Source organism: Myotis daubentonii, chromosome 4, assembly GCF_963259705.1.
Source record: "Myotis daubentonii chromosome 4, mMyoDau2.1, whole genome shotgun sequence".
Lineage (NCBI taxonomy): Eukaryota > Metazoa > Chordata > Mammalia > Chiroptera > Vespertilionidae > Myotis > Myotis daubentonii.
In genome coordinates, this window is record NC_081843.1 from 36799674 (window position 1) to 37358059 (window position 558386).

Genomic DNA, 558386 nt, shown 5'->3' on the forward strand with positions numbered 1-558386 from the left:
TTGCAACATAATCTTTTCCAGGAACCTCCAAGTCCAGAATAGGCAACTACTACCTGCAGGTTTAGGCCCTGTCAGGTAGCCCCAGCCCAGGCACAGGCAGTGGCTAGTGTTGACCTGCACCAGAGCCACTCCCAAGAGACCCTGAAACTTACACTCCTGGTGGACAACTTCAGACCAAACCAGAGCACCACTGCGTGGTCTCCACAAACAACATACCAAAAGGTTGGACTCAGTAGACTACAGCCTTCCTGAAGAGACTCCCCCTGCATGGAGTCAGCTCTGGGCCAATAGCTCAACTGCTCTAGTTATGGCCAGTACTGACAGCCAGTCAGCATGAGGCAATCCTACCAACTGATGGGCCAACAGCAATTAAGTGTCAACTACAACAGGAGGGCACACATAACACAGAAAAGGAACACTCCTGAAGCACCCAGCTCAGGCGATCAGGGATACTGTGCCACAAGGCCTCACAAGACATCTACTCCACAAGGCCAAATTGAGGAGACAAAGAAACATGTCCCAAATGAAAGAACAGGACAAAATTCCAGAAAAAAACTACACAAAATGGAGGCATGAAATCTACAGATAAATAGTTCAAAACATTGTTTATAAGGATGCTCAATGAACTTAGGGGAAGAATAGGTTAACCCATTAAGAACTCACACAAATTGATAGAAACCATATGAAGAACCAGACAGAAATAAAGAATATATTAGATGGAATTAAGAGCAGATTAGATGGGCAGAGGATGGAATCAGCAGTTAGGAAGACAAGGTAATGGAAAACACCCAATTGGAACACAAAAGAAAAAAGAATTTTAAAAAATGAGGATAATTTAAGGAACCTGTGGGCCAACATTGAGTGCAACAACATTTGTATCATAGGGGTTCCAGAAGGAGAAGAGGGAGATCAAGTAATTGAAAACCTATTTGACCTGCTGAAGGATATAGACATTCAAGTCCAGGATGCAGAGACAACCCCAAACAAGATGAACCCAAAGAGGCCCCCACCAAGACACATCATAATTAAAATGGCAAAAGTTAAAGACAAAGAGAGGATCTTAAGAGCAGCAAGAGAAAAGCAGGTAGTTGCCTATTAAGGGAATTCCCATAAGATTGTTAGCCAAATTCTCAAAAAAAAAAAAAAATCATAGGCCAAGGCAGTAAAAATCTCAGACATCTCTCATAGCAATATTTTTGCTGATACATCTCCTAGGGTAAGGGAAACAAAAAAATTAAAAATAGGACTACATCAGCAAGTCAAATAGGTTTTCAATTACTTGATCTCCCTCTTCTTCGTTTTGCTGATGGTTTCTTCTGCATAGCAAAAGAAACCATCAGCAAAATGAAAAAGAAGAACATATTTGGCAATGATACATCTGATAAGGGGTTAATTTCCCAAATATATTTCAAAACTTAAACAACTCAACACCAGAAAGGCATACAATCCAATTAAAGAATGGGCAAAGGACCTGAATAGACACTTCTCCAAAGAAGATATACAGATGGCCAATAGACACATGAAAAAATGCTCAACATCACTATTCATCAGAGAGATGTAAATTACAAACACAGTGAAGCCCTAACCGGTTTGGCTCAGTGGATAGAGCATCGGCCTGTGGACTCAAGGGTCCCAAGTTTGACTCCAGTCAAGGGCATGCACCTTGGTTGCAGGCACATCCCCATTAGGGGGTGTGCACAGGCAGCTGATCAATGTTTCTCTCTCATCAATGTTTCTAACTCTCTATCCCTCTCCCTTCCTCTCTGTAAAAGAAATTAATAAAATATAAAAAAAATTTTAAGAAGCCACAATGAATTATCACCTCTTATCTGTCAGAATGGCTACCATCAATAAATCAACAAACAAAAATTGCTGGCAAAGAGGTGGAGAAAAGTGAACCCTCATACACTGTTGGTAAGATTGTAAATTGGTACAACCGCTATGAAGAGCAGTATAAAACTTTCTCAAAAAATTACAAGTAAAATTACCACATGACCCAGAAATCCCAGCTTGGGGTATTTATACAAGCAAATCCAATTTTAACACTAATTTGAAAAGACATATGCACTCCCATGTTTATTGCAACAATATGGAGTGCGTGTGAGAGGTAGCCCTTTGATATTTGCAACAGTCAAGACATGGAAGCAACCTAAGTGTCCACTGATAGGCAAATGGATAGAGAAGATGTGGTACATACATACAGTGGAATATTACTTGGCCATAAAAAGTAATGAAATTTGCAATTTGTAACAACATGGATGGACCTATAGCACATTATGCTAAGTGACATACGTCAGACAGAGAAACAAATACCATATGATTTTTTAATATGTGGAATATAAAAATAAATGAAAAAATCAGAAACAAACTCATAGATATGGAGAATATTTTTAAACTATGTTTTTATGGATTCTGGAAAGACAGGAAGAAAGAGGAAGAGAGAAGCATTCACACGAAAGAGAAATATCAAAGGGCTACCTCCCGCACGCACCACAACCGGAGATTGAGCCCACAACCTGGGCAAGTGTGCTGATCGGGAACCAAGCCAGCAGGCTTTCGATGCACAGGGTGATGCTCAGCCAGCTGAGCCACTCCAGCCAGGGCCTGAGAATATTTTGATGGCTTCCAAGTGGGTGGGGTTTCGGTGGTGTGGGTTAAAACAAGTAAGTGATTAATAAGTACAAATTGACACTTATGAAAACAGTCATAGGGAAGTAAAGGACAGCACAGGGAATATAGTCAGTAATCTATACTAATAAAAGCATAATATGCTAATTAGACTGGATGACCTTCTGGACGAAGCCAAGGTAGTGGGGGGCTGAGGCAGCCGGGGTGGTGGCGGGACCCCGCCGAGTTCCTTGCATTGGCCACCAATATATATATATTATTGTTTAAAGTATTACATGTCTCCTTTTTCCCCCAATTAACCCCCCCCTGGCCACTCCCACCCCGGAGGCAAGGCCCCACCACCCCAGTGTCCATTGGTCATGCTAATACGTATGCATACAAGTCCTTTGGTTGGTCTCTGAACCCCCCTCCCTGGCCTTCTCCCCAAGGTTGGATGGTCTGCTAATAATATTTAAATAACTATGTATGATGTCAGATGGGTGATACCAATAGTTATTGGGGTGATCATTTGGTAAGTTACATAAATGTCTAACCACTAGGTTGTACAATGAAAACTAATATAATATTGTAGGTTAACTCTAAGAAAACATAAATTAAAATAAAGTCACAAATCATATACTCATCTTAATAGATGCAGAAGAAGTATTTGACAAGATACAACATTAATGTTTGACAAAAAATGCTCAATAAAATGGGTATGGAAAAAAGTACCTCAACATAACAAAGGCCATAGGCAACAGTCCCTCAGCTAACATCATATGCAACAGAGAAAAACTGAAAGCTTTTTCTCTAAGATCAGGAACAATACAAGGATGCCCACTGTCACCACTGTTACTCAACATAATATTGGAAGATCTAGCCAGAGAAATCAGGTAAGAAAATAAAATGCATTCAAATTGGGAAGGAAGAAGTGAAAGATTGTCACTATTTATAGATGACATGATTCCACATACAGAAAACCCAAAAGACTCTACCAAAAAATGTTAGAAATAGTTAAGAAATGCAGTAGAGTTTCGGGATATAAAATCAATATATAAAAATCTGTTGCATTTCTATATACTAACAACAAATTATCAGAAAGAGAAACAAGGAAAACAATCCCACTTATAATACAAGAAAAATAATAAAATACCTAAGAATAAACTTTACAAGGACATAAATGATATGTACACTAAAAACTACAAGACATTGTTGAAAGAAATGGAAGAAGATACAAGAAATGGAAGATATTCCATGTTCATGGACTGAAAAGAATTAAAATTGTTTGAATGTCCATATTAACTAAAGCAAGCTATATACTTATTGCAATTCCTATCACAATCCCAATGGCAAATAGAACAAATGTTCCTAAATTTGTATGGAACCACAAAAGACCATAAAGAGCCAAAGCAATCCTCCGAAAAAAGAACACACCTAGAGGTATCATACTCCTTGACTTCAAAATATACTACAAAGCTACAATAATCAAAACAGTGTGTTATTGGAAGAAAAATAGACACACAGACCAATGGAACAGAATTGATAGCACAGAAATAAACCCACACATATACGGACAACAAATTTTTGACAAGCAAGTCAAGAATATTCAGCAGAGAAAGGAAAGTCTCAGAAATAGATGAAGTTGGGAAAATTAAAAGCCACATGCAAAAGAATAAACCATACAAAAATGAACTCCAAATGGATTAAAGACAAGTGCCGGGGTCCTGCCCCAGTAGGTCCAGGGGTCCCCAAAGGTGTGGACAGAGTCAGCGAAGAAGGAATGACACGGAGACAGCGTTCAGTTGATCAGCAGCCTTGCCAGGATCTCTAGCCAGGATCTCCAGCCAAGTTCTGGTCTGGATCTCCAGAGAGGTTGTGCTTAGGATCTCCAACCAGGTTCTGTGTCCATGTTCTCTTGCTAGGTTCTCCAGGTTCTCCAGCCAGGTTCAGTCACCAGGTTCTAGTCAGGTTCTCTTGCCAATTTCCGTAGTCAGGTTCAGTCCAGGATCTTTTGCCATGTTCTCTCCAGCGAAGTTCTTCTGTCTCTAGAGAACATTCTGTGTAGGTTCTGTGCTTAGGTTCTGTCTCTCTTGGTTCTGTGTTCTAAGTTCTGTCTTCTGAATTCTGTCTGTTGTTGTCTTGTTGCATCTGTATTTATACCAGTTGATTCCAATCCTATCAATCTCTATTACAAAGGTTAGGGCGTTTCTTATCTCCATTCCAGGGAGTAAAGATTATGTAGCTTAAGCATGCTTGTTCATAGTTAAAGTGATTAATTACCCGCCTGGCACTTAGTTGAGGGGTTTTATTCCCTCCCTAACTTCAGGGGAAAATCCCTACCTGGGGATTCAACCTTTCTCGGAGAGGTGACCTTGGTTAAAACACAGCGCCAAGAAGGTGAGCAAACATATTAAGAACCGTATGCCATATATGCCAGGTCCCTTGAAACAGCAAGGATGGACCGGCTCCCAGCAGACAAGACCTGAAACAATAAAATACAAAGAAGAAAACATAGGTACTAAACTTATGGACCTTGGTCTCAGAGGGGTTTTTGCAAACTTCACTCCAAAAGCAAGGGAAATAAAAGCAAAAATAAATGAATAGGGCTACAAAAAAAAAAAAAAAAAAAAAAAAAAAAGCTACTACACAGCAAAAGAAACCATCAACAAAACAGAAAGGCAACCATCTGAATGGGAAAAGATATTTGTGAGACATATCTACAATAAATGGCTAATATCCAAAACATGTATCTTACACATCTCAACAACAAGAAAACAAACAACTCGATTTAAACAATGGGCAGAGGACCTGACGAGATACTTTTCCAAGGAAAGTATACAGGTGATCCAACAGATATATGAAAAGATTTATAAAGGTTTCTCAAAAAATTAAGCATTTTTATCATATGCTCCAACAATTCCTTTTCTGGGTATTTACCCACAAAATGTGAAAACACTTACTTGTAGAGATGAATGTTCCCCCTACTAACTGCAATATTATTTCCCAAGCCAAGACATGGAAACAACCTGACTATCCATTAATGGAAAATCAAAAAAGTAAGTAGTGGTACATATATACAATGGATTACTACTCAGCCATAAGGAAGATAAAGTATTGTCATTTGTGACAATGTGAATGGACCTGGAAGGGCATATGCCAAGTGAAACAAGTTAGATGGAAAAGGACAAAAACCATAAAGTTTTATTTACATGTGAGACATAAAACAAAAAGCAACAAAATGTCAAAACAGTCCAAACCAGACTCATAGCATGGTGGTGAAAAGAGGGGAAAGAGTGAGGATAGAGGATTTCAAATATTTGGCAATGGAATGAAACTAGACTTCAGGTGCAAAGTATGCAACAGAGTGCACAGATGTTCAATTGTAATCTTGTACACATGAATATTATGCAATGTTATCAATCAATTTTACCCCCAATAAATTTAATTTGAAAAATAAATAAAGTAAATGGCTCTTTTTAATAATTGCTGTGTGAGGAGCCACTGAACCCATAAATGTTTAGAGCCTTAACTTCCTGGATTTCTTATTAGGGCTGGTGGAGTCTGCCCAGCTGTGACAGCACAGGACCCGGAGCAGGCCCACCACACCCACCTTTCCCCACCCTGGTGGGATCTTAAAACCCCCATCCCTTTCACCCTCCTCCTCAGGTGGGGCAGAATTTGTCTCTAAGCATTTCCCAAAACCCAAAGGAACCAAAAAGGAGCAGGGAGAGCTCATTCTCTTCTCACCAGCACAAGGAATTTATAAAGTTCAGTGGAACTTCAAGGCAGGCTCAGAATGAGAGGGAGGAGAGGGAGAGGCTACTTCAGTTCAAATTTGTCAAATATCACAGTAATACTTGTACATCCTAATGCAATATGTAAAAAACCAATAGTGATGCCAAAAAATGAGAAACAAAATATCAAATTTTAAAATAAAGGCTGAGTCAGTAGGTTAACTTTATTTACACACCAAGATTCATTTAGTTCATTACATACCTGCTACAGGGACCAAGTGTTCTCATTCTGCAATTTACCGTGAAAAGAATCAAAAAATGAAATGAGTTGATGGGTTAGTAGAGGGATGGATAAATAGGTGTTAAACCAAATTAAGAAATTCTAATCATATGCCTGGCCAGTGTGGCTCACTGGTTGAGCAACGACCTATGTACCAGGAGATTATGGTTTGATTCCTGGTCAGGGCACATACATGGGTTGCAGGCTCGATCCCTAGTAGGGGGCTTGTAGGAGGCAGCCAACCAATGAATCACTCTCATCATTAATGTTTCTATCTCTCTCTGTCTTCCTTCCTCTCTGAAATCAATAAAAATATATTTTAAAAAAGAGTTTAAAACGTCTTTCAAACTTGCCCTCTCTCTGGTCCAACAGCCTTATCCTAATCAGATTCTCATAATCTCTGACCCAGATTAGAACCAGAGGCTCCTGGCTGATGTTCTTTCAGAGGGCAACCTTTGCACATCTAATCAGGCTGTGCCCAGGATTGACTCTCTCAAATCGGGCACTGCCAGTGCCTCATCCGGGTGAGAGGTGACCATCTCAGTTGTGTTCTCAGTGCCCCTCCTCAGACCTCACACTGCCTCAGACTGGAGTCTTTGCAGGTCCATGAGCAACCCCTCTACCCAACCCCTTCCCATGGGTTTTTGCTCATGCTGCTTTTCCTGTCTTATTCTCTCCCTAATGCTTCATCTTTAAGATTCCTCTCAGAAACTTGAACATGGTGGTTGAACACATGCATTTACTTCTGAAGCCTCCAGAAACCTCATAATATGCAAGAAAGGGTTTTTCTTAAAAGTCACAAGTCCATGGGGACAAAGGAAACCAGAAGTAAATGTTGGAACCTAGAAGTAGGGTAGGAAAGAGTCATCACAAGCTCTTCATGCCAGACACCATTCTAAGCACTCCCCTTACTCCTCAAAATAGCTGTATGCAGTGGCTACTCTTATTTAAATCAGCCCACGTTACAAATGAGCAAACAAACGCACAGAAAGTTTAAGTCACGTGTGCAAGGTACCATTGTTACTGGAAAGGGACTGGCCCTGAGCGGGTTTGCCTCAGCCTGTGCAGTGTGTGGGTTCTTGATTTTCTGTTAGAAAGATTTCACAACACAAGTTCCGGTGGGTTTGAGAGTATGTTTAGTAATGCTGGGGACAGCGAAACAAGGAAGAAATGAGGGTAGAAGAAACAGCGGAGGGTGGGGGGATGGCGGGAGGGGGAATGGTTGGGGGGGAGGAGGCTAGGCGGTGATCTACTTGGCTCTCTAGAAAAGTTACAGGAAAAGAAGTGAGCCAAGGCGGCGCTGCTGTCGGCTCACTGGGAAGGGAAGGTCACAGTGATGGAAGTGAGCTAAGGTGGGTCCCCTGTAGCTCACTGGGAAGTCAGAGAAAAAGGAGGCTTTAGAGACAGATCAGGGGGTGAGTCCGGTTGATGCTGCCCATTGCTCCCCTGGTTGTAAGTCTCATGGGGACCCTTAGAAATAAAAAGTTCATGCCCAGAAGGGGCATGGGTGTGCTCCAGAGCAAGCCACATTGAGGCTTTGTCCTGAGAGCTTTTTGTGTGTGTGTGTGTGTGTGTGTGTGTGTGTGTGTGTGTGTGTGTGTTTTGCAGGTGAGAATCTTAGGGGAGGGTTTCAGTTAAATAGTCGTCATCTTTCCAGGTGCATTTTTAATATACTGATGCATTAAAATGAGTGTATAGGGGAGTTTCTTCATAATTCTTTGGTCTGTTTACTGTTCTACTTTTAAATCAGGTCTGGCTGGCTTTAATGAGGGTTTTGTTATTTGTTCCCCAACTTCACCTGTTTAGCTGGCACACATGGCATTAATTGGGTCTCTGTTCTCTTTTCCCACTCCAGGGTGATTTAAGCTATGTATTTTCTGGTTAGGGAGGAGGGTGTGAATCATTTGCTCTCCAGTGCCCTTGGTTAGGGAAGGGAAGGGAAGGTCTTGAGACTGACAAGCTGGCTGTAAATTGCCCAAACTCTTCGGCCTTGCCTAATTTTCTTGTCTCCGTTTCCCCATTCTACTTGCCCAGTAATTTTCCTAGTTTTTTACTATCCTGCCATATTCCCTCCTCAGAGACTTCTATCCCTAAAATCTTTTAGGGTTGATGAGGGAGGATGATCTATTTTCAGTAACTGTTTCCTGCTGCCAATGGCTGTAGCCCCCCTTCGCCCGCCCTGGGTAGGATATGGAAGTCTCCCCCTGCCTGATCTAAGGGAGACAAGGGAAGGGGATCTGAGACTGGAACAGAGACCATTGGCTGATTATTGCAAAGTAGGGATGGGCTGGAATTCCAAGTTAAACACGTTTCAGTCATTATTTCTTCAAATAGTTTCTCAGTCCTTTGCTCTCTCTCTTTTCCTTCAATACCCCAATGAGGTGGATATTGTTATGGTTAATGTTGTCCCAGAGATGCCTTAAACTATTTCTAATTTTTTTTTATTTGCTGTTCTGATTGGGTGTTTTGTGCTACCTTGTCTTCCAACTTACTGATTTGATCCTCTGCTCCACCTAACCTGCTTTTGATTCCTCCTAGTGTACTTACTCATCATTTCAAATATGATAGTCTTCGTTTCTGACTGCTTCTTTTTTATACTTTCTTTATGGCATCTTATGCTTACTCTCTCATTTTTAAGTTCTCAGTGAGTTCATCTACTCTTCCCCTAAGTTCATTCAACATTCTTATAACTGTTGCTTTGGACTCTGTATTTGGTGGACTGCTTGTCTCAGTTTCATTTCATTATTTTTCCTGGAGATTTCTCTTGTTCTTTCATTGGGGCCATGTGTCTTTTGCTTCCCATTTTGGCTGCTTCTCTGTGTTTGTTTCTGTATGTTAGGTAGGGCTGTGCCGGGGTCCAACCCCAGCGGGTCCAGGGGTCCCCAAAGGTGTGGACGGAGTCGGCGAAGAAGGAATGACACAGAGACAGCGTTCAGTTGATCAGCAGCCTAGCCAGGATCTCTAGCCAAGTTCTGGTCTGGATCTCCAGAGAGGTTCTGCTTCGGATCTCCAGCGAGGTTCTGTAGCCATGTTCCCTCGCTAGGTTCTCCAGCCAGGTTCTGTCCAGGCTCTCCAGTCAGGTTCAGTGTCCAGGTTCCAGTCAGGTTCTCCTGCCAATCTCTGTAGTCAGGTTCAGACCAGGATCCCTTGCCATGTTCTCCCGCTAGGCTCTGTCTCTAGGCTCCGAGGCCAGTCCCTCTCCAGGATCCTCCGGCATGCTCTCTCCAGCGAAGTTCTTCTGTCTCTAGGCTCCGTGTAGGTTCTGTCTTCTTGATTCTGTTCTAAGTTCTGAGTGTTTCTGTCTTGTTACAACTGTATTTATACCAGTTGATTCAATCCTATCAATCTCTATTACAAAGGTTAGGGCGTTTCTTATCTCCATTCCAGGGAGAAAAGATTATGTAGTTTAAGCATGATTGTTCGTAGTTAAAGGGATTAATTATGCGCCTGGCACTTAGTTGAGGGGTTTTATTCCCTCCCTAACTTCAGGGGAAAATCCCTACCTGGGGATTCAACCTTTCTCGGAGAGGTGACCTTGGTTAAAACACAGCGCCAAGAAGGTGAGCAAACATATTAAGAACCGTATGCCATATATGCCAGGTCCCTTGAAACAGCAAGGATGGACCGGCTCCCGGCAGGGCTGCTATGCTCCCAGTCTTGGCAGAGTGGCCTTATGCTGTAAATCAGTGGTTCTCAACCTTCCTAATGCCGTGACCCTTTAATACAGTTCCTCATGTTGTGCTGACCCCCAATTTCATTGTTACAAATTGAACATAATTAAAGCATAGTGATTAATCACAAAAAAATTTGTAATTATATATGTGATTTCTGATGGTCTTAGGTGACCCCTGTGAAAGGACCTTCGACCCCCAAATGGGTCCCAACCCACAGCTTGAGAACCACTGCTCTAGTCTATATAGAAAAGTACACACTTACATAATATATTCAGTTCCAATCTCTGAGTTCACAAGGTACGTTCTGTTTTTTTCTCCTTCTGAATCAGTGACTCTCTTCTCTAACAGTGAGAAATGTGGATTTCATTATCTTTAATACTAGTAGCCTGGTGCATGAAATTCATGCACATTAAAAGGGAATTAATTGCCTAACTGGTTTGGCTCAGTGGATAGAGCATTGACCTGCGGACTCAAGGGTCCCAGGTTCGATTCCAGTCAAGGGCATGTACCTTGGTTGCAGGCACATCCCCAATGAGGAGTGTGCAGGAGGCAGCTGATCGATGTTTGTCTCTCATCGATGTTTCTAACTCTCTATCCCTCTCCCTTCCTCTCTGTAAAAATCAATAAAATATATTAAAAAACATTAAATCAAAACTAATAATAAAATAGGAAGTGCCTCAGCTGAGTCTTACAAAAAATATGTGCTCCAAATTAGGCGGAATTAAATTATGAATGTACTTTCTAAATAATGGGGGAAATCACAATGGATTTATTCTCATCTATCTTTTTTTATCTTTAAATACTTTATTAGTTAACCAATTACAAATGTGTCTTCATTCCCCCCCATTAACCCCCATCCTCCCCCCACCCCCACTCATGCTCTCATCCCCCTGTTGTCCATGTCCATTGGTTTGGCTGATATGTATGCATACAAGTCCTTTGGTTGATCTCTTCTCCTTACCCCCACCCTCCCCTACTTTCCCTCTGGGGATTAATAGTCTGAGTGCTGTTTCTCTGTCTTTGAATCTGTCCCTGTTCATCAGTCTATGTTGTTCTCTATAGTCCACAAATGAGTGAGATCATGTGCTAGTTATCTTTCTCTAACTGGCTTATTTCACTTAGCATAATGCTCTCCAGTTCCATCCAAGCTGTTGCAAAAGGCAAGAGTTCCTTCTTTTTTACCGCAGCATAGTATTCCATTGGGTAGATGTACCACAGTTTTTTAAGCCACTCATCTGCTGATGGGCACTTAGGCTGTTTCCAAATCTTAGCTATGGTGAATTGTGCTGCTATGAACATAGGGGTGCATATATCCTTTCTGATTGGTGTTTCTGGCTTCTTGGGATATATTCCTAGAAGTGGGATCACTGGGTCAAATGGGAGTTCCATTTTTAGTTTTTGAGGAAGCTCCATACTGTTCTCCACAGTGGCTGCACCAGTCTGCATTCCCACCAGCACTGCAGAAGTGTTCCTTTTTCTCCACATCCTCTCCAACACTTGTTGTTTGTTGATTTGTTGATGATAGCCATTCTGACAGGTGTGAGGTGATACCGCATAGTCGTTTTGATTTGCATCTCTCGTATAATTAGTGACTTTGAGCATGTTTTCATATGTCTTTCGGCCCTCTGTATGTCCTCTTTCAAAAAGTGTCTATCTAGGTCCATTGCCCATTTGTTGATTGGATTGTTTATGTTCCTATTATTAAGTTGCATGAGTTCCTTGTAAATGTTGGAGATTAAACCCTTATCGGTGATATCATTGGCAAATATGTTCTCCCATGTAGTGGGTCTTCTTGTTGTTTTGTTGATGGTTTCCTTTGCTGTGCAAAAGCTTTTTATTTTAATGTAGTCCCATTTGTTTATTTTCTCTTTAGTTTCCATTGCCCTAGGAGCATTATCAGAGAAGAAATTCCTCCTACATGTTTTCTATTTTGCTGCCTATGGATTCCTCTAGTATTTTTATGGTTTCCTGTCTTACTTTTAAGCCTTTTATCCATTTTCAGTTTATTTTTGTGTATGGTGTGAGTTGATGGTCTAGTTTCATATTTTTGCATGTATCTGTCCAATTTTCCCAACACCATTTATTGAAGAGACTGTCTTGACTCCATTGTATGCTCTTGCCTCCTTTGTCGAATATTAATTGGGCATAGTGCTTTGGGTCAATTTCTGGGTTCTCTATTCTATTCCATTGATCTATATGTCTGTTCTTGTGCCAGTACCAAGCTGTTTTAAGAACAGTGGCTTTGTAATACAGTTTGATATCTGGTATTGAGATCCCACCTACTTTGTTCTTCTTTCTCAGGATTGCTGTAGCTATTTGAGGTCTTTTTTTATTCCAGATGAATTTTTGGAATGTTCTTTCTAGATCTGTGAAATATGCCGTTGGTATTTTAATGGGGATTGCATTGAATCTAAAGATTGCTTTGGGTAGTATGGACATTTTGATGATGTTGATTCTACCAATCCATGAACACGGTATGTTCTTCCATTTGTTTATGTCTTTCTCTATCTCTTTTTTCAGTGTCCTGTAGTTTTTCGCATATAAGTCTTTTACCTCCTTAGTTAAGTTATTCCTAGGTATCTTAATTTTTTTCGTGCGATGGCAAATGGGATTGCTTTTTTAGTCTCCCTTTCTGTAAGTTCACTATTGGTGTAAAGAAATGCCTTAGATTTCTTTGCCTTAATTTTGTATCCTGCTACATTGCCGAATTCATTTATTAATTCTAATAATTTTTTGATGGAGTCTTTAGGGTTTTCTATGTACAGTATCATGTCATCTGCAAATAAGGACAGTTTTACTTCTTCTTTTCCAATTTGGATGCCTTTTATTTCTTCTTCTTGTCTGATCGCAATGGCTAGTACTTCCAGTACTATGTTGAACAGGAGTGGTGAGAGGGGGCATCTCTGTCTTGTTCTTGTTCTCAGGGGAAATGGTTTTTGTTTTTGCCCATTGAGTATGATGTTGGCTGTGGGTTTGTCATATATGGCTTTTATTATGTTGAGATATAATCCTTCTATTCCTACCTTGCTGAGAGTTTTTATCAAGAACGTGTGTTGAATTTTGTTGAAAGCTTTTTCTGCATCAATTGATATGACTATGTGGTTTTTATCTCTCAATTTGTTTATGTGATGAATCACATTTCTTGATTTGCAGATATTGTACCACCCTTGCATCCCTGGGATGAATCCTACTTGGTCATGGTGTATGGTCTTTCTGATGTATTGCTGGATCCGATTTGCTAGAATTTTGTTGAGTGTTTTGGCGTCTATGTTCATGAGGGATATTGGCCTATAATTCTCTTTCATTGTGTTGTCTCTATCTGGGTTTGGTATTGGGGTGTTGCTGGCTTCATAGAATGAGCTTGGAAGTGTTCCTTCCTCTTGAATTTTTTGGAATAATCTGAGGAGGTTATGTTTTAGTTCTTCCTTGAATGTTGGGTAAAACTCCCCTGCAAAGCTATCTGGCCCCAGGCTTTTGTTTGCTGGGAGCTTTTTGATGACTGCTTCCATTTCTTCCATCGTTATTGGCCTGTTGAGATTTTTAGAATCCTCTGGATTGAGTTTTGGAATATTGTATTTTTCTAGGAATATGTCTATTTCCTCCAGGTTGTCTAGTTTGTTAGAGTTGTTCATAGTATTTTTTAACAATTCTTTGAATTTCTGAGGGGTCTGTTGTTATTTCGCCTCTTTCATTTCTGATTTTGTTTATTTGAGTCCTCTCTCTTAGCTTCTTGTTGAGCCTGGCTAGAGGCTCATCAATCTTTTTATCCTTTCAAAGAACCAGCTCTTGCTTTCATTGATCTTTTGTATTGTTTTTTTGGTCTCTATGTCATTTATTTCTGCTCTAATCTTTATTATCTCCTTTCTTCTGCTAACTCTGGGCTTTTGTTTGTTGTTCTCTTTGTAATTCTTTGAGTTGTAGAGTTAAATGATTTACTATCATTTTTTCTTGTTTTTTGAGGTAGGCCTGTAGTGCTATAAACTTCCTTCTCAGGACTGCTTTCATTGTGTCCCATAGATTTTGGGTTGTTGTATTGTTATTGTCATTAGTTTCCAGGGTGTTTTTAATTTCTACTTTGATCTCACTGGTAACCCAATCATTATTTAGTAACATGCTATTCAGCTTCCAAGTGTTTGAGTTTTTTGGATTGTTTTTATTGTGGTTTATTTCTAATATTATGCCCTTGTGATCTGAGAAGATGTTTGGTATGATTTCAGTCTTCTTATATTTGGGGAGACTTTGCTTGTGACCCAATATGTGGTCTATTTTTGAAGATGTCCCATGTGCACTTGAGAAGAATGTATATTCCGTGGCTTTTGGGGTGAAATGTTCTGAAGATGTCAATTAAGTCCATCTGATCTAGTGAGTCATTTAGGATTGCTGTTTCTTTGCTGATTTTTTGTCTAGAGGATTTATCCAGTGATGTCAGTGGTGTGTTTAAGTCCCCTACTATGATTGTGTTGTTGTTGATCTCTCCCTTGTTATTTTCCAGGATTTTTTTATGTATTTGGGTGCTCCTGCATTGGGTGCATATATGTTTATAAGGGTTATAACCTCTTGTTGTATCGATCCCTTTAATATTATGAAGTGGCCTTCCTTATCTCTTGCTATGGCCTTCACTTTGATGTCTATTTTGTCAGATATAAGTATTGCTACCCCAGCTTTTTTTTTTCATTTCCATTTGCCTGAAAGATATGTTTCCATCCCTTCAGTTTCAGTCTGTGTGAGTTCCTTTTTCTGAGGTTGGTCTCTTGTAGACAGCATACATATGGGTCATGTCTTTTTATCCATTCAGCCACTCGATGTCTTTTGATTGGAGCGTTTAGTCCGTTTACATTTAAAGTTATTATTGCAAGGTACGTGCTTGGATTCATTTCTATTTTCGTGCCTGTGTTCTTTCTTACCTTTATATTTCTTCTTTTTAAAGCATTCCTTTTAGCATTTCTTGCAGTCCTGGCTTGGTAGTGATAAACTCCCTTAGCCTTTTTTTTGTCTGCAAAGCTCCTGATTTCCCCTTCAATTTTGATTGATAGTCTTGCTGGATATTAGTATTCTTGGATTCAGTCCTTTGCTTTGCAACACTTTGTATACCTCCTTCCATTCCATTCTAGCTTGATGTGTTTCTGTTGAGAAATCATTTGATAATCTGATGGGGGTTCCTTTGTAGGTAACTCTCTGTTTCTCACTTGCAGCCTTTAAGATTCTCTCTTTGTCTTGTACATTTGCCATCATTATTATGACGTGTCTTGGTGTGGGTCTTTTGGAGTTCATCTTGCTTGGGACTCTCTGTACTTGTGTAACTTTTTTCTTCCCCATATCTGGGAAGTTTTATGTCATTATTTCTTCAAATAGATTTTCTAATCCTTGCTGCTCTTCTTGTACTTCTTGCAGCCCTATTATGCGTATGTTACTTCGTTTCATGTTGTCTCAAAGCTCCCTTAGGCTCTACTCCTGCTTTTTAATTTTTCCTCCAGTTGCTGTTCAGATTAAGCTCATTTCTCTGCCTTTTCTCTAACTCACTAACTCAGTCCTCTGCTTCTTCTAGTCTGCTGTTGAAACTTTCCATGGTGTTTTTGATTGTAGCTATATCACTTTTCATTTCTTCCTGATTCTTGCATAGGTTGTTGGTTTTCTCATCCATCCGGTGAATGAATTGTACAACCATTATTCTGAATTCTTTTTCTGTCATGTTGCATGCTTCAACTTCATTAATTTCCTTTCTTGGTGACTCCTCATTGTCTTTCCTCTGGGTATTGTGTTGTCTCTTCATTCTGATTATCTCCGGATGGTTCAAACGTCAAGTTGCGTGGGCCTGGGCCGTGTGCAGTGGGAGCCTCCCACCACCCTAGTGTCACTGAAGAGCTCTGACACTAAGATATGTTGTTGTTGTGGGTTGGTGGGAACTAGGCTCGCTCAGAATCAGTGTTGCCAGCGCCCTTAGAATCAGGGACCCTGCCTGCACCATGCTGAAACAGATATCCCCCTGGAGCGTGTTGAAAATCAGCGCCACCTAGCATGCGCCAGGAGTCTCTGTTCCCCAAGAATCCAGTATCAGAGTCTCTGTTGCTTTGCTCGACCTCGCATTGAGAATCAGGGTCCCTGTGTGCCCTTGCACCAAGAATTGGAGTCACTGGCTCTTAGTATGAATGCACAGGGAGTCAGGGATCTCAGGAGCAGGTGATAAGAAACACAGTCAAGTCACTGGTGCTTGGTGCTGCCTCCTGCCCAGAGAATCGGGGTCCCTGGGCCCCACGCTACATGGGACAAATTCCCTGTGTTCGCACGATTGCTCCCAACCCAGGACTCCTGAAGCGGGCACTACCTGGGAACAGTTCCAAGGTGCCTGCGCACTTCCAGGCTAAAGTTCCTGTGGCAGCACTGAGGCCCGGGCTAGGAGTGGGTCTATCAGTTATTGTGGCGCTGCCTGCACGCCTGCAGGGAGGGGGATGGGCTCTGTTACTCAGGGATCTGCCCTGGGGATTTCTGAACTTTTGGTGTCCGCAGGTCTGGAGCTGTGGTCACAGGTCTCTGTCTCCAGTGGCTGCAGGGTCCTGGTATGAGTCTGAGATCAGACTGGGTGGTGCTGAGGCCAGGATCCTAGCCTCAAGCAGCTCTGTTTCCCAAGATGGCGTGGTTGCTGTGCCCGTGCTGGCCGCCCAGGAGTGTCTGCGCAGGGAGCGGGGCTCTGCCGCCTAAGACTGCCCGCTTTAGCAGCCCCTTAGAAGACCTGCAGAATCTAACTGTCTCTAGCTCATACACACACACCACACACGTCCACACCCTCCTCTATCACTTCCTTGCGCTCTCACACTCTCTCCCTCCCGACCTTCCTGCCAGTCACCATTTTTTTCCTGTCATCTATCTTAATATATCAAATTGGAATTCTGAAAAGGTCCCATCCAACCAGTGATTGTGATGGTTAAAAACATTTAGTCACTGGCTGTGCATGAAAGCATTAGATAATACTATTATGAAGATGTGTTTATTGAGTTGCTCAATATAATATGCAATATAGAATATTCAAAATAAAACGTGATATAAATTTCACTATTGCCATTTCCACAATGATCCTTGTTTTCATTAAAGTTTGTCGATAAAATTATAGAGAAATTTGTATTCATGATTAGTACTAAGTAAGTAGATGATACTAAGTGGGAATAGATAGAGATAGTATTATAAGAAACCAATAAGCTTGGTCTACTTGTTTAGTCACCTCTCTTATAATAACACAATATGTAATACTCTATATAGACACTGAGAAGATAAGTGAATGTACAGACTCCCTAGTCATCCATCAAGTGCAGTAAGTTAAGCCCATCTTCATTTCTGTTTTTTTTTAATTCACAAAGTACACTGAAATCTCTCGTGTCAGGGGATATGACTTCCTTGAAGAACAAAGTGTAAGTCCTTAGGGAAAGTCAGGCTCCACTTACAGTCCCGTCTCTCAACTCAGCCTTTAAAATAATGGGGTTTTTTGGTTGAATAATTCCTTGAAAATCTAGTTCCACAGGAATCTGCAAATGTTAAACAGCATAGGAGAACCAGTTAATGAAGCACTATCAACACCAACAGCAAAGCAGATGAGATACATTGAGGACAATAATGCTTTACAATATATAGAAATTACTTTTAGCATAATATATCTCTGTTTCTTTATTCAGTAAGCTGTCCGAGACTGGTCAGTGAAAGCATTCATCAATACATTCATTAAGAAAATATCAATTACAGCATCTAAATAGGAAGGTTTTACATTAATAGGAAGATCTGGAATCTGTCCTCTGAAGAACATAAGCAATAGCTGTCATTGAGTGATGGCAAGCAAGGCCCTATAATAAGGCTTATTTCTAGGACTTGTATATTTATTATGCAGCTCCTTTCCTTAAGTAGGCTTTCTCAGAGAAGAGGAGGAGGATGAAGATGGTTTCCATCTTATTTGTGGCTTTAGGCATCTATGTAGCAGTCCTGTAAGCGCATACAAAGGGGGTCTTAGCCCTGAGAGGAAGTGGGCCTCTGGCACACCTGGGGTGGGTGCAGACACTCTCTGAAAGCTCCCAGTCATCTCTGACCAGAGACAAACTCATATTGGTTTGTGTTTCTTTTTCGTTTGAATTTTAAGCAAATGAATGAATTTTTGAAATTTAAACCAGATTCTTAGGCATTATGAAAAACTATTTAGAAAAGCCACACAGAATTCATTTTGTGCATATTGGAACTTGCAAGGTAACCTGAGTACATACTATACATTTTAATTATTTGAATTATCCATCACTTCTAAGGAGTCCAGTCACTTCTCCCAGTGGAAGCCTCTAGTTTCATGATGGGAAAAGGTATTTGTCAAGCATTGTGCCTATTTTCTAACATCTCCTGGTTCCCAGTGTAAATAGTGAACTTCTGAATAGCGTTTTGACCTAAATAGTGTTTTGAATAATTTGTTAGCTCTATTCCCACCCAGTCACTCCCTCAGTGTTGGGGAGCCACCAACACAGTAACCTTCATACCTCAGTTGACTGAAGGGCAAGAAAATTGCCATGGAGCGTGAAAAGCACAAGCCAGAGATGACTGGGAGCTTTCATGGAGTGTCTGCACCACCCCAGGTGTGCAGAGGCCCACTTCCTCTCAGGGCTAAGACCCCCTTTGTATGCACTTAAAGGACTGCTACATAGCTGCCTAAAGCCAGAAATAAGATGATAACCATATTCATCCTCCTCCTCTTCTCTGAGAAAGCCTACTTAAGGAAAGGAGCTGCATAATAAATATACAAGTCCTAGAAATAAGCCTTATTATAGGGCCTTGCTTGCTACCACTCAATGACAGCTATTGCTTATGTTCTTCAGAGGACAGATTCCAGATCTTCCTGTTAATGTAAAACCTTTCTATTTTATCATTTCAAATGGCACTTATATATTTCCCCTGCACACAGACCAACACATGTAAAAAACGTACATTACAAATGTTATTTGTTATTTTTTTCAAATTAAATCATTTAAAATGTGGATTCATGGTCTCCAAATCAACTGCAAAATACTCTTTAAGCATTTCCTGAATGACCACAAGGCACTATTGGGAATTTATGAAAGGAATAAAATGAGGTGCTAGACTTAAGGATATTCTTAGATACAAAGAAAACACAGAGTACCAAACTTGATGGTTTAATGATAAAGTTTTCAGTTAGGAAAGATAGTGATGATACCAGCCTGCAGTAGCAATAACATGGCAGAGGAAAAATGGGCTCTGGACTAGATGAGAAGCCTCCTGGAAGGGGCTTGGGAGTGAACTAGGACTTGAAAGATGAGAACAGACTGGGGAAGAGAGTGAGAAAAACATCATAGAATTCATATTAGGATGTAAAGAATCCAACTTGATTGCAGCCTGGCTCCCAGAAGCAGGTTTCAAGCGGCCAGGATGGCCATGGAGTGTAGTAGTTCTTACGTCAGGCAGAAATGCTTTAATCAACCTTGGCTGCATATGAAAACCAAACAGGGTGCTTTTAAAGCCACACAGGATGGATTATTTTAGAATCTGAGATGACCTCAGCATAGGATTTTTAAAAGATCCCTGCTGATTTCATTGTATAACCAGTGGTTGAGAACCCTCTCACAAGAGCTTCTGTAAGTTCTGGTGGAAAAGAGCAGTGTTCAAAAGTCATGACCCAGTTATCATTGTACTTCACGATTGTACACAGCACTTTCCCTTCCTTCCAGTGGACTTGAAACCAAATTTAAACTTTTCTCAAATGACTCTACCAGATCATGTCACACTAGCTATATTGACTCTAGATGGCCTTTATACTTGGATATTTATATAGGGTGTCCCAAAATTCACACAAGATTTGCAACTCAATTCAATCGCAAATCTTGCGTGAAGTTTGGGACACCCTATAAAAACACAGGCTTAGCACTCTAGACTACCAGGATCTTAAAGGTTACATGTGACTCCAGATAGATTGTCTGTCCAACAGAACAAAGTATTAAACAATGAATGAGCACACTCATGCATATGTATCTCAGTTTATGAAAAACTCTCAATCAAGCATCATTCACACAGAGTGGTAACAGGTTAAGTATCTGACCTGTGTTTCTTTGCAGGGTTTGAAGGAGAAGTTCTGCAGAACTCTGACGAGAGCAATTTTCATGTTCATGAGAGCGAACCTCATTCCGATGCAGTTTCTGGGTCCACTTCCAAAGGGTGTGTATATGTAAGGATTTATGCTGTCCTTGTTCTCCTTGCTAAACCTGGTTATATAACAGTAGATGCAAACAATTAATGAAACATAAACACCGCAAGAGCTACATGTTTGGGCTTCTTAGGCTCCTCTACAAGTAGTGTACAGAATACTCCATTGGGCTAGTCAGTGAGATCCTCCTGTGGTTATGTGTCTGTAAGAATGGTAAGCTACAGAGTCTTTCCATTCCACATACCCTATACCAGCTAACAGTATCATTGAAGAGATGACATGAATGCTGTTTAACGGAAAATTTATCTTTAAACACTAAATTACATTCAGGGTATTAAGATGTTCACACTCTGAAAGGCAAGTAGGAAATGAGACTAATTGAAGAAAAAGTAGGTCCCTGCCTCCATCAAACTCATGTTGGTCACATGCTCATGGAGGAAGGAAGTAGGAATCATATCTCTCTTAGTTGCATTGTTAATTTTTCCTTCCCTTCCCGTTCCTTCCTCCACTCCCCACTTTCTTGTCTTCCCTTCCTCTCACCTCTTCTGTCCCTCTCCCATTGAATAGCTTAAATCAGATGACTCATATGGACATATGATGCTCCTCTACTCTAATAAAATCTGTGGTTCCCTTGTCTATCTGTTCCACTAGGCTATAAATTTCATGAAAGTAAGACTTACGTTTTATTCAAATTTGATCCCTCAATATTTGATTATAATAAGGGAAAATGTGGATTTGGGAAAGTGATCATGTCATTGCGGTTATGTATTTTTAAAAGGTTCTTGAACATTGGAATATTTAGAGATGGTAAGCCTTAAAATAATATGGGAATTAGGAGGATGGTAGTAATGGTGTGTGAATGGGGCAGCACACATAGTTTGATGGCTGTAAACATGTGATGGGCACACATAGATGAATTAAAAGTAGACTCGTATCTGTAGAAAATGATTTTGTATATTTGTGTAAGTGTCAACTTCTCCATAATAGGCATTTTTTAACATCTGGATTTCTCACTGCCTTGCCCACCTCCTGACATGGTAAGCAGTTACTCTCTGTGGAAGACTTAATGATCAAAAGAGCAGTACAGTCAGTGGTCTGGTTTCATGTTCATGAAGCTAAGGGGTGTGGGGGTGGGGGGAGAAAAAACGGTTGAGCTTGGAGGAAACACAGAGGCCCCTTGGTCCAGAAAACAGAGGATTTGGTCACGTCTAACTTCTTTCACCAAATACTATGTGTAGACAATAAGCTAGAACTAAGAACACCAGGGCAAATGAGAAAAGGTCCCTGCCATTACGGATCTTATAGTTGTGCTAATGAAAGCCTAGGTCCCAGCTAGTGCCCTCAATAGTTAATTCCAGTTTTGCTCATCAATACAATAAATGGGAAACATCAGCTCTTTCTAGAGTTCAAGCTGTGCCTCAAGCTAGGCCGTGGCTCTGAATTTCCAGAAGAACATGCTAAAGATCATCCTAGGGGGAGTGTCTCGGGTGTCTGGAGAGCAGGTGACTTTTCTTTGGAAGTCGCCAGTTTCTTTGAGAGAAGGAGGAAGCTGACACAGGACTGTAGCCAAAGACAGACCAGTGACTTGTGTTCTCCTCTGTCCTCCAGGGGCCGCTTAAATCATCAGGGATGAGGACCTCTCAGGTTCCCATAATGCACTCTCCCAATAATGATAAAGATGTGGCCACCAATGTGAAAAAAACAAAAACAAACAGAATATGGGAACGTTGCTGGTAAATTCAGAGAGCTAATGAGAACAACACAGAAAAATTTAAAGAAGTAAAAAAGCCTACATTCCTAAAATCAGATAATGATTAACTAATTTATGGCATAAGCATATAGTCACATCTGCATGAATATTTATATGTATGTATACCTATATATGATGGTTATATATAAAAGGACACTTTTTTTAGTTTACTGGTAAATAAAGTAAGCAGTTTAAAATAAAAAATATATTACTATTTTAATTTTAAAAATCTAGATATGCTTAGAAATAATGACATACATTGTATCACTAATGAGGCCTATCTTAATATATTAGTATTGGATAGATACAATTTTCTTTTAGGTAGTCTAGAGTTTGTAAAATTTTGTCAACAAACAATGATTACTCTTGTAATAAGAAAAAACAAACTTGTAAAAACAGAAAAATGTACATATAAATGATTGTACAACCACATGTTCATCATCTATACTAAAAGACATCAGATTATGTCCAACCAGCCTGGATGAGGGTGGGTTCCCTTTCCCAGGGGTCCAGTACCTTTCAGGACGGAACTCCTCCGGCTCTGGCCAGTACGTTGGGTCTAGGTGAAGAACATAGTTTGGCACCATCACCACTGTCCCTTTGGGAATGAACACCCCATTGATTTCCACATCCTTCTTACAGAGCCTCTCAAGTCTACCAGCAATTGGGAATAATCTGAGGGATTCATTCATCACCATGTCAAGATACTCCATCTGTGCCAGGGCATCATAGGTGGGAGTGGCCTGGGAAGAAAGAAACAGATTTTGATAAACTGAGATTTGAGATCAACTTTTAATTCAGTCTATGTAGTTCTATAGAACTGTTAGGAGCTCCAAAGAATAACTTATTTGGATAAAGGACCTTAGGATTTATAGACATTTTAATATCTGTCATGTCCTTTGGCCTGCTTAATGGCCCATTGAGATGTGTGGAGTAGTTATGACTATGGGGGGACGTTGGGGACAACTCCTTAAACAGGACCCAAAATCCCTCACATTACCATGTAGTGATTTTTTTTTTTTAATCTCATGTGAGTAATAGACTATGACCCATATTCTTAACTGAAATACGCTAAGGTCACTGTTTTCAAAAGAGACGCCACACCTCTGTACAAAGGAAAGAGAATGTGTAAAAGAGCAAAATTCCAACTTGACAGTGTTCAGTTGAAAAATCCTGCTTACTAAGCCTTTAGATTATATATATAATTTGGAGAGAAATACCATATAAATAGAAACTCTATAAATAACAAAACTCTCTAAGTATAGCAAAAGAAGGGCGTGACTGAAAAGAATGAAAGCAGGACACACAATTTCATTCTAGCAGAAGCTATAAAGAGGTGGAACCCCACTCAGCCTCATGCTGCCTTGCTGGAGCAGTCTCCTAGTTGTTCAGGGTTTGACTGTAAGCTGTGAAGATCTCATACAAGCCTCTCCAGCCCCAGAGGCCAGTCTCTTCCTACCACAAAGAGTTCCAGTTTTGTCAGATATCTGAAAACAGTGTGGGCAATATGTGGGTATCACTTGGTGTTATATTGAAGAGGCAATACTGGAGAGGTTCAGGGTTTGGCTAGTGGCTTCTTCACCACTAGCTATATGACTAGTGTATGAAAATTATTTCACCTCTCAGTTTTCTGATATGTTACATGGAGATATTTAGAGTTGACACTTCATAGGGTTGCTTGGTAGAGACATCACTGCTCACCCAATATCCATGTAGTCTCCACATCTCCCAGCCCACTTAAATCTAGGGCAGTGGTCCGCAAACTCATTAGTCAACAGAGCCAAATATCACCAGTACAACGATTGAAATTTCTTTTGAGAGCCAAATTTTTTTAACTTAAATTATATAGGTAGGTACATTGTTATTAACTTAATTAGGGTACTCCTAAGGCTTAGGAAGAGCCACACTCAAAGGGCCAAAGAGCCACATGTGGCTCAAGAGCCTCAGTTTGCCGACCACGGAGTTAGGGGGAACCAGCTTTGAGAATGGGCTCCAAGCTGAGGTGACATATGTCAGTTCAGAGTCAAAACACTTGAATACCCAGTGAGCAACACCCTACTTCTTTATTCTCCAACCAACATGAAGGCCTTGTGCTCCAGAAAGTGTAGCTACAAGAAAATGGATCCTGCCCTAACTGGTTTGGCTCAGTGGATAGAGCGTTGGCCTGTGGACTGAAGGGTCCCAGGTTCGATTCCGGTCAAGGGTATGTACCTTGGTTGCGGGCACATTCCCAGTAGGGGGTGTGCAGAAGGCAGCTGATCGATATTTCTAACTATCTCTCTCCCTTCCTCTCTGTAAAAAATCAATAAAGTATATCTTTTTTAAAAAAAGAAAATAGGTTTTTTTTTTAAAAAAAAAAAATGGGTCCTTTTTAGCTTATATTTCCGAGTAACTATGGAGCACAAAGTCACACTCCCATCCTTCATTAACAATCCATGTTGAACATGTTAATGTGAGTTGGAAATAATCCTTTGCAATGTAAATCCATTGAGAATAGAGGGCTAATCTGTAGTTGTGACAAATTTAGCCTATTCTGACTAATGTATCACTTTTTAAAATTGAATTTATTGGGGTGACATTGGTTAATAAAATTATATAGGTTTCAGTTACAATACTGTAATACTCCATCTGTATATTGTATTGTATGATCACCACCCCAAGTCAAGTCTCCTTTCATCACCATTTATCCTCCCCCACCCCATACTCTCTTCTACTTCTGCCGACGCCTATTCTCCTCTGGCAATCATCATGCTGTTGTCTGTGTCTATGAGTTTCTTGTTTTTTGTTAATTCTCACGCAAGGATATTTTTCCATTTATTTTTAGAGAGAGTGGAAGGGAGGGGGAAAGACATACAGAGAGAAACATCAATGTGAGAGAGACACATGGATTGGTTGCTTCCACATCATGGCCATGGATCCAGCCTGCAACCAAGGTATGTGCCCTTGAAAGCAATCAAACCCAGAACCCTTTAGTCTGAGGGCCGAAGCTCTATACACTGAGCCAAAGTGTCTAGGGCTGTGTGAATTAGGTTTTTTTGCTTAACCTCTTCACCGTTTTCACCCAGCCTCCCAAAGCCCCCTTCCCCTCTGATAGTCTGTTCTCTATCTATGAGTATGTTTCTATTTTTAATACATAATTTTTAAAAAATTCATTTATAAATATAAGGCATTTAGAACAGACAAATATAGTGAGAAGTATATGTTAGCTATTAGTGTTGTTGTTGTCATTGTTACTCTTATTAAGAGGGGAGGACATAATGCTTTAGCTAGTCTGTTTCTTAGTGACCTTTCCATCTTATTGCAATAAAATGATCTCCAATATAGGCTTACCCAGAGAAGAAAAATAATCTTTAATTTAGTTGGACCCTAAAATGTATCTTTATTTTATACTAGAAGCCCAGTGCACGACATTCGTGTACTGGTGGCTACGGGATGCGGGTCCCTCAGCCCAGCCTGCGCCCTTTCACAGTCTGGGAGCCTCGGGGGATGTCTGATTGAAGGCTTAGGCCCACTCCCCTGTCGGAGCACACTGACCACCAGGGGGCAGCTTATGCTTTGAGCATCTGCCCCCTGGTGGTCAGTGTGCATCATAGCAGTCAGTCAGTTTGGTCAATTTGCATATTACCCTTTTATTATATAGGATTTGAAGAACCTATGACACAGAGAGTTCTTAAGACCTGTCCAAAACCACAGTCTGGACTCATGTCTTCTATTTCCTACACTATGTTCTTTTCTGTATACCAGGCTTCTCCTAGATTGCAAAGTTTACCCAAGGTGGTAGATTCCAGTAATAGTGCCAGTTTCCCACACCTTCCTTTGTCCATGCCCTTAGTCATCTAACTTTGTTCCCTCCTATTATGATGCTGGGGTTGGCCTTGGTGCATGCTTTAAATCACACTTAGTTGGCTAAGTGTGATACAAGCAGAGTTCTGAAAGGCACCCATATGTTTGGGCTGATTGGGCTTTCCCTCTATCATTGCCTGAGAAGAACATACCCAGGCTTCTTGTCTGCAATATAGGAGATATGTGGATCATGTGTGGAGATGATTCACCCAGCCACTTAGCCAAGGCCAGCCTAGATCAGCCAAGAGCCAGACTAAAGCAAGTCCAGTCAATATCAACACAGATAATTATCCAAACACTTGAGCAATAAATTCCTATTGTTAATTGCCACTGAGGTTTTAAAAAATTGTTTCCTTTGATATTATTGTGATAACAGATAACTGACACAACAGGACCAACACTTTTTTCAAAGATCTTATATATCTCTAATAACGAAAATTACCTATATTCTTTGTTTGTTTTTGTCTTTTTACATCCTTCCTAAATAGCACAAGTAAAATAATTGATGTTTACATTCTTTGTAAAAATTCTCCTAGGAAGTGGGGAGGAGGCATTCTTGATAAGGCTTTACTTTCTCCCTCGTTCTCCAAGTATCACCCACTCACCTTATTGGGAAACGTTGCATCAATCTCCTTGTGCAATTTCTGCTGCACATCGGGGTGAGTGGCCAGCAAATACATAAGGAAAGAAAGAGAACTGCTAGTGGTCTCATAGCCGGCAAAGAGAAAGATAATAGATTGGGCAACAAGCTCCAGATCAGTCAGAGCTAAAAAAAGAAGAAAGATATTTTATAAAGCACGTCAATGAACAACATCACAATTTAGATTATGAGGAATCCAAATGAAACTCCCAAACCCTTATAGGAAAAATTGAAAACACAATTCAGCTTAAATTGGGAGTGTTTTGCACTCTGATGTGTATGTTACAGAGCCAGAAAAAGGCAAAAATGTCTTCATCTGCTCCCCCGCCCCCCCAACGTCTATTCTATTCTTCACCATCTGCTTCTGGTTGTGTCACTCTCTCCACAACATAGCTGTGCAATTTTAAGACATAGCATTTTGTGTTACATGCACAGTGTTATCAGTCTGTCCCTTGGAGAATCCTGAAAGTACTTTAGCTACAAGTAATATGGGATACATTTCTCCCCCAGGAAAATTTTAAATTATTCTAGATAAAATATACCTGGATAATTTTTTAAGTATATTTCTTTAAAAATATATCTTTTTATTGATTTCTGAGAGGAAGGGAGAGGGAGAGAGAGATAGAAACATTAATGATGAGAGAGTCACTAATCTACTACCTCCTGCATGCCCCGCACTGGGGATCAAGCCTGCAACCCAGGCACACACCCTTAACCAGAATCACACCCGGGACTCTCCCAGTCTACAAGCTGACACTCTATCCACTGAGCCAAACCGGCCAGGGCCCTGGGTAATTTTTAAGAGACTTTCCACTAAGGCTTATGCAGGGAAAATTAAAGGATCTTTCATTCAAAAATGTTTGCAGAAACTTTAGAGAATGATACTGGCTACACATAAAATATGGTTACTCTAAGAATTGTCCATAGACCAGCATCATCAGCAGTATCTGGAAGATTATTAGAAATGCAGAATCTTAAATCCCATACAAAAACTACTGAATCACAGTATGAACTGTCAAGACATGTGATGATTTTCAGAACTAGAACAAAAAAATCAAAAATTTATATGAAACCACAAAAGACCTCAAATAGCCAAGCAATCTTGGGAAAGAACAAAGTTGGAGGTATCACACTACCTAATATCAAACTATACTACAGGACTATAGTAATCAAAACAGCATAGTATTGGCATAAAAACAGTTAAGCTTAATGGAACAGAATAGGGAACCCAGACCGATATGGTCAATTAATATATGACAAAGGAGACAAGAACATACAAGAAAGTAAAAATAGTCTATTCAATAAATGTTTGGAAAATTGGACAGATATGAGCAAAAAAAATGAAACTAGATCATATTTTTTTTAAATCCTCATCCAAGAACATGCTTATTGACAGTGAGCGAGAGAGGGAGAGAAATATCGATATGAAAAACATCAATCAGTCCCCTCCCCTCCCTTCCCCCCGTATGTGCCCTGAGAGGAGGCTGCGACTGGGGGTCAAACCCGCTGCCCAGACATGTGCCCAGACATGTGCCCTACTTGGGGATTGAACCCACAAGCTTTCATTGTACGGGATGATGCTCCAACTAACTGAGCCATACTGGTCAGGGCCTAGACTATCTTTTTACACTGTATATAAGAATAAACTCAAAATGAATTAAAGACTTAAATGTAAGACTTGAACCATAAAAACCCTAGTAGAAAACAGAGGCAGTAAAATCTCTGACATTTTTCTTGGCAATATTTTTTCTTGACATATCTGCTTGGGCAAGGGAAACTATAAATAAATGGGACTACATCAAACTAAAGAGTTTACACAGCAAAGGAAACCATCAACAAAACAAAAAGACAACCTACTGAATGGGAGACAATATTCACCAATGATACATTCCATGAGGTGTTAATACTCCAAATTTATAAAGAACTTATACAACTCAAACCAACCCCAGCCCCCCAATAATCCAATTAAAAGAGTGGGCAGAGGTTCTGCATAGACACTTCTCCAAAGAGGACATACAGATAGCCAATAGACATATGAAAAGATCCTCAACATCACTAATTGTCAGAGAAATGTAAATTAAAATCACAATGAGATATCAGCTCACACTTGTCAGAATGGCTAACATCAATAAATCAACAAACAACAAATGGTGGCAAGGGTGTGGAGAAAAGGAAACCCTCTTGCACTATTGGTGGAAATGCAGATTCGTGCAACCACTGTGGAAAGCAGTATGGAGGGTCCTAAAAAAATTAAAAATGGAACTGCCTTATGACCCCATGTTCCACTTGTGGGTGTATATCCAGAGAATCCCAAAACAGTAATTTGAAAGACTATATGCACCCCTATGTTCATTGTAATGTCATTTATGATAGCCAAGATTTGGAAGCAACCCAAGTGTCTGTCAAATGGATTATTACTTAGCCACTAAAAAAGAATAAAATCTTATAATTTGCAACAGTATGAATGGATAGAGGGTATTATGCTAAGTGAAAGAAGTCAGACAGAGAAAGACAATTATCATATTTTACTTATAGGTGAAATCTAAACACCAAAATAAATGAACAAACAAAATAGAAACAGACTCATAGATACAAATAAAAGACTGATGGTTGCCAGAGGGAGTGGAGTAGGGGGACTGGATGAAAAAGGTAAAGGGATCAAGAGGTACAAATTGGTAGTTACAAAATCATGTGGATGTAAAGGCAACATAAGAAATACAGACAAGCTCTAGCTGGTTTGGCTCAGTGGAAAGTGTCGGCCTGAGGTCTTTCGATTCCGGTTCGATTCCGGTCAAGAGTACATGCCCAAGTTGCGGGCTCAATCCCCAGTGGGTGGTGTGCAGGGGGCAGCCGATCCATGATTCTCTCTCATCATTGATGTTTCTATCTCTTTCTCCCTCTCCCTTCTTCTCTGAAATCGATAAAATAATACATATATAAAAGAAATACAGTCAATGATGTTGTAATAACTCTGTATGGTAGCAGATGGGTACTTGAAATATTAGGAGGATCACTTTGTTAAATATGTGATTTTCTAACCACTATAATGTACATCTGAAACTAATACAAAATAATATTGAATGCAAACTCTAATTTAAAAATAGTATTTATTTATTTTTATTATTATTTTGGGGGGTTTACATAGTCATTGATGAACTTTATTTCAACCCAATGCCTGAATACCCTTTCCAGGATTATCCATTTTATCTAGTGTTGTTTTTTTGTGTGTGTTTTTTTAATAACACCAATGATGGAAAGCTCACTACCTCTTCAGGAAAATCATTCCACTTTTATACAATGTTAATAGTTGTAAATTACTCCCTTATATTGGGCCCAAATAGGCCTTCCTGACAATTATTGCTGCATTAGTTCTGCCCTTGGAAGTCACCTAATATGAAGAAAGCACTCTTTTGTAAGATGGCCCTTGAAAAATGAAAAGGCTGCATCATATTATTGCAAAAGAGAGGTGTAATTTGTGTGCACAACCTAGCTTGGGAAGCACGGATTAAACCTTTAAGAGATATTAGGTAATAAAAGACTTGGGACACATGTCTTCAAAATTAATGATCTGAGATATGGACAAAAACTGCAGAGATTTAAAAAAAAAGATGGAAGATTGGTGATTGATCTTAGTCTAATCAATGGCATTAAAATAGCAGAAAAAAGAATGTGCCAATAGAAGGGTATTGGACAGCATGAAATACAGAAATGTAGGGTCCAGTAAGTGGAATTAGCAATGTTCATTCAATCATGACCTGAATGTCATCTTTCTTAGCACATGCCCCCTCTCTTTGCTCTATTTAATGCTCAGCAAATAGCCCTTGTGATCAAATTGGTCTCTTTTTCTTATTTTCTCCTTAGAGAAACTAAGCATGGTCAGGATATAATCTATTTGTTTGAAGTATAATTCAACTAAAAACGATAGCATCTAATCTAATAAAAGAGAAACATGCAAATTGACCACACCTCTGTTATGCCCAAGCCACGCCCACCAGCCAATCAGAGCGACTATATGCAAATTCACCCAACCAAGATGGCAGCCGGCAGCCATGGAGCTGAAGCAAGCAGGAGGCTTGGTTGCCCCGGCGATGGAGGAAGCCACTCTTCCTGCCTGCCCTGGCTGGCTGTGGCCTCCACTCAAAGCAACAAAGTTTCAATTATCCTATCTAATAAAAGAGAAAAATGGTAATTGGCGTACGACGATACCCTTTTCATTGGCTAATCAGGGCTATATGCAAATTAACTGCCAACTATGATTGGCAGTTAACTGCCAACTATGATTGGCAGTTAACTGCCAACTAAGATTGGCAGTTAACTGCCAACAAGATGGCGGTTAATTTGCATATGTAGGCACAATGCAGGGAGGCGAAAGGGAAAGCAGGAAGAAGCCCCCTGCCACTGACAGTGATTGGAAACCCAGGGGGGAGCTAAGAGCTGGGGGCAGGGCAAAGGCGGCCCTGGGGCCACCTTTGCCCTGCCCCCCAGCCATGATCGGAGAATCAGGCGCTTTTTCCGCCCTGGCCAGTGATAGCAGGAAGTAGGGGTGGAGCCAGCGATGGGAGCTGGGCACGGTCGAAGCTGGCAGTCCCAGGAGCTAGGGGTCCCTTGCCTGGGCCTAAAGCGGAGCCCACGATCGCGGGGCCGCTGCAGCTGCGGGTCCCCGCTGCCCGGGCAGGACGCCTCAGCCAGAGGCATCCTGCAGGGGCAGGGGCAGAGCCTGCAACCACGGGGAGCTGGGGGTCCCCTGCCCAGGCCTGACACCTCTGCCAGAGGCCTCAGGCCTGGTCAAGGGGCCGATCTGGTGATTGGTGATCGGAGGGTGATGAGGGTCAACTCCTCTGGCCGAGGCATCAGGCCTGGGCTGGGGGTGGAGCCGGGGATTGGGGGGATATGATGGTCCCCTTGCCCAGGCCTGAAGCCTGGGTCAGAGGCTTCAGGCTTGGGCGGGGGGTGGAGCAAGCGATCAGAGGGAGATGGGGGTCCCCTGCCCAGGCATGATTCCTTGGCCAGAGGCCTCAGGCCTGGGCGGGGGCCAGAGCCAGTGATCGGGGGGAGATGGGGGTCCCCTGTCCAAGCCTGACACCTCTGGCGGAGGCATCAGGCCTGGGCAAGGGGCCGATCCTGCGATTGGAGGGTGATGGGGGTCAACGCCTGAGAGCTCCCAGTATGTGAGAGGGGGCAGGCTGGGCTGAGGGACACTCCCCTCCCCACACACACCCAGTGCACGAATTTCGTGCACCGGGCCCCTAGTAGAAGATAAAGAAATCCTAGATACCTGCTTCCAGCCAGCCTCCACTGGGAGCTTGAGTGGCTGGGGGCTGTGCCCAGCCTGCAAACAGCCATCAGCCCCTCACCCAGGCTTGCCACACCCTCATGGGTTGAGGGTCCCAACTGGGGGGCTTGGCCAGCCTGAAAAGAGCCATTAGCCCCTCACCCAGACTGGCCAGGCACCCCAGCAGGACCCCCCACCCTGAAGGGGGTGTGGCCAGCCTGAAAATGACCATAAGCCCCTCACCTAGGTTGGCCTAGCACCCCAGTGGGGACCCCCACACTGAAGGGGCTGTGGCCAGCCTGAAAATGGCCATAAGCCCCTCACCCAGGCTGGCCAGGCACCCCAGGGGAGACCCCTACCCTGAAGGGGCTGTGGCCAGCCTGAAAACAGCCATCAGCCCGTGCTCACCCAGGCTGGTCACACCCTCATGGGGTGAGGATCCCCGCTGGGGGGCTTGGCCAGCCTGCAAACAGCCATCAGCCACTCACCCAGGCTGGCCAGGCACTCAAGTGGGGACCCTCACCCTGAAGGAGGCGTGGCCAGTCTGAAAATGGCCCTCAGCCCCTCATCCATTCTGGCCAGGCACCCCAGCGGGACCCCCACCATGATCTGGGACACCCTTCAGGGCAAACCATCCGGCCCCCACCCATGCACCAGGCCTCTATCCTATATAATAAAACGGTAATATGCAAATTGACACTAACAGCAGAACGACTGGGAATGACTGGTCACTATGATACACACTGACCACCAGGGTGCAGACACTCAATGCGGGAGCTGCCCCCTGGTTGTCAGTGTGCTCCCACAGGGGGAGCTCTGCTCAGCCACAAGCCAGGCTGATGGCTGCCAGTACAGCGGTGGTGGTGGGAGCCTCTCCCACCTCAGCAGCGCTAAGGATGTCCGACTGCAGCTTAGGCCTGCTCCCCGCTGGCAAGTGGACATCCTCCAAGGGCTCCTGGGCTGCTAGAGGGATGTCTGATTGCCAGCTTAGGCCCAATCCCCCAAGGAGCGGGCCTAAGCCATCAGGTGGTCATCCCCCGAGTGGTCCCAGGCTGCGAGAGGGCACAGGCCAGGCTGAGGGACCCCCCCGAGTGCACAAATTTTTATGCACTGGGCCTCTAGTCTATACCAATAAAAGGGTAATATGCTAATTAGATTGGGTGAAACGGACATCTTCCAGATGTCCGACTTCCTTCTGGACAAAGCCATGGTGGTAGTGGCCCAGGCAGAGGTGGTTAGGGGTGATCAGGCTGGCAGGGGAGGGGGCGATCAGGTCGGCAGGGGAGCAGTTAGGAGGCGATCAGGCCAGCAGTCAGAGGTGGTGAGGGGCGATCAAGCAGGCGAGCAGTTAGGAGCCAGTGGTCCCAGATTGCCAGAGGGATGTCCGACTGCTGGCCTAAACCAGCAGTCGAATATCTCCCGAGGGGTCCCGGATTGGAGAGGGTGCAGGCTGGGCGGAGGGACCCCCACCCTCCACACGAATTTCATGCACCGGGCCTCTAGTGTATTTATAATGGTGTATTAGAGGCATCTCATCCCTGCTCTCTAGAACCAAATGTTAAATATTCAAACATTTTGTGAGATGTTTGTCAAACTATTGGTAGTTTAAAATTAATTATAATGGGATTATTTATATTATGGAAATAAGTTATTAATCAGATATTTGAGAGGGGAGGGAAGGAATCCTTGGTCTAGTTATGAGTATATATAGAAATATTTATATTTATCAGACCTGTGTAAATATAGTTCATATTATTAGGTTTGTCCACTAAGGAGATCAAGAAGAAAAAACGCCCTAGTAGGAATGAGCATTCCCAGATCATAGATATTGGTTTCTAAATATCACTTCTTACTAAAGTGACCAAAGCTCCTTGAGAAATGACTGATTCAAGCCTTGATCAGGGGAAATAAAGAGAAACCTAGAATTTTCTCACGCCAGGAAGCAAGGAAGTGCACACAAAAACAATGAGAGGTAAAGCCCAGCTGGTGTGGCTTAGTAGTTGAGCATTGACCTATGAACCGGGAGATCATGGTTCAATTTTTGGTCAGGGCACATGCCTGGGTTTCGACCTTGATCCCCAGTAGGGGGTGTGCAGGAAGCAGCCAGTAGATTATTCTCATCATTGATGTTTCCATTTCTCCCTCTCCCTTCTCTCTGAAATCTATTCAATAAGAACATATTTTTTTAAAAATGATAGGTAAAAATGATACTGGACAGTGTATACAAGTATATGCCATTATACATTTGTCAAAACCCTAGAATGTATAATACCAAGAGTGAACCCTTATGTAAACTATGAAGTTTGTGTGATAATCATGTGTTATAATATGTTCACTAGTTATAAAAAATAATCCACACCTGTGAGGGATTTTGATAGTCAAGGAATTTGTGTATAGGTAGAGGGAGCTGGCATATTAAGTCTTCTATAGAATTTTGATGTGAACCTAAAACTACCCTAAAAAACTATATTGGAAAAATAAAATATGAAAATGAAAGAAGGAAGAAACCCAGAGCCCACTTAAAGGAACTCCAGTGAACAAACCTAAAAGAATTTGAGCACACAAAAAAAGATGTAAGAGAGTAAATTTATAATATATAAGATCATATTGACATAAATAAATAAATAATAAATGAGAGAGAACAGAAAACTTTACAATGAAACATCCTATATAATAAAAGGCTAAAATGCAAATTGTCCCCTTAGGAATTTGACCGACCATGAGTTCGCCTGCTTGCTATGACGTGTGCTGACCACCAGGGGGCAGCATGGAATAAAGGAAGGCCCCAATCAGCCATGATTGCCAGCCAGGGCTAGAGACCCTACCCATGCAGAATTTTGTGCACCGGGCCTCTAGTCAATTTATAAATGTAGAAGAAATGATGGAATTAAAATGTCATAATTTTGCAACCATCATATTAATAATGACTAGTCAAAAACCATTCATGATGATAAAACTAGTAGGTGAAAGTTTCAAGAGGAACAGAATATTTACTTAGTCTGAAAGGCTTCCCCCCAAGTTACTTATTAATTATAAATGAAAAATAAAACTTTATAGTAGATTAAGCTAGTGAACATAATTTTAACCAAGTGTTCCAAGTTAATGTCGTCAACTACCTCTGAGCCTCCCCATCACTGGCCCTCCGAAGCATGCCTTGTTTACCTTTATGGGAGTCTGTTTCTTTGGAATTCTGAGAGTTAATCATCAGCTGAAGTAAATCCACTCGGTGCTGGAAGCAGAAGGAAAACTTTCAATGTTAGAAATAAATCAAGAGTGCAATAGTAGCTCTAGCCGGTTTGGCTCAGTACATAGAGTGTCAGCCTGCAGATCAAAGGGTCCCGTTTGATTCTGGCCAAGGGTACAAAACTTGGTTGCAGGCTCCTCGCCGGCCCAGGCCCTGGTCCGGGCTTGTGTAAGAGGCAACCAATCGATGTGTTTTTCTCACATGATGTTTCTCTGTCTTTCCCTCTCCTTTCCTCTCTCCCTAAAAAATCAATGGAAAAATATCCTCAGGTGAGGATTAACAACAACAAAAAAGTGCAATGCTAAATTTCTTTCCTGATAAGATGGCCCTTTTAAATCCAGAAGTGTGCCTAGTGTTGCTTGAGTTATCAGTGAATAAAAACATCCAGCTACAAATCCTGGAGAGCAGGGTGTTTACCTGAGGAAGATCCAGCCATCATGCCCAGCTGCTTTTTGGTCCTCACTCTCTCTGATCTTCAGCTTCTCTTACTTTTGAACATAGCCAAAAAACTACCTGCTCCCTCTCCTGTCATGCCTACATGCTCACAAAAATGTCCCTGACCTCAAACCTTTCTCTCTAGGCTTAATTCTTAATGAATGGCCACATAGATGAATCTCCTGATATTTGAAGAGTTCATTGGCAGTTTTTCTGTGAGCAGCTTCAAGTGCCACCATCCCAGAACTCTCCACAACGTTCAGTGCAATTCCGGGGTACCTAATCCTATCCCCATGGCCTACACATATTCTTGTGCTGGCCTCCAGGCCCATGAAGGCAAAGCTGGGTTAGCCAGCTTGCAACCTCAATGCCCAGAGAAGACTACTGCCCTCTCCAGTCCCTGAGCAGGCTTCAGTTTAACATTGAGCACTCCCCCAGGGGCCTGCTGGGAACTTCCACTGCAGAATGTGTAAAATAAGAGGCTTGGAATTGATGTGATTCTTTGCCAATTTTAACTCTGGGGAATTATACCAGGAAAACAAATTTTAAACAGCAACTTTGATACTGTACTTTGATAATTTATTGAAGGGAAGTGGAAAACTTTTCATCTCAATAATATTCATGCAGTGATATACTGACCTTTGTGCTTATTATTATACTACATTTTAGACAATGTCTCTCTGACTTATTATTTTTATTTCCTTTCCTCACCTCCACCTTCTTCATTCCCCACAAAATGTTAGAACTTTCCTCCTGTAAACCTAGAGTTCTCTATTTACCTAAAAAAAGAGAGGTGCACAAATCATAAGTATCCAGCTCAATAAATTATCAAAGCATGAACACACTCATGTAACCACCACCAGATTTTACCTTTTGTTTATCTTGGAGGCGATTTTCTTTCATTCTTTTCACAGATTTTTTGAAAAAATCAGTCACACTTTTTGGGAACAGGAAAATATTAAATGCTTCAAAAACTGGACCAAGGAATGGAAAGAGTGCTGCAAGAAAAAAGAAAGCACAATGAAAATATGAAATGTACCAGGAGCACTTATAATTTTCTCTACCAATGAGGAGAGTAAAAGACACCAGGCTTCTCAACCAGGAGCCAGTCCCTCTCTGCCCTTTGCTCAGACTTCCAAGCCCGTGTCTGCACAAGGGCAAGTCCACACAGACGGGCCATCACTATAGCAGTGAGATCATGGCCCCTTCCCCATCTTTTGAATGAATAAAGAAACAGGATTACATTCCTGAATGGCTTTGTCTTTTATCTAAATCATAGCAGAGTCTGATTTATTTAATTAATCACCCTGTTCTAGAAATAGTAGTCAGATACACATGCATGGACACAGTGGAACACTAGACACTAAAATGTCAACAATGATTGTATTCTGAAGTAAAATACTAAGGTGCAGAGTGCATGCAGAGTGGGCTGGCGGCTGAAGGTGCGGTTGTCTGTTTCAATCGGGAGGGAGTCTCAGACTCTGAGCTCCAGATCCGGGCGAGTCTCTAGGGACCCAGACTCAAATGGGACTGTCTGGCTTCGATCAGAACTCGAAGGCAGCTTTCTCTCTGAGGTTTGCAGCGGCTGCTGGGACTCTGAGAGGCAGAGCCCCTAGGGACAGGACTGAGAGCAGCCATAACTGCTTGCTCCGCCCACCCTGTAGATCCCCTGGGACCTGCCCCGCCCAAGCCCTGCACAGAGGCATTTGCCGGATAGCCTCAGGCAAACGCTAGATTAGCACCATCCTAGAGATCCAGCACAGAAGTTCTCCCACTGCAGACGCAGCTGATTCTCATAGCCAGTTGGCCTGGAGGTCAAATCCCCCAGTATTACCTACAACAATCAAGGCTTAACTACAAAAAGACTGCACACAAAGACCACAAGGGGGTGCACCAAGAAAGCATAAAAAAATGTGGAGACAAAGAAACATGACAGAAATGGAGGATATAGAGCTCAAAACCACATTTTAAGGTCTTTCAATAATTTTCTGGAAACTGCCGATAAACTTGATGAGATTTACAAGAAATCTAATGAGACCCTCGATGTTGTGATAAAGAACCAACTAGAAATTAAGCATACACTGACTGAAATAAAGAATACTATACAGACACCCAACAGCGGACCAGAGGATCGCAAGAATCAAGTCAAAGATTTGAAATGTGAAGAAGCAAAAAACACCCCACAGGAAAAGCAAAATGAAAAAAGAATCCGAAAATACGAAGATAGTGTAAAGGAGCCTCTGGGACAGCTTCAAGCGTACCAACATCAGAATTATAGGGGTGCCAGAAGATGAGAGAGAGCAAGATATTGAAAACCTATTTGAAGAAATAATGATAGAAAACTTCCCCTACCTGGTCAAAGAAATAGACTTACAAGTCCAGGAAGCACAGAGAACCCCAAACAAAAGGAATCCAAAGAGGACCACACCAAGACACATCATAATTAAAATGCCAATTGCAAAAGACAAAGAGAGAATCTTAAAAGCAGCAAAAGAAAGAAACTCAGTTACCTACAAGGGAATACCCATACGACTGTCAGCGGATTTCTCAACAGAAACTTTGCAGGCCAGAAGGGAGTGGCAAGAAATATTCAAAGTGATGAATACCAAGAACCTACAACCAAGATTACTTTATCCAGCAAAGCTATCATTCAGAATTGAAGGTCAGATAAAGAGCTTCACAGATAAGGAAAAGCTAAAGGAGTTCATCACCACCAAACCAGGATTATATGAAATGCTGAAAGGTATCCTTTAAGAAGAGGAAGAAGAAGACAAAGGTAAAGATACAAATTATGAACAACAAACATGCATCTATCAACAAGTGAATCTAAGAATCAAGTGAATAAATAATCTGCTGTACAGAATGAACTGGCGATTATAATAGAATCAGGGACATAGAAAGGGAATGGACTGACTATTCTTGGGGGGGGAAAGGGGTGTGGGAGATGCGGGAAGAGACTGGACAAAAATCGTGCACCTATGGATGAGGACAGTGGGTGGGGAGTGAGGGCGGAGGGTGTGGTGGGAACTGGGAGGAGGGGAGTTATGGGGGAAAAAAGAGGAACAAATGTAATAATCTGAACAGTAAAGATTTAATTTAAAAAAAGAAACTAATATAATAAAGAATAAAAACAATAGAGAAGATTAATGACATCAAAAGATGATTCTTTGAAGGCATTTAGGTAAATTGACCTAGAAAAAAAAAGATCCAAACTTCTGGCATCAGAAATGAAAAAGGGGAGATTATTAATGACATTAAAAAATTAAAAAACTATAAGGGGATATTATAAACAACTGTATGCCAATAAATAAGATAACTTAGATAAAATGGACAAATTTCTAGAAAGACACAACTATAGAAACTGACTCAAAAAGAAATAGATATGCCCTGGCCAGTTTTTCTCAGTGGTTAGTGCGTGGGCCCTCGGACCAAAGGCTTATGGGTTTGATTCCTGGTCAGGGGCATGTACCTCGACTGCAGGTTCAATCCTTGGTCCAAGTGATAATATTTATGACATACTTGATAATGGATCTTTTTTTTTTTGACAATGGATCTTATACATGACACCCATACCTCAGGCAATAAAATAAAAAATACATAAATTGTAGATCATCAAAATGAAAAATTTTGTGCTCCAAAGGACTCTATCAAGAAAAAGAAAAGAGTCCACAGGCCGACGCTCTATCCACTGAGCCAAACCAGCAAGGACCCCTCCAGTATTTAACCACCACAGGTTTACAGAACTCCACATTTACTTTCTGGAGCCCAAACTTTAGGAAAGATTCAACTTCCTTCAGAGATTTTGGAAACACAGCAGCCAGAGAAAAGAAGAAAACAACCTCTAAAGGAAAACCCAATAGGTTATCAGCAGAGTTCTCTGCATAAACTCTACCAGCTGGAAGATAGTGGAACCAAATATTCAAACTACTGAAAGAGAGAAACTGCCAGCCAAGAATAATATATCCATCGAAGTTATCCTTTAAATATGAAGGAGAAATAAAGACTTTCCCAGACATACAGAAGCTGAGGGAATTTATCACCAGAAGACCCCATTACAGGAAACACTCAAAGGGGTTATTCTACCTGAAACAAAGAACAGAAGATCACAAAACTATGAGTAAGATCACCAACAAACTTACAGCATAAACAGGGACAACAAAAACATAAAAGGGAGGAGGGAAAAGTCTGTTTGCAAAGGAGGATGGAAATCAGATGCATTGAAAAGAAAAAGGACTAGTTTATATGGTAACCACAGACAAAAACAAAAACTGAGACATATAGCTAAAGAAAGAGAAAAGAAGTATGAAATACCATCAAATGAAAACAACAGACAGAACAGAAAGGAAAAAATCCAATAGAGGCACAGAGCTACCAGAAAACAAAATATAAAATAGCTATAGGAAATCCTCATACAGCAATAATTACTTAAATGTAATGGACTGAATTAACCAATAAAGTGGCACAGAATAGCAGATTGGATCAAAAAAACAAACCAAACCATATGTTGTCTTCAGGAGATACATCTAAGCTGCAAAGACAAAGTTAGACTCAAAGTGAAAGTGTGAAAAACAGCATTCACAGAAAAGCAGATGTAGACAAACGTATATCTGACAAAATAGATTTCAAGATAACAAAGGTAACGAGAGATAATGATGGACATTTTATAATGATAAAGAGGACACTACATCGAGATATAGGCTAATTGTGGGTTCTTTTCTTGATAAACCTTATTAAAATTTTGTCAGTCTTACTGTTTCAACATAAAAAACAAGAAAAGACACCTACAGAATAGGAGAAAAATTCTGAACTCATATATCTAATAAGGAATTTTTATCTAAAATATATAAAGAATTCTTACAACTGAACAACAAAAAGACAAACAACTCAAATGTAAATGGGCAAAGCATTTGAATAGAAATTTATCTAAAAAAGATACAAAGATGGCTAACAAATATGTCAAAAGTTGCTCAACATTGTTAGTCATTAGAGAAATGCAAATAAAAGCCACAATGAGATACCACTTCATACCCACTAGAATGGCTATAATAAAATTGATAGAAAAATGTCAACCAAGTGTTGGTGAGGGTGTGGAGAAATTCAAACCTTCATACATTACTGATGGGGATGTAAAATGGTGTCACTACTGTAGAATAAAGTTTAGCAGGTCCTTGATAAGGTAAACACAGATTAATATAGTATTTAGCAATTCCACCCCTGAGTGGAAGAATTAAAACCAAAGGAACCCCCCCAAAATTGAAATAGGTTATCACAGCTTTTTTAAGAGGTTACTCAAAGAACTGTAATGGAGACGCGTCCCAGGTTGTGTCCCGGAGCAAATGGAGTGAGCAGCTGAAACTAGTAACACCCACCCCGAATTGGCGAAATTGCTCAGCTGGTGAGACGGTTTGCAGCCGGCAAGGGCAGAACTCCCCTGGAAAGGTAAAAAAAAAAACAAAAAAAAAAAAAAACAGGGATTTGGGCAGGAAAGTTTGCCAGACCTCTGAGCCCAGAGGGTTGGAGGGAGACTGCATGGCAGACAGCCGCGTCCCCTGGGACAGGCACAGCCCCTGACGGGGGAAAGGAGATCTGCGGGATTCCTGGCGCTGCCAGGGGATTTGAGAACTGGGTTCTGTGACCACGGAGGACTGAGCCTAAAGGGGGCAGCCTGAAGAGCTGACCTGACCATGCAGTGCCAGTAAGAGAGGAGCTTACAGAACCTAAGCCTTCCCCGTTTCCGCGGCCGGCGTTTGTTTGTTTGTTCTCACCGAATCCTGTTCATGGGACATTTCAGATACAGACACTCACCTGTGCTGAAGAGAGGGAGAGGGTGCGGAGGAGTGGAATCTGGGGAGAGACTGAGGAGAGAAGGGGGGCCAGGAGAGGTGGCAGTGAATTGAGTGTTGAGTGCTGAGACACCCCTTAGCCCAGGACTGGGGCAGCCATTCTCTCCCGAGAGTGAGACTCCTCCCCCCAGCCCCCAGGCAAGGAGCACAGCCACACCCAGATTCCACCCTGAACAAGATCAAGGATTAAAATAATCTGATCAGTCCCTGGGAGTTAACAGGGTCTGGCCTATAGAAGGATTTTCAATGCCCTATAGCCTCAGAGGCCAACCCCAGAACACTGCCACCCAGAGGCTGAGCCACAAACTGACTCTTTGCTAAACACAAAATAAGGCAGTCTGAGAAACAAATAAGGCCTGCTTTGAAATAAGGACTGTGGTTTACAACACAGAGGAACAGTGTATCACAGGGAAACTCAACACTCTCCTGAATACCTGGCAGGACTAAAGGCGAGCCAGACTGAAGAATAGAAGAACCGAAGGACCTTCACTACTGCATTTTTTTTTTCTTTTTTCACCTTTTAACTAAGAAACCAATTTTTTTTCTTTTTTCTTTTTTTTTTCTCCTTTTTCTTCTTCTTTTTTTTTCTTCTTTTTCCATCTTCTTTTTCCTGATTTTACCCTTTTAATTACTACCTTCTTATTTTTAACCAGCATTATTACTGCTACCATTTTAGCATCTTTTAAAGTGCCATTTTATTTTCTCTTTATTTTATTTTGGGATTAGTGTTCTCCATTCTATTTTCATCGTTATATTATTGGTTGTTTCTAGTTTGCATCCGTCTACAGGGAGCTGTTGCTGGAATTTTCTGGGATTAGTGGCGGTTCTATAGGAGTATTCTCCTCATATAAAAAGTCTCTTCCCCTCTTCCACTTCATTCTCTTTTTTCGCTCTTTTTTTTCTTTTCTCACTTTTATTTTCCCCCCGTCTTTTTCCCAATTTCATTTTTGCACTCCCTTTTTTGATCCCTACTTTTCTTTTCTTTTTTCTCTTTTATCTTTATCTCTTCCTTCTTCCTTATCCACTAATTCTCTTTATTCAGGTGGTCACCTTTATTTGGGGTTATTAATATTGTGAATATATTTGTGTTTAGTGCCTGGTACGTGGTGCCTTGTTGTGTTGTATTTTGTGCCCTTAAATCAACGCAGCAGATCCGAGCAATAGCAGCCTACTGAGCACCACACCCTCTGCTAAGGAACAGCAGCTGTACGTGAAACCGCCCCCCACCAGCCAGAAGAGCCACCACAGCTGTGAACAGCACCCACCAGAGGAGCTGCTGCCAACTGAAGAGCAGCTGCTACCGCAACCGCCCGAAGAGCAACCACAGACCAAGGAGTCACTGCCACCCAGGGAGCAGCCACTGAATGACTCAACGTCTAGATATGTCAGTGAGATCAAACATGGGTAGACAAAGAAACCCCCAAAGGAAAGAGAAGGAGGACTCTCCAGAAAAGCAGCTAAGTAATACAGAGGCATGCAACATGACAGAAAAAGAATTCAGAATAAGGGTCCTAGAGTGCATAAACCGGATGGAGGGAAAAATCGACAACCTCTGCAAGAAGCAAGAAGAAACAGATGAAAAAATCAACAACTTAAGTAAGACCCAAGAAGAAATGAAGAGTGATATAGCTGCAATAAAAAACACCATTGAAAGTATCAACAGTAGGCTAGGAGAAGCGGAGGACCGAATTAGTGAATTAGAAGACAAGGAAGCAAAACACACCCAAAATGTACTGCAATTGGAGAAAAAAATTAAAAGACAGGAGGAGAGCCTAAGGGAGCTTTGGGACAACATGAAACGAAACAACATACGAATAATAGGGGTACCAGAACAACAGAAAGATGAACAAGGATTAGAAAACCTATTCGAAGAAATAATATCAGAAAACTTCCCTGAGGTGGGGAAGAAAAAAGTCACACAAGCCCAGAGAGTCCCATACAAGGTGAACCCAAAAAGACCCACACCAAGACACATCATAATTACCATGGCAAATGTTCAAGACAAAGAGAAAATCTTACAGGCCGCAAGAGAGAGACGGAAAGTCACATACAAGGGATCTCCCATTAGATTATCAAATGATTTCTCAACAGAAACACATCAGGCCAGAAAAGAATGGACGGAAATTTACAAAGTGATGCAAAGCAAAGGACTGAATCCAAGAATACTCTATCCAGCAAGGCTATCATTCAAACTTGAAGGGGAAATAAGAAGCTTCACAGACAAAAAAAGGCTAAGGGAGTTTATCACCACCAAGCCAGCAATGCAAGGAATGCTAAAGGGACTGGTATAAAAAGAAGAAATAAAAAGCTCAGAAAGAAAACAGCCACACACACAAAAAAAGAAATGGCTACAAACAAGTACCTTTCAATAATAACTTTAAACGTAAATGGACTAAATGCTCCAACCAAAAGACATCAAGTGGCTGAATGGATAAAAAAACATGACCCATATATCTGCTGTCTACAAGAAACCCACCTCATTAGAAGGGACTCACACAGACTGAAAGTGAAAGGATGGAAAAATATCTTTCAGGCAAATGGAAAGGAAAAGAAAGCTGGGGTAGCAATACTTATATCGGACAAAATAGACCTCAAAGTGAAGGCCATAACAAGAGATAAGGAAGGCCACTTCATAATACTAAAGGGATCAATACAACAAGAAGATATAACCCTGGTAAACATATATGCACCCAATGCAGGAGCACCCAAATTCATAAAAAAAACTCCTGGAAGATATCAAAGGAGAGATCGACAACAATACAATCATAGTAGGGGACTTTAATACACCATTGACAGCACTGGATAAGTCCTATAGACAAACAATCAGCAAAGATACAGCAATCCTAAATGACTCACTAGATCAGATGGACTTAATAGACATCTTCAGAACACTTCACCCCAAAGCCAGGGAATATACGTTCTTCTCAGGTGCTCATGGGACATCTTCAAAAATAGACCACATATTGGGTCACAAGCAAAGTATCCCCAAATTCAAGAAGATTGAAATCATAAAAAGCATCTTCACAGACCACGATGGCATAATACTAGAAATAAACTACAATAAAAACAACCCAAAATACTCAAACACCTGGAAGCTGAATAGCATGCTATTAAATATTGACTGGGTTACCAATGAGATCAAAGAAGAAATTAAAAACATCCTGGAAACTAATGACAATGAAAACACAACAATCCAAAACCTATGGGACACAATGAAAGCAGTCCTGAGAGGGAAGTTTATAGCGCTACAGGCCTATCTCAAAAAACAAGAAAAAATGGTAGTAAATCATCTAACTCTACAACTCAAAGATTTTGAAAGAGAGCAACAAGAAAACCCCAGAGTGAGCAGAAGGAAGGAGATAATAAAGATTAGAGCAGAAATAAATGACATAGAGACCAAAAAAACAATACAGAAAATCAATGAAACCAAGAGCTGGTTCTTTGAAAGGATAAACAAGATTGACAAACCTCTAGCCAGACTGACCAAGAAGCAAAGAGAGAGGACCCAAATTAACAAAATCAGAAATGATAGAGGCGAAATAACAACAGACCCCACAGAAATACAAATGATTGTTAAAAAAATACTATGGACAGCTCTACTCCAACAAACTAGACAACCTGGAGGAAATGGACATATTCCTAGAAAAATACAACATTCCAAAACTCAATCAGGAAGAATCTAAAAATCTCAACAGGCCAATAACTATGGAAGAAATTGAAGCAGTCATCAAAAAGCTTCCATCAAACAAAAGCCCAGGACCAGACGGCTTCACAGGGGAGTTTTACCAAACATTCAAGGAAGAACTAAAACCTATCCTCCTCAGACTACTACAAAAAATTCAAGAGGAAGGAACACTTCCCAGCTCATTCTATGAAGCCAGCATCACCCTAATACCAAAACCAGGTAAAGACAACACAATGAAAGAGAATTACAGGCCAATATCCCTCATGAACATAGATGCCAAAATCCTCAACAAAATCTTAGCAAATCGGATCCAGCAGTACATCAGAAAGATCATACACCATGACCAAGTTGGATTTATCCCAGGGATGCAAGGATGGTACAATATCCACAAATCAATCAACGTGATACATCACATAAACAAATTGAAAGAAAAAAACCACATGGTCATATCAATTGATGCAGAGAAAGCATTTGACAAAATTCAACACCCATTTTTGATAAAAACTCTCAGTAAGGTGGGAGTAGAAGGATCATACCTCAACATAATAAAAGCCATATATGACAGGCCCACAGCCAGCACCATACTCAACGGACAAAAACTAACACCATTTCCCCTAAGAACAGGAACAAGACAGGGATGCCCGCTCTCACCACTCCTGTTCAACATAGTACTGGAAGTGTTAGCCATTGCAATTAGGCAAGAAGAAGAAATAAAAGGCATCCAAATTGGAAAAGAGGAAGTAAAACTGTCCTTATTTGCAGACGACATGATATTATACATACAAAACCCTAGAGACTCCATCAAAAAGCTACTAGACTTAATACATGAATTTGGCAATGTAGCAGAATACAAAATTAACCCCAAGAAATCTGAGGCATTTCTATACACCAATAGTGAACTTTCAGAAAGAGAGATTATAAAAACAATCCCATTTACCATCACACCAAAAAATTAAGCTACCTAGGAATAAACTTAACTAAAGAGGTAAAAGACCTTTACTCAGAAAACTACAGGACGTTGAAAAAAGATATAGAGGAAGACATAAACAGATGGAAGAACATACCGTGTTCATGGATTGGTAGAATCAACATCATTAAAATGTCCATACTACCCAAAGCAATCTATAAATTCAACGCACTTCCCATTAAAATACCAACAGCATACTTCAGAGATCTAGAACGAACTCTCCAAAAATTCATCTGGAATAAAAAAAGACCCCGAATAGCTGCAGCAATCCTGAAAAAGAACAAAGTAGGTGGGATCTCAATACCAGATATCAAGATGTATTACAAAGCCACTGTTCTCAAAACTGCCTGGTACTGGCACAAGAATAGGCATATAGATCAATGGAATAGAATAGAGAGCCCAGAAATCGGCCCGAACCAATATGCTCAATTAATATTTGACAAAGGAGGCAAGAACATACAATGGAGCCAAGATAGTCTCTTCAATAAATGGTATTGGGAAAATTGGACAGATATATGCAAGAAAATGAAACTAGACCACCAACTTACACCATACACAAAAATAAACTCAAAATGGATAAAGGACTTAAATGTACGACAGGAAACCATAAAAATTCTAGAAGAATCTAAAGGCAACAAAATCTCAGACATATGCCGAGGCAATTTCTTCACTGATATAGCTCCTAGGGCACTTGAAACGAAAGAGAAAATGAACAAATGGGACTACATCAAAATAAAAAGCTTTTGCACAGCAAAAGAAACCATCAACAAAACAACGAGAAAACCCACTGTGTGGGAAAACATATTTGCCAATGACATATCTGATAAGGGCCTAATCTCCAAAATTTATAGGAAACTCATACAACTTAACAAAAGGAAGATAAACAATCCAATCAAAAAATGGGCAAAGGACCTAAATAGACACCTTTCAAAAGAGGACATTCAGAAAGCCAAGAGACATATGAAAACATGCTCAAAGTCACTAATCATCCGAGAGATGCAAATCAAAACAACAATGAGGTACCATCTCACACCTCTCAGACTGGCTATCATCAACAAATCAACAAACGGCAAGTGCTGGAGAGGATGTGGAGAAAAAGGAACACTTGTGCACTGCTGGTGGGAATGCAGACTGGTGCAGCCACTATGGAAGACAGTATGGAGTTTCCTCAAAAAACTGAAAATGGAACTCCCATTTGACCCTGTGATCCCACTTCTAGGAATATATCCCAAGAAACCAGAAACACCAATCAGAAAGGATATATGCACCCATATGTTCATAGCAGCACAATTCACCATAGCTAAGATCAGGAAACAGCCTAAGTGCCCATCAGTAGATGAATGGATTAGAAAACTGTGGGACATCTACACGATGGAATACTATGCTGCTGTAAAAAAGAAGGAACTCTTACCATTTGCAACAGCATGGATGGAACTGGAGAGCATTATGCTAAGTGAAATAAGCCAGTCAATGAAGGAAAAATACCACATGATCTCACTCATTCATGGATAATAGAGACCATTATAAACTTTTGAACAATAATAGATACAGAGGCAGAGCTGCCTCAAACAGATTGTCAAACTGCAGCGGGAAGGCCGGGGAGGGTGGGTGCAGGAGGTAGGGGGGTAAGAGATCAACCAAAGGACTTGTATGCATGCATATAAGCATAACCAATGGACATAAGACACCGGGGGATAGGGGAGGCTAGGGGACTGTCTAGGGCGGGGGAAAAAAATGGACACATATGTTATACCCTTTGTAATACTTTAAGCAATAATAAAAAAAAAAGAAATAGGTTATCACAAAAAAGTGTACAGAATGTTTACAGAAGCATTATTCACAAGAGCCAAAAGGTAGAAACAACCAAAATGCTCATTAACTGATGAATGAACAAACATAATGTTCATATAATGGAATATTATTGGGTCATAATAAATATAAAATACTGATACATACTACAACATGGATGAGCCTAAATTTTTAAAAACCAGCAACAAAAACCCACATATGTGATTCTATTTATATGAAGTGTCCAGCATAGGCAAATTTACAGAGACAGAAAGTAGATTAGAAGTTGCTTTGAGCTAAGGGGAGTGGAATGGTAATGTTAAAAAGTACCATATATTTAAGTTGACAAAAATCCTACATAATAAAACCCTAATATGCAAGTCAACCGAATGGCAGAACGACTGGAATGTTGCTGGCAGACACTCAACACAGGAGCTGCCCTCTGGTGGTCAGTGCGCTCCCACAGGGGTAGCACTGCTCAGCCAGAAGCCAGGCTCATAGCTGGCAAGCACAGTGGTGGTAGTGGGAACCTCTCCCACCTCTGTGGCAGGCAGACATCCCCCGAGGGGTCCGGACTGTGAGAGGGTGCAGGCCAGGCTGAGGGACTCCCCCCTCCCCCAGTGCACAAATGTTGTACACCGGTCTTCTATTAATCTAGGTAATATAATGATGGCTGCACATATCTCTGAATGTCCTAAAAACAATTTTTTCCATTTCATTGAGTTATGATTGACATAATTTAAGGCATACAGCATAATGACTTCATATACATATATTGTGGAATAATGACCATAATAAGTTTAGTTAACATAAATCACTGTACATAGCTAAAAATATTTTTCTTTCTGTGTGATTAGAACTTTAAGAATCTACACTCTTGTTTATCTTATAACTGAGAGTTTGTATCTTTTGAGCACCTTCAACTAAAACCCCCAACCTCAAACTCTGCCTCTGATAACCACAAATCATTTCTTGTTTTTCTTGAGTTTGGGCATTTTTTTAGATTCCACATATAAGTGAGATCATACAGTATTTTTCTTTCTCTGTCTGACATATTTCACTTAGCATACTGTCCTCAAAGTCCATCCATCTTGTTGAAAATGGCAAGATTTTCTTCCTTTTTATGGCTGAATAATATCCATTCTATCTATTATCTAGCTATCTATCTATCCATGCCACATTTTTTATCCATTTATCTGTTGACAGACACTAGGTTGTAAAAATGATAGAATTGCACATTTTAAATGGATGAATTAAATAGTATGTGAATGATATGTCAAATGAGGGGAGAGAGAGAGAGAGAGAGAGAGAGAGAGAGAGAGAGAGAGAAGAGGTGGGGAAAGGAGGGAGGAAATGAGGGAGAAAGAAAAAAAAATACAGTAGTCCACATACTTAGGCAGAGAATTAATGGATCAAGGAAATTAAATTTTAAGAGCTTCTTGATATTTTCCACAAAGGGATCTTGTGGGTTGTTCAGGGAATCGATGTTCACTCCAAATGATGTGCCAGTAATCACATCCATGCTGTAGGCCCCAAACATGCTGAGTAGAAAAATAAAGACATAGAAAATTAAAATCAGCACCTCTTTACTATCCTTATCCAACACATACAATAGGAAGGACATGTAAATTCATATGACCAGGCAGACAGGTAAAGAGCTACACAACTGTCAAAACCATCGGCTGGATCATCTAAAGAATCTATGCTCCTGTCACAGTCAATCATGAGGTGTTTATCAGATGCCAGTGATACAGCTGGCCCTGTGCTGGTTTATGGGGACACCAAGGCAAGTTAGACCCACCTGTGAGCAATAGGTCAGTCAGAGGAAAGGAGACCCATAATCAGGCAAATTACAGTAGTGTGTTTTGAGTCTGGACAATAGTAGCTATACTGTGCTGGAGCAGGACCAAGGGTAGGTAATGATTCTTCTCCGAGGAGTAAAGAAAGGTGATATTGATCTGGGTCTTGCCTCACCACAATGTCTATACTCAGAGCTGATTCCACTTTAGCACCTGACAGAACAGCAGCACCCTGGTCTGAGTTGCCAGGAATGCCATCACTCCTTCTCTGCACTCCTGCTAAAGCTCCTGAAAGACCCACTGTCCTCAAGTCCAGTGATCTCAGGGGCACATTCATTTCTGTAAAATGTAAGAACTAAGAATGTTTCTGGTTTAAGAAATAATTTTAAAAATCACCCCAAAATCAATTTGAGGGAATCCCATAGGTAAGTGATCATATGTCCCCAGTTTCCCCAGATCAGTCCCCCTTTACCTGTGCTGTTCCTGCATAGTTAAACACATCTTAATTTAGACAATAAATGACATGCTCACCTACCCATAGTCTATACAGGACCTTCTTTAATTTGAGAGTAAAGAAAGGAGAAGTGGTGGGAAGGTTTAATATTTCATATTTTGCTGATATCCTCACCAAAATCATGAAGTTATTCCAAGTTCCACATTGTAACTTCCCTGCTCCACCCACTGCTCACTAATACATACCAGTGCCTTCCCCTGCCAGTATTTCACATCCTCTACACTGAAAACTTTGGTACAATCATGTTTCTACTTTCTAAACTATGTATTTTTGTCTTCAGGAATATCCAAGGTGACAAGTAAGCAGACAAATTAATCCTGGTTCATGTACACAGGAGAAGATCTTTCTCTCTTGGCTGCCCTGCTTTTTGGAGGAGCCACATCCTCTTGGGTAGCCCATTGGAGTTCTAACACCACACACCCACTTCTGTCTGGTCATTACAGTAATTCAGTGGGAATTGGGTTCTGGCAGGCGGCTGGGGGTGGGGAGGTGGGGGGGGGGTCTTGAGGACGAGCTCCAAATCCCAGCAGCTGGCCTCCTACTTACTCTTTCAAGGTGATGGGCTTGCCTTTCTCTGCTTCCTTCCTCATGTTGCTGACCAACCCATCTGCATACTGGCCAATGATGGGGAACATCTAGACACAAAATACAACAACACCCGCAGTTAAGTGGGAAGACTCGAGTACTAGAAGGCCTGGCTTTCTCAAGCATGGAGCAGTAAGTGATATCTTATAATGAATCTTATAATGTCACTTCTAGGACATAAAGATAAAAGACCATTATTAGGAAGCTCAAATTCAGCAGGTTACCCTTGGAAAGAAACGATCTTACTTTCTACCTGTCCCCAGATGTATTATTTAAGTTTCAAATTAAGTATCCTCTTATACGCTTACCTCCTTGAGCTTTCCACTGGTGAAGGTTGGAGATAGCAATGTTCGTATTCTCTTCCAAGTTTCATCCTCAGCTATAGAGATGGCACTTTTCATAAACCCCACTGCAGGAAAAGGCTAGAATTAAAAGCAAAAGACATTTTGCCCTGCATAAGTTTTGGAGTTTTCAACAATTGAAGAAAATTTGTTAAATGGGCATCAATTATTCAATAAATATTTAGTGACTATCTACTTAGTAGCAGGCCCTATGCTAGATACTGAATAAATACTTATCCCCAACGCCTAGCATCTCATGAAGGTGCAGGAGACATCCAGCCTCCTGATGTGGTTTCCAGCCTTTATTCTAATCATATTTTTCAGTGCAAATGACCCATGTGTTAGGGAAATGGCTTTTTCAGGGGAATACATAGGAATGAGTCCTAGTATATCCTCCAGGGCTGTGCAGAATAGAAAGGGATTCTTGACTGATAGCCAGATAGCTTTGGCAAATTGTATATTGCCTCAGACCAGTTGTTTTTTACTTATATATACAACATAAGCAACCTGAAAAAAAGAATGTCTTGATATGGTGTTTTTTTTAAAAAAAGTACAGTGGGGCCTTGACTTAGGAGTGTCCGGACTAACGAGTTTTTTGAGATACTAGCTGTTTCTCCGCCAATTTTTTGCTTTGAGTTGACAGAGTAATTTGAGTTAACGAGGTCCTTAACGAGCTCGGTCTCAGAACGAAATAAGCTGGTAAATCAAGGCCCCACTGTAGTTAATACTTAAAAGATTAGGAATCTCTTTGTTATTATTAAAAATAATAAAATTACATGGAAATCCTTATATTTTTCCACCAGGGATAGAAGAAGGAAAAGGAAGAGATAATTCTATTTCTCGGGCTGGGACTGGCCTATCAAGCCACCCTACTTGAGACTTACTTCCATCTTTTAACACTATGTTTTGTTTTAAAATGTCTATCTCCATTATGCATTCATGATTTTAAAAAAAACTCACCAACTAGGAAGAGAGAGAAAGTTTCTCAACTTGATAAAGAGCATCTACAGCTAACATCACATTTACTAATGAAAGCCTGGAGTAACATCACTAAGATGGCAAGGTCAGAGACTCCAGCTTCTGTTGCCCCACAAAGAACAATTAGACAGCTATCCGCACACAAAAATAGGTCTAGGAGAGTTCAGTAGTTCACTCAAGAATCTTCAGCCACAGAGTGGAGAAAAACACACACAAACAACCCTGAGAATAACTGAACAAAATGGGTAGGGAGAATAGTTTCCTTTTGCCTGCATCATGTCACCCCCCAGGCCAGCACCGCTCGGTGCCTGGAGGGAACTCCGCAGCCTGAGAGACTTGCCCTTGCTGCGGAAGGAACAGCAGGGTAAGTGCCAATTTTCTCTACCCTTTCAGGGCGCTGTACAAATGGCCTGCTTCAGTTTCACTATGCCCACTCTGCTGGCTTAGATGAACAATCTAGTGACAGCAAAGAACAAAGAAGAAGAGTAGGAACTGCTAGTCATGATTTCCCACGTCCTGCTCTGCAGAAGACCCCACCAGCCCTCAACAGCTGCTGAGGAAACCAATAGCCAGCACAGCCTCTGTGAACACCCTGCTGGCTTTGCTGCTGATAGTTCCACAGGATTTCACACTGGCAGATTCTAGCACCCTGAGCCCTGCCTTCCCGCCCTCCACGCTCACTAGAGCTGCCCCGAGTTGTGCTACCACCCTGAGTCATGGGATCTACTCCAGCAGCCAACACTGGCGTTCGTGGCTGGGCTTGTGCATAGTACCAGCCCAGTTCCCTGCAGCTGTTCGGGGAGTGCTGAGTTATCAGGGTGGCTGCCTGAAGGTCCAAACCATGCACCTTTGGAGAGATTAACAAACCCAAACTCCCTTGTAATCTGCTCCAGCCCAGCCCCTCCTAAATAGGACCTGCCCTTGTTTCCAACAAGTCCTACAGTCCACTTCTTCTCAAGATACATATTGCTAGGGGACTTGGCAGGTCAGAACCTGTCCCTCCCACCTGCTAGCACATGACACCAAGCTCAGACAACAGTCTTTTGGGCCAGTTCAAGCCTCCACCAGAAACATTAACTTTGTTTCACAGATAAACAAGCATGTGAGGTATGTGCCCGAGGATCTGGGGTCCAGGTGGGTGTGCAGGTGGGGCTGCTTTAGTCTAACTGTAAGGAGACATGCACAGATATAGTGGTTTAGGAAGACAATACGAGGGCCATTCAGAGAGGAGGCCTGTATTTTTGTGCTGGCCTCCCCGCCCTGCTTTCCTTCCCGCTGCCATTTCCCGCTCTGCAGCCCAAGACAGTCATCTTCTGGGCAAGCCTGCCACACACTCCCCCGAGCTGGGCATGAGCTGGTTCCTGGATCCTTCCCTTAGGAGGAGGTGTGTGTGTGTGTTGGCGGGGGGAGCGGGGTGCAGGTGATGGATGAAGGATAGCCTTTTCACAAATGGTGTTGCAGCAAATAGACATCCATAGGGGGAAAAAGAACCTCGACCTACAGTTCACACCTTATACAAGAATTAGAACAAGATGGATCATATTCTTAAATGTACAATATAAACCTATATAATATTTAGAGAAATAGAAGAAAATCTTTGGGGCCTAGGGCTATGAGAAGAGTTTTTGAACTAGGGCACAAAAAGGCAACCCATAAAAGGAAAAATTGATAAATTGTCTTCATCAATTAAAAAAAATGTTTGCACTGCATAGGACTCTCATAAAGGAAAGGGTAAGCTACACACTGTGATGATAAAAGAATAATAAGAGGAAGACTTATGGTGATGGAACAGTTCTGTCTTCATTGTGGTGGTAGTTACACAAATCTATATGTATGATAAAATTTTATAAGCAACACACACACACGAATGAGTGCAGATAAAACTATCGAAATCTGAATAAGCTCTGGATAGTACCAATGTGAAATATCTGCTCTGATATTGTGCTGTAGTTATATAGGACATCATTATTGGGAGAAACAGAATGAAGGGTACATGACATGGGACCTACATGGATATATTTTCTGACAACTTCCTGTTTATTATTTTTTTAATATTAAATATAAATAACAATTTAGTTTTAAAAGGAATGAATACCTACCCGCCGATTTGTGAAGACAGAATAACATTCTTTCACTAGGATTGCTTTGATCATGTCTGGATCCGTGATCGCCAACACAGGCTGCCGACCATCATAGAACCTAAGTTGGGGAAAAAGAGCTGATTAAAATGAACAGGACAGCCCAGGTGGTTTGGCTCAGTGGTTGAGCATCAACCTCTGAATCACGAGGCCACGGTTCAATTCCTGGTCAGAGCACATGCCCGGGTTGTGGACTCGATACCCAGAAGGGTGTGTGCAGGAGCCTGTGTTCAATGATTCTCATCATTGATATCTCTACCTCTCTCTCCCTCCGACTTTGTTCTTCTTTCTCAGGATTGCTGTGGCTATTCGGGGTCTTTTTTAATTCCAGATGAATTTTTGGATAGTTTGTTTTACGTCTTTGAAATATACCATTGGTATTTTAATGGGGATTGCATTGAATCTGTAGATTGCTTTGGGTAGTATGGACATTTTAATGATGTTGATTCTGCCAATCCATGAACATGGTATGTTCTTCCAGTTGTTTATGTCTTCTTCTATCTCTTTTTTCAATGTCCTGTAGTTTTCCGAGTACAGGTCTTTTACCTACTTAGTTAAGTTTATTCCTAAGTATCTTAATTTTTATGGTGTAATGGTAAATGGGATTGTTTTTTTAGTTTCTCTTTCTGTGAGTTCATTATTGGTGTGTAGAAAGGTCATAGATTTCTGGGTATTAATTTTGTATCCTGTTACATTGCCAAATTCATTTATTCAGGTGGTGTTTTTGTGGGAATTTTCTATACCAGTCTTTATAATTGTTTGTGTGTTTCAAATATTTCATTATCAAGTTATCAAAAAGAAAGTTAAATTAGTGAATAGATGAAGGCCAGTAAATTATCTGAGAACAGAAAAAAAAACATACACACCCAGTTACTTTAAAATATACTTTTGAAGATATATAAAAACATAAAAAATGCATATGACAAAGTATTAGATGAAAAGTGTAGACATACTGATCACAAATACAAGAAAATATGTCTGCAAATACAAAAGACTTGGAATGCTAAAAAAATAGAGTAGAAATATGAGTGATTTCTTTGCCCTATTTTCTAAAGCGTGTTTACTGGTTTACAATTGCTTAAAGGAAGTATTTTAACTATTAGAGAGAAGTCCTTGGTTGGTAGAATCAGGTTTAGAAACATTTAAAACAAAGGACAAAGAGAATAAAACATATAAAGGAGCATGCACTATTCATTTAAAAATATTTTCTTTTCATTATATTTATTCTATCTGTGGGTCCCAAGTGGGCCTCGCGCCCCATGTAGGAGACATCAGCCAGCAGCAGGGCCACTTTTAACACACACACCACACAAGCTGACTCTTTCTGGGATATTTCCCAACCTGGCCATTTCCTAACAGGTTTACTATAAGTTGAATTACATGAGGTTTGCTATAAGTTTAGTAACACTGTCCTCTAGCATTTTATTTTTTACTATAAATCATTTCATTAACTAGAATATAATAGGAAATTTCCCACAAGTCTTATCTATTCTTTCTTTGACTCCTCAGAGGACTTTCTAACCGTTTTGTGATCCCATATAAAAATGGATGAGGACCCCTGCACTTAATGCTGCCCATTTCCAAAAAATCTTCTGAAGCTCAGAAGGTGTAAGGGGGTGTCAAGTACATTTAGTGTTGAAGCAGTGATATAAGTAATTGCGGTGGCACTTAGATTGGTCAGATTGATTGACTATATTTCTTGGATAATCATCCCCATCATGTTTTCCAAAAACAACTGGGTGGAGAGACACAAGGTTTTGGGTAACCCTCTACATTTATGACCTCACACCAGCCTTAGAGTTTGTTACAATATCAGGCAACATTCAGATTCCTGGGCTCCAGCCCTGACACTACGGATTCGGTGCTGCTGGGGACTAAACCCCGAGAATCTGCATGTTGTTGTTTTTTTATTAAATCTTTATTGTTCAGATTATTACATTTGTTCCTCTTTTTTCCCCCCATAACTCCCCTCCTCCCAGTTCCCACCACACCCTCCGCCCTCACTCCCCACCCACTGTCCTCATCCATAGGTGCACGATTTTTGTCCAGTCTCTTCCTGCATCTCCCACACCCCTTTCCCCCCCAAGAATAGTCAGTCCATTCCCTTTCTATGTCCCTGATTCTATTATGATCACCAGATTATTTATTCACTTGATTCTTAGATTCACTTGTTGATAGATGCATGTTTGTTGTTCATAATTTGTATCTTTACCTTTGTCTTCTTCTTCCTCTTCTTAAAGGATACCTTTCAGCATTTCATATAATACTGGTTTGGTGGTGATGAACTCCTTTAGCTTTTCCTCATCTGTGAAGCTCTTTATCTGACCTTCAGTTCTGAATGATAGCTTTGCTGGATAAAGTAATCTTGGTTGTAGGTTCTTGGTATTCATCACTTTGAATATTTCTTGCCATTCCCTTCTGGCCTGCAAAGTTTCTGTGGAGAAATCCGCTGACAGTCGTATGGGTACTCCCTTGTAGGTAACTGACTGTCTTTCTCTTGCTGCTTTTAAGATTCTCTCTTTGTCTTTTGCAATTGGCATTTTAATTATGATGTGTCTTGGTGTGGTCCTCTTTGGATTCCTTTTGTTTGGGGTTCTCTGCGCTTCCTGGACCTGTAAGTCTATTTCTTTCACCAGGTGGGGGAAGTTTTCTATCATTATTTCTTCAAATAGGTTTTCAATATCTTGCTCTCTCTCATCTTCTGGCACCCCTATAATTCTGATGTTGGTACGCTTGAAGCTGTCCCAGAGGCTCCTTACACTATCTTCGTATTTTCGGATTCTTTTTTCATTTTGCTTTTCCAGTTGGGTGTTTTTTGCTTCTTCGCATTTCAAATCTTTGACTTGATTCTTGCGCTCCTCTGGTCTGCTGTCGGGTGTCTGTATAATATTCTTTATTTCAGTCAGTGTATGCTTAATTTCTAGTTGGTTCTTTATCACAACATCGAGGGTCTCATTAGTTTTCTTGAGGATCTCACTACATTTATCGGCGGCTTCTAGACAGTTCTTGAGAGACCTTAAAAGTGTGGTTCTGAACTCTATATCCTCCATGGACAATTTTGTCCTGTTTCTTTGTCTCCACATTTTTAATGCTTTCTTGGTGCACCCCCTAGTGGTCTTTGTGCGCAGTCTTGTAGTTAAGCCTTGATTGTTGTCGGCAATACCAGGGGTGATTTGACCTCCAGGCTAACTGGCTATGAGAGAATCTGCATGTTTAACACACTCTCCAAGCTGGTTCTTATACACACCCAAGTACGAGAACCACTTTCTAAAGAAAGTGACTCCATGCAGACCTCACAAGTAGTCAATATTGGGAGGGCAGTTGGAGCTGGGCCAGTGGTGACCCAGTGCTGTATGTTCCCTCTACTCCATCACGTAGTCTTTCTGGACCCTGCCAGCTCAGTAGAACCTTATGGTTTCTGAGGATTTGAAGAGTATGAGAAAGTACTGAGAAGCAAAGTCTTTCCCCCTTTGCTTCTAGGACACAACACCACGTTACACCTCTCCTGCGGCTCTCACCAAACCTCCAGCAGCTCCGAGTGGGAACAGCCGCTACAACTGGCCAAGACCACTTTGCAAAATCCTACATCTCTTCAAAGTCAGTAGAATAGGGTAGGTAACGCAATACTTGTATAAACTAAACCTCTATTGAGAAGTCTTGGCTTAAACATTTTTTAAAACCCAAATTCCATATGTGTGGAGGAAGTAAAAACAAAGCCAAGCAGACATGGTTTCCCATTCTGTTTACCTAGATGGCAAACTGCGGCTCGCGAGCCACATGCGGCTCTTTGGCCCCTTGAGTGTGGCCACGAAGTTTCAATCACACTTTACATGCAGGCCCACACATAGTATTTTGTGGAAGAGCCACACTCAGGGGGCTGCAGTTTGCCGACCACTGACCTAGACCCACAGCCCTTTTTCAAAAGGATATAACAAATCAAATTTAAAATGAAGAATTTTGGATTTTAATTAATAGTCAATCATGTGGGTAAGAGATTATGATAGACATTTATGAGGATAGTTCAGGGGTGGGCAAACTTTTTGACTCGAGGGCCACAATGGGTTCTTAAACTGGACCGGAGTGCCGTGCCGGAACAAAAGCATGGATGGAGTGTTTGTGTGAACTAATATAAATTCAAAGTAAACATCATTACATAAAAGGGTACGGTCTTTTTTTTCAATAGTTTTATTCATTTCAAATGGGCCGGATCCGGCCCGCGGGCCATAGTTTGCCCACGGCTGGTTTAGAAGGATCTGCCCTGGCCAGGTGGCTCAGTTGGTTGGAGTGTTGTCCTCCACAACAAAAGGTTGTGGGTTTGATTTCTGGTCAGGACATGTGCAGGAGACAACAAATCAATGTTTCTCTCTAACATTTCTGTCTCTCTCTCTCTCTCTCTCTCTCTCTCTCCCTCTCCCTCCCTCTTTCCCTTTCTCCTTTAAAATCAATAAAAACATAGCCTGAGGTTAGGATTTTATTAAAAGTTTGAAAGAAGAAGGGTCTGAAATAATGCATTTCATTCAATTAAAAGAGACCTAAGGGAAGAAAATTGGAGACGAGGGGAATAATGAGACACTGGACAGAAAGTGATGCCAGGAGTCCCTAGGCCATTAAAGTCTTGAGAGTATGATAACCTGAAACTCCCCATCCTGATTCCAAATGCAGCCTGGACACCTGGTGACATCTGGGGTCCTAGAGGACAAGCCTCCAAAAGCTTTCCAATAGGCTTTGAGCTGAGATTGTCCTCCACACCAGGGAGGCCCTCATCATAACAGCAAGTCTATCCAATGGGAGTTTCCCAAATACTCACCCCCACATGTTTCCATACTTTTTAAAACAGTCCATGTCAAAAGACCCAAAACCCTGCAAGGAGAAACAAAATTAGATTATTAACCTAAATGTACTGAACTCTACTTCTAACTGGGACCAATATTACTCAAATCCCTTGAAATTAGGCTTACTGTCTTTCATGGGCAGATAGAAGGAAGCTCTTCTGCAGAGGTGTCTTGAGGAACAGAGAGAAAATGGAGATGTTTGAAACACAGAATTTAAAATCACTCTTGAATTTTCTCCAAGTAGTGTTGACACTCGACTTACCCTTGTCTATGATACTAACTCCTTGTCTTTTTAACGGGTTTTTGTTGTGCATGTGTTGTCTCTAAAGTCTCATAACCCCAGAATTATTACCTTCATAGACTCCAGAAGTGAAGCTGAGGGAGAGTAAGAGGGACCTGCACACTCTCTGACCTCCTGGTCAAGCATCCTTTTCATTTATCTCAGGAGCCCCAGCAGCATTAGGAAGTTTAAGACACCAGGGACCACTTTTAGTCTAGCAGGTTTAAACACGTCTAAGGCATCTTTGTTGAGTGGGAAGTGAGTGAGTGAGTGAATGAATGACCGAGTGACTCGCTTTCCAGTTTTCTACCTCAACACAGAAAATATTGGTAAATGTCACCACTCCAGAAGGACAGAGCAAATTAAAACACTTTTTCTGTGTTTTCACTTCTGTAATTTAAAAATCACATCTTCCTGTTGCTAAGTTTCAGATATTTGATATTTTAATTATGCAAAGGAAGGTCCCAGAAATGTGGGTCTTGGGGTACATCCATAAGGAGTTGGTCTGGGGAAGGTAGACAGGAAATTACTGTCTCTTCAGTAGGGAAAGTTCTTAGACTAATAAAGGCATTGAGACCTCACCTGGGAGAATGAGCATCTGAGAATCAAGGCTCTCTTTCAGGAAAGAAAATCTGAGGCAGAGAGCAGCCTGCACAGAAGACTCTGCCCGCTGGCCTAATAAACGTGAGCTCATAGCTTTCCGTCTAAGGGTTAGGCCCTGGGCGAAGCATTAGGGCTGTATTAATCACAAAGGCACTGCCAAAATTAACACTCCATGTGTCACCTAGGACATTCCATTCAGTTAATTTTAAAAATATATATTTTTTATTTATTTCAGAGAGGAAGAGAGAGGGAGAGAAATATCAATAATAAGAATCATTGATTAGCTGCCTTCTGCACACCCCCTACTGGGGATAGAGCTCACAACCCAGGCATGTGCCTTTGACCAGAATCAAACCCGGGACACTTCAGTCCACAGGCCAATGCCCTATCCACTGAGCCAAACCGGCCAGGGCCATTTAGTTTAATTTAATTTTAAAATAATTTTGTCAAATCATCTTTTTTCTAGTAATTTCATATAACTCTGCTTTTGGTTTAGTTTCTTTTTTTTTAAACCCTAACTTGGGCTGCCTAATACACTGACGTTTCAAAGCTATCCAAGAGGAGTCAAAAAAAGGCTACCTAGAGCCATGGTCAGCAAACCACGGCTTGTGAGTCACATGTGGCTCTTTGGCCCCTTGAGTGTGGCTCTTCCACAAAATACCACGTGTGGGCGTGCACGTACAGTGCGATTGAAACTTTGTGGCCCATGCGCAGAAGTCGGTATTTTGTGAAAGAGCCGGTTATTTGTGGAAGAGCCACACTCAAGGGGCCAAAGAGCCGCATGTGGCTTGCGAGCCGCGGTTTGCCGAGCCATAGTTTGCCGACCACTGCCAACTCCATAGGACCTTATTGATATAAGTAATTGTGGTGGCACTTAGATTGGTCAGATTGATTGACTAGGTCAGGGGTCCTCAAACTTTTTAAACAGGGGGCCAGTTCACTGTCCCTCAGACCGTTGGAAGGCCAGACTATAGTTTTAAAAAAACTATGAACAAATTCCTATGCAAACTGCACATATCTTATTTTGAAGTAAAAAAACAAAATGGGAACAAATACAATATTTGTATTTGCATGTGGCCCGCGGGCCATAGTTTGAGGACCCCTGGACTAGGTCCTAGACCAGTGATGGCGAACCTATGACACGTGTGTCAGAAGTGACACGTAAACTCATTTTTTTGGGTTGATTTTTCTTTGTTAAATGGCATTTAAATATAAAAAATAAATCTCAAAAATATAAATCTTTGTTTTACTATGGATGCAAATATCAAAAAATTTCTATATGTGACACCGCACCAGAGTTAAGTTAGGGTTTTTCAAAATGCTGACATGCCGTGCTCAAAAGGTTCGCCATCACTGGCCTAGAGCGTATCCTGTGGGCAGGAAAGTCTTTCTCTAGCACATCCGACTTCATGGGGCACTCCCAGGCGTCCCTCATGCTTCTCTCCTAATCCTAAGTGTGAGTCTGTCTTCCTGGGAACCTGCACCTCGCAGAAAGAAAATGCTCCTCGCGATGCTCACAAACAGGGACAAGGCTGGAGCTGGATCAGCTGAGAGCTCTGCTGCCCCACTGAGCCAACCCCTGAGGCTCCTGACAGCGGCCACTGAGCCTGGGGTAAACCTGGCCTGCGCAGGGCGGGGCCTATGGTGCCTTTTCTGGAGAGTGTGAAACCTCAGAACTTCCTCCTGAGCAAGGCCCTTTCACTAGGGAACTCAGCTGCAATTTGGAACCATAAGCAGCAAAAGAGGAAGCGCAAACAGCACTCACCTTACGGTAGGCCAGGGCAGTGCCCACAAAAGGTAGGGGTGTCGGCCCCGGAATTCCCAGCTTCTTAAAAAGTCCATGTGTAGAGGTCCCATATCTATAAAGTGAAAGAGAAAGCCCGGTTACAGATTATGGATCAGGTCCTGGGGCTGCCCAGCACTGACTCAGAACTGCAACAGCCATATGGAGTGAACATGTCGGTGATCAGTAGTAACAACAACTCCCACACCAATAATTGCCATGGCAAATCAATTAAACCCACTTCTGCTTCTGAACTTTCAACATGTTACATAAACTCTCAAGGGAGGCCAAGCAATGGAGTGAATGTGCCAGCAACATCGATCCCACCTTGTGATCTGGCCTAGTGTCTAAACCACATAGTTCCATAGCAAGGCAGAAGGGGGCTAAATTAACTTTTCTTTCCAGCTTCCTCTTTTTGGTAAAGAAAGGCTGCTTTTGGTGCAAATAAAGGGGCTAACAGGAAAGCCAATCATTTTTATTGCACTTACATTGTGTTGCCAACAGAGGGCATTGTCTACTCTACAGCTACTCACTCATGGTGCAGCTGCTGTACCAGTGTCTTCTAAGACGACTATGTTGTTTAGTCAGTGGTGCCAGTGTCTAGTGACAGACCCAGACCACACAGTATGACTTTGATGGTATCCCTATCCCCAGGCTTCAAGCAGATGAGATGCCTGCACTGTTGCCCTCTTATTGACCTCCTGTGAGGCCAGGACCAGGAGTATCTGGTAGAAATATTCTCCCAACCCATCCAGGCTGCTACCTGGATGCCTCTCTTGTCACACTGGCTCACAGTCTCGCTTACTCACCTGCACTGTGACATTAAAATAACTGGCTGAGCAGGTATATTTAAAAACATATCTACAATCTATGTCATAGAAGTATATATTTGTACAATGGACTCATATTCCTGATATTATTCTAGAAGTACGAGGTTAATTACACACTTTTGTAGCCAAAAATTCTGAACCAATAGAGCTTTTTTTATCCTTCAGAGAGAACATGCTAGAAAGAGTGTTATCTCACTAAAAAAGTCTAGGATTAAATGGAACAAAATTAAACACTACCAATCAATTTTAAAATGTCATCAGACAGTATATATGTTGCCACAATAAACTCTATTTATAAAATTTCTTTCATAGAATTGAAACAAAGTAATTATTTTCTCTATTCATGTCATCATGATTTCCTACTTTTAATGAAAGTGAAATTGAGATAGAGATCAAATAGGACTTGGAGGGAGCCTTCCCTACCCATATATACAAAATGACTCCTCCCCCAACCTGTTTCATGATGCCAGGAATCTCACGCTTGAAAGGATGCTACATGGTTTGGTTCATCCACCTTTACTGTAACTTAATGGAAAAATATTTAAATCCCAAATGGCTTTTGAGCTCATGCCTGTGTAGGCAGTTAGCAGATTTCATATTGGGGGGAAAATAAATCTCTATAATGATGCCAACCCTCCCCAAAGACTAGAAGAAAAGGTGAAAGAAAAGAATACAATTTCAAGATTTCTGCTTAGTTTCTTCTGCTCTAATGTTTTCTCAGTTAGGGGTAACAGTTCTGCCTTTTACAGAGTGTGGGAACTCATTCTTAGGAGGAGAGTGTCAGGGGAGACAGAATAGAGGAAAGAGCGAGTGTGAAGAGAAGCTGGGACAGTCTCCAGGCCTCCCGCCCTGCCCCCTCCCCCGAAGTCTGGGGTGCACCCTCGTACATGGTGCCAATTATGCCAGGCAGTGGGAGGGAGGAAGCAGGAACAAGCCTAGTGACACAGGGCCATTCCTTGTACACATCTCTAGCAGCAGACACCGAACTGGAAAGTGAAGATAATGAGACAAAACCCCAGGCCACTCCCTCCTGCCTCCAGGACCCCTGGAGCTGGGAAAGGGGCAAGGACCCCACTGCACAAAAGGGAGCTGATTTTGATCTGCCTCTGCTGAATTCTGGTTGATTAGTCTTGGCCTCCCCAAACTATCGGTCAATCAGAAAATCACCCCCAGCAGCAAGTAATGTCAGCAAACCTTCCAGACTACAGAAGCTGGGAGTTGGGTGAACATGAGATGTCTCTCCTTTGAGAGATCAGGGTAAGATCAGTAATACCTCCTTTGGTGTGTGTGCACCCAACACTTAAGCAATTACCCTCTGTTAACTGTTGGGTCTCCAAAATAGTTAAGAGGAAGGGAGGCCCGATGAGCTCCCCAAGTCCAAGATTACAGTGGCCATGAGCCTGGACAGTAACTCACAGATAGAGGAGCACCAGGCTGGTAGCCAGGAGAATCCAGGTTCCTGTGGAAAAGCTTGGGATCAGGTCCATGGCCACTTTCCTTCCAAGATTTTCTCCTCTGAGTTTTCCTTGTGTTGGTGTGTGCTCTTCTTAGCAGGTCTGTGTGTTGAGAGTTTCCCTTCCCAATTCCTGGATAGTCTATGAGACTGGATGTTTATATACTGGGAGAGGGGGTGGGGCTTGAGCTTCAGTCAAAAGGGCCATCTGTGCACGAACTGGTATGACCTCTCCAACTTGACAGTTGGCAAAGCATCATGGACACTCCCACTTTTATCTCCCTTGAGTTCATATTCTGTGGGAAATCAATAAACAACTCCATTTTATCGGTAAGCCCAAAGGTTACAGCAACTCAAGTAGAGCCACTGGCATTGTATCTTTCAACTGCCCTTGACTCCATGGCTGCTTGCACTAAAAAAATACTTGAAATCCTTTAAACCAGCTAGGTCTACAGATCTTTACCCGTGACGTTTCCTTTGCTAAGAAATGTCTCTGTGCACCTAGAAGGCTCCTCCTCATCCTTCAAAATTCAGCTCAGACAGAACCCCTTCTATTGGAGTCTTTCCTAACCAACTTCCCTGAACAGATACAACCTCTTCCTCCTCTGGGCAACTTCTATTCTTTGCAGAAAATTTTTTTATTGTCCTTATAACATACCCCACCATTCTTTTAACATTGTTTCTGGCACAAGCCGGTTTTGCTAAGTGGTTAGAGCCGTGGTCTGCAAACTGCAGCTCTCAGGCAAACTGCGGCTCTCGAGCCACATGCGGCTCTTTGGCCCCTTGAGTGTGGCTCTTCCTTAAGCCTTAGGAGTGCCCTAATTAAGTTAATAATAATGTACCTGCCTATATAGTTTTAAAAATTTGGCTCTCAAAAGACATTGTAATCGTTGTACTGTTGATATTTGGCTTTGTTGACTAATGAGTTTGCCGACCACTGGGTTAGAGCATCAGCCCGCAGAATAAGGGTCTTGGTTAATTCTGGGTTGGATTCTGGTCAAGGGCACGTACCTCAGTTTGCAGGCTTGATCCCCGGCCCCAATTGGAGTGTGTGCGGGAGACAACCAATGGATGTGTCTCTCTCACATTGATGTTTCTCTCTCTGTGTCTCTCCCCCTCCCTTTCATTCTCCCTAAAAACCAATGGGAAAAATATCCTCTGGTGAGGATTAACAACAAGACAAACAAACAAACAAACAAAAAACTAAAACTCATTGTTTCTGTAAATTATGACTTATAAATTGACATGTAGCTACATAAACAGCCTGTTTGCTTAAAGGATTCTTGGAGGAAAGGAAGCCTTGAGGCATTTCAGTTCCAGATTTGCTCACTTTGGACCCTAAAATCAGGATAACAAAAACCAGACCATCACTTGACTGGCTCCAAGATGGTTATTGAGAAGACTGTGTTGACTCCATCAACAGAGAGCCCACAGCTTACTCCTTCTCTCCCTCTGGTTTCCTTTGTTCTGCCTTCCCCTTTCCTGTTCATAAAAACCCCTGCCTGCACTGAGATGTGAAGGTGGTCTTTGTGACATTAGTCCATTGTCTTCTCAGGCTGGCAACTCTTGAATAAATCAACTTTCCTTACACCAGCCCTTCTCTCTTCATTCTTGGCTTTCAAGAGGCAGGCAGGTGAACCTGGATTCAATATCCACCTCTCTACTGTCCAGCATCACTGTTAGTCTCTATACAAAGTTCCCTTACCAGACAAGAGCTTCTCAAGGGCACATCCTGGGTACTATTTTTAAAAATATATATTTAATGATTTTTTTACAGAGAGGAAGGGAGATAGATAGAGTTAGAAACATCGATCAGCTGCCTCCTGCACACCAGCTACTGGGGATGTGCCCGCAACCAAGGTACATGCCCTTGACCGGAATCGAACCTGGGACCCTTCAGTCTGCAGGCCGACACTCTATCCACTGAGACAAACTGGTTAGGGCCTGGGTATTATTTACCATTATGTCCCTAGTGCCTAGCAGAGCACTTTATGTATAGTGTGTATTGAGAAATGTTGGCAGAGTTGAGTTGGTGGAAGTAATATTGCTGGGTTCCCTGCATGTTCTTTCCTTGTGGCTCTTTGGTGACCACTCACCTTACTAGATGGTTAATACAATAAGAGGGCCTGGCTATGCCTCAGCCATCATTGCTGCACATTCAGGCTGATCCGTGCCCCCGAAGGAGAGGCAGGACATGGTCAAGATGGTGATGGCTACACCACGCTTATCAATTCATCCTGCTTCCTGTCCCACCCCTCAGAGGGTCCTGCAGTAGACAGAGGGTTAGACAGATTCATGACCAAAGAATGGCTCCCTCCCTCTGGAAAGACTGCAAGTCCAAGACCAATGGGTGTGAAGAGGAGAACAGCAGCTGGATGGCCAAGGGAATCCTGAACACCATAGCCACCCCTGACACTGCAAATGTCCCTCTGGGCAGCACGCAGTGCACAAGGACTCCAGAAACGGCATGTGTTTTTCTCTGAGGCAAGGGGGGTTAGAGAAGATGGCTTCCTTGTTTTTTGACTAGTGGGGGGTTTTCTAATGGGCTGTGAAGAGCTGGTAGGTGTAGGGCTGCAATAGCATCAGTGTCACCTGTGAACTTTCTGCCACATTCCTGATGCAAGAAATCCAAATACTGAGGGTCTGGAAATTCTACCAGCTCATTGTCATCCCTCAGACCCATGTTCTGTGTCTGCTTGGCTGGAGAAACCATGGATTATGTACAAAGGAAACCTTAAATGTTCTTAAAACTCAAAGAAACAGGAGACATTTAAGCTGTTTGTGTACTTCCTTCTCTTTTTATCCTTTCTCACTTTCAGCCCTTCTGCAGAAAGTGATACTCATCTGTCACCAATTCTTTAGATCCTTCTAGCCAGAAATTCTCCAGGGTTGCATAAAACGGGATGGAATGGGTGGATGTCTCATTGGTACAATGCAGGAAGTCCCAACTATCTCACCTACTTCCCTTTATTTATTTGGAAGCTTGTTATGAAGTTTGAAATTTCTACCATCATAGTTTGTCATCTCTGGTTAAGGTTTTCTCCCAGAAGTACCTGTTAAATTCCATAGCTCCACTGGAAAGTGCAATGCAGGAATACATTTACTCATCTGTGCATTGACTTCAGGCCAAGGGCATGAATGTTATGTGGAGTTGTCATGCCAGGCTATGGGCTACAGACCATACAGTCCCCATCCTCAAGGGCAAGGATCCTGAGTCTTATATTCAGTGTTGGCACATGGACTGAACACAGCAGGCATAGAAACTAATCCTAATTGACTGAGCCCAATCAACTTGCCCACCTCCTCCACATCTTTTTGCCACATCTCCACCAACCACAGGCCCAGCCACCAAAACTTAGATACCAACTTGTCGCTGGGAATTGGCAAGATCAAGTTTTACCTTACTGCGAGTTGAGTTACAGACACATCATCTTGCTTTCATTTGTATCCTGTGAAATTTGAATCTAATGCACAAATAATTTCAGAATAACTCTGCCTTCTCATGCTCTGAGCAATTCTCTCGGCCAGTGGATGTCAGGATGGGCTTCCCAGAAGAGGTGCCACTGGAGCTCACATTATAAAAGGACAGGAGTATCAGCCTAATGGTGCTCCTCACATCCCTGAGTCCCTGACAGCCTGTCCTATTATAGTGATATCTGAGCCTCATGCTTCCTTGAATGTTATTTGAGATTCAACTTTGACCATTTGCTAAGGAGACCAAGAAAGCAGATAAGCCATTCTCTGTTGATGAGGACATTATGTTTCTCAGACCTGTATAATTACTTTAACTTTGTTATACTAAAATTATCTGTTAACTATTCAACTTGAATAATATCTGGGTCTTAGTCATATTTGTACTGTAAGCATTTAGAGCAGAGTTCTGGAAGAAGGTGATGAGTTCATAAGTACACGCACGAGTAGATGAGAGGCGTGGGTTATGTGGGTGTGCTTCCAACACATAATGCATTTTTTTACACTTTAATGCAACTCTTAGTATGTAAGTCTTTTCTTGTTAGATGTTTCCTTCTGTGGGATGTTTCCCCTTGAGGAGCAAGACCATTTGCATTGTTTAGGACACGGTGCTAGCTACATTTTAGTCCTAAGGAATGACTAGCCTATGAGTCTTGGGATATATTCCAACCTGCTGGGCCAGTCCCTAAGGTGAATAGGGCCAGGGAGTGGCTATATTAGGCTTAGTTATGAAATCAAGGCAGTCACGTTTGATTTTAGAGAAAGAATAAAGCATATTAGTTTCCACAGAAGTTTTGTTTCCAAAAAGAATAATAAAGGCTTTGTGTTTGGGGGAGTGAATTAATAGTCAATAATTATCAGATGAACCCGACCTTTTCCTTGTTTGGATGTATCCTGCAGTAGTGGCTGAAACCAAACAAGTAGCCAAAGGCCAGGATTGGTACATTAGTTATTAATGCACTCTAACATGTTATCCCCAAATGCAACAGCTTAAAACAACAAGTAGCCAGACGGGTATGGCTCAGTGGTTGAACATTGGCCCATGAACCAAGAAGTCATGTTTGATTCCCAGTCAGAGTACATGCCTAGGTTGCAGGCCCGATCCCCAGTAGGGAGCATGCATGAGGCAGCTGATCAATGATTCTGTCTCATCATTGATGATTCTAACTCTCTTTCCCTCTCCCTTCCTCTGTCTGAAATCAATAAAAACATATTTTAAAAAATAAAACAACAAACATTAATTCTGTCAGTTGCTTGGTTAGGAATCCAGGTATGGCTTAGCTAGAAACTTCTGGCTCAAGCTCTCTCATGAGGTTACAGTCCTCCTGTCAGGCTCGTCTACACTCCCATCCTAAGACTTGAGTGAGGGATGATTTACTTTCAGATCAATTTAGGTGGTTATTCACAGGTGTTAGTTCCTCACAAGCTCATGGCCTGAGTTCATCATTGGCTCTTGGGCATAGGCCTCCCTCAGTTCTTTCATACCTGGGTTTCTTCATAGGGCAGGTCGAAACATGGCAACTGGCTTCTTTCAGAATGAGTGAGTGAGAGCAGGTGCCCAAAACGGAAGCCATAGATGTTTAAAAAAAATTTTTTTATGAGTTTATTTGAGCCAAACTGACAACTTATGCTGGGGAGCAAGATCTCAAGTGCTTCAATGAATAACAGCTTTGCAGTTTCTTTTGTGCATTTGAAATTAAGGAGGAAATGTAAGGAAGATTACATGAAGGTGAGAGAAAACAAGGCAGGGATTGGATTATAGGATAGGTAAAATCATTTGCTCTCCTGAAGGTGGGTAAATCTTAGAAGGGGGGATCTGAAAGGATAGTTCATCCATTAGAAGGAGGGGTCTAAATTGAGGCATTTTAAACAATGGACATGGCTTGCTTAGGAAAAGGATAAACCTCTTACTAAAAAGCTATATGGCATGAATACTGAACGTGACCTGCCCAGTTAGGAATTTATGGTCAGATCATCCTGTGAGGTTACTTCCCATAGAACCTCTTTTTAAATTCACAATCCCGCCTTTTGGTCATAAATCAAACGAAAGGATGCATTAATGACCAACTTTTTAGTCAAAGCCAAAGATTAGACTTTTTGTGGGGTTTTTTGTTTGTTTGTTTTTAAATATTTCTTTATTGGTTTCAGATAGGAAGGGAGAAGGAGAGAGAGATAGAAACATCAATGATGAGAGAGAATCATTGATTGGCTACCTCCTGCACGCCCCCACTGGGGATTGAGCCCCGCAACCCAGGCATGTGCCCTTGGCCGGAATCGAACCTGGGACCCTTCAGTCCGCAGGCCGACGCTCTGGTATCCACTGAGCCAAGCGGGCTAGGACAAGATTAGACTTTTTGTAACCTTATCTCAGAAGAGGCATACCATATCTATTGCCATATACTGTCTTTTAGAACCAAGTTGTGTGTTCCAGCCCAAACCAAGGAGATGGGATAACACAGGTGTGTAACTAAAAGGAGGCAGGGGCCATTGGTGACCATGTTAGCAGATACTCCCACAGATGTGAAACCAAAGGAATGTAAAGTGTCACATAAAATCAATCCAGAGAATTATAAAAGAATGCCTCATGTCTAGCTCATTCTATGAGGACAGTACCAACTTGACCCAAATCAGATAAGACAGGATAGGAAATGAATATTGCATGCCAGTTACACTCAGGACTTCAATGTAAAAACCCTAAAAAAAAAAATCATCACACTCCAAATCCATCAGTGATAATACACCATGGCCAAGAAGTTTGATTTGGCTCTGGAACTCAAGGGTGGTTAACAGAAAAAATATAAATATCAATGATCACATTAACCGATTCAAAGAGAAAAGTCATATTATCTCAATACTTTTTAAAAATATATATTTTATTGATTTTTTACAGAGAGGAAGAGAGAGGGATAGAGAGTTAGAAACGTCTACGGCCATACCACCCTGAACGTGCCCGATCTCGTCTGATCTCGGAAGCTAAGCAGGGTCGGGCCTGGTTAGTACTTGGATGGGAGGGAGAGTTAGAAACATCGATGAGAGAGAAACATTGATCAGCTGCTTCCTGCACACCCCCTACTGGGGATGTGCCCCGCAACCAAGGTACATGCCCTTGACCGGAATTGAACCTGGGACCCTTCAGTCCGCAGGCCAACACTCTATCCACTGAGCCAAACTGGCCAGGGCTCAATACTTCTATTTGATGATACTAAACTCACATTAATGATATGAAAAATCTTAAATTACTCATACTAGGGATTTCTTTAATCTGATAAAAACATCTACCAAAAACCCTAAATAAAATATTATCATTCATAGTATAAAAACATTATTTTATATCATTTTATTTATTTTAATATACTTTTTATTGCTGATGGTATTACAGATATCTCCCATTTACACCCCCCACACACACACACACACACACACTTTCCCCCTCTCCTCCCAGGCCCTACTCCCCCCGTGTCTTCACTGCCCTATTGCCCATATCCGTGGGCTATGCATAGAAGTATATAAGTTCTTTGCTTTATCTCTACTGGTCCCCCCAACCGCACATCGAGGTATGTCAGTCTGTTCCATGCCTCCATGCTTCATTTGTTCATTAGATTCCACAAATAAGTGAGATCATGTGATATTTGTTTTTCTCAGATTGGCTTATTTCACTTAGCATGATATTTTCCAGGTCCATCCATGCTGTCCCAAAGGGTAAGAGATTCCTCTTTTTTACAGCTGCATAGTATTCCATTGTGTAAATGTCCCACAGCTTTTTAAAATATATTTTTTATTGATTTAGGAGAGGAAGGCAGAGAGAGAGAGAGATAGAAACATCAATGATGAGAGAGAATAATCGATTGGCTGCCTCCTGCAACTCCCCTACTGGGGATCAAGGCCACAACCCAGGCATGTGACCATAATGGAACCCAAGACCCTCAGTCCATAGTCCGATGCTCTATCCACTGAGCCAAACCAGCTAGGGATCCCACAACTTTTTTATGCATTCATCTACTGATAGACACTTCAGCTGTTTCCAAATCTTAGTGTTGTAAATAATGCTGCTATGAACATAGGGGTGCATATATTCTTTCTGATTGGTGTTTTGTTTTTTGTTTTTTAGGATATATTCCCAGAAGTGGGATCACTGAGTCAAATAGAATTTCCATTTTTAATTGTCAGAGGAAACTCTATACTGTTTTCCACAGTAGCTGCACCAATCTGCATTCCCACCAGCAGTGAACTAGGGTTCCCTTTTCTCCACATCCTCACCAGCACTTGTTTGTTGATTTTTTTGATGATAGCCATTCTGACAGGTGTGAGATGATACCTCATTGTGGTTTTAATTTGCATTTCTCTGATGATTATTGACTTTGAGCATTTTTTTCATATGTCTCTTGGCCATTTGTATGTCCCCTTTGAAGAAATGTCTATTCAGGTCTGCCCATTTTTAAAAAATTTTTATAATTTAATTTTTTTCATGTTTATTGTTGAGAGTATTACAGATGTCCCCTTTTGCCCTCCACCCAGTTCCCACCCCATTCCAGATCTTCATCACCTTATGACTCTGTCCTTAGGTAAGATCTTTGGTTAATCTCTTCCCACCCATCCCCTTTCCCTCTGAGACTTATCTCTGTTCCATGCTGGTCCTGGGTCTTGGGCCTTTTATTGAAAGGTGTGGGGCTCCCTGACCCAGCTGCAGTTTGTTTGACAGATTTTTAGCCTGAGAAAGGTCAGGCCATTTATATGCAAAAGTCTCTGTGCACAGCTTGGGTGCGTTTGTAAATTGCGTGGGGCGGGGTCTCAGGGAATCCCAGGGCAGAGCAAACAGTGTGGGCTGCCATGATGGGAACTCAGATCTGACTGCAAGTCAGTCCTGCAACAGGGGAGGTCCCAGTACAAGAACCATGACCCCTGGGAGCACCTCCACCTGGGAGAAAGCCCCAGAGTTCCTGCCCCATGCCGGACAATCCAGTCCCTCCATGTACGTGCCTGGGTCCCCCGGCGCTGGAGCTCAGAAGCAGCAGACTGGGTAAGTTTGTGCACAAGTCCTTTAAGAGAAACACTTGTGATTCCAGCAGCCTCTGTGTCACTGAGCCCCAAACCCTGCTAGTTTTTACAACCCATCGTTATGGGGACTTCTCTTCCCAGCTCTGGAACCCTGGGCTGGGGGTCTGGAGTCTTGCTCCCCATGGGCAGCCTCCACAAAGACCATCTTCCTCCCCATTAAAAAAACGCACACATGGGTGTCGGACCAGCTGGTTCAGTGGCTCCACTCCTCTGCTAGTCTCAGTGTGCTTTTTTCTTTACTTCTCTAATTGTAGGACTTCCATTCAGGTGGTTCTGAATGATGGTTGTTCTGTATTTTAGTTGTAATTTTGATGTGAATATTATGCAATGTTATCGATCAGTTTTACCCCCAATAAATTTAATTTGAAAAATAAATAAAGTGAATGGCTCCTGTGTGAGGAGCCACTGAACTCATAAATGTTTAGAGCCTTAACTTCCTGGATTTCTTATTAGGGCTGGTGGAGTCTGCCCAGTTGTGACAGCACAGGACCCGGAGCAGGCCCACCACACCCACCTTTCCCCACCCTGGTGGGATCTTAAAGCCCCCATCGGTTGAAATCCTTTTCACCCTGCTCCTCAGGTGAGGCAGAATTTGTTTCTAAACAGTTTCCAAAACCCAAAGGAACCAAAAAGGAGCAGGGAGAGCTCATTCTCTTCTCACCAGCACAAGGAATTTATGAAGTTCAGTGGAACTTCAAGGCAGGCTCAGAATGAGAGGGAGGAGAGGGAGAGGCTACTTCAGTTCAAATTTGTCAAATATCACAGTGATACTTGTACATCCTAATGCAATATGTAAAAAATCAATAGTGATGCCAAAAAATGAGAAACAAAATATCAAATTTTAAAATAAAGGCTGAGTCAGTAGGTTAACTTTATTTACACACCAAGATTCATTTAGTTCATTACATACCTGCTACAGGGACCAAGTGTTCTCATTCTGCAACTTACCCTGAAAAGCATCAAAAAATGAAATGAGTTGATGGGTGAGTAGAGAGATGGATAAATAGGTGTTAAACCAAATTAAGAAATTCTAATCATATGCCTGGCCAGTGTGGCTCAGTGGTTGAGCAACGGACTATGTACCAGGAGATTATGGTTTGATTCCTGGTCAGGGCACATACATGGGTTGCAGGCTCGATCCCTAGTAGGGGGCTTGTAGGAGGCAGCCAACCAATGATTCTCTCTCATCATTAATGTTTCTATCTCTCTCCCTCTTCCTTCCTCTCAGAAATCAATAAAAATATATTTTAAAAAAGAGTTTAAACGTCTTTCAAACTTGCCCTCTCACGTCCAACACCCTTACCCTAATCAGATTCTCATAATCTCTGACCCAGATTAGAACCAGAGGCTCCTGGCTGATGTTCTTTCAGAGGGCAACCTTTGCACATCTAATCAGGCTGTGCCCAGGATTGACTCTCTCAAATTGGGCACTGCCAGTGCCTCATCCGGGTGAGAGGTGGCCATCCCAGTTGTGTTCCCAGTGCCTCTCCTCAGACCTCACACTGCCTCAGACTGGAGTCTTTGCAGGTCCATGAGCAACCCCTATTACCCAACCCCTTCCCATGGGTTTTTGCTCATGCTGTTTCTCCTGTCTTATTCTCTCCCAATTGCCTCATCTTTAAGATTCCTCTCAGAAACTTGAACATGGTGGTTGAACATATGCATTTACTTCTGAAGCCTCCAGAAACCCCATAATATGCAAGAAAGGGTTTTTCTTAAAAGCCACAAGTCCATGGGGACAAAGGAAACCAGAAGTAAATGTTGGAACCTAGAAGTAGAGTAGGAAAGAGTCATCACAAGCTCTTCATGCCAGACACCATTCTAAGCACTCCCCTTACTCCTCAAAATAGCTGTGTGCAGTAGCTACTCTTATTTAAATCAGCCCACGTTACAAATGAGCAAACGCACAGAAAGTTTAAGTCACGTGTGCAAGGTACCATTGTTACTGGAAAGGGACTGGCCCTGAGCGGGTTTGCCTCAGCCTGTGCAGTGTGTGGGTTCTTGATTTTGTGTTAGAAAGATTTCACAACACAAGTTCCGGTGGGTTTGAGAGTATTTTTATTAATGCTGGGGACAGCGAAACAAGGAAGAAATGAGGGTAGAAGAAACAGCGGGGGGTGGGGGGATGGCGGGAGGGGGGAATGGTTGAGGGGGAGGAGGCTAGGCGGTGATCTACTTGGCTCTCTAGAAAAGCTACAGGAAAAGAAGTGAGCCAAGGCGGGGCTGCTGTCAGCTCACTGGGAAGGGAAGGTCACAGTGATGGAAGTGAGCTAAGGTGGGTCCCCTGTAGCTCACTGGGAAGTCAGAGAAAAAGGAGGCTTTAGAGACAGATCAGGGGGTGAGTCCGGTTGATGCTGCCCATTGCTCCCCTGGTTGTAAGTCTCATGGGGACCCTTAGAAATAAAAAGTTCATGCCCAGAAGGGGCATGGGTGTGCTCCAGAGCAAGCCACATTGAGGCTTTGTCCTGAGAGCTTTTTATTCGTGTGTGTGTGTGTGTGTGTGTGTGTGTGTGTGTGTGTGTGTCTGTGTGTTTTGCAGGTGAGAATCTTAGGGGAGGGTTTCAGTTAAATAGTCGTCATCTTTCCAGGTGCATTTTTAATATACTGATGCATTAAAATGAGTGTATAGAGGAGTTTCTTCATAATTCTTTGGTCTGTTTACTGTTCTACTTTTAAATCAGGTCTGGCTGGCTTTAATGAGGGTTTTGTTATTTGTTCCCCAACTTCACCTGTTTAGCTGGCACACATGGCATTAATTGGGTCTCTGTTCTCTTTTCCCACTCCAGGGTGATTTAAGCTATGTATTTTCTGGTTAGGGGGGAGGGTGTGAATCATTTGCTCTCCAGTGCCCTTGGTTAGGGAAGGGAAGGGAAGGGAAGGGAAGGTCTTGAGACTGACAAGCTGGCTGTAAATTGCCCAAACTCTTTGGCCTTGCCTAATTTTCTTGTCTCCGTTTCCCCATTCTACTTGCCCAGTAATTTTCCTAGTTTTTTACTATCCTGCCATATTCCCTCCTCAGAGACTTCTATCCCTAAAATCTTTTAGGGTTGATGAGGGAGGATGATCTATTTTCAGTAACTGTTTCCTGCTGCCAATGGCTGTAGCCCCCCTTCGCCCGCCCTGGGTAGGATATGGAAGTCTCCCCCTGCCTGATCTAAGGGAGACAAGGGAAGGGGATCTGAGACTGGAACAGAGAGACCATTGGCTGATTATTGCAAAGTAGGGATGGGCTGGAATTCCAAGTTAAACACGTTTCAGTCATTATTTCTTCAAATAGTTTCTCAGTCCTTTGCTCTCTCTCTTTTCCTTCAATACCCCAATGAGGTGGATATTGTTATGGTTAATGTTGTCCCAGAGATGCCTTAAACTATTTCTAATTTTTTTTTATTTGCTGCTCTGATTGGGTGTTTTGTGCTACCTTGTCTTCCAACTTGCTGATTTGATCCTCTGCTCCATCTAACCTGCTTTTGATTCCTTCTAGTGTACTTACTCATCATTTCAAATATGATAGTCTTCGTTTCTGACTGCTTCTTTTTTATAGTTTCTTTATGGCATTTTATGCTTACTCTCTCATTTTTAAGTTCTCAGTGAGTTCATCTACTCTTCCCCTAAGTTCCTTCAACATTCTTATAACTGTTGCTTTGGACTCTGTATTTGGTGGACTGCTTGCCTCAGTTTTATTTCATTATTTTTCCTGGAGATTTCTCTTGTTCTTTCATTGGGGGCATGTGTCTTTTGCTTCCCATTTTGGTTGCTTCTCTGTGTTTGTTTCTGTGTGTTAGGTAGAGCTATGTTCCCAGTCTTGGCAGAGTGGCCTTATGCTGTAGATGTTCGGGGATGCTCAGTGGCACAGTTTCCATGATCCCCTGAGCTGGGTGCTCCAGGATTATTCCCTGTGTGGGTTATGTAAGCCTTTTACTATCATAGTTAAGTCTTGATTGCTGTTGGCACATCTGTGGGTGGAGTTGACCCTCAGACTGGCTGATTATGAGGATTGGCGCTGATCACAAGCTGCTGTGTGGAGGCTGATCCAGGAAGCAGAATCTGCCCCAGCTGCGTCTAATCCTCGAGACCTCCCTTTGGGTTTATTACTTTTGGAGCTAATCAGGTCAAGCTCTGTTGAGGTCTGAAATCAGCCACCAAGTGTATTGTTTCTGAAATTTTTTTAAATGGACTCTGGTGCTGGTTAATGTCAGACTGCCTGTGATCAGCCCTGGCTTCCTGTTAGGAGCTACAAAACACCCCATGGTTGGTAGTTGCCTATGCTGCACTGAGGTGAATGTGGGAGGGGCCATACTACATTCCAAAGCTGGCTGCCATAAACACAAGGCCAGGGACAAGTCGGTAAGAGGCCCAAGTCTTTCCGAGACCCACCACAACCTGCTGGCTGCCCATTGGGCTCAGCCACTGAAAGCGCCTCGGGTGGTATGCCAGTTGTATGAGGCAGGATCTCAGTGAGTCACCAGATAGGGGGGAGTGGTGTTCAACAGGTTTATATGGATTGAACTCAGCACCAGTCCTGGGTCTGAGGTTACTTAGCGAAAGTCTCAGGGTACACACCAAGGAGAGTCACCACCTTCATGGGGCCTATGGACTTTTGCGGTGGGGCAGGGTCTCAAGGAGTCATCAGGTGGAGCCAGTAGAGTTCATTCGGCTAAAGCAGATTAAGATTTGACTGTGTGTAAAGAAGGCTCTGCACAAGAACGCTGGCTCCTGTTGGGTGCATGGGAAAATGTCCCTCACCCTAAAGCCACACAACTCAGAGTCTTCCTGTATGACCCCAGACACTCTCCGTAGCTGCCATCGCTCTGCCGGGGCCCAAGGTGAGCGCCTTCGAGCGAGATTTTGTGTGTAATCCTTTAAGAAGATGCCTAAGTTTTCTGCGACCTACCGTCTCACCCAGTTGGACCGAATCCCCACTGATTTTCACAGCTAGATGTTTGGTAGGCTCCCTTTTCTAGCACTGGTCCTGGGTGGTGGGGAGTCTGGCATCTAGTGGGGGCCTCTTGCTCCTCATGAGGGACCTCTGCAGCTGAGATACCCCTCCAGATTCTCAACTGCTGCATGTGGGTGTGAGGCCAGCCCGTTTCTGGCATCTCTGCCTTCCAACTGGTCTAGGCATGGATTCTTTGCATCTTTCAGCTAGTCCCCAGATGGTTATCCAGTTTATCGTTCTATAAAAGTTGGTTGTAATTTTGATGTGGTCATGGGAAGAGGTTAGTGTAACTTTTCACCTCAGCTGCCATCTTGAATCTTCTACCCTTATTTCATCTTTGTTCATCAGTTGTTATGATGGTACCAACTATAGAAATAAGAGACATAGCACTTTTGAATGCACACAAATGCTCAAAGAATATGTAGCTTTTTAACTTTTCATAAATGAGATCGTCATCCCCATGAGTCCCTAACTGGGGTAAAACTGGGGTGGAAGAAATTTTGCTTCCATAAAACAACGTCTTGGTTTCATTTGGGTAATAAACTTCTCTAAATTTGGCCTTGCTAACTCCCTCTTTCCCTGCTCCTCTCAGAATGAAATTGGGATATTTGGGGATATGAACTGTGGGAATGGAAAAGTGGGCCTCAGACCATCACCCCATGCACCCAACAGGAACCAACGTTCTTGTGCAGAGCCTTCTTTACACACAGTAAATCTTAATCTGCGTTAGCCAGATGAACTCTACTGGCTCCACCTGATGACTCCCTGAGACCCTGAGCCACTGCAAAAGTCTTGCAGGCAATATATTTTCCTTGTCCTGGCTCTGCAGAGGGTCTTCAAGGGTCTACTGTTGCATTCATTGTTCTATGAAGCCTGAGAGTTTTCCTTGCTAACTTGGAGCCTTCTAACTGGCATCATGGGCCTAGCCCCCCCCCCCCCTCCACCCAACCTTAATGAGAGAGCATATTCACTGCTCTGTGTATGAGGATTCCTCTTAGCCCTCCTGTGACATCCATGTGCAGGCCCAGAGGCTCCCCTCAGATCCTGTTATAGGCTGCATTGTGTCCCCCACCCCCAAAATTCATATGTGGAAATTCTAACCTCCAGCACTTCAAAAATGCTGTGTAGTTGGAGACCAGGCTTCTAAAGTGCTAATTAACTTTAAATGAGAGCATATGGGTGAGTCCCAATGTAATTTTACTGGTATCCTTATGAGAAAAGGAGATTCAGACACAGACAGGTACAGAGGGAAGACCATGTGAAGATACAGGGAGAACATGGCCATCTGGCAGCCAAGGAGAAAGGCCTCAGTAGGAACCAACCCTGCTGACACTTTGATCTTGGACTTCCAGCCTCCATAACTGTGAGAAAATTAATTTCTGCTGTTTAAGCCACCAGTCTATTGTACTTTGCTACAGCAGCCCTAGCAGACTAATACAGATCTAGTCTCCTTTCCCCGTAGGCCAGAAAAAGGGTGTCTAGGGGCTCAATGATTGTACAATAATTATGTTTCTATCTCTACAATTAAATTATGAAATCATCTTGGGTAGAAACCATGATTTATTCACTTCTATATTCCTGGAGCCTGAGAGTTCTATACTTGGCATGGAGGTTTTGAATGAGTATCTGAATGAAGAAATCATTTTTCTTCTTCTTCCTCTTCTTAAAGGATACCTTTCAGCATTTCATATAATCCTGGTTTGGTGGTGATGAACTCCTTTAGCTTTTCCTTATCTATGAAGCTCTTTATCTGACCTTCAATTCTGAATGATAGCTTTGCTGGATAAAGTAATCTTGGTTGTAGGTTCTTGGCATTCATCACTTTGAATATTTCTTGCCACTCCCTTCTGGCTTGCAAAGTTTCTGTTGAGAAATCAGCTGACAGTCGTATGGGTACTCCCTTGTAGGTAACTGAGTTTCTTTCTCTTGCTGCTTTTAAGATTCTCTTTGTCTTTTGCTCTTGGCATTTTAATTATGATGTGTCTTGGTGTGGTCCTCTTTGGATTCCTTTTGTTTGAGGTTCTCTGCGCTTCCTGGACTTGTAAGTCTATTTCTTTCACCAGGTGGGGGAAGTTTTCTGTCATTATTTCTTCAAATAGGTTTTCAATATCTTGCTCTCTCTCATCTTCTGGCACCCCATAATTCTGATGTTGGTACGCTTGAAGCTGTTCCAGAGGCTCCTTTACACTATCTTCATTTTTTCGGATTCCTTTTTCATTTTGCTTTTCCGGTTGGGTGTTTTTTGCTTCTTCGCGTTTTGAATCTTTGACTTGATTCTTGCGCTCCTCTGGTCTGCTGTTGGGTGTCTGTATAATATTCTTTATTTCAGTCAGTGTATGCTTAATTTCTAGTTGGTTCTTTATCACAACATCGAGGGTCTCATTAGATTTCTTGAGGATCTCACTATATTTATCGGTGGTCTCACCAGTCTTTCCGAAGGCCTTACTAAGTTTATCGGCGGCTTCTAGACAGTTCTTGAGAGACCTTAAAAGTGTGGTTTTGAGCTCTATAGCCTCCATTTCTGTCATTTTTGTCCTGTTTCTTTGTCTCCGTATTTTTTATGCTTTCTTGGTGCACCCCCTTCTGATCTTTGTGCGCAGTCTTGTTGTAGTTAAGCCTTGATTGTTGCAGGTAATTCTGGGGGGGATTTAACCTCCAGGCCAACTGGCTGTGAGAATCAGCTGTGTCTGCAGTGGGAGAATTTGTGTCCTCTAGGGAGGTGCTAATCTAGCCTTTGCCTAAGGCTATCCCGCAAATGCCTCTATGCAAGGCTTGGGCAGGGCGGTTCCCAGGGGATCTACAGGGCGGGTGGAGTGAGCAGTTATGGCTGCTCTCAGTCCCGTCCCCAGAGGCCCTGCCTCTCAGAGTCCCAGCAACTGCTGCAAACCTCGGAGAGAAAGCTGTCCTCGAGTTCTGACTGATGCCAGACAGTCCCGCTTCTCCCGTTTGAGTCTGGGTCCTCTGAGACTCGCCCAGAACTGGAGCTCAGAGCCTGAGACTCCCTCCCGATTGAAACAGACAAACATGCCCTCAGCCGCCAGCCCACTCCGCATGCATCTCTGCACGCATCTCCGCACCTTTGTATTTTCCGCACTGCTCCTCCTCTGAGTATCGGTATGCTTTTCTCTTTCCTTCTAGTTGTAGAATTTCCCCTCAGCCAGCTTTCCTGTGGTTCTGGGTGATGTCTGTTCCATCTTTTAGTTGTATTTTTGAAGTGGTTGTGGGAGGCAGCAATCTCCAGTGTTTACCTATGCCGCCATCTTGGTTTCTCCCCTGGGTCACCACACTTGTAAGTGGCAGATCTGGTTAATGAATTCAGAAAGAGCCTTCCATCTCCATCATCACATACTACTGGCAGTGGTCATCTTTACCCTCCCATCAGGACAGCTGCTGGGACCCTACCTCTTTATATGTGTGTATAGACAGTCATGTACATACACAAACATCTATCTACCTAGCTATCATCTATCTATATAGAAAAGCATGAATTTTCCCAATACATTCCCTTCCAATCTCTATGTCCACAGAGCTCATTCTGGTTTTCTCTCTTTCAAAATCAGTGACAATCCTTCTCTGATAGTGAGAAGCCTGATTTTCTTTCTTTTTTTAATTTTATTGATTTCAGAGAGGAAGGGAGAAGGAGAGAGAGATAGAAACATCAGTGATGAGAGAGAATCATTCATCGGCTGCCTCCTGCATGCCTCACACCAGGGATCAAGCCCATAACCTGGGCATGTGCCCTGATTGGCAATGGAACCGTGAACCTCCTGGTTCATAGGTCAATGCTCAACCACTGAGCCATGCTTGCCACGCAGCCTGGCTTTCATTATCCAGAATACATTTACTTATTTGATCAATCTTCCTTTATGTAGCCAAACTTTGTGCCATCCCTCTCCACTCACGTATCTTAATATATCAAATTGGGGTTTCAAAAAAGGTCCCTTCCAAGCAGGGTTCGTGATAGTTAAAACATTTAGTAGCTGGCTCCCACTAATTTGGTTCTATAGATTCCTCCTCCTGTGCATGAAAGTATTAGATAATCTATTGTGAAAATATGTTTATTGAATTGCTCAATATAACATACAATACAGAATATTCAAAATAAAGTGTGATATTAATGTCTCTACTGCCATTACCAAAATAATTCTTGTTTTCATTAATGTTTATTGATAAAATTATAGAGAAATTTGTATTCTTGATTAGTGTTAAGGAACAGCAGACAGTACCAAGTGGGAATGGATGGAGCCAGTATTATAAGAACCCAATAAACTGGGTCTACATATTTGGTGCTTTTAGTCACATCCCTTATATTATGCAATATATAATACTCTGTATAGACACTGAGAAAGCTAAATGAATATACAGAATTGCTAGTCATTCATCAAGTGCAATAGGTTAAGTTCATCTTCATTTTTGGGTTTTATTCACAAAGTACATAGAGATCTCTGGGGTCAAGGAATACAACTTCATTGAAGAACAATGTGTAAGTCCTTAAGGAATGTCAGGCTTCATTTATAGTCCCATCTCTCAACTCCGCCATTAGAACAATGGGTTTTTGTGGCTGAGTAAGTCCTTGAGACTCTATTTTCAGAGGGATCTGCAAATGTTAAAAGCATATGAGAACCATTTCATTAAACACTGTTGACAACAGAAGCAAGTAGATGAGATACATTAAGCACAATAAAGCTTTACAAACATATACAAATTACTTTTAGCATAATATTCTTTACTTCTTTATACTTATTTAGTAAGCTGTCTCATCCTGGTCAGTTAAAGCATTCGTGAATACATTCATTCAAGAAAAAAATATATAAAGGGTGTCCCAAAATTCATGCAAGAAGTAATTTTGATAGAAAACACGGGTTTATAATTAAAAATTGTAAATTTTTTATTGATTCATAAAGTATACAGTATAGCTTTATGTATGGAATAGCACATCGGGTAAATGGCCTCCACAGCTTTGCTGGCACACACACAAAGCCGTGGTCTTCATTGGTCTTCATTGTCCCTGCTCCTGGGCCATAACTGGTACTTGGTAATGCTTATCAAATTGAAGGGATTGAAATCAGAGGGCAACAGATATTATAATCTGATTCAATAAACCAAGTAAAATTAGGCTTTTATTTTTTGTTGTTGTTGTTATTGTTGTTAATGCTCACGCAAAATTCAAATCTTGCATGAATTTTGGGACACCCTTTATATAGCACCTAATCTATACCAGGCCAAAAACAAAAGTATGTTTGCTTGGTTTTGTTTACTGCACACCCCCCACTGGGGATGTGCCCACAACCAAGGTACATGCCCTTGACCAGAATCGAACCTGGGACCCTTGAGTCTGCAGGCCGACACTCTATCCACTGAGCCAAACCAGTTAGGGCTGTTTTAAATTTTAAATAAAAAGGATGTGTTTTAAAATTTTTAACCAGATTCTTAGGCATTATGGGAAAATATTTGGAAAAGCCAGGTAGAATTCATTTCATGTATGTTGAAACTTGCAAATTAATCCTGAGTACATTTTACATGTTTTAATTGTATGGACCAGCCTCAACTTCTAAAGCCCAGCCACCTCTACCAGTGGAAACCTTCCAGTTTCATGATGGAAGAAGGTCTTTGTGAAGCATTGTGCCTGTTTTCTAACACCTCCTAGATCCCAAGTGTAGTGTAAATAGTGAACTTCTGAAAACCTATACATTCCTTTGATTAATTTTTTAGCTCAATTTTCACCCAGTCACTTCTTCAGTATTGGGGGAGCCTCCAACACAGTAACCTTCTGATCTCAGTTCACTGAAGGGCAAGAAAATTGTCATGGAGAGTGAGAAGCACCAGCAATAGAAGACTGGAAGTTTTCAGGGAGTGTCTTCCCCACCCCAGGTGTGTCAGAGACCCATTTCCTCTCAGGGCTGTGTCCCTCATGTGTATATACTTACAGGACTCCTTACACAGCTGCCTAAAGCCACAAATACGTTGAAAACTATCTCTACCCTCCTCTTCCCTGAAAAAGCTGACTTAAGGAAAGGAGCTGCATAATAAACACACGAGTCCTAGAAATAAGCCTTATTATAGAGCCTTGCTTGATATGAATCAAAGGCAACTATTCTGCATGTTCTTCAGAGAAGAGATTCCATATCTACCTATTAATGTAAAACCTTCCTATTTTGTAATTTCACTTCAAGGCATATATATGTAATGCACATTGTTAAATTGTTTCAAATTAAATTGATTAAAATTTGTATACAAGAGCTCCAAATCAACTGCAAATCACTCTGTAAACATTTCCTGCATGACTACAAGGCACCTTTGGGAATTTATGAAAAGAATAAAATGAGGTGCTAGAATTAAAGACATTCTTACATACATAAAGAACCACACTGGATAGTTTAATGAAAAAGTATTAGGTTAAGTGGTACAAGTAAAGATACCAGCCTGCAGTAACAATAACATGGCAGAAGAAAATGGGCTCTGTACTAGATGGGGAAGACTTCTGGAGGGTTTTTTTTTTAAATATATTTTATTGATTTTTTACAGAGAGGAAGGGAGAGAGATAGAGAGCCAGAAACATCGATGAGAGAGAAACATCGATCAGCTGCCTCCTGCACACCCCCAACTGGGGATGTGCCCACAACCAAGGTACATGCCCCTGATTGGAATCGAACCTGGGACCCCTGAGTCCGCAGGCCAACGCTCTATCCACTGAGCCAAACCAGTTAGGGCCATCATAGAGTTCTTATTAGATGTAAAAGGAGCCTAGTTTGATCACAGCAGGGCTCCCAAAAGGAGGGGTCAAGAAGCCATGATAGGCAGAAATGCTTTCATCAGTGATTCTCAACCTTGACTGCACATGAGAGTCAAAAGGGGAGCTTTTAAAGCCACAAAAGAGAAATTATTTTAGTATCTGGGATAACTTAGGCATCAAGATTTTTCATAACTCTCCATTTATTTTGTTGTACAGCCAGTGGTTGAGAAACACAACTAACACAAGAACTTCTGTTAGTTCTAGTGGAAAAGAACAGTGCTTGAAAGTAATGATTCAGTAATCACTATACTTCAGGACTTGTGCACAGCACTTCCCTTCCAGTGGACTTGTAACTAAATTTAAACTTTTCTCAAAGGACTCTACATCATCATGTCACACTAACTACATTGACTCTAGATGGCCTTTATAGTTGGATATTTATAAAAACACAGGCTTAGCACTCCAGACTAACGGGATCTTAAAGGTCACAGATGATTCCAAATAGAACCTCTAGCTTAGAGAATAAATTATTAAACAACTAGAGGCCCGGTGCACAAAATTCGTGCACAGGGGTGTTTTGTGTGTGTGTGTGTGTGTGTGTGCCTCAGCCCAACCTGCACCCTCTCCAATCTGGGACATCCCTCTCACAATCCAGGTCCGCTGGCTCCCAACCACTCGCTTGCCTGCCTGCCTGATTGCCCCTAATTGCTTCTGCCTGCCAGCCTGATCACCCCCTAACCACTCCCCTGCCAGCCTGATCAACGCCTAACTCTTCCCCTGCCAGCTCGATCGCCCCTAACTGCCCTCCCCTGCCAGCCTGGTCATCCCTAACTGTACTCCCCTGCAGGCCTAGTCACCCCCAACTGCCCTCCCCTGCTGGCCCAGTCACCCCTAACTGCCCTCCCTTGCCAGCCTGGTCACCCCTAACTGCTCTCCCCTGCAGGCCTGGTTGCCCCTAACTGTCCTGCCCTGCAGGCCTGGTCGCCTCCAACTGCCCTCCCCTGCAGGCCTGGTCCCTCCCAACTGCTCTCCCCTGCTGGCCTGATCGCCCACAACTGCCCTCCCCTGCCAGCCATCTTGTGGCGCCCATCTTGGTTCCACATGGGGCAGCCATCTTTGACCACATGGGGGTGGCCATCTTGTGTGTTGGAGTGATAGTCAATTTGCATATCCCTCTTTTATTACATAGGATAAGTGAGCACATTCATGCATATAGTGTGTGTGTGTGTATGTATGTATACACATACATACACACACACACACATCAGTTTTTACAAATTTCCCAATAAAGCATTATTTTGGCAGAGTGGTAACATGTTAAGTATCTGACCTGTGTTTCTTTGCAAGGTTTGAAGGAGAAGTTCTGCAGAACTCTGACGATAGCAAGTTTCATGTTCATGATAGCAAACCTCATGCCAATGCAGTTTCGGGGTCCACTTCCAAAGGGCATGTATGTGTAAGGATTTATACTGTCCTGGTTCTTCTTACTGAACCTGGTTCCACAACAGTAGATTAAAACAATTAATAAACCATAAACACCGCAAGAACTACATGTTTGGGGTTCTAGTATATAGGATACTCCAGTGGGCTAGTCAGTGAGATCCTGCTCTGGTTATTTTGCTGTGAGAAATATAAGCTGGAGATCATTTCCACTCCCCTTACTCTTTAGGAGCTTTCAGTTTCATTGAAGAAAAAAGATGAAGGCTGTTTAAAAGAAAATTTATTTTTAAACACTAAATTACATTCAGGATGTTGAAATGTTCACACTCTAAAGGCAAGAAGGAAATGAAGGAAAAGAAGGTTTCTCCCTCCATCAAACTCATGCTTGTCACATGCTCATGGAGGAAGGAAGCAGGAATAATACTTCCTATTAGTTATCTTTTCCTTACCTTCCCTTCTTTCCCCTCCCCTCCTCTGACCACTCCCCTTCTGTCCCTCTCTCTCCCTCATTGAATAGCTTAAATCAGATGACTTACATTGGCATATGATGCTCCTCTACTCTCGTATGATCACTGGTTTCCTTATGTATCTGTTTCACAAGGCCAGTGGTCAGCAAACTCATTAGTCAACAGAGCCAAATATCAACAGTACAACGATTGAAATTTCTTTTGAGAGCCAAATTTTTTAAACTTAAACTATATAAGTAGGTACATTGTTATTAACTTAATTAGGGTACTCCTAAGCTGGCCTTTGCTAAAAACGTCCTCAATCTGATTGAGGTACGCTCGCTGAGGTCGACCCCTTCCAACTCTCCCATCCACACTCATATACTTGTTTCGTCTATCTCCTTTCGTTCATCCTCTCTATATGTCCAAACCATCTCAACATACCTTTCTCAATCCTCAACACTACATCTTCTTTCACTCCACAACATTCCCTAAAATTAACTTAATAAACTTTACTTAAAGTTTTTTTTTAATATATTTTATTGATTTTTTTTACAGAGAGGAAGGGAGAAGGATAGAGGGTTAGAAACATCGATGAGAGAGAAACATAGATCAGCTGCCTCCTGTACACTCCCCACTGGGTATGTGCCCGCAACCAAGGTACATGCCCTTGACCAGAATCGAACCTGGGACCCTTGAGTCCGCAGGCCGACGCTCTATCCACTGAGCCAAACCGGTCAGGGTACTTTACTTAAAGTTTTAAGTCAACTTTGCACTGTACGTGAGCGCCCGCACGTGGTATTTTGTCGAAGAGCCACACTTAAGGGGCCAAAGAGCCGCATGTGGCTCGTGAGCCACGGTTTGCTAACCACTGCACTAGGCTATAAATTCTCTGAAGGGTAGATCTATGCTTTATTCAAATTTGACTCGTCAATGTTTTATTATTTTAAGGAAAAATATGTATTTTGGAAAAGTGATCATGGCATTGTGGTTCTATATTTTTTAAGGGTTTTTATATTTTGGGGAACATTGAAAATATTTACAGATGCTATGCCTTAAGATAATGTGGAAATTAGGAGGGTAGTAAGGATGGCATATGGATGGGGCAGTGGACATGGGTTGATTGCTGTAAGGCAAGTGATGAACACATAGAGATGCATTATAAGTATTTTATAGACTTGTATATAGGAAATGTTTCTCTATATGTTAAATACACATATACTTTTATATATTTTTTAAAACATGGATTTTTCACAGCCTGGCCCACTTTCTGACACATGGTCAGCACTTACTCTTTGATGACTGAATGAAGCAAAGTACAAGATGACTAATAGATATGTGAAAAAATGCTTACCACCACTATCTATAAGGGAAATGCAAATAAAAATTACAATGAGATACCAGCTCTCTTGTTAGGACAAGAAATAAATATTGTAGAGGATGTGGAAAAAGAAAGCTCTCACACACTGCTGGTGCAAATATAAACTGGTGTAGCCACTATGGAAAACAGTATAGAGGTTCCACAAAAAAATTAAGAAAAGAGTTACCATAAGACCCAGCAATCTCTCTTCTGGCTATATACGTGAAATTTTTGTAATTTGAACACACTTATTCATAAAGATACACATACCCCTGTATTCATTAACATATTATTTATAATAGTCAAGACATTAAAACAAAACAAGTGTTCTACAACAGACAATTGGATAAAGAAGATATGGTACATATATACAATGGAATAATACTCAGCCATAAAAAGATGAATTATTGCCATTTGTAACAACATGGATGGATCTTGAATGTATTATGTTAAGTGAAATAAATTAAACAGAAAAGGATATGAACCACATGATTTCAGTCATACGTGGGATATAAAACAAAAAGCAACAAATAAACAAAAAATGAAATCATAGATACACACAACAGAATGGTGGTTACCAGAGGGGAAGAAAGGTATGAGGAAGATGAAGAGGGCACAGGAGATCAAATACAAGGTGACTGGAGAAGTCTAGACTTTGATAGTAATCACATAATAAAGTCTACAGAGGTTGTATTATAAAGTTGTACAACTGAAATTATTATAATATTAATCAGTGTTACCCTAATAAATAGAATTAAAAATGAAGTACAGAAAAGGTCTCCGATTTCATGTTCATGAAGCTACAAGGAGGGAAACTGCTGAGCTTGGAGAAACCACAGAGGCCCCCTGTTCCAGAAAACAGAGGACTTGGTCAATTAACTTTCTTCAAAAGTACTGTGTGTAGACACTATGCTAGAATAAGGACACCATGGCAAATGAGACAAGGTCCATGCCATTAGGGATCGTATAGTTGTGTTAATAAAAGTCTAGATCCAAGGTAGTGCCCTCAATAGTTCTTTCCAATTTTGCTCACCAATACACTAAATGGGAAGCATCAGCTCTTTCCAGAGTCCAAGCTGTGCCCAAAGCCAGACTTGGCTCTGAATTTCCAGAACATGCTCACGACCCCTAAAGAGGAGGGTCTTAGAATGTCTAGAGGGCAGATGACTTCCCTTTGGAAGTCACCAAATACTGAGAGTAGGAAGAAGCTGGCCCAGGACTGCAACCAAAGACAGACCAGGGAACCTGTGTTCACCTCTACCCTTAAGGGACTGCTTAAACCATCAGGAGTGAGGACCTTTCAGGTTGTCAGCCTGCACTCTCCCAATTATGCTAAAGGAACAGCAGCTAATGTTTTTAAAAAATAGAATGTGGGAACATTGGTGGTAAATTCACAGATTAAAGAGAACAACAATGAAAAACGTAAAGAAATAAAGCCTATATTTCTAAAATCATTAGTGATTAAGTAAATTATGGCATATGTATACAATCACAGACAGATTAATATATACCTATATAAGGTGGTGTTTTATACATAGGATGTAGTTTATGGTTTACTGTTAAATAAAGTAGTATAAAATATAATTATTCTAATTTTTAGAAATCTATATATGCAAAAAAATGCCAATAATGACATACATCACATTATTAATGAGACCTATATTAAGTTATTTGGACTATAGACAAATACAACTTTCTTTTATCTAATCTAGAGATTGTAAAATAATAATCACTCTTGTAATAAGAAAAACTTCTAAAAATAAGTAGGTATGCATACAAATGATTGTACAACACACGTTCATCATCTATACTAAAAGACATCAGAACATGTCCAACCAGCTTGGATGAGGGTGGGTTCCCTTTCCCAGGGGTCCAGTACCTTTCAGGACGAAACTCCTCAGGGTCTGGCCAGTACGTAGAGTCTCGGTGAAGAATAAAACTTGGCACCATCACCACTGTCCCTTTGGGAATGAACACCCCATTGATTTCCACATCCTTCTTACAGACCCGCTCAAGTCTACCAGCAATTGGGTATAACCTGAGGTTTTCATTCATCACCATGTCAAGATACTCCATCTGTGCCAGGGCATCATAGGTGGGAGTTGCCTGGGAAGAAAGAAACAGATTTTGATAAACTGAGATTTGAGATCAACTTTCAACTCAGTCTATGTCGTTTTATAGAAATGTTAGGCGCTCCAAAGAATAACTTATTTGAGTAAAGGACCTTAGGATTTACAGACATTTTGATATCTATCATATCCTTTGACCTGCTTAATGGCCCATTGAGATACGTGGAGTAGTTATAACTATGGGAGACGTTGGGGACAATACCCTAAACAGGACCAGAAGTCTCTCACCTTACCATACAGTGATTTTTTTAATCTCATGTGACTAATAGACTATGGCCCCGACTCTTAAATTAAATATGCTATGGTCACTTTGTTTTCAAAAGAGAGGCCGCACTTCTGCAGCAAGGAAAGAGAATGAGTAAAAAAGCAAAATCTCAACTTGACATAAAGTTTTTTAGTTGAAAAATCCTATATTTTTATATACATATATTTTTTATTGATTTCAAAAAGGAAGAGAGAGGGAGAGAGAGATAGAAACATCAATGATGAGAGAGAATCATTGATTGGCTGCCTCCTGCACACCCCTACTGGGGATCGAGCCCACAACCCAGGCATGTGCCCTTGACCGGAATTGAACCTAGGACCCTTCAGTTTACAGGCTGACACTCTATCCACTGAGCAAAACCAGCTAGGGCCAACCCTTTAGATTATATATAGGATTTGGAGAGAAAAACTATCTAATGTAGAAGTTATAAATAACTTGATAAGAAACAGGTTTCTTTCTAAACCAAATTGGGTACATGAAGAGTATGATGGGATGCTAGCTACCAGGCACACAATTTCATTCTAGCAGAAGTTATGAAGAGGTGGAACCCCACTCAGCCTCATGCTGCCTTGCTGGAACAGTCTCCTAGTTGTTCAGGGTTTGACTGTAAGCTGTGAAGATCTCATACAAGCCTCTCCAGCCCCAGAGGCCAGTCTCTTCCTACCACAAAGAGTTCCAGTTTTGTCAGATATCTGAAAACAGTGTGGGCAATATGTGGGTATCACTTGGTGTTATATTGAAGAGGCAATGCTGGAGAGGTTAAGGCTTCTTCACCACTAGCTATATGACTAGTGTATGAAAATTATTTCACCTCTCAGTACCTGTTTTCTGATATGTTACATGGAGATATTTAGAGTTGACACTTCATAGAGTTGTTTGGCAGAGATATCACTGCTCACCCAATATCCATGTGGTCTCCACATCTCCCAGCCCACTTAAAGCTAGGGGGAACCAGCTTTGAGAATGGGCTGTGAGCTGAGGTGATGTATGTTCATTGGAAGTCAAAACACTTGAAAATCCAGTGAGCAACACTCTACTTCTTTATTCCCCAACCAAGATGAAGGCCTTGTGTTCCAGAAAGTGCAGCTACAAGAAAGTGGGGCCTTGCCCTAGCTGGTTTGGCTCAGTGGATAGAGCATCAGCCTGCGGACTGAAAGATCCTGGGTTCAATTCCGGTCAAGGGCACATGCCCAGGTTGTGGGCTTGATTCCCAGTAGGGGACATGCAGGAGGCAGCCAATCAATGATTCTCTCTCATCATTGATGTTTCTATCTCTCTCTCCCTCTCCCTTCCACCTGAGATCAATAAAAATATTTTTTAGAAAAAGATAAAGTGGGGCCTTTTTAGCTTATATTTCTGAGTACCTATGGAGCAGAGACTCCCATTCCTACCCTCCTCTAACAATTCATGTTCTATATATAAATATGAGAAGTAAACTTTTGCTATGTAAAGCCATTTAGATTTCAGGACCAATCTGTTACCAACGCATAACCTAACCTATCCTGGTTAATACAGAATTTGTTAAGATTAAATTCATTTATAAATACAAGGTATTTAGAATAGACACATATAGTAAGGAGCAAATGTTTAGTTATAGTGTTTTAATTATTACTAAAAAAAAAAAAAGCAGAACACAATGATTTAGCTAGTCTCTGTGTCTTAGTGACCTTTCCATCTTATTGCTATCAAAAGAATGCCAATGTGAGTTTTCCATGAGAAGAAAGATAATCTCTAATTACATAGGTTCTAAAATCTTTTCCTTATATCTGAAAGACCTATGACTCAGAAAGGTCATATGACCTGTCCAATACCATAGTCTGGACTCAGATGTCTATCTTCTATTCCCTACCCTACGCTCTTTCCTGTATGTCAGGCTTCTTCTAGTCTGGAATGTTTACCCAGGGTGGTATATTACACTATTTGGGCCTGTTCTCCACCATTGTGTGTGTCCGTGCCCTTAGTCATCTAACTTTGTGCCGTCCTATTTTGATGCTGGGGTTGGCCATAGTGCATGCTTTAAATCAATGGAATGTTGGCTAAGTATGATGCAAGCAGAGTTCTGAAAGGCACCCATATGATTGGGCTTATTGGTCTTTCCCTCTGCCATTGCCTGAGAAGAACATACCCAGGCTTCTTGTCTGGAGAATGGGAGATATGTGGATCATGTGTGGAGCTGATTCACCCAGCCTCTTAGCCAAGGCCAGCCTAGATCAGCCAAGAGCCAGACTAAAGCAAGTCCAGTCAATATCAACACAGATAATTATCCAGACACTTGAGCAATCAATGTTTATTGTTAATTGCCACTGAGGGTCTTTTTTTCCATTTGACATTATTGTGATAACAGATAACTGCTATGCCAGGAAAAGCACTTTGTCTAAGATCTTATAATCTGTGAAAAGTACACATTACCTATATTTCTTTGTTTTCATCACTTTACATCCTTCCTAAATAGCATAGATAAACAACTGATGCTTATGCTCTTTGCAAAAATTATCCTACGAAATGGTGAGGAGGCATTCTTGTTAAGGTTTCACTTCCTCCCTACCTCTGCAGGTATCATCCACTTACCTTATTGGGAAATGTTACCTCGATCTCCTCTTGCAGTTTCTGCTGCACATCAGGGTGAATGGCCATAAGATACATAAAGAAGGAAAGGGAAGTGCTAGTGGTTTCATAGCCAGCAAAAATAAAGATAATAGATTGGGCGACAAGCTCCAGATCGGTCATAGCTAAAAGGAAAAGAAAGGTCAATGTAAATCATCAGTTTGGATTATGAAAAATCCATATGAAATGCCAAACTGCTAGAAGAAAAAAATGGAAATTCAGATCAAACTAGAGGGAGTTGTACTCTGATGTGTGTACTGCAGATCCAGAAAAAGGCAAAAAAAAGTCTTAATCCAGTTTTTCCAAAGGTCTACACCAGTGGTTGGCAAACTCATTAGTCAACAGAGCCAAATATCAACAGTACTTCTCCGAAAACCAACTTCTGCGCATGGGCCACAAAGTTTCAATCGCACTGTACGCGTACCCGCACGTGGTATTTTGTGGAAGAGCCACACTCAAGGGGCCAAAGAGCCGCATGTGGCTCTTGAGCCACAGTTTGCCGACCAGGGGTCTACACTATTCTTGGTCACCTGCCCCTGAATACATCACTCTCATCACTATCTCAGCTGTGTAATTCCACAGTATGTTACTGGAGAATCTTAAAAGTAGTTTAACTATAAGTAATATGGGATAGCATTCTCCCCCAGGAAAATTTTAAATTATTCCTAAAAATTTTGAGATGGTTTACAATACTGAAGTTTATGTAAAGAAAAATTAAAGGATCTTTCTTCTAAACATGTTTCCAGGAACTTAAAAGAACAGTAATTGGCCGAAACCGGTTTGGCTCAGTGGGTAGAGCGTCGGCCTGCGGACTGAGAGGTCCCAGGTTCGATTCCGGTCAAGGGCATGTACCTGGGTTGCGGGCATATCCCCAGTAGGAGATGTGCAGGAGGCAGCTGATCGATGATTCTCTCTCATCGATGTTTCTAACTCTCTATCTCTCTCCCTTCCTCTCTAAAAAATCAATAAAATATAAAAAAAAAAAAGAACAGTAATTGGCTACAGATAAACTCTTCTACTCAAGCTATTGTCTATGGACCAGAAGCATCAGCAGTATCTGGGAGTTTATTAGAAATGCAGAATATCGAAGACGGCAGTAGCAGGAGCTTCCTTCAGCCAGGAGGAATGGAGAGCTGTGGCTCTCCACTGCTGGGCCAGATGGTGGTGTTTCAGAGAAAGAAATGGAAGCACAGAGTCCTGACAATGCTCAGACTCCCAAAACTCGCATCCTGTTGCCTTTGGAGTATAGCCAAGGAGCATATTATCTATAAACCAAGAGTTATTGCTGTAGAACCACCATTTCCCTCTGTGACTGATCCCCAGGTTGGATGCTTGGAGGGAACCCCATGGAGGTCAGGGGTCACCATTACAGTGAGGGAAAACAAACCCCACCTCCAAGCAGCAAGGCTGTACTGTTTTATAAAAGCCCCGGAGGTCAAATCTGGATCACAGAGGTAAAAAATCTTGTGATTCAGTGCTATCTACTGGAAAATAGTAGAAAGCTCTCTTCAGAGGAAGCTGTTATAAGCCATTAATATCAACAGATATAAATGTGTAGGCAAAGGAGAACAACAAATACCATGAATAACTATGGAAACGAGGATTGAAAGAAAATGAAAAAGCCCCAAAAAGCAAGTTGGAACACATGGAAATATGTGATGTAAATGACAGAGATTTCATGATTGCAGTTCTGTAAATACTCAACAAAATGCAAGAAAATGCAGACAGGCAATTCAATGCACTCAGAAAACAAATGAATGAACAAAATGAGTAGGTTACCAAAGAGATTGAAAGTTTTAAAAAGAACCAATCAGAAATCCTGAAAATGAAGCATGCATAGAAAACAGAGCCAAGGAGATGGAGGAAAGAATTATGCCAGCAGAAAAAGCAATGTTAGAATAATGGGCATTCCAGAAGAGGAAGAAAGGGAGAAGGGAAGGAAGAGTCTATTCAAACTAATAGTGGCCTCCTCTTTTATTTTCTCCTGAGAGAATAAGCATGGTTAAGATCTAATCTATTTGTGTGGGAATGAATTAGGACCTTTTGATACTTAGAGCACTGAAATAAACATGCTAATTCCCACAAAGTTGTAATTCACAACTAAAAACAAGAAAGGTCTACCAAGGACTGATTTTTCAAACATTATTTTTATGATGCTGTTGGGGGTAGATTCAACTATCAAATTCCTTCCCCCAGCTAGGATATACCCCATGATATCCAAAATTTAAGCTGTGCTGCCCAATAGGTAGCCACTAGCTACATGTGCTTATTTACATTTTAATTATTTAAAATTAAATATAAGATTCAGTTTTCAGTTGCATTGCTTACATGTCAAACGTGTAATAGCCACATGTGCCTAGTGGTAACTCTATTGATATAGAATATGTTCTCTTTCATCACAGAAGGTTGTATGAGACTAGATAGATAGGGAGAAAGAAAGATTTGTATACATAGATATGGATATATTTATAGTGCTGTGCTGGAGTCATCTCAACCCTGTTCTTTAGAACCAATTATTAAATATTCAGAAATTTTGTGAGATGGTTGTCAAGCCATTAGTAGTTTGAAATTAACTATGATGGAAGTATTTATATCATAGGAATAAACAATAATACTTGCATGTTTCTTTTTTGAGAGAAAATGTGTTTACATCACTAATTATGGGTGAATATAAAAATATTTATGTTTATGAGACCTCTGTAAATATATTTGATGTTCTTAGCTTTATCCACTGAGACAATCTAGAAGTAAAGAAATCGTAGGAGCAATGAGCACTCCTAGATCGGATTTTGGTTTCTAAGTACTTCTCACTAAGATAAACCAGAATTCCTTGGTGAAATGGCTGGCTCCAGGGCTGATCAGGGGAAATAGAGAGAAATTTGGAATGCCTTGCATCAGAAAGCAAGGAAGTACTCAGAAAATGATAGGTGAAAAAGATACAGGACACTCTCTATACTCTAATGGTGGACATATCTATATATATAAAAGCCTAAGTGACTGAATTACCAAACGACCGATCGCTATGATGCTCACTGACCACCAGGGGGCAAATGCTCAACGCAGGAGCTGCCCCCTGGTGGTCAGTGCGCTCCCACAGTGGGAGCGCACAGTCCCGGTGGCCCACCAGCCCAGCAACAGCCACTCACTCCCTCAGTAGTCCTGCAGGTCCAATCTTCAGAGAACAGGCCAGGCACTGACGGACCAGTGCTGCCAGCATGATCCCAGCTGCACTGCTGGCCTCCTGGAAGTCAGCCTTGGGCATGTCAGTGGGACGGATCTGGATCCCAGGCCATGGGCGATCCACCACCCACCCGAGGGCCAATCGCATCCTGCCCTCCCCACCCGCCTTAGGACAGGTGTCAGACGCAGGGCTCACAGCTGGTGAGCACCGCTGCAGTGGCACGAGCCTCTCCTGATTGGGACTGACTGGGCGCAAGCCCGCAGCAGGCACAGCAGGGCTGGGATGAGTGGGAGCGGGATGAGCAGGAGCAGCAGGTGGCATTGGACTGCATGCATCAGCCCAATTCCCTCAGGCCGCCCCGAGGGACCCCACCCATGCATGAATTTCTGCACTGGGCCTCTAGTGTCATTATAAATTTACTAGGGGTCCAGTGCACCTTGAAAGGAACTGTGGGCCGCAAGGATGTGGTGGGCACAGGGGTGGGTCTCGGCCCATCCACCAGGCCCCCGGTCCCTCATCTGCTGGCAGCCCCGCTCCCACCACCACCATTCCCATGCACTGATGGCACCAGCCCCACTCGCACCCGCTGATGGCGTGGAGCAATTGGTGCCAGTGCCAGTAGTAGGTGCAAGCGGGGCCGGCGCTGTCAGCGGGTGCGAACGGCGGCTGCTGCCTTGATTGCCCCTCAGGAGCAGGGGTAGGTGGAGAAGTCCTCAAGGGCAATCAGGGCCCACAGCTGCTGCTCACACCCGCTGACAGTGCCGAGTGATCTGGACCAGCACCGAGCGCCAGCAGTGGGTGCAGGCAGCGACTCTGGTGCCAGCTGCGGGTGCGAGCAGGGCCAGCACCGGTAGTGGGTGTGAGAGGCAGCTGCCGGCCCTGACCGCCCCTCTGGAGCAGGGGAAGGTGGAGAAGCCCTGAGGGGCAATCAGGGCTGTCAGCCACCCCTCACAGCCACTCCTGGCACCCACTGACAGTGCCAGCCCCACTCATACCTGCTGCTGGCACTGGCCCCAATTGCTCCGTGCCATCAGTGGGTGTGAGTGGGGCCGGCTCCAGCAGCAGGTGCGAGCACCCAGCAGGACTGCAGCGCAAGGGAGCAAAGAATTTTCACTAACCACCAGAGGCTTGCACTGATGACAGCGACCGGCACCCCGCCTTGATCTGGTGCCCCCCTCACCCGCTCCACCATCCCACCATAGCCAATGCCGGCCATGTTCCCCACTCTGCCACCTGCTGCTGATGCCCGCCATGTTCTGTGCACACCCCCTGGTGGTCAGCGCACATCATAGCGACCAGTTGTTTGGTTGTTCCACCATTTGGTCTATTTGTATATTAGGGTTTTATATATACAGTATATATCGATTAAAACCCATAGAACATACAACACCAAGTGTGAATCCTAATTTAAACTATGCACTTTGGATGACAATCGTGTCAATGTAGATTCACTGACTGTAACAAATGGTACACTGCTGTTAGGGATTCTGATAGTCAGAGAGGCTGAATATAGGTGAGGGGAGAAGGTTATGGGAAATATCTGTTCCTTTCACACAATTTTGCTGTAAACATAAAACTGCTCTAAAAAGTAAAGTATATTGAAAAAATAAAAAGAAAGAAAGAAAATAGGACCCCAGCGCCTTCTGAAAGGGCTCCAGTGGACAAACCTGAGAGAACTTAACCATCAAACAAGTAAATAAAAGACAAAACTTTATACTAGATTAAGCTAGTGAACACAATTTGACCAAGGGTTCCAAGTGAAGGTCACCAATACTGGGGCAATGTGCTTCCTAAAGTGATGCATCCTTAATGCAAATTTCCATGTAGCTGGATGAGGCCAGAGAATAGACATTGGAAACAAGCTCCCAGAGATTCTGATGTAGGTGATCCACAGAACACTGACTGACCTCAGGGCATAAAATTCTTGTTTATGGTGCCCTTCAAGCTTTGAATAAAGCTGTGCCCACATGTGTGTAGAAAGTGCCTCTGGCTACCTTTATTCTGAGCATGTGTCTTTTTCAATTTGATAGAAATTCACGTCTGCATGAAAATCTTCCTATACATTTTCTGAACCACCACTACCTCTGAGCCTCCCCATCACTGGCCCTCTGAAGTACACCTTGTTTACCTTTATGGGAGTCTGTTTCTTTGGAATTCTGAGAGTTAATCATCAGCTGAAGAAAATCCACTCGGTGCTGGAAGCAGAAGGAGAAATTTCAATGACAAAGAGTCAACTTGTGAAACCAGAAATAAATCAGGAGTGCAGTACTAACTTTCTTTCCTGTTAAAATGGCCACTTCATTTCTTTTTTTAATTTTATTTTTCTATTACAGTTTACATTCAATATTATTTTGTATTAATTTCAAGCATATAGCATAGTGGTTAAATAATCATATACTTTGCAAGGTGTTCCCCCCAATATTTCCAGTACCCATCTGTCACCATAGAGATACTAGAGGCCCAGTGCACGAATTCATGCATGGGTGGGGTCCCTCGAGGTGGCCTGTGGGGATCAGGCTGAAACCCTCAGTCCAACGCCACCTGCCGTTCCTGCTCATCCCAGCCCTGCTGCGCCTGCCACAGGCTTGCACCCAGTCAGTCCCAACTGGGAGAGGATCGCGCTGCCGCAGCGGCACTCGCCAGCCATGAGCCCTGCATCTGGCGCCCATCCTGAGTGGGGTGGAGGGGGGCCAGGACACAATAGGCCCTCCGGGCAGGCGGTGGAACACCCTTGCCAGCCCAGGATCTGGATCCATCCTGCTGACATTCGTGCCAGTTGTTGGGAGCCACCTGGCAGCCACTTTTATATCATTTCTTCCTTGCAGAACATCTAGGGAGGGAAAGCGGCCACAGTGCCCGAGGCCGACTTCCGACCATGCCAGCAGTGCCGTCAGTGCCAGCAGGTCCATCAGTGCCTGGCCCATTCTCTGGAGATTGGACCTGCAGGACTACTGAGGGAGGGAGTGGCTGCCACAGGGCTGGTGGGACGCCGGGACGGTTTGGTCAGCTGAGCGGCACTACGGCTGTGGGAGCACACTGACCACCAGGAGGGCAGCTCCTGCGTTTAGCGTCTGCCTTCTGGTGGTCAGTGTGTGTCACAGCGACCAATCATTCGATCGGTCAGTCACTTAGACTTTTATATAGAGAGATTATTGGCTACATTCACTATACTGTTATCAGTGAAGTCATCCAGCAACAAATCTTGGAGAACAGAATGTTCCCCTGAGAGAAATTCAGCCATCATGTCCAATGGCTTTTTGGTCCTCATTTTCTCTGCTCTTTGGCTTCTCTCACTTTTGAACAGTTTCCTGGCCAAAGAGTTGCCTGCTTCCCTCTCGTCATACCTGGTTGCTCAGAAAAAAGTCCCTGACTTCAATACTTTTTTTCTCCAGCCTTAATCTTTAATGAAAGGCCACATAACTGAATCCCCTGACATTTGCAGAGTTCATCAGATGCTTTTCTGGGAGAAGCTTCAAATACTCCACCATCCCAGAACTCTCCACAACATTCAGTACAATTCCGGGATACCAGCCCCATCTCCATGGCCTGCAGACATTCTTGTGCTGGCCTCCAGGCCCATGAAGGCAAAGCTGGGTTAGCCAGCTTGCAACCTCAATGCCCAGAGAAAACTACTTCCCTCTCCAGTCCCTGAGCAGGCTTCAGATTAACATAGAGCCCTCCCCCAGGGGCCTGCTGGGAACTTCCACTGCAGAATGTGTAAAATAAGAGGCTTGGAATTGATGAGTGTTTGCCAATTTTAACTCTGGGGAAGTATGATACCAGGAAAATAATTTTTAAACAGTAATTTTTTTAGACTTTGACAATTTATTAAAAGGAAGTGGAAAACTTTTCATCTCAATAATATTCATGCAGTGATATACTGACCTTTGTGCCTATTATTATATTACATTTTAGACAATGTCTCTCTGACTCATCTTTTATTTCCTTTTCTAACCTACACCTTCTTCATTCCCCATAAAACGTTAGAACTTTCCTCCTGTAAACCTATAGTCTTTTATCTATCTGAAAAAAGAAGAAGTGCAGAAATCATATGTATCCAGCTCAATAAATTATCAAAGCATGAACACACTCATGTAACCACCACCAGATTTTACCTTTTGTTTATCTTGGAGGCGATTTTCTTTCATTCTTTTTACAGACTTTTTGAAAAAATCAGTCACACTTCTTGGAAACAGAGTAATATTAAATGCTTCAAAAACTGGGCCAAGGAATGGAAAGAGTGCTGTAAGAAAAAAGAAAGCACAATGAAAATACGAAATGTACCGGGAGCACTTATAATTTTCTCTACCAATGAGGAGAGTAAAAGACACCAGGCTTCTCAACCAGGAGCCAGTCCCTCTATGCCCTGTGCTCAGACTTCCAAGCCCGTGGCTGCGCAAGGACAAGTCCACACAGACGGGCCATCACTATAGCAGTGAGATCATGGCCCCCTCCCCATCTTTTGAATGACTAAAGGAACAGGATTACATCCTTGAACAGCTTTGCCTTTATCTATTAACTAGACTTTCTTTGAATAAACCAGAGCAGAGTCTGATACTTTAAGTAATTGCACTGTTCAAGAAATAGTAGTCAGGTGCACATGCATGGACACAGTAGAACACTAGACACTAAAATGTAAACAATGATTGCATGTGAGAGTTTAATTATAGGTGAGTCTTGTTTCTTCTCTGTCTTTTAAAATAATTCTGAAATTTTTATAAGAACTGTGTACTGTATTGTTGGAGAAAAAGGAACCCTCGTGCATTGGAGTGGGAATGCAGACTGGTGCAGCCACTGTGGAAAACAGTATGGAGTTTCCTCAAAAAGTTAAAAATGGAACTCCCATTTGACCCAGTAATCCCACTTCTGGGAATATATCCCAAGAAACCAGAAACACCAATCAGAAAGCATATATGCATCCCGGCACAATTTACAATAGCTAAGATTTGGAAACAGCCTAAGTCCCCATCAGCAGATGAGTGGCTTAAAAAACTGTGGTACGTCTATACAGTAGAATACTACACCGCTATAAAAAAGAAGAAACTTTTACCATTTGCAACAGCATGGATGGAACTGGAGAGCATTATGCTAAGCGAAATAAGCCAGTCAGAGAAAGATAAATATCACATGATCTCACTCATATGTGGGATATAATGATCAACATAAACTGATGAACAAAAATAGTTCCAGAGACAAATGGCAGGTCAGAAGTGGGTTAGAGACCAACTAAAGGACTTGTATGCATGCATATTAGCATAACCAATGGACACAGACACTGAGGCAGTGTGGGCTTGCCCTCGAGGGTGGGAGTGGCAGGGGCAGGGTCAATCAGGGGAAAAAGGAGACATATGTAATACTTTAAACAATTAAAAAAAAGAACTGTGCATTGTATAATAATATTTATCAAAATATATATTGTAAAAGAATTCATAGACAGGATAGAAATAATACAGAGTATGTCTTTCAACCATAATGGAATGAAATTAGAAATCAATAATAAAGAAAAATGGGAAACTCACTACTATGTGGAAATTAAAAAAAATACTCTCCTAAATAACCCATGGGTCCTACAAGAAATCAGAAGGGCAATTAGGAAATACTTTGATATAAATAAAAATGAAGAGAAAGCATTCCAAAATTTATGGATGTAGCAAAAGCAGCACTCAGAGAGAAATGACTATAAATGTCTACATTAAAAAGAACAAAGTGCCCTAGCTGGTTTGGCTCAATGGATAGAGTGTCAGCCTGCGGATTGTGAGGGATCCCGGGTTCGATTCCGGCCAAGGACATATGCCTGGGTTGCGGGCTCGATCCCCAGTGGGGGGGCGTGCAGGAGACAGCCAATCAATGATTCTCTGTCATCATTGATGTTTCCCTCTCCCCCTCTCCTTCCCTCTCTAAAATCAATAAAATATATTTTTTTAAAAAGAACAAAGATCTCAAATCAATAACCAAACTTTCCCCCTTAACACACTGAGAAGAAAGAGCAAACAAAACCAAAAGAAAGAAGGAGGAAACATATAATACATATGAGGGAAGAAATTAATAAAATAATGAATAAAAACAACAGAGAAGATCAATGAAATCAAGACAATAATTTTAAGACATTTAAATAAATTAACCAAGACAAAAGAAGATTCAAACTACTAGCATCAGAAATGAAAAATGGGAGATTACTACTGACATTAAAAAATAAAAAACTTTAAAGTAGTATTATGAACAACTGTATGCCAATAAACTAGATAACTTAGATTAAATGGGCAATTTTCTAGAAAAACACAACTATAGAAACTGACTCAAAAATAAACAATCTGAATAAACCTATAACAAGAAAGAGATCAAATTATTAATCAAGAGACTACCCACATGCCCAGACAGCATGACTCAGTGGTTGAACCAAGAGGTCACGGTTCAATCCCTGGTCAAGGCACATGCCCAGGTTGCAGGCTCAATCCCCTGTGGGGGGTGTACAGGAGGCAGCCGATCAATGATTCTCTCTCATCATTGATGTTTCTATATCGCTCTCCCTCTCCCTTCTTCTCTGAAATCAATAAAAATATTTTTTAAAGAAACTACCAACAAAGAAAAGCTCAGGTCCAGATGACTTCAGTGATGAATACTACCAAATATTTAAAGAACACCAACTTTTCACAAACTAGAAAAGGAGGGAACACTTCCAAACTTATTGCACAAGGCCAATATTACCCGGATACTAAAACCAGACAAAGGTATCACAGGGAAAGAAAGCTACAGACCAATATATCTTATGAACATGGATGCACTAATCCTTAACAAAATACTAGCCAAACTCAATTCAGAAGTACATAAAAGGAATTATATACCATAAATTCTGGGGGTTAGCCCAGAAATGTGAGGTTTTGTAATAAAACTATACCAATAGAATAAAAAACACAAACCATATGATCATCTCAATAGATGCAACAAAAGCATTTGACAAAATGCAACACCTTTTTTGTGATAGAAACACTCAACACCTAAGAATAGAGGATAAAGGGGAATTTCCTCACCATTAAAGCAGCGGTTCTCAACCTGTGAGTCACGACCCCTTTGGCGGTCGAACGACCCTTTCACAGGGGTTGCCTAAGACCATCCTGCATATCAAATATTTACATTACGATTAATACCAGTAGCAACATTAAAGTTATGAAGTAGCAACGAAAATAATTTTATGGTTGGGTCACAACATCAGGAACTGTATTTAAAGGGCCAGAAGGTTGAGAACTACTGTGTTAAATGGAATCTATGAAAAATCCATAGCTAACACCATACTTACTAGTGAAAGCCTAGAGAAATGTCTATTCAGGTTAAGGCAACTGAATTTTGAGAAGTGTTCTAAGTTTATTAATTTGAGAAAAACAGGTTTTTAAAAATAGTTCTGGGACAACTGGGTAGGCATATGCAAAAAAAATGAAGTTGGACTCATACATTATCCTATCTAATAAAGAGGTAATATGCAAATTGACCATCACTCCAACACATAAGATGGCCGCCCCCATGTGGCCACAAGATGGCCAGCAGAGGAAGGCAGTTGTGGGCAATCAGGCCGGCAGGGGAGGGCAGTTGGGAGGGACCAGGCCTGAAAGGGAGGGCAGTTAAGGAGGAACCAGCCCTGCAGGGGAGGGCAGTTGGGGGGGACCAGCCCTGCAGAGGAAGACAGTTGGGGGGGACCAGCACTGCAGGGGAGGGCAGTTGGGGGCGACCAGGCCAGCAGGGGAGAGCAGTTAGGGGTGACCAGGCCAGCAGGGGAGGGCAGTTAGGGGTGACTGGGCCAGCAGGGGAGGGCAGTTGGAGGCAACTAGGCCTGCAGGGGAGGACAGTTATGGGCAATCGGGCCAGCAGGGGAGAGCAGTTAGGCAGGGGAGTAATTAGGGGGTGATCAGGCAGGCAGGCGAGCAGTTGGGAGCCAGCAGTCCTGGATTGTGAGAGGGATGTGTGGTGGGATTGGGCCTAAACAGGCAATCACACATCCCTTGAGGGGACCCAGATTGGAGAGGGTGCAGGCTGGGCTGAGGGACACACACACACCCCATGCATGAATTTCGTGCACCAGGCCTCTAGTACCATATATTAAAACAAAATAAAAAATTGTTCAAAAAACTAAACATAAAAGTTAAAACGTTATACTCTTAGAAGAAAATTAAGGGGTAACTATTTATGACATATTTGGCAATGGATCTTAGACATGACACCAAAAGCAGACAATAAAAGATAAAAGACATAAATTGTAGATGATCAAAATAAAAATTTTATGCAAAGGACTCTATCAAGAAAAAGAGGGGAGAAACCAAGATGGCAGCATAGGTAAACACCGGAGTTTGCTGCCTCGAACAACCACTTCAGAAAAACAACTAAAAGACGGAACGGACATCATCCAGAACCACAGGAAGGCTGGCTGAGTGGAAGTTCTACAACTAGAAGGAAAGAGAATAGCATACCGAGACTCAGAGGAGGCGCAGTGCTGAAGTAAAATACTAAGGTGCGGAGTGCATGCGGAGCGGGCTGGCGGGTGAGGGCGTGGTTGTTGTTTTCAATCAGGAGGGAGTCTCAGGCTCTGAGCTCCAGCTCCAGGCGAGTCTCTAGGGACCCAGACTCATACAGAAGAAGCGGGACTGTCTGGCATCGCTCAGAACCCTAGGGCAGCTTTTTCTCCGAGGGGCTTGCAGCGATTACTGGGACACTGAGAAGCAGAGCCTCTGAGGGCAGGACTGAGAGCAGCCACAATTGCTAACCCCGCCCTGTTGATCCCATGGGACCCGCCCCGCCCAAGCCCTGCAGGGAGACTTTTGCTGGATAGCCTCAGGCAAAGGCTAGATTAGCACCTCCGTAGAGATCCAGGAGCCAGGAAGCCCAGAGGTCAGAGTGGGACCATCCAGTTTGCAGCTCCGTGGAACCATAAAAGACACACTCAGGGGGCAGACTCAGTGAGCACCAAAGCCCCATCGAAGCAGGTCTAGCCCCAGAGGGGTGTCTCCAGCACAGAAGTTCTCCCACTGCAGACACAGCTGATTCTCACAGCCAAGTGGCCTGGAGGTCAATTCCTCACAGTGATAACTACAACAATCAAGGCTTAACTACAATAAGACTGTGCACAAAGCCCACAAGGGGGTGCACCAAGAGTGTCTGCCTCAGGTAATTGGGACACTTAGCGCAGAAAGGCACTCTATCGACACAGCGAAGCATAAAAATGCAGTGAGATCTTCAAGAAGACTGGTGAGACTGCCAATAAATGTAGTGAGATCCTCAAGAAATCTAATGAAACCCTCAATGTTGTGATAAAGAACCAACTAGAAATTAAGCATACACTGACTGAAATAAAGAACATTATACAGACTCCCAACAGCAGAACAGAGGAGCGCAAGAATCAAGTCAAAGATCTGAAATACGAAGAAGCAAAAAACACCCAACCGGAAAAGCAAAATGAAAAAAGAATCCAAAAATACAAAGATAGTGTAAGGAGCCTCTGGGGCAGCTTCAAGCGTACCAACATCTGAAATATAGGGGTGCCAGAAGATGAGAGAGAGCAAGATATTGAAAACCTATTTGAAGAAATAATGACAGAAATCTTCCCCTACATGGTGAAAGAAATAGACTTCCAAGTCCAGGAAGCACAGAGAACACCAAACAAAAGGAATCCAAAGAGGACCACACCAAGACACATCATAATTAAAATGCCAAGAGCAAAAGACAAAGAGAGAATCTTAAAAGCAGCAAGAGAAAGAAACTCAGTTACCTACAAGGGAATACCCATACGACTGTCAGCTGATTTCTCAACAGAAACTTTGCAGGCCAGAAGGGAGTGGCAAGAAATATTCAAAGTGATGAATACCAAGAACCTACAACCAAGATTACTTTATCCAGCAAAGCTATCATTCAGAACGGAAGGTCAGATAAAGAGCTTCACAGATAAGAAAAAGCTAAAGGAGTTCATCACCACCAAACCAGTATTATATGAAATGCTGAAAGGTATCCTTTAAGAAGAGGAAGAAGAAGAAAAGGTAAAGATACAAATTATGAACAACAAATACACATCTATCAACAACTGAATCTAAAAATCAAGGGAATAAATAATCTGATGAACAGTATGAACTGGCGATGGTAATAGAATCAGGGACATCGAAAGGGAATGGACTGACTATTCTTGGGGGGAAAAGGGGTGTGGGGTGAGGGAAGAGATTGGACAATAATCGTGCACCTATGGATGAGGACAGTGGGTGGGGAGTAAGGGCGGAGGGTGGGGTAGGGACTGGGTGGAGGGGAGTTATGGTGGGAAAAAAGAGTAACTAATGTAATAATCTGAACAATAAAGATTTACTTTAAGCCGAGACCGGTTTGGCTCAGTGGATGGAGCGTCGGCCTGTGGACTGAAGGGTCCCAGGTTCGATTCCGGTCAAGGGCATGTACCTTGGTTGCGGGCACATCCCCAGCGGGGAGTGCAGGAGGCGGCTGATCGATGTTTCTCTCTCATCGATGTTTCTGACTCTCTGTCTCTCTCCCTTCCTCTCTGTAAAAAATTAATAAAATATATTAAAAAAATTAAAAAAAAAAAAAGATTTACTTTAAAAAAAAAAAGAAAAGACCCCTACAGAATGGGAGAAAAATTCTCAATTCATATATCTGATAAGGAATTTTTACCTAGAATATATAAAGAATTCTTACAACTCAACAAGAAAAACATCTCTAATGTAAATGGCCAAAGGATTTGAATCAAAATTTATCCAAAGAAGATACCACCCTAGCTGGTTTGGCTCAGTGGATAGAGTGTTGGTCTGCAGACTGAAAGGTCCTGGGTTCTATTCCAGTCAAGGGCACATGTCCAGGTTGCAGGTTCAATCCCCAGTAGGGGGCATGCAGGAGGCAACTGATCAATGATTCTCTCATCATTGATGTTTCTATCTCTCCCTCTCCCTTCCTCTCTGAAATCAATTTTTAAAAAAGATACAAAGATGCAACAAAAATATCAAAAGTTGCTCAACATTGTTAGTCATTAGAGAAATGCAAATAAAAACCACAATGAGATACCACTTCATATCCACTATAATGGCCATAATACAAAAGATAGAAAAATGTCAACCAAATGTTAGTGAGGATGTGGAGAAATTGGAACCTTCATACATTACTGATGGGAATGTAAAATGGTGTCACTACTGTAGAATAAAGTTTAGCAGTTCATTGATAATGTAAACAGGGGTTAATTATAGGGTTTAGCAATTCCACCCCTGCATAGAAGTAAAACCAAAAGAAACACCAAAAAATTGAATCAGGTAATCACACACACACAATTATTCACAATAGCCAAAAGGTAGAAACAACCCAAATGTCCATCAACTGATGAATGAATAAACATAATTACAATGTCCATACAATGGAATATTATTGAGCCATAATAAAATAAAAAGTGCTGATATATGCTACCACATGGATGAACCTTGAAAACATTATACTAAATTTTAAAAAGCCAACCACAAAAGCCCACATATGTGATTCTATTTATATGAAGTGTCCAGCATAGGCAAATCTATAGAGACAGAAATGGATGAGAGTTTGCTTTTGGCTAAGGAGTGGGATGTTAAAGTCAAAAATACCATAGCTCAGCCAGAATTAGTGGAGTGGGGCCCTGTGCACCAAAAAGGTTGCTGGTTCAATTCCCAGTCAGGGCACATGCCTGGGTCGCAAGTTCAATCCTGGGGGTGGGCACATACAGAAGGCAACCGATGGATGTTTCCTCATATCAATGTTCTCTCTCTCTCTCTCTCTCTCTCTCTCTCTCTCTCTCTCTCTCTCCCCCTCCTCCCCTCCCCTCCCTCCCTCTCTCCCTCTTTTTAAGCATGTGCTCCGGTGGAGAATAATAAAAATACCATGGGGGGAGGAGAAAAAAATACCATAGTGGGAGTGGGTAGGGGCTGGGAGAAGGGGGACAAAGGGTGTGTGGAATGGGAGATATCTATAATACTATCAACAATAAAATATATATGTATACACACACACAATAAAGGTTAAAAAAATTTTAAAGTACCATATATCTAAGTTGACAAAAATGTTCTAATGATTAATATAATGATGGCTGTATATATCTCTGAATGACATATACATATTACAAAATAATTACCATATTAAGTTTAATTAACATAAATCACCTCACATAGTTTAAAAAATTTTTTCTATCCATGTAATGAGAACTTTAAGAATCTACACTCTTGTTTATCTTATAACTGAAATTTTGTACCTTTTGAGCACCTTCATCTAATTCCCCCATCCTCAAATCCTGCCTCTGATAACCACAAATCATTTCTTGTTTTTCTGTGAGTTTGGGTATTTTTTCAGATTCCATATATAAGATCGATCATACAGTATTTGTCTTCCTCTGACTTATTTCACTTAGCATGATATCCTCAAGGTCCATTGGTATTGTTGCAAAAGGTAGGATTTCCTTCCTTTTTATGGCTGAATAGTATCCATTCTATCTATCTATGCCACATATTTTATCCATTTACCTGTCGACAGACACTAGGTGGTAAAAATGATGGAATTGATATTTTTGAGTGGATGAATTTTATAGTATGTGAATTATATCTCAAATGAGCTTTTATAAAAAAAAGAGATAAGAGAAGGTAGGAGGGAAGGAGGGAAGGAGGGAGGGAGGGAGGGAGGGAAGGAGGGAGGGAAGGAGAGAGAGAGAGAAGGTGGGGAAAGGAGGTAGGAAAAGAAGGAGAAAGAAAAATAGTAGTCCACGTACTTATGCAGAGAACGTATGGATCGAAGAAACTAAATTTTAAGAGCTTCTTGATATTTTCCACAAAGGGATCTTGTGGGTTGTTCAGGGAATCAATGTTCACTCCAAATGATGTGCCAGTAATCACATCCATGCTGTAGGCCCCAAACATGCTGAGAAGAGAAATAGAAAATTAAAATCAGCACCTCTTAACTATCCTTATCCAACACATACAATAGGAAGGACACATAAATTCATATGACCAGGCAAAGACAGGTAAAGAGCCACACAACTGTCAAAACCATCGGCTGGATCATCTAAAGAATCTATGCTCCTGTCACAGTCCATCATGAGGTGTTTATCAGATGCCAATCATGCAACTGGCCCTGTGCTGGGTTATGGGGACACCAAGGCAAGTTAGACCCACCTGTGAGCAATAGGAGGTCAGTCAGAGGGAAGGAGACCCATAATCAGGCAAATTACAGTAGTGTGTTTTGAGTCTGGACAATAGTAGCCATACTGTGCTTGAGCAGGACCAAGGGTAGGTAATGACTCTTCTCCGAGGAGTCAAGAAAGGTGATATTGATCTGGGTCTTGCCTCACCACATTGTCTATACTCAGAGCTGATTCCACTTCAGCACCTGACAGAACAGCAGCACCCTGGTCTGAGTTGCCAGGAATGCCATCGCTCCTTCTCTGCACTCCTGCTAAAGCTCCTGAAAGACCCACTGTCCTCAAGTCCAGTGATCTCAAGTTGCCTTTAGGGCACATTCATTTCTGTAAAATGTAAGAAATAAGAATGCTCCTAGTTTAAGAAATAACAATAAAAATATCACTCCAGAATCAATTTGGGGGAATCCCATAGGTAAGTGACCATGTCTCCAGTTTTCCCAGATCAGTCCCACTTTACCTCTGTTGTTCCTACATAGTTAAAAGTATCTTACTTTAGATAATAAATGACATTCTTGCCCTACCCATAGTCTATACAGGACATTCTTTAATTTGAGACTAAAGAAAGGAGAAGTGGTGGGAAGGTTTAATATTTCATATTTTGCTGGTATCCTCACCAAGAACATGAAGGCATTTAAGTTGTTCCAAGTTCCACACTGTAACTTCCCAGCCCCACCCACTGCCCACCAATATGTACCAGTGCCTTACCCTGCCAGTATTTCACATCCTCTACACTGAAAACTTTGGTACAATCATGTTTCTACTTTCTAAACTATGTTTTTTTGTCTTCAAGAATATCCAAGGTGACAACTAAGCAGACAAATTAATCCTGGTTCATGTACACAGGAGAAGATCTTTCTCTCCTGGCTGCCCTGCTTTTTGGAGGAGCCACATCCTCTTGGGTAGCCCATTGGAGTTCTAACACCACACACCCACTTCTGTCTGGTCATTACAGTAATTCAGTGGGAATTGGGCTCTGGCAGGCGGCTGGGGGGTCTTGGAGCAGAGCTCCGAATCCCAGCAGCTGGCCTCCTACTTACTCTTTCAAGGTGATGGGCTTGCCTTTCTCCGCTTCCTTCCTCAGGTTGCTGACCAACACATCTGCATACTGGCCAATGATGGGGAACATCTAGACACAAAACACAACAACACCCGCAGTTAAGTGGGAAGACTCGAGTACTAGAAGACCTGCCTTTCTCAAGCATGGAGCAGTAAGTGATATCTTATAATGAATCTTACAATGTCACTTCTAGGACATAAAGATAAAAGACCATTATTAGGAAGCTCAAATTCAGCAGGCTACCCTTGGAAAGAAACGATCTTACTTTCTACCTGTCCCCAGATGTATTATTTAAGTTTCAAATTAAGTATCCTCTTATACGCTTACCTCCTTGAGCTTTCCACTGGTGAAGGTTGGAGATAGCAATGTTCGTATTCTCTTCCAAGTTTCATCCTCAGCTATAGAGATGGCACTTTTCATAAATCCCACCGGACCAATGGACTAGAGTTAAAAGCAAAGGACATTTTGCTCTGTGTAAGTTTTGGAGTTCTCAACAGTTGTTAAATGGGCATCAATTATTCAACAAATATTTAGTGACTGTCTAGTTAATAGCAGGCCCTATGCTAGATACTCAATAAATACTTATCCCCAATGCCTAGCATCTCATGAAGGTGCAGGAGACATCCAGCCACCTGATGTGGTTTCCAGCCTTTATATTCCAATCTCTTTCTCAAGGAAAATGAACCACGTGTTGAGGAAACTGCTCTTCCAGGAGAATAGATAGGAATAAGACCTAGTACATCCTTCAGAGCTGTGCAGGATAGAAAGGAATTCTTGACAGATAGACAGATAGCTTTAACAAACTGTTTGCTGCCTCAGACCAGCTCTATCTTTACTTATATCTACAGCTTGAGAAACTTGAAAAGGGGATGTTTAATATGATAGCTTTTAAATAAAATAGTAGTTAATACTTAAAAGATAAGGAATCTATTTGCTATTCTTAAACATGGAAATCCCTTTCCCTTACATTTTCTCACCAGTGATAGAAGAAAAAAGAAAATTTAATTGTATTTCTCAGGTTGGGATTGGCCTATCAGGCCAACCTGCTTGACTCATTTCTTCCATTTTTCCAACACTACGTTTTCTTTTAAAATGTATATCTCCCAATATACATTCATGATATTTTAAAAAAAAAAACTCACCAACTAGAAAAAAGGGAAACTTCCTCAACCTGATAAAGAGCATCTACAAAACCTAAAGGTAACATCACATGAATGAGATAAGCCTGGAGTAACATCACCTGTTGGAATAGGAGACTCCTGCCTCCATTCCCCCGCCCCCCAAAAAAAAACAATTAGACAGCTACCCACACACAAAAATAGGTCTAAGAGAGCTCAGGAGTTCCCTCAAGGAAATCAGCAACAGAGTGGAGCAAAAAATCCCTGAGAATAACTGTATAAAGTGGATAGGGAAAATAGTCTTATTTTGTCTGCATCATCTCATCCCCCAGGCTGGTGCTGCTCAGTGCCAGGAGGGAAGTTCTTACCCTGAGGGTCTAAGAACTGAGAAAAGAGAAATAGGGTGAGTGATAATTTTCCCCAGCCTTTCAGGGCATTGTACAAATTACCTGATTTGGAATAAAGATAGCTAAGAACAAAGAAGAGCAAGAACTACGAGTATCAGCCATGTGGCATGAGTGACCACAATTTTTTGTGTCCAAGTCTGCAGAAGACCCCAGTAGCCTTTGAGGCTGAGGAAACAACTGGGCACAGATGCTGTGAAACCCCTGAAAATGTTACTGCTGATAGTCCCACAGGTTTTCACACTCACAAATTCCAGGAGCCTGAATCCTGCCCAACCACACTCCACCCCCACCAGTGCTGCCCCAATTCGTGCCACCACTGAGCAGGATCTGTGCTAGCAGACAGCCCTGGCCTCTGTGACTGGGCATGTGTATAACACTAACCCAGTCCCCTGCAGATTCTCAGGTGCCCAGAGCCAGCTCTGACTATTAGTGGACTACATTGACACATATGCCCACAGCTAAACCCTGCAGCCACACACCTGCACACTTTCATCCTCCATTCCATCACAAGCTCCCACTGGCATGCATGTCTTTATAGGTAGCTGCTATAGCTACATGAGTATACACTGACAGCCCAGGCACTCTAAGCTATTTGTGTGCCCACAGCTTGCCCCAACCCCTGCCACTGGAACTGGATCCCACCATTGGACGTGTGTGCCTGCAGTTAGCCCCAAGAATTTGCATACCACTAAATTTGGCTGCCACTGTTGCCTGTCCCAGTCCCTCACCACTGGACCTCTTGATGCTGTTGAAAACCCCAACCACTCTTGCAGCCACAGTGGAACAAACACAGCTCTTGCTGTCAAGGATCATATAGTTGGTTATGTTGTGAACCCCTGCTACCTGGCCAATGTTGCCCATGAGACCTGGAGCCACTACACACCCCCAGGCGGCATCCTGCACCACTAGACCAAGGGTCCCTCCGGTGTGCCCCAACCCATAAGTAAAGGTCTTTCCTTATTAAAGTTACTTTGTAAAGTCTGCAAGAAGTGACTGCTTCTTCAAATGCACAGACACCATTGCAAAATTACAGTAACCACAAAGAATCATGGAAACATGACTCCATCAAAGGAACCCAATAAACTTCTAGTAACAGACCCCAAAGAAATGAGATCACAAATGGCTTTAACAAGGTTTTAAAAATACTTGTTCTACCAAGAGGGATATCTTGGCTGTGGAGATCCCCCTAAGGAGTGAGGGGTCCCAGCACCACATCAGGACCCCAAGCCCAGGGTCCCAGTGCTGGGGAGAGAAGATCATCATAATTTCTGGCTGTAAAACCCAGCAGGGATTGAGGCTGAGAGGGATGGAGTCCCGGGCAGTTTCTCTTAAAGGATCTATGCAGGAACTAACTCAAACTCCCTCTGAGTTCCAGCACAGAGGCAGCAGAAACCAGAAGAGCAAAAAGAAAAAAGAATCCAAAAAATATGAAGATAGTGTAAGGAGTCTCTGGGACAACTTCAAGCGTACCAACATTCAAATTATGGGGGTGCCAGAGGAAGAGAGAGAGCGAGACATTGAAAACCTATTTGAAGAAATAATGACAGAAAACTTCCCCTACCTGGTGAAAGAAATAGACTTATAAGTCCAGGAAGCGCAGAGAACCCCAAACAAGAGGAATCCAAAGAGGACCACACCAAGACACCTCATAATTAAAATGCCAAGGGCAAAAGATAAAGAGAGAATCTTAAAATCAGCAAGAGAAAAACAGTTAGTTACCTACAAGGGAGTCCCCATATGACTGTCAGCTGATTGCTCAACAGAAACTGTGCAGGCCAGAAGGGAGTGGCAAGAAATACTCAAAGTGACGAATAGCAAGTACCTACAACCAAGATTACTCTACATAGCAAAGCTATCATTTAGAATTGAAGGTCAGATAAAGAGCTTCACAGAAAAGAAAAAGCTAAAGGAGTTCATCACCACCAAACCAATATTATATGAAATGCTGAAGGGTATTCTTTTAGAAGAGGAAGAAGAAGAAAAAGGTAAAGATAAAAAATATGAACAACAAAGTGACAACAAATACATATCTATCAAAAATTGAATCTAAAGGTCAAATGAATAAAAAATCTGATGAACAGAATAAACTGGTGGATGGAATAGAATCAGGGGCATGGAAATGGAACAGACTGATAGTTCTCAGAGGGAAAGGGGTGTGGGGGATGCGAGAAGAGATTAGACAAAGATCTTATATGCATGTATGCATTACCTATGGATGCAGACAATAGGGTGGCAAGGGCCTGGGGTGGGGTGGGAACTGGGTGGAGGGGAGCTATGGGGGCGGGGGAAGAGGGACATCTGTAATAATCTCAACAATAAATATTTTTTTAAAAGAATATAAAAAAAAAGATAAGCTACACACTATGACTATAAAAGAATAGTAAGAGGGAGCCTTATGGAGATGGAACAGTTCTGTATATTCATTTATGGCAGTAGTTACACAAATCTACACACATGATAAATTTTATAAGAAACGCACAAATGAGTGCACATAAAAATTATAAAATCAGAATAACCTCTATAGATATAGTACTGATGTCAATTTCCTGCTTTGATATTGTACTATAATTATATGGGATACTAGAAGCCCAGTGCATGAAAATTTGTGCATGCAGGGGGGTCCCTCAGCCAGCCTGTGCCCTCTTGCAGTCTGGGAGCCCTCAGGAGATGTCTGACCGGGCAGGCCAATCAGGGGACAGCACAGCCAGTGAGCGGCTGGCCCCGTCCCCCATCGCCGTGCTGCTGCCACTGCTGGTGGACTCCCTCTGCAGTAGGCACTGGGCAGGCTGATCAGGGGATGGCACTGGCTGGCAAGCCGCCCCCCCACCACTGTCCCCTCCTTCTGCCCGCTGGCACATGCCTTAGCTGGCCTAGTACCGCCTGCTCGCCAGCCCCGCCCCCTGCTGACTGGTCATTCCACTGTTCAGTCAATTTGCATATTATGCTTTTATTATATAGGACTAGAGGCCCAGTGCATGAAATTCATGCATGGGGGGTAGGGGCGGTCCCTCAGCCCAGCCTACACCCTCAGACATCCCTCTCACAATCTGGGACTGCTGTCTCCTAACCATCCACCTGCCTGCCTGCCTGATTGCCCCTAACCCCTCTGCCTGCCTGCCTTATCCCCACTAACTACCCTCCCCTGCCAGCCTGATTTCCCCTAACTTCCCTCCCTTGCCGGCCTGATCGCTTCTAACTGCTCCCCCCTGCCGGCCTGATCGCCCCTAATTGCTCCCCCCGCCGGCCTGATCACCCCTTACTGCTCCCCCCTGCCAACCTGATTGTCCCTAACTGCCTCTGCCTTGACCCCTGCCACCATGGTTTTGTCCAGAAGGAAGGCAGGACAACTGGAAGGTGTCTGGTTGACCTGGTCTAATTAACATATCACCCTTTTATTAGTATAGATTACTATTAGAGGAAACAGAGTGAAAAGGGTATATTCCTGCATTTTTTATAACTTCCTGTTAATTTATTATTATTGCAATATGAAACTTTATAAATAAATAACAATTTAATTTTTAAAAGAATGGATACCTACCCGCCGATTTGTGAAGACAGAATGACATTCTTTTACTAGGACTGTTTTGATCACTTCTAGATCAGTGATTGCCAACACAGGCTGCCGACCATCATAGAACCTATGTCAGGAAAAACAGCTGATTAAATTGAACAAGCCAGTTTCTGCAGCTGGAGCCACAACTGGAAGTCTAGACTTCCATTCTAATGCTACATCATTCACATTCCTAGAGATCATTGTTAGAAATAACATTAGAACATTTAAATCCAAGTGGTGTGTACATGGGAATTTCTTATATCATTCTTTAAAATTTTTGTATATTTAAAATATTTCATTATCAAAAAGGAAATGAGTAAATAGATGAAGGCAGATAAATTACCTGGCAACAGAAAAAAATATGTAGAGCCCACCTACTCAGTTACTTAAAAATATACTTTGGAAGTTATATAAAAACTAGGGGCCCAGTGCACGAATTCATGCACCTTTAAAGGAAGTGTGGGCTGCAAGGCTGTGGTGGGCACAGGGGCAGGTCTCAGCCCATCTGCCATGCCCCTGCCCAGCCCCTCCTACTGTGGCCCCAGTCCCATCTGCTGGCAGCCCTGCTCCCATGCACTGACAGCGCCGACCCTGTTACACCCACTGATGGTGTGGAGCAATTAGGGCCAGCACCAGCAGCATGTGCAAGTGGGGCTGTGCCGTCAGCAGGTTCAAGTGGCGGCTGCTTCCTCGATCACCCCTCAGGAGCAGGGAGAGGTAAAGAAGCCCTCAGGGGTAATCAGGGCCCACAGCTGCTGCTCACACCTGCTGACAGCACCGAGCAATTGGGACTGGGGCCAGTCACTGGCAGCAGGTGCGAGCAGCGGCTCCAGCGCTGGCTGTGGGTGCGAGCAGGGCCATCGCCGGCAGCAGGTGCCCCTCAGGAGCAGGGTGAGGTGGAGAAGCCCTCAGGGGAGATCGGGGCTGGAAGCCACTGCTCACACCTGCTGATGGCACCGAACAATCGAGGCTGGCTCTGGCACCAGCAGCAGGTGCGAGTGCCTGGTAGGACCATGGTGCATGGGAGCAAAGAATTTTCAGTAACCACCAGAGGCTTGCCCCAATGACAGCAACCAGCGCCCCACCTTGGTCTGGCGCCCCTGCTCACCTGCTCCACCATCCACCACAGCCGATGCCCACCATGTTCTGCGTGTGCCCCCTGGAGGTCAGCCCACATCATAGCAACCAGTTGTTCGCTTGTTCACTTGTTCAGCCGTTCGGTCTATTTGCATATTAGGGTTAGAGGCCCGGTGCACAAATTCATGCATGGGTGGGGTTCCCCAGTCTAGCCAGCAATTGGGGCCAAGTGGGGCCGTCTCACCCAATCCCAATCAGGGCCGATCGGGGCCGGCTGGTCACAGGGAGGGACCACGGGAGGTTGGCTGTGGGAGCACACTGACCGCTAGGGGGTAGTTCCTACATTAAGCGTTGCCCCCTGGTGGTCAGTGTGCGTCATAACGACCAGTCAACCAGTCATTCGGTAGACCGGACATAACGGTCTCTTAGGCTTTTATAATGTAGAGATAGATATAAAAATGCATATGACATACTATTAGATGAAAAGTGTAGACATAGCCCTAGATGGTTTGGCTCAGTGAATAGAGCATCAGCCCATGGACTGAGCAGTCCTGAGTTCATTTCTGCTCAGTGGCACATACCTAAGTTGCAGGCTCAATCCCCGGCCCTAGTCAGGGTGCATACAGAAGGCAACCAATTGATGTGTCTCTCTCACATTGATGTTTCCCCCTTTCTGTCTCTCTCCCTTCCTTCCAATCTCTAAAAATCAATGGAAAAATTCCTCAGAAAAAGAAAAGTGTAAACATACTGATAACAAATATGTAAAAATGTGTTCCCAAATAATAATGACTTGGAATGCGCAAAAAGATATAGTAGGAATATGAATGATTTCTTTGCCCTATATTCTAAAATTTGTTTACAATTCCTTAAAGGAAATATTTTAACTATTAAAGAGAAGTCCTTGGTAGAATCAAATTTAGAAATATTTAAAACAAAGGACAAAAAATAAATAAATAAATAAATAAATAAATAAATAAATAAATAAATAAAAGGACAAAGAGAATAAAAAATACAAAAGAGCGTGTACAATTTAGTTAAAAGTATTTTCTTTACATTAATTATATTTATTCTATCTGTGGGTCCTAAGTGGGCCTCGGGCCCCATGTAGGAGAGAGACATCAGCCAGCAGCAGGACAAGCCACTTTTAACACACACACCACACAAGCTGACTCTGTGATATTTCCCAATCTGGCCATCTCCTGGCTGGTTTACTATAAGTCGAATTACATGAGGTTTGCTATAAGTTTAGTAACACTGTCCTCTAGCATTTTATTTTTTACTATAAATCATTTTCATTAACTAGAATATAATGGGAGGTTTTCCACAAGTCTTATCTATTCTTTCTTTGACTCCTCAGAGGACTTTCAAACCGATTTGTGATCCCATATAAAAATGGATGAGGACCCCTGCACTTAACGCTGCCCATTTCCAAAATATCTTCTGAAGCTCAGAAGGTGCAAGTGGGTGTCAAGTACATTTAGTGTTGAAGCAGTGATATAAGTAATTGCGGTGGCACTTAGATTGGTCAGATTGATTGACTATATTTCTTGGATGATTCCCTTCTCCCCATCGTGTTTTTCAAAAACACCTGGGTGGAGAGACACAAGATTTTGGGTAACCCTCTACATTTATGACCTCACACCAGCCTTAGAGTTTGTTACAATACCAGGCAACATTCATATTCTTGGGCCCCAGCCCTGACACTACAGATTTGGTGTTGGTGGGCCCTAAGTGTGTATGTTTAACACACTCTCCAAGGTGGTTCTTATACACACCCAAGCATGAGAACCACTTTCTTTCTTTAGAGGACTACATGCAGACCTCACAAGTGGTCAATGTTGGAAGGGCAGTTGGAGCTGGGCCAGTGGTAACCCAGTGCTGTGTGTTCCCTCTACTCCATCACGTAGCCTTTCTGGACCCTGCCAGCTCAGTAGAACCTTATGGTTTCTGAGGATTTGAAAGGGGATGAAACAGTACTGAGAAGCAAAGCCTTCTCCCCTTTGCTTCTAGGACACAAACATCACGTTACACCTCTCCTGCGGCTCTCACCACACCTCCAGCAGCTCCGAGTGGGAACAGCCGCTACAACTGACTGAAACCACTTTGCAAAATCCTTAAGTCCATCATCCCACCAGGAAGCAGTATGGTTTGGAACTGTTCTATATCTTCAAAGTCAGTAGAATAGGGTAGATAAAGCAATACTTGTATAAACTAAACTTCTATTGAGAAGTCTTGGTTTAAACATTTTTTAAAACCCAAACTCTAAACTTGTGGAGGAAGTAAAAACAAAGCCAAGCAAATATGGTTTCCCATTCTGTTTACCTAAACCCATAGCTTTTTTAAAAGAATATAACAAATCCAAATTTGAAATTAAAGAGTTGCGCTTTTAATTAATAGTCAATTATGGTCCAGCTGGTGTGGCTCAGTGGTTGAGCATCAACCCATACACCAAGAGCTGGTTGGTTCGATTCCCGGTCAGGGCACATGCCCAGTTGTGGCTTGATCCCAGTAAGAGGTGTGCAGAAGGCAGCCAATCAATGAGTCTCTCTCATCAACTGACTGAAACCACTTTGCAAAATCCTTAATTCCATCAGCCCACCAGGAAGCAGTATGGTTTGGAAATATTCTATCTCTTCAAAGTCAGTAGAATAGTGTAGATAAAGCAATACTTGTATATTCTATCTCTCTATTCCTTTCCTTTCTTTTCTCTCTCTAAAATCAATAAGAACAAAAATTTTTAAAATAACAAAACTATGGTTTATAATGTTTTTAAAGTCAATTATGTAGGGTTATGATCGAAATATATTAGAAGGGTCTGAAGTTATGCATTTCATGCAATTAAAGGAGACCGAATGGAGGAAAAATAGAGATGAGGGGAATAATGAGACACTGGACAGAAAGTGATGCCAGGAGTCCCTAGGCCATCAAAGTCAGGAGAGTATGATAACCTGCAACTCCCCATCTTGATTCCGAATGCAGCCTGGATACCTGGTGACATCTGGGGTCCTAGAGGATAAGCCTCCAAAAGCTTTCCAATAGGCTTTGAGCTAAGATTGTCCTCCACACCAGGGAGGCCCTCATCATAACAGCAAGTCTATCCAATGGGAGTTTCCCAAATACTCACCCCCACATGTTTCCATACTTTTTAAAGCAGTCCATGTCAAAATCACATATACCCTGCAAGGAGAAACAAAATTGTATTATTAACCTAAATGAACTGAGCTCTACCTCTAAAATCTCATAACCCCAGAATTATTACCTCCATAGACTCCAGAAGTGAAGCTGAGGGAGAGGAAGAGTGCCCTGCACACTCTCTGACCTCCTGGTCAAGCATCCTTTTCATTTATCTCAGGAGCCCTCTCTAGAATCCTAGCAGAACTAAGAAGTTTAAGACACCAGGGACCTCTTTTAGTCTAGCAGGTTTAAACACATCTAAGGCATATTTGCTGAGTGAGAAGTGAGTGACTGAAAGAATGACAAAGTGACTTACTCCCCAATTTTCCAGCTCAACAGGAAAAGATGGGGAGATGTCACCACTCCAGAAGGACAGAGCAAATTAAAATACCTCCTCTGTGCTTTCACTTCTATAATTAAAAAACACATCTTGTGGCTAAGTTTCAGTTGTGATATTTTATGTTTTAACTATCCAAAGGAAGTTCCAGAAATGTGGGTCTTGGGGTGCATCTTCAAGGAGTTGATCTGGGAAAGGTGGAAAGGAAATTGCCTTTTCAGAGGCAAAAAGTATGGGATTTTTTTTTAACTCAATGAGGCCCTGAAGAACTCAGCTTGGAAAATTAGAATCTGAGAATCTGGTCTACAGGAAACAAAATCTGATGCAGAACACAGTTTGCATGTAAGGCTCTGCCTGCTGGCTTTATGGACATGAGCTCATAACCTTCCATGTAGGGGTCAAGCCCTGGGCAAAGCATCAGGGCTAGATCAACCACAAACACTTTGCCAAAATTCACAATCCTTGTGTCACTGAGGTCATTCTATTCAGATAAAGTAAATACTCAATAATTTTGTCCAAACATCTCCTTTCTAGTAATTTTGAGTGAGCAAATATCTGAAGTCCATAGATAAACACCATCTTACCTCAGTTATATCCACTCCCTCTCAGACTCAGCCATAGGGTGCCTCCTTCGAGGGCACGGAAGTAAAGCAGACAGCTCTTGTTCCATCTCTCAAATCCCCAAAGACGTCATGGGGAGCAAAGGGTGAGTTAGAACCATGGGAATAACTGCCGGGATTTATCAGTTCTCTAGAGAATTCAAGTATTTATGTGCAAATTACTGATGTGCCTAATCGGGTGCCTAATGCTCTGAGGTTTCCAAGCTATCCAAGAGGAGTCAAGAAAAGGCTACCTAGAGCGTATCCTGTGAGCAGGAAAGTCTTTCTCTAGCACATCCGACTTCATGGGGCACTCCCAAGCGTCCCTCATGCTTCTCTCCTAATCCTAAGTGTGAGTCTGTCTTCCTGGGAACCTGCACCTCGCAGAAAGAAAATGCTCCTCGCGATGCTCACAAACAGGGACAAGGCTGGAGCTGGATCAGCTGAGAGCTCTGCTGCCCCACTGACCCAACCCCTGAGGCTCCTGACAGCGGCCACTGAGCCTGGGGTAAACCTGGCCTGCGCAGGGCGGGGCCTATGGTGCCTTTTCTGGAGAGTGTGAAACCTCAGAACTTCCTCCTCAGCAAGGCCCTTTTACTAGGGAACTCAGCTGTGATTTGGAACCATAAGAAGCAAAAGAGGAAGCACAAACAGCACTCACCTTACGATAGCCCAGAACAGTTCCCATAAAAGGTAGGGGTGTCGGCCCAGGGATTCCCAGCTTCTTAAAAAGTCCATGTGTAGAGGTCCCATATCTATAAAGTGAAAGAGAAAGCCCGGTTACAGAATTATGGATCAGGTCCTGGGGCTGGACAGTCAAGGTAGGGAATGAATATGTAGGTGATAAGTAGTTAACAACTCCCACAGCAATAATTACATTCACTCATCACCTCTTTTCCCACTTCCGCTGTGAGATTCAGAGAAAGTGATGGTGATTAGATAAAATCAGTTGAACTTTCCATGGACCCAACCCCAGAATGAATACTTGACAAATGTTTCCAAAGGAGAGTGCTCCTAAGAGGCTGAGGCTGGAATGTTTTCCAGGAGATTCACTCATGGCTATTTAGTAAGTTTGTTTGTTCATAATGTTGGAGATTCTAATTCTAGGTAGAAAAAGGGAAAATAATTTCTGTTCCAATGATGATATTTTGCTTAACTTCATCCACTCAGAAACTGAGAGTTACTGCAAGCCTTACTGAGACATTGTTCTTACAGTCTGCTCAGTCACATTTATGCTTTTTCTTCCCCCTATGCCCTGACCCTGTTTTAAGCTCTGATTCTTCTTAAATATATCATCATAAAGCGGCCTTAGAATAGCCACAGTGCAGGCTATTTCTATAGAATTAAAATTGTGTTCAGGGCTTTCACTGGCATCACAGAAATGTGAGTGCCTTTCAGCTACACCCAAGTCTCTGTTGTCAGACAATTTGATTGGCTGGAGCTCTAGAGAAGGGTGACTGACCCCTATGTTTCCTGAATGAAACTGTATAAAGGAACCTATGAGTAAAGGCTCAATTTCCCAACCATTCTCCCCCTCACTGCATTTGTTTCTTCACCCTGTGATGCTCACCTGCTAAGCACAGTGCCAGGCTCGTTCATTTTATCAAGATGGCCAGTCAGAAAGCAGTTACTTTACTGCTTCTGTGTCAACTACCTCAAAATTGAGGCCGGTGCTAACTATGGTAGGCCTGCCTGCATTTGATCGTTCAGGTGTCATGTGTGGAGTTTCACAACTGAGGGTTCTGAATCCTTGCAAGCCTTCCCACCCCAGTATTACTAAGAGATGGAAGAGTGGAGGATGAAGAGAGGCTGAGGAAAGAGGCCGCTGGCAACCATTTTAAGGATGAAGTTGCTAGGCCTACAAGTCTCACCTCATAGAGGCAAATTAGAAAAGTATGGCTGGAAAGTAGGCTCTGTATAATGGTTCAACATGCCCTATAAGCACTTTCAGCTAAAAGGCGGCCTTCCAAACTTCAGTACCTTCCTGTTGACAGTGAAAGATGTGCTATACAACACAAAATAAGTACCCATGAAATGTTCCAGAAAGTCAAATTAAAACCTTGTTGCCTCTTCTTTGGAGGTTAACCTTTAAGAAAGTATAGGTTTCCAACATTGTGTACAATTTTAATAATCTATAACATTGGATGAAAAAAAAACCAGAAAACATTGCAGAAATGGACCTGTGCTGAAGGACAGCAGAGGTACTTCAGTCAAACCCAAATAGGTATTTGGATACCTTCCTCCAGAAAGTTGGTGCAATTATGTGCACTCACTTCAAAACCTGGGGTACCCTTGGTTAGTCCCACCCGAGTCCCTTCCTTTGCCATGACAGTCATGGCAGATCAATTAAACCCATTTCTGCTTCTGAACTCTCAGCATGTTACGTGAACTCTCAAGTGAGGCCAAGCAATTGAAAGAGCGTGTTAGCAACACTGATCACACTGATGATCTGGTCTAGAGTCTAAACTCACATGGTCCCATAACAAGGCATTGGGTGGGCTGGGTGAATTCCTTGATTTCTTTCCAACTTCCCTCTTTTTGGTAGAGAAATGCTGCTTTGGGTGCAAAGAAAGGGGTAACAATAAAACCAATCATTTTTATTGCATTTACATCGTGTTGCCATAAGAGGGCACCGTCTATTCTATAGCTACTGACTCATGGCTGTACCAGTGTCTTCTAAGGCTAGTGTTGTTTATCCAGTGGTGCCAGTATCTAGTGACTGACCCATTGCCACACAGACCACACAGTGTGACTTCGATGGTGCCCTATCCCCAGATTTCAAGCAGATGAGATGCCTACACTGTTGCCCTCTTTTTTTTTTTTCTTTTTCTTTTTTTTTAATTTATTTCACTGATTTTCTACAGAGAGGAAGGGAGAGGGACAGAGAGCCAGAAACATCGATGAGAGAGAAACACCGATCAGCTGCCTCCTGCACACTCCCCAATGGGGATGTGCCCGCAACCAAGGCACATGCCCTTGACTGGAATCGAACCTGGGACCCTTGAGTCCGCAGGCCGATGCTCTATCTGCTGAGCCAAACCGGTCAGGGCTGTTGCCCTCTTAATGACCTATTGCAGGCCCAGGACCTGGAGTATCTGGGGAAAATATTCTCCCACTCCATCCAGAATGCTTCTCTTATCATCACTGGCTCACAATCTCGCTTATTCACCTGAACTTTGAGATTAAAATAACTGGTTAGGCAAGTATATTTAAATATATATATATAATCTATGTTATAGAAGTATATATTTGTACAATGGACTCATATTCCTGACATTATTCTAGTAGGGTGAAGTTATTTACACACTTTTGTGGACATAAATCCTGAGCCAACAGCCTCTTTTATCCTACAGAAAGAACATGCTGGAAATAGTTTTATCTCAGTAAAAAACAAATCTAATATTAAATAGAATTAAATTAAACATTATAAATTAATTTTAAAATGTTATCAGAGAGAAAATATGTTGCCAAAATAAACTGTATTTATAATATTTCTTTCATAGAATTGAAACAAAGTATATATTCTCTATGTTCATGTCATCATGATTTCCTACTCTTAATGAAAGTGAAATTGAGATAGAGGTCAAATGGGACATAGAGGGGTCAGTTCTTCCCTACCCACATGTCCAAAATGACTTCTCCCTCAACCTGTTTCATGATGCCAGGAATCTCATGCTTAAAAGGAATTCCTCTGCTAGATGGTTTGATTCATCCTCCTGCACTGTAAGTTAATGGGAAAAAATTTTAAACCCAAATTTGCTTTTGGGCTCGTGCCTTTGCAGGCAGTTAGCAGATTTCATATTGGGAGAAATAAATCTCTATAATGATGCCAACCCCCCCCAAAGACTAGAAGAAAAAGGTGAAAGAAAAGAATACGGTTTCAAGATTTCTGCTAAATTCCTTCTGCTGTAAAGTTTTCTCATTTAGGGGTAATAGTTCTGCCAGTTACAAGGTGTGGGAATTGAGTATTAGGAGGGGAATTTTAGGGGAGAGACAGAATAGAGGAAAGAGCTAGTCTGAAGAGAAGCGGGGAAGTCTCCAGCCCCCATGAAGTCTGGGGTGTACCCTTGTACATGGTGTAAATTATACCAGGCAGTGGGAGGGAGGAAGCAGGTACAAACCTAGTGACACAAGGGCCATTCCTTGTACACATCTCTAGCAGCAGACACAGAACTGGAAAGGTGAAGATAATGAGACAAAACCCCAGACCACTCCCTCCTGCCTCCAGGATCCCTGGAGCTGGGAAAGGGACAAGGACAGAAGCCGGTAGTTTTTAATCTGCCTCAGCTGAATTCTGGTTAATACTGTCTAGGTCCGTGGTCGGCAAACTGTGGCTCTCGAGCCACATGCGGCTCTTTGGCCCCTTGAGTGTGGCTCTTCCTAAGCCTTAGGAATACCCTAATTAAGTTAATAACAATGTACCTACCTATATAGTTTAACTTTAAAAAATTTGGCTCTCAAAAGAAATTTCAATCGTTGTACTGTTGGTATTTGGCTCTGTTGACTAATGAGTTTGCCGACCACTGGTCTAGGTCTACCCAAACTGTCAATTAGAAAATCACCCCCAGGAGCAAGTAATGTCCCCAAACACTCTGGTCTACAGAAATTGAGAGTTGGAGGCAAATGGGACATTAATTACCCTTTCAACAGATCAGGGTAAGAGCAGTAATAATCCCTTTGGTGTTGGTAGCCCCCACCATTTAAGCAACTTCCCCCGTTGGATCTTTAAACCAGATAAGGCAGAGAGGGGCCCGATGAGCTCCCCAAGGCCAAGATTACAGAGGCCATGAGCCTGGACAGTAACTCACAGATAGAGGAGCACCAGGCTGGCAGCCAGGAGAACCCAGGTTTCTGTGGAAAAGCTTGGGATCAGGTCCATGGCCACTTTTGTTCGAGGTTCTCTCCTCTTGAATTTTCCTGTCAGCAAGCCTTGTTACACTCTGCCAGCCAGCCCGTGCCTGTGTGCGTGTGAAGCTTCCTGCCCCGCCCCGCCCCGCCCAGCTGTGATTCAGCCCGACTGGAAGGTTTACAGCTGAGAAAGTGGGCGAGGCTAGAGCAGCCAGCACTTAAAGGGCCCTCTGCGGATGCCCGCTCCACCTTGAAAGTTGGCAAAGCATCATGGACACTCCCGCTTTGACCACCCTTGAGTTCATATTCTGTGGGAAATCAATGAACTACTCACTCCGTTTTATCAGTAAGCCTAAATGTTACAGAAAACTCAAGTAAAGTCACTGGTCTTAAATCTTTAAACTGCCCTGGACTCCATGGCTGCCTGAACTAAAAAATACTTGAAATCCTTCAAACAATCTAGGTCAGCGGTTCCCAACCTGTGGGTCGCGACCCCTTTGGCGGTCAAACGACCCTTTCACAGGGGTCGCCTAAGACTATCCTGCATATCAGATATTTACATGACGATTCATAACAGTAGCAACATTACAGTTATGAAGTAGCAACGAAAATAATTTTATGGTTGGGTCATAACATGAGGAACTGTATTTAAAGGGCCAGAAGGTTGAGAACCACTGTGCTAGGTCTACAGATCTTTACCCATGCAGTTTTCTTCCCCGGTGCCCCCTTGACGACTCCTATTCATCCTTCAAAACCTAGCTCAGACAAATTCTGCTCTGTTAAAGTCTTCATAGCCAACGTCCCTGAACAGATACAATCACTTCTTCCTCTTGGTAACTTCTAGTCTCTGCAGACAATTCTATTATTGTCCTCTATCCTCTGGCACCATTGTTGGTCTCCACACCAAGTTCCCTTATCAAATTGAGGTCTTATGAAGGACACAGTCTGGTATTAATCACCATTATATCACTAGTCCTTAGCAAAACACTTTACGCATAGTGTGTATTGAGAAATGTTGGCAGAGTTGAGTTGGTAGAAGTGGTATTGCTAGGTCTTCTGCATGTTCTTTCCCTGTGGCCCTTTGGTGACCACTCCATCTTCCTGGATTGTTAATACAACAAGAGGGCCTGGCTGTGCCTCCACCATTATTATTGCACATACAGGCTGATTCATCAGAATTTTGTTGACGAGGAGCTCCCAAAGGAAAGGCAGGACATGGATGAGATGGTGATGGCTACACCAAGCTTATCAATTCATCCTGCTTCCTGTCCACCCCCTCCCCCGAGAGGGTCCTGCAGTAGACAGGGAGTTAGACAAATTCATGACCAAAGAATGGCTCCCTCTCTCTGAAAGACCACAAGTCCAAGACCAATGGGTGTGAAGAGGAGAACAACAGCCAGATGACCACCACTGACATGACAAATGTCATACCTTAGCCAACACTGACATGACAAAATGTCACACTATGGGCAACACACATAGCAGGCAAGACTTCAAAGAGATGAATGAGCTTTTTTTCTGGGACAAAGAGGGTTAGAGCAGATGGCTTCCTGCTTTGAGCAGTGGGGGATTTTTTTTGTGAGCGCTGAGGAGCTGATAGGAGACAGCTTGTAATACTAATCCGTGTCACCTGATGGGAGAGATGCAAGTACTGTGCATCTGTAAATTCCACTTGCTCCTTATCATCACTCAGACCCATGTTATGTGTCTGCTTGGCCTGAGAAACCAAGAAGTATATCAACAACAAAACCTTAAATGTTCCCAAAAATCAAAGAAGCAGGAGACATTTAAGCTGTGTTTGTGCACTTCCTTCTCTTTTTATCCTTTCTCACTTTCAGGCCTTCTGCAGAAAGTGATACTCGTCTCTCACCAATTCTTTAGGTCCCTCTAGCCCAGTGGTTCTCAACCTTCCTAATGCTGTGACCCTTTAATATAGTTCCTCATGTTGTGGTGACCCCCAACCATAAAATTATTTTCGTTGTTACTTCATAACTGTAATATTGCTACTGTTATGAATCGTAATATAAATATCTGATATGCAGGATGTATTTAGGTGACCACTGTGAAAGGGTCGTTTAACCTCCAAAGGGGTCGTGACCCACAGGTTGGGAACCGCTGCCTAGCCAGAAATTCTCCAAGGTTGCATAAAACTGGACTGAGTAAGTGGATGTCTCATTGGTAAAATGCGGAAAGTCCCAACTATCTCACCCACTTCTTTTTATTTATTTGGAAGCTTGTCATGCAGCCTGAAATTTCTACCATCACAGTTTGTCATCTTAGAGTTAAATTTTGCTCCAGGAGGCACCTGTTAAATTCCATAGCTCCCACTGGAAAGTGTACTGTATGAATACATTTATCCATCTGTGTATTGATTCAAGGCCAAGTGTGTGAATGTTATGTGTAATTATATCATCGGGCTGTGGGCTACAAGCCATATAGTCCCCATCCTTGAGAGCATCCTCCCAGTGGAGGGAGAAAGACAAATAACTGTGTGCAGAATGTGGCATGCCCCTGGAATCTCTGAGATAATAGAGCCCTACAGGCAGGTAGGAAGAAGGGGCTGTAAGCTGGAATATTTATAAAGGACAAACATGAAAGGTTGGAAGATGATCCTGAGGAAAAGTAGAATTAATATATTACCTCAATGTACAGTTTAAGAAGTTCTTTCATGTCTCTCTTAATTGACCCTCATGACAACCCTGTAAGATAAGTGATGTTGTATTATTTTAATTCCCACTTTACAGATGTGGAAACAAAAGCTCAGGATGGAGGAGAGTCTTTCCCAAGAAATTAAACTATGAATCCAGGGCATGGAGCCAGGTCTTGTGATTCCAAATTGTACAGTGGCATGCTGGCTCCAATTCCAGGGGCCTCCTGGAATAACTTAGCAGGTTCCAAGGGATGACCTTTCCTTCCACACCGCCCAGCACACTTCCACTGTAGTTGCAAACATAGTACAGAGCTGGTTGTGACCCAAAAGTGACATGCACATCCTTGTATCCATTACTAAGTCGTGTTTTCACTGAACTGGTCTCAGCAGAAAAAAGATGTTGCAAACAATTCTAACATATCACAATCAGAATTTTTTAGGTTTCCAGGAAAGCAGAAAGTAAAAGGTGATAAAACCAATGAATGAAAGGTAGGCAAATTTCAGAAGACCACGTGGAAGGGAATTAATAAAAAAGGAAGTGTTAAAAGAAGCAAAAGATAAGCATCTCAGAATATGTTGCAAAAGGGGATAAAGTCTTTCTGGTCTAACCTAATTGTTGATATAACCTCCTAAGGTGTTTTGTTTGACACTAGGCTGGCCTCATCCAGGAAATCCTCTACTAGGCCACCAGAAGAGCCTTGTAAAACTTGGATCTTGTAACATTTCTCTCTTGCTCAAATCCACCAACAGCTCCCATCATCCACAAGATAAAATTTAAAGGCCTCAGGAAATAAAAAATATATATAACAAAAAATGTAAAAAAAAAAATGTAGCATCCCACAGAAATACAGGAAAGTAGAGTTAACTAATTCACTCCAAAAGAGCAATAAAGAGATGGAAAATGGAAGACAAAAAATAAAAAAACTAAACATTCTAGGAGTTTCACCATCTGTCCAATAGGAGAATCAGAACAAAATAATAGAAAAAAAAATCCAAGAAAATTTCTCAAAGCCAAAGGGTGTAATCTCCAGATTACAAGGCCAATATATAGCACTACCCAAAATAGTAGCCCCTAGTCACATGGCTGGTCAAATATAAGTATAAATTAATTAAAATTAAATGAAATCAGAAACGCAGTTCCTCAGTGTTCAATAGCCTCACGTGGCTGGTGGCTACCATATTGGACAATAGAGACAGAGAACATCTGCATCAATGCAGAAAGGTCAATTGAACAGCTCTGTCCTTGAATAATGGATGGAATCATGGCACCAAGTCACATAATAAAATGTCAGAACAACAGGGACAAAAAGAAGATTCCCAAAAGCTTGCGGAAAGGGTAAGGGGAGCAGAAAATAGGTCTCATACAAAGGCTTAAAATTTAGAAAGGCACCCTAACCGGTTTGGCTCAGTAGATAGAGCGTCGGCCTGCGGACTGAAGGGTCCCAGGTTCCATTCTGGTCAAGGGCATGTACCTTGGTTGCAGGCACATCCCCAGTAGAGGGTGTGCAGGAGGCAGCTGATCGATGTTTCTCTCTCATCGATGTTTCTAACTCTCTATCCCTCTCCCTTCCTCTCTGTAAAAAATCAATAAAATACATATTTTAAAAAAATTTAGAAAGGCATTAAACTTCTCAACAGCAAAACTAGAAATAAGACTCTGTCTCTAAACTCAGAGAGAAAAATCTGGCCAGCCTAGAATCTATGCCCAAACTATCAACGTAGCATGAGGATACATCTATTAGATGTAGTCAGACATGCAAGTTTTTAAAAAATTTTTTACTCCTACATATCATTTCTCTGAAAGTTACAAGATAATTCCCTCTACTAAATGGATGGAAAAAAGCAAGAAAGATAGGCAGGGGGTCTGGGAACAGCTCATTCATCCCAGCTGAGAGGCCATGAAATGTCTGGGGCAAGGCTGTGTAGAAGCTACCAGGAGCAAGCAGTCTAGACCAAAAGCAAAGAGAGAGCCCCTGAAGGGTCTGACCGTGTGGAGAGGAGAGGAGAGTCATGCTTCTGGTGGATAATAGGGACAGAGAAAAATCACCAAATTACTAAAAGATACTATTCATTTCAGGGAAAATGAAAAGTTGTCAAGAACACAAATGGAAGCAGAGAAATGTTCATGGCTCAACTGTTAATAGTAAGTACTTAAGTCATATTGATGATGCAAACACTGAGTAGAAATCAGATGCCTTTTCCTGTTTTGAAAAGACAGGAAGTGTGAATGAGGCAAGGAGGATATTAGGAGCCTAAATTCTCATCTTCCAGAGTAATCAAGAAGTAGGAGTCTAAGAATGTCACTTAATTACATGGCAGTAAACATCAGAAGAAACAAATAAACAGTGAAGTTCAAAGTGAACTCTGGAGGGAAAAACTGAGGGGGGATCAGGTAGGGCAAAGTGCCACTAGTTTCGTTATACATCTTATAGAACTGTTTTACATTTTAAAGCATGTATGTCTCTAAATCTGATTTTTAAAAAGAAAAATGTAAAAGCCTCAAATAAATGTCAGCTTCCTCTGGAGCAAAATGCTCCTTCTCTTCACTCCCAAAGCACCAGGCTAACCTCCCACCACATTGAATCAGTCTGTTCTGCCCGCTAACCTGGGAATGTCTCATCCCTGACACAGAGTTGGGGGCAGAAAATGGTTGTGGATCTAGTCCTAGCTGGTTTGGCTCAGTGGATAGAGCATCAGCCTGTGGACTGAAGGGTCCCAGGTTCGATTCCGGTCAAGGGCATGTACCTTGGTTGCGGGCACATCCCCAGTAGGGGGTGCACAGGAAGCAGCTGATTGATGTTTCTCTCTATTCCTCTCTGTAAAAAATCAATAAAATATTTTTTTACAAAAAATTAGGTTTCATGAATTTGGAATCTCACCTCTCCTATAAAAAAAAGAAAGAAAGAAAATGTTTGTGGATCTAAACAGAAGCCTGGACAAGAGCCTCCCTGCTGACCTTGACTAGCCATGTGTTTGAGTTCCAAATGAACCTCCTAACAGCAGGTGTTAGAAAATCCCCAAATGTTTGGCAGTATAACCTATGAGAATGGAAAAGTGGGCCTCAAATCCTCACCTCACCCTAGACCTTGCAGGCAACTGCTCCCTTCCCTGGTTCTACAGAGGGTCCTCAAGGGTCCGCTGCTGCATTTGTGGCTCTGTCAGGCCTGGGAGTCTTCCCTACTGACCTGGGCCTTTCTCACTGGCACCCAGGACCCAGCCTCACCCTCCACCCAGCCTTGATGAGAGTGCATGCTCACTGCGGTGGGGAGGTCCCTTTAGTCTTCCTGTGACTGCCACAGGCAGGTCTATAGGCTGTCTCCTCAGGTCCCATTACAGGTGGAATTGTGTCTCCTTCCCTCGCCCCCAAAATCCTTATGTTGAAGTCCCAACTCCTAGTACCTCAGAATATGACTGCAGCTGGAGAAAGAGCCTTTAAAGCAGGAATTAAGGTTAAGTGAGGTCATATGGGTGGGAACTAACACAACAGGACTGGCATCCTTAAAAGAAGAGGCAATTAGTACACAGACAGATACAGAGGGGAGACCATGTGAAGAAACTGGGAGAAGACAGCCATCTGCAAGCCAATCAGAGATCTCAGAAGGAATCAACTTTCCAACAGCTTGATCTTGACTTCAGTCCTCTGAACTAACTTGAATAGGCTGCATGCATGCCCCCCACACCACACAGAGACAAAGATATGTAGTTAGTTTCTTTCAAGGTAGTTAGTTTCTTTTGCGTTGCAAAGAGCAGATATATGCTTAGGTGACCTTTGATGAACTTAGGCAATAAAAGTTTATTTCAAGTACACATGGAAATATGAAGAGGCAGAGATGATCAATGACATTGGAAAAGATGTCTCTGGTTCAAGTAATATATAAATGATGAATTAAGCAGCAACAATGACATTTAATTATTTCCCAAAATAAGGATTCTTGTAGGTAGACAGTGCCAGGATTGGTGCAATGATGTCATCAAAAATAAATCTCTTTTACTCTTTCAACTCTGGTATCCTCAGAGTATCTACCCTGTGGCTGCAAGATGACTACTACAGCTCTGAGTATCACATCGTCATAAGAAAATAGGAAAACACAGGAAGGGGAGGTGGGGGTACAAGGAGTTCTCTCCCCACACACTTCTCATCATGGGTTTCACAGAAGCACTTCAAAGATTTTTCTTTATGTCCATTGGCTGGAACTGGGTCACATGTCTACCCCTGGACAAATCACTGGCAAAGGGGATGATGGTAACACTTGGCTTTGACCCCTATTGATCTTGTCACTCAAATGAAATTTCTGTTGTTTTAAGCTACCCAGCTTGTGCTAAGTTGCTATGGCAGCCCTAGGACACTAACATATGTGACATTCGAACATGCTGTGACAAAAAAAGGGGGTGGCGCTCAAGTAAGAAGCACTTCTAGTGGGCACCTTCTGAAATTCCTCCTAGGACCTAGAGTCTTCCATAAGAGAGCCACAGCACTTAAGTGAGAGGCATGCTTGTCATCTTGGAAAGTACCAGCTCATTACAAAAGAGCTCCAAATAATGGGAGGAACTGCAGGTGAGGTAAGCAACATGATTCACAGGTCATATTAGCAAAACAGGAAGAGAAGAAAGAAGGTAGGGAAAGCCCTGGGGAGTCATGAGGGGAGTGGGACACACAAGAAGTCATGCACTCAATAAGCATTTCTCAGACACCTGCTCTTGCCTAACACAGCCTTGAGCACTTTCAAGTGGAATAATCATAAAAAAAGTCTTTCCCTGTAAGAACTCAAAATCTAGTTAAAAAGATACGAATTGATTAATTTGATTAATTGTCATTTAAAACTAGAAATGATATTATAAATCAGTACGTTTCTATCCAGATTCCTTCATTCATAAAAAAATATATTTATTAAGTGCCTATTATTTACCATTCTCTGCTGTTGGCATTTGAGGTACATGATCAACAAAGTTTCTACTCTTAAAGAAGTGAGGGAGGGTAGCTCAGAATGGTTGGTTGGCAAAAATCTCTTTGTGCTGAGTCTTGAATGACAAGAAAGTGCTCTGAGAGTGTGCAGTAAAGGGTTAACTCAACATGCCTGAATTGTCCAAACCCTGCACATTCCATAGAAAGAATTGATCCTGACCAACTCTAGGAAAATAACCTTTAAGTCTTCGGAATATGTTATTAATAAGAGTTTCTTTGAATACCTGGTGTCAATGGGACAAACCAGATAGTTTATGCCAACAGTGTGAACTATGGTGGGGTCTTGGGCCATGCTGTATCAGTCTGATCTTTGGGGGCTAAAGACTGAATAAATAAGGTCAGTCACATGGGCACTCAATAAAAAACCTGGACAGCAAGGCTCAAGTGAGCCTCCCTGATTGGCAAAATTTCACACATACTGTTACACATCATTGATGAGAGATTAGGGCTGTCTGTACAACTCCCATTGGGAGGGGAACACTGGAAGTTTGGGTCCTAGGTGCCTTTTACCTTTGCTGATTTTAATCTGTTGTCTTTTTGCTGTGATAAATCAAAAGCTTTACTGAATTCAGTGAGTCCTAGCAAATCACTAAACCTGAGTGTGGTCTTCAGTACATCTAACACAGAGAGAAACTGAAGGGAAAACATCCCATGCAAAGAGAATAGCTTTTGCAAAACCCTGAGGTGATAATGCAAATGAGATTTAGACCAAGAATAACCAAGGGGTCTGCCCAGCCACACAATGATGTGGAGGAAGAACTAAATCTAGAACTTAGGTCTCTTGACCAACAACCAGAGGTTTTCCCCTGAAACTGCTTAAAATTGTAGAAATGGGGCAGGCTTAGGAGTCATACAGACATAATTTCTGATCTATCACACAAGGATATTTTTTTATTGATTTTAGAAAGAGGAAGGGAAAGAAAAGGGGGGAGAGAGAGGAGAGAGAGAGAAACATCAATGTGAGAGAGAAACATCCATTGGTTGCCTCCCATAAGGGCCCCAAGCAGGGATCAAACCTGCAACCTGGGTATGTGCCCTGACTATGAATCAAATCCACAACCTTTCGGTGTATGGGACAACACTCCAACCGAGTCACACTGGCCAGGGCTGTTTTTTATTTCTCCACCAAGCACCACGCCTGGCAAGAGCAAGAGAGGTTAGGAAGACATGCTGATCCAACTGGATGACAGTGAGGGTCTCTTATGTTCAGTGCTTGCCTCCTGGCCTGCCAACTGCTGATGCTGCCCTCACCTCCCATTCCAGAGCCTTCTTTGAGCCACTTCCAAGAGCCCACAGCTCTCTCTATGGAATCCAGCACCGCTCTGGAGGTCAAAGTCCTTGCATGTAGATAACACAGAATTGCTAGCTTAAAACGGAGGGTATGGCTAGAAGATGAAAGACGGAGCAGTAATAAATAGGGCAGCAGGTGAGTCAGCACTCTAAGATATGCCAAAGGGTCAAGTGTGACCTTCTGGATCAGCTCTTTTCAAACAGAGGTGGAAAACCAATGTCAGAATATTACAATGCCAAAGGACAAGGCCTCCCATCAGTTTCATCCAGAAGAGCTTTATAAATTGAGGCTAAGCATTCCTTCTAAGAATGTAGTCAAGGGCCGCAGAGAGTCTCTGAGTGACACAGTGACCTATGAACCTCCTATGCATTGAAGGCAGGGATTGGAGAGAAGGAAATGGCAGTTCAGATCAGACGTAAGATTATAGAGGAAATAAAGGCACAATTGGAATTGTATTATATTGGGAGGAAGTCATCTTGGGAGTTCAGACCCATGATCCCACTCCAATCTGCCATTCACTTATTTGACCATGGGCAAGACCCTTCCACTCTTAACTTCCTGTCTGTAATATAGGGATGTTCCCAATGCCCAGGTACTAGGTTTCTCTGAGCTAAGTTCAGAATTTCCAAAGTAGCAGACCTAGAAAATAGAAATAGAAGGCAGGGTGGTGGCTAAGATCAGTAGTCGATGGGACATGTTGGAACTCAAATCAACTCACCAATGACAACACTATTTGATATTTTCCTACAGTACTGCCTCACTGGTATAATCCTTGTTGAATATTTAAAACAACGACCTCAACTTGGCATGTTAATAGAATAAAAAGTGGAGTCACAAACCAAAATTATAATAAATATAGAATTTTATATTTGTTTATATATTTACATTTACTGGAGAACTTTATTTTTGTATGGTTTTGAGTTACAGTGTAGAGGGGTGGGGAAGGAGAATCCATTTCTATTACAGTAGTAAGGGAATGTTACACAGTCCCTGCCTTCTTCCTGAGAGGTATTTGAAAATTTCTGGCTTCTGTTATTGCTAAGGTAACTTCATAAGCATTGGGTTTTATTGATTAAAGTCCTCAGATAATTTAATGGGTATGAACTTATTATGTTTCACTCAACTATCACAGGTCTTTTACTTTGGTGAATATAATTTTGGGGAATGCAAATAACAACCTTTTAAGTCCACCCTCATTGTATATATTCTGAGAGAATTGAAACTGACAAAGAAATCTTGACTTTTAGTGGCAATCTATATATATATAAAAGCCTAAGCAACCATTACAACCAAACGACCAGAATGACTGGAATGACCTGTTGACCAGTTGCTATGACATGCACTGACCATGAGGGGGCAGACGCTCAATGCAGGAGCTGCCCCCCTGGTGGTCAGTGCGCTCCCACAGCCAACCTCCCGCAGCCGGCCAACAGCCCGCGGTCCCTCCCCCCCACGGGCCAGCCCCCATCGGCCCCTGGTGCTAAACCATTCGTAGAGGACCTGCTTCTGGGTTGGGGTTTCTTACGTAGCAGAGCAGCTCCCTTGCTGCGAACTATTGAAAGTTAGCCCTCAACACAAGTGTTTGTCTCGCTCCCGTCCTCTCCCTTCCCTGGGGGCCGCCTGTCCACTGAGGCCGTGGCGCTGCAGCGAGGGAAGGAGAAGGGGGAGAGGCAGGGAACCGCACAGTGGCAGGGCACTGATGGCAGCGGCATCTGGCATCCGTTCCTTCTGCACCCGGCCCAGCAACAGGCACCTTTGGGCCCCAGGCTGGGACAGGGAACTGGTTGTGGGTGTGGCCACTTTCCCAGGGGCCGGCTCTTGGCCCCCTCCTAGGAACCGGGGCCAACCTCCTGTAGCCCCTGTTCCCCTTTCTCCCCCCCCCCTGCACAAATTCATGCCCCAGGCCCCTAGTCACATAATAGTGTGTTCCTTGAGTGAACTAAGTTTATACTCTCAACCTACCTGAACAAACCTGATTATAACAGGAACGTGCGTCCTAAGATTCATGTGCAAAGTTCAGTTCATCGTTTAATGTTTAACAAGGAAAATGCCAGTGAGGTTGTGCTGTAGGAAAATATCAGCTAGTGTTGTCATTGGTGAATTGATTTGAGTTGCAACATGTTCCATCTGGCTACTGATCTTAGCCACCACCCTGCCTTCTAATCTCTTTCTTTAGGTATATTATAGGATTTAAAAGACAAAAGCATAGAACTCAGCTTGAGGAGGTTACTCATTCAACAGTCACTCCTCCCATTATATTTTTCCCTTATTGCAAAGCTGCTATATGTATACAATGACTGAAAGAACTCAATTTAATGCAACACATGGGTTCGCTTACAACATTTACTTCTAAAGGAACTTACCTCCATCTATCTTCTCAAGGACTCAGGTTCACACTGAAATTCAGCTATGTTCAAAGAATCTAAGTTTAAGTGAAGTACAATATAAAAGAAGTAAAAAAACATTGCTCTAGGGACAGAACTATATTAAACATATTAATGAATACATGAACAAAAAGCAGTGACTCAGGGCTGTTATTTTTCTCCACAGCAGAAATATAGTAATCAATTCAGGCAGTTACATCTCCAGATCCTCAGGTTTTAATAAAGCATCTCATCATCATGATAAGCATGATCAAAAATCCCTGAGAGTTGTACACCTGAAACTAATAAAATAATGTATGTCCACTGTAATAGAAAATATCTGAGAGGAGAAGGGTTCAAGATGATTATCATAGAAAGACCCTGAGCTTACCTCCTCCCAAGGACACAACAGATTTACAGCTACACAGAAAAAAAAATTTGCTCTAACCGGTTTGGCTCAGTGGATAGAGCATCGGCCTGTGGACTCAAGGGTCCCGGGTTCGATTCCAGTCAAGGGCATGTACCTTGGTTGCGGGCATATCCCCAGTGGGGAGTGTGCAGGAGGCAGCTGATCAATGTTTCTCTCTCATCAATGTTTCTAACTCTCTATACGTCTCCCTTCCTCTCTGTAAAAAAAATCAATAAAATATATTTTTTTTAAAAAGAAAAAAAAATTTATATGAACAGAAGAATAGTGCCTTCACAATAAAAGAAAAAATGAGATGCATTGAAAATTACAGGAGGGGCAGAGATACAGCCTTGCCTGGGACACCACCCCAGATGCAGTGACCCACAGGTGGGAGAGATTCCTCCCTTCTAAAAAAGGAACTCTCCTTTGAGGAATGAAGGGCTCCACATCAGATACCCCAATTCTTGGGGCTGACACTGAAAAAATGAGTCCCCAAAATGTCTGGTTTTGAAAAAAACACACACAAAAAAAACGGGGATTAAGACCAGGAGAAAAAGAACTGTAGGGAACGGAGAAACTGCTCTTAAAGAGCTTGCACACAAACCCACACACCCTGAGATCCAGCACAAAAACATGAGTGTGACAAGCTCTTAGGCCATAGGAGAGGGAACCCTATTTATTAACTTTAAAGAGGCAGCTGGAGAGGCAGTAACCTACAAGGACTTTATCCAGAAACACAAATGCTAGTAGACACCATTTTTGTGATTTTATTTTAACCTGCTGATGAAAGAAATGATAGGCACCATTTCAATGGGAAAAATATCCTCTGGTGAGTATTAACCTAAATAAATACATACATACATACATACTGATAGGAGGGGTGGAGATGCAAAACTGGCTGTCCCACACCCACATATGGCAGTTGAGAATCAGGAGGGATATCTCAGCTGTGGAGGTCCCTGCTGAGGAACTAGGGGTTCTAGCCCCATATTGAGCTCCTCAGCCCAGAGTACCAGTGCTAGGAAGAGGAGTCCCCACAATATCTGGTTGTAAAAATCAGCAGGGATCCCATCTGAATGAAAGGAGGGCTGCTGAGAACCCCGAGTTCCTCTTATAAGGCCCATACACAGACTCACTCACTCCTGTGAACAGACTTCAACACTTACTCTAAGAAGCTTCAGCAAAAGAACAGAGCTTTGAAATCACCAGGGCCATACAGGGAGAAATTGAATTATGAGGTTTCGGGGAGAGGGCTAGAGGTGCAGAAGCCATTGTTCCTGTGTTGACCGCACGCGCGCGCACGCACGCGCACACACACACACACACACACACACACACACACACACACAGCCTACAGGTTCAGGCTAATGCAAAATCAGAATCTGCATTAATCTGGTGAACACCCACTCGCCCACCCTGGTGACTCCCTGAGACTCTGCCCCACTGGAGCACAGCCCAAGCCTCTTTCAATGGCTGTGCCTCATAGGCAGTCAGCCTTGGCCCACACTGCAGACATTCGTAAAAAATTTGGACTATAAGGATAGTACAAGGTACTTATTGGTGCAAGTGCAGCAGCTGATTTCCATTGCCTGTTTTGCAGAGGCCAATTATCATGCTGTAATTGAGATTAAACAAATCCTCCTCTATACTGTGAGATGGAGTGAGTAGCTTTAAAATATAGGTAGGATGCGGTCCCCTTCCTTTTCCGGGTGCGATTATTACTATAAACTAATCCGTAGGGGCTTCAATCCACAAAAGAAAAAACTGTTCTTAAGTTTGCTGCTGGTGGGTGCCATTCATAAGACTTTTTACATAATGGCTTAGTGGAGGGGGGGGGGGTCTTAGTAATGTTAAATTCTCTGCCTCTCCCAGGAGCAAGCAGTGATAGCAATTGAATTTAGGTTTTCTGCTTCCCCTTCCTTTGGTGTTGATGCTAGACAGAAAAACCTCTCTTTAATTCTACACACAAAGGAGCAGTAGTTTGATTCTGCATCATATAAAAAGGGAAGCTGGGTGGGGACACCCGTGTAATTATACTTTGCCCATACACTTACTATACTAGGCGGGGGGTCAGCCCACGTAAGGGATTTTATCCAGGGAGGACTTCCCCATTAGCCCTTGGTGAGATTACCACACAGCTGGTGACTGCCAGCATGGCAAGACAGACATTTTCAGGCGTTCTTGGGGTTTTGGTCTCTTCGCAAATTCGTTCAGCTTTCTGGACCATCTTCTTTATCACTCCCCAAGTCATCTCTGGGCTGTTCATTGTCCACCGTGTTCTTCTCCCACTCCTTATCTTCAGTGTGTTGCCTGGGGCTGCTGCTGTCTGAGTTTGGGGTAGCCGATTGTCTGCAGCTGCAAGTTGTGGCTACAGGTGCAAGGTCCTCATTAATCTGGCCAGTTCCTCTCTTGGATCCATGTTGCAGTTTAATATTTCTTGTGGGAATCCACACAGGTTTGGAGAAATTTTCTGGAAATATACAAGCATATTCTCGACCAAATGTTAGCAATGGGTTGGGTCCATTCCATAAACCAGACTCGGGATCTTTCCATTTAACTAGACCACTTTCCTTTGTTTTATTCTGACACCAGTGTAACTCCATGGGTGGCTTGCCATCAGCATCACAAGTGAAAAAATTTAAAGTAATTAAGGCTTGGTGCAGCCTACCCACAGGTGATTTCTCCATCATAATCCCCCCTTTTAGTTTTGCAAGTTGCGATTTTAGCCGCTGATGTTGGCATTCAATAATGGCCTGACCCTGGGAGTTATATGGTATTCCTGTAATGTGCTGAATTTTCCACTTTTTACAAAATTGCTGGAAATGACAGCTTGTGTAAGCAGGCCCATTATCAGTTTTAATAATTGTTGGAATTCCCATGACGGCAAAAGCAGCTATGCAATGATTAATAACCTGTTTTGCCGTTTCCCCTGTAGATGCAGTAGTCCATAGGACTTTTGAAAAAGGTGTCTACAGAGACATGCAATGCCCCATGGCGTCCAAAGGGAGTATAATGTGTTACATCCATTTGCCAGATATGGTCCCTTAGCAAACCTCTAGGGTTAATTCTTGTGTTAGGCCCTTGAGGTAGATGTAACATGCAAGTGGGACATTCTCTGATAATCTGTTTTGCCTGCTGTCAAGTGATTGAGAATTGTCCGGATCCGGCCCGTTTGAAATGAATAAAACTAAAAAAAAAAAAAAAAAAAAGACCGTACCCTTTTATGTAATGATGTTTACTTTGAATTTATATTAGTTCACACAAACACTCCATCCATGCTTTTGTTCCGGCCCTCCGGTCCAGTTTAAGAACCCATTGTGGCCCTTGAGTCAAAAAGTTTGCCCACCCCTGGTCTAGACTGTTATGCCCAGATTTCAAGATCCCCAATAGACCACTCCAGGGAGCCAGCCGTGTCTGATGCAAAAGCAAAGAGTCTTTTATTATTATTATTACAGACCCAGGTCTGGCTCCCAGCCTCTACTGACGCAACGAGACTAGAGAGAGAGCCCCGTGGGAAAAAGGGGTTTTAATAGGGGGGTGGAGTGAGGGGAGGAGAGATGACTGTGGGCCCTGCCGATTGGCCAGGCACAAGTCGGGTCTTGTCACACAGGATGTGGTCACATCTATGGCGCGCACATTCATTGACTGTCATTGGTTAGTTTAAAGAAGTCCTGGGTGTGGCTAGCAGAGTAGCAGAGGCTTGGGCTTCCGGGAAGAAGCCTTTGCCGAGCACATGGCCAAGGTAAGATGGAGGGCGTAGCCCTCGCCCCTTCATAGACCAGTGGTTCTCAACCTTGGCTGCACATTAGAATCACCTGGGAATCTTTTAAAAATCCTGATTTCTGGGCCTCATCCTCCGGAAATTCTGTTTCTCTGTTATGGGGTGGGGCCACAACATTAGTAACAAAGAAACAGAATTTCCTGAGGAAGAGGCCCAGAAATAAGGATTTTAAAAAGATTCCCAGGTGATTCTAATGTGCAGCCAAGGTTGAGAACCACTGGTCTAGACAACATTTTGGCAGGCTGATGTAAAAGCTGATGAGACTCTGAGGCCTGTTTTAATAAAGCAACCAATTGATCAGCATGTGCATTTCCTTTAGTTAATGGGCCGGGTAATAAACTGTGAGCCCTGATGTGAGTGATATAAAAAGGATATTGTCTGTGTTGTACAATCTGTTGAACGTGTTTAAATAGGAAAAATGAACTTTGGTCACTGAGCCATTTTAAATGAGCAGTTTCAATTCTATTTACTAAACCTGCAGTGTAAGAAGAGTCAAAGATATATTAAGAGGCTCTTAAAAATCCTGTAATGTAGCCTTAATAGCTTCTAATTCAATTCTTTGTACAGAAGTATGACTAGTTTGGATGACTCGGTCTAAATTCATTGTATGATAAGCAGCTTTGCCGTTAGACAATCCATCAGTAAAAACAATTAATGCTCCAGGAATAGGTTCCTGCCTAGTATTTTTTGGTATAATAATAGGGGTATAATATAGAAATTGTAATAATTTGTCTTTTAATAGGTGACAACTAAGTTCCCCTGAATATCCACTCAGTCCAATTTGCCCATTTAAATCAGTCTGAAATAACATTTCTAATTGCTTCCCAGTGAGGGGAAGATAAATGCATTTGGGTTTTTCTCCTCTGTCAGCAGCGCTAAGTTGAAATATCAACTGAGCTATAAGTTCTATATATGTAACTACAGTTTTAGAGGATTGATGTCCTAGGTCAGTGGTCAGCAAACTCATTAGTCAACAGAGCTAAATATCAACAGTACAATGATTGAAATTTCTTTTGAGAGCCAAATTTTTTAAACTTAAACTATACAGGTAGGTACATTGTTTTTAAGTTAATTAGGGTACGCCTGCGCCACGTCTCCTGTTGCCAGACCGACCGACACCCCCCACTTCTTCTAACGCCACTTCTTCAAAATAGACTCGCCCAGGCCAAAAACCGACTTCTGCACATGGGCCACGAAGTTTCAATCGCACTGTACGTGTGCACCCGCACATGGTTTTTGGTGGAAGAGCCACACTCAAGGGGCCAAAGAGCCTCATGTGGCTCGTGAACCGCGGTTTGCCAACCACTGTCCTAGGTGGACCCATTCAATAATAGCAAGAGAGCCCTGACCAGTTTGGCTCAGCGGATAGAGCGTCGGCCTGCGGACTCAAGGGTCCCAGGTTCGATTCCGGTCAAGGGCATGTACCTTGGTTGCGGGCACATCCCCAGTGGGGAGTGTGCAGGGGGCGGCTGATCTATGTTTCTCTCTCATCGATGTTTCTAACTCTCTATCCCTCTCCCTTCCTCTCTGTAAAAAATCAATAAAATATATTTTAAAAAAATAATAGCAAGAGAGTTTTTATTTTGGAAGATGACTCCAGTGGGACTATTTGCAGTAGGATTAATCTGTCCCAATAAAGGCAATTCAGGCAGTACCCGTGCCACTTGGACTAAGGAGATTGCCTGCTCAATTCTTCGTAACTCCTTTCTAGCTTCATCTGTCAGTACGCTGGGTGAGGAAAGATTAGAGTCACCTCTAAGTATATTAAATAAATTTGTCATCTCTCCTGTAGAGACTTTTAGATAAAGTCTTAACCAATTAATGTTCCCTAATAATTTTTGAAAGTCATTTAAGGTTTTAAGGCAATCTTTTTGTATTTCCACCTTTTGAGGCCTAATACATTGGTTTTCAATTATGGTTCCTAGATATTTGAAAAGCATTTCTTTCTGTACTTTTTCTGGAGCAATTTTTAAGCCCCATTTAGGAAGTTCCTTTTCTAACTGAGAAAACATTGCTAAAGTCTGTTCTTCCCGTGAACTTGCTAGGGGCAAGTCATCCATGTAATGGACAATATCACACTGGAAATATTTGTCCCTTAAAGGCTGAATAGCTTAAGCTACGTATTTTTGACATAAAGTAGGGCTATAGGGCTATTGGCCATTCCTTGAGGCAAAGCTTTCCATTGATATCTTTTCATAGGCTCTATATTATTAATAGATGGCACTGAAAAGGCAAATCTTTGTTTATCTTGTGGTGCCAAGGGAATGGTGAAGAAACAATCCTTAAGATCTACTATTATAAGAGACCACTCTAGAGGGATTTGTGAAGGTGCTGGGAGTCCAGGCTGCAAAACTCCCATGGTATGCATAGTAGCGTTAATGGCTCTAAGATCATGTAACAATCGCTATTTTCCTATTGCCTTCTTAGGAATTGTAAATATAGGAGTATTCCAAGGACTATTGGAAGGTCCTATATAACCAGCTTCTACTTGTTCCTATATTAATTCATGAATATGACTTAATTTCTCCTTGGTTAATGGCCACTGATTCACCCATATAGGTCTATTATCTTTCCATTGCATAGGCTCAGCATGGGGATGAGGAGATTGAGCAGTGACCACTCCTAAAAAGTCTGATATTCTAATCCTTGTTTTCCTATGTGTCCTTTGGCCTGAATGGGTTCTTTAATCCCCTGATTATCTTTTCCTAAACCAGTGATGGCAAACCTATGACATGCGTGTCAGAGGTGACACGCAAACTCATTTTTTTGGTTGATTTTTCTTTGTTAAATGGCATTTAAATATATAAAATAAATATCAAAAATATAAATCTTTGTTTTACTATGGTTGCAAATATCAAAAAATTTCTATATGTGACACGGCACCAGAGTTAAGTTAGCGTTTTTCAAAATGCTGGCACGCCAAGCTCAAAAGGTTCGCCATCACTGTCTAAACCTTGACCAGCTTGATATTCCATCTGAGTTATTAACTGTTGTCCCTTGCCAGTAATAATACAAGCTTATAAACCTTCTAAAATGTCTCAGCTCCATAAATTGACTGCAATTCCGGAGACTAGGGCTGAAACCATCCTGTTTGTTCTTCCTCATCTTGCCACTTTAACACTGCAGCGCTGCGTTGCGTGTTATCAGGGACTCCAACTCCCGTAACAGAGCCGATAGCTTCTACCATGGACCAACCTGGAGGCCAGAATTCTTGACTGATAACACTAACATCTGCTCCAGTGTCCACTAAACCTTTAAACAGTTTTCCCTCTATTCTTATAGGATGGGTCTTGCTAATTTCCTGTATCCAATATATATCTGAGCTTCCAAATCCTTGTGTTCCTCTCTTCCTATTTATAACTTCACCTTGCTGAATATAAGGTAAAAGCAGGAGCTGAGCAATTCTTTGACCTGGAGTAATTAGCATAATATGTTTGCATTCTAATATTACCTTGATTTCTCCCTCATAGTCTGAATCTATGACTCCAGGAAAAACAGTCAATCCTTTCAGAGTATTTTCACTCTTTCCTAAGACTAAACCTGACAACCCTGGTGGCACAGGTCCCCAAATTGCTGTAGGAACGACTTGTCTAGCCATATCGGGGATCAGGGTGATTGTTATTATACTATTGAGATCTAAGCCAGCACTTCCTGGAGTGAGTTGAACGGAATCTACTGTGGTCCTGGCAGGGTGGAACTTCCCCTTATTTAATAATGAGGCTGGGGGAAGCCCCTCCGGCCATTTCCCTGCGGCTGGCCATTTCCGATGTCTTGATTTAATGGCTGGCCATTTCTATGAAATTTAGATCTACATTGGTTGGCCCAGTGATTTCCTTTTTGACATCTGGGACACAGACCTGCATTATCTGAATTGGGAGGCGGAATGCTCACGCCTTCTCCTAGAGCACCACTTTGTGTCCTTTTTGGTTGCTTACATTCCTTTTTAAAATGCCCTTGCTGTCCACAGTTGAAACGTGATTTGTTTCTCGTTGTAATTGCAGCAGCTAATAAGCTTGCCTGAAAAATGCCTGGCCCCACATTCTGACATGCTTGAATCATTTCTGTAATGGTGCTATTTTTTCTTAGAAGTGTTAGACATTTCTTACAATCAGCATTGGCATTTTCATAAGCTAATTGCTGAGTCAAAATGTCTCCTGCTGTCTCATGTTGAATCTGCCGTCTCACTGCTCAAGTGAGGCAAGCTACAAAATCAGAGAATGATTCAGTGGGCCCCTGCATGCACTTACTAAAGCAGTGATGGCGAACCTTTTGAGCTCGGCGTGTCAGCATTTTGAAAAACCCTAACTTAACTCTGGTGCCGTGTCACATATAGAAATTTTTTGATATTTGCAACCATAGTAAAACAAAGATTTATATTTTTGATATTTATTTTATATATTTAAATGCCATTTAACAAAGAAAAATCAACCAAAAAAATGAGTTTGTGTGTCACCCCTAACACGCGTGTCATAGGTTCGCCATCACTGTACTAAAGGCTCCCTCAGGTTCCCCTTTTGCTGGTAAAATCAACCAAGCTTTTCTTCCACAAAGTCTAATTTGCTCATACGCCTGTTGGACGTATTGGAGCTGATTTTGCACATCACTAAATTGCCCCTGTCCTGCAAGCATCTCAAAGGTTATGGGAACATTCTGTCTGAGATTTGAAGAAGCTTATTCTTGACATTTCTCTAAAAATTCTCCCTTCCATAGCAAATAATCTCCTTTACCCAGAGTTGCACAGGCTAGAGAATACCAATCATAAGGAGCTAGGAATGCATCAGAAATGTTAGTTATAATTTCTCCAGTAAATAGAGCATTAAGGCCATTTTGTATTACACTATCACGCAAGGCCTTTATCATTTTAAAGTCAAATCTTTCTTGCTGCCTTATTATTTGACTAGAGGCCCGGTGCACAAAATTCGTGCGGGGGGGAGGGGGTCCCCTTAGCCCAGCCTGTACCATCTCCAATCCGGGACCCCTTGCGGGATGTCCAACTGCTGGTTTAGGCCCGATCCCCAGGGATCGGGCCTAAACCAGCAGTCAGACATCCCCCTCACAATCCTGGACTACTGGCTCCTAATCACTCACCTGCCTGCCTGGTTGCCCCTAACTGCCCCCCCCCCCATTGCTGGTCTGATCGCCCCTCACTGCCTCTGTGTGCCGGCCTGGTTGCCCCTAACTGCCACCCACTGCAATCTAGGTCACCTACAACTGCCCCCTCCCTGCCAGCCTGGTAGCTCCTAACTGCCGCCCACTGCCAGCTAGGTCACCTCCAACTGCCCCCTTCCTGCCAGCCTGGTAGCTCCTAACTGCCCCCCCTCCCCCACCAGCCTGGTCACCAGTTACTGCCCCCCCCTGACAGCCTGGTCACCCCCAACTACACCCCTCTGCCAGCCTGATCGCCCCTAACTGCCCCCACCTGCCAGCCTGGTCACCCCAACTGTACCCGCCCCGCCAGCTCAGTCAACCCTAAATGCCCCCCCACTGGCCTAGTCACCCCTCACTGCCCCCCTGCCAGCCTAATCGCCCCCAAATGCCCCCCCTGCCGGCCTGGTCACCCCCAACTGCATCCCCCCTGCTGACCCAATTGCCCCTAACTGTCCCCCCCCACCAGCCTGGTCGTCTCTTACTGCCCCCCTCTACCGGCCTGGTCACCCCTAACTTCCCCCCTCCCCCGCCAGCCTGGTCACCCCATGCAGCCTGCTTGTTCAGTCGTTTGGTCATCCCTCACTAACTACCCTGCTGGCCTGGTCATAGGTAGCCATCCTGTGAGGGCGTGAGGGTTAACTTGCATATTACCTCTTTATTATATAGGATTTGGGAATTGTGGGTTAGCTACCTGTATAATAGGAAAAGCAAGTCTATCCTCCATTGTCATGTCCTTTAATCCTTCTCGGATAGCTCTTTGCATAGGTGATCCTATTAGTGGCGATTTAAATGTTTCAGAATCAGGACATGAAGGCCACTCCTCCAATTTATCTTTATGCTTCTCTTTAGGAGCGGAGGGTGCAAAGTGAGGAGGTCTTTCTTCTCTTAAAGGCTCTAGCAAATGCAATACCGTTTTCCACAAGGAGAAACAATTTGGAGGCAAGCTTTTCCCTTGCTGCTGAGCTTCTTTCAAGTTTTGACCTGTTCTTTCCCAACATACAACATCCAATGTACCCTCGTCAGAAAACCATGGATTATATTCTATAATAATTTGTAGAAACTGTAAAAGAAGATCTTCTGACACTGCAATTCCCTTATCCTTGAGCATGCAAGCCAAAAGTCTACAAGAAAGTCTCTCCCCTTTCAACAAATTCTGCCCCATTATGATCTGGCTGAAACAAAAGAAATTACTCGAGCACTTACAGATCCGCGGGCTTCTGCAGCTAACATGAGTTTTGCACGCAGTTAATCTTGCACTACCAATCTGGTGATTTCTTTTTCCGCTCTGGTGAATTCTTTTTCTCCAAGTCCCAGTTCAAGGGAACCAAATGTGAAGCCACGGCCCACGTGGCCTCGGGTTCAACGACTTGAAGAAGAGCTAACGCGCAAATTAATACACAGGACAAGAAATATAAATTTGGAAATTATGGGGGAGCCAGTTGTGATCTTGGTACAAGGGACCAAGTTCCACTAAGTCTCCATTCCCATCTGCTTTTATTTACTATAATACACAATTGCCTTTTAGGAATGCAAACAGACATATCAAAGGTGATGTTTGATAAACAGTAAGATTATTAGGTTGGGGGAGTTTGCTTTAGGCCATTGAGTCAGCAGTAGGTAATAAAATGCAGATATTCATCCCTGTGAAAACCGAAAAGCCCCATTCAGCCTTCTGACTGGACTTCTCGCATTTATATCAATTACTATTGATCTTGGTTCCCAGCAACTATGCATGGTGCCAGAGGAGTATTAGACTTATCAGGAGTATTACTTCATAAGTTTATAAAGTCTAATCACTATGCTGTACCCCTGAAACTAATACAATAATGAATGTTAACTGGCAAACGACTTAAATAGACATTTCTCCAAAAATATACAAATGGCCAACAGGCACATGTAAAAATGCTCAACAGAACTAATCATTAGGGAAAGGCAAATCAAAACTACCATCACATCCATTAGTGTGATATACATATTCAGATAGATAGATCGATAGAGAGAGAGATAGAATATCTACTCCACCTCCCTCCCAGTTTATCAAGTATTACAAGATTTTACTTATCATGACTAAAAAGGCCCTAAACAGGCAATTCTACCTTCAGAGTGAACTGCCTGTCCTGATGAGGTATTCATACATTCATTTTCTGAACCACTGTGATAGAAATAAAAAATGAAATTATTTACAGAGGGAAGAAATGAGCAGAAACAAAAAAATCACTTTTAGGGAGGAATCTGGCATCACTTCATTACTGGAGACCTACCACTGAATTTATGGCCTTTGAATTTGTGCTGGTGCACTGAGTTTCCTCTAGTAGGACAAAGGTTTAGCTCCTTGACTATAAATTTATATGTAGAGGGATCCAAGTCATAATGCCCCTACCATCCTCATATATTCTCTCTGACACTGTAGTCTGTGACTCTCCCAAAGTTTTACATGCATTTTATATTTATTGATGTTCCCTCTGCAGATTTACTTCTTTGTGCCTAATAAACTTCAATAAGAAAAAACAGAAAATGGTAAGACTTGGTGAGGACGTGAATAAATTAGAACCCTGTGCACTGTAGATGAGAATGCAAAATGGTACATCTGCTATAGAAAACAGTATAGTGGGTTCTCAAAAATTAAAAATAGAACCACCAAATGACCCAGAAATTTCACTTCTGGGTTTATACTTAAAGGACTTGAAAGCAGGGACTTGAACAGATATTGTACACCCATGTTCATAGCAGAATTATTCACAGTAGACAAAAGGTGGGAGCAACCAAAATGTCCATCAACAGATGAATAAATAAACAAAATTTATGATATCTATACAATGGGATATTATTCATCCTTAAAAAGGAAGGAAATCCTGGCACATGCTGCAACACTGATGGAGAACATTATACTAAATAACATAATCCAGTCACAAAAGACAAATACCATATAATCCTGCTTATCTAAGGTATCTAGAGTAGTCAGATTCATAGAGACAGAGAATAGAATGGTAGTTGTCAGGGGCTGGAGGAGTGAGGAATGAGGAATTATTTAATAGGTATAGGGTTTCAGATTCAGAAGATGAAAAGTGTTCTGGAGATTAGAATGAATGTATTTGAGCCTAGCCAGTGTGGCTCAGTGGTTGAGCATTGACCTATGAACAAGGAGGTCACTGGTTCAATTCCTGGTCAGGGAACATGCCCAGGTTGTGGGCTTGATCCCCAGTAGGGGTGTGCAGGAGGCAGCCGATCAATGATTCCTTCTCATCATTGATGTTTCTATCTCTCTCTTCCTCTCCCTTCTTCTCTGAAATCAATATATATATAAAACGAATGTACTTGACACTACTGAACTGTATATTTCAAAATGGTTAAGATGGTAAATTTGGTGTTATGTGCATTTTATTACAATGTTTTTAAATGGCCATCAACATGAACACTGAAGTTCTGATCTGATTGAAGAAACAAGATAAATTCCCTGGAATGCAAATTAAAAGTAAGAAAATATTAAGATTTTCCCTGTAGACAAAAGTAACAAATTAAACCACTGAAAGCAATAACTTTCCAGTAGAAAAACCCTAAGGAGATAATGTGTCTGGAGCTCAGGAGAATTGGGCCCAACCAGACCCAAGGCAATTACTGCACATTTATTTTTAACAATGCCCTTTAGGTATTGCTCCCTAGAGGCCCAGGATAGCCCTGCAAATAAACTAAGTGTGAGGCCCACACACCTCTTCTTGACCCAACAATTGGGGAATGGAGCCCTGTTCTCTTAGCCTCCTTGCTTACCCTGTCTTCCACCCACAGGCTTGCTCCTCATCTTGCTTTCTATTGGGCCCAGGGTTTTGTCTCTGGCTGTAGGCGGCTTGTGAGCCGTCTGCCCTTCCTTAGCCAGAAGAAGCAACTCAGGAGGTAGTTTCCTTGGGCAGGATTGGCAGAAGTCAAACCAACTGGACAGGTCAGTGCCAATGTAGGTACAGGAGGAGACACTCCTCTCTCAACGCCCCAAAATATTTAAGCTTAAAGACATCTCCTCCTCCCCCACGTCTCAAAGATAAGCAGAAACACAGACCAGTAGGGGACTTGGAAATCATGCAGTGATCCAAACCCTTCACTTTACAGACAAGAAAGCAGAGTACAGACTTACTAAAATCACACAGGATTAGATTCCTGGACAACTCCTCTCAGCCCCTGCCCTCCTTCCTGACCATAGAGGCCTTGCCAGCAATTCCAACCTTATCTAATGCTTATCTTTGGCAGAGAAATCTGAATATGTTTGCTGGCACGAAAACAGGCTCAGAAAAACAGCAGTTGACTCCCTACAGTGGCCTAATTTTTACATCATGTTGAATGTAAGCAATTTAGCAGGAGAGAAAAAAAAAAGAACAAAATTAAACCTCCAACTGTTCCCATTACCTTCCAAATTAACATTTTACTTGGTGAATGTACAAACGTTCTGGCATAGATGTCGTCTGTATGTGCATGTTATCTTATGTTCTGCTTTCAAGTCTGTGTCATGGACAAATATCCATAAATTAACCCATTCTTTTAATTTTAACATCTGTATAGTATTCTACTGCATTGAAACATCATAGTTGCAAAGATATTCTCCTATTATTTTGAACCTTTGGTTGTTTTAAATCCTTTTTAAATTTAGGAACAATGTTTCAACAAATGTCTTTGAATAAATTATCTTCTTTTTCCATCTGATTTGTTTCCTGCTCCAAGGTCCTCAATGTAAAATTCCTACAATTATATACATTTACTTAATCCCTGTAAAGCTCTGTAAATTAGATAATACTTCCTACCTCTTGAGATTGGGGTAGAATTTAAAAGCTAATATTTAAATACTTAGTATACTGACTGGTATAGAGTGTATACTTATTAATTTATTCCTAATAATAACATATCTATACCCTTATTGGAAAGCATGATCATCTGAGTATATTTAAATCTTTCTATTAGAATCTATATCTTACAATTCCTTTATTTATACATTATACTTCTTTGAACAAATATTTATGTTTTCCAAGTTTAATTAAAATCCAAATATTCAATTTTATCATAAGGGCAATGAAACCACCCTTTTCAATTCCTTTTTTGAGGGGTGGTTATTTATTTTTTATATGCCAGTAAGCAATTTACTGATTTTTATGTGATATGATAGCCTGCAACTTTGCCCAGCTAACTTATTCTTAGTGATGACTTCACTTATTTTAATAGCTTAGTTATAAGACACTTTGCATAACAGCTATGTTTTTATTTCTTTTTTCTTTTCAGGTAGCCATTAACAGCATTTCTAATGAAATATTAAATAAGGAATGATAACAGAGAACACCCATATCTTGTTCTTCTTTTTAGGAAAAAAGTTTGTCTTCAATAAACATGCTGTTGATGCTTGTTTTTAAATACATAGTTTATCATATTAAGAAAAACACGCCTAATGTTTTCAGAGTTTTAATCTATAAAGTGATGATAAATTTATCTGGATGCTTTATCTGAATCTAATTACATTATGTTGATATTTTGTTTGTGATAAACTAAGTTAATAGAGTTCTTTGAGTTTAATAGCTAATTCTTTTAATATGTTGGTTTTTTCATTTGCAGATATTTTATTTGGGGCATTTGCACCTGTGTCTAAAATGAAATTGGTCTAAAATGTTCCTTTCATTGTCTTTGTTTAGTTTGGATTTAAAATCATATTTGCCTCTAAAAATGAATTTTAAAAAATGATAGTAATAATAATAATAGGCATTTTAACTGGGTGCTTACTATATGCAATGCACTGTTATATGCACATTATGGGTATTTTCTCATTTAGTCCTCACAATAACCCTGCTAAGCAGATATTATTACTCTATCCATTTTACAGATTATTGTTATAATTTTCTTTGTTTTTAAATTTATTACTAAGTTAATTATTGGTTCTTGAAAAGTCAGAAAATTTTCTTCATTGGTGTCAAATGCGCTTTTAGAAACTATTTTATATTTTTTCGTATTATATTTACATTTTTTAATTCTTTTCGCACCTTTGGCTACTTACAAATATATAAAATATCCCCAAAGGTTTCTCCCAATCTCAAAGACATAGGTCACTAAGGGGACAATTAAGGACAGTTATCCATTCATTCAACAACAATAGTATAAAAACTATACGAGTTTTTAGTCCAGGCATAGTTCTAGAAACTGGGAATAGAGTAATACATAAAAATAAAGTTCCTGTTCTAATGAGCTTATGTTCTAGAGAAACAGAAGATAGATAGATAGGTAGATAGATAAATAGATAGATAGATAGATAGATAGATAGATAGATAGATAGATAGATAGACAGACAGACAGACAGACATTAATAAATGACTAGAATAAAAATAAAGGGAGGGACAGAGATAGGAGTACTATTTTAGATAGGTGGTAGGGGAAAACCCTTAACAGAGACGATATTTGAGCAGAAATCAGAATGAAGTGAAGGAAGAGAATTCCAAGCAGGTGGGTAACAAGTTAAAAGGCTCAGAGGTAGGAACATGCTTGATGTGTCCAGAAACAGTGAGGAGGCCATTGTGGTCAACATACAGAAAGTGAGGGGCAACAGGAGTGAAATCAGGGAGAGGGCAGAGGTGTGAGTCATCCATTGCCCCATAAAATTTGGCAAGGTCTTTGAGTTTTGTTCTGACTGAGATGAGAAGCCATTAGAGGATTTTGAACAGAGAATTGACATGGTCTGACATATTTCTTAATGTTCACTCTGGTTGCTGGGTAGAAACTGTTGGAGGTAGGACAAGGATATAAACAGGGATCCCATTTAAGAGACTACTGCACTAATCTGGAAGTAAATAATGATTTGGGGACCATGAATGTAGCAGACAACACAGAGAAAGTGGTCCCATTTTGGATATATTTCATAGGTAGAGATGACAAGATTTGCCAATATACTGGATGAGGACAGTTTTTTAAAAAGAGGAGTTAAGGATAGTGCCAAGGTTTTGGCTTGAGCAATTAGAATAAGATGGGGATGACTAAGGAAGCAGCAGGTTTGAGGACTGGAAGACCAGGGAGACAGTTTTGGACAAGTTTGAGATGCCTGTTAGACATCCACGTGGATAAGGAGAGTAGGCACTTAGGCATAAATAAGTGTGAGGTTCAAGGGGAAAATCCCAAACTGGAGATAGAAATTTGGATGGTATTTAAAGCTTTGGGAGTAATGAGACTACTTAAGGAATGAGTGTAAATCAAGAAGTCAATGGGGCATCTCAACAGCTAGAGATCAGAAGAATGAGAATGAGCAAAAGACAAAAAGAGCAAGTAACCAGTAAGGTAGGAGAGATGCCAAAACAAAACTGTGCTTCAAAACCAAGTGAAGGAAGTATCTGAAGATGGGTCAAGTGCCAAACTATGCCAACTCTGGCTCGTTGGTTTCGGTAAAATGGAGCCTGAGAACTAACCTCAGAGGTAGCAATGGCAGCCTTGACAAGGGAACTTCAGGAGAGAATGGAAAGAGGGGAACTGGAGTGCCGGGGTCCAACCCCAGCAGGTCCAGGGGTCCCCAAAGGCGTGGACGGAGTCGGCGAAGAAGGAATGACACGGAGACAGCGTACAGTTGATCAGCAGCCTAGCCAGGATCTCTAGCCAGGATCTCCAGCCAGGTTCTGTCTGAGATCTCCAGCCAGGTTCGGTCACCAGGTTCTAGTCAGGTTCTCTTGCCATATTTCTGTAGTCAGGCTCAGTCCAGGATCTTTTGCCATGTTCTCTCCAGCGAAGTTCTTCTGTCTGTAGGTTCTGTGTAGGTTCTGTATTCTGAGTTCTGACTTCTAACTTCTGTGTCTCTCTGTCTTGTTACATCTGTATTTATACCAGTTGATTCAATCCTATCAATCTCTATTACAAAGGTTAGGGCGTTTCTTATCTCCATTCCAGGGAGTAAAGATTATGTAGCTTAAGCATGATTGTTTGTAGTTAAATTGATTAACTACCCGCCTGGCACTTAGTTAAGGGGTTTTATTCCCTCCCTAACTTCAGGGGAAAATCCCTACCTGGGGATTCAACCTTTCTCAGAGAGGTGACCTTGGTTAAAACACAGCGCCAAGAAGGTGAGCAAACATATTAAGAACCGTATGCCATATATGCCAGGTCCCTTGAAACAGCAAGGATGGACCGGCTCCCGGCACTGGAGAGTGAGTCCTGACCACATTTGGAGGACTTATATGGAAGGGGGGAGTAGAGAAATGAGCTAACAGCTAGAGGAAAATGTGGGTGAAGGGTAGTTTTTTTTTTTTTAACTGGGAGCTGCTTGCATGCTGCCAGGAATGATCCAGAAGTTAGGGGGAAATCTTTTTGGTTTTAAGTTAGATTCTCTTAGCTTTATTTTCTTGAAATAGGAGTACTTGGGGAAAGTATTTTCCTAACAAGTGAGAAATAGTAACAAGAAAATTTTATTCTCCCATATCTCTGGGGAAGTGGGAAGATTGCAAGGAAAAGAAAGATGGAGTCACCCTGATTTCAAAGGAATATAATCAATGAAGGGTCAGAGTTTTTGGACTATACATCCTGCGGCTCCCGTTCACAAGCTTTGGTCAGTCTCAGAACCTATGTGCAGCCAAACAAACGAGTCCTCTCTCCTCAGTATAGGTGATCCTCTTCCACCACATCCCTACTCTACATTCCCTTTCTCCTGTCCCAACACTGGCCACTCCAGGAATCCCTGATCCATTTACCCAGATGCTCCAAGTTTAAGTTTACCCAACAGCATTTTTTTATATGTATAAATATTTTTATTGATTTCAGAGGAAGGGACAGAGAGAGATAAAAATATCAATGATGAGAGTGAATCATTGATTGGCTGCCTTGAGCCCCCAACCTGAGCATATGCCCTGACCGGGAATCAAACCGTAACCTCCTGGTTCATAGGTTGACGCTCAACCACTGAGCCATACCAGTCAAGCCAGTCATACTTCTTAAAGTGAAACTGAAGGAGCACTGCTTTGAAATCAGACTGACCTGGAATCAAATCTTGATGTCTTTGGGGAAATTATTTAAACCCTCCCAGTCTTAGTTTCTTCATCTATACAATAATAATAATAATTCCTATCTTACACAGGTTGTTGTTAGGCTTAAATTAAATACATGCACTTACCGAGCCCCATATTATGCCATACAGTAGGTACTCAATAAATGTCACCTCCCTAGTCTAAGGGCTATTTCCTATGTGAAAGTTTTACATTTGACTAGAAGCTTCTTAGGAGTGAGGAAAATGTTCTTTATTGTTTTCTTTTCTCTCACATAACCCAATAAAGAGCTCTTTTAGTCAGAACTGATCAAATAAAGATCTCAACCATATTAAATGTTTCCCTTCATTTTTACTTTTCACCAAATAGATTTCCCTCCTCTTAGGCGCCTGCATTTCTATCTTACATTTGTCCTTTACTCAAAGATTTCTGCCTCTGTGTCACCAAACACTTGAATCCCTAAAAAAAAAAAAAAAAAAATCAAGTTGCCCCATCCGAGTGGCTCAGTTGGTTGGACATTGTCCCATACACCAAGAAGGCTGTGGGTTCAATTCGCGGTTAGCACATATGCCTGGTTGCAGATTTGATCCCCATCTCCCCGTAATTGGTGTGTGTACAGGAAGCAATCACTGTTTCTCTCACATCAATGTTTCTCTCTCTCTCTCTCTCTCTCTCTCTCTCTCTCTCTCTCTCTCTCTCTCTCTCTCTCTCTCTCTCTTCAATGAAAGGGTATCCTTGGGTGAGGATTACAAAAGCAGGGGGGCGGGGGGAAGAAATCAAATCAGTAAAGCATTAATTCAAAATGAGTCATTTATCTCCCATACTAAGGAATAGCTCTCAACACAGGTGAAGACCTCAATTGGGACCTGCTGCATAGCCGAAATCTCCATCTCCCCCCATACCCTCCCCAAGTGTACTGGTAAGTTCCTTTTCTCCAAGCAGGCTCTACCTCAGCAAAAACGCAGTGTGGGTAATGTCAGTCTCCTAAGACAGTTTCCCCCTTATTACTCCCTGCACAGTTTCCAGATGGGCCATCACTGCACTGCCATAGCTTTTCCGCCATCAGTGGTTCCCCATCACTAGTTGGCACGCTAACTCAAATTCTTTCTTTCTCCCCTCCCTCTTTCTGATTTATATTCTTATAGGACCCAAATTCTCACTATATCTTGTGAAGCAGTGAAAAATAATTTATATTATATCTAACAAAACTTTATCTGAGCTTGCACTGAACTATTTTAAACTCCAATTTAGCAGGGTCCCCATGTTGCCCTGCTTCCAGCTGTTACTTTGGGCAATGTTATACCTGTGATTTATCTTTGTTATCTACAGGGGCAACTCTCACCCTCCAGAGGCGAGTCCCTTCCTGGGTAAGCCCAGACAGAAGGGCTGGCTGAACTGTCCCAGTCAGCAGGCTCTTCTGTCTAGGTTTGTCCTGACCTACTCCATCCCCAAGCATCACCAGGATCAAGGTGACCCAGAGTCAGTGACGAGTGGCAGCCAGAGCACCCAGAGCACCCTGTGGGTGGGGAGACAAAATATTCAAGGGGAAGGAGTTTATATACAAATAACACCCTCTGGTTCTACATATGCACCACGGTGGTTCCAAAATTCTGTACAGAAACGGCCTTCAGGTGGTAATCTTATCAGGGTTAGGAAGAAACTATATTTCCATATCTTTTTTCTTAATATTGAGACATTAGTTACTCATATCAAAGAAAGTATGATGGAAATTCAAGGGGCTAAAACACCGTCAGCAACCCCCTCATTGTTACCACCACTGAGTATCTGGCTATATGTCACAAGGATCCTCTTTAGAGGGATGGGAGATGGGGTTCTGTGGGGTCTAGGATCAGCAGCATTTTGGTGATGAAATTATTAAAACCCTGACTTTGGGATCTGTTGTAGCCATAGGACTTCCCTTTGAAAGTGTAAGAGCCTTCTTTGGGGGTTGTACCAAATGAACACACAGATGTGGCCAGCTGTGAGTTGAGGGATTATTTGAAGGAGGGAGGGAGGCATGGGCACTTCCACTGTCGTTAAAGCCTGTGCCTGGTCTGGATCTCCCAGCAGGACTGGTTGACCATGGAGAAAGGGAACCACACGAGCGCCTCTGAGTTCATCCTCCTAGGGCTCTCCAGCCAGCCCGAGAGGCAGGAGCTGATCTTCGGGCTCTTCCTGGTCACGTACCTGATTGGGGCAGCAGGGAACTTGCTCATCATCCTGGCCATTGGCTCAGACTCTCACCTCCACACGCCCATGTACTTCTTCCTCAGTAACCTCTCCCTGGTGGATTTCTGCTTCGTCTCCGCCACAGTCCCCAAGATGCTCGTGAACATCCAGAGGCAGACTCAGTTCATTTCCTATGGTGGCTGCCTAACTCAGATCTACTTCTGCATTTTGCTTGCCAACATGGACAACTTCCTCCTGACAGCCATGGCTTATGACCGCTATGTGGCCATCTGCCACCCTCTGCATTACTCCACTATGATGAGTCTGCAAACCTGTGCCCTGATGCTGGGGAGCTCCTGGCTCATCGCTAACTTCCACTCCCTGCTACACACCCTCCTCATGGCTCGACTGGAGTTCTGTGCCAGCAATGTCATCCCTTACTTCTTTTGTGACCTCGTTCCCCTGCTCCAGCTCTCCTGTTCCAGCACCCAACTCAACCAGCTCATGATTCTGCTGGTAGGAGGCTTGATCGTCCTCATCCCCTTCCTTGGCATTCTCATCTCCTATGTCCACATTGTGTCTGCTGTGCTCAAGGTCCCATCTGCCAGAGGCAAACAAAAGGCCTTTTCTACCTGTGGTTCCCATCTCACTGTAGTCATCCTCTTCTATGGGACTATCACAGGGGTCTACCTGAACCCCTCATCTTCCCATTCAGCTGACAAGGATTCACTAGCTTCAATAATGTATATGGTGGTCACTCCCACGCTGAACCCCTTCATTTACTGCCTCAGAAACAAGGACATGAAGAGAGCTCTAAGGAAACTGTTCAGTGTAAAGGCTTTATCCTGTGGGCTATGGACAGCAGAGTTCCCCCTCAGGATCTTTATGCTGGGAAGAGGAGAATGAATCCCAGGGAGAGGCTGCACATACAGAGGGCAGGAGGAACACAGACTTCATTATCCTGGGTTGTCACCATGGCTATGGCTCCCTAAGTAATTTGCTAGTCCAAAATTTCTTGGGGCCTGGCCAGGTAGTTCAGTTGATTAGAGCGTCATCCCAGTACATCAAGGTTGTAGATTTGATCCTCAGTCAGGGCACATACAAGGATTAACCAATGGTTGCATCAATAACTGAAACAAGTCCTGGCTAGTATGGTTCAGTTGGTTGTGCGCAACCAAGGCACCGAAAGGTTGCTGGTTCAGTCTCCAGTCAGGGCACATGCCCAGGTTGCAGGCTCACATGCAGAATTTCTCTCCTCTGGAATTCTCATTCATGTTTCTATTTCCCTCTCCCTCTCCTTTCCTCTCTTAAAAAAAAAAATCAATAAAAAAAATAACTGGAACAACAAAAAAATTGATCACTCTCTTTCTCTCTCAAATTTTTTAAAAATTATTTTCAATAACAAAATTTCTTGGCCCCTGCACAGACAACCCAGACTACCAAGAGGAAGATAAATTCTCCCCTAAAGACAGAACCACATAAACAGATGCAAATTCGCTTTATCCAGAGACTTTCTAGAGATGGCTGAAAAGGCCACCCATTCCACATGAAAAAATCAACTCAGAAATCTGTGACCTGTGCTGATGCCTTTGCCAAAGGGGTGCTTTCTGAAAACCCCGTCACCCCCACATTCCTCAAATACTTAACCCTTATAAGTCCCAATTTCCAAATTCTTCCACTCAACCCCCACTTCTTCAGCCAACATTCCCACATTCTGGGTTGAAACTAGTTCTGGGCACAGATTGATCATTCTCCCCAAAGGTGTCCCACTCTTGGCCTTGGACCCTACTAGATGGAGTTCCATGGCTGAAGATACTTGAATTATCAATGCCTATAGTGACTGTTTTATTTGAGCACCTAAGCAGACCTCATACTATCTTACTTCTGTGTTCTCTTAGGAAAGAAAGGTCTGCCATCCACATAGTGGTAATGAGGAAAAAGAGGCTAGAGTTAGCCCTGACCGGTTTGGCTCAGTGGATAGAGCATCAGCCTGCGAACTGGAAGGTCCCAGATTCGATTCCAGTCAAGTGCATGTACCTTGGTTGTGGGCACATCCCCAATAGGGGGTATGCAGGAGGCAGCTGATTGATGTTGCTCTCTCATCGATGTTTCTAACTCTCTATCCCTCTCCCTTCCTCTCTGTAAAAAAAAAAAAAAATCAATAAAATATATTTTAAAAAAAAAAAAAGAGGCCAGAGTTAGAGTTGATTCTCTGTGCATGAAGAACATAAAGGGAATAAGCCTTCATAAACTTTCGGAATATGTTTCTCCATAAGTTGACCTGGAGAAGGAGACAAAGAGGAAAAGCCTCATAAAATGAGTTTATGGTTGGAGAAGTTGTATGTGGCTTCCTGTCAAATACTCTGTGTTGTACGAAGTGAGGTAGAGCTGGAAAGAACATTACACAGAAAGTCATAACTACTGGCTTCCAGTCCTGGCCCCTCCCATTACTAGCCATTTGACTTCAAGCCATTTGAAATTTACCAGTCTACCAAATACACCATACTTTTCCAGCTCCTACTCATGCTATTCAGCAGGCCCATCTTGCCCATTTCTATCAAAATTCTAGTTGGACCAGATAAAACAGGATACCTTCATGAAGCCACCTCAAGTCTTCCTAGCCAAAAGAATTTCTCTCCTCTGGAATTCCATATAATTCAAATCCTATTACAACCCTTCTCATACTTTGCTTTGTATGATCCATGTTCACCCCACCTCCACTCCAAACAGGATTATGGGTCCTTTTTAAATTTTATAAAAGGTCCTGTTCATGTTAATGAATTCATCCTCAAAAGACTATCACAGTGCTTGATTTAAAATAGTAACTCAATAAAAGTATGCTGCTATAGATTATGATGAAAATGACAATGACATTAATGACAAACACTGGAGAAAGAACACTTAAGGCCTTTCTCCCCATGATTTTACCTTAGCCAATACTTTTATATCTCCCCATCCTCCTCTAAGGAAGAAGAGTTACCCATCTGGTTGTTCTGACCCCGGGGAGTTCACTGGCTCATATCTTATGAAGGGCAGTGTGCCCTGAAAGGTCAGCATCCAGAAAAGCTCCCTTCCTTCCAACCTGCCCCTGGTTAGTCCTCTTCTATTTGTGTCTGGCTGGAGTCACCACTTGGGATCCAATCAACCACACACACAATGCCTGCACACACAGGTCCTCAATTCAGATCTGGAGCTGAGAGAGAGAAGGTAGGCCTAGACCAGCCGTGGGCAAACTACGGCCTGCGGGCCGGATCCGGCCCGTTTGAAATGAATAAAACTAAAAAAAAAAAAAAGACCGTACCCTTTTATGTAATGATGTTTACTTTGAATTTATATTAGTTCACACAAACACTCCATCCATGCTTTTGTTCCGGCCCTCCGGTCCAGTTTAAGAACCCATTGTGGCCCTCAAGTCAAAAAGTTTGCCCACCCCTGGCCTACACTATTTTCCAGCTCACTTTTTACCAGTGATCCCATGATGGAGGTTAGTGGGTATAACTCAGATACTAACAAAGTGGTACTTTGGTGCAAAGTTTGCTACTGTTCCTTAATTAGATTGTCTACTTGGAAGCCCCAGGAGTTGGGATGATTGCCAGGGCAGAATTTATGCTTCCCTGAGTCTCTAACATAAAACCACAATGAAAGTAACAAAATCTAACCTCAAACATGTAAAAATTATGTGTAGAAAAGTTGATGTAAACATGGAGATCTTCCTTTAATATACATCCTATATAATAAAAGGCTAATATGCAAATTGTCCCCTCGACAGGGAGTTCAACCAGGGGGCGAGGCCAGGCAGCCAACCACCTGCGGCCCCTCCCCCGATCAGTCCCCCCCACCCTGATCAGGGGTGGGGCCGGCTGGCCAACCACCCGCAGCCTCTTCCCCTGGCCAGCCAACCTCCTGCATTCCCACCCCTCACCCCCACCCCCACCAGCCACACCCTGATCGGGGCAGGCCAGCCGGACCCCACCGGTGCACGAATTCATGTACCAGGCCTCTAGTTTGCTATAATGGTGAATAATACAATAGTTTGGTTCCAAGATTAAAAAAAAAAAAATTTGACTAAGAGAAAGAGCAGCAATAAATAAATATGAAAGACCTTCAACTGAGCTTGCTTATTGGTGGATTGTGAGAAGATTTTCTGGCTCTTCTAAGGAAGGGCATAGGGTAAGGAATTCTCTTGTGGCAAACACCTTTCAGACTGACTCTGATCCTGGCCCAGAAGCTGCTTGCTGAGAGGTAAATAGATAGGAATGTTCTCTTCCTCAACCTGCACATGGGTCAACTGCAAAAAGTTCAGCTCAGCTACCCTAACAGACTTGGCAGCATAAATCCTTCCTTTTCCTCCAACAAATCAGGACATTCCTTTTCTTTATCAAGCACAAAAGAATTACGACTTAAGATATTTCCCTAAGAAGCCATGGTAAAATAAAACATTCAAAAGAAAACAAAAGGGACATGTTTTTTTCTGGAATAGAGATTCCGAACTATCTAGAATCCAGTCCAGTCTTCTGTTGAACCTAGTTTCAGGACTGGGACTGATTCTCAGTCACAGAGGTTGTGCTCTTTCCCACACTCTCCTCTATTATTTCAGTGGTCTCTCCATCAATGTCAACACCCTCTGAGTCCACCATCTATATATTCTTGGTAAAATGAGAAATGTGAGTCTGGTTACACCCCTAGATCTGTAAGTTTTTAGTTTGATACAGAGAACAGAGAACAATATTAAATAATGCCATGAGTACGCAAACAACAAAATTCAGAATGTAAGAAACTACAGGATAAAGAACCCAGTTGTCCCAGTGAATGAATTTCAAGAAGAAAAAAATAGGAGCTACTGATTATTAGACTTAGAAGACAAAACAACAAATTATAATGATGGATCTTGGATCTTAACGCAAAGGTTCTAAAAAAAAAAGTATGTGGTTTTTAAAAAACATTACTTGGAAATAAGGAATTATTAACTTTTTAGGTATAACAGTATTGTGATTATTCTTTTAGAGTCCTTACCCTTTAGAGGTACACACCAAAATATTTATCAACAACATTTAGGATTTGCCTCAAAGTACTTCAGTGGGGGAGGAAGATGAGGAGAGATTAGAGATGAAGCAAGATTGGCTATGAGTTTATACTGATTAAAGTAGAATGATGAATACATGAGGACTCACTTATACACATCTGAAATTTTCTATTATAATAAATCTCTAAATAGAAATATACAGAAAATAAAATACTTGACATTTAAAAATCAGGCTACTACATTTCCATGGGGAAAATTCTCTTTTGAGACATTGTCCATAAGCTTTGGTCTCTAAACAGACAGAGGAGCCCAAATGGGAAGACAACAAAGCCTGACTTTATCCAAGCTTCTCTCAAGAGATCCCAACTGGCTAAAAACCCAGAGACTTCTCTGACTAAGTGTATGATCAGAGAGAATCTACAATTTAATTCAAGTAAACTGGAAGACCACTGATGAACAACTCCCAGTCCGTGGAGGCCACATGCTTTCACCCAGCTTTGGAATACGGACCTCCCAGAGAAAGTCAAACGCTAGGCCAGGTCAGCCCACATGTCTATAGACCAGAAGCCAGAGGCTTCCATCAGGTTTGGCTGCCAAGTAGCTGTAAGCTTTGCCTGGTTTGTCTGGGAAACAGGGAAAAAACAAGCCGATTTTGCATCTGGACCCTGATGTTGCTAAGTAGCAGCAGCCCAGAGTCTCAGACTGTAGATGTCTCAGAGACATCCTGGTTAGTGTAGCCTGGAGTGGACAGCTGAGGGCCAGAAGGCCATTTGCTCAATCAAAATTAAACACCATGACTATCTACCAATAAATGGATAAAGTAATGTGTTTCAAAATGAACTGAGTGCCCTAGCCACTTTGGCTCAGTGGATAGAGCATCGGCCTGCAGACTGAAGGGTCCCGGGTTCGATTCCGGTCAAAGGCATGTACCTTGGTTGTGGGCACATCCCCAGTAGGGGGTGTGCAGGAGGCAGCTGATCGACGTTTCTCTCATCAGTGTTTCTAACTCTCTATCCCTCTCCCTTCCTCTCTGTAAAAAAATCAATAAAATCTATATTTTAAAAAATGGACTGAGTATTGCAATTCCTTGTATTGAAGTCATCACCATTTATCTTATTTACAATGGAAAATGGGGGGAAAAATCCCAGTGAAAGAATATTAAGAGGCATCACGAGACAAATTACATCTTGTAATTATAGTACACAGTCAAAAGACTAATTTACTCAGCAGACAGCATTCAGAGGCACAGAATTACAACATTGCAGTGCAGTCCATGTGAATTATGCGGTCTCCAGAATTTCAAACAGAAAGAAAACCCTTTCGTGATGGCAAAATAATATTTAAAAAGCTTAAACACAGTTACAAATACTGCATCTTCTCATTTTTAAAGAAATGCATTTTTTAAATGCCTACATATTTATTTTTCCTAAATTGGCACTCATGCAAAACAGATTGCTACCATCTCATCACTTCCAGTTGGCATTCAAGACCCGAAGCACCTCAGATGACAAGGATCTAGATGCACTGAGGACAGAGATTATTCAGTAACAAGACATAGGTGGCAAATGCATTTCAGGGCAAGAAGCTGACAGGACCAAGGCATAGGCTCAGATCCCAGGTCCAGAGGGTTCATGGGAGCATCCATACATTCCACCTTGGGTGGTTCTGAAGATCAAATACATTCACTAAAATGTAAGCTCCACGAAGTTAGGGATTTTCCGATTTTATTCACTGATATATGTCAAGCACCCACAAGTGCTTCTGGCACACTGTTGGGCCTCAATAAATATGTGTGAAATTAATCAAGTGAGAACACAGAGAAAAACATTTTATGTACTGCAAAATGCCATCAAATATAGAGTATTAATACTAGTTCACCTTTCAGACTTAATTAGATCTTTATACAGAACTGAATGCTTTTAAAAATACTCTCATGTTTATTCAGTGATCAATAACAAAATATTAATTTCCTAATAAATGTGTGGACAGTTGTTATAATACAAGGAATGGAATGGGGAAAGTTTACAGATGAGGGTAGAATGTTTCAAAGGGAGCTACAAATATAGTAAAATAAACGAGGCTGCCTGAATGATCCTGACTAGGGAGGGAAAGATCCAGCACCCAAGCAGGAAGGGCAGAATGAGTGAGTACAAGAATATCTTCTTACACAGCACTCACCACAATGTGACTTAGAACACGATAATGGTTTTGTGTGTGTTTCCAGTGCTAAATCAAAAGCTCTGGGAGAAAAAGGTTTCATCTGTCTTATTCACCGTCTTCCCAGTGCCAGGCATATCGTAGGTGTTTAATAAATATTTGTTAAATGGAAAAGAGAGTGGGGGGAAGAAAGTAGATAAGAGTCCGTACCCTGGCAGGCAGGATACACACCACAGAAAAATTAGTTCAAGCTGCCAACAATGGACAAAATTTTGCCTTCACTACCAGACTTGCTCAGGAGGTGGATATGAACATCCCACTGAAAGAGAACAACCTCAACATGAACTAAAACTCAGAATATTGTTTCCCCAAAAGACAGTAAGAAAAACTGTTAGCACTACTTGGGTAAGAGACAAGAGAGGCTGTGCTCTCTGGGAACTCAAAATGAGCCTGGCCTTGCCCTTTTCCTTTTGAACAAATGGGTCAAGGTGTCTTTCTGCACCCCGTAACCCTCAACACCCCCTCCAAACCCTTCAGTGAGTAAAGGTGAATAACATCCTCCAGAACAGTCTCCCTCCATTTGGTGGTCCCAGAAGGTCCCGCCTTGTCCAGCACTTCGTATTAGCCACAAGACGCATTTCCACAGAGCACCCTTACTGCACAGGAATCTCCTGGCGATGCTGAGTTTTCTGGTGCCGATTGAGAATGGACCTCTGGTTGAAGCTCCTCCCACAGGCAAGACAGTGGTAGGGCTTCTCCCCTGTGTGAATCCTCTGGTGTCTGACCAGCCGCTCCCCTTTACTGAACCGTTTACCACACACCTGGCACCCATATGGCTTCTCCCCGGTGTGGGCTCGCCGGTGCACGGCCAGGTTAGCGTTCCTGCTGAAGCTCTTGCCGCACTCGCAGGTGTAGGGCTTCTCCCCAGTGTGAGTTCTCCGGTGCACCTGAAGATGCTGTCTCCGGCTGAAGCTTTTCCAGCAGTCCCCACACTTGTAGGGCTTCTCCCCCGTGTGACTCCGCTGGTGGACCTCAAGGTGGTGCCTCTGACTGAAGGTTTTCCAGCACTCACTGCACACATAGGGTCTCTTTCCCAGGTGGGTTCTCTGGTGCTTCATGAGGTACTCTCTCAGAGTAAACCCTTTCCCACACTCAACACAGCCATAGGATTTTTCTTCTTCATGGGTTCGCTGGTGTCTTACGAGATTTGAGCTCCGACTGAAGCCTTTTCCACACTCAGGGCACTGAAAAGGCTTCCAGAAGGAGCTGTGAGTCTTGAGGTCATCAGGTACAGGAAGGATGCCATGCTGGGGAGGAGGAGGCCCTGCCATGTTTCCCACAGAATTACCAGGCTCCTGCTCACAGGTTCTTCCGAGCTCGGGGCTCTGGAGAGCAGCTTCCCCAAACCTCTCTGAGGTCCCCTGAGCAAGCGTCCCCTTGAGGTCTGCCTGCTGGATTTTGGCCTCTTTTTCCTTGCTCCCAATGCCTATAGGACAAAGGAGATACATACTGATTCTGTAACAGCAATGAAAGTAAATTTATGTTAATGCAGAATGGTATGGTGCAGCCACTGTGGAAAACAGTATGGAGTTTCCTCAAAAAATTAAAAATGAAACTGCCTTTTGACCCAGCAATCCCACTTCTGGGTATATATTCTAAGAATCCCAAAACACCAATCAGAAAGGATTTATGCACCCCTATGTTCACAGAAATGTTATTTACAATAGTGAAGATCTGGAAACAACACAAATGTCCATCAGTAGAAGAGTGGACAAAAAGGCTGTGATGCATTTACACAACGGACTACTACTCAGCTGTAAAAAAGGAACTCTCACCCTTTGTGACCTCACGATGGACCTGAAGATTATTATGCTAAACAAAATAAGCCAATCAGAGAGAGACAAATACCATATAATTTCACTAGTGTGTGGAATTTAATGAACAAAATAAACTGACGAATAAAACAGAACCGGAGGCATGGATACATGGAACAGACTGACAAATGTCAGAGTGAAGGGGGATGGTGGGGACTCGATAAAAGAAGATGAAGAGATTCGCCAAAGAACTTATGTGCACGGCCCATGGGCAAAGACAACTGTGGTGAAGGCTGGGGGGAGGGGGAATGTGAGGCATCTGTAATTTTTAAAAAAGATTAATTTATGTTAGAACTAATTCCTTCTTTTTTTCAACTGACCACCAACCTCAATATGTTTTATTTTCTTTGACCCTAAAGCCAGACTTTCCTTTACTTCTTTCCACCTGTCATGGACTGAATGTCTGTGTGTCCCCGACCCCCACCCCAAATTCACAGATTAAAGCCCTAAGCCCAATATGTTGCGATTAAGAAGTGGGGAGAAACCAGAGCTTCTCTGAACAAACACAGAGGTCATGTGGCCAAGATCCCTCATAATGAGACTAATCCTTATAAAAAAGAGGAAGATATACAGATCTCTCTTCTCCCCTCCCCACTCCCTCTCTCTGCCAAGAGGACAGTCAAGAAGGGTGCTGTCTGCAAGCCAGGAAGCCAGCAAGGTGTCTACTGACACCTTGATCTTGGGACTTCCCAGCCCCCAGAACTGTGAGGAATAAATGTCCATTGTTTAAATCACCCAGTCTTTTTTTTTTTTTTTTAATATTTATTTAGTTGCTTTTTAAAAATAATTCTTTATTGTTGAAAGTATTTCATATGTCCGCATTTTCCCACATTGACCCCCTCCAGCCCACTCACCCCCACCCGCCCAGGCCCTTACCACCTCATTGTCTGTGTCTAGGGCCATGCATATATGCATACAAGGTCCTTGGTTGATTACCTCCCCCATCCCCCCACCTCCCCTCACCGCTACCCCCGCTTCCATCCAAGATTCTACACTCTGTTCCATGCTTCCATGTCTCTTGATCTACTCCGTTCATCAGTTTGTTACTTAGATTCTACATATGAGTGAGATCATATGATACTTGACTTTCTCTGACTGGCTTATTTCACTTAGCATGATACTCTCCAGGTCCCTCCATGCTGTCTCAAAGGGTAAGAGAGTCTTCTTTTTCACTGCTGCATACTATTCCATGGTATAAATGTACCACAGCTTTTTTATCCACTCATCTCATCCAGTCTTTAGTATTCTGGTGTAGCAGCCTGAACTAAGAAAACTTCCATGCCTTTTCACAGAGTAGTCTACCAAATTTTAATGTCTTCTCACTTAACTTTCTAATTCAGATATTTTTATTTCCTTCAAAATCTAATTCAACGATTTCCTCTAAAAAAACACACCCCTGCCCTAACCGGTTTGGCTCAGTGGTACAGCGTCGGCTGCGGACTGAAGGGTCCCAGGTTCAATTCTGGTCAAGGGCATGTACCTTGGTTGCAGGCACATCCCCAGTAGGGAGTGTGCTGACCAATGTTTCTCTCTCATTGATGTTTCTAACTCTCTATCCCTCTCCCTTCCTCTCTGTAAAAAAAAATCAATAGAAATATATTTTAAAAAAACACACACCCTGGTTATTCTCTCACCGTGGGTCTGTCTCTTCAGCACATATGTATTCAATTAGCACTTTGCTTATTCTGCACTTACTTATATATGACCTCACTGTAAATGCTACTTTATATTCATCCAAACGTTTTGCCTTCCTCAATGATTATAAACCTGCTTAATGAAAGGTGCTTAATGACTGCTGGATGAACAAATGAACCCAGTTTGTCACTGACATTCTTATACCAGACCACCTCTACCATAACATCTTTAGTAAGACTGAAATGCCTATGAATGCTACTGAAATGTCTTGCCCCTTCTAGAAGTCCTTCCTCTGATCCCTCTTACACTCTCTAAATTAACAGAGCAACTGTTTATAGAAGAACAGAGGAAGGGGAAGAGAAAAAAGATGAGAAAAATTAATAGGGAGCAAAGAAGCCGAGAGAAATGGCAAGTGGTGCTTAAAGAGAAAAAAAAAATCCTTTTAGGCAAGTCATTAAAAGATTTAAAAAAAAACACACACACACAAAAAAAAAAAAAAACACAGAAATTGCCCAGCAGATCTGGCTCAGTGGTTGAACGCCGACCTACAAACCAGGAGATCACAGATCGATTCCCAGTCAGGGCACATGTCTAGATTGTGGGCTCGATCCCCAGTTAAGAGACATGCAGGAGGCAGCCAATAGAGGATTCTCTCTCATCACTGATGTTTCTCTCTTATACCTCTCCCTTCCTCTCTGAAATCAATAAAAAGATACTTTTTACAAAAACAACACAGAAATTACATACTTCCTGATTTGATAAATATGAAGAACACAGCTATCACCTCTGATGTATTCTTTTGTTTCATAAACTTATTAAGAAAGTTAGTGTACAAAACATAAATGTAGCACTCAAAGAATTTTCATAATGAACACAATCTTGTAAACAGCATCCAGTTCAACAAACATTACCAGCCCTCAGAAATTTCTTTCCCATCGCCTTCAGTGACTATATACTGCCCTCAGGGTATGTGCTATCCAGATTTTTATCACCATAAAGTATATCTGCCTGTTCTTGAACTCTACATAATTGATTCACACATTGTTTCTGGCTTCTGCTCAACAGTAGCATGCTTGTGAGATTTACCCATATCATGGTTTGTAGCTGTAGTTACACTACATTCTTTTTCACTGGTGTATAGTATTACAGTGTAAGAATATATTCCAACCTATTTCTTCGTTTCACTGATGTTCATTTGGATAGTTTCCAATTTTGAGGTGTTCTAAATAGTAAAATTAAAACTAAATGCAATACATGACCCAGAGAAAAATCAGATTTGTTGTTCCACTTATTTATGCATTGATACCAGGAATCAAATCTGCAAGCTTAATGTATGGGGAAGACACTCTAACCAACTCAGCTACCCCGCCAGGGCCTTATGTTTATTTTCTCAGGCCTAATCATACAAAGCTATCACCGCAAGAGCTGTAACTACTTGGGAATGAATCTCAGGAAGATCTGAAGGTTGAGATGGCTAGCAGATGGTATGCCTGGGAAACAGAATTTCATCTCACCCGGCCTCAACATAAATGCTTAGGGAAGTGTTTGGGTTGTTCTGAAACAGTGAGTGGATAAGAGGGCAAACACAGTCAGAAATGGCCAGTAAAAACCCTCTGGGAACACGAGGGCAGAATCCTTCCCCCACACAGTCACATCACTCACAGAGGTACATTCCTGGCAGAAAGTAAGACACTAGAATGATGGTACAGTGGGGCCCTGACTTACAAGTGTCCCGACTAAGGAGTTTTTTGAGATACCAGCTGTCTCTCAGCCGATTTTTTGCATTGAATTGATAGAGTAATTTGAGTTAACGAGCTCGGTCTCGGAACGAATTAAACTCGTAAGTCAAGGCCCCACTGAACCTCCATTTGAGACATGCTGCACAAGGCCCTGCACTGGGCAGTTATCTCTGAGGGCTTCCACATCCTCCACCATTGAGGAATCTTACATCTCTTTCTCATGGTGTAACAACCTTGTACTGGACCCAGTTCTCTTGAGCCCCTTCCTCTAGTGCCCCTTACACTACTCCATAATGAGTATTATTACAGGTACTTGGGGTCTTCATAGGACTGCTAAGATCATAGAGGCAAGCACCTTTATTTTTAACTCTTCATTGTGACTGAGTGTTGGCCACATAGTAAATGCCAAATAAAGATTTTTGGGTGAATAAATGAATGAATACTTTACTGACTCATAAAGAAATCCTACCTAATAAAGAGGGAATATGCTAATTGACCCTCACCATCACAAAGATGGCGGAACCCACAGCCAATAAGGAGGGAATATGCTAATTGAATGCCTCGCCCTCAAAGACAGCGGCGCCCACAGCCACAATATGGCAGCACTCAGTCCCCTCAGCCCGGCCGGGGCAGCAGGTGCGTGGCAAGGCCTCCAGAGTCCACCAGTCCCCTCAGCCCCCCCAGCCGCCCAGGGCCGGCCCGAGGTGCAGGCAAGCCTCGGATGTCAGCTGCCCAGCCGCCCAGGGCCACCCAAGGCTCAGGTGACCAGGGCCGGCTGAGGCTTGCACTGCCAGCAGTGGCAGCAGCAGAGGTGTGACAGGGGCGTCGCCTCCCACCCAAGGGTTTCCAGACTGTGAGAGGGGGCAGGCTGAGCTGAGGGACACCCCCCTCCAGTGCATGAATTTTCATGCACTGGGCCTCTAGTTACTTAATAATACTTATACAACTAATAAGAATATCTAACACTACCATGCTTGCCAAATTTATTATCTCATAATGCCAAGAAACAGTGTTCTAAAGGGGGGGAAAGAGAATTAGACAAAACAAAGGAAAGGCCAACCACATTTCTTTTCCTGTCCCCACTGTGCTCCCCATTCAGCCCAGGGATTTTCCACACTATTCTTCACTTGCAAGTCCCCAAGCCCCTATAGTACCCTCTGCTGGCTTTCCCAGCAAGGCCTTTACCCTGCTAACTCTTCCCTCCTGCTACTCTGCCTCCTATGAGCTTTTTTCATGTTCATGACGACCAAGTTCTCCCAGCTCTCACCTCGGGTAAAACCCAGCCACGACATGAGAGAGGCCAAATGGAGGCTCTGCTTGCTCAGTGACACAGGTGCACTCCAACACCTCCTATCTCTAAAATCCTACCGTGCTTCCTCATGCCCTCCTCTAGACACTCTACATGCTCCGAAGGTTTCAGGTATATTAGTTCTCTCTAACACAAAGCTACTAATATGGGACCGACACAGGGGGCACTCAATAAATCCATGCTGAATGAACGAGATCAGAGGTCCCATCTTTTGCTGCTTTTCTCTTGATCTCAAGCCCTCAGTACCCTTCAATGATGGACACAGATTAGATGCTCAGAGGATCCTAATGACCAACCTGTCTCATCACAAACAGAGTAAGTGTACCTTGTGTTTTCTTGCCCTTGCCTTCTCCTCTCCTGACACAGGAATGTGCCTAGCCAGTTCTCACAGCCTTGGTCCATGTTCTTTCTCTGGTCCTGTTTACTCATCTCCATGAAACCCCCTTCCTTTGTCAGTAGCACCAGATTCTGAAATCTGGGGCAAGGTTGTAGCTTCCAAAATGCCTCCGTTTCTTACCTGTGGGATGGAAACAGTCTTACCTGAACAGTCCTGTGGTTCCACGTATTCCCCAAAGCAGTCTATCTGGGCTGGGGTCACATGCCTCCACTCTTCCTCTGGGAAGGGCAGAGCCATATCTTTAAATGGTCCCAACCCCTGAAACAACAGGAGACTACTGTGAGTAAAGAAATGATCCCGAAGTAGGAGCAAACCAAAAACAGAGAGACCACAGGGGCCAAAACTCTAGGAAAGAACAGAGCAAAAGATGGAAGGAACCAGTGTCCCCAGCTGGCTTTGGGAGGAGAAGTACCTGCCTCTAGACCAGCCGTGGGCAAACTACGGCCCGCGGGCCAGATCCAGCCCGTTTGAAATGAATAAAACTAAAAAAAAATAAAAGACCGTACCCTTTTATGTAATGATGTTTACTTTGAATTTATATTAGTTCACACAAACACTCCATCCATGCTTTTGTTCCGGCCCTCCGGTCCAGTTTAAGAACCCATTGTGGCCCTCGAGTCAAAAAGTTTGCCCACCCCTGCTCTAGACAGTTTAATGACAGAATAATGGACTTGTTTGAGCCATTTTATTTCTGAGTTTCTGCTGCAGATGCTCAGTTTGTACCTACTAAACACAGTATCCAATTTCTACTTTTCAATCTCCTCCACTCAATCATCAAGCTTGATCAAGCCTGAGAGCTGCTATTTACCCCTTCAGCTAGAACTAATTTTCCCTCAGAAATAAGTAAACATTAGGTAAGCTCTGTCTTAATAATGCCTTGTTAAAATAAATGCATTGCCACTCATGATACCATAAAGAACTATTATGGTAGATAAGGAGGGTCTGACCAAATTAAAACACAGTGCTGTCATTCTGTATTTTCTCCAAACCTTGTTCATAGAAAGCAGAATAGGAAATGACACAGGCATCAAATCTTACCCAATTCTGCTTTAGCTAGATCAGACCTGACTTACTTCTCTTTTTTTCTTTTGCTTTTTTTTTTTTTTTTTTTTTGCCAAATGACATTTTTCCTTCTACAATGAACTCTTCACTTTAAGACTCATTGTCCCTTTCAGAAAGGTGCCACACTGGAAATCCCTCCTCCCTGGTAATCTCATGGAAGATACTTACACTGTGGCAAGAGTGCCCCATCTTTGCTCTAGTTACCCTGACTCACAGCAGGCTAAGAAGTGCAAACAAGATCAAAACTCCTGGTTTTGGTCTTAAGTAGGGGCCAGACAGACCACTCTGCTCAGCACTCCTGCGGCCCCAACCCTCAGTCAGCTACACTCCTGCTGACGTGGGGGGTGGGGAGGTCCAGAGGAAGAACAGCAGCAAAGTATCCACAAAGACTATCCACAAAGGGTTACTGATCTCCTGACCAACCCCCACAGCCTAGATCAGGCCTATGGGTTTCTATCAACAATGCCTTCCTCCTCACTATTAAAAGAGTAATAATGGGTCAATTAAAACAACTCAGAGAGTAATACAAACAAGGGAATTGAGCCTTATGCCTGGACCAAAAGGTACAGGCTCAGTTCAAATTAACAACTGAGGTTGGTGAAGTGGAGAACAAAGCCCGTCAGGACAAGAAAGGTAGAATAATTCCACTTTGTGGTTGGAGGCCTGTTGTGCAGAGAAGTCCTGGGGAAAGTGAACCTCATTCAAAGCTACATCATGATCAACCAGAAGGGCAGAGGCACAGCTCACCTGGGACCCAGCTGTGAGGAACCCAACTGCCATCTCTTGGTCTCTAGTGTTCACTGTGGGGAGGCCAGGACCAGCCTGAAGAATTGGAACAGCTGAGCAGACAGAAAAAAACATGAGCAGGATTAGTGCTATCTTACAGTTAGCTCATTCAAAGGTATCCACTGCTGATTCACAGAACCCCAGAACCCAAAGACTCCAGACAGATAGGGGTCTGGGTGTACCCTACCCTATTCTCAGCTGAGAAAATGGTCCCAACGCAATACACCCTGTCCCTTCAGGACTATGGACGCTCCTTATGCTGGAAATAATTCCCTTTGAGATTCAGTAATACAATAAAGTCACACATGACTTTTAGGGATATGGTTGGTCTGCTAACTTACAAGTATCTCTACATGTCAGCTGCTTATTTCCTGACGGTTTTTAGAAAGGATGTGAGAAAAAGGAGACAAATGACAAGAGAGCATGATCCCAGATACTGCCTGATAAAATCAAAGAGTGAAGGTATTTCACTTCATCTCTCTCCTACTGAAGTCAAGGAAGTAGCCAGAAAAACTCAGAATTACACCTTGCACGTAGTTTATCAATTGCTGGGTTTGTAAAGGAAAGGGGGAGGGGGAGGGCACAAAGCACCCTTTCCTGTGCCCTTACTTCCTTACTGTTTGCGTCTTACCCGGCTCCTGGAAGGCCTGTGTTGCAGCACCAGGGTCCTGATTGAGCTGCTCCTCAGTGCCTTGGTCTAGGCCTTGAACACCTTCCCCATGGGGCATCCCCCACTCAGGCTTGACCTCCACTGGTCCCAGGTGGACACCTGCTTCCCAAGGGCCTCTGCAAAGTGCTGTCTCCTCCTGCTCTCCCCGCACGTGGCATGGAACCTAAGAACAGGCCCCAAAACCTATTTAGAATGAGGCCTTGTTATGGAGTTGAATAAAACGTAAAGAAAGAGCCAATAAAAGAATCATTCCAGCTTCAGGGGAAAGAGACAGGTGGCTCAGCTCTTCGCCAGGACATCAGTGAGAAGGTGAAAAGGAAGCTAAACTCCTTTCTCAAGCTCTAAGCAACTTTTATGTATCCATGCCATTTTATAAGGGTCCTGTCTGCCTCAATATAGGTCAAATCCTACCATGAATAACATCATAGAGAGCCAAAATATTGTCTCGCTACTAGAAAAAAATTCCCCAGTTGCAGATGATGAAAGTAAAAAAATACAAAGCCTAAACTCTGCAACAAATTAGCTAGTGAGCCCGGCCAGCGTGGCTCAGTGGTTGAGAGTCCACCTATGTACCAGATCACAGTTCGATTCCCGGTGGAGGCACATGCCTGGGTTGTGGGCTCGATTCCCGGTGTGGGACGTGCGGGAGGCAGCTGGTCAATGATTCTCTCTCATCATTGATGTTTCTATCTCTCTCTCCTCCCCCTTCCTCTCTGAAATCAATAAAAGTATTTTGTTTTAAATTAGTTAGTAAAAAAAGTCCCTCTCTTCTTTCCCAAAAATCAGGTGGCTGTATTAGAGAGTGACAGAGACATGGCCAGAGTCTAAGGAAGCTTCTGCGGTGCAGTTACTTGGTGTCACCAGACCACCACCACAGAACCGCTATGTGAGCCATTCGAGCCGACGTCCCAGACGTGGAAACAGCCCATTACAGACAACTCTTCTCAGTAAGACTATTCACCAAGCAGACTCCCCTGCATTCCCACATCAGCTCTGCCTAAAGAAGAATGGGTCTAGGAGGGACCTTGGAATCCACAACTGCCTTTTTTGAGTCTGAGGCTCACAGGAACATCTGGTCAGGTTTCTGCCCTGATGACCAAAAAAGAATCCCTGGGAATGGCTTTTCTTGCTGTAAACTCCACTGCTACCCTTCACCCACCCTCCCCCACCCCCCCAAAAAAGTACATGTGGGAGTACAGAGAGAGATTCTGCACCTCATCTACTCCCATGCTTCCACAAACCTTCCAATTCTTTAAATCTCCTCTCTCCACACCAACAAAACCAGACCCAAGACACCCTTCTCACCCACCGCCTTGGCCTCCAGTGCTCTCTCTGTGAAGTCCTCCACCATGGCCACGAGGGCCTTGCCACTCTCTGGGCCATGCTCCCGAATCCAGGCATAGAACTCCCGGGGCAGGATGGTCAGGAACTGCTCCAGCACCAGCAGCTCCAGGATCTGCTCCTTGGTGTGCAGCTCAGGCCTCAGCCACTGGCGACAGAGCTCTTGGAGTTTCCTGAGGGCTTCCTGGGGACCAGCTGCCTCCTGGTAGCGGAACTGCCGAAACCTCAGCCGAAAAGTCTCAGGACTAGGATCCTCCCTTCCCCTGCCCCATGGCAACTCTTTCTCCAATTTTACCACAGGAACCCCCATCTGCTGCTGAGGGACTTCCGCCATCCCCGGACGCTCTTTAAGCATCTTCACACTCTCATCCAGGATGCTGAGGGTCTGTTGGGAAGACATGGACAAATGAGACATGGACCAGTCCATCTCAGTTGTCTCTACATCAGTGAATATTCTACTGGAGAACATGGCAATGACCTTCTAGGACAGCGGTCGCCAACTGGTGGTCCATGGAGCACTGGTGGCTCGTGAGGTCTGAAAGTTGGCGACCACTGTTTTAGAAGACATTTTCAAGAGACTGAACATATGTCTTGAAAATCATGTCAATTCAATTCAGTTATTTGCTAACCACCCAGTATGAGCTGAGAATAAATATAAAATGTATAGGGTTTAGCCCTAGCCGGTTTGGCTCAGTGGGTAGAGCATCAACCTGCGGACCAAAGGGTCCCAGGTTCAATTCCGGTCAAGGGCACATGCCCAGGTTGCGGGCTCAATCCCCAGTGGGGAGCGTGCAGGAGGCAGCCAATCAATGATTCTCTCTCACCATGGATGTTTCTCTCTCTCTCTCCCTCTTCCATCCTCTCTGAAATTAATTAAAAAAATATTTTAAAAAATAAAATAAAATGTATAGGGTTTAGCTTTTACCCACAAGTACCTCAGGATCCCATTAGGGAGATAACACTCTATATATATAAAAGGCAAATATGCAAAGTGTCCCCTCGGGAGTGCAACTGGAAGGTCAATTGCTCACTGTGATGTGCGCTGACCACCAGGGGGCAGCATGGAAGGAAGGCCCCAATCAGCCCCTATCAGCCCTGATCGCAGGCCAGGCCTAGGGATCCTACCTGTGCATGAATTTCATGCACCAGGCCTCTAGTCAGATAATAATATAAGATGGATGATAATTACGTCAGTCACCTGGGCTCACTCTTCCAAAACTAAAGGACATAAACATTCAACACATATATATATGCCAGACCCACAGAAACTAGAAATACAATAGAAAACAAGACAGACAAGATGCTTGTCCAGTGCAGCAAACAGAAAACAAAACAATTGTAAGCAAATAAATTAAAATTACAAATAGGGTCTGTTGGTAAGACAAACAGACAACAACCACAAATGAGACACAGACCAGTCCATCCCAACTGACTGTTGGGATAAGTTCTAGAAAGGATAGAAGTAGGGTTTTCAGTTAATGGGGGACAAACAACTTCAAGAAGGCTTTTCTGAAGAGATGACACTAAGGCTGAGACCTGAAGGATGAGAATGAGCCAGTCATTCAAAGAACATTCCAGACAAAAGCTTTGAGAATAAAAATTACTCTGCATGTCAGAGAACAAGCCAAAGTGCAGTGTAGCTTCAGCAGAGCAGGTCATGGTCAGAGCTACACAAGTAGAACAGAGGCATGCAAAAACCAAATTATCCAGGTTCTGGGCCACAGTAAGAATTAAGGGCTGGCCCTAGCTGGTTTGGCTCAGTGAACAGAGCGTCGGCCTGTGGACTGAAGGGTCCTAGATTCGATTCCGATCAAGGGTGCATGCCTGGGTTGCGGGCTCAATCCCCAGTGGGGGGTGTGCAGGAGGCAGCCGATTGATGATTCTCTCTCATCACTGATGTTTCTATCTCTCTCTCCCTCTCCCTTCTTCTCTGAAATCAATAAAAATATAAATAATAAAAAAGAATTAAGGGCTTTACTCTTATTTCTTGTTTTAGTAGGGAGCTACATGTTCTACAAAGGTCATTTTGCCTGCAATGTAGCAAGAACAGAGAGAGAAAGGAGGGCAGCAGCACTTACTGTGGTCCAAGCAAATGACAGGACTTCGATCAGGATGGCGGCAAAGAAGCAGACAAAGTCAAGACATATTTTGGAGGTAAACCCAATAGATTTACTGGTTGGTGGCTTGGGTGTGTGCTCAACCTAAAGACAACAGAGCAACATATATACCATTATTATAATTGATTGAATGAGTCCTAATTTGTGTAGCTTTTACCATTTAGAAAGCATGTGAACACATACCTTCACTTAATACTTACAACAATTCTGTTAAAATAGTGAGTACTACTTCCCCTACTTTTCAGATGCATAAACTGAAGATGTAAGAGGTGAGATGGCTGGCCAAGGTCAGCATCCCAAAATGAGAAACATGGGAAGCCAAAAAGATAACGGTAAAACGTAGGATCAAGTACTCACGAGAAAAGAGGCTTGCACTACACTGGAGAATGAGTACTGTTTAATTCCACTGGGGGGCAAAGGGGGTGACTTAGGCTGGGGAAACAGACCTAGAACTCCCAAGCAGGTAAGGGGCTCGGCTTTTAGAGGGAGGGAAGGTCACTCTAAATGGAGCAAAGAATGAGCCATTGGTAGGAAGCAAATCCGAAGCTTCTGCTTAATATCCCATCAGGTGTTCATGTATTTATCTGCTCTTCTGAAATCTACTTTACATTTTCAGTCTATTCATTTTCTCTCCTGCATCAATTGAGCTTGCTCTTTCATGACTTCCTAGCTATTGCATTTATCCCACGATAGCGCAAATGTTTACAAACGTGTCCCTACCAGATTCCCTACCAGAAGGCAAGAAAAATCCTCACTCATCTTGTATTCCTGACACCTGACAAACAGAATGCGCCCCATAACTATTCGTCATCCTACGTGTTGCTCTACAATAACTACTTTCCCGTTTCAGAGAGTTCCGCTTTTGTGCCCGGTCTCCGGTTCGTGGACCACGACCGCGCGTTAGGCCCACCCCGGCCGGGCGGGATCAGCATCCCTCCTACCTGAGCCAACCGCGGGCGTCACTCTACCCCGCCGCCAGGCCTAGGTGCGCGGCGGGCGGCTCCGAGGAGACGCGCCTCCCGCAACCTCAGCCCCTCCGCCGTCCCCGACCTGCACCACCGCACGGCCCCGGCGCCCCGACCACCACCGCGCCTCGTGGCCCCAACCCGACTCTCACCAAAGCCCCACAACCGCGCCAAGTTCCCCAGTGCCCTCCGAGGACCGGAAGTAGGCGAACGCTGTCAGACAGGTGCGTAAGGGAAGGGTCTCTTCCGTTTCCTCTCTAGGACTCTCGGAGGTCGGGGCGACTCGATGGTCGCTCCTCCCCAGGCCCCGTTCAGGGGCCCGGGGGACCACGAGGGGCTCTTTCCCTAGCTACCTGGTTTCCTCGGGCCCTCGGTCGCCAGGCCCCTTAGCGCCTCCATGCCTTTCCGCCTGCTTCCCCTCTTTGGGGAGGGCTCTGCAGACATGCACCGGGCACTGCGCCTCCCTCTCCGTCTAGGGCAGTGGTTCTCAACCTTCCTCATGCCGCGACCCTTTAATACAGTTCCTCATGTTGTGGTGACCCCCAACCATAAAATTATTTTCGTTGCTACTTCATAACTGTAATTTTGCTACTGTTATGAGTCGTAATGTAAATATCTGATATGCAGGATGTATTTTCATTGTTACAAATTGAACATAATTAAAGCATAGTGATTAATCACAAAAACAATATGTAATTATATATGTGTTTTCTGATGGTCTTTTAGGCGACCCCTGTGAAAGGGTCGTTCGACCCCCAAAGGGGTCGCGACCCGCAGGTCGAGAACCGCTGGTCGAGGGGCTTTACAGCCCAGTGAGTCAATGGGTGTTTATTTCGCGTGCCCTGGTGCTGGAGTTAATTGTCCTCTACTTTGTGATAACACTTTTCTGGTGCGTTTTCTTCTTAGCCAGACTTTTGCTTCTCTTTCTGCTTTTTCCTATAATGCTCTTGTATTGATACTGCTGTTTCACTCTTTTATTTGAATGAGTTTGATTTTCTGGATCACAGCTATTTGCAGATGGATACTGAGGAAAGAGAGTCAGGTAGCAGAACATTCCCAGTTTCTCAGTATGAGGGCTTTTTCTTCCATTGTTACATTGAGGGATACTTTCTTTAATATATAATTCCCATGTCGTCAGGATTCCTCTGGTTCTTACCCCTTTGAACTATTAGGTATATCCTAACAGTTCAAAGGGGCAGTGTGTACTATCGCTCATTTCCTCCTATTCTTCATCAGTCATTGCTATCAGAGGATACTGTCATTTGCCTTCCAAGGTGGTCTCCTCTCTTTTGCAAGTGGTGCTTCCTAAAACTTTCCCTTTATAGACTCCCATGCACATTCCATGCCTTCTCTGTCTCCTACCACACGTGTCCCATGTTTCTCCTCTGTCCTATTCGTAGCCATTCCCTCTCAAAGTGGGTCCTTCTCAGACACCTGAAGGTTACTATTTGCTAGTGAGTTTTGGAATTTGCCACCACTACAACCCCTATATATTGTCTGACCCACCCCACTGTACCCAGCATGCCACTCTTCCAGTTGTGGCTTCCCATATTGGCTGTTGGTGTAGGGCAGTTTGGGCCACAATTACATATTTCAGTTTGCAGATTTTTCTCTATTCCTAGTTTAACTGATAATTATAGTTCCTATATGGATTTTTTTAGGAAGGTAAGCAAGATGACTGGAACTAGGCTGTCATCATATCACTATAAGAAATTCCCGAGATACTTTTTGGAGAGAAATATAAGAAACTGAAAAAAAATATAATTAAAACACCTAGTGGCTGTTTTTCAAGTGTATATGTCTTAGCTCTTCTGCTTGGGTGTAAGCCTCTAGGGAACTGATTCTGATACCTCTGTGCACCCCCAAGGTGCACTGCACGAGGTCAACCTTTTATGAACGCTAACAGTCACAACAGAGCCCACTTGACTCTAGCTACGTCCATCACATTTCTTCAGAAAGATGTACAGGGCTCCCTGTACTTGTTTTTGAATTTACACTACTTAAGTTCTAAGAGCTTTCCACATGTGTGTTCTTTTGAGAGGAAAGTGGGGAGGCAGTTACTTAGGGCCACTTTTCTGGCCTCCCCATAGCCCCAAAGGATTTGTACTTCCCAGTTACTCCCACCCTAGCTGGTAGGCTGAGCGCTCCCCAGTCTGTAGGCACCATCAGGAATGTGGACAGGGCATGTTAGAGGTGCACTCAGGAGGCTTCTGACTCTGGTGGAAGGATGGAATGCCAATACATTGCTTTATGCTTTCCTCGGGGGCACAGACTCATTCGGCTCAGGCTTCCAGACCTTGGAATTCAGTCCTGGGGATGTTTTCACCTTTAGCCACTCCAACTCTTCCTCCCAGCACATACTTACGAAAAGTTTTCTGGCCCTGGCTGGTGTGGCTCAGTGGTAGAACAGTGGCCCACTCACCAAAGGGCCATGGGTTTGATTCTGGTCAAGGGCACATACCTGGTTTGCAGATTTGTCCCTGGCCTTGGGCCAGCAGGAGGCAACCAATCAATTTGTCTCTCTCACACCTCTCTCTCCTTCTCCATCTCCCTCTCCCTCCCCCTCTCTCTGCCCCTAAAGTCAATGGAAAAAAATAGCCTCTGGTGAAGATTAAATAATAAAAAAAAAAGGAAGGAAAAGTTTTCTGTACCAAGTCACACTTTTGTATGGGGAAATCACTTTTTCTTTTTAATATAACTAACTCAAACACCTGTAGTGGTTACATTCTGTTTGGTTTTTGTCTTATGAAAGATCATTTCACTTAATCATTTTATAATATAACTCCCTCCCATCCTGCCCTCCAGGCTGGGTTTTTGAGGTATGGATTAACAGACAGTAGTCCTTCTTTTATTGAAAACACCTGCAAAAAAAGAAAGAATGGAAAAAAGGAAGGGAGAGAGGGTAGGAGGAGGGAAGGAGAGAGATCACTCAAGAGACTCAGAAGAATTCAAAAATCCCAAATAAAAAAAAAAGTCAAATATGATCAAAATAGAATCACTGTATAGGGAAGTGGAGCATTCATTTGATACACAAGAAGCTTATTAAAAGTAGCAGAGACTGGCAGAGAAGGGAGTGCCACCCACACACGTGCACTCACACAGCTTGATGAAGGTTAGAGGACAGACTCTCCGGGACTAGATAACTGTCTCTTCCTTCAGCAGGGTCTCCTTTTGCATTGAGCTCAGTCCTCCTCCAAAACTCTCCAGAATCTCCAGGTGTGGGCTCTCTTGAGTCTCCTTGGTACTCTGGGAAATGCGTAATAAATGGCACCTATGGCAGGCTTCTTGAAAGAGACAGATGACACCTAGGGAACAGCAAAAGTTTGGCTCAGATTATAGAGGATATCATACCTCATTCCCTAGAGGTCAGAAACTCCCTCCACTAATGCAACTCCTTCTGGTGTGTACCTGCCTTCCCTAAGACTCCCCTCCAATGTGGAGCAATTATAGAGACAGAACGAGAAACAATGCACCAGAAGACAAGGCATACAAACAGATGGATAAACTCACAGAACCATGGCCAGTGCTGGAAATAACAGTTGCCTAACCACTAGTAGATGAGAAAACAAGGTTTCAGAGACCATAAAATCCAGGCCTCTTGATGCCCAACTTAAGAACCTTAGTAAAATACAAGAAAGGAAAAAGAGAATTGATGTTCATAAGAATAAGTGGAGATACCTTAAATGAATGGTAAATACTGTATTAATGTTAACACAAAAATAAAGGACAACTATTTTCAACCTTATGGCAGACTAGATACACTCCCACTAAAAACAACAAAAAGTCTAAATAAAATATCTCTTCAAAAATGTCTTTGTATAGATCACCAACTCACACCATACACAAGAATAAACTCAAAATGGATAAAAGACTTAAATGTAAGACGTGAAACCATAAAAGTCCTAGAAGAAACCATAGGCACCAAAATCTCAGACATCTCTCATAGCAACATGTTTACCGAAACATCTCCTAGGACAGTGGTCGGCAAACTCATTAGTCAACAGAGTCAAATATCAACAGTACAGCAATTGAAATTTCTTTTGAGAGCCAAATTTTTTAAACTTAAACTATATAGGTAGGTACATTGTTATTAACTTAATTAGGGTACTCCTAAGCTGGCCTTTGCTAAAAACATCCTCAATCTGATTGAGGTACGTTCGCTGAGGTCAACCCCTTCCAACTCTCCCATCCACACTCGTCTTGTATACTTGTTTCATCTATCTCCTTTCGTTCATCCTCTCTATATGTCCAAACCATCTCAACATACCTTTCTCAATCCTCGACACTACATCTTCTTTCACTCCACAACGTTCCCTGTACGTGCGTGCCCGCACGTGGTATTTTGTGGAAGAGCCATACTCAAGGGGCCAAAGAGCCGCATGTGGCTCGTGAGCCCCGGTTTGCCGACCACTGTCCTAGGACAATTGAAACTAAGGAAAAAATAAACAAATGGGACTATATGAAAATAAAAAGCTTCTGCACGGCAAAAAAAAAAAAAACATCCAAATAACAAGTGAGCCCACTACATGGGAGAACATATTTGCCAACGATACATCTGATAAGAGGTTAATCTCCAAAATATATAGGGAACTCATACAACTTAACAAAAGGAAGACAATCCAGTTTTAAAAGACCTAAATAGACATTTCTCCAAAGTGGATATACAGAAAGCCAAGAGACAGATGAAAAAATGCTCAAAGTCACTAATCATCTGAGAGATGCAAATCAAACGACAATGAAATATCACTTCACACCTGTCAGAATGGCTATCATCAACCAATCAACCAACAAGTGTTGGCAAGGTTGTGGAGAAAAGAGAACCCTAGTACACTGCTGTTGGGAATGCAGACTGGTGCAGCCACTGTGGAAAACAGTATGGAGTTTCCTCAAGAAATTAAAAATGGAACTGCCATTTGACCCAGTATTCCACTTCTAGGAATATATCCTAAGAAACCTGAAACACTCATCACAAAAAGTATATGCACCCCTATTTTCATAGCAGCGCCATTTACAATAGCTAAGACTTAGAAACAGCCTAAGTGCCCATCAGCGATGAGTGGATAAAAAAAAAAACAACTATGGTACATTTATAGTATTAATAGAATACTATACAGCAATAAAAAAGAACTCTTACCATTTGCAGCAATATGGATGAACCTGGAGAGTATTATGCTGAGTGAAATAAGCCAGTCAGAGAAAGATAAGTATCACATGATCTCACTCATATGTGGAATTTAATGAACCAAATAAACTGATGATCAAAAATAGACCCAGAGTCATAGAAGCATGAACAGACTGTTGAACCTCAGAGGGAAGGCAGGGGTGGGTGGGTGGGCAGAGGTCAACCAATGAACTTGTATGTATACTGGTATATGCATAACGCATGGACACAGTCAACGGGGTGGTGGGGGCCTGGAGGGGCGGGGAGGACAGGAGCGGGCTGGAAAAGGTTAACGGAGGAAAAAGGAGGACATATGTAATACTTTCAACAATAAAGATTAAAAGAGAAAAATGTGAGAATTAAAACTGAATTATAGAACACCCATCACAGAGAACCACCTGAAGACTAGCTGAGCAGAGTTTCTCTAACTAAAGGTGTAAAGAAGGTGCCTCAAAGCGACAGGCTGATATCATCATGCCTTCTTGGGTAGCCTTCCCAAGCCTAATACTACTTTGGGCAGCTCCAACCACTGTTCCAACACCACCTAAGGTCTTCACCTCTGCTCCTACAACTCCAGCACCAACACTGAACCTTAAGACAGCTCCAACTAATGTCACCATGGGCCCAACATCACCTATGGTCTCTTCTACAAAGCCATTAGGAGGGCCGCAGAAATTCACGACAGAAACCACTTCATCTTCTCCAGTGCAGACAACAGAAACCCCGCCTATCACACCACAGGAAACAAGTACGACCAGCTCATTGTTGAACTCTTCTTGTCCAACAGATGGGAATAGCACCGTGACCCAGCCTTCAGATTGCGGTTGGCAATACAATGAAACTCACACAATCTTGAAACAAAATATACAGAGGAACACCAGTAAGTTGTACATTGGACTCTGCATTGCTGCCATGATATTGCTCACCATTTTGGCTGCCTACTTAACCAAAAAATATTTATGTGGGAAAAGAATGGTGTTGCAAATAAGCAAAGAACCTCAGACCGGAACTTCCCAAAATGGAACTGCAGTGCACTACCAAGCACAGGGAAATACTTGCTTTGAGAACAATGTTTACAACATGCCTAAAGACCCAGAGGTTCTCCAAGGCTTGAGGCCCTTGACTGCAGAAGGCAATGACCAGATCTCACCATGTCTGTCCTTTTAAGCTCCACGATGATTTTTCTGTCAATATTTCATGGCGTTCCAACATGTCTGTGATGTTAATGTCTTTAGCTCTCACTGCATAGTCAACCTCATTGGTAATTAGCCTTAATTTTTTATACTAAAATTGGCTCAATCTTTCTGGTCATATTAGAGCCCTCTCCTAAATATGAACTGAACACTTTAGAATTGTATATTCTGTTTCAACCTTATGAATCCTGTATCCATCAAGACTTTTCATTGGGTTGACATGAAATGAACATTCAATACCTTGGTCACTAAAACTGTCACAAAGAGGGGAATAGGACTTAAAATCAGCAAATTCGATTTGGTACTTAAATGAATTCACTTGGAAGCAAGAGAGAGAGAGAGAGAGAGAGAGAGAGAGAGAGAGAGAGAGAGAATGTCTTTATCAATGCATCATTAAGCTGGCATCAGAGCAAAATTTTCTTAGAAGCCAAAACCATAATAAAAATAGGAATTAGAGTGTTAAGGACACAATTAGCTTTCACCTTGAAGAGGCACACTCAACCCAGGTGACTCTGATTTACCATTCTGTTGGCCATTTGGGGCACAAAAAATAGCAGAAAAAGCCTTCTCAAGAGGAGTATCTAATGAAAGTCTGTCATATGAAACTAGAACTTAAAAGTTACCTATGCGGACCAAGAATTCATAAATATAGGCTAGTTGTTAAGTGCATTCATAGCTAAATTCACAATATTTATGTATTTTGTTTGTGATCATAGGCTAGTTATGCACCTGTGTGCCAGGCAGAAGCAATGCAAATCCTTTTTTCAGGAAACACTAAAAATGCAGGACTATTCAGGTATTTTTATTTCTTCTTGAGTCAATTTTAGTAATTTGTGTATTTCTATACATTTATACATTTTTATCTAAGTTTTAAAATTTATTGATATAAAACTATTCAAAATGTTTTCTTAATTTGTGCTGCATCTGAAGTTATGTGCTTTTTTTATTCCTAAAAAAATTGGTTTGTCAAAATTAATGAAATGTGGTAGAACATTAAGTATCTCTGAAGTCTCCTTCCCCCACCCCTGGCTAGTATGGCTCAATTGGTTGAGCTTCATTCCATGCACCAAAATGTCACCAGTTCGATTCTCAGTTAGGGCACATGCCTGGGTTATGGGCTTAAACCCCAGTAGGGGGTGTGCAGGAGGCAGGCTATCGATGTGTCTCTCTCACATTGATGTTTCTCTCTCTTTCATTCTCTCTCTCTGCCTCGCCCTCCATCCCTTCATTTCCCTTCCTCCCCCCCCCCTCAATCAATAAAAACACATTTTTTAAAAATAGATTATAATCATGGGTCAGGTTAACATAGCAGGCAGAGATAATAGAGCAAAATTAGGACTATAAACCTAGATGGTGATGGTATGTAGAGATAAAGGGGGTAGGGTGAGGAATAGGATCTTAGATTTCAGGATAGAGATAGAGATAGGACTGGAAAGCCTTAGGAATCAGGATATTATGCATAAGGGAGAGTATGAAAATTTGGAAGAATCTGATTCTCAAGTCAAGTAGGATAAGAACTGGAAAGGACAAGGCTGGAAGGTAGGGCTGAAGCTCTAGAGCAGTGCTATCCAGCAGAACTTTCTATGACAATGGGAATTTCTGTATCTTTACCATCCAGTAAGGTAGCCACTAGACACCGAATAATGTAGTTATTGAATATTTGGAATGTGTCTAGTATGACTGAGACACGGAATTTTTAATGTTACTTCACTTTAATGAATTAAAGTTAAATAGCACATGTAGTTAGTGATTGCCGTTTTGAACAGCGCAGCTCTAGAGCAAGGCTCCTGAATCCAGTCCGAGGGCAGGGAGAGGGGCACCAGTTCCAGGACACTCACCAGCCACTATGAACAGAAGGATACCAAAGCCCAGGACATAGTAAGGCCACTGCACGGAGAACTGGGGCGGGCGGGGCTGCATCCTCAGACTCTGGATCTCCAGGGCATGCAGCAGCAAGGCCAGGAAAGCACAAGTCCCTGCAGGGTCACAGGGAAGTACGCTTCATCTCCTCCTGTGGTTCTGCCTTCACTCCAGCCTTTCCTCGGACTTAATTAGACAGAGCCATGTGGCTCCTGCATGGAGGCTCCTTTCTCTTGCTGGCACACCTTGCCCTCTCAGAGCCAGTAACTTCCACCCCACATACCTGTCTTGCCCTCTTTTCCCAACTCATCTCAAAGCCCATGTGCCTCACCTCCCTAATCAGAAATCCTTTTCCTGGGTACCCTCCGTGCTCATGACCTCAGCTGACTCAGCCTGGGCCCTCTGGGTGTGATGCATTGGATGAAACTCAACCTGATTCTCCCACCATAAGCCTTCCAGCCCTTTCATCTCATGGCAGGGGAAGGCCTTGGTCAACCTTTTAATGTCAGAGGTTCCAGAGGACAGAGATAGTCCCTTCCATTCATTCATCTAAGAAACATTTATATTTTATTTAGATCATATATTTCAATTATATTAGAATTCTATTCTAGACTCTAGGCCAGTCACGGGGATAGAGATTATGGTAAAAGGCCACCAGACAAATGACCCCAATCAATGTGGCAAGGACTATGCTAGCTGCAAGTATGAAGAACAGAAAAGCCCAAAGAAAGGGATCATAACTACAGAGGGGGCAGGTATGAGGGTGGGCTACTTCACAGAGAAGCCAACAAAAGAGAGGGGCCTTCAAATCCTCTCTCCTAACGTCGCAGAGACCTCTCCCCTCCCCCCTTTCTCCCCCACCTGCCTTTGGAGCCCTCCCCAGACCCTCCCCATGGCTGCCTGCCTGCTCCACACCTGTGAAGAAGCTGATGGAGGCTGATAAAAAAGTTTGCTTCCAGGTCCTTGGAAAGAGCTGAGATGCGAAAGACACCATGGTGAGGGTGGTGAGGAAAGACAAGACGACTGCAAACAGCAGGAAAACTCGGCCGAGGATGATGTAAACTGCAGGGGAGGGAGAGTGGGCAAGTGCTGGGCACCCTGACCCCAAAGGGCAGAGCCCACGAAGCCCCCCAGGTCCTTGGCAGGGATGGCCCCTGGAGCTCCCCAATATGTGGTCTGGGACCAAGGCTCTGACCCTGCCACGTTGGCCCCAAGAATGCTCTGGCCCCATTTTGTGCCCCATGACATGGAAGTAAACAAACAAAAAAATTTAGATGGACAAATGGTGGTTTTTAAAAACAACATAAAATAGCCCGGCCAGGGTGGCTCAGTGGTTGAGCATCAGCCCATGAACCAAGAGGTTACTGGTTCGATTCCCAGTCAAGGCACATGCCCAGGCTGTGAGCTTGATCCCCAGAAGGGGCGTGCAGAAGGCAGCTGATCGATGTTTCTCTCTCATTGATGTTTCTCTCTATCCCACTCCCTTCCTAAAATCATTTTTTTTAAAAAAAGTATTAAAATAAAATCCTGGTGATAAAATTTGTTACACAAGGAAACATGAGGAATCACATCTGTATTGATCACACTGTACAAGTCACTGGTGGAAAGTCAAGATGTTCTGAACGCTGCAGGAAACCCCTATAATTATCCTGGTTAATAGAAGTAATGAAACAGACCCGAAATAGCAGAGCCAGAGTCTTAAAGACAGGGTGTCTTATTCTCCTACTGTTGGCATGATTCAGACCCATGTTAAAATGAGTTTGTATCCATTCCTGAGCATGCAGAAATGGACAGCTGGGGGTACAACAAAGAGACAAAGGTATTGTTGAAGACCCAGAGTTCTAGAATCTACCCTTGGGTTAAAACAGTGCTTCTAAACCAGAGACAACCGCCTCCCCCCACCATGGGAGGTATTGGGCAATGCCAAGAAGTAATTTTGTTTGCCACAACTAATGCAGGGAGGATTCTACTGATATCTAGTGGGTAGAAGAGGGGCAGGGCTGTTATTAACCTGTAAGAAATGGGGGAGCCCCCACATCAAAGATTACCCAACCACAAATGTCAGTAGTGCCAAGGTTGAGAAACCCTGGGTCAAAGAGCTCACACAGTCTGGCCTTTCTTCCCCAAGGTGGCTCTTCTTTCCTATCACCAGGAGATAATTCCTAGGTCTCCCAGAGTCACCTCTTTTCCAAGACAGACACTTTCCAAGTTCCTTATAAAACATGGTCTCAAGTGCCTCCTTGATAATGTGGTACCCAGGCCTGAGCATAGTATCTGCAGAGCTGCCACCCAGAGATGGACAGGTGTGTGGCCAAGGGGACAAGTGGAGGCTCTGCTAACCAGGCTGCTCCCCTGACTAGGAGTGGTGCCTAATGGGTGCTGCCTGGATGGGCCAATGGCAGCCTGAGAGGTGGCAGAGCCTCACAGAGGAGGGCAGAATCCCGCCCCCCTCCCCCATCACATGTTGGGCTACTCTTTTCCCCAGAAATAAACTTTGTTGCTCCTGACACATTGGCTCCTGACTCTGGTGTCAGCCTGGCATTATTAACGTCCTCCCAGCCGCCTACTTCCCTTTAACCCCAAAAGAGTGGAGACTCAGAGAAAAATGCCCTTATGGGCTTATTAAAGCCTGTTGTCAAAAAAAAAAAAAAAAAAAGCCTGTTGTCTGCCACCCCCAATTCCTGCAACAGCCCCATCTCTCCCCCAGTCCCTGCCTCCATCTCTCCTTACTGGATAAGGGTCGAGGCTTCCAGCACTTGACATGAAAGCAGTTCTCAAACAGGCCACTGTAAAACACTTCACGGGACTCCTCATTCACAAGGCGCACCCAGAAGGGGAAGATGGTGACCAGCAGTATGAGCAGGTAGCCCAAAGCAGTCAAGGCGGGGGCTATGGCCCATGTGAAGCCCTTTATGTTTTTGTCCTCTAAAGTCAGTATCACCTGTGTAAGGGAAAAGTGAGGGCAAGAGGTGGGCGCACATACTCCCAATACTCATGTGGTACAAGGAGATAGCATCTAAGGAAATGCGAGCACATATGTGAGGCTCAGTGAATGCTGATCTCTTTGCCTCAATAAACTTAACAGTCTTACAGAGCTCTTCAGTGGACCTAAAATAGCATAGACCTTTTCTGCCGGATGACCTTAGGCATGTAGGGTCCCCTTTTCCACCTCTGTAAAATGAGGAGGTTGGACTACGCTGTCCGCAATCTCTCCTAGCTCTAAAGTTCTAACCATTCAATTGTTATTACCCACAGAAGAACCTCTCCAACGCCCTCTTCAGTCAGCTGTTTGCCTTTTGAGATTTCAGAATGAGGACCAGGGGGAGGTAAGACCAGGTCTGAAGTGCCCTTACTCAGTGACTGGCCCTTTTGCTTCAGGATGCTGGGTTTAGATGGGAAAGGGTCCACCTGGCCAGGAGGAGCCATCTTCAGAAAAATGAGCAGATCATATGCACAGAGCAAGTTTTGCAAATAGTTTAAAAGTCTCAGAGATCTTCCTGAAGCCCCAGGTATCCTCTAGGCCTGGAGGTCAGGCCCTTAGTTAAGGATCCCTCATATCTTCTCCTTGACCACCACCTGTCATTAAAGATGCCTTCTTTTGCCCTGCTGGTGTGGCTCCGTGGTTGAGCGTCATCGACCTATGAACCAGGAAGTCATGGTTAGATTCCCAGTCAGGGTACATGCCAGGGTTTCAGGCTCCATCCCCAGTTTGGGGTGTGCAAGAGGCAGATGATCAGTGATTCTCTCTCATCGTTAATGTTTCTCTCTCTCTCTCTCTGTCCCTTTCTCTCTGAAATCAATAAAAAATACATTTTTTTTTTAAAAAAAAGATGCCTTCTTTTGAATGAGCACCTGAGATGTAGACGATAAGAACTGGCTGGACTTGGCTTTAGAAGCCCTCGACTGTCATCCCTGCTCTATCACTTGCTAGCTGTGTAACTTCGTGAAGCTTGCTTAAAACTCTCAGGAGTTTGGGTCTCCCATTTGGAAGAGGGAGGATATAATGCCCGGTGGGTCACTGGGAGGGCCAATGAAACACTGCGTACTGAAGGGTCAAGCACAGCGCTGGGACTCAAGTGCTTGGTTAAAGGGGGAGGGGGAGTAGGGGAAGGAGATGGGCTTCTCCTAAAATTCAAATATTCCTGTTGAAAAAGGGGCTAGTGGCCATTCACAGTCTAAAGGAAAATGTATTCAACTAGTCTGTGTTCTTCTTTGCCTTTGCCAAGCCTGGCAGCCCTGAGGAATGAGTTTTCCCCAAGGTGGAGAGGAACATGTGGAGGAAGGAGCGGAGTTGAGTAGGAGCTCGTGGTGCTACAGGGAGGGAAGGCCTGGTCAGAATGTATCCAGATAGCACAGTGATGACCCTGCCCACTTGGTGGTGCAGAAGGGAGGCTTCGGGAGGAGAGAGAGACACATGACAAGGGAGATGAGGGGCACCCTACGACAACAGAGCAGCTCTTCCTTCCAAGTCATGCCCATAGCCAGGCCTAGAGACTCCTGTGTAAGCCAGGCAGTGCTTGGCAGCACCAAGGATTCAAGCTGTGCATGATGGCTACTGAAGACAGGGTCCTCGGAGTGGAGGTGCCGCTCTTACCTCTCTGCATCCTGTGCAAGCACCCTTGCTCATCCTCACGCATCTGGGCCTCTCCATGGTCCTCAATACAGACACCCCTCACTGCAGCTGGGACCAGGAGTGTCTTTGAGACTTTGAGAACTGTTGATCACTATAGAAAACAAGTCTAGCCCTGACCAGTTTGGCTCAGTGGATAGAGTGTTGGCCTGTGGACTGAAGGGTCCCAGGTTCCATTCTGGTCAAGGGCATGTACCTTGGTTGAGGGCACATCCCCAGTAGTGGGTGTGCAGGAGGCAGCTGATCTATGTTTCTCTCTCATCAATGTTTCTAACTCTCTATCCCTCTCCCTTCCTCTCTGTAAAAAAAATAAAAAATATATATTTTTTTAAAAAAAGAAAAAGAAAAAAGAAGACAAGTCTAAAGGCAGAGGACAGAGGTGTGGGTGCCCTCCCAGCCTTCCCACCCAACTATGCTGTTTATAAATGTTTAATGCTTTGGAAACATTCTAATGTGCTTTCTCCTCCTTTCTGTCACTTACCAGTTTCTCTTCTCCCCACCTGAAAGAATGGATCCTTCCCTCTCTCCAAAGCTACCCTTTTGATCTCCCCTCCACCCTCCAGGTCTACTGATGAGTCGCCTGAACTTCAGGGCCTCAGTTCCCTTTGCTTTACAATTATGAAATAGGTGGAACCAGAGAGTGCTGAGTCCCAGCTATAAAACTCTCCAGGTAGGAGTCATGGCTACACATTGACCCCCATGTTCTGGATGAGATGGAGTGCCCTGGACATTTTCATCTGATAGTCTGTACCCCTTCCTGTCTATTCCCAAAAACCTCAACTTGTCTAAAACTGACCTGAGCATAGTCCCTATTTCAGTCATCCTCTCCATCGCCCACACTATAGCCAGGAGCTCATGCTGGCTTCTCCCTTTCTCTCATGCTCCCAGCTCATCAGCCTTCCTTGTCTTCTCAGTTTTCACAAAATTTCCCAATCATGCACCCTTCCTGCCCCCACACCCCTCGTGTCTCCCTCTAGTCCTGGAACACCTCCCCCCCCCCCCCCCCGCAAGCATCTGCAGCTTCCATGCCTGGGGTCCTTCCCTGAGGGTGCCCACTCTGCTCCTCCAGACCTTCTCAATCCCACCTCTCCTGCAAAGCTCAGATTGATCCTGTCTGTCCACTCCATGTAGACCTCCCAGCTACCAACCATTATCCATTCCCTCCACAAAAATTAACTGTGCACTTACTGGACGCCCCATGCCCATTTTAGGCCAATGGGAACAATACAGGAGGGGGTGGGGGGAGGCCAGGAATTTGCAGGCTCTTGGTAACTACTGCAGAGAGAAACAAATAAACACATTATATTGACACAGTACTTTCCTCTCCCCAGCCGGGGGTTACCACAGGCCACCCAATGTTCCACCTCCTGTCTGCACTCCCCACCCCACGCAACCCCTCTTCTACCCCCAACCTTGCTCTCCAGTGAGGTGGGCCTTGTTCACCTTTCTCTGAGGATAGGCCAGGGTTCCGTGTGCATGTGAACAGCCCTTAGTGCTGAGATTGGACAATTTTGGAAATGCACTGATATAAGCCAGACTCGACCACCGACATTTTAACATAGAGGGGATTTGTAGAGCCCTTTGTACTGGTGAAGAAACAGAGAGCAGGAGAGCAGGCTCCACTGGTCCAGGGTCCCACAGTTAGTCGGTGAGGACCAGGGACCAGAAAAACACGTAGCTGCCTCTCCCACTTCGCCAGCCCCTACTGGCCAGCAGTTCAGCTCAGTGATTTACAAATGTGAAATTTAATGGAACCCGAGATTTTCTCTAATAGCTTTGTATGTTCAGGTGCATGTGTGAGAAAGGGAGAGAGAATAGCAGAAGGATGGCCATTTTTTATTTTGTAAGGGCATACAAAAAACAAACAAACCTGTCATCTACTATCATTGACTGTTTTAATTATTTTTAAAGGACCTCAGGCCCTAGCCAGATTGGCTCAGTGGATTGAGCATCAGCCTGCAGAAGGGTCCCAGGTTGATTCCAGTCAAGGGCACATGCCCTGGTTGTGGGCTCGATGCCCGGTAGGGGGCGTGCAGGAAGCAGCCAATCAATGATTCTCTCTCATCATTAATGTTTCTATTTCTCTCTCTCCCTTCCTCTCAGAAATCAATAAAAATATTTTTAAAAAATAAATAAAAGGACCTCAGACACTGGAAGCAGAAGCGCTTAGTACTCTCCTCCGTGAGGCCAAGAACAGCATCTGAAAACCAAGGGCTTGGGGAGAGGATCCCCAATCCGGGCTCCCTCTGGGAGTCTCCCTGAAACAGCCTGAGTGCAGCCCGGTCACCTCCCCAGGCCCCAGGCCCTGTGCACCCCCAGAGACACCTGGAAACTGTGCTGAGGGGTAAAGAGGTGGGCGCATAAAGGAAAGAGGGAAGAGACCAGGCGGGAAGAGGGGAGAGACCAGGTGGGAACCGTCTGGACCTTGCAGAGGAAGGCCTTTCCTCCCGCTTTCAACCTTCCTCTGCCCAGACTTTCCGTGACCCTAAAGTCAGTGACATTTTCCAGATCCAAAGATGGGCCCCAACCAGGCCATCCACCCCCAGACACCACCCTGTGGGTCTCAACAGCTCAACGGGTTATGTTTAGCCCTGGGGAGCAGAGGGCGTCTTCTGCGTGTCTGCCCCCTCCCCACCCGTTAAAGCTACCTCCACTCACCCTCCACCGGTTCCCCTTCCTCTTCTGGGCCACCGTCAGGGTCTCCCAGTCTCCGGTCTGGGCTTCCCTCCTTCCCTCCAGGGGGCCCCAGAGCAGTGGAACCAACCCCCGCCCCGCCCCCACGTCCCGCTCGGCTGCCCCTTGGGCTCGAGGTCCAGGCTTCCGTTGGCCCCCAGGCCCGCGCAGGTAAGCTTGGTCTCGGAGTAGACTTACTCCTCTCAGATACCCAGAATAGACCTAATACTGTATTACCTAAGTAGAGGTACTTTGGAACTTCTTTTAATGATTAAAATATTCATGGTAAATAAGGGCTCAAACTTTTTCCCTTTTACTTATCAGTCAATTAGATATCACACTATTCATTGCTTTGCAAACCTTTTCCTCGATAATTACATGATGTTGAAGCTTTACCTTTGGTTATAATGGAATTTTTGTTAAAGGAGTTTGAACAGTAGCTTTTTTCTAATAGGAAATCTTGAAATTATTAGTCTTTAAAAAAAAACCAGCTATAAGTTCACTATTTTTTCCATCCAAATATGAAACAAATATGTATTTCTCATAAGGATAGTATGTGTGTGGCTAGGATTCAGTCAGAGAAGCAGAGCCAGGAAGATGCACACCTGGCTCATCTGCTGATTGGGGCCAGTGAGGTGAGTCAGCAGATCAGCAGTGAGTTTGAGTTACAAAAGAACTGCCGCTTTTCTTCTGCCCTCCAAATCTCCCACGTCTGTAGCCCATACGAACTGAAGCATACAAGAAAAGGAATTCTGGAAAATGCAGTTCACGCTACCCAAGCTGACACATAAAGTCATGACATGTCATGCTGAGAAATTATTTGGCTTAGAAAACCTGCACATTTATTTTATTTATTTATTTATTTTTATTGATTTCAGAGAGAAAGGGAGAAGGAGAGAGAAACATCAATGATGAGAGAGAATCATTGATTGGCTGCCTCCTGTATGCCCCCTACTGGGGATCTAGCCTGCAACCCAACCTGGGCAAGTGCCCTTAACGGGAATTGAATATGGGACCCTTCAGTCCACGGGCTGATACTCTATCCACTGAGCCAAACTAGCTGGGGCAACCTGCACATTTATTAAGTGTATTTGTGTCACATTAAACAAAGAGGTCCAGTAGTCTGCAGGACATTGAGGACTGATATATTGTCTCAAGAAAACCCAAAGCCATTTCTATCTACAGTTACAACAAACAGGACAGATGAGATACAAGAAAAGCTATTGGGTTCAAACATCACATATCACTTTCCTGACCTAGGAGTCTGAATCCCAAACTCCCTGATTCTTTCTTCCCTGGAATAGTCCTAACTCATTCCATTTTCAGCAGGTGACTAGAGATTTGAAAAGCAAACTGTAGAACCTGCCTGTGATGGAGATCCTCACAGCAAATGGAAGTAGCACTGAGGTTCCACTTTAGCCATCAGCTTTAGTGCTGCAGTGTGCCCCTTTTGTGCCCTTCTCTGACACACAGCTAGGTGTTTTCCCGTATCCATCATTCCTCCAAAGTGAACCTACTGCATAATGCAGGAACTGAATTTAAAGGTTTTCATACACTAAACACAACTATGAGATCTGTCCACTATGTGGACTTTCAGGTCTTAATATAATAAAAGCTGAACTAGGACTGAAGGCTGTCCACACCCACTACACCCCAGGGTGAGTTCTCCGATGTTCAATAGGAGCTGAACTCCAACCAAAGGTGATACCACCTTCGTTTCATTCACAGTTTCTCACTTGTATGAATTTCCAGATGATCAATAAGGTATGAATTATGCTTGAAGGTTTTCCCACATTCTTTACATTCAGAGGTTTGACCCACTGTGAGTCTTCTGATGCTGAATGAGGTGGGAGTTTCCACATTCACTACATTCATAGGGTCTCTCTCCAGTGTGAATTCTGTGGTATTTAATAAGGCATCAACTTCTATTAAAGATTTCCCACACTCATTATAATTGTAAGGAGCCTCCCCACCATGGACTCTCTGATGTTCAATAAGGTGTGACTTACGACTGTAAGTTTTCCCACAGTTATTGCATTTATATGGTCTCTCTTTGGTATGAACTTGCTGATGTTCTATTAGATTTGAGCTCTGACTAAAGGCCTTACCACATTCAATACATTAATAGGGTATTTCCCTAGTATAGATTCTCTGATGTCAAATAAGACTTGAAGTCCAACCAAAAACTTTTCCACATTCATTATACACATAAGACATCTCACCTGTTTGAATTATCTGATGCTGGATAAGGTGTGAGCTGCTCTGGAAGGTTTTCCTACACCCACTACATTATAGGGTTTCTCTTCAACATGTATTCTCTTTGATGTTGAATAAGGTTTGAACTATGGCCAAAGGCTTTTCCACATTCATGATACTCATAATATATTTCTCTTGTGTGTGGATTTTTTTCATGCTGAATAAGGTATGAGCCCTAGCTGGTTTGTCTCAGTGGATAGAGCATTGGCCCATGAATTGAAGGATCCCAGGTTCGATTCCAGTCAAGGGCATGTACCTGGGTTGCAGGCTCCAGCCTCTACCCTGGTCAGGGCGTGTATGGGAGGTAACCAATCGATGTGTCTTTCTCACATAGATGTTTCTCTCTCTATGTCTCTCTCTCTGTCTCTCCCCATCCCTTCCACTCTCTCTAAAAATCAATGGAAAAATATACTTTGGTGAGGATTAACCAAAATAAAAATGCTAATAAGGTATGAGCTCTGCCAGAATAATTTTCTGCATATATTACTGAACTGAGATTTCTCTTCAGTAAGAATTTGTGGCTGTTGGATAAAGTCTGCAATATTTCCAAAGTTTTGTCCATATTCAAGGGCCTGTGTTTGTTTTGTTCACATTCATCTCCTTCATGTAGTTGCATCCCTACTGCAACAGTTTTCTACTTTATAATTAATTGATCCTCAGTCCAGGTCTCTCCATCTGATGGAAAATATAAAAAAGGTAAATGTAACAAGAAAAACTCCTGGTGGGAAACAGGGTGATCAAAGTTTTACAAAAGTATTTGATGCAAAAATGTAGGAAAAATGGCCCTGCAATATGAGGAAAAGATTGATACAAATTGAGCAGATTTGGAGAAAGTGGTGGGGAAGCTAAAGTTAGGATTTATATAGGAAGTAGCCAACCAAACAGACATAGTGGGATTAACAGAAAAGAAAAGCATCGCTTGAGGGAAGTATATGTCAGATCACAGGAAGGGTGATGCTGGAGAATATGTGTGAGGAGGGGCAGGGACTGCAGAGATAAATAAAAGAGGAGAGCCTCGCCTCAGGGGGTTCTGTCCACATGGTACCCTGGCCATGGATTATCTCTGCTGTAACAGAGAAGACTCTCTTCATATAATAGATACCAACACCTTCCTCACTCCTGTTGAGTCTCTCTTTCTCTACACACAGATGCTGCTCACATGCTCACACATGAACACAGACATACTCAGACCTTATATGCACTTTTATAAATAATACAAATCGGGAGGATTTGATAAAGGTGAGTGGGAAGATTAGGAAGGGATGTTGTTGAAAATATAATGCATAGTATAGAGAAACATTTCCAAATCTATTTCAACTCTGAGAGAATATACAAAAATTATTTACCCTTGCTGCATCAAAGGGAGACATGATAGAAAAACATCTCCCATTTAGTTTAATACAAATAAGTTTTACTTATTAAATAAGTAGGGCTGACTGAGGATAGAGAGGTTGTTTTGCAGCGATACTAGAGAAAGCAGGTCCTCTGCTGGCAGCCGTGGGCAAACTACGGGCCTCGGGCCAGATCTGGCCCGTTTGAAATGAATAAAACTAAAAAAAAAAAAAAAAAAAAAGACCGTACCCTTTTATGTAATGATGTTTACTTTGAATTTATATTACTTCACAGAAACACTCCATCCATGCTTTTGTTCCGGCCCTCCGGTCCAGTTTAAGAACCCATTGTGGCCCTCGAGTCAAAAAGTTTGCCCACCCCTGGCTTAGAGGGATCTTTCTGGAAGAAGATGATGCTGAGGAATTTCCAATGCAGCATTTCCATCAGCAGTGGAAGCCTAAAACTTATGCAGCCCTGACTTTATTAGGTAATGGTCACTGCCTTTAAGGAATTTAACAATTATTTGTGATATCATCACAGAACCATATTTACATTTATTCTCCACCTCCAGATATCCCCTCTTCCTCTGTGCATGCAATCTGGATACTGGAGGGGGAGGGCTACACATTTTTTTCTTGTGATGAGAACTTTTAAGATCTACTCTCTTAGCAATTTTCAAATATACAATATGGTATTGTTAACTATAATCACCATGTTGCACACTATGTCCCCAGGACTTATTTCCCTTATAACTGGAGTTTGTTCCTTTTGACCACCTTTATCCCAATTCCCACAACCACCACCCTCACCTCTGACAACCACCAATCTGTTCTTATATCTATGAGTTTTGATTTTTTAGATTCCACATATAAGTGAGATCATACATTATTTATCTTTCTCTGTCTGACTTATTTCACTTAGCATAATGCCCTCAAGTAGCAGGATTTCCTTTTTTTTGTGGCTGAGTGATAATTCATTGTATATGTATACCACATTTTAAAAATTTATCTTTATTGGTTTTTTTTAAAAAATATTTTTATTGATTTCCGAGAGGAAAGGAGAGGGAGAGAGAGACAGAAACATCAATGATGAGCGAGAATCATTGATCGGCTGCCTCCTTCAAGTCCCACACTAGGGATTGAGCCTGCAACCTGGGCATGTGCCCTGACCAGGAATTGAACACATGACCTTTTAGTTCATAGGTCAACAACCAACCGCTGAGCTGGGCAAAATTTATCTTTATTGTTGAAAGTATTACAGATGTCCCCTTTTTATGTATACCACATTTTCTTTAGCATAGGTCATTTCCATGTCTTGGCTATTGTAAATAATGCTGCAGTGAACATGGGGGTGCAAATATCTTTTTAAGGTAATGATTTTGTTTCCTTCAGATAAATACCCCAGAGTGGAATTGCTGGATTGTATGGTACTTGCCTTTTTAATTTTCTGAGGAACCTTCATACCATTTTCCATAATGACCATACCAATTTACCACCAACAGTGCCTCACACACCTACCCCAACCAGGGCCAGGGATCAAACCTGTAACCCAGGTATGTGCCTTTGATAGGTGTGCAGGCCAATGCTCTAACCACTGGGAAACGTCAGCCTGGGCTAGATATAACCAGTTTTGATGACACAGAAACAGTGTGCTGTGTTGAGAAGTGAATGGCAATTACAAAGATATTAGCAACTGGTGAAGATTTTTTTGTAAGAGATATAACAGTGAAGGGAGCAAAGACCACTGTAGCCCACATCCCTCTACTGCTCAACTAGCCACCAAGTCTGGCAAGTTTCCATGTAAATGTCTCTTGCATCCGTTTCCTTCTTCGTAGCCCGGGTCTCTTCAAAAGCTTCATGAGCGAGGCTGTCCTGCACTGAGTCTTCACACATGGGATCTTGAGACGGAGGGTTTGATAGGCGGAGAATGTAGGAAACAGCAATGCATGTGAGTAAAAGGACACCAATGTACAACAGAGGGCAGCACAGTGACTCCTGCTTTACCTTGTGCAGACACGCCATTCTTGCTGGGTTTGTCTTGGGGGAACACTGAGGTAAAACTTTTAAGTTGGGTTGAGGCTACTGTGGAGGATTCATTGCCAGCTTATGAAGTATAGACTGAAACTATGAATAATTTAGTATTTTAGGGAGGTGAATATGGGTACCTGAACTCTTATAAAGACTAGCAGCAAGGAACCTATGGTAAGGGTCTATTCTACCTTCTCTCACCTAAAACACGACCCCTTTCTTACTCTAAATCAGTGGTTCTCAACCTTCCTAATGCCACGACCCTTTAATACAGTTCCTCATGTTGTGGTGACCCCCAACCATAAAATTATTTTCGTTGCTACTTCATAACTGTAATGTTGCTATTGTTATGAATCGTAATGTAAATATCTGCTATGCAGGATGTATTTTCATTGTTACAAATTGAACATAATTAAAGCATAGTGATTAATCACAAAAACAATATGTAATTATATATGTGTTTTCCGATGGTCTTAGGTGACCCCTGTGAAAGGGTCGTTCCACACCCAAAGGGGTCGCGACCCACAGGTTGAGAACCGCTACTCTAAATTCTTTCAAGGACAAACTCAAGACTTTCTAAGGCTTCCTGGGCTCACACTAGTTCACAGGGATCTCCTCTTGTAAACTTCTACATTATTTATTGGTCTATGACCTCTCACAGTTAAGTATTCCAACTCAACTCTAAGCTCGGGGGTGGGTAGGGGTTAGGTGGGTTTATTTTCAACTTAGTTTCAACACCTCATAAATAATAATTCAGTAAATACTTGCTGAATGAAATATTAGCCTAAAAACACCATTAGAACACTGTATGTGTGAAAGAAAATCTCCCCAAACATAAGCCATCTCAAAGTCCATGATGTGCAATATCTAAGCCTTTGTCCTCCAATTAAATAATCAAGTCCACCTTTTTTAATAGCCAGACATATATACCAGATAATAGTGAGATGGAAGATTGAAATTAAAATACAGATATTTATAGTTTAACTTCATCTTCCATCAGCAGGTGGCTAGCTTGTCTATTGTATTACATAGGCAGGCACCCGTTTATACCTTGAGTGGAAAATGTATCTTCCCTAAAGGTGAAGGAGAGCTCTTTTCCTGGTACTTGGGGTATGGGACATATTTTGCTGGGTTCATTCACTTATTTACCCACACATTCCCTGAGCTTCTCCAAAGACAAAGCAAGTTAGCAGGCGCTGGAATGATAGCTCTTCAAGACTTAGTGCTGATAGTGCTCCTGCAGGTTTGCTCGACATAGAGAGGAAACATTAGTTATAGGCTTTGTTTACATGTAATAGAGCGTTAGGAAATAAATAAATAAATATCAGTAGTCTTGATAAATAAATACCAGAACCCTAAGTGTAAGGTTAATCATGTCCATCTGATGTGAGGCCATGGTTAGAAGGACAAAGTTTAGCCCTAGCTGGTTTGGCTCAGTGGATAGAGCATTGGCTTGCGGACTGAAGGGTCCCAGGTTCGATTCTGGCCAAGGGCACATGCCTGGGTTGCGGGCTCGATCCCCGGTAGCGGGCATGCAGGAGGCAGCTGATCAATGATTCTCTCTCATCATTGATGTTTCTCTCTCCCCCCCTCTCCCTTCCTCTCTAAAATCAATAAAATATATATTTTTTAAAAGGACAAAGTTTAGACAAAGAAAACCAGTTAGGTTAGCTCCTCACTCTTGCGCTTTTTAGGCTATTGCTCAGGGGATGGAAAGAGAGACTCAGGGGACATCTGCTCAGGAAGCTTCTCCAAGGGCTCTGTCCAATCCCTGGTGCTGCTCCAAGGCCAAGATCATCTCAAAAATTCTTCAGAACAGGACACGGGATGAGCAGTCACTTCAGGAAAGGGTAGGAGAAGGGGTCAGGTATAGGGAAACGGTGGGTGAACTTTTCCCAGGAGACTCTCAGACCAGTAAAAGGTCTGAGAAGCTCCATTCTCTTTCCAGGTCATCTGGGTCTTGCTGTGAGATGGCCACCAGGCTGGCAGCACCGCAGGTGGCCTGCAGCCCCAACCCAATTCCCTGTGAGTCCCCCCCACACCGCGCCCCTCCCGCACAGCCCTAGCCCACCACTGCAGTCTGAGCTTGTCACAGGCTGCCCCACTCTGCTCCCTGGGTTGCTGATCCCCTACACTCACTCAGAAGCCTGGAAACATGGGTCCTTGGCATGCACTTCTGAGTCCCATCTAGGCAGTTCAAAGGTCTAATCTGGTCTAATCTTGATCGGGGGTTCTCTAGAGGCTGCTGGGGAGCTGGGTCCAGAACCACGTGGGGGTGGAGACCTTAAATTGGTGTTTGCCCTTCCCCTGGGAAGGATCGGAGGAGGTTGGAACAGATTTCTCTGTTTGCCCACTGTATCACTAAGTGGACCAAGGATCTAAACTTGTTTCCTTCTTCATCCCCTCTGACCCTGTATGCACCCCATTTGCCTCCTCCGCTTGACTCCTGCAGTTTTACCACCCATCTCACCTCCTCCTTCAAAATTACAGATCAGGTGACCTGCTGAGCCCAAATTCACGTTATGAAGGCCCTCAGTCCTCCTTTCCCTTTGTCCCTTCAACCCAGGCCCTACCAGTTTTGCATGGAGTATATAAACAAACAGGAGGAGCATGCTGGTACCAATACCAATATGTGGAAGAAAAACCTTAGAGAGGTCCAAAGACCCTACTGTGCCTGCACTACAAATTTGTCTGTGGCACATTTGATATGTTGAAGCAGGAAAAGGGATTAAGGAAATGAGTTATATGATAAGGGTAGATTCCTGCTAAACTCAGAAATAACAGCTACCAATTGTGGGGCATTTAAACTGATATCATCTCATTAATCCTCACAACAATCTGATGAAGCTGGTAATTTTTACTATCTTCATGCCAGAAGCTGCAGTTAGTAAGCAAGGAGGCAGCATTTGAACCCTGGTCTGCTCAAATCAGAGCCTAGTGCAGCCGTGGGCCGGATCCAGCCCGTTTGAAATGAATAAAACTAAAAAAAAAAAAAAAAAAAAAAAAAAAAAGACCGTACCCTTTTATGTAATGATGTTTACTTTGAATTTATATTAGTTCACACAAACACTCCATCCATGCTTTTGTTCCGGCCCTCAAGTCAAAAAGTTTGCCCACCCCTGGCTAGTGTCTAACTGCACATGGGAAGGACAATGAAGAAAGACTGGGTGAAGATTTGTAATATGAGCAACCGCCGAAAAGAAAAAAGACAAGACACTTGTAGTTATGTCCAAGTTGTAAATTTATAAACATGAATGAAATACAAATACAAGAGGTTAACCATTTTCTATAAGTGGAGTGAATAGGATGCATCAACAAAATAAAATTCCAGCATTATTTTCTTGTTGACTTATACAGGGCACCATCTGATTTCTTATTGAAATCATTCTTAGTCTTGGATTAAACAATAGTTCCTTTATGCACTTGTATTTTGAAAATGTGAACTCATATGAATTTTAGACAAGACAGATGTCAGCTTGCTGACTCCAACAGGGAGTGCCTGTCAGGAGGCAGTTCCTACCACAGACAAGGATGCCTGATGTTTTCTCTAGTCATATTTAAGTTCTCCAAACCCAGGGCATCCCATCCTGGACAATGCCAGTCCTACACTGTTAAATGCTTGCTCATTAATTCCATCTTCTATCTAAACATCTGTCTTCTATTTTTACTGGTTTTTATAATAGTGTTTATATTAATAACTATTTGGCACTTACTATATGACCAGTACCTTTTACATTATCTCTTTAATTTTCATGCTATTAGCCACATTATATAGACAAGAAAACTAGAGAGACTAAGTAAAATTTCCAAAGTCACACAGCTAGTAAACAGCAAAATTCAAACACAGGTATGTCTAATTCTGAAGCTATTGTTTAGACAACTAATCTGTTTATTTTTACTCAGTAGATGGTTTCATTCATTTGATTAGGTTAACTGTATCCTTTGACTAGCACTGAATATCATAGTGCCTGGTAAATGTATTACTGAATGGACAGGTAGTTACATTTCTAGTTGTGGGAATCCCATTATGCTTTGCTGAGATGACACCCTAGAAGTTTTCGTTCTTCAACTTCATCAGTTACCCTCATACTATTTGCTAGCGTGAGGCATTTCTCCAGAAAGCTCATATATTGCCCTGAAAACGCCATATTCTCATTTGTAGGCCTTCTGACATCATCTCTCTTGCCTGAAATGCTCTCCTTGCTCCTCTTCCAGTGTACCACATATCTTTCAAGTCTACCTCTATCTGGATACTCTTTTGCTCAACCCAGAACCTAGGTATCAAACTTGATTTTCCCAATAACTGCTTTGTTCCACTGCTATAATGTAACCAGAGGTGACAGTAAATCTTGGTAATAAATGTCCATCAGCAAGTTCTAATTAGCAGCAAAAATTAAGAGCACATTTGGGCATTGAAAATGGAAATGTAAATCTAGTGATGGGAATGGAGGGGACTTAGGAGACAGGAATTTGGGACCTTTGATCTGTGACCTGTCACAGTCAAAATTGTCTAAGCCTGTTCATGGGGCGGAGAAGGGTCTCTAACTAGTACCAAAAGATATTGGGATATTTTCTCCTAGTATCCCAGAGAGCTTTGAGAGCATTTAGGATGAGTTGCAAACTAATAGCAGTGAATCATTGGGGTGTAACAAGGAATGAAGAGCAATCAAAGAAATCGTCCCTGGTTGGTGTCTAATACCAACTTGACGTTTTGGAGTCAAACACACCTGACTTTGAACTTGCTATGTGATCCTAACAAGTTCTTTAACCTCCCTATACCTCAGTTCTGTAAAATGAAGCTAATTCCCTTGCAGAGTTGTGAGGAATAAGTTTGAATATACACATACATATATGTACATGTATGTGGGTGGGCAGATAGAAGGTAAAATTAGGTGTCCCTCAACTATTAGATTTCTTCTCTTACCTCTCCAGCATCAAGACTAAAAAAATTAACACAAACTCATATTCTATTGGACCAATTAAATATCAGCAAGCTTAAACTGGCAAGTTACTTTTTTCTAATTTTTAAAAATGTGTTTTACTAAAAAAACACACACATTCTGCCTAATTTAACTGAAACCTCAAATGATTTCCTCTTATTTTATGTACTGACACCATCCCAATTGAATAATCCTTTAATTCCTAAACATTCAGACTTTATTCCTCAAGAGTACTGTGGAAGAGCAAGTACCAGTATACAGAACAATCTACTCTTGTTATGAAATATCTGTAAGGAACTGAGTTGCAGCCAGAAAGGTGATTCCAAAATTTCCAAATGCTTCCAGCTAAGGCCTTCAGATTTTATTTGAAACAGATTTGCAGAATATCAAACACACTTTTATTCAAGCGGAAGTAAAAAGCACATTCCTAAACCAAATGCATACAAGTGATGTTTATACATTCTGGTATTTAAGGATTACTTCATCCTTTGTTTCATAATCCCTGGAAGTGACTATTAGCTTCTATACATGAGTATACACATTCCTTGACAGGGAAAAAAAAACATGCATTTCCATTTGATTTTACATTTAGATTCCTACCTTGCCCTGATTAGATCATATGCTTGCTGATGGCTAAGAGGTAAAATATACTGGTAGAACTATCCTAGAGGTTAGCCATAAAATGCTTATAGGGCAAGCAATACATTTTTATGTATTTGTTGAGGATCCCTCATGAATATTATAACTTCTGAACTATGAAGGCCTCAACTGCTGGAATGACAACTAGAATTTTAAATAACACTTGTCTTATTCACAAAATATTATGAAACTTAAGATGGAAAAATATAATAAAGTGCTTTGACATCATCTAAGAATCATAAACTGTTGCTAGGTGTTATGATGGTGATCCTGAAATCTGGAGCCAACATCTGTGATCACTTTTATCAATCAAGAAAATCATGTTCTTGTATATGGCCTATAGACTCTAGTAAAATACAAAAAAAAATGTGATAATGAATAAGTATACAAAATGCCCCCACACTTCAAATACTGTCCTAGACTGATGAGGGGATATTGAAGGTGGAAATCCAAATAGATAAGAAAACAACCTTAATGGTTAAAATTTTACCAGGAACAGAATTTCCAACTCTCTTGAAATATTCTCTCTGGAGATATTATGTAAGAACAGCAATATCTTTGTTGGTAGGTTGAGCTCTCTGCCTTATGAAGCTCTCTGATCTTTTAGTATATGTTCTTTATGTTTTGCCCTATCAAAAACAAGCCCGAGCATTTTGCTGGCCTTCAATGGAAGTATATAAAATATTTCTAAACTTAGACATGCAGAGTAGATGCTGAATGAATGTAGCTATAACACTAAGAGTCCTTATCATCTCTGTTAGTGGGCTGTGGATGCAAAACAAGGCAGCTAAAAACTTGGGCATCACTTGAAATTGTTTAGCTGTCTGTCATAAATTCAAGGAAGACAGAATCTTTCATACTCATGGGTGAACCAGGTGTGGAAATCCAATTCTTTTAAAGGAAGATGCTTTACTTTGGGAAAGAAGACACCAGAACAGTGACATCAAGTGGGGACCGCATACCTGCTGGTGAAAAGCTTAAAACTAGGAAACCATCATTTGAAGGCGCTTAAGAGAGTGGAGAAATCAACAGGAATCCAGTTGTTGTGGCTAGAAACAAACAGGAATTAGGGTCTTCAGAAAAGAGCAGGCCTAATAGTCTGTTTTGGAGAGAACCTGAGTGGAGAACAGCAGAAAAAACTAAATGAGCTCCCTTCCAGATGCTGATATGTTTTAACATTGGTGTAATTACAGTACCTTAGGGAAGCTGAGAACAATACATACCAATTTCAAGAAAAAGAAAAATGTTTATAGGCCACATTAAAATAAAAATAGCTTAAATGAATTCCATAAATAAAGTATACATAGTTACTTACAACACCTATTATATTAAAGAATGCCATGAGAAAACAGTACTGCATTCACCATGTCACTCCTCAGGCTAGACTCTTCTGCAATGAAAAAGATCGGGACTATATATTAATGATTTCATATACAAATAATCAACAATTGTCCCTTCAATATTTTGATGTTGAGTGAAGCCTGAAATATGGCAATAAATTTATTCCATTTGTGTTATATCAGATTCTGGTCTGGTGTAGATATTCTGATGATGAAAAAGACTTGAACTCCTATACTCAATGGCTTCTCTTGGGTATGGATTCTTTGATGTTGAATGAAGATTGAAATATGACTGAATCTTCACACACACACACATTTATTACATTCATAGGCTTTCTGCATGGAATGAATTTGATGCTGAAAAGGTATTTTCTTTGACTGAAGGCTTTTTCACATTCTTTACAGTAGTGGGCTTTTATTCCTGTATGAATTCTCCAATGATGACTAAGTTATGAACATAACATAAAGCATTTACCACATTCAATATATTTGTAGGTTTTCTCTGATATGGGTGTGCAGGCATCAATTAAAAGTTTAAAACTAATAGCTTTCCTACATTCATCACATTCAGAAAATTTCTCTCTGGTGTGGATTCTCCGATGATGAAAAGGTTGAGCTGACTGAAGATTTTATAACATTCAGTACTCACAATTTTTCCCTGGTGTGAACTCTCAGATATTGAATGAGGCCTGAACTTGGCTAAATGTCTTCCCACGTTCATTACATTCATAAGGTTTCTCTTTGGTATGAATTCTTTGATGTTGAACAAGTTGTGCTCTCTGAATGAGGTTCTTTTCCCATGCATCACAATCAAAGGCTTCTTCTCTGGCAAGGACTTCTCGCTGCAGGACAAGGTCTGAGCTATGATTAAAACTTTCCTCATAATCATTATACTCAGAGGATTTCTCTTTCCTGTGAATTTTGTGATGCTGAATAAGGCATGAGGTTTGACTGAAAGCTTTCCCACATTCATTACATTCATGTGGTTTCTCTCCTGTGTGAATTCTTTGATGCTGAATAAGATGGGAATTCAATCTGAAGTCTTTTCCACATTCAGTACATGTATAGGGCTTTTCTCTGAGACTAACTCCTTGATGTTTAGTAAAGTTCATCCCACATTCATATTCATAGGCTTTCTCTTCACAGTGAACCTTCTGATGTTCGACTAGGAATGAGGTATGGTAGAAGTCGCTGCCACATACAGTACACTTACAGGGCATCTCTCTGTGAATTCTCTGATGTTGAGTAAGGTGTACACTACGACTGAATACTCTTTCACAATTGCTACATTTATAAGATTTTGCTTTAGTGTGAATCCTCTTATGCTTCATTATGCCTGAGCTCTGACTAGAGGATTTATCAGATAATTCACAGGACTTCTCAGACACTTCACATTTATAGGGTTTTTCTCTAGTATGTATTCTTTTATGTCGACTAAGACTTGAGCTCTGACTGAAAGATTTTTCACATTCTTTACATTTGTAGGGTTTCTCTTTAGTATGAATTCTCTGATGTCTAGAAAGAGCTGAGCTCTGATGGAAGATTTTCTCACATGCATCACATTTATAGGATTTCTCAGTGGTGAAAATGCTCTCACATTTACTAAGGTGGGAAAGATCCATTAAGCTTTCTTTATATTCACTATTCTGAAAATCCTGTGTTAGATTTACTTGTTCATGTTTCTCAGCAGCTGAATTTTGGTTGAGGCTAATGTCATACCTATCAATGTCATCAATGTTCTGTATTCTAAGATCTCTCTGGTCTGTATCAAGGGTAGATTCCAGACTGAAGCTTTTTTCAGGTTCATTACATTCATTGTTTTCACTGGTGAAAGTTTTCTTGCTGATTGTTATTTGCCTAAACTCTCTCTCCAGGAATAAAAATTTCCTTAGTATTTCCTGAAGCCTTTCTAATCTGTCCTCAGGTTTATACACTTCTCTAGTCTCAGGAACTTGGCCGGCATCCTTTTTGAGTCTTCCTACTCTCATTTTGCATGAATGTACTTCTGAAATTTTCTGCTTAGGAATCAACAGCTTGTTCTCTTCTCTGGTTCCTCCATCTGATGCAATATATAAATAGAAAATGCAAATGTAATCTGTACCCTATGCTTAGAAAAAGAAAACTCAGAGAGGAAAAAGCTAAGTAATATAGTATCTATCAGGATTAAAGAAGTTTATTTACTCTAAAACATATGCATAAAATTTCAACAGCAGATACAAGGGCATGAAATGAAAGTGTGGTAGGTTCTAAATGGTTCAGGGTGTGGTAGAAACAGAAGATACTTTCAGCAGAGTAAGAAAATTAATTAAGGTATTTCAAAGGAGAAAATAGTTCAAGCGAATTATAGACAAGCAACTTGAATAGAGACCTACTACAACTTGTGGATGATTAGGGACAAAATAAATGCATAGAGTTCATCAAAACTGAAGGGAAGCCCTGGCCAGTGTGGCTCAGTTGGTTTGGCATCTCATGCACCAAAAGGTTGCCAGTTCCATTCATTGGTCAGGGTACATGCCCAGGTTGCCAGCTTGATCCCCAATAGGGGGTGTGCATGAGGCAGCTGATAATGTTTTGCTCTGACATGGATGTTTTGCTGTCTCCTTTCCTTTTTCTCTAAAAATCAATTAAAAAAAAAAAAAAAACTGGAGAGAAAAGGAAAGAGCTCTCCATTCTGGGATACAGACAGAGCTCTCCATTCTGATTGCCAAAGCAGCTACAACTTGGCTCAACAACAGTACTAATTCCATCTGATTGATTCTGCCTTACTCACCTGAGCAGTCATCTCTTAAGACTTCTCTATTCTTAGTTTCCAAATCAAAGACCTGTAGATCTTGTTCCAGCTGAGAGATCCCATCAGGCTTGAAAATTGGAAATCCTGCTCATAGAGAAGGAAATGGGATGTGGCAATTTATCCCCAGATACCATACCAGCCACTTTTTCTCTTAACTTATGGCTAACAGAGAAAGAAAGTAAATTCTTAGAAGACATTAGGAAGACCTGGAGTGTGAGAGTGGCAAAGATCCTCTACAAGGAACTCCTATTTGTGCTCTATGAAGAAGTATGTCAAGGAACAAGTTTATGACTTTTGAGAGCAATAGTGTTCACTTAAACATTACTCAAACAGAATTTATGCATGGGATAATTTCACAGAAATTATCATTAGCACTCCTCACCTGTTGCCTCTAGATCAATCTTGTATTAGACCTGGTCAAAATTGAGGTAATCAAAATATAACCTAGAGAAAAGTGGATAATTAAGCATCTGTTGTATGGTGACATGAACCATAGCAACAGAATCAGTGAAGGCTGAGTAACTATTCTTAGGATAAATCTTAAGAAACAATTCATTTCAATTCAAATAAGGAAACAAAGAATAATATGACACATTCTCACCCATTAGGAGCTTACACTCTTGTTTATTAAACAAACATTTATGGGATGCCCTCTCTATCCAAAGTATGTCAGGGATAAAGGGCTCAAGTCAATAAGGCCCATTCTCTCAAAGACCTTATACTCCTAACTGCAGAGACAGGTATAAACAAATAATTATAATATATAGTGAGGAAAGTGCAATAAAAGTGCATCTTCACATAAAATGGTCTTTCTCCGGCTTGCATAATGGACTGCTAGGATCTAAACTCTTTTAAAGTGAAAGTAAGAGGCAGTCTGCTTCTGAAGGGCCAGAACTATTATAGTATCAATGGGGCATTTTACACATGTTCAGCCCAGAAAGCTTCTAGTAGCACACATACAAGGTCTTAGCTCAAGCCTCTCATCTCCAAAAGCCTTTCTCTTCACTTACTGAATGTCTACAAAATTTATTTGTTCCTCTTATCCTGATATGTCACTATATAATGAAATTTACAGATTTTTTACTTGGTTTCAGGTATCATCATCCCTACCTGATTGCAGGGATCATGTAGCTTTTATCTTGCAGGGACCATGTAGCTTGTATCTTGCATTTCTTTTGATTCATTTACTTAAAAGCTACTCACTGAGTACCAATTTTGTGTCCAAGTATCAACATACAACAAATAACCAATGTTTTTAAAAGGGCATTGGACTTAGAAAATACAAACTAACAGCTGCCCTCTTGGGATTCTGTGTGAGAGTCTAAGAGCAGAGAGATCAGAACAAATATAAAAAAGATATAAATGTCTTTTATTTACTGTGTTTCTAAATTCCTACTGGGCATTAATAGAGTTCTTTTGGACATGTATTTAGTTAAGGTCCTCCATGTCAAATGAAATAGTTTTGCAAGTTAAAAAAAAATGTTAGTGTGGTATGAAGCAGCAACTATTCTGTTCAGAATTCTGATAACATAATTTGCAACTTCTACTTTTCAGATATTTATTAAGATATTTCTAAGTATTTGATAACTGAAATTTTGGTTCTTTATGTCTACACTTAAATCACATATGCACAACAAAAAAGATCATATCGATGTGGAATGAGAGGTTTGATTTTGGACTTGTGTTTAAGGTAATGTAAAAAGATATAAATGCTTAACAGGCAATTAGATATACAAGACTGAAGTTCAGAAGAAAACAGAGTTCATGATATAGACTTAAAGTCACCTGTATCATCAAAATATTATGCTATGATTTTCTAAGTAGGTGGTAGGTACAAAGTACCATACCCATGAGCTATACAAGCTTGCACTCACTTAATAGTCACCATACCTTTATGAGGTAGTCACTATTATTATACCCATTTTACAAATAGGAAAACTAAGCTTCAAAAAGGTTAATTAACTTGCCCAAGGCCACAAGTGGTTCCAGCGGTTCTCAACCTATGGGTCGCGAACAATGAAAATACATCCTGCATATCAGATATTTACATTACGATTCATAACAGTAGCAAAATTACAGTTATGAAGTAGCAACGAAAATAGTTTTATGGTTGGGGGTCACCACAACATGAGGAACTGTATTAAAGGGTCATGGCATTAGGAAGGTTGAGAACCACTGATAGGACATAAACCCAGTCTTATTTCAGAACCTGGCTTTTAAATAATCCACCAGTAAAAAAATGATTGTGAATGAAATCCATTCCTTCCTCCAAAATATGTATAGAAAGAGAACAGAAAACCAATATGTTGGTAATGGAATAAATAGTAAACATAATAAAAGAACAGAAATAATGATTGGAGAACCAGGATCCAAAAGACTTGGAATCATGAATGTTTTCATTAAAAGGGCTCTAAGAGATCTTTAGTGGCAAAGAAATAAAAAATCTCTTTATAATAAAAATCCAAACTCTAGGCACAGTCAGAGCAATATTCAATTTGAGGAAACTGAACTTGTAAAGAAATAATTTGAACTCTCCTAAAATTTTTATTTGTATTAAAAAAATTGGTCTATAGCTCATATCACTCGTCCTTTTCAAACAAACATTTGAGTAACTACCATGAGCCAGGTACTTATAAACATAATCTAACTTAATCCTTGGCACAAACCAAAAGGGAGACACTATTTTTCGTGTGTGTTTTTTTTTAATATATTTTATTGATTTCTTACAGAGAGGAAGGGAGAGGGATAGTCAGAAACATCGATGAGAGAGAGACATCGATCAGCTGCCTCCTGCACACTCCCCACTGGGTATGTGCCCACAACCAAGGTACATGCTCTTGACCGGAATCGAACCTGGGACTCTTGAGTCCACAGGCCGACTCTCTTAACCACTGAGCCAAACCGGTCAGGGCTATTTTTCATGTTTTATAGATGAAGAAAATGAGTGTGAGTTTAAATATTTGCTCAATGTATCACAGCTGATAACTGGAACACAAGTTTAATTCCACAGTTTATATTCTCTCTACTCTACCACACTAAGGGTCTCAGAAAGCATTGAGACAGGTTTTCCTGCCATTGGTCTAAATGTCTTTTCCTGCCCTGGCCAGGTAACTCAGTCAGAGAGTGGTCCGGATATGCCAAGCTTGCAAGTTCAATATCCAGTCAGGGCACATAGAAGATGCAACCAATGAATGCATAGATAAGTGAAACAACAAATCAATGTTTCTCTTTCCTTCTCTCTTTTTCTTTCTCTCTCTCTCTCTCCCCCCCTCTCTTCCTCCCTCCCTTTCGCTCTCTAAAATCAATAATAAATAAATAAATGCTTTTTCCTAAATTTAAGTCAAAACTCTATGCTTTCAAAAATAGCATTTGCTTAGATTTTTTTTGTAGCTCAAGCCTCTAATCTAAAATTACTTAATTTTTGCCTGGCTGGTGTGGCTCAGTGGTTGAGCACTATGAACCAGGAGGTCACGGTTTGATTCTTGGTCAAGGCACATGCCTGGGTTGTGGGCTCGATCCCCAGTGGGGGACATGCAGGAGGCAGCTGATCAATGATTCTCATCATTGTTTCTCTCTCTCTCTCCCCCCCTCTCTTCCTCTCTGAAATCAATAAAAATATATTTTAGAAAAATAACTTAATTTTTTATTAAAATCTTTTAATTTTTAAATTTAAACCAAAGCCATTTCTTAATTTGATTTATTTTTACTTAATCTGGTTTTTTAAAGTAACATTTAAAATATACCTCAGAATTAAAAGGTTAAGGAATAAAGCAAAAAAATAAAATATACCTCATTATTTGGTTTCCTGCCTAAGATTTAGCCATTTGGAAGTTTCATGCCTTTCTTCCTGATCCTTAAAAAATACACAAATAAAATCTCTCCTTAGCAATACTGTTCTTGTGTATCTTCTACAATAATAAAAGTTTAATATGCTCATTAGACCGGACGTTGGACAACCTTCCAGACAAAGCCGGGGCTGCTGCAAGGGAAGCCTGGGTCCCAGGTGCCAGAGGGAAGCCGGTGGCAGCAGCCAGGAGAAAGAAGGGCTACTCTTGCAAGAATTTCGTGCATCGGGCCTCTAGTATACTTATAATGGAATATATTCCTAGACAATTTTATGTCTTGAATGTGTCCTTTCTGTTCCCAAACTATACAAACGTGCCTATCTGTTCAATTTATCATAGCTATTTTTCATTGTCATCAGAGTACAGCCATGAAAATATAAAAAACACCATATGTGGTTTAACTAATTGCTTTAAGACACAAAATAGTGAAAAAGAGCATGGGTTTCATAGTCAGTTTTGATTCCAAATTACGTGAATTACTAATTTCTCTGAATCTCAGCTTCCTCAGGTATAGAGTAATATCTGCTCACAGGGTTATAGTAAGGACTAAAATACACACACACACACACACACACACACACACACACACACACTAGAGGCCTGTTGCACGAAAAGATTCGTGCAATAGGCCTTCCCTTCCCCTGGCTGCTGGCACCGGTTTTCCTCCGGCACCCGGGACCTAGGCCTTCGCTCCGGCCGGAGCCACCTTCAGTCTTCGATCCACCGCTTTGCGTCTATGTATGCAAATTAACCGCCATCTTTGTCGGCGGTTAATTTGCATATCCCGCTGATTAGCCTATGTGAGGCGTAGCGAAGGTACGGCCAATTACCATGTTTGTCTATTATTAGATAGGATTATCTAGGAACCTATTGGTTGCTTAAGAAATAGTATATAGCTGTGGCAATAAAAACATTCTATACAAAATCATTTTTGTCCTGAGGACATTAACTTCAAAAAGTTAGGGGCTATGTGCCAAACATTCCTGATTTATCAACTCACTTATCATGAACTAGAATTCTGATAAACATGTCATCTAACCAGGCACCCGCCACTCTATCCCATTGGCAATGCAATCCAGGCCTCTTTCCCAGTCTTAATTTCCAGTACTTAATCTTAATTTTAAGCACTAAGTCATATATAACATTCCTTTGGGTATGATCCTCAAGCCAGTAATTCATACATTGTTAATAGAGTATGCTTCTTTTTAGATTTGGTAATAAAAATTATGTTTTTATAAACTTTTTCGCTCTTTTACTCAATTGTTCATACTCTATATTTTTTTGTCTTGTTTATTTGTTTTTGTTAATCCTCACCCGAGGATATTTTTCCATTGATCTTTTAGAGAGAGTGGAAAAGAGAGGGAAAGACAGAGAGAAACACTGATGTGAGAGAAACATTGGTTGTCTTCCTCATGCACCCCGACCAGGGCCCAGGCCAGGCAGGAGCCTGCAACCAAGGTACGTGCCCTTGATGGGAATCAAACACGGGACCCTTTAGTCTGTAAGTCAATGCTCTATCCACTGAGCCAAACCAGAGAGGGCCATACTCTGTATATTTACTAGAATATAGTCAAAGCACTTAACCAAAGGACCAAAGTTCTGATGTCTGTGACAAATACACCTCAGAGCTACTGCCATGGGAAAAAAGATGTGAACAGGCTGCTAAGTCAGGGACTGAATTATAAGAGTCCTTATTTTATAACATCAACATTAAGCTAAGTTAATTAAATGTATAACTTTAAAATGCACATGGAATTTGCTGAACCCACAAATATGAAAGGTCTTCCCAAGGACTGTAGAAAATAATTACTAAAGAGAGGCTCCTATCACAAGAGCGAATTGAATACGAGGATTTCTTGTGTGTATTTGTGCCCAGTATGTGTATAAGTATGCATGTGTGTCCTGTGTGTATGAAGAGATGCGAGAAAATGGAACGAAATTCAGTTAACTAGCATGCTGTGCTATTAGGCTGATTAAGCTAAGAAGTTTCTTTACTCCAAAAAGTAGACAGGTTAACTATTGGAAATTATGTAGTTATTAGATAAAATTTATAGTATCTTGCAATTACATATCACTTTACAGTATACAAAATTGTTAAATATACATTCAATCTGATGCCCTGAAATAAAGAAACTGAACTCTTTTGCCTTCCCATCTCCCCTCCACCAAGGACAGCTAAGGAACACTTAATCAGAAAAGATCATATAAATGTATCAATCTTGTTTGGCAACAAATAATAAAGGGGACAAAGTCAGGACCTTGGAGGCGGCCACAGGGACTTAAAAGAAGACTAGAATGTTAAATATAAAGAAAGCCCAGGGGTCACAAGAGAGTTAAGCATCAGAAGGAGCAGGTCCTGTTCACTACAGAAAAGGAGGGGCACGCAAAAAACGTTCCACATTCTAAAATAAAATGAAAACATAATAACTGAAGAGCTGGAGTTGAACTTGTGGTTTCTCAGAACACAAGTAGATGACCACCAACCATGGCTTCTGAATGAACTCAAAATTCAGGATACAAAATGCATCTGGTGGCAACGGAGAGTTTCCTTGGCCCTTTAGAAATTTAACAAAGGTCTTTTGAGGAGCTGCAATTTTACAAAGTGGTGGCATCCTGGGAGCATCTATTCCATCAATCAAATGTAATATCTTATAATCGTGGAAAAGGAGTTTCCGAGCGGGGACGAGCAATATCGATGGGAAGCCGATACTTGGGCCATCTCTTGGAGATTCCTGCTGAAAGGACTGCAAGTGTTTCTCCAGAGAAAGCACTTGCCTGGGTATGACTCAGGGCCGGGCAGGAATTCACACTATGAATCCGGGTGGTGGGAAGACGGAGAAGTATGCCTATAAAGATCAAAGAGCCAGGAATGGAAAACACGCTAAAACCTTCCCAGTTGGCAGGCTGCCTCCCCACAGAGAAGAAGACCTCTTTAATCCTGAGTGTAATCAAGGAGACAAAGCAACAACCCTAGATGCCATCAGCATAGGCAAAGCAAAATGAGAGAGAGAAAAGAAAAACCATCATTAAATTCACACATAAATAAAAAGAACAAAAGCAGAGACGGCAACAACAAAACAAAAAAACAAAAAGAGAGAGAGAGACAGAGAGAGAGAAAGAGAGAGAGAGAGAGGAAAAGGAGCAATGCTCACATGAAGGGGGCTATCAACAACCCCCTACTGACGCTTCTCCACAGCACCACAGGTTACCTAATCTGGGCGGCCTACTGTACAACCCATATGACAAAGGAGAGACTTGGTTTAAATCTGAGACGTCTGCTGCTAGGAATGAGGTTATTAGGATGACCATCTGGGTGACTCACTGAAATGTACGCACAGTGAGTCTTGTCTTTAAATGAAGTCTCTCAAATCCTGCCTGCTTGAAGACGAATTTAGTAATCTCTCTTATAAGAGATTACTCAACAAGAAGGATTTAAGCTTATCTTTTAAAAAGGCATTTCTTCTTCCAAAGAAAATGGGAAACAGATACAAAGGCACTGAATTATCAGGAAGGAAAGTGTCTGGTTGTAGGTTGGGAGGCCCTAGAGCAGCGGTTCTCAACCTGTGGGTCGAGAACAACCTTTGGCGGTCGAACGACCCTTTCACAGGGGTCGCCTAAGACCATCCTGCATATCAGATATTTACATTATGATTCATACAGTAGCAACATTACAGTTATGAAGTAGCAACAAAAATAATTTTATGCTTGGGTCACAACATGAGGAACTGTATTTAAAAGGCCAGAAGGTTAAGAACCACTGCCCTAGAGTCTCTCTCATATAAAATAAAAATTAAATTAAGTTAAATTAAAATAAAAAAGGGAAGGTGAGAACTTAGGCAAAGCACAAGCAAGCTTCCCTTTTCTAACAGGGAACAGATACCCCATAAAAGCAGGAACCATTAACTCAGAATAAGGAGTAGAATGTCTCTCATCTTGAAACCCCCAAAGGAAAACCACTCCCAGAGGAGATGACCTTAAAGATAGAGGATTCAGAGGTTCTTAGACCTGGAATCTGAGCCAAACTCTACTTTCTCAGAGACCTCACACCTACTCAGTAAAGAAATCCCAATAGGTCAACTGAATGAATAAAAAGAAGTCCTTACCCAGTGAGACCACGTTCCCATAATTCTCTAACATCACTTCTCTGTAGAGATCCCTCTGAACAGGGTCCAGGCATCCCCATTCCTCTCGAGTAAGGTGCACAGCCACATCCTCGAATGTCACAAACTCCTGAAATAATACAGCCTGGCTGCTCTCGGGAATCAGGCCACGACAGCATCATGGCCAGAGAATGAAGGAGATGGCACAGAGTCTCCAGTGTGTATTTGTGTTGGGGAGGAGTGAAAACAGGTTAGAATCTAGGGAATACATTCCATAACCCTTTAACAGTAAGCACCCATCAAAACACCAGGGATAAAGAACAAACAGTGTTTTCCAGTGGTGTTGAGAAGATGGGAAGATGGTTTGTGTGACGTCCAGGTCTCTGAAGAGGATCAGTTCTGAAACCAGAGTCTGTTACTGAAAAAGTTCTAGGCAAGGTTTATGGATGGGGTGAGGGAAGGGACACACTCAATCAGCAGCAACAGTCCCTGAGGAAAAGAAGGTTCCTCAGCTCACCTGGTACCTGGCTGTCAGGAGTGCAGTTGCCTGGTCTCCTGGGCTTCCCTCGTGGGGAAGAGCAGGCACCTGGGGAACAGGTGGAGCTAAGGGAGGAGAAAGGAGCCAAGAGTGAGAGCAGCCCTTCCCCAGGGCTCCCTTACAGAAGAGAGCCAGTAGGACCCTTCTTCCCGTCAACATTCTAGTAAAACCAATGAACATTTATCAAGTATTGAGTGTGTCTACTCTGCTCCTTCTCAGCACTTGCATGCCCTACTTCAGAAGTTCAGACCCATGAGACGGGATTTTACGCAGTGTACCTGTTTTGCAAATGGGCAAAGCAAAGCATAAGAACTTACAGTGACTTGTCAAGAGCCATGGTTACCTAACAGACCTCTGACCCTTTCCCAGACACTGTTCTATAATCACTAAGCCTTCACCTTGTGAATGGGCACTGTCTCCGCAACTAGCGTGTAAGGCACCTAAGAACAAGGAATGGCCATTTGTTTCCTCACAATCCTTTCCACACTCCCACATGCCCCACAGCACTCTACATACACAGTGTTGCTGACACACATTATTTCACTGCAGTTGGCTACAAGTATTCCGAGATAAGATTACAGGACAAAGGAAGTACAAGACAGATCAACCTACCTATATAATACATAAAAATGTTATTGTATAATCAGTATAAGACAGGTATACATTCCGACAGGCTCAACCAAGGAATTCAATGGGTGCTTTCTTGACCAAAATTAGTCACAAACACTGCAGTTGCAACAGAATGGCCTGTGGCAAAGCACGAAAGGTCATCCAGACACTAGGTGAAGGGAAGAGGGGGAGGGACAGCCCTGAACCTAAGAGGAAATGAAAGCCAAGCAAGGATTGTGAGAGGCCATAAAAACAGCACATCCGAGAAACGGTTGTGGAGGTGGCAAATGGGATGAAGCAAAGGTGGTATAAACAAAAAGCAGCTGGAGCAGAGTGAGGGACTACCATTCTGCCTGTTAAGGGAAGACGGGCTGTCCTTAATAGAGGGCCCCGTGCCCCTCCCTCCCAGGCCTCCCTCTAGGGGCCATCTTCTGGCAGGAGTTCCTGGCCTCCCTCTCACACCAGGCCCAGAAGCCTCCCCCACGCCCGTGCTCCTGGATGTCAGTGCTCTCTCTGCCTTACCCCCAGGGAGTCCCTGTTCCATGTCCGCGTCCTGCAGGCACTCAGGCTCCGGGGACAGGCCCTCGGGCTGGGTCTCCAAACACGGAAACTGGGCCCTTGGTGATCCTGCTGCTTCCTGGACAGACAGTTCCTCCATCCCTGTTCCGGAGGGCAATGACCATCACTGTGGGGTGAGAGTAGGAGAAATGGTTTTAGTACGTTAAAATAGCCTGGAAGTTCCTATCCTGAGCACTTAACAAAGCACCTTATACACTGCAGATACTCAATAAAAAAAAAATAGTTGATAATGAAATGATTAAGCACCTAAACTAAACAACGAATTGGTGGCATTTCCAAAAAAAAAAAAAAAAAAATCAAAAAAGTTCTACTGAATAAAGATTTCCGAGGAAAGTTTAAAATAGTTGAGATTTACAAATTTCTTTCAAGGCTCAAGTCTGTACCCAGAGACATATGCTACTTAGGATTACTCGTTATTTCTTTAAGGATTGCTTGGTAAACACTCGGTCGGCCCCCTTTCAATTACTAAATAGTCTGGACTAAGAACGAAATTCCACTGTGGGGACCAGGCCCTTCGCTAACCCCGACGAGGCAGGCAGGCCTTTCCCTCAGTCCTGCCAGTCACCCCGGGAAGAGCCGCGGCCCCAGCGGGCGGGACTGGCGTCCTTCAGAGCCAAGGCCGCCGCAGGGCTCCGCGCCCCTTCCGCGACGGGGCTGTCCCCGGCCGCAGCCCTCAGGCCGGCCCTGGCGTCGGGTCGGCAGAAGGCCTCTCCCGGCGCTGCCCTCCTCCCACTGCTCCGCGGGGGGAAGCGAGGCCAGCCACAGTCACCCGGCTGACGCCGAGGCACGGCCACCGGGTCCTGACAGCAGGGTCCTCCGTCCGCGGGGCAGAGCCGGGCTGAGGAGAAACAGGCCCTCGCACCACCGGCCCGCGCGCTCCCGGGGACGGAAACCGCCGTCGGCGGGACCCGCCGCCTCCGCCTCCGCGTCCTCCCCGCGGGGGTGGAGGCTAAAACACGGGGCCGCCCCGACCGCGACCCCAGAGTGGCTTCCGGGGACTCACCCAAGTGCCACAGCGGGCCAGGCTGCCGTCCTGTCGCAGACACCTTTGCTCGCGGCCGTCCCGGCCTTAGGGGAGTCGCTCTACGCCGCTTGGAGGGCGGTGCTTCTCGGTGGCACTTCCGGAGGCGGAGTCCGGCGGCCGGCGCAGAGGGCGGGGCCCCGGATGAGGCCCCGGAGGCGGCCGGCGGGGGAGGTGTGGGGACCCCGGAGCCGGCTGCGGTGCCTCCTGCCCTCCTTCCCTGCCAGCCCGCCGGCTGCCTTTGTAGCCAGGGCACCAGTCACGGCTGTGCTGCCCCGGCTGGGAGAGCGCCCCGCAGGCCCTGCCCTGCCCAGCCAGCCCTCGAGACCACCTGGAGATGAGGAGGAGGACTTGCTTGAGTCAGCCAGTCGGGAACGAGCACACGGGCACAGAAGACTCGCTAAAGAGAGGATGGACGGCTCTGATGGTAGGAGGTACACAGAAAACCGAGGATGGGGATCTACTGAGGTGCTTGGCGGAAGTGGGGGCGTGGAGCCAATGGGAGTGGAAGAGAGAAGCTGAGAATGGGAGAGAGCCACATTCCTGGGGGGAAGACGGACTGTGCGGAGCAAGGATGGGCAGAGCACGGAGAGCTTGGACAGGGAGGCCGGAGGCCGAGCAGAAGCCCCTGAGGCAGCGGTTCTCAACCTGGGGGTCGCGACCCCTTTGGGGATCCAACGACCCTTTCACAGGGGTGGCCTAAGACCATCGGAAAACACATATATAATTACATATTGTTTTGGTGATTAATCACTATGCTTTAATTATGTTCAGTTTGTAACAATGAAAATACATCCTGCATATCAGATATTTACATGACGGTTCATAATGAAGTATGGTGCAATCATTTCAGGTAGAAACTGTAGTTTAACTCTAACCCTGCTGTTTGGTTTCTGTACTTACTTTCTTGCTAAAATAATAGAAAAGTTATTTTAATTTTCTGAATTATATAAATCACCCCATTCGATTAAATACCCTATTGATTGTAATGTGAAATCCCATTGGTTGTGGTCATACTGGTCTTAGAAAGCACATTTTCCTTTACCTGGGAAGGACAGCACAATTATCCCAAGGTCAGAGGGCTCCAGTTAACGTGTCCCTGTTGACTCAGTGTTCCGGGGACCCAAAAACTGTCATTGAGATTAACATGCTTAAGTCTGCTTCTGTAAACTGCTTTTTTGCAAACCAGGTTCCTCATTCCAAACCTTGAGATGTAATCAATACCTTTGTGATCTTTGCCTGTATAAATCTGGTGTTGGGGCTGGGGTGGGCACTATGAGATCTGGAGAGCGAAATGCCCCCTCATAGTCCTGGATTTGCAATAAATGTGACTCTTTAGTTCGACTTCTTGAGGCGTCCTTGTGTGATTCGCGGGGTACATTACAACAATAACAGTAGCAAAATTACAGTTATGAAGTAGCAACGAAAATAATTTTATGGTTGGGGGGTCACCACAACATGAGGAACTGTATGAAAGAGTCGCGGCATTAGGAAGGTTGAGAACCACTGCCCTAAGGTATTATGATTCCATGGATTCGTAGAGAATGTGATGTCTTGTGAAACTAGATCTGCTAGGGACTGGCATGTCTCTTAAAGAATAATTTTAAAAAGTGATTTGGAAGGGATTTAGGTAGTGCTGCTTTGTTTAAGCTCACAAATCAAACGTCATCCTTTAATGCTATTTCACATCAAATTAAATAAGAACAAAAGTATGGCATTGTATATCTTTTTAAACAAAAATATCAGCCTCAGAGATTCTGATACACCCTCCCTTTATTTCCTCCTTGAGTATCAATGGCATCAATCCCTAACAAAGAGTGGTAAGAAACAATAGCTACTACTTGGCTTCTGAGCAAAATTTTCTTTCCATGGTTCCTCAGATGATGCAGATGGAAACAACCAACTCATAAATTTTGTGATTTTAGTGTAAACTATATAGCTTTAAAGAAAATGTATGAGCACTTTAGTAATTTTTCCTTTATACCCACTATTGCACTAGGCATGGATCAATACAAAAGAAGTAGAATATCACACTAGAATTGATACATGCTCTAAAAATCTGACTACTTTGTCAGCACTAGCACCATCATCTGTGAGCTTACAGGATGCCTTATCCATTGGACATACCTTAAACTAAGGAACCTATTTTATAGTCAAGGAGGTGTGACAATGAGCTTGTAACCACAGAATTAATGGTTCTTACTCATTATTCAGAAATAGCCTGATAGAACTGTGGAAAGACATGTATTGAAGACACAGCTAAATTGCTAATATAAGATGCAGTACCTTACCTAGTTGGGTATATAGTATATGCATTGATACGCACTGAACCAATTACCTATATATATGGTATTGTGTCTCTAATAGAAAGACTACATGAGTACAGGAACCAAGGGGTCAAAACAGTAGTGGCACCCAGTAGTCCATTTGTGGAATTTGGGCTTCCTATCTCCAAACCTAGAGTCTCCTGGGTTATGGTCCAGATTCTCTAAAGAACATTTCTTTTAGGAGATACATTGTGTCCCACTGAACTGGAAACAGAATACCACCAGGCCACTTCGGGTTCCTGGTGCCAGTAGATCATTACGCAAAGAATGGAGTTATTATACTTGTCCCCAAAGTCCTTGCTACACACACTACATAAATGGAAAAAACACCCAGTCAGCTGCATTCAATAACCTAGCTTCAATCACTTTAATGTAAAAATAGGGGTGGCGGTAGAGGGGAAAGGGCAGGTTTATACAAAGAAAAACACAGTGCGTAATACTGTAATGGCTCTTAGAGATGACTTGGAACACTAGACGGAAATATGAGGAAGTATCTGGAGGAAAAAAGTTCTGGGAATACAATGTCTTCAAGGAAGATTATAGGTTAGGGAGCCAGCCAGTTATAAGGAGCAAAGACCTACTCAAATGGATTATTGAAGAGTCATGGGGAAGAAGAAAGCAAAAACAATGGCAAACACAGCAAGGTCAAACCTCACAAGGAATGGGACATTTCAGGGTGTGGAAGGTTATTCAGAATATCACCTAGTCATTGGTAGCCTCTGCAGCAGGTGGCTGTTCCTTTTGTGGGCTTTCCATTGCTGTGCTCAAACTTGTCTTGGAATTTAGAGTGGTGTCACAGTCATTCAAGGTGTCAGTTACTGTTTTATAAAAGATGAAGTTTCTTGAACTATTTATGAAGTAATAGTAAAAGTCATTCTGATAACATTTTGACAGCAAAAATGCCTCACATTTGACTTACTATAATAATTCCATTATTGTTATTATGAAAACTCCCTGGAAACATTAGCCAAGCTCAGAATCTTATAACTTCTAGTATTGGAAAGAATGTCTGTTGTTTGAAAATGGCAATGCATAATCAGGGTCCCCAGAAAAGCAATCACTTTGGTTTTGTGAAACCATTCATTCATTTTAATAATTATTTTTATTAGAACCATTTTTGAGCCCTAGCTGGTTTGGCTCAGTGGATACAGTATTGGCCTGCAGACTGAAGGGTCCCTGGTTCCATTCAGTTAAAGGGCACATGCCCAGGTTGCGGGCTCGATCCCCAGTCGCGGCGTGCAGGAGGCAGCCAATCAATGATTCTCTCTCATCATTCTTGTTTCTATCTCTCCCCTCTCCCTTCCTCTCTGAAATAAATAAAAATATATTTTAAAAATAAAGCCATTTTTTGAGGTATAATTCAAATACCCCACCATTCACACAAAGTATGCAAGTCAATGATATTTAGTATGTTTGCTGATGGTGCAGTCATCATCACAATCAGTTGTAGAACATTCTCAAAAATAGCCATACCTAATAGCAGTCTCTTCCTACTCCTCCGCCAACCCTGGGCAACCACTAATTTACTGCCTATTGACTTGCCTGTTCTGGACATTTCATGTGAATGGCATCACACAATAACTGGTTTTTTTGTGACTAGTTTCTTTCACTTAGCATATTTTCAAGATTCATTCATGTTGTTGCATGTATCAGTACTTCATTCCTTTGTGTGACCCAATAATATTTCATTCTGTGGACATATTACATTTTGTTCATTAATTTGATGGATATTTGGGTTGTTTCTACTTTTTACTATTATGGATTATACAGCTATAAACATTCATGTATAAGTTTTCATTTCTCTTGGATATATATCTAAGAATGGAATTATTGGGACATATGGTAGCTCTGTGTTTAACAATTTAAATGCCAGGCTGTTTTCCAGAGTGGCTGCACTCGTCTGCATGTTTACCACTACAGTGTATTGAGGGTTCCAGCTTCACATCCTTGCCAACACCTATTACCTGACTTTTTTATTATAGGCATCCTAGTGGGTATAAAGCGATATGTCATGGAAACCATTACTGACTTGACTTTGATTTTCCTCTGTGCAGTTCCTCTGCTATAGACACACAATCACTAAGTAGTAGTATTGTTTGGTAATAACTAGAATTATTACAATTACTGACATCAATAAGGAAAAGTAGGAGAAACGTATACCTATGTGAACAGGATGGTACCCAGGGAAACTTAACCCCCCTTTTCCTGAGGGTTAAAGCCGAGCTGAGGAGAGAGATTCCCTCCCCAAAGCCAACCCGAGCGATTGGGGAACACAGATGCAAAGTCCTCCCGCACTCCTAGAGAGACCCTCGCAGCGCAGCCCAGTCCCGGAAGGCGGATGTTGGCGCGCTTCCGGCTTCTGTGACCACACAAACAAACGCACAGCCTGGGTTTGGGGGAGCCGAGTGCTTGGGACCAATATTCCCAGTCACCTCCCTTTTGTATCCCAGCGACCCCAGAGTGCTCCGGGGTTCACGGGGAGACGTGGGTCCGACGGGGAGGACAGAAGTGGCTATGTACGGCCATGTCGCGCGATCCGACCCCCCACCCCACGAGCGCCCTGTGGAGGAGGTCCACGGCCCTATCCCGCATCCCAGCCGCAGCTGTGGGAAGCGCCGCCATCTCCCCAGCCCTGGAGCTAAGCAGAAATTGTCGTTTCCGGTCTAGGAGGAGCCGTTTCTGGGGCCGGGAAGAGGCAGCCTCGTCCTGGGTGTTCACCCCAAGGGGTGGAGTGCAGAAAGGACCCTGGTTTAACGTTTGTGCTCCCCACGGAAGCATTCCATGTGCTGTCCTTCTGGTGAGAAGTTTTTTCCTAGATTTCTTGGGACCCCCCAAGGTATAAAACGGGGGAAGACCCTTGAGGCTACCGAGCTCCGTGGGCTTTTTTTTTTTTTTTTTAAATGACGGACAAGTTTAAGCCTCTAGGGTTTGTATATCATCTGCTCACCCCCAAACCCATTACCGTTAATGGTGGTGATTAAAGAGTGTTTGAAGCCTAGTGAAAAAAGTGATTTGGATGCAGTAGGAAAATATATACATTTCACCATTTCCTTTAAGTTTGAGCTTTCTGAATTTTTTAAAAATCAGTTGTAATGATTATTGTTAACACCAGACACGCCATTCTGGGGGTGAGTCTACTACGTGTGCAAACTTCCAGTTCTTACCATTATGGTTGGTGCCACAGGGATGATGCAGAGGTGGGTCTACAGCCCAAGGCCAGATCCCAGAGTTCGGAGACTGGTTTCTAGCCCCGTGTGGCCTTCCTTGGCGGTGTGGGCCCAGGGAACTAGGAAACTTTATGGAATGTTGAATTTCTTCATTTTACAGGTGAGGAAACTGACTCACCAGCCAGGATTAGAACTCCTGGTCTTAAATGCTTCCTGTGTTTTTTCCTCTATGTTACAATAGTATCATTTTAATATTAGGCTCAAGATAATATTATTAAGAAGGAAAATCAATGGTTAAAAATATATTCCAAAAGTAGAGAAAAATGGATTTTGGCTTATCCTCTTTTTTTTTTAGGATAACTGAGCCAATAGTTTTTTTCAGCTGCATCTGTCAGTTGGCACAATCTATATTTTATTCTCACAGCATTCATCCACACATAGCCCTTGGAGTACCTGGCTTCTGTCTAACAGAGGACAGAGAGTAGAGACAACAACTCTTTGTAAGTCAACTACAAGCACTGATTAACTTGAAAGGGCATAATTTCCACATGCTTGGAGGCCACAGCACCTCTGACCTTTCACTGGCATCTCTCACCTGCCACCTGTTGTCATTCTTAAAGTTCCTTCCTGGCTCTTGACTTCTTTATTTTCTTAAACACAGAGTGGGTGGGCTAGAGATGAGGTGGGACAGTTGGTGAAGAGCAGAGAACCTCCAAAGTCCCAAATACTCCCGGCATCAATTTGAGATGCCTGGAAGCTGCTAATGGCAAGCTGTATTAGCTGCTGCAGGGGCAATTAAAGGGAACCAAACCATGGTCTTTGCCCCTTACTAGAGGGAAACCCTTTGAGGAAGACAGACTTGGAGATGACAACCAACTAAAATGTAAGCAGAAAGAATAAAATGCTAAAATACAGGTGAGAAAAAAGTTTCCCGAGGCTCTCAGAAAAGAGGACTTGAATGATGAAAAAGACCGTAGAAGTCACATTTTAAAACTGGGCCTCGCCCTACCTGTTTTGTCTCCGTGAATAGAGTGTTGGCCTGTGGACTGAGGGCCCCAGGTTTGATTCCGGTTGGGGCACATGCCCGGGTTGCGGCTTGATACCCAGTGGGGGCCTGCAAGAGGCAGCCAATCAGTGATTCTTATCATTGATGTTTCTATCTCTGCCTCTCCCTTCCTCTCTGAAATAAAAATATATTTAAAAAATAAAAATGAAAAATAAATAACCCTAACCCTAGCCCTAGTTGGTTTGGCTCAGTGAATAGAGCATTGGCCTGTGGACTAAAGGGTCTCATGTTTTTGTGTGTGTGTGTTTTATATATATATTTTATTGATTTTTTACAGAGAGGAAGGGAGAGGAATAGAGAGTTAGAAACATCAATGAGAGAGAAACATCAATCAGCTGCCTCCTGCACACCTCCTACTGGGGATGTACCCGCAACCAAGGTACATGCCCTTGACAGGAATCGAACCTGGGACCCTTCAGTCCGCAGGCCGACGCTCTATCCACTGAGCCAAACCAGTTAGGGCGGGTCTCGTGTTTGATTCTGGTCTATGGCACATGCCTGGGCTGTGGGCTTGATCCCTAGTAGTGGGCATTCAGGAGGCAGCTGATCAATGATTCTCTCTCATCATTGGTGTTTCTATCTCTCCTCCCTTCCTCTCTGAAATCAATAAAAATATATTTTTAAAAACTGGGCCTGGGGGCGGGGGGGGGGGGGAGGTTCTGGACCTAGAAAGGGAGTGGTGGAAGGGCATTGCAGCCAAAGAGAACAACATAGTCAAAGGCAGAGGCTTGTGGTGTGCTGTGGGAATGACAGAGTTCTCAAATGGAGTAGATTGGGAACTGATGGGAAAAGGCTTTGACTGCTAGGAGTCAAAGGCTATTCAGGTCACTGGTAACTAACTAGCAAGAGCACTTTAAACAGAGGCCTGGAATGGGAAGACTACTACAAAAACTTAGAAGTTTGCCTGGAAATAAGGGAAATGAAATGTGATTTTGAGAGAGGAAAGTATTTTTTTTTTAAATATATTTTATTGAGTTTTCACAGAGAGGAAAGGAGATAGAGAGTTAGAAACATCGATGAGAGAGAAACATCGATCAGCTGCCTCCTGCACACTCCCCACTGGGGATGTGCCCGCAACCAAGGTACATGCCCCCGACCGGAATCGAACCTGGGACCCTTCAGTCCGCAGGCCGACGCTCTATCCACTGAGCCAAACCGGTTTCGGCTTTGTTTTTAAATGTAGGGAAAATATGACTTTATAAAGAGAAGGAATCCATGTCCATCGCTGCCTCTCATTCTTCCTTCTTCAAAGACAGCAGGAGAAGGAAGACTGTGTTCAATTTATATCTCCTCCACCTCAGGAGTTTCGCTTCTTGTTTTCCCTTCCTTCTTTATCTAAGGAACTGGTGTTCCTAGTATCATCCAAATTCACAGCCTACATTCTCCCTCTGTCTCTGGAATCTGACCCCACCAAAGCATCTTCTAGTTTAAATGCTCTCCTTTCCATGGAATCTTTCTCTTTATAAACATGCTCATGTATGTAGAGAAGAAGAGGGGAGTCTTGTTGCCACTGGGTGAGGGTGGAAGTTCAGGTTACCACGTGGTCTCCACTGATATCAGCCTAATGAGCCCACTCAGCCTTTGCTGATGGGAATAGGAGTGGGGCCATAGTTTTTTCTGTGGTGTTGAACTGCAGTGGTGTGATGTTGTCTAAAAGTTTTATGTCTTGCTAGGTGGCCCCTTTCCTGAAGAATAAGCCAAAATCCATTTTCCTCTACTTCTGGAATATATTTTTAACCATAGAAGGTCCTCAACAGATATTTTTTTAATACAATGATAAATGAATGAATGTAGATCAGGGTCTCTTTTTCCCATTTCTATCTGGCTTTGAAAGGTCACAGAAATAGTGTTAGAGGCTATTGAATCCAACCACATCACCTTTCACATGAGAAAAACAAGGCCCAAGAGAAAGTAGGGACCTGCTCAAGTTCTGTTAATGGTAGGAGAGCCAGAGCTAGAAACCAACACTTAGTTCACAGTGCAAAACACATTCCTCCTCATCACAAAGCCTAATGCAGACACTGGGGCAGGCTGAGTTTCTCTTTTTTTTAAATATATTTTATTGATTTTTTTTTTTTTTTTTTTTACAGAGAGGGAGGAAGAGGAATAGAGAGTTAGAAACATCGATCAGCTGCCTCCTGCACACTCCCTACTGGGTATGTGCCCGCAACGAAGGCACATGCCCTTGACTGGAATCGAACCTGGGACCCTTGAGTCCGCAGGCTGACACTCTATCCATTGAGCCAAACGGTTAGGGTGAGTTTCTTTACTCTTCCTACTTAGGGTTGCCTACCTTTTCCTGTGTTGAGATTAGTTTTTTACCAGCTCTGCTAACAGACTTGGTAATCTTGGATAAATTACTGAACTTTTCTGGATCTATTTTATAAGTGAATTCTTATCCTTGCTGCTCAGGTTTTGGGACTGCAAAAACCAGGCAAATAATCCTTCAAAGCCGTAAGGACCCCCAACTAGAAACTTCTCTTTCCAAAGAAGAGAATTAATGTTGAAGATGAGAGACAAGATTAGGAAAGAAAAACTGTTCCATGACCCTAGAGGACAGGAACATGCACCAACGATACATTTTCCACAACTGCTGCTGCCCTGGTTTGCTCAGGGGCCTCAGAAAATCCTGGGAAGCTGTCATAAATTATTAAGGGCATGCTCCAGGCTTCTCATTCCTGGCTAGGACTGGCTGGGGTCTCAGAATGGAAGGCAGTCTCTCAACCTCTTGCTCTCTTAAAGGAGAGAGATGGCTCCCTTTTTTGGTGAACACCTATGCCAACTGAAAGCCAGTCTGAGAGGCTGGGAACATGCAAAGTCACCCCTCCTCCGAAAAGATGGTATGGGGAGGGAAGCTCAAGTAATTTGCTATCAGAATGGGAGAATTAGAAAGCTGTGAAAACATCAGGTATGGACTTGTTTTTCTCTCATTGAAGTGGAAAGCACTCTCTAGATTAGGATTTAGGAGGCCTGAGGTTCCAGGCTCCATTTCAGAGTTACAGTCAAGTCATAATATTGTGCTTCCATTTCTTCGTGTGTAAAATGGACTATCCTGCTCATTTTCTCTGCAGCACTTTTGAAGATCATATGACAACACTTTGGAAATTTAAAGAACTATATAGAGTATAAATACTCATAGAGCTACATAAGAAAAAAGATACTCCACATGCTGCAGATAAAGAGCTTAAGCTTCAGAGTTGGGCACATTAGGGTTTCAATCTTGACTCCAATTCTCAGTACCTGTCTGACTATGGGCAATTTATTAACTTTCTGAAGCTCAGACTGCTCAACTGTAAAATTGGGGTGCACTCCTAATCAGTTATTGTAAATATGTGGTAAGCTATGTGTTATAGAATGAATTGTGTCAACCCCAAATTCATACATTGAAGTCCTAACACCCTGTGTGGCTGTGTTTGGAGGCAGGCCCTTAAGGCGGTAATTAGGGTTAAACGAGGTCATAAGGGTAGGGCCCATGCACATGCACAGAGGAAAGGCCGTGTGAGGACACATGAGGAGGCAGCCGTTTGCAAACTGAGAGAGGCTCGGTAGAAACCAACCCTACAGACACCTTGATTTCTGAATTATAGCCTCCAGAATAGTGAACAAATAGATTTTATTGTTTTAGCCACCCAGTCTGTGGCATTTTGTTATGGCAGTCAGAGCAGACTAACACACTATGTAAGGTACTTAGCACAAAAAATCACATTATCAGGTGTACAATATATATAACTTTTCCTCTTAGAAATAAGATTATACTATTACCCCAATGGTTTGTTAAGGTTATATAGCTAGACCTAGTGAAGAGTTTGTGCTAATCCAGTCATATTCTCTCTCCTGGTTGTCCTCATGACAGGTGATATTTGTAGTATTTCCAGCCAAGGTTAAAACAAAGCAGTTGCCATACTGCATCAAACTCATGATTTATCGTGCTCATCATTTCATATGTCAGAGGTACCAAGGGATAGATGTATTGTGAAGAGGAAAATTGTCATTGACATCAATTCCAAAACACACAAGTTCCTCTAATTCACTCTTTAATTTCCCTAATATTTTAGTCTACTATTTTTTCTATATCTCTGTAGGCATGTCATTAGTTTACTACCCATGGGGCAAGAATCCTTGTTAGTTTTTCTCTTTATCTAATTCTGATTTTAAGGATTGTCTCTTAGTTCTACTACCTGTGACTTGGCACGTGCAACTCTGTGAACACCCTAAATTTTGTAGTTTCCTTTTTCTGAAATTTCTTAAAGTTCTGTTCTCCTTTGGTCCAAACAACCAGAGCTGCATTTTATGGTGAAGTCATCCTGTACAAGGGCAGAAAAATGCTAGTGTGTTATGTTTTGTCTCCAATGCCTTTCCTAATGGGACCATCAATTAGGTAAAGTCAAAGCACCGAGCTGGACTGGGGAGAGGGAGGGAAATGTGGGAGGTTTCTCCCTATCCTGCTGGGGTCAGTGACTGAGCAGCTTGTGTCCCCTCCACCACCTGCAGCTGGGAACTCTAAGCTGCATGGCTGGGCCTGAAGAGGGACTTCCAGCAGAACACAGGACCTTCAGGACAAATAGAACAAGTCTGACGGAGAGCGCGTCCCATTCCCACTCCCTCCCCCGGAGCTCCATCCCAGTGGTGTTCCCTGAGCCTTCCTCTGTAAATCTAGGGGGCTCTAACCTCCTCCTCAGTCTGTGGATAATACCAAGGTTAAGAAGCAGCTCCTCACCACTGAGAGAGAAGTAAGGAGCTGATGGGCAATCTTAGCCTTCTGGGTAAAAGGTGCAAGTCACAAATTTTGAGAACTAGCACATGGTATCTGTTTCTAATGGTTCCTTCTGCAGAGAAAGGACCCTGAGCTAATGACCTGGATCTGGATGTACTTAGATGGCTGTTACTTTTGTAAAATCAACACAAATTTTTGATAGACTCAGTCACGGTACCTCAGCAAACATTTCTATAAAATTCAACCAACGTGCTCAGAGCACCTATTCACTGAGGTGATTGCAATGCACATCATACTGTTCGGTTCCTTTTTGCCTTCACTGCTTTCTGACATTTTCATGTTAAAGAAGATCAGGAAATCGCATCTTGGATCAGGAAATCCTACTCTAACTTGCCCAAACTTGAGCAAACAAAATATGTGACCCTAATGTTTTTCCCTTTCCTTTTGGAAATTTGTAAGGGATGGCTGTGATAAATGTGGTGACTGCTGTGGAAGCAAAATATTTTTCAGTCAAAAGTTCAAATCTTAAAACTCTTACCTCTTTTTTTTTTTCTTTCTGCAACTAGGCGCAAGGAAAGATGCAGTATGGCAAGTTTCTGGAAATCAGCTGTTTAAAATGGAAGAGGCTGCCTTAGAAGGCAACGAACTCCCCATCATTGAAAGGATTTCATGCAAAAACTGGATAGTCCGTTGCCAGGAAATGCTTTCTCCAGTTCAACAGTTATTAAGCCTTGTTACACGCACATGCTTACAAATTGAATGGGGATTCTTCCACTGGGTTTGATGCTCCCATGAGACCCATTATAATTCTAAGATTCTATAATTGTATTATTTTATCATATATTTGACCAAAACTGTTATTCACACAGATGAGAACAAGTTTCACCACTCTGTAATGTTTGATGTTTATAAGACAGTATAGTTTAGTGCTTAAGAGCTTAGCTTTTGGAGGAAACGTGATCTGGGTTCAAATGCTATTGTACACAGAGGGCCGTGTGATTTTGGGCGAATGAATGAACTATTCTGAACCTCAGTTTTTCCCAACTGTAAAATGAGTGCTAATAAGTGAAACCACCTCATAATGTTGTGAAGATTGAGATGATCTGCATAAAGCATTTAGCATGTTTAAAACATGATAAATGCTCAATAAATGTTAACACCAAGCTTTACTGGTTGTCATTCTCAAAACTGTTTAGCTCTGTGACTCTATTTGCAGGAAACAAGAATCTTCTTAATGCTCCTGAGAAGGACTTTTGATACACTGTTTGCATTAAGTTAGTGGTTATTTGTCCCAAGTGTGTCATTTTCTCTCTCCTGGCAATCAGTGACTTTCAGAAAGAATTCCATAATCCTTTTTGTTGTTGTTGTTTTTTAATTTTCTCCATAATCCTTTTATTATTTTCATTTTTTTCGCCAAAGTTTATCCAAGTCAGTACATCCCTTTCCACCTGTATGCCATCCCAGTTCACCACAGTGAACGTCTCACAACTGAACGACCACCACACGCCATTAGTGAGGGAGTCCTCATTGCCTCATGGTCATCCTCCTCAGTGGTCAACCTCCTAGGACAGCTCACAGCACCAAATGTCCTAAATCAGGTTCCCTAAAACAGGGATTCAGAACCTCATGATTGGTTAAGGGTATGCTCTTCAGGAAAAGTGTTTGCGAGAGGGAATGAAACAGATCAAGAGGGCAAGAGTGGAGCACGGACATAGTCTCAAGGTCTAGCCTTAGCCTGATCCACAAAGAGTGGCCTGGGAAACAAACTACATTATAGGTACCCCCCTGCTTTAGGCAAGTGAATCAACCTTTTGTACTTCCGTATCAGTCAGTCACTGGCTGGAGTGGGGGCGGCAGATAAACTCCTGGATGCTGCAGCTCCCACCATCTGAGGACAAGTCTCCAGAATCTTTGGAGAAGGGAAGAGCTGTGAGCAATTAGCAGCCTCAACTCTGGGCAGCTTAGTGGATAGGTGTGCCAGTTTGGCTAGAGGAATCTGGACAGGACACCAGTGTACAACACAACAAGTTCAATTTGCTGTTTATTGTACGCTAGGCAGGCAGCAGAAGCAGGACTTCTGCAGTGCCCAAAAGCTCTTTCCCTTTCTCTAGCAAACAGACGCAAGTTAAACCTTTTTCCATGTCATCTTCTTTTGCCCACAACTCCTACCCAGACCATGACCTTCCTGCTCCTAATTACTGTTTACTTTCAAATCCAGCTGCAATGCAAATTGAAACTCAATCTACATGTCATTATCCTGTGGGGGAATTAGTATACATATTGCTTGGATCACAATTCTTTATTTTTTCTTTTTAAATATATTTTTATTGATTTCAGAGAGGAAGGGAGAGGGAGAGACAGAAACATCAATGATTAGAGAGAATCACCGATCGGCTGCCTTCTACACGCCCCACACTGGGGACCTAGCCAACAACCTGGGCATGTGCCTTTGACCAGAATCAAACCTGGGATCAGAATCAAACCTGCAGACCCACGCTCCATCCACTGAGCCAAACTGGCCAGGGCGGAACCACAATTCTATGTGCATAGATACCCTGTTGTGGGTAATAGAAAAGAAGAAGAAAAAAAGAAGTCCACTATTTGGCCTGTCTTCTTTATTCCTCTAAGGTCCTGCTCCCCTCCCCTCAATATGTGACTAACCAACACAGTTTCTACTGAATTGAAAAACTTCACTCCTCTTTATAATAGCTAATCTGATGATAACAGAATCAAAACAAAACCAAAAAAGTAGAGTGTGTTTCATGGAGAAGTTGTAGATTGAATAAGATAGGAACACATACCATTCGGCCACTGAACCCAATTTTTCCAAAATATAAATACCTTAAGTCAATTTTTTTTTCAAAGGGTCTAATACTTATGATGGGAACAAGGACTGGAGCCTTCTATTGGCCAGGACAACCATTTCTAGGGAAGGTTCGTTGCTGAGGTACCAAAATGAGTATCATGCTGAAGAGTTCTCTTTCTTTACCTGTGCTCGTCCCTGAATAGATAAGCTGTCAAGGCAGAAATTACAAACAACGCTTATTTCTACTGTATCCATGAGGCTTTCCCAGTGTCAATGATCTGACATTCAAATGAATAAGTGCTACTTGAAGGTTTTTCTTCACCCATCATATCCATGGGTGTTTTCTCTCTCTCTCTCTCTCTCTCTCTCTCTCTCTCTCTCTCTCTCTCTCTCTCTCTCTCTCTCTTTCTTTTTTACTGCCCTGGCCAGGAATCGAACCATGACCTCTTGGTTCATAGGTCAACGTTCAACCACTGAGCCACGCCAGCCGGGCACCATGGGTTCTCTTTTGTCTACATTCTCAAGCATGAAGATGCTAACAAAAGCATTTCTCCTTGGGAAAAGCAAACAAATTATCTATTTCTTGTTCTCCAGTGTTCCTAAATTCTAACTGAAGGATTTCAGTTATGTATCTGGAGGTTTTATGGTTAAGCTGAAGTTGTTACTACATTCATCATAGAAGCAGGATTTCTCTTCAGGAAAATTTCTCTAAATTGAGTAAGAGCCGTGCTACAACAGAAACATCTATACACTTACAGTATTTATGGAATCTGTCCTCTCATGACTTCTCAGATGTTTGAAGAGGCTACAACTCCAAGTGAAACTCATTCCACATTCTTTACATTGAAAGGGTTTCTCACCAGTATGCATTCTCTGATGTTGGTTAAGATGTGACTTCAGAGTGAAGCCTCTGCCACATTCATTACATTGATAGGATTTCATGTTAGAATAGGTTTTTTGACGTTGTTTTATGTGAGAACACTGGCCAACATTTTCTCTACATAGATCACATTTACAGGTTTTCTCTGCAGTATGAGTTCTGTAATGCTGAATAAGGTCAGAACTATAATTAAAGGCTTTGCTACATATATCACACTTATAAGGCTGCTCTTGTAACTCAATCTTCTTATCTTCAATCACTGTTAAATTCCAACTATATGCTTCCTCACAAACGCCATTTTTTTCTTTTTTCTTACCCATGTGGAGCACCTGATGTTCAATGAGGCTGACATACTGAAAAAAGATTTCTCCACATTCATGACACTGATGGGTTTTCTCTCTAGAATGAAGTCTTAAATGCCCAGCAAGGTGTGAACGCCTCCCAAAACCTTTCCCACACTCATTACATTTAAAGGGTCTCTCCCCACTGTGCACACTCTGATGCTGAACAAGATGGGACCTTACTCTAAACGCTTTCCCACACAAATGACAGGTATAGGGTTTTTCACCAGTGTGGACTCTCTGATGCTGAGTTAGGTGCACACGTTGATTATAGCTTTTCCCACACTCATCGCACCTAAATGGTTTCTCTCCAGTGTGTATTCGCTGATGTTGAATAAGATGGGCACTCTGAATAAAGCTTTTTCCACATTCATTACATTTATGTGGTCTCTCTCCTGTGGAGGATTTTTTGTGGACATATGTGACTTGATTGAAATTTATCCTCTTTGAAGAGGGTTGTCCTACTATCTCTTTCATGGGAATTCCCTGCTTTCTATCCAACTTGCCTTCTCCAAAACCTTGAACTTGAGAAACATTTTTTTGGATTCTTCCAGATAGTTCCATGTCTGCTTCTGAAAATTCTGAAATTTTCTTCTTAACATTTAATTTTGTATTCTTACTTCTTTTGTCATTGCCTGAAAAAATAAAGAGGAAATGCAAATGTCATCAGTTCTTTTATAGAAGGAACTTTCAAAACAAAAAGAAAATAATCAAATGAAAATATGATGTAATAGGAGTGAAAAAGGGTATACATATATGTACTTGATGCAATTTAGCTCTGGCCAGTGTGGCTCAGTTGGTTAGAGCCTCATCCCATGAATTGAAGGGTCACGGTTTGATTCTGGTCAGAGCACATACCCAGGCTGCAAGTTTGAACCAAATGATCTTTCTTTCTTTCTTTCTTTCTTTCTTTCTTTCTTTCTTTCTTTCTTTCTTTCTTTCTTTCTTTCTTTCTGTCTCTCTCTTTCTCTCAAATCAAAAATAAATAAATAAATTTAGTAATATGTAGCGATAGCCATAAAGATGTTTTTGGCCTTTCATCCACTAATCCCACTTCTGGGCATCTATTATGAGAAAACAATCCTAAATACTGAAAAAGGTATAAGCACAGCTATCAAGACAAAAGTGAAAATTTTAGAAGTCCAACTGGGGAACAATTGAATAAATTATGACATCTCCACACAATAGCAGATTATCAAAAATAACAAATAGGAAGGTCAAGCAACACTAGAAAATGTATATGTCTAATATTTGTGTCCTATGAGTATAACTACATAAAAATAGGCTATAAGCCAAGCCAGTGTGGCTCAGTGGTTGACTGTTGACCTATGAACCAGGAGGTCAGTTTGATTCCCAGCCAGGGCACATGCCTGGTTTGTGGGCTCAATCCCCAGTGCAGGAGGCAGCCAATCAATGATTCTCTCTCATCATTGATGTTTCTATCTCTTCCTCTCCCTTCCTCTCTGAAATCAATAAAAAATATATTTAAAAATAAAAATAGGCTTATGAAAAAGGATAGAAGGAAATCCACTATACAGTAATAATGCTATTAGTTAGGATGGTGAAATTATGTGATTTTTTTTCTCCCAATTTTTTTCCTCCAAACTTCCTATTATTTTAAAATAAAATTAAGTAAAATAACTAAATTGGAAAAAGTTGGAAAAGGGGAAGAAGCAAGCAAGAGAGTCCAATTCCTCATTTACTAGACTAGAAAGTGAATAGATACTGTCTAAAATTGATTAATAAGGCAATAGCAGGATTATTTAAAACTAGAAGCCAGGTGCACGAAATTTGTGTATGGGTACAGTCCTTAGTCCTGGCCGGCAATTGAAGCGCAAGCCTCTGATATGGAAGGGCAGGTCCCAGATGACCTCTGGACCCTGGGCAGCACCGGGATCCTTGGGCCCCTGTGTGCCCCCTCTGCCTGAGTCACAACACCCGAGTCCCCACGCGGAGATGCGGTGAGCATGGCTGGACGCCACGGGCTGGGTCGCCGCATTGGCCTCTGGGCCACCCAGCGGCACTGCACAGAAGCCGGGCGGGCAGCCCGCTCTCTCCCAGCCAGCCTCGCAGACTGGCTCCTGCACGAACCCACGGGGAGCCCAACCGGCCTCTGTGGTCCTGGCAGCTGTGGCCCGGCTCACCAGAAGAAGCTGTGCAGGTGTTGGGCGAGCTCCTCATGGGCACCCAGCACCTGAGCGCAGGGCCTTCCCCAGCATGTGAGCCCTGACATCCCGGGGAAGGGTAGCAGGGGGAGTGAGAGCGAGCTTGGCGGACACCCCGCATTCTCACCACACCTCCATCCCCGCCACTCACACCCCTAGGTATGCAGTGAGAGGTCACAGAGCATCGCCGACGCCCACCATGTTCCGTGCTGCCCATGGTGGTCGCACATGCCATAGCAAGTGGTCAAACTCCTGGTCAAATGACCGCCCAAGGGGACAATTGCATATTAGACTTTTATTATATAGGACTAGTGACCTGGTGCATAGATTTGTGCGCATTGAAAGGAAATTAATTAGAAGGTGGCTGGCAGGGCGGGACAGGAAGGACACGCCGTGGAGCCAACCTCCCGTGGTCCCTCCCCAGCCGGCCGCACCTGGGGTAGTGCCGTGGCTCAAAGGGCATCTGCAGAGTGAGCGGGATCCCTCCGGCGGTCCCTTGGCCTGGCCTGTGAGGATCCGGCCGAAACCAGCTCTCCGACATCCCCTGAGGGGTCCCAGATTGCGAGAGGGAGGTTCTCGGGTGACACACCCCAGAATTGGGCTTCCTCCTCTCTGGTTCTGGGGTGCGTCACCTGAGAACCACCACTGCCAAGTCATTGCAGCTTGACACTCCTGCATTGTGCATCTGCCCCCTGGTGGTCTGTGTGCATTATAGCTACCAGTCATATGGTCGCTTAGCCTTTTACATATACAGATATGGAATTACTGGAAGAAAATAGAGCTACAAGCAAGTACCTCTGGAGAAAGGGAAGTTGGGACAGAGGAGAGGGCATAGGGTCTTGCCTACTGATTTGACAATTAAAGTATCCTATGTAATAAAAGGCTAATATGCAACTAGACCAAATGGCGGAACAACTGAACAACCAGTTCCTATGATGTGCGCTGACCACCAGGGGGCTCGCGTGGAACATGGCGGGTGTCGGCTGCGGTGGGATGGTGGAGCAGGTAAGCAGGGGCACCAGACCAAGGTGGGGTGCAGTTGCTGTAATCGGGGCGAGCCTCTGGTGGTTACTGAAAATTCTTTGTTCCCGCATGCTATGGTCCCACCCAGTGCTTGCACCCGCTGCCAGCGCCTGGCACTGGTCCCAATCGCTTGGCATTGTCAGCGAGTGTGAACGGCAGCTGCTGGCCCCAATAGCCCCTGAGGGCTTCTCCACCTCCCCCTGCTCCTGAGAGATGATCGGGGCAGCAGATGCTGCTCACACCTGCTGCTGGCGCCCGCTCCAATCATTCCATGCCATCAGCGGTGCAAACGGGGCCGGCGCCATTAGCACGTGGGAGCAGTGGTGGTGGCAGCAGGGCTGCTGGCAGACAGGGGAGCAGGGCTGCGACGGGAGGGACCAGGAGGGGGCGTGGAGGATGGGCTGAGATCCACCCCCGTGCCCACCACAGCCTTGCGGCCCACAGTTCCTTTCAAGGTGCACGAATTCGTGCACTGGGCCCCTAGTCTATGTAATAAAAGCTCAGTGACCATTATGGCGGAACAACAAGAACGACCGGTCACTATGACACCACTGACCACCAGGAGGCAGATGCTCGACGCAGGAGCTGCCCCCTGGTGGTCAGTGTATTCCCATAGCTGGAGCACTGCTCAGCCAGAAGCCGGGCTCACGGCTGGCGAGAACAGTGGCAGTGGTGGCGGGAGCCTCACCCGCCTCTGAGACAGTGCTAAGGAGCAGTGAGCCAAGTGGTAAGGAGCAAGCAGGCGGCCGGTTAGGAGCGAGGGGTTCCAGATTGTGAGAGGACGCAGGCCAGGCTGAGAGACCACCACCCCCCCACCCCCCGCAAGAATTTTGTGCATCAGGCCTCTAGTAAATAATAGACTATAATCTTTGCTCCTTCCTACTGCTCCCTTATCCACAACTCATCTGTTCTAAGCTAATAAAAACATTTTTGCCTCCATTTATTCTCCAATATAAACTCTTCACACATACATCTTTGGGATTTCTCTCTGAAGTGACGCTTCAGGTGCTCAATCAGATGAGAGTGCCGACCAAAGTTTTTCCCACATTCGGTACATCCGTAGGGTTTCTCTCCGCTGTGCACACTGTGATGCTGGACAAGGTGGGAACTCACACGAAAGGCTTTTCCGCACACCTGACATTTATAGGGTTTCTCACCAGTGTGGACTCGCTGATGTTGAGTAAGGTGCACACGCTGATTATAGCTTTTCCCACATTCACCACACTTAAACGGCTTTTCTCCAGTGTGGATTCGCCGATGTTGAATGAAGTTTGAGGCTTGAAGGAAAAATTTACCACAATCATTACATTTGTGACCTCTCTCAGCATTTGTGTTTTGCTTACAATTAATGTCTGTGATGGCACCAAGATCTCTTTTCTGGGAAGGGTTCTGCCTTGACTTCCCCACACTGGGGTTTACCTGCCACCCTTCTACCATGCTGCGAAGGTCATTAACTTCTCCAAATTCTTGACTTTGGGCAACACTTCTCTCAGTGATTCCTGATGTCATCCAGTGCGATTTGGCTTCATCAGAAATCTGCTTTACTATGAGTTCCATATTGTCATTCTTTGACTTGCAATCTGAAATAATGGAAGGAAAATGGAAAATTTAGCTACTTCCTACAGTAGAAGAAATAAAATGACTAAGGGATATAGAATAATTATACAAATCCAACATGAGCACGTGACCATGTAAACTGGTATAACATTTTTCAAAAGGAATCTGGCATTATCTATGTATTTCATCTAAAGTCTACTAGTGTGCTTGTTATACAGTGGTTCTTCTAAAAGAATTCATTCAAGCCCAGCTGGTGTGTCAGTGGTTGAGCATCAACCTATGAACCAGAAGGTCATGGTTTGATTCCTGGTCAGAGCACATGCCCGGGTTGTGGGCTTGATCCCCAGTTGGGGCATGCAGGAGGCAACTGATCAATGATTCTCTCTCATCATTGATGTTTCTACCACTCTCTCCCTTTCTCTCTGACATAAATAAAAATATTTTTAATAATAAACAAAAGAATTAATTCAAAAGAAGCTAAAAGCTGTAAGTTCCAAAATGTTTGCCATAGTACTAAACTTTTTATAATTGCTCCAAAATTGCAGCAAAATCAAATATTAGTTTCCAAGATCATAACATAGTTAGAAATACTGGCGAAGTCTTATTTGGGATGCAAAATTCAAGAAGGGATATGACAAAGAAACAACAAAAAGGAAGAAAAACAAATAAAATTTTTAAAAAAGTAAACATAAAGAAAAACAAATATCTTTTTAAAAAAAAAGGGGGGGGGATACAACATGTAAAATGTAGATGCCAACAGGGAAAACATCATAAAATAGGTACCAGTGATTTGAGAATTGTAACAGGGTGAACAACTAGCCACTCATGAGCTAGAAAGAAAAGAATGAATGCCATTGAGATATTGTAATAATAATTACTACCATACTTATTCGGCAAAGTCTGAGATGCTTTCACAAATGAGAATTATTCAGCTAAGAATTAGTCAATCTGTCAAGGAATAGAATACAATAATTACTACAAATCTGTTAAAATCCAAACCTGTTAGTTTTAAGCTCTTTCATTTTAAAGCAGATAGTATTTGCAAATATTATTCTCTAAGCACTTCAGTCATACCCTTATTATGAAGGAAATAATTAAAATAAGCTAAGGGGGGGAAAGGTTGATTTAATCTTTCACAGAAAAAAAAAAGCCACATTATAGTATTTAAAACACACATGCTTTCATAAGATGCACTAGAAATATTCTTTGCAAGATAACAAAATTAATATGTCCTAATCCATGCAGACAAAATAAGTCTTACCCATGGAGGTAATACTCTCATAATTCTCCTTCCTGTCATCCCTATAGAGAGACTTCTGGGACTGGTCCAAATGTTCCCATTCCTCCAGGATAAAGGAAACAGCCACATCAGCCACATCTTCAATTTTCACCAACTTCTGAAACACGAGATCTTCACTAAATTCCCATTCCCTATGTTCCAATTTGGATGAGGGAAAGAACTGCAAGTATTAAGGAAAGAAATAGGAGGCGGGACTATGCTTCAAAGTGGATGGGGAGTATTGGGTAGAATGGAAAAAGGATTGAAGTATAAACCCAAGGTGGGCCTGGTCTCTAAAGAGACAGAACTCCTGATAAAGATTCAGGATTAAGGCAGCTACGTCTCCAAGAACAGACATGGAAATAGACATGCAGGCATAGGGACGCCAGCTCACCTGGGACCCAGCTGAGAGAAGTGAGGCTGTCAGCTCCTGGCTGTCCTCCAAGGGAAGGGAAGAAACTTGGAGAGCAGGAAGGGATGAGGGGGGAGAAAGAGAGGTGTTAGTGAGAATATCTTTGCCCAGCTCTGACTGCCACCACATTCCACTTTTGGTCAAGAATCTACAGTGGTGCCTTGCCACATCAAGACCAAATTCTTCTGCGTGGCTCTTAAGATCTTCGACATTTCCGGCCTCTCCCACGCCTACCCTATATTCACCCTTCCACCCGAAAACACTAGACTCCCTGCTTTGGTCAGGCTACTCTTTGCTGCTGACTTCAGATTGTACCATTCTGCTCTGCCAAGACTGAACCTCATCATTTCAAAGGATAACCAACGTCTCACAGCTTCAGATCTCAAGCACTTCCTAGAGCCCAGGGCTTCTCACGCTTTAATGAGCAAGCAAATCACCTGGGGTCTAAGCGCAGAGCAGATTCTGGCTTAGGTTTGGGCTCCACATTTTGCATTTCTAACACGCTTCCAAGTGATGATGTTGCTGCTGCTCCCTGAACTACACTTTATGATTAGCAAGGCATTAGTCCACATGCTCTCCCTTCGAGGAATTACTATGGTTGGTTTATAATCAATCGTTAGTATATATTATTAAACCTACTCTGTCTGTTATAATAGGCAGATAAAACAGTCCTTGCCTTCCAAAACTTCAGTAACAGGGAGTGTAGACATGTAAGCCTTACTTCCAGAATAGGGTCAATTACCAATTCTATACTTGAAGTTCACCATTAGGAATGCCGAGTCGAGTGGAAGGCGAAAGCTTCAGGAAAGCCTGTCCACAGGATGTAGGGGTGGAGTGGGGTGAGGGTCAGGGTGCTTTGCAGGTGGAGTGAATAACATGTGCAATGCCTGGAGGGTCTGATATCCAGATGCTGGTGACAATTTGACCCTCTGCTGTCACCTCTGCTTATTTTTTTTAAAATATATTTTATTGATTTTTTACAGAGAGGAAGGGAGAGGGATAGAGAGTTAGAAACATCGATGAGAGAGAAACATCAATCAGCTGCCTCCTGCACGCCCCCTACTGGGAATGTGCCCGCAACCAAGGTACATGCCCTTGACTGGAATCGAACCCGGGACCTTTGAGTCCGCAGGCCGACGCTCTATCCACTGAGCCAAACCAGTTAGGGCGCCTCTACTTATTTTTGTCAAGATTCATGGTGCATCCAGATCTCAATCTATGTGAGCCCCACCTTAAACAAATAACCTGACAGTTTAGACCTTGCTATGGTTTCCTCAGTCCTGGAGATGTCTGTGTATATGTAGCTTGCTTGTCTCTGAGGACTATAAAGTAATGAGCAATGACACAAAAAGGAGGTAATGATTATTGATGAAAGACAAAAACAGAGTCTGAAACCAGGAGTGTGGCTAAAGAGTCAAAAGAGGAGACTTGAAATAAAGGGATGAATATAGTCTATACTTGAACAGTAATTGTGAGTACAGACTACATTCCAATTATAACTGGAATTATTATAGTAATTCCATTCTAAATAATTCCACTTATTTTTTGAAGTTCCTGCAAAACCCATTGCTTCTTTAACTTTTAAGTAAATCATTTTGCCTCTCTCAAGCCCAAATTAGTCCCAGCCTTCAGTGCTATCAAAGGCATAAGGAATGCAGCCTCCCCCAGTGTATAAAAAAAATTAAAAACACAGTAATTTTGTTGGAATAAAGAAAGGGCTAGGGTCTGGCTAACAGGGCAGAGAAGAGAAGCAGCACCTAGGAACAGAAGAAAAGAGTAGCATGATGTGATGACACTCTGCAAGTAGTGGGAAGATGACATGATTTAAGGAGGAAAGGATTCTGTCCTTGGGAGGGCCTGGTGGTTAAAGCAAAGGCAGGATAGCTCAGAATGGGGTAAAAGTGTAGAATTAGAGGGTTAAAATATGAGCTCTGTCACTTAATAGCTTTGTGACCTTGAACAAATTACTTAACTTTTTTAGGCCTTAGCTTCTTAATGTCTAACACGAGGATAACAGCAGTACCTACTCATTCCACTGAGTACTAGGCCTATTACACAATTTTGGGTTTCCATGTTGAACAGTTTTAACTATTTTTAAAGACTGTAATTATATGACTTTTATTCCTTTAGAGATCTTCTGAAGAACAGAAAGAAAATTCATTTTATGTTTTAAAAAATATAATAAAACTCATTCTATCTTGTAATTTCTATAATGGATCCACTGGACCCTTTTATAAATTTAGAAAACATTTTGGGATCTGACTAATCTTAGTTTTCCTTTATCATGAAACATTTTTCTATTTCATCATCCAGGAATGATTTCATTCTTACTAATCACTATTCATTAATTACTTCCAATGAGAGCATAGAAGACTAAAATAATAAGAAATGAGAGAATAAAGAAAATATTTAGGATCACGCAACAGTGAAAAACATCATCATTATTCACTATTTCCAAAGTATTAAATACATTACATAGAGTTTTGCAACATCTTCCAGAAGGTATAAGACTGTTGACATCTACTTCTAACTTTCATTGAGCATAGTTGAGAATTTGGAAGTTTTTATTTTCTACCCATACTGGCAAGGAGAAAAAGACATTTCACAATTATTAGATGAATGAGATGATGAATTGTGACAGAGAACAGCGTGCTCTCTAATGATAATGATAAAACTGAAAATATAAGGGAAATCTTAGAATGAGTCTACAAATGATATCCTAGATGAACTTTCTCAAACTCAAGAATCAATAATAAACAATACATTTTTAATTTCATAAAAAGAATATGACCCATCTTATCCAGTGAGTCATTCAACAGAAAGGATTTCATCATGCAATATTTTACAACAAAATTCTGGACTATCCCATTTTGTTAAAAAGACAGTTTTTGATTTTGCTAAACAGACAGTACTGTGTGACAGTACTCTTTTGTTTTTTTATGATGTTTTAATTATCAAAATGCACTTGATACAAAGAAGTGTAGTTCTTATTAAATCTTCTTTAAAAATTATTATCATCGCTCAGTCGATGTGGCTCAGTGTTTGAGTGATGACCTATGAACCAGGAAGCCATGATTTTATTTCTAGTCAGGGCACTTGTCTGGGTTGTTGGCTTGATCTCCAATGGGGGGCATGTAAGAGATTGATGATTCTCTCTCATCATTGATGTTTCTATCTTGCTCTCCCTCTCCCTTCCTCTCTGAAATCAATAAAAAAATATTTTTTAAATTATTTTTATCCTTTGATTCTTCTATTATTATGCATAAAATTACTTAAATATAAAAAAGATAAAGGACCCATTGGCCCCAGATGGTAAGTGAAGATTATTTTTCCTGGTACATTGAAGGTTAAATGAATTCCTACAAGAAAGCTTAGAACAGGTCCTGACACATAGTAAACTATGTGTCATAATAGCTGCTGCTGCTGTGCTTTTATTATTATTATTATTACCACAGTGAAAGGAAAGCTGGAAATGATTAGAGACATAGGACATGTCAAGTGAAAGGCCTGACCACTAAGGGGAACCTAGAAGAAAGCCTGGGGCCAAATAGGAAATACAAGTTCACAATTTCCAATCCATAATTCTGAAATCCCAAAGCTCTACATACCAAAGGTGGTCTTCTTTTTCATGAAGTTAGGCATTGAACTAATTTGACAACAAAACCTAACCAGAACATATGCAAAGCTAATCAAAGCTTTTATTTAATCCACTGTTGTATATATACATACATTTCACTGCTGAAATATGAATGTGTGTGATTATGGGGTACCATGTCAAATCCTGTTGGTAGTGTAATATGTGGTATGTAAATCACATTATCTTACTAAATCTGAAAAATTCTGAATTCTAAAATATATTTGATGGCAAGAGTTTCTGGTTAGAGATTACGACTTGTGGACATATATCATCATAAATAAGATAAGCTGTTCACTTTTCTTCATTGATATATGTAATACAGGTTAATAAGGGAAGGAAAGAGAAAACAAATGCTCTAAAGGTCATGGTGAAGCACTGCTTGAAATAAGAATGAAAGCAAAATTCAAAATAAAGAATTTAAAAAAATGAAAGCAATTAGGAATTAGAAACTTTTTTTTTTTACTTAAGCATTAAGATAACAAAATCTATGAAGACTTGTAAATCTCTTAACAGTACCTATAAAGTTCTCTCTTAAGATAACAAAATCTATGAAGTAGACTTGTAAATCTCTTAACAGTACCTATAAAGTTCTCATCATCTGCATTATAGCTTTTGAATACAACTGTGGTACAGTTCCTAGCCATCCTATAAGCTGACCTGTCTTTTTTTAAAATATATTTTTATTGATTTCTGAGAGGAAGGCAGATGAAGAGATAGAAACAGCAATGATGAGAGAGAATCATCAATCGGCTGTCTCCTGCAGCCCCACATTGGGGATCAAGCCCACGACCTGGCATGTGCCCCAACCGGGAATCAATCCATGACCTCCTGGTTCATTAGTCAATGCTCAACTACTGAGCCATGCCAGCTGGGCAACCTGACCTCTCTTAATACCAGGGACTCAATTCCAGGTCCCCATACCATGCCAACCTCCAAATCCTACTGATTGCAGAAGCTCCCTAGGTCTCTCTCTTATAGACACTGCATACCCACATGGCCAGGGCGCCCACTCTCTGGCCACATCTGTTCCACCAAATCATATAGATCCTCACCATTTTCCTCCAGATGAGGCTTCTGTGGCTCTTGTTCAGGCTGGGGGTCCAGAGAAAGAAGCTGGTGATGGAGGGACTCCTGCATAGCTCCTGATGGCACCATCTTCTGAGAAAGGACTTCTGGACATGCCACAATCTAACAACCACAACCACACCAATCAGTACCTTAATGAGAAGGCTATTAAAGAATCCAGTAAATTCACATTATTCTTTCATTTGTTCATATACTAAATATTTAATGTGCAAGGTCTATAATGAGTCAGGCACTGATTATACATGGTTTATACCTAGTTGAAGAAGACCTCCAATAAACACTTCAACACATAAATAAATATTAGTACATAATTACAGACTGTTATATGTTAGAAAGGAGGAGGAAGTACCATGAGACAGATCAGATGAGATCTACTTTATTTTTTAAGATATGTTTTTATTGATTTGAGAGAGGAAGGGAGAGGGAGAAGAGATAGAAACATTGATGAATTGGCTGCCTCCTGCACGACCCCTAATGGGGATTGAGCCCACAACCAGGGCATGTGCCCTGACAGAGAATCAAACCGGTGACCTCTTGGTTCAGGGGCTGACACTCAACCAGTGAGCCACACCAGCTGGGCATGAGATTGACTTCAGATAGGGTAGCTATCAAAGGCTTTTCTGAGGAAGTGTCACTTAAGTAAACACTTAAAGGATGAAAGAAGCCAGCCAGGAGAAAGGTAAGAAGTGTTGCAAGCAGGGAGAACAATATAAACAAAGACTCTCAGGCAGAAAGAGGGTATCTTAGGAAGGCCAATGTGGGTCAAGTTTAGTAAAGAGGGAAAGAGGCGAGAAAGGAGTTTGGAAAGGTCAATTATAGGACTCAGGAAGTGACACGTGGTTCTCCCGCAGACCAACACCCAGACTTAAGCTAGTTCATGTCCAGTGTGCAACAGACCTCAATCTTTCTGTTCTTGGCTCTTGCTCAACCTCAGGGTACACACAATTACTCTGCCACAACCAGTTTCCAGAATCTGTCTCAGCAGCAACTTAGCAGGTAATAAGATCCTGCATTGAGATAGAATCACCATCCCCTTTCTCCCTCCCTTATGGTTTCAAAACACTTTTGATTTTAACCCTACTAGTACTGGCAAAATGTGGCACAAGAGTTACATTAAGAGGCAGTTGCAAAACAGCTGTGGCAAATATTCTGTGTGAAAGTTTGTGTCCTGGTTGACCCACTCAGAACAGAGTTAAGATGATGCCAAGTATGCCAAAGGGCACCATGGGCGGCAAAGAACCAAAACAGCCCTTGATGTCCGGAAACTCGGGCATAGAAACTGAAAAGGAGAAGGATAAAGCCTGGGGAAAGGTCTGCAGAGACAAGAACTGCCTGGAGATAAAGTTGAGGAAACATGTCAGGGATACAGGAGACAGACAGAGAGAAAGGCAAACAAAGTATGCTGTGGATGCCTGTGGGAAATACCCTATCTGGGCCTCAATTTCTGACTACCACTAAAGAATTATTTTTCTCTGTATCCCTTCAAAGGTGGGCTGCATATCACACCGAAAGAGGCAAATGTGCAATATATGCTGTAAATCCTGTATTTAAAAATGCTTTTTGTTTTAAATTACACTTTTGAATATTTATTACTAAAAAGATAGGACATAGTTTGTCCATTTATGTCCTAAATTAGTTTTTTTTAAATATATTTTTATTGATTTCAGAGAGGAAGAGAGAGATAGAAACATCAATGATGAGAGAGAGTCAGACAGGCTACCTCCTGCAGGCCCCACACTGGGGATCGTGCCCACAACCCTGGCATGTGCCCTGACCAGGGATCAACCACTGAGGCACACCAGCTGGGCCCAAATTAGGCTTTAAAAAGAATGAACTAGATGTCAACAGGAACCTTTATGCCCTGAAAGAAGCAATAGAAAGGTTCAAACATTCCCATCTGTACAACAATCATTCAGGAGAGCTACAGGGTCTGGCTTCAGGTCAACAGTGGCTCTCTCTGCGGCCCACTTGCCTCGTGGGGTGAGCTAAGCCAGCTGAAGGGCCTGAGGATATTCTGGGATGTTGAAGTACCCCTTACCCAGAGGTAAAGAATAATGAGTTGAGCCCGACTGGTTTGGCTCAGTGGAGAGAGCGCCGGCCTGCGGACTCAAGGGTCCCAGGTTCCATCCTGGTCAAGGGCATGTACCTTGGTTGCGGGTGCATCCCCAGCGGGGGTTGTGCAGGAGGCAGCTGATCAGTGTTTTTCTCTCATCTATGTTTCTAACTCCCTATCCCTCTCCCTTCCTCACTGTAAAAAATCAATAAATATATTTTTTTAAAAAAAGAATAATGAGTTGGTACCTTACAATGAAGTGCCATTTCTCTGGAAAATGAGGGAAATTCTCTAACTAGTTTCAACCTCTGGTAGACCTATAATCTTTTGTTTCTTTGCTATAAAAAGAGAATTAAAGTTTAAGAGAGTATGAGTCTAGCAACCAGAGGAAGGTAGAAGGTCAGATTATAAATGAGTTAGAAAGTACAAGATGTTAACAACATAAAGATATTGATTCTCCCTAGATTAATATATTATTTCATGCAATCCCAACAAAAATACCTACAGGAATTGGGGGAGGGGTACTAAAAACTAAATAAATAATTCTAAAGATCATAAGCAAAATGAGAAAATATTAAAGCATAATTTGGAAGAAGGAAGGGTAGCCCTATCATATACCAAAGCATTTCATGGAGCTCAAATAATTAAAATACTAACACATGAACACACAGTGACATCAGTAAAATAAAATAAAGAGACCACAAAAGGACCCAAATACATGCAGAAATTTGGTATGTAATATAGAGGCATTTTAATCAGAAAGAGAGAAGGTGGATTACAAGTTGCTGGGGCAACCTGGTAGATATCTGGGGGAAAATAAAGTTGTAACCATACCAAACACCCTAAACCAAAATGAATTCCAGATGTAAAAGTGTAAAAAATTTAAAAGTCTAAAGAAAAATTTAAGACAAAACTATGAGAAAAATTTCTTATAATATTGTAGTTGAGAAGGCCTTTCTAAGTATAGCACAAAACCCTAAACAACGTAAAAGATCTAAGCTGACTGCATAAAAATTAAAACACCCTGCAAAGCAAAAATCTCCATAAGCAAAGACAAACAACAATGTGGAAAAGTAACACTTGCAATTCAATGACAGTTACAGTCCTTACTTTTCCTAATAGGTAAATAATACAAACAGATAATTTACAATAAAAGGGCATATGCATAGCCCTTAAAATATGCACTGTGGTCAAACTAACCCACTAGAGAAATGCATTAAAATTGCACAGAACTGGAATATGTATCTTTCATATTGGCAAAAATCAAAAAAGTTGGATAACATTGGGTTATCAGACTGCAGGAAAAAAATTTCTCTCATACATTGCTGTTGGGAATATAAATTAGTATAATCTCTATGTAGGGCAATCTATCAATAGCTGTCAAAATTACAAATGCATATGGCTTCTGAGCCAACAAATGGACTTAGCATTCATTCTATAATTAATGATGTATGTAAAGATATTCATGCAGCAAAGTTGTTTGTAGTAAAAATTCAGAAACAATCTAAAGGAACAACTTAAATGGCCCTCAATAGTCCAATTATGGTATATCCATACAATGGAATATAACACAGTTTCAGAGTGAGGTCGCTCTATTGCACTGACATGAAACAAACCAAGCTATAAGAAAAAGGCAAGAGGCAGAAATACACAGTGATTTTAAAACATCTGAGTTTTAAGTATGTCATATATATGTATGTTCATATATTTAGAATATAGCATACCTCCGTAAGGATATGCATGTACCATATAAATGGTTGCCTCTGGTGAGGAGAATTAGGCATCTGAGGAACTAGGGGTGGGATGGACACTTCCTTTTATTGCAACCTTAAGTACCTTTTGAATTTTGTATCATGTCACTCAAAAAATATAGTAATTTTAAAACTAAATTAAATCGCAGATTGTCTTCCCCAGGTTAGCACACTGGATACTGCTTCTCTTTGCTGGAGTGGCAGGAAATCTCCACAGTGTACCTAATCCCAGGAGAACAAAAGAATATAAATGAAGCACCAGAGTGCTAAGGATCTCACCCCTGCTCAGCAGCTCAACTCTCTTCCTGCCCTTCCTCATTGCTCTAATGCAGCCGTGGGCAAACTACGGCCAGCGGGCCGGATTCGGCCCGTTTGAAATGAATAAAACTAAAAAAAAAAAGACCGTGCCCTTTTATGTAATGATGTTTACTTTGAATTTATATTAGTTCACACAAACACTCCATCCATGCTTTTGTTCCGGCCCTCCGGTCCAGTTTAAGAACCCATTGTGGCCCTCGAGTCAAAAAGTTTGCCCACCCCTGTCTAATGTCTCCTCTTCCACTCACCTGTTGTCTGCGTTCCTCTAGTTCCCTCTGTATATTTTCTACTACAGCCACAGCCTCTTCTCCATTTTCCGGGTGATGTTCTCTCACCCAGGTCTGGAACTCTTCAGGAAGGATGGTCAGGAATTGCTCCAGCACCAGCAGCTCCAGGATCTGCTCCTTGGTGTGCAGCTCAGGCCTCAGCCACTCACAGCAGAGCACCCGGAGCTGGCTGAGTGCCTCCCGGGGGCCTGATGCCTCATGGTACTGGAAGTGCTTGAAGCGCTGGTAAAAAGTCTCAAACACTGGCGGACCGTACTCCTGCATCCAGGTGCAGTCTTCTTCTTCCACCTTCACTATTAGAAGGTCTTCTTGCTCTTGTGAAGTCTCAGCTGGAGGGTCCAAGTCTATGACTTCCCCAGATTCTGTCATTATCATTCAAACTCAGAAGGATGTCTCTCCCCTTTAGCTGTTTTACACTGATCAAATGTTTTCCTCTTTAGGATCTTCTGGAGGACACGTTCATTATTATGCAACCTACTGATATATTGGAAATTATTATTAGCAAAGAGGTGACATAGAGGTCATGTATACTAAAGATGACCACTCAACAGAGTAATTCATTTAAAATATGGACAATTCAGCTTAACGTATTTCCAACATTTAAAAAAATGTAAATGAGAGCCATAAAAAATCTGACATCAGGCCCAACCAACATAATTTTACTGGTGAAGAATATTAATAGGACAAGACTTACTAACTAGTCCAGTCGCAGTTGCTCCTTCTCTCTACCTTTAAGTCAAACTTAAGTCAGAACAGGGGTCAAAAACATTACAATGATCAAAACTGGTCCTGCCTTTCAAGCCAGAAGGGCCTGACAGACCAACGGCAGACTTCATTGGTCCCGAAGAGAAACAGGATAATAAGGGCAGATTTGGACCTGGATTTCTCGGAATCGACCCTGACCCCGTACACACGGGAGAACGGCCCGGTCAAGGTTAGGGATAGGGCCCCCGTCTGGATACAATGCCCATGCCCTTTCCTCAAGACTCCAGCCTCGGGGAGCTCTCCTGGACGACCGAGCTCCCGCAATCAAGGCTGGAGAGATGGGTGTCTTTTCACAAACGGAGAGAAAACCGAAGGCGACACTTCGCACCACTTCCTCGCCGGAAGTAAGCAAGTCCAAGCTTTCTCTGTCCAACGGGCTTGAGCCATAAATCCAACCCCCGAGAGCACTTCCGAGTCCGCTCTAGGAAACCCGGAGGTCCTCGCCTCGCAGCGGGTGGAAAGTGCCCGCCGCACGCCCCACCCCAGAGGGGCTGTGGGCCAATCGGTGGGGAAGTGGGGCGGGGGCCCAGGAGCCAGTCACGCCCACGGAACCTCAGGAGCCGTGAAGAAAACAGCCACACTCTTTTCCCATCCAACCCCAAAGCAATTTATTTTTAAAAAATATTTTTATTGATTTCAGAGAAGAAGGGAGAGGGAGAGAGAGAGGGAGACATCAATGATGAGAGAGTATCACTCATCGGCTGCCTCCTGCACACCCCAACTGGGGATCGAGTCCGCAACCCGAGCATGTGCCCCCGACTGGAATCGAACCGGGACCTTCCAATCTGCAGTCCAAAGCTCTATCCACTGAGCCAAACCAGCCAGGGGAACCCCAAAGCAATTTAAACAGCTCGGGCTCCTCCTCTTTCCTTGGAATGCAGGCAGGGGGCGGGGTCGTAGGTGTCGGGAGCTGTTGCTACGGCGACAGTTGCTAGCATCCGATTTGCCGTGGAACCTGCGCTCCCCAACTCTTAACGCCCCGCGCCCCAATTCGGAGTAGGGTCCGTACCTTTCTGCAAGCCCACAACTGTCACTTCTCTTTAATTTTGAGCCCTTCGGTTTCTTCACATGAATCTCACCACTCCCCGCACCCCGTTTCAAGACACACCCACCTCTTTACCATCTCAGCTCTCTCTGGGCTAAAATCTCCAACGTTAAACTCGCGAGTCCCGGGAGCCGGTGGCTACCAGGACTACATCTCCCAGGAAGCGCCGCGTGGAACGTGCCGCGGCTCTCTTTTCAGCCTCGGTTTCGCGGGCCTATCAGAGTGCGGGAGAGCAGGGACGCATTTGCTCCAACGCCCTGGGCTGGAAGGCGGCGCTTGGCGAAGTCCGTTGCCTTCTATCGTGGAGAGAGTGGATGCCGAAACCACGCATCGTTGCAAAGTAGGGAAATCGTCTATGCTGGGCTTCTTCAACCAAGGGGATCCCATCCTTAATAATTTCTCATTTTTGTATACGTTTACAAAGCTGTTTGACAGGCAAGACAAGAGGCTTATCACCACTCTTACATATCGCCAAAATGAGGCGCACCTACACCACTCATCAGAAAGCACACATCCTTGGATCTACTGAAGAGTTATTTTTTAGTGTATGGGATGAATTTTTCATCCCATCAGGGATGAAAACCAATCAGGGATGAGGTTTGGAGACTGACTTGCTAGCGCTGTGGTCTATCTTATGGGAATGAAAGAAATTCAGAAAAATCCGATACTATCTCGAGAGAGTCCTTTAGTAGGAGAGGCTCAAATTGACGAGGGGTTGGGGGGAGGCTGTATTTTTTTATAAATATATTTTTATTGATTTCAGAGAGGAAGGGAGAGGTAGAGAGAGAGAGAGAGAAACATTAATGATGCACGCCCCACACTGGGGATCTAGCCCGAAACGCCGGCATGTGCCCCAAACAGGAATCCAACCGCAACCTCTGGTTCATGGGTCGATGCTCAACCACTGAGCCATGCCAGCCTGACAGAACATGAATTTCATAAAGATTTTTTTATGAATTATTGGTTAAATAGTAGTTGCCCATGTTTTCTTTTGTTCCCCAAAATTTCTATATTAATCTAGTGAACAAATATTTATTAAACATTTATTTTGTTGCCAGTCACTGTGCTAGACACAGGGAACATTGCAGTCATGCTCCTCCTTCATGGGAAGGACAGACAGTAAACAAGAATTAACAACACTGCCCTGGCCGGTATAGCTCAGTTTGTTGTAGCATCATTCCATGCACCCCAAGGTTACAGGTTCATTGCCCAGTCAAGGCAACTGTAGGTTGTGGGTTTGATCCCAGGTTGGGGTGCATATGGAAGTTAACCAATAGATGTTTCTCTCTCTTCCTCTCTAAAAAAACAAAAATCAATAAAAACATATCTTTAGGTGAGGATTTTTTTTAAAAAAAGGATCAGTTACAATGTGGTCAGTGCTATGAAAATTCAAAACGTGATGTGCTGGGTGAGGTGGGTAGGAATGGATGATCAGGGAAGTCCTCTCTAAGCAGGTGATATCTGAACTGAGATGTGAAGCACGAACATAAGTCAGACTTTTCTTTTTTTGCATTTTACAGATTTTCATTTCTAATAAAATAAAGATTAAATAAATATTAATCTTGAATATCACACATAACAAAAAGCTCTTTGGGGGTCCTGAGACTAAAAAGTGAGAAAAGGGTCATGAGACTAAAGAGTGAGAAAACCACTATGGTTTATCCCCAGCCATGATTGATCCATTTCTTGTTCTGACCTCATAAGGCGCTACTGTGATGGAATTGCAAACCATTCCTTTATAAGGTTTTGGCTGGGCTGAGATGTTAGTCTGTTAGATCCCAGGAAGCTGATTGGTAGTGACCTGTTGGACATGGACTAATTGGCTTATTTTCTCATTTTTTTCTCCTCCTCTTCCTCCTCTTTCTCTCCCTCCTCCCACAGATCCACTTCAGTGAGAACAGATATCAAAGAATATTTTTTATTTTTTAAGTCACTAAGTGTGATGACTTTGCAGCCATCTCTGCCAATGAGGAGTGCCATATTGGCAACTACCTCATACTCAACATCATTGGCAAGGGATGCTTTGGAGAGGTGAGGCTGGCTAGACACGTTGTCACCAGCACAGAGATGGCTGTGAAAGTTGTCAATGGCAGAGTTTCTCTGATGTTCTCCAAGAGATTCATTCTCTTAAGGAACTAGATCATCTTTTTTTTTTTAATTAAATCTTTATTGTTCAGATTATTACATTTGTTCCTTCCCCCCCCCCCCCATAACTCCCCTCCTCCCAGTTCCCGCCCCACCCTCCGCCCTCACTCCCCACCCACTGTCCTCATCCATAGGTGCACGATTTTTGTCCAGTCTCTTCCCACATCTCCCACACCCCTTTCCCCCCCAAGAATAGTCAGTCCATTCCCTTTCTATGTCCCTGATTCTATTATAATCAACAGGAACTAGATCATCTTAATATCACCAAGATGTTTGAAGTCATTACCACCGAGGACCAAGTATATCTCTTCATGGAACATGCCAGTGAAGGAACATTATTCGACTACTTAGAGAACTGTGGCCCCATGGCGGAAAAGGAAGCCCAAGCTCTGTTCCGACCATTACTATCAGTCGTCCATTACTGTCAACAGAGACACATCATACATCAGGATCTAAAGCCGGAGAACATACTTCTAGATGGTGAGATGAATGTGAAATTAGCAGACTTTGGCCTCAGTAGGGTATTTATGGAAGAAAACTGACTACCTTCTGTGGCACTACCCCCTGTATGGCCCCAGAGTTGTTCGGGTTCGAACTCTACGAGGGCCTGAAGATGGATGTCTGAAACATGGGGGTAGTGCTCTACAAGATGGTGACAGGAGAGCTTCCATTTGTGGTAAAGAATTTTGACGAATTTACTGAGTACATCTTGAATGGGTGCTTCTTTATACCATACTTCCTGTCTCTACAATGCCAAAAACTGTTATGAAAATTAATAACCCTCAACTCTAGCCAAAGACCAACCCTGGAAAATATCATGAAAAACTGCTGGGTCAACATTGGGCAGTTAGAGGAACTAAGACCAGACATAGAGCCACCCTGGGGTGACGTAGCCACCCTGGGGTGACGTAGCCCCCAGGTAGCCCAAATAATGAAGACCATGGACTATGAGAAGCACGGATATGGGAATTACTCACAAGAAAAACATATAACAATATCATGGGCAGTTACCTCACCTTAGCATGAAAACCAAGATTTGTGGCCTCAAGGTCAGGGTAAGGCCCTGCCCCTCCTCTGACCCCAACATCAGTCTTTCCCCAACCCAGGGGTTTCAGGCATCAGGGCAGAAGGGGAGAGATCCTGGGACTCCATCACTCAGCCTAGAATCAACTATGCCCAGTTCTCCAGGCAACCTGGAAGGGAGCACCACCCCTCCCCTAGGCTGCGTGGGAGAAAGGATGACCTTTCACCCAGCCAGTGTGGATGCAAGCACCACACCTCCCTTACCCAGCCTAGAATAAAGGACTGCCATCCTGAGCCCAGTCCTCCAGCGTGATCCCGGGAGACTGTGAGCAACTTGAGGACAAGGACTATGTTTTGCATCTATGGTGTCGAGCACGATGTTTTGTCATGTAGAAGATACTCTACAAACCTTTCTTGTGTAAACAAATACCACATGGGTGAATGTTTTTTACAACTCATTGTACAGTTGGATCTTTAACTTTTCCTAAAACAAGACTTTAAAATAAAAATTTATTCACAGACAGGGTATTAAAGAATGACATTCAAGTTTTAAAAGAAGAGTATCGCTTAGTTCTGCAACCCAAAGGACTATAATCTGCGCAAAGGAGAGTATACAAGAAGAGCGTCCCTGGAAGGGGCGGGCGGCAAACCACCAAGATTCATCCCAGTCCTCCAGGGCGCCTAGAGAGATCCCGGAAATGCCCGGGAGGGTGTCTACCGCAGGGAGTCGGTGACGCACTTCCGGCCCGAGTTACTAGTTTCTGTTGCTTTTTTTTTGGCACGGGCCGGGCCGGTCCTAAGTGGCGAAGCCGGCGGTGGGAGGACTCCTGCAGGGGGCCGGGTGGATTGCGCCTCAACTTAAGGAAGGGCGATGAGTGCCGTGGGTTTTTGCAGGGTGTGTTCTCTTCTCACCTGAAGGCAAAACTCCGGGAAAGTCAGCGCGTACTGAAGAAAGATGAGTTCGAGCGTGGTCGCAAGTGAAGGCAGTGACGCCGAGGCGGGGGCCCGGTTGGTGGCCGCAGGGCCGAGCGTCGCCGCGCCGCCCCTGCGAGATGGACTTCTGATAGTGAAAGTGGAGGAAGACTCACCGGGAGTTCGGGAGCCCGGCCCGCCTGTGGACTGCCTGGATCCCGAAACTTGTCGACAGTATTTTAGGCGGTTCCGTTATCAGGAGGCGGCCGGACCCGAAGAGGCGCTGAGCCGGCTGAGGGAACTCTGTCGTCGGTGGCTGAGGCCGGAGGTGCACTCGAAGGAGCAGATCCTGGAGCTGCTGGTGCTGGAGCAGCTCCTGACCGCCCTGCCCCCGGAGCTGCGGGACCGCGTGCGGAGGCGCGACCCCGCGAGCGGCGACCAGGCTGCGGCCGTGCTGCGGGCTCTTCGGAGGACGCGCGGCGGAACCTCGCTCCCGGTGAGGAGTGCGCTGGTGGTGGGAGTGTGGGGAAGGGAGGTGTATGAGTTTCAGAAGGTTTTTGTTCTTCCTTGTGACATTTTGTGTGAACTTTAGAATGTGCATAACACTACTTCCTTTCCGTAGGAAACAGTGACGAATCCATTCAGGAAATGATCCTTGAGTTGGAGACCGCTCAGCACAACACCTACTCGAGAGTATTGTTTACTCATTGTGAGACACCCTTTTGTGTAACTAGATTGTTGGGGCAAGAAAGATGTCAGGATGCCAGAAGAGCAATGCCCCACCACTTTGAAAGTGGGGTTCCTTTTTTACTTTTGAACGGTTTGGCGACTCCCTCCTCCCACAGCTGATAATAGTACTCCAGAGAGGAGAGAGAGGCTGGAAGTGGAGTTAATTACTGATCACACTTACGTGATGAACCTCCATAAAAGTTCCAATTGCATGGGGTTCAGGGAGGTACCAGATTGTAAGGGCATCCACTTAGTGGGAGAGCAATCCACGCCAGGCTCCATGGGGACAAGCTTCCGAGCATGGGACCTTCCCAGACCTTGCCCTATGCATCTCCTCCATCTTGTGGTTTCTGAGTTACAACCTTTTATAATAAGCTGGTAATCTAGTAAGTAAATTGTTTTCCTGAGTTCTGAAGCTGCTCTGGGAAATTGATTTTGAACCCAAAGAGAGGGTCAAGGGAGCCTCTGATCTAAAGCTGGTTGGTCAGAAACCGGATGTGGGCTTACAGTTAGCATCTGAAGTTGGGAAGGGGCAGTCTTGTAGGACTGTTCCCTTAACCTGTGGGATCTGAACCCATCTCCAGGTACATGGTGTCAGAATTGAGTTAAACTGTAGGATACAGCTAGCTGGTGTTGGAGAATTGCTTGACGTGTCGAAACACACACATCTGGTGTTAGAAGGGAAATAGTTTGTAATGAAGTATTAAGAGGAGACACACAGGAGTGTGGTTTTCCTTTACGCAGAGATGGAGGAGAGGCTGGGCGAGGGAGGAAGGTGTGAAATGTCCTATACTCAGGTCCTGGGGACAGGAGGCACTGCATGCTACACAGAACCTCATGGGAAAGACACCAGGTCGTAGTCAGGAGGCAGATGACAGATGACAGGAGCTAGGGAGAAGTTAGGCCAGAGTCTAAATTGGGGTTTTAGAGGGAAAGGAAGAGCATGGCAGGGTAAACAATAGGATTGCTTAGTTTAAATCTTCCAGTCAGCTGTAAATTATGCAGTGGTTCCTAGTTGCCTGGTACCTGACCTTGGGATGATTAAGGCAGGGGCTAACCTTGCCTCCTTGGGTGTGCAGGCCCCATAGAGAAGATAGGGCTCTAGATTAACCAGTCTCAGCTGAACCTTTGCTCTCTAAGAATTGGCTGACACTCAGAGGGGAAGTCTCCCAGCCAGAAAGTTTTTTTTATTAACATGTCAGAACATAGTAGAAAATTAAAAAAAAAATTCCCTCACATTGAGTGAGAGATATTTGGAGTCAGTTGATGAGTCATCACTGGAACCTAGACAATCTCTCTGCACCAGTTTTAGAACCTTCCCTCTCTAAGAACTGTGGCTTTACCTTCTGTACATAGTCAACTTACAGTAAGATAAGCTTTTCAAAAGATCATCTTGTTGGGTAATCATCTTATTGTGCACAGGTCAAGGAAGGGAAAGGAAATTAAGTGCCTGCTGTTGATGAGGTACCTTCAGCTTCTTAAGACAGATATTTATATCCATTTCACACATGAAGAAACAGAGCCAGCATTGGAATTTAGGACTCTGGTCTGGTTATCTATACATTTTTAATCTATATCAGATTTCCATTTTGGTAAATCATAGTGATGTAACTCAAATGATTATTTTGCTCTTACCCCAAGTTAGTGTAGACAGTCCACAGAATGGCTTTTTGGGATTGCAAGAGAACGGCAGCTTCTGTTTTTGGTCATTTTGAAACTACCCAGTCAGTACAAGATTCACTGGCAAAGGCTCAACAGAAGTGTTTGTTACTTCATTCTCAGTGCTTCCTCCGCAGTACTGGCTGACTGAGTCTAGCCTTACCCTGAGACTAGTGGTAAGGCTGTCCTGGGACAGCAGGTGCTGATGGGAGGTCTCTTTTTGTTTCAGGGATCGGTGAAGGTCAAGGATGTACCTGTAACCAGGGAGGAGTGGGAGCTCCTGGACCCAGTTCAGAGGGACTTCTACAGGGAGGGCACGCTGAAGGATTATGGGAACACAGTCCTACCAAGTAAGTGCTATGACTTTGCTTGTTTCTAGCTATGTGTCATCTGTGAAGGGTTTGCTTCAGTTTGATCCCTGAGCCAGTCTGCCACTCAGAGAAATAGGTTGAGAGTTCTAGGTTCTCTTTTGTGACCTTAAGTAAGACCTTTCTGTTCTGTTTTGTTAGGTGACAGATTCAGCTTCTTGTTTTAATTCATTTTCAATAAAATACATACAGAAAAGTATAATGGACACCTGTGTATCTACCACCCAGGTTTTTTTTGTTTGTTTTTTTTAAAATATATTTTATTGATTTGTTTACAGAGAGGAAGGGGGAGGGATAGAGAGCCAGAAACATCAATGAGAGAGAAACATTGATCAGCTGCCTCCTGCACGCCCCCCACTGGGGATGTGCCCGCAACCAAGGTACATGCCCTTGACCGGAATCGAACCCGGGACCCTTGAGTCCGCAGGCCGACGCTCTATCCACTGAGCCAAACCGGTTCTGGCTACCACCCAGGTTTATCAGATTTTAATATCAGCCATATTGGCTTCATATTTTTTTAAAAAATATATTTTATTGATTTTTTACAGAGAGGAAGGGAGAGGGATAGAAACATCAATGAGAGAGAAACACCGATCAGCTGCCTCCTACACACCTCCTACTGGGGATATGCCCGCAACCAAGGTACATGCCCTTGACAGGAATCAAACCTGGGACCCTTCAGTCCTGCAGGCCGATGCTCTCTCCATTGAGCCAAACTGGCTAGGGCCCAACACTACATTTTGAGATTTATCCACGTTGATATACATTGCTCTAGTTTATTCATTTTAACATCCATATATACATTGTAGAATATTCCCAAGTTCATTTATCCATTCTAGTGTCAATGGAGATTAAGACTTCCAGTTTTTCACCATTACCAACAGTACACTGAACATTCTTGTGTCTTTCTCTCTGTGGTCATATGTAGGAGTTTCTGACAAGAATATATTTAGGGATATTTGCCCATCTTGCTGTCCAGAAGGATACAAGCAGTATACAAGAATTCTTTCTCCATATCCTTGTCAACATTTGGTATTCAGCTGATGGCATGATGTCTTAACACAGTAGTCTAAGTATTCCTTTTATTTTTTCATTTTATTATTATTTTTTTTATTGTTTAAAGTATTACATATGTCTCCTCCCCCCCCCCCCCCCGCCCTTGATAATCCCCTGGCCTCCCCTACCCCCTACCCTCCAGTGTCTTATGTCCATTGGTTATGCTTATATGCATGCATACAAGTCCTTTGGTTGATCTCTTACCTGCCCCCCTCCTGCCCTCCCACCCTCCCCATAAGTATTCCTTTTAAAAATAGGAGAACCCAGCAGGCATGGCTCGTGGTTGAGCATCGACCTATGAACCAGGAGGTCACAGTTTAATTCCCAGTCAGGGAACATGTTGGGTTGTGGGCTGGATCCCCAGTGTGGGACATGCAGGAGACAGCCAATCAATGATTATCATCATTTATGTTGATTTTTAAAAAATAGATATTTTATTATATCCTATATAATAAAAGACTAATATGCTAAGTGTCTGGTTGACCAGTCAGCTGTTCAACCAATCAAAGCATAATATGCTAATGATATGCTAAGGCCACTCAACCGCTCGCTATGATGTGCACTGACCACCAGGGAGCAGACGCTCTGACCTATAGGTTAGCTTGCTGCTGGGGTCCAGCCGATTGGGACTGAGCCAGACTGGCCGGACACGCCCTGGAGCCCTCCTCCAGTCCCTCCCTGGCTGGCCAACCTACCAAGTCCCTCCCCGGCCCCAATCATGCACTGGTGGGCTCCCTTGGCCTGGCCTGCACCCTCTTGCAATGTGGGACCCCTTGGGGGATGTCGGAGAGCCGGTTTTGGCCCGATCCCGCAGGCCAGGCCAAGGGACCCCACTGGTGCATGAATTTGTGCACTGGGCCTCTAGTATATTTACTGTATATATTAAAAATAAATGAATAAAAGGAGAAGGAAAAAAAGATTAAAAATATGAACAACAAAATGGCAATAAAAACGTATCTATCAAAATTGAATCTAAAAAAACAAAATACTATCTACATTCACCCACATACTGAATAACTTTTCTTTTACAGCTTTTACACTTTCCTTTTACAGTTTTCCCTGGAATTAAAAATGCCTCATTTTGCATGGGCTTACTCTTCTAACTACTGAACACTAGTTCACTCACAAGCTTTCTGTTAGAAATATAAAACTCCTTTCAACATGTTCACATATATCAGATATGCCATCATTTAAATATCCCCTTGGAGAGATTCCCCTGAGGCTTCCTCTGCTCCAGTGTGAATAGACTTCTTCTCCAGACCTGTTATCCAGCTGTTGTCCTAGACCAGTGATAGCAAACCTATGACACGCGTGTCAGAGGTGACACGTGAACTCATTTTTTTGGTTGATTTTTCTTTGTTAAATGGCATTTAAATATATAAAATAAATATCAAAAATATAAATCTTTGTTTTACTATGGTTGCAAATATCAAAAAATTTCTATATGTGACACGGCACCAGAGTTAAGTTAGGGTTTTCAAAATGCTGACATGCTGCGCTCAAAAGGTTCGCCATCACTGTCCTAGACTCTCCTTCACTGTCACCCTGGGAATTCCTTTTTTTCCCCCTGGATTCCATATAATTTTCTTCCTTCGTTTTACCCCCTTGATTTGATGGAGAACTCTTCTAGTGTGTTCCAGAGAACATATACTTGGGAGCTAAATTTTTTGAAACTTTGTCAATGTCAGAAAATATATTTAGTCCTCTCTTACATTTGTATTATAGTGTGGCTGGATATAGCATTCAATATTAGAAATAACATGTTTGAATTTTGAAGACAATTTTCCGGCTAGCTTGCCATGTTGCTATTGAGAAATCTTATGTCACTGTGATATTTTATCCTTGTCATACAATCTGTTTGTCCTGTGTAGAAGCCTTTAGAACAGCAGTTCTCAACATGTGGGTCGTGACCCCTTTGGCGGTCGAATGACCCTTTCACAGGGGTCGCCTAAGACCATCCTGCATATCAGATATTTACATTACGATTCATAACAGTAGCAACATTACAGTTATGAAGCAGCAACAAAAATAATTTTATGCTTGGGCCACAAAATGAGGAACTATATTTAAAGGGCCAGAAGGTTGAGAACCACTACTTTAGAAGCTTTTCTTTATTCCTGCTACTATGAAATTTCACAATGGATATGGCTTAATGTGAGGTAGGTGTTTTTTCTCCCCATTCATTGTTCTGAGTAGTTGGCAGGCCCTTATATAGACACCCATATCTTTGAGTTGTGAGAAATTTTCTATAGTATTTTTTTATTTATCTATCTACTTATTTTTATCTCATTTTTACTATGTTGCTTCCAGGATTTCTTTCATTTGGATGTTGGGACGATGGACTGATTCTGTCAAGTCCCCTGATCCCCTTCCTATTTCTTTTTCTTTTATTTCGTTTTCTAGGAGATCTCCTTAGCTTTATTTTCCAACAAATATTTCAACAACAAGAGATTATTCAACAAATATTTTATTATCTGCAGTAAACCAGGTGCTATTGTAGATGGGGATACAATAGGGAATAAGCCTATGAAATTCCTGCTGTAAAAATTTCTGCCCTTGCCCCAGCCAGGTGGCTCAGTTGGTTGAAGCATCATCCTGTACACCAAAGAGGCTGCAGTTAATCCCTGGTAGGGGCTGAGAATGGGAGGCAACTGATCAATGTTTCTCACCCTTCCTCTCTAAAAATCATTAAACATATCCTCAGGTGAGGATTTAAAAAAAATTTTTCTGTCCTTTCTGCCTGGAAAACATAAGCTTTGGAGCCAGTAGTTTGAGCGTGAGGAGAGGACATTATATTGGGTTTTTACCAATTAGTGTGTTAGTTTTCACTTGATTGTCCTGATATGCTAATGGTACCTGTCACCTGTTCTTTAGCTATGCCTGATGTCCCTGATCCAGAATTTATCTGGTCTGACCTTCTTGGAGAGTAAACTGTAAGAATTCTGGATTGGGGGATGGACTCTGGTGTCTTGACTGTTCATTATAGACTTTCAATCAGTACTAGATATATCTTCCACACAGACTCTGCCTTCAGACATTGGAGGCACCTGGTATGTCTAATACAGTAACTCATCGTGAATAGAATTTCTTTGTCAAACCATCCTTCAGCCATAGGATAAAAGCTATACCACCTCTCTTGACACCCTTCCAAATTTGCCTGTCATAATATGGTGACTCATAGAACAGTGGAGTGGGGCAGGAGGATAAGAGATGGGTTGGTTGGTGCGGGCACAAGTATAAAGCAAAGACATGGGGTTTGTACAGGAAAATATGAACACATATGACAGGTTAGCTAAAACAATTCAACTTCAGGAGTGGCTTTATGAGATTAAAAAGGTTATTGGTGGGGCTATTTTTCTGCTAGCACTTGTTTATTTCACTCTTGCACAGGATGAAATGTCAGCAATTTGTATTTTAATGTTTCAGGTTTGGAAACCAGAACAGAGAACAAACAGTTAATTCCAAAGCAAGAAATTCTAGAAGTAGAGCCACAGATGCAGCTACAAGAAAGATCCCAGGGGAATGCTCCCCTGTTGTCCAAATGTGGTGACACCCATGAGGAGATGGTGGAAAAGCACTCAAGAAACCCTTTATTCCTAAAACTTGAAAATTCTCCTGAGGAGCAAAGACTCACCAGCATCTCAGATCTCAAGAATGTTCCCACAGAAGAGGGAGACTCCAAAAATAATGAAATTGGGAATAGTGCCAGAAGTTCCAACTTGGTTCTTTGTCAGCCTGGCCTGACAGCAGAGAGGTCTGTTAATGGTGCTGAACATGGCAACAGGTGCAAACAGAGTTTAAATATAATGAAACTTCAAGTGGTGAAACCTCACAAATCTATTGACAATGTGGAAAATTTCCATACTCCAGGCCTTTTTCAGACCCAGAGGCAGCTCCGTGAAGAAAGACCTTATAAATGTGATAACTGTGGAAAGAGTTTCAAACAGCGTTCTGACCTCTTGAAACACCAGAGAATCCACACTGGGGAGAAACCCTATGAATGCAAAGAATGTGGGAAGAGCTTCACTCAGAGTACCGCCTTGGTTAAACACCAGAGGACGCATACAGGGGAAAAGCCATACACATGTCCCAAATGTGGGGACAGCTTCAGACAGAGCTCACATCTCAATCGGCATCAACGAATCCACATAGGAGAGAAACACTATAAATGTTCTGAATGTGGGGAGACCTGCCGTATTTCCAACCGTTTTAGACATCAGAGAATCCATAAAGGGGAAAGACCCTATACATGTGAAGAATGTGAGAAAAGCTTCAAACGGTGCTCTGACCTCTCTAAACATCAGAGAACCCACACTGGGGAGAAGCCTTATGAATGTTCCGTCTGTGGGAAACGCTTCAGTCAGAGTGCGACCCTCATTATACACCAGAGAACTCACACTGGAGAAAGACCTTATAAATGTCTTGAATGTGGGGATAGCTTTAGACAGAGTCCACACCTTATTCGACACCAAAGGATCCACAGAAATAAAGCCCCATCATTTTGACACGATTCTGCATGAGCTGTTTCCTTTCATTTTATTATTGCCCTGAAACTACATTCTCTGGCTTTTGGTATATTTCAGTCAATCATGGGTCATATTTCCTTGGGCATCAGAACCAAGATAGATTCAGTCTGACTTAAATCTCAAGACATATGTTGATAGAGTATTGCTATGAAGGAGAAGCATGTAAGTTGGGAGCCCCTCTACCAGATGGATCTGTGAGGAGACTTCTGAAAAGGGTGCAACAGTCTGTCCTTGTCTCTCCACCCTTACCTCTGCTGCTCTTGGACCAAATCTTCTGCACTCACATTACTTCCCCAAGAATTCATTTTAGTAACTTACAATTGTCTTTCTACTTAGATGGTAGAGAGGATTTCAAGTACTTTCTCATCCAAAACACCTCATACATTCAGTTCAGTGAATGCAAGAGCCACTCTGTTTTTGACTTTTAAAATATTCAGTTTTGCAGAGTTCCTCTTTCCCTATTGTGTTAAACTGTAGGCACAACAAAAACTTGGGTTAGAGCCTAAATCCATCTTCTTCTCTTTCCAGTCCTGCACACTAGTAACATGTATTGCATCTAAATTCTTTCTGAACATTTTTTTTAAACTAAAGGGATATAAGCACATTACTGGATATTTGGGAAAACAACAAGAGAGAAAATGACTCATACTCCCACACTTGATCTGTTACTGGCATTTACAGTTAATCATTGAACTATGTGAGGGTTAGGGGTGCCTACACCCTGCACAGTCAAAAAATCCATGTATAACTTTGACTCCCCCCAGTATTTAAGTCATCCCTAGATATCCGTGGGGATTGGCTTCAAGATCCCTGCTGACGCCGAAACTGGTTTGGCTCAGTGGATAGAGTATCCGGTCTGCGGATTGAAAGGTCCCAGGTTTGATTCCGGTCAAGGGCATGTACCTGGGTTGCGGGCACATCCCCAGTAGGAGATGTGCAGGAGGCAGCTGATCGATGTTTCGCTCTCATTGAGGTTTCTAACTATCTCTCTCCCTTCCTCTCTGTAAAAAATCAATAAAATACATATTTTAAAATAAAAAAAAAAAAAGATCCCTGCTGACAAAAATCTGCATATGCTCAAGTCCCTTATATTAATTGATGTAGGAAAATGCATTTAATCAGCATTCCATGTTTGCAAATTTCCAACCGCAGGTTGAAAATACTGTCTTCCATCTGCAATTGGTTGTATCCACGGATGTGAAACCTGTAGGTACAGAGTGCTGCCTATATATTTATTGAAAAAATTTGTGTACAAGTGGACCTTTGCAGTTCAGACTTGTGTTCAAGAGTCAACTGTATTTCCTCCTGATTTTTTTTCTGATTTTTTTGTATAATAAAAATTAGTTTTTATATTTTATGTATTTAACATTAGGTATTAAGGATTTTATATGGTTTTTATAACCTTTATGCAATGGCTGCATTATATTCCAACAAATGGATGTAACAATGGAGCCATTTTCCTTTTATTGGAAATTTCAGGCATTTCTCATTTTTTTTGTTGTTGCAAGCAAGGCAGTATGTAGTGAATGTTAATGTCATTTTAGCATAATTTGGATTGTTCTCTAGAATCTAAGACTAGGTTCTCAGGTAGAAATCTGATCAGTGTGTGAGCTATTTTTGGCTTTTACTACAACTTCCCAATTTCCCCTGAAGCAAACGTCAATTGTGTTCTATTAGGAGAATTCTACTCTAGCATTGGCACCTCGTATTTTTTTCCTAAATGTACAAAAACGGAAACCAAAGTAATTGCCTTTCAGATCTCACCTCTATCTTGGATGTGATAGAATAGTAGTGTGTGCTTTCTTCTTTCACCTTCCTTGTAACCAACAGGAGGGACTGTGAAAGGGCTGGCCTAGGTGTCGTTAACTTTTTATTTAAATGAGATTCAGTATTAAGAAAACGACTGAGAATGGGGCAATGATAAAAGTTTAAGCAGGTCTAAAGCTGTCTCAGTGGTATTTTCTCCAAGCTTATCAAGGATATTTTCTCAAAGTCAGATAGTAAGTGATAGTTATATAGTATATAATCAGGTACAGGTTCTGATCCTAGTGTTCTTTTTACTATAGTAACTCTGCAAACTTAGAATGAACTGTACTCTCTCCAATTTTAGTTTTTATCTCCTTCTACAGACATTTACTGCTACCTATATGCTACTTAAATGTCCCACATATATGCCATTGGTCAAGATGTTTACTCTGCTTTTAATCCCATCTTCCTTTCCTCAGTCCCTAAATCACAAATAACAAAGGGAAAATTCCACTCTCATAAAGCAATTTAAAATTTTTGCTTCTCAAGTATCCTACCCCAAAATGTTTTCTTTACTAACACTATTGGTATGTTTTGTTTATCGTTTACCATACCAACTACTGTATACAGTAAATTAATGTGTTTATGTAATCTCTGATCCCTATATTATGAAGGGTGAGTGTCTTAGTCTGCTCTGATGCCATAAAAAAAAAAAAAATAACAGACTGGGATGATAGATAGCATTTATTTTCTCACCACGCCCCGACTAGGGCTGGGGACTCCCAAGATCAGGATATTGGCAAGGTTGGTTCCTTCTGAGGCCTCTTTCCTTGGCTTATACATGGCTGTCTTTTCCTTGTCTATATGTGGTCTTCCAAATATCCTTTTCATAAGGACACCAGTCATAAGATTACAGCCCACCCTAGTGACTTCATTTTAACTTAATCACCTCCTAAAAGGCCCTGTCTCCAAACACAATCACATTCCGAGACACTATGATTTAAGGCTTCAACATATACATTTTGGGGGTAAAAACACAAATAATACCAGAAACTGCTAAAAAATGAAGCTTAGTTATTTGTTCAATAATTCATTCAGCTTTTTTTTATTGAAACACTTCAATTCTTTTGACAAAAATATAGGTGGTCTTTTTCTGATCTCAGATTAGTAAAGAATATCTTAAACATGTATAAAGTTAACATATGATAACAGCTCTAAAAAATACCCCAAAAGCTATATTTGTACATTTCTCGCTCCTGTAAGTTTAAGGGACATACACATGACTGGCAGGGTGGCTCTCCTCCAAGCCATCAGTTTGATGGCAGCCCTGCCATCGTCAATACATGGCTGCCAAAATGCCCCGGGTTTTCTAACCTAGTCAACTGGAAGGAAGACAAGAGCACGGAGGTGTCAGAGCTTTCATGGGCCTAGCCAAGAAGTAGCACACATCGCCTCTACTCATTCTCTTGGTTAGGACTCAGTCACCTAGACATGTTGAACAATACAATCTGTGAAATGTGATCTAGCTGTGCACCTAGGAAGAAAAACAAATTTCTGATAAATTGGTAGCAATCTGAAACAAGACTCAAAAAGCACTATAAAAGACTGATAAATTCAACTACATTAAGATCAGGAAAAGACAAAATAGAAATCACAGCCCATGATAATGAAAAGGTGCTCAATTATATTAGTAATAATAGATATGCAAATTAATCCACAATTAGATACTACTATTTCACACCTTACAGATTATCAAATCTTTAAAAATCTGTCAGGCTCTAGCCTGTTTAGCTTAGTGGAAAGAGTGTTGGCCTATGGACTGAAGGGTCCCTGGTTCGATTCCAGTCAAGGGCAAGGTTGTAGTCTCGATCCCCAGCCCTAGTCGGGGCGTGTGCAAAGGCAACCAATTGATGTGCCTCCCTCAAGGCGATGTTTCTCTCTCTCTCTTTCTCTCCCTTCCCACTCTCTCAAAAAATCGATGGAAAAATATCCTCAAGTGAGGATTAACAAAAAAATAATTTAAAAAAATGTCAGAACCAAGTATTCATAAACACATAGAGTGGTGGGAACTCTCGTCTATTGCTGTTGGGTGTGTAAATTGTTACATGTATTATAGAAAGTTTGGCATTACTCATTTTAGAGAGAGAAATGATTTGTTGTCCCATTTATTTATGCATTCATTGGTTGATTCTTTTATATGCCCTGACTGGGGATCAAACCTGCAACTTTGGTGTATCGGGACAGCTCTCTAACCAACTGAGCTACCCAGCCAAGGCTTGGCATTACTTATTCAGGCTGAAAAACGTATGTATCTTATGACTCATCATGAAAATGTATCTATGTCTAGGGCTTTTCACAGGGAACTAAGGCATGTTGACATGTTGTTTTATAATACCCCTAAAGTGGAAATACCCTAAAAGCCCATTGACAAAAGAATAGATTCATAAGTTGTGGTATACTCCTACAAAGAAATGCTGAGCACCAGTAAATATGACTGGACCACAGCTACACAGAAATACGGATGATTCTCAAAACACGTGCAGTGAAAGTACAAAAGTATTCCATGTATGTAAAATTCCAGAATAAGCAAAACTAAACAGTGTAATGTCCAGACATGAGTAAATGTATGTATACATGATACAAAGGAATGATTAACATAAAACTCGGAGTATTTTATTTGTTAACCTTTGGTGAAGAGAAAGGGAGCTGAGTTTGCAGAGATTGTAAAGGGCTTTGTGATCCTGAAAATGACCTAATTCTTAACTAGGGTGAAGATGCCTGGGAGGTTCTTTTTATAATTATTTACTGACACATATCTTCATATACTTTTGCATTATATTATTTATTGTGAAATAATTGTATTCAATAACTGGATACAATAGTTTATTATGAAATATTGCTAACATACAAATAAACAAAATAGCCTGGTTTTAAAGAACATTCACATATGTACCACACAGATTTATCCATTCTTTTTTTTTTTCTTTTTTTAATATATTTTATTGATTTTTTACAGAGTGGAAGAGAGAGAGATAGTTAGAAACATCGATGAGAGAGAAACATCGATCAGCTGCCTCCTGCGCATCCCCCACTGGGGAAGTGCCCACAACCCAGGTACATGCCCTTGACCGGAATCGAACCTAGGACCTTTCAGTCCGCAGGCCGACGCTCTATCCACTGAGCCAAACCGGTTTCGGCCAGATTTATCCATTCTTAACATGCCAGATTTGTTTCAGATAATTTGCTTTTCTCAAATATGTTTTTATTGATTTAAGAGAGAGGGAGAAAGAGAAACATCAGTGATGAGAATCATCAATCTGCTGCCTCCTGCACGCCGCCTACTGGGGGTTGAGCCACAACCCGGGCATGTGCCCTGACAGGGAATGGTTAAAACAACTCTCTAAGCAGTTTTCTACTGCCCCTTCTTTCCAGTTAGAAACTTGTGGATGTGAGGGATCCTCTTCCTCCCATTATTGTACTGGGAAATGGGAAAGAAAAAATAATGGGGATATGTAGTTTTAAAAACACTTAAATGGAAAAGCATAGGTAATTACTATAGATATGATAAAAGGAACATTTGTACATTCTTAAACTTGATGTTTGATACAAGTAACTTTCCATGTGGCAACAGTTGTGTTGATTGGCTAGGTTTCTCCCATGTGTTTTATACAATTTGGGATTGATAAACCATTTTTATTTTACAAAAAATATGCTTGGAATAACTGTGGGAATGAAAGGATATGGCTCAAGATTTATATTTGACACTTTTTTAGTACAAGCCATTTACTTGTGGGAGAGGCGCTGAAACACTGGTAGGGGAGTGAAGGGACAGATAAGGGAAGACAGCTGCCATTGTAAGTGAATGTGTATAATCCCATGGGAAAATCTGAAAACAGTGTACAACAGATGCTTCAGATAACCTGTGTGCTCCTCCCAAGGGGAGGGAGATCTGGTTTATATCAAATTCCCATCAAGCACTGGGTAAAGCCTGCTCCCAGGATATACAGAGTAGTGGCCTTTCATGATTTTAGAAAAAGCCTGCAGACCAACAGATGAAGAGAGTGCAAGGCAAATGAAACACACAGAGAGGCTATGGCCAAAGGGGCAGGAGCAGGCACCAACAGCATCTGCTGTAAGCACTGGCTTAGAACTCTTCATAGAATGTAGTAATTTTCACCAGCACACTGCTATGCGGGAAGAATTTCTTAAATATGCAATACCTGACCATTTAGTCAGGGGTGCTAACCTCTTTTCCCTTAGATTGTCAAATAAAAAAAAATGACAACAGAAACACAATAGTAGCTTTCCGGTGTGAATGAATCAAAATCTTACCTACTTTTTTGGGCAAATCGGCCAAAAATATATTTTTTGATGTGCCGCAGAGTTTTAGTAGTTTATGTGTGCCATGAGATGAAAAACGTTGAAAATCACTACAGTAGAACACTAAATTTTATTAAAAATTTTTATTCTTAATACCTCACTAGCTACAAGTGGTACTTACTTTTAAACAGCCTATCAATATCAAGTCATTATTCTGTGTAGAACCAAGAAAGGCCTTCTTAAATCATTCACAATATATTAAATGATCTCCAGCCTGGGGGACCACAGAGCAAAGCTACCAAGCCTCCCTTATGCCTTAACTTGACTTGGGGGGAACAAAGGTATAGGGGCTCAAGTGAAACGATACAACAGCCTATCACATTTTCTATTAATTCTGGACTACAGCGAGGTTACCTACAAAATGAGGGCCCCCACAGAAAGATGGACTTCGGCTCTTGTTTATTAATTTTTGTAAAATGATCTAATTACATATACTTGCAATAGTGACAAGTACTGGTCTTTAAATTATAGCTTTTCTCATTAGTCACGTAGATACCTGCTCTCTGTGAGTACTCTGATGCTTAATAAAGCTTGTGCGCCAACTGAAAGATTTCCCGCATTTGTCACATCTATAGGGTCTCTCTCCATTATGAATGACCTTGTGTCGACGAAGATTTGACTTAAAACTAAAAGTTTTTCCACATTCTCTACATTCAAATACTTTCCCCTTAGTATGGGTCCTTTGATGCTGAATGAGATCTATATTCCGACCAAAGGATTCTCCACATTCACTGCATTTGTGAACGTTCTGTTTACTGTGAATTTGTTGATGGCTCTTAAGGGTTGAGTTCCGAACAAAGGCTTTTCCACATTCAAGGCATTTATGGGGTTTTTCTCCGCTGTGGATTACCTGATGTCGAATTAGAGTTGAATTCTGACTAAATGTTCTTTCACATTCACTACATTTATAGGGTTTTTCTTTGGTATGGATCCTTTTATGTTCAACAAGATATGCCATCTGACGGAAATATTTTCCACATTCATGACATTTATATGGCTTTTCTTGAGGGTGACACTGTTTATGGGCAGTAAGAGCAGACTTCTGTTTGAAGGCTTGCCCACATATGTCACACTCAAAGGGATCCTCTGAAGTGTGAAATCTCTGATGTCGAACAAAATTTGCCTGGCGTTTGAAGGCTCTTCCACATTCACTGCATTCATAAGATTTTGCATTTGTCAGAATTTGCTTATGCCTCAAAAACAATGATCTCTGATTGAAGGGTTTTCCATACTCTTTATATTTGCCCTGCTTCTTACTTGTTTGACCATTCTGATCTTGAAAAAGGTTAAGGTTTTGAAGGAAGTACTTGTTGTATTCATTATCAACAGTAGGAAGTACAACTCTGTAAATGTCCACAAATTTGTTAAATTTAAGTAACTTTTCTGAAAGCGTCATGGCCGTCTTCTGCTTTACCACTGGTATCTTACATGACTTTGTATTTTCAGAAATTTTCTGCTTTGGAGTTAGCTTTATCATCTGGTATCTGGCTTCAGAACCTAGCAAAAAAAAAAAAATTATATATATATATATATATGGCTGTTTTGGTTCAGTAGATAGAGTGTCGGACTGCAGACTGAAAGGTTCCAGGTTGGATTCCAGTCAAGGGCACATGCTTGGGTTTCAGGCTCAATCCCCTGGTGGGGGATGTGCAGGAGGCAGCCAATCAATGATTCTCTCTCATCATTGATGTTTCTATCTCTCTCTCCCTCTCCCTTCCTCTCTGAATTCAATAAAAATATATTTTAAAAAAAGAAAATATATAAATCACCTGTCCACACAGAAGAAAAAAAAGGGAAAAGAAGCCAACTGTTTGTAATATAAGACACTGAAATGAAGCTTAAAAATGTTTGCTTAGTTACATCATCATAACAGAGAGGCCAAAATTCTGATTTTAATAGGACTCTCAGCTTTTATAACTGAAAGAGCTCTTGATATCAACCAACCAACTAAAAAATGTACAAGAAGGTATTATCCCAGCCAGTGTTGCTCAGTGGTTGAATGTCGACCTCTGAACCAGGAGATCACGGTTTGATTCTGAGTCAGCACATGCCGGAGTTGATTTGATCCCCAGTGGGGGGCATGCAGAAGGCAGCCAATCAATGATTCTCTCTCATTGATGTTTTTATGCATCTCTCTTCCTCTCCCTTCCTCTCTGAAATCAATAAGAATATATTTTTTTAAAAAGTGTGTTAGTGCCCTGACCGGTTTGGCTCAGTGGATAGAGCGTCTGCTTGCAGACTGAAGGGTCCCAGGTTTGATTCTGGTCAAGGGCATGTACCTTGGTTTCGGGCACATCCCCACTGGGGGGTGTGAAGGAGGCAGCTGATCGATGTTTCTCTCTCATTGATGTTTCTAACTCTCTATCCTTCTCCCTTCCTCTCTGTAAAAAAAAAATCAATAAAATATATTTTTTAAAAAAGTGTGTTAGAGAATGTGAGAACAAAGTGAACCCCTCATCATTACTGAAAAGCAACTTACTAAAGGTACTCAGTAGTGTCACATAAATATGGGGGGAGAGTATCTTATACGATAAACATGTTTTTAATATATCTGGGAGGAAGAACTCCTTAAAAATGAAAAAAAGTGTAAGATAGAAAGAAAAGGAACCAGAGAGAAGAAGGTACAAAAGTCAACAAAATAGAGCAGAGGTAATCAACCAGGGTGGTTTTACATCCTAGGAGACATTTGACAATGTCTGGAGATAATTTTGGTTGTCACAACTGGGGTGGTGCTACTGGCATCTAGTGGGTGGAGGCCAAGAATGCTGCTGAATATCCTACAATGCGCAGGACAGCTCCCCTCAACAAAGAACTATCTAGCCCAAATGTTGAAGTGCTCCAACTGAAAAACCTTGGAGTAGAGGGACATGGGAAAGGGTAGAAGCAGCAACAGAAGATAGTAAGTAGGAAAAAGTAGGTACATCAAGAAATACCAAGTAACACCAAAAGCAAAATGAAAGCAAGGGAACAAGAGAAAGGATAAGTAATGAAGGTAGAAGAAAGCAATAGCTAATATGGCATAAGAGCTATCAGAAAACACCAGACCAGCTGCTTCAGTGAAGTACTTTTTTTTTTTTTTTTAATATATTTTATTGATTTTTTACAGAGTGGAAGGGAGAGAGACAGAGAGTTAGAAACATCGATGAGAGAGAAACATCGATCAGCCGCCTCCTGCACATCTCCCACTGGAGATGTGCCCGCAACCCAGGTACATGCCCCTGACCGGAATCGAACCTGGGACCTTTCAGTCCGCAGGCCGACGCTCTATCCACTGAGCCAAACCGGTTTTGGCCAGTGAAGTACTTTAATGCAAAAGAGAATGCGCTTTGCAAACTCGAAATCAAATCCTAACTAGCAATCTTCTGTGTGATAGATTATCTTTTTAAAATATATATATATTTTTTATTGAATTCAGAGAGGAAGGGAGAGGGAGATAGAAACATCAATATTGAGAATCATACAACTTAACAAAAGGAAGATAAACAATCCAATCAAAAAATGGGCAAAAGATCTAAATAGACACATTTCAAAAGAGGACATTCAGAAAGCCAAGAGACATATGAAAACATGCTCAAAGTCACTAATCATCCGAGAGATGCAAATCAAAACAACAATGAGGTACCATCTCACACCTGTCAGAATGGCTATCATCAACAAATCAACAAACAACAAGTGCTGGAGAGGATGTGGAGAAAAAGGAACACTCGTGCACTGCTGGTGGGAATGCAGACTGGTGCAGCCACTATGGAAGACAGTATGGAGTTTCCTCAAAAAACTAAAAATGGAACTCCCATTTGACCCTGTGATCCCACTTCTAGGAATATATCCCAAGAAACCAGAAACACCAATCAGAAAGAATATATGCACCCATATGTTCATAGCAGCACAATTCACCATAGCTAAGATCAGGAAACAGCCTAAGTGCCCATCAGTAGATGAATGGATTAGAAAACTGTGGGACATCTACACGATGGAATACTATGCTGCTGTAAAAAAGAAGGAACTCTTACCATTTGCAACAGCATGGATGGAACTGGAGAGCATTATGCTAAGTGAAATAAGCCAGTCAATAAAGGAAAAATACCACATGATCTCACTCATTCATGGATAATAAAGACCATTATAAACTTAAAAAAAAAAAAATTGAGAATCACTGATTGGCTGCCTCCTGCACGCCCCCTACTGGGGATCAGGCCTGTGCCCTTGATGGGAATCAAACCCAGGACCCTTCAGTCCACAGGCTGATGCTCTGTGTGAGAGTTATCTTAATCTATTAGTTTCTTCCTCTGGAAAACAGAGCTTATGGTATTACTACTACCTTCAGAGGGCAGTAGGGATGAAGAAGTGAGAGAATGTATGCTCTCACCTGGCTCAGTATTAAGGACACAGAAGGAGCTTCATTAATGTGATTCCCTTCCTCTTTATGGTTTCTGCTTGTCTGGGACTTCTCACCCACCTGAGCAAGCACTACTGGAAGCCCTTCTAGTCCCAGCTCTTGGTAGATCCAGGATCCATGGGTCTTCCCACTGTTCCAGCTGACAGATCACCTCAGGTTTTGGAATCTGAAATCCTATTCATGGGGAAGTAAATGGATGTGATGGTTAGTGAGTTACAGAGATGCCCTAGAGCTCAGATTAACCACTTTGGGTCTACAGTGGCAAAGAGATAAGGACAATAATCAAAAGGGCTCCTGAGAATAGAAATCCGCACAATCTTTGTGAAAATCTGACAATCTTTATTGACAGCCTGAATGATACTCACCCCTTGGATGTGGTAAACTCACTCTTAGAAATGGCTCAGTGGTTGAGCACTGACCTATGAACCAGGAGATCATGGATCCGATTCCTGGTCAGGGCGTACGCCTGGGTTGCAGGCTCAGTCCCCAGTTGGAGGCATGCAGGACGCAGCCTATCAATGATTCTCTCTCATCATTGATGTTTCTATCTCTCTCTTTCCCTTTCCCTTCCTCTCTGAAATCAATAAAAAATATTTAAAAAAAAAAGAAATACAGCCAAAGGAAAAGTTAATGTTCCAGAGATTTTCAGCAGATTTGCAACAATGTAGAACTGGAAATAAATGTTAATAGGGGAATAATTAAAGTATAGCAATTAATATAATAAAGGGAAAAGTATTAGGCACATATTAAAAATCCATGTTTAAAAAATATTTATTGCCGAAACTGGTTTGGCTCAGTGGATAGAGCGTTGGCCTGCGGACTGAAGGGTCCCAGGTTTGATTCCGGTCAAGGGCATGTACCTGGGTTGCGGGCACATCCCCAGTAGATGTGCAGGAGGCAGCTGATCGATGTTTCTCTCTCATCGATGTTTCTGACACTCTATCTCTCTCCCTTCCTCTCTGTAAAAAGTCAATAAAATATATATTTTAAAAAAATATTTATTGAGGGTCAATGGGGGGAAAAAGGGATATATGTAATACTTTCAATAATAAAGAATTATTTTTTAAAAACGTATTAAAACAGGGAAGTGCTCCCTGTACATTTTTAAAGCAGAATACAAAACTCATGTAGAGTGTAATTCAAAACTCATGTAAAGTATGATCCAAATTTAATGTTTTAAAACTACACGTGGATATGTCCATAAGTATACATATATATGAAAAGACTAGGAAAAAGTAAACCAAAATGTTGACAAGTTATTTCTGAGCACTGGGACTTTTATTTTCTACTCTATTACTGAAATATCATTCAATAATACATATATATTAAGAAACTTAAAAGTACCATACCAGCTAACTCCAACATTCCAGTCTTAGGAATACCAGTATACCTTGGGAATAATCAGAAATCCATATAAAGATTTATAGTCAGAAATATCCATTGGCACTTTATCATATAGAAAATGATAAACACACAAGTGAATCAACAAGTAAAACAAAGCCAAGCTTAATATTCCCGAATGGGAAAATAATTAAATATTAAGGATCATACAATAGATTTACATTAAGATTATTTACTATATTATGGGGGTTTTTAACAGCAGAGGGAAAATTCTGATGCTATAATGTTAAGTTTTAAAGGGATTACAGAATTATACAAAGAATATGCTCAGCTACATTTAAAAAAAAATGTTTTTACTGATTTTAGAGAGAGAGGGAGAGAGAGAAACATTAATCAGTCACCTCCTACATGTACTCTGACCAGGGCAAACCAACTGAGCCACACTGGCCAAGACACTCAGCTACATTTTTTAAAGCATGGGGGAAAAAATACTGGAAGTAAATATTCCAAAATATTAACAGTATTACCCTTGAATGTTTTTTCCTTCCCTTCATGCTTTTCTATACTTTCCATGTATTCAAATATGCTCTTGTATTTTTTTAAAAGAAAAAGAAAAAGAATCATTAAAAAAAAACCCAGAGGTGGGTAGATAATCCTATGACAGAAACTGTGTCAAGAGTGTCAGTGTGAGGGTCAAGCAAATATCCCCAGAAAGAAAACTATTTATCGAGGTAACTTCCACAGTAGGACGTTCTGCATTGGCTTAAGAGAAAGGCTGACTCCTGGGAAGAAAGAAGCAGTGAAGGTTCAGAAAGAAAGTCAAGTCTGTTAAGAATCATTTCCTGGGCAACGAGTGATGTTGCAAACAAGGAAGGAATCATTTCCAGAGAAAAGAAATAAGACATTTCAAGAGAGTAAGAAGCTGCTAACCTTTGGGAATCCAATCAGCCACAATCTTTTCAACTCCAAGAAGTCTTATAGATATAGAGGTCAATGGTGGTGGGAAATGAACTCTAAAACAAAAGGAAACTTCCTCATCCCCAATCCCTTATCTGAAGCCAGATGAGTTTCAGGATTCAGAATTTTTCCAGATTTAGAAAGGATGACTTTCTATTATATACTACCCCAAAACCTAACAGGGTTTGGAACTGTACCTTTAATCAAGCACACTGATGTTCCTGATGCTAAATATATCGATACAAAGGTCAAATGGGAAAAATCCTATACAATAAAAGCTTAATATGCAAATTGACCGAACAGCAGAACAACCAGTTGCTATTACACACTGACCACCAGGGGGCAGGCACTCAATGTAGGAGCTGCCCCCAGCTCACAGACCCTAGCCCAGCCAAGGCAGGTGCCAGCAGGGGCCCGCTGATCGCCCCGCTAGTCACCCCACAGATTGGCCCTGATTGCTGGTCATGCCTAGGAACCCTACCTGTGCACGAATTTCGTGTACCAGGCCTCTAATAAGGATGATAAATAGCTTGACTTGTAGGGTGAAGTCAAGTTCGGCCACTGGATGACCAGGTTGAATCTTGTAGCCTAATGAGCTATGAAAACATTTCTGATTTTCAGTGCTTTTTCTGATTTTAGAATTTGTGTAGACAATCAAAGGCAAATCTGTAAGCCTAGTCATTACCCAACAAAATCATGTTTCTGTAATTCTCCAGCATCACATCTCTGTAGAGGTCCTTTTGAGCCAAATCAAGTTTGTTCCACTCTTCTCTGGTGAAGTACATAGCCACATCCTCAAAGGACAGCAACTCCTAAAAACACAGTGACTAATTATAGCTTCAATTCTGACAATAACTTTGTGAGCTGCTATTATTCTATGAGTGATGTTTGATTAGATAAAGTGATTTGGCCAAGTTCATTCAATTAGTAAGTAGATTCAGGGATCAACTTCAGTCTTCCCAGACATGTCTTTTTTCTATGCGAGGGCCAGAAGTTTTTTCTTTAGAGGGCCAGATATACATCTTAGACTTCTCGGGCCCTTTGCTGCCCTTATTCAGTTCTGCTACTGTAGCACAAAAGAAAGCCATGGAAAGCAAATGGGCATCACTGTGTTCCAATAAAACTTTACTATCAGGACTTGCCCAAATCCCGCTCTATATACACACAACCCTTTGCAAATGATTTTTCTGTCAGGGCTCGCACAAGGAAGAGAGAGCACACTCAAATGAGGTCACTGAGGACAGCTTAGTGTGCAGACTAGCCACAAAAGAATGGACAGGCTTCCAACAGGGCCTGCTGAAGCATGCAGGGGCTGGCTCTCCTGGGGAACCATTACCGACTAAGTCTGATGGAGAAAGCAGGGAAGGGGTTATTAGAATATAGAAAGTTGTTGAGAGGAAACAAGGCTGAAACCAGGGTCTTAGAGAAATGCAGCCCAGCAAGGAGGAAGCTGTAGGAATAAGCATCTGACATTAATTTCCTCCAAGCCTCTGGCCCCCTGACTCCCACCATTCCATTGCCAAAAACCAACCAGAAGCCAGAGGGCGAGGGAGCCCACTGATGATAAATATAAAGGTCAGCCTCCCAGGGCACAGACCAAAGTCAGGAAAAGTACAGAGTATATCCAGGGGGATCAGGTGTTCAGCACAATGTACGCAGTCGAAGTTTCCATTTGCAAATGTGTGTTCACCTCAGATGAATGAGATATGCTATTGGAGCAGTTGGAGCAGAGGCCTGGTTGTCTGCTCACTATACTCCTTTCTCTTATAAGACATTGATGGTGTGGGTTCAGGGGGGTATTTGTGCAGAACAAAGGTGCTCAGTAACAGAGAATACCCACCCCATCCTGAGAAGCTTCTCCACCTCTCCTCTGGATGCAGACACCACAATCTCCCAAATTCCAGGGCCTTTCTTTCCTCCCCACGGACCCTGACTTCCTCAAGCCCTCTCACCACCATCCTAAACGTCCCTCCTTTTATTGCCTCCTGAACCTGACCAACTCAGCTATCTGCATTCTCTGTATCTACATGAAGGTTATTAGGTGCCGGGGGAGGAGATGGTTTAATCTCCCATGAGTTATCTCTGTACATTTGGTGTTACAGTTGAGCCCTTAAAGATTCTCAAAAACTCTTGCTCTTATATTCCCCACAGTGGTATTCTACATATTTATCACTCCTGTTCCTTTAAGGAACGTTTACTGAGCACCAATAAGTTGTTAACCTTCATGCTATCGGTCAGTAATAAATATAAGGTTACAACTCAGGCTGTGAACTGCTCAACTCTATATAATAAAAGTGGTGTGATGGGGCCCCCTCGAGTTGCTAAGTGCACAACTGAACAATCCTATAGCAGCCCTGGTCCCTGCTTCAGGAAGTGAACGATCCAGTGGAGGAAGATGGAGAAACCAACATGGGAATGATCCAGTGGTCAACACCCTGGGAGGTGATTAGAGAGGGCTGTGAGGAGAGGGAGCGCCCCTTCCCTTTCAGAATGCACTGCCCGTTCTGTCCCAGAAAACAGCCCATGGGGCACATGCTCTTTAACTCCTCTCGTATTCCCCACCGCCTCCCCTAGACATTGCCTACATTTTTACTCATTCCTCTTCTCCCTCAGAGGAAGAGGTTGTCCTTCTAGTAATCTCTCCTCCTCTGCCATTGATTCCATTCTCTCCTGTCTCTGCCAAGGTCTGAATCCAATGATGATGATGAGTCTTCCTTTTCTTTCTCTTTCCTCTCTTTCCCCTTGTGATATTGTGATTTACAGTTAAAATATATATATATATATATATATATATATATATATATATATATATATATATATATATATATTTGGAGTTCCTAAAACCCCTGGAATTTCCTAAAGGAATAACACCAAATGAGCATCTTTTAATATTTGGTCTTTTGTCCTCGGTTTCTCAGATAGGTCCAGAGCCATAAAGGTAAAAGGCATGTCTTGTTACTCATAATAACTTTCTTCCACCACACCTGAGTTTATGTTAATGAGATGAACTTTAGAAAGTCCCTAAAAATGGCAGCACAACCACAGGATTAGAGGGTTAGAACTTTCAGACCCCTTCCGCCCCCCAACTAAGAGAATAGGAGAGGAGCTGAAGGTTAACCTATGATCAAAGGCCAATTAATTAATCAATCAAACCTATGTAATGAGCCTCCATTGAAAACCCAATATGGGTTAGTGAAGTCCTGGAGATGCTGGGAGGGTGGTATGCCTGGACACAGTATGGAAACTCTTCACCTCTTCCCACATACCTTGCCCTATACTCTCTTCCATCTGACTGTTCCTGAGTTTTATCCTTTTATAATAGACCAGGAATCTAGATAAACTGTTTTCCTGAGTCTTTGAGCCACTGCAGCATATTAATGGCATCTGAGGAAGGGGTCATGGGAACCTCCAATTTATAGCTAGTCATTCAGAAGCATAGGTGACAAACTGGACTGTGATTGGTGTCTGAACTAAGGGGCAGTTTTGCTGGACTGAGGCCTTAACCTGTAGGGCCCTATGCTAAGTCCAAATAGGCTGTCAGAATTGAGTTACATTGCAGGGCACTTAGCTGGTGTCATAACTGCTTGATAAGTAGAATAATCCCACGTCTGGTGTCAGAAGTGAAAAGCATGAAAGTAGAGAAACGCAGGCGTGTTCTTTCCTAAACACTCACTCCTCTCTTAACTCCTTTCCCTTAGCCAGCAAAAATGCTAAAATATCTCCTATTCTTAAAAAGATCTGCCTTGTGCCTTGCTTCCCCTCTGGTTTCCACTCTCTCATTCCCTCATTGGACCAACTTCTGTAAAGAAAACTCTACACTCTCACCTGCAATCTCTCCACAACCCTCCCCTGCACCCTGCCCATCAGTGCCCTACTTGAGAACACAGGCAAAAGTTATGTAGTTAATGTAGGAAGTCAGGGAAGTTTTCACAGAGAAGATGATTTTTGAGTTGAGTCTTAAAATATGAATAAGTGAGTTTGCCTGTGGACAGCAAGAACAGGAAATACAAAAGAATGGAGGAATGGAAGAGCACTACTTTCCAGTGTGCAGATCCCCTGGCTGTGGGGAAAGGCTGGAGATAAAGCTGAGAAGGCAGGCGGAGTTTCAAGATCCCTCAGAAGATGCAGACATGCTGGAGCAATATGGACCATCTGCTACAACCTGAATTCCCTCCCTCCTGTTCAAGGCTGCACTTTAAAATTATTACAATTGCTTTCCAACTTGTCCCTTACTTTTAAACTCAATTTCTTATCATCACCAGCCATAATGTTACAAATTCAATAATTAAGCTTCCATTATATCCATTAGATGAGAATTTACCCCTGTATTATAAAATTTACATATCTACCTTTCCAAACATCTTATAAACTCTGAAGTCAGAGTTTATCTCCCAGCATAAAGTACACAATAGGTACACAATAATGCTCACTAACAAAAACAATAAACAACTGTGATTACAATAGCTAAAACTTACAGAGTGCTTAAAAGGTAATAAGATACTATGAAAAGTACTCCACATACCTTACTTCATTTAATCCTCACAACTCTTTGCTATAGGTACTACCATTATACCATTTTACACATAAAGAACTCAAGTTTAAGGTCTTTACATTGCCTTCCAAGAAGGAAAAATCCCCAAATTGATAAAGATGGCTCAACCTGAACAAAAGAGTTAAAGCCACATTAAAGCCATCGCCCACTATAGTCACAGGGATTATACTGAGGAAGTGGAGGAGAACCCAGCTCACCTTCCATGGTGCTGTCAGGAACACAGCTGCCATGGCCTGGTTTCTAAGATGGGGCAGGATCCTGGCCACCAGGCTAAGCTGAAAGAGAAAAAATAAAAAATGAAGGTAAGGAGTGAGGCCAGCACACATTTGAACCTCTCTCACTAGGCAACTCTGGGAATTCCACCAGGGCCAATAAACCTCAGCGAACACAAAGTCACTATTTAATGTTGGAATGTGTGATAAAATTAAAGAAGCCACTAGAATAGGGTTTTTTAGTAATTTCTGAAGCTAGATCCATTTTCAAAACTACAGTCAAAAGAACCTGTGGCCCAGCCCTCCCCTTTTCCCTAGAATATGTTCTGCAGTACTTCATTATAAAAATAGCACTCTGTCAGCAGATGAGTGGATTAAAAACCTGTGGTACATCTACACAATGGAATACTATGCTGCTGTAAAAAAGAAGGAACGTTTACCATCTGCAAAGCATGGATGGACCTGGTGAGCATTATGCTAAGAGAAATAAGCCGGAGAAAGATAAATATCACATGATCTCACTCATTTGTGGAATATAATGAACAACATTAACTGATGAACAAAAATAGATCCAGAGACACAGAAGCATCAAATAGACCACCTGCCAAACCTCAGAGGGAAGGCAGGGGAGGTGGGGTGGTGGGGTAAGAGATCAGCCAAAGGACTTATATCCATGTACCTGAGCATGACCAATGGACACAGACCAATGGGAGTGGCAGTTATCCGATTTCAGGCTACCTGTTATACACAAAGAAGTAATCATTGTCAAAAAGAAATTCAGCTTTACTGCATATGGATAGTTTATCCAGCAAGAAACAAACCACAAACACGGAGACTTCAAAACTCAAGGTGTTGAGAAGCTGGGCTCTCAGCAGTTGCTGCTCAGCTTATAAAAGCATGTGAGGGGTAGCAGAATACACCACCCCAAAGTATGCTCCTTTGGAATGTTGATTATTTTGAGCTGCAGGCACTTAAAAAACAGCAAATGCAAAGACAGGCTTTCTATGAACTGCCTTTATCTTCCTAAAGACAGATCCTCCAAAAGGAACTCAACTGTCATAAATCCCTCCCAGGGAGTCTCATCAACCAGGGAAGATTGGCTCTTATCACGGAGAGGAGACTAGAAAACTTGGACACAAACTATCAGACCTCCCATATATCCTTCTAAGAGCCCATTCACCTTTCTAAAAAACCTCTAAAAGGTACATTCTCCATCCCCTTTCCCTAGTAAGATGGGAAAAGCCTGATCAAACCTATGTAATCAATCAAACCTATGTAATTCAGGCAATCCAGGAGTTACTCATTTTCCCCTGGGTATCTCCATATATTCATAAGGTACACATGTTCATAAACTTGTGTTTCTCTTAATCTTTTATTGCAAGGATTTCAGCTAACTCAGAAGGGGAGAGAGAAAATTATTTTTCTCCCCCCTAGACATGAATGAAGAATTACCTTGTTTTCCATTGATTTTTTTTAAAAAAATACTTCTTTATTGATTTCAAAGAGGAAGGGAGAGGGAGAGAGAGATAGAAACATCAATGATGAGAGAGAATCATTGATAGGCTGCCTCCTGGACGCCCCCTACTGGAGATCGAGCCCGCAACCCAGGCATATGCCCTTGGTCACATTCGAACCTGGGACCCTTCAGTCTGCAGGCTGACGCTCTATCCACTGAGCCAAACCAGCTAGGGCGAACCCCTTAAACTCTTAATCACATCTCGTTTTCCCTATAACCAAACCAAACCAAACCAAATCAAACCATAGTATCAACCAGGCAATCCATCACCAGACACAGTTCTCCCTTAACGCTACAGAAGTGCGTGCGCAGAACATGCTCAAAAGTTGGCGTCTGCAGGAAGACGCTGGGTCAATGCCCCGTGACTTCCCCATAAAGCGGGGCCGGGGGGGTTCGAGCCCTGACACCTTCCGTGGCGGAGCTGCCGTGACTTCCCCGCGGCACCCACTCCTCCCATCACAGTCGCTTCTTTCTCCCCAAACCTGCTTGGCGCCTGCTCCGCGAAGTCCTAGGTGTCCACTGGCAGCGACCACGTGGGCTGGGCTCCCCTCCCGAGGTTCCGGCCCCGCCCCGGGATCTGGTCGGCGACTCCATTAATCCCCAACTGAGGGCGCTAACCCGAAAGATTCGCGTGTCTCTCCCTCGCCCACTCGCCCGCCCCTGTAGAGCAACGGCGCCTGCGGACCTCCTAGGAAACGCGGAGGCTTCGCAACTCTATGGTTGGGCTAATTGTGCCGCAGCCTCGAGTCACAGGCACCCAGCGCCTCTGATGGGCCAATGTAAATGTTACTCAAAGTATTTAGGGTTTCATTTGGGCTAAGAGGGCTGCTGATTGCAGATAGACTCCCCCCCCCCCCCGTATTTGATAATCATATTGTGCAAAAGTGACAATATTGGAGACTCGGAGGGCCTTAAACTCAGGAACAGTTTCCCTATCAAGCTTTATACTGCTATCTGAAGTTACATGGAGCAGGGGCTGAAGAGCTATAGTAAGACATTAGGATGGAAAGAGAGAAATTTTTCAGTCTCCCATTACATGTAAGATAAAGACCACGATGGGGAGGAGATCAATAATTGTAAGTCCTACAAGTTATAGTTTCTATTGCTACTGTTTAAGCTCACTGATCCTTTCAGGTATTGGGGTGTGTGTGTGTGTGTGTAATTTTTTATTTATTTCAGATAGGAAGGGAGAGGTGGAGAGAGAAACATCAGCGATGAGACATAATCATTGGTTGGCTGCCTCCTGCATACCCCACACTGGGGATGGAGCCAGCAACCGGGGCATGTGCTCTGATTGGGAATCAAATCATGATCTCCTGGTTCATAGGTCGACCATGCTGGTCGGGCTGTTGGGGTTTTTTAATCTCCAGAAGCTCCATTAATTTTTTTTATTACCTTGTATTTTTCTGTTCATGCTTGTTTTAAATCCTTGAAGATATTCAATTAATTGTTTTTTAAAAATATATATTTCATTAATTTTTTAGAGGAAGGGAGGATAGAGAGTTAGAAACATCAATGAGAAAGAAACATCAATGAGAAAGAAACATTGATGAGCTGCCTCCTGCACACCCCCTACTGGGGATGTGCCCAGTAACCAAGGTACATGCCCTTGACCGGAATCGAACCTGGGACCTTTCAGTTTGCAGGTTGATGCTCTATCTACTGAGCCAAACCGGTTAGAGCTCAATTAATTGTTTTAAAGTCCTTGTCTCCTAATTGCATAACTTGGGTCATTTCTGGATCTGTTCCTAATGACTGATTATTTTCCTGGTTTAGGATTACACTTTCCTGCTTCTTTACATAGCTATTCATTTTTTATTGGCTAGGAAAGTGATAGATCCTCCCTTCCCCCAAATGGTGGGTGAAGTAACAGCAAACATAACATAACCTGCAGCCCAGAAATACCTGAGTGCCTAACCATATACCTTATATGGACTACACATTAAGCCACCAATCAGCACCTGCCAAATACCCTAAGCCCATGGTAGGCAAACTGCGACTCACGAGCCACATGCGGCTCTTTGGCCCCTTGAGTGTGGCTCTTCCTAAGCCTTAGGAGTACCCTAATTAAGTTAATAACAGTGTACCTACCTATATAGTTTAAGTTTAAAAAATTTGGCTCTCAAAAGAAATTTCAATCGTTGTACTGTTGATATTTGGCTCTGTTGACTAATGAGTTTGCCGACCATTGCCCTAAGCCAGCGGTTCTCAACCTGTGGGTCGCGACCATCGGAACACACATATAGCATATCAGAGATTTCCATTACGATTCATAACAGTAGCAAAATTACAGTTATGAAGTAGCAACAAAAATAATTTTATGGTTGGGGGGTCACCACAACATGAGGAACTGTATTAAAGGGTCACGGCATTAGGAAGGTTGAGAACCACAAAGCCCTTGTTCCTAAGTACCTGAGTGCCTAACTATGTACCTTACATGGACCATACATTAAGCCACCAATGAGCGTGCGCCGAGTTCCCTAAGCCCCGTTCCTTCTTATTCCTCCCCTCAAAAGGAGTGCTCACCTCTGCACGGGTTGCTGCTCTCCCCTTGCGAGACAGCCCTGAAGGTCTTTCTCCTAATAAAGATCGGCTCCTGACTGGTCTTTCAGAAAGAATTCAGAGACAAGACCCAAATTGTAAGAGGACATTTATTTGGTAAATCAAGAGGTAGAAAAAGTAATTCCTAGAAGAAATGGACTTAGGAAGACAAGTTATGGAGGCAAAAGAAGGGTCCTTGGAGCCTAGGAGTGAGTAAGGTAATGGTAATGTGCCTGGGGCAGGGAGGGGGTGGGGAAAAGGAAAGGGAAAGGCAACTGGTGTGCTCTGGGGAGGAAGAGAGCACTGGGTCCTCCCTAAGACGTTTAAGGTCAATATTTTAGGGGAGGTCCCAGGGGGAAGATCTCAATAGAATATTCAGCAGTTTTCCAGGTGTGTCTTTTCAGGGTTGTGGTCACTACTGATTGATTGGCTGGCACCAGGGAGTCATTCTTCAAAGCAGCTAGTCCTGACATCAGCCGTGGCTGGTTTGGCTGCTTATCTGGGCCTGGAGCTAAAATACAACTGAGGCACAGATGTTATCTCTAGGGAGGAAAGGTCGGGAAGTCCAAACTGAATATCCAGCCTTAGGGAAGGAAAAGTCACCCTGGGGGCAAGGTCCCACCCTGCAACAGATCGTCACCGGGGGCTTTCTACCCTGGTGACCGTCTGTCCCTGGCCCATGCTCCTTTCTCTACTCATGGCTAACTGCCTACCGTATTTTCACACACAGTGTGTTTCATTTAATTCCTAGCACAAGGATGCCAAGTAAGCAAGATTACATCCCTATTTTATTTTATTTTATTTTTATTTTTTTATATATTTCATTGATTTTCTACAGAGCAGAAGGGAGAGAGATAGAGAGTCAGAAACATCGATGAGAGAGAAACATCGACCAGCTGCCTCCTGCACATCTCCCACTGGGGATGTGCCCGCAACCCAGGTACATGCCCTTGACCGGAATCGAACCCGGGACCTTTCAGTCCGCAAGCCGATGCTCCATCCACTGAGCCAAACCGGTTTCGGCTACATCCCTATTTTATAGCGAAGGAAACTGAGATTCAGAGCATCAAATCACACCCAAGTCAGAATTGCTTAACCAGCAATGGTGAACGTAGCCTTTACACACACACACACACACACACACACACACACACACACGGTCATGTGAACCCTAGGGTCTTCCATACCCAGCCCATAGCTGGAACCCTTAGGGGTACTCTTGGATCAAGCCTACTTGTAACTTATTATTTTTTTAATATATATTTTATTGATTTTTTACAGGGAGGAAGGGAGAGAGATAGTTAGAAACATCGATGAGAAACATTGAGAGAGAAACATCGATCAGCCGCCTCCCACACACCTCCCACTGGGGATGTGCCCGCAACCAAGGTACATGCCCTTGACCGGAATCGAACCCGAGACCCTTCGGTCCGCAGGCCGACGCTCTATCCACTGAGCCAAACCGGTTACGGCTCTACTTGTAATTTAAACCTGGGTGAACACTTTTCCTGGTGACTGGGAATTCCTTTAAGAACCGGAGCTCATCTCCCATCCAGTCCAGCTGGGAGGAAGGATCTTGATAGGCTCAAGGTGCCAGAGTGAGAAAGCCCGGATACTCTTCCTTCCTCTTCCCGTTTCCTGATTCCCTCCCAGGATGGAGAGCTGGGCTGGGCCCTTCTCTCCCTGCTCCGCCCCCAACGGAGGGGGCCTGGGCGCTCTGCTCTCCAGAGGCTTTGCCCTTCATTCCGCGGAGCGCTGGCAGCCCCAGCGGAGCCCCAGTCCCGACCTGCTTCCCGTGAGTCTCTGCTCCCCACGACCCCACGCCGGGGCGCGTGCGCCTTACCCAGCAGTCCTTGCGCGGCTCCACCGAGCGGACACCCCGGACTCCAAGATGGCGTCAGTCGGTAAGCACGGAGAGCCGGCAGGGCCTGTCAGGCTGGAAGCTGGCGCCGGTCCGGGGCTTACAGACGCCCTGGGCGGGGAGGGAGCTGCGGAGCGCTTGCCTTCGCTGCGGGCCTTCGCCGCGCCTCACCCGACGCGCACCGGACCCTTTGCAAGGGTCCTGCGCTGCCCGACCTTTCTCTGCTCTGCGGCCGCACCTCCGGGCTGTGGCAGGGAGGGCGAGGGCAGCCGGGCAACGCGCCTCTGGGCTTGGGAACGCGCCGCCTCGGGACTCCCTCCCTCTCCTCTGCTCTCCTCGCTAAGGAATAGCTGCTCTCGTCCCCGCCGCGACCCCGGCGCTTTGCGCTGGAACCCTATGTGCAGATACTTGTTTCCAAAGGTGAAACTCAAATGAAGCTCCAGGAGAAGTTTAATGCCTAGGACAGTACCTAACACAATGGAAGGTTAGACGCATATATGTTGACTACGCGCTGAATAGGCTCGCGAAGGTGAAGTGACTGCTCAAGGTCACAGCTAGTGAGAGGACTGAGCGGGATTCACACCTAGGAGTTTGGGGCCTCGTGGTAAACTGAGCTTGAACCACACGGATGATCTGAGGACTGGCAGGCTTTTCGGTGGCATATTTGAATGACTCTCTACACTCATGGGACTGTGCACACATTTTTTTTTTTTTTTTAAATAGTAGGGTAACCATGTATAAGCCCTAGATCCTCACGTTAGCTTTTTCAAGAAGTCACTGCCAGGAGTGTTGATCCCATGTGGTGTGGCCTGCCCAAGATCACAGCATGACATAGGCAGAGTTTTGATTAACCTATGTGTGTCTTACCCCAGTTTCTGTATTCTTTTTAAAAAATATATGTTTTTGTTGATGTCAGGAAGGGAGAGTGAGAGAGAGAGAAACATCAATGATGAGAGAGAAACATTGACCGGCTGCCTCCTGCATGCCCCCTACTGGGGGTCGAGCCCACAACCCCAGAATATGCCCTTGACTGGAATCGAACCCTGGACTCTTCAGTCCCCAGGGCGATGCTCTATCCACTGAGCCAGACCAGCTAGGGCCAGTTTCTGTATTCTTAATCTCAGCCTGGAGAAATGAAGAGGGGATCAGAAAAGATGAATGATGCTGTTTTTGTCATCTGTGAAAACGGCAGGAGACTATCCATAGGTGGTTTTGTTGTTTAAATAAGACATGTGAAAAGAAAGCATTGAGACTTGGCATCTTATTTAAGCAGAGGGTTGACCTGAATAGCACTGTGGACTAAGGATTTAACAACTTAGTACATGTAAGGTACTTGGAATACTGCCTGGTGCACAGGCGCGTGATGCTCATCCCAGCTTAAACTCTGACTTTTGGGCTTGGTCCTGTCACATCTGGCCCATTCAGCATCACCCTAGGGAAAAGAATTGGAGTCCAAAGCCTCTTAAATAGTGATGATCTTGTAGATGATATCTGTTGCCAGAGCATAAAGCCATTAGCAAATAAAGTGATAAAAATATGAATGAATAACAATAGATGAGAACAGGGCTTGGCAAACTATGGCCAATAGGCCGGATTTCCTGAGGTCTGTTTTTGTCTGTGAGCTAAAAATGGTTTTTATGTTTAGAAAAAAAATGTGTTACAGAGTCCTTGTGTGGCCTGCAAAGCCTAAACTCTTTACTCTCTGGCAAACCTCTGGTTTGGATTTAGTACCTAGAAGACACTTGGCATTTCCATGCCTCTTCATATAAATGAACAATATGCTTGTTGAAGTCATAAAATCAGGCCATACTTGTGGCCCTTACACAGTGTTCACTGAAAGTCTGTCATGACCAGGAACTGTGTGTGGATGCCCCCACCTTCAGATAGCTCATAGACAGAAAGACAAATAATAATTCCCATTTACACAGTGTCTAAGCCAAGTACCAAGGTGGGCACCATTCTTATCCTTATTTTACAAAGGAGGAAACAGGCACAGAGAGGGCAGTATCTTGCTCAAGCTACAAAGTGGCACAAAACTCAGAATACTGAATTCTAGAGTCTGCTCTGTAATCACCACACTGTACTGGTGTGAACCAGCAGCTGCAGAGGGATGTATAGCACTGCACAGCAGTGTTGAGGGAGAGCTCCAGTATGGCTGCCAAGGACTGAGGCCTTTGTCTTCTGCTAAAAGAGAAATTCTGCTCTGGCCGGTTTGGCTCAGTGGATAGAGTGTCGACCTACGGACTGAAGGGTCCCAGGTTCAATTCCAGTCAAGGGCACATGCCCGGGTTGTGGGCTTGATCCGCAGATGATTCTCATCATTGATGTTTCTGTCTCTCTCTCCCTCTCCCTTCCTCTCTGAAATCAATAAAAATATTTTTGAAAAATTTTCAGGGATTAAGGAAAAAAAAATAATAAAAATAAAATAAATTCTTTTTCCCTCACCTGAGGATATTTTTCTATTGATTTTTTAGAGAGAGTGGAAGGAAGAGGGAGAGACAGAAAGAAACATCCATGTACCTGCAACCAAGGTACATACCTTTGACTAGAATCGAACCCGGGACTCTTCAGTCCCGTGGCTGATGCTCTATCCACTGAGCCAAACCAGCTAGGGCTAAAAAAGAAATTCTTGGAATAAGTGTATACTTATCTCTAATGAATCTGATTGCCTCTTGGAGTTTTGTAATGGGGTTGTACTTTTTCTTAAAACTAATGTAATTTTGCCCTACCTGGTTTGGCTCAGTGGATGGAGTGACAGCCTGCGGATTGAAGGGTCCCAGGTTCGATTCTAGGTGGTAGGCTCGATCTCCAGTAGGGGGCGTGCAGGAGGCAGCTGATCAATAATTCTCTCTCATCATTGATATTTCTATTTCTCCTCCCTTCCTCTCTGAAATCAATAAAAATATATTTTTTAAAAATGCATGTATTTTTTCCCCCGTGCTTCTACATTTCTTAATTTTGGTTAATTAAATGGTCTTGTCTTCATATTACAGAGATATAAATATGTATAAATTGTTGGCTTTTTTCCTCCTCTAATGTGCCAAGGCACCATGCCAATTTCTGAATGTGGTCCTGAGAATGCAGAATGTGTTTTCATAGTTTGTGTGAATATGAAAAAGATAGCTGCAGTGGGCCCAAAAGTGGCCTTTTTTTTTGAGCCATCCGCCTTATACTTGTCAAAAACATTTTGATTTAAAATAGTTATTCTTTTGCATATTTCCCCAACATAGTTCTATTTTTGAAAGCACTTTTTAACTTTTATTATGGAAGATTTAAAATAAAAAGGGAACAGAATAATGTAAGGAGCACTTTGTACTCATACCCCGTGTCAGCTATTAGCAACATTGTGCTATTCTAGTTCCATCTATACCTTCATCACCACTCCCCACCACAACGCCATATTTAAAGCCAGAGTTGGTTTTAGGATGATGTTTGTACTCCTTGCTGCATGCACGAAGGCTTTGAGAGTGTAGTAAAGGTATTACTGTGTTCTTATTCAAGAAGAAATGTGATATAGTATTCCTTGGACTAAAAGCCTACCTATTCAAGTAAAGATAAACCTGGAATGTAAGATGTGTACTTATTAAACTTTCCTAAAAATAGCACAATCAGGGTGACAGGGAAAGGTATAGGTCATTTTTGGAGAACATTGTTTGGTGTCGAGTTTAATATCTGTGACACTGAACTCTCCAACAGAGATTTGGAACATATCTTAACATTCATTTGAGACCATCTGACATTTCAAAAATTAAACTAATCACAGCTTTCTGTTTGTAAAAAAAAAAAAAACAAAAAAAAAACCTAGACAGTGAGATTAATCCCTGAAACCCTGTGTCGTTAAAATATCCTAAACTTTGGTTTACTGTATGGGCATTTCCCTCTACCCTTATTCTTTTTTTTAAAAAAAATATTTTACTGATTTTTTTTACAGAAAGGAAGGGAGAGGGATAGAAGTTAGAAACATCGATGAGAGCGAAACATGGATCAGCTGCCTCCTGCACACCCCCTACTGGGGATGTGCCCGCAACCAAGGTACATGCCCTTGACCGGAATCGAACCTGGGACCCTTCAGTCCGCAGGCTGACGCTTCATCCACTGAGCCAAACCGGTTATGGCTGAATTTCTTCTTATATATTGTTTCTAAAATATATGTATGTTGATTCTTTTAAAAAAATATATATTTTTATTGATTTCAGAGAGGGAGAGAGAGATAGAAACATCGATGAGAGAGAAATATCAATCAGCTGCCTCCTGCACACCCCCTACTGGGGATGTGCCCCAAGGTACATGCCCTTGACCGGAATCGAACCTGGGACCCTTCAGTCCGCAGGTTGACACTCCATCCACTGAGCCAAACCAGTTAGGGCAACCCTTATTCTTTTAAAAAAATGTTTCATGTAAACCTTAATGAGATTTTAATAGTAATAATAACAGTTTACAATTCTGAGCACTATTCCAAATGCTTTTGTACAGATTTTCATTTAATCCTTGTAATAAACCATTACAGATGAGGAAATTAGCTCACTGATTATATAGAAAGAAAGTGCTGGCATTTGAGATAAAGAGGGCAGGGAAGAGGCCTTTTAGGAGATGATATTTAAGTTGAGATAGCTATGTGATGAACCAGGGGCATTGCAAGTGCAAAGGCATCAGTGAAAATAATTATGTTGCATATGAGAAACAGAAACGGTTTTGTATGGTGAGCCCAGGAAGATGGATGTATATGAAGTGGTTGTCTTACTCCATAGAGTGTTGGCTCCTGAGAGCAAGTCTCTCGTCTGCAGTCAGTACTGTATTCACAGTGCTTGGTGTGCTACCTGGCATATGGTAGGTGTTCCATATTTGTTGGATGAATCTAGGTGGAAGGTTGGGGCAGTTTGGGACAGGTAGCCTAAACCGCCACCCTTAAACCATGTATGCAAGTCACAGGCTTATGCCTCCATCTATCACTGGTCTGTTGTGACAAGCCTCAGTTTGATCCATCAGTGCCAGGGTCCGGTTCTCCAGACGACCTGTAGCAGATCTGAAGCTGCCGCTAAGCCTTGTATTTCTCTTTATGGCCTGACAGCCCTTGCCCTTGTTAAGGGTTGGGAGGTGTTAGGAAGCCTGTGGGATTCCCTCAGTGGACTCTTGAGGCTGGTCTTCAGGGAGCATTCGTCTTTCCTTGGATCCCCAAAATGGAAAAGAAACTTTGGAATGATTTAGTCTGGCTTCTGTGGCTGGTCATTAAGAAGGAACTTTAGTCCTTGACTCCTTGCTCTGAAGGCAACTTTTTAGAGTTGATCTCTGGCTGCCCTGCAGGTGCTGGATCTGCTGGCACCACAGACATCGGGGCACAGAGAAAGTGGCTGTTTCTACACTCAGTGCTCAGAACAGTGGGCACTAAGAATAGTTTATAGCCTGACAGTCCTAGTGCGCCCGGCCGGCATGCATTTGTGTTCCGTGTGTGAAGCAGTCTGACCTGTGTCCCCGCTTACAGTTGGGGACCTCGGGTGAGATCCTAAGCACTTTGCTTTTCCTTTTCCTCTGGATGATGAGGCTGTTCTGGGGGCTTAGTGAGGTGGGTGGGACTGACTGGCACAGGGTCTCCTGCCTGGAAATTTGTTCACAGGGCTGGGCTGGGGGCTTCTTAGCAACAGTCCTTGGGCAGGTGTGCAAATCCTCAGTTAAGAACCATATGCTGGTGTGAGCTCCCTGTGGCCCTGGGTGGGCAATCGGAGCCACCTCGCACATGAGCACCCACACCCTAAGGACCCTGAGACAAGCAGAGCACTTTCAGGAGCAGGAGGGGCTTGGTCAGTTTGGGCCAAGTGGGCTGCCAGAGGTTCGCTCCCTGCATTTCTCTGTCCAAGAGTTGGGAGTCGGGGCCCACGTGGATCCCCTCAGTGGGCTGATAACTGCAAATGATCGTCCCAGCCAGGGCACTGGGTAGAGAAGGGGCTGTAGGTAACCCCACTGGGGTGGCAGGTGTAACCCACTGTCCTTGTCCCCTTGCAGAAAAAAATAAGAAAAATAATAAAGTTGACCTCTGGAGGAGCATGGGGGAAGGGAAATCTGCATCTGAAGACTTGCAGCTCCACCCCCCTCCCAAGTCCCCTTTCTATTTTACTCTTAAGCCCAGAGATGAGTATAGTACAGCCTCAACTAGAAACCCTTTCTGTCCGGTCTTCAGACTCATTGAAATATAATCTGGGGCCTGTTGGATCATTTGGAGTGGTTTTTACTATCATTTGGCATCTGTGGTCCCAGGTAGGATACTTGTAGTAGAAATCAAACTCGCTTCAGGAGTAGGGGGACCAGACCTGAGGTTGAATCCTGCCTTCACTGCCTGCATGCTGTGTGACTTTGGCCAACTTCTCAGAGTTACACCCCCCTCCTCCCCACAACCTTATAAATTAAGGCATCAACTACTTGTTTCAGAGATTAAATGAGCTAAAATATGTAAAGTAAATATTAGTTTTGCAATAATCTTTCTATTCTGTCCTCTACTACTTTCTTCCTTGTGGTCCTTAGTTCTCTTTTTACATAGTTATTCCCAGCAAGCTGTTATTCAAAATCCTGTTTATTTTTTTTAATTTTTTAAAAAATATATTGATTTTTCACAGAGAGGAAGGGAGAGGGATAGAGAGTTAGAAACATCGATGAGAGAGAAACATCGATCAGCTGCCTCCTGCACATCTCCCACTGGGGATGTGCCCGCAACCCAGGTACATGCCCTTGACCGGAATCGAACCTGGGACCTTTCAGTCCGCAAGCCGACGCTCTATCCACTGAGCCAAACCGGTTTCGGCCAAAATCCTGTTTATTAATACATCTGTCACTACAGCAGTTCTGCCATTATATGGACTCTGGCTTAAAATAGTGAATTTGGTGTGACATATCTACACTAATAAAAGAGAAAAATGGTAATTGGCATACGACGCTACCCTTTTCATTGGCTAATCAGGGCTATATGCAAATTAACTGCCAACTAAGATTGGCAGTTAACTGCCAACAAGATGGCGGTTAATTTGCATATGTAGGCACAATGCAGGGAGGCGAAAGGGAAAGCAGGAAGACGCCCCCTGCCACTGACAATGATTGGAAACCCAGGGGGGAGCTAAGAGCTGGGGGGCAGGGCAAAGGCGGCCCTGGGGCCGCCTTTGCCCTGCCCCCCAGCCATGATCGGAGAATCAGGCACCTTTGCCGCCCTGGCCAGTGATAGCAGGAAGTAGGGGTGGAGCCAGTGATGGGAGCTGGGCACGGTCGAAGCTGGCAGTCCCAGGAGCTAGGGGTCCCTTGCCTGGGCCTAAAGCGGAGCCCACGATCGCGGGGCCGCTGCAGCTGCGGGTCCCCGCTGCCCAGGCCGGACGCCTCAGCCGGAGGCGTTAGGCCTGGGCAGGGGCGGAGCCTGCAACCGCGGGGAGCTGGGGGTCCCCTGCCCAGGCCTGACACCTCTGCCGGAGGCCTCAGGCCTGGTCAAGGGGCCGATCCAGTGATTGGTGATCGGAGGGTGATGAGGGTCAACTCCTCTGGCTGAGGCATCAGGCCTGGGGCGGGGGGCTGGGGGTCCCCTGCCCAGGCGTGATGCCTGGGCCAGAGGCATCAGGCCTGGGTGGGGGGCGGAGCCGGGGATTGGGGGGATATGATGGTCCCCTTGCCCAGGCCTGAAGCCTGGGTCAGAGGCGTCAGGCTTGGGCGGGGGGTGGAGCAAGCGATCAGAGGGAGATGGGGGTCCCTTGCCCAGGCATGATTCCTGGGCCAGAGGCCTCAGGCCTGGGCGGGGGCCAGAGCCAGTGATCGGGGGGACATGGGGGTCCCCTGTCCAAGCCTGACACCTCTGGCGGAGGCGTCAGGCCTGGGCAAGGGGCCGATCAGGCGATCGGAGGGTGATGGGGGGCTACGTCTCTGGCCGAGGCATCAGGCCTGGGCTGGGGTCAGAACCAGTGATGGGGGGAAATGAGGGTCCCCTGCCCAGGCCTGACACCTCTGTCAGAGGCGTCAGGCCTGGGCAAGGGGCCGATCCTGCGATTGGAGGGTGATGGGGGTCAACGCCTGAGGGGTCCCAGTATGTGAGAGGGGGCAGGCTGGGCTGAGGGACACCCCCCCCCCACACACACACACCCAGTGCACGAATTTCGTGCACCGGGCCCCTAGTTTATTCATAATATTACTTATGTCCAGCCTCTATGTAGTAATGTTATCAAATATCCTTTTATTGAATGGTTGAAATGAGTGACATAAAAGGATGTTATTTGTATTATTTGGAGATTTTTCAGTATGTATTTTTGCTTTTCCTAATCAGTGCCATTGAAGGAGAAGAGACTGATGGAAGTCAAATTAGGGGAGTTGCCAAGCTGGATAATGATGCGAGATTTCACCCCTAAAGGCATTGCTGGAGCATTTCAAAGAGGTCAGAGCCTTTTGGATATGTGTAAACAAAAGCAAATCTCTGGTTCTTCAGATTTCTTTTTCCTGAATTAATTTGGGTGGTAAAGGCCTTGTCTCAGACCAGTAAGTTATGTAGATGATAGGGAGAGGTTGTTAGCTTTTGAATTTCATGTTTGGTCCTGTCAAAGACTGGCTCTGAGATATTTCAGCCAAGAAAACATTTTCTATTGCTTGAGATCAGTACCATTGCCTTCATCTTAGAGAAATGTCTATGAGCATTTTCACATTATTAGACTTAAGAAAAAAATGAGTGAAGCATAGTGGACCTCAGTCTAAAGTATAATGCTCATCTTCCTGCCAAGCAAAACTGCCATGATGAATATTTGAAATGGTCTGTCCTTCATGTCTGTGCATTTTAAAGTGCACAGCTAGTCAGATCAGTCCTGTGGAACCCATGTCATGTTCCAAGACTAAAGACCCACATTATGCATGGTCTCCAGCTTCTCAGGGGCTTCCCTCTGTATTTTTCTTTCTAATACTGACTAACCTGTGGCTGTCTTTTATGTGCCATCTTTCCTCCTGCCCTGAGGCCTTTCCTCAATTTTGCCCTCAGATTTGAACTCTACCTTTTCCCTATAGTTACAGCGTCTCTCACTGTTATAAACTGTGGCCTGCTATGATCATTTCAGTCTTTTTCTATCTACTAGGCCATGAGCCCCAACAAGGCAGATATGGTTTGTCCCCTCACTGATGGGAGCACCTAATAACGAGAAACGCACAAAGCCTTCTTCCCTGAGTAGCCCTTACTGGGGATTGGATTCTCAGTCAGAATTAGGGTAAGGGTTTCCCAAGGCTGGAGGTGAGGGTGAGGTAGGATCAAAGGCTGACAGGCTAAACCAAATCTACAAGATCAGGGCCAAAGGGTAGGGGCAGAATTAAGGTGGGCCTAGCTGGAGCTTCTCCTGGGCTTGTGGGGACCCAAGACTCCGTGGGGGCATTTATGTTTTTCCCTTTATGAACCCGAGAATCTACGTAGGGTCAGTGGCTTAAAGAGTAGAGCAGGACTGAGTCCCCGAATTAAGCCAGATTCGATTTTGCACTGCATGAAGCAGTCATAGCAAAGCAATGATCTTCTCTTCTGTTTGCAGGTTACCACAGGTATTACAACAAGTACATCAATGTGAAGAAAGGGGGCGTTGCTGGGATTTCTATGGTGCTGGCAGCTTATGTGATTTTCAACTACTGCCGTTCTTATAAGGAACTAAGTAAGTGTCTTTGGTTACCTTGCCTTCAGTGGGGTTTCCCATGAGAGGGTAGCTAGCATTGGCTCACTGTCAGATTTAGTCCATTATTCTACTGTCAGCTGAAGAATTGGAGGGACTTGTCAGAATATAGTTTTTAGGATTTTAAATGAGAAAATTGTGGCAAAGAGAAAATACACAGAAAAATAAGATGAAGCTGGGGTTAAGGTAATACTTAGGAAGCATTCTATAAGATACTGCAGGCTCTGCCAAAGGTTGATGGAAAATTTGGCTTCATTTTCCTAGCAGCCCAAGCAGAGGGAAGTTGAGTGGTACAATCTGGGCAGTGCTTTGGAGAAGTGTAGCTGTTCCTGGTTCTGAGATCCAAGAGGAGCTTGTCCAGTGGGAGATGCCAGAAAGTGTCATTGGTGACTGGGTTTCATGGCTGTTTGATAGTGTCCAGCCCCGTCTGTGGCATCTGGGGTGATGGTGGCCCCAAAGGACCGGACAGGTTCTTGGGGGCTATTATCTGAGTGGGTGTTCTTCTGGGGAGGAAGAGGCTGGCCAGGGAGCAGATGAACACCTGAGATGCCTTCATATCCTCAGGTCAGCAGTTCCACTGAGACCCTGACAGGCAGGTTCTAGGTTAGTTTCTGAAAGGAATTCTCAGGATGGCTTTATGATTTTAGCTCGATGCTTCCCCTCTTGTCTTGTGCTTTCCCTGTACCTTTGAAGAAATTTATTTTTGACTTTCTAACTTCAGAGCATGAGCGACGACGCAAGTACCACTGAAGAGGGCCCAGTGTGGACTCCACATTCCTGACCATGACCTTTGCCCAGCACCTCTGAATCCTTTCATATTGTAATGTAACACCTAATAAAAGGTGGCTGGTACTGGGCTGCTTCACTGGTTTGGCCATTTCCCTCACTTCAGGTCCCTTGCACAAGCTGGGACAAGATTGCCTTACCACTCCCGAAGGGGGACTGTCAGCGCAGGGCATCGGATCAGGAAGCCTTGGTGGACACCCACATCACTGGGATTTTGCCCCAGCTCACTAGGGGGGTCATTTAGCAGGACCCGTTCAAGTGTTTCCCTGCTCTTTGTCCTGAGCACTTTTGGCCTTTTGTCACCTAACTGCTATAGTATAAAGCAGAAGTCCTGTATTCCTAAGAATGCCTTCCCCACCATTTCTTCATTACTCCTGGGTATGTGCCGGATGGAAGCTTAGTAGGATGATCTAAGGGAGGGAAAGCACAGGCCCTGAGAGCCCATATACAGCACTTTTCCTTACCTTTATCAAAGGCCTCAGTAAAATGATGTGAAGGCCAGATTGGTTTCTTGTTAAGGGGCCCATGGTGAGCCTATATACTGCATGGAGTATAAGGGGGTGAGATGCTGTGGCTCATTTTCTCCTAGACCTGAATTTGAATAAATACCATCCAACATTTGAGATGAAGTAAGGAGACCTACCAGTAAAAAGACCTTTCACCGGCAGCATCACTTCACTTCTGAAGTCATTTGTTGAAAGGAGATAAGCAGGCACCAATGTCAAAGCTTTGAGCCAGGCAGCTAGTGGATCAGCCAATAGCAAGATCCTCTCCTTGGCATGGAGTCTGAAGCAATGAGACACAACTTAAAAAACAAGCTTTAATCAACCTCATAAAAATTGTTCTTATAATTGAACTTGGATAGGTCCCCTTGCCCAGCAAGTTCCAGGTGATAGTTTCACATTTCCAGGCTTAAGGTGGTCTCCATAGGCCAAAAGGTGTCTGAGTGACAGTACAGATGCTTGAGGGGCAGGAGGTAGGTGCACAGGTGGATCATGTCACCCCTTTAAGGGTGGCCTGTAGCTCAGCTTCAGGCATACCTTAAACACTGTTAAGCATGTGCCCCAAGAAAATAAGCCTAGAGGAAAAAGACCCTCACACTTGAGAGCCCTGCACCCCTCCTCAATCGCTGCCACCTTGGAACAGGACCAGGCTGAGGCAACAAGCCCACTTGAGTTTGCCCTGAAGGGTTGCCTCATTCAAATCACATTGATAGGCACAGCTTCTGAATTCAGCAGGACATGGAGGAAGCAGGCATGACCTAGCCTCAGTTTTAAGGACCCACCAGTCCCTGGGGTCACCAAGAACTGGTGTTTAATGAGGCCCAAGGGGAAGGGCCATCTTTCATACAGAACTGCTTGCATAAGCTCTTCCCCACAATTTCCTCCTCTCCAGAGAGCAGTGTTCAGGAAGTCCCAGACAGATGTCGATGCCTAGACACACATGATGCTGATTTGAGGGACAGAACTGGAGCACATGTTCCCTTTTTAAAAGAGACTACAGCAAAATGGTAGGGAAACTGACAGATGTTGCCCCTCAGACTGATAAACGCCAGTGTGCTTGCCTACCAGCTCCAGCCAGAGTTGCGCTAACACTGGCATTGAACAGTTAAATGCACAATCCCAAGGATGGCCCAGAGTGGTCCCCGAAATGGGGCCCTTTGGGCTGTTCTGAGCTGTCTCCAGCTGCTGTCACTGTCCACTGAGAAAGGCCAAGTGCCCTTTGGTGCATCTGTTGGCGTAGTGTCCTTTTTCACCACACTGGGAAAGTAGGAAGGAAAGAAGAAGGCAAAAAAAAAAAAAAAAAAAAAAAAGTAATTTTCAAATGCAGTTTTCAACTATGGTGGCACTCATCAAATACCAGGTTGGGAACAAGGACTCTGAAATTCTCAGTGGTACAGTTTCATTGAAATATAAGGGTAAAGCTACAGGAGATAAAGAAACTGCAGCCAAAAACTTGTCAAATGGGAGAGACACCTGCAGCCAAAGGATGATCTGAGCCCACAGTAGTGAGCTCCTTCAGCCAGCTGGGCACATGGGACCTGCCCACAGAAGGGTTCTCAAGGTGGCAGGAGGAAGCCCACAGCACCAGAGCTTCTCCGCCTGTCCAGGAATGAAGCCCCTCTGCATGGCTGACCACCTACCTGTGAGGCACATTCTGGGACTGCCTGGTGATGGGAGGGAACAAGAAGAGGGAGAGGGAGAGGGAGAGGGAGAGAGAGAGAGAGAGAGAGAGAGAGAGAGAGAGAGAGAGAGAGACAGAAAAGCTACCAGGCTCCTCCCCCAGTGCAGGGGGGATTCATTGCTGTGGACACTGTGTGGGCTACACCCAGATTTCCCCTCCTGGTTCTTGCCTAAGCTATCCCTGGGGACAGGTTTCGGTCACAGGAGCAGAGATGGGACAAAATGGTTAGACTTGGGCGAACAGACCCGGTAAAATCACCTCAAAAATCTAGCATGGACCCTGATTTGTCCTGGTTCTGATTATCCAGTACCTGCCTTATTTTTACTTCATTCAACCTTGTTGCTCCTCAAAAAGGAGAATTCTAAGAAAGGAAGGAAATGGCATCCTCAAGTACCAAACAAGGGGTCTGGAGGTGGTAGGGGCACCCACTCTGCACTAACCCATTCAGTGCCCTGGCAATCCCTGCTTCCTCGGCACTTCCTGGAGTATGGGGCTCTAATTGGTCACCACTGCCTAGAACTCTTGGCTGCTCTATTCCCAAGCCTGCTGTCCTCGTGTTTTCAAGTCTTTACCTGTCCTTGTGACCTGTGTGGGCAAGTGGCCTCGGTAGCTGCCAGTTAGTCCTTTGGTTGATGTGATGACCAGAGGGAGGGACTGTGTGGGCCCATTCATGGCACTTGGCATGTCCATCAGACTCCACAGCTGATCCTGGGGAGTCCAGGATTCCCACAAGGCAACTTTAATATTAGCTGTAAAGTGCCCCAGGTAAGAAGAGGTTGGCAGGTCCTCACCCCAGCTTTCTGAGGTTCCAGCACTTAGATTTGCTTCACAGAAGCCCTGCTAAAGAGTCCTACAGGGAGGCAAGAAGTACTTGGGAACTGACTGGTTGGAAGCTGCTCTGCACAGGACAGATAACACTTTCTCATTCCCCTCTGTACTTTCACTTGTTATGGCTCAGGCTTAGAAATCTGAGGCCTTCCCTGAATCCATGTGCACTTTTAACTTTAGTGTCTTTGGGCACCAGCCTTCCTGAGAACAAAAACCCCTCCCAGGACAGAGTAGCAGCAGTCTGTTTCCTCAGCAGAGCTGGCACAGAGCAGGTGCTCAGTGAGTGTCTGATGGCCATGGGAAGTGTCCAGTGAATTGACTTTTCTATGAACATTTTAAATATATGCCTTCTACTCAGCCCTTCTACTTGCAGGCATGGATGCTACTGACATCAGACAAGAGATCACAAATGTCTAAGTATTAGATTTAGCACTATTTTTAGCTGTAAAAATTATGACTTAACTGTCTACTAACAGAACTGGTACAATAAAATATGATTACAGTCTCTGAAAAAGATTAGATTTACATATACTGATAGTATACAGTATAGATCTACAGTACTGATAGATCTACAGTATATTGTAAAGAAAGAAAAGTATAGAACTCTATACATACTAGGACCCCATTTATATTAAAATACATACCATCCTTGTGTTTCTGTGAATAAGTTTAGAAGGGCGGTTATCCAAGTGGGGTCCCTGGTGGGATCCCCCTTAGGGATTCTGGAGTGTAAAGGGGTACCAAAACCAAAAGCATAAGAACAGAATACAATAAATAAAGTGGCTGTTTTAGAAAAGGTGGGAGTAAGGGACAACACTCACTTTGTATCTTAAACACTTCTATATCATAAATTTTTTATTTTTAAAAGTATGGACTAACTTTGTATTTCTTCTAACAATTCCCAATCTGAAGTCTTTGTAAGTCTAGTTCTATTATTCATTGTTTCTGATGCACTTGGTGGTGCTTGTTTCCTTCTATGTTTTGTGATGTTTAATTGTGAACTCATTCTTTGGAACTCTAGCTATGGGAATTCTGTGTGATCTGGGTTGAGAATAAATTCATCGAAGAGCCAGGTTCCAGGACCTGTGTTTTAGATGAGAAAACTAGCTTTTGAGCCTTCACCAAGGGCATAAATACAGGCCCAAACTCATGGAAAGACTTGCCAGTGACTACAAACTCAAGGAACTCCACTCACCCCTTTCCATCAAGAGCCAAGAATAACACACGTTTCCTAGTGGGGTTTTAAAAAGTTTACTCTTTCCATGAGTGTCCTATTTTATGTGTGTGTGCGCATAGCAGGTGAGAAGGGCTAAAGCTTTCCCTTCAGTGTGCCCGCGCAGGGCCTGAGGACAACCAGAGGCTTCAGGGCTCACTTGTCCCCGGATTCGTGCTTCCACTTTATTCCTAGCCTCCGACAGATTTCCCTTCCCTTTTTGAAAGTACATTCCATTCATCATTGTGTGTTTAATTGTGTACCTGGCCTTGGTGTGTTGTAGAAGAAAGTAGCCCACCATAATGGCCCACTTTTACTGTTACAATTGGCAAAAACAAAGACTTCATTTTTCAAAATTAACTCTTTGGAGAATGAGGGAACAGGCACTGACTGTGAAGACCCCTCCCCACCCCCCAACCCAAGACTCACCTTGTAACAGGTGACCTGCTCCAATGGGCGGGGTCCCCGGTTGCCTGCACTGCTGTTTTGACTCTGCATGACCCCGATGACCTGCGGAGCTCTCTGCTGATTGGGAGAAGAGTTCTGACTCGTTAACTGGATCAAGGAGGACGACCTTTGTAATGGCGGATTGTTACTTTGCTGGAAAGAGTTACACAACACGGTTTTACTGCAGAAAACACGTGCACGAAAACTACCAATGGGGACAGAAAAAAAGAGGGCGGGACTGCTCCCGCATGACCAACAGGAAGAAGGGCTTCTGAGGTGGCCCGGAGAGCAGGCAGAATAGAAACATCTGTGACGGCAGGAGCGGCTGCCCGAAAAATACCATGCAGACACACATAAAGGAAAATAAAAGTAGGAAACAAAACACCAAAGAGACAAGGAGGTCTCTGGGGCAGTGGGGCGAGGGCATGAGCAGGCCTTACTTTTGTTTCTGAGGTTCTAGCTTCAGGTCAGGATGAACGCTTGGTTCAGCCAGATGTTTAGCAGCCTACACGGCGAGCAACAGTCACAGAAAAACAGTTGGAGGCTGACATGCTGAACTGCAGTCTAGGGCTGAGAGGGCCCTCCACTAGGGAGTCACATGAGCAAGGGGGATGGGGGCTCCTGGGGTGCGACTGGATAGCAAGGCCACCTCCCAACCAGTGGTTTCTGGCTCCAGCCTCCAAAAACACAGGAATCCCAAGCTAGAAACCCCCAGGTTGTCACGGCTGCACCAGCACCCAAGAATTCCCAACTTTGCTAACAAGGAATTCTATCTGATCGCCCATAACCTCCTGAGGATGGGGGTGGTCAGTATGGCAAGTGCGGACATTTCTTCTGGCTACTCAGCATCTAGCAGTGAGGAAGGCCTGGTGGGGCTTTGACAACAAGTTCAAAGTCCAGCCAGGTAAGAGGTTAGGCTCAAGGTCCATGGGTGGGTTTATTCAGCATGTTGAGACCCTGCCTAGCGCAGTGGCCAGCCCTTCCTCTGGGTTTCCAATCCTCCACTCCAGTAACCAAACCCAGGATGCCCTTGCTGGGGGGTGAGGGGGTGGGGGTGGGTGGGTGCAGCTGCTGCTGATTCCCATTTGTCCATGGCTTTTCCTCTTTCCTCCTGCTTGAGGGGAATTGGGCAACTGCTGGGTTGTAGGACCCCTTGTCTAGAAAACAGAGCCAGCTGGTCCTTCAGCCCTCTGCTCCCAGCATTCCCCGAAGTTGGGAACATCCAGAGTGATCACAGCACTGGCCAGAGAACTAGCCAGCCTTGGTTTTGTTCCCAGATCTGCTCCTGCCCAGCTGTGGCACCTCAGGCAAGCCCCTCCCTCTAGGAGTGTCAGTTTCTCCATTTGTAAAGGAAAGGGTCTGAACCAGAAGCAAGAACGGCAGAGACGTGGAGCTCCTGCTGCCTTCCACTCTGGCTCCAAGGTGGGCTCAAGGCACTTGCCAAGCAAGGGAAGAGAAACCAAGTGGGCATTCAGCTCCAGCAGACAGCCCTCCATATCTAGAGGCAGATAATGAACTGCTCAGCTCCCTGAATTTTCTGCTGGAACTCAGGATGACAGTCTTGCCCCCTCCTGAGTCCTCTCACAGGTCTCCAGCTGGGGCTATGACAGACCAGGCATTGATGCAGGCACTGAGTTCTCTATTGCAAGGGCATTGCCAGGGCCAGCAATGCCATAGGGCCGAGGAAGGGCCAGAACACGATACCTTTGACGGAGGCTGCGTCTGCTGGGGCAGTGGAGGCTGCTCGGTGGTTCCCATTGGCAGTTCAAATCGAGGGCTGGTGACCCAACAACCAGAGGGGATGAGAACAAGAGAAGAAGAGATGAAAGAGGAGCTAGGCTAGGCGATGTTCTCAAATTCTGGCCCAGGGAATATCATGGCCAGTCTCTACCCAAGTACAAAAACGAACCAACTGGACGTAGGGTGACTGTTGGCTCTCAGCTCTGCCCCTGAAGCCATAGGATAGTGGGGAGAACAGCACTGACATGCCTGGGCTCAGACCCAGCTCTGTTTATAACTGGCTGAGACCTGGGGAAAGTGCTGCTCAGAGGAATGAAGGAAACAGCTGTTGGTAACATCAGAAGGCATGAGCCTGCTCCCCGAGGGGCTTTGAGCATGGGAGCCCCTTCCAATACACACCCTTCCCTGCAGGATCCAACTCAAGTGCCAGACCTTCTCTAACAACAGACTCCCAGGAAGACATGTCTGTCTTGTCCCACAAGCAGGAACCCCTGGGCCACCTCTGGGCTCCTGGGCTTTCGTCTAGGGAGTGGGACCAAGTCACTTACTCACCGTGTGGCAGCAACCAGGACACTGTGCTCCCGTACAGGTGTCGGCAGGGTGGATGGAGGCAGCACCCTGTGCCACCCTATCCCCTCAACCACCCAAAGTGACAGGTGCACTGAGGCCTAGGAGAGGAGTGCTGAGCCCTGCTGGGTAAGAACCTGGCTTTGGAGGCCTGCAGACCTGCCTCTGAGCAGGCACCACCCCCTACCACCATGTGACCCTGGCCAGTGGCTGAGCTGCCTGTGTCCTCATGTGTGAAAAAGGACATTCTCTTTCATACTTGTGAGAGTTACATGAACTAGTGTATGTGAAACCCAAGCTCAGTAATTCATATAGGAGGCCCTGACATTATAGTACCCTTCTTCTACAGCATAAGTTCTTAACCTGAGGGCCCTAAAAATATGCAAGGCTATGTGTGCATGAGTTTCTCTGGAACACAGAGCCCATAGTTTTCATCAGATTCCCTGATGGCTGTGCCCAAAAAAGGTTAAATGCTGGTGTAGTCAGCCACCTCTGAGCTCAGGAAGCAGCTGGGATCCCTTCCCAACCTCCTATCGCTACCCCAGGCGCTGTGCTACCACCACCCAGTGACCAAAGCTCAACTGAACCCAGGAAAGATGTATAGGGCAGCAGGGCCTGGGGCAAGAGCAGTGTGGGAGTTGGGGGGATAGAAGCTGGCTACTCACTGCATGAATTTACACGAGGGCCCCTCCGGGCAGAATCCCACGAGGTAATTCACACAGATGACTCTCCGCGTGTGCCGGTGCCTACACAGGGGACCTGTGGAGCCGGCATCAAGCACTCAGACCACCCCCTCTTTAGGGGATGCTCTCGTGCCCATTGCCAGTCAGAGCCCTGTCCAGACCATTGTCAGATACTACTGGCTTTGCCTCTTATTCATAGGGACAGTGGGCAGGACACACAACCTCTCAAATACTAGTTTCCTTATCGAAAATGCAGAAGAGAATGTAGCCCACAGGAGTTTTGGGAAGCTCAAGTGAGTTGAGTGTAAAAAAGCCTCACTAGCCCCCAAATGTCTAACACCATGTTTGCTGGTGTAGGCAGGACAGGTAAGAGGGTCATGTGGGCAGAGGGAGGACTGGCCTCTTGCCAGGGGGCCCAGCCACTCTGACACCTACCGTGCTTGCAGAAGCCACGATCGTACCAAGGGCAGTCCTTGATCTTGGACTCGGGGTCGATGTGCAGGAAGGGGCACTCCTTGTTGCTGCACTCCCCTGCAGGGAAACCCACACATGTGTCCACTCAGGACAGCCCTGGGAGAGCTGGACCCAGACCCACCTCGGTTTCTCCCAAGGCAAAGAGTGCCAGGTGGTTCTGGTGTCTAGTCCTGGCCTGGCGAACCCCAAGACTTGATAGAGTGCCTCAGGGCCTTGGTTTTCTGACCTGTATGTGTGCTGTGAAGGTCCTCCCCTCACATGTGTCCATGCTGTCACCAGGGTCAATGACACTGACAGAGCTGGGCACAAGGTATACACACACTCATTAAATAACTCATGGCTCCGTCCCTTACCAAAGATGGTGTCCCGGGACTGCGGTGTGCCCAGGTATGCAAACGTACCAGTTGAGGCCAGGAAATTACTGTTCTACTTGGATCAGCTTTTCACATGTACTAGCTGGGACAGGGGAAAGGTCTGAGGAGTCTACCTTTTAGGACAAAAGTAGGGAAGATTTTGGAACTCAGGTTGGGTCCCTGTGGTAGAAGGCAATGAAGCCTTTGTGAGAGGAGCTATCTTAGGAGCAACCATCCCAGTTGCCACTAGCATCTTTCACCAGCTACAGTTCAGCCACCTCCATGCTTGCCCTTCCTTTCCAACCTGTTACACATAAAATGCTAATCTGAGAAAATGCAAACTCCTTCCCAGACCCACCAAGTTCCTACATGATCTAGCTCGTCTCTCCCCAGTTTCCTCCTCCCCTCCAGCCACAATGGCCCCCCCAGCTGTTCCAAGACACTCATCAGCCAGGATTGGCCCCTGCTTAGCCTTCAGATCCCAGCTCAGGTCTCACCTCCTAAGAGAGGCCTTCCTGACCATTCTACCTAGAGGAGATTCTTCATGTGGTTCCATCACTGTTTATCTCCTTCAGAGCACTTATCGTGTCTCTTGTCTCACTGACATATCAGCTGCCTCTTGCCCTGGGTCACTAGATCAAAAGTACCATGGGGCAGGAAATGGGCCTGTCTCTTCAGGGCCTAGCAGGGGGGCCCTCACCTGTGTTACAGGTGACAGGAGCTGCAGACAGTATGTTTACACCAGGTCAGGAGGGAGGTGGGGGGCTGCGGTGCCCATGGTCATCAGCAGAGAAGTAGGGGACCCAGGTGAGCTTGCAGAGGCACCCTTGAGAGTCTGCCCTGAGGGCTGGCTCCTGCCTTTGGGGTCAGATGAAAGAAGGTTCCCATTGAGAAGCCACTGCTTTCTTTCAGTGATGGCTCCAGGGGAGGGCAGGAAGCTTGGAAGTCTGAGTCCTATTTCTGTCTGTGCTATGACTTTGTAGTTTGTGTTGCCTCTCCAAAAAAAAAAAAGCGCCATAACTCTAATTAATAAGCCAGCAGGCCAAGCCTGTTGGGCTGCTGTAATAATTAGCGTCTCCTCTGACAACAGTGCTTTGAGAGCGTGCAGCAGGTCCAGCACTCCTCGGCCCACCACAGAGAGTATAGCAGGCTTCCAGTCTCCTTCCGCACAGGGCGTGGGGTTGGCGGTCCTGAGGCCACAGCTAGCCCTTGTCCTGACCAACAAGGATTTTTCCTGGTCAACCTCACTCAGAGCAGAGAGCCAGATTCTAGTTCCATCAGAGAGCACAACAGCTTGGCCGAGCCCGGTGCCAGCCCCACTGCCCTCAGCCTGTCTCTACTTCTCCATGCAGTTCACTCAGGACAACTTAGGCCACATGTTCTCTAGGCAGGAATCAAGCCAATCTGTTTCAAGGTGAAGAGTAGGGCTCTCTGCCACCAGAATACAGCTCCCCAAACTTGCTATTCTTAGGGGTATTTAGGATAGACAAGCTACTACCTGGGATCACATGTTCAGAGAGAAGGAAACCACCTCAGGGGGCAATCGGTTGCCACACAACAAGAAGTTGGTTTAAGGGAGAAGGTAGACTTGAGCAGAAACAAGGCCTCTAGCCAGCTGCACTCTCACCCACCCACTGGGAGGCTCTCATTAGTCTCAAATTCCCAAATTACCTGAAAGTGCTCAAAAAACGGAAGCACTACCCTGGCCGGTGTGCTCACTGGTTAGAGCACCAACCCACGCACCGAAGGGTCTCAGGTTTGATTTCTGGTCAAAGTCATGTACCTGGGTTGCAGGTTTGATCCCCAGCCCTGGAGGCAACCAACTGATGTGTCTCTCTCACATCAATATTTCTCTCTCATTCCCTCCCTCCCACTCTCTTAAAAAAAAAAAAAGTCAATGGAAAAAATATCCTCTGGTGAGGATTAACAAAAAATAAACAAACAAGAAAACACACAGAAGCACTACACAGACATAGGGATTATTAGAGAATAACTTCCCATGACTAATAGGCCAGCTGAGGGTTGGAGAGCAATGCCTAAGGTTCTCATCTGAAGCTGGACAGATTGGAGACGGTAGATACCCGGAGTGCCTGAGCAGTTGCTTAACTCCTCTGGGTCTTGGTTCTTGGTGGAGCCTCCCTAGAGTTACTGATGCTGGGGGGCGGGGGGGGGGGGGGGGCGGGTTCTGGATGGAGGAAGGGGCCTGGCCACACCTTACCGAACTGCCTTACCAAACTTTGAGTAGAAGTAGCACTCAGGCATCTTGGTCATGTCATACTCATGGAGGAACTCGCACTGGTCCCCCTTCTTGCACAGCCCCCGCAGCCAGTGTTTGCACACCACTGTCTTCTCACCACTAATGTGGCGAAACGGACACATGCCCCCTGCGGAGGAAGATAGAAAGATGTAGCCCTGAGCCCAGGGCACTAGGCCTGGGGGAGCCAAGGCGCCTTCTCCCCACACTTTCCTGAGGCACCGAAAACCAGAATGTCCCAGAAGGTGGTGGCTGCCCCTAGCAGAAGGCAATGTGATTTTAGGCAGTACATGGGCACACATTTTAAGTTTAAATAGTTATGTCTTTTATTTTAATGTGTTTTAATAAAATCTAACTAAAACATCATGATTTCACAGATTGTATTTAAGATGGAGGCTTGACAAGATCAACAGTGGTGTGGGGGAGGGGTGGGTTTATTTCTTTATTTAATTAAAGAATAGTTCCAGTGATATATGGACATGGCAAAAATTATAGGGCTAGTTAAACAAACACTGGGGTTTGGGAAACCACAGTTTTATTTAAGCTATCTTCTAGCCTAAAAGATAGAAGGTAAAGAGGACCACCAGTAGAAGCCTGGACTCCAGGTGGGCTCCATCTTTAGTTAAAAGTACCTACTTGGCCTCCAATAACTAAGAAAATCAGTTACAGAACTGAAGAAATGCATTGCATACAAACTGGGGGAGGTCTGCCTTCTGCAGTAGGACCTGAGTGATCATCCTTACTGACAGGACAGAGCCATACCCTGAGAAGGTCCTATTTCTAAGTAGTGGCCTGGCAAGACTACTGGGAAGGCCCAACCAGAATGAGGTTGTGACTGGGAAATTTCTGGACCAGCCCTGTCCAACAGAACTTTCTGCAATGATGGAAGTTCTATATTTATGCTGTCCAATATGGCATCAGTAGCCACATGTGGCTATTAAACACTTGAATTATGACTAGTATGATTGAGGAACTGCATTCTTAATTTAATTTTAATTGATTTAAATTTGAATAGCCACATGCCGGATTCGGCCTGTTTGAAATGAATAAAACTAAAAAAAAAAAAAAAAGACCGTACCCTTTTATGTAATGATGTTTACTTTGAATTTATATTAGTTCACACAAACACTCCATCCATGCTTTTGTTCCGGCCCTCCGGTCCAGTTTAAGAACCCATTGTGGCCCTCGAGTCAAAAAGTTTGCCCACCCCTGGGCTAGTGGCTACTGTATTAGTTAACAAAGAAACAGTCATAATGCCCATGTTAAGGACAGTTGCTAACAGATGGTGGCAGGTCAGAAAGGGAGAATTACTGAGCAAGGACATGGGAATGAGCCCAGGGATGATGATTCCAACTGGAAAGCTGGAGGTCAAACTGGTTGACCTACCGGTATGTCTATTGTCTCAGTGATAAATGACTGAGTTATAGAACCAAAACTTGCCAAAATCAGTCATTAAAACCAATCTTGCTCTAATTCTGTGTTCTCTTTCAAGCTGTGATCAAATTTAGTAACCAAATAAATTTGCCTAGAAAAAGAAAAATGGCCAGACCTATGTATAGTATATAAGGTCCAGCCAATACTTCTCCTTATGAATAGTCTGGCTCATGCAGCCTCTGTGGGGGCCTGGTTAGTATGAACAAGACTCCATGAGACAGATTATTGTTGGGTGTGGGGTTTTTTGGATGAGAGGATATGGAGAACAGTGAGCCTGTACAGACTGTAGAATCACAAAGGCCTGGGCTCAGCCATTCAGTAACTCTGTGAGTTTGGAAAACACAGTCCTAAAAGATAGAGGTAAAGAGGACTACCAGCAGAAGTCTGACTCCACGCGGGCTGCATCTTTAGCCTCCAATACCTAAGAAAGATCAACTACAGAACTGAAGAAATGCATTGCATACAAACTTGAGGAAGTTTCTGAACATCTCAGTGCTAGGAGCTTCTGTTCATGTCATGGGTCAGCTTGTGGCCACAGGGAAAGAGAGGTGAGAAAGCTGATTCAGAGCCAGGTTCAGTGCCGTGTTTTAGGCTTCAGGCAGAACACCCCATCATGTTCCTACTCTATCCAAACCACAGTTTCATCTAAGGACACTGTTATTCTTGAGAAAGCAATTTAAGCTAGACACCTGATGGCCTACAAGTCTGCTAGGGGAGAGAGGTAGAAGGCACCTCAGGAGGAACATCAAGGAACCAGGGGTCTCTTACCTTTGCCACAGGCAGCTTTCAAAAAGAATTCACAGACAGCAGCCCCTGACTCTGTAGAAAGGAGAGAAAGGGGGAAGGGTCAACAAAGCAAGGTGCAATTGCTACTGATGACATCCGAAGACAGGGAGAGGAAAACCTTCTGGCCTTTGACCTATGAAATGTTCATGATACAGGAAATAGGCTGGCAAAAAAAAAAAAAAAAGCAAAGCCCAACCAAGCAAGAAAAATGTTGCTTATGCAAAATGAGACACATATGTTAAGACCCGTCATTATACAGGCTTTCTGAGAGTCTCCTATAATAAAAATGCTTTTGAGGATTTGGGAGTGAGTGGGCGAAGGAAGGATGGAGCACAAGACCAGGGAAATTACCCGGTGCTTGGACCTTCCAGAGGGCTAATTCCCCAGCACTTTAATGTGAGGCAGAGGGAGGGAATGATCTCACAGGAAACACACATGAATGGGGACTCTAAGGAGGGACGAGAGAGAGAGAGAGAGAGAGAGAGAGAGAGAGAGAGAGAGAGAGAGAGAGAGAGAGAGAGAGAGAGAATGACACCATTAGGGAGGGAAGAACATATAACTGAAGACAAAAAAGTAGGACTACTCTTAATTTGCAATCCAACGCAATTATTAAAGGAGCAGTGCTTTGCTTCTACAGATGCAGCTGGTTCAGGTGAGGGGAGCGAGTGAACACAGGTGGGGTGCGTGTGGTGGAAGTCACTGGGTTCAGGGTTAGCTGTTCCAATGAGCCCAGTAATTCACCGGCCATGGCTACCAGAATAAACCTTCCGGTTTCACAAAGTTTTGTCTCTCAGCAGGCATTTCAGAATTGCTGAAAACCCACAGAGAGCATCTCCGAAGGCCACTTTCGTGCCTCTACTTATTAACTTGCAAGGGATTCCTTGGTTTCTGGGCCGATTTTGCTAGGACGGACTCAAGGCGGTGGAACTGGGGATCCTGGAGGTGTCACTTGTTTGCATTTCAAAAAGTCTGAAAAGGGAGCTCGGGCACCTGCCAGGTGTGATCGGAGACCCAGAGTTGGAGTCCAGAAAAGAACGGAGGGATAGGCTCCCAGGAGTGAGTCCTAGGAGAAGGACGGAGCTTGAGAGTCTGACGGGTCTTCCAGGCTCCGCCAACGGCCCCGTTTTGAAAGCAAAAGGGAGAGCAGTCAGGGCACTGGAGGTGGGGAGGAGACCTCACAGTGCTTTCCCGGAGTTGGGGAGTTTGTGGGGCTGAGGGGTGGAGGAAGGATTTCCAATCGAGGATACCCGCCTTGCCCTGGCTGGTTTGCTCAGTGGATAGAGCCTCGGCCTGCGGACTGAAGGGTCCCGGGTTGGATTCTGGTCAAGGGCACACGCCCGGGTGTGGGCTCAACCCCGGTAGGAAGCTTGCAGAAGGCAGCCAATCAATGATTCTCTCTCATCGTTGATGTTTCTCTCTCTCTCACTCCCTTTCCCTTCCTCTCTGAAACCAATAATATATATATTTTAAAGAGGATACCCGCCTTCATTCAACAATTATTTGAACAGCCGGACATGGTCTAGCCCTCCTGAAGATTAACTTAAACTACCCCCGGGGGATCAAAGGTATGAGGAAGGTGGGCTCCCGCGTGCGGGTCCCAGGACCGAGGGGAAGGGGTCCCAGTTCCGAGTCGGTTGCGCCCCTGGCCCGCCGGCCCCACGCTCACTGTCCATGCCGGGGAAGGGCAGCGGCTGCGCCCCGAGCTGCTGCTCCACCGCGATCTCCAAGTCGAACTTGATGTGGTCCACGCTGGCGATGATTTCCTGCATGGCGGCGGCGGCGGCCCCACCGGCCCGGCTCCCTCTAGTTCCTCGCCGCACTCACACTTCTACCCGCCACCGGCCGGCGCACACGGTCCTCCTCCGCCTCGCCTCGCCTCGCCTAACCTGGCCGCCGCCGCCGCCGCCGCCGCCACCGCCGGCGCCCGAGGTATGCCGGGAGCGCTCGAAGCCCGCGCCGGCCCGCGCCTGCTCAGACCCGAGCAATCGAGCGCGGAGTACGGCCCGCTCCGCTAGGCCCGACTAGCTGCCCGCCGAACGCCCGTCCAACTTGTAGCCACGCGCCGGGAGTTCGCGCCGCAGACTGCGCCTGCAGGAGGTCGGCCGGGGCGCGCTCCGGGGGCGTGGGAGGCGGGGGGTGCGTGTGGGGAGATGGTGCGCGGCGCTGAGAGGCGAGGCGGGGACGCGGATCCCCGCGGGGTCGACGCGGACGCCAGGCGCGCGTTCCTGGGGCCGGACTCAGAGCGAGCTCCTATTTGACCCTCGCTGGAGCCCGGGATCCGGACCGGAACAGGCCCGGTTGAGCCGGGGGGGGCGCGGGGGGGGGGGCGTCCGGCGAGGAAGCCGGGGATCTAAAGGCCCGCGTGGAGGGGTCGGGGTGGCCTGCGGCCCCGGGGAGTGTCGGGTCCTCCGAGGGAGGACAGCGGCGGCGTATCTCTAACTCAGGTATTCGCCTGGCAGGGTCATGGACTTGGGCTGGAAGAAAATTACACCTTCATCGTCTCTTCGGGAAGCAGCGTTTTCTTCCCTGACGGACGTGCAGTGTCAGCAGTGACCAAAACCGAGTCGTGGTGTCAGGTGGGGACGAGTGGAAATGACAGAGTGTCTGCAGCTACCACCTGCAAGCTATTTCCATCATTGCTCTTTGACATGACAGGGTCTTGTTATTTAGTATGTTGAAAAGAAGCATATATACTACTACATATGAGTTTGTTTTTAAAACATTTCACACCTATTTCGATATATTTTTTGTAAACCCATATATTTCATTTAATGCAGGTAAACACTTTATTTAATGTGGCTGTTTGAAAATTTAAAATTACATATGTGTTCACATTTTTTAAAATATATTTTATTTATTTTTTACAGAGAGGAAGGGAGAGAGATAGAAAGTTAGAAACATCAATGAGAAACATCAATCAGCTGCCTCCTGCACACCCCCTACTGGGGATGTGCCCGCAACCAAGGTACATGCCCTTGACAGGAATCGAACCTGGGACCCTCTCAGGGGTCCTCAAACTTTTTAAATAGGGGGCCAGTTCACTGTCCCTCAGACCATTGGAGGGCCGGACTATAGTTAAAAAAAAACACAACTATGAACAAATTCCTATGCACACTGCACATAGGGCCGTAGTTTGAGGACCCCTGCTCCAGCCCATAGGCCAACGCTCTATCCACTGAGCCAAACCGGTTAGGGCTTCACATTTGTTTTTATTGAGTTTCAGGCCTCAGCAGACACGGAATGATAAAGGTCCTCTGCACTGGTGTCACTAGGGTGCTGGTCAAGAGAGGTTGTCCGATTTGACCCTCACAGGAGCCGGGGATCCCAGGGGGACAGGCCAGAGGGGCAGTGAGTGCGGCCGCCAGGGTTGAGCTGGGGGCTCAAAGCCAGCCCAGTTGGGAAGCTGACCAGGCCGGCCCACAGCTCTGCTGCAGGGCCCCCAGCAAGTCCCTCCCCGCCCTGGGCCTCAGTTATGAATCTGTTCAACCTGCCATCACCTCTGACGTCTTTCCAATGGTCATCTGATATAGCTAGACCTTAACATTTTTTCATGCTGGTTATTTTGATATTTTTTATGAAAGAGTTTCAAGTATGCAGAGCAGGACCTCTAGCCTAGCACTGTCCAATAACAATATAGTGTGAGCGCATATGTAATTTTAAATGTTCAAGTAGCCACATTAAAGAAAGTAAAAAGAAATTGTGAAATTACTGTTAACATTTCTTTAGCCCAGTGCATCTAAAAGGTTAACATTTCATCTTGTAAAATAATTGTGTGTTTTACATTTTTTTGGTACAAAGTCTTTGCAATTTGGTGTGTACTTTATATCTCTAGCTCATCTTCATTCAGATTAGCCACGCTCTGTGTTCAGTAGCCACATGTGGCCAGTGGCTACCATATTGGACAGCACTTTTGTCCACAACTAGCCCATTTGTCCACAACTTTTTGTAGAAAAGAAGTGCTTGAATTATCTTTCCTGGGCATAGACCCAAAATACCAACATTTCCCCCCCTAATAATAAATGATAGCTGTAATTTTTGAAAATTTATTAAATGCTAGACATTGTGCTAAAAACACCTCATTTAATCTTTATAACCTTGTGGTAAGGTGAGTGGGATTATCCTCATCTTGCAGCTGAAGAAATTGAGGCACAGAAAGGTCAAGTAATGGTTACAGTCACACAACTCTGTTCAGGTCTCAAACTCGGCTCTCATTTCCGCACCTGTGCTCTTAGATCATCTCTCTATATAAAAGGCTGATATGCTAAGTGTCCCACCGTCTGGGTAATGACGTCATGTAGCAATGCCTGGCTTCCTCTCCCTATCGACTAGCCTCCTTGCAGTTTCTTCAGCCCAGGAACACAATGAGCTTTATACCAGGTGCAAACATTTCACACTTTAACCAAATGTCTGTGAAGCGTTTTCCCATGCCTCATCTCATTTGATCCTCACAGAAGTCCTGGAGTAGGTAGATAGGAGACTCGGTGGAATCCTATTTTCTTTTCATTAGCCGGAAAACAGAGTTTTAGAAAGCTTAGAAACTTGACCTGATTGAAAAGAAGAAATGGTGGACCTTGAAAATGACTTCAGGTTTTCTCACTGCGCAGAATATAGTCAAACACTGCTGCAGTTAAATATTTTACCCTTTGTTCTCCCTGTGTGATCTACAATAGTAATCTGCTTTGTGTTGATATTTACTGCTGTGTTGCTGACAGTTACCTGAAAGAAGTTGGGGTGCTTCACTGGGCTGGAAAAAGTTTAGCTACATCAGAAAGCAGGTCTAATTAAGCAAGTTTATATACTAGAGGCCCGATGCATGAAATTCGTGCAAGGGGCTTGGTCCCCCGCTGCTGCTGCTGCGGATGCCTTGGCCCCCTACGCCGCGGCGGCCACCTCTGCCTCAGCCCCCGCCTCTGGGCTTCATCCAGTAGGTCGTCTGGTCTAATTAGCATATTACACGTTTATTATAGATATAAAGCTCTTGCTGGCGCCAATCACATGCGTGTGTTTCCATCTGTCATTGTCGATCGTGACACTTCTATTATGGAGAAAGGGCAAAGAGCGATATTATAATATTTCTTCAAACTAATTTCCTTTCAATGTGCATGAACTTGTGCACCGGGCCACTAGTAGCTTGATAATATCACTAGCTTATATCTGTTGAGTGCCTACTGTGCCAAAACTGTTGCATGCTATGTATCTGAGACCTCATTCAAACAGTGCCATGGGTGACGTTATCGTTAACCCCAGTTTACAGGTGAGGAGACTGGTGCCAGAGCGGGGCTCATGGGTGGTTGTTTGGCAGAACCTACACGTTCTAACCTCAGGGCTCATGCTTGTAACCACTTCTCTGTCTTCTTTCTGCCTTTTTGGGTTATGAACCTGAGTTGACTTCATTGTTTTTCTGACCTATGCCAGGCCCTGGAGGTAAAAGCCAGAGATGGACCTGGTGAGACTTGCCCGGCTCTTCTCCAGCCCCCGCCCCCTGGGACTGTCCATCCTGCAACACCTTGACCCTCTCAGAGCCAGGTGGGCAGGAGGTAGGGAAGGGCCTGCGTGGCAGAGGTCCATGGGGCTGACCGGGCCAATACCAGCAGCCTTCAGCAGCTCCCTCTCTCAGCTGCCCCTCAGCCAGGGGAGCCAGAAGAACATTCGCAGCCTCAGCTCTGACCCACGCCAGCCCAGCCCCATGGCCACCCAGGAGGAAGAGGAGGAAGAGAGTTTTGGGACTCTCTCCGATAAATACTCCTCCCGGAGAATGTTCCGCAAATCGACGGCCCAGCTGTATAACCTACGGCTCAGGGAGCAAGATGAAGAAGATGATGAACGGGAGCTAGAGCCAAAATCATGGCAGGGCCGAAGAAACACCCCTTACTGGTACTTCTTTCAGTGCAAACGCCTGATCAAGGAAGGAAAGGTGAGGGAACCTTTGGGTTCTGCTGCTCCTGGCTCTTACATCCCTGGTAGCTCAGTTTTTTGTGAGGGCCTGCCTTACCTTTTCAGTCCTAAAGGTTTGGGTGCTCAGGGCTATTTTCTCCTCAGTCTTCGCTCACCCTGGATGCTGTACCAGGTGACCCCTCCTCACTGCAGCTCGACCTTCTCGTGGGCTCCTGATCTGTGTGTCCAGCTACCTCCTCAGCATCTCCCTTACACTTACCCACATTGGCCTGAAATTTTCATTCCCAACCTTGTTTTCTTTACACACTTTCTTCATCTCACTACATGGCAACCCCATTATTCCATCTGCCCAGGCAAAATGACTTCAGGTCATTTCTAACTTCCTTTTCTCTCACCAGCTCTAATTTCAAAATGTTGCCAATCCTAACACTTCTCACAACATCGCTGCTGAACGCCCAGGCCTAGCCTTCTCTTTGCCCCCTTACACCTGTCACAGGTCTCCCCGCCACTCTTGCCATCTCCTGCCTGGATGCCACTCTAACCCAGAGCCATCCTGTTAAAGCAGAAAGCAGTTATTGATACTCCTCCCTCCAGAACTCCTAATATATTCAGTGACATTGAAGATGTTCACTTTCTTAGGTATCGGCAATGACATTCTGTTTATGTGTGAAGTTCTCTTAGAGGTATGTATTGAAGATTTTATGAATGGAATGATAGGATGTCTAGAATTTGCTTTTAAAAATTCCGTTTATAGGGGGAGTGCAGAGTATAGATGAAACAAGATTGGCCAAACGTTCATCATTGTAGTTAGCACTGTTCTCCATTTTGTGTATTTTTGAAAGTTTTTGAAATGAAAAGTTGAGAAATACAGAGAAGCAGAGTCCTTACAACGGCTTATGAAGCCTGAAAGATCTGCCACCATCACCCCTTCATCCCTCCCCTTACCTTGCCGCCCTCATCCCTCGCTTACCTACTGCAGTCCTCCAGCTCCCAGGCAGACTCCTGCACTGGCTGTTCCCTGATAGCTATGGGGCTGCTTCCCTCACCTCCTTCAGATCTTTACGTACCCGTCACCTTTGAGGCTCTGCTTGGCTATCGTATCTAAAACTGAACCTCCCACACCCTCTGGCACTTACTGCTTCATTTTTGTTCATAGCACGTGTCACCACTTGACCTACTATATATTTCTCTTAGTTATCTCATGTGGTGTCTGTCTTTTCAGACTAGAAGGTGAACACCAAGAGGGAGCCCCCCCTTGTTCTCAGCTTTATCCCCAGCAAATAGATCTTGCCTGGCATAGAGGACTCAGTAACTACTGGTTGAATTAATGGATGGAAAAATAAGGAGTAAAGGAGTGAACCAAGGATTTAAAGGGGAATGGCTTAGGGGTGGGGGTGGGTCAAAGACAGCTGTGGGCCAAGGGAGTTTGTAGTTGGAGAAAGCTGGTCACTCAAGGCTGTCGGTCTGCACCGTCTCAGGAGGCTGTCGGTGTGGGGTGGAGAGTTTCCATAGGTGGTGGGCGTCCAGTGGGCTTTCCTTCCTGGCTACACAAACCTGCCATGCTGCAGAGCACAGGGACCAAGAGGCTGGTGGCAGAGGCCCAGGGCGGTGTTTAGCTCTTGGGCAGGCCTGGTCTTGGGCTCAGGGAGGGTCCCACAATCTCAAACTCCCTCCCTCTGCTGAGGGTCTCTGAGGCCACCCTGAACCCCCTTCATTGTTCCCTTCCTCCCCCAGCTGGCTGAGGCCCTGGACCTGTTTGAGAGGCAGATGCTGAAGGAGGAGCGACTCCAGCCCCTCGAGTGCAACTACACGGTGCTGATTGGGGGCTGTGGGCGGGCTGGCTACCTGAAGAAGGCTTTCCAGCTCTACAACGATGTGAGTGGGGGCAAAGGGGTGGCGGGGGCAAAGGGGTGGCGGGGGCAAGACTCTAAAGAGCATGGGTTTAAGGACCAAAAAGAGCTGGGTGCTGATCCTGAATGAGTCACCTGCTAGCACATGACTCTGGGCAGTTGATTTAACCTCCTCGGCCTCAGGTCCACCATCTGTAAATGGAGATGATCTTGGATAATTACGTGAGATCACATGGGAAGTCCTCCAGCATCTGCCTGGCCATGGAGGCCCCACCGATCCTCTGCTTTTTCCATTTCCCAGTTTGTTTGTGTTCCTTTTCTCTCGTCCCTCTCTTCACACGCCCACCCCTACCTCCCCCCCCCCCCCCCCCACACGCACCTTTCTTTCAAAATTGGTCCCTTTTTTATTTTTTCAAAGTTGGTCCTTTGAACAAGGGCTTTTATTCTCTTAGAACATGGTTTTACTTTATATTCACCCTCCTCTGGGGTGTATCGTATTTGTTATTTTCAGAACCGAGAAACTATTTCCTTTGTGAGTCAGGAAAGAGCAGTGGACTGTAGCAGCAGTGATCCCATCTTCTCCTGCATCCAGAAGCTGGGACATCCCTTACTCCAGCAAGGATTCTTGGGAGCCTTAGTCTTGTCGTTTGGAACACTCCTACTCCAGGCCTGATCACCTCTAGTGGGAGCAAGGGGGAGGAATTATACTTACAAATGATAAAATGACATATTCTTTAAAAGACCTGATTAAATGTCTTGGCATAGAAAAACAACAGGCTGGCTGCCCTGATCACCTAGCCAGCAGAAAAGCACTCAGGTACTAAGTGAAGGGGGTGGGGTGGGAGCACATTTATTGTGGCTCTTGGTTAAGAGTCCTTAGCAGCACTTACACTTGGAGGATCCTTAAGTGACTTCCCACACGTCACCACCTCAGAGAAGCCCAGGCCATTCTATTTAACCTTAGCTATTTTCTATTACTTTGCTGCTGCCCACCCCCATAATCATTTTATTTTAGAATAATTTTAGATTTATAGAAAAGTTGCAAAGATAATATAGAAAGTTCTCAAATACTCCCCCTCCCCCCCATGTTAACATCTTACATTAGTGCCGGGGTCCAACCCCAGCAGGTCCAGGGGTCCCCAAAGGTGTGGACGGAGTCGGCAAAGAAGGAATGACACGGAGACAGCGTTCAGTTGATCAGCAGCCTAGCCATGTTCTATAGTCAGGTTCAGTCCAGGATCTTTTGCCATGTTCTCTCCAGCGAAGTTCTTCTGTCTCCAGGCTCCGTGTAGGTTCTGTCTTCTGAATTCTGTCTCATGAGTTCTGTGTCTTGCTGTCTTGTTACATCTGTATTTATACCAGTTGATTCAATCCTATCAATCTCTATTACAAAGGTTAGGGCGTTTCTTATCTCCATTCCAGGGAGTAAAGATTATGTAGCATAAGCATGCTTGTTCATAGTTAAAGTGATTAATTACCCACCTGGCACTTAGTTGAGGGGTTTTATTCCCTCCCTAACTTCAGGGGAAAATCCCTACCTGGGGATTCAACCTTTCTCGGAGAGGTGACCTTGGTTAAAACACAGCGCCAAGAAGGTGAGCAAACATTAAGAACCGTATGCCATAAATGCCAGGTCCCTTGAAACAGCAAGGATGGACCGGCTCCCGGCACATTAGATGGTACATTTGTCAAAACTAAGAAACCACTGTTAGTTCATAGTTCATTGTTGTTAACTAAACTCCAGAACTGTATCTGGATATCACCACTTTTCCACTGATAACCGTTCTGTTTCTGATCCAATCCAGTTTCCATACTGACTCCTCCAATCCGTGACATTTCTGAGGTTCCGTGTTTCTCCTGGTCTTGACAGTTTTGAGTAGTACTGGTCAGGGGGTTTGTAGAATGTCCCTCATTTGAGAATTTGTACATTCTCATGCTGAGACTAGGGTTATGGGTTTGGGGGAAGAATATCGCAGAGGTGACGTGCCCTTCTTATATAAGGTCTTCACAACACCACCATGACTTACCGCAGGAGACATTTGCCGTGGGCACTTGGTGACGTGGTATTTGCCAGGTTTCCCCACCGCGAGGTACTATTTTTCCCTTTCCGGCCTGTTCTGTGGGCGTCCTTCACAGCACTCACTACAGTTGTTGGCTGCTTACTTGTCTGGTGTGTGTCTCACCCTCTGGAGTGCAGGCTCAGTGAGACAGGCTGTATCTGTCCTGGTAGCCACTGGTAGCCAGTGCCTGACTCGCAGTAAGTTCTTAGTACACATCTGTCCACAGTGTGAGTACATATCGATTGCTGTCATCCTCGAGTCGGGATCACCGTCTCCATTTTTCCGATGAGGAAGCCGAGGCCTGGAGAGATGGAGTACTTTGCCCAAGGTTACCCCTGGGGTAGGGCTCTTCACACCCCTCCGCAGCCGCGCCTTGCCTGTCCTTGTCAGGTGGCCCTCATCTGGGAACAGTGAGCGCTCGACTTTACCAGTTCAGTCACTGGAGGACTTCATGAGCACAGTGTTGGCCCAGCCTGGGGTTTGTGACTCCGCAGGGCGTTTGTGTTGTAACATGCTCCTGGCCGCTACTGGCCTGGGGGTCACTCTTCTACCCAACCCTGGCAGCACCTTTCAAGGTGACAGTGTCATTCCTGTGTTTTTCAATGAGGCGCTAACGTGCCCCCCACTGTTCAGTTAGTCAGCATTGCAGTGGGGCTTTGATTGCTACCTCCCACCCTTTCCCAGAGCAGATCCACCCCAGGCCCCTTAACCGTCAGGGTGACCTGGTTGGCCTGAGGGTGAGAGCATCAGGAAGACCCTGCTTAAAGCACCTCAGGCCCAGGGTGAGCTGGTGAGCGCCCTGGGGAGGACCGTTTCTCGTTTGCTGTAACTAGGATGCGGGTCCGTTTTCAGAGTCGCTGTGGCTGAGTTGGGTTTGGAAAGCCGAGCCCTGATGTGTTGCTCAGCTCTGCCTTCGTGCAGGCCCTGCTCCCAGGCCTGTTTGATGCAGCGATGGAGTCCCCTCTGGTGTCCTTTGGGGCCTGCCACCTGTGTGTCCAGCTGACCCTAGAGCTGCCTCTAAGTTTCTCCCCATCTCCACAGATGAAAAAGCGGGGCCTGGAGCCCTCCGATGCCACCTATACAGCCCTGTTCAATGCCTGCGCCGAGTCCCCCTGGAAGGACTCCGCTCTGCAGAGTGCCCTGAAGCTACGGCAGCAGCTCCAGGCCAGAAACTTCCAGCTCAACTTGAAAACATATCACGCCTTGCTGAAGGTGGCAGCCAAGTGTGCAGACCTTAGGATGTGCCTCGATGTGTTCAAGGTGGGGGTGCCCTTCCTCCCTGCCTCCCACCTGGGACCTGTCCCATGTAGCGGGTGTGAGGCTGTGGCCATCTGTGTCCTTCACAGGAAGGTTCAGAGACCAATGAGACAGGCCCCGTGCTGGGCTCTGGGGTTCACAGATAAATCTGACGAGACCCTGGCCTCAGAGGCCTTGGTCAGACAGGCCCCTAACCCCATGAGGACGGGGGGTCTGTGCACAGCTGTGTCGGACTTGGTGGTGCCACAGGGAGCGTGGCCTCATCCACTAAAGATGAGTCTGCTCACCGGGGAGGGCCTCCTGCATAGAATGAGTAGTGGGAGCCCAAGCCCTAGTACCAGGGCGCTGTGAGGCTTCGAGGGAAATGGGTGAGTGGAGGCATGGGAGTGCTGGACATGGGCTTGTCTGCATTAGAGCTTTGACGTGTAGCTTCTTATCTTCCTCAGCAGCCCCATAAGAGGGTTTTCAGTTTCCACTTTACAGAGGAGACCAATACAGGGCTTGAGTATGGAATACCATGAGCGGGTGGTAGGTGTGCTTGCTCAGCTTGCCCGGAAGTGGGACAGATGTGAGTTAACACTGAGACAGCCTTGTGGGAAGCAGAGAAGGCTCTAGGTCCCCACAATCAAACCTCAGGAGGACTGGGGCAGTGTCAGGGCTCAGCATGCCCTTGGCAGCCTTGTCCTCACACTCTTCCCTCAGGCGTTTCTCACTCTGTTCTTACCTTCTACCCAGAGTGACCTGACTGCTTTTCCTCACCACACATAGCAAGGTCCCACCTGCCCATTCCAGGTAAGGGGACCTGGTGGACTGTCCAGGCACCGTGTGGTACAGAGCAGCCTTTGGTCAGTCCCTGGGTCTGTTACCTGGAGTGAGCCTGCCCTGCTGGAGAGGCAGAATTATGGGGTTTGCAATTCAGTTTCCAGCACAGGGGCTAAAAGTGACCACTGGGGTGGTCTTTGCAGAGGGGTGCACAGAAGTGATAGGAGCAGCTGGGAAAGAGAGGAGGAGAAGTGCAGGCAGCAGTTGGACAGCTCAGGAGCTGGTTCTGAGCCTCTTCACAGTGTGCAGACTTGGACCTGCCCCAGGAATGTCTGTCCTGAGCCAGACCCAGCGGGCGGGTCTGGGCTCTGCCACCGGTTCCCAACAGGAGCTCCTCATTCCCTCCCCTAGGAAATTGTTCATAAAGGACATGCGGTCACAGAGGAGACCTTCAGCTACTTGCTCATGGGCTGCATCCAGGACAAGAAGACAGGCTTCCGGTATGCCTTGCAGGTCTGTCCCTCCCGACTCTGCCTTCCTGCCTTTCCTGCCCCCACCACCCCCACTCTGTGCCCTTGTGTCCGGTGCCAACGATGATCCTTTGTGCATTTCTTGAGCTCCTGCTACTGCCCTGGGCTGGGTGTTTTTGTGTTTGCCATATTTTGGTCTTCCCAGAGCACAGTGCTCACCTGGCCCACCCCATTTTACAGATGGCAGGGAGAGGAGGCCCTAGGAGGCGGTGGTGGCATGGCTGCTGAGAGTGAGGGCACAGCCAGCTCATGGTCTCCTACTCTGCTCGGCGGCCTTCTGTGTAGCCGGCCTGCATCTACCAGGCTTATGGTCCGTGCAGCACATCTATCTGGGGTACTTGCTCAACCATATCTCACAGCCACCCCCTCAGCTTCTCTGCAGGGGAACCCCAGGAGTTGCATGAAGTTCTGGGAGAGTCTCACAGACATCAATGTTGAGACATGCTGCTCTAATCCCAGGAAGAACTCCTCTCATCAACTGGGTAGGCAGCATTAGCAGTGGTAGCACAGCTGTGCTAGCTCCTCCAAGCAGAGAAGGACTGGCAGCTCACCTAGAGCCCTCCTCCTTCAAGGGTAGCCCTCAGACCAGCAGCATTACCTTACCTGGGACTTGCCAGGGTCACAGCCCGCCCCCCCCCCCCCCCAAACATAACACACACACTGCATCCAGATCAGCATTTCATCAGGATCTCCAGGCACTTGGTCCACACAGAGTTCAAGCCCTAGTGATCTGAGACAGCCTTGGACCAAAAGCTTGCCCGTTCCCACCTTCCCCGCCCCCCGCCCCCCGATGCAGACTCGCTGGAAGGAGTGGCCACTGGCCATCCTCTGGCCATCAGCAAGCTTTATAGTGAAAACCAACCAAGGCCTAGGTCTTCCCTCTCCTTGGCCTAGATCTGTTCTAGTTAGAAACAGTCTGTAGTACTAACAGCTATGCACAGTGTTTTGTATTTATTAAACTGCTTGAGCTAGGCACCAGTAGCCTCGTTCTATAGATAAGGAAACTGAGGCTCCTTATGTAACTTGTCTTAGGTCCCACAGCCACTAAGCAGTGAGCTGGGATTGGAATTGAGGTTCATCTGACTCTAGAGTCAGAATTCTGCAACCATGGGATAGGGTCTGTGTTCCTGCTGAAACTCACTCTGTCAGCATTCCCTGAGGAGGTGCCTGCCAAGACCCTTGCCCTCCTCAAGACCCTGACTGGTGGATAGCAGCCTTCTTGCTAGATGTGCCCATCTGGGCCTGACCAGCCCCTGCCTCACCTGCACAGGGATCCCTGATGAGGACAGAAGTCAGAGCTCTAGGCCCACTGAGTGTGGCTTTCACCTGAGCATAAAAAGAGGAGCAAGTGCCGAAACTGGTTTGGCTCAGTGGATAGAGCGTCAGCCTGCGGACTGAAAGGTCCCAGGTTCGATTCCGGTCAAGGGCATGTACCTTGGTTGCGGGCACATCCCTAGTGGGAGATGTGCAGGAGGCAGCTGATCGATGTTTCTCTCTCATCGATGTTTCTAACTCTCTATCTCTCTCCCTTCCTCTCTGTAAAAAATCAATAAAATATATTTTTTTTAAAAAAAAAGAGGAGCAAGTGATACCTTGAGCCCATGTGGTGCCCTCTTGGTGTCAGTCACCCAGACATCACAGCTTCTTGGAGAACACACAGCATACTAGACACTGTGTCGTGGGGATGAAAATGATCTCATTTCATGAGGAAATGGGGCTGCCTAGGCCCACAACCTGGCTAAGTCCCCCGCCACCCACACCTGGCTTACGCTCTCAAGTGTGAGAAAGCTGCCTGGGACAGGGCACACAGTAGGCACTCAGGGAGTGCAGCTGAATCCAATCCTTAAGTTGGCCTAGACCAGGGGTGGGCAAACTTTTTGACTCGAGGGCCACAATGGGTTCTTAAACTGGACCGGAGGGCCGGAACGAAAGCATGGATGGAGTGTTTGTGTGAACTAATATAAATTCAAAGTAAACATCATTACATAAAAGGGTACGGTCTCTTTTTTTTTTGAGTTTTAGTCATTTCAAACGGCCGGATCTGGCCCGCTGGCCGTAGTTTGCCCACGGCTGGCCTAGACTCTTCCATAACCTAGCCTCTCTGGCCATCTACCCCCAAGGGAGTACAGAAGTGGGCAGAGGCCTAGGGAGAAGTCTGTTCCCTGGTACAGGGGCCCTGAGAGAGGGCAGAAGGATGAAACAGAACAGTTTGGGGTGAGCTAAAGAGGAAGGGAGTGATAATCCCCTGAAGTTTCCCGTAGAATTCCCAGGTTCTTGCCCAGAGCCTGGAGTGGAATCATACTTAGTCCTTCCTGCACTCTTTGTGTTTGCCAGCTGGTTGCTGGCTCAGTGCCTTCTCCCTCCTGAGAGGGAGCATGGAGCTGAGGCTTGTTTCTCCCTGGCAGGTGTGGAGACAAATGCTGAGTCTGGGGCTCCAGCCAAACCGGCATGGCTACAACCTGCTGCTGGGGGCAGCTCGCGACTGCGGCCTGGGGGACCCAGAAGTAGCCTCAGCGCTGCTCCTGAGACCCAGGGAAGAGATGGTGCTGCTCCAGCCCCGGGCAGGTGGGCGGCAGGCAAGGAGGAAAGCCCAGGCTGGGGCGGTTGACAGCATGTCAGCCAGGCTGCACGTGGAGACCTTGGAGAGACAGTTGTTTCTGGAACCTTCTCAGACACTTGAAAGGCCTTCAGAGCCTCAGGAGGCCAGAGTCGTCAGCAAGGCCGAGCCTGAGATGGAAACCAAAGTGGATCCTGATCACACTGTGGCCCTTGCCTCTGTGGCCTCAGAGCCGCCTCCCCGGGAGCTGGAGACTAACCTCCTGACTCTGGGGCCAGTCCCCCCGGCTGTGGTCTCCTTTGGGACCGTGACCACGTCAGCAGACAGGCTGGCTTTGATGGGGGGCCTGGAGGGCTTCCTGGGCAAGATGGCAGAGCACGGACTCCAGCCTGACATCAAAACCCTCACGCTTCTGGCTGAGGTGGTAGATCCTGGTAGCCCCGCAGAGTCCTCACTGCTGACTCTCCTGGACACGTACCAGGTGGAGGTCGATGTGACATTCTTCAACACTCTGATGAGGAAGAAGAGCAAGCTGGGTGATCTGGAGGGGGCAAAGGTGAGTGTGGAGGCAGGCGCAGGACTCTGCTCTGGAGCCCTCCTTCCCCCTCCCTCCTCTGACCTTCCGACTGTGGGACTATCTTCCCTGCCAGGCGTGTCATCCAGTTCCAGAGCCCCTGTTCTGGGCCTGGGCTCAGGTGAAAAGCTGGGAATCGAGCGAGCTACCTTCCCGGCCCTCTTCAAGGAGCTCACAGATTGGTGGCTGGTGGCTCCTGAGTATCCCTACCCTTCAGCCACCCCACCTCACTGACTTCACACTTACTCTGCGCTAGATGCTGTTCTAAGAGCTCCATTTGTTTACTGACACCCACTTCACTGATGAGGACACTGGGGCCCTCCATTCATATGACGTTTCTATGTGATGCCTTTTTTTTTGCCAGAGTACTAACCTGGGCACTTGTGAACATCAAAGATGACAAAGACAGCCTCTGCCTTCAGGCTCACAGTGCAGAGTGCACCTTTCTCTAGATAAGCAGATAGGATAGAGCCCCCCTGTGGAACCTTCTCCAGCTCAGCCAGCACTTACCACACTGTTGTCGGCGTGTCCCACCCTGGAACACCGGACCATGAGCCCCTAAGGCCTCTGGTACTCCATGGACGTTGAAAGTCCAAGTGCAGGGATGGATGGCCAACAGAGAAGTAGTGAGGGACAGGACTATGAAGGGCATTCAGGGGGAAGGGACAGCATATTGGAGACAGGCAATCTAGAATGCAAGGTGTACTTGTGGAACAGCTGAATTCTGGGGAGGTGGCTGGACCAGACCCTGGGCCCTTGAATAATAGGCTGAAGCCAGTGCCCAATGTGGCCAGCAGAGGGAGCCTGAGGCCTTGGAGCAAAGCTCTACCCCTTGGGTCTCCAGCATCTAGCCAAGCGCTTTGACAGACAAAGCTTTTGCCAGGGCTGGTGGGGTACAGCTTATGGTGATGCCATGTCTATTCCCATAGGCGCTGCTGCCAGTCCTGGCAAAGAGGGGAATTGTCCCCAACTTACAGACATTCTGCAATTTGGCCATTGGATGCCGTAGACCACAGGATGGTCTGCAGCTGCTGGCAGACATGAAGGTGAGTGAGCCCGGGCCTGGGCAGGACCCATGGTGCTGAGGAGCACTCTGGGGGTGCTCAGGAAGAAATCTGGGTGGCAGGAAGTGGGCGTCCTCCCAAACCTCCCAGGCCTCTGCAAGGTGTACTTATAGAAAGCTGAATTATGGGGAGCTGGTTGGGTAGAATAAATTGTGGGGGTGGGGGAGGGAGAGTGGGGTCATTCTAGCTTCAAGGGTAGAATGACCATTGGCCCACTTTGGGAGAAAGTAGACCCTGGTGAGCTGCTGCAGGAATGGGCATTGAGAGCAGGGGTGTTACAATCTTGAAAGCAGTGGCAGTGGGGTGAGATTGAGGGGTGGGGACAGATCTTGGCCCCAACACTTTGGAGAATAGAGAGCAGGGATGTAGCAGAATTCTTGGGTTGGGGCTCAGGGGGTACAGTAAACCCACAGCCAAGAACTGAGGAGGTGGTCTCCTGCCTGAGTCCGTTGATCTCTGAGAGCAGTACTCTCTCTCCACGTTCTTCAGGACTGAGGGTAAGGTACTGAGCCGTGTGGGATGGAGCCTCAGAGTGGGGCATCTGTGCTTTCCTTTTGGAGGTCCTGCCCTTCTTGTCCCAGGTCACTAGTCTGCAGAGCAGACTTGACTGGCAGGGTAGTTCACCAAGCTGGACTTGCTGCAGCAGGCTTTCCTCCAACCATCACCATCATCTCGCTGATTGTATGTCTGTGATGTTCCAGAAATCCCAGATGACCCCCAACACCCACATCTACAGCACCCTCATCAATGCGGCCCTCAAGAAGCTGGACTACACCTATCTCATCAACATCCTGAAGGACATGAGGCAGAACAGAGCTCCAGTGAATGAAGTCATCATCCGCCAACTGGAGTTTGCAGCCCAGTACCCACCCACCTTTGACCGGGTATGTGCCCCAAGCTCTAATGTGCCCGTTGTCACCTTAGCCAGTGTCACTCCCACCCCTGGTTCTGGCCTTCTGGGATTGGTATTCCTTTGCTTTAAGTTGTCAGTGGCTACCCTTAGGAAAAATCCCAAACTCCTTAGGCCACAGCTTGCAAGTCCCTCCTCCACATGGCTTTCATCTCAGGCCACTCTTCCCTTTGTTCACTCTGTCAGTCCAATTGTACTTCTGTCTTTTCTAGATAACACCAGCCTTTTTCCTGCCTCAGGCTTTTTGCATTCTGCCTTAAATAGACTCCCTCTGCTTTTTCACATAACTGGCTCCATCTCATTTTGTAGAAAGATCTCAGCTCTTAGAGGATACTCAGCTGACTGCCTCCCTTCCCATTACATAAAGCATTATTTCTTTTCACCATGTTTCACAGCTTATAATTACGTGTGACTCTCCCCTTCATGAAATTCTAAGACCCTTGAGGTGGAGACTGTCTCTGCCTTGGTCACCTGGATCCCTGGTGCCTGCCCTCTGCCTGTACCCAATACGGACTGTTGTCAAGTGAAAGGGGGCGGCAGTAGGGCAGTGATAGAATCTGTTCTGTAATGGCCATTTCTGTCTGCCCTTCTGAGGATATCAGAATCTGAGGGTTCAGATTTTAGGCCTACTGAGTCAGACCATGTGCCACGGATTTAGCCCGAGAAGCACCATCCCAATGGGTAGGGAGAAAAGTTGGCAAGGACACACCAAACTCCACCATGGAGGCATGGGGTCAGGGACAGCTGTGCAGGTGTGATGCTTGAATGCCATTGAAGGCACAGGAAGAATTAGTGATAGCAGGGAAGAGTATGTCAGGCAGAGGACATAGCTGTGTGCCTTTGAGCAGTTGGTTTAGTCTTATCGATTTCTGAGTTCTTTATATATTCTAGATACTAGTCTTGTTGGTTGCATGTTGCAGATATCTAGTTAGTAGGTTGTCTCTTCACCCTGTGGTGTAGGGCCCAGTAAGGTTCTTCTCAGGTTGTCAGCAGTCCCCAGACTTCCTAAGTACTTAAAGCTTATTGTATTGAAATCATATATTCATATTCCCTTATGAGAGTGGACTTATTTCTGTTTGTGATTGTGAAGGTTTTGCTTTATGTACTTTGAGGCTACATTAGATACATACAAGTTTAGAATTGTTAAATCTTTTGAATCAACCCTTTTATCATCATGTGGTAAGTTTATCTCTGGTACTTTTGTTTTTTGTCGATTCCTCCACCAGCTTTCTTTTGGTATCTGCCTGGTGCATCTCGTTTCCTCCTTTTCTTCCCACCTCTCTGTAGAGGCCACTGCAGCAGTGCTGAGATGAACAGTCACCAGGGAGACAGTGGCTGTGCAGAGGTAGAAGCACTCAGCAGACTGTGGAGGTAGCGTTGGTGGGACCTAGTGATTCTAGCTAGGGGCTGGAGTAACATCCTTGGGAATAGGAGAATAACACATATTTAGGAAGGGCTGTTAGCAGATGGGAATCTGGGTCAGCCTTATGGTATAGCAGCTTTGCTTTTCCAGAGTATACTCAGCTATTATCAACAGCTTTTGTGCCCTCTCCTTTCCACGGCTTCCCTGAGGCCTGAGCCAGCTGCTGTGGTTTGAGATTAGCTGTAGGCAGCATGCAGTGATTCTAATTGTGGTGCCTCTGAATCCTTGAATTCCATGCTTTTCAATTACAGTACAAAGGGAAAAACACCTACTTGGAGAAGATCGATGGCTTTCGAGCTTATTATAAGCAGTGGCTGAAAATGATGCCAGCAGAGGAAACCCCCCACCCATGGCAGCAGTTCCGAACCAAGCCCACGGGGGACCAAGACACTGTCTCTGCGGCTGATGTGGACAGAGGCCGTGGGGGCAGGTGATGAGGAGGCCCAGGAGGATCTCCATCCAACAAAGTGCACAGCCTTCACAGTGCTTTGTGGGAACTTCAGGAGTCCCTTTCATATTAAAGACACATGAACATGCTGGTGTAGCCTCAAGCATGAGGACAAGGTCTGGCCAGAGTAAGAATTGCTGCATTTTGTATAAAGACAAATGCTGGGCCCAGGGTGCCTGACTAGTTCACAGCAGATCCCAGCACAGCTTGGGCCACTTTGGCACATCATCTCAGGCCATCTTCACCTGAGAGGTTGTCATCCCCAGGGAACTTGACCCTGGTCACATGGCAGGTGGAGTCAAGATTGAGTCCCAATGGCCTGGTGCTCTCCCACTGGGCTCTGTAAAGAACTATCGCAGGGCCTAAAGGTTTAAAAGTTTTATTTCTACAAATCACAGCTGATGAACACCAAAGCCTTCACACATAGAGACCATGCTCCAACTCGGTCCTGTGGCACTGCTCTGCCAGAAGAGCTATCAGGAAAGGGGATGGCACGACAGGCAGAAACCTGAGAAGTCCAAAGTCCTGGGTGGAAAGGGGTCAGGGCCCAAGGGCCTCAGCCAGAGCAGCCCCGGCAGCCGCAGTGTGTGCACTCAATGATCCGGCCCTGCAACAGAAGACAGTTGAGACACCGCACCCAAGCATATTCTCCACCCCCCCCCCCCCCCCCCGCCCACACACACACACGTAGTAATCCTCCCACTGAGAAAATTGACAATGGGAGTCACTCCCTATAGGGCACTCCTCTATGACAGTTCTGGATGGCAAAAATTCAGTTCCTGTGTGAAAATGGAAACAGCTGCTGTTGACACTAAAGTTACAACTCATTGAACTTTTAATTTAAGCCAATTAAACACATTTCTCCCAAAAGGGGGGAAAATCTGTGTGACTCTTGTTATTCTGTAAAGTGAGCATTATATACCCTGCTATGAGCTGAGGGGGTGGGGGGAATTCCTACTGTTCAGGGGTCTCAGATCCTTGGCTGGGGAACCTTCCAGTAGGCCATGGGGAGAGGATGGTATGCACTTGAATCTGTACAGTAGCAGAAGTCTTTTCTCCCAGGCCAGGGGCCTGTCTAGTCGACAGAAGACCTCAAAGCAGTGGTTTATATTTATTTTTCTCTTTTTTGGAGTAAGACCCTTACCTAAGCAAATAAGATCTGATGGTGAAACCAAACTAAGTCCAAAGCAGGCTCTGTTCTGGCCATAAGGCTGGGGGAGTACCTCCCACCAGACGCTGCCATGGAATCCTGGTGGTCTCAGAGGAGCTCCTGCCACTCTGCCCCCAGAAAACTAACACCCAGAACCTTCCCTTGGGGAGGCAGCCCTCGTTCACTTTCCACTGCTCAGAATGCTGTGTCTTTCACTTTCCAGATGATTCAGGGAGACAGCTGCCTACTGAGCTAAAGCCCTGGCCCAGAGCTGAAACTACAAACTAACTGGTCTGCAGAGTAAAGGGTCCCTGTGGTGACTGAAAGGCCAAACCAGAAGGTGAAAAATCTGGCTTCAGCTCCCAACTGGACCCACAACTGTCAGCCAAGGGGCTACACTCAAAGGCCACTAATGGCCAACATCCCAGTAACTTCTCTGCCTCCTGTAGCCCCATTTCAGAGGGGCTTGTGCTCTCAGCTCAGTTACTGCATACCCAGCACCATTTCCGAGGTTTGTAACTCAAAAGTTCTGACAGAAGAAATAGTGTAATTAAAGTGCCGAGGCCTGGAAAAAAGCACAGCTGAAGAATGAGTACTATTGACTGCCTCACCCTAACCTGACTCAGTCCTCCCAACCACCTTAGAGGTAGATGTTATTACTCCCATTTTGTAAGTGAGGCATGGAATTCAATAACTTGCTCAAAGATGGAGTTGAGGCTGGCCCCCAGACAAAGCAAATACAATTACTGCCAAGCTGCCTAGCATGGCTTCCTGAACAGAGGGACTCGCTTCTGGGATGGGGGTGGGAGGGAATGGCCAGCAGGACATCCAGCAGCCAAATTATTTCCAGCCCCCACAAGTATAAACTCTCTTGGTGTCAACTAGGACAGAATTCTGAAGTGACAGTGACATCAAATTCAAAAGTCAGTCATGACAGGGATAGAGACATTACCACTTCCAGCTTGCTTTTGGGAACCCGGCAAATGCAATTTGTCCCAAAATTGGTGTCTCGTGTCTGAATGCACCGCAGGCAGCATAAGTTCTCATAACCCTGCTTTTTCCATTTTGCAATCAGGTTTTTGTCTGCATAGCCTTCTTTAATACAATATTCATAAAGTTCTGTCAAAAAGATGGGAAAAGGGCATCAGATCATGGTAAAACAAAGCTTGCCCCCCCCCCCCCCCCGGCCCATCACTCCTCTTCATTGAATAGAATATCCAACATTGCGCCCCCCCCCCTTTTTTTAGTGGTAAGAAAAATCATGAAACTTGCTGAGGTTGCTATAATAGAGCCATTACTTAAATAAATCTCAAAGCTACTCAAGTTGGAAAGGCTAAGAGAGAATCTAGCCAATTACCTCTGCTTATGGCTTTCCGCTTATAGAAGAGGTCAAAAATATAGCGGGTTTTCTGGTGGTGGATCCTGAAGATAGGCCACAGAGATTCCACTTTCCTCTTTCCCTCATGAGGTTCTGTTTCAGCTGGGGAGAAAAAGGTGTTTGATTTATTTTGGCAGGCAGGGTTACTCTGCACAGGATATAGTGGTGTGTGTTTTTAAATAAGGAGGAATAAAGAATAAATTCTACTTTATACCCACTAGGGTGGTTACAATAAAAAATGAGACACAATTAAAAAAAGACAAATAGGATGTGGAGAAATCGGAATCCTCACTTGCAGCTGATAGGAATGTAAACTAGTGCAGTCTGTGTGGAAAACAATCTGGCAGTTCCTCAGGAAGATAAACAGAGTTACCATATGACTTAGCAATTCTACTCGAGTATATACCCAAGAGAATCAGAAACACTCATGCAAACAAAAACTTGTATGTGAATGTTCACAGAAGCATTATTCACAATAGCCACAAAGTAGAAACAGTTCCAGTGTCCATCAACTAATAAACAGATAAAATGTAAACAATACAATGAGATATAATATATATATAAAAGACTAAGTGACCGACCATGTGACCACCCAACTGACTGGTACATATGACGTGCACTGGCAATTTAAAAATAAACGTTGACTCACGTATGCGCGATACATATAAAGCTCTCGCTGGCCCCAATCTAGACAGAGTAGGAATATTCCTACCTGAACCCGTTTTGGGACATGGTAAGTTATATGTTGCTTTTTTTCAAGTTCAAAGAGCATGTGATGATAAAGTTGAAGTTATAAATATTTCATCACAAGGGAAATTAGTCAAGCACTCTGAAAGTGTTTTTACTCTTAATGTGGTATACAGGGAGATATTAGAATAAGTTTAATCAATTTATCAGTCATTGTTTTTATCAATGTTGTTTTTATATCATGTCTTTGTTATTATTATGTCATGTTATTGTTTATTTATTAATCAATTTATATATTATTTTCATATACATTTTACTAATATTCTTTCATCTCTGACACTTCTATTATAAAGGGCGAATAGTGATATTAAAATATTTCTTCTGGCCAAACCGGTTTGGCTCAGTGGATAGAGCATTGGCCTGCGGACTGAAGGGTCCCAGGTTCGGTTCCAGTCAAGGGCATGTACCTTGGTTGCGGGCACATCCCCAGTAGGGGGTGTGCAGGAGGCAGCTGGTCGATGTTTCTCTCTCATCGATGTTTCTGACTCTCTATCCCTCTCCCTTCCTCTCTGTAAAAAATCAATAAAATATATTTTAAAAAAAATTTCTTCTAATAATTTCCTTTCAATGTGCAAGAATCCATGCACTGGGCCACTAGTTCAGTCATAAAAAGGAATGAAGTACTGATACATGCTACAACATAGATGAATATTTTTTAAATTTTTTGGGTGAACCTTTCAAATTACACTAAATGAAAGAAACTAGTCCCCAAAGCCAACCGACCATATGATTCTATGTCTTTAGAGACAGCAAGTAGATTACTGATAGCCTAGAACTGGGAGATGGCCGGGGGGCGGGGGGGGGGGGGGTGACTACTAAAGGGTATGCATTTTTTTGGGGTGATGAAATGTGAAACTGATGGTGGTGATGGGTTGCCCAACTCTGTGACTATATTAAAAACACCCTTTATTTGAACACTCTGAAAGGGCAAATTTTACATTATATGATTTATATCTTAATACAGCTATTTTTTAAAAATAAAGCAAAAAGAATAAGCCACATGATTTAAACTGTTTTTAAAAATATATCTTTATTGATTTCAGGGAGAGAGAGAGAGAGAGAGAGAGAGAGAGAGAGAGAGAAAGAGAAAGACCAACGATGACAGAGAATCATTGATTGGCTGCTTCCTGCACACCCCACCCACACTGGGGATGGAGCCTGCAACCCAGACATGTGCCCTGACCAGGAATTGAACCATCATCTTCTAGTTCATAGGTTGATGCTCAACCACTGAGCATAATTGTGGGCATAATTATTTTAAATTTAAAATGCCTTTTTAATTACATAAATTGCAAAACAATTCAAACATAACCTCTGGGAACACCCTGGTCTTTATCCTTCCAAACCTATTTCTACAGTCTAATAATTTCTCAACATAATTCTGGGCCCGCAGACTGGCATCCTAATCATCTTTAAAGTACCTCTAATTTCATTGCCAACCAAAATCCTTTAGGGATAAAAGAAAAATAAAATCTGAAAGTTCATAGTATGGCAGGCCTGCAGGAAATAACTGCTCCATCTATATATATAGGATCGGGTAGCAGCTCGCACCTGCCACAGACAATTCTCTTAGTTACAAGTTGATCTTTATCTACCACCTCTTGGTTTTTAGAGCAGAGGAGAAAGGTGAGATATGGTAAAAAAACAAAACACAAAACAACAAACCATACCTCCATTTCTCCAGCTTTGAGGCCATTTTAAAAAATACATTTATTTTTATTGATTTTTTACAGAAAGGAAGGGAGAGGTATAGAGAGTTAGAAACATCAATGAGAGAGAAACATCGATCAGCTGCCTCCTGCATACCCCCCACTGGGGATGTGCCCGCAACCCAGGTACATGCCCTTGACCGGAATCGAACCTGGGATCCTTCAGTCCGCAGGCCGACGCTCTATCTACTGAGCCAAACCAGTTAGGGCTGAGGCCATTTTTAAAACCTAAGATTTATAATTCAGCTCAACAAATGGTTTCTGTGATTGAATCAAGATGTAGATGCTAGGACACAGCAAAAGCACACTGTGTGCCTCATGTGGAGGGGGCCCCGCTCTGGGTGCCCAAGATACAGCAGTAGGGAAGACAGAGAAGCCCTGGCGTTGTGTTCCAGGGAAGGAAAGCAGATCACACCTAGTAGTTAAGTTGTAACAGAGGGCAAGTGGGGAAAGGAGGGACTGCCATTTTATACAGATGATCAAAGAAAGCACAAAGGAGGTATCTAAACAGAGACCTTAAGAAACCAGGGGTCCGGCTGGCATGGCTCAGTGGTTGAGTGTTGACCTTTGAACCAGGAGGTCATGGTTGATCCCCAGTAGGGGGGTGTGCAGGAGACAGACGATCAATGATTCTCATCATTGATGTTTCTATCTCTCTCTCCTTCTCCCTTCCTCTCTGAAATCAATAAAAATGTATTAAAAAAAAAAACCCAACAACAACAAGGGATGTGGGTGGGCTGGAAGGTGGGCAAAATGGGTGAAGATGGTAAAAGTGTACAAACTTCCAGTTATAAGATAAACTAGAGACCCGATGCATGAAATTCATGCAAGAGTATGACTTAGTTAGCAGCTGCGGTGGCTGCCGGGATCCCTCCCTCGCAGCCACAGCGGCTGCCTAGATCCCACGGCTGCAGCCCCGGCTTCATCCAGGACATCTGGAAGGATGTCCAGTCTAATTAGCATATTATGCTTTTATTATTATAGACTAAAGGCATGGTGCATGAAAATTCATGCACTGGAGGGGGGGGTCCCTCACTGGCCTGCCCCCCTCTCACAGCCCAGGGGCCCTCAGGGGCGGGAGGCGACCCGGCGATCAGGGGAAGGCGACGCCCCCATCACACCTCTGCTGCCGCCACTGCCAGCAGCACAAGCCTTGGCCGGCCCTGGTTACCTGAGCCTCGGGCGGCCCTGAGTGGCTGGGAAGACGCCATCTGAGGTTTGTCTGTGCCTCGGGCCGGACCTGGGTGGCTGGGGGGCTGAGGGGACTGGGGGACTCTGGAGGCAGCTGCATACCTGCCACCCTGTCAGGGCTGAGGGGACTGGGCTCAGCAGTTGAACGTTGACCTATGAACCAAACGTTCACTAGTTCAATTCCAGGTCAGGGCACATGTCCAGGTTGCGGGCTCAATCCCCAGGAGGGGCTATGCAGGAGTCAGCGGGTCAATGATTCTCTCTCATCATTGATGTTTCTCTCTATCCCTCTCACTTCCTCTCTCTCTAAAATCAATAAAAAATATATTTTTAAAAGTTTAAAAAATATGTATCTCTACATACTAGACTTTAAAAAATATCTGTAATGCCAATATCCCAATAAAATCAACCATTATTCCTGTTTATCATCCCATATTAAGTCCATGTTCAATTTTCATTGATTGCTTCAAAAATATCTGTTGACAACTATGTGTCTGGATTAAGATCTAAACAACATCCAGATGTTGTATTTGGTCGATCTGTCTCAAGTATTGTTTATCTGTAACAGTTTTCCCTCTCTGTCCTGCCACCCTTTGTAGGAATCTGGATGTCTTCGATGCTTGGATAGGAGTAAGAGGGGAATCAAGGAAAGCTCCACAGTGTGTGGCCTGAGAAGGGAAGCAGCTTTGAGGTGTGTTAATGAGGATTTAGTTCTGGACCTGTTAAGTTTGAGATGTTTTAAAATATCTAAATGGGGCCCATCCAATAGGTAGCTGGTATAGTCTAGTGTGGCATCAAGACTGGAGAAGACATTTGGTCACCTGGGTAGAGTTGGCTGGATGAGAACATTGGGGAAAGGTGGGAGCATGACGCCACTCTGGAAGTGGAACCTTCCTATGCTTTTGAATCTTCTCTCAATCTTTTAATCATAGCATCACCTGCATTTTAAAAATCCCTTTTTGGACCCATTTTCACAAGATCATGTGAATATTCTTTTTTCCCCCCTTTTAAATTTTTTTTCTTTTTAATAGAGAGAAAGGAGAAAGAAACACTGATCAGTTGTCTCCCATATAAAACCTGACCAGTGATCATGAACCTGTAACCTATGTGTGTGCCCAGACTGGGAATCAAACCCACAACCTTTTGGTGTACTGGACGACGCTCCAGTGGACTGAGCCACTGGCCAGGGCAAGATGTGATCATTCTTGGATATCGTTTTGTACAGGTTCACACACAAAGGGGAAGGCAGCTTTCAGTGGGTGACGTAGAGTCTCGTCACTATGAGAATATGAGAAGCCAGAGGTAGGGGACATCGTGCCATAGTCTAGACTTACATTTTTACGTCTTTGCTAATGTCAAAAACTGCCCATTAACTTCAAAACCTGGCAACACTTCTTTTACAGTACTATTATTTAAAAGTCTAATTAAATGTTTAGTATGCAAGTGTTATGCTCGATTTGCAACTAGTTTAAAGTCCTTATAAAAACAAAGTTATTTACAAGTCTCAGTTCCAGTTCATAGAGAAAATGTCTTTGTCAAATCCCCATAAAACCCTCTGCCACACATAATTTCCACCACCTCTGCCCCTTAGTCCCTTTTTTGTGGGGGACTTACAGGGCAACAGTGGCTATACACAAACTTGAGTAATGAGCTAAGAGACATATGAAGAGCTGAGGAGTTGTACTGAGCTGGGAAATACTCGGGACAAACAAAGAGAAAACAGAAATTTTCCTTCCTAAGTAACAGTGCCAACTGCTCCAGTAAGTGTGAGTGGTTCTGTTAATGGCCCTCAGATCAAGAGAACAGGGCTGGTAATGCCACTGGCTTTGTGCTTCTTTGCCAAAGGCCACACGTGGCCTAGAAACACTGTCACAGGTTCCACAGGCAAAACTTGCACTGGAGGCTACAAAATGGAAGCTGGCAGGCTTTGTTTGGCTCCTCCCAAAAAATACTTCTTTATGTTTGAATTTTAAATTAGGAGAGTTCAAATAAAATAGCTGGATTTCTGGCTTCTCTTGAGGGGTTGGAAATGCTCAGCCTGTATTGGAAATGGTAAAGTGGGCTCGAGGTCAGTAGCAGCCTCTGCCCCTCCCCAGTCTGCCACATTCCCAGAGCTTCCTCCCTATGGTGCCCAGCACTGAAGCCAAGTCTGGTAACACCTGGCATCCACTCTGCTTTCTTTATAGTGGAAGTGAAAGTAAAGTGGGAAAGCAAAGAAATGCTGAAGGGCAACATGGTTAAATAAAAATGGGACAAAGAATACTTCTTTTGGAGGTAAAGAAAATCATATACTTCTAAATACTCTCCCCCCAAAAGTTATCCCTTAAAAATGGAAGATTTTTTTCAAGGACTCGTTAAATTTCCTATCTTATAGCACTCTCCAAGTTCCTTTATTTTGAATAAAGATCTGCTTGGGGAAGAAATTGCTCAGCCCCAAATGATCTTGATTACTTTAAGTTCTGGGTATTTTTTAAAAAAATATATTTTATTGGTTTTTAACAGAGAGGAAGGGAGAGGGATAGAGAGTAAGAAATATTGATGAGAGAGAAACATCAATCAGCTGCCTCCTGCACACCTCCTACTGGGGATGTGCCTGCAACCCAGGTACATGCCCTTGACCGGAATCGAACCTGGGACCTTTCACTCCGCAGACCTATGCTCTATCCACTGAGCCAAACCGGTTAGGGCAAGTTCTGGGTATTTAATAGAGGTTTTGAAAAAAAGAGGCAAAGTAATTTAACACTGATTTAGTAATTATTGCTGAAGGTATGACCTCATAATAACAAAGGTTAGATTAGTTACCTAAAGCTTAAAAAAAAAAGATCACTTTAAAAAGCAATTTATTAAGTTGTAAATTATATGGCTGTGATCATATAAAGCCAACAGATGCTTGTGACTTAAGATAAAATTTCCAAAACAGCACACTACACTGATTCACAAAATACAGAATCATACAGCATTTTAGAGGGAAGTGAAGATGGTGCATTCTGGAAAACTGGTTGATGATGCAGAAACAAAATTGAGGAAAATAGTGTCAGAAACCTATAAGAAAAATCTGAATAAAAATGTTTCAGAAAAAAAGTGAAAAGAACAGGATTTTCCAAGTATATATATTTTGTATCATTTTCAATATATATCCAACCAAAATAGTAAGTAATTATAGATAAACTATTTGATCTATATTCCCTAAAACTTTTATAATAAAATTGGCCCAAAAATGTTTTTGAGGCCTCTTTCATTAGTGTTATCTTACTTTCTGACACTTATTGCATTCTTATGACTTAGTAAGCAAACAAAACATATCAGTGTCTGGAGACCACAGTAGTGTCCTCTCTTTGCATTTATGCCTGGCCCATAGAGACGTCTAAGCCTGTCTCTTGGATGCAGCCCACCCAGACAGGAAGTCCTCAACTCACCTTCTCTCATCTTCTGATCTAATTCATCCAGTGTTGGTTCAATCAATTCCCAGCCATCTGGGGGAGCTTTCCGGCTTCTTTTGACTTTAGGCATTTTCCCCCACAAGATAATCTGCAAAGACCTAGAAGGGAAAATTAAATGAATTAGCTGCTGATCCTCAGATCACCAAAGGTCTTCACCAGCCTCCACTGTGTACATTCACTTCACTAACTCTGTTACCTAATCTGTAAAATGGAGATAATAGAACCTATGTTATGGGGTCATCATGAAGACTTAACTGTAACTGTATGTAACATGCCTGGCTTTTAATGTGTGTGTGTGTGTGTTTTTTTTCTGTTATCATTAACTGACACTAACTATTAGCCTGGCCCTGTACTGGATATTGGGAACATAGAACAAAGAATAAGACATTACAATCTCTGTCCCAGAGAAGGTGACATTCTAGCAAGGAGATAGGAAGTAAAAGGGCAATTACAGAAAGTGTGGTAACTGAGGGAGCTGAGAGGACAAGTGCTTAAAAAGGAAAAAGAGCCCTGGCCTCTGTGGTTCAGCTGGCTGGAGCCACATCCTGCATACCAGAAGGTCTCAGGTTTGATTCCAGGCCAGGGCACATACCTAGGCCATACAGGAGGCAACCGACCAACGTAAGTCTCTCACATCGATGTGTCTCCCTCTCTCTCTCTCTCTCTCTCTCTCTCTCTCTCTCTCTCTCAAAATACCTCAAGGCTACCTCCGAAAAGGGTAACTGAAAGATGTCTCTTCAGTTACAGGTTCAGGTTCTTTTCTAGCTCTATCAATTACTCTGTGACTTTGGGCAGGTCACCTTCCCACTCTGGTACTCAGTCTCATCTGTAAAATGAGGGCAGTGGGTTAGCTGGTTTGTCAACATCTCTTTAGAAACTCAACAAACATACTACACAGAGGCAAATCATGTAAAGCCCATATAATAGTCCAGCCCAAATGTAAACAGTAAAGAAGTATTTTCAAACCTCATAGCATATCCTAGATCAGCGGTTCTCAACCTGTGGGTCGAGACCCCTTTGGGGGTCGAATGACCCTTTCACAGGGGTCGCCTAAGACCACTGGAAAAACACATATGTAATTACATATTGTTTTTGTGATTAATCACTATGCTTTAATTATGTTCAATTTGTAACAATGAAAATACATCCTGCATATCAGATATTTACATTACAATTCATAACAGTAGCAACATTACAGTTATGAAGTAGCAACGAAAATAATTTTAGGGTTGGGGGGTCACCACAACATGAGGAACTGTATTAAAGGGTCACGGCATTAGGAAGGTTGGGAACCACTGCCCTAGATGGATAAGCATAGCAGATTCCCCTCTCCCAAATTCATTCAGCCCCTCCCTTCCGTCCGGTCCCTGACAGCCCAACAAGCAAACAGGAATTAAACTCCAGAAGGTTTACAGAAGTCAAGGTCGCACAGCTTGGAGCTGGCAGCGTATGACTCTGATTGGAAGCTCCCGACTCCCAAATCCGTGATCTTTGCACTTGTTTCCCCTCCGCTGAAACTAAAGAAGGGTGGAATCTGGTTCCTGCCCCGGCGCCCAACGGCTGGGAGGACAAAGACTCGGGAACAACCTCCGCAGTCACCCAGGGAAATTCGAGGGCCCTGGCCCAGCCTGGGAGTCAAGAGGAGGTGTCGGGAGGTCTAAGAGAAGTAGTAGCGCTCGGCAGAGGCGGCGAGTGGGAAGACTTTCGGAAGAAAGGAGGGAAAGTTCATAGAGAAGACAGCATCTGAACCGGGCTTACAAGAACAAGCAGATTTTTTTTTATTACAAAAAACAACAACAACCAAAAACCAAAACACGTTCTTGGCAGAGAAAACTGTGTGTGTGTGTGTGTGGGGGGGGAGGGATGGAAACAGAGAACCCCCAAATCTCCCATCCCCTCTCCAGAATGAGCGAGGCGCCACCTCCTCTCTGTAACTCACTCCCATCTCCAGGGGCCCGAACCCGTCCCAGTCCAGCCGCTCGGAACGCCCTCTAGGCCAGCGCAGACCTCCAGTCCCTGGCCCATCTTTACCAAGATGCTCGAGAAACAGAGAAAAACACCCACCTCTAGTGCTGTCAGGTAGCCGAGCTCAGGCTCCCAAAGGGATGCAAAAGACAGAGGGATGTAACAGCAGCCTGCGGCGTAGTAGTGTCGCTTCTGTCCCGTCCGCTTCCGCTTCCCAGATTATCACTTCAGGATGAGGTCCTCGCGGAGCCCCGCCCCACCTCGCGCAAATATTGCGTCATCTTAGGTGCCCAAAGCCCTGCCTGTAAAGAAAACCGACCTGCCGCTGCTTTTTTGCTCTCACTTTCCAAGGGTTGGCAGCCGACTCACGCGTCTCTCCGGGCGGGGAGAGTGGGGGCGCTGTTGCCCGGCAGCACGCGGACGAGCCTGAATCAGGCGGCGCGCGGGACAGTCCAGCTCCCCGCAGCTGATTCCCTGAGATGCCCAGTTCTCTTGGAGACGGCGGCGGCGGCAGCGCGCGGAGGGGACGGTGCTGGGCGGAAGGAGTCGAGCCCAAGGCATTTCCGGTTCCGGTGTCAGTGTGAGGCGCCGCCGCCGCCGCAGCTGCCAGAGCCGCGATGCCTAAAGGAGGTGAGGAGCGGGCGCGTGAGCCCCGTGGGCCTCGAGGGGCGATCCCAGTCTGGCTCCCGCTGTCCCAGCCTTCGGGCGTCTCAGAGAGCGGCGCAGAGGGAGGATGTCCGTGCCGACTGAGGGCCAGGCCTAGGCCTCGACGCCGAATTGTCCGGATGGGGAGACTGAGGACCATAGTGGCCTCATACCACTCCCTCGGGGGTCTGCGGAGACTCGGAGGCTCTGGGTCCTCACCGACGCAGAAGGCCAGACCTAGGGCGCGCTTCTCCCCGGGGACGGGGGGGTAGGGGGGGGCGGTCTGGAGCTTTCTCTATTCTAGGCTCGCCAGACACTGAGTCACCGTGTCCAGCGCCTGTGCAGCGCCCGCTTGCCTCGTGTGTAAAACGTGGGCCCTCCCGGGCTCTGGGCGAGAGAGGCCTGCCCAGTGAGACATAAGGTGATGCTCCTGAGCCTGGCCGACTCCGCTTTGACTGCCCTCTTCAGCAGCGGCTTGATGTGTATCTTTGAGCCAGTCGCTTAACCTCCCTGTGTCGTGGTTTCCTCATTTGCAAGTAAGGGTTATAATTGTGCCTACCCATAGTATTGATGCGAGGCTTAAACTAGGTAATCCCGTGGAGTGCGCATAGGTGCCTAGTGAGCTTTAACTCTTGTTATTTGTAAACTTTGTCGGTTCCTTGGCCAAGAAGGTAAAGAATCCGTGGCTTCCCGGTACATTGTTCATCCTCCTCCATCCTTTTTTCCCCAAGAGTCAATAGTTCTCGATTTGAAGCCCATCCGGTGGCTCTGGACCGGATATTTATCATCTTCCAGACTGTTCTCCTCATCTGGAACACCTGGCTGATAAGCCTTAAGTTGGAGAGTTGGTATTGGGGGTAATAAAATGATAAGAGTACTTGAAGTGCCTGGCTAGCTCCTGGCACAGAACAGATATTCAGTTAATGTTGGCAGCTCATGTGTCATGTTAAGATGTATCAGCCCACAGGAAAATCTACTTGGGACTTTTTCAAACCTAAATGACTTCCTGACTCTACTTCCAGAGATAATTGGACTTTATAGAGTTTAATCCATTTAAGCCTAGGTATCTGCTGGCTTAGTCTGCGGTAGGGAGAGCCTCATCTCCTCTCTGCTCCTTAGTTTCCTGTTATGCACAAGGAGGATGCTAAGTGAGCCCTTCTGACTCCACAATTCTGGCTCTAGGAGTTCTACTTAATAGCTACTTTGAGGCAAGGTTGGAGGGTACAATTAGAAAGTCCTAAACATCCGAGACCGGTTTGGCTCAGTGGATAGAGCGTTGGCCTGCGGACTGAAGGGTCCCGGGTTCGATTCCGGTCAGAGGCATGTGCCTGGGTTGCGGGCGCATCCCCAGTGGGAGATGTGCAGGAGGCAGCTGATCGATGTTTCTCTCTCATCGATGTTTCTGGCTCTCTATCTCTCTCCCTTCCTCTCTGTAGAGAATCACTAAAATATATTAAAAAAAAAAAAAAAAAAAGAAAGTCCTAAATATGAATTCTTGGTTAAATGATATGGCCTTTTGACTTGTGAAAAACTTTATGTATAAAGATTTACATTTATTGCTTTACATTAATTTGCTTCAAAAGCAAAGCAAAACATGAAAAAAAGTATCAAATTCCTCATGAACAAAGAACCAATATTTGTTTCCATTTAAAAACTGAAGCATTTTTAAAGGCATGAAGAGCTGATAAAAGTTATTGTAGACCAAACTAAGGTCAGCATCCCATAGCCAAGTGCGCAGGATAGAAGCCTATAGTAGCCAGTTTTGAGTTGTTACTAGTGCCTGGAATATTCAAAGGGCAAGAAAGGGTGTTGGTTTCTTATAATGGCAAGCTTGGTCTTTCACAATAGGACTTTCATGAGCATAGACCGAGATACTCCTGGGAACCCAGGTAGTCATTAAAAATGGGTGGTGTCCTTTGTAGCAGACCAATTATGGCTATGCAGCTGCTGTCTAGGAAATCAGGGAGGCCAGTATCTCTGTTGCTGTCTCTGAAGTCCAGAGCAGCTCTGACTGTCTAACACAGATTCTCTGCTATTAGTGAGAGACTCACTGGAAATCAGGTGGCCCACAGCTTTCAGGAAAGGTGGGAATGGGTCAAAGCCACAGCTAACCCAGTATCCTCTGGGACCAGTAGAAGGGCTATAAAACTGGCTGATGGCTTTAGCAGGGGTCAGTCTATAAAACTGATACTCTTAGATGAACTTTAATTGCTAATCATATATATTTTTTAAATTTCAAATTTTTATTGTTGAGAGTATTATAGATGTCCCTCTTTTTCCCCCCTTGGCTCCCCTCCACCCAGTTCCTGTCCCACCCCAGGCCATTTACCACCCTATTTTCTGTGTCCATAGGTAATGCACATAAGCATATAAGATTTTTGGTTAATCTCTTCCCACCTCCCTTCCCTCTGAGATTCGTCAGTCTGTTCCATGTTTCTATGCCTCTGATTCTATTTTATTCATCAGTTTATTTTGTTCATTAGATCTCTTGTTCATATATTTTATTTTTAGATTCAGTTGTTGAATAGATATCTGTGTATTGCCATTTTATTTTTCATATTTTTAAATAGTTTTTTCTTCTTCCTCATATATTTTTATTGATTTCAGAGAGGAAGGGAGACGGAGAGATAGAAATATCAGTGATGAAGGATAATCATTGATTGGCTGCCTCCTGCACACTCCCTAGTGAAGATCGAGCCCACAACCCAGGCATGTGCCCTTGACCAGAATCGAACCTGGGACCCTTTAGTCCGCAGGCTGATGCTCTATCCACTGAGCCAAACTAGCTAGGGCATCTTCTTCTTCCTCTTTTTAAAGAATACCCTTCAGCCCGGCTGGCGTGGCTCAATGGTTGAGCATCAGCCTATGAATCAGGAGGTCACAGTTTGATTACCCATCAGGGCATATGCCCGGGTTGCCCGCTCGATCCCCAGTGTGGGGCATGCAGGAGGCAGCCAATCAGTGATTCTCATCATTGATGTTTCTATCTTTCTCTCCCTCTCCCTTCCTCTCTCTGAAATCAATAAATATATATTAAAAAACAAACAAAAAATGAATACCCTTCAATATTTCATGTAGTACTGTTTTGGTGATGATCTCCTTTTGCCTTTTCTTGTCTGTGAAGCTGTTTATCTGACCTTCAATTCTAAATGATAGCTTTGCTGGGTAGAGTAATCTTGGTTATAGTTCCTTGCCATTTATCACTTTGAATATTTCTTGCCACTCCCTTTTGGCCTGCAAAGTTTCTGTTGATAAATCAGCTGACAGTCATATGAGTACTCCCTCAGAGGTAACTAACTGCTTTTCTCTTCCTGCTTTTAAGATTCTCTCTTTGTCTTTAGCTCTTGGCATTTCAATTATTATTTTTTTAAAGGAATGGGTATTTAATTTTTTTTGTTTGTTTTGTTAATCCTCACCCAAGGATATTTTTCCATTGATTTTTTAGAGAGTGGAAGAGAGAGGGGAAGACAGAGAGAAATATCAATGTGAGAGAAACACTTTGATTGGTTACCTCCTGCACAAGCCCTGACTAGGGCCCAGGCCAGGGAGGAGCCTGCAACCAAGATATGTGCCCTTGACCTGAATGGAACCCAGGACTCTTCGGTCCACAGGCTGATGCTCTATTCACTGAGCCAAACTGGCTAGGGCTTGGCATTGTTTTTTCTTCCTTTTATGGGGGCAGGGGAGGGGAACATGGAGCAAGGCTGACCCAGAGGCGGCGGACCTGTTGCAAAGCGGTGGTGGTGGTGGTGGTGGGACGGCGCAGGTCCGCACAGCCATCCCTATAGCTGGGGCACCTCAGAGCCTGGGCCCAACCCTGCCGGGCTCCAGACGCGGTTTTGTCTTCTCCATGCTCTTGGCCGCAGGCTGCCTCCTCCTCTCTAAAAACCAATTAACCCGGGCTAGGGCTTGGCATTTTAATTATGATGTGTCTTTGTGTGGTCCTCTTTGGGTTCCTCTTGTTTGGGACTCTCTGTGCTTCCTGGACTTATAAGTGTACACGTGATTTTCAAAAATTCTATAGGATATATCCTATCTAATAAAAGAGAAACATGGTAATTAGCATACGTCTGCTACCCTTCCCATTGGCTAATCAGGGTGATATGCAAATTAACTGCCAGCCAAGATGGCGGCCGGCAGCCAGGCAGCTTGAAGCTGACATGAGGCTTGCTTGCTTCAGTGACGGAGGAAACCAACGTTCCCCGCCTGCCGCTGCCGGCCTCTGAGCTTGCAGTTTGAAACATTGTTAAAAATATAGAAGCTAAACAAAACCCCAGAAACCTGCTTTCAGCCTGCCGGGATCTTGGAGCTGGAGTTGATACAGTGTTTCAATTATAGAACCCAAACAAACCAGATACCTGCTTTCAGCAGCAGAGGCCTCAGAGCTGGAGCCAGAGCTAAAGCTGGCCCAGAATTAAAAAAAAAAACGAAAGAAAAAAAGGAGCAGTTGGGAGCTTCAGTCACCTGCCAGCCTGAAAACAGCTCTCAGCCCCTCACCCAGACTGGCCAGGCACCCCAGTGGGGACCCCCACCCTGAAGGGTGTGTGGCCAGCTGCAAACAGCCGTCATCCCCTCACCCAGGCTGGCCAGGCACCCCACTGGGGACCCCCACCCTGATCCAGGGCACCCTTCAGGGCAAACCAGCCGGCCCCCATCCGTGCACCAGGCCTCTATCCTATATAGTAAAAGGGTAATATGCCTCCCAGCACCGGGATCAGCGGAGCCGCGAGGCCTCCCGGCACCAGGATCAGTGTGACGGGGCAGTGCCCAAACCCCCTGATCGCCCTGCGGCTGTGTGTGTGACAGGGGGCGGGGCCACAACCTCCCTATCCGCCCTGCTCTGTTTGTGACAGGGGAAGGCGCCCCAACCCCCTGATCAGCCCTGCTCTGTGCCTGATAGGGGGGAGCTCCCCAACCCCCTGATTGCTCTGCAGCTCTGTGTGTGACAGGGTGCAGCGCCCCAACCCCCCCCCCCCCCCCCACGGGCCCTGCTCTGTGTGTAATGGGGTAGAGCCATAACCTCCCCATCGGCCCTGCCCTGAGTGTCAGAGTGGCGGTGCCCCAATCCCCTGATCGGCCCGGCTCTGTGGGTGATAGAGGGCGGCACCCCAACCCCCCCTCCACGGGCCCTGCTCTGTGTGTGATGGGGTAGAGCCATAACCTCCCCATCAGCCCTGCCCTGAGTGTGACAGTGGTGGCGCCCCAACCCCCTGATCGGCCCTGCTCTGTGGGTGATAGAGGGCGGCTCCCCAACCCCCTGATCGGCCCTGCTCTGTGTGTGACGGGGCGATACCCCAACCACCTGATCCGCCCTGCTCTGTGTGTGACGGGGCGATACCCCAACTCCCCTATCGGCCCTGCTCTGTGCGTGACAGGGGGGACCTCCCCAACCCCCTGATGGGCCCTGCTCTGTGCGTGACAGGGTACGGAGCCCCAACCCCCCTGATGGGCCCTGCTCTGTGCGTGACAGGGGGCAGCGCCCCAACCTCCTGATTGGCCCTGCTCTGTGCGTGACAGGGCGTGGTGCCCCAACCTCCCCATCGACCCTGCCTTGAGTGTGACAGGGGGCGGTGCCCCAACCCCCCAATCGGCCCTACCCTGAGCGTGACTGAGGGTGGCATCGCAACCTCCCAATCCGCCCTGCTGTGTGCATGACAGGGGGCGGCGCCTCAACTCCCCAATTGGCCCTGCTCTGAGCCTGACCAGGGGCTGCACCTAGGGATTGGGCCTGCCCTCTGCCACCTGGGAGCAGGCCTAAGCCAGCAGGTTGTTATCTCCCGAGGGGTCCCAGACTGCGAGAGGGCACAGGCCGGGCTGAGGGACCCCCCTCCCTCCCGAGTGCACAAATTTTTGTGCACCAGGCCTCTAGTCTATCCTATCTAATAAAAGAGAAAAATGGTAATTGGAGTACGACAATACCCTTTTCATTGGCTAATCAGGGCTATATGCAAATTAACTGCCAACTATGATTGGCAGTTAACTGCCAACTAAGATTGGCAGTTAACTGCCAACAAGATGGCGGTTAATTTGCATATGTAGGCACAATGCAGGGAGGCGAAAGGGAAAGCAGGAAGAAGCCCCCTGCCACTGACAGTGATCGGAAACCCAGGGGGGAGCTAAGAGCTGGGGGGCAGGCGCCTTTTCCGCCCTGGCCAGTGATAGCAGGAAGTAGGGGTGGAGCCAGCGATGGGAACTGGGCACGGTCGAAGCTGGCAGTCCCGGGAGCTAGGGGTCCCTTGCCTGGGCCTAAAGCGTAGCCCACGATCGCGGGGCCGCTGCAGCTGCGGGTCCCCGCTGCCCGGGCCGGACGCCTAGGCCAGAGGCATCCTGCAGGGGCAGGGGCGGAGCCTGCAACCACGGGGAGCTGGGGGTCCCCTGCCCAGGCCTGACACCTCTGCCAGAGGCCTCAGGCCTGGTCAAGGGGCCGATCCGGTGATTGGTGATCGGAGGGTGATGAGGGTCAACTCCTCTGGCCGAGGCATCAGGCCTGGGTGGGGGGCGGAGCCGGGGATTGGGGGGATATGATGGTCCCCTTGCCCAGGCCTGAAGCCTGGGTCAGAGGCGTCAGGCTTGGGCGGGGGGTGGAGCAAGCGATCAGAGGGAGATGGGGGTCCCCTGCCCAGGCATGATTCCTGGGCCAGAGGCCTTAGGCCTGGGCGGGGGCCAGAGCCAGTGATGAGGGGGAGATGGGGGTCCCCTGTCCAAGCTTGACACCTCTGGCGGAGGCGTCAGTCCTGGGCAAGGGGCCGATCAGGCGATCGGAGGGTGATGGGGGTCAACGCCTGAGTGCTCCCAGTATGTGAGAGGGGGCAGGCTGGGCTGAGGGACACTCCCCCCCACACACACACCCAGTGCACGAATTTCGTGCACCGGGCCCCTAGTATATATATAAAAGCCTAAGCGACTGTTAAGACTGGCCGACTGGTCACTATGACGTGCACTGACCACCAGGGGGCAGACGCTCAACGCAGGAGCTTCCCCCTCGTGGCCAGTGTGCTCCCACAGCCAACCTCCCACGGTCCCTCCCCCACGCCAGCTGGCCCCGATTCAGACTGGGTGAGGGACCCCACCCATGTACAGATTCGTGCACCGGGCCTCTGGTAGGCTAATTATTAGCCTAACATGTCTACCCCTAATAAACCAGCCTAATGATAACAGCCTAAACCTATCAATAGTATTCTTTTCCAATTCTCTATCTACCCTACTACTTATACTATCCACCTGACTATTACCACTTTTGATTGTTGCTAGTCAATTTCACCTGGCCAAAGAAACTTAAACGGGGGAAAAAATTATTATTATACTATCATGTTCTCCAAATGTTCTTGTTCATAACATTTTCAGCTACAGAATTTTACTTTACATCTTATTTGAAGCCACACTAGTCCCCATTCTTACTGTTATTACCCACTGAGGGCGGCAGACTGAGTGAATTAATGCATGAGTTTATTTCTTATTTTACACTCCAGTAGGGTCACTACCTTTACTACTTACATTAACTTACATTCAAAATACTGTAGGCTCACTAAAATTTCTGTTGACCCAATATTGAGTTAAACCATTAGTATCTTCTTTATTAAATATATATTTTATTGATTTTTTTTTTTTTTTTTTTTTTTTTACAGAGAGGAAGGGAGAGGGATAGAGAGTTAGAAACATCGATGAGAGAGAAACATCAATCAGCTGCCTCCTGCACACCCCCTACTGGGGATGTGCCCGCAACCAAGGTACACGCCCTTGACCGAATTAAACCTGGGACCCTTCAGTATGCAGGCCAACGCTCTATCCACTGAGCCAAACCGGTTAGGGCCCATTAGTATCTTCTTGAGGTAATACATTATTGTGACTAGCGTACATGATAGCTTTTATAGTAAAGATACCTTTATATGATCTCCATCTCTGAGTGCCTGAAGCACATGTTGAAGCCCCTATTTCATGTTCTATAGTATTAGCAGCTGTAATGCTAAAGTTAGGATGATACAGAATACTATGAATTACTATATTATTAAATCATGTTACTAATTTCATAGCATACCCTTTCTTAATATTATCTTTATGGGTATACTATTTCTTTCACCAGGCAAGGGAAGTTTTCTGTCATTATTTCTTCAAATACAGGTTTTCAATGTGTTGCGCTTTCTCTTTTTCTGGAACCCCCATAATGTGAATATTGGTATGCTTGAAGTTGTCCCAGAGGCTTCTTACACTAGCTTCATATTTTTGGATATTTTTTTTTCTTTTTGCTCTTCTGATTGGGTGTTTTTTGCTTCCTCATATTCCAAATCCTTGATTGAATTCTCAGAATCCTCTACTTTCCTGTTGAATCCCTGTAAATTATTCTTTATTTCAGTTAGTGTATGCTTAATTTCTGACTGGTCTTTTTTTATGTCTTTGACATTCTCCCTGAGATCCTTCAAAGTCTCACTAAGTTCCTTGAAGCTCTCATTAAGTCTCTTAAAGCTCTTATTAAGATCCTTGAGTAATCTTATAACCATTGCTTTGAACTTTGTATCAGGAGTTTGCTTGCTTCCATTTCTTTCATTTATAACATGTTTCTTTGTCTCCCCATTTTGGCTTCTTCCCTGTGTTTATTTCTGTGTATTAGGTAGAGCTGTTGTTTCCTGGAATTTGTAGAGTGGCTTTGTGTAATAGGTGTCCTGTAGGGCCCAGTGTCTCAGCCTCCCCGGTCATCTGAGCTGAGCACTCTAGGTGTGGCCCTGTGTGGTCTATGTGCACAGTCTTGTTGTAGTTGAGCCTGGGAGGAATTGGCCTCCAGGCCAATTAGCTGTGAGGACCAGCTGCGTCTGCAGTGGAAGAGCTGCTATGCAGGAGACACCTCTGGAGCAGGACTTCCTTCAGTGGGGTGTTGATGTTCACTTTGTCTGCCCCTTGAGTGTGTCACTGTTGGATGTGTAGAGTTGTAACCTGGTATGGTCTGAAGCTGTCCACTGGGTCACTGGCTCTGGGGCTTCCCAGGAGGTGCAAAGTCAGCCGCTGGCTGGGGCCACCCGACAGGAGCTATAGTGAGATCTGCAAATGGCTGCTATTTGTATTGTTCTAGACAGGGGTGGGCAAACTTTTTGACTCGAGGGCCACAATGGGTTCTTAAACTGGACCGGAGGGCAGGAACAAAAGCATGGATGGAGTGTTTGTGTGGACTAATATAAATTCAAAGTAAACATCATTACATAAAAAGGTACGGTCTTTTTTTTTTTTAGTTTTATTCATTTCAAACTGGCCGGATCCAGCCCGCGGGCCGTAGTTTGCCCACGGCTGGGCTAGGAAGTGCTCAAGCGAGGTCCAGCTGTGAGGCAAGGCAGGCTGGTGCTAGTGCTGGGTCTTGGGCCTTTTATTGATAGGTTTGGGGTAAGATGCCCCCAGCTGCTGCTTGTTTAAGAGAATTTAGCAAAATCTGAAGCCTGAGCCCAGACAGGCAATTCATATGGTAAAGCAACTGCAAACAGCTTGGGAGGGGGCTGCAAATTGGATGGGGCAGGGTCTCAGGGAATCATCAGGGTGGAGCAAACAGTGTGTTTCAGGCTGATGGAGACTCAGATATGGCTGCCAGTCAGCTCTGCGATGGGGGAGGTTCCAGCACAGGAACAATGACCCCGGCAAGCACCCCTGTCTGGGAGAAAGCTGCCCCCGAGTTTCTGCCCTGATGCCAGGCCAGTTTCCCTGTATGTCCCTGGATTCCCCCAAAGCTGCTGCCCAGTGCTGGAGCTCAGAGGAATTGGGACCCCGTAAGTTTATGTGCAGGCCCTTTAAAAGGAACACCTGGGACTTGACTCCAGCAGCCTCCATGTCACTCAGGGATAATCCCCCACTAGTTTTTACAGCCTGAAGTTATGGGGACTTATTTTCCAGCTCTGGAACCCTGGGCTAGGCGTCTGGTGTGGGGCTGGGACCCCTTGCTTCTTGCGGGAGGCCCTGGAGATATCCCTCCCAATTAAAGAAATATCACATGTGGATGTCAGACCAGCCTGTTCTATGCCTTGACTCCTTCTACCAGTCTCAGTGCGCTTTCTTCTTTACTTTTCTAGTTGTAGGACTTCCATGCAGCTGGATTTCAGGTGGCTCTGAATGATGGTTGTTCTGTATTTTAGTTGTAATTTTGATGTAGTTGTGGGACACGGTGAGTACCAGGGTTTACCTACACTGCCATCTTGGTTCTCCCGCTAGTCATATTTTAACTCTTAGATGGTAGTCAGGTTTATTTTCAACTTTAACTATGTTTCTTACTACAAGTAAAAGAAAGTTTTCTCCAATAGGTTTTAGGTTTTCTCTTTCTATAATACCACTTAGATGAAGTATCTTACATTCCCTAGCATCTGTAGTAAATCACCTATGTGGCTTTGTCCCTCCCCCCAATACTATATGTTGGAGAAAAAGATGAGAATCACAAGAAACATTTTTATAGTGCTTATCCCATGCCAGGCACTGTCCCAACAGCTTTACATATGTTAAATCCATCTTCATGACAACCCTATGAGGTAGGGACACAGATGAAGAAGCTGAGATTCTTAGAAGTTAAATACCCGCCCCGAATTATAAAGGTAGTAAGTGGTAGAGCTGAGATTTGAACCCCAGGGTTGGATTGCAGCATATGTGCTCTTCACCATTCTGTTTTGTTCTTAAGTCTCCTTGTCTATAAAACAGGACCAGTTGTGGCTCCTGCACCATAAGTTTGTTCTGAGGATCAAATGAGTTCATGGCGGTCACAGAACATTGCAAGTAAAAAGGACTGTAGTGACAGCAAGGATGTGTTACATGTTCTCATAGTTGCATCTATCTGCTATGTTTGGATTCTAAGGGACCAGGTGATTTATCCAGTCACTACATGCAGTATGCTCTCCCCCATATCCTCCCCTCAGGTCTTGTTTGTGGGGACCTGCATCCAGCACATAGTTAGTGCCGCATCAGGTGGTCACATGTTGCCTCTTTTTCCTTTGAATATATGAGGATGGGGGAAGTATAGGTTTGGGTTGTGTTTGGTGAGGGACAGGTGAGGTCTGCAATCTCTGATGAGAGTGCCTCAAGCAGGACATAGCTCTCTGGGGCTCAGCTATCAAGGAAGCTGCTTCCCTTCCTTTTTCCTAAATTGCCAATCCTCTTGCAGGGAGAAAGGGAGGCCACAAAGGCCGGGCACGGCAATACACGAGCCCCGAGGAGATTGACGCACAGCTCCAAGCTGAAAAGCAGAAGGCCAGGGTGAGTACATGCCTGTCCATGGCATTGTGTCCTGGGGGGGTGCTCTGCCTCTGGCACCCAGATAGTCCTGGCAAGGACTGCCCATTCTCAGGAAGAAGCCTACACCTGGAATCTGGGGGAGCAGCAAGGAGCAGGCATGAGTCTCAGAACAACCAATGCTGGCCATCCTCTGATTGGATCAATTAGAACTTTGTTCAGTCAGCAACAGTTGCCTTAGGGAGTCTCTGTTCTTGTTCCTGTGTTCCCACCTTCCAGGGGTTCTCCCTTTGCCAGGCTCTAGGTTGAGCTCCTAGCACCACCCCTTGTCTGTTCCAGCCATGCAGGACTGCTTGCCAAACCCAGCATATGATGCCCTGCCTTCCCACACCCCTACCAGGCAAAGTAACATTTGTTCCCGAGACCTTGCTCAATGTCACCTCTTCTGTGACTCTCACTGGTGCTACACACCCTTCCCTCTCCAGTGCAAGCTTAGTAGTTATCTCTACTTTGCTTTTTCCAGACAACTTAGAGGAAACAAAATATGTTTCTGTCGTTGTTGTTCGTGTCCCCTACCACACCATTAGATCCTCATCTGAAGGAAGCACAGTCAGGTTAGGGTAGAGGGGCCTGGGTACAGGGAAGGAGGGCCTGCCTTGTGAAGGGGCTGGCAGCTGAGCAGGACCTTGGAGAATATGTACAGGTTTTGTAAGGGATCTCTTTGGTGGGGAGGCAAGAAAAGTGGAGGAAAGTGGTGTGCCAGGGTGTTGTCTTGGGAAGCTGGTGTAGCAGGGGAGGACTTGCCCGAAAAAAGTAAGTATGATTTGACAGCTGCACATGGCAGCTGGGGAAGCAGAAGAGGAGCTGAACAGTACCAGCACCACAGCTGAGTCCTGACTTTGGGAGATGAGGTACCTAGCCTGGGAGAAGGGGAACAGGGCCTTTATGGCTGTGAGGGGCTTGCTGGACTGTGGGAATGACTTCCAGGCTGCAGAGTCTAGTGATAGGCTGCTTCTGACCCAGAGGTACCAGGATCTCGGAATAGGAGCCTTGTCATCCTTGATCTCGGCCTATTCAAGGTCCACAGTCTAGATGTAGTTGGGGGGGAAGGGGGGTGTCATAGTCTTGGGGTTTTGTTTTGCATTTTTAATTCTGTAGGTTGTCCATTTCTGAAATAGGAAGAAGAGGAACAAGGAGAAGAAGATGGAGATGGGGCTGCAGGTGACCCCAAAAAGGAGAAGAAATCACTAGACTCAGATGAGAGTGAGGATGAAGAAGATGATTACCAGGTACTGAGCTTGGTGGGGACCTGAGACCTGAACGCAATTCATTCAACAAACATTTATCAAGTGCCTGTTGATCACCGGTCCCAATGGTAGATGCAGACAGAGTCCTTGCTCGTCAGGGTTTACATAACGATGTTTTTGTCAAAGATGGACCACATATATGATGGTGGTCCCATAAGATTATAATGGAGCTGAAAATTTCCTGTCATCTAGTGACATCATAGCCGTCGTAACATTGTGGTATAACACATTACTTACAAAATGTTTATGGTGAGGCTGTGTAAACAAACCTACCAGTCACGTAAATGCATAGCACGTACACTTAGGCTATACTATCTAGGTTTGTGTAAGTATACTCTAATGTTCGAACAATGACGAAATCGCCTACCGATGCATTTTTTAGTATGTATCCCTGTTGTTAAGGGGCATATAATTGTATGGACAATAGGGAAGTAAATGAACAGTGTAATTTCAAGTAGTGAGAAGTATTACAGATAAAATGGACTGTGATCAAGGATACTTGGGAGTAGTGTGTGGTAAGGAGGTTACTTTTAAACAGATCTCAAACAAGATGGAGCAGGCCATGCAGAGCAGTCGAGGTAGCCAGATTAGCAAGTGCAGAGTTCCTGGGGTGGAACGACCTGATCATGTTTAAAAAATAGAAGGAAGTTGGTGGGACTGTGACTTGGTGGATAAGGAGTAGAGTGGTTAGGGATGAAGGAGGAAAGGTTGGCAAGGGCAGCTCTGGTATGGCTGTTGAAGGGGTTTGGGTTTCACTGTAGGTGGGCAGTGGGCAGCTGGTGGAGGTCTCGAAGTTGGAGAGAGAGGGGACCAGATTTGCTTTTAGAAGATTGTTCTGGCTGCTCTGCGAAGAGTGAATTGTGGTGTATTGAGTTTGGGAAGCAGTGAGGTGTTGGTAGGCATCCAGACAAGAATCTGTGGTTTATATTAGGGTGGTGGCAATGGCAGTGCAGAAGAGTGGGCATATTCAAGCCATATTTTAGAGACAGACTTAGTGGAGTTTGTTGAGGGTTGGGTGAGGGGGCTGAGGTAAGAAGGAATAAGGCCATGCTTAGGATTCTGGAGAGGAGCAGGGTGGCTGGGGGTGAATCTTGAGTTCTGTTTTAGACACATTAAGTTTGTGATATCAGTTATCCAAGTTGAGGTGCATATATGTAGCCAGATTGGATATAGGTATCTGCAGCTCTGTATAGTGGTCAGATTGACTGGTGTTTAGAAGCTATCTTTCTGGTCACTTTATTAAAGAGAAAGATGGGGTTGACAGGGTCTGATACTTTGACCAAATCTACTACATCAAGAACTTGTGCTCTCATTTCTTTCTGAACTTCTCTGGGATGTGGGAGGTGCAGGCTCCAGGTGTTTGGGCCAGCATTCAAAACTCATAGGCTGTGATCTGATGGCTAAAGTCACATTTCCCTCCTGTCAGCTTAGATGGCTAGGAATTAGAATTGGTCCTGAGATCATCACTGGCCCACTGTACTCTGGGGATCGAGCATTGCATGTTGTAGTCAGGCGTGAGATTCCATGGAAAACAGCTTAGGGAGTCTGAACTTAAAGTGGAGGAGTAGTGAGTGCTCTGTGCTGGGAGATTTTGATTTGGGCTATTGTTTACTTATTAGTTGGCCTTAGGCAAGTTATTTAATCCTGTGCCTCCATTTTATCACCCTTGAAAGTGGGATAATAATCCCTAGCTGCTGGGACTTAGCATAGGTTGGGCTCTAAGTCATATGCACTTGCTCTCCTTGTACCTCCCAGGCTGGTAAAGACAATCCTGTGAGGTTTGGGGCCAAGCATCTGGGGTGGGCTGGGGTGGAACAGGAGTTTGTCTCCATCTAGATGGGCTGTTGGGAGATGTTGGAAGTAGCCTTCAGGGGCTCTGCAGGACTTCTCCAACAGCCACTTCTTGTCCTATCTTAGCAAAAGCGCAAAGGTGTGGAAGGCCTTATCGACATCGAGAACCCCAACCGAGTGGCACAGACAACCAAAAAAGTCACACAACTGGACTTGGATGGGCCCAAGGAGCTTTCAAGGAGAGAACGGTAACTTCTGCTGCTGGGCCTGGTGACCTGAGCACACAGACCAGGGGCTGACCTGTGGGGGCAGAGGCACCCATCTCCACTGAGGCCCCCACTTCCTGGGCTCTGAGGTCTCCAGTGGCTTCAGCTATGGTGTTGATCTCTGTTTCATCTCATTCCCTAAAGCAGTGGTTCTCAACCTTCTGCCCTTTAAAACAGTTCCTCATGTTGTGACCCCCAACCATAAAATTATTTTCGTTGCTACTTCATAACTGTAATGTTGCTACTGTTATGAATCATAATGTAAATATCTGATATGCAGGATGGTCTTAGGCGACCCCTGTGAAAGGGTCGTTCAACTGCCAAAGGGGTCGCGACCCACAGGTTGAGAACTGCTTCCCTAAAGGCTCTTTAGAGCAGCGATCGCCAACTGGTGGTCTGCGGACCACTTGTGGTCCATAAGGTCCAAAAGGTTGATGACCGCTGCTCTAGAAGCTTCTCCACAAAACAAAAAAGAATTTTAAAATTCACTAATAGAAACAGGAGAGCAGATTCAGACCTGAGTTTTGCACTTGAAGTAATCCCCAGGGTTACAAGAGGGTTTTGCCATAGTTCCTGCTTCCATTGCACCCCACTCCAGGGACACTTCCCTTATCCAGTCTGATGTCATCATTCCTGGCCTGTATCCATCTGTAATGACATGGCCATGAGATGAGGAGGGGATTTGGGGCCTGTGGAGTCCAGAAGACAGCACAGTGCAGAGAGATCCACTGGCTGCCCAGCCCTCTCCAGTCTAAGGTGAAGATGGAGCAGCAGATAGTGTCCTTATAGATTGTGTGAGGGTCATCGTCAAGTACCAAGGTGCCCTGCACGTGGCCCGTTTTCCATAAGCAGTAACCTGACTTTTGATGGCTGCCAGGTGACATCAAAGGCCTTACAAGAGGTTGAAGGTCGTTAGGGAAAGCTGCCCTGTTTTTTCTTCTGACGAGGCTGCTGGGATTTAAATTCCTCTCCCTGTGCTGGCTCCGTGATGGGGTCTGTGAAAATCCCACAAGGTCTATGAAAACCCATGAGGAAGGTCCACAGCTTGGGGTGTGATTAGAGGCTTTGATGGACTCTACTCCTCCAGTAGATTCCTTCTCACCAGTGAAAAGGGACCCTGTTGCTGCTCCTGCCTTTTGGGTTGCAGAGTGAAAGCCATAAAGACCTGCACCCTGCCTGGCACTTAGCCCTCACTGAGGGGGCCTGCAGAGCCTTCAGGCAACCTTGCTTATCATTCCAGATGCCTCCGTACGCCCCTCCCTCCTAGTATAGGCTGACAGGTATTCCTGTCTCATCTTTTTAGGAAGTGCTTTGTCCAGTCTTCTGGGTGAGACATCTGCACATCCAACTTTGATTGCGGGGGTTTTTTCCCCTCCCCTCTGGCCGTGCCCCAGACCTTGTTTTTCAATACTCCCCAGCCCTGTGTGCTGTGAGGCCTGTGGGATGCTAAGTCTCTCCCTTCCCCAACCTCCTGCCAGGCAGGACTTCTCTGCCACCTCCAAAATCGACTCTTGCAAGAACCTGGTGTAAATGAGGCACTCTAATCTCATACTCTGGCGGTGGCCCATTCCAGTTCAGAATTTCAGGCTTGGGAAGAAGATCCTCAAAGGGAAATTAATGACCCTCCCTTCTCTCTACTTATGGTGTTGGTGGCTGTCACCTTTGTCCGTTGGGAGTCCAGCTCTTATTCACATCCCTATCTATGGGGGTTCACCCCCTTGGGGGCAACCTCATGTACATCTGAGCTGCACTGATTGAGAATGTGCCGTGTCGTCTCTACCTGGATTGGGTGTGCCTAGTCCCATCCATGGCCACTTGGTTCACTCCTTTCTCCACCCCTTATAGAATGTGATTTCTATTGCCTTCCTTCTCCTGGTCATCTTCTGTGGACCCAGTTCACTTGGTTTTGGTTCTCCTTTCTCACTGTGGACACCAGATCCTAGTCAGCCACACCCTGCCCACCCCTCACTACCCCAGCCAGACATGGTCCATATTGTGCTAAGGCTTTCCCAAGGACAGAGGCCCTGAGCCTACCCCTTATCCTGTGTTTTCCATCTGAGGAGGCTGAGCACATAACTTGAGCTTTCCCCCAGCCCCTTGAGCCTGCCATGTAGAGGTCCAGACTGGTCCCTCTGCGTGTTTTGTTTGGTGAGTATCCACCAGGGAGGGGCACATGGAGCCAGGGCCCCTCCCTTAGCCAGGGGATCCTCTACCACTTGGGCCTAGGCCTGAGTACTTGGCCATTTTTCTGGCTCCCACATCCACCTTAGCTGATAAAGATGGGGAAGATGTCCCCTGTGACACTATTTTATCCAAACAGAGAAGAAATTGAGAAGCAGAAAGCAAAAGAACGTTACATGAAAATGCATTTAGCTGGGAAAACAGAGCAAGCCAAAGCAGACCTTGCCCGGCTGGCAATTATCCGAAAACAGCGGGAAGAAGCTGCCAAGAAAAAAGAAGAAGAAAAGAAAGGTAAGTCCCAAGTCACTGGAGCACTGCCTGACTGGTTCTGGGCATAAACGCTACACTTCATTGTCCTTGTTGTGGAATGGGATGGGCTCAGATTGTTTGGTAGAGGCCCACCCTGTATGTATGCACCTTCCTCACTGTTAGGTGGAAGTAGGAGTTCCTAACCCCTCCCACCAGCGTGCTGGGAGGGTCCCACAGCAGCATAGGGTTAAATATGGGTTTGAACTTCAGCAGAGCACTCACTGTCTATGGCATCTGAGAGAGGCCTCAGGGATATATTAAGTGCAGATCTTCAGGTTTGGAAGGTCCCACCAAGCTCTGGTGCCTTGTGTGGCTGGGAGAGCTGCCTGGGATAACCGCTGTCTGTGTGAGGGGCTTGGGGAGGTGGGGCAGGGTGGGCTGGGTTTCCTAGCAGACTCAGATGAATTCTGGCCCAAGTATCCTTTCTCCATGTCCTCCCTCCAGTGGGCCAAAGGTGGTAGAGGGTTCCTGTTGGCCAGGTTCGCTGTGGGAGTTGGTCTGGTTTATAGGAGCGTTTTGACTCATGTTTTTATGTCTTCATCTCTTGCATTCTACGTGTGGGACCATGAGAGCCCTTAGGGATCCTGCTATCCTGCCTCTTCACCAAATAGCAAGGAAACTGAGGCCTAGAAATGGGAAACCAATTATCCAGGGGCATTGTTACCACACTGGAGATAAGCTGGTTATCCCGGTTCCCTGCTAGCGGCTCTTGCTTCACAAATCCCAAGCAGGAAAGGACTTCCTGTGTAACTCTGAACATTGTTGCTGATTTTAGAGAATTCAGCATCTACTGGGAGAGATTGGAATTACTGGGTTCTGCCAGGGGCAGTGTAAAAAGAGTTTCTATGAGTCCTGGATGGGTGTTGGTGTGTGTTTATGGAGTGGGCCCCAAACTCAGTGAGAATGTCTGCACACCAGCGTTCAGTGGCTTCAGCAGAAATCCTTTTCCTGCTGGAGGGCATCAGGCAGGCCTCTCTGCCTGGTGAGCCAGTTGCACATGTTTTCTGAGGCCTATCAGACTTAGAGTTCTGATTCGATTCTGGGAGTGGGGTTGGATATGTGGAGGGGTTGTTTTAACTACCCTTTCCTTCCCTTTCTACTCTTAGCAAAAGATGACGCAACTTTGTCAGGAAAACGAATGCAGTCGCTCTCCCTGAATAAGTAACAAGGCCTGAGGGAGGAGATACCAGGGAACTGGGCCATGCGGCCAGGACTGCTGCTGTGTCTCGCCCACCCTGTGCCCTGTCACCACTGCAGCAGCCCCTCAAGACAAGGAGTTCCCCACAGCCTGGGGCCTCCTCTTCATCTTGGCACGGAAATTGTTTGGGGGATGGTGGGTGGGGGGCTGGGGGGAGGGGGCAGCTGCTATCTTTGAGACAGAAAGATGCAGGACAGCATTTCATATGTAACCATTCGAATGTTTTTGCTGTTTTTAGAATTCAGAACTTTTGTTGGGGGTGCCTGGGAGGTGGGGTAAGAAGAGCGTCCATTTGTCCAGTAGATTGCACAGTAGAGGGTGGTTGTGCTGGGGGCTGCTGCTGGTGAGTTTGCAACAACCAGCCCATCTGTGTTGCCTGGGTGCTCACTCAGGGGCTGTCATCTGGGAGCCTGTACCCCTGGGTCTCTGAGGGTCATGGCTCTTCCCATGGCCTTCCCTGTGCCCTTCTCTGCCCCATTCCCACCTTTCTGACCAGCGCCCATTCTTAACCCTACCCATGGATCATTTCAAGAAACCTCTGTTTACTGTGCAGCACCCAGGCAAAACATGCTCTACAAATCCAACTTGTATATTTGGCAGATTAAACTTGGCATTATCGTAACCCTTGTTCCATGATCCATCTTTGGGCCCCTGTGCCTGGGCCATTTTTACCTAGCAGGGCATGTTGTCACTCTCAAGGCAGGCCTGTCCCACAGGTTCAGTTGGCACTGAGCAGGATTTGGGGACTGGACCCTGGGCATCCAAATTGGAGACCTCAGGATACAGGAGTTGGCCCTCTCCCTTTTACCAAGTAGGAGTCTTAGGCCAGAGTGGCCAGGGACCTGTCCATGTCCACAGCAGGCTGGCAGCAGCATTGGACCTCTCTGTCCTGTCCTTCAGGTGCCCTCTGGTGGTAACAGCCTCAGATTTCAGTGCAGGGAGGAAGCATCTTAATAGCTGATATTCAGCATGACTGCCAAGCGTTACCTCATTCAGTCCTTACCACCCATTCTGGTGGGGATGGCAGCAGGGACGCTGGGGCTTAGCTCAGTCACCGCTGCCTGCAGGCTCCACCGTAGTGCCTGTCCTGCCCCTGCAACCCCCTGAGAGGCACTCTGTCTGCATCATGAATAGCATCATCCTTTCTTTGCACATGGTCCGGAGAAGTCAATGACTAGGTGCCACGCAGGGAGTTTGACCTGAAGTCAGACAGGGGTTTAGTGATCGAGCCCAACTCCCAGTGACCTCTACCACACCCCCTGGGCTAGGCCATGCTGGAGGTCACCGCCTTGGGCACCCGAGGAGGGATGCCACAGCCGCCAGCATATGCAGCTCATCCTGGCCCACAGAAACTCCCTCATTACCTAGATTTTTTAAACCCCATAACTATAAAGTATGTTATTAAAAAACAAACGAACATAACCCTCTGAATAAAATGAAAATGAGGGGAAATCTTAAAAAATAATGAGCATTTACCGGAAACCGACTGCAAAACATCAAACAGAGTAATTGAATTTACATTAAACCCCAAAATCAGCCTGGAATGAGCAATCACTTGTCTAGGAATCTGCTGAGTGACAGAAAGAGACCTTCCCCCTAGGCTGGACTGCAGTGGGGAAGGAACCATTTGGGGGAAGGCTCTTGGCAAGCAAAAAGAAGGTACCTATGTCTGTGCGAGAACTAACCTCTTCCAAACACAGGCGAGCATGTCTACTATTGTATTTTTTATTACCTCCACGTTTTGAAGCAGTTCATGACCAGCAGAGTGCTTTGGGGACATTTTTTTTTTTTTTTTTTTACAATAAATGAAAGTATTTGTTTAAGAAAAAGGCACGTGTTCCTTCAAATAGGTAAGAAAAGCTTCCAACCCCCTCCCCTCCCTTTCCCCTGTGGGTGCTCTAGAAATACTCAGCAAAGCGAGCCTTAGCTTCCCTAACCCCTCCCCTAGCAGCTGGGATGAGGCCAATATTCTCCTCACAGGTCATTTGATCTTGAGGTCCTTCAAGGCTGATTCCAAGCTCTGGAAGGAGATGAGCAGAACAGGCTGGTTCTCAAGTGTCCTGTAGACATTCTACCCACCCCAACCCCAGGAAGGCAGAGGACAGAAAACTTGGTCTTTGGGGGTCCAGCAGACCTGGTTTGAATCCCAGCCCTATGAGGGAGGTGCCTCCGCGTGCAAAGGCTCAGGTGTCAAGGGACTGCCTCTCATCCCTCCTACTGCACTCCAACGAAGTGCCTTTCTCCTTGAAGGACAGGGCATCCAGGGAGGCTGCCCGGGCAAAATGGGAGGAAGGGCCCCCGGCAGTCTGGTGGAAAGCCGGGGTGGGGTAAGACTCACCTTCACATCCCAGATGCTCATGCCACCGTCCATGCCGGTAGTGCAGAACTGCGAGCACTTGGCCTTACCCCCGCTGAGCACCGAGATCTGGCTGCAAAGATGATGAAGGCTTTACAGACCCCAGCCCATGCCTGTGCCTGTGCCTGTGCCTGTGCCAGGCTCCAGTCCAACCTGCCCTCCAGGAGCTCTTGGGGGCACTGACTTCAGTGAGAAGTCCTGGGGTTTGCTCGCAGAGAGCCTGGGAGGCAGGCTGTGCAGGATCACAGAACAGGGCTCACGAGTGCTTTAGGAACAGCAGTTGTGTGCAAGGTATAAAAGGCAGCCCAGGCAACTGGAACAAGATCCAAAGGCCTGGGCAGGGCATGGAGGATGTGTGTCTGGGGAATGTGTGTAGTGACAATAGGGTGGCAGAATAAAGGGAAAGATGGGGCTGGGAGATCGAGGAACTAGTTCTGAAGAGCTTTGAAAGTGGGACAAAGGTGTTTGGTCAGAAGACATCACTGTACCCGGCAGCCACAGGAGGGCTTAACTGGCTCGGTCAGAAAGTCTGGCCAAAGTTCTTTATTTGCCACAGGGTGCACACCTGAGGGTGGCCGGATTTGGAAGTTTTGGAGGGTCTTCTCGTCACACCCTAGTTCCTCAGGCTGCAGCTGGAATCTTGGTTCTGCCACCAGTTCACCAGTTTCTAGCCCGAGACCAGCTTCAGCTGTGGCCCCGCCCACAGCTGGTCACTGCCTGGCCAACCGAGAAACAGGCCCCGCCCCTACGATGGTCCTCACAGGACCGCGTCCTACAAACGCTGACTGGCTGCCCCCACTGATTATATCAACCTAAAGAGAGCTACCTGGCTCCCCAAACCAGGGGTCGCACCTCCAAGCTGCTAGGAAGAGTCCAGATCGGACCGCTCCAGGCCCCATCCGGCCCCGCCCCCACCTGCCTCCTTTCTTACGCAGCGAATCCAGGCCCACCCCGGCCCCCCAGGCCCCCCAGGCCCGCCCTCACCTGACGCTGTTCTTGTGCAGCGAGTCTAGGCCCGTCCCGCCGGCCACGCCCTCGGAGCTCGCCTTCTTGTCGAGGTTCTGGAAGCGCTCACGGGCTGTCAAGCCGCGCTGAGAGTTTTGCTTGGGCACGTCCAGCCGCCCACCGAAGCTCAGCGTCCCCGCGGCGCCGTCGTAGGTGAAAAGCACCGGAAAGCAGTCGTGGCCCTGTGGTGGGGGCGGTGCTATTTGAGCACAGGCCGAGGGCAGGCGCAGCGCCCCCATTTTCCGCCCGGGGAAACAGGCTGGAGGCAAGGCGAGCCAGCAGGGGGCATTGGTCCATGAGTCTGGCGGCAGCGCAGGCTGGATGGACTTGGATGGAGGAGCTACGGGGAAGCTGATGCCAGCTTGCGGATGCTGCCAGACCAAGCCCAGGTAGAGGGACCAGATGTTGGGGGTTAGCAAATACGGGTGGCTCCTACCCCAGTAAAACCAGTGTCTTGATGAGAAAACTTGTCTGGGACCTCTGGGAGCCCAGGGACCTTCTGTCCTAACAGGCCAAGTGGGCTTGATCCCCCTCTCGGACCCCCACCATGTTTGCTGAGGGTGAAAAGGGACTTGACCAAGGTGGGCAGAAGGAGGGAAGAACAGTAGTGCCCTCTGGACACATGGTAGAACTGCACCCCCCACACACACCCACTCTGAGCGAGGTGTGACCTTGTCATTTCTACTTGCCAATAAAATAGGCAGAGATGTTAAGATCCATCCAGGGCGTGATCTCCACCTCCCCCTCCTCCCTCCATGGCTGTTGGGGGAGCATTTTGGTGACAAAGCCATCTGCACTGAGCAGAACCCCCCTCACAACACCCACACTGGACATATCAAGTGAGCAAGAAATCAGTATTTACTATGTCAAGCCCCTGCAGTTGGGGAATATTTTTTGTTACCACAGCATAATGCAACCTATTCTAATCAATACAGATCTATGGACGAAAGGATGGATGGATGGAAGGAAGGGAGGGAGGACGCGGGGAAGGAAAGCGGGGAGGGAGGGAGGGAGGGGACACATGGATATAACTGCCTGGGCACCTCTGAGCTTGAGGGGAGACCTGTTTTAGTTCGCTGCTGCTTCCCTCCTTCCTTACCGCAGCCACCAGGCTGTTTTCTGTGATGAAGGTCACGGCCAGCAGTGGCAGCGTTTCAGAGGCCAGAGTTGTGACTCTGAGAGAGAGAGAGATGTCAGCCACCAGCCCCCTCCTGCTCTATGCCTTTGTTGTCCTCCCCTTGGGTGACCAGTACTCACGCCATCTTCTTGTCAGCATCAGCCAGGCACACCGTGCTGTCATGGCTGACCCAGGCCACGCGGCTGCCACTGGCTGAAAAGCAGACACCGTGCACCCAGCCGCAGCTACTGCTGGACTCGAACATCAGCTCCCCGAAGGGCATCTTGGAGCCCCATGGGGTGGGTGCTGGTCGCTCCTCCACTTCCTTTATGTAGGCTGAGAATATCCTGCCCACAGAGGGGGAAAAAAAGGTGGCAGTGTCTAAAGAGACTCCCTTCCTCAAACCAGCCTGGTAAGGTCAGAGCAATTGGCTAGAAGCTCATGATACCAGAGCCAGCTTTTCATGACCTGCACCTGCACAGGTGGTCAAGTCTGGGCCTCAGTGCCATCTTTGTGCAATGGAGAAGGGCCAGGGGGTCTCTTAGCTCAGAGTCCTGTGAACTCCCAGGACCATCCATTGGTGACACACCACCAGGTGTCCTGGTCCTCCTCATGCTGGCCACAACTCCAGCCCCAGATGCCCCTTCTCCCTCCTACTCTGCACCATGAACCATTACTTCCCCGTGTCTTGCACACTGCTGCTCTCACACGTTAATCTTCTTCTCTACATCCCAGCAAGGGGTCACCTGACAGATCAGGTGCCAACAAAACAGCTCCCTACCCACCAACAGAGCCTCATCAGGGCATCCTCCTCCCCATGCCCAGGACCTCCAAGGGGACCTCTGAGCCTGCTGGAGCCTTGTTTCCCAGGTGGAGATTCAGAGACCCAGGTCATCTGCCTGGAGCTGGGAGCTGGAGGCTTGGGAGACAGGGCTGCTGAACCCAGAAGTAAAGAACAGCCGATGGCTACTGGGGACTCTACATTCCAGGTCTTAAGACAATGAGGCAGCTTATCAGTCATTTATTCCTTAGTGTGAAAAAGTACACCACTCATTTTCCTTCAGACAGAAGCCAGGAAACTGAAGGGGTGGCAGATTCTAATGAAGCAGGAGAGGAAGGTCTAGGAAAGAAACCTTGTTGACATTAAGAGGTAGGAAGAGGCCAAGACTCTCCCCAGGCTAGAGACAGGAGCCAATGATGATCCTAGAAAGAGCAAAACCTCACAGAGCCCAGGTCACCCTGCTGGCAGCAGAGCTGGTCTGGAAGGCAGGGTATGGGGCTCCCCTCCACCCTCAAATGCCTGTCCCATTGATGTCAGGGTGCCACCCTCTCACCGGCACTTGAAGTCGCAGGAGCCTGCGGCCAGGAGCACGTTGTTGGGGTGCCAGTCCAGGCTGAGGACAGTGGAGCGAATGGGCTTCTTGATGTGCTTGCACACCCACCTGGATACGGCAGTCAGGTAGGAAGAAGAGAGAAGCAGACCCACTTACTCACTGTCAGGGGCCTCAGTGCCCCAGGGACTCCAGGCTCCCACTGTGCCCTGCAGACCAATGCGGTCCAGGAGAGAGGGATCTGGGCACTGCTAGCCGATGGGCCTGTCAGGGCCAGGTTCAGGCCAGTAATGTGTGGGAACTCTACCCTGTCTCCTTTAAAACTCACGACAACCGTGGGCAGGCTCAGTAACGCTACTAATTGGCTAGAGGCGGGATTTGAACTTGGGTCTCGCAGGCTCCAGCCTGAGCTCGTGCCTGGCCTGTGCCCTCAGGGATCCAGGGGAGATTATGATGTGGCCAGAAGCTTGTGGCTGGGTACTTTGGGCAAGTGACTTTGCCTCAGAACCTAACTTTGCTCACCTGTAAAGTACGAACAGAAGCCCAGTTCAGGGAGCTGTGGGGAAAGCAATGCCAATACACGTGCAGGGCTTAATGCGAGGACCACAGAGGTGGCCTGGTGTGGTTTGTCCCCTGTTGCTGAGACAGGGCTGTGGGAGCACCCAGTGGTGAGCAGAGCCCCTCACCTCATCTACGAGGTCCAGAGAGGTCACACTTCCCCAGGGTGGTGTGAACAGAGAGACCAACACCCCATCTGGTGTTTTCTGGGACACTCTAGTCCCACCACCTGTTGGTCTGCAGCCCCGCGTACCTCCCGGCCCATTCAGGCTCCGCCCAAACACCCACCAGTCATTTTCCTGTTCGAAATAGCAGATGGAGATGACGCGGGAGCCGCTGCCCACAGCGAACTTGTTCTCATTGGGGGCCCAGCGCACACAGCGAGCCGCCCGGTTGATCCGCAGGATGACAAGGGTGGGCTTCCACGTGCGGCCCTTCAGTGTCCACACATACGCATTGCGGTCTGTGCCGCAGGTCACAATGCGGTTACTCTCAGGGGCCCAGTCAATGCCTGTGGGAGGGGAGGGGACACTAGGTTGAAGGGAACTAAGCAGAAGTGGATGACTCTGAAGTTCCATTAGGAAGGGCTCAGAGGTCACAATCTGAATGAAAGTGGCTCCAGGGGGTGCTACTAGAGCTTATTGGGGGTGATACAGTTCCGACAACTATCACCAAACATGCTGGAAGGCCAAGCCAAGAGACAGAAAAGAAATGGGTTATTGGTAATGCTGAGCTGCTGGATCAGACCTTTCCTGAAGCCCCGAAACTCTGAGTTTTACAGTAACGTGAACCAGCATAATCCCTTTATAACTTAAGCCACTTTGAATCAGGGTTGTGTTACAACCCAAACTATCCTACCAACACAGTGAGTGCATGGAGGGCCCTGGTTAGTCATGTCTACCCCGTGCCTCCTTTCAGGAGGGTGGTCCCAGCCAGCCTGACCCACCTGTCACCTGCCCGTTGTGCTCCTTGAGCTCATGCACCTTGGCCCACTTGGCTCCACTCTTCTCATAGATGTGCACCTCGTGGTTGTTGGGGCAGATGGCAATCTCTGCAGGAAAGTCAGCAGGGTGTGGGGAGTCAGAAGATGCACACATGCCCAGGTTCCCCATTGCCCTTCAACTACCCTCTAGCACAGTGGTTCTCACCCTTCTGGCCCTTTAAATACAGTTCCTCATGTTGTGGTGACCCCCAACCATAAAATTATTTTCGTTGCTACTTCATAACTGTAATGTTGCCACTGTTATGAATCGTAATGTAAATATTTGACATGCAGGATGGCCTTAGGCAACCCCGGTGAAAGGGTCGTTCGACTGCCAAAGGGGTCGCGACCCACAGGTTGAGAACCACTGCGTCTAGCAGGAATGCCCTTCAAGACCAGCTGGGCAGCACTTTGTCCTTTGAGACTCTGACTCCTCTGCCTCAGAGGGGCCCCCTGAAGTCCCGCAGGCCCTGCTGGGGCTCTTCTTATGACACCTCCCCAGGGACTGGCCCCTCTCACATGTCCACCCTGACGTGCCCACAACAGTCTCATGACCTCTGGGAGCTTCGCCCAGTCCCCTGCTACTGCCCTCTGCTCTCAACTCGAGCCATGGTCCTTGCTGTCCCACCTCAGAGCCTCTGCACCTGCCCCTTCCTCCCTCCCTTCCTTTAGGTCCTGTACAAATGTCACCTCCTTTGAAAGGCCTTCCCTGGCCACCTTTTCTAAATCAGCACCTCTGCCTCCACTGCTTTCCCTTACCCCGTGTGTTCTTCGTAGCTCATCTCTCTACCTGCCACTGCAGGTTATGTCTTCAGTCCTTATCCCAGCCCCTCCCCCAGCCTGGGAACCCCTGCACCTACAGCCTGCCTACTCCTGTTCCTGCTCTTACCTCCACCCCTCAATGCCCACTCGCCTGGCTGCCCCTGCTTGTCCCAGCGCGGCTCATCCCTTCCCTCCTAAGCACCCAGGATCAGAAGTGAAGGAGGGGGACAGTTGGCCCTCACAGAGCCCGCAGTCAGGGTGCCTGGCCACTGTGTGCTCCGGGGGACGGAGGGCACTCACGTGTGCGGTCCTTGTTCCAGGCATGGCAGCTGATGGGCTCCATCAGGAAGCTGTGGTAGGCCATGGCTTCTCAGCTCCTGTGCCCAAGAAGGTGAGAACCCAAGTCAGCTCTGCCCCCGCCCCAGACCAGGCCCCAACTGACCTCACAGGAGGGCAGTGGGACCACCCTGCCTCCTAACTCTGGCCTGATGCCTTGCTTCACTCCTGGGACCTGTTTCCCTTGTAAAATGACAGCTCTCATGGGATGTCTTTGAGGCTCCCGGGAACAGAACAAGGATGGGGTGGGAAGTACGGGGGTGCTGAAGCCCCTGTGAGTGGGGTGCGCAGGGACCCTGCGCCAGGCAGGCCATTGCCCATCATCTGTGCCTCAGCTTTCTCAAAGATAGAGCTCCCCAGAAGAATGGGGTGAGGATGAAATGAAACGACCTCAAAAACCGAGAGCAGCGCCCTCCATACCCAGAGCCCTGGTCTTTCCCACTCTCTTCCGGGTGGGTAAAGAGTGGGGAGCTTCTGTGGCACCTGTGGGGAAGGGCACAGGCGGACAGGCAGGCAGATCCTATTTTCATCAAGAAAACCCACTTGCTGCTCCTGTGGCCGGGAGGATGGGCTGCACTGGGCCTGGCGTGGGTGGTGGGGTCTTTGGGGTCCCAGGGCGGCATGGATGTGAGCTGAAGGAGGGTCCAGAGGGCAGCTAGGTACCAAGAGGAGGGGGGACTGGGCCCAGCACTGCAGGTTCAGGCCTGGCGGCAGCAGCAGCAGCTACCGGACCTCCCGCCTGGAGAGGGGCCACAGCTCACCCCCCAGCTCAGGCCCTGCACCTCCCAAGCCTCCTCCCACCGGCTGGCTGAGCTGCAGGGGAGGCCATTGGGCCTGAGGAGGGGTGGGGTCCGCACCTAGAAGGGTCACCCCCCCACCTGCCTTTACCCTCACCCCTCCTCACAGAGCTCTGCTCATTCTGGACTGGCTGGCTCCTCCCAACAACTGCCCTCGCAGGCCACTCCCTCCCTCCTGGCTGTGACCAGGGGCGAGGCCCCCTGCCTCCTCTTCATGCTGAGCTTGGGGCCCTCAGCCATCTCCGGCCTGGAGCAGGCAGAACTCCTGGCCTTCACACATGCTACTCCCTCTGCAGGGAAGGCTGCCTTCTGGGGACATGCCCGATGTGCCTTCAAGGCCAGTCCTGCCCACATTTCACACCTGCGTGCCATTCTCTCCAGCCCACCTCTGTTCTACTAGGCCAGTGGTTCTCAGCCTTGGCTGCACGTTAGAATCACCTGGGAATCTTTTTAAAATCCTGATTTCTGGGCCTCATCCTCCGGAAATTCTGTTTCTTTGTTATGAGGTGGGGTCACAACATTCGTAACAAAGAAACAGAATTTCTGAAGGACAAGGCCCAGAAATCAGGATTTTAAAAAGATTCCCAGGTGATTCTAATGTGCAGCCAAGGTCGAGAACCACTGCACTAGGCAAAATCCTACTTATCAGTAAAGACCAAAGTGAACATCGCTTCTTTGGCAGCCCAGGCTCAGGCCACACAAGCTCATGCATGTTCAGCCTTGTACACACACAAGCACACTGCTCCCAGACATGTGTTTTCGGCCTTGCACACACACTAGCACATTGCTCCCACCATAGCTGCCTCCCCGGCCTATCTCCTTATAAGGCCTCTTTGTGTATGGCAAGGCCACGGAAGTGGCTGTGGTGGTGGAGCTGTCAGCCAGGTCAGCGTGCCTGAGGGGGTTTCCCCCAAGCTTCCGGTGCATCTGGACTGGGCCCGTGGTGGCTTCCAGTTGTGCTGGGGCAGGGTGTCATCACTGTCTACACTACAGATGCTCAGGAATGGGAGCGTCAGGCTGGTCTGACTGCTAAACTGTGCTAATCTGCCGCCCCCACCCCCACCACTCCAAGGTCACTAACAGGGCAGGGGCAGGCTAAGGCCAGAGCCCACTTCCAAACCCCTAGTCCAGCTGAGGCCAACCACCCTGACCCCTTCAGTCCCAGGAGGCCCAGAAGGAAGAAGCCCTGTAGCTGCATCCTGGGGGAGGGTGGGGGTCCCTGGATCCCAGGCTCAGGCTCAGAGTTGGTCAGCAGAACCCAACTTCCCAGCTCCAACTGCGTGGCCAGGCATTTCTGCCCCTTGCAAGGTCTTGGTAAGAGTGTCCAAGGACGTGTGAAAAGCCTGTCTAGCATGATGTTCCAGAGTTTCAGGCTGTGAAGATGGAGAGGCTGGGTCAGCTGAGGACAGTGGCCCCCATACTAGCAAGCCATGTGCCTGAGAGGACTTGGGGAGCTCTGACCATTTTTTCCTGGGGCTCAAAGGTTCATCAAGCTGGCAAAGAGGCCACGTGTGCAGTGGGGCAGGCAGGGGAGGGAGGTTCAGGCTACACCTATCAGCAGTCGCACTTTAGCATGAATTCAGAAAGAAACACTTCCTAGTCCACTGAACCAACACCTAAAAGGGGGCAGGGTTTCGGTTGAAGGGAGCGGGAGAGGGGAAGATGCACTTCCCTTTTTCATAACTTCTGCAAAGCACCTGAAACCAGCAAGAGCCTCAGCAATGACTCCCAACCCCCAGGTACAAAAGAGGAAATGAGAGCCCAGAGAGGGGAAGGACTTCTCTAGCCACTGTGGCCTCAGGGCTGTGGCCTCCTTGCTTAGGAATCAGTAGATTGTCTCTGTGTCAGACCCCGGGAAGCAGCCTTCACACTGGGCCCCCTGCCTCGGAACTTTGACTTAAGCCCAGGAAAACCTCTACCCTCACTGCCAGCCAATCTCCTGCCGAGGAAAATGCTGTCAGGGCTGCTTTGCTCAAGCACATCGTCTCAGGGATGATCTCTGGTGGAGACAAAGGCAGGCTGAGGCTGTGGCCTCCCGGACACCCACCCACTTGTCCTCATGGCTCGGTGAGCCAGCACTCTGTGGGCCCCACTCGGAGAGGAGGGGACCCTGGGCATGGCATTGGGACTTGCCCCCTTCACCCCCAGTCACCTCGGACACTGAGTGAGGCTGGGGGAACACGGACCAAATCCTGAAACTCCCTGCTCTGCCCCCGCCTGGAGCCAGGATCTCTCTGTGGTCCCCACGTCCACACGCAGAGAATGCTCGGTGTGAATGGACCCAGGAGCGCCCACGGCTGGTGGTGTGAGGGCAAAGAAGAGTGACATGGGGGCCAGGAGGGGGTGTGGGTCCCAAGGTGGGCTGTGGGTCTCCATCCAGGGGGTGCCAAAGACCGTGCACTGGGGCATAAGCCCCACGGGGACAGGGATAATTCTTCACCAATGTATCCCCAGAGCCAATCAGAATGCCTGCCAAACAGTAGATGCTGAATAAATATTTCTTGAATGTGGTTGAAGGAATGAATCATATCCTTTCATGTCTGTCTGAGGGGATGGGCTGTAAGGGATATGCCATATTACCTCAGTGGCACATGAATGCAATTTGTACATATTTACTGGTTTACTGGAGAGCATGTACTCAAGTTTTTTCCTTGATAGGGTCAATGATCAGAAAAGCTCAGAAACCTGCAATCTAGGGGGTCCTCTGAGGATACAGGGTGACTATAGCTCCTTCTAAAGCACAGCAAGTCAGGTGAAGGGTCCCAGGCCTTGGGGCCCCTTCCTTACAGTGCTGGGTTCGAATTATGGCTCTGTCCATACTGGCTGGGTGCCTCAGCCAATGCTTTCCTCACATCTCCATCCAGAAAAGGCTGGGGCTGGAAGGCACCCACTGTAGGTTTTTTCTTACTTTAAGAGAAGCGTTGCCAGCCTTCCCTAAACCCAGACGTTTGGCTGTATTTTCGGCTAATCCAGGCAGGAGGTGCCTGGAGCAAGGATCTCTGCTTTACAGGCACTCAGGGAAGTCCCCACCCAGCTCAGAGGCTGGCTGGAGAGAGCTGCCAGCAAGCCATTTTGCAGCATGCTAAGCAATTACTCAATTTCCTGTTGTGTGTGGAGCAGCCCTTGCCACCCGAGACAAACCAGCCAATTCCTCCTCCCTAATTCTGCTCCTGAAGTCTCACAAACCAGGCAAAGTCAAGTCAAGAAACACAAATGAAAACAATCACAAAACACCATAAAGCCCCAGTTAAAGTAACTCAAACAAAACAGAACAAAAAACCACATAAAACTTAATGCTGGCAGGGCTGTAGAGAAATTCTAATTTGTTGCTAATTTATTCAGTCTTTCAGAAGAGCGATGTGATAACGCTCAACTCAACAGCTGGGTAGGAACAAACAATAACATGAACAGGAAATTAAGATCATTAACACTCTTGGGTGACATAAATACATTTTTTTTGTTGTTAAGAAAATAGCCACTGAGGGTTCTTTTGGGTGGTTTTTTTTTCCCCCAAAGCAAACATGTTCATACTAACCCTCTTTGTAATGGGGAGAGGGTAGAAAAATCCAGATGACTACAGCTATGGAAAGAGTACATGTGATATCAACATGGTACTATTTAATGATTACAAGCACACAGGTAATAAACTAACTTTACTTGGCATCTCTAATGCCCAGGATTTTGACATACATTCTATTCTCTCTTCTAAACCAAGCCTAGTAAGTTTTTTGTTTTGTGTTGTTTTTATTTTATTTTATTTTTTTATATATTTTATTGATTTTTCACAGAGAGGAAGGGAGAGAGATAGAAAGTTAGAAACATCGATGACAGAGAAACATCGATCAGCTGCCTCCTGCACATCCCCCACTGGGGATGTGCCCGCAACCCAGGCACATGCCCTTGACCGGAATCGAACCTGGGACCCTTCAGTCCGCAAGCCTACGCTCTATCCACCGAGCCAAACCGGTTTCGGCTTGTGTTGTTTTTAACCTTCATCCTGAGACTCAAACAAAAGCCAAGATTTGCTCAAAGTCACACAGCTCTTAACAGGCACAGCAAACTCTGACCCCAAATCTCAGCGATCAGGTTCACCTGGACAGACTGATCCAGGTGGGCAGGCCTTACCATGGCAGCGGCAGCAGCAGCAGCACACATTTACACTCCGTGTGCCCGGCCCATTAGCAAGCGCCTTGCATGCGTGGCCATGCTTATGCTCAGACTTGAGAGGTCCCCGTTTTCCAGATGAGCGAGGCGAGGCCCCAGGGGTGGCGGCTTGCTACGGTCATGAGCCCGTGGAGGAGGACGCTGGCACTCTTACCGGGTCCCTGCGGCCTCACGGGCAATGGGTTCCCTACCCTCGGGCAGCACGGACCTCCGGGCAGGGCGGCCGGGAGCCGGGGGCGCCTCCAGTCCCCTGCTCCACACTAGCCAGTACTTCACTGTCACCGCCCGGCCCCGGCCCTGCCCTCCCCCCTCCGCCCCGGGACGGCCGGGCTGTTCGCCCGCAGCTGCCCCAGCGGGGCAGATCAGATCCGCCGGCGCCTGGGACCCCAGTTTCCGAGGCTCCGCAGCGCGGGACCCCTCGGCCCCGGCCCTGGGACACGGCGGGGGAGGGGGCGCCGCGCGGAGGGAGGGACGGGCGGGGACGCCAGCTCATTTCCCGCTGGAGCAACCCGGAAGGTGCAGGATGGAGGGGAAGTGCCGGGGCGTGGGTCCCTCGCCGGCCGACATAACGGGGGGCACCCACCGGGGGGCACAGTCGGGGAGGGGCGAGCGGGGAGGGGACAGGAGCGGGCGCGCGGGCCGGGGACGCGACCACCTGGAGGACGCCGGGTGCGGGGCTCCCCCCGTTGCCCACCCCTGGCCCGGCCCGCCGCCCTCACCCCCCGCCCCGGCCCCTCTGTGACCACAGGGCGCCCCTTCACCTCCGGGGGCCCCCGCATCTCCTGGCGGGCTTCCTCCCTCCCCGCCCGGCGCCCCCTCCCGCGCCCCCCTCATCCTCGGGCCCCCCTGATCCCCGCGCCCCCTCATGTCCAGGCGACCCCCTCGCCCCCCACCTCGGGCCACCAACCCCGCACGCCCCTCACCTCGGGGCTCCCGGCCGCGGACTCTGGGCAGTCGACGCGCCGAACCGGCTCTGGGACCCGCAGCCACTTACTTCCTCGTGGGCGGCGGGCGGGGCCTGGCTCCTCGGCTCCGAGGGGACGGGCGGGGGCGGGGGCGGGCGGCCGGAGGTCACAGGCCCGCCCACCTCCCTGGGTTTGGGGTGCACGGGCCCGGGGCACCCAGATGGCGTCCCCCAGCGCTGTGCGGTGCAGAAGCCGAGCTCAGAGGGGAGCGCAGCCCGAGCGCAGGCGGCGGCGTGCACGCCCCCCCCTCCCCCCGCCAGAGGGGGCGGGCTCGGGGTTCACCCGCGGGTGGCCCAGCTCGCAAGGACCGCCCCTTCCCTCACCAGCTGACACCCGCCGGGCAGCAAAAGTGCACAGGGCGTCGCCCAGGCGTGGGGTGGGGGGGAAAGGAAGGGTTCCCCGGATCCGTGTGCCCCGGGCGGGAGCGCACCCTGGCGCCCTGCCGCGCGCTGGCGGCCCAGGACCTACAGCGCCGGCTCCCGGCACCGCTGTCCCGCAGAGTCGGCTTCACCTGCGTGACCTGAGGCCAGGGGTCCAGGCCAGGGGACACCGGGCCGACTGGCTCAGAGCACTCAGGACCCCAGCAGAGGCCATGCAACCTCTCCGTGGTCACGTCCCGGGCAGACCCAAAGCTCTGCAAGGGGTGGAACGGAAGCCAGCGGTGCAGCAGGTACCCCGTAGTGCCTCTCACAACTGCACTTGTCCCACGGGAGGGGCTTGCCTTGCAGACCCTCTGAAAAGCCCGGGACTTCAGATAACGAAGCCCCTTCTAGGAAGCTGCATGAACTGAACACAACACGGAAGTGGAACAGCCACAAAGGAAGCCCGTCGACCTAGTGTGAGCTCAGATGGGAGAGAATCCCAGAGAACTGACCAGAGCCCTGGGCAACCTCAGACTGGTCAGCCGGAGCCGACCCGCTCCATCCAGAGGGTTCAGGTCACAAGCCAGGGGGCTACTTGGCTTTTAAGCTGGCGTGAGTTGTGTTTTCCTGTTATTTGTCACCGAAAGCATCCTGACAAACACGCACACCTGGACCCCGTTCTTCCTTGCGGAAAGTGAACTGAGGCAGCCTGATCTGAGGAAAAGACGCCCCATCAGCTTAGTGCGAGCAGAAACCATGTCTGTGTTGCTCACTCTGCTCTCCCCGCCGCCTGGAACAGCGCCTGGCCTATAGGAGGCCCTCAGTGCGCATCTGTTGGGTGAGCCAGCGTGAACGGACTTGGTGGTGGTAGGAAATCGAACCCAATCCTGGCTCCGCCACTTGGGCTGTGCTGTGACTTCAGGCGTCACTCCCCTTCAGCGCCTTGGTTCCCAGCTGTGAAGGGGGGCTGACTCAGAGCCAGCTGGGCTGCCCCGCGCAGGCCCGGGGTGGGAAAGCACGGCTCAAACAGGGAAGCGGCAGGGGTGTCGTTTGAAATGGCTCCCTTGGGGGACAGAGTTTTCTAAGCCTAAGAAGTGAAGCCACTTCTTGGGTGAGGGGCGTCTGGGGGTGGGAGAGTTCACTTGGAGTTCTGAGAACAACGCTAGAGCGTTCCGTTTCTTCCCGGAATCTGCCTTCCCCTGTGGTGCCCTGGGAAGAAGATGCTGTACTCCCTTCTTTTCCGCCTTCTCAGGTATCCAAGGAATGCAGCTGCACACCCAGGCTTCAGGGCAGGCTGAGTCCGAGGAAAGAGGGCGGTCAGTCAGGCGTTGGTGCAATGTGTTGGGGTCATCAGGGTTCTTTGACTTTCTGCTCCTTCCTCCTCACCGAACTGGCCTTACTGCCTCCGGTCACCAGAGGTGAGCCACGCTGCGGACATCTGGCTCAGCACCCGCTGGGCTGGCCCAGGCAGTGGGACGCCAGGGACAGAAACGTTTCCCATAAGAGCCCAGCGTTTTTCCTTTTCTCTCAACGTGTGCTCACCCCTGAATGCGGACCATGGGTCTCTCTCCCTGAGGTCAAGGGATTGCCCCTGATCCCTGTGAGCAGGAGGGAAGAGGGGAAGAGGGGAAGAGGGGAGACACTGTACCTCCTTCCCCAGGCCACACATACATGTGAGGTGGCTGAAGCCTGGGAGGGCGGATGTCCTCCACGGCTGAGGCTCAGAACGCACACAGTCAGCATTCCACATCCCGGGTCCTGTTTAGGGGCAGGCCTTCTCATAGGGCTGGCACCCTCTCGTGCACCCCCTGCCAAGCCACAGTTTTATGTGGCAGTTCAGTTGAGAAACTCGGGTCTAAATGAAACCCCACAAGGTATCATAGGAGGGGTCCCCTCCTGTCAGTTTCAGCGACATCGCTCTGCTCCTGAGCTTGGGTGAACAGAACTGGCCTTGGTCACTACTGTGCCTCCACTTCCTGCTCCCACCCAGTAGGGAGCATGCTTCTCAGGATGGCTGGGGCTCTGGAGATTGTCATGGTTCCAACATAGGAGTCACTCCCCCTCTGGGCTTGAGTTTTGTCATCTTTAAAATGTGGCAACAGCCCTAGCTGGTTTGGCTAGGTAGATAGAGGGTCCCGGGTTCGATTCTGGTCAAGGGCACATGCCTGGGTTTCAGGCTTGATCCCCAACAGGGGACGTGCAGGAGGCAGCTGATCAATGATTCTCTCTCATCATTGATGTTTCTCTCTCCCTCTCCCTCTCTGAAATCAATAAAAAAATATTTTTAAAGAATGTGGCAACAGCCCAGCCAGCGTGGCTCAGTGCTTGAGCATCGACCTATGAACCAGGAAGTCACAGTTCGATTCCTGGTCAGGGCACGTGCCCAGGTTGTGGGCTCGATCCCAGTGTGGGGTGTGCAGGAGGCAGCCAATCAATGATTCTCTCTCATCATTGATGTTTCTATCTCTCTCCCTCTCCCGTCCTCTCTGAAATCAATAAACAAATATATAAAAAAATAAAATAAATGTGGCAACAACAGTTCCAACACTACAGGGTTGTTGTGAGCAGTTAATGCCTAACGATTGTTTACCTCGGTGCCTGGCACAGCTAGCTATTCTTACAGTAATGCACCAAGGGGTGGGTGAAGCACCCTTCCTCATGAATCCCTCAGGTGACTGACTCTACTTCAGTGGTTTTCAAAATTGTTTTGCTCAGGACCCAGTGATATATAGACCAAGTACACACCTCTATGTATATCTGAAACGTTAAGTACTGTGAAACGATACTTACTCTTACTATGTGTAATAAAAAAATCTGTTGTTTTCTTGTCTTATTTATTTTTACTTAGTGTTAGCTTTGATTACATTAACTGCTAGTATTACAAATCAATCCACATGTAGTAAATCTAAGTACAGTGGGGACATTTCTCTTTCCAGGAACAACCCCTTTACACATCCTGGTCCCATCCCCAGTGGAGGGCTCCTTCTTGTGTGGTCCTTAGCCTCTACCTGCTCCCCTCCGGTGAGGGAGTGGAAGGAGAGGAATCTTGAGCTCTCTCCAGAGGCCAGTGGTGTCCTAACTTTGAAGCTCGGTGACGCCTCAGGACCCACAGGATGTCTTCTGTTCTTTTCTGTCTGTTCCTCCAGATGTTTGTGCCTCCTGGTGTGTGTCCCCCTGGATCTACTTTCCACTCTTTTCCCCTCTGCTCTGGGCCTCAGCGCGCTCACCTGTATAGACTGCATTCGTGAGCTCCCTTGCCCTCTGACTTCCAATTTATTTTAACCAACGGACGTCACCAGCATTGGGGTGGGAGGTGGACAATGCACTTGTCTTTGTATGTCAGTTTCACTGCTTCCCCTGTTGCGTTTATGGCATCCCTCAGTTGCCGGCCTGCTCTCTCTCTGCCCCACGCAGCTCACATCTGGCTCTGGAGAGACATTCAAGCACCCTCGCCCGTCTTCAGGGGAAAAGTCTGCTCCAGGAAAGTCTGGTTTCTGCTCTCGCTGCCCTCAGAGCAGCCAGCCTACCACATCCTGATTTCATAGGCATGTGTCACATCACAGACACTATGCTCAGCAAACACACAGAGGTCCGTATCGGAAAGACAATCTAATCTCTCAGCAGGTTTCAGGGGAGGGGTAGGTAGTCCTTACTCTTCCCCCGTGGGCATGGGAGGAGGGCTGACACACTCTCCGACAGAATTCTTATTTCCAAATCAACCTTGAGATGAGTATTTGCTAAGGGTCACAATCTGATTTTTGCCCCCACCTTGCAAGTCCTGAACAGGTGTTTTATTTTTATAAAATGCCAGTCATGACCTAGTAAATTAATTTTTACAATCACTGCTGGGCTCTTACCCTCACTGTGACCATACTTCCCTTCTCTGAACTGAAGGAGTGTATTAGTTTCCCATTGCTGCTGTGGTAATTGCCGAACAGGTGGCTGTAAACAACACAGGCGGATTCTCTTACAGTTGTGGTCAGGGGTCCACAACCAGTCTCCGCGGGCAGGTGGCATTCCTCCTGGAGGCGACAAGAGGACTCCATCACCACTCCCCTCCGGCCTCCCTCCTATGAAGATCCTTGTGATAATGGTGGGTCCTCCTGGATCATCCAATATATTCTCCCCGTCACATCTTTAAATTAATCCCATCAGAAAAGTTCACAGGTTTTGGGGATTAGGACATGGACATCTTTGGGGGCATTATTCTACCTACCACACTTTGCATAAATTATTCACAATAACTTAGATAACATAGCTTATAATTCACATTTTGATCTGTACTGACTATCCCACATTGGGGTAGCTTCATTGCCTTAGCTACACTGCACGCCCCTGGGGGAAACCTGGGCCTTCACATCATTGCCTCCAGAGTTGGACACACATGGAGGTAAACTACTTGTGATGACTGTTGGGCCAAACTGAAGGGTGATGCTTAAGTAATTAATCTGTGTTCTGAGGCTGACTCTGGTTTTCTAATACTATTCTGGAAAGAACTACTTAATTTTTTTTGGTTAACAAAAGCCTTCATACATTGTTTCCTACCCTATGCTATTCTGTTATTAAGGGTCTCCATGCCTACTATAGGGCCAGCGCTAAGCCTGGAAGCAAATCCCACCTTTGCTATCTAATGGAGTTACTAATACTGCATTACTTACTGTTTTACCGGCAGGGAGACTGGGGTTCAGGTATGTTAGTTATTCCCAAGGTTACACAGGTTGGCAGAGCCCTGACACCAAAGCCCAAAGCTTCAAATCAAAGGGCTTCGGTGATGACCTAGGTCCCCTCCAGAGGGTAGTCACTGTGGACCACGCCTGCCTTGTTCTCGAAGGTCGGGTGAGAGGAGGAGCTTCCACAGTCGCATAGACCCCGGCACTGCACTACAGCACAGAAGGTTTCTGGTTGCCATGCTTGGGATGGGCGGTCTTCCATGGGTGAGAAATGGCCTACGTTACAAAAAAGGGAAAAAGACTACTCTGTTGGCTATTAAGTTCTTGGTGGCAAAGTTCACATTGTTTCTCTAAAAACCTCTGGGCTCACTAGCCAAGTCATGTGATTTAATGAAAGTGAAAAGAAATGAGCTAATTCGTAAGTTTTGGCCTGCTTTTGTCTTTCCTCTCTCTGTGACAACAACCTTGCTGATATGCTGATGCAAACACATATGCACAAAGGAGCCCTGCCAGCAGGTCCAGAGAGAACACGGCAGCCAACAGGGAAGGGGCATGCCCCCCAACCTGGCACGCCGGGTGCTTCTGGGTCCTCTCCTGGAGGGAAGCAATGCTCCCACGAGTCACCAAACGGGCAAAATAACTCTTCTGAGACTATCATGATGTCCTCTGAGAAGCACTGTTACCAGGGCCCTAAAACTAAAGTTGTGTTTGAATCCCTGCTCTACTTCTCCTGGGCCAGTGAAGTCAAGAATATGGCCACAACTCAAGGCTACTCTATATTGATTTACTTTGTTATTCATTTATATTTACACCTCTCAAGATTCGCAGCCTTGGAATGTCAAACTTCATGTCTAATTATGATGAAAATAACTTAGCTTGGGCACAATAATCACTAAATCAAAATAATAACGTGTCATTTCCTCTTCCACACGCCCTCGCATTATGCCCTCAGCGGCACACGATTACAGCAGTTCCTGCTGCAGGCACAGGGCACAGGGCCCAGACCTCGGGTCTCAGAGCAGGCTCCCATTTGGGCGTGGCTGCTTAATGGTGGTGGGCATCTCTGTGCACCATGGGAACAGTCCACCTACTTTGCAAAAGCACTGCAATGCTAAAAGATAGCATGCAATAAGTGGTTCTTTTGGTTGAAGAAAAACCATTTGTATTCACTGTAAGAAACGAATCATCTAAGATTTTACCTTAAAAACAGGTCTAAAGAAGAACTGATTAAGTCTTTCTACTAAACATGGAAATATTATAAGGAAACAGAACCAAAAACATATTCAGTATTTTTATTTAAGTTTTTAGCAATTTACATATCTCTCCACCCTTTAAGTTAGTGTGACAATTTCCATAATAAACTACTAAAAGAGAAGCTTTGGTCAAAAATGGAATGAAATAGCAAAAACAAAAACAAAAAAAAACAAACAAACAAAAAACCAAAATACAAACAAAACTCAATCACTGCTGCTTTTAAAAATCCAACACTTTCACCAATTATATTCAAACAAAACCACACAAACAACATTTGCGCGATATGTGTCTTCAGTGTTTCCTTGCGGCTGGCTCTCCTCACCATCATGCACATGGTGGAGCTGCCGTGGGGCAGTTTGTCAGTTTGTCATGCTGGATCTGGGAGGCTCACTCAGCTTCACATTATCCGGAGGCCCTGGATGGAAGACTCTAAGGTCTTGAAAATGGAAGGGAGAACACTAATGGTTACTGAGGACTGTATATCCTGGCATTTTCCCCACAGCGCCATACTACTCCCCCTCCTCTCCTTGGCTGAGGTGCAGGCCCCTTGTGCTCCTTGTACCTCCAAATCTGAGACACGCTCTCCCAGGACTCTGCCCAGAGCCTCTCCAGGACTGCTGGCCCTTCCAGGCCAGGTGTTCCTCTGTCTCCACTACCCCAGCCCACAGGTTCTGGGCACACACCTCCTTATCTGTTCATCGGCCCTTACTGACGAGGGCCACCTGTGCACACGACCCTTGCCTCTTCACCACACTCTAGTTCAGCCGTGGGCAAACTACGGCCCGTTTGAAATGAATAAAACTAAAAAAAAAAAAAGACCGTACCCTTTTATGTAATGATGTTGACTTTGAATTTATATTAGTTCACACAAACACTCCATCCATGCTTTTGTTCCGGCCCTCCGGTCCAGTTTAAGAACCCATTGTGGCCCTCGAGTCAAAAAGTTTGCCCACCCCTGCAATAGATGCCCTAATGGCAGGTACTTCTATGTTTCCATAGGCCACACAGCAGTCAGCCTACTACACAACACAGCAGGTGCTCAAAGGTGGATGGATTGAAGGGAAAACTGCACTGGGACTTCCCAGCTCACACAAGTGCAAAAAGAGAGAAAAAGACCTGGCCTGAGAGACCAAAGGATAAAGGGCATGACTGTAACCACCCAGGTGGTGCTACCTACAGATGCCCAGGACTAAAAGCATATGAAGATTAAAAAAAGGAGTGGGAGGATACTTTTAGAGAAAGATGGTTTGTTTCTTCAGAATATTCTGGAGGCTTTTCCATACTATGTATTTGAACCAAGGAGGGGAAAAAACATCATGGAAATGTACAACAGCAAAATTCTATAAAGCTGGAGTATACAGAGTCCTTAGACTTGTCACTACGCCTTCCATCAGGCCTCCTAAACCTCTCTCTGTCCAGAGCCTCCTGGCCACAACCCCTGCCACAGCTGGAGTTCATAGCCTTACCACCTGTACCCTGGACTCAACAGCCTCTGCCCCAAGCTCTTGTTGCCGAGGCCTCCCACGCCTTACAGCCTGGTGCTTTTCTACATCGGTTCTGGAATAGCTTTTAGTTGTCTGTAGACAAAGCCCAGCGTCCTCTCCCTGACCATGCTATGCTCTTTTCTCTAGTTCCATCTTCTGCATCTGTAGGACTCACACCACAGTCCACACCACTGGCAGTGCCTTGAATATAGTGTCCACTCTCTGAGCTCCGGGCCTGGTCTGCACAGGCTGCTCTTGCAGCTTAGAATGCTTGTGCACCCCCTTCGCCCCCAACCATTCCTGAAATCCCACTGCATCTAGGGATGCAGCTCTTCCCTGCAGTGCTGGCAGTCCATGCCTCCCCCTAAATTCCTCGATGTAAAAACAGAGGCACTGGCTTCTCTTCTGGAGCTCCAATTAATCCCCTGACCCTCCTCTCTCTCCTACCAGACAAGCCCTTCAGGGGCTCCTTCATCTCAATATCTTCAGTACCCAGCACCATGCCTGGCACCCAGAGGACACTTAGTAAATGTTTATTAGACTAATTAGTGTAAACCGTACAAATATATCTGGTAGCTAAATTTAGACAGGTACCCACACAGGGCCGGCTACAGAAACAGCACTCAACTTTTCCTCAATGAATAGATGGACATCTAGAAAGAAATATATATTCCAAATCATTGGGAAAATGTGGTTTCCTGCTAATGACCTTTAGGTTTTAAAGACAACTACAGTGTAATATCTTAAATTTTTGCTTTGCATTGGCTTTGATATTTTGTTTCAAAAAATGAGAAACATTTTTCTCATAGGAAGTTTTAAAACAGGATTTGTTCTGAAAGGCAGAAAATACCTTGAAATCCCAAATTGTCATGGCTCCATCGATGCCAGTAGTGCAAAATTTGCGACAATCTTGCTTGTCCACCTCATAAATAGATACTTGACTGAAAAAAAAGCAGAAACAAGAGATTGTAAGCCACATGGTAGAAGTGAGCCCCAGCCTTCCTGACAGGATGAGGGCATTTCAAGGAAACTGTCAACTCCTGAATATCAAGTTGTCTATTAATATTAGGCTGCAGCAATCTGACTCAGAAAATATGAAAATGCACCATATTCCCAGATGGCCAGAAGAGAAAAGACTGATATGAAGGAAAGGTTAAGAACCCACCTTAATTAGTGATGTGGAGAACAAGACAATCCAGGCCACACAGCCTGCAAACTTCCCAGTAGCAGGATGTGGCCAGGACCACAGCCATGATTGAAAAAGAAACTAATTTAAACAAACAAACAAACAAACAAACAAAGGCAGGATGAAATGCGACTGAAATTCAATCAAGACAAAAACTCCCAATGACTCTCTGACAACCAGGGCATATAAGCCAAGAGCTCTCCTTCATTTAAAATTAATCATTATAAATGCCAGTAATAGTCAGACACACCACAAAATCCCAACCACGCAAAACAGAGGAACACAAATGAAATAACTTGTCTCAGCCTAATTATCTGAAAAACTTCCAAGAAAATCAATTCTGTAGCTCAGATAGTATCTTCCTTTCTCCTCTAAAATGACTAGAATATTACCTCTAGGGAAGGGGGTGGTACATACTACCAGTGAGCTACGAATGGATTTTAAAATTTTAAATGGTTGGAAAAAACCCCAAAACTATTATTTCATGACATGTGAAAATTATGTGAAAATTCCAGTGTCCATAACATTTTACTGAAATACAGCCATGCTCATTTATTTACATATTGTCCATGGCAGCTTTTGTACCACATGGAAGAGTTGAGTAGTTATGACACAGACCATATAGCCCCTAAGAGTCTAAAATATAGACTATCTGGTCCTTCACAGAAAAAGTTTGCTAATCCTGCTCTAGGGCAAACAGGACTTAATATCTGCAAATAAAAGTAAGCATGTCACTCTGCAAGGGTCTGTCACTTTATTTTTAAACTAAAAGTCTCAAAGAAGCAAAGAGAGTTGTTTCTTTCCTGATACACAGTCTGCAGAGAAGCTTAAGAAAAATTCACAAGAAATAACTGTGAAAGTCATTCAAGACAGAGAAACTTAAAAAGTGTGAAGAAAGTTTTGCAGTGCCCTCAAGTTACACTTTTCAATAGAGCACAAACATTTTCAGCCTATTTTAAGTCTAGTGGTCCCTTTCACTCAACATGATGAAAAGCACAACTTAGGCCTGGCCGGTGTGGCTCAGTTGGTTGGGGTGCACTGTTAGTCCACACCAGCTCAGAGTCCACAGCAGGATCTGCACTCCTCATGTGGGATGCCTTGTACCATCTACACCTTGAAGGACAGAATGACTAGGCGGGTGTAGTTCACTTTTAGGCGCTGGCTACAGGTAGCATCCAGGAACTCAGATCCGGTCCAGGGGCCCCAGGTGGTTGGGTGGCACTTACGTGATGCTATTCTGGTGCAGAGTCTCCAAGGCTGTATTGCGGTCCTCAGTTGTGGCCCTCTTGTCCATGTTGCGGAAGCGTTCCATGGCAGACATGTTGCGCTGGATGCTCTGTTTTGGAATGTCTAGCTTGGAGACGAAAGTCAAGCTGCCGCGGTCATCATAGTTAAAGAGCATTGGGCAGCAGTCATGGCCCTGAAACAGGATATTAGTCAGGCCCTGGAGGGTACACAGTCTACCTACTAACCCCTCAGAGAATGTTCACCACCACAGGCCTCTCTTATTCCTAAAGGCTAGCCCTGTTTCTTTTAAAAGGCTGTTCTACTTTGTGCTAGTGCACAAAGTCACAGAGCACGCATTGCTCCTGTTCTGGAGAATTATATACAAGGAAAGATGAAGAGAAATACTTACAGCGGCTACAACGCTATTCTCCGAAACAAATGACACACTCAGCAGAGGCAGGAACTCTGTTTTCAGAGTTGAGACCCTGAACACAAGGACACTTGTTAAAAGGAGATACAACGAACCACTCAGTTTCCTTATGGATACAGAAGATGACAAAGGACCCATTCTCACAGGGGCTTTGGCAGTATAAACAACCACTTATGTTTAAAAGGAGCCCCACGACCTAGCCTTTCAGGAATCTCAAGCATGAAATGGCCCTGAGATAACCTATAGAAACGGAGGCCTTCTGCTCTCTTTAGCCTATGCTCTACTCCCTTCTAAGTTTACCTCCCCCCGACCCCCAACTCATGACAAACTGGTCTACAGCTTGGTCCCCAGAAAGCCCTTGTTCTTTCCCATCTCTGCCTGTGCTCCCACACCCCTTTACCACATGCTCTCTGCTTCTCTTGCTTATCCAAAGTCCACCCGTCTTTGAAGCTCAGCTCTGAGTTGATCACCTCCATGAAGCTTTTCCTGGACCACATCAGCCTAAAGTGGCTTCCCCTTTCTCTCATCTCCTAAGTTCTTAGTGTCACTCACAATTGAACACCTTATTTTGCTATTTTCTCCTGGCCTGTGCTCACTAGGGGCTCCTAGAGGGCTGGGACCACTAACAGTCAGTAAAGCCTATTCTCTTTCCTCCACCTGGGTTAGGAGCTAGGGCTACTATAAGTATCTATATATATGCATAGAAATCTTCCAGAAGACTTTATCATTTATAATAAGGGAAGACATTAAAAAAACCCCATAAAATTTAAAAATACAATTCAATCCAGTAGGAAACAATATCCTTTCTGAAATACCACTTTGTTGTCACCATGTGGCAGAGGGAGCCAGAGGCACCTGATGTGACGGACTGCCAGCAGACAGTTAAGTCAGGAAACCTTTAAGAGTGGTTTACCTCTGGCTGCCAGTGGAAAAGGAGGCGCTAGGAAAGACTATCCTTCCTCTAACATATGAACAAATACGAATTCTGACGTCTAACAAGATGCCTAATGCTCTCCTTAGCTGAGCAGGCAAAAATGAGTCATCGCGATTCGAGTTCTTCCAGCATACACCAAAGGAACTGGCTCCAAGGTTTTAATATTACTGAATGAAGTCCCAAATGAATGGAGTCATTGTTCACTGACTACACAGAGCAAGAATACATCCTCTATTTAATTTAAGGCTGGTGTGTGACATTTACATGTTGTAAGGAATTCATAGTAACAGACAAAACTGGCTATTTGAAGGAACTCTTATCAGTAGCAAACCAGGAAGGTCCTTCAAAGGAATCACTACCAGCACTTTCATTAAGAAGTGTTTTTGGAAGTGAAACTTTAAATTTTAACTTTTTAAAATTTCCCCAAATGGACAATCTAAATGTGTGCCTGTGACTTTACTAGAAAAGGCTGCCTTGCAGTTCTCAGTCAGATTTTTATGCTTGCGTCCTACATAAGCACCCAGAGAAGGGCAGCGTTAGCCCAGCTGATGAGAAATCCCACCCCATGCAAATACTCACTGCACGCTTTTTGAGGCATCGGCAACGGACACGGTGCTGTCGTGGCTGACCCAGGCCAGTCGACTCCCACTGGCGGAGAAGCTGACGCCATGCACCCAGCCACCAGTACCACTGCCACCAAACTCTGACATCAGCTGACCAAAAGGCATCTTGCTGCCCCAGGGTGTACTGGCTGGCTTTTCATCCACTTCTTTAATGTATGCAGAAAACACCCTGCAGTTTAAGGGGCAAGGGGAGAAGGAAAAAGTAAGTGATAATATATGTATGTAGAAATAGGCCACAGGCCACTGCTACAAGATGTCTCAGAATGCAGAGTAAAATATGATGGAACAAATTAACATACAGAAACCTCTGAAGACACAGAATGGTTCTAGGCTGCCTACAGGTCAATCCATACTCAATCAACTAATAATCAGAGTGCTTCTCTAGGAGTGCCATTCTAGAAATAAAGAACACAAAAGCTCTTCCCTCCTGAAGTGTACATTCTGGGGGAGGACTGTGCTGTCCCACCCACCTTGCCCATGGGACATTTGGTTAAATGAGCACAGCATTCTTTCTTGTCTACTTTACCTTCATTCTCAACACAGTATTCCAAGAAACCCACACAGTCAAATGGTAGGAGAAAGGAAACTATTTGCCACCCTACAAAAAACCAATAGCATGAACTCAAAGAAAGGGACATCTAAAGTGAAAGCGGAGGGAGGCTGTGGGAAGAGCAGGCAGGCTTTCCCCAGCACTGTCAGGCAGAGGGCTGTGCTCACTGTACCCTCAGGCCACTGTCCAGCCTTTGTGGCAGGTATAGTCTGGGATGAAGGTGGGTCCTTTATAGCCTGCTATCATCAGTCTCTCTCTCTAATTCCTTGAGGTGGGTAGCAAAAGGGATAAAGAACAGCTGGGAATCGATTCTTTTATTTCCTTTTGCCCTCCAAAGCTGTATCTATTTTGTAAAGCTTCTTTTCAAAACCTCCTGAATCTAAAGATCCCTAAATGACCTAGAATATTCCCCTCCAAAATGACAATGGCAATAGCAGCTCTGGAAGAGTCAGGCACCAGAGAGGGGAAGGGCACAGTGAGCATCTGTAAGTTAGATGATGTGACCTTAGCATCACTGTGCTTTAAATCAGCGTCACAATGGCTACTGCTTTAGTCATCTGAGTCCAGGAAAGAACAGGTGGTTCTCAGCTGCGTCAACTCCAGTGTGTGAACGGAACAGACCCATACCCAAAGGAGCGCAAGTCAAAGCAAAGTTTATTTCTAGAAATTATTATTAAGAAAAGAATGTAACCTATTTTCACAACCAGATTTTTAGTATAGCTTGATGATCCAGGTGGTATGATCAGTTAGTAACACTTAGCTTCATCTTCTAAGGGAGCTAAAATGACTGGGTAACATCACAAAAACAAAACTCCTAAATATGAAAAATTCTAGAGAATACCTATGTATTTTTACTCTTATATTGGTTCTTAAGTACAAGTACCAATATTTTTCCAAAAAGTGCCTTGACACTACTGAATCCCCCTCTCACAGTCAAACTGTCACACACATGTTTACTAGTAAGAAAAACTAAAAAGACCCCAAACAAACAAACAAAAACACCCTTGGGTATTCTTTAAAAATATATATATTTTTTTATTGATTTCAGAAAGGGAGAGGGAGAGAGAGATAGTAACATCAATGATGAGAGAGAACCATTGATCGGCTGCCTCCTGCATGCCCTACACTAGGGATCAAGCTCACAAGCTGGGCATGTGCCCTGACCAGGAATCAAACCGTGACCTCCTGGTGCATAGGTAGACACTCAAACACTGAGCCATACCAGCCGGGCTCCCTTGGGTATTCTTGAATATAAATCACTAGTCAGGTTTTCTGGAAATTCTCCACATACCCTTTTGGAAAAAGATGCATCCCATCTCCCAATTGACCACATAATCAACATAAAGCAACACTTATTTACTTTTATTCTGGCTAAAGGGAAAAAGCCTGTTGATAAAGAACAACTTTAAAAAAAGCAATTACTTGTACAATCCTTAAAGGAGTTAGCCAAGTAGCTGTGTTTCTTCTAGCCTCATACTTATAACAAAAAGCTTTAACTGAAAAGGAATAGCACAATAATAGCTCAGCAGTACACTGTTCAGCTATGTTTTGTTGATCTTAGTTTCACTCTGTAATGTGCAGTCTGCTGCTTTGGTATAAAATGAGAAATAATGCTGTAGTTGAGGGAGAGGGAGAGAAGAACACTTCCCCCATTCCAAACCATGGGTGTTCTACCTAAGGAAAACTTCCCTATCCCCACCCTTTCATCTTCCTTCTCCCATACTTCCAAGTCCACTTCTTTCTCCTTTGTTGACCATAAACTTCTTTCATCAGAATCCCTTATGGTACCTAGCATAGTACCTTACAAAAAGGGACCTTAAAAATATTTATTGAAAGATGACTGATGAACAGCTCAAGTCTGTCTACCCATTCTCATTTGTTCCTACCTGCATTTGAAATCACATGATCCTGCTGCCAGCAAAACATTGTTGGGATGCCAATCCAAGCTGAGGACCGTGGAGCGAATTGGCTTTTTAATGTGCTTGCTTACCCACCTACAAAAGGAGAAACTCTATTTTAGTTTATCCATAAATAAAATGACTTACAAATATGTCAGGCAAAAACATCAATGCATGGTTCTTATGTAACTACCAGGTTTCCTGCCAGAGAGAGGGTGAATTTCTAAAGGAAGAGAGGAAGAGAGAAAGAACCACAGATTGTCCCTTCCATATACCTGTCTTAGGTTTGACATTCTTAGCAGGGCAGCTGGTTCTGAACTTTTTGGGTTACCAGGGCATCCTTTTTATTAAGTATATTTATGGATGAAGTCTGGTAGTGCCCCATGGAGTTTCAGATTATGTCTGACTTTAACCTTTGAAATAAAAATAGAGGTTTGAAATTATTTGAATTTTATTGTAAATATTGAGTGATTTGTTTTTTCATTTTAGGTTAAATTTGGGTTGTAAGATAGCTTAATTTCCTTTCCAAGTTTCCAATATTAAATAAGTTTATGGAAGCTTCAAATTCTTTTTAACTTTTTTTCACTGAAAACCTCTAGCTTCACTTAAAGAGTTTATTTATGTCTAAAATCAGTCATGATTCTGGCATAATTTCTGCCCTTAAACTGCTGCTTAAAAACCAATCATGCTCTGTTCAACATGAGAGGCTTAATATTGTACTAAATGTCTTTTGTTGAAAGCTAAATTGTTTTTCTATACAATCTTGTTCTTAGGAACCTATCTGAAAAATTTCATTCGGAAAAATAGACAATATTCTACTTGTTTAATACAGTTATTTTAAACTTGAAGGCTTAAAGGTTGTTTTAAAGTACTCACATCATACCAATAAAATATTGCTTTATAGCTGAGAAACTCCCCTAAACATACAGCTTGTTCAAATGACACTTTGTACTACAATAAAGCCCAATTTACCTATATTTGAGACTATTTTTTAATGAATAAAAATGTGAACAATCATTGACATTGATACCTAGAAAGAAAAATTGTTTCTTACATATGTGTTATAGTGAGCCTTCTAAATGTTTTTTAGCAGGCAACATTTTGTTAGCCTTAATTTTACACATGTTTGAAGGAAAAATGCATGTCTAAATGCATAATTCAATTTTGCTGCAAATTCAGACTTTCTTTTCAAAGAATCAAAATTTCCGAGGTTTTACTAAATTACAAGTGTAATATGATAATGCCTTCCTTTCACTGTTTCAGCAGAAAGCAAACAGTAGGAACACTAACACAAAGAGCAATGTGTACTCTGTTATTTTTAGTGCAAATACATACTGCCAGTTTTCTACTAAATGACAATTCCAGGATGAAGAGTAGTTATACCTTCCTGAATACATGTCAGGTAGAGCAGAGTTGTTTTCTTATCAGAATAAGAAGGAAGGAATAAAGTAAGTTACTTAGCCATAAAATAAACCTGCATTTTGACTGGCTTAGGTACAAGTGATTTATTAAAAAAGTACAACAGGCTGATTATATATCCAAGATCCTGACCAATTTTTACTTCAATGGCTTAAACAAGTAAAGCATTATACCAAGGCACAGATTTGGTTAGCAAATAAACTTTAAAGAAAGGAGAACATTGTTATTTGTAAGAATCCTAGAAATTTAAGTGGATAGAGATAGAGGAAAAATAATTATTTCTCAGGACACTGGGAATCTTTCAAATTTATAAATTATCTATCAGAGTAAGAAAACAGCTATTTGGATAGTACAGAGTCAGAAGAGTAGTGATATGTTATAGAACAAACAAGTTAGGAGATCAGAACATGGAAACCACGTATTAGTATGAGAAAGATGTGAGGTTTGACTCAATGTGCACATAGGAATGAAAAACGTGCAATCAGAGAATCGAAAATTCAGAGAAAAAAAACCTTCAGATGAAGAAAAACTGAAGCAATAGTTAAGCCTTAACCCAGTGTCTCAAGAAGTCACCAAGAACATAGTGTTTCAAACGTATGATTCTACAAGGAGAAGTAAAGAAACTCAGATGTTGCTCACCAGTCGTTTTCAGACTCAAAGTAACAAACAGAAATGAGTCTTGCTCCACTTCCCACAGCAAATTTGTTCTCTAGTGGGGACCACTTGACAAAAGTGGCTGCACGGTTAATTCTCAGGATTACCAGGGTTGGCTTCCAGACACCATCTTTCTGACTCCAGACATAGGCATTGCGGTCTGCCCCACAAGTGACGATGCGGTCGCTCTTGGGAGCCCAGTCGATACCTGCAAGTGAGAGGTGGCATCATCTACTTTGCCAGTAGTCGGCAAACTCATTAGTCAGCAGAGTCAAATATCAACAGTACAAACAATTGATGTTTCTTTTGAGAGCCAAATTTTTTAAACAAACTATATAGGTAGGTACATTGTTATTAACTTAATTAGGGAACTCCTAAGCTGGCCTTTGCTAAAAACGTCCTCAATCTGATTGAGGTACGTTCGCTGAGGCCGACCCCTTCCAACTCTCCCATCCACACTCGTCTTGTAGTCAGTCTCACTCAACTCGTGCATGAATCGTTTGCGCCTCCCCCGCGCTGCGAATCCCACGGCCCGCCTGTGCTGCATCTCCCGTAGCCTGATAACGCCACTTCTTCAAAATAGACTCGCCCAGGCCGAAAACCCGACTTCTGCGCATGGGCCACGAAGTTTCAATCACACTGTACGTGCACGCCCGCACATGGTATTTTGTGGAAGAGCCACACTCAAGGGGCCAAAGAGCCGCATGTGGCTCATGAGCCACGGTCTGCCGACCACTGGCCTAAGCCAATGACAACTGACATGGCACAGGCAGGTGGCCATTGGTACGGTGGGGACGGATGTGGTCCTGATCAACACATCACAAGGGCAAGGATGTTTCTCCACAAAGTTCTGTAACTTGGGATCCTCCGCGAGGCCAGGTAGAACAGAGCTGTTTTTATAATTGCAGAGGTTACAAAACTAAGCAGGGACTTTCTTTCCACCCATTCACAGGTTTCTAAAGATATCTGGTCTGAAGTCCTTTATCTTCCCTCTAAGATTTTTTTGCCTGAAAGTACCTTTATTTTTTATTTGTTTTTATTGTTGTTGTTAATCCTCACCTGAGGATATTCGCCCCCTCCCCCATTAATTTTTAGAGAGAGTGGAAGGGAAGGGGAGAGATAGAGTCCTTATCTTTTAGAGATACAAATTGAAATATGAAATGATACAATGTCTGGAATGTGCCTCAAAATAGTACAGGCAGAGAGTTGAGAACAAGACAGGCTGTGTGTTGATAACTGTTGAATCTGGGTGATGAGTATACAAGGAGCTCATTACATTATTGTCTATTTTTGTTATCTGTTTAAAACTGTCCATTGTAAAATGTCTTTTTGTGTGTGTGTGTGTTTTAAAAGATAGCAGTTAAACATTTAATACAAAAGAATAAACTCACAGAAAAAAAACACACACCAGGCTCTGATATCCCTTTGATGTTTGCTATACTCTATCTCTCCAGCACTGACTAGTCTTTTCTTCTAGAAAGCTTCAGAAGATAAATTTTATTTTTCTGTAGTTACTATCTTTCTGAGAAAATATGTTTGATCTTGGTCTTCTGCCACAGAGTTATACTTAGATTTTTCCAACAATAGTTTTTTAAGACTTAAAAAAAAATCATTTGAGCATTTGGACAGAAAACAGGCCCAAGTTCAAAGGATTCCAAAAAAGAAGCAGGGGAGAAAAAGGACACAACTAAATATTTCACTTTTTTGGCTATCTCTCTGGTCTTTCATCTTAGTCCTTTCTCATGTAAAAGTATTTCCTAATGCAAAATTTCCAATTTGTAATTTTTTTTAAAAAATATATTTTATTGATTTTTTACAGAGAGGAAGGGAGAGAGACAGAGAGCCAGAAACATCGATGAGAGAGAAACATCGACCAGCTGCCTCCCGCACACCTCCCACTGGGGATATGCCCGCAACCCAGGCACATGCCCCTGACCGGAATCGAACCCGGGACCACTCAGTCCGCAGGCCAACGCTCTATCCACTGAGCCAAACCGGTTTTGGCTCCAATTTGTAATTTTTGAATGTTATTATTTTTAGGCCATAAGGCCACTGGCAAAGGGACTTAGAGAAAATAGGCCAAACCTAACAGAAATAACATTGTGGGAAAGCAATAGCAACAAAAATAGAAATTATGTCTTTGGTGGGGTTTGGTAATATATAGTCAGTCAGATCAGGGTGCTCACTAGCATTATATACAAATCCTGGTAAAAGCAAAAAGGGATGGTCACAAGTTTTTGCTGGAGAATACAATGTAAAGATTGCAGAAGATCAAAACATGTTATGTTTTTCTCTGATTTGGGGGAAGGAGATCTTTAAGCTAATCAGTATGTTAGGGGTTAGAAGCAAAATTTCAGGGTCTGAATTAAAAAAAAAGTCACCACCAGTCCCTTGGCTGCCCACTTAAGTGCAAATACAACTGAGAGGAGAGGAAACCCAAGACTGTAGTGAGAAATTTGTAAATGAAAAGTTATGAAGAATAAATTAAAAAATATTTTTATTGATTTCAGGGAGGAAGGGGGAGGGAGAGATAGAAACATCAATGAGAGAATCATTGATTGGTTGCCTCCTGCATGCCCCACACTGGGAATCGAGCCAACAACCTGGGCATGTGCCCTTGACCAGAATAGAACCCAAGACCTTTCAGTCCACAGGCTGACGCTCTATCCACTGAGCCAAACTGGCTAGGGCGAAGAATAATTTTTTTTTAATTTTTTTTTACAGAGAGGAAGGGAGAGGGATAGAGAGTTTTGAAACATCGATGAGAGAAAAACATCGATCAGCTGCCTCCTGCACACCCCCTCCTAGGGATGTGCCCGCAACCAAGGTACATGCCCTTGACCAGAATGGAACCTGGGACCCTTCAGTCTGCAGGCCAACGCTCTATCCACTGAGCCAAACTGGTTAGGGCGAAGAATAAATTTTTATGTGCTTGGCCAAACTGTTTAAAGCAAGGGTTGGGGAGCATCCAGCCTGTGGGACGTATAAGGCCTGATAAATTATTTGGTCTGGTCTTGCCAAGGCATTAGGGGTGAGTTAATTAAATGTTTGACCAAATATAGCAGGCTAATTTTTAAGCTGATAATTTTGTATGGCCCATGAATGATGTTATAAATATCCAAATGGTCAACTCTTTCAGAAAACAGGATAAAAAAGGAACTATAGTAAGGGTCAAAGAGCAAGAGTTCTTTCTAAACAGAGCAATAAATGAACATGTTTTTTAAAAATTATTTATTTGTTAACTAGAGGCCTGGTGCACAAATTTGTGCACTAGTGGGGTCTCTCGGCCTGGCTTGTGGGATTGGGCTGAAACCAGCTCTCTGACATCCCCTGAGGGGTCCTGGATTGCGAGAGGGTGCAGGCCAGGCCAAGGGACCCCACCGGTGCACGATCGGGGCCAGGGAGGTATGCAGGAGGGTGGCCAGCCGGCGGGGTCACGGGAGGGCTCCAGGGTGTGTCTGGCCTGTCTTGCTCAGTCCTGATCAGCCAGACCCCAGCAGCAAGCTAACCTACCAGTCGGAGCATCTGACCCCTGGTGGTCACTTAGGATATTAGGCTTTTATTATATAGGACTAGAGGCCCAGTGCACAAAAATTTGTGCACTCGGGGGGGAGGGTGGGGTCCCTCAGCCGGGCCTGTGCCCTCTCGCAGTCTGGGACCCCTCGGGAGATAACAACTTGCTGGCTTAGGCCTGCTCCCAGGTGGCAGAGGGCAGGCCCAATCCCTAGGTGCAGCCCCTGGTCGAACTCAGAGGATTGGGGAGTTGGGGCACCACCCCCTGTCATGCACAGAGAAGGGCGGATTGGGAGGTTGCGATGCCACCCTCAGTCACGCTCAGGGTAGGGCCGATTGGGGGGTTGGGGCACCGCCCCGTCACACTCAAGGCAGGGTCGATGGGGAGGTTGCGGCGCCACCCCGTCACGCACAGAGCAGGGCCAATCAGGGGGTTGGGGCGCTGCCCCCCGTCACGCACAGAGCAGGGCCAATCAGGGGGTTGGGGCGCTGCCCCCCGTCACGCACAGAGCAGGGCCAATCAGGGGGTTGGGGCGCTGCCCCCTGTCACGCACAGAGCAAGGCCGATCAGGGGGTTGAGGAACTCCCCCCTGTCACTCACAGAGTAGGGCCGATAGGGGAGTTGGGGCACCGCCCCCTGTCACACACAGAGCAGGGCGGATCAGGGGGTTGGGGTGTCGCCACTCTCACACTCAGGGCAGGACCGATGGGGAGGTTATGGCTCTACCCCATCACACACAGAGCAGGGCCCGTGGCGGGGGGTTGGAGCGCTGCACCCTGTCACACAGAGCAGGGCCGATCAGGGGGTTGAGGTGCCGCACCCTGTCACACACAGAGCCGCAGGGCGATCAGGGGGTTGGGGAGCTCCCCCTATCAGGCACAGAACAGGGCTGATCAGGGGGTTGGGGCGCCTTCCCCTGTCACGAACAGAGCAGGGCGGATAGGGAGGTTGTGGCCCCGCTCCCTGTCACACACAAAGCCGCCGGGTGATCAGGGGGTTTGGGCGCTGCTCCGTCACACTGATCCTGGTGTCGGGAGGCCTCTCGACTCCGCTGATCCCGGGGCTGGGAGGCATATTACCCTTTTACTATATAGGATAGAGGCCTGGTGCACGGGTGGGGTCCGGCTGGTTTGCCCTGAAGGGTGTCCTGGATCAGAGTGGGGTCCCCACTGGGGTGCCTGGCCAGCCTGGGTGAGTGGATGATGGCTGTTTGCAGCTGGTCACACATCCTTCAGGGTGGGATCCCCACTGTGGTGCCTGGCCAGTCTGGGTGAGGCACTGAGGGCTGTTTTCAGGCTGGCAGGTGACTGAAGCTCCCAACTGCTCCTTTTTTCTTTTTTCTTTTTATTCTGGGCCAGCTTTAGCTCTGGCTCCAGCTCTGAGGCATCTGCTGCTGAAAGCAGGTATCTGGTTTGTTTGGATTCTATAATCGAAACACTGTATCAACTCCAGCTCTGAGATCCTGGCGGGCTGAAAGCAGGTTTCTGGGGTTTTGTTTAGCTTCTATATTTGTAACAATGTTTCAAACTGCAAGCTCAGAGGCTGGCAAGGCAGGTGGGGAATGTTGGAGTCCTCCGTCACTGAAGCAAGCAAGCCTCATGTTAGCTTCAAGCTGCCTGCCTGCTGGCTGCCATCTTGGCTGGCAGTTAATTTGCATATCACCCTGATTAGCCAATGGGAAGGGTAGAAGACGTACGGCTAATTACCATGTTTCTCTTTTATTAGATAGGATGCTCACCTGAGGATATTTTTTCCATTGATTTTTGGAGAGAGTGGAAGGGGGGGAGAGAGGGAATGAGGGCATGAAAAAGGAAGGAAGGGAGGGAGGGAGGCAAAGAGAGAGACAAAAAGAGAAATATCGATGTGAGAGAGACATATCGATTGGTTGCCTCCTGCACGTGCCCCAACCCAACATGGGCCTGGGATCTAACCTGCAACCCAGGTATGTGCCCTTGACCAGAATACAATGCGAGTCAATGCTCCAACCACTGATCATACCTGCCAGGGCTGATTTTGTGCTTTTTTTAAAAAAATAGCCAGACATGACTTCACAACAAAGTAATACAGCCCCTTGGAATTTGGTATCAGGTTTTGGTTCAACTAAATTCTGAAAACCAGTGTAAAAGTTCCATATTTTTACCTCTTCTCCTCCTCCTTTGACTCTTGCTTAATAAAACTCAGCCCTGCTCTACTTGCCACCTCTATCCACCTATTAATAGTTTTAGCCAAAGAAAAAAGTTAATATACATCAGGAATCTGTAGGAGAGCCAATGCTTTAAGATCTAATCTTCTGCAAATCAGCATGAGAAAGATAAAAACTCAATGGAAAAATGAAGAGAAATTATAAATAGCAATGTTGCACTCACATCCACACAAAACCCAGATGACTAATAAACTGAAAATATGCCCAACCTTTCCATTAATCACAAAAATGCACCTTTCACTCATCAGTCTGACCATATCAAGAATGTGTGAGGTATGGTAAAATAAGCACTCTCACACAAGGCTGGTGGGATGAAGGCTATCTGATGATACCTAGCAAAGTTGATGATGTATATATTCCTGTGATACAACAAGCCTACCATATATGAATATTCACACATGTACAAAGAGATCTGCACAGGAATACTCGATTTAGCACTTCAATGTAATAAGGAAAAATGGGCAACATAAATGTCCTTCGATGGAGGAAAGAATAAATGAGGGATGAAATGCTAAACAGCAGTTAAAAGGAACAAACTTGACTTAGATACATTAACACAGAACTCAGAAACAATGTGGAATGCAAAAGCTGCAAGAGATGTATGATATGATGCCATTTTGGCAGCCCCTGAAAAATACTAGCCAACAGTACTAGAGATTGCTTATGAATACATACACATGTATGTAAAAGTGTTAAAAATGGACTAGGACAATGTCATACTAAATTATAGCCTGCCTTCTGAGGTACAGGAACAGAACTGGTGGTGAGAGGGGACTTTATCATTATCCTATCTAATAAAGAGAGAATATGCTAATTGACTGCCACACCCTCAAATATGGCAGCACCCACAGCCAATAAGGAGGGAATATGCTAATTGACTGCCCCACCCTCAAAGATGGTGGCACCCACAGCCACAAGATGGCCGGCAGGGGAGGGCAGTTAGGGGCGACTAGGCCGGCAGGGGAGGGCAGTTAGGGGCAACTGGGCTAGCAGGGGAGCAGTTAGGCGTCGATCAGGCTGGCAGGGGAGTAGTTAGGGGGTGATCAGGCTGGCAGGCAGAAGTGGTTAGGGGCAATCAGACAGGCAGGCAGGTGAGTGGTTGGGAGCCAGCAGTCCTGGATTGTGAGAGGGATGTCTGACCGCTGGTTTAAGCCCGATTCCAGGGATTAGGCCTAAACCAGCAGTGGGACATCCCCCCAAGGGGTCCCAGATTGGAGAGGGTGTAGGCTGGGCTGAGGGACCCCCCCCTCCCCCGTGCACGAATTTTGTACACCGGGCCTCTAGTCTAGAATAATATTGCTTGTTATTAAATACTAGAGGCCTGGTGCATGAAAATTAATGCATTGGATGGGGGGTCCCTCAGCCCGGCCTGCCTCATCTCACAGTCTGGGAGCCCTCAAGGGTGGGAGGCGACCGGGCAATCAGGGGAAGGTGACACCCCCATCACACCTCTGCTGCTGCCACTGCCAGCAGCGCAAGCCTCGGCCAGCCCTGGTTACCTGAGCCTCGGGCAGCCCTGGGCAGCTGGGCAGCCGCCATCCGAGGCTTGCCTGCACCTTGGGCTGGCCCTGGGTGGCTGGGGAGCTGAGGGGACTGCGCGCCTGCCGCCCCAGTGAGGCTGAGGGGACTGAGTGCCACCATCTTGTGGCTGTGGGTGCTGCCACCTTTGAGGGTGTGGCAGTCAATTAGCATATTCCCTCCTTATTAACTGTGGGTGCCGCCATCTTTGTGACAGTGTGAGGGTCAATTAGCATATTCCCTCTTTATTAGATAGGATTTGTTTCCTAAGGTTTCTGGCACAGGAAAAAAAAGACATTTATCCTTCTTGTTGTTAACTCTGAGTGGTAGGTATATGGATGTTTGTTATATTACTCTTTGTCTTTTTCAGATTTTGGAATGTCTTCCTTGACCCCAGAACAATATATAGGAAACTTTTGGAAGACACTGTGCTCCCGCAGCAGGTGGAAATTCAGTTTGGCTTACATTTTCACACAGCTGACATGCTTTCTAGTCTTCACTTTCACATCTCATCTCCTAATCTAAGCTCCTTAGTCCTGATAGTAGGTTCAGTGTTTTCCATAACAGTAGTTGGGTGTGTGTACCAACTGAGCGAAAACAAGCACTTAATAATTGAGATCAGTGTGGCTCAGTTGGTTGGAGCATAGTCCTGTACACTGAAAGGTGGCAGGTTCAATTCTTGGGCAGGACACATATCCAAGTTGCGGATTGGATCCCTAGTCAGGGCACATATGGATGCTTCTCTCTTGTATTGATCTTCATCTCTTTCTCTCTCCCTTCCTCTCTCTAAAATCAATAAAAAAAATTGAGATCACTATTATTCTATTTTCTGAAAATTTCTAAAGAAAACCCAGTAAATGCTCTACAACTTTGAATATTATGGCTGACTTACTTTATTAAGCTCTTTATTTAAATGAAAGAGTGTTAAATTTGAAAATACTGTACTAAGTTCATGGTTATCTTACCTGTGATGTGTCCATTGTGCTCCTTGAGTTCATGAGCTTTCACCCACTGGCTCCCGTTCTTTTTATAGATGTGGACTTCATGATTATTGGGGCTAAGGGCAATCTCTGGAGAAAAAAGTCAATAGTTAACACTTGAACTTGAAACTGTCACACAAGAAAGGGATATGTTACAGTTGGGATTGAAAAAGTGGAGTGAAGCTTGACCAGGGTGGCTCAGTGGTTGAGCATCGACCTATGACCCAGGAGGTCTCAGTTCAATTCCCAGTCAGGGCACATGCCTGGGTTTTGGGCTCAATCCCCAAAAGGGAGAATGCAGGAGGTAGCCAATCAATGATTCTCTCTCATCACTGATGTTTGTATCTCTTTCCCTCTCCCTTCCTCTCTGAAATCAATAAAAATATATTAAAAAAAAGAAAAACTAAATTTAAACATTCACTTTATCAGAGACATATACAACTGTCAAAGATTCTAATCAGTAAGAAATAAATGATGTTGCTATATTTAGTTGATACACAGTTGACCCTTGAACAACACAGGTTTGAACTGCACAAGTTCAATTATATGTGCTTTTTTTTTCTTCTTCAATAAATACAGTGGCCCTCTGTGTCCACGTGTTTCACCCATGGATTCAATTGTCTGCTGGTAGAAAACATTATTTTCCATCTGCAGTTGGGGATCTGTGGATGTGGACGGCAGACTGTATGCCACTTTATATAAGGGACTTCAGCATCCTCGGATTTTAGTCTCCAAGGGAGATACTAGAGCAGGGGTGGGCAAACTTTTTGACTCGAGGGCCACAATGGGTTCTTAAACTGGACCGGAGGGCCGGAACAAAAGCATGGATGGAGTGTTTGTGTGAACTAATATAAATTCAAAGTAAACATCATTACATAAAAGGGTACGGTCTTTTTTTTTTTTTTTTTTTTTTTAGTTTTATTCATTTCAAATGGGCCGGATCCGGCCCGCGGGCCGTAGTTAGCCCACGGCTGTACTAGAACCACTGGCCCTCGCATACGAAGGGTTAACTATAGTTATGTTTTTGAGGAGTCAAAACTTATACATGAATTTTCAACTGCAGGGGGGGGAGGGGGGAGGGTCAGTGCCCCAAACCTTGCATTGTTCAAGAGGCAATTATAATTTTAGCCTGAAGTAAAGATATTTGACATTTTAGCTCACCTGTACAACATTATTAGTAATAAATATTTAATTTCTGTTAGACTTTCTGAAATGCTGAAAATAGCGCAGAGGCTCTTATTACTGCTATCATGGACTCATGCTGGAACCATCATAGTTTATAAAAAAACCCAAAAACTTGATTCTGCTGGTAAACTATAACAAAGTTTTCCTTTAAATAAAGCCATTATAAGTCACAAAATAAAATTATGTTTTCAAGGGAAATCTCTTGGACCAATCTAAGATAATAAGAATATACATATCACCCTAGCTGGTTTCGCTCAGTGGATAAAGCGCTGGCCTGTGGATTTAAGAGTCCTGGGTTCGATTCCAGTCAAGGGCACATGTCTGGGTAGTGGGCTTGATCCCCAGTAGGTGGTGTGCAGGAGGCAGCCGATCAATGATTCTCATCATTGATGTTTCTATCTCTCCCTCTCCCTTTTTTTCTGAAATCAGTAAAAATATATATTTTAAAAAAATCCTAATTTTAATTTTAAGAAGTCAAATTTTTTAATGGATCAACTATAATGTGAAAAAACAAAATAAGTTTTAAAAAATCAACACATGGATATATATATTCTCTTTTTTTTTTCAGAGAGGAAGGGAGAAAGAGAGACAGAAACAGCAATGAATGAGGAGAGAGAATCACTGATTGGCTGTCTCCTGCATGCCCCCTACTGGGGATCGAGCCCAAAACCTGGGCATGTGCCCTTGACCAGAACTGAACCCGGGACCCTTCAGTCCTCAGGCCAACACTCTATCCACTGATCCAAACCAGCCAGGGCTAAAATTAGGATCTTTGAAATGTTAGGTCAATTTTTTAATAGTTTCTCCATCTATTATGTCAGCTATCCTCAACTCATTAGGAAAGCTACATCTGTCTTGCAGATAAATTGTGGAACTGGGTAAATACCTAGCTCTAAAATCCTAAGACTTTCAATGCTTTCTGGAAAAGTTATAATTCTCTAAATTTCTAGGGATTTCAAAAGCCAAATCTAAAGTTAAATCTGAAAAATGTTATACATTTCAAATTATAATTTGGCATAACAAAAGTGTGACTTAACATATTGAATTTATAAAGTAGTTTAAATGAGGACAATAACAATTTGTATTTTTGTTAAAAACTAGAGGTCCAGTGCACGAAGTTTGTGCACTGGGGGTGGGAATTGGGGTGGGGTTGAGGGGAAAGGTTGTCTCTCAGCCCAGCCTGGGCCTCTAGCAGTCTGGGACCCCTTGCTCCTTACCGCCTGCCTGCTTGCTGCTCCTTAGCGCTGCTGCGGAGGCAGGGGAGGCTCCCGCCATCGCCACTGTGCTTGCCAGCCATGAACCCGGCTTCTGGCTGGGCAGCACTCCGCCTGTGGGAGCGCACTCACCACCAGGAGGCAGCTCCTGCATTGAGCGTCTGCCCCCTGGTGGTCAGTGTGCATCATAGCGAATGGTTGTTCTGCCTTAACAGGCACTTAGGCTTTTATTATATAGACTAGAGGCCCGGTGCACAAAAATTTGTGCACTCGGGGGTAGGGGGTCCCTCAGCCTGGCCTGTACCCTCTCGCAGTCTGGGACTCCTCGGGGGTGACCACTGCTGGTTTAGGCCTGCTCACCAGGGGATTGGGCCTAAGCTGGCAATCAGACATCCCTCTGGCAGCCCGGCAGCCCTCGGGGGATGCCCACTTGCCAGCGGGGAGCAGGCCTAAGCTGCAGTCGGACATCCTTAGTGCTGCTGAGGAGGCAAGAGAGGCTCCCACCACCACTGCTGTACTGGCAGCCGTCAGCCTGGCTTGTGGAGATGATTTTACAAATCATGTACCTGATAAGGGTTTGTATCCAGATTATATAGAGAACTCTTACAATTCAACAATAATAAGACAATCCAATTTAAAAAATGGGGAAAGGATCTGCATATACATTTCTCCAAAGAAGATATACAAAAAGCCAGTAAGTGGGCACACATACTCCTTTATACCCACTAGGATAATAGTGGGTATAGGGCTGTAATAAAAAACACAGATAATAGCATGTGTTGATGAGGACGTAGAGAAAATGGAACCTTCATATGCTGCTAATGAGAATATAAATTGGCGTGGCCACTTTGGAAAATGGTCTGGCAGTTTCTCAAAATGTTCAATATAATTACCATATGACCTGGCAATTCAACTCCTAGGTATATACTCAAGAGAAGTGAAAACATATGTCCACATAAAAGCTTGTATGTGAATGTTCACAGCAGCAATAGTCACAACAGCCAAAAAGTTGAAACAACCCAAATATGCACCAAACAAATAAACTAAATGAGGTATGTCTATAAAATATAAAAAGGAATGAAGCTGATACGTGCTACAAAATGGATAAATCTTGAAAACATTGTGCTCAGTGAAAGAAGCCAGATGTATGTGCTCAGTGAAAGAAGCACAAATTATATGATTTCACTTATAAAAAATGTCCAGAATAGGCAAATCCATGGAGACAGAAAGTAGATTAGTAGTTACCTACAATTAGAAGTTTTGAGGAAGACTGGAAGTGACTGTTAATGGGTATAGAGCTTCTTTTAGAAGTGATGAAAATATTCTAAAATTAGATAGTGATGACTGTTGCATAACTCTGTGAATATACTAAAATCACTAAATTGTATTCTTTTTTTTTAAAAATATATTTTATTGATTTTTTACAGAGAGGAAGGGAGAGAGATAGAGAGCCAGAAACATCGATGAGAGAGAAACATCGATCAGCTGCCTCCTGCACATCTCCCACTGGGGATATTCCCGCAACCCAGGCACATGCCCTTGACCGGAATCGAACCTGGGACCCTTCAGTCCGCAGGCCGACACTCTATCCACTGAGCCAAACCGGTTTCGGCTAAATTGTATTCTTTAAAAGGATGAATTTTATGTTACGTGAACTCTATCTTTTTTTTTTTTTTTAATATATTTTATTGATTTTTTTTCAGAGAGGAAGGGAGAGGGATAGAGAGTCAGAAACATTGATGAGAGAGAGAAACATCGATCAGCTGCCTTCTGCACACTCCCCACTGGGTATGTGCCCGCAACCAAGGTACATGCCCTTAACCAGAATCGAACTTGGGACCCCTGAGTCCGCAAGCCGACGCTCTATCCACTGAGCCAAACCGGCTAGGGCGTGAACTCTCTTAATAAAGCTCTTATTTTTTAAAAAGATTGAATAAAATTCAAATTTTAAAATAACTCATGGGCCTAACAGTACACTTCTGTTTCTAAATTTTTTTTGTTCATTCTCTTTGTCATATTACCTGTCACTCTGCTTGCTTTACATGCCTACTTCTCAGAGTCTTCTCCATCCCTTTCTAGTTTGCTGGAGCTAGAAAACTAGAAACTCAAGCTTGTTATGAATAATACTAGAGGCTCTGTGCACGAATTCGTACATGGTTGAGGTCCGGCCGGCCTGCCCCATGGGGGCCATTGGGGCCGGGGCAGTGGGGGGGAGGGGATGCGAGAGGTTGGCCAGAGGTTGGCCGGCCAGCCCGACCCCGATTGGGGTGGGGAGGGGCTGATCGGGGGCAGGGCTGTCTGGGAGGAGGGGCTGAGGGCGGGTGGAGGGGGTGCCCGATAGGGCTGGTTGGCCACCGCAGTGCGTGTCATAGCGACCGGTCATCTGGCTTTTACATATATAGATAGTAAATACAAGTTAGTACTGCCCTTCGTATCTCAGGAATAAACCATATGTCTCTGAAACAGCTTATTTCTAGGTCCTAGAATTTTGACTAAATGCTGGGTGAGTGTGGTATTATGGCACAACCATTCCAAACAATGGATTCAAATATTTCTCTGATATAAACTGTCCTCTAGTGCAGAAGTCGCCAACCTTTTGGACCTCACAGACCACCAGTGGTCCGCAGACCACCGGTTGGTGACCGTTGCTCCAAAGATTTCCTTACACCAGCGGTCGCCAGCCTTTTGGACCTCATGGACCACCAGTGGTCCTCGGACTACCAGTTGGCGACCGCTGCTCTAGTGGTATAGTAAAAAAAGTGGACAAGGAGCCTGAAGGCTTGGGTGCTAGCAAGGGCTCTAACATTAACTTGGTGTGTAATCACTGGAAAGTCCAACACTTTAGGCCTCAGTTTCTATATCTGCAAACCGAAGGATTGACCCAGTTCCCTTCTGAACCTTTTCACATATGACAATAATATATATGATCACTAAAAATACCTACATCTAAAAGTATCAAAGGTACCAAAATAAAGGCACAAAGTTAATAGCATACTTACGGGTACGATCCCTGTTCCAGGCATGACAGGTGATTGGCTCTAGTAAAAATTGATGCAGGGACATTATTCTTAGTGGTTTCAAAGGATAGAAAGCTGCAAGGAAAACAACAAAGAAAGCATTTAAAATGACAGGCAACCAATATTTAAATTGTCTGGGGATCTTGAAATGTTTGGGAATAAATAAAACATTATTCTCCCATTAAAAAAGAATCTCAATGTCAAAACTTAACCATTTAAACACAACTAGTATTGTAACCACTAATATATAATTTATTCTGTCAAGGGTCACCCAGGGACATTAAAACCATGGGTTAAAAGATTGTTGGGGTACAGAATATTCAGACAGTCTCAAGTGATCATCCTACAGATTACTTACTAATTACAAAGGGAAAAACATGCTATTACAATAAAAAAAAAATCCGGCAGTCACCACTTTAACTGAATGATTACATTTAGTATCATAAATAGTGAACCAATATAATCTGAGGACCTCCTGATGGGCGGCAACATGAAGTGCACATCATCATTTATAAGTAGTGACCACTTAATGTATCACTCAGACCAGAATACTTTTAAGAGAGCAAAAAGAGCCCAGCTGGCGTGGCTCAGTGGTTGAGCATTTACCTATGAACCAGGAGGTCACGGTTCAATTCCAGGTCAGGGCATATGCCTGGGTTTCGGGTTTGAGCCCCAGTGTGGGGTGTGCAGGTGGCAGCTAGTCAATGATTCTTTGTCATCATTGATGTTTCCATCTCTCTCTCCCTCTCCCTCTCCCTCTCTGTCTCTGTCTCTCTCTCCCTCCCTCTCAGAAATAAATAAAAATATATTTAAAAAAAGAGAGAGCAAAAAGGGGCACTATTAATAATTATGCTGTGATAACAGGTCACAGGACTATCCTGGAGTAACCTGGTAATATGGCCAACCTAGCTATGAAGTATTTATGCAAAATATATTTACGCTAATAAAAATCCAGACTCAATTTCCAGTTTATAGAAAAGAAAAAGAATTAAAGAACATAAAAGGGAAATAAACAGTTAAAACCAGAGTGTGTGCCATATTATAAAACAACTGGTCTGGACTATTAAAAAGAGATAAGTTGGGGTGAGGACTATTTTAGATTAAAAGAACTATGAAAATCAAAATTGATATGTGAAACTTGATTGTAATCTGTATTTTTAAAATAGCCACAAAGGACATTTTGTATAATAGAGTAAATTTGAATTTGGGCTCATATTATGTAACAATACAGAATTATTTTCAATTTCTTAACTATAATGATTTGCCCTCAGGTAGGATAATGTCCTAACTCTCAGACGATAAAGATGATGAAGTGTCATGATGTTTTCTGTTATTTTCAGTCCTTCAGTACATGTAGATATATAAAGAGCATACGTGGCAAACGTTAACAACTGGTGAATCCAGGCTAAGAGTATACAAGTATTTGTTATATTACTCTCTAACTTTTTATTGTAACTAAATGAAAAGCAGGAATCTGTGAAATATCACTAAATTAAAAACCAAATAAAATTCTCTATTTTATAGGCACCCAAATCTAGATCCACTGAAGAAGCAACCATTACCTGAAATAGGAGAAATTTTTTCAAAAAGCACCCCATTTTATAATTTCTAAGAGGCACTCTCACAACATTCTGAAGTTTCAATACACTTTTAAGAACAAGTCAAATTAACCTAAGGTGGAGACTGAAATGTGAAATAGGAATTCTGATGTGAGTAGGAAATAAAAGCAAGGGCCAAGAAGGTTGTGAACAATCAAAGTTGAGCAGACAAAGCAGAAGTTAATTTCAGTGGAAAGCAGAAAAAATGTCTCTGCTAATTGTTGTAAAGGAACCCAAAGGTCAAAAAGAGATAAGTGTACCCTTAAATAAAACATTCGATAGCTTGAACTGACAAAGATGTCAGTGTTTCACCTTTTATTCCAAGTGTGAAGATGGTTAGGACATTAATTTTTTACTTTTGCGTGTTCTAGAAAGCAAATTGCAATTCACAAATACAGAAAAAGCCTCTAATAGGAAATTAAGACAATTAAAAAAATTCAAATGAGACTGCTAATTTTTTAAAAAAATAAATGTTCCTCTCTCTCTCCCTCTCTCCCAATTTTTTTTGGAGGCAACCAAAATTTTTGGTGGCCTTGTTTCCACAAGGCTTAAAAAAAAAATTATGTTCAGCCCTGGCCAGATGATTAGAGCGCTGTCCAGTGTACCAAAAAGTTCTGGGTTTGGTTCCTGGTCAGGGCACAAATCTAGGTTGCAGGTTGGATCCCTAGTTGGGGCACATATGGGAGACAACCAATCGATGCTTCTTTCTCATACTGATGCTTTTCTCTCCCATTTCCTCTTTCTAAAATCAATGAACATATCCTCAGGTAAGGATAAAACAAAACAAAACACCTTTCTGACTCACTGATGAGTCTCTTTATCTCTGACATCAGATGCTGACCCATCACAACAGGTTTTACTCACAATTACTCAAAATAACATTAGTGTTACAAATATCTCCTTAATTAAAAGCACTTTAGTTTATAGCTACACTTTATAAGGTAATTTATTAACTAAAACAAAATTGGTTTTCAAATTAAAAATTTAATGTGAAATCTACATGCAATAAAAGCACATATTTCATGTATAGTTAAAAAAAGAACAGTTGCAGACAAAGGCTTTCTCATTCTTCAATTCCTTTTGTAAGTAATGTAGCAAAATGCCTTCAAAAGAGGTAAACATTTACACAATGGCATAATTACTTCTAATAATGCATTTCTAATTTTGTTATTATTATTCAAGAACCATATTTGGACACACACTCAGACCTGTAATTCTTTTATAATCATGTGGCTATTTTAAGTCAGTAGGCCAAGACGACAGTCATGTTGGTCAAATTTATAAGGCACCCACCCAGTACATGCAGCCTGTATTCATGAAACTCAGTGAATGGAGCATAATAATAGCTTGGATCTTGTACCAAGAAAAAGATAACTTCTGTCATAGGGTGATAATTATAATTTCTAAACTGTGATTAGTATTTAAGTGAAATTTCAAAACCTTTGTCTTCATGAGGGTAGAGAGGAGAAAAAGGGACAGACAAGAAGGTGGTGACATTAAATTTCATAAGCTCCTACTGATGACCTTTCATTGTCTAGCTCTACGATGCTTTATAGTATAATATGATTCCAGGAATTCTCCCTCCCTTCAAACTGCTTTATTTATCACTTTGAGTAGAGTCATTCTGATGTTTGATTAGCCATGGGCTCTGGAGCCAAGGGAACATGGGTTTGAATCTTGCTGTTGACACATACAAGCTCTGAGATCTTAATATCTTTAAATCTTATTATTTTTTTTAATCTGCAAAATGCACATATCACTGGCATGCCAAGGCTGTTGGTAGGAGGATTAAATGAAATAACATGTGAAAGCATGTAGTACAGGACAAAGCCTAACTCAAAACAGGTGCTCAGTAAGTAGGTTCCCTTTCTCCCACGGACCCAAGGCTTTGAATCATCCCAAGAAGTACACACCAGTTAGTATCCTCTGAACTCGGCCCTCGAGCTCGAAAGTATCTATCTGTACAGTGGAAACTTCAGTTCCCTGTTCAGAGTCAGTTTTCAAGATTATGATTCATCTAGTTTCTAATTGCTCTCATTACCCAACCCAGCAATACCAGGCACTCCCACAAGGTCACCACACCCTCCACACATTCAGAGACAGGTTCCAATTTCGGGCACCAGCCCCGCCAAGCAGAGCGTTTTGAACTTCTTTATGCAGAATTTGTTTTAGCACAGGAGTAATCAACTAGATTGGAATACTGCCCCTCTCCCTCCAAGCAGGAGCTTTAATTTTTCCGAGATGAACCCCCTCCTTAAATTGTGATAAGCAGATGAACTGGCTCCAGAAATTCTCTGAATACTCTGTGATAGGAAGGAGCCAGGAACACCCACTCCCTCACAGGGCAAACACACCCGTCGGCTTTCCTCTCCTTTGTTTTTATATCCCTGAAAAACCCAGAGCCTACATGAAACCAAAAGGTTAGTTAGATAGAACTGATGGAAGAGGACAGAAGTAGGATAACTTCGGCGATGCGCTGAGGTTCATAAAAACAGGGCCCACAGCTGCAGCATGAGAACCGAGGGCTTCACAATCAGAGTCTAAATCACAATTTAAGGGCCCACCAGGTTCCCGGCAGTGCCCTAAGTGCCAGGTTGGGGCCAGGAATGTAAGTCAACGTGACACTTTTCTGGACCTCAAGTGAGGAGGGAGGGAGGGAGGTTGGGAGGAAGGGAAGAAGATAAACATGCAAAGAATGCCCAGGAGCAATAATAATAGCTAATGTCTTCTGAGCACCTACTCTGGGCCGGAAACTATCCTAAGCAATGTACACAGACAAACTCGCTCGATTCGCCAGAAAGCCCTAAGAACGCGCTGACTGCAGCCGAGGAAACGGGGAGCCGGGATGAGAATTCTGACAGTCGGACCGGGGGGTGGGGCCGTGGCAGGTGCTGCTGCATCGAAGGCTGCGTGGAGCCGGTGTGTGTCATTCCGACTTCGGGGGCAGCGGCACCCAAGAGGGGGGATCCTAAGGAACTCGGGGAAAGGTTTTCCTAGAATTCAGAAGGGGCTCCAGTAGCGGAAGGACTGAGGGCTGCCCCAGATAGAAGCCAACTCTCCCCCGAGCGCCCCCCGTGTGCTAAAGAAAGAAACGAACGGCCCCTCGTGGCACACCGATGAGAGGGAGGTTGTTCCCCTTACAGTACAGTTTCACGGACTGTGATAAACGGCCACAATAAAGGTGCAAACAGGGCTATGGAAGCGCAGGAGAAGGAAAGGAGCCGTTAATTCTGGCAATGGAGGACGCTTGGAGCTCGCAGATGTCGGGAGAAACGATCTTTATGGAGACCCACGAGCTCCGCAGGTCCCACGGAAAGCGGGGACCCCCCCCCTCCCCTCCGGAGGCCGGGCTGGGAGCCCTGGCCCGCCCTCCGGGCCCCGCGGCCTAAACCTTCGCCTCAACGTCCCCGCGGGGTCAAGCGCGCTGCGAGGCCAGGTAAATGGAGGCTCACAGGGTCAGAAGCTCGCTCCTCCTGCCCCTTACCTGGGGTCGGGGCGGTCCGGACCGGCTCGGAGCGGCGAATTCGCGGACTCTGGTCAGTCGACGCGAACAGGCTCCGGCGGGCGCAGGCGGAGGACCGAGGCCCAGTGGGAGCGGCTGACAGATACCGGAAACGGTCACAGCGCCTGCGCACGGCGGCCGCGCGGGCGGTCCGCGCATGCGCAAAGCTCGGGCGCGAGGCTAGTTCCCCGGCGGGTGCGGCGGGGCCGGATCCCGCGTTTGAGTCTCCGTGTTGGTCCTTCTGAAGCGGGGTCACAAGCCGGCTAGAAGGTGGTGACGAAGACGCGTAGGTGTCTTACTCCTTTCCTAGAAAATTCTTCATACTTGTGAACCGAAAGGGTGGATCCGTGGCTGTTTCACAGGAGCATTTGGCAGGGAATGAATTACTGAGAATTGGGGCCTTTCCGGCCTCAGGGACCCTAGGAACGACTATGTTTTTCTCCCTTCAGAGAGCCCCCTCAGAGCCCGTTCCTCTGTGGAAAGCACCTGAGTTCCGTCCGGGGATAGAATCGCTTGTTCCCTGCCCCCAAGACGCGGGACGCGGGCGTTGGGGGAATTGAGCCGCCGAGACCTTCCCCGTCCCCCCGCCCCCTGAAGACAGTGCTTGCTTTGCAGATGCTTCCTTAACTTGTGAAGGAAACGGGGATTGCTTGGCCGGCTTGGCAAGCCCAGTGACAGAAAGTAACCACACAGGATGGTCGGTCTCATGATAAATTCCTGACTGGGTAGGTCACGGTGGATAGTCCTGTCCCAGTCCTACAGCTTCCTGAGCAAAGGTCAGTCTTTAAGTGAGCCCTGCCCATGGTTCTTACGCAGCTAAGATAACAACTTGGAAATGTCAGAGTAATGTTCTCCTTCAGACCTCTGGAAAGCCCGACCTGCAGCACCGGAACACGAGACCACAAAACTCACTGTTATTTTGTTGCCTGCACACCATATCTATGTACTGTAATTATCCTCTACCCACCCATGTAAAAGACGTGTGTGCTTTCCCGTTTTTGTTTTTTTTAATCCAATCTTAGACGTTTCCCTCCTTTGCCTTCCCTGCTTTGATTTCTCCTGCTTCCTTAAAGTACCACCAGTGGATTTCATGTAACCTTCCTTTGATTCTAAATGTATAAAATTAGCTGCAAAACGGCTATTCTCCAGAGCATTTTCTCAATTCGTTGAGATTCTGTTTCTAGGCATGTTTTCAAAAATTTGGCTCAAAGTCATATAAAAGTTTCTATAGGTTTAGACATGCTTTTGTTGACATACAAATACCCTGAATTTCTAGCTAGACTTGTTGCCCTTGAACTCAGAAATGTAGAAGCACCACTTCTTCCTCCGGGTCACTGCAAGTTACTAACCTGCTGCCTATTTTGTTCCTTCTGGTAGTTTATGAGTTTGACCCTCATACTTGGTTGTAAGGTGATGTTCACAAAAGTGACTTGTCAGTTTCCCAATCTCAGAGTCTCAGTATGTTCTCCGGGGTTAGTTAATTCAGTTGATCATGGAGCACAAAAGCACTGGAAGTAACTGGTTTTACTTTGTCCCATGGCTACAAAGTCTTGGTCGTAGGAAGATTGAGGACAGATTGAGAGTGGAACAAACATTATAACTAATCACCCGCTCCCAGAAACATCTTTGCAAAGGAAGGACAGCACATGTCTGCAAGTTAAATGCACCAATGGGAAGTATGTAGAGTTGGTACCCAGAGTCAAAATACCAACAGTGTTTTATTTAATTGCCCACCTCTTTACAAAGGATAGTTCCTTCTTTGAAGGAGTTTATAATTGGGTAGATGAAATGAACACAAATCAATGATACCAGATTCTTTATAATACATGACAAGAAAAGAAATAGCCTCAGAAAAGTAACTGAGATATTTAATTTTAATCTCTGGTTCTATCTTTTTTTTTCTTTCACAGCAATTGTTTATTTTTCAATTCCCATTTACATTCCATATTATTTTGTATTAGTTTCAGAGGTACAACATTGTGGTTAGACACTCATATACTTGACAAAGTGTTCCCCCTGATATTTCCAGTGCCCACCTGGCACCATAGTTTTTATTTTATTTTCTAATTTATTGTCTAAAGTTTTACATATGTTTTCTTTTTCCCCAATTGACCCCCCCCCTCCGCCATTGCCACCCGGGCTAGCCCCCACCTCTTCAGTGTCTGTGTCCATTGGTTATGCTAATATGCATGCATACAAATCCTTTGGTTGCTCTCTAACTCCCCCCTCCCCTGCCATTTGTCTCTGGATCTATTCTTGTTCATCAAATTATGTTGATCATTATATCCCACATATGAGTGAGATCATGTGATATTTATCTTTCTCCGACTGGCTTATTTTGCTTAGCATAATGCTCTCCAGTTCTATCCATGCTGTTGCAAATGGTAAAAGTTTCTTCTTTTTTACAGCAGTGTAGTATTCCATCGTGTAGATGTACCACATTTTTTTTTAATCCACTCATCTACAGATGGGCACTTAGGCTGTTTCCAGATCTTAGCTATGGTAAATTGTGCTGCTATGAACATAGGGGTGCATATATCCTTTCTGATTGGTGTTCCTAGTTTCTTGGGATATATTCCTAGAAGTGGGATCACTGGATCAAATGGGAGTTCCATTTTTACCTTTTTGAGGAAACTCCATACTGTTCTCCACAGTGGCTGCACCCGTCTGCATTCCCACCAGCAGTGCACAGGGTTCCTTTTTCTCTACATCCTCACCAGGACTTGTCGTTTGTTGATTTGTTGATGATAGCCATTCTGACAGGTGTGAGATGGTACCTCATTATTGTTTTGATTTGCATCTCTCGGATGATTAGTGACTCTGAGCATGTTTTCATATGTCTCTCGGCCTTTGTATGCCCTCTTTCGAAAAGTGTCTATTTATATCCTTTGCCCATTTTTTGATTGGATCGTTTATCTTCCTTTTGTTAAGTTGTATGAGTTCTCTGTAAATTTTGGAGATTAAACTCTTATCTGAAATATCATTGGCAAATATGTTCTTCCATGTTTTGTTGATGGTTTCTTTTGCTGTGTAGAAGCTCTTTATTTGTTCATTTTCTCCTTAGTCTCCATTGCCCTAGGAGCTGTGTCGTTAGTATGTCTGCTATTTTGCTGCCTATGGAGTCTTGAAGGATTTTTATGGTTTCCCGTCTTACATTTAAGTTCTTTAGCCATTTTGAGTTTGTTTTTGTGTATGGTGTAAGTTGGTGATCTAGTTTCATTTTTTTTGCATGTATCTGACCAAAATTCCCAGCACCATTTATTGAAGATACTATCTTGACTCCATTTGTATGCTCTTGCCTCCTTTGTCAAATATTAATTGAGCATAATGGCTTGGGTCGATTTCTGGGTTCTCTGTTCTGTGCCATTGGTCTATATGTCTGTTCTTATACCAGTACCAGGTGGTTTTGAGAACCGTGGCTTGGTAATATAGCTTGATATTTGGTATTGTGGTCCCTCCAACTTTTTTCTTTTCTCAGGATTGCTGTGGCTATTTGGGGTCTTTTTTAAAATTTTTATTCCAGATGAGTTTTTAGAGAGTTTGTTCTAGATCTTTGAAATATGCCATTGGTATTTTAATGGGGATAGCATTGAATGTATAAATTGCTTTGGGTAGTATGGACATTTTAATGATGTTGAATCTACCAATCCATGAATACGGTATGTTCTTCCATTTGTTTATGTCTTCCTCTATCTCTGTTTTCAATGTCCTGTAGTTTTCTGACTATAGGTCTTTTACCTCCTTAGTTAAGTTTATTCCTAGGTATCTTAATGTTTTTGGTGCAGCGGTAAATGGGATTGTTTTTTTATTTTTTAAAATATATTTTATTGATTTTTTACAGGGAGGAAGGGAGAGAGATAGTTAGAAACATCGATGAGAGAGAAACATCAATCAGCTGCCTCCTGCACATCTCCCATTTGGTGCCCGCAACCAAGGTACATGCCCTTGACCGGAATCAAACCTGGGACCTTTCAGTCCGCAGGCCGACGCTCTATCCACTGAGCCAAACCGGTTTCGGCTGGGATTGTTTTTTTTTTTAGTTTCTCTTTCTGTGAATTCATTATTGGTGCATAAAAAGGCCATAGATTTCTGGGTGTTAATTTTGTATCCTGCTACATTGCCAAATTCGTTTATTAAGTTTAGTAGTTTTTTGATGGAGTCTTTGCGGTTTTCTATGTACAATATCATGTCATCTGTGAATAATGACAGTCTTCTTTTCCAATTTGGATGCCTTTTATTTCTTCTTCTTGTCTGATCACTATAGCTAGCACTTCCAGTTCTATATCGAACAGGAGTGGTGAAAGTGGGCATCCCTGTCTTGTTCCTGTTTTAGGGGAAATGGATTTAGTTTTTGCCCATTGAGTATATGTTGGCTGTAGGTTTGTCATATAAGGCAGCAGTTCTCAACCTGTGGGTCGCTACCCCTTTGGTGGTCGAACGACCCTTTCACAGGGGTCGCCTAAGACCATCCTGCATATCAGATATTTACATTATGATTCATAACAGTAGCAACATTACAGTTACGAAGTAGCAATGAAAATAATTTTTGGTTGTGTCACAATATGAGGAACTGTATTTAAAAGGCCAGAAAGTTGAGAACCACTGAATAAGGCTTTCATTATGTTGAGGTATGGTCAACCTACAGCCAATATCATACTCAATGGGCAAAAACTGTCTGTGACTGCAGGGGTTGGTGTATAAAATCATTAAATGTCTCTATAGCTTGCACCACTGTTGACTCATGTGCTTTTAATAGCCACTAAGCACGCTCTTAGCTGGTCCTCCCTATTCCCACCTTTTGTTCCAGCCTGCTTTCCCCTCTTTTATACCTAACTCTTTTTTGTTGTTGTTAATCCTCACCTGAGGATTTTTTTCCATTGATTTTTAGAGAGAATGGAAGGAAGGGGAGAGTGGGAGAAGGAGAGAAAAACATCAATGAGAGAGAGACACATCCATTAGTTACCTCCCACATGGGGCTGGGGATGGAACCTACAACTCAGGTAAGTAACCTTGATTGGGAATCGAACCTGTGACCCTCCAGTGCACAGGCCGACGCTCTAACCACTGTGCAGTGCAGGCTAGGGCTATGCCTAACTCTTACTCATCCTTAGGCTTCAGCAAGACATGATTTCCTCTGCAACACCTTTTATCTCTCAAGATTGGGCTGAGTGCCTCTCCTATAGCATTCTGTACTTACCCCACAGAAGCTTTCCTAATCCCTAAACCTAATTCTCATAATACAGTTTTCCCCTTCGTCTACATGTATGGTTACTATTTTGTACCTATATTTAAAAGTTGTTTTTTAAATGTCTCTAGAGAAAAGTCTTATGGAATAACTGCTCCAAAGCCACAGGATATATTTTTTATTAGCCTAAGTCAGAGTTTAGGAAGTAGAGGGAACAATAGTTCCTTCTAATTGCCAGCAGGTTCCCCTCCAGTCTTGTGATTCCACCATAACTCAAGGTTGACCTTTTCACAATAGATCTCCAGCCCCAATTCTTGGTAGCTTGTAGGTGGAAGGGTCAGGGTTTTTGTGATGATTTTGTGATTTCTGGAAGCACTTAACAGATATGCTTCATGAGAAAGACCCAGAACCTGCTGGGTTCCCTACAAAGACCCAGGACTGGTTCACATGTGAAAGAAGGAGGAAGGTAATTGATGTTTTTATTATTTGTTTATTTATTTATTTATATTTTTATCGATTTCAGAGAGAAAGGGAGACAGAGAGAGAGAGATAGAAACATCAATGATGAGAGAGAATCATTGATTGGCTGCCTCCTGCATGCCCCCTACTGGGGATAAGGCCCACAACCTGGGCATGTGCCCTTGACCAGAATCAAACCCAGGACCCTTCAGTCCACAGGCTGACACTCTATCCATTGAGCCAAATCGGCTAGGGCTTGTGTTTTTAAATGTACCTGTAATTTGTTTTAATTGGGCATGGTAAGACAAATAGACATGGAAATGATTGTCATGAAGGAAGAAGTTTTTATATTCACAGCACCCCTAGGAGCAGGAGGCACAGCATGGCATGTGTATGGTAAATGGGAACATGGGCCCCTTCCCATGCTCCAACTCCCCCTCCCACCCTGTGGGAGATACAGTGAAGGTCATCTGTAAGTGGACCATGAGACCTCGGGAACCTGGCCAGGAACTTGGTCTAAGAAGGCTAAAGAGAAACTGCTTCTAGATGTGAGCCTGGATTGTAAACAGCTAGTGTTTTGAACTCAAACAGGCACGTGCCCCTTCCCCCGCATGCCCTGTTTTTCTCTGTTTTCTGTACTCTATGAAATCTGTGTTGGGAAAATCTGGGTGGTGGTAAAACAATAGCACCCTCCTCCCCCTCATCATCAGTGTGTGCACGTAAGTCCTAATAAACTAATGTCTTTCACAGCCAGTCCTCCAGGTTATTTCTTTGGAATCCACAAAAACTCACTGAGGTTTCCTGGGACCTCAGCACATTGCATATAACAGCATGCCACTTAGGGCCACATGGCAAAGTACAGGGTTCATCAAGAGGCAGAAAGAATGAGGGGGAAACATGGGCATGAACCTTTATTGTGGTTTCTATGGGAAGGAATGGGCGAGGCAGGTTATGCAGGCTTAGGATTTGGCTAGTTTGAATAATTTCAGTGGGCTCTGTGACATAAAGACTGTCTCTAGTTGTCTAGTACCTGGCTTTGTGTGAGTAGGGCAGGGGAATATTGCCTCCTAGAGTAGACGAGCTAGATAAAAGAGGTGGCTCAGGTATGAACTCTGGATTGGGTTGGTCTGTGTATAAAAGCTGTTTGCTTCTCTAAGAACTGGCCAGCTTTGGGAGAGGCAGTGTGTCCTCAGTCAGGGAGGCCCCAGATGTTGGAGCATCAAGAATATAGAAAATAAGAAAATATAATTAATACAATATTTAGCAATTTTGAAAAGCTAGCCCAAAACATTTAGCAAAATCATTTAAATGATCTTTGCTCCATTTCCTAAAACATGGTGCCTGTGCCTTGATTTCAATTATTGTGGATACTAACTAATAATATTTTCAAGGCTATTGATTATATCATTTTAAACCTTTAGGCTATTCTGAAATTACATGTCCTTAGGCAAAAACAGCATATGTGATTAAGTGAAGTCATTTTTTTTTATAAATACTGGGTTAGAAACCTCACCTCATCTCATGCTACAAAGAATTTGTAGCTCTGTTTTTAACTGGTTTTGGGCAAGTCACTGAGTTGTTTACATCTCCTTCCTGCCACCCACCTCCCTAAAGTAAGGAGCTGCTCTGGAATTCTGTGTGTGTGTGTGTGTGTGTGTGTGTGTGTGTGTGTGTGTGTGTGTACTACAGAGTAGACCATCCTCCAGGAAACAATGAAGTCTTAAAACCTCATGGAATGCCCCTTGCATCTTTCCAGCTAGAGGCCTGCTGCTGTCAGCCCAGCCAAGCCTCCCTTGGAAGGTCAAGTGTTGAAGTCCTTTGGAAAGCTAGAAGAAAACTTGGCAGAAGTCCAAGTGTCAAACATAATAGGCTCTATGCCAAGTTATCTTGTTTAAACTTCATATTCCTATGAGACAGATGCTGTTATTATTCCCCATTTAATAGTTGAGAAAACAGGAGGTGAGCTAGGTTAAATTGCCCAAAGTTCATACTGCTGGTGAATACTAAATCAAAATAATGGCAAAATAGAAGGAAACATATTCTGGTTTAAGAGTAGGTGGGGCTTTTGAACCATGCTTATCAGTCAAAACTGCAATTGGCTGACTTTTTTTGGCTGGAAGGATTCAGGTAAAAATTGGATAACCATTTTTTTCAGAGATGTTATGGAGGGGAATCTCCAACTGCTTGAGAGTTGGATTGGACATCCTCTGAATGTCCCTTTGAACCCAAGAATTCTATAATTCTAAGATTCTGTGAGTTGGTGTTCACACACGGGAAATTCACACACAGCATTTGGAGACTCTACCACCAGAGGGCAGTGTCTTCACACTTGGTCCATTTTCACAGAAGGAATCAAACCTGGTTCCCTCTGAAACAGCTTGAGAGCACCACGTTTAGAACCATTACAAGGGTGAGATGGGCCTATGTGAAGATGGAGAGGGAACTACCAATGGAATATTACTATCCCTTCTTCTGTCAGCTTAAATAATGATTTCTGTCTGCCAGTGAATTAGAGAGTTGTCAGACTGCTAATAGTCAAAGGGAAGACACCATTTTCAGAGAGCTGAGGAAAGGTGCGTTCTAGGGGCTGTGAACTGGCAAGGAGCCCTCATAGTGTTGCCCCTGCTACCCCTGCACTCTGGAGACTAGGAAAGTGAATAGAGGAACGGGATTGAGTAGTGTTAGAAGACGACAGCAGAAACCCTGTCATACTTGGAATAGTTGAAGGACCCAGGAATATTCAGCCTGGAGAAGAGAAAACCTGGAGAACTGTCTTCCATTAAGGTTGTTCTGCAGGGTCCTGGGCATCAAAACCAGGGTTAGCAAGGGGATACTGCCACAGGGCAGATCACAGCTTGATTTAAGGAAGAACTTTCTGGTAATGTCTGGAAGGACTACCTCTGGAGGCCACTCGTTCTCTATCATTCAGTCACAGTGTGCTTATTTTAGGCCTAATACTCTCTAGTTGCTGAGGAATGTAGCCATGAGTAAAACAAAACAATCTGCCCTTATGGAGCTGACCTATCTGTGTCTGAACACATTCTAGAAGATGTGGAGGTGGATCATTTGGAAGCCTCATGTATCAGCCAGGATGGATCTTACCATCCTTTCAGTGGATTCCATACCTTCCTGAACTTTATGAAACCTAGATTGTCTTCATATCTCTAAGACTACCCTCTCAAAATTTGCAAAGAACATCACTAAGACTTCATAGTTTTCATGGTTTCAATAGAAACAAGCCTGTGAATTAGGATATAGTGACACAACAGAACGCTGATATATTGTAAAAATTGCCATTGGGTTTGGAAGTTGTAGAAAAATAAAAATTCTTCTCTTAAAAACAACCTCCAGTCAGTCTATTTTTCATATTTCTTTTATTTAAGCTGCATTGGGACAAGTCATTAAAATTGTCCATGTGAGGAATCATTTCTAGAGAACAGCCAGGTCACACAGACTTTACATATTCCATCCTTGACATGAATATGTAGGATCTCAACTGAAACAGACCCACTGTTATTTTTTTTCCAAGTGCTTACACAGCTTGATACAGTCTTAGGGAAGCCATGCTAATTTTAATTCCTCTAATTATTGGGTATTTGTATCCCAAACCCACTTCCCTCCACAGCGATCTTTATTCTTTAGCACCTGTCTTTTTCTGGCTTGCACTTTCCTTTGCATAGCAAACATTCTCAGGAAGACCCAGTTTTCCATTTTCATATATTTTTCCTCTCAGTGGTCTGCTGTTGAGATCTGTGTCACCCTAGAGGACAAAAGAGAGAGAGGTTGAGAAAATCCTTGTGGGCCAGAGCTGGAAGTTCTGATATCTTTGCCCCTTCTTGCTAGAAAAATGCCTGGGCTGGTTCTACACAGGCTTCCTCCCTCATAACGGACACCATTGGGTCATATCTGGCTCATTCTGTGTAAGGTTGTGGTGATTTAGATAAACCTTCCTTGGGCTTAGCATGCTCAAGCAGGCCCTGAACTCCACACAGGCCATTGGGAGGACCAGAGTGTGGTTCCCTGGGGTACAGTGCTCCCCATGAGCTTGCCTGTGTTGTCTCATGAGGGGCCAAGGGGCTTGTTTTTCTGTTGTGATGTGTCTTCCCGAGAAAGAAAAGCTACTGCTCATTACATCCCACAAATTGATTTTTAAAATTAACAAGATTTCCTTATGGAGATTGTGGGATACTTGCACCCAACAGGGCCTTCACAGCCTCACCCATGCCTATCCTGCTAGCTTCATCTCCCTCCCTGTCCATCACTCTTGCCTCATCAGGAGCCCGTCTTCTCCAGTCATGATGCACCCTTGTGTGAATCCCGCCTCTGCACTTTCATATGTGTTGGACCTTCTATCTGGAGTTCCCTTCTTTCCTTCTCTACCTGGTGTGGGATCAGTTTATTCTTTTTAATTTTTATTAAATGTTTTTTTCATTTTCATTTATTTTAATAGCAGAAGCATACTTTTAGAAAATACACTGATATTGTCCATGGATGTCATACAGTCTCAATTGCTATAAAAATTTCTAAAAACGTCCTCTTAGTTTCTGTACTTCTGTTATTTTGGAAGGTAAACAGGCACCACCCTTGAGTGGCACTGCTCTAGATTCTTGTACAGGTTACATGCAGTGTGGAGCTGTTCCACCCAGCCACTCCAGGTTAAATCAGTCACTCATTCCCTGTGATCCCTTCCCAGGAGAGGCGAACACCACATCACAGATTATTTGCTCACAGCCTTGTGTTAATTGATCTGTGTGTCTACCTCTCCACTGGAGTCTGAGCTCCACAAGGAGGATGGTCTTTCCTACTCAATCTCTGTATTCCATAGTACAGGCCTAGCCCATATTCAGAGCCTGATAGATATTGTGGGACTTAATATAATGCCATTTGGAAAACTAAACTCTGTGGGGTTTTGACTCAGTGTTGACTCATGAGCTAGTTTGCTTAAGACATCTCATGGCTACAGATGGCATATCTGCTCCTATGACCAACAGGGAAAATGGGATAAGAGAGTGAGGATGGATCAAGACATGGATAACAGACCCCAGGGCTCCCAGCCTTCTAACCTCTGCTTGCTGTTGGCACAATGATGTGGAGAGAGACCAATCGGACTAGGGCCAGCAGACCCCAGGAATAAACAGTCACCAAGCCAAGGCAGGGGATATGCTTTACGAGGTGTCTAATTCTGGAGGCTAACACTTATCAGGTGGAAGGAGCTGAAATGCCTCCTGGGTCTGAATAGTGCAGGAAACCCATCTGATATCTCCTTTTGGATCTACCCGCATGATTGATGAGTTCTAGTCATTCCTCCCTTTGGAATAGGGGCTGCTCCCCAGTTCTGTAGGTACCTTTAATTTTGGGGTGAAGTATAAGGATGCCCATGATGGATACCCATTAAATTCTCAATCTAGAACCATAGCATAATAAAGCTTTTACAAATTTGTCTCCTGTATTCTTTTTAATTGGTTTTGAATTAAGAAAAATAAGAAAGGGCTATTTTAAATTGTCCCTCTAAAATTCCACCTGCACTCAGGCCCAAGAAATGGTACTGCAATGATTATTATTTCCTTAATGCTAGATATCGAAATTCAACCAGTTTGATGAGATCGTCAAGAATAATGATACTGTGGGGGATGTGAAAGATGAACACACGTTGCCTACAAGCTTGCAATTGTCCCTATGGTTGTCCAGTGAAAACAAGCTTGTGCTCAGCTCCTATTTTCCAGGCTTAGTATTAAGTGGCATCAGACATGGACCTGCTTTCAATGAGCTTTCACTCAGATGGGGACACATCCTGACTACCAGCACCTGTGATACAGGTAAATAGCACCACACCTGAGAGCTTTCAGATTCGAGAGAGAGAGTGTGTTGCAGCTGAAGGGACAGGGGAAGCTTTGGGTTCTCATTGTGTGAGGTCAGGGCATGACAGCCTGGAAGCCAGGAAGCATAGAAGTCTGAAAAAGCGAAGCAGGGACAGAAGCAGGAAAGGTGAACTTGGAGCATGGCTGTCGAGAGTGGTATCTACACGCACCGGCTGTGAACTGGGCCGTGGAGAACATCACTCCTCAGACAGGGTTTTGGAGGAGCCCGTCTTGGACACCTGGATGATCTCAACGGAGGTGATGCCTTTGCCGGCTACCCGGTGTCTGGTGCGCAGCTTGTTCAGAGCCGTCTCCGCCATGCCGGCCCGCTCCTCAGCATCATCCAGCTCGTGCACTGTTTTTCTGTAGCGAGCAAAGGTCTGGTTGGCCTGCTCCTCCTGCAGCAAAGACACAGTGGAAAGTGGGATGTGAACCTGGCTTGTTCTGGTTAAATGTGTTCTGTTTGTTACCTGTTCTGCATTGTCATCTAAGAGTGTAATTGTTCTAATAAGGCTTTTACAAAACACACCAGTCCTGGGTCAGGGTCATCCTCCAGCTTACCACGGACAGCTGTCTCAACACTTTCAGGTAATTCTTTTTGGCCTTGACATCCATATTTCTAAATAAAGTGTGCTCTGTTGCTGCTTTTATACTTTGTGGTTTTAGGCATTAGTTATTGGGGTCCCACTTGGAAGTTGTGGATTTAGTTCTTCCCCTAGCCCCCACCACACATTTCCCATCCCCTTGTCTTCCCAGTAAAGACGTAGTTGTTTTATTTAGACCATATTTACTGTTTGCCTGGCCTCTATTGAGCCTTTGGGGAAGGGCTTTGAGTAGGTCGGTGGCTGATAGGTTCAACATGGTGGCCCCAGAACTGGCAGCAAATGATAGCAGAGTCAAATATCTATGTCTTGGATGGCGGTAGTAAGTGGACATGTTGGTGTAGGATTGAGACTTGAAGCCACTATTTGCCAACCATTTGACTTTGACTTTAACATAAATACCCCACACTGGGCTGTTTACTCACTTGTGAAATGGACTAAAAATACCAGATTTCCTGCCTTGCATCAGGAGAATCAAATAAAGGCAAGTCCTTGTATTTAACAGTATGACCAGGAAAGAGAGGTTATCCGGGCAGAGGCCACAGGGCCAGTAGAAGAAGGACGAAGGAAGCTAAGACCTTCCCGGATTTTAGAGCCCACCCTTCAGTGGGTACTTCACCCAACACAGGTGTTCTTAGAGGACAAGTTTGGTTTTTACGTATTCTTATTGCCAGTGTGTAGTGTCCCGTCCACTTCTCACATGATGGTGGGGGTGAAGTGCCATAGACATGAGACTCGTGGGAGTCGTCTTTTGGCCAATACTTGATTCCTTTCCTGCGGTTAATTCTAATCAAGGCTTGAGACCTGGGCTGGGAAGAAAGGGAGAATCAGGGATGTGTGGTGAGCACCTACCGCCTCTTCGATCTGCCGCTTGTAGACCTTCATCTTGTTCTGTAGCTTCTCCACCAGCTCCTGCATGCGCTGATTGGTCTTGTGGTCCTCCTCTGTCTGGAAGACCAGCTCTTTGAGGCGACGCTCATTCTTCCGTAGAGTCTTGACTGTCTCCACGTGCCGCTTCTGCTCGCCATCCAGTTCCGTCTCTAGTTCCTTGATCTGAGGAAGGAGGAGAGGAATGTGGCTGAGGAAATGTATGTTTTTGAACTTCTGAGCTCAGTGACCTTGGACAGGGATGTCATGGCTACAGTGTCCACTTCCTATCCAGAGGTGAATAGGTGAGCCCTGGACAGGGGGTGGTGGTGGTGGTGGTCAGGCCCTTTGTAAATTGGTTACTTTCCTTGAGCCTCAAGTTTCCTCCTCTGAGAAATGGGAGAGGCAGGGGTCAGAAAAGGTGACCAAACCTCCTGGGCCCTTCCAGCTTCAACATTCCAGGAAGTAAAGGCCTATTTTAGGTAAGCAGTAAGAGAGGAATAACGTTGGGAGCCGAGACTGGGAACAAAGAGGACGAATATATGGGAAACTGCTCTGCTTGGGGGCTAAGGAAATTCTGGGGGAAGATGACAGGGAGAGGAGGAGAGGAGACCTCTGTCTAAAGAAATTAGAGCTGTTGCCTCAATTTCCTTTTCTTTCCCAGCTCTGGAATAACCTCATCAAATGCTGGGCATGTTTTTTGGGAAAAGACCTCCTCCCTACTCCAGCCTGGCCATATCTCTCTCCTAGCCCAGCTCAGTGTTGCCCTCACCCTGGTTTCCAGCTTCATGATTGTGCGCTTTCCTCCTTTCAGAGCCAGCTGCTCAGCTTCCTCCATCTTGGCCTGCAAGTCTTTGATGGTGATCTCATAGTTCTTCTTGATCTTCTCCAGGTGCATGCAGTGGTCCTGCTCTTGCCGGAGCTCTTCTGCCATGCGGGCAGCCTGTGGGAGACCAGGAGAAGAGCCCGAGCTGGAGCTGGGTCTGCATCCAGGCTCATAGTGCCTTTGAGAGGTGAGGAACCTTGTCTCCCAGTCTCTCGGAAGCCAAGTGGTTGACTTGAGGAACCTCACGAACACACTGCTGGGGTTTGATGGAAGGGGGCTCCAGGCTCCCATGTCCTTCCAAGTGCAAGGGGAGGAGGCAGGGTCATGCACTCATAGCCAGGCCTTCCAATCCTGTGGACTCCACCAGCCTGGTGCTCTCCAGCCAAACTCTTTGCTGTATCATCCAAGAGGGGCATAGCACAGAGGGTGGGAAAATCACAGATCTAGAGTAGGAAGGTGGAGTTCTGTACCCATTTGGTAAGTCGTTTTACCCACTCTTCTTACATTAATTACACAAATATTCATGGAGGACTTACTGTGTGCTATGTCTTGAGACATACCACCAAATTAGACCAACATGTTCCTGAGCTCCTGGCATTTCAATAAAGCATGAGAAAAGAAAATCTGTATTTTCTCAGCCCTAAAGTGGGATACATAGTATCTACACTCAAGGTCCATGTGAGCACCCAGAGGGATACTGGGGTAAAAATACTTGGCAGCACATCTTGCCAACATCCACCCCTTAGCCCCTGGTCACAGCACCCATTTTCCTTCCACTAACCCTCCCTTTAAGGCTGGTTTGATGTTCCTCTTTGCCAAAAAGGCTGCCAAGATGAGTCCACATCGATGGCTCCTTTGGTCTGTGTCCCCAGGCTGTACTCTCTAATCTCTCACATGATCATGTGTAGCTTGTAAGTATTCCTCCAGACTCTGGTCTCCCCAGAGCCGGGACCATATCCCTCTGGCAGGGTGCCAGGACTCCATAGTGACTCAAGGAGAGGTGGTAGCCTTCCCTGCCTAGGGTAGCTGGGTCCTCAGCAGGTGGCCTGGCCTGGGGTGCCCTGTCCCTCTCCCACCAGCAGCAGGTAGTGCACATACTTACGTCAGTCATGGCTTTCTTGGCTCTCTCATCAGCTGAGCGGAACTCACTGATGAGCTCCTCGTGCTCGTTGGAGATGCGCTGGACATCTGATTCCAACTTGCGCTTGACCACCAGGAGGCTTTGGTTCTGGAGGAGGAAATGAAAGAATTGCTGTGAGACAGGAGTCTGCACAACCCTTTTGTTTCCAGGAAAGAAAATGACCCTCTCCCAGACACGCTTGTCAGACACCCTAACAGGAAATGGCTCTAGGACCCTGCTTGGAGTGAGGGTCTTTCTCTGTGTTCTTCTCTGGATTTTAGAGCAGAATTTGCATCATGAGGAGCCCAGGAATAACATCATTAGGCCTGAGGAGGATGGCAGCTCTAGAAAAAGTCTGAACTCAGAACTTGGAAAACCCAGTTCAAGGTTGGGTACTTCCTCCTACATGGATAAATTCCTTACCTCTGGGCTTTGGCCTTCCAGCCTCCAAATGGGATAACCCCTGTATGTCCCATGTACATTTTTTCATTTGGTAAATTCACATGAGATGATGAGTAAGTATTAAGCCATGCCAGTAAAGGACTGCACTGTGAACAGTAAGCAGCACTGGTGTTACCATTAGGAGCAGACAGGGCTTCCCGATGTTGACCATGGATAAACCACTCAACTCTTTGGCCCATTTTTTTCTTCATTTTGGAATATTCTAGGTCACTCCCAGTTCTGAAGTTCTAGCCTCAGCTACACTTGTTTAAAATTGGCTTAATACTTAGACTCTTCTGAGGAGTTTCTAAAAGTTTAGATTTCTGGGATTCTACCATGGACCCACTGGATCAGAATCTCCAGGGGAGTCTCTGGGAGCCTGTCTTTAAAAGCTGTACACAACAGTGTACATGTAGTTAACACACTGTGCTGTGCACGGAACATGGCTAAGGTGGTGCATTTTATGTTATTATTATTTTTTACCATAACAACAACAACAACAAAGTTCTGCTGGTGAGTTTTGAGGACTTGAGGAACAAGGACATTAGCTGCCTCTGAATACTGAGGGAGCTCACAGGTCTGGGCACCATTCTGGACTGGCCCTGGCATCCTGAGTATGAGTTTCCATGGCATTTCCCAGGGAGCCACTGTCCTACCTGGACGTTGACCTCATTGTGTCGCTCTGTGATCTCCACCACCTCTTGTTCCAGCAGCTTGCGGGAGCGCTCACTGCCCTCCAGGGCTGAGCGCACCTCCTCCAGCTCCGTTTGCAGCAGGCTCAGGCGCCTCTCCTGCAGGTTGTACTGCTCCCGTAGCTCCTCGTGCTGCCTGGCATCCTCGTCCATCTGGACCTGCAGATCCTGGGGGACAAGAAGACACAATCTGAGCTCATCTCTTTGGGCTGGCCAGGACTAAGGGTTCTCTGATCTTCACAGACCTGGCTCAGGAGGGAGCTGGGGTGGAAATGGGGAAATGGAGGCCACAGAGGAAGAGTGTGAGGCCTAGACCTGCCCTCAGGGAGTCACAGCCTGGTGTTTACAGCAGGGCCTCTCAAGAGTCCTTCCTCAATGAGCTTTGACAGTTACACCTCAACTGGCTAATCCCCATCTCTCTTCCCCTGTCTTGTTATTTCTCCATAGCACTTACCATTTTTTTATGCTACAGTTTTATTTATTTGTTGCTTATTGTCTACCTGCAAAGATATTTGTTGTTTCATCCATTCTCCTACCCCTAGCACTTAATACAGAGCCTGGACAGAGCAGGTCTCCAATAACACATGTTGAATGCGTGGATCCAGCTATACATGCTTTAAAGACCAACCTGATGATGAAGAGTGATAAAGGAGGACTTCACCTCTATTTGTGTTTATTTCTTAAGGTGAGTGAGTGGTGGGTACATGGGTGTGTATATTTATTTTTCTATGTCTGAAATCATTTATAATAAGTAAAAAATGATTGTAAAAATTAAGACAGGTCCAACTTCCTGTTTCTCTCCTTTCCCCTCTTATTCCAGTGGTCCTGGATATGGACTATGGTGGTTGGGACCTCTTATTTATTTATTTTAATAATTTCAGAGAGGAAGGGAGAGGGGGAGAGAAATAGAAACATCAATGATGAGAAAGAATCATCGATTGGCTGCCTCTTGCACTCCCCTCACTGGGGATCGAGCCCTCAACCCGGGCATGTGCCCTGACCTAAAATCAAACCTGGGACCCTTCAGTCTGCAGGCCAATGCTCGATCCACGGAGCCATACCAGCTGGGCGGGACCTCTCATTTATAGTCTCCAAGTATCCTGCTCCCTGGAATACCAGCCACCCCACGTTCTCACTCTCTTGCCTTTATCCTAGCTGAAGACATGCATGAAGTTAGCTTTCTGTAAGCCTGTTGGCTTGGGGTTGGCTTGCTTTGTGATTAGTTCTTTCCTCTCGCAGGTCACTACCTTGAGTTGCTGTTGTAGCCTTTTCAGTGTCTTCACAAGTTCGCTGTTGTTCTTGTTGGCATGGTCCAGCTGGATTTCCATTTCATTCAGGTCAGTCTCCATCTTCTTCTTCAGGCGAAGTGCCTCTGCCCGGCCCTTGGCTTCTGCATCCAGGCTGGTCTGCAAAGACTCAATGGCCCGCTGGTGGTTCTTCCTACAAGTCCAAGCAGAGAAGGCCTAGCGTACTGGACAAGCACATTCAGTCTATGCTAAACCTAGATAAGAGACTTCTGAGCATCAACATGAGTATAGCATGTTGGAAGGTGAAAGTTTATCACATGTCTTTTGTGATATCGATTCATTTAACATAAAAACAGTCCTGCAAGAAAACTGAGGTTCCAGGATGATGGAAAACATACCAAAGGTCATCCATTTAGCCCACAATGAGTTGCATTCAAACCTAGATGCTGAGGTCCAGTTTTATTTATTATAAAATAAGAGTTTTTACTATACAAGTTAGTTATATATTTATCTTCAAAGCAATTCATTGATTGTTCTTAATATATATTAATTATGTTGTAATTAACATAAATATTTCCAAAAATCCCTCATATAAACTGTATTGATCTCCTTTTATAGGAGGGGACTAGAGGAGTTAATTTATTATTATTATTATTTTTTTTAAATATATTTTATTGATTTTTTACAGAGAGGAAGGGAAAGAGAGAGAGAGTTAAAAACATCGACGAGAGAGAAACATCGATCAGCTGCCTCCGGCACATCCCCTACTGGGGAAGTGCCTGCAACCCAGGTACATGCCCTTGACCGGAATCGAACCTGGGACCTTTCAGTCCGCAGGCCAACGCTCCATCCGCTGGGCCAAACTGGCTTTGGCCAGAGGAGTTAATTTAAATGTTAAAAAAAATAATTGTTTCATTGAGGCAAATAAATGATTAGCATGTAAAGATCCTGTCCACATCATGCTCACCTCTGCTTCACCTCTGAACACCCACTATGTGCAGGCATGTTGCTGGATTTGCAGTACTTTGAGGTGTATTCAATTTGCAGATATGGGCAAGGATATCATGACATTCTCAAAAGTGAACAAAATTGGAACTCATTTTGGGTTAAAAATAAATACAAGCAAAAACATTGAAAAAATTAAAGAAGATCTGAATAAATGGAAAAATATTTATGTTTATGGATTTAATATTGTTAAGGTGGGATTAAATGCAATCTAATCACAAACAACCACTTATTTTATGATTCCATTTATATGAAATGTTCAGAATAGGCAAATTCAAAAAACCAGAAAGTAGATTAGTTGTTGCCTAAGGCTGGGGCTGGTGGTGGTGGTGGGGGAGAAATGGGGTTTGCCTACTAAAGTAAATGGTATTTCTTTGGGGGTATGATGAAAATGTTCTTAAATTGTAGTGATAGTTGCACAACTAAAAACCATTGAATTTTCTCCTTAACATGGGTAAATTGTATGGTATCTGAATTATACCTTAATAAAGCTGTTGCATACACACACACACATTCCATTTTAGATTTTACACACACACACACACACACACACACACACACTGGCATAGCTAGAAATTTAGCGTGAGGGTCAGGTTTAGCCTACTGGCTATAGAGTCATTGGGCTTCTCTTCACAACATGCTTTCATATCTATAATTTAATTTAATCTTTTCCACAGCTCAGAGAGGTCATTAGAAAGCTGTCATCTTCTCATCTGTTAGTTGGAGAATTGCATCTATCTCACAGGTAGTTTTTTCTAATTCTTTATTGTGGCAAAATATACATAAAATGAAATTTACTACCTAACCATTTTTAAGCATATAGTTCAGTGGTATTAAATACATTCATGATGTTGTGCTACCATCTATCTCCATAACTCTTTTCATCTTATAAAAAAATATCTATACCCATTTCAGTGGTTCTCAACCTTCCTAATGCCGCGACCCTTTAATATAGTTCCTCATGTTGTGGTGACCCCCGGCCATAAATTTATTTTCGTTGCTACTTCATAACTGTAATTTTGCTACTGTTATGAATTGTAATTAAATATCTGATATGCTATATGTGTTTTCCGATGGTTGCGACCCACAGGTTGAGAACCGTTGCATTAAATGATAACCCCCATTTCTTCCTTCCCCATAGCCCCTTGCAAATACCGTTCTACTTTCTGTCTCTATAATTTTGAGTACTCTAAGTACTTCATAGAAGTAGAATCATACAATATTTGTCCTTTTATAACTGGCTTATTTCACTTAGCATAATGTCCTCAAGGTTTATCTATGTTTTATTATGTGTCAGAATTCCCTTCCTTTTTAAGGTTAAATAATTTCCCATTGTATGTATCTATCACATTTTGTTTATCCATTTGTCAACAGACATTTGGATTATTTCCATGTTTTAGCTATTAATAATAATGCTGCTATGAAGACAGATATACAACTATCTATTTTAGACCCTGCTTCAAATTCTTTTGGGTATATATCCAGAAGTGAAAATGCTAGATCATATAATAATTCTATTTAAAATTTTTTGAGGAATCTCCAAACTGTTTTCCACAGCAGCTGTACCATTTTACATTCCCACAACAGTGTAAAAGGGTTCCAATTTCTCTACATCATCATCATCACTTGCTATTTTCTGTTGTTGTTTTTTATAGTTGCCCTTGTATTGGGTGTGAGGTAGTATCTAATTGTAGTTTTGATTTGCACTTCCCTAATAAATAGTGATATTGAGCATCTTTTCATGTGTTTATTGGCCATTTGTATATCTTCTTTGGAGAAATGTCTATTCATGTCTTTTGTCCATTTTTGAATTGGATTATTATCTCATGGGGTTTTGTGATGAATCATTGAAGTAAGACATTTCAAAGTGTTTGTTACCACAGAGTACCCCATCTGTATAAAGTACTACCATTATTACCGTTTAACAGATGTGGAAACTGAGGTTCAGAGAGGTTCATCTTATTTGCCCAAGATCACATGACTAGTAAGTGGCAGAGACCCAGATGGGACTCTGCTCCATCATGCTATCCAAGTCAGCCTCCCATCCTGTCAGCCCCCTACCTCGTAGCTTCAAATTCTTCCTCTTTCTCATGAATTCTCCGGTCGATGTCAGCCTTAACCTGAGCCAGTTCCAGCTGAATTCGAATCACCTTGCTCTCTTCAACCTGCCAGGAATGTAAATGTCAGTCTTTCTGGCTAAGCAGGTTTGCGGACCCTGGCCAAGTGTTCCACCCCCAAAGAGACAGCCATGAGGTTACCTCCAGGGAAGACTCAGCTTCCTCTAGGGCCACTTGGAGTTCATCCTTCTCAATCTCTAATTTTTTCTTCAACTTCTGCAGCTCATGCACACTCCGTCCTCCCTCACCCAACTGATCAATCAGTTCCTTTATCTCCTCTGAAAAAAAGAATATTCTTGTAAATAAGGCTCATGAGGATTACCAGCTTCCCAGGATCATGGCATGTGGCACAGATATTTCTCCACTGGGGTCAGAAGCAGGCACTCCTAGCCTCACTGTATCAAAAGAGAAGTCATACACTCCAAGTCATAGACTCGTGGGGCATCAGGGCTTGAGTGGATCCAAGCTCCTCTTTTTATATAGGGTGTCCCAAAATTCACGCAAGATTTGCAATTGAATTGAATCGCAAATCTTGCGTGAATTTTGGGACACCCTAGATGAGGGTCTGAAGCCCAGAGAAGAATAAACAAGCACAGGGTAGCTTTAGGGCCAGTGCCCAGAACTCTAGGGGCTGTTAGTTCTATATACAAGGCCTCCCTTTCTGGAGACACTCCCCTCAGAACACCCCCAGGCCTCAAATTCCAGCCCGAAACTCTTATATGTAAGAAATATGTATACATGTGTATATTACTGACATATGACAGATGTAAGGGCTAAAATAAAATCTATTGAGCCTTTATTTGTGCCAGCTATTCTTCTAAGTGAAGACTTGACACATTTTTTTTTTTTTGTATTTCATTGGCACAACAACCTTACAAGGAAGGCAGTATTATTTCCCTATCTAATGATGAGAAAATTGAGGCAGAGATAAAGTAATTCACTTGCCTGAAGTTATATTACTGAGTGCTCGAGTGCTTCTACAAAACTCTTGCCAGCCAGTCAACAAACATTTATTGTGCACCTACTGTGTACCAGTTGCTTAAACCCATGATGTGCCTGGGAGAAAGAGGGCTCTGGCTGTGTCTTTGTCCCTGCAGGCCCACCTGTCTGCCCTTGACTCACCCTGCAGGGTCTTGTTCTCCTTCTTCACTGACTCAAGGTGCTCCAGGGACTCCTCATAGGCGGTCTTGATCTTGAAGCTCTCTGTCATGTACATGCGGCACTCCTTCTGTGAACTGTCCACCTCCACCTGCAGCTCCTCGCACTTCTGCTGCCACTCAGCCAGCATCTTGTCAAAGACCCGTTGCTTCTTGTCCAGGGCGGCAGCTGCAGCATTGGCCTAGGGAGAGGTGGGGATGGTCTCTGAGGGTCTGACTTTCCTGCCCCTTTCCCCTCCTGCTGCTCCCCTCCCTTCCTTTCCTCTCCTTCCCCAGTGACTCTGGTGACCACAGACTTCTTGGGGATTGGGATATAATTCAACATTTATGGCACAAGCACAGGCTTAGGGAGTCAGAAAGAGCTACATTCTAGTTCTAAAACTTCTGCTACTAGATGGGTGACCTTGGGCAGTCTACCTTACCTTCCTAGGCTAGAATTTTCTCAAGTGTAAAATGAGGAATCTGGGCCACAACATCCTTCCCAGAGTTATGACATTCACCCAACTCCCCATAATGTATTTCTCTATAATGTACTAATATACATTATACACCCATTGTCCAACTCAGAGATGGGTTTGCTATTATTTTTCTGTGAATCAAAGCTGATTATTCTTAGGCATTACTTTTTCATAGATTTTTCATCTTAACTCTCTGGTAACTATATATTTGCTGCTGTGCAATACTAGACTTTGTAAATTTCTGTGTCATTTCCTAATTTGGGAGGAGCAAAACCTTTTTGGGTTTTAGGACGATTTTCTGAAGCCTTTCCCATGGATATGACCTTCTGCCCCTCACTGTTGGCATGAAGCCATGGTCTTGTCTAGACCAAGATCAGGTGGATATGGAAAGGCAGTGGATCTTATTTAATTCGGCTGAAGCCTGGCAAATCAGCCTGACCCTCAACGATGCAAAGAGGAATATTTAGCCACACAAACTCTGTGGGACATAGTTTTTATGAGAGAATAGGGAACAGGGATAATATGGTACATGGATTCCTGGGACTAAGTTTTATCCTCGTCATGGGTCTATTTAAATAGTGGCTTGTAGAGTGTTCAGATCTAGAATTATGAGTATATATAAACACATATTCGAGCAGGAGCCTGTTTTCAGTGGGCCTGTATATAGATCCTGTGCTTCATCCTCATAGGCCACTGTTTCTTCCTGTTCACCCCAGACACGTGACAGTCTCATCCAGCTCGCTGTGGCCCCTTTGACCTAGCAAATAGGCAGCCTTTGAGCCTTTGACCTTCTGACCTTTTCCAAGTCAATGGTGAGGTCCTCGACTTCTGCCTGGAGTCTCTGTTTGTTTTTTTCAAGGGAGGCAGCCCGGGCCTGGGCAGCTTCAGCTGTCTCTTCCGCTTCCTGGAGCCTGGCAGCCAGTTTCCTCCTATGGATGAGGGCAAGAGGGGCTATCAAGGACACATAGGAGCCCACAGGCAGGGGGCCCGGGAGTGTGGCGCTGAGCTCTGGGGTGACATGGACAAGATGCAGACAGAATGTAGAATGTTTACAGGAAGCAACCACTGCCCATTCTTTAATTCAACAAGTTTTTGTTTCTATTCTGTGCCAAGTATTGTTCTAGGCATGAGGGAAGCAGCAGTAAACACAAGAGACTAAGATCTCTGCCCTCATGGAAGTTCTGTTCTAGGCAGGACAGACAATACACAACAGACAGACAGCACTACGGAGAAAATAAAGCAGGGAGGGGGACACATGAGCAAAGGCCCCAGGGAGGGTAGGTGAAGGCCCCGTGGGTGTCTGGGGTGGAGATTCCAGGTAGAGAGAGGTGAGGGACGAGATTTAGGTTTAGCTAGGAGTGAGAGCAGGCAGCTGCAGGCAGCTAGCTCCTGGATAGCTCACAGTAGAAAATAGAAAAGGGCTGGGGGCAGGAGGTGGGAGTTACAGGAAGGCAATTTAGGCTCAATCTGTGAAGATCTTTAGATAAAAGATTGGTGTCAGCTGGAAGGCACAGTGGTTACTGCTGTCCTGTCACCACAAATTCCAGTGAGTGGAAGGCACAGCAAGGAGGTACAGGGCTCACATGCAGAGCTTCCCTGGGTGGGTGGGCCCATGGCACCCAAGCAGCCTCTTATGCAAGAGGCCCGCTCAGAGCCACATCCATGCGTCCACTTTTATTTCCTCTGGCCCTTCAAGCAGAGTGCCCACTTCTCTAGTTTGTGAATGAGGACTTGAGGACATTTACCGCAGAGCTGGGGAAAGGCAGAGTGGAAGCCTTAGCCACGGAGTGTGGTCTGTGTACTGCCAGCATCACAGAGAGGCTCCACCCCAGGCCCACCAGGCCTGTGGAGGCTTCCTAAGCACTTCAGAGGCAGAGGAGCTGCCTGGAGGGGGAGCCCCTGCTCCTGACTTCCCTGCCTGACCTAGCACTTAGGGCGGAGGATGAGGTAAGAGAGCCTTTAAGGATGGAACCTGAAGGTTGGCGGTGAGTGGGCTCCCCTTGCTAGACACTCATTCCTCCTTTAGAGGAACCTGTAAACTGCCTTCTTCTGGTCTCAGCTGTGGCTGATGGTGGTGAGATCCCCAGGGCCCACCCACCCCCTTGGCCTTCCCGGCTCTCCTGGAGTAGTTGAGCTCACTTGGTCTCCTCCAGCTCCTCAGTCCTTTGGATGGCATCAGTCTCATACTTGGTCCTCCAGGTGGTCACCTCGGTGTTGAGTTTGGACACTAGGCGCTGCAGCTCTGTCTTGCCTCCCTGCTCCTCCTCCAGCTGTTCCTTCAGCAAGTCCAGGTCATGCTTGGTGTTGGCAAGACTCACCACAGCTGTGCTGCGAGACTGTGGAGACCACACGAGCCTGTCAGAGGCCTGCCAGTCTCTCCACGGCCCCCAGGGCCAGCACTTAGACACTTGTCATGTTGGATCAACAGTGCAGCAAGTAAAGGGGGAAAATACCACCAGTGTTTATTTTCCTTTTTTTTCCCCAATTACTTTCCACAAGATACATATTTTCACTTAGTCATAGTTAGCATTTTTTTACTTGTTAGTGGATCAAATATTTTTCATGTTCCTTCTACATCTTCATAAGCTATAACTTGCTTCAAGGAGGCTGCTCTGTCACCTGCACCCAAGCCCCAAACAAACCTTGGACTCTTCATCCAGCTGCCTCTTGTAATCGTCCACCTGTGATGTCAGCGATGTCTTTACCCTCAGGATTTGATTGAGTCGGCTCTGGGATTCTTCATATTCACGGCTCAGCTCACTATTTTCAGCTGGGTGAGAACGAAATGGGAGAAATATTGGATGGGGAACTGGTTCCTCAGCCAGATCCTAAGCTCCCACAGGGCATTGCTCCCAAAGTGGCTGACTGAGTTGGAATGGGGACACAGTGACCACCGCACTAGCCACCCAAATTAAGTCATCCCAGGAATGGAGCAAGTGCGCAAGAGCTGCCAGCATCCAAGTGACTTGCATGGGGCAAAGGGCTTTATTCAAATAACAAAGCCCTGACCCTTGGCAGGAGATACAGCAAAGGAGTTCGGAGAAGACAGTGGAGCAGGGTGTTTACTTTGTAAACTGTATTTGTCACGGTCCCAGAACCTACTACATTCCTGTCACTTGTGGACTGATTGCTGGGCCAGAGGACAGAAAGAGATGCATGAATCAGAGAGGAAGACCAGGCTTCAGGTTCTGCTCTGTAAGTCATTAGTTTTGTCACTTCACCTCACTGAGCTTCACTTTTTTCATCTGTCAAATGGGGATATTGAGTTTAAAAAGTATTACAGGATGTGGGAAATAAGGTCAAAGGATATCTGCAGGTTCTCTGGTGTCACACGAGCTTGTCTGACCCAACGAGTGTTAACTTCTCTCAAGGAAAGCACCTTTGTTTGACTTACTATCTGCTCCGGTTAGAGCCCAGCCTCGGCAAAGTTAGGTGTTAAATTGGATAGTAATAAGTTCCAAATTATTAAAGTCTTAGAGATGCAAAGGATTTCTTCTGATAGAAAAACAAAAACAGCCCTGGCTGGTGTGGCTTAATTGGTTGAGCGTTGTCCTGTGCACTTAACAGTTGTCTGTTCATTCCTGGTCAGGGCACTTGCTGGATTGTGGGCTTGATCCCTGGTAGGGGGTGTGCAGGAGGCAGCTGGTTGATGTAGCACTTCTACATCAATGTTTCTCTCTTCCTTTCCTTTCCTCTCTGTCTAAATATCAGCTTTAAAAATCTTAAAAAAGAAAATAAGAAAAACCAAGACCAAACTCAGAGGTTGCAGTATTGTCCTTTAGGACATCAACCGGTTTTGCATCTAACTTAGCAGAGTTCCTTGAGCATGCCTTTTCCCACTGATTATGTAAATCTCGCCCCTCATGTTCTTCAAAGGCAGCTTTACCATTTTTCTGGTTCCCTGATTAGTGACACATGTGCACTTTATGTTAGTATGTAGGTCATGTTTTAAAATGTTTAAAAAGTGTCCGTATGGCTGCCCCTCCTGCTGATCTCACAGGGTGAGAGAACTGATATGAAAATACTTTGAATAGTGTTCTCCATTTTACACTATAAAAATGTGACTTGGAACATTCCGAGGGTAAAGTAAAATCTCCTTGTCTCATCACAGGGGATGCGAATTTTCCAAAACCAAGAAAGCTCTGAGGAGAGGACTTAGGTACTCTTTCAGTTTCCTTGAAAATCCCTCTTCCGTTCCATGTACTGTTTTTTAGGAAGCTGCAGGGAGGAGTGAGCTCACCTTGGAGGCGTGTCCTGATGGCATTAATTTCTGCCTGGTTTCTCTCCAGCTCAGCCACTTTGGCGTTGGCTTCTGCTAAGCTATCTTCCAGCTTTCGGACATGGGCCTCGGCATTCATCTGCCCAGGAACAGTGCATTCAGTGGGGAAATAAGGGAAGGCTGCATGTACCAGGGGAGCCCAGGCCAGGCCTTCCCTTCCTTCCACCTGGGTTCCCCTAGTGTAGGTTCCCAGGTTTCCAACTCCTTGAGGATCTATATATAAAAAAGCCTAATATGCAAATTGTCCCCTTGGGAGTTTGACCAGGAGATCAGGAGTTGATCACTCACTATGATGTGTGCTGACCACCAGGGGGTGGTGCAGAACAAAGGAAGGCCCTGGCTATTAGCCAGAAACTGGGGAAGGGAGGCCCTGGCTGGCAGCCAGAAGGCCCCGATTGTCCCTGATCACTGGCTAGCTAGGGACCCTACCCGTGCACAAATTTTGTGCACTGAGCCTCTAGTATAGTCATATTAATGTAATGATAAGCTTAATAGCACACATATATTGCCAGGAACTTTTGTAGCCCTCACAAAAGTGCTTTGAGGCAGGGATTATTATTATCCCCATTTTACATATGAGGAAACTGAGGCACAGTTGTGTAGCTTGGCCAAGGTTATATACACAGTCTGTGGGGTCTGTGACAGGTTTACCTCAGTTTCATTCACAAAATCTAGAATGGGTGGGGAGCCTTTTTTCTGCCAATGGCCATTTGGATATTTATATCACTAGAGGCCTGGTGCATGAAAGTTGTGCACTCGGGGGGGGGGGGTGTCCCTCAGCCCAGCTTGCACCCTCTCGCAGTCCAGGAGCCCTCGGGGGATGTCTTACTGATGGCTTAGGCCTGCTCCCTGCGTCAGTAAGACATCCTTAGTGCTGCCGCGGAGGTGGGAGAGGCTCCCACCACTCCCGCTGCGCTCGCCAGCCGTGAGCCTGGCTTCTGGCTGAGCGGCAGTCCCCCTGTGGGAGTGCACTGTCCACCAGGGGGCAGCTCCTGCATTGAGTGTCTGCCCCTTGGTGGTCAGTGCGCATCATAATGGCTGGTTGTTCTGCCATTCGGTCGATTAGAATATTAGCCTTTTATTATATAGGATTCACTTAATATAATTCACTTAATATAAATTTATGTTGCTATGAAAAATGCTCTTAGATTTATTGAATTTTGAGTGCCGCCTTGGTTCTCTTGGCAGGGCCAGACCAAATGATTTCACGGGCCTTACATGGCCCGTAGGCCAGACATTTCCCACCTCTGATCTAGACCTTGATTCAGGCCTGCTGGGGGCTCAGGGAATATTTGTGTAAGAGCCAATGCGGGGGCACCTCCTGTGGTTCTGGGAGGGGGCTTCCCTCACCTTGGACTTCTGCACAGTTTCCATGCTGGCATTGAGGTCGTCGATCTCAGCCTTCATGACCTGCTTGTCCTTCTCCAGCTTGGACTTGACCCTCTGCAGGTTCTCCACGTGCTCCGTCAACTCAGCCATGGAATCTGTGTGTTTCTTGCGCAGGGTGGAGGCTGTTGCCTCGCTCTGCAAGGCTGCCTCCTCCAGCTCCCGCCGCAGTTTCAGCAGCTCGGCCTCCCGCTTGCGATTCTGCTCAATCTGGGGGTAGAGGAGAAGCAAGGTTTAGCAGGACTGGCTGGCACTGGTCTCCTTGGGGTGGACACTGCTCACCTGCTCAGTGGTCCTTTGATATTCCTGTACCCCACTAATGAGATGCCCTGATTGAAATATCAATCCTAAGCCTCTGGGTGGTTGCCTATAGGAGTTGTTTAGATAGTGTTGTGTGTTGAATTATGTTTCCCTTAAAGATATGTTTAAATCTTAACCCTGATACTTTATTTGACCTTATTTGGGAATAGGGTCTTTGCAGATGTACATAAGTTAAAATGTCATACTGGATTAGGATGGGCTCTAATCTCTAATTACTGGTTGTCTTTATAAGAAGAGGGAAATTTGGACCCAGAGAGACACACAAGGTAAAGGCCATGAGAGAGGCAGAGACTGGACCATGCAGCTATTAGCAAGGAACAGCAAAGATTGTCTGAAAAATCATCAGGAGTTGGGAGAGAGGCCTGGAATGAATTCTTTCTCAGAGCCTTCAGAAGGAATCCACCAGGCAGCCCCTTACCTATAGCTCTTGCTCTAATGCAGTGGTTCTCAACCTTGGCTGCACATTAGAATCACCTGGGAATCTTTTTAAAATCCTGATTTCTGGGCCTCATCCTTGGAAATTCTGTTTCTTTGTTATGGGGTGGGGCCACAACATTAGTAACAAAGAAACAGAGTTTCCGGAGGATGGGGCCCAGAAATCAGGATTTTAAAAAGATTCCCAGGTGATTCTAATGTGCAGCCAAGGTTGAGAACCACTGCTCTAATGGCTCCCTGTTGTTCTCTTAACTCCCTGCAATGCTAGAGATAGTCCCTTTGTTAATGCCCCTCATTCAAACCATCTGGGATGATTTTGTTTTCTGCCAGGATCTGACCCCAGCTGGACACCTGCTTCAGTTCAGCTCCACAACAAGGAGCAGACTGTGGCCAGGATGATGAAGTAACAGGACATGGAGTCCGGGGGCCAAAGGAAAGGATATCCAGCCTTCCAGTGATAAGGGACGCCATTCGTGCTCTCTGCTCTAATCCAGGGTCCACATTTGCAAGAGAGCTGACTTCATGAAATTATGGGAGTATCATGTGGCTTCTGGTAGTCTCCACGATGCCTGCATGTGAGTTAGAGGAAGACACATTCCACCCCAGGAGGCATGACTCAGATTCCAGCCCCCATTCGCCTCTTAGTGGGGTGCTCTTGGAGTGTGGGGTCACCCCACTGTAGTCACCTGGTCTATATTTTCTGTATTCTGGTGCTTTGACATCTGGGGCTTTGCTGACTCCAAAAGGATGGCCCCTCCCAGGTTTAGCTAATTCCCAGAGATAGCAAACTCAATTTCAATCACCACCAACCAATCTAGAGCCTCCCCACCCCCCCAATTCCTTCCTTTATGTGGCTCTCATACTCTCAGCTACTATCCACTTACCATAATCACCCATGGCCAAGTACTAGACAACTAGGGATGGCCCCTATGCCCCAGAGCCATCCAAAATGATCCAAACTAGCCAATCTAAGCCTGCTCCCATGCCTTCCTCAGAAACCATAACAAAGGCTCTTGCTCACAATTCCCCTTCCCTCTGCCCCCGAATGACCCTGGTGCTTCCCTGTGTGACTCTGCCTGGCTTGTCCCCTCCTTTAGGGAACTGTAGCAAACTACAGTTGACCGTTGAATAATGCAGGTTTGAACTATGTAGGTCAATTGGAAAAAAAAAAGTATGTATAAATATACCCATGCAGTTCAAATCTGTGTTGTTCAAAGGTCACTGTTACCTCTTCAATGGCAATCCCCTCCTCATCTTCTGGCCTTACTGTACCTCAAAGTTTTTTTTATTAATACACTGTATTTTAGAATACCTGCCCTCTGCATTCAATCCAAATCCTGCTTCCATTAGTGCCACTAAGGAGCCCCAGAAGGAAGTGGACCAAATCAGCCTCTCCCTTGCCTACTTTTTATTACTAATCAGTTTCTCTTCAAGCTAGCCCCAGGAATTCAGCAAAAACTAGCTGGTCTTTATCCCACTGTTTATCATCCAGCACTTTTTTCTCCCGGTAGGCAGGCAGGATTGGGGTTCCCAGGTTCCCCGAGGATGGTACCTGAGCAGAAGTGGCTCCCCCAGCCTCTTCCAGCCTGTCGCTGAGGTCTTCGAGGTCCCGGGACAGGTCACTGCGTTGTTTCTCCACCTGGGGTAAGAGTGAATGACACTGACTGAAGCCCTCCATGAGTCCCTCTTTCCGCATGGTGTTTGTGAGGCCAGGGGCCTGCGCCTGGGGAGCTCTGCACTCTGCTTGCCACCACACGTGCTCAGTGAAGGATGCTGTCTGTCCTTCTCCTTGCACTGGGTGGGCCTTAGTGCCCCTCCTGCCTCCCTCCCCTCAGCCCAGTTTGGCTGAATCTGGAGTTTAGGCATCTTATGATTTATTTCCCACCATCTTTATGGTCTTATCTCCTGTAGGATCCCTGCCCTCACCCCTCCCTCCACTCTTGGCTCTTCCTTTTACACCTTTGTTCCTGTGCAGGTAGGTGCTATTTCATTGCTTTGGCCTGAAATTCCTCCCTGCCTCAGCCTGTTGAATTCAGTCTTTGAATTCCTAAGCCAGTGTTGCCTCCACCACCTGTCCCAGGCAGAGATAGCCTTCTCTCCTTGGTTTCAAACCACAAGCAGCATCTTTGCATCTTACATGATAATTAATGTCCACGTGTAGCACAGTGCCTGGCACACAGTAGGTGCTCAAGAAACAATGAGGCCTTTTCAACTGGAAACCTGTCCTCCTCTTTGTTTCTGCTTATGGTTGGATTGTAGCTGGCATTTGGCCCTTTGACTCAAGAAAGGTAAAAGCAGTATGTCATTTACCTTGGCTCTCATTGCCCTCTCAGCTTCCAGTTCTTCCTCCAGTTCCTCAATTCGGGCCTAGCAGAAAAGTAAGCAGAAGAAGAGGGTTGAGGGGGATTATCTTAACTCTGTGGGAAACTTACCCAGTTAGCCTTTTAGAATGGAGATAATGGGGGAGAGTATTATGCTTAAGTGAAATAAGCCAGTCAGAGAAAGACAAATACCATATGATCTCACTTATATGTGGAACCTAATGAACAACAACAAAATAAATCTTTATATATAAAAGCCTAAGCGACCATACGACTGAATGACCGGTCGCTATGATGTGCACTCACCACCAGCTCAATGCAGGAGCTTCCCCCGGTGGTCAGTGCACTTCCATAGCCAACCTCCCTTCCCCCTTCCCTCCCCCACAAACCCCGCCGGCTCACCCCAACCTCCTCGGTCCCTCCCTCAGGCCAACCACCCCAATAGCCCTGATTGGGACTGGGTGAGACGGCCCAGATGGCCCTGATCATGCACCAGGCCTTTAGTAAAAAAATAAAAAAGGAGGTAATGGAAGGGAGCTAACTGTCAAAAGCAGAGGGAACCAATGGCCCTGAGGCAGGAGGGAGGCTGGGATACGTGAGTGCCCTCCTGGAGCCAGCATGGCTGGCCAACATGGTGGTGGTGGTGGTGGGGATAGTGGATGATGAGGTCAGTGAGGAAGCAGCAGCTAGATCAGTGATGGCGAACCTTTTGAGCTCGGCGTGTCAGCATTTTGAAAAACCCTAACTTAACTCTGGTGCCGTGTCACATATAGAAATTTTTTGATATTTGCAACCATAGTAAAACAAAGACTTATATTTTTGATATTTATTTTATATATTTAAATGCCATTTATTTATTTATTTTTAAAATATATTTTATTGATTTTTTACAGAGAGGAAGGGAGAGAGATAGAGAGTTAGAAACATCGATGAGAGAGAAACATCAATCAGCTGCCTCCTGCACATCTCCTACTGGGGATGTGCCCGCAACCAAGGTACATGCCCTTGACCAGAATCGAACCTGGGACCTTTCAGTCTGCAGGCTGACGCTCTATCCACTGAGCCAAACCGGTTTCGGCTTAAATGCCATTTAACAAAGAAAAATCAACCAAAAAAATGAGTTTGTGTGTCACCTCTGACATGTGTGTCATAGTTTCGCCATCACTGGGCTAGAGTGTAGAGGGCATTTTAACCATTGTAAGGACTTTGAATTTAACCCTCCGTGAGGCTAATATGTGTCACCTCCAAGGACTCTATGACAATCTTGCTCCTTAGGAAAACTTAGTAGCCAATCAGCTGCTGTGAGAAAGGGTGCAGGGAAGCGCATCTCAAAAGGCAGGTTCAGTCTTCTTGGTCCTGGACATACCTGGTGTTCCTTTAGTTTCCGTTGCAGCGTGGAATTCAGAGACTGCTCATCCTCATATTTAGAGTTGACAGAATTGATTTCCATATCCCTCCTGCAAAAGAAGGTTTGATCTCCTTGAGGAAAAGCTCTGAGGCTAGACTAGTAAGCTGGCCAGAGAATAGGGACTGGGCTGCCAGAGGAGGCTTTAAACCTGCTTAAAAATACTTGCCCCCAACCCCCCTGGCCTTCGGGGGTGACAGCCCAGAAGGACTCACCCTGCAGAGTCCCAGAATTTATTCCACTGGCTTTTCATTCACTTATTCTGTCACTCATGTATTTATTAATTTGATATATGTTTATTGAATACCTACTATGTGCCAGACATCATTTGGGGTTCTAGGGACACATCAGTGAACAAGCCAGACAGAAATCACTGCTCTGGTGCACTTTAAATTCTAGGGGCTACAGAATCACGTTAATGCTTTGCCTTTTTAGAGAAAATTTCCTCCAAAAGCTTTAAACAAAAGGCTGTCTCCTTCTGATGTGTGAGTTCCATGTGTCAAGAAGCCACATGTGAAAACTAAGATGACAGAAGGAGTAGATGAGGAGGATGGGCAAGGCCACATGCACCTTCTGGGTGTGCCACAGAAGAAATGTGCTGAGATGCAGATTTTGCTGCTATGCCCCTCATAGCAGTCTGAGGTACTTTAAAACTGCCTTAGAAATGTATACTTCAAAGATGTAATATCCAAATTCTACTCCTTTTTCCTTATTTTACTCCTTATCTCCATCACCTCAGCCTCTTACTTAGTTCAAGCTTATGCCTGGACTATTGCAATAGCCTTCCAATTGTTTTCCCGCTTTTAGTTTTTCTCCTACTCCATATTTCCTCCATGTTATTGCCACAGTGATATTGATAAAATACCCTCTCAACTTGTGATCTTTGAGAGCCCAGTTTATAAGTTTCTATAAACTTTCTTCCCTCAGATGCATGCATTGCTTAATACAAGTCTCCTTTTCATCATACAATAGGCCATGTCTGATGCCCTGTAGAGAGGACAGCATCTACTCCTTTCTCCCTATAGCCTTCCTGGTGGGCACACTGCCTGGCACATAGGAGGTGCTGGTGACAGGCATGGATACATGTGAATCCCTCAGCACAGTGCCTGGAGCCTGGGACCATCTAGAAAGTGCTAGATATTGCTAATATTATTACAGAGAAATGAATGACTGCATTGGCATACTTTTTCACCACCTCCTCAAGATCTAGCTTGGACCGCTCCATCTCATTGAGATTGTCAATGGTCATCTTCAAGTCACTCTCAGCTTTCCGACGAGCCTTTTCCACCTCTGCCCGGATTTTCTTTTCTTGTTCCCAGTTATCTTCCAGCTGTGGAGAAAGTAGAGGAGGGGTGAGTCTCGGTCAAGAACACAATAGGAAACCAGACTGGACCTGGTTTCTTAGCTGTGGCATCAGAAGAGCCCTCACTTCCTGGGTGCTTTAAAACTGGGTGATGTGTCAGTCCAGTTCCAAAAATGTATCTGAGGACCCTGTCCTTGAGTGTAGAATTGGCCAGCTGTGGGCATTACCTCATGGATCTGGGTGTTGAGCTTGCTGTTGCTCTTTGTCAGGTGGTTCACCTTGTCCTCCTCAGCTTGCAGATCATCGAGGGTTTTCTGGAAGGAAAAATACACACGTGTTTCCCATAATGTACACAGGAGCAGCTGGTCAGACCTGGTTTTCTGCCATCACTTCTGAGCTGAGTTGAGTTGACTGCAGTGAACAGCTACTGAGTGCCTGTGCCTGGGTGCTAGGTGAGGCTGGGGCAGACCTGAGCACCCGTCAGCATCAGGTATGCCCTCGGGTCAGTAGGTGGGCTCTGGTTCTCCACAGGCATGTGGAAATCTGTGGGGGCTTCTGGTTGTCATAATTATTGGGGACCACACTGTCACTTAGTGTATAGTTCCAGGGATGCTGGACCTCTTGTCTTGCTCTGGACAATCTGGCACCATAAAGAATAAGTCTGTAGTCCACATGCTTGATGTCCCACCCAGACTCTCATGTAAATAAAACAACCATTTATCCTTTTCTGAACCTAGAACCCACCACAACTTTACATAACTTAAATACTTTTTTCATTTAATATACACTACATTTTTATAGAATGATCTACCATGAAAATTGAGAGATGATTTATGTATTGTTATAAAAATCTCCCAAGAGTTATTCACCATTTTGTTAAATTGCAGCAGTGACAGCCGCCACACTTTGCTATCTGGGTCGCCAACACACCCTCCCGTGCTCATCTGTAGCCGTTGTAGACAGGTTCAGGCAGATAGCCCACTGCTCACAATATCTACCAGTCAATCTGCTTTATCTTTTACACATGGACAGCTCTATTATTTATTATAAATTGTTTTCCATTTATTTCTCCTTTATATTGAAGGGTGCTCTATTGGTATTTTTATTTCAGGATAGTAAGTCTTCCAAAATAGTCCGTCCTCATTATTTGTGGATTATCTACCTGCCAATTTACCTACTTCCTAAAATTGTTTGTAATCCCCAAATCAATACTCATGGTGCTTTTATGGTCATCCCCAGATATTAGTGGAATGGTGAAAAATTTGAGTCACCTGGGGTTTTTCAGCTGAGATCAAATGAGATGATGCCTTGCCTTCTTGTTTTATCTCCTACTGCAAACAAGTGTCCTTTTCACAGTCTATTTAGTGTCATGTTTTTATATTTTTGTGCTTTTTGTTGGTTATTTCACTGTTTAAAATGTACCCACACACAGTGCTGTCTAGTGTTCCTAAGCACAAGAAAGCTTTGATGTTTCTTACAGAGGAATTTGTGGTAGATAAGCTTCATTCGGGCATGAGATAGAGTGCTGTTGACCAAGGGCTCAATGTTAAGGAATCAACAATATGTACTAAAAAGGCACCTTTAAACACATACACACATAAAACAACATAATGTATTGATCATAATCATATGTATTATGTATTGATTGGTTGACAAAATGTTATGATCAAAGGTTTACAGAAACCTAACCCTAAATTTCCCCTAGGAGCAGAGTTTTAGTTATTTGCTATTTCAGTGTGTGTGATGATTTTATAGAACCTTGAATCATGAGAATTGGCTGTATTTGTTATAAGAAGTGGCTCTGGGTATTTGATATAGTTGCCTCACGGTTGAAGGGGAGGTATTTCCAGAGGCAGCTCAGGGGACATGTTGTGGGTTCAGGTTTCAGCAAACACAGGGATGAAGGTCCATTGCCTGGTTCTGAGCTTCAACTCGCTCTTTGCATCTGTGTTTCCAGAGCTAGGAGGTGCCCTGTGCTGGAGGCTGGTCAGAGCTGGCTCTGTATTTAGTAGCCTGAGCCTGTAATAGTCGGGTGAGTCTGCCTGTGACCTCAAGACCTCACGTCTGTTGTTGCAGCAATGCATCAGAATTCACTGGTGCTTTAGAGCTCAAGGGCACTTCCCTATGCCCCACCTCATTCTTATGACTCTGGGGATCACGCCTCCCACTGTGCCTGGGGCCATCCTGACTTTTGTCTGTTGTCCCCGTTTCACTCTGAAAGCTGTCCTAGTTTGGGTGATAAATTGTATGGTTGTCCCATTTATAACAAACCTAGAAGGAAGGCATCAAGATGTGACCATGCTCACTTCACTGATGAGGGAATTGAGATCTAGGGAGATTCTGCGAGTTTCCTGAGGGCCCCTAGCTGAGGGTGACAAATCTGAGGTCTGCCTGCTCTGCCAAGGGGAGAAGTGGGCGGTGCTCACCTGGTGCAGCTCCTCCAGGGCCCTTTTCTCCTTCTGGAGCTTGGCGATGGAGTCTTCTCTGAGTGAGAGGTCCCCAGTCAGGGTGCGGACCTTGTGATCTAGGGCCTGGAAACCCGGGTGAGAGAGAGAGACAGATCTTTAAGTCTGGGAACACCTCTGGTGGGAGGAGAGGAGGCACTTGTTCTGAGAGAGGGTCCTTGCTTTGGCTGTACTCTAGAGTCACCTGGGAGCCTGAGAAATACTATACCCAGGTCACACCCCAATCACCCAAGTCAGAATCTTGGGGGTAAGGGAAGCAATGAGAACCACTAGTTCAGACCTTTGCTACTCAAAGCCTGATCCTTATTTTTTTTAATTTATTTTTTAATTTTTTTTGGGGGGGGGGAATCAAACCCAAAACCCTTTCATGCATGGGACTACACTCCAATTGACTGAGCCACGCCGGCTAGGGCAGTCCACACACATTAATGAACATTGTCTGCACGGATGGAGGACCCAGAAGAGGGGCTGTCTGTTGCTACGTCTCTGGGACCTGCCCTTGGCTGGTTTGCCATCCTGGTACCATTCAGGAAGCCCCTCGAGGTACAGGGGGCTCAGGCCGCGATGACGATGGTCTTTAGAGGCTCTCGGTTGAAAGATTTCGGGGCCCTATCCTAGCATAGATCATAGGGTGTCCAGCCACCTCCAGAGATTCCTCCTGGTAACTACTGTGATTATTTTTAAATAGCCTTTGTATTTTAGACCTTTTTAGGTTTACAGAAAAAGTGTGAAGATAATACAGAGAGTTCTGCTATGCTCTTGCCCTTGTAGCTTAACCTGGAACAATTGTTGTAGGTAATGAACCAATATTGACACATTAGTATTAACCAAAGGCCATACTTTATGCAGATTTCCTTAGTTTTTACCTAATGTCCTTTTCTGTCCAGGAGCCCATCCAGGTCAGGGCACACTGCCTCTGAGAGTCCTGTCTCCTCAGGCTCCTCGGGGCTGGGATGGTTTCTCAGACCTGCCTTGTTTTTGATGAGTTTGACAGTTTTGAAGAGGACTATCAGGTAGCTTGTAGAATGTCCCTCAGTTGGGGTTTGATGTTTCTCTCATGATTCGATGGGTGTTAGGGATCTGATCCTTGGATGTTAGCTGTGGCATTGACCGAAAATGTGTTGGAAACATGGATCCTGGGTCCCTGCCAGACGTGCCAGCCCAGAATCTGTTTCTTATCAGGTTCCTGATGGTTTGGGTGCAGAGGCATGGACCTCTGCATGGAGAGCTGGAGAGGCATGGGTTTGGTTATGTCTACCTTTCCCTGCTCATGGACCCCATACACCTACAAGGTATGAAGCAGGTGTTGGGGCCAAGGGCCACCAAGTGGGCTCCCCCTGGAGCCACTTGGAGGGCATCAACTGCTTGTTTGAGCAGCTATAAGTGGCCCCACTCTTCTGATAGGCTTGCCTCTTCAGGGAAGGGAGGAAGAGTGAACATGATGCTGCAGGACATTGTGAGGGGCCAGGGATGCTGAGGCTAAGTGGGCCGCAGGCTAATGCAGATGCCTGAAATCCCAGGTTTGAGGGGAGCCAGTCAGGTCTGAGTGTGGATGGCACCATGATGGGAAGAGCTCTCAGTCCCCCTAGGCAGCTGCTCTAACAGAACTTTCTGTAACAATGGACGTGTGTTCTCAGTTTGCTTTGTCCAACACCGTAGCACTGGCTACATGTGGCTATTGAGCACTCAACATGGGGCTCGGTTGACTGAGGAACCGCATTTTAAATTGTATTTAATTAAGTTAACATAACTCCATTTGGTCCAGCTGGGTGGCTCAGTTGGTTGGAGTGTCATACTGTACACCAAAAGATTGCGTGTTCTATTCCCAGTTAGGGTACATTCCTAGGTTGCAGGTTCAATCTCTGGTTGGGTGTGTGTGGGAGGCAACTGATCAATATTTCTCTCTCTCGCATAAATGTTTATTTTTTCTCTCTCTCTCCTTTCCTCCTTCTCTAAAATCAATAAACATATCCTCATGTGAGGATTAAAAAAAAATCCCCATGTAGTTGGTGGCGAGGCTCCTGGTGTGACCCCTGCAGGGTGAGCGAGCTGGGATTCCCTGACCCTGAGAGGAGTGTGATTGTGCCCAAGGCCACCTCACCTGCTTCTCCTTCTCTGTCTTAGCCAGGGTGGTCTCAAGGCCCTCCAGGTCACGCTTCAGGTCACTAAGCTCCCCCTCCAGCTTTCGCTTGGTGGCACTCAGGGAGGCAGCTGTGCCCTCCTCTTCTTCCAGCCGCTCCCGCATGTCCCCAATCTGGCTCTCCAGCTCCATTTTGGCCTTCATCATCTGGGTCAGGCGCTCCTCCGCATCCATTAAGTTATCTTGTTCCTGATGGAAAAAAGAGCCCCAGTCAAAATTAGGGGTCCAGGCTCCCACAGGGGACCAAGATGGTGGGCAGTCCTCGGGCTGACAGGACGCCCCCCGCCCCCCAAATGTGTCCTGAGGTTGGACAGGGGCTGGGCTAGCTCCGAGCTCCTTTGCGATGTGTACGACAAAGTGACAAAGTGTAGTCTAGGAGTGTGGGCCCCAGACCAGTTGCAGCACCTGAGAGTGAGTTAGGATGCTAAATCTCAGGCCCCAGGTGAGACCTGCTACATCTGAATCTGCATTTTGATGAGATTCCAGGTGATCAGATGCACCTTAAGGTTTAATCAGAGGTGGAGCTGTCAAAAATCACACAGGCAATAGGTGGTAGAGGAGGGACAACCTGGGGATCCACTGGGGTCTCCCCAAGATGGAGTCAGTGGTGTAAGACAACAACTGGACACAGAGACAGAAGACTGTCCCAGCTGTGTGGCTTTTGTTCATGTCACAACTTTACTGAAATTCAGATCTTTGTCTGCAAAATAAGGGAAACAACACCGTGAGGCATTAAAGGGATGGAGCTCATGAGATGCTTCTGTAAATAGAAGATTCTTTTCTTACTGTGGTCTCACTCAGGCCCAGTCTTCCCAAACATAAAATAAGGTTCTTGGCTGGAGAAACGCCTCAGGGGTGTTAAGAGGATGTGAAGAAACTATGCTAAGCAGGAAGGACCCAAGATAGAATCGAACCCCTCACAATTGTGGGTTTTCTACTGATGGGCTTGGGATCTTGATGAAGTCTCTAAATGTTGGTCAAAGTGAGTTTTCTACCCTGTAAGATACATGTGAAAATTGGGTGTCTTAAGGGGTGTGTGTGAGGGTTCAATCAGAGAAGGATCCTTGGTAAACCAGGAGAGTCACAGCAGTGACTATAGTCATTAAATTGGAATGCAGGGAGGGGGGCATTGAGTCAGGCACCTATGCAAACTAGGTCATTTGTTCTTCCTGCTGTGTTTGCACTTGACAGTCAAAGAACAGTAGGCAAAGAGGGCAAGTTCCCAAGGTCCTAGAGCAGACCCAGGCTCACTTCGGGGGCTTCTCCCACCACATCTTGTCTGGACAACCCTCACAGGGCCAGCCTTTCTGTGTGTGCTGAGGGCAAATAAGGCTTTGATAGAGACATTTTGGTATTTGGGTCAAGGGTGACATTACCATGAAGAAAAGAAAAGGCTGGAGGCACACAACTCGCAAGAAGCTCATCCTCCCATCTAGGGCCTGACTCATGGCAACCCTCGAGGTCTGGACAGTTGCCAAGGCCCCCAGATCCTGTCCCTCCCCCAGGGCCCCACGTACGGCCTGCAGCTGGATTTTGAGGTCGTTCTTCTCCTGGCTGAGTGTGGCCACCTTCTCCTCCATATCCTTGACCTTGGTTAGCAGCTCTTGTGTCTTGGACATGGCACTCCTCAGCTCCTCCTCTTTGGCCTTCATCTCCTCCTCTTGCCGGGCCACATTCAGGAGCGGCTTGACCTGAGCAACATCATAGAGTGTTAGGGAGAAGGGCTTCGCCAGGGGACTGAGAGACGGGTTGTGGTGGCTCTGCCAGGCTGGGCCTCATGTCCCCACTGGGGTGGAAAGCAACTCCTGCTGCAGCTGTGAGAAAGAGCCCTTTTCCATAGAGGCCAAAGCATGTCTGGCCTCCACAGAGAAGGCCCATTCTTCTTAAGATCAATCCTCAGGATGCTCTTTGATCCCAGAAAACACAAAGTTAGATGGTCTTCAGTATCTAGCTGCACCCAGTGTTTACAGCTGTTTTGTAAATTGTGTGTGCTTGGAGCCCTGGCTACATCCACAACTTGGCTTTCCCTTGCTTTTCTTCCTTATTGAGTGCCCTATCTATCTATCTATCTATCTATCTATCTATCTATCTATCTCTCTATCATCTATTCTCTCCATATCTCCATCTCTCTGTTTTTTTTTTTAAATCTTTTTTATGTCTCTCTGTCTCTCTTGTGTCTGCTCTCCAAAGTGGCAAAGTTCGCATAAACAGGTAATGTAGGCACGACAACAGCTGTCACACTTTTTATTTAGTGAAAGTGTGTTTTTCTCCACTGACTCATCCTACCCGGCTTAGTTAAATAAGATTAGCATTTAGTTAATATACTAAGAGTAAAGGATTTTTATTTTATGTTTTTACTCATTGGAATAGCACCTTGCCCTGAATGTTTAATTAGTGAAGTTTTACTTTCTAGTAAAGAACAGGGAAGCTTCCAGGCTCTGTCTCCTTGTCATCTGTGATCACTGTGTCTGCTTGAAAGACCCTAAGAGCTGTTGGTCTGGGACTTCCTAAATGGTAATCTGTACACAAAGGGGACAGGTGAGATGGATTCCAGCACTGCATTGGAACCCTTTGATTTTTATTGTTACATAGTTACTTTAAAATAATTATTAATAATAATAACAAATAATTTTGAAAAAAAATTTAAAAATGAAAAAGAACTTGTCAAATTCATAATTTTATGGATGCTATTTGCTTAGGATGAGATTAGAGCAGGTTGAGGAAATGAAGTTTCCTTTTAAAATAAATTTTTAAGATCAAAACAGTGAGTTGATGTAAAGGAAAAAAGCTCAGTCATTGAACAAGTGGGGAATGTGCCGGTGATGATGAACTTTGAGAATGCTCATCTAGGACCCTCTGCAATCGCCTATGTGTGGGCACATTTGGGGATGCGGAACTTACTATTCTCCCTTTACTAGGGTAAATTTGTGGTCAGCACCCATTGTTTAAAAGAACTTTTTCTCTGGGAGGGAAAAGAAGCTTCTGTGTGCGGTGTGGGGGGCTCACAACCACCCGAGATGACCTGGAACCTGTCCTGATTCTCCACATGGCTGCCCCTTGAGACAAGCATTCTCCTGTTGGCTGAGTGTGGCAGCCCTGCACCTGGCTCCTCTGGTGCTCAGTGGTATGTTCCCTCTCAATGGGGGCCCCAGCTGTGATGCCATAACCTGGTGTGATTCAACTTGCATGTAGTAGGATAGTTCATGGCCTCCCGCATTGGTTGAGGATGGCCTGGCTGCTTGGGGAACTAGCAGCCCCATCACCTGGCTGACTCACACCGCCCTCACTGCTCTCTTGGAAGAATCTGGGACATGAGATATCAGATCTCATGATTTCCTGAGGCCACACCAGTTCTGAAGACAAGGACTTCACTAAGGGAGTTGAAGATGCCTCAACCCCCAGGGGTGGGGCCTGATAACCACGCCCACTTTCTGCAGCAGAGTGGGGGGCTCCTCTCCACTCTAAGTGTATTTTATTTTTAGGGATGAGATGAAAGGGTGGGAAGACACTATGATTTTTCTGAGGGAGGAATTAGCCCCTGTCTGGAAGGAGGTTAGACTCCTCTGTCTCCAAGGCACTCTCATTTTTAGACTGTCCCTGCAGCACCCATGGCTTTCCACCCCCAAGAGGCACCTCTTTCTACCTAGGACTGAGGCCCCCGCCCGCAGATAGCAGCAATACCAGCTGGCCTAGCCCTCAGCCCTCACCTTGTTGTAGAGCTTCCACCAGCCCCAGAAACGCAGCTCTAAGAACTTGCGTGTGTTCCGCTGGATGACTTTCAGGCCAATTCTGCAAAGAGAGAATTCAGGGTTGCATGGGTTAAAATGCATGTGTCAGGACCTGGCCTCCCAGATGGAACCATTCCTCTCAGACAGCATAAGGCTGAGACAGACTACTCATTTCTTCCTGCATTTCCCTTCCTTTCCTCACCGGAAATCACCGATTGGTTCCTAATCCCATATATCAGCAGTCTTTGGAATCCACCCTTTCTTGTCCCTTGCACTTTCATTTGACTGACTTTTACCAGTGACTTCCTGGGCACCAAAGCCTTGGGCTGGCTTGGGTTCCCATCCGACCACTCAGCCCCTAATCGATGTCCCTGCCTTCAGCTGGGGTCACAGGGGGCCTGATGCTGGCTATCAGGAGTTCATTACTGTTATTATTTATCCATCACTACTATTATTACTAATTCTATGACCACAGATTGCCAGAGTCAGTCACAAGTCAAGCAGGGCAGCCTGAGATATTTTCTAATTACTGTTTTGGGGAGCTGACTGAAAAACAGGATTCTGAGGGCAGGGATTTGGAATGAGGATTTCTGGGATCTAGTCCTGACTCTGCATGAACCTGGCCCAGTTCCTTAACCTCATCTATAAAATGGCGGTACTGGCCCTCCCACTTCCCTCTCACAGCATCAGCAGCATCATATGGAGCAAGTGAGGGGATGGCTGTGAAAGTAGCTTATACACTGTAGGGAGGAGGGTTTATGTTAGGTGGTCCCTGTTATGAGTTCAATTGTGTCTCTTTCAAAACGTATGTTGAAGTCCTAATCCCCAGTGCTTGTGAATATGACCTTATTTGGAAATAGGGTCTTAGCAGATGTAAAATTACTGGGGTTAAGATGAGTTATACTGGAATAGAGTGGGACCCTAACCCAAGATGACTGGTATCCTTATAAAAAGGAGGAAGATTTGAAGACAGACACAGAGAAGCAGGCCATATGAAGACAGAGGCAGAGATTGGGTGATGCCAGTAAATGCCTGGGGCTACCAGGACTGAAAGAGGCAAGACAGGTTCCTCCTCTAGAGCCTTCAGAGGGAGCATGGCTTTCCAACACATTGCTTTCAGGCTGTTGACCTCCACAACTATGAGAAAATAAGTTTCTGTTTTAAGACACCCAGTTTGTGGGGCTTTGTTATGGCAGCCTTGGAAAACTATTATAGCCTCCAAACAGGGTTCTTTGGTCCAGCAAAGACATTGGCACCTCACTGCACTGTGTCACTAATGGAGCTGACCACTGTGTGTATGGCAGGGTTCCTGGTCATTTTGTAAGGATGTGTGTGGCTTCAGTGGTCCTGCCCCATTGGTGTTCATGTATGCTACCTTCGTTCCAGCATCTTCTTGAACTCAACCCTCATAAGGAAACCCCGGAGCCGACACTGTAACATCGTCATGATCTTGGCTAGACGTTCATCTCGCATGTCCTCGAGCTTGGCCAGGATGCCTGCTCGGAAGAATACCTAGAGGAAAGACACACTTATCTGAAAATAGCCCAGCTGTCGCCAATAGCAGCAACTTGGGAGTGGGAGTTAAAATCAAAGCACCAGAGATTCAGAAGGGTCTTTAAGAGTTAAGAGACACAGTCTAGTGCTGGTATTTGAGGCCCCTCAAAATCAGCTGGCCCCAGCCTGGACACCTCCAATAGCAGGGCCACTGTAGCCTCAATGTTTAGTTCCTCTTGCCTTTGGATTCTCCTATAGGCTCCAGACCTGGTCTTGCACTTACTAGCTGGGTCACCTTGGACACGTTTCCTCACATCTTATGGCCTTAGTTCCTTATCTGTGAAATGGGAATGCTGATCCCTTCCTTAGATGGTTATAAGGATTAAATAACAGGCATAAAAGAACTTTTGTAACTATGAAGCTCTGAGTAAAGTGTGAGATCCTTATAATCCCCGCTGCTGTGATTGCTTGCAGCCAGGGTGTCAAGGGGCCTCCCTTTTCTACCACCATGCAAAGCAGCCTGGATAGTCATGATCCCATGGGAATCTGGGAGTGGGAAGAGGGGATAGTGATCAGCTGGGGGTGGGGGGTGGGGAGTTCCAGAAAGGAGACAGAGTTGTACTAAGGCTGCACAATTTCAGGCACCCAGCTCTTGTGTGTCAGTGGGACTCATCCCCAGGAAAACAAGACTCGCGAAATGCAAATTTTGGTCACATGCATTGAGCCACACCAGGCCTGTGGAGAAGTTGTACTCGCCTGGGCCACCCATGAAACCAGGAGAGGCAAGTGACCTGCTCCAGGCTACACAAGAGGCAGGCTATGAGCCTGACCCTCTTGACTGTAAAGCCAGTGCTCCTCCCATGTCACCCTGGCTGTCACGTTGGGGTCCAGTCTGATCAGGTAGCTATAGATGGACACTGTTCACTGTCAACCTGGCTGGCCCTAACAATCGTGACAGTACTCTGTGAGACCAGGAAGTGAGACAGACAAAGGATAGCCCAGGTCCCGTGTCGGGATCTGGTGGCTGCCCCACCTGAGTCAACCCAGAATTATCTGCCAGCTCAGGGCTGGGGCTGTTGGTGTGTGTGGGCTAGGATTATGGTGCTTAACCTGAAGACCCAAACCACACATGTCCTGCCATGCCCTGGTAAAATCCAGGACCTTGATTCTGATGGGCTCCTTTTATTTTTAGAAATCTGGGGTCATACAATCCTAAGAAATATCCTACCATTTATTGAATAGTATTCTGTCTGAGCTGGATTCTCATGTATGTTACTTTTAGTCACCCCAAAGTCTGATGAAATTGACCTTATGAGCCCTGCTTTTTCAAAGGAGGAAACTGAGGGTCTCATTAGCCAAGAGGCTTGTACAAGACAGGCAACTGGCCAGTGGTGGAGCTGGAATTCACATCTTGAAGCTCACCTTCTTAAAACAAGGCTGAGTGTTATAGGGAGGCTGTACCCCGGACGACCCTACCTTGGTATGTCCAATTTTGTATTCATTTACATCCAGGTCAATGGACCCAAGCAGCAGCTCTGAGGCCTTCTTGTTGTCTACAAATCCCTGAGGAATCACGTTGGGGTTCAGCACTTGGTACCTATCAGGAGAAGGTAACAACAGTCATGCAGTCAGTGTCATCTCCAAGCTGGCAGCATGAAAGCTTGCCCATGCAGTTATCCCCTGATCTATGGCATGGCCCTTGAGTCAGGGGATAGATTTCTTTTACAGATACTATAGCAGGCAGATAGATGTGTCTGACAGGAGACTTGGGGACTAAATGTCAGTGTGGGTTGAGGTTTCAGGGGGGAGGTGTTTGTAGAAATGAAGACACCAAACTTCTTTTCTTCCAGGCATAGGAGAACTGCTTATTTTTCCTGACCTGCAAGCAGCCCCCTTTGTGATCTTGGATAAGTCCTTCCCCAATTAGGGACTTCAGATGACTTGGATAGGATGACCTCAGGTGACCCTTCTTACTCTATCAATCTATGGTCACATGTTCTAGCAAGTAGAGAGGGGGTGGAAGTAAAATAATGCAAAGATGGGGTCTTGGTTTGGGTTCCCCTAGAAGCAGACCCTGAGACCAGGATTCAAGTGCAAGTAGTTAATTGGGAAGTGGCAGAGTTGGGAAGTGGGTTGGGAAGCAAATAAAAGGCATGCTATCAAGCCAGTTTTTATAGCAGGCAACTGGATCTTAATCCTGCTGGGGACACCAGGAGCAGTGGTGAGTTGGAACCTGCTCCTACTGGCTCATAAGAGTTAATAGTGTGCATCTCTTCCAAACTCCACATTCAGTGATGCCACATTGGTAGCTTGAAATCAGCTGTGGTGGGAGTATTTACACCATGGGTACAGGCAGACACTACAAATCAGGGTTTCTTTTTTTTTAAACCCGGAGAGCCCATTTTTAACATTTACCAGCATGTTGTTATCTGATCTGACAGCCAGTGTAGGACACACCTCAGAGTTACCCCATCAGAAGGGTGAGGGAGCTGAAATATTTATATACCAACTGCCCTTACTCATTGGTTGAAGGCTGCTTCTGGGGAGGCATTAATTCCTGATACTTTCAGCCTGCCAAGTAGCAAAGTAGGCCCCAGCAGCCGGAGAAAGCCCTCAGGCAAAGAAATGCAGGTGATGGCAGTTGAAATGTGGGCCAATGTGTAGTGAAGTAGAGAGAGTGAGGCAGCATATGTCTTTGTACCCACAGTGTCTGTGACAATAGGATTATATTTGTCAATAGTCAATCCCTGGAAATTGTCAAGGTTTCTGGGACATACCACTCACTCACCTCTGTTTGAACTCTGGGTATTGCAGCCTGTTTGGGAAGCCCTTCCTGCAAATACGGATACCTTCCAGGACTCCATTGCAAGCCAGCTGGTGCATGATTAGGTGGGCATCCACCACACCTGCCAAGAGGGAGGGCACAGGATGGGGAGTCACTACTCTATGGTGGGACAGGCCACTTCTTGCCACTTAAGAAGACTGAACTGAGTATCCACATCATTAACCCTAGTCTCCTCCTATCACTGCCCAGGGGTCCCTGTTCCCCACAATTCAGCAAAGTCCCAAAGGCTCTCCTGAGGGTGACTTCTGTCTGGGTGGACACCACTCTGCTGTACAAAGCAGCTAGAACACAATTTTTGGATTGTCCATTGTTGGGGATTCTTTCATGCCCCATTTAGCCCCAATCATTGCTGGTTATTGGACTTAACTTGGAGCAGACACCAAATTCACAGCTCCTGAGAACTTTCAGCAGGGACACACGCCCCATGATATACCTGATTGCTTGAACTCATTAGGCACAATACAGCGGACAAAATGAGGGGCAGTGCTGTGGAGGGTGGTCATCAGCTTGTTCAATTGCTCCTGGGGAATGGAGGAAAAATTAAAATGAAGAGTGAGTAAATTTGGCACTGGTGTTGCAGGACACCTACACTCAGGAGAGGTATTTATTTAGTTTAATTAATTAAATTAAAATTAAAATCTAGTTCTTTCGATCACAGCATCCACTTTCAAGTACTTACTAGCTACATATGGATAATGGCTACCATATTGGACATCATGTCGGAAAGAAGAGAACATTTCTGTCATTGTGTAATGTTCTGTTGGTTAGCAGTGCTCTCGGAGGTCCAGTGACTTGCCTAAGGTGACATGATTTACAAGAAGCAGGGCCTCTTCTGATTCAGTGCTGGATCATTATAAAATCTTGATAGTAAAAGGAGCCATAGTGCCTGTGTGTAGTAGACCAAACCCTGTCCATTGTTAACTTCCCTACTAAACAGTTCCTCCTCCTCTGCCTGGATCCTCCAATGAGGTGATCCACTCTGCCTTAGGACATCTGATTCTTGGGAAATATTAGAATCTTTCTTTGTGTAACATCTCCTCATGGGCTGCACTTCTGCACTTTAGAACATGTTCCCAGTAATGCCCAAACTTTGTGGAAGAAGACATGCCAACTAACTCTAGGGCACAAGAGCTGCTTAGCCATTGATATCTCCACTTGTCATGTTGGGCAAGTCCCATCATTCTCTGGGTTTCAGTCTGAAACAACACAACTAGATTGGACCATCTCTGAGGTTCTTTTCTGCTCTACTGTCCTGTGGTTCTGTGACCCCTTCAGAAGGAAACAGACTCCTCAAATGCAAGAGGCAACCATAGTCATAGAAATGAAACCATCCTGTCCTTGGTTGTGAGGTGGTAGCCATACCACCATACCATTGAAAGGAGAGGGTAGGTGCACTGAATGCAAGGTGGACTCTGGGGCAGCTCCTACTTACCCGGTAGAAGTTGGAGACTGTCATGAAGGAGGAACCTCTCTTCTGCTTCTTGCTTCCAGCTGAGAAAGAGAGACAATAGGTTTCACATCAGCACCCAGCATGGGAGGCTGTCTCAAGGATATGCATTCTCTGGCTTTAAAAACCTTTTGGGACTAGTTAAGGTGGGGTCTTTCCATCAGGAAAATGAGATCTATCAGGGAGTGGGCCAATGGCTGACTGTGACATAATTGCCAAAAGAAGTACTGTGCTCCTTGGAGAGAGTGTAGTCCTTGGTGATTTAGGGCTGGCACAAGGGGACAAACTATTCCCATCACCTGGGGAAGAGGAAGAGCACACAGACCATCTGAAGAATTGCATGTTGGTGGTGAAAACATCTCTGAGCCAAAGGAGATTTGCAGTTCTTGCCCCACTGAGTGGCAGCCCAATTGGGCAACTCTCACCCAGGGTGTTCCCCTATGGGCCACACAACCTAGACTGGGCTGGAGGTAAGGCTGGGCTTGGTATTTGCCTCAGACAAAGGCAAGCAGGGAGCAGAAAATAAGCACAGAGCTTCTGCGCATCAACTTTTCCAAAGCAGTATTGTTCCACCCACAGGTGATATGGTCCGGATGATTGATTCAGCTGATGGAAGCTCTCAGGTTGCATCTGCATCCCTCTATGGTAGTATCCTCCATGGCCTACCTTAAGCAACATGCCATCCATCCATCCATCCATCCATCCATCCATCCATCCATCCATCCATCCATCCAGAGTTGAATGAAAAAGTTTTGTTTTTTTCCCCCTTTCCTTTTGGCCACAAAAGGGCATCAACATAGGGAGACTGGACACAACAAGGGTTCAGCCATACCTGGAGCCTCCTCTTCTTTGAAGAGAATAGCCAGGATTGACATTGTTGATTTCTGGAATAAGCCCACCACTGTTTCATTCAGGGGGTCTTTGTTTTTCTCTAGCCAGCCTGTGATGTTATAACCCACCTGGAAAAGGGAAAATGCCAGTAATTATATTTCTACCTATAACTCTACCTACTCTCAGTTCCCAAGACCAATCTCCCATCTCCTGGTACTTCCATTCTTGTCCCAACGACTCCCTGGAGTCTTGGGATATCCCACATAGAGGCCCCATCATCTGCTTTCTTGGGCATTTGCAGTTTACCTGTCTAGGACACCCAACTTCTGGCCTTTGCCCACAAACCAGGACTCTCAGCTGCTCTCTGCTGGGCTGTGACCTTATCTTGCATGTCTTGCTTTGCTGGCCACATCGAGCTTTCCTGACCACTGGATCTTCTTCTACTCAGGTGATATGATATTACTGTCAGTGACTGGCTTCCCTCTGAGAGCATTTGGTCTCTCCTTGCTGAGAAGCACATATACCCTGGGCCATTGCCTGGTGGAATGGTGGGGGTCTTCACTTATCTATTTCTGGGGGCTCCATTGTGTCCAGGTAATTGGAAATCTACAAATTTATATTTCCCATTTGCCATGTGGCACCAGCAGGAGAGACAAAGAGGAAGGAACCTTTCAGATCCTTCTATTGAGTACTGAGAAACAAGGGAGCAGACGAGAACCCCAAAAGTTTGGGTTTCTTATGTTCTATAGAGCATAGAGGTTTGTCATCTCCAGGCTTTATTTTAGAGCCTTCTTGGAAGTGCAGAGTCCCCATTTGACTTTAAATATTCCATTGCTTCTCATTTCAGTGTGGGAGATGGGTGGAACACTGCAATTCAGCCCCAAGCCTGCTGTTTGCTCTAGATCAGTGGTTCTCAACCTTTCTAATGCTGAGACCTTTTAATACAGTTCTTCATGTTGTGGTGACCCCCAGCCATAAAATTATTTTCATTGCTACTTCATAGCTGTAATTTTGCTACTGTTATGAATCGTAATGTAAATATCTGATATGCAGGATGTATTTAGGCGACCCCTGTGAAAGGGTCGTTCGACCCCCAAAGGGGTCATGACCCACAGGTTGAGAACCACTGCTCTAGATGTTGGCACTATTCATTTTGTGAGTAATTGACATTGTTATGGTTGATGAAATTATAAAATCTTGGTCCCAATGCTCAATCCAACAGCAGCTTTCCTGGTGGCTCTGGTGCTGAGGCTACTGTTTTCTGCAGTTAAACCCAAGGAGGGTCAATAAACTTTAGTGGTAACAGGAACATTGGCATTTATGGCAATACTGAAATCCCAAGGAAGCCAAAGATTCTTATAAACTGGATGGACAAATGTTGTCTCCCCTATGAATTATTCAAATAGAACCTGCATCCTGCTTGCACTTAATTTCCCCCTTCCCTGAGGACTGGGATTGTCATGAGTGAAAAGCCACTTTAGAGATGTCACCTTGTTGGTTTGGCAGCCACAAGCTTTCAGAGGGATGAGTTAATCATTTAGGAAATGATTAATGGGCTCATGGAATTTTTTTTCAAGTGTTCTCATTTCTGACCAAGACTGAAGTTCACCTGTCAAACCAACGGCCATATATCATGGTGTGGCCCTGGCAGTTCTGAGGGTAAAAACTGTTGGTCACTCCCTAGCAGGCATCCTAGGCTGGATATCTTTTGAATTCTCAGATGCAGTGATGAAGTATGAACTGGAGTTTATGTCAATGAGCTGATCACCCTGTTTTATCGTGGGTGTACTAGTTGGAGGCAGGAAGCCTCAGGGCGGGTGTGTCAGGACCTATAACAGGAAGAAGAAACAGCAGCCAGTAGGTGGCCACAGGATAATACTCACAGTGCCTGCATAGTGGACGAGCTCAAAGTGGGCCTCAGCCCCTTTGCCCTTTCCTCCCTTGGGTTTGAGGAAGTTGTTGGACTTGCCCAGGTGGTTGTCATATAGGGCTGCCTTGAATGTGGCGTCGGTGGCCTTGGGGAACACACACTGCTCCTCCAAGATGGAGAAGATGCCCATGGGCTAGAAGAGAAGAGGAATGGACAGCGTTAGAGGAGGCCACAGGATCACGAAGGGGACACTTTGATGTTGGCCTGCGGTTGGTGGGAGGGGTGCCTCACACACCCATGTGGCCAGGAAGCAGAACTCTGGGAAAGATGCCTGGCATGTCATGGTCTGGTCTTCGCATGGCCATTTAAACTTGAGAGAGGCTAGAATTCATGTAGTCCAGTAGAAGGGAAGACAAGTCTGAAGGGAGCAGATAGCTCCCCAGATGTTAACCCCGTCCATACAGTGGTGCTAGGTAGGTTTGGCTCTCAGAAAAAGGGTGAAATCAGTAACACCTGACCACTCTGTGTTTAATTTATCTGCTTTTATCTACTCCTCCTCAATGACATTCCTGACTACCCAGGGCCCTCATGTTATTCTAGGTCTCTGCTTACACAAAAAAGGGGTGCTCATAAATGTTATTAGTGCCTTAATATTCCCCCTCCTATGGGAAGTCTGGATATTTAAAGAAGACTTCTGGAAGAGGGCAATGCTTAACCCCAAAGCTCAAGCATGAGAACATTCCAGGCTCTGTGACAGCTGGACAGGGAGATATTTGCAGGTGTTGGGGGTGGATGAATCATGCATGCAGCCTGATTTTGGAAATTCTGTTTTCCTGGAGGGTTAAAGCTGAGCCCACATCGGAGACCCCTGGCTATCTTTAAAAATACAGATTTTTATTGATTTCAGAGAGGAAGGGAGAGGGAGAGATAGAAACATCAATGATGAGAAAGAATCATTGATCATTGCTGCCTCCTGCATGCCATCCACTGGGGATTGAGCCTGCAACCCAGGCATGTGCCCTGACCAGGAATTGAACCATGACCTCCTGGTTCATAGATCGACACTCAACCACCGAGCCACACTGGCCGGGCACCCCTGGCTATCTTGATGATAGAGTCTCTATGATGGGCTTAAGGATGAGCCTAAGAGATAAGATATGTTCTTTCTTTTTAAAAAATTTTTAACTTTTCACTTTGATATAATTTTAGGCTTGCAAAAATAATGTAAAGCATTCCTAAATATCCTTCATCCAACTTCTCCAAATGTTAACATAAGTTACTCTGTACAATAATGAAAACTGAGAAATTAACATTGGTGTAATACTATGAACAGACTTTGTTCAAATTTCATCTATCCCATTAATGTCCTTTTTCTATCCCTTTTCCGAATTTAATCAAACAATATCTATTCTTGAACTAGGCCATTTGCTAAACCAACATAATCCCTATTGTGTGATTACAGGAGAGACAATTAGATTGCCTGGGTTAGAGCCCAGTTTTTCCACTCATAGGTTGTATGACCTTGGACAAGTGACTTCCCTTCTCTGTGCCTCAATGTTCCCCTATGTGAAATGGTTATAATAATTTATTCCCCACATATGGTTACTTGTGATGATCCAGTGAGTTAAGGCAGGCAACAGCCCAACTAACCATGGTCACTCTAGTCACTGATATACCCATTTTGCAGAGAAGAAGCTAGAGGTCAGAGCCAAGCATGTCAAATCCGCAAGATTGACATGCTTGAGTCAGGCCAGCCAAAGTCATCAGCAGTATTGCTGACTGCCCCAAATCCAGGTTCTGTCTCCCTGCAGACCCCAGTGAAATTCCCTCCTGATGTGAGCTCTGGTCAGGGCCTGGTGTCTCTCCAAGCCACTCCTTCGAGGAGCAGTTACCTTTTCCAGGAGGTCAATGCAGGCCTGCAGGTCGAGGCCAAAGTCTATGAAGACCCATTCGATGCCTTCCCTCTTGTACTCCTCCTGCTCCAGCACAAACATGTGGTGGTTGAAGAACTGTTGCAGCTTCTCGTTGGTGAAGTTGATGCACAGCTGCTCAAAGCTGTTGAACTGTCAGGAGGACAAAAAGAGGGGTCTCAGCCCAGACACTGACAGAGCCTTTCCCAGGACCAAAAGATGAGCCACAAGCAGAGCTAAAATCTGCCAAGGGCCAATCCGTATCGGGCACTGTACCAAATGGCTTAACGCCGATCACCTTGTCAGTGGCCCCGTCAGCCTTGTGAGAAGCCCTTCTCCGTTACCCTCCCTACAAAGACGAAACAGCTTGAGCAGGTGCCCCTGGCCACACAGTACTGCCAGGACCCAAACATAGGCAGCCAGACTCTGGCCTGTGTAGTTAACAAAAATGTTTGTGGAAAGAACCATTTTCTTTCCAGGGATGGAAATCATTTGAGATGTTTTTATAGATCTGACCCTGTTCTGCCTTTTGACAGTTCTCTCTCTGTGTAGTTTATCTCATTCCTCATCTGTAGAATGAAGGGACTTGAGGAATTTATAAGCCTTTAAAAAAAAAAAAAAGCCAGAGACTACTTTCTCTGAATGAAACCCTATGCTGAAGCCTCATGAAAAACAAATTTAAGTGGAGGTGCCATTGAAATCACAGAGCAATATACATACATCAGACCCTGGGCTAAGCTGCATTTTCTCAAAAAACTTACAAGGCAAGAATGGTTGGAGTTCCCATTTATAGATGGGGAAACAGAGGCACATACAGCTTTGGAAATGGCCAAGCTGAGATTTGATTTCTGTTTGTTCATTGCACACACTCTGCTATAGGCACAGGGTATCCTCTTTCTTCCCTAGTCCACTCCTGCTGACTGTCAGTGGCTGGCCAGGACTCTAGAGAGCACAGTTTAGACACTCTAAGGCTCTTTCTACCTCTGAAATTAACTTATTCTATTGTAGTCAGCAGCCAGATTATCCTTTTAGAACCTGAAAGAAATTGGGCTAAGCTGTTTTTGTTTTGTTTTTTAAATCCATCTGTGGCTAGTAGAAATCTTAGAATAATAGGATAGCAGAGCTAAAATGAACCTTAGAGATCATCTCCTCCCAGCCTGTTCATTTTAGAGTTGAGAATACTGAGCCTCAGAGAGGCGTAGACACTTTCCTAAAGCAACACAACCAGTTGATGGACACCCTGAGTTCAGAATCAGTCTACTGATTCCTAAAAGTGCTTCCAATTATAGAGGCAAAATCTTCCTGATCCATAATACAAGTCTCATTTCTGTGGGAAAGAAGTGGGAGGCCATTAATGTGTTGGTAAATCAGCTCTCTCTTTGTCTCTCAATCTCTCTCTGTATAAAAAAAAAAAAAAAGGCAAAAAAAACCCCCAAGAGCCTGATTTGTAGTGTTGGCCAATTTCCATGGTATAAATACACCAGGGCCATATATCAACATGATGTCAACTGGCTCACAAAATTCCAGAAAATGTAGCAATCATATCTTGTGAGCCAGTACAGTCTGGCTCCAGCACACCTCTCCTTCTGTCCATTATCATTCTTTATGACTAGGCAAATGGAGATGAACCTTTCTGGAGGCCAAAAGTCAGAGACCCAGGAGCAAACTGAAATTGACCCATTCCAGGTCCAAGGTGACATGGTGGTGAAAAGTAGCTTATAAAGGGAGGATGGCGACCCCAAAGCAGAAATAAAAGGTAAAGCCAGGCACACCTCAAAGATCTCAAAGCCGGCAATATCCAGCACCCCGATGAAAAACTGCCTCTGCATCTTGGTGTCCAAGGTCTTGTTGATCCTGACCACCAACCACTTGAACATCTTGTCGTAGACAGCCTTGCCCAGCGCCCCAATGGAGTTGTTGCATTGTTCCATGTTCTGGCCCTTTTGCACAAACTCGTTGCCTACTTTGACCCGAGGCCTGGTGATGCCCTTCTGGAGTTCCCCGGAATTGAGACCCATGAGATGGGCGACTTTGTCAGCCACTGAGCAGGGATGGAAAAAAACGGGTGAGTGAAAGAAAGATGGTGCCCTGACATGGAGAAACTTAGTATGGTCTATTTTGGTGTGATAGGAGGTGAGGGGAGGGTGGAGAAAACCGATGTTGCCATTGAGAAAACAGAGGTGTGAGATGGTTTCCACAATGCCTCAAGGTCAAGTGGCAAAGCAGAGTACAGAAACCAAAATCATGTCTCTGATTCTCTGTCATTTCTCTCTGAGAATATAATTGTCTGGACATACAAGGAACATTCTTGGTTTACAGCATGTCTCTGAAATGGCATGAAGCCCTGGAGAGCAGTGAACCCTGCCACTGGCTGCCTCCTGCCTGAGTGGCCCCAGCTCAACACCTACCCTCGGTGGTGTCCACTTCAGCTTGCTCCTCTCTGGGCTTCTGCTTGAACTTCATGTTGCCAAAGTGCATGATGCCCCCCGTCAGCTTATAAACGCCAAGCTTCTCCTCGGCACTGAAGCCCAGCACATCAAAGGCAACCTGCAAGGCCACAGGGAGGAGAACGCCAAGAACCTCCTGGCTTCTCATTCACAACACTGCCACCGTATGGACTCTAGAGGTCAGGCACACCCTGGTCAGCGAGGCCTGTTTTTCTCCAAGGAGCCAGACTAATTGTTTAACCTCTCTGGCCTCTGCAAAATGGAACGTCTAGCAGGACTGAAAACAGAAAACGAATGGGTGGAGTGCATGGCCCCCTGAAGTCCCTATGGAATTCTAGTTCAGTACTGCAAAGAGAAACTGCTTGCTGTGACAGGCTTGGGAGGAATGCCCAGGGAAGAATCTGGGTTGCTGCCTGACAATTCTTAGGGGGACCTCCACCCTAAATCTGATGGTAGTACATGCAGGCCCCCAAAGCTTCCGTCTTGATTGTCTTTGTCTTTCCCCAGCCACACCCACCCACTTACATCTGTGATCAGCAGCTCCTCCCCGTCGTCCATGTTTTCTACCGAGGTGACACCCTGGCTCATCCAGTTGTACTCCTTAGGGTTGGGGACCAGCAGCAGAGTCTCTGCCGAGAGCAGAAGAGTTAACAGCTTGGTGACGCATGCTTTCTTCTCTTTCATTTGTAACCAACATCTCTAAATGCCTCTCATGTGCCAGGCATGAGGGGTTACAGAGCTGAATACGACATGGTCCCTTCCCTCTGGAATCACTTCCAGAGCCATGGAGGGACTTGAACAGGGTCACAGGAGGAGCTTGAGAGTGGGCAGAGTATCTCGGGGACTTGGTTGGGTCCTCCGTCACTTGACCCGGTTTCTGGCACCTAGTATGCACTCAGTAGATATTTTTGGAATAAGTGAATTCATATTTTTCACCTTCCTCTTTCCTGCAGAGAGCAGGTCAGACTCTAAGGCAAAAGGTAACACATGATTGCAGTGAGCAATAGTAATTACTTCATATTGGGACGTTGTTGTTTTCACAAATATCTTTACTTTCATTTTTCTTCAAATGTGTGTCCCTGTTGGTCTGTGTTTTTTTAACTTTTGGAAGAGACATGGGTGCAAGAAACACTTGTCCTTTCTTTCATCTTTACTATCTAGAAAAACTACAGCTCAAGAATGAAGATAGGCATTAGGGCTTGGTGGAGAGTGTGGTAAACAGGAGAGCCTAAGCTCCATCCAAAGGGGCCATCACCATTCAACTGCCCTGATTAGTCCCACAAATGAGAGCAGGCCCATAGCTACCAGATCTTCTGCTAGTCCAGGAAAACCAGGAACTTGGGTTTTTATGTGAAGTCTCCCAAAATCAAAATGCCATCCAATAATTAAAAGTTCACTGTATTGAACAAATAAAGCCCACCTGGGGGTGGGGGTGGTGTCCAGTGCCTTAGTCTCTGGCTGGGTCAGGAGGTGTGTATATGGAAGATTGAGACTTTATTCCTCTCCTCCCCCTGCATTTACATCCCAAGCAGGTTTACCAAGGATAATTGCGGCCGTTGGTGCCTGTCCAAGGGCACCCAGCTGAGTGGATGAGTGCACTCTGCTTGCTGAGCAGTGCACTCACTGTCAGCTGTGTCTCCCCCCCGCCCCCCGTCCCCCCAGAGAATAGCCTGTTGTTATTGCACAGACAAGCACTGGCAGGGCTAACTGTGGTCTTTGGCTGACCTCTTTGCTGCTGTCTGAGTATTGAGCCCAGAGGCAGCAGGTCTAAGACACAAGAAGTCTAAAGCTCCATATCTCAGCCATTGAGTTTCAAAGCCCCATCTGTGAAATGAGTTAAGCCTCATAAGGCTGTTGCGAAGGTGAGATGTGAGTGGAACCTTGAGAAAATTTCCTGTAACCTACTCACATAATTCTGAAGTAAAGGGATTCAGGCAGAACCATGGGCTCTGCACATGGAAATTTGTTTCGTTATTGAAAAAAAAGGGAAACGTGAATTAAGGAGAAGGCAGACAGACATAAAGCTCTTTACCAATAAGTTCAGGTTTCTTGTTAGAGAGAATCTGGTAGAAAATGTGGTAGCCCCTCTCAGCTGCTTGCTGTGAGATGACACGAGATTTCTCTAAGAGATCTGGAATAGAAGAGGGAACATGCCTGTAAGTTCCCCCCCTTCTGCCTGGAGTGCAGGGTTCCTCTCCATAAAGCCCAGTGCCATAGCCAGTCATGGGCTCATTCTTCCCTCTCCCCTAGACACACAGCCTCAGGGGCCCTGACTGCTGGTGGAGGCCAGACGGGCTGGGCATGATGCAGGCCACGCTTAGGAGGGCCCCACACTGATGTAATGTTGCTGGAAGAACCCTCCGAAAGGGCCTGACTCACAGCTCTCGATGTCAGCTCCAGCCAGTTTGCCCGTAGTTCCAAAGTGGATCCGGATGAACTTGCCCTGAGCAGGGAGGAGAGAGGCGGGTCGTGAGGGAAGGTGTGGTTCTAGAGCAATAAGTGGCCCGGGTTTGGCTACAGCCACTCAGTGACAGCCCCCTGAATTCAGAGGGCACTTGGGGAGTGTAACTGGGGCAGACGTGGCTGTGGTCTGAGTTGTGGATGTCCCATGCAGATGGGCAGAGGAGGTGGACGGGTTTTGGAGTTTAATCTTGTATCTGTGGGGTAGCCTGTAGATTGGGGTGGGGGTTCACAGCTTCCAGATATTGCAAATCTCTGTCTCCTCTGTCTGACTTCACAGCCCCAACATCACTGTGTTCCCAAGTTTCTGCGTTCAAGCCCCTTGATTTATGTACTGATAGGGGCTCTGTTTGATATAGACCCTGACTGATAAAAGTCTCTGAGAAGATGATGTGACTTGCCTCATCCCATTGGTGTGTTTAAATCAGCCCGAATTTACTTACCTGGAATGGGGTGAGGGTACCTGTCCCGCCACCCCCAGGGCCCCCAGTTGCCGCTGCTCACACTTACAAAGCGCGAGGAGTTGTTGTTCCTGGTGGTCTTGGCGTTCCCGAAAGCCTCCAGCACGGGGTTGGCCTGGATGATTTGATCCTCCAGGGACCCCTGCCCCAGAGAGAAACACCAGATGGGTTGGCCTGTGGGCTACTGCCTGGGGACTCAGGGCTTTCACATGACAGTGTCTTGCATGTTAGGAATCAGGATGGAAACAGGTTAGGGAGGCTGGGAAGTTGGGGCTGGAGGGAGGGCCACTGCCTGATGACTACCCCCGGCCCCCTGCAGCCCCTGATATTGGAGGGGCACCTGGCAGATGCTAGGCCTTGATTCTTTGCTGCTGTTTCCTCACTGCTCTTGGTGGAGAGACCCCTGAGTGACCTGAGCTGGTGTCTCTCTCCCAACCTTCCTTTTCTTGTCAGCTTTTGACAGCCACCACTGGCACAGCTAATGCTCTTTGTGCCCCAGGGCCTGCATGTAAGATGTGGCCTAGGCAGCAGAATTCATCCTGTGTGAGGAGACCTGGGTCTGCAGCCACCTTCTCCCTGTGTGACCCCCCCCCCCGCCCCCGCCGCCACCCCAGGTAGCTTCTCTCTAAGCCGCAGTCTTCTTATCTGCAGAATGGGCCTAACCCACAGAGCAGGCACTGCTATGTGTGACGGGATACCCAGCCACCCTACCTTCCCATCCGAGGACTGTTTGCCAGTTCCTCCGATATTGGCAAAGTACTGGATGACCTTCTTCGTGTTCTCAGTCTTGCCGGCACCAGATTCTCCACTGTGGGTGGAAACGGGAGCAGACAAGTGAAGCACGTAGAGGGGAGTAGCAGCAGAGAAGTAGAGCAATAAAAGGTGCAGGCTGAGCGTGATCACATTTCACACTTCAGCTGTGACAGACAGGTGGGGGGCTTAGGGACATGGAGGGTCCCCTTGGTTTAGCAGGTGCAGATTTACCAGTCCTGCTAAGCCTACTTGCTGTCTACAGATTTCTATACAAGGTCCCACCAATTAATTTAAGAAGGCTTAATTACACGTATAAGACACAGACCTAGTTATATCTATACTAGAGGCCCAGTGCATGAAATTCGTGCACTGGTAGGATCCCTAGCGGCTGCTGGCTGCCAGCTGGGGCCTCCCTCTCCCTGGCCAGTACCGCACCCTAGTCCCCTGGTGAACTCCTGGAGGAACTTCCAGTCAAGGGGACAATTTGCATACTACACTTTTATTATATAGGATTTACGGAGGGACAGAAGGGACACTTACGTGATTAGCATAGACTGATTTTCACGATCTGCAGGGAAGAAAACAGCAATTGGAGGATGTAATTAAGGAAACTTAGAAACTTAGACATTTGGCATCATCTTTGCCACCCACCCTGCATCCCACCAACTTGGAGAGTGGCCATAGAAGCCAGGTGAGTCAGAAAACCCAGCATCCTGTGGGGTCCATGGTGACATGCTTGTCTCTGCAGGAAACATCCTTGCAGAAAGGGCCAAGAATTGACCAGCCACCCTGTTTCTACCAGCACCATCCCAAAAAGCTACCCTGTCATAAAAAAATAAAGAGAAATGATAATAAAAATTACTTCTGGGGTCTCTGTACTGTATGGCAGAAATCATACAGGGAATGGTTAAATGTTGACTTGAGTTCTGGGCAAGTTACTTAACTTGGCAACCTGGCTTTTGTGATGCTTAAATGAGATAGGGCGTGAAGTAGGGCTGGTACTCAGCAGATGCCCAGTGCACTCACTGAGCGCTGGTACCTGGTGTTAATATCACATACTGTGGCAGCTCAACATTTAGCAAAGAATTTCAACAAGTGGTTCAGGTTGAGCTTGGGTAGCATGTGGCTCTAATGCAGTTGGAGCGACAATAGCAAAGAGAATCTCACCCACCACGAGAGCCCCAACAGGCCCCACCCCACGCACCCATGAGCATGTCATGGTAGGCATTGTCCGAGATGGAGAAGAGGTGGGGTGGCATCTCTGTGCGTTTCTTGCCCTTGTACATGTTGGCCACCCGGGACCCGTAGATGGGCAGCCACCTGTAGGGGTTGACTGTCACGCAGAATAAGCCCGAGTAGGTCTGGTGGGAGGGAAGGAAGATGGTTAGCTGGCCCTTCCCTCTACTAGTCCCTTCTCTCTGGACCCCAGCCTGTCATAGAGCAACCTGGCTGGAGGTCCTCTCTGGGGGCAAAATCTATGCCTGAGTCTTTATTCAGTAAGCAAAACAAGTCTTCTCTTTAATATATATTTGTTTTATTTTCTTTTGGTTTAATTATTTGAATAGATAACACAGGCACTGTATGGACAAAAAGTTCTCCCAACTGCTCACTGCCCACCCCCTCTTCCCACAAGTACTTTCTAATACCCAATACCCACTCCCAAGGTCTCTGATGCGTACACAAACAAATGTCTCACATTCTTATGTCCCACCTTGTTTTTAAAACTAAAGATGGTATTTTACAAAATTGTTTTATATCTTGCTTTCTCCACTTAATATATCTCAGAGAATTTTCCATGAGAGTCCACAGTGAGATTTCTGGGGTATTTTACAGCCATGGAGTGCTCACTGTGTGGGGTTACTCTATTTTCATTTTATTTTAAAATTAAATTTGTTGGGATGACATTGGTTAATATGATCATATAGGTTTCGGGTGTGGGTTTCTATGTTACAAGATCTGTATATTGCACTGTGTGCCCACCACCTAAAGTCAAATCTTCTCCCATCACCATATATTAGATCCCCATCACCCCCACCCCCTTCCCTCTGGCAAACACCACACTGCTGAGACATCAGCTTCTTTTTTCATCCCAAGGCAATTTTGTAAGAAAATTATCCCATTAAAAAAAATCAGAAACCAATGAGGTAATAAAAGAAATGAGCTGAGAGGAGAATAAGTGAGAGCAGGCAATAGCCAAATCCATGACTGCCCCTCCATGGCTTTCAAACTTTCCCTTCTCCTTGCTGGACACTCATACTGACCTGATGTCCCTACTCTGTGCCTCTTTACAGTTCAACTTTAAGACCTTCCACTTTGGTCCAAGTGGGAATACTGCTCCCCCTCCCCGCAGCCCACCCCCCGCCTACCAGCCCCAGTTTCTTCTTACCATAGCTGTGATATGTTGAGTTTTAAAAGGAATCTTATTAAGAGTTGAAAGTATGATGCATAGTGTCTCATCCTAGGACTCCAGCCATTGAATCACTCTTTCAAGCCCTATCTCAGTGTGTGTATGTATTGGGGGGGGGGGGGGGGAACGTGTAGGGGAAGGAGGATGGCAGATATTAGCCTGCAAACCTGTTTTGGTCAGAATGAAAAAGAGAGGTTCCCCACCCTCTCTCATAGGAGGGACCTGAGAGGGAAGCTTTCGGGGTTGTGGAGTAGTCCTTGCCCGTCAGTGTTGTTCAATCAGCAACTGAGGTACCTTAAGAGGAGACTCCTTACCCTGACTCCTTGCCCTGACCCCAGTGATGGCAAACCTTTGAGCTCGGCGTGTCAGCATTTTGAAAAACCCTAACTTAACTCTGGTGCCATGTCACATATAGAAATTTTTTGATATTTGCAACCATAGTAAAACAAAGACATATTTTTGATATTTATTTTATATATTTAAATGCCATTTAACAAAGAAAAATCAACCAAAAAAATGAGTTCGTGTGTCACCTCTGACACGCATGTCATAGGTTTGCCATCACTGCCTTAGCCCACACTCCACAGAGCCTATGACATGGTGTGGCCACCCATGGAGAGCAAGGGCCTGGCATCAGAGTGACTCTGATCTAAGCCCCAGCCCTGAGCTTAGCCATCAAGCCCACACAGACATCCTCAGCCAAACTCCAGGCTCAGTCAAAGAGAATGTGGTTCTTTCTAGACCTGAGGTCCAATGATGCTATCACTAGTCTCCAGGCCCAGCAAATATCCCCAAGAGCTTTCTAGAGATCTTTCAGCACGGCCTGGGGATTTGAATCTGGGCTAAAGTAGTGTTGAAGTAGGTTGAGGGAAGGAAGCATGCAGCAACCATCTTGGCTGTCACCACAAATCCTGAGGGGCCTCTGACCTTGAAGGCAGGTCCCACTTCACCTATTCCTACCAGATGTGCATCTTTCTGTTTTAGTAAAGACATCTAAAAATACCTTGTAAGCTATGGGTTTCCCTCCCTACATTCAGAGCACCTCAGGCCTGTGCTTCTCTTCCTACCAAATCTAAAGGGGCAAATGCCAAGACTTCCTTACATCTCATGTTGAATCTAGCCACCAGCACTTTCAGGAAATCATATTTCTGTTTTAGGAGTTCCAAGATGGTCAAGGGACTGATGGTAACCCACTTTGCACACTCTAGCATAGTGCACAATGTTTGTAGAATGAATGCTTGGATGGATGGATATAAAGAAGGAAAAAAAAGGAGAAAGAAAGGAAAGAAGGAAGATAAACGGATGGTTGGATAGACAGGGAGGGCCTTCTAATCAAGTCATATAAAGTCAGTAGGGGGAAATGATGTTTGTATTGGAGAGTTTGCAAGGGTGGGGTGGGGAAGACTTCAGGGTGACAGCTTCAGCAAAGGGTATTTCAGCTGCCTGTGGAGATGGTGCCCAACACTGAGATGTTGAAAGCTTGGAGTGGAAGTCCTAATGTGTCAAAAACATGGTCCCTGTGCCCTTGTCTGAGTCATAATGTACATTGGTTGCTGGGGAAGGTAGAGTAGTTGCTCCCTCCCATCAGGACCAAAGTGGAAGGTCTTAAAGTGCAGTGCCCACTTCCTTCTCACCCCCAGCCCCAGGCACTCACATAGATCCTCATGTTGGTGTAGCGTTGGCGCAGATTGTCCAGGACACTGGCCTCATTCAAGAAGGTCATGTCCGCCATGTCACTGGCTTGGTAGAATTTGGGTGGGTTCATCTGCTGGATTTCATCCTTCTTAATAGTGACAGTCTGCGGGGAGATGTCAAGACATAGCAGCACATGAATTAGGGACCAGTACTGTCACAGCCACAGCAGCATCTGGCACAGTTATCGCACACAGATTGGTGTCCCGGAAGGAGCTGTAGTCAGGCGTCCAGTGGGCCCAATTCCTGGTCCAGCCATGCCCTACTGTGCAACCTGGGATGGGGAGGGACTTGTGAGGCTATCTGAACCCTAACTGCCTCCCATCTGAAGTAGGAATGAAAGCATCCCCCATGGCTGGTTTCTGGAAGAATTATATGAACTTAAATGGGATCATGGAAAAATACCTTGTAAGCTATGGTTTTCCCTTCCTACATTCAGAGCACCTCAGGCCTGTGCTTCTCTTCCTACCAAATCCATCCTGGCAGCTGATCAGAGCTTCCTCATTGATCCCAGGGACACATTGCAGAGATGTGACTCTTGCTCTCTGCTTTGGGAATTAGTGATGGTTTCTAAATAGCAATGAACTTTTTCATAATAAAAAGACATTCCCCTTGAAAGTAGCAAGCAAATAAGATAAAGAAAAAGAAGACAACAACGAGTGTTGGGCAGTAGATGTGCAGCATTAAGAATCAGAGCTCCTGTGCATGGTAGGAATTCCTGTCCCCCGTCTGCACCCCAGTGTTTCATCTGTAGGTGAAAACTAGCACCAACTCTTAAGTTTCATCATCTGGGACCAGAAAAAATCTTTGAGTTGCCTACAGCCTGAGATGTGAGGCTTGAACATATAATTTAATTTTTGGGACTTTTAATAATTTATGAGCCCAATAGGTAGGTAATTTGAAATCTTGACAGTTTTAGGAAATCCACCCAGTGGTGATCACCACCCCTAGTAAATCAAGCTGGGTCCAAAGTGGGGCCTTTGGGGCCCCTTCCTTATGGTTCATCATTTCTTACAACACTGCAGTGCTCTGCCCTTCTGAAAAGTATGTTCCTTCTGAGAATCCGGCTTGATTTTCATGTTCAAATCCACTTTAATTTGGGCATAGCCCCATCTCTCTCTTGTCACTTCCCTGGAAAGAGGCTGCAAAGTAAAGCTCAGCTATTTCAAAATCTCATCATGGAAGGTCTCTGGTTTTATGCATGAAATTACCCAAGGACTGACCTCATATTTCCCTTTTGCAGCCCACCGTGGAGAGATGGCATAGTGACGTAAAGGGGATATAGGTGTTTGAGCCAGATGCTCTAGCTTTGAACTGAGTTCATCACTGTGACTATGGGCACAAGGGTAAAGTCTCCTTGATCCTACTGCAAACTAGGATTAGTAAATCATATAATAAGGTTATTGAAAGGATTAAATAACAAATTCAGTGCCTCACCAGGAGTCTGTAGCAGGGTAGGGATTTAATAAAATAAACTTTATATTCACCTTCTCAAGTCATCCCTCACAGTCAGTGTGGACTAGCAGAGACTGGTAAACTATCTATATGGGGAAAAATCTCTAATTTGTACCATTTGTCAATTCCCATGGTGAAAATACTTCCACCATGGCTGACAGCAAGCTACTAAAGGTTTAACAACTGGCTGCAAACCCTGAATGTTTAACATTGAGTCCTCAGAAGCCAGGACAAGCCAGCTCAAGCACACCACCACCACCAGGCAGCAAGAGGCTCAGGAGACACCATCCGTTGCTCATGCAGCTGAAGAGCTCACCCAGGTTGGCCAGATGGTCTGAGCCCTGTCTCACATTCCCCGTGCCATCATGGGCCCATAGTGCAACCACTGACGGGTGGGATGCTCACTCTCTTAGGAAACAGGTTCCACATGAGAGCTGTTTGGGACTTTAAAGATGAGCAGCTCTCATGATAATGTCTTATACACATGTACTGTTTCAGAGCATATAGAGTACTTTCCCATGTGCTATCACGTTGGAATCTCTATTGTGAGAGAGCCAAAGCTCAGAGAGGAAAAGTGTCTTTCTCAGGGCCACACAGCTTGAGTATTGTTGATTCTGAACTTGAACCCAGCACCCGGGACTCAGAGGCATCTGCTCTTCTTGCCACTCTGACTCTTGAGCAGAAGCACAGACAACAGAGCCTGAGTGTCTGCCACTTCCAAAGCTCAGTTTCATCCTGGAGATTTCTCTCCACTCACCTGGTTGGTGACCGTCTTCACGGTGACTTGGTCGCCCTGTTCAGACTGGATCTCTCCAGCGATGAAGCCCTCCTTCTCGTCTTTGACCCAGCAGGACCTCTTGATGTCATAGGGCTTGCTCATGGCTTCGAGCCTCTCCTTTTCGGGAGGTGCCAGGAAGGGCATCGGGTCCACATCGTCCCCACATTCACCTTTGTACCCACCAGGCATTGCGGCTTGGCTGAGGGCGGAGCAAGAAGGAACCAAGGATGGGAACCAGGACTTCCCGAGGTGCTATAGGGGAGAGAAAGCAAGGACAGCTTGTCAAGACTTACATATGGGCTAAGGTGAATGCCTGAGAGAGGCAGGGGTCCTAATAACTTAGAATAAGCTAATAACTCCTCAGGGTTGTGTACCTCCCCACCCACAAAACATTTCTGCATCTTTGATTGATAAAACCCTCACTTTAAGGCCAGACTGGATCATTTTATGGAGAAGAAGACAAGGACCAGGAGAGGTTAAAGCAAGGACGTTTAACCATGAAATAGCATCGGAAAACAATTACCAGCTGTTTTCCACCTTCCCTTAAGGTATGAACAGGCCACAAGCCACGGTAGTACTAGAATTGCAGTGGCTTGTCCCCAACAGAAATCATAGCTCTTCTCCTTTTATTTTAGTGTGGTTGCAGGCATCTCAAAATAGTGTTTACCCTCTTCTCAACTTTGAAATTATGGCCTTATTAGACCCTCAGTTGGAGGTTGTTATTTGAACCTGCTAACAAAGAAGTACACTTTTAATTACTATATCACAAATTGATTTTTAATATTTTGATAGCTGCATTTTAATAGCATCAGTTTTCTTTGTGGATTTTGAGGTACCTTAAGAGGAGACTCCTTGCCCTGACCCCTTAGCTCAGACTATGACTCAGCGGTCACAACCTTTCGGACCTCATGGACCACTAGTGGTCCGTGGACCACCGGTTGGCGACCGTTGCAGTCTATGTAGTTTATTTTATTCATTTAAAAACACTAATCTGATCAGAGGTCCGTAGGCTTTACTAGACCCGGGTACAAATAATTGCCCAGGTTCGCTGATTATCTTTCTCCAGATGAGGCCAGCCTGGGGTTAAGCCTGGGCTTCTCAATGCAGACGTTTCACCAGACCACCAGGAAGGAGGAGCACTGGGGACTCACAGGGGCCGAGAGGGAAGTCAGGACGTCCCAGGTTGTCTTGGGAGTGAAGAAACCTCTTGAAGTTTTGGGGAAGGTGTGTTCTGAGCCCCTTTGCCTGCAGTGCTATTCTCGAGGCCAGCCTTCACCTTTAAACAACTCAGTGGGAACTGGAGGGTCTCACTACGGTGCCCCTGGCCCCTGCTTGAATTGGGCTGCCCTCGGGAGAGTGCCAGGTTTTCCTGGGAGGGGCCCTGGAAGAAGAGGCTGAGCCAGGACAGGCAAGCAGTGGAGGCAAAGCCAGACACTTTCTCCTCTTCCCACCTCCCTATAGCAGTGATGGCGAACCTTTTGAGCTCGGCGTGTCAGCATTTTGAAAAACCCTAACTTAACTCTGGTGCCGTGTCACATATAGAAATTTTTTGATATTTGCAACCATAGTAAAAAAAAAAGATTTATATTTTTGATATTTATTTTATATATTTAAATGCAATTTAACAAAGAAAAATCAACCCAAAAAATGAGTTTGCGTGTCACCTCTGACACGCGTGTCATAGGTTCGCCATCACGGCCCTATGGTGTCCAGCTTAGAGAGTTCTGGCTGGCGCCTGGGTTCCCCAACCCTGGAATTGGTCTATTTCATAGACAAGAGGACAGTGGGGGTCTTGTGCCATCTGGTGATATCTGTAGTCCCATTGGATAAAATAGTTTAAATTCAGTTAATAAAATATATAGGGTCACCAAGAAAACAAATGGCATTAAACTATAATTGACAAAATATTAAACACGCATATGATGGTAATACATAGTCTTCTTTACTAGCACATCAAATAACACAATCTAACAGCTGCTCTAATAACCACTGTTCTGAAGCAACGATGGGAATTAACAATATTTTGAGCTTTTTGCAATATTTGTAACAGGATATGAAAATATCGGTGACTTCCATTGCTGGCAAAGTTACAGGTACTGCTAACATGAATGTGACTTGTTGCCTGTGTTGAAAGAGGAGGACATTTTGCATTTCGGTGAAAGGCAGGGAACATCAGGATGGGATTGTTTTCCCGTGGAAGATCCCGAGCCTAGGGTAAGAACCCTGCCTGGTCCCTCCTGAGTCCCGTCCTGAGAAGGACTGGGCTGGGAGGCCTTGGTTCCTGCCAGTAGCTTTGAGCAGTCTTCATCCGGCCTCCGGGAGACTGTCTCACTCAGCTGTGCCACAAGTCACCTTGGAGCTCAGTGGCTTCTTGGGCCTCTCCCACCCCCTGTACGGAAGATATGATTGCTCAACATAAACCTCCTTTTGTCATTTGTTGTCCCTGCCGGCTCAGTTGCATTGTTGTTTTTTTGTTGTTGTTTTCTTTTTGCCGTCTCATTCTCCTGGTTCTGTTTGACATAGATGGAAGTCAACAGGGAGATGAGACCAAAATCCACAGGAAAAGATAATGCAAGTATCAGCCAGGTCGGATTAAAAAGCATTAGACTTGTTATTAAAACAAAACAACTTCTTCTGAGAGCTGGGTTCTTTTTAATTGTTCTAATGGGGAGGAAGGGCCCGAAATTCTCCTTTGTTTATTCCAATGTGGCTGCTTGTACTTCTTAATGATAGTTTTGCTGTGAACCGCCAGCTAAGGTGTTATTGCTGTTGTCCTGGCCTGGTGGCCGGGGGCACAGACCGCTGGGGCCAGGCGTACCCGAGGGCTGTACAGGCCTCTGACACCAGGTTTCGCCCCTTTCAGTGGCCACCAGCCTCCTTCTCAGGTATGACCCTAACTCTAAGGCCCCCTGCATCCAAATCACTCCTGTACCTCCCCTCCCCGACAAAGGCTCTTTCCAGGAGCCTTTGATAACCAAGACCCATTTTTAAAATTCAAGAACCACAACACATATAAAAATTGAGCTCATTGAATGCAACAGCTAAAAGGGTCTTCAGGGGGAAGAGATGCATTACAAAGTATGGGAAAGACAGGGCTGGGACTGAACCCAGCATGAACCCAGCACCCCCTCCATGCCCTCCCCTTTCCCCAAGGTTGGTGCAGTGAAGTAGGCTGATCTGGGTTTGAACCCCAGCTGCTCCTGCCTCACTGTGGAATGCAGCACATGTCCCACAGGCCCAGGTCCCTCGGAACATTGAGTGAGATGCCCACTCTGCAGCCCCTGGGTCAGGCAGGTGCTTAAGAAATGCGCTTCCCCTGCTCCTGGTTGCTCATCTCTCTTCATTACATCTACTTACCTCAAGTGGCTCCTCCAGGAACCCCCGCCCCATTTCCCCTCTCCCCCCCGCATTCCCTATGGTACCCACCTGAGACCACACTGGAAGAGACTGGGTGCCCAGCAGAGCCTGGCCATTCCCTTTTATACCTGCCCAACTGCTCTGAGCCAGCAAAACCTTAAAAAAGAAAAGAAGCCCTCAGGGCTCCAGTGGGTCAGCTGGCCTCACCTTCCAGGGCCTGACTGGACGTTCCCAGGCCCCTCAGGGGGGATCAGTGAATGCCCTTATTCTAGGACATTTGCCTTCCTCCCATTGTCCCTCTGGGGACACTGATGACCTCAGCCCAGGGGTGCAGGCTGTGGGCAGAAATAGAACAGCTAGCTAATGAGTTTTCCTCTTAAAGCTGTAACTGCACTCATAGAGGGGGCTAACTCTTTTTTTTTTTTAATATATTTTATTGATTTTTTACAGAGAGGAAGGAAGAGGGATATAGAGAGTCAGAAACATCGATGAGAGAGAAACATCGATCAGCTGCCTCCTGCACACTCCCCACTGGGGATGTGCCTGCAACCAAGGTACATGCCCTTGACCGGAATCGAACCTGAGACCCTTGAGTCCGCAGTCTGACGCTCTATCCACTGAGCCAAACCGGTTAGGGTGAGAGGGGGCTAACTCTTAAGGAGGAAGACCCAAGTAGACTCATCCAAAGTTTTTGGCATGGATGAGCCCAGAGAGCCAATTGGTGATTACTTTGCCCCTTTCCCATGCTCAGGCTGGAAGGCCCGTGTAAGTTTAGACTTCACTCATCTAGTCATGACCATGGCCTTCCTGCAGCCCACCATGTGGCATCATGGTGCAGTGTCAGCTCTGAGTTCTAAAGCCGGCTTTGTTTATTTATTTTTTAGTTCAAACAAATTTATTTCCTTGCTTTATGAAAAAGAACTCTCTAACAGCAGTGTAGCCAGTATACAATCCCAATGCTGCAGAACATTTAAGCATGAGCTTTTAAATAATTACAGGGCACCCAGGGGATGGCGAACTTAGGAAAGAGTTCAACAATGCAGGAATCATGTGTGGTTCCCACCATGGGGTTGTTAGCTGAGCAGGACATTCCTGGTGTTAATTATAACTGAATGGAGACATTTTTAGCTAAGACTGGATATTTTCATGTACTTGTTTTGATAAACTGCGACTAACTTCAAAAATCCCAGTAGTCCCCTAAATCAACATTAGTGCTCCAAGTTTAGATTGTTAAGGAAACTTATTTCAAGTTAGTGGCACTGATCTGAATTGTAAAGCCAGCTTTGAATTCAAAATGCTTCCCTGGCATTTTTTGGCCTTGAGGAAGTCCTTGCCCTCTCTGGGCTTGCCTTTTCCATCTGTAAAAGGGGATGAAAGGACTGATTCCTTTGTGCCCTTATCCAGCTGGGAGATGGCCTCTGGGTCTGCAGGGAGAAACTGCTTGGGGGACTTTCCTTCTGGCACCTGTTGTCATTCCTATCTTCACCTCCAGGTCCTTAATTCACTTTTTTTTTAATTGAGAAAAAACATAACAAAATTAACAATTTTAAGCAAATAACTCAATGGCATTTAGTATATTCACAATGTTGTGCAACTACCACCTCTATCTAGTTTCAAAACACTTTCATCAGCCCAAAAGGAAACCTACTATCCATTAAACAGTTTCTCCCCTCACTCCTGGCAACCAACAATCTGTTTTCTGTCTCTATAATTTTACCTATTCTAGGAATTTCATGTGAATGGAATCATACATCTGACCTTTTGTGCCTGGCTCTTTCGTTTAGTATGTTTCCAAAATTCATCCATGTTGTAGATGTAAATGGGAACAATAGTGGTACTTACCAAATAGGCTAGTTATGCATTACATGAGTTCATATGTGTAAAGTGCCTGGCATCTATTAGATGATCAATAAATATTTGTTGAATGAATGAAAGCTGGAGCTCTGTGATGGGAACAATGACTCCAAGCACAGTACTCTGTTCAGGTGGTAGTTGAGATGGAGGTTATTCTCAGTATCTACATCCAGAAACCCCTGGACTTGGCATTCATACACAGAGTGCTGGGCTCTGCCCCCAAACAGCTGGCTTAGGAAATAGGCCTGCTGGACTTTACTATGTGTGTGTCAATCTCTCTCTGCCCCTCCTCCTCTTCCTTCCTTTCCCTAGTTCCTTGAATTCTGTACCCAGTTCTTTGTTAGACCCTAGCAAAGATCTTCAATTAACTAGACACTTTCTCTACCTTCGAGGATTTTGCAGTGTTGTCTTGAGGCCTCTGGTGGAAAAACACTGTGCTGAGTGTGATAAAGGGAGATGGACTCGGGAGGGTGGAGGTAAAGGTGGAGGGGTGGCACCATAAGCAATCCGGTCCTCTCTGTTCCTCCTGCCAGCCTGAGGACCCCCACACTCAGTGGATTTGGAGAGTCCGCAAGTACCAGGCCCAGGCTCAGAACCTTAGGAGGAACCGAGCTCTCCATCAAGTTACCCTGTTCAGATTCAGGGCCAGGAAACCAAAGCTACAGATTGCTGTGTGCCAGGCCCTGAGCTCGAACCAGCTGCTCCTGGAGCAGGTCCCCTTCCCATGAAGCAGAGCGCCAGCTGTGAAAGGTCCACAGGGGGCTTCCCCAGCTGGGGGAGCTCCGGCTGCTGGATGCCCACCCTTCACTGGGCAGCCATAGGACAGGCCCCACACGAGGTCCCACTACTCGTGAGGCTGGTCAGGATGGTGAGGGCTATGTGTGTGGGACATGGTCTTCTCTCCTTGCTTAAAATGCGAAGTATGGCCTTGTCTCATGGGATACTAAGTGCTGGCTTCTAGAACATTCTTACAACTCAGACATCTCCCAAATGGAAGTTCCTTGGTTTTGAGTCTCTGTTCTGACCTTGGGCAAGTCACTTAAACTCCATGAACCTCATCCCCGCCCCCCCCCCCCACTATAAAATGGTAATAATAACAACAATAACAACCACTAACCTCACAGAACTGAACTGATCAAGTGAGATTATGGACTTGAAAACACTTTTTAAAGTTTTGACTAGTTACCGTCAACTAATGATGTCGAGCATCTTTTCACATGCTTATTTGCCGCCCACATGTCCTCTTTGGTGAGATGTCTGTTCAGTTTTTTGGGGCCCATTTTTTTTTTTTTAAATCATCAGATAGTTTGTTTTCTTATTAATTTTTGAGAGTCCCTTATATATCCTAGATACAAGGCTATTGTTAGATAAGTACTTTGTAAATATCTTCTCCTAGTCTGTGGCTTGTCTTGAAAATGCTTTTAAATGGTAATATGCTGACTACATATTAAGGGTCTTCCTAAATGACTCAGAATGGAGACCCCAAGAAATTTCACTTCCATCTACTTGTGCTTATCTCCTGGGCTGCTTCCCTGGCACATTTCGGTCTCCTCTGAGCAAGGTCTAAGGTTGGAGACATGAGTTCTGATAACTTGGCTCAGGGCTGGTGGTGGGAGGGGAGGGAACATAATCTGAGTCTATGTCTCAGGCCTCGGTGTTCCTCAGCTGGTTTCTGCAGGTGTCTGCAGGGTCGTGTCCTCAGCAGCCTGATCCCGGGCCCCCCATGGGAGCATCTCATTGCTGCCTCTCTGACCATCCAGCTCCACGTTCCGCACAGTTTGGACGTGTAGGTTATTGTTAGGCTGCTGCACAGGTCAGGCTGGACCCATGCCTCTAGGCCATTCGGGCTCTGGAACCCTCTGACCTGAAGAAGTGCATCTGAGACAAGCCTGGCTTCTGGCCTCTACCTCCACCTTGTGCCTGGAGCAGCCCCTCACCAGCCACTCCCACCCGAGGCTCCTGCCTCTGCTCCTTGGGGGAGCTTTTTAGAACCCCAAGGTGGTCCTTCCTTCCTCCCTCTCTCCTCTGTCTCTGAGCTGGCTTTCCATAGAAGGGAGCAGAAGGGGGAAATTGGCAGGAAGCTGCCATTGAGGAGGTAAAACAAACTGTGAGAATAAAAAGTTGGAAACAACCTAAATGTCCATCCATGGCTCATAAAGTGAAATGTAAATAAAGGCAAACAAAGGTTCATGGGTATTTTTAAAACTAGACACTCACATTCCTTGATGCGGAGCCAGGCCTAGAGCGCACTGTTGGGTTTTAAAAAAATGGCCCCTTTGTGAACAGATGCACCAAGAGCTTATCTGAAAGGATGTTCATCCAGGCGACCATGCCCAGTAGGTCTGGTAGGTGGGATTTTCGGTGATTTTTGTGTTAAATCCCTTCTTTAAAGATATCACTATTGCCTGAAGTTTTTTTCTTTCTTTTTTTATTTTTAATCCTCACCCAAGGATATGCTTTTATTGTGTTTTTGTTTGTTTTTTTGTTTTAGAGAGAGAGAGAGGAAGGAGAGGGAGAAAGAGAGAAGGAAACATTGATGTGAGAGAAGCATCGATCAGTTGCCTCCTGACAAGGGATTGAACCCACAACCTGGGTATGTGTCCTGACCGGGAATCGAACCCATGACCTTTTGGTGTATGGGGCGATGCTCCAACCAACTGAGCAACAGCAGCCAGAACCTGACGTTTTCAATGAGAAGAACTATTTTTAGGACCTGAAATCATTTTATTTTTTTTTTAGGAAAAAAGAAAACAAATGTATGTTGAATGTGTCTCAAGAGGTTCCCTTCAGCTTTTCACCCCAGGGTGGTGGTTGGAGGGTCCTTCCTGGCATGTTCTGGAAGCTGCATTCCCAGCTGTTGTTTACTGCCTTGGAGGAAGGAGGGATCAGTGCCCTCCCAGGAGTGTTTTGGGATGAAGTCTTGGCAGGTGAAAGACAGTTCACAGTGTGCTCCTTGAAGACCAAACATGGACACAGAGCCTGGGCCCAGAAATATCCCCTTCCTCCAGGGACCCTTGGAATTCTGCAGGGTCACCTCAGGGGTGGAGAGCCTGAGCAGCCACTGGCAGAAGCTTCCTCAGAGGCTCTGAAATGGAGATGGGGACTGGGACAGGCTCCTCTGAACACATGCTCTGGAACTGGGCCAGAGACAACGTGGGACCTAGACAAGGAGTTCTCCAAACTCAGCCCAGTTTGAAGTCTCAGATTCCAAGCAAACTGGAGATTTCCTACTTAATCATGAATTCTATGGGGTCTCAGAAATATTGTGGTCAAGACTGCTGAAGGATTTCTCCAGCCGCATTTCTGTCTTTTTCATACTGCATTTAGATTTATATCTCAATTTGATATTACTTGGCACTAAAGTTCAGTTTTTTATTTTATTTTGAAAATATCTACAAATCTTTCCAACTTTCATCTCCTCCTCCCCAGCATCATTCCTCTTGATCAAGAAATACTTATTCTTATTTTTCCAAAGGAGAAAGTCTCCTTACTTTCTGTGAATCAGTCTCCCAAGGTCAAATAAAGCCCAGCGTTTGAAGAGCTCAGGTGGAGTCAAACCCCAACTCAGCGGGGTAATCTCTCATTCATTTATCCATCCCATTCTTCCATCAACCATACATTATCCACCCATACATCTGTCCATTCATCTGCCTATCATCCATTCACCTATCCTGTGGGAAACCGCGTCTTGTCTTCACTAGCAGAGGTGTTGACAGAGAACCCGGAAGGCTGGTGACCTCTGAAGCCCTCGCAAAGGTCAGAGCTGTGCACCACCTCTGTTAATCCAGATAATGGTAGCTGAACCAACCTCCTCACCTTTAGTCATGTAAATCCTTATTGATAAGAATAGTCTGTGTGTCACTGGAACCTCCCTGCCTAAGGGCTATACTATGGGTGGATCCCAAACCAAATAAAAGGTTGGTGCGGCCTGAGAACCAGTGTAAGTCTTTCCTCTTGAGTTGGACTTACCCACCTGGCCCCCCAATATTTCAAAATTATCTCTTGTCTTTCCTCTTCCATTTGTGTGCGGCTCCTCTTCCAGATCCTGAACCCTGAACCACGCGGGACGTGGAGGGAAACATTTACCACACTATCCCTTCATCATCCATCATTTGTTCTTCCATCTGCTTGTCCATCCAGTCATCCATCATCATTGCCTATCCATCCATTCGTTCATTCACCCATTCGTCCATAAAGCACATATTTATGATGCTCCCTCTGGGGTCAGGGACCCAGCTGGAGTGAACCTTGACCTTATTCTTGTGTACTCAATGAAGACAGCATGTCCCCCCGTGGAGCCATCACAGAAAGGGGGAAGCATGATAATGGACACACAGTGTTATCTTTGAATACCCACCTCACTTCCTTATCTGGGATAATAGCATCTATTTCACCAGGTTGGTACACAAGTGAGTTGTTAACAGTGGACAAACAGGCCCTATGCGATTATTCGGGCCCAGGTGCCCAAGTAATGACAGCTGTGAGTTCCAGGTTCCTTGGCAGCAGGAGCCCTGCCTGGTTCACTCCTGAACCTCGCAGAGGCCAACAGAGAGTAGGTGCCCAGTGGCTTCTCCTGGATGGAGCCTCGTCCACAGCCCAGCTCCCGGGGTCACATGGTATCAGGAGAAAGCCAGACATGGCCGTGGATTCTGGGTACAATGTGTGATTCTGCTGTTCAGAGGCCCAACGAGGAGAACATTCTATAGACCACTCCCACATCACCAGAACAAAAGCTCGTAAGACAACCAGGTGGAAGAAAACCCTGGGAGTGACGGGAGTGAACTGGCCCATAAAACAGAATGACACTTTTGGGATATAACTCCTGTATTGAGGGATTCGGGTTCTGATTTTACCAGAGAGCACCCAGACCTGGTAAATTATCAGCCTTCAGTTTCCCTTGCTGTCTTTTCACCTGCCTTTTTCTTTCCTTAATATCTCCTTTCCTCCTCATCTCCTGGTTCTGGGCCAAGAGTCTAAAATTAGCTCCTTAAGGATCCCGGGGACTTTCTGACACATGTGAGCACAACAGATAGACACACACAGACACACAGACCCACACCCCCACAAACTCGTACACACAGAGGCCAAAGGTTTTTTTGTGTGTTTTTAAAAAAATATATTTTATTGATTTTTTACAGAGAGGAAGGGAGAGGGATAGAGAGTTAGAAACATCGATGAGAGAGAAACATCGATCAGCTGCCTCCTGCACACTCTCCACTGGGGATGTGCCAGCAACCAAGGTACATGCCCCCCACCGGAATCGAAGCCAGGACCCTTGAGTCCGCAGACCGACACTCTATACGCTGAGCCAAACCGGTTAGGGCAGCTGTGGGCAAACTACGGCCCGCGGGCCGGATCCGGCCCGTTTGAAATGAAAAAAACTAAAAAAAAAAAAAGACCGTACCCTTTTATGTAATGATGTTTACTTTGAATTTATATTAGTTCACACAAACACTCCATCCATGCTTTTGTTCCGGCCCTCCGGTCCAGTTTAAGAACCCATTGTGGCCCTCGAGTCAACAAGTTTGCCCACCCCTGGGTTAGGGCGAGGCCAAAGGTTTTGACAGCTGTATTTGCCAGGAGCCAGTGGATTCCCAAAGACTTACCTCAAGCGTGAAACCTTCCCTGAATCCCTTGAGGAACTGTGAAATCAACTCTCCAATTCTGGGGTCCTTTTAAAAAACCCTTTTAATATTAATAATATAACAAATAGGCATCTATAATAATAAAAGCATAATATGCAAATTGACCAAATGGCTGAACAGTGGAACGACCATCTGGATGACCTTCCAGACAACCTTCCGGACGAAGCTGGCAGGGCTGCGAAGGCCTACTCTTGCACGAATTTCGTGCATCGGGCCTCTAATTTATAAATAATCAGGGATGTACCAAGTTGGGGGGTGGTGGGAGCAGTTGGTCAGTCAGGGATATGGGCAACAAGGGAGTGCATTGATTGTAGGAAATTTAAAAACAATAATGGCCGAAGCCGGTTTGGCTCAGTGGATAGAGCATCAGCCTGCGGACTGAGAGGTCCTGGGTTCGATTCCGGTCAGGGGCATGTACCTGGGTTGCGGGCACATCCCTGGTGGGGGATGTGCAGGAGGCAGCTGATCGGTGTTTCTCTCTCGTCGATGTTTCTAACTCTCTCTATCTCTCTCCCTTCCTCTCTGTGAAAAATTAATAAAATATATTAAAAAAAAATAAAAACAATAATGAAAACTGAGCAGAAATTAGTCTGCTTTTTAAACGTCCTAAACTGGCCATTATAAATTAGTAGTATAGCAATGACAAATACTGGCCCCTGTCAGGGGGACCACTCCTCCCACCCTATACCTTGTGCTTGCCACTGTAAATACAGTAGTAATGATGCTACAAAAACAACGCAAACATGTTCTTGTTTTATAGACAGTAATCAAAGGAAGGGAATCCTGATACAGCTGTACAACATGGATGAATCTTGAGGTCATTATACTAAGTGAAATAAGCCAGTCACAAAGGGTCACATTTTGTATGATTTCACTTATATGAGGTACCTGGAATAGTCAGATTCATAGAGACAGAAAGTAGTGGTGGATTCCAGGAGCTGGGGGGTGTGGGAGTGGGGAGTTAGTGTTTAATGGGCACAGAATTGGTTTTGCAAGATGAAAGAGTTCTGTAGATGGGTGGTGACGATGGTTGCACAATATTAATGCACTTAATGCTACTGAACTGTACACTCAAAAAATGGTTAAAATGGTAAATTGTATGTGTATTTTACCACCACAGAAAAAAAGTCAGGCATGATCCCAGCACAAGGATTGAGTAGAGCATTGAGGCAAAAATGGGGCCACACAGACCCGGCCTTTCCCATCATGTAATGTTGGGCAAGTCATATCGATGTTGGCAGCCTCAGTTTCCCACTCTGTGAAATGGGATTGGTAATTCCTACTAGAGCATCAAAGGAGTCAAGGTGGCCTAAACAAACCAGGCAACAACCCATTCATGTGATTTGATCACAAGAATTTAATGTAAGAGTTTGTTGGAAAGGTATTGTAGGGAAGTGCTGCTGGGCCAGTGGCCCCCAGGGATCAGCTCGAGCAGAGGTTGGGAAGGCGGAGGAGCAGGGCTCAGTGGAGGGTAGGCCTGAGAGAGGAAGCAGATGGGAGAGGGGAGGCCGACATCAGGATCCCAGTCTGGGTGGACAGTGTGGCCCTTACGTGTGACTGGGGCTCAGGAGTAGCGGAGAATGCCGTGACTTCCATCTGAGGACTCGGGCTCCATCCAAAGTGCTTTTCCATGACCTTTAGGTGGCAGCTGTGGCCGTAGTGGTGAGCTGGTTAGATTTAGTCAAAGAACACTGGCTGGATGCGTGGTTTGGGAAGGGTAGAAGTACTGCCCACCGTATATCCTAGGAACATCCTGGGTGATGGGGGAGGGTCACCGCAACACAGCGGGGGCAAGGGGCGGGCCTGGCTGCGGTGCCAGCATGCCCTCTATGCATTCAACAAATATGACAAGCAAGGACTCCTCCTGGGAATAGAGCCTGAACTAAACCCCTGCCCTCTGGGAGCCTACCTTCTATTTTGCTGGGGGTGGGGCAGCGGGAGTTGGGAAATAAGCAAGTAAATGTACTGCATTTCACATGCTAACAAGTGCTGCTGGGGACAACGATAAAGTGAAGAAACTCAGATGGGAATAGAGGATTGGGGCGAAGTTCAGTGTGAGATGGGGTGACCAGGAACGGAGACTGAAGGGAGTGAGGGAGGCCCAGGGAACAGCAGGAGCAAAGGCCCTGAGGCCAGTGTGGCCTGGTGTGTGTGAGGGACAGTGAAGAGGCCAAGGCAGCCAGAGCAGGAGAGTGGCGGGAGTGAGGTAAGAAGGCACAGAACTGGGGGGAGGCAGAGCAGGAAGGGCCTCATGGGGATTATGGGGATGTTGGGGAGCACTGGAGTGTGTGAGCAGCAAAGTGGTATAACCGGACTTAAGTGTTTAAAGGAGCTTCCAGCTGGATATGGGGCAATCCTGAAGGGGCACGAGCTAAAGCAGGGCTGATGTGACACGCTGAGAGGAATGCCGTTGGGCCTGGGTCCCAGGTGGAGGTGGAGAGGTGTGGACAGAGCAGGGGGTCTGGGGTAATCCCTCAAGAGCCTCGGATCCTGCAGAGGTCAGGTCTCCACACGTCATCCTGAAACCCCCTCTCTGACACCACCACTCACCACTCACCGCCCACCTCGGTTTGAAAACATAGCATCAGTTCATGCGTCTCTTTCATTGTCACCCACTACCACCTACAGTGGGTCAGAGTCCTGCACAGCTCTGAACCCACTGGTCTTTGCTGAACCCCACCTCGTCCTTCAGGCACCTGGGTGTGAGGGTGCTGTCCTGAACTCCACGCTTCACCCACTCAGAGCCCGACTTCTTCACACCCCTCACCTGCCATAGCCAGAGCGTCCTGGGGTCACACCCTCCTCTCTCCACTCAGTAATCGACACCGATAGCCATACTGATACGGAAGGCCACCTCCTGTCTGCTCCTCCTCTGTGCAGCCCTACCCGGGAAGGAATTCCCCTCCTCCCTCCCCAAGGCTAGCCTGAATATTCCAAAATGACAAGCCAGAATGATTGCTGATTTTATTAGGTGTGGTTGCGGTATTTTGGTTTTAATTTTTAAAATCTTTCTATTTGTGGGTGAAATCATATGATGTCTGAGATTTCCTTTAAAACATACCAACAAAAAACAGTAAGGGCAAGATGAAAAAGGTGCGGGGAGAAGAAAGAAGATGGTGTTAGTGATCATTGGACCGAGGTGACCAGTACTAGTGATTCGTTGGTACCGTTCTCTTTACTTTCATGGACTTGGAACTTTTCCATAATAAAAAAGTAAACAGGCGCACAACCTGCTGAGGCCTCTCAGGCTCCCTGCTGCCCTCGGGACAGGTGCAAATGCGCTCAGAGACTGAGTGAGGAGGCGGGTGCCACTCACCAGCACTGTTCAGAATTTCTGGCTTATCTATATATATAAAAAGCCTGTGACTGGAACGCTGTAAGGACCGGAATGACCCGTTGCTATGATGCCCACTGTGGCCAGCGAACTGGCCGATTGTGGGTGGGGCCAGCGGCCAACTTCCTGTGGCCCCTCCCCCTGGATGGCCCCACCCCTGATCACCCCTCTAACCCAATAGGGGGCGGACCGGCGGGCCAACCTCCTGCAGCCCCTCCCTCCACCCAGCCCCACCCCAGATTGGCCCCCCACCCCGATTAGGGGCAGGGCTGGCCAACCACATCAGCCCCCCTCCCACAACATTCAGGGTCGGCCGGCTGGCCCACCACCCACAGCCCCTCCCCATAGCCAGCCCCACCTCTGATTAGCCCCCACCACCCTGATCGGCCTGAGGCCCCTCCCCCCAGCCAGCTCTGCCCCTGATCTACCCCCCCTCCACACCAATCAGGGGTGGGGCCAGCCGGCCCACCACCCACAGCCCCTCCCCATGGCTGGCCCAACCCCCTCCCTACTGGCTGGCCCGGCCCTGATTGGGCCCTGATCATGGTGGGCCGGCCAGCCAACCTCCCGCCGCCATCTCCTCCTCCCAACAAGCCCAGCCAGATCTGCCCTGATCAGGGCCAGGCCGGCCAGACTCCACCCATGCACGAATTCATGCACTGGGCCTTTAGTGATGATAAAAAAAAAGCAAACAGACTTGTAGTCAGTTTTGTCATTGGTTTAAATCTCCCTACAGACAGTGAATCCCCTTACTGCCTGGACCAGAGTGGACAGCTCCCACTGTCCCCCTCCCCTGCCCACCAGCCTATCTTTGCCCTGGCACCTGACTCCATCTGGCAATCTGAAGGGCCTCTGTTTCCAGGGGAACCATGCAGTGCCTTTTCCTATGCTCTTCCCTCTGCCTGGAGTATCTTCCTCAGTGCGAATCCCGCTTTTCCTGAGGACTTGGCCCTGGTATCACCTCCTCCAGTAAGCCCTCCCTGACCTCCCCACCCTGTGCTATTGCTGTACTGTTCCCACTCTGCTGGGAGGGCCCATCTCTGCTCCTGAAGGGAGTGTGGGGACCAGATCGTCTTGTCCACTGTTGCATGTCAGGGCCTGGCACACAGTGGGAACTCAATACATATTTGTTGAATAAATACATGAAATTTTGTTTTTATTTCCATTTCAATACGAAAGAGACCTATTCTCACTACCACCCAACTGTCTTGCCTGCCTTAAGAATAAGCTTTTGTTACCTGTTCAACAGCAGTTTTAAGCTTAATACTCCATTTTAGGACGAAGCCTCTCAATTGGCCAGATCCCAGAAGCCTGAAGCACCCAGAATGCAAACCCTTCCTGGAGGGAGATCCCTCGCCCATCGCCTTTGATAGTTCATCTGAATGTCTCAAGAGGCTGCAGCTGCAGAGCCTGAAGGTACGTGGTGCCCGAGGCTCCGGCTTTGGGACATGAGAATCACCTGCAGACCTGGGCCTCCCCCTGGACCAACTCAGCCTCTGGGCCGGCTCAGGTGCAGGTGTTCGGAGCTCCCCACGTGACTCCGGTGACATCCAGGGCTAAGGACTATTGGCTGGTCAGACACCAGCCCTAAGGGGAAGGGCCAATGCCCTAAAACCCTTGCACCTTCCAGGGGCATTAAAGGCTGACCCCAGGGCTGGAGGCTACGGCTCCCTGACCGGTGAGTGAGGAACAGGGGTGGCCTGTTCCTGTGCGTGAGTGTGTGTGTGTGGAGGCTCCAGGTGTGGCTGTGTCCTCCCTCAGCTCTCTACCTGGTATTGACACCTTGCCTTGTTTGGGCAGTGACCACAGAGCTGTCTGGGGGCCGGGCGAGGCTGCTGCGTTCTCACCTCCCGAAAGCCATGTCTGTTAGGAGGGTGGCTCCCAGGCGGCCTGGGCCTGGTCTCTCCTGTTGAACTCTGCCTCAGTTTACAGAAACTGTGCTCATTGGCCCTTGGCTTGTCTCCAGGATGGGTAAGGAGGGTGTGGTACATGTTGGGTGTCTCTGTTTGCCCTGCAGAAACCAGGGGAGGGCTTGCAGGGTATGTGGAGCTGTGTGTGACCACAGCAGCCCGTGGATCTGGGCGCCCCGTGCCTTTGCTGTGTTCCCTCTCCCTGAACTATGCCTCCGGATATTTTCACCTGTGGGGCTTGTCCACTCGATCCTGCGCCCTCCCACAAAGCCTGGCCCCCTGCCCGACACTGGCCTCCCCTCTGGGCCAGCATAAGCCCTGGAGAGAGGCCTGGCTGTGTGTCCCCCTGCATCACACATGTTGTGTGGACTTATCTTATCCATGTTGGTAAAACCCTTTGGGGAGCCAAAGAATGCCAAGGGGGGCCCCGTTCCTGGGGCTTAATACTCCTCCCCTTCCTGGGGAAACCCCCCCCCCCCCACCAGCTTGCTGACCTGTGCACCTTGGAGCAGAGTTCTGCTCCATTTTTCCTGGGGAATAAACCTCACTCACTCCAACTCCATGTGTAGTTAATTTAGCTTAAAACGAACACTACTTCGTTTGAACAAGCGACCGTTAGTGATGTAGGTCTGAACATACTAACATCAAAGGATGTCCACACTATAGCTGTAGTGAGAAACGTGTCCCCAAACCATGTATCAAGCTCCTCTTCTGTAGTCAGCACCCCGCACAGGAGCAGAGCGGCTGGGGTGTGTGGCGGGTGGTTGTTGGGAGTTAACGATCAACACATTTATGAAGAGCTTAATTTTCTTAAGCTGTGTGTGTTAACGTTGAATCAGGAAAATACTGCTTTAGGAAAGCCAACTCTTGGGTACTGAGCTATGTCTTAATTTAACAGTTCTTAGTTCATGAAAGATGCTCACAGTCACAGACTGGCTGGATCTGGAAAAACAGAAAGAAACATGGCCTGTGATGCTCCAGCCAGAGTGAGTGACTCAGGGTCATTAGCAAGGTCTGGCCAGGGGCCCTGGCCTGGGCCTCTGCCACCTGACACCAGGGCAGGGCTCTCAGAGAGTGGGAACCAGCAGAGCTGGCGTGAGCCTGTGTGTGTGTGTGTGTGTGTGTGTGTGTGTGTGTGTATGCGCAATAAAGCCCCTCAGTTGGTGATGTTTGAGTAAAGAGCCAGTTGGGCTTTTTCTGGATCAAACTGAGAGAAGCCACCGGGAAAGGCTGACGGGTAGCCTGCTCTCCTGGGTGCTACCAATAGCAACGCGAGAGGAAGGACGCACCCTCTGAGCTGTGACTAGAGAAGCCTGTGAAAGCCAGGAGGTTTGCTTTGCAGCTGGCTTTGCAGACTGTCCCCCAATGAAGTGGTTTGGCCAAGTCTGTGAGTTTCAAACTGCTCCTTCAAGACGCCTCAGGGAGCGGGGAGGACCCTGTCCCATCTGAAGTGAGCTTTCTCAGCTTATGCCAGCGGTTCTCAACCTGTGGGTCGCGACCCCTTTGGCGGTCGAACGACCCTTTCACAGGGGTCGCCTAAGACCATCCTGCATATCAGATATTTGCATTACGATTCATAACAGTAGCAACATTACAGTTATGAAGTAGCAACGAAAATAATTTTATGGTTGGGTCACAACATGAGGAACTATTTAAAGGGCCAGAAGGTTGAGAACCACTGGCTTATGCCATCAGGGGCCTTCCACTTGGTATTTGATTTGAAGGAAGGTGGTTGCTCTCTAAACCCCAGGATCCACTTCCCAGGTTCCTTATGGCTATATTTTGGGGGTGTGGCAGAAGGCTGAATGGTTCCCATGGCAACAGTTCTAGAACTAGACTCTGCCTTGTGTCTCCTCAGAAGCAAAAGTATTTTCTCCCCTGGTACCACACCAGCCTCTTATGCACAAGCAGGCAGTCTCATGAACGGAGCTGGTTGGGCCACTAACAGTGGGTGGAACAGTAATGAGGTGGCAACATGCAGCGGCGTATTTCACAGGCGGCCTCCACTGTTTCCATTGCCTAAAACACGTGCTTCCCCAGCTTCCCTCACCCCATGTGTTGTGTCACTCATGGTGGTGACTTGGTGTTTTCCTAATCAGATCTTGTTACAGCTTGTTGGTGGCAACGCTTGGTGATCCCAAGCATGGACACAAAGTCCTAGTTCTAGACCGAAGTCCTGGTTCTGATATGTATAACAGCTGTGGGAACTCTGGGTCTCTGGGGAAATGATGCCTGAAAGAGCTTCCTCACCTGCAAATGGAGGTAACTCTACCTTACTATTAATGTTGCCTCATTTTACCCTAAATGACTAATTTTTTTGTCACGTAATCAACGTGTCTTGGTCATTGCTTCCTGAAATAGGCCCATAATAATAGCTTATTCCAGACTTATAAAATACCTTGTCTTATCTCTTAAGATATAGGCTATAGCTTCTCATTTAAATATGAGTCTCAGAATCCAATTGATAGTCCTATTTTTTTAAAAAGTCTTTATTGTTGAAAGTATTACATATGTCCCCTTTTTTCTCCCATTGCCCTCTTCTAGCTTGCCCCTGCCCCCCACCCCAGGCCTTCACCAGTACTGTCTGTGTCTATGGGTTATGCATATAAGCATACAAGTTCTTTGGTTGATCTCTTCCCTTCCCCCACTACCTCACCCCTCACCCCCCCCCCCCCGCATTCCCTCTGAGATTCAACAGTCTATTCCATGCTTCTATATCTCTGGATCTATTTTGTTCAACGGTTTATTTTGTTCATTAGATTCCACATACAAATGAGATCATGTAATACTTGTCTTTCTCTGCCTGGCTTATTTTGCTTAGCATAATACTCTCTAGGTCCCTTCATGCTGTCTCAAAGGGTAAGAGATTCTTCTTTTTTTACTGCTGTATAGTATTCCATGGTGTAAATGTATCACAGCTTTTTTTATTCACTCATCTACTGATGGGCACTTGGGCTGTTTGCAGATCTTAGCTATTGTAAATGGTGCTGCTATAAAAATAGGGGTGCATGCATTCTTTCTGATTGGTGTTTCAGTTTTCTTAGGATATATTCATGGAAGTGGGATCACTGGGTCAAATGGCAGTTACATATTTAATTTTTTGAGGAAACTCCATACTGTTTTCCATAATGGTTGCACCAGTCTGCATTCCCACCAGCAGTGTACCAGGGTTCTGATATGTATAACAAAATACTAGGGTATTTTGTCCACATCGTTGGCCAACAATTGTTGTTTGTTGTTTTATTGATGATAGCCATTCTGATAGGTGTGAGGTGCCATTTCATGGTGATTTTAATTTGCATTTCTCTGATGATTAGTGGGGTTGAGCATATTTTCATATGTCTATTGGCCGTGTGCATGTTCTCTTCGGAGAAGTGTCTATTGTTTTTTGGTATTGAGTTGTGTGAGTTCTTTATAAATTTATGCCTTATCAGATGTATCACTGGTGAATATGTTTTACCATTCAGTGAGTTGTCTTTTCATTTTGTTGATGTTTTCTTTTGCTATGCAAAAACTTTTAGTTTGATGTAGTTATATTTGTTTATTTTTTTCTTTTATTTTCCTTGCCCGAGAAGATATATCAGAAAAAACATTACTAAGAGAAATATCTGAGATTATACTGCCTATTTTTTCTTGTAGAATTTTGTAGTTTCAAGTCTTATATGTATGTCTTTAACTCACTTTAAGTTTATTCTTGTACATAGTGTAAGAAGGTGGTCTAGTTTCATTTTTTTTGCATTTATGTGTCCAGTTTTCCTAACACCATTTATTAATTAGACACTCTTTATATGTTCTTACCTCTTTTTTAAAATAAATAACTTTTATTGATTTTTTACAGAGAGGAAGGGAGAGGGATAGAGAGTCAAAAACATTGATGGGAGAGAAACATTGATCAGCTGCCTCCTACACCCCCTCCCCCCCGCCCCCACTGGGGATGTGCCCGTAACCAAGGTACATACCTTTGACCGGAATCGAACCTGGGACCTTTCAGTCCATAGGCCGATGCTCTATCCACTGAGCTAAACCAGTTAGGGCTGTTCTTACCTCTTTTTGAAAATATTAATTCACCATATAGCTGTGGGTTCTGTTGCATTGATCTATATGTCTGTTCTTATGCCATTACCATGCTGTTTTGATTACTATGACCTTGTAGTATAGTGTGATATCAGGTAGTGTGATTCCTCCAACTTTGTTTTTCCTCAAGATTTCTGTGGCTATTCAGGGTCATTTGTGGGGAAACCAGAAGTATCTTAATACATATTAGCTTCCTTATAATTAATACTTAAAAAGTCTTCAACCTAACACTCATCCTATATTATAAAACCTTAATATGCAAATCGACCAAATGGTGGAACGACTGGTTGCTGTGATGTGCACTGACCACCAGGGGGCAGACACTCAATTCAGAAGCTACCCCCTGGTGGTCAGTGTGCTCCCACAGGGGGAGTGCCGCTCAACCAGAAGCCGGGTTCATGGCTGGCGAGTGCAGTGGTGGTGGCGGGAGCCTCTCCCGCCTCTGCTGCAGGTGGGCGATAAGGAGCAAAGGGTCCCGGACTGTGAGAGGGGTGTCTGACTGCCAGCTTAGGCCCAATCGCCGGGGGTGGGGGGGATCTGGCTTAAGCCAGTAGGCAGACATCTGCCGAGGGGTTCTGGACTACGAGAAGGTGTAGGCTGGGCTGAGGGAACCCCCCCGTTCCTGAGTGCATGAATGTCATGCACTGGACCTCTAGTTTATCTATAAAAGTTAGATCATTTCCCCAGGATGCTCAATGCTATCAAGTCTGTGAGTTTTGCTTGATATAAAGAGAAAAGGGTTGTTTTCAATTGTATTCTCCCTTAGTCTGGTGTCCAACTAAAACTCTTGGAACTGGATCAAGACTTGAATGACATATGGACTGATTCCCTAACTGTTAAAATAGTCAGGGATGTCTGGGGCATGGGAGTCACCTTCAAGTCCCCAATCTCGCTTGGATCCCCACATTGGAAGGCTCAGGCTTGCTCCTCGGAAACTAATCGGCACCAATGAAACTGTGCTCAGACTCAGGGCAATGGGATGCTGAGAATCCGGCCTGCCAGGGTGTACATGGTCTTCCTTTCCTTTGGGAGGAAGATGGACTGTTTTTCTGGGTGTGTATAGTAGGAGTCAGAGGAGGAGGTAAAACCAGCGGATACTATTTACTAGCTGTGTGATCTTAACTTTTCTGGCTTGTTGCATCTGTAAAAATGAAATCAGATGCTTCAAACATGTTCTAAAAGCTGAATGTGGTGACAGCCTGACCGCCCAGCTCTAAGTGCTCCAGTTCCTTCTTTTAAACACCAGATGAGGTGGCAACATGGACAGCAGTCAGCCTAGAGCTGAGGAAGGCCAAGAAATCTGAGCAGGCCTGAAGGAGAGCAGCCGTGGACCCAGCTTCTGAAAAAACATAGCAATCAGAACAGCTACGTATAAAATACATCCTTAGTAAGTTTCTCTGGCTTGAAAATGTTTAATGGATTCAGAACTTGCAAGCTCTAATTGATGGTCTTTAAGGAAAAGAGATCTTGGCTTGAACTAAAGTGATGTTGTCAGAAAGCTATGGGTTGTTACCTTTGTTTCTGTGAGTCTGGGATCTATGTTCTAACGGAGAGAAATGCTACTTCTAAGTGAAAATTCACTTGCTACCACTCAGCTCTAAACAGGAAATGAGGGGTCATGGAGGTTATATCTCAGTGGAGGCATCCAGTCACTCACCATGTAAAGTCTTGTCTAGGATTTGAATGCTACCCTCCGTCTTCCCTTCTCCATCCACCCAACCTCACTAAATGCAGATCTTGGGTTGACTTCAGGCCGATACTGTTTTTGTGAATCCTGTCCAGAATGCCCTGACTAGGAGGTTTCCTTTCTTAGAACTTCAATAGCTTTCCTACATGACTTTAATGATCCACCACTGTGTCCTGCCTTAACTATCCATGTGCATCAGTGCACCCTGTAAGACTTAGGGCTCTTAGAAACCAGAGGTTGATTGAATCTGGGCAAGTAGATTTGATAATGTGTTACTGGCTATTGTTTAGAGGTGCTGTAATCATTCTTTGAATTGCCATAGGATTCTGAAGAATGTCTCTCCTTAGCTTCATTTGTCTAGAATAGTCCCTAAGATTCATCCCATCAAAGAAAGATAAAACTATGAAACTAAGGGGTTGTTTTTTTTATCCTACACTAGAGGCCTGGTGCACAAATTCATGCACCAGTGGGTTCCCTCGGCCTGGCCTGCACCCTCTCGCAATCTGGGACCCCTTGGGGAATGTTGGACTGCTGGTTTCGGCCCAATCCCTGCAGGCCATGCTGAGGGACCCCACTGGTGCATGAATCTGTGCACCAGGCCTCTAGTATGCATAGAAGATCTTTGGTTAATCTCTTCCCACCCTCCTCTTCCCCCTGCCCTTCCCCTCTCAGATTCATCAGTCTATTCTGTTTCCATGCCTGTGCATTGAGCATCTGCCCCCTGGTGTTCAGTGCACGTCATAGCTACCAGTTGAGCGGTTGAACAGTTGAATGGTTGCTTAGGCTTTTATATATATATAGACTAGAGGCCCGATGCACGAAGATTCATGCAAGAATGGGCCTTCCCCTGGCTTCCGGCACTGCCTTTGCTCTGACTGGAGCTGTCTTTCTGCCTTCCCAAGGTGCCCAGAGGCCCAGAGCAGCTGGGGCGGTGCAGAACGCCTGCGTTGTCACCATCTTTGTTGGGTTAATTTGCATACTCACTCCTGATTGGCTGGTGGGTGTCGCAAAGGTACAGTCAATTTGCATCTTTCTCTTTTATTAGTGTAGATAGGCATGACTTTAAAAAAAGTATAATTCACATGTCACAGAATTCACTTTTTTAAAGTATATAATCAGTGGTTTTTATTTTTTTTATTATTTTTTAAAAATATATTTTATTGATTTTTTACAGAGAGGAAGGGAGAGGGATAGAGAATTAGAAACATCAATGAGAGAGAAACATTGATCAGCTGCCTCCTGCACACTCCCTACGGGGGATGTGCCCGCAACCAAGGTACATGCCCCTGACCAGAATCGAACCTGGGACCCTTGAGTCCGCAGGCTGACGCTCTATCCACTGAGCCAAACCGGTCAGGGCTAAAATTAGTGGTTTTTAGTATATTCATAAGGTTGTGCCACCATTACCACTACCTAATTTCAGAACATATTCATCACCTCAAATAGAAATCCTAAACCTGTTAAGCTGTCACTCTTTAGTCCTGCTACTCCCTCTCTTCTGGTGATCACAAATCTACTTTGTCTGTATAGATTTACCTATTCTGAATATTTCATATAATTGGAATCATTCAATATGTGGCCTTTTGTGTCTGGCTTCTTTTACTCACAGCGTAATGTTTTCAAGGTTCATTCATGTATTATTACTTCATTCGTTTTGTGGCTGAATGATATTTCATTGTATGGATGTGCCACTTTTTGTTTATTCATTCATTAGTTGGTGGACATTTGAGTTGTTTCCACTTTTTGGGTATCTATATATATAAAAGGCTAATATGCTAAGTGTCCCTCTGATCATCCAACCAGTCATTATGATGTGCACTCACCACTAGGGGGCAGATGCTCAACACAGGAACTGCCATGACATGCACTGGCCATTTACAGAGAAATGGCACTGTGGACCTGGCGCTGACAAAGTGACACTTGGCTTCCCACAAGTGGGACACAGGCCCCGCCACCACCCCAGAGTGACAGCCCACCAAATCGTAGCCAATGCTGTTGAGACCCCATGACGCAAAATGTGGCCCACAGCCCAGCCCAGAAATGGTGGCCGTGGGCGCCGGGTAATGACGTCACGTAGAAACGCCTGGCTTCCTCTCCCTAGTGCAGTGATGGCGAACCTTTTGAGCTCAGCATGTCAGCACTTTGAAAAACCCTAACTTAACTCTGGTGCCGTATCACATATAGAAATTTTTTGATATTTGCAACCATAGTAAAACAAAGATTTATATTTTTGATATTTATTTTATATATTTAAATGCCATTTAGCAAAGAAAAATCAACCAAAAAATGAGTTCGCACGTCACCTCTGACACACGTGCCATAGGTTTGCCATCACTGCCCTAGCGACTAGCCTCCTTACAGTTTCTTCAACTCAGGAACACAACTTGCTTTATAGCCAGGTGGAAACATTTTACACTTTAACCAAATGTCTATGAAGCGTTTTCCTGTGCCTCATCTCATTTGATCCTCACAGAAGTCCTGGAGTAGGTAGATAGGAGACGTGATAGAATCTTATTTTCTTTTCATTAGCTGGAAAACAGAGATTTAGAAAGCTTAGAAACTTGATCTGACTGAAAAGAAGAAATGGTGGATCTTGAAAATGACTTTAAGTTTTCTCACTGTGCAGAATATAGTCAAACACTACTGCAGTTAAATATTTTACCTTTTGTTCTCCCTGCATGACCTACAATAATAATCTGCTTTGTGTTGATATTTACTGCTGTGTTGCTGGCAATTACCTGAAAGAGAAGTTGGGGTGCTTCACTGGGCTGGAAAAAGTTTAGCTAAATCAGAAAGCAGGTCTAATTAAGCAAGTTTATTCTATATATATAGAAGGCTAAGTTGACTTGCACATGCATGATACATATAAAGTTCTTGCTGGCACCAATCGCATGCATGTTTCGAACTGTCATTGTCGATCGTGAATTTGGTTCACACTTCTATTATAGAGAAAGGGTGAATAGCAATACTAAAATATTTCTTCTAATTCATTTCCTTTCAATGTGCACAAATCTGTGCACTGGGCCACTAGTTCTGAATAATGCTACTGTAAACATTAGTATACAAGTTTTTATATGGACATGTTTTAAATTTTCTTGGGTATATATCTAGGAGTGGAATTGCTGAGTCATATGGTAACTCTATGTTTAACTCTGAGGAACTGCCTGTGGTAAGCTGAATAATGGCCCCCCAAATGTCTCTGTCTCCTAGAACCTGTGCATTTTACCTTATATGACAAAAGGGTCTTTGTAGATGGTAACTAATTAAAGGAACTTGAAATGGGGATGTTATCCAGGGTCATTTAGATGGGCCCAATGTAATCACATCAATCTTTATAATAGGAAGGATAAAGGACAAGTCAGAGCAAGTGATATGATGACAGAAGCAGAAAGTAGTGTGCTGTGCTTTGAAAATTGAGGGAAAGGTCACAAGCCAAGGAACACAGGTGGCTCCACTAGAAGCTGAAAAAAGCAAGGATTCTCAACTCAGAGCCCCCAGGAGGAACCAACCCTAACAACACCTTGGCTTTAGTCCCGTGAAACTGATTATGAACTTCTGACCTCCAGAACTATAAGGGAATAGGCATGTGTTGTTCTGAGCCACTAAATTTGTGGTAATTTTTACAGTAGCAATTGGAAACAAATATGCTGCCAGACTGTTTTATCAAACAGCTGACATTCTTACATGACTTGCTATTGTCCATAATTTTTGGATTATAGCCATCCAGTGGGTGCAAAGGCCAATGTTATTGCATTTTGATATACTTTCCTAATGACTAATTACGATGAACATTTTTGTATGTGCTTATTGGCTATTTGTATATCTTTATTGGAGAAATGTCTATTTAAACCCATTGCCCATTAAAAAAAATCAAGTAATTTGTCATTTTATTGTCAAGTTGTAAGAGTTCTTTGTATATTCTGGGTACTAGATTGTTATTGGATATGATTTGGCAAATATTTTCTCCCATTCTATGAGTTGTCTTTTCACTTCTTGATAGCAACCTAAAAGAAAAGAATTTTAAATTTTGAAACAGTCCAATTTATTTACTTTTTTCCCTTTGGTTGCTTGTGCATTAAATATTATATCTAATAATCCATTGCCTAATCTAAGATCATAAAGACTTACCCTGTGTTTTCTTCGAAGAGTTTTATAGTCTTGCCCTGGCTGGTTGCTCAGTGGTTAGAGCGTTGGTCTGTGGACTGAAGGGTCCCGGATTTGATTCTGGTCAAGGGCACATACCTCAGTTGTAGGCTCTATTCGTAGGCCCCAGTTGGGGTGCATGAGGGCAGCAACCAATTGATGTGTCTCTCTCTCATGATATTTTTCTTTGTCTTTCCCCTTCCTCTCCCTTCCACTCTGAAAAATCAATGGGAAAAAAAAAATATCCTCGGGTGAGGATTAGCAACAAAAACAAACAAACAAAAAGAATTTTATAGTTTTAGCTCTTACTTCACGCTATTGGTCTATTTTGAGTTAATTTTTGTAAATGGTGAGTAGAGGTCCAGTTTTATAGTTTTGTATGTGGATGTCCAGTTATCCCAGCATCATTTGTTGAAAAGACTATTTTCTCTCCATTCACCCTGTCAGACATCAGTTGACCATAATTGTAGGGTTTATTTGTGGACTCGAATTCTCTTCCTTTAATCTGTGTTTATCCTTATACCAGCACAACATAGCTTTGTAGTAGGTTTTGAAATTGGGAAGTGTGAGTCTTCCAAATTTCTTCTTCTTTCTTAAGATTATTTTGGCTAGTTGGGATCTCTTGCATTTCCATATAAATTTTAGAATAGGTTTGTCAATTCAATAAAGGAAGCTTATATTTTAAGGGAGATGGTATTGAATCTGTAGATTGATTTATCGATTATTGCCATTTTAAACAATGTTAAATCTCCCAATTCATGAATGTGGGATGTTTTCATTTTATTAGGTCCTCTCTAAATTAAAAAAAATATATTTTTTTATTGATTTCAGAGAGGATGGGAAAGGGAGAGAGAGAGATAGAAACATCAATGATGAGAGAGAATCATTGATCAGCTGCCTCCTGCACACCCCCTACTGGGGATCGAGCCTGCAACCTGGGCATGTGCCCTTGACCGGAATCGAACCCTAGACCCTTCAGTCCGCAGGCTCTATCAATTGAGCCAAACCTGCTAGGACAGGTCCTTTCTAAATTTATTTATTGGTTTCAGCATATGTATTACACTTTTGCTAAATGTATTCTTAAATATTTTATTTTTTGGATGGTATTATAAATGAAAATGTTTTCTCAAATTCAATTTTGGATGGTTTATTGCTAATTATATTTCTATACAATTGATTTTTGTATATTAATCCTGCAAATGAGCTGAACCTTATTAGCTCTCATTTTTGTGTGTGTAGATTTCCTTAGGATTTTCTACATCTAAGATCATGCCATCTACAAATAGAGATGGTTTTACTTCTTTCTTTCCAATCTGAATGTTTTTTGTTTTTTTCTTGCCTAATTAACCTAAGAACTTTCAGTACTATGCTGAACAAAAGTGACAAGAATGGACATTCTTGTCTTGTTCCGATACTTAGGGGAAAGATTTCAGTCTTTTACCATCAAATATGATGCTAGGTATGTGTTTTATTTTTTTTGTAGATGCCTTTATCAGGTTAAGAAAGTTCCCTTTTATTTTAAGTTTATTGAATGTTTCTTTTATCATGGAAATGTGCTGGATTTTGTCAAATGTTTTCCCAATATTTGTTGAGATGATGTGTGCTTTCCCTCTATATTTGTTCTATTAATATTGTATACTAATGTTGACTTTCATATGTCGAACCACCCTTGTATTCCTGGGTTAAATGCCAGTTGGTCATGATGTATAATCCTGTTCATATGTTGATGCATTTTGTTTCCTAGAATTTGTTAAGGACTTTTGCATATATACTTATGAGGGATATTGTCCCCCTTTTTTTTGTATTGTCTTTGTCTGGTTTGGTATCAAGGTACTACTGGACTCATAGAATGAGCTAGAAAGTTTCCTCCTACTCCTGAGATAAATATAATATTGAATGTCAATTGTAATCAGAAAAAAAATTTCCCTCCTCTTTTATTTTTGGAAGAATTTGTAAAGAATTACTGCCCGTCCCTAACCGGTTTGGCTTAGTGGATAAAGTGTCAGCCCACAGACTGAAGGGTTCCAGGTTCAATTCTGATCAATGGCACGTACCTCAGTTGCAGGTTCGATTCCTAGATCTGGTTGGGATGCATGTGGAAGGCAAGCAAATGGATGTGTCCCTCTCACATTGATGTTTCTCTCTCTATCTCTGACCCTTCCTTCCACTTTCTCGCTAAAAAAAAAAATTAAATATGTTTTAAAAAGAAATAAACTATAAGTATATATATTTAAAAAACAAAAGGAATTGCTGCCCGGCCCGTGTGGCTTAGTGGTTGAGTGTTGACCCAGTCAGGGCACATGCCCAGTTGCGACTCAATCCCCAGTAGAGGGCGTGCATGAGGCAGCTGATCAGTGATTCTCTCTCATCATTGATGTTTTTATATCTCTTCCTTTCTCTGATATCAATGAAACCATATTGAAGAAAAGAGAACTACTACTAATTTTTCTTTAAATGTCTGGGAAAAATCACCAGTGAAACAATTCGGACCTAGGCTCTCTTTTAAAAATTCAATCTCTTTACTTGTTATAGGCTTATTAATATTTTCTATTTATTTTTGAGTCATTTTTGGTAGTTTCTAGGAATTTGTGTTTCTAGGAATTTGTTCTTTCTTAAATTATTTAATTTGTTGGCATACTTCATCTAGTCTCTAATCTTTTTTGTTTCTGTAAGCTTAGTAGTAATGTCCCCACTTTCATTCCTAGTTTTAATACCTTTAGTCTTCTCCTTTTCTCTGTTAGCCTAGCTAACATCATTGTTTTTGTTGATTGTTTGAACTAACTTTTGGTTTCATTGATTTCCCCCCTCTAATTTTCCATTCTCTGTTTCATTTATATCTACTCTAGTATTTAATATTTCCTTTCTTCTCCTTGTTTTGGGTTTAGTTTGCTCTTATTTTTCTAGTTTTTTAAGGTATAAAATTAGATTATGAATTTGAGATATTTCTACTTTTCTAACATATGCATTTATGGCTTTATGTTTCCCTCTAAGCTCTGCTTAAGCTTCATCTCATGTTTTGGTTTGTTGTGTTTTTGTTTCATTCATCTCAAAGTATTTTCTAATTTCCCTTGTGATTTCTTCTTTGAACCACTGGTTATTTAGAAGTGTGTTATTTAATTTCTACAAATTTGTGAATTTCCAAATTTTTCTTTTATTACTAGTTTCTAATTTCATTCCATTGTGGTTGAAAAACATACTTTGCATGCATGTGCCTCTATTCCTCCACTACTCTCTATCTTCTTTTGTGTTAAATGGATATTTTCCAGTTTAGTATTTTAATTTCCTTGTTTCTTTTACTATATACTTTTTTAAAAAAGACATTCTTTTTTAAAAAATATTTTTATTGATTTCAGAGAGGAAGGGAGAGGGAGAGCTAGAAATATCAATGATGAGAGAAAATCATTGATTGGCTGCCTCCTGCACACCCCCTACTGGGAATCTATCTCATAACCCGGACATGTGCCTTTTACCAGAATTGAACCCAGACCCTTCAATTCGTTTCCTGTATCTATGAGTGTGTTTATTTTGTTTTACTTTTTAGGTTCTACATATAAGTGTAATCATATGGTGCTTGTCTTTCTCTGACTTATTTCACTTAGCATAATACCCGTTATGTCCATCCATGTTGTAGATGGCAAGATTTCATTTTTGTTTTTGGCTCAGTAATATTCCATTGTATATATGTACCACACTTCTTTATTTAATTGTCTATTGATGGATACTTAGGTTGCTTCTATAACTTGGCTATTATAAATAACTAGAGGCCTGGTGAACAAATTTATGCAAGGGTAGGGTCTGGCCGGCCTGCCCTGAGGGGCTAGACAGCCGTGGGCAAACTACGGCCCGCGGGCCGGATCCGGCCCGTTTGAAATGAAAAAAACTAAAAAAAAAAAAAGACCGTACCCTTTTATGTAATGATGTTTACTTTGAATTTATATTAGTTCACACAAACACTCCATCCACGCTTTTGTTCCGGCCCTCCGGTCCAGTTTAAGAACCCATTGTGGCCCTTGAGTCAAAAAGTTTGCCCACCCCTGGGCTAGGAGGTTGCCTGGCTGGCCCCGCCCCCGATCAGGGTAGTGGGGGGCCTCAGGAAGGAAACAGAAACCACCAGAAGGCTCTGCAAACAGGCCCTGAGCTCCCTTTGGCCAGGCGGACTCAGAGCTACCATCTCTGTGTGTACATTAGACACAGCCCAGCCCTCACCTTTGTCTGTTGGTCAAATCCATTGCACTGAAAAACTTGTTCCCCTTCTTCTCTTTGTGCCCTTACAACAAATACAGACCAATTGGAAGATGCAGACCCCAGTGGCAGAGCCAGGCCTCACAGTCACCCGGAATTTAGGCTTAAGATAACTGGGAAGCAATCTCCACGGAACAGAACACACTGTTTTATAGTCTTAATTCTCCCCTAAAATGTGCCCAGCTGCTCCTCTTTAGCCGGGATAGACTGAACTAAGGAACCAAAGACCAAGTTTCCTTTGAGGTGGGATCCACCGGGAGCCGGCTGGTGGCAAGGCCCCTCACAGGCGGCTCCCTTCCTCCCAAGCTCAGTGTGCTCTGAGCCAGTCCGTTTCTGGCGGTGCCGGGTCCTGGGCTGCTGGTCAGGTGGGCGGCAGGTCCACAGCATTTCTCTCCTCTGCCTTCATGGCCTCCCTGGCCTCCCTAGCAGTACCCTCCTGTCCAGTGCGCCAGGAGGCTGTTGCTAGAACCAGGACTTGGAGAGTGAAGGAGCTGGCCCATCCCGAAAGAGACCTGCAGGTGGCCAGGCCGCACCCCCCACCCTACTTCTCAGTCTCGCTCTGGTGGATCAGGCCAAACCCCGCTGCTGCCTGAGACCGGCCATGTGGGGAGGGTTTCAGCGGGGATAGGGGCACCCTGACCTGCCAGCCTTGGTGACAGTCATCTCGGTGCCCAGCTGATTGAATTCCTCCCACAGAGCCTTCATCTCAAGCTGCATGCTCACACTGGCCACCTTCATGTTCTTCTTTACTGGTGCCTTGGTGGGGGCTGCGCAACTAGCCCCGTGCCCTCAGGCTCAGCAGCGGCACTGGTGATGGCCCCTACGGTTGGTGCGGCATAGCCACTGGTCGTTCCCATTGTTCTGCTATAACGGTTGCTGGGCTTTTATTATATGGACTAGAGGTCTGGTGCATGAAAATTCGTGCACTCAGAGGGGGGCGCTGTGCCTTCTCGTAGTCCAGGAGCCTTAAGGGAATGTCTGAGGTGACCAGTGGGCTGATCAGGTGACTGCGCCAACTGGTGATCGGCCAGCCTCGCCCCCTGATCGCCCCTCCGCAACCACTGGTTGCCACCTCCCCATGATTGTCGTCCCATCCCTCTGCCCACTGGCACGCGCCTTGGCTCGCCTGGCACTTACTGCTTGCCAGCCCCGCCCCCCGCCCCCCAGTCATTCCATCATTTGGTCGATTTGCATATTAGGCTTTTATGATTTAGGAATAGAGGTCCGGTGAACGAAATTTGTGCACGGATGGGGTCCCTAGGCCTGGTGAGCCATCAGGGCCAATCAAGGCCAGGCCGATTGGGGCCTGAAGGCCTTGGCAGGGTGGGGAGAGGAGGTGACTGTTGCCAGGCCTGACTAGGAAGAAACAGATGCCAGATGCTGACACGGCCCTCGGCTCCCTGCCACCCTTGGTTCCCCACTTCCCCCGCTCCTCCCCTGTGTGCTGCGCCACCACTGGGGGCCTGCTCACTGCAGGAGGACTGAGGGGGAGGGGCCGGGGGAGGTTTTGATCCCCAGTTTGGAATGTGTAGGAGGCAGTCAATCAATGATTCTCTATCATCATTGATATTTCTATCTCTATTTCCCGCTCCAAAATCAATCAAATATATATTTTTAAAATGCAACATTTTTAGAGGAAGAAAGCTAGGGCAAGGGAGCTATTGACTGGAAAGCATTTGAGATCTTGTTCACATTTCAACTAGGATAACATAAGGTAGTCCTCAAGGGGTGAGAGTGAGGAGTGGCAGTGGGTGGAGCAGGGCACTGCGGGCTGAGGAACGGGCTGCAATGACTGGGAATGTCTGTGACAGTGACACTGAGCGTGTGTTGGGTCCATTGCTGGGATCATTCATCCCCAAGAGGTTTTGATTCCAGCCGAGAGGAGAAACACGGAGATCAGCAGGCCTTTCTTAGCCTAGAAGGTGAGGCTGGCGGCAGGAGTGGGCTGCCCAGCTTCCCTACCAATGTAAACACATAGTGTAACTGCACATGGACATCAGTCAGGGGCCAAATCAATGCCCAGCCAGCCCTGGTGGTTGTGTCCTGCCACTCTCTGGCTGTGCTGCAGCACTATTGGCCAGGGAGACTGAAGCCACGCCCCCAAGTGCACATAGTATACGAAGGGGCGGGCAGGAAGCCAGCAGTGGAAGTCACAGCTGAGGGGGCTCAGCAGCGCTGTGTCCGCCATGGAGCTGGATGGGGAGCAGCTGTTGGTGCGACCGGCTTTGGAGTTGGAGGGGCTGTGCTTCCTGCACGTCACCAGTGAGTCCCCACAAGCCTGTGATAGGTCAGCCGGGCTGGGCAGGGCCTAGGGAGGCCTTTCCTTCCTGAAGCTGTTCTTCCCAGGGCATTGGGCCGCTCCCCCCCCCCCCCCCCCCCCAGTTTATTTATTTTTGTAAAGCAAGCTCTGGGCTTGTGGTTCCTGGGATCCCTTGGCCATAGCGTGTACCTTCAGGCCTCACTGCGCCCTCCTCCCCCTCCTCCTGCATTGAGCATCTGGCCACTGGTGGTCAGTGCGCATCACAGCGACTGGTTGACCGGTCGTCCTGGTTGTTCCGCCATAATGGTCACTGGGCTTTTATTATATAGTCTAGAGCAGGGGTCCTCAAACTTTTTAAACAGGGGGCCAGTTCACTGTCCCTCAGACTGTTGGAGGGCCGGACTATAGTTTAAAAAATAACTATGAACAAATTCCTATGCACACTACACATATCTTATTTTGAAGTAAAAAAAAACAAAACGGGAACAAATACCATATTTATATTTGCATGTGGCCTGTGAGCCATAGTTTGAGGACCCCTGGTCTAGAGGCCCGGTGCATGAAATTTGTGCATGGGGGTGGTGTCTCTCAGCCCAGACTGCACCCTCTCCAATCTGGGATATCCCTCTCATAATCCAGGACTGCTGGCTCCCAACTGCTCACCTGCCTGCCTGCCTGATTGCCCCTAACTGCTTCTGCCTGCCAGCCTGATCACCCCCTAACCACTCCCCTGCCAGCCCGATTGCCCCTAACTGTCCTCCCCTGCTGGCCTGGTCCCCCCAACTGCCTTCCCCTGCAGGCCTGGTCCCCCCCAACTGCCCTCCCCTGAAAGCCTGGTTTCTCCGAACTGCCCACCCCTGCTGGCCTGATTGCCCACAACTGCTCGCCCCCTGCCGCCATCTTGTGTGTTGGAGTGATGGTCAATTTGCATATTGACTCTTTATTAGATAGGTTGCTGCAGTGAACATAGGAATGTATATATCTTCAAATTAGTGTTTTAGATATTTTTGTTATTTAATTCTTTTAAAAAATATTTTATTGATTTTTTACAGAGAGGAAGGGAGAGGGATAGAGAGTTAGAAACATCGATGAGAGAGAAACATCTATCAGCTGCCCCCTGCATACCCCCTACTGGGGATGGGCCCGCAACCAAGGTACATGCCCTTGACTGGAATCGAACCTGGGACTCTTCAGTCCGCAGGCTGACACTCTATGCACTGAGCCAAACCGGTTTGGGCCAGTTTCTTTCTTAAATGTCTTATAGTTTTCTGAGTATAGGACATTTACCTCGTTGATTAAATTTATTACTAGGTAATTTATTTTCTGATGCAATTTTATCTTTTTGTTGTTTCATTTTTTTAATCCTCACCTGAGGATATTTTTTTCCATTGATTTTCAGAGAGTGTGGAAGAGAGAGGGAAAAACAGAGAGAACCATCAATGTGAGAGAAACACATTGATTGGTTGCCTCCTGCACGAGCCTCAACCAGGGCCTGGGCCAGGGAGGACCTTGCAACCGAAGTATGTGCCCTTGACTGAAATCGAACCTGGGACCCTTCAGTCTGCAGGCAGGCACTCTATTCACTGAACCACACCAGCTAGGGCTTTGATGCAATTTTAAATGGGATTTTAAAGAATTTCTCTTTATGCTAGCTCATAACTGATGTATAAAAATGCAACCAATTTCTTAATATTAATTTTGTATCTTGCTTTGCTGAATTCATTTATTAGTTTTAATAATTTTTGGTAGAATCTTGCTTAAATTTATTCCTACGCATATTTTTTGATGTAACTGTAAATGGGATTGTTTTCTTAATTTCTTTTTTTTTTACATACACATCAGTTGATTGAAGACTTAATCACGTACAAGTTTATTGTGTTTATGTACATTATTTAACTTAATCCCCACAATAACTCTGAGAGAAGAGTGTTATACCCATCTCATAAATAGGAAACTGAGGGTTAAAGAGCTTTCTAAGATTTGTACTCAGAGATATCTGAGAGTGGATTTAATGCTTGTTTAAAAAAATTTTATTTTTAATTATAGTTTACATTCAATATCATTTTGTAGTAGTTTCAGGTGTACAGCATAGTGGTTAAACAGTCAGATACTTTACAAAGTGACCCCTCCCCCCAATATTTCAAGTACCAACATGGTACTTTACATAATAGTTATTACAATATTATCGACTATATTCCCTTTGCTGCACTTTACATCCTGTGACTATTTTATAACTACCAATTTGTATTTTTTAATCTCTTTACCTTTTCCACCCAGTTCCCCAAACCTCTAACTCCCAACCCTCTGGTAAACATCAATCTGTTCTCTGTGTTTTTTTATTTTTCATTTTTATCCTCACCCAAGGATATTTTTCCATTGATTTTTAGAGAGAGTGGAAGAGAGAGGGAAAGACAGAGAGAAATACTGATATGAAAGAAACCCATCGATTGGTTGCCTCCTGCATGAGCCCTGACCAGGGCCCAGGCCAGGGAGGACCCTGCAACCGAGGTTATGTGCCCTTGACTGAAATCAAACCCGGGACCCTTCAGTCCACAGGCAGACGCTCTATCCACTGAGCCAGATTGACTAGGGCAATTTTTTTTTTTAATCTTGATGATTTGAGGATAGGTATTAATTCTCTTTGACTGTTTTGTAAAACCCACCTGTGAAGCCATCTAGCCCAGGAGTTTTGTTTGTTAGGAGTTGTTACTAATTTTATTTTTGTTACTAGTTATTCGTCTGTTTAGATTTTTTGTTTATATCTGATTCAGTTTTGGAAGATTATATATTTCTAGGAATCTATGCATTTCTTCCAGTTTGTCCAATTTGTTGGCATGTAATTTTTCATAATATTTCCTGGTGATTCTTAGTATTTTTGTGGTGTTGGTTGACACTTCTCTTTCATTTCTGATTTTATTTAGTTGGGTCATTCGTTTTTCTTGATGAGTCTGGGTCAAGGCTTTATACGTTTTGTTTATATTTTCAAAGAACCAGCTCTTGGTTTCATTGATTATTTTCTATTATTTTTTTAGTCTGTATTTTATTTTCACTCTCATCATTATTATTTTCTTCCTTCTACTTGCTTTGGGCTTTATTCTTTTTATTCTAGCTTCTTAGGTGTAAGGTTAGATTGTTTATTTAAGATTTTGGTTGTTTTATCATGTAGGCTTGTATTGCTCTGAATTTCCTTCTTAGAATTTCTTTGGCTGTGTCCCATAGGTTTTGGATTGTGCTTCATAACTTTTTTCTTGTAATTGATTTGTATTTTCATACCATTGTGATTGGTGAAGATGCTTGATATGATTTCAATCTTCTTAAATTTATTGAGACATTTTGTGAAATAATGTTCCATGCGCACTTGAAAAGAATGTATATTCTAATGCTTTGTGGTGAAATATCTTTAAAATATCAATTTCATTTGATCTAATGTGTCATTTAAAGCCACTGTTTTCTTGTTGATTTTCTGTCTCGATGATTTCTCCACTGGTGTCAATGGGGTGGTACAGTCTCCTACTATTAGTGTCGTCTTTTCTGTCTGTCAATATTTGCTTTGCATATTTAGGTGCTTCTATGTTGGATGTGTAGATGTTTGCAAGAGTTGTATCCTCTTGGTGAATGGGTCCCATTACTATGAAATTCCTTCTTTTTCTCTTCTTACAACTTTTGTTTTAAAGTCTATTTTGTCTGATATAACTATTGCTACCCCAGCTTTTTTCATTTTCATTTGCATGAAATATCTTTTTCCCTCCTTTTACTTTCAGTTTGTGTGTGTCTTTTGATCTGAACTGAATCTCATAGATAGCATATGTAGGGGTCTTGTTTTCTTATCCATTCAGCCACCCTTTTGATTGGAATATTTAGTACATTTACATTTAAAGTAATAATTGATAGGTATGTAGTTATTGCCATTTTATTAATTTTTTTCTGATTGTTTTTGTAGTTCTCTGTTCATTTCTTATTCTCTTGCATGTTGATGTCTTTCTATAGTTTTGTGTTTTGATTCCTTTGTCTTTGTTTTTTGTATATCTCATATAGATTTTTGGTTTTTGGTTATCATGTGCTCCATATATACCAATCTATGTTGATAGCAAATTAAAAAAATATTTTTATTGATTTCAGAGAGGAAGGGAGAGGGAGAGAGAGAGAGAAAAATCAACGATGGAAAGAATCATTGCTTGGCTGCCTCCTGCATGCCCCACACTGGGGATCCCTGGGGATCGAGCATGCAAGCTGGGCATGTATCTTGACTGGGAATTGAACCATGACCTCCTGGATTATATGTTGATGCTCAACCAATGAGCCATGCTGGCCAGGCAATAGCAGTCAATTTTAAGTTGATGGTCTCTGAAATCCAGACACATTTCTAAATTCACTACAATTTTTACTTGCCCTTTCACACTTATGCTTTTGTCATTATGTTTGACCCCTTTTGTGTGTGTGTTTTGTGTGTATCTTAAATTTATTGTTGTAATTACACACAATCTTTCTATTTTTGTCTTTTAGCCTTTGTACTAACTTTATAGTTGTTTGATCCACTGCTTTTACTGTTTTCCTTTGTCAGTGAGATTTTTTTTCTATATATTTTTATTCATATTTTATTCTCTTTATCTATTTAAAGAAGTCCCTTTAACATTTCTGGTAATACTGGCTTAGTGGTAATGAAGTCCTTTAGCTTTTTCTTGTTTGGAAAACTTATCTCTCCTTCAATTCTAAATTATAGCCTTACTGTGTAGAGTAATTTTGATTGTAGGTTTTTTCTTTCATCACTGAATATTTTCTGCCATTCTCTTGTTGCCTGAAAAGTTTCTGTTGAAAAATCAGCCAATAACTTTATATGAGCTCCCTTGTACATAACTAACTTCTTTCCTCTTACTACTTTTAAGATTCTCTTTTTGTCTTTAACTTTTGACATTTTAATTATGATGTATCTTGGTGTAGGCCTCTTTGGGTTTATCTTGTTTGGGACTCTGTGCTTTCTGAACTTGTATATCTATTTCCTTTGACTGATTCATGAAGTTTTCAGTCATTATTTCTTCAAATATGTTTTCAATCCCTTTCTCTCTCCCATCTCCTTCTGAGACCCCTTTAATGAAAATGTTGGTACACTTGATGTTGCCCCAGTGGTCCCTTAATTGCATTAAAAATTTAGCATAGTCTATTTTGTCTGGCATAGATTTTCCTATGCCAGCTTTTTAAAAAGTTTGTTTCCATTGTTATGAAATATTGTTTTCCATCCCTTTACTTTCCGTCTGTGTGTGTCTTTTGATCTGAAGTGAGTCTCTTTTGGACAGCATATGTAAGGGTCTTGTTTTGTTATTCATTCAGTCTCTGCATAACTTTTGGTTGGAGCATTTAATCCACTTGCATTTAAAATAATTGTTGATATATAAGTATTTATTGCCATTTTATTCACATTTTTTATCTTCTTTGAAAAAAAGAACCTTTAACATTTCTTGTAATACTGGTTTGGTGGTGATGAACTCCTTTAGCTTTTTCTTGTCTGGGAAGCACTTTATCTGTCCTATAGTTCTAAATGATAGCTTTGCTGGGTAATCTTGATTGTAGGTCCTTGCTTTTTATCACTTATATATTTCTTGCTGATACCTTCTGACCTGCAAAGTTTCTGTTGAGAAAGCAACTGACAGTCTTATGGGAGCTCCCTTGTAGATAACTGTTTTTATTGAGATTTAGATACTTTTCTTAAACTCTTTTTGGTTTAAATAAAACAAATTGCTGCAAGCCTTTGGTTAGTTTCTAGAGTTCTAAAACAGTTGATTCTGACTATGTTTATCAGCTTTTTTGTTGATTTTATAGAGGACAGAATTTTCGTAGGTCCTTAATCTGCCTTTTTTTTTTTTTTGGCTGATATTCACAAGCAGGTCTTTACTGCATAAAATGGTGCTGGGGATCTAAATGGTGTTAGGAATTACCTCTCATGCAGGGTGTCTGCATATGTGAGATCTATGAGACCACCAGATGTTCTTTCCTCCCATAATAGTATATACCAGCATGAAGATTGGGACATACTGTCCAAGCCAGCCTGTTCTAATCAGATAGATGGCTAGACTAGATGACTTTCATGGTTCCTTTTGGCAGAGACTCTGACCTGAATGTTTATCTCCTTACAGATCAGCCCTCATTTTGTAAGAAATAATCAATGGTACAAATGCCTCAGATCCAAACCCATGTTCCAGGCCATCCAGGAAGCCAGGTATGGCCAAACAGACTTCTTTTATTTATAGGTTCATGGCTAGAAATGAGCTCCAGTGGCCTATTTGGTTTCTTGGCAGTGGCAAAATGCCCGCACAATATAAGAAAAGGCTAGTTCATTCAAAAGTGAGACTAAATGTCTCCTCTACAGTGTCCTTAAGAACAACTTAAGATATGCCAGTGTTGTCAGATATGAATTGCTTAATTTAAATTGGCCCCTACAGGAATCTTTATGATAATAACTGAAGGGAAAAATGTTACTTTATCACTGAAAAGTGCTATAGGCTAAACTCTAGGATATTAAGTAGCTGTGGCCCAGCTGTTCATCTCATTTGATAGGAACATCTATGAAGAGGTTCTTCATACCTGCCTCATGTGGCTTGTTTTTGTTCTTCCCCTTTCACTGCGAAGGAAAACACTGTCCCGGGAAAGGACCCCTCCTTGAAAACTGATCGTTGGAGCTCACGCCCAGGCAGGTGGAGTTCCTGAAGTCATCACTTTACCCCTATTTGTAGTTTAAGGCAGCCTGGGTTCTGGCCAACGTTGCTTCAGGGACTTCAGAGCAGACTGGAGCTATTGTGTAAAGGGGTGGTGGTGGTGGTGGGGGGGAGCTGGCATTTAAGCCTTGGGTGAGTTGTTTTCCCTTCCACCCATATAACTGTGTGTGAACAGGCAGTGTGGCCCCTTGGTAATATAGCAGGCGAGACTCTCCCCTCAGGGGGCTAAGAAAACAGTAAGTCAGGCATGTGGCATGCTATGGGAGGTCTTTGGGTAGTAGAGTGAACTCAATACTCTAAGTACAAATACATAGAAATGCTGGGGAAAGTACAACAGGCTTTTAAAAAACTTTAGAGTTGAGTTCAGAGGCCAAAAATTGAAGCTGAAATCAGATGATACGGTGCATACTGAAGCTGCAGGCTACTAGGAACACCTGCCAATACTGAGGCCCTACAGCCTCAGGTCTTACCGGCGTCAGGAACAAAAGACAAGCCTTTGGCACATGTAGTGTGGGGGTTTATGTTGGACCCTGAGAATTCTGTCTCCAGTGAAAGCTGCCAAAGTTTCCTTAGCATGGGGTAAAAGTGTCCCCTGAAAAGGCAATCCTAAGATTAGCCTCATGGATGTGGGAACAATGCTGTAGTCCCTGTGTCGCCCGGAACAGCACACGCTGAGGAGTTAGTGTTGCATGGTTCGAAGCTCCCGGATTCCTGCCTCAATATAAATACAATGCTTTCTGGTGAAAACAAACTCCACTGGGCCTCTCAGGATTAGGACAAATTAAGACCAGCCCAATATTAGCAATTTCAAGCTCAGAGACCGCAGAAACCAACAGTATGATTAGACCTCCAAAGACTTCAGATATTGGGATTAGCAAACACAGGATATAAAATAAGTCTATTTTATTTTTTAAAATTTATCTTTATTATTGAAAGTATTACAAATGTCCCCTTTTGCTTTATTTTTTATTTTTTTATTTCCCCATTGACCCCCTCTACCCTGCACACACCCCTCCCAGGCCTTCACCACTCTATCATCTGTGTCCATGGGCTATGCATATAAGTTCGCTGGTTAATCAATCCTCACCCACTTCCCAACCCCCTGCCCTCCCTCTGAAATTCATCAATCTGTTTCATGCTTCTCTGTCTCTGGATCTGTATTTGTTCATCAGTTTATGTTGCTCATTAAATTCCACATATGAGTGAGATCATGTGATACTTATCTTTCTCTGACTGGCTTATTTCGCTTAGCATAATGCTCTCCAGCTCCATCCATGCTGTTGCAAATATTAAGAGTTTTCTTTTTTACAGCCGCATGGTAGTTCATACCACAGCTTTTTAATCCACTCATCTGCTGATAGGTAATTGGGCTGTTTCCAGATATTGGCTATTGTAAATTGTGCTGCTGTGAACATAGGGGTGCATATATTCTTTCTGGTTGGTGTTTCTGGTTTCTTAGGATATATTCCTAGAAGTGGGATCACTGGGCCAAAACAAGAACCTGTACCATACCCTTGCGAAAAACATGAAAAAAATGTCCATTCTTTTCCAGCACCAAGACAGCGAGGCGCTCTGAGACACCTGCTGGGCCTGTCCTACCTCACCAATGGCTGCAACAAATTCAGAAGCCAACTGCTTGACATGGGGACCCTGCCCAGGCCAGTTGAGCACTTGGAATGTGTCCCAGGTCCTGTCTGTCTCTGTATGGGCCTTCAGGTTAGAGTTTGTTATAGTCACTTTAGCAAGTTCTGTCCTTTCCCCACCCTCAGGTCTTCCACAGTCAACTCTAATCCTTTATTTAGAACAAAGCTTGTCATCTGCATTTTCCTGGTCCCTGCTACTCTGTAGCCACACATTTGAATCCATTTTGATCCAAAATTCTAGTGGGTATTAAATAATGTACTTTTTCTTAATCTTATAACTAGAAATTATAGAATAGCACTACATTAAAACTGCTTATAATCCCTCTAACCACTGAACTATTCTTTTGTGGCCTTTCCTTCTAGTAGTCTATGTTTGTAGACATTAACAAGTTGGCATATACAGGGTGTGTGTGTGTATTAATGTAAAGCTCATTGTAACATTTGAGTGTCTTACTCAAATATAAAAGAAAATTCCCTCTTATTCTCTCCCCAGTTTGTTCCCTAAGACTACTGCAGATATAGGTGAAAAGTAAGTAAAATCAATATCAAGTACTTTGCTATGTTATGAAACATACTTGCTGAAAATGTAGTTTAAAATGTGGGTGCCCCTTTTGACTTCTATGCTTAATACTGCATATTATACAACCTTAGTGGTCGTTTATTCTAAAATTAGCATAGTATCCCTCAGATGTCAGGGTGGGTTTGTGGGTAGTAGTTGGGGCATGGATGGTGTGAAAGAGAATACAAGATATTCTGGGGGGCTGGGGCCAAAATGTGGGTCCTGGCAAGGCTATGATTTGCCTGTAGCATTATCTCCACCCCTCACATGAATAGCAGACATTTAGCATAATCGGATAGGAACATTCTAGAACTGTTGATGGGCTGCCACTATAGTGCAGAGAAACCAAAATAAATCCACAGTCAGCCCTCCTAGGACAGCTGTCTTGGGCTCAGTTGTAGACCCATTCTGGGGACCTCTAGTGTTACTGAGAGGAGGTTTGTGGACATACCAACAAATGCCATCGGGATCTCATTAGCTTCAATGAAATAGACACTAAATTCAATAGACATTGTTACATTATAAACACTACAATTCATCAGTTTTCCCAATGTAAGGCTATAAAAGGGACAGCATAATTTCTTTTTAAAAAATTATTCCCCTTATTAAGATATTACAAATGTGTCCTTATCCCCCCAATGACCCCTCATCCCCCCAATCCTGCCCTCACCCTCACCCCGTGTTGTCCACATCCATCGCTTATGCTTATATGCATGCATACAAGTCCTTTGGTTGTTCTCTCCCCCTCACCCCCACCCTCCCCTACCTTCCCTCTGAGTTTTGAGCATCTGATCGATGCTTCTCTGTCTCGACATCTGTTTTTGTTTTGCCTTCTATTCCACTTGAGCCAGAACTATTGGGAGGCTGGCAATATGTTTAAGCTATAATAATACTGTGGATGTGCTGAATTAAGAAGAGTCATGGATGTAATAACTGTTCACAGGCTTCCAGAGAGCCATCAGCATAGCATGACTAATGTTTGGGAGGGCACAGATCTTGGTGTGTTTGTCACCTTCCACTCTGATAAACTAGCACCATTTGGTTATATTTCTAGCCTTGTTTTTCCTTCCACACCCTCCCTTCCCCCATGTGGGGAAAACTGTCATGGGAACAGATCACCAGACCGAGGTCGCCACTGATGCAGGCATGCTGTTCCAGCTCCTGATATACCCCAAGTCTTCCATCCACAAGACAGCCTGGGCCCTGGCTTGTGCAAGCAGACCCAGGGAAAATACCCCAAACTGAAAATCTACCTCCCTAGACTGAAGAAAGAGGCTGGCCACTGCAGGCTGGTAAGTAATGGGGCTTATTAAGGGAAACTTACATACAAAGTGTGTCTTGGGCAGCTGCAAGATGAAATTGGTTCCTGCCAAGCATCATGGAGAGCCAAGAATTTTTGTAGGGTAAAGTGATAGTCATGGGTACTATCCCTTGTACAGAAAATATCTTTACATGCTTGACAGGAAAACAGCTTATTCCAGGAACTGGCACACAGGAGGAGGCAAGGGAGAGGTGCTGATTTATGTTTGTCTGATCATAACTGCTATTCATTCTGTCTCTAAGGAGGGTTTGTGGAAAGCAACCTCTGTTCTGGCCCAGGCCCAGCTGTGGGACAGAGAGCGATCATATCATAGAACAGTGTCCTTCACACTCCCCCCCACCCCCTTGGGACTGGCTCTTACAATCTCCCTTGCCCCTCTCTGCCGCCAGGTGCTCCGAGTGGTCAGCAAGGGGCTTCAGTAGCAGGGAAGTAGCTTGCTTAATCGCCAATTGACCATATTGGAGAGACAATTGCTGCAACAGTACAGACAGATACAGAAAAGAGAAAAATGAAAAGCAGCAGTCCAGGTATTAGTAACATTTCCCCCCATCAGGACCTCTAGGCCCAAAACCAGTGATTTAATAGCTCACCTAGGCTGGGGGTCAGATCACTTAAAGCATTTGAGTTTTCATACGTGTTAACAGAGAAGCAATAGTAGCAGATTTATATGGTATAAAAACACAACATTCAGTTTGGATGTGGCACAGGAACAGTAGAAATAAATCTAAGATCAGAAAGCTAAATATTTAGTAGGGTCATGACAATTTTATTTGCACCATAATCTTAGATGTTAACATGGCTGCAGCCATGGAAATCTGACCAGGGGAAGTGATTTTTTTCTGGCGTGAGCCGGGTAGGTAAGGAGAAGAATACACTAGGCCAGGACCCTTACCTTCTCTCCTCTTTTAATGTTGCATGAACTGGTCTATGAATAGTGTGTTTCCATGGGTCCCACCAGAGACCGAGCAGTTCTTCCCATGCAGGAGCATGAAGTACCTGACCCATCCCAGTGGAAAGTCCCTTTACAGATTCCGGTAAGTGTCTCTGTTCCAGGGACAATAGGATTTGGTGCCTTGATAGCTTGTTGGCCCTGGCAAACATCGGATCTACTGCTATGTCCTTTGTTTTCTACACCTTTTCCCTACTGGGTGCCTCAGGCTGAGTTCCCAGCCTGACGTGTGGAGAAGTGTGCCCACAGGGTGGTTATTAAATGTATTAGTGGTTGGGAAAGCAGGTCTGTCCACCTGGCCCAAGTAGGTTTTCCAGTCCATAACTTTGCTGTTTGAGGACACCATTTTTCCGTCAGACCAACCCAGTTGCCTGTGGGTTATACAGGAGATGGAATCGCCATTCAGTAACTCTATTGACCGGGTCACTATATTTTAAAGGCAGCCCTGCCTCTGTAGCGATCCACCATCCTATTTGGGTACTATGATGTCCACTCTTCCGGTGTACCCAATCTACAGGGTCAACTGACAGGTCAGTTGCTAATGCATGTATTTTTGCCAAGTCATCTGCCTCCTGGAGGTAGAGACACCTTCTGGACAAGGACATGGAAAACAAGGTCTGCCTCAGACTCTTGCAAGTGAGTCCAAGTATGTTTCTACATCTATTGTCTCCATAAATGCTTGCTCATAATTATTTACTCCTCTGTTTCTACTGTCTAAGCCAGTGATGGTGAACCTATGACACGCGTGTCAGAGGTGACACGTGAACTCATTTTTTTGGGGTTGATTTTTCTTTGTTAAATAGCATTTAAATATATAAAATAAATATAAAAAATATAAGTCTTTGTTTTACTATGGTTGCAAATATCAAAACATTTCTATATGTGACACGGCACCAGAGTTAAGTTAGGGTTTTTCAAAATGCTGACACGCCGAGCTCAAAAGGTTCGCCATCACTGGTCTAAGCCATAACCCAACTGGCTGCACACAGGATCAGTGGCCAAGGTTCAGGTATGATCACCAACCAGACAGCTTGTCAAGCAGCCCAGGTAGTGTCAGTGGATGGTTGGGTGGAAGCTGCCATCTGGGTAGAGGGATTACCCTGGCTGAGCCGTTGGTGTCCCAGGGCCCAGCTGGAAGTTTTCCTCTTCTTTTTGCAGGTTGCAGAGGTTGACACAGGGATAGGAGCAGCAGTATTTGGAAGGTAGTACTCCTATGCTGCAGGAATACTCGCCATGTGGTCAGCATAGGAGCCTGAGCCATGGCAGATGCAGTTCAGCGGAACATGTTGTCAATCCAGTTCTTGATGGGAAGGGAAGTTCTGTAACTCGCTTCTCTTTGGTAAGAGGCTCCGCCCGTGTTAGCACTATCTATATACACTGCCACTAACTGCAGTTCTAGTGAGTGTAACCGATTTCTGCCCCCTTCCACGATAGGGACCCAAATCCAAGGGATGTCCTCTCTTTCTGCTATTTTTTGCCATAATGTCCAGCCCATGCCTTCCCCGGTTACTGAAATATCTGATTCAAATGTCAACCCCACCTGGGGATTCCAAGGGCTTTAATCTAGTTGACCAGTATTTTCGCCTTTTCATAGACAGCCTGTTGTTTGGCTCCCCAGCCCCATATAGGGCCCTTTTAAACCAGGTGATATAATGGCTGAAGGCATTATGCTAAATGGAGTATAACTGTTCACCAGTACCCCAAAATTCCCACAGAAGCCTGTACCTCTTTCACACTTCGTGGTAATGATAGGCTTGTAGGATGTCTGTGACAGACTCAGGGACAATGTGGGTCTTACCTGACCATATGACTCCCAAGAACGTTAGTGCGGTGCCTGGACCTTGAATTTTCTGTGGATTTACTGCCCATCCTCACTGTTGTAGGTGGTTCAGCAAGGCCGCAAGGTGTTCTGCAGCAGAGGCAAATCTTCATAGGTTAACATGTCATCCATATAATGAGCCCACAATCAGAGGCTGGGAGGGAAAGCAATGACAAGTCCCAAGCCACCATCCCATGGCCTGTGGTGGGGCTGCTATGTATGTAAAAAGCCTTGAGGTATACCCCAAGTGGGAAACATTTTCGCACAGTTTGTCACTGTGAAGGCAATAGCCTTAGCCTCGTGGCAGGGGAAAGCATCACCCCTTCCAGAAAATATACACCCAACAACAAGAGCATACTGATAACCCATACCGAGTGGCAGTTGAATGAAGTCCAGCTTCAATGCTTTTGGTACATGGAAGAATGCCAAAACTGAAGAAATGAGGGTTGCCAGGGCCCGGGAAGAAGCGAGCAGCCGCCTCGGGGTGCCCCAGGCCCTGTCTCTTCACTTAATGTCCAGCCATTGTTGACCCACGTTAATTCCCTGATTCAGGAGCAGACTGCTGCCAGTTACAAGGACACCCGACAGCACAAGTCTGGCAATGAGGGGTCATTTTCACAGGAGGAGAAAGGGCTTCATTTTGTTGCTGCTGCCTTTTCATGAAAGTCAACGAGAGCATAACTTTTCCTATGGAAAGGATTCAGTTTTCTTACATAATCAAAGACCTGATTAAGACAACATAAAACCTAGGAAGTTATTTTGATAAAAGATAGAATCTTTGTTTTCTAGGCAGAAAATTTGTCGCAATATCTTATCAGGAGCAGACCCACAGTCCAAAAAACTTCATCCTTTTAACAGAAAGAGGAACAAACTCTAAATCTGCATCAGCTTGCTTTTGATATTTTAAATCCATTTACATAATTAATCCATTTTGAATCTTAGCAGCTTGACCACACATTAAAAATTTTCCCCAAAGTTTTCTTTTCACAAACCTACAATTATTGCTAAAGGTTTCATCTTAAAACCTTTGTATTTGACACAAATCTATATTTAATTTATTCTGAACAATTATGGTTAGGTTACGCACAAAAACTTCATGAGATTTTAGACAAAATCAGCCATGATTCTAAGTTATTCTTATTTATTTTTTTTTTGCCGATAACTCTATAGACAAGTCCAAATTATAGGAATACCTCAATGAAATATTAACACAGTATTAATATGATTTCTAGTTGCTCTGCTAATGTTTCCTTTCTCCTTTCCACTTTTCTCTCAAAGAACAGTGAAGAAACTTTAAAGATTCTGTGATTTTTTATCTTTATAGGAGGAAAAGTTATCTTAAACTGCTTCAGAGGATTCCATGAAGAGTAAGTTTTTTTTTTTATATAACTCTGACTTTGTTATTTCTCCTTCTGAGGAAAAGTAGAACAGCTTTTAGCTTGGTTTCCTGATTACTTAATTAAAAGCTCACAGCAAAAGCTTTGTACGTAATGTGGTGAAAATAAGGGAAGTGCTGAATGTCAGCACTAAGTACTATGAGTTGATGAAGAATGTTGATAATGGGTGATGAATATACTATCATATAGTAGTTTCATCATGTTTCCTGATACACCTATGTATGCTTGAGTATATTTCATTTATATTATACCTCAATTGAAAAAGGACTTGAAGTTTTGAATTGCCTTGACGCATTAAAATATTTTACAATGTTACTAGTCCATTATTTTATGATTAACTCCTGCTTTGGAACACTAGAAAGGGGAGAAAAAAAGGAATGTTCTCACTTATTCATATCCCATATTGAAGAAGTAAGAGACTGTACCAACAGAGTGAAACTATGAAAAAAGCGTTCTAACAGTAATCTGAAATAGCACTAATTAAAATTGGAACTCTGTATACAGGGGAATTGTTAAATTTTATGCCCACTGAAATAGCAAAATAATTATACTTTAGTTACAAAAATAAAGAATGACTTATTTTTAGCATATTTTATAACACCCTACTTAAACGATGAATAGCTGCAATAAAACGCATTAGGCAGATGTGGCTACAGTACTTGCTTTGAATGCCAGCTGGATCTGTAATTACATTTTTGGGGAGATGAAGACTTGAATGGTTGCATAGAATGTGGTACGTAATATTACCTGCCAGCAGTGCTATTGTAGGCACTCTTAATTAAAGAGTACGTTTCAATACATTTAATTTATAATGTGTTTTATTATATTTTTAAATTAAAGATTTATATCCTTAAATATAAAATAGATTTTTATTAAGTATTAGGATATCTATCCTCATATTAAAAAGGAGATAGATATACAACATTTAAAAAAATCTCATCCAATGATATGTTTTTATTTTTTTTAGAGAGAGGAAGGCAGAGAGAGAGAAACATCGATCAGTTGCCTCTTGTACACACCGCGACAGGCGATTGAACCTGCAACCTTTTAGTGTATGGGACAACGCTCCAGCCAACTGAGCCACCCAGCCAGGTACTGTATACATCATTTTTTAATGTGAGATTTGACTTTTATCACATTGCCTTTAACCAAAAATAGAGGCCAGTTCCTGAGAAATAAATCACAGGTTATAGATTAGAGTTTTTAAAATAGTTTGATCAGTAGTTCTGCTATTTCTCTTATTAGCACAGATATGAACAAATTTACCTGCCATTTAAATCTATAATTGAGAGACAAGAAAGCATTTTGGCAGGTGAAAAAGGACAATCAATTGAAAATTAGATGCAAGAGAAATCCCTTCAAAACCAGCATGCTAGATTTTCATATTGTTCAAGATTGTGAGTCTCAGATCTGCATTAAAGGCCAAAAGATGATACTGATTTGCAACTGCCAAGATACGTCTAAGGAAGTCACTTTTAAAGGAGAATGACAGTGAAAGCAATTTTAGGGGTCATCCTCCTCTCGTGTATTTGAAAAGGGAAGTGGGTTAGTCTCACTCTCCAGTTATCCCCATAACCGCTCCCCAGCACCCCCTCTGCCGTCAGCTCTGTGTCTGCACTGTACCCTCGACGGACAGAGTTCAAAGCCGAGGCTGGCTGCCCGGCACACTGTGCCCTGTCTGCCGGCTGCCCTTTCTCTCTCACCTGAACTTTATTCTCTACATATTGAAACCTCCACTTTACTGAAAAAATCAGGGATATCTACAATGTAGTATTATAACAAAGATGTGTGTAGGAGGGAGGAGATATCTTTATAACTGTATGCTAAATGTGACATTTTTGGGAGTGAAAAGGAAAAGCAATTATGGAAAACTCCCCTTCCTAGCTTTTACCTTTCTGTCAGAGGGAACTTCTGTCCCTAATCTTTCCTGTGCAAGTCGCCACCCTTCTTCAAGAGGTTCTGGTTCCTGAACCTTCAGAGGAACTTCCGGCCTGGGAATCTGGCTTTCTCCTCAAGCCTGTAATTCACCCACCCCCCTAATTTGATTCCTGAGTATAGAATAATAATACCACCTCAGTGGGAGTCAGCAGGAGACTGTAGCTAGGAAGTGGCCTGGGACTCAGGAGACCAAAAGTCTGGTCTGGGCAGGAGCCCCACCTCTGAGAGATGTGCTTTCTTAGCCTTTCAAAAAAAATTTACACCCCCCCCCCCACACACACACAGTTCTCATAAGGTGAATGCAACACATTTTTCCATAAATGAAACATTTTCCCAATGAATACAGTAAACCATATTGTTAAACTCAGTAAGGTCAGTTCTCTTTGTTCAAACGTGTTTCTCCAGACAATGCTTCAAGCCGTGGTTTTCAAAGTGTCGTTTGGGACCCCTGGAGGTTCATCGGGCCAAGTTATTTTAAGGTAAGTACTGAGATGTTATTTGCCTTTGCTACTCATTCTCTTACAGTGAAATTCTCCAGAGCCTCTATTGCCATCATCATCCTGACAGCAAATGCAATACATGCTTGTGGATCCTGTGTCTTCTAAAATCTTCCAAAGTAAGCTCTTTGGGTCCTTTATTAACATTTAAGAGTGTAAAAAAGGTCTGAGACCTAACTTTTGACAACCCCTGACATAGAAGGTAATAGATGCAAAGTTACTCATTTCTCCTCCTTGAAACCACAGATTGATCCACCCTGACAGACGCTCTTCAGGTTTATCACAAACACTGGGAGCTTCACAGTTACAGCTTGTCCTTGCCTTGAGCATATCCAAGGCCTGGCCCGATGTCCTTCCCCATAAAACGTCCTAAACAGAGGCTAGCAGAGTGGTTTCCCTTTAGCCCAGAGCTGGGATTTTTATTTTCTCCTTCCTCCAAAGTTGAGATTTTCTTCCCCCAGGAGGCATCTATATCTAAACATTGTACGGAATGTAGTTTCAGAATAAATGAACATAGATATATTACATAGAAAGTCTTATATATAAAATCTAAGAATGATCAGTTTTAACAATAAGAAATCAAGGAATTTCTGTAGATGTTATGCCATTTCTTTAATAGATAAGCATTTACACTCTACAAAATGATAGTAGTTCTAAGGACATATAAGCTTAGTCCTTTAATTTACTAGAGAAGAAAAGTTAAAACAAAGGAAATCTGTTTTTAAAAAATCCAGAGTGAGCTTTAATAGGTTAACTACTGAGAAACTAGCAGGGCTGTTATGTGCCATGAAGTTTGAGAGCAAACAACCAGTCAACATTGACCATCAAATTATAGTTTAATAGTCAGTGCACACTTTTGCTTTTTAGTTTTGAATTTCTATTGGATTCCTTGTATTCTAGCTACCTTAAAAACAGCAGGCAAGAAAAAAAGCCGAACTTATTAATAAGCTAAAATTTGTCTGTAAAGTTGATTTCTGGTATTTCTATTCTATAGGACTTCTATGTACACCAAGAGGTTTCCTGGTACTTTCTTAGAAACCACTTCTCTTCTTAACTATAGGACCTACCTATTATTTTATCCCAGATCCTCAGAGGCAAAGCATAGCTTAAGAACTTATAAAACCCTGCTTCTTACTCACATGCTCTTTACCACTTTAAAAGTTACTTCCTGGTGCCAGATCTACTGCTAACTGTGGTTCACAACCAAAAATAATAGGTCAATACAAAAAGACTTAGGGTATTTATCTGCTGTTTTTCTTAGGACATAACATCTATAAAGGAAAAAGTGATCATGACTATTAGAAATAACATTTAAAACTACAAAAAACGTTATCCTGATAAATGTAAAATACTTTTCATATGTTACCCTCAAATACCTTGCTTTAGTTAAGTCATTATCCCTGCAGTGCAATAGATCCAAAGAACATAAAAACTGCTCATCCAATATTGTTCACATATTGAATGGTATAGCTAGAAACATATCTAAGTCTCTTGAATCATGTCTGTGTGCCTAATGAGAGGGAGGGAATGACAGAGACAGAGAGTGAGTTAGTTTTAGGAGTAGGAAAACAGTGAAGCAATTGGCTAGCTATGCTTTTTAGATCTAGTCTTTGAAGTTCCAAGATAATAAAACAGACTAGACAGAGCCTATTCTCTAAGCTGAGTAAGAGAACAAATAATCCCAATGTTACAACAAAGAAAATAGCTGCTGAAGTTAGATATTATTTATTCTTCTTACAGCAGCATTAGGTGATGAAAGTTTATGTAGATGAATAAACCATTCATTTGGAAAGGAAAGCATACATTACACTGAAATCTAACACAGAAAAATGCAGGTCTTTCATATCCTTAGGGAACATTTTTCCTAACTACATGTGAACTACTAGGCCTTATGGTCTTTTTCAATGAGGTTGTCTTTTCTAAACAGCACCATTAGTGGGAACCCAAGAAGCCCTAAAACAGTCTCTGTTTCCTATAGATTAATGTCATATTAGTAAATCTCAGAGAATACAAGTTATTTGGCCCATTCACTCAATTCTATTAATGCAGGCCCCAATCAATTCAAATATTTCTCTTTTCCCTAATTACTCCCATTTTCCAGTCTCTGCCTTTGCTCATGCCATTCGCAGTACCTATACAGTGGGGCCTTGATTTACGAGTGTCCCGACTAACGAGTTTTTCGAGATACGAGCCGTCTCTTGGCCGATTTTTTGCTTTGAGTTGCGAGCTAAAATTCGGGTTACGAGCCAGCTTCAGATACCCCACCGCTATTTGGCTCAGCGAACATCACAGTGAACACCACAACATCAGCCCAGCATCACGTGTCATTGTCATGGTGAAAACTGATCTGACATACAAGTAATTTGAGTTAGGAGCTCTGTCACGGAATGAATTAAACTCGTAAGTCAAGGCCCTACTGTACTCTCTTTCACAATCACCTTTTCACACCATGGTTCTGGGATTGCCTGTTGCTAAAACCCAGTTCAGAGACTACCCTAAGTTTTGTCTTTTTAAAAAAATATATATTTTTATGAATTCCAGAGAGGGAGAGAAAGAAACATCAATGATGAAAGAGAATCATTGATTGGCTGCCTCCTGTACATCCCCTACTGGGGATTGAGCCTGCAACCTGGGCATGTGCCCTTGACCGGAATCGAACCTGGGATCCTTCAGTCCGTAGGCCAATGCTCTCCACTGAGCCAAACCGGCTACGGCAGTTTTGTCCTTTTAGGTCGGAATAGCACAAGCAGTGAGTAGGTGGGGATCCTGGAGTCAGACATCTCGATCAACTACTTCCTAGTTATGGGCAAGTGAATCTTTCTCTTCACAGTTTCCTCTCTAGTAAGTGAGATTGGAGGTTTAACCTACCACAGGGTTATTGTAAGGATTAAATAACGTATGCAAAGCACTAGGCCGCTGACTGACTGATGCACAGGGGGTTCTCAGTAAGGGCCCGCTGTCATGTTCTTAAAGTGAAAATAATTGCGTCCTCTCCTGGCTCCAATTGCACTTTCTGTTCTTCCTTACCAATCTCTCTCCACCTTGGATTAGTTAACACACACACCAAATTATGTCTTCTCTAAGGATAGGATAAAAACAAAACACCTCCTTATTTTTTTTATCTTCAATAGCCTTTGTATACTATAATAATGGGAAAGCTAGCATTTATTAAACACAAAACACATGCCAGAAATCAAGTGGGCTATTTACATGCATCATCTCATTTCATTTCCATAACCACCCTATGTAGCAAGTAACATCAGTCACCCCCACTTTACAGTTGAAGAAACGGGTTTAGAGAGGTTAAGTAACTTGCTAAATGTTCCACAGTTAATGGGGACTTTCTGATTCTACATCCCAAACTCTTAACAACCATGTTACACTGAATGACCATAATCTTCACCGTAAAGATGCGTATTGCCTCTGCTGTGCAGTGGGCTCTTCATAAATAACCACTACCTTGGAGAGTCATGTCTGACAGTTTTTACTGTGAAGAGTGAAATTAACAAGGAAGTTTACAGAATTGTGTCATGGAGTCATAGAGGGGACCTGCAGTACAGTTAACCCATACTGTTGTATAGAGCTTGGCCCATGGATCAGTGCTTGGCACCCCTGGAGGCCTGCTGGAAATGCAGAATAACCTTGGGCCCCACCCCAGAGACAGTGCATCACAATCTGCATCTTAGTAAGATCTCCAGTTTAAGAATCATTTTTTATAGAGGCCTCACACTGGCAATTCTCCACTTCTTAAGAATAGAAAAAGGAAAGTTAGACTCAGGGGAATTTTCTTTCTAAAAGTAAGCTTTAAGAGATCATGGAATAAAATATGGAAGGAATGTGTAAGAGTGCCTTTTCAGTAAGTTATTTTAAAATGATAAGTGATAGTCTAAGAAACCTCAACTGGGAAAAGAGGGTCTTAGTTCCTGAGTATATGGAAGATTATAATTAGTTGTAGAATATAAGTTCTGAAAGTAGAGTCCTTATCTCATTTATTGTTGTATTCTCAAAGCATAGAAGAGAACCTGGTACGTAGTAGGGACACAACAGATATATGTTGAATGAATAAAGGTATGCTCTTAAGATTCTCAGGGCAATTCAAGTACAGTATATCCTCTAAAAAGAATTGGGGACAGGAATAACTTCTAGAGCAGTGGTTCTCAACCTTCTGGCCCTTTAAATACAGTTCCTCATGTTGTGGTGATCCCCAACCATAAAGTTATTTTTGTTGCTACTTCATAACTGTAATGTTGCTACTGTTATGAATCGTAATGTAAATATCTGATATGCAGGATGGTCTTAGGCGACCCCTGTGAAAGGGTCGTTCGACCGCCAAAGGGGTCTCGACCCTCAGGTTGAGAACCGCTGTTCTAGGTTCTCAAACTTTAGAGAAGTGATTTGTCTCATGTGTTCTAATATGAAAGAGGTTTTCTGCCATTAAGGAGGACACAAGGAGGTGAAGAGAACATAATGTTAGTACCTAAATATGCCTTATATAAGAGACAATTACATATTACATAATGGAAAGAAAAATTATCTTTTCTTTATATGTTCCATTTTCTTGTTTTAGAAAACTCCCGGGCTTAATAAAACCCGAATTTTGTTCTTTAAACATTGCCTCAGAAGTTTTGCTAGGGACAAGGTGATTAATTCTGTGCCGATTTCTAGACACCAGGGAGCACAGCTCAACAGGCCGAATAATAAAGCCAGATATCTTAACACTTACTTTTAGCTCAGTTTAAAGAGAACAGCTGTTTTCACTCCAGTATCTACTCATCATGATGAACTAACGTTGCAGCGTGTCATCTCCTCTTTCGGCATTAAGCCTCCAGGCCAGAGACACACTCCTAACAATATTAGGAAGTAAAACAGTAAATCCGTGTCTGGACAAGTCAGACAGCCTATTAACCCTTCAGTTTATGGTTAAATAGAAGAAATGTAGACACGAAAGGCTTTGTCGCATTGATTACTGGATAACCAAGATTTCTTAACTATCCTTAAGTATCGATAATATCGGATTCATTTACCAATTTCATTGTCAGAATGTTACAGAGGCTGCTGAGGTTTAACTCTCTTGCATTCACGAAAGGAGGAGTAATCTATCGTGGAGTGTTAGAGCAAAAATGTTCCATTGTAAATAGAAATTTTGAAATGTTTTTAGCTAAAGAACTGAAATTAAAGCAGGACAACTTTTATCATAGCCCAACAAAGCCACCTATATTCATGACAACAGCAAGTGTTTATTATTTCTTTGGGTTTCTTATAGATACAACTTACTTTCTAAGGAAGGTAAGATAATTCTAGGATTTTTTGGTTAGTTTTACCATTATGACAAAAGTAAAATGCATAAGAAAAAGAAAAGTTATTTTGTAAGAACTTAATGCTAGCAGGGACATTGTTCCTCACAAACGTTCCTGGCAGTGTCCTGGTTGTGCCTATCTCTGAAAGCCGTCTGCTTACCTCTCAGGTAACTCTCCTGGGTAACCCCAGGGCTATATTTCCTTGACAAGGAAAACTGAAAATATCTGCAGGGGAATGAAACAGTGTCTCAATCTACCAAGCAAAGTAATTCCAAAGGGTTGATGGACGACAGCTAAAAAATGTCAAGTGTTCCCAAAATTAAATAGTTCAGTCATAAATCATTCAACTCAGGCAAGAGCGAAAATAAGAGTGCTTGTCCTAACAGCCACCAGAAAGAAAGGACACATTCCAGCCACAGTGACAACATTGCTTCCTCCGGCAATCCCTGACAGAAACACGTCTGAGAGCACAGGGAGGACAAAATAGAAATATCTACCTTTAGTGGGTGGAACCCCATGACATATTTCCAAAGAGAGAGCTCATGCAGAGGAAAACCAAACCAAACCGTAAAACCAGAACTGCATCTTTCAACAGAAAAATCCCTGACATGCCTATAAAAACGATCAGAGCACTGAGCACAGCAGTCACCTTTGGCTGAAATAGACCAAGTAATTGCAAAGGTATGGGAGTGGGGTTTTCTTGGCAGGATGCACACACCAAGAAAATAAAAGACCTTAAACAGGCGCAAGGTAATAGATGCCAGTTTCATCCTCTAGCCCTGAGTCTGTGCACATGTGCTGGAAGCTACTTAAAAGTCCAAAATGTCGCGTGACCTTTTGTCTATTCTTTTTTATTTTTTTTGGAACTAGCGTTTTGATTGAAAAAATAATACTGTCACTGGCATATTCCTCTAAAACAGTGGTTCTCAACCTTCCTAATGCTGCAACCCTTTAATACAGTTCCTCATGTTGTGGTGACCCCCAATTTCATTGTTACAAATTGAACATAATTAAAACATAGTGATTAATCACAAAAACAATATGTAATTATATATGTGTTTTCCGACGGTCTTAGGCGACCCCTGTGAAAGGGTTGTTCGACCCCAAAGGGGTCGAGACCCACAGGTTGAGAATCGCTGCTCTAAAATGTTGTGTGTGTGTGTGAATATATAATTTATTTGTTTTTCTCCACAAATGAAAGCATACTTTATATATACATAGGTACTATTCTGCACCTGATCTTTTTGCCAAAAATATACTTTGAAAATATTTCTGTTAACTCAAAAACATCTGCTTCACTGAAAGGACTAAATGATATTACATTGATTGGATGTCCCATAATTTATCCAACCAACCATTAACAGTAAAAATGCTTTTATAATTAAAAACAATGCAGGGACCCTCTTTCTGGGGTTATATCTGTATGAATATATCTTTGGATAATTTTGTAATACTGCATTGCTTGTCAAAATTTGTGTTCCTAATTTTGATAGAACTCAATCAAATTTGTTAGAGTTAATCCACCAGCAAAACTTTGAGGTTGTCTGTTTATATATACCCTCACCCACAATATATTTGATCTTTGGAGAATCTGATAGGTGAAATGGCATTTAATTTTTTTTTAATATATTTTATTGATTTTTGACAGAGAGGAAGGGAGAGAGCCAGAGAGCCAGAAACATCAATGAGAGAGAAACATCGATCAGCCGCCTCCTGCACACCTCCCACCGGGGATGTGCCCGCAACCAAGGCACATGCCCCTGACCGGAATCGAACCCGGGACCCCTCAGTCCGCAGGCCTACGCTCTATCCACTGAGCCAAACCGGTTACGGCGGCATTTCATTTTTGTTTTAATTTTAATTTTCAGTGCCATTTGTATCTATTTTTAAAAAATATATTTTATTGATTTTTCACAGAGAGGAAGGGAGAGGGATAGAGAGTTAGAAACATCGATGAGAGAGGAACATCAATCAGCTGCCTCCTGCACACTCCCCACTGGGGATGTGCCCGCAACCAAGGCACATGCCCTTGGCCAGAATCGAACCTGGTACCCCTCAGTCCGCAGGCCGACGCTCTATCCACTGAGCGAAACGGTTAGGGCAGTGCCATTTATATTTAAATGTGAATTTGGCTTGTTTATCTTTCATTGATTTGTAGAAGCTCATTATTTTCCACATTTCATCAAACCTAAGACATTAATTGTAACCAAAAAATCTGTCCTTTAAGAAACAGTGCTTTTTATCAGATATAATTTTTAATTTGAATATATTAAATAATCCTTTTACCCTTAAGTAGGCAGATATTTTTGTCATGTTTCACTCTCTCACATATAGACAGGAAATAAACCAAATTTTTCCAATGTCTGACTCTTCAGAATCATTGCAACAGAGTCCTCCGTGTTCATGGTTTTCCATATAACGGTGTCTCTGTGCAATCAGAGGACTGGTATTGAAGTATTTCTTTTAATCAGTTACTCAAAGAACTAAAAACCTGCAGGGGTGGGCTCTTAAGCTGACATTTAATGTTGTTGACATTCTAGCCTGCTCTTGACCCCAGCCAGCTGCAGGAATGTTGCTAAAGGAGTCTGATATCCCAACCTCCCCTTTCCTCCCACAGACATCTGTTTCTACAGATGACACCAGGAAGCTTCCGGACATCCCCATTCCAGAGATGCTGAAACGAGGGGAAGACGTGAATACAATGAACACAGTTCTCAATAAGAAAACTGGACTTTGCATTAGGGGTTGTAAATATCTTTCTCAGGCTGGTACTTCTATTTTGACTAATATTTTTTATCATCAAGAACGTTTACATGTTCATGTCGTCAAATGTATCATTTTTTTAAATGTATGGCGTATGAATTTTGTGTCTGGAGCTTCCCACAAAAATATTATAGAAAAAAAGCCCATACTTCCCAAGGAACGGGTTGTTTTTTTTTTTGTCTTTTTTACTTTTAAATTTGTGATCTAGGGTATAGGACATAGGGTATGTGTGTATGTTGTATGTTCAGTAGAATGTCTGAGGTAGAATTTCAGCTTTTTCTCAAACTACCCAGGTTTTCCACTGTCATCATATACTATTAAATTTTCACATCTGTGTTGGTTTATTTTATAGTGTAGCTTCCTTTCTTTTATACACTGATCTATCTATATTCTCAGAAAGTATAATACAATTATCTTCTGTAGTGAAACTCTATGAACTATAAATCTTACTGTAATATTAGTGGGCTTTCAATTCTCCTTTTAAGTTTTCTGCCTTTTTGAGTGCTTTCCTCATTAGTTGAAGTTACACTCACTTTACTCTCTTTATTGTCACAATATTGAATTTACATGATTTAGAGAGTTGCAATCTCTAGAATACCAATTTACTGTCTAAGAACAATGAACTCATTCTACTTATTAAAATCTCATTCTATGTTTTTAAACTTTCAAATACATAAGTCCTGTTCACTTATATTGTTAAATTTATATCTCACTATCTTCCTAGTTTATTGTCATTGTGAATAGGTTTTATTTAACATTTTCTAACTAGGTATAATGAGCATAGAAAGAAGCTGTCGATTTTGTAAACATGCTGATTACTCCAAATTCTTCTTAGTTTTAATATTTTTTCCAGCTCATTCTGGCTCCAAAGCCTATACTCTATTATACTCTACTGCATCCACATCAAATGCCTGCTCTCATAGGTGCTTTCTCCTCCTGGAATCTCTCCTCTTCTTCAGTCTTCTCCAGGTTAGCTTTAATGTAAACAGCCACCGGCTGTGCGTTCCCTTTCATGGCCTATCTCTGGCCTTCTGTACTACACTGGTTTGCTCTTGTTTATAGGTGGTCTGCAACTTTAAATATTACATGTCTTGTATTCCCAGCACCTAGTAAAGTGTGCAATCTATTGAATGTGATCAATAAATACCTATTAAATGAAAAAAAAAACTAACACAAAGAATAGAAATTCAGTTTTAAGAGCCCTGGGTTCTATATCTTTGCATTTTATTAGTGGTTAGTACACTTCCCTGCACATAATAAATACTCAATAAAGGTGAACTACTGGCTCACTATACTCCTTATACTTTTAAATATGCCAGTGCATATACTAGTAGATGCTACTTCTTTTAAAATAATCCTTGAAGTTGTTAGGTTTCTCTTAGACTTCTCCTCTCTAGTCCATGGTCGTGCAAAGACAAGCAACAGTTATGCACAGGAATGTATTCAGAGGCTAGAGCTGCTTTTCCTCAGACCCAACAAACATAGGGTTTTGTCATCTTATACCACATGGAAGTGGAATAGAATTGAAAAGTCAAAGCACAGTTGGACATATGAATAATGGAAAGTCACTGACTGAATGAGTATCATCCTTTTGAGGTCCACCATAATGACCACCACTGTTGCTAGTAAGAAAACATCTTAGAATAAATGCCTGAACAACAAGAGGGGGAAAAGGAGAATTGACATCTGCATTTACCCAGCATTCTACACTTCCCTTGACTTCACAATCATTCTGTTCCTACCTTTATTTTTTTAAATATATTTTATTGATTTTTTACAGAAAGGAAGGGAGAGGGACAGAGAGTTAGAAACATCGTTGAGAGAGAAACATCGATCAGCTGCCTCCTGCACACTTCCCACTGGGTTTGTGCCTGCAACCAAGGTACATGCCCTTGACCGGAATCAAACCCGGGACGCTTGAGTCTGCAGGCCGATGCTCTATCCACTGAGCCAAACCGGTTAGGGCATGGACTGAATGTTCTTGAGCATCTCCAGGAAGGCCTGCGGGGATGGTGCCTCCACATTCTGGAAGGTGTTCTGGACCCTGCGGTACAGGAAGAAGTATTTCGCCTTCAGCCGGATGAACCCAAAGTGGTTCTCATCAAACAGGATGAAGACTCCAGGTAAGCAACTGGTGACGGTGAAGCCACTTCCTAAGGTATCAGTAACAGTGTCCACGCCATAGAAACACATCCTGCAGGTTCGGGGGTAGTTCTGGTCTCTTGAGCGCACGCCCGCTGGCAGAACAAACGGGACAGGCTGCTCCTCCGCAGCTGCAGCCCCGGACTCCCCGACGCTGGGCTGGGCAGGGCTCTGCCAGCCATGGCCCTCGCTTTCCTCAGTCCCGTCTTCTTGCTGCTGCTGCTGCTCCCAGATCACCTGCTCGTCAATCTCCTCGACCACGCGGGAGAGCTCGTTGAAGTTGCGGAAGATTTCGCCATCTTGCAGCTGGATGCGGCGCATGAGGTGGATCTCTAACACCTTGGCTGTTCCGGTGACCCTCGTGACCCTGGCATACTTCTCATGGAAGCTGAGCATGGCAATCTGTAGGCCGAAGGCATCGCAGTTGCCCTGGAAGAGGCCTGGCCGGATGAGGTCGTCTGGGAGGCTCGGCGGGAGGTAGAGGCGGCGGTAGGTCAGGCTGTCCTCCTTCACCTGCGCCCATCTCTGTCCGCCCCAAAGCCACGCTGGTGAATCCGCTTGGTGGTCTGTCATCTTGCACAGGGCGGTGAACCTGTCCTTCTCAATCAGAATGTGGCCGTGGTGGGGCCTGCTGAGGCGGCGTTCCATGCACTCCACCGTGGCTGATTTCCTCTCCATCAGGCGAATTCTGAACGAGGGCTTGAAATGCACTGGGCCATGCACATGCGTGTCAAGGGAAAGCTCATACATCCAACCAGTAATGCATAAGCCGTCCACCACAACATTCAGCAGTGTTCTATAGCCACGATCTAGCTGCCACAATCCCAAAAGGTTTCTGTATGAGAACATCTTCGCATAGACTTCTCGATAAGACATACTGATCATCCCCAGGTTCTGCAAGTTTTCACGAATGCCAAACTCCTCCCGGCAGCGCCGTCTCCAGATGCTGTCGGTGTGCAGGATGTGGTGGAATTTGGTGCAGGCCTGGGCCAGGCTGGCCAGGTCGGTGCCCGGGAGCGAGGCGAAGATCTCCACCAGCATCTCCACCGGCAGGTCCTGCAGCGAGCAGTGCGGGGGCGGCATGGGGCTCGCGATTCCTCCACTCCCCGCACAGCACCCCACTGCCTTGACGTGCTTTTCTGCCGGGGCCAGGGCCGGTTTGTCGTCGGCCGCTGCCATCTCAGCTGGGCCCTGGCACTCCTGACGACACCGACGTCCCCGCGAAGAGCCCAGGCCGCAGAGGCAAGCCGACTCCTCCATGCCTCCAGTGTAACAGCCACCACAGTGTGAGCTGCTGCTCCTCAGCCTGGCTTTAAGCTGGCTCATCCCGCCCAAGAGTCCAGCCAGCCCCCAGGGCCTGGCCATGGCCCTCAGAGAGGAGCCAATTGTAGGACTTTAAACCCATACCGGAGGAGAAACCGAGATGGCGGTATGCCGAACACCGGAGATTGCTGCCTCGCACAACCACTTCAAAAATACAACCAAGAGACGGAAAGGACATCATCCAGAGCCACAGGAAGGCTGGCTGAGGGGAAACTCTAGAGAAACGCATACCGAGACTCAGAGGAGGGCGGTGCAGGCCTAAAATACTAAGGTAAAGAGGCGCAGGCGGAGCGGGCTGGCGGCTGAGGGCGCGGTTGCCGCCTTCAATCGGGAGGGAGTCTCAGGCTCCGAGCTCCAGCTCCGGGCGAGTCCTAGGGACCCAGACTCATACGGGAGAAGCGGACCGTCTGGCATCGGTCAGAACCGAGGGCAGCTTTCCCTCCGAGGGGCCTGCAGCGACCACCGGGACACTGAGAAGCAGAGCCCTGTTCCTACCTTTAAAACAACACAAGTAAGGACAGTTATTATCCCAACTTTACTTACAATGTTATTTAAACACTCCAAGACAAAATTATTTTTGCAAAATGATGATGCCAACAAGTAATATAACGGGCACCGGGAGTTAAGTTTTCTGAATCACCATCCAATATTCTGACATATTTGAATATTGCTGTACTTGCAGCCATTTTTTTTATTCACAATTGCTTGTTTTATGATCTGAGAGTATATTTGTTAAACAGTACTACCACCTGCTGGTAAGTTTTCCAATAATTTACATTATAGCAAATCCTAAAATGGCAAAATAACAATAAGAAATGTAGTTGTAATAATAAATTGGTTATTTTTTTTTAATCTACTATATTACAGTGGTTCTCAACCTTCCTAATGCCGCGACTCTTTAATACAGTTCCTCATGTTGTGGTGACCCCCAACCATAAAATTATTTTCGTTGCTACTTCATAACTGTAATTTTGCTACTGTTATGAATCGTAATGTAAATATCTGATAATGCAGGATGTATTTTCATTGTTACAAATTGAACATAATTAAAGCAGGGGTGGCCTAAGACCACTGGAAAACATATATATAATTACATATTGTTTTTGTGATTAATCACTATGCTTTAATTATGTTCGATTTGTAACAATGAAATTGGGGGTCACCACAACATGAGGAACTGTATTAAAGGGTCGCGGCATTAGGAAGGTTGAGAACCACTGCTCTAGGTCCTCTCATCAGAGCCCCCACCTCCACGCATGATCGAAGGGAAAACAGCTGTGGCAGTGGTCACAGAGGTCAACAACAACAAGGACAGGCGAAAACCAGATCAATCCAAGATGGAGGAAAAATTGACCAGAGACTGACCCCAAAGCTCATTATACCGTCATTATAATGAAAACTGACACCACACATGGAAGGAAGTTCAAGGGATGCAAATGCCTACACTCCTGGAACAGATCATATTAGGGACAAGACCTCTCCCAACTAGAAAGCAGTCAGAGTTGGGCACCATAAAATTCAGAAACAAATCACCCTTGGAAACACATAAAACCCCAAGAACTGACTGACCCCACAAGCAACTCACCAGATCACTCACATCCTCTCGGATGCATACTTTTACTTTCACAGTGGTGCCCTGTGAGATTTGTAACCAGGGGGACAGCAGGTGACTCAACCTCTGATCTTGTCCCCAGGAACCTGAGTCCCAGCCTGTTTTTCTTTACCTGAGTAAAACTTGCTTTCACTCTCACGCACACTTGTTCTCGAATTCTTTCCTGTTTGAGTCAAGAGCCTGGAGGTCCTGGACTGTGCTGGGGCAGGGCCAGCCCCAGCATGAAGTTATGGGATATCATGGAGAAGAGTAAACTTAAGGACTTTAACTCTTCTGGGGAAGAACTTAGTGCATTTTTGTTGGACACAGCATATTTGTCTTATGATAGGCAGCATTATGACCATGTTATTTGATGAAGTATGGTTTAAGTAAGATGTGGATGGGTACCAAGTTGACAACAGGCGGACTTGTGATGGTTAATTTTCTGTCAACTTGAGTGAGCCATGGGTGTTTCATGAACATTATTTCTGGGAGTGGCTGTGAGAATGTTACCAGATAAAGCCAGCAGAGTCAATAGAGTTCCTGCCCCAGTGTGGGTGAGCATCATCCAATCTGTTGAACAAAAAGTAGAGGAAGGAGGAATTGGCCCATTTCCTGCCTTGCTGATTGAGCTGGGACATTGCATCTCATCTAATCTTCTCTGCTCCTCAGACTGGGATTTACAGCATCAACTGCTCTGGTTCTCAGGCCTTCAGACTCCAGCTAAATTATACCACAAGCTTCCCTGGTTCTCTAGCTTGCAGATGGTATATTGGAGGCAGAAAAGTCCCACATAGCTATGTAAGTAAATTTCTCATAAATTTCCACATATATACTTACATTCCCTCCCCTCACCCCCACTTACATATCATATGTGTTTTGTTTCTCTGGAGTACCTTAACACACTAGATTTCTCTCCCAAACATTCTCATCATGTCATTCTTGATGCACTCAAGAAAAAAAGTGTTATTTTTAATGAGCACCCCAAGTGATTCTCATGATGAAGAAAGTTGCAAAGCTCTGACTTTGCAAAAGATTTATCCTGTCTCTCTACCCATAGTTGGTTGTGATCAAGGTCAAATAACTTTTCTAAAACTCAGTCCTTCCGAGGAGAAATATGGGGACTGTAGAAGAATCCACTCACTAGATATTCTCTAAGAAATTTCCACTGTGAACATCATCTTTCCAAATGAAAAACATTTGAAAAAATTGATCTATGAAGACAAACCCATATGTGGTAACTGAATTTTCACAAATGTGATAGTTAGAAAAAGCTTGTTTTAATATTTATTCAGCAATGTTGTACTTCCAATTAGTTATCCCACTGTACCATGAATGAATTGTCAAAAAAATTAACTTTACAAAGTAAAGGAAAAGAAAGAAAAAATTTTGTCAATATTAGTGAGTCTAGAAAGTAAGATTTAAAGTAATTTTGAACTAGATGTTTGTCATAATCCTTTACTCAGAGTCTAATTAAACACTGTTACGGCAGAAAGATAACCATCAGGAGAAACTGTTAAGAGATTCTTGGCTGTAACTGCATTAGCTTGCAGCCGCCAGATGCTGAAGTCTAATTAAAAAATTAGTGAAAAATACGCCTTATTTGGGGAGTGCTGGGCACGTAAATAAACGACACTAGAAGGAAGCGGAGGCTGGTTTAGGACACACTGACCTGGGGAAAACCATTAGCTGCCTTATAGATCTATTTCCCATCACATCAGTGGCTTGTGAAACCATTTATGACTCATTAAAATAAAGGACGAGAATAAAGAAGCTCTGTGAATCCTGTTCCCCACTGCTTTATCCTCAGACCCGCCAGCATTTAGTATCACATGGAGAGCTAAACGTTCCATGTGGCGAACAGACAGATTGCCCAGGAATGGGCTGCTTGGAACTGAGGTAGCTGGTCAGCAATAAGCTTTGCCAGCTCATGTGCAAGAGTTCTGCATTCCTAGCATGCCTTCATCCGGTCCTCAGTAAGCCTTCCTCCTCACCCTCCCTTGTGTTGCACATCTCCAGCTGATGTATGACTTCAAAGCTGCCCTTCAGTCTAGCCAGATTTTACCTATGAAAGAATGTGAAACCGGATCCGAGAGTCCCAGACAGCAGTCATTTTTCCTGTTGACTGACCTGCTCTGGCCAAAGTGACAACAGAGCGGAGTCTACTTTGAAACCTGGCTGTGTTCCAGCTAGAACATCCAACTGCTGTCTGAATGGGAGTGGTTTCTTGGGTGCCTAACACCAAACTCAGAGGAGTTAATTTTATTGATTGGTCCTAAGTACTAAAATGTAAAAAAACAAAAACAAAACCTCCATTCGAACCACAAAAGAAAAGCAAGCTCTGTTCTAAACCTAGTGAACAAGTCTGCATTTTAACAAGAGCTCCAAGTGGGTTGAATGCACATGAAAGTTTAAGAACCACAGTGTTAGGATAAAAGTCCAACTCCTTCCGTGGCTCACAGGCCCTTCGTGAAGTAGCCTCACTTAGTTTCCTGCTTCTCTTAACAATCCCCATCCGTCCAACCTATAAAGATGCTCTGAGGGCTCTTCCAACTAGATTTTCAGACGTCTGTGCTTTTCCTGAATCCTCGTTCCCACACCACACCCAGCTGTTCACAGTGTTATGCTTTTTTTGTTCTCTGTCAAGGATAGCTCTTTTCCCCTCTCTTGTTCCTTTCATCTATAAATAATTTCTACTTCTTAATACAGAGGAAGATTTTACACTCCAAGTAATGACATTTGCATTTTTAAAATGCTGTTATTCTCTATATAGCTGCTATGTAGATACTAGGAGGTCAGTGTCAGTAAACCAAGTAGGTAATTATAGAAGCCTGGACAGAGATTGTGCAGTGAAAGTGGGGAGGATAGAATACATTTGAATGACATTAAAGAGGGTAAGGTTGATGAAACGGGTTATGAACTGAACTGTAGCCTCATTGGCTGAAATTTTAACACCTTAATATCTCATTATATCCAACCCATCGCTGAAGAAATTATAAAAATAGAGTATTATCTTCGTTGGCCAGTGCTCAATAAGGAGGACATGTTCAGTTAGAGCATGAAGACTGTGAAGCCCAAAAAGCCAGGCGAGTTCTAGTGCAGCATCTCTGAGGCACCCTTGTAGCTGGAGATGCATTCAGGCCCGAAGGCCCAGCTGAGGGAGCTGAATACAACAGCGGCCAAGGAAATTGAAATTAACGGGGATCAGAAAGCTATTATGACCTTTGTTCTCATTCCTCAACTGAAATCTTTCTTAAAAAACCAAGTCTGGTAAGTACTTGGAAAAAGGTTCAGTGGGAAGCACATTGTCTCTAATGCTCAGAGAAGAATTCTGCCTAAGCCAACTCGAAAAAAACTGTACAAAAAAAAAAGGGGGGGGGCAAAAGTGTCCCAGAAACCACATGTGATCCGGGAGGACGTAGTCTCCCCAAGGGAACCTGTGGGCAAGAGAATCCAGGTGAATCACAAAGGGTTATTTAGATAAAGTGCTGCAGAACCATGTGATGTGGAACACAAGGCTGAAACTTTTTCTGGTGTTTATAAGAAGCTCCTGGGCGAGGTTGTTAATTTTAAACTCCTGGAGTTTTAGTTGTAAACAAAAATGACCAAATAAAGTACCATTCACCAAAAATTAAAAAAGAAAGTAAATTTCATCGTCTAATTTCAAAGGCATTCTGGAAATGAAAGGAGCTTCTCCCAGGGTAATGAATAAAGCCCCAAGGAGCTAAAGGGTAGTCAACCTGTAGGGGCTCTTCTTCCTGAAGGCATCACCACGGTCTGGTTACGTGACCTATTTATTACCTAAGAGAGAGGCTTGCAAATGTTTTGATTAGAGTTTACATCATTTTGCTTTTTTGTTTTTATATTGTCAAGAAAATATCTTAACACCTCTTTAATACCATGCACATTCAGCACGGATCGAAAGCAAACTTTGGAAATAAAGACCAAGCCCTAAAGTAAGGTGACTTCAAACCTACCCTAAATCAAATGAAAACCAAGTCCTAAAGGATCAGTGAGGAAGAAATAACTTGAAGATTGACTCTACAAGCAATGGGGGCTGGAGAAACACCTTGGACTTCCCGGAGAGTCTCTCTAACAGCATAAAATCAAACCCGCGCAAGTCCAATGTGACCAGTGAGTAGCTTGACTGCTTGATAAAACAAAACATTCTACAATGTTTTTAAAAATAATGTGCAACATGAAAAAATTCTAGACATACAAAAACTAAAATATTGTTATGCACATTAAAGTAAAAAGCAATCAATAGAAACCAACCCTAAAATAGCCGAATTGGTGAATTCAGCAGTCAAAAATTTAACACGGATATTATAAATATTTTCAAAGAACTAAAGGGAAACTGTTACAGTGGATGAACAGATAAGGAATATGAGCTGAAAAGTGAAAATTATAAAACTAGCAAGGAAAATTCTATTCTGTCCATGAATGATTAAATATGACAGGAATTTCATTTCCTCCAGAAGTAGAAAACGCAACAAAATAGATTACACAACTGATTTCAGACGTTATGTAACAGGCAGGAAGTAACTATTATCCCTTAGAGAAGGGAAACAAAGTAAGCCAGATAATTGCCAGAGGCATTTCTTTATCACACCCCAGAGAGGGGCAACCCTATCAAGCTCTGTTATTTTTTATTATGTATAATAATAAAAGTGTAACATGCTAATTAGACCAGACGTTCTTCCGGGTGTCCTTCCAGACGACCTTCTGGATGAAGCTGGGGTTGCGAGGGAAGCCCGGGTCCCAGGTGCCAGAGGGAAGCCGGTGCTGGTAGCCGGGGGAAGGAAGGCCTACTCTTGCACGAATTTAGTGCATTGGGCCTCTAATATATACAGAAAAGAGGATGCAGGGAGACATGAACAACTAGGCTCAGTAGGGCAGAGTAGTGGGAAAAAGGAAGCTGCAGAACAGAATAGTTCCTTCAAATATTTGGCTGAGTACTGATCTGCATATGTATGAGAGAAATTACCCAAGACAAGAAAAGAAAAACTATGCAAAGTAGTAGGTCAAACAATTCCTACAATTCACAAAGGGCTAGGGATAATTTATGATTCCACTAGCCAGAGTTTAAACACTCTAGGATACATTGGATAGAGTCCACAGATGGGTATGAACTTACTGGTGGGGCTATCTTGAAGTAGGCCCACACTAAATAATCTTAAAATCAAGCCTCAAGAGTCTAAAATTAATATGAAACTAACTCCAACATTCTTTAAAGGAATACAATTCAATCCAGCCCTCAACAATACCCAGCAACCAAAAATAACCAGACAGGCAAGGAAGCGGGAAAATACTACCTATACCAATAGAGAAATCATCCAGAGAAGCAGACCATAAAGTGGCAGAAGTTACTGATGTAGCAGTAAGGATGTTTAAAAGGCTATGATAAAGATTATAAATATTCAAGTATGTCAAGGAAAACATGAACATAAATTAGAGAAATGGAAGATAAGATGCAAACCAAACTTATAGAGATGAAGAATACAGCATTTGAAATACCTGGGATTAAGAAAAGACTATAATATAGTGAAGAAAATATCAGTGAATAAAGAAAATAAAGACAGGAAGCAAAACTGTACTTATTCTCAAATGACATGTTTGTCTACATAGAAAATCCTAAGAAAGCCATAAGAAAAACCACTGAAATTAACAAATAAATTTAAGCAAGATTTATGGAATACAAGATAAATATACTATATAATAGCTAAAAAATTAGGAAATAATTTTAAAAATCCAAAAGGTAAGATGCAAAAGCATAAAGTAATTAGGAATAAATTTAAATTATAAAACACTATTCAGAGAAATTAAAGATCTTAATAAATAGGGAAATAAAAATGTTTGTTAATTGGAAGAATAAGTTTTGTTAAGATGTCAAGTCTCCTCAGATTAATTATGGATTTAATACAGTCCCAAATGAAATCCCAGCAAACATACACATATTGATCCATGGAACAGAACTGGGAATTCAGAAATAGATATGCCAGTACATGAATGTATGGTCAATTGTTTTTTGACATTGATACCAAAATAATCCAAAAGGGAAAGTTTTTCAACAAACTGAAATAACTAGATATTATAGTCATTAAAAAAAAAAACCCAAAACATTGGTTTCTACTTCAAATTTCATACCAAGCACAAACCTTAATTTGAAATGGATTAGAGACCAAACAAAGTTGAAACCATAAAAATTTTGGAATCATATATTTGGATTAGTGGTAGCAAAGACTTCTTAGACAAGATAAAAAAAAAAGATATAGAATCAAAATGGCGGCATAGGTTAACGCCGGAGTTTGCTGCTTTGAACAACTACTTCAAAAGTGAAACTAAAACACGGAACGGACATCACCCAGAACCACAGGAACGCTGGCTGAGTGGAAGTCCTACAACTAGGAGGAAAGAGAAACGCATACGGACACTCAGAGGAGGCGCAGTGGTGAAGTCAAATTCTGAGGTGCGGAGTGCGCGGAGCGGGCTGGCGGTGGAGGGCGCGGTTGGCGTTTTCAATCGGGAGGGAGTCACAGACTCTGAGCACCAGATGCGGGCGAGTCTTTAGGGACCCAGACTCAAACGGGAGAAGCGGGACTGTCTGGCTTCGGTCAGAGCGAGTGCAGCTTTCTCTCCGAGCTTTGCAGCGGGTGCTGGGACCCAGAGAGGCAGAGCCCCTGGGGACAGGACTGAGAGCCGCCATAACTGCTCTCTCCGGCCCACCCTGTTGATCCTGTGCGACCCGCCCCGCCCAAGCCCTGCACAGAGGCATTTGCCGGATAGCCTCAGGCAAAGGCTAGATTAGCACCTCCCTAGAGGACAGAAGTTCTCTCACTGCTGACACAGCTGATTCTCATAGCCACTTGGCCTGGAGGTCAAACCCTCCCTGGAATTAGCTACAACAATCAAGATTGAACTATAAGACTTCGAACAAAGACCACTAGGGGGTGCACGAAGGAAGCATAACAAAATGCGGAGACAAAGAAAGAGGACAAAATTGTCAATGGAAGATATAGAGTTCAGAACCACACTTTTAAGGTCTCTCAAGAACTGTTTAGAAGCTGCCGATAAACTTAATGAGATCTACACGAAAACTAATAAGACCCTCGATCTTATATTGGGGAACCAACGAGAAATTAAGCATACACGGACTGAAATAACGAATATTATACAGACGCCCGACAGCAGACCAGAGGAGCGCAAGAATCAAGTCAATGATTTGAAATGAGAGGAAGCAAAAAACATCCAACCGGAAAAGCAAAATGAAAAAAGAATCCAAAAATGCGAGGATAGTGTAAGGAGCCTCTGGGACAGCTTCAAGCGTACCAACATCAGAATTATAGGGGTGCCAGAAGATGAGAGAGAGCAAGATATTGAAAACCTATTTGAAGAAATAATGACAGAAAACTTCCCCCACCTGGTGAAAGAAATGGACTTACAGGTCCAAGAAGCGCGGAGAACCCCAAACAAAAGGAATCCAAAGAGGACCACACCAAGACACATCATAATTAAAATGCCAAGAGCAAAAGATAAAGAGAGAATCTTAAAAGCAGCAAGAGAAAGAAACTCAGTTACCTACAAGGGAATACCCATACGACTGTCAGCTGATTTCTCAACAGAAACTTTGCAGGCCAGAAGGGAGTGGCAAGAAATATTCAAAGTGATGAATACCAAGAACCTACAACCAAGATTACTTTATCCAGCAAAGCTATCATTCAGAATTGAAGGTCAGATAAAGACCTTCACAGATAAGGAAAAGCTAAAGGAGTTCATCACCACCAAACCAGGATTATATGAAATGCTGAAAGGTATCCTTTAAGAAGAGGAAGAGGAAGAAAAAGGTAAAGATACACATTATGAACAACAAATATGCATCTATCAACAAGTGAATCTAAGAATCAAGTGAATTAATAATCTGATGAACAGAATGAACTGTTGATTATAATAGAATCAGGGACATAGAAAGGGAATGGACTGACTATTCTTGGGGGGGAAAAGGATGTGGGAGATGTGGGAAGAGACTGGACAAAAATCGTGCACCTATGGATGAGGACAGTGGGTGGGGAGTGAGGGCGGAGGGTGGGGCGGGAACTGGGAGGAGGGGAGTTATGGGGGGGAAAAAAAGAGGAACAAATGTAATAATCTGAACAATAAAGATTTAATTAAAAAAAAAAGATAAAAAAAAACACTAACTATAAAATACAAATAAAGGTCAATTTGATTTCATCAAGATAAAAACCTTCAACTCTTCAAAAACACCATTAAGAAAGCCATGTTGAACTAGGAAAAAAATATTTACAAGATATATTTCAAAAGGATTTTGCATCCAGAATACATAAAGTATCCTTACAACTCAAAAACAGAAAAACAACCCAACTATTTAAAATAGGCAAAAGACTTTAGTAGACTCTTCACCAAATATATATTTATATACTAGAGGCCCAGTGCACAAAAATTTGTGCACTTAGGGGGGGTCCCTCAGCCCAGCCTGCGCCCATTCACAGTCCAGGACCCTTTGGGGGATGTCCACCTGTCGACTTAGGCCCACTCCCCCGGGGGATCAGGCCTAAGCTTGCAGTCAGACATCCTTCTGGCAGCCAGGGAGCCCTCGGGGTATGGCCGACTAAAGGCTTAGGCCCCCAAGGGGTCAGGTCTAAACTGTTAGTTGGACATTCTTAGTGCTGCCATGGAGGTGGGAGAGGCTCCTGCCACCACCTCTGCGCTGGCCAGCCATGAGCCAACTTCTGGCTGAGTGGCACTCCCCATATGGAAGTGCACTGACCACCAGGGGGCAGCTCCTGCATTGAGCATCTTCCCCCTGGTGGCCAGTGTGCATCATAGCAACCGGTCATTCTGCCGTTGAGTCAATGTGCATATTAGCCTTTTATTATTACTATACTAGGGGCCCGGTGCATGAAATTCGTGCACTGGGTGTGTGTCAGGGGGAGTGTCCCTCAGCCCAGCCTGCCCCCTCTCACATACTGGGAGCCCTCAGGCGTTGACCCCCATCACCCTCCAATCGCAAGATCGGCCCCTTGCCCAGGCCTGACGCCTCTGGTTGAGGCGTCCGGCCCGGGCAGCGGGGACCCACAGCTGCAGCGGCCCCGGGATCGTGGGCTCCACTTTAGGCCCAGGCAAGGGACCCCTAGCTCCTGGGACTGCCAGCTTCGACCGTGCCCAGCTCCCATCGCTGGCTCCACCCCTACTTCCTGCTATCACTGGCCAGGGCGGAAAAGGCACCTGATTCTCGGATCATGGCTGGGGGGCAGGGCAAAGGCAGCCCCAGGGCCGCCTTTGCCCTGCCCCCCAGCTCTTAGCTCCCCCCTGGGTTTCCGATCACTGTCAGTGGCAGGGGGCTTCTTCCTGCTTTCCCTTTCGCCTCCCTGCATTGTGCCTACATATGCAAATTAACCGCCATCTTGTTGGCAGTTAACTGCCAATCTTAGTTGGCAGTTAATTTGCATATAGCCCTGATTAGCCAATGAAAAGGGTAGCTCGTACGCCAATTACCATTTTTCTCTTTTATTAGTGTTGATAGGATGTCCCTATTTCACCCCTTTTGCCCCCTCTACTCAGCTCTTGCCCCCACTTCTCTCTGGCCATCACCATACTGTTGTTGTGTCCATGGGTTGTGCATATATTTTCTTTGGCTAATCCCTTCTTTAAATTCACTTCTTTAAATTTTTATTTTCAGGTAAGTGCTTATAACTGCACTATTATATATTTTCTATGATATCATTTAGAATTAAGATATTTTTAAATCGAATCCTTGTAAATTTTAGCACCATTTAATAAATTATGCTAGAAGCAATTAGGAGATTTTTCATGTAATGCAGATACATTTCAATTAATATTTTATTAATTTTTAATTTAATATTTTAATTTGAAATAATCTCATACATGTAAAGAAAACTATAAAATACTACAGCATATTATATGTACCCTTCACCCAGTTTCTTAGGTGTTAATAATTTAAACATAAGCATTATACAACTAACAAAATTTGGAATATATTTTTCTTATAATCTCTTTAATGTTACTTAATCCATTTACTTTGTTTTTGTTAATCTTCACCCAAAGATATTTTTCCATTGAATTTTAGAGAGAGTGAAGGGAAAGGGAGAGACACATTGATTGGTTGCCTCCTGCACATGCTCTGATAAGGGACTGGGGATCAAGCCAGCAACTGAGGTACATGCCCTTGACTGGAATCTAACCTGGAATCTAATCTAATCTAATCTAATCTAACCCTTCAGTCCACGGGCTAATGCTCTATCCACTGAGCAAAACAGGCTGCAGCTTAATTCATTTACTTTTAATCAATATGTGTTTTTATATTTAAAGTGGGTTTTGTTTTTGATTCACCCTCATAATTGGTCTTTTAATTGATGCATTTATGCCACTGACTTTCAGAGTACTTACTGATAGAGTTACTGCCATATCAGGCGGCTTCTGGGGCTTCTGGGGCCAGGCTGCCTTGCCGCCTTTGGACCCGCTGATCGGGTCCCGGGCAGCAAGGCAGGGGCGGGCCTGCCCTGGATGGCGGCTGGCAGCTTGCGCTGTCTCGCCCTGCCTACAGTATGCAAATTAGCCACCATCTTTGTTGGTGGTTAATTTGCATATCACGCTGATTAGCCAATGGGAGGTGTAGTGAAGGTACGGTCAATTACCATGTTTGTCTATTATTAGATAGGATATTTATATATATGTTTATACACACACACACACATATGTATATATGAATACATATGGTATGAAAGATGTTCAACACTACTAGTCATCAGGGAAATATAAATTAAAACCACAATGAGATGCCACAAAATATCACCAGAAAGGCTAAAATTATTAATACTGATTATATTGAGCTTTGGAGAGAATGTACAACTGTGAAATTTCAAACTTTGCTCTTGGGAATGTAGAATTGATAAACCACTTCGAAAAGCCACTTGCCAGTTTCTTTTAAACATATATTTATCATATGACCCAGAAATACCATTCATAGCTACTTACTCAAAATACATAAAAACATGACCACACCAAGAGCTATACACAAATAGACAAAGAGCATGTGAATAGATAAATGAACTATAAAATTCATATATATACTAGTCAGTAATAAAACCAAACAAACTATGACACATGCAAAAACATGAACTAAAAAATATGCTAGAAAAAAGAAGCCAGCTATGAAACAGCAAATACTGTATAACTCCAGTTATATGAAGTTCCAGAACTGACAGTATTAGATTAGTGGGGGTGGGGAGGAAGACTGACAGTAAAGGGGATTGTGGGAACTTGCTGGAAGTGATGGAAATGTTCTGTCTTAATGATGGTTACAGAGGTATATACATTGAAAACAACAACACATACAATGAAATCCTATATAATAAAGAGGTAATATGCGAATTAACCCTCACGCCCTCACAAGATGGCTGCCTACGACCAGGCCGGCAGGGGGGTTAGTGAGAGACGACCAAATGACTGAACAAGCAGGCTGCGTGGGGCAACCAGGCCGGCAGGGGGGTTAGTGAGGGACGACCAAACGACTGAATAGCAGGCTGCGTGGGGCGACCAGGCCAGCAGAGGGGTTAGTGAGGGACGACCAAACCACTGAGCAGCAGGCTACATGGGGTGACCAGGCTGGCGGGGTGCCATGAGGGGCAACCAGGCCAATGGGGAGGGGCAGTTGGGGGCAACCAGGCCAGCGGGGGGGGGGAGGATTTGGGGGTGACTAGGCTGGCAGGGGGTGGAGCAGTTAGGGGTGACCAGGCCAGCATGCACAGGCAGTTAGGGGCGATTAGGCTGGCAAAGGGGGGAGCAGTTAGGGGCAACCAGGCAGGCAGGCAGGTGAGCAATTAGGAGCCAGTGGTCCAGGATTATGAGAGGGATGTCCGACTGTCAGGATCGGGCCTAAACCAGCAGTCGGACACCCCCTGAGGGTGCCTGGATTGGAGAGGGTGCAGGCTGGGCTGAGGGGACACCTCCCCCCCATGCATGAATTTCGTGCACTGGGCCTCTAGTTACTCAATAAAGTTTATTTGAAATAAACTCTTATTTTACTGCAAATCAATGAAAACCTGTACAAATGGTACCAGGCTTCTTGGCCAACCTGGGGAGGCATCCATTTGCAAAAAGATAAAATTAAATGATTAGTCAGAAATAGCAGTTATTTTGTTGAGTAGCCACACTTTTCCTTTCAAAATTTTATTTCATTTAGATTGCTCTGATGTAGGAATTTACTAATTCCTAATAAATTAATAATACTATAAAAAAGAAAAGAAATATTAGCCAGGTTGATCATACGGCTTGCACTGATACCCAATGAGCTGATCTCATAGTCAGCAATGCCACTGCTATGGTCTGAAAGTTTGTGGCCCCCAAATCCTTGTGTTAAAAGCCTAACCTCCAATGTGATGGTATTAGGAGGTGATTAGGTCATAAGGGGAGAGCCCTTATGAATGGAATTAGTGCCCTTAAAAAAAAAGGCCAAAGAAAACTTCCCTGCCCCTTCCACCCTGGGAGCAAGGCGGGCCCTCACTGACACCACATCTGCTGCTGCCATAACCTTGGACTTCCAGCCTCCAGAATTGGGAGAAGTGTTTGTTATAAGCCACCCAGTTTAGGGTATTTTTGTAGTAGCAGCCAGGATAGACTGAAGCAACCACAGACTGTGAATCACTTGCTTTCCAGTTAGGTGACTCTTAGCTTTCTTCATATTGCCAGCTGTCAGCGAAACTGATGCTTGGAAACCCACTGATTTAGAGTAGCAATAAGCAACAGTTCTAAGATAAATACATCTTTTTAACGTTTGACCAGAGGGTAACAATTCATAGTATCTCTTTATAGATTATACATCATATTATAGTTTAAAATAGTGCATTCTTGACCATTGTATTTTTAGGAGCATCATTTAAAGTACCCCTTATATTTTCATTAGAATAGCAAAATATAAATGAAATAAGTATTTTAATAACTCATGTTCCCAGAGTGTATTTTTAAATATGTATTCCTAAGCAAATTTGAAATAAAAAATTACATCACAGATAAGAATAATGATGCATTTTAAGGGGAAAAATCGCATTATTCTTATTTATTCATTCAACAACTATCTATTTGTTGAATACGTACAATGTTCTAGGTATTATTGTGGATTTATCAATGAAAAAGACAGATAAAGATCTCTATCTGCATGGAACTTAAATTCCAACAAGGAGAGGAAGACATGAAGAATAAATGTGAGTGGTGAGCGCTCTAATATGTCAGTGGTTAATAAGTGCCTTGGGGGGAAAAGTAGAAAGAAAAAGTAAACCAGAGTGAGAGCCAGCCTGCCAGACCTGGGAGTGTGAAACCCCCACCCCCAATCATCGAGCGTATGCATTTTCCCCGCACACCAATATTTTAATGAAACGATTTTTGGTGCAAAACAGATCCTCTGTTAAGAATGCAAGATTGATAGTGCTCTCTGGCCCAATGTTTCTTATAGAATAAATGTTCCTTTGAATTGCCAATTTTTTGGAATTCCAGTTCGAATTAAATTGCATTGATTTCTTCGTAACTTAAGTAGTTAAAAGAACAGTTCAATTAGGAAATTATAGGACATCTTTAACTTTTATTTTTTGGTGAATCTTTTTTTAGGTACAACAGTTGAGTTAAAATTTAACCATCATTTATTTCTCTGCTCAAGAAACCAGAAAATTATAAGATATTTCCAGTACAAGGTTAAAAGTAAAATCTTAACCTTGTACTGGAAATATTATTATAATTTATAATCATGATCTATGAGCATACATCTTCTGATTTATGATTTATCTTACAGCACATTAGTTAATTATGGGCAATTTAGAATGCTCAATAGGTATAGAAGTTTAATACCTTAATTTTAAACAGAACTCAGTAATTTTCTTATTACAAAACTGAGTAGACTTTGAAGTAGCTCAGGCAAAGCTATCCCTGCTTCAAGGTTAGTAGTGGTTCATTAACCCCAAACAGCTAAAACCAGAGTGTGTATGCATGCTTCCTGGGTATAATATGTGTCCAAAGTCAGGTTCATCTTCCAGACAAGAGGCCCATTCTCTCTGGGAAGAAGTGGTTGTGACTAAAAGTGAGGATTCAGTAGAATGCTCCTACTGTAAACTTTGGGCCAGAGGGCACCTGACCCCCCAGACACCACGTGACTGCAGAGGAAAAAAGAGCCATGTATCAATGTATCAGCATTTTCTGCTCTCCACAGCCCAGAGCAGTCAGATGGTTCCACGGGAGCTTTAGCACCAGTGATTAAAAAACAAACACTGCCTTCCCCCCACCCCCGCCAAATTTAAAGAGTTTTCACAATGTGTGAAAAGACAGTAGTCTTATAAAAAATTTATTAAACTTCCCAAAATTTAGTACTAAAAACATTGGGGAGAACAAAAATATGAGCTAGAATCCACAGAACATAAAGAAAGCTAGACTCTTGGCATCTCCACGAATAACCAGCTGAAAACGTGGCCTCCTCCCGCGCTTTGCTGCACCCACACCCGCCCCATCCCTCCAGGCCTTCATGCTTGTTTACTTAGTTTTAATGTTGCCCTCTTTGCACCTGTAATTAATGACAATGAAACCTGACAGGAATGGGAGTGAAGAGGCACCAGGGGAGCAGAAGACCAAAGTGTAAGGGCAGAAAGTTTGTGTAGCTGGCAAACTCAGGGTGTGCCTTTTAGAGTAATTAACAAAATGACATCATTCTTGAGATCTTGGTCACGGGATGCACCCATGTTCATCACTCGTCTGTCACTTGAACTTCACAGTAAATGAATGTGAGATTAACTTGTCAACTCAAGTTAAAAATCTAAGTGCTTTTGTCAAAATCATGAATTTTAATTATCTTCATGTTCAAGATTCCTTTAAAGATATATGATGTACTCTTGGCTGACTGGCAAAAGCATTCATTGTCTTGCCCCAAGGTACGAAAAGTTTAAGATCTATCTTACCCTCTACCTCCTGTGTCCAGCTTAGCAAGGAACTACAGATGTACAAATTTAGTTCTTTAGAATTAATTGTACAGGGCAGGAAGCCTAGAACGGAAACAAGACTAGAAGTTGGTTGGGTGGAAGAAGACAAGAGAAATGTGGTAGTCTCCTTTCCCACCTCCCCAAGCTAGAGAAGGCTAGGGGGCACGCACTTAGTTCAAATGCAGGCGGCTGGGAGCTTCGGGTATCACTACAAATGGAATTCATAGGATCTCTCTCATTGTTTCCATAGAAATTTGTATCTCTACAGCAGCTGTGGGCAAACTACGGCCCGCAGGCCGGATCTGGCCCGTTTGAAATGAATAAAACTAAAAAAAAAAAAAGACCGTACCCTTTTATGTAATGATGTTTACTGTGAATTTATATTAGTTCACACAAACACTCCATCCATGCGTTTGTTCCGGCCCTCCGGTCCAGTTTAAGAACCCATTGTGGCCCTCGAGTCAAAAAGTTTGCCCACCCCTGCTCTACAGAGTACTTCTCTTTTGCCTCAAAGTTAGTCCTTATTTCTTCTACTAAACTCTAACCAGCTTAAACTCAAGGATAATATTAAATGATCTCTGTGACTCTTGCCATCAACCTTGCTTTGCACATGGGAATCAGTAAATAAGTGCCCATTGAACAAAAATGCTTAGTTATGTGACCTAGACCCAAGTAGTCCTCCAATCATCAAGTGTTGTTCCCATACTGCTTTTAAAAGGCTGACGCTAATACCAGTTGTTTTACTATAAGAAAGTATTTTTAGCATCCTGCCTTGATATCATTAGACACCAAATATACAGCACTTATGTTCTAAAACTCCATGAAACATGTAAGATCCTCTTGGCTTAAGTACATGGTCTGCAGAGGTACTGATCACTAGTAGTATCCTAAATGTATTCTTCTCAAATGTGCATGCATACTCACTCTCCTTTTAAAAGACGTACACATGAAGAGACACAGACAAGTTTTATGTTTAATTAGTTGCTTCACTTTACTGAAGGCGAATTTAAAATACAGCAATTAGAAATTAAATTATATGGGCTTATTCTATGTAAACAAAATCCCAGTCACTGGAATGAACTGCATTCGGCATATAAAGGCATATATTGTCTTTAGTTGAAACAGGTATTCCTACTTACCCAACATCAGGAGAATGTTTAAATGACAATCCGAAGTTTCAAGCATTTAAGGGGTAATGAGAAACTAAGTTTTTTGTCCTTTTCTTTTCTTTACTGATTAAGGTATTATGGTACATATGTGTCCTTATCCTCCCTTTGCCTCCCCACCCCACTCATGCCCTCACCCCCCTGGTGTCTGTGTTCATTAGTTAGGCTTATATGCATGCATACAAGTCCTTTGGTTGATCTCTCCCCCTCACCCCACCCTCCCCTACCTTCCCTCTGAGGTTTGAGCATCTGATCGATGCTTCTCTGCCTCTGGATCTGTTTTTGTTCATCACTTTATGTTGTTCATTATATTCCACAAGTGAGTGAGATCATGTGGTATTTATCTTTCTCTGACTGGCTTATTTCGCTTAGCATAATGCCCTCCAGTTCCATTCATGCTGTTGCAAATGGTAAGAATTCCTTCTTTTTTACAGCAGCTTAATATTCCATCGTGTAGGTGTACTGCAGTTTTCTAATCCATTCATCTGCTGATGGGCACTTAGGCTCTTTCCAGATCTTAGCTATGGTGAATTGTGCTGCTATGAACATAGGGGTGCATATATCCTTTCTGATTGGTGTTTCTGGTTTCTTGGGATATAGTCCTAGAAGTGGGATCACTGGGTCAAATGGGAGTACCATTTTTAGTTTTTTTGAGGAAACTCCATACTGTTCTCCACAGTGGCTATACCAGTCTGCATTCCCACATAATCATATCAATTGATGCAGAAAAAGCATTTGACAAAATCTAATACCCTTTCTTGATAAAAACCCTCAGAAAAATGGGAATAGAGGGATCATATCTCAACATAATAAAAGCCTTATATGACAAACCTACAGCCAATATCATTCTCAATGGGCAAAAAATAAAACCATTTCCCCTAAGAACAGGAATGAGACAGGGATGCCCACTTTCACCACTCCTGTTCAACATAGTACTGGAAGTGCTAGCCATAGCAATTAGACAAGAAGAAAAAATAAAAGGTATCCAAATTGGAAAAGAAGACGTAAAACTGTCATAATTCACAGATGACATGATACTGTACATAGAAAACCCTAAAGATTCCATCAAAAATTTATTAGACTTAATAAATGAATTCAGCAATGTAGCAGGATGCAAAATTAATGCCAATAAATCTATGGCATTTTTATACACCAATAGTGAATTTACAGAAAGAGATTAAAAAAACAATCCCATTTACCATGCACCAAAAAATTTGAGAAACTAAGTTTTTAAAGGAAAACACTTTCTTTTAAGAATCATTTTGCTAGGAGATTCATTTTCTATTTCCATTCTCTTCTTGCCAATGTGCCAATGTTTGGCCCTGTCTTTTCATTAATCAATGATGAATTTAAATGGTTTTGATAAATTCAATCTACCAGGAAAACAAGTGACTTTATAAGTCAATTCAATAGAATCTTGTGTGTGTGTGTGTGTGTGTGTGTGTGTGTGTGTGTGTGTGTGTGTGTGAAAGAAAGAGAAAGAGAGAGAGAGAGAGAGAGAGAGAGAGAGAGAGAGAGAAAGAGAGAGAGAGGCCATGTGAGAAAGCAGTGATGGTAATCTTGGCTTTCGGAATCCAGTTAACAAGTTGCTACTGGCTATGGCTCTTACAAAGTGGAGAATGGGAAGACATTTTAATACATAACTGGCACTAAAGATAGGTTTTCAAAAATTGAAAAATTAAAACCAACAGCAGACACATTTTTAGGAGAATCAGGTATAGAACAGGGTCTCTTCGGGACCACTGTCAGTTACAGTGCTATTTACTATTTGCATGTACAGACAGACAGAGTAGACGTCTCTGGACAGTGAAATATCAAACGGGTAAGGGGTGTGCTGTAAAGGCTATAGGGACTGACAGAAATACCCCAGGGAAGGTCAAGTTAAGGTGTGTGGTCATGTATTTAGAGGGAAGGGACTCCAACTATAGAGCCCATCATCAGTCCTAACCCAGGATAGGTCATTTCTATGGTTCCTGACACCTGAACCCAACACAGAGCTGTGGTCATAACAGTTATGAAGGAGGCACACGTGGAAGGAAAAGAACAAGGACATCACAGCACCTGGCCTGTGCCTTATACAATGCTTTAAAAAAGGAACTCTTTTTATAAGCGGTCATACAATTATAGACTTTTCTCCTAATGTAATAACTACTGAAAAAGTGTTGAAATACCAGAGTTCTACATATACATATTTTTGTTGGCATTCTCATAACATGCTAAGGAAATCCATGCATTTTGGCTCTTCAACTTATTTCCTGAGACTAACAGCAAGGACAATGACCAAGACCGCCCTCAACAGTCCTCCGGTGCCAGAGACAGAGTCCAGACCTAGATGGAAAGGATCCGTTTAGTTCACCCCAATGCTGGGAACACATAAAGGAACGTTTAGAGGTTGTTGTCCCTTTTCTTTGGTTAACGGTCTGTAAAAGTTTAAAATGATAAATGTTGATGTTTGTGATGGAAGACCTTTATTTCTCCTTATATACTTTTTGTATATTTAAAAATGTAGGAAGAAAAATATTTCCCCTTAAGTGTCACCTTTCCTCCATCAACCAAATAAAGAGAAAACACGTCTGGCCTATTTGAGAGAAGCCAGGGTGCATCCTGCTGTTTCGGGGTAATTTAATTATGCAGTGATTCACCAGGTTCTCATTTAGTCAGAGGACTGTAAAAAATGAAATCAACACTGCGGACAAGTTATGGCAAGGGGCAGGATTTAGAAAGTTATCTTGCTGTCTTCCCTCCTGGCCCCTAAGCCTAGCATTCTGCATGTTGGCAGGAATCACTTGCCAGTGGGAATGACGAGGTGATGCAACATGGGAATGCACTCAGTTTACCTCTGCCTGTTGGCATCCTTCTGTGTCTGCTTATGGTTTTTATGACCGAGAGGGTTACTATTTTTTTTCAGAGGTTATTTTAAAGTCAGAAGACAGTTTTAGAAATGCTATGGCCCTGGAAATGCATGAAGTCATTCTCAGATTACTCCATGAGGTAGACACCAGTAATCATCTTGATTGGGTCCTGGCTGGGGCTCAAATTTTAAGTAACTCTCCTAAAGCGAGGCACCAGGCAGGCCCAGAGCCACGTCTGAAACCCAAGACTCTGACTCCGCAACCGCTGCCATGAAGAAACCCTGCCTGTGCGAACACTGGCGCCGGGTGGGCAAAACAGCGAAGCACTGGTGGCAGCCTGAGGCCCACAACCTAGCCTGAGACGGGCAGTGAAAACCTGTGGTTTAAGGGAGCTCCTTGATTTTAGCGCAAACCTCTACACATGTGCCTTGCTTGACTTTCCTCCTCAATCCCGAAACGATAAAGGAATGAATACACTTGTAAGAGTGGAGAGATTGGGAGGTGGTCATTTGGGAACTAGAAACTAACCATTTCCTGGAAGTCTGAAAGGACAGCACGTTTTTTAAAATGTCATTTTGTTCAACATGGTTTCGTTATAATGTGAAAGAGATGCTGTGGGAACTCAGCTTGGTTACCTCAGTGAGCCGAGGGGACAACGGGCTTCATTACATGTCATTTCACTGAACTCGCAGAACCTATTGACGACGCTGAGTGAGGACTCACTGCACATGGAAATCTGTCCAAGAGAAAGAAGACCAGGAGGAAACCAAGACGCAGGTGGAAGCTAAACTCCCCAGGAGAACCCTGAGCCCACTAAGCTCAGTGACAGAGCATAGGTGTGAAAGGAGCAAAATAAAATAGGAGTCTCTCTATAGAGAAATACAAATACCATACGGTTTCACTCACGTGTGGAATCTAAAGAACAAAACAAATGAACCAAAAAACCCCAGAAACAGAGTAGTAGATACAGAGAACAACTGATGGTTGCCAGAATGGAGGGGGGTTAGAGGCTTCGTGGAAAAGGTGAAGGGATAAGAAGTACAAACTGGTAGTTACAGACTAAACACACGAAGGTAAAGCACAGCACAGGGAATATTGTAATAACTATGGATGGTGCCCGGTGGTACTAGACTTATCAGGGGATTACTTTGTAAATCACATAAATGTCTAACCACTATGTTGTGCACCTGAAACTAATATTGTAGGTCAACTGTAATGTAAAAATTAAAAAAGGAGTCTCCTATTGAATGAATACACGAGCAA

At 44.4% G+C, this 558386-nt stretch overlaps 17 protein-coding genes, 4 long non-coding RNA genes, 1 other non-coding gene and 1 pseudogene across 72 annotated transcripts; 10 read left to right on the top strand and 13 right to left on the bottom strand.

Annotated features, from left to right (window-relative positions):
• Positions 1 to 17345: 17345 nt before the first annotated feature.
• LOC132232294 (cytochrome P450 3A12-like) lies at positions 17346 to 64224 on the bottom strand. Its single transcript, XM_059691751.1, has 13 exons — positions 64036 to 64224; positions 61772 to 61865; positions 59099 to 59151; positions 54253 to 54352; positions 51143 to 51256; positions 50796 to 50884; positions 49329 to 49477; positions 36524 to 36651; positions 35137 to 35203; positions 26668 to 26828; positions 22736 to 22962; positions 20365 to 20527; positions 17346 to 17809 (listed from the first exon to the last, which is right to left on the bottom strand). Exons 1-13 carry the CDS (start codon positions 64104 to 64106, stop codon positions 17714 to 17716), a joined length of 1512 nt encoding a protein of 503 aa, XP_059547734.1. The 5' UTR covers positions 64107 to 64224; the 3' UTR covers positions 17346 to 17713.
• Positions 64225 to 81929: 17705 nt separating this feature from the next.
• Positions 81930 to 125166, bottom strand: LOC132232293 (cytochrome P450 3A12-like). 2 transcript variants are annotated; one of them, XM_059691749.1, is made up of 13 exons: positions 125006 to 125165; positions 120859 to 120952; positions 119212 to 119264; positions 114996 to 115095; positions 110260 to 110373; positions 109913 to 110001; positions 108447 to 108595; positions 99808 to 99935; positions 97821 to 97887; positions 92476 to 92636; positions 89393 to 89619; positions 85598 to 85760; positions 81930 to 82131 (listed from the first exon to the last, which is right to left on the bottom strand). In XM_059691749.1, the coding sequence occupies exons 1-13, from the start codon at positions 125074 to 125076 to the stop codon at positions 82036 to 82038; spliced, it is 1512 nt and encodes a 503-aa protein (XP_059547732.1). In that variant the 5' UTR covers positions 125077 to 125165; the 3' UTR covers positions 81930 to 82035. The 2 variants fall into 2 exon arrangements, with proteins under 2 accessions (XP_059547732.1, XP_059547733.1); XM_059691750.1 differs by lacking the exon at positions 85598 to 85760 and having other exon boundaries at positions 125006 to 125166.
• An 11143-nt stretch (positions 125167 to 136309) lies between these two features.
• Positions 136310 to 181103, bottom strand: ZSCAN25 (zinc finger and SCAN domain containing 25). 5 transcript variants are annotated; one of them, XM_059691745.1, is made up of 8 exons: positions 180968 to 181103; positions 176866 to 176988; positions 175266 to 175339; positions 174756 to 175172; positions 173408 to 173609; positions 172738 to 172829; positions 171072 to 171186; positions 161907 to 165460 (listed from the first exon to the last, which is right to left on the bottom strand). In XM_059691745.1, exons 4-8 carry the CDS (start codon positions 175140 to 175142, stop codon positions 164628 to 164630), a joined length of 1629 nt encoding a protein of 542 aa, XP_059547728.1. In that variant the 5' UTR covers positions 175143 to 175172; positions 175266 to 175339; positions 176866 to 176988; positions 180968 to 181103; the 3' UTR covers positions 161907 to 164627. The 5 variants fall into 5 exon arrangements, with proteins under 5 accessions (XP_059547731.1, XP_059547729.1, XP_059547728.1 ...); XM_059691748.1 differs by lacking the exons at positions 161907 to 165460; positions 175266 to 175339 and adding an exon at positions 136310 to 136371; XM_059691746.1 differs by lacking the exons at positions 161907 to 165460; positions 175266 to 175339 and adding an exon at positions 138709 to 139191.
• On the top strand, positions 156708 to 157794 carry LOC132232303 (olfactory receptor 1361-like). Its single transcript, XM_059691785.1, has one exon. The coding sequence runs from the start codon at positions 156708 to 156710 to the stop codon at positions 157698 to 157700; it is 993 nt and encodes a 330-aa protein (XP_059547768.1). The 3' UTR covers positions 157701 to 157794.
• On the bottom strand, positions 181005 to 189509 carry TMEM225B (transmembrane protein 225B). The gene is made up of 5 exons (XM_059691967.1): positions 189333 to 189509; positions 188814 to 189024; positions 186999 to 187145; positions 186062 to 186199; positions 181005 to 181174 (listed from the first exon to the last, which is right to left on the bottom strand). The coding sequence occupies exons 1-5, from the start codon at positions 189507 to 189509 to the stop codon at positions 181005 to 181007; spliced, it is 843 nt and encodes a 280-aa protein (XP_059547950.1).
• Positions 189510 to 202224: 12715 nt separating this feature from the next.
• Positions 202225 to 220677, bottom strand: ZNF655 (zinc finger protein 655). 6 transcript variants are annotated; one of them, XM_059691741.1, is made up of 7 exons: positions 219386 to 220654; positions 218326 to 218488; positions 217174 to 217259; positions 216660 to 216786; positions 209094 to 215402; positions 208691 to 208795; positions 202225 to 205970 (listed from the first exon to the last, which is right to left on the bottom strand). In XM_059691741.1, the coding sequence occupies exons 2-5, from the start codon at positions 218459 to 218461 to the stop codon at positions 215206 to 215208; spliced, it is 546 nt and encodes a 181-aa protein (XP_059547724.1). In that variant the 5' UTR covers positions 218462 to 218488; positions 219386 to 220654; the 3' UTR covers positions 202225 to 205970; positions 208691 to 208795; positions 209094 to 215205. The 6 variants fall into 6 exon arrangements, with proteins under 6 accessions (XP_059547724.1, XP_059547719.1, XP_059547721.1 ...); XM_059691740.1 differs by lacking the exon at positions 202225 to 205970 and having other exon boundaries at positions 208078 to 208795; XM_059691736.1 differs by lacking the exons at positions 209094 to 215402; positions 216660 to 216786; positions 217174 to 217259 and having other exon boundaries at positions 202225 to 207979; positions 219386 to 220677.
• Positions 220678 to 223661: 2984 nt separating this feature from the next.
• On the top strand, positions 223662 to 231846 carry LOC132232313 (uncharacterized). The gene is made up of 2 exons (XR_009452400.1): positions 223662 to 224527; positions 231244 to 231846. It is a non-coding gene; the product is annotated as an uncharacterized LOC132232313 (long non-coding RNA).
• A 122-nt stretch (positions 231847 to 231968) lies between these two features.
• ZKSCAN5 (zinc finger with KRAB and SCAN domains 5) lies at positions 231969 to 252173 on the bottom strand. 9 transcript variants are annotated; one of them, XR_009452391.1, is made up of 7 exons: positions 250234 to 251465; positions 245830 to 245965; positions 241123 to 241187; positions 240711 to 240846; positions 238864 to 239472; positions 233901 to 235339; positions 231969 to 233845 (listed from the first exon to the last, which is right to left on the bottom strand). XR_009452391.1 is itself a non-coding variant. In XM_059691717.1 (7 exons), exons 2-7 carry the CDS (start codon positions 250645 to 250647, stop codon positions 234228 to 234230), a joined length of 2472 nt encoding a protein of 823 aa, XP_059547700.1. In that variant the 5' UTR covers positions 250648 to 250749; positions 252047 to 252173; the 3' UTR covers positions 231969 to 234227. The 9 variants fall into 9 exon arrangements, 8 of the variants coding, with proteins under 8 accessions (XP_059547700.1, XP_059547699.1, XP_059547698.1 ...); XM_059691717.1 differs by adding an exon at positions 252047 to 252173 and having other exon boundaries at positions 231969 to 235339; positions 250234 to 250749; XM_059691716.1 differs by having other exon boundaries at positions 231969 to 235339; positions 250234 to 250746; positions 250967 to 251465.
• Positions 252174 to 255797: 3624 nt separating this feature from the next.
• On the top strand, positions 255798 to 298520 carry LOC132232290 (ATP synthase subunit f, mitochondrial-like). 9 transcript variants are annotated; one of them, XR_009452394.1, is made up of 5 exons: positions 255798 to 256658; positions 258780 to 258900; positions 287795 to 288045; positions 288347 to 288422; positions 296287 to 296396. XR_009452394.1 is itself a non-coding variant. In XM_059691731.1 (5 exons), the coding sequence occupies exons 1-5, from the start codon at positions 256206 to 256208 to the stop codon at positions 298403 to 298405; spliced, it is 828 nt and encodes a 275-aa protein (XP_059547714.1). In that variant the 5' UTR covers positions 256003 to 256205; the 3' UTR covers positions 298406 to 298520. The 9 variants fall into 9 exon arrangements, 6 of the variants coding, with proteins under 6 accessions (XP_059547713.1, XP_059547716.1, XP_059547714.1 ...); XR_009452393.1 differs by lacking the exons at positions 288347 to 288422; positions 296287 to 296396 and adding exons at positions 297521 to 297637; positions 298377 to 298399 and having other exon boundaries at positions 255799 to 256658; XM_059691731.1 differs by lacking the exons at positions 287795 to 288045; positions 288347 to 288422 and adding exons at positions 297521 to 297637; positions 298377 to 298520 and having other exon boundaries at positions 256003 to 256658; positions 296287 to 296394.
• ZNF789 (zinc finger protein 789) lies at positions 266621 to 287757 on the bottom strand. Of its 11 annotated transcripts, none has more exons than XM_059691761.1 (7): positions 284083 to 284272; positions 282525 to 282561; positions 282070 to 282147; positions 278006 to 278132; positions 275083 to 275196; positions 271123 to 272123; positions 266621 to 267780 (listed from the first exon to the last, which is right to left on the bottom strand). In XM_059691761.1, exons 2-7 carry the CDS (start codon positions 282555 to 282557, stop codon positions 267769 to 267771), a joined length of 1365 nt encoding a protein of 454 aa, XP_059547744.1. In that variant the 5' UTR covers positions 282558 to 282561; positions 284083 to 284272; the 3' UTR covers positions 266621 to 267768. The 11 variants fall into 11 exon arrangements, with proteins under 11 accessions (XP_059547744.1, XP_059547752.1, XP_059547753.1 ...); XM_059691764.1 differs by lacking the exons at positions 266621 to 267780; positions 282525 to 282561 and adding exons at positions 269427 to 269724; positions 279906 to 280061; XM_059691759.1 differs by lacking the exon at positions 266621 to 267780 and adding an exon at positions 269427 to 269724.
• Positions 293292 to 293411, top strand: LOC132233974 (small nucleolar RNA SNORA43). Its single transcript, XR_009452813.1, has one exon. It is a non-coding gene; the product is annotated as a small nucleolar RNA SNORA43 (small nucleolar RNA).
• On the bottom strand, positions 297763 to 313318 carry CPSF4 (cleavage and polyadenylation specific factor 4). 8 transcript variants are annotated; one of them, XR_009452396.1, is made up of 9 exons: positions 313071 to 313318; positions 311387 to 311437; positions 309162 to 309314; positions 306539 to 306634; positions 306086 to 306179; positions 304818 to 304890; positions 303096 to 303266; positions 299085 to 299227; positions 297763 to 298240 (listed from the first exon to the last, which is right to left on the bottom strand). XR_009452396.1 is itself a non-coding variant. In XM_059691797.1 (8 exons), the coding sequence occupies exons 1-8, from the start codon at positions 313171 to 313173 to the stop codon at positions 299192 to 299194; spliced, it is 699 nt and encodes a 232-aa protein (XP_059547780.1). In that variant the 5' UTR covers positions 313174 to 313318; the 3' UTR covers positions 297763 to 299191. The 8 variants fall into 8 exon arrangements, 6 of the variants coding, with proteins under 6 accessions (XP_059547780.1, XP_059547779.1, XP_059547775.1 ...); XR_009452395.1 differs by having other exon boundaries at positions 297763 to 298340; XM_059691797.1 differs by having other exon boundaries at positions 297763 to 299227; positions 303096 to 303188.
• A 73-nt stretch (positions 313319 to 313391) lies between these two features.
• Positions 313392 to 332440, top strand: PTCD1 (pentatricopeptide repeat domain 1). Of its 4 annotated transcripts, XM_059691724.1 has the most exons (10): positions 313426 to 313501; positions 313864 to 313980; positions 316820 to 317318; positions 319034 to 319174; positions 322251 to 322469; positions 323640 to 323741; positions 326164 to 326871; positions 327819 to 327935; positions 328655 to 328837; positions 330538 to 332440. In XM_059691724.1, the coding sequence occupies exons 3-10, from the start codon at positions 316842 to 316844 to the stop codon at positions 330718 to 330720; spliced, it is 2130 nt and encodes a 709-aa protein (XP_059547707.1). In that variant the 5' UTR covers positions 313426 to 313501; positions 313864 to 313980; positions 316820 to 316841; the 3' UTR covers positions 330721 to 332440. The 4 variants fall into 4 exon arrangements, with proteins under 4 accessions (XP_059547706.1, XP_059547707.1, XP_059547708.1 ...); XM_059691723.1 differs by lacking the exon at positions 313864 to 313980 and having other exon boundaries at positions 313392 to 313501; XM_059691725.1 differs by lacking the exon at positions 313426 to 313501 and having other exon boundaries at positions 313551 to 313975.
• BUD31 (BUD31 homolog) lies at positions 331098 to 342568 on the bottom strand. Its single transcript, XM_059691802.1, has 5 exons — positions 342414 to 342568; positions 340326 to 340447; positions 333242 to 333364; positions 332837 to 333003; positions 331098 to 331341 (listed from the first exon to the last, which is right to left on the bottom strand). The coding sequence occupies exons 2-5, from the start codon at positions 340417 to 340419 to the stop codon at positions 331291 to 331293; spliced, it is 435 nt and encodes a 144-aa protein (XP_059547785.1). The 5' UTR covers positions 340420 to 340447; positions 342414 to 342568; the 3' UTR covers positions 331098 to 331290.
• A 217-nt stretch (positions 342569 to 342785) lies between these two features.
• PDAP1 (PDGFA associated protein 1) lies at positions 342786 to 361820 on the top strand. Its single transcript, XM_059691801.1, has 6 exons — positions 342786 to 342944; positions 354079 to 354170; positions 355325 to 355435; positions 357371 to 357492; positions 359831 to 359982; positions 361107 to 361820. The coding sequence occupies exons 1-6, from the start codon at positions 342932 to 342934 to the stop codon at positions 361163 to 361165; spliced, it is 549 nt and encodes a 182-aa protein (XP_059547784.1). The 5' UTR covers positions 342786 to 342931; the 3' UTR covers positions 361166 to 361820.
• An 827-nt stretch (positions 361821 to 362647) lies between these two features.
• On the bottom strand, positions 362648 to 375807 carry ARPC1B (actin related protein 2/3 complex subunit 1B). Its single transcript, XM_059691781.1, has 10 exons — positions 375530 to 375807; positions 369610 to 369686; positions 368512 to 368616; positions 367854 to 368076; positions 367011 to 367118; positions 365817 to 366023; positions 365659 to 365734; positions 364539 to 364741; positions 363537 to 363627; positions 362648 to 363218 (listed from the first exon to the last, which is right to left on the bottom strand). Exons 2-10 carry the CDS (start codon positions 369671 to 369673, stop codon positions 363180 to 363182), a joined length of 1116 nt encoding a protein of 371 aa, XP_059547764.1. The 5' UTR covers positions 369674 to 369686; positions 375530 to 375807; the 3' UTR covers positions 362648 to 363179.
• Positions 375808 to 381881: 6074 nt separating this feature from the next.
• ARPC1A (actin related protein 2/3 complex subunit 1A) lies at positions 381882 to 411121 on the bottom strand. 3 transcript variants are annotated; one of them, XM_059691783.1, is made up of 11 exons: positions 410976 to 411099; positions 410311 to 410484; positions 405876 to 405968; positions 400463 to 400567; positions 392248 to 392470; positions 390178 to 390285; positions 387698 to 387910; positions 386164 to 386239; positions 385754 to 385947; positions 384192 to 384282; positions 381882 to 382293 (listed from the first exon to the last, which is right to left on the bottom strand). In XM_059691783.1, the coding sequence occupies exons 3-11, from the start codon at positions 405937 to 405939 to the stop codon at positions 382255 to 382257; spliced, it is 1113 nt and encodes a 370-aa protein (XP_059547766.1). In that variant the 5' UTR covers positions 405940 to 405968; positions 410311 to 410484; positions 410976 to 411099; the 3' UTR covers positions 381882 to 382254. The 3 variants fall into 3 exon arrangements, with proteins under 3 accessions (XP_059547766.1, XP_059547765.1, XP_059547767.1); XM_059691782.1 differs by having other exon boundaries at positions 410311 to 410459; positions 410976 to 411098; XM_059691784.1 differs by lacking the exon at positions 410311 to 410484 and having other exon boundaries at positions 410976 to 411121.
• A 50-nt stretch (positions 411122 to 411171) lies between these two features.
• LOC132232312 (uncharacterized) lies at positions 411172 to 431558 on the top strand. 3 transcript variants are annotated; one of them, XR_009452397.1, is made up of 8 exons: positions 411172 to 411279; positions 411609 to 411964; positions 415882 to 415993; positions 422361 to 422453; positions 424857 to 424977; positions 427586 to 427728; positions 428283 to 428923; positions 429173 to 431558. It is a non-coding gene; the product is annotated as an uncharacterized LOC132232312 (long non-coding RNA). The 3 variants fall into 3 exon arrangements; XR_009452398.1 differs by having other exon boundaries at positions 428405 to 428923; XR_009452399.1 differs by lacking the exons at positions 415882 to 415993; positions 422361 to 422453.
• LOC132232285 (myosin-16) lies at positions 420004 to 479205 on the bottom strand. Its single transcript, XM_059691713.1, has 44 exons — positions 479087 to 479205; positions 475640 to 475912; positions 473390 to 473533; positions 470533 to 470689; positions 469869 to 469896; positions 469287 to 469383; positions 468625 to 468717; positions 468034 to 468097; positions 467687 to 467785; positions 466180 to 466283; positions 465616 to 465754; positions 464980 to 465248; positions 463190 to 463360; positions 461311 to 461490; positions 459429 to 459555; positions 458582 to 458640; positions 457583 to 457670; positions 457093 to 457210; positions 455781 to 455901; positions 454186 to 454322; positions 452790 to 452871; positions 450600 to 450773; positions 449044 to 449271; positions 446904 to 447008; positions 444705 to 444791; positions 444359 to 444504; positions 443136 to 443226; positions 441759 to 441815; positions 441001 to 441087; positions 438657 to 438902; positions 437268 to 437385; positions 435670 to 435797; positions 435167 to 435363; positions 433824 to 433956; positions 432535 to 432751; positions 431554 to 431690; positions 431357 to 431460; positions 428291 to 428483; positions 427008 to 427211; positions 425893 to 426018; positions 424737 to 424907; positions 423950 to 424150; positions 422666 to 422893; positions 420004 to 420397 (listed from the first exon to the last, which is right to left on the bottom strand). Exons 2-43 carry the CDS (start codon positions 475847 to 475849, stop codon positions 422693 to 422695), a joined length of 5838 nt encoding a protein of 1945 aa, XP_059547696.1. The 5' UTR covers positions 475850 to 475912; positions 479087 to 479205; the 3' UTR covers positions 420004 to 420397; positions 422666 to 422692.
• A 35089-nt stretch (positions 479206 to 514294) lies between these two features.
• LOC132232375 (uncharacterized) lies at positions 514295 to 523647 on the top strand. Its single transcript, XR_009452416.1, has 7 exons — positions 514295 to 514377; positions 516426 to 516589; positions 517010 to 517045; positions 518130 to 518367; positions 519332 to 520684; positions 522489 to 522531; positions 523529 to 523647. It is a non-coding gene; the product is annotated as an uncharacterized LOC132232375 (long non-coding RNA).
• Positions 523648 to 524900: 1253 nt separating this feature from the next.
• On the top strand, positions 524901 to 533384 carry LOC132232376 (uncharacterized). Its single transcript, XR_009452417.1, has 2 exons — positions 524901 to 524978; positions 532911 to 533384. It is a non-coding gene; the product is annotated as an uncharacterized LOC132232376 (long non-coding RNA).
• A 1475-nt stretch (positions 533385 to 534859) lies between these two features.
• Positions 534860 to 537012, bottom strand: LOC132232377 (F-box only protein 31-like). Its single transcript, XM_059691840.1, has one exon. The coding sequence runs from the start codon at positions 536561 to 536563 to the stop codon at positions 535016 to 535018; it is 1548 nt and encodes a 515-aa protein (XP_059547823.1). The 5' UTR covers positions 536564 to 537012; the 3' UTR covers positions 534860 to 535015.
• Positions 537013 to 541155: 4143 nt separating this feature from the next.
• Positions 541156 to 541701, top strand: LOC132232602 (small ribosomal subunit protein eS7-like; annotated as a pseudogene).
• Positions 541702 to 558386: the final 16685 nt, after the last annotated feature.

Coding starts and splice junctions, on each gene's coding strand:
- LOC132232293 (XM_059691749.1), bottom strand. CDS start 125,076: ATGGACCTGATCCCAAGCTTTTCCACAGAAACCTGGGTTCTCCTGGCT. Junction 119,265..120,858: donor CTGTTCTGGGCTATCGTAAG/GTGAGTGCTGTT, acceptor TTCTCCTTGCAG/GGTATATGTGATTTTGACAT. Junction 85,761..89,392: donor GAGGAGTTTCGTCCTGAAAG/GTACTGGACCCC, acceptor TTGTGGAACCAG/GTTCAGTAAGAAGAACCAGG.
- ARPC1B (XM_059691781.1), bottom strand. CDS start 369,673: ATGGCCTACCACAGCTTCCTGATGGAGCCCATCAGCTGCCATGCCTGG. Junction 368,617..369,609: donor CTGGAACAAGGACCGCACAC/GTGAGTGCCCTC, acceptor ACTTTCCTGCAG/AGATTGCCATCTGCCCCAAC. Junction 364,742..365,658: donor AAAACAGCCTGGTGGCTGCG/GTAAGGAAGGAG, acceptor CCCCCACCACAG/GGCCACGACTGCTTTCCGGT.
- ARPC1A (XM_059691784.1), bottom strand. CDS start 405,939: ATGTCCCTGCATCAATTTTTACTAGAGCCAATCACCTGTCATGCCTGG. Junction 400,568..405,875: donor CTGGAACAGGGATCGTACCC/GTAAGTATGCTA, acceptor TTTTTTCTCCAG/AGATTGCCCTTAGCCCCAAT. Junction 386,240..387,697: donor GATGCCTCAAAAAGCGTGCA/GTGAGTATTTGC, acceptor CCTTGTGTTCAG/GGTCTCAACTCTGAAAACAG.
- TMEM225B (XM_059691967.1), bottom strand. CDS start 189,509: ATGGCTCCTCCTGGCCAGGTGGACCCTTTCCCATCTAAACCCAGCATC. Junction 187,146..188,813: donor GAAGCCTCGACCCTTATCCA/GTAAGGAGAGAT, acceptor CCTCCCCTGCAG/TTTACATCATCCTCGGCCGA. Junction 181,175..186,061: donor CCTTCTGTTCATAGTGGCTG/GTGAGTGTCCTG, acceptor GCTGTTCCCTAG/GTGTCATCTGTCTCTTTCAA.
- LOC132232294 (XM_059691751.1), bottom strand. CDS start 64,106: ATGGACCTGATCCCAAGCTTTTCCACAGGAACCTGGATTCTCCTGGCT. Junction 51,257..54,252: donor CTGTCTTCACAAATCGGCGG/GTAGGTATTCAT, acceptor TTTTAATTCTAG/CCTTTTCCTGCAGTGGGGTT. Junction 26,829..35,136: donor AGAAACAGACTCCCATAAAG/GTAAACAAGGCA, acceptor TTCTTTTTTTAG/CTCTGACTGATCTGGAGCTT.
- LOC132232377 (XM_059691840.1), bottom strand. CDS start 536,563: ATGGCCAGGCCCTGGGGGCTGGCTGGACTCTTGGGCGGGATGAGCCAG.
- LOC132232303 (XM_059691785.1), top strand. CDS start 156,708: ATGGAGAAAGGGAACCACACGAGCGCCTCTGAGTTCATCCTCCTAGGG.
- BUD31 (XM_059691802.1), bottom strand. CDS start 340,419: ATGCCTAAAGTCAAAAGAAGCCGGAAAGCTCCCCCAGATGGCTGGGAA. Junction 333,365..340,325: donor AGATCAGAAGATGAGAGAAG/GTGAGTTGAGGA, acceptor TTTTCTCCCCAG/CTGAAACAGAACCTCATGAG. Junction 331,342..332,836: donor CCAAAAGCAAGCTGGAAGTG/GTAATGTCTCTA, acceptor CTTCTGTTGCAG/GGCCGGATCATTGAGTGCAC.
- PDAP1 (XM_059691801.1), top strand. Junction 354,171..355,324: donor CTGAAAAGCAGAAGGCCAGG/GTGAGTACATGC, acceptor TTTCTGAAATAG/GAAGAAGAGGAACAAGGAGA. Junction 357,493..359,830: donor GAGCTTTCAAGGAGAGAACG/GTAACTTCTGCT, acceptor TTATCCAAACAG/AGAAGAAATTGAGAAGCAGA.
- ZSCAN25 (XM_059691743.1), bottom strand. CDS start 175,142: ATGCTTAAAGAGCGTCCGGGGATGGCGGAAGTCCCTCAGCAGCAGATG. Junction 172,830..173,407: donor ACAGGCCTTCCAGGAGCCGG/GTAAGACGCAAA, acceptor CTGTCTGCTCAG/CTGTTCCAATTCTTCAGGCT. Junction 171,187..172,737: donor TCCTCACAGCTGGGTCCCAG/GTGAGCTGTGCC, acceptor CTGTTGTTTCAG/GGGTTGGGACCATTTAAAGA.
- PTCD1 (XM_059691723.1), top strand. CDS start 316,842: ATGGACCTGGTGAGACTTGCCCGGCTCTTCTCCAGCCCCCGCCCCCTG. Junction 323,742..326,163: donor GCTTCCGGTATGCCTTGCAG/GTCTGTCCCTCC, acceptor TCTCCCTGGCAG/GTGTGGAGACAAATGCTGAG. Junction 328,838..330,537: donor ACCCACCCACCTTTGACCGG/GTATGTGCCCCA, acceptor TTTCAATTACAG/TACAAAGGGAAAAACACCTA.
- LOC132232285 (XM_059691713.1), bottom strand. CDS start 475,849: ATGCCTGGTGGGTACAAAGGTGAATGTGGGGACGATGTGGACCCGATG. Junction 432,752..433,823: donor TCACCATTGACTTGGAAAAG/GTCAGAAGGTCA, acceptor ACCTCTCCCTAG/GCCAATGCTGCAGCTGCCGC. Junction 427,212..428,290: donor GGCTACAACAGCAACTCAAG/GTAGTGACCTGC, acceptor CTTGTCCCCCAG/GATCTGCAGGTCCAGATGGA.
- ZNF789 (XM_059691759.1), bottom strand. CDS start 282,557: ATGCTCACCAGGTCCATCCATGCTTTGCAGATG. Junction 278,133..282,069: donor TCCTGACAGCACCATGGAAG/GTGAGCTGGGTT, acceptor CTGTGTTTTTAG/GAGTTGCTGTCCTTTGAGGA. Junction 272,124..275,082: donor TTCCAGTAGTGCTTGCTCAG/GTGGGTGAGAAG, acceptor TTTTTTTGCTAG/GTTCTGAAGCCAGATACCAG.
- CPSF4 (XM_059691791.1), bottom strand. CDS start 313,173: ATGCAGGAAATCATCGCCAGCGTGGACCACATCAAGTTCGACTTGGAG. Junction 304,891..306,085: donor CCCTCGTGTAAATTCATGCA/GTGAGTAGCCAG, acceptor TTGGGTCACCAG/CCCTCGATTTGAACTGCCAA. Junction 300,202..303,095: donor AGCAGGTCACCTGTTACAAG/GTGAGTCTTGGG, acceptor CTACTTTCCCAG/TGTGGTGAAAAAGGACACTA.
- ZKSCAN5 (XM_059691717.1), bottom strand. CDS start 250,647: ATGATAATGACAGAATCTGGGGAAGTCATAGACTTGGACCCTCCAGCT. Junction 245,966..250,233: donor TAGAGGAACGCAGACAACAG/GTGAGTGGAAGA, acceptor TGTGGTTGTTAG/ATTGTGGCATGTCCAGAAGT. Junction 239,473..240,710: donor TGAGAGTATTACCTCCATGG/GTAAGACTTATT, acceptor CCATTATTTCAG/ATTGCAAGTCAAAGAATGAC.
- LOC132232290 (XM_059691730.1), top strand. CDS start 256,206: ATGAGTTCGAGCGTGGTCGCAAGTGAAGGCAGTGACGCCGAGGCGGGG. Junction 256,659..258,779: donor GCGGCGGAACCTCGCTCCCG/GTGAGGAGTGCG, acceptor TTTTTGTTTCAG/GGATCGGTGAAGGTCAAGGA. Junction 258,901..263,400: donor TGGGAACACAGTCCTACCAA/GTAAGTGCTATG, acceptor TTAATGTTTCAG/GTTTGGAAACCAGAACAGAG.
- ZNF655 (XM_059691736.1), bottom strand. CDS start 218,461: ATGGAGGAACTGTCTGTCCAGGAAGCAGCAGGATCACCAAGGGCCCAG. Junction 208,796..218,325: donor GGAACAGGGACTCCCTGGGG/GTAAGGCAGAGA, acceptor CTCTATGAGCAG/GATTTCCAATTTTCAAGCCT. Junction 207,980..208,690: donor CTTAAGAGATGACTGCTCAG/GTGAGTAAGGCA, acceptor ATATTGCATCAG/ATGGAGGAACCAGAGAAGAG.